This window comes from Citrus sinensis, chromosome 9, assembly GCF_022201045.2.
Source record: "Citrus sinensis cultivar Valencia sweet orange chromosome 9, DVS_A1.0, whole genome shotgun sequence".
NCBI classification, from domain to species: domain Eukaryota; kingdom Viridiplantae; phylum Streptophyta; class Magnoliopsida; order Sapindales; family Rutaceae; genus Citrus; species Citrus sinensis.
In genome coordinates, this window is record NC_068564.1 from 21,674,174 (window position 1) to 22,250,889 (window position 576,716).

The 576,716-nt window shown below is 33.1% G+C and overlaps 33 protein-coding genes, 2 long non-coding RNA genes, 1 other non-coding gene and 6 pseudogenes across 94 annotated transcripts; 27 read left to right on the forward strand and 15 right to left on the reverse strand.

Moving 5' to 3' along the window:
- Positions 1 to 18,012: 18,012 nt before the first annotated feature.
- LOC127900190 (small nucleolar RNA R71) lies at positions 18,013 to 18,116 on the forward strand. Its single transcript, XR_008052204.1, has one exon. It is a non-coding gene; the product is annotated as a small nucleolar RNA R71 (small nucleolar RNA).
- An 11,220-nt stretch (positions 18,117 to 29,336) lies between these two features.
- Positions 29,337 to 34,493, reverse strand: LOC102628972 (uncharacterized). Of its 2 annotated transcripts, none has more exons than XR_008051604.1 (3): positions 30,957 to 31,305; positions 29,930 to 29,989; positions 29,337 to 29,797 (listed from the first exon to the last, which is right to left on the reverse strand). XR_008051604.1 is itself a non-coding variant. In XM_052433211.1 (3 exons), the coding sequence occupies exons 1-3, from the start codon at positions 34,461 to 34,463 to the stop codon at positions 29,595 to 29,597; spliced, it is 855 nt and encodes a 284-aa protein (XP_052289171.1). In that variant the 5' UTR covers positions 34,464 to 34,493; the 3' UTR covers positions 29,337 to 29,594. The 2 variants fall into 2 exon arrangements, 1 of the variants encoding a protein (XP_052289171.1); XM_052433211.1 differs by lacking the exons at positions 29,930 to 29,989; positions 30,957 to 31,305 and adding exons at positions 33,232 to 33,291; positions 33,872 to 34,493.
- A 1,449-nt stretch (positions 34,494 to 35,942) lies between these two features.
- On the reverse strand, positions 35,943 to 41,925 carry LOC127899674 (uncharacterized). 16 transcript variants are annotated; one of them, XR_008051600.1, is made up of 9 exons: positions 41,592 to 41,925; positions 37,972 to 38,062; positions 37,782 to 37,887; positions 37,097 to 37,687; positions 36,898 to 37,002; positions 36,744 to 36,813; positions 36,562 to 36,658; positions 36,358 to 36,473; positions 35,943 to 36,236 (listed from the first exon to the last, which is right to left on the reverse strand). XR_008051600.1 is itself a non-coding variant. In XM_052433210.1 (2 exons), exons 1-2 carry the CDS (start codon positions 38,835 to 38,837, stop codon positions 37,794 to 37,796), a joined length of 960 nt encoding a protein of 319 aa, XP_052289170.1. In that variant the 5' UTR covers positions 38,838 to 41,585; the 3' UTR covers positions 37,694 to 37,793. The 16 variants fall into 16 exon arrangements, 1 of the variants encoding a protein (XP_052289170.1); XR_008051598.1 differs by having other exon boundaries at positions 37,782 to 38,062; XR_008051589.1 differs by lacking the exon at positions 41,592 to 41,925 and having other exon boundaries at positions 37,972 to 41,585.
- A 26,763-nt stretch (positions 41,926 to 68,688) lies between these two features.
- On the forward strand, positions 68,689 to 70,367 carry LOC102623141 (deacetoxyvindoline 4-hydroxylase-like). The gene is made up of 3 exons (XM_006494067.4): positions 68,689 to 69,314; positions 69,560 to 69,881; positions 69,970 to 70,367. The coding sequence occupies exons 1-3, from the start codon at positions 68,794 to 68,796 to the stop codon at positions 70,222 to 70,224; spliced, it is 1,098 nt and encodes a 365-aa protein (XP_006494130.2). The 5' UTR covers positions 68,689 to 68,793; the 3' UTR covers positions 70,225 to 70,367.
- A 1,059-nt stretch (positions 70,368 to 71,426) lies between these two features.
- On the forward strand, positions 71,427 to 73,181 carry LOC102623416 (uncharacterized). The gene is made up of 2 exons (XR_008051607.1): positions 71,427 to 72,042; positions 72,526 to 73,181. It is a non-coding gene; the product is annotated as an uncharacterized LOC102623416 (long non-coding RNA).
- A 40,484-nt stretch (positions 73,182 to 113,665) lies between these two features.
- On the forward strand, positions 113,666 to 116,991 carry LOC102623815 (uncharacterized). 4 transcript variants are annotated; one of them, XR_372578.4, is made up of 3 exons: positions 113,673 to 114,372; positions 115,075 to 115,291; positions 116,540 to 116,902. XR_372578.4 is itself a non-coding variant. In XM_006494069.4 (2 exons), the coding sequence occupies exons 1-2, from the start codon at positions 114,277 to 114,279 to the stop codon at positions 116,750 to 116,752; spliced, it is 309 nt and encodes a 102-aa protein (XP_006494132.2). In that variant the 5' UTR covers positions 113,672 to 114,276; the 3' UTR covers positions 116,753 to 116,902. The 4 variants fall into 4 exon arrangements, 1 of the variants encoding a protein (XP_006494132.2); XR_008051606.1 differs by having other exon boundaries at positions 113,666 to 115,291; positions 115,506 to 116,991; XR_008051605.1 differs by having other exon boundaries at positions 113,666 to 116,161.
- Positions 116,992 to 117,832: 841 nt separating this feature from the next.
- Positions 117,833 to 120,227, reverse strand: LOC102629653 (uncharacterized). The gene is made up of 3 exons (XM_006494083.4): positions 119,506 to 120,227; positions 118,733 to 119,265; positions 117,833 to 118,633 (listed from the first exon to the last, which is right to left on the reverse strand). Exons 1-3 carry the CDS (start codon positions 120,167 to 120,169, stop codon positions 118,547 to 118,549), a joined length of 1,284 nt encoding a protein of 427 aa, XP_006494146.2. The 5' UTR covers positions 120,170 to 120,227; the 3' UTR covers positions 117,833 to 118,546.
- Positions 120,228 to 140,406: 20,179 nt separating this feature from the next.
- LOC127899673 (protein DETOXIFICATION 12-like) lies at positions 140,407 to 304,803 on the reverse strand. Of its 4 annotated transcripts, none has more exons than XM_052433205.1 (8): positions 304,789 to 304,803; positions 217,419 to 217,924; positions 216,738 to 217,162; positions 216,552 to 216,638; positions 216,370 to 216,426; positions 216,052 to 216,290; positions 215,748 to 215,953; positions 140,407 to 141,215 (listed from the first exon to the last, which is right to left on the reverse strand). In XM_052433205.1, exons 2-8 carry the CDS (start codon positions 217,683 to 217,685, stop codon positions 141,147 to 141,149), a joined length of 1,350 nt encoding a protein of 449 aa, XP_052289165.1. In that variant the 5' UTR covers positions 217,686 to 217,924; positions 304,789 to 304,803; the 3' UTR covers positions 140,407 to 141,146. The 4 variants fall into 4 exon arrangements, with proteins under 4 accessions (XP_052289165.1, XP_052289163.1, XP_052289166.1 ...); XM_052433203.1 differs by lacking the exon at positions 304,789 to 304,803 and adding an exon at positions 218,090 to 218,104; XM_052433204.1 differs by lacking the exons at positions 140,407 to 141,215; positions 304,789 to 304,803 and adding exons at positions 214,755 to 215,376; positions 218,090 to 218,104.
- LOC127899709 (protein DETOXIFICATION 12-like) lies at positions 141,390 to 143,754 on the reverse strand (annotated as a pseudogene).
- Positions 165,022 to 254,901, forward strand: LOC127899677 (probable glutathione S-transferase). Of its 3 annotated transcripts, none has more exons than XM_052433217.1 (2): positions 165,022 to 165,457; positions 166,018 to 167,333. In XM_052433217.1, the coding sequence occupies exons 1-2, from the start codon at positions 165,146 to 165,148 to the stop codon at positions 166,369 to 166,371; spliced, it is 666 nt and encodes a 221-aa protein (XP_052289177.1). In that variant the 5' UTR covers positions 165,022 to 165,145; the 3' UTR covers positions 166,372 to 167,333. The 3 variants fall into 3 exon arrangements, with proteins under 3 accessions (XP_052289177.1, XP_052289176.1, XP_052289178.1); XM_052433216.1 differs by lacking the exon at positions 166,018 to 167,333 and adding an exon at positions 254,355 to 254,901 and having other exon boundaries at positions 165,070 to 165,457; XM_052433218.1 differs by lacking the exons at positions 165,022 to 165,457; positions 166,018 to 167,333 and adding exons at positions 253,369 to 253,802; positions 254,355 to 254,901.
- Positions 195,294 to 299,560, reverse strand: LOC127898659 (probable glutathione S-transferase). Its single transcript, XM_052433220.1, has 4 exons — positions 297,554 to 299,560; positions 197,455 to 197,564; positions 196,369 to 196,793; positions 195,294 to 195,902 (listed from the first exon to the last, which is right to left on the reverse strand). Exons 3-4 carry the CDS (start codon positions 196,679 to 196,681, stop codon positions 195,547 to 195,549), a joined length of 669 nt encoding a protein of 222 aa, XP_052289180.1. The 5' UTR covers positions 196,682 to 196,793; positions 197,455 to 197,564; positions 297,554 to 299,560; the 3' UTR covers positions 195,294 to 195,546.
- On the forward strand, positions 218,269 to 220,158 carry LOC112496430 (probable glutathione S-transferase). Its single transcript, XM_025093821.2, has 2 exons — positions 218,269 to 218,642; positions 219,644 to 220,158. Exons 1-2 carry the CDS (start codon positions 218,331 to 218,333, stop codon positions 219,995 to 219,997), a joined length of 666 nt encoding a protein of 221 aa, XP_024949589.2. The 5' UTR covers positions 218,269 to 218,330; the 3' UTR covers positions 219,998 to 220,158.
- Positions 223,473 to 313,111, forward strand: LOC102628216 (probable glutathione S-transferase). Of its 3 annotated transcripts, XM_052433214.1 has the most exons (3): positions 223,488 to 223,909; positions 224,466 to 224,861; positions 224,896 to 225,005. In XM_052433214.1, the coding sequence occupies exons 1-2, from the start codon at positions 223,598 to 223,600 to the stop codon at positions 224,817 to 224,819; spliced, it is 666 nt and encodes a 221-aa protein (XP_052289174.1). In that variant the 5' UTR covers positions 223,488 to 223,597; the 3' UTR covers positions 224,820 to 224,861; positions 224,896 to 225,005. The 3 variants fall into 3 exon arrangements, with proteins under 3 accessions (XP_052289175.1, XP_052289174.1, XP_024949599.2); XM_052433215.1 differs by lacking the exons at positions 224,466 to 224,861; positions 224,896 to 225,005 and adding an exon at positions 312,572 to 313,111 and having other exon boundaries at positions 223,473 to 223,909; XM_025093831.2 differs by lacking the exons at positions 223,488 to 223,909; positions 224,466 to 224,861; positions 224,896 to 225,005 and adding exons at positions 311,669 to 312,051; positions 312,572 to 313,111.
- On the reverse strand, positions 301,664 to 342,099 carry LOC102631450 (protein DETOXIFICATION 12-like). Of its 2 annotated transcripts, XR_008051588.1 has the most exons (7): positions 341,546 to 342,099; positions 341,363 to 341,449; positions 341,180 to 341,236; positions 340,862 to 341,100; positions 340,558 to 340,763; positions 339,919 to 340,184; positions 301,664 to 301,750 (listed from the first exon to the last, which is right to left on the reverse strand). XR_008051588.1 is itself a non-coding variant. In XM_052433207.1 (6 exons), the coding sequence occupies exons 1-6, from the start codon at positions 342,082 to 342,084 to the stop codon at positions 340,116 to 340,118; spliced, it is 1,197 nt and encodes a 398-aa protein (XP_052289167.1). In that variant the 5' UTR covers positions 342,085 to 342,099; the 3' UTR covers positions 339,800 to 340,115. The 2 variants fall into 2 exon arrangements, 1 of the variants encoding a protein (XP_052289167.1); XM_052433207.1 differs by lacking the exon at positions 301,664 to 301,750 and having other exon boundaries at positions 339,800 to 340,184.
- LOC107174780 (protein DETOXIFICATION 14-like) lies at positions 301,876 to 304,804 on the reverse strand (annotated as a pseudogene).
- Positions 305,030 to 306,836, forward strand: LOC127899678 (probable glutathione S-transferase; annotated as a pseudogene).
- LOC112496428 (protein NRT1/ PTR FAMILY 5.4-like) lies at positions 321,316 to 324,824 on the forward strand. The gene is made up of 4 exons (XM_052433202.1): positions 321,316 to 321,479; positions 321,685 to 321,911; positions 322,264 to 322,778; positions 323,048 to 324,824. Exons 1-4 carry the CDS (start codon positions 321,383 to 321,385, stop codon positions 323,994 to 323,996), a joined length of 1,788 nt encoding a protein of 595 aa, XP_052289162.1. The 5' UTR covers positions 321,316 to 321,382; the 3' UTR covers positions 323,997 to 324,824.
- Positions 324,944 to 325,372, forward strand: LOC127899938 (protein NRT1/ PTR FAMILY 5.5-like). Its single transcript, XM_052434086.1, has one exon. The coding sequence runs from the start codon at positions 324,944 to 324,946 to the stop codon at positions 325,370 to 325,372; it is 429 nt and encodes a 142-aa protein (XP_052290046.1).
- On the forward strand, positions 326,262 to 330,070 carry LOC102625049 (deacetoxyvindoline 4-hydroxylase-like). Of its 2 annotated transcripts, none has more exons than XM_052433208.1 (3): positions 326,262 to 326,829; positions 327,044 to 327,365; positions 329,566 to 330,070. In XM_052433208.1, the coding sequence occupies exons 1-3, from the start codon at positions 326,312 to 326,314 to the stop codon at positions 329,824 to 329,826; spliced, it is 1,101 nt and encodes a 366-aa protein (XP_052289168.1). In that variant the 5' UTR covers positions 326,262 to 326,311; the 3' UTR covers positions 329,827 to 330,070. The 2 variants fall into 2 exon arrangements, with proteins under 2 accessions (XP_052289168.1, XP_052289169.1); XM_052433209.1 differs by having other exon boundaries at positions 329,596 to 330,070.
- Positions 331,004 to 399,018, reverse strand: LOC127899676 (probable glutathione S-transferase; annotated as a pseudogene).
- Positions 342,640 to 344,347, forward strand: LOC102627921 (probable glutathione S-transferase). The gene is made up of 3 exons (XM_052434087.1): positions 342,640 to 343,078; positions 344,053 to 344,232; positions 344,324 to 344,347. Exons 1-3 carry the CDS (start codon positions 342,767 to 342,769, stop codon positions 344,345 to 344,347), a joined length of 516 nt encoding a protein of 171 aa, XP_052290047.1. The 5' UTR covers positions 342,640 to 342,766.
- LOC102628816 (probable glutathione S-transferase) lies at positions 363,659 to 365,261 on the forward strand (annotated as a pseudogene).
- LOC127899939 (protein NRT1/ PTR FAMILY 5.6-like) lies at positions 381,224 to 383,499 on the forward strand. The gene is made up of 3 exons (XM_052434088.1): positions 381,224 to 381,470; positions 381,871 to 382,385; positions 382,653 to 383,499. The coding sequence occupies exons 1-3, from the start codon at positions 381,225 to 381,227 to the stop codon at positions 383,497 to 383,499; spliced, it is 1,608 nt and encodes a 535-aa protein (XP_052290048.1). The 5' UTR covers position 381,224.
- Positions 384,764 to 385,186, forward strand: LOC112496433 (protein NRT1/ PTR FAMILY 5.7-like). The gene has a single exon (XM_025093824.2). It carries the CDS (start codon positions 384,764 to 384,766, stop codon positions 385,184 to 385,186), a length of 423 nt encoding a protein of 140 aa, XP_024949592.2.
- Positions 391,920 to 392,836, forward strand: LOC112496435 (1-aminocyclopropane-1-carboxylate oxidase homolog 11-like). Its single transcript, XM_052434089.1, has 3 exons — positions 391,920 to 391,966; positions 392,182 to 392,503; positions 392,747 to 392,836. The coding sequence occupies exons 1-3, from the start codon at positions 391,920 to 391,922 to the stop codon at positions 392,834 to 392,836; spliced, it is 459 nt and encodes a 152-aa protein (XP_052290049.1).
- LOC102626179 (probable glutathione S-transferase) lies at positions 394,351 to 399,330 on the reverse strand (annotated as a pseudogene).
- A 3,658-nt stretch (positions 399,331 to 402,988) lies between these two features.
- On the reverse strand, positions 402,989 to 403,832 carry LOC127899675 (protein DETOXIFICATION 14-like). Its single transcript, XM_052433212.1, has 2 exons — positions 403,294 to 403,832; positions 402,989 to 403,194 (listed from the first exon to the last, which is right to left on the reverse strand). Exons 1-2 carry the CDS (start codon positions 403,830 to 403,832, stop codon positions 403,044 to 403,046), a joined length of 690 nt encoding a protein of 229 aa, XP_052289172.1. The 3' UTR covers positions 402,989 to 403,043.
- A 1,350-nt stretch (positions 403,833 to 405,182) lies between these two features.
- Positions 405,183 to 406,720, forward strand: LOC102606849 (probable glutathione S-transferase). Its single transcript, XM_006494088.4, has 2 exons — positions 405,183 to 405,632; positions 406,195 to 406,720. Exons 1-2 carry the CDS (start codon positions 405,321 to 405,323, stop codon positions 406,546 to 406,548), a joined length of 666 nt encoding a protein of 221 aa, XP_006494151.2. The 5' UTR covers positions 405,183 to 405,320; the 3' UTR covers positions 406,549 to 406,720.
- Positions 406,721 to 412,951: 6,231 nt separating this feature from the next.
- Positions 412,952 to 414,426, forward strand: LOC127899679 (probable glutathione S-transferase). The gene is made up of 2 exons (XM_052433219.1): positions 412,952 to 413,334; positions 413,890 to 414,426. The coding sequence occupies exons 1-2, from the start codon at positions 413,026 to 413,028 to the stop codon at positions 414,241 to 414,243; spliced, it is 663 nt and encodes a 220-aa protein (XP_052289179.1). The 5' UTR covers positions 412,952 to 413,025; the 3' UTR covers positions 414,244 to 414,426.
- A 5,382-nt stretch (positions 414,427 to 419,808) lies between these two features.
- Positions 419,809 to 421,344, forward strand: LOC112496432 (probable glutathione S-transferase). Its single transcript, XM_052433213.1, has 2 exons — positions 419,809 to 420,253; positions 420,806 to 421,344. The coding sequence occupies exons 1-2, from the start codon at positions 419,942 to 419,944 to the stop codon at positions 421,160 to 421,162; spliced, it is 669 nt and encodes a 222-aa protein (XP_052289173.1). The 5' UTR covers positions 419,809 to 419,941; the 3' UTR covers positions 421,163 to 421,344.
- A 1,145-nt stretch (positions 421,345 to 422,489) lies between these two features.
- LOC102618470 (uncharacterized) lies at positions 422,490 to 428,417 on the reverse strand. Of its 23 annotated transcripts, none has more exons than XR_008051722.1 (8): positions 428,104 to 428,395; positions 427,546 to 427,601; positions 424,865 to 424,990; positions 424,677 to 424,782; positions 423,446 to 424,584; positions 423,155 to 423,364; positions 422,976 to 423,068; positions 422,490 to 422,832 (listed from the first exon to the last, which is right to left on the reverse strand). XR_008051722.1 is itself a non-coding variant. In XM_052433659.1 (4 exons), the coding sequence occupies exons 1-4, from the start codon at positions 428,363 to 428,365 to the stop codon at positions 422,827 to 422,829; spliced, it is 417 nt and encodes a 138-aa protein (XP_052289619.1). In that variant the 5' UTR covers positions 428,366 to 428,417; the 3' UTR covers positions 422,490 to 422,826. The 23 variants fall into 23 exon arrangements, 2 of the variants coding, with proteins under 2 accessions (XP_052289619.1, XP_052289618.1); XR_008051720.1 differs by having other exon boundaries at positions 427,546 to 427,640; XR_008051721.1 differs by lacking the exon at positions 424,677 to 424,782 and having other exon boundaries at positions 427,546 to 427,640.
- A 3,226-nt stretch (positions 428,418 to 431,643) lies between these two features.
- LOC102626779 (probable glutathione S-transferase) lies at positions 431,644 to 433,195 on the forward strand. The gene is made up of 2 exons (XM_006494074.3): positions 431,644 to 432,119; positions 432,658 to 433,195. The coding sequence occupies exons 1-2, from the start codon at positions 431,808 to 431,810 to the stop codon at positions 433,012 to 433,014; spliced, it is 669 nt and encodes a 222-aa protein (XP_006494137.2). The 5' UTR covers positions 431,644 to 431,807; the 3' UTR covers positions 433,015 to 433,195.
- A 20,847-nt stretch (positions 433,196 to 454,042) lies between these two features.
- LOC102623140 (probable glutathione S-transferase) lies at positions 454,043 to 455,237 on the forward strand. Its single transcript, XM_006493919.4, has 2 exons — positions 454,043 to 454,420; positions 454,695 to 455,237. Exons 1-2 carry the CDS (start codon positions 454,112 to 454,114, stop codon positions 455,052 to 455,054), a joined length of 669 nt encoding a protein of 222 aa, XP_006493982.2. The 5' UTR covers positions 454,043 to 454,111; the 3' UTR covers positions 455,055 to 455,237.
- Positions 455,238 to 462,390: 7,153 nt separating this feature from the next.
- Positions 462,391 to 464,662, forward strand: LOC102607424 (probable glutathione S-transferase). The gene is made up of 2 exons (XM_006493950.3): positions 462,391 to 462,788; positions 463,929 to 464,662. The coding sequence occupies exons 1-2, from the start codon at positions 462,474 to 462,476 to the stop codon at positions 464,277 to 464,279; spliced, it is 666 nt and encodes a 221-aa protein (XP_006494013.2). The 5' UTR covers positions 462,391 to 462,473; the 3' UTR covers positions 464,280 to 464,662.
- Positions 464,663 to 483,289: 18,627 nt separating this feature from the next.
- LOC102623415 (uncharacterized) lies at positions 483,290 to 485,910 on the reverse strand. The gene is made up of 3 exons (XR_008052081.1): positions 485,409 to 485,910; positions 484,650 to 484,735; positions 483,290 to 483,563 (listed from the first exon to the last, which is right to left on the reverse strand). It is a non-coding gene; the product is annotated as an uncharacterized LOC102623415 (long non-coding RNA).
- A 130-nt stretch (positions 485,911 to 486,040) lies between these two features.
- On the forward strand, positions 486,041 to 490,515 carry LOC102610320 (protein ALP1-like). 3 transcript variants are annotated; one of them, XM_052434508.1, is made up of 4 exons: positions 486,066 to 486,406; positions 487,409 to 487,931; positions 488,018 to 488,243; positions 488,339 to 488,942. In XM_052434508.1, exons 2-4 carry the CDS (start codon positions 487,416 to 487,418, stop codon positions 488,776 to 488,778), a joined length of 1,182 nt encoding a protein of 393 aa, XP_052290468.1. In that variant the 5' UTR covers positions 486,066 to 486,406; positions 487,409 to 487,415; the 3' UTR covers positions 488,779 to 488,942. The 3 variants fall into 3 exon arrangements, with proteins under 3 accessions (XP_052290470.1, XP_052290468.1, XP_052290469.1); XM_052434509.1 differs by having other exon boundaries at positions 487,415 to 487,931; XM_052434510.1 differs by lacking the exons at positions 487,409 to 487,931; positions 488,018 to 488,243; positions 488,339 to 488,942 and adding exons at positions 489,049 to 489,382; positions 489,747 to 490,515 and having other exon boundaries at positions 486,041 to 486,406.
- A 4,132-nt stretch (positions 490,516 to 494,647) lies between these two features.
- Positions 494,648 to 495,487, forward strand: LOC107174742 (B3 domain-containing transcription factor VRN1-like). The gene is made up of 2 exons (XM_015525873.2): positions 494,648 to 494,668; positions 495,185 to 495,487. Exons 1-2 carry the CDS (start codon positions 494,648 to 494,650, stop codon positions 495,485 to 495,487), a joined length of 324 nt encoding a protein of 107 aa, XP_015381359.2.
- A 15,157-nt stretch (positions 495,488 to 510,644) lies between these two features.
- Positions 510,645 to 513,274, forward strand: LOC102623713 (probable glutathione S-transferase). The gene is made up of 2 exons (XM_006493920.4): positions 510,645 to 511,040; positions 512,724 to 513,274. The coding sequence occupies exons 1-2, from the start codon at positions 510,726 to 510,728 to the stop codon at positions 513,072 to 513,074; spliced, it is 666 nt and encodes a 221-aa protein (XP_006493983.2). The 5' UTR covers positions 510,645 to 510,725; the 3' UTR covers positions 513,075 to 513,274.
- Positions 513,275 to 515,798: 2,524 nt separating this feature from the next.
- On the forward strand, positions 515,799 to 527,020 carry LOC102624008 (protein BLISTER). 5 transcript variants are annotated; one of them, XM_052434438.1, is made up of 14 exons: positions 515,800 to 516,317; positions 516,729 to 516,814; positions 516,990 to 517,713; positions 517,843 to 518,453; positions 519,553 to 519,672; positions 520,378 to 520,443; positions 522,303 to 522,413; positions 523,552 to 523,628; positions 524,476 to 524,543; positions 524,651 to 524,764; positions 525,312 to 525,499; positions 525,674 to 525,742; positions 525,946 to 526,101; positions 526,514 to 527,020. In XM_052434438.1, the coding sequence occupies exons 2-14, from the start codon at positions 516,809 to 516,811 to the stop codon at positions 526,592 to 526,594; spliced, it is 2,391 nt and encodes a 796-aa protein (XP_052290398.1). In that variant the 5' UTR covers positions 515,800 to 516,317; positions 516,729 to 516,808; the 3' UTR covers positions 526,595 to 527,020. The 5 variants fall into 5 exon arrangements, with proteins under 5 accessions (XP_024949544.2, XP_052290398.1, XP_052290400.1 ...); XM_052434440.1 differs by lacking the exon at positions 516,729 to 516,814 and having other exon boundaries at positions 517,843 to 518,022; positions 518,119 to 518,453; XM_052434439.1 differs by lacking the exon at positions 516,729 to 516,814 and having other exon boundaries at positions 516,990 to 517,232; positions 517,329 to 517,713.
- Positions 527,021 to 527,500: 480 nt separating this feature from the next.
- On the forward strand, positions 527,501 to 535,096 carry LOC102624855 (7-hydroxymethyl chlorophyll a reductase, chloroplastic). 2 transcript variants are annotated; one of them, XM_006493925.4, is made up of 18 exons: positions 527,501 to 527,697; positions 527,806 to 527,984; positions 528,282 to 528,393; positions 528,483 to 528,567; positions 528,686 to 528,727; positions 528,870 to 528,948; positions 529,113 to 529,164; positions 529,262 to 529,324; positions 529,737 to 529,834; positions 530,477 to 530,512; positions 530,594 to 530,655; positions 530,864 to 530,891; positions 533,417 to 533,496; positions 533,704 to 533,773; positions 533,856 to 533,913; positions 534,255 to 534,319; positions 534,407 to 534,501; positions 534,590 to 535,096. In XM_006493925.4, exons 1-18 carry the CDS (start codon positions 527,595 to 527,597, stop codon positions 534,678 to 534,680), a joined length of 1,398 nt encoding a protein of 465 aa, XP_006493988.2. In that variant the 5' UTR covers positions 527,501 to 527,594; the 3' UTR covers positions 534,681 to 535,096. The 2 variants fall into 2 exon arrangements, with proteins under 2 accessions (XP_006493988.2, XP_052290401.1); XM_052434441.1 differs by lacking the exon at positions 529,262 to 529,324.
- A 5,451-nt stretch (positions 535,097 to 540,547) lies between these two features.
- On the reverse strand, positions 540,548 to 542,821 carry LOC102625327 (probable indole-3-pyruvate monooxygenase YUCCA3). Its single transcript, XM_006493927.4, has 3 exons — positions 541,924 to 542,821; positions 541,440 to 541,811; positions 540,548 to 541,098 (listed from the first exon to the last, which is right to left on the reverse strand). The coding sequence occupies exons 1-3, from the start codon at positions 542,623 to 542,625 to the stop codon at positions 540,871 to 540,873; spliced, it is 1,302 nt and encodes a 433-aa protein (XP_006493990.2). The 5' UTR covers positions 542,626 to 542,821; the 3' UTR covers positions 540,548 to 540,870.
- A 10,944-nt stretch (positions 542,822 to 553,765) lies between these two features.
- On the reverse strand, positions 553,766 to 572,014 carry LOC102625595 (myosin-6). 2 transcript variants are annotated; one of them, XM_006493928.3, is made up of 39 exons: positions 571,481 to 572,011; positions 570,670 to 570,798; positions 568,740 to 568,883; positions 568,338 to 568,483; positions 568,109 to 568,265; positions 567,880 to 567,938; positions 567,637 to 567,796; positions 566,303 to 566,452; positions 566,094 to 566,230; positions 565,845 to 565,991; positions 565,646 to 565,747; positions 565,166 to 565,223; positions 564,986 to 565,087; positions 563,971 to 564,008; positions 563,727 to 563,853; positions 563,446 to 563,616; positions 563,237 to 563,368; positions 563,044 to 563,153; positions 562,863 to 562,923; positions 562,412 to 562,589; positions 561,473 to 561,678; positions 560,841 to 560,960; positions 560,072 to 560,170; positions 559,123 to 559,380; positions 558,850 to 558,989; positions 558,623 to 558,734; positions 558,507 to 558,527; positions 558,322 to 558,405; positions 558,045 to 558,215; positions 557,220 to 557,372; positions 556,887 to 557,060; positions 556,235 to 556,366; positions 556,061 to 556,131; positions 555,872 to 555,971; positions 555,644 to 555,700; positions 555,139 to 555,195; positions 554,646 to 554,726; positions 554,476 to 554,558; positions 553,766 to 554,381 (listed from the first exon to the last, which is right to left on the reverse strand). In XM_006493928.3, exons 1-39 carry the CDS (start codon positions 571,481 to 571,483, stop codon positions 554,267 to 554,269), a joined length of 4,545 nt encoding a protein of 1,514 aa, XP_006493991.2. In that variant the 5' UTR covers positions 571,484 to 572,011; the 3' UTR covers positions 553,766 to 554,266. The 2 variants fall into 2 exon arrangements, with proteins under 2 accessions (XP_006493991.2, XP_024949536.2); XM_025093768.2 differs by lacking the exons at positions 553,766 to 554,381; positions 554,476 to 554,558; positions 554,646 to 554,726; ... (3 more) ...; positions 556,061 to 556,131; positions 556,235 to 556,366 and having other exon boundaries at positions 556,893 to 557,037; positions 571,481 to 572,014.
- Positions 572,015 to 576,716: the final 4,702 nt, after the last annotated feature.

Below are 576,716 nucleotides of genomic sequence, written 5' to 3' on the forward strand. Positions count from 1 at the left end.
GTCTTATAACATCTCAATTTCTTGATAACCCATGTGAATGGAGTTTGAATCTCAAACTTATAAATATATGTATATTACACTACATGCCTCCGTATTTGGATCTCTTCATCTTATGAATATAGGTTATTTGGATGTTCTAATCTCCTCAATATCTTTGGATAGGGATGGCAAAATCCGAATCTACATCCGAATTAATATTTTTATATCCGGATCCGGATTCGGATTCCAATTCGTTAATAATTTTGTGGATCCAAATGTGGATAATATCTACATGGATTGTAGCGGATATCCCAGATATCTGAATCCGCATAAATTAAAATTTAATAATTTAAAATATAATTTAGAACTCAGCAATTTACCTGATAATATCAAATAAAATCCAATTATAATTCAACAATCAATAATTCAACACCATGAAGTCACAAATAAAAATATCACAACATAAATCAAACATCAAGAATAACATAAATTCAAGTCTAAAACACCACAAATCGTCCACAAATAAAATTATAAAGACACCACAAATCCACATAAAATAATATGGATTCAAATATATTTCTTAACTTAATTCAACTTCTATATTTTTTAAATTAATCCTATTATGTTTTTTTTCATTTAACTTATATATATTTTATTTCATGTTAATTTAATAAATAATTTTATTAAAAATGATGCGGATCTAGAGATCCAATTTTTTCGAATGGATTTGCATTCAGATTCGGATTAGGATCCGCACAAAATCTAAATTTTAAGATCCCGATTCATATTTTTTAATGTGCGGATCCAGATTTTTCTGGACCTGAATCTTCTGGATCTTTGCGGATCTGGATATTTTTGTCATCTTTATCTTTGGATAACTTTTGGATTTCCTACTATAATTTATTTTTTGTGAACCACCATAGGGTGGGAGGCAAGGCAGGACTTCATTGCCTGTTCATTAAAATAAAAATATTTAAGGGGCATAAAGCGAAAGTTCCAAGCCAAAGAAAGAAATAATCAACAAAAGAAAAATATTAAAAGCAAATAAAAGAAACAAAGAACAAACAAGATAACACCTTTAAGGCAAAGCCTAACAAAAGAAACCATATGAAGGTGAGCTAATATCCAGAGTTCTGCTTATGATGCTTGCGTCCAATAACTAATTTAAAGCCCTTACTTGAACCAAAGGCAGGCAGGTGAGCAACACTAGAGTTAGGGCTATGACACCCCTCCGAGTACCCTTAGGCTTAGATAAAATGTACTCATTAGCTATTGCATTCCCTATAGGACTAAAATCCTCGTCAAAATGGGAAGGAATCTTCATAAAATGAAAATTGAAATTCATAACCATTGTGCGAATATCATCCACCACAGATAGGAAAAAAGTAGAGCCATGGATACCCTCTAAGCATCGAGATCATCTGAAATCATATCATCACTGTCACCAATCATATCAACTGGGCTTTACAAAGAAGAATCGCCATGATCCTTAAGCTCAATAGGCGGATCAGACTGAACATGAATGGCAGTATCATTAGTAACAAGATCATTAGTACAATCAGAATTATATTGAACCTAGCTAACAATATCCACCTCATCATCCCAAGCATCATAATTAGGAATTGTAGCATCTCGAGACGCAACAACAGTAACATTAGGCCTTAGAGGCCGAACCAACCCACTAGAAATAAGCTGTTGAGCCAAGCCAGAAGACTATCCTGAACAAAAGAAGGCTGAGCAACAGCTACCTCAGGCCGATTATTTGCGCAACAACATACTAAAGGAATAGTCGGAACGTAAGGCTGAACATTTGCAATAGACATAGGTTGCTTACCCTTATCTCTAATATCTTTACCTTGAGACTCATTAATAGGCTATTGAGGCTTCTGAAGCCCAGAATTAGCTATATAACAATCATAAGTAGAATGACCAAAGTGCCTACAAGAAGTACAATAAGAAAGAACCCACTTAAAAGTAATATCCTGCTAGAAACCATAATCACCCTCACCAATCCAAAGGCACAGCAATAAAGACCGAAACATCATGTTCTATCAAAATCCTAGCAACAAAAGGCCCATTAACAGAAATAGTAGTATGGTGATCAACACGTACAGGTGTCCCTATAAATACAATGAATAAAGTAAACCTGTAACAACATCTAAAAAGGATTTAGAAGGTTAGAGGCAACATTAGGGTCAAGGGTGGATATAACATTGAACATATCATTGACTTGTAATTTACATTTGAATAATAATTAATTGCATAAACTGAAAAAAAAAATTAATAAAGTAAGGCAAAAGAAAAGAGGCTGGTAGATGTAAATTGAAAGAAGAAACCAAATATATCTTGAGTTTAGGATGTCAATATTTCATAATGTGTCTAACCCTAACATTTTGGTTGTTGATAGTGTGATAGTTGGCTTGAGTCTTCTTAATCATATCGACATCAAATTCATATTGAGGGACAGCAACAAGCCCTTGGCATCCCCTCGTTTATAGGACTCCTCACTAACAGATTATTTTCAAGAAGATTTCTTAATTCTTCAACACGAAAACTAACTATAGCATAATGGAGAAAATTCCATCTGCTGTTATCGACTAGTTCGTAACATTATGGATATATGGAAATAATTCCTTTAGCTCTATCGGCATGCACCCGGCCGCCGCCAAATGAAGAGCTGTCATTTTTCGATCTTTGTTAGCAACATTTGTAATAGTTTATTCAATTTGTAATAGCAATTCTATGGAGTTCACTTTGATGATGATATGCAGCATAATGAATTAAAGTCTACCCATATTGGTCTGTTTCTTTTATAAGACTTTCTGTTTTCTAAAATAGCTTACGAACAAAAGAATTGATACAGAAGATAAGTTGAATAATAGTGAACATTAAAGACATAACCTATTTATAGAAAGTGATCAATATTGAGAAATCCCACTGATAGGGTATATGGTTAAACTTACAGGATCCTCATCAATATTTATTCCCTTGCTGCAGCATGTAAAGCCGTCTTTCCACTGGGGCTTCCATGGGACATGAATGTGTAGGTTGATAATAATACATCCACCATCTCAAGACATCCTTTCTCGGCAGCCATGTAGAGTGGCATTTTGCCGTAATTTTTTGCAGAATATGGATAATCAGGGTCTTTCCTTGACAATATTTCCACCACATGGACACTGCCATGGCACATTGCCTCATGAAGTGTTGTATTCTTCTCATTATTCATCTTCCTAATCATCTACATGGCAGCTTCAACCCTGCCATCTGGCTCTTTATCTCAATATTGAGCTAATTTTGCTTTTAATAAGAACTTTCACTACATCAAAAAGACAAAATTCTGCGGCAACGTGAAGTGGAGTATCGCCTTCGGTGTAGCAATGATGGGCATATCCCAAGTATTTCTTCTACAAACTTGGTTGACGCATTTTTTGTTTCTTGACATATAATGCTGATATGCAGGATTGTATTCCTACTCTATACTGTTAACAAGCTCTCAATTGCTTCTCCTGCCATATCTTCGAAGGGTTTCGAACTGCCTGTAGCTGCAGCCTTGAACAAGTTTTGGGTCCATTTGCGACTGATTAATCTCGCCCTTGTTGTCCATTATTGTCCAATAGTGGGGCTTCCTCAGTCTCAATTGAAATTGTTGAAAAGTGAGAAAACCACATGCATTTTGCTAACAAATGTCAAGGTTGGTAGCCGAAATATTGGATTTAATTTGGAGAATTTTTCAAGATTGGCCAAAGATTGGACAATCTGTCAATAAACTTGAAAAATTGGCCAAAGAAATATCAAACACCTTGAAAAATTGCAAAGGAGTAGATGTACAAATTTTATTGAACTCGCAAGCGCACGAATCTATTGTAGAATAGACTAATGGTGACGAGTGTCGATCCCACGAGGAGGTGGATTTTAATTGTGTGTAAAATTAATTTTCTAAATGGGTGGTTGGATTTCTGGTGAAAATGATTTGGAATATTCTAACACTTAAATTAAAATGGCAAAAATAAATTGAAAATAAATTTATTGAAATGAAGCACTTGGGTATCTGGATCCGTATCAACATGCACCATGGGCTAAATATTCCTTATTAATACCAATTAAATCATGAGGGGGGAATCCACACCTCATGAACCACACTCTAATCAATATGGTACTAAGGGCTTATCGTGCCAAATAATAATAACCTTGTACTAGAGAGCCGGTAAAACTAGAGCGGTATCTAGACAAGATTATTACTATTTGTCAACGAAAAGTCAAAACATCCACAAAAATTAAAGGGGAAGAGAAAATGAATTTACCAAATAAAGCCCATGACACATGTTGAGACTTCACTTTCAACCCAAGCTTGAAAGAAAATTATCTACTCATAATTGAATTAGGGGCAAAATGGAAATTTATTAAAATACGTAGAAAATATAAGATGGAGAATGAATTACAGAAAATGGAGCCAAAAAATGGATTCAGAGATGCCAAATTAGGGGGGAGAGTCTCTTTTTATAGATACATTGAGTAAATCATGACCATCAGATTAAAAACATTTCGAACGCTCAGGATTATGCCACGTCATTAGTCAACAGTACGCGGTTTGATCACGCGGTTTGAATAGTGACACGGTTTGACCACGCAGTTTGAACAGTCAATTGGCTTGAATAGTGACGCGGTTTGGTTGAAAATAATCATGTGTAATGCATGTACTGTACGCGAGATTTTTGGTCCACTAATATGCTGCCATGTCACCGATCAACAGTACATAAGAATTTTAGTGGAACAGGATCGTGACACCTCACCAGTCAATGCCACATCATTGATCCGTCTATATGAACAGTGTCATGAACAGTAACGTAGACAGTACCGTACATGTGAATAATGCCATTTTTCCTTTTATGCTCCTCCTAAGGTTTTCGACTGTCCTGAGTTCAAAAGTGATGTCTGTTTTGCTGTCTGAACTTTCGTTCATTGTAAATGACCATGATACTCCTAAAATACATAAAATACTTAATTAAAATAAAACACACATAATTAAATTACAAGAGACTAAAATACATAAAAGTAGAAGTGTTAGTAAGACTTGAAATGTAAAATGACGATTTTTTCCTTTATAAATATACATTTTCTACACTCAACACACCCCCCAACCAACTTATTGCTAGTCCCTAGCAAATAAAGCGAAAACAAAGTTCAAATCCAAAATATTTTTTTTTAAACACTCATGTTTATTCAGTCAGACTAATGATAGCAATCAAATAAAAGTATAAGCATTATCTATAGTCTAAAGAAACATCACACCCACATTAACCATCCACATGCATCAGCCTAGTAGACTTTGTCACAACTACTTTCAAGAATGAGATGTCAAACCCTAAAATCTCATTGGTAGTAGTGACACTCTCACAAAGAAATTAAACCCAATAAAAATAGTCACTCTAATAAATAGTAAATTGAGAGAAAATAATAAAGAAGTGATATCATACACTCTCATCAAGATAAAAGGAATATGCCCCTAGCTTAAAAATAACACGATCTTAAGTTAAACAAAATGTTAGTCAACCCAATTTATTTATTTATTTTTTTTATGCACCACTATATCTTTTTAGCCCATATAACTAACTTCTACTTCAGACTATAGCTCCCTAAAATCAGGAAGGACTTTTATTAGGAAGTAATGTAGGCTAGGGTCATGGCTAACAAAGGAGAAGAAATAAGAAAACAAAAATGTATGTTTGAAAAATAGGCGACTTTTGGAGACTACAAGGTGCTTCATATTAATTTTCTTTTCTTTCTTTCTTTCTTTTTTTAGTGTATTTATTTATATATATATACATATCCTTTTTTTTAGCACCATTATTAAGAATATCATCCTTATTTTCAAACATAATTGGGTGGTGGAAAACATAAAATATAAGGTGATACTCCACATTAGAGTGGGAAAAGATGATAGGTTACCAAAGAAAAATATATATATTTTTAAAATATAGGCTCAAAGGGGTTAACTATGGATACTTTATAATATGGTTGGCTAGAAAGGCTCAAACAGATCAAAGATGACCTTTCCATCGTCTTTTAGGGCTCTAAATAATCTTTCATATCTATTAGTTAGATGGACTTCCAGATGTAGCAACACATTTTTTTTTCTTCTTTTTTTTTACAAATTGTTTTTAGAGGGTTGACTCAAAAGAAATCTAGAGATCATGTATAAAATAATAAATTGCTAAGCTGTATGAAGAATGAGCAAAAAGGGTTACTCTCCAAGAAAAATGACAAGCTCAAAAACTCACTTGGAATCCATCATGACATGTGCATTCCTTCAAGCAACTTATTTTTGTCTCCGACATCAACATGTAGAGTAGCAAACATAGCGTAACATCATTTAAGACCAAAGATAATACAAATACTAAAATTTGAAAGTCATCATGTCATCCAATGTTTAAAAAAAATCACATTTTTTTTGTTCAAACTACATTCTACCCCCCAACCTATTCTAAACATGAAAAGAAAATATGCATGCAGAAAGGTGAAAATGATGCAGAAAAATTAATTAGAAAAGTTACACTTAAAATGAAAGAAAAAGAAAATATTTTTTTTTAACTCTGAAGATGCATTTCTAGAGGCACTACACTCCATATTCAGCCATCTTTGACTCAAAAATTTGAAAGTGTATATTTATAAAGGAGAAGTTAAAAAGAAAAAGAAAAATGATTGTCAAAACTTAATAAAGAAAAAGAAAATGTCTGAATTTTTTTTTTGTTTCAAACGAAGAAGATGTGTTTCTACAATAACTACACTCTATATTCAGCCATCGTCAACACAAAAAGTTAGCCACTGTTAGTCTCTACAACAAAAATTAGTAAAAACTTAATCAAGATTCCATAATTGTTGACTATTCTCTCCCCCCAACCAGAACAAAACATTGTCCTTAATGTTTTAAAGGAAATAAGTAGAGTTTAGAAGACATCACCTGGGTGGTGCAACACAGAAGAAAATATTTACAAGCAGAGAGTTAAATCTAATTTGTACTTCTTACTGCAGCTACTGTTACCATAATTATTTGGACGCTCCAATACAAAGGTCCAGGGGTCTGGCTTCGGTCTATAAGCTTGTAACAGATCAAGTAGCTCATTAGCAGTGTGAGCACAAATAAAAAGTTTTTTTCGCATTGAAAGGAATGAAATAGTTTTTTATTGTATGGTTAAGAAATGCGATGAAGCCATCATAAAATTTATTGACATTTAACAAACCGATGGGCTTCTGATGAATGTGCAGATGGGCCCAAGATGCTAATGTGATAAGTACCTCTAGAGTTGCAAGATCTCCTAGTAGGAAACTAAAAGCATCAGTATGATTAAGCATTTCAATTATTTTTTTTTGCATACCTGAGACGACTAACTCTTCTCCAGTCGGTGAGTCAGGCAAACTACCCAAAGGTTTTAGGGCTCTTGGGATGATGCCTAACACTTGGCTTTCTCTGACAAAAACAGCTTCTGAGATCAATTTTGATAACCCTCGGCTACCTCATCCACACACCAAGTGTAATTTTCTCTCTGCTATGCTTCGACCAAGATCTATGGTTGCCTCAACGAACTCTTTATGTTTGCCATAGTTAAATCCAGAAAGCACACAAATATTCTTGAATTGGCTATTGGGAGTAGGGATGGCAAAATTTGGGTCCGAGTCCGGGTCCAGGTTCGGGTCCAGCCTTTCCGATTCCGGACCCGGACGTCATTTTCTTTCTCCTGGACCCGAATTAAAACCTGATTTTTTCCATCCGGGTCCAAGTCCGGGTTCAACTTGGAAAAATTCGGGTTCCTTGGATTCCGCGTTTTGAACTCGGATCAATAATGAAATTTTAAATTTCACTTTCATTATTAGTGAGAGAACCAAAACACAACTAATGTAACTAAAGGAAATATTTACAGAAACAAAAAGATGAGGTCTACACTGGACAAACAGCCCATACAACATAACTTAGGGGATTGGAGAATGTCCCCAAGCTTTTCTCTACCACATGAAGTTTCTAAACCTATATAATTGTCCACCACCAACATCATCAAGATAACCATCCAGTCCATACTTTGCACGATGACCAACAAGCTTTAAACTAACTCCTAAACACTGACAGAAGCAATAACTCTTCATAAATCACAATATCTCAAATTCTCAATGTTTCAAAGGCCATCCTAGCACTTAATAATTAAGACTTAAACAACAAATCACAATTAATGGCATAATAGTCCAGTGCTCACAAATCACAATTAATCAACTCTCTGCAAACTCTACAATTCAAGCAGCTAGTTTGAAAACTCTACAATTCAAATGGTTGTTTCAAGTAATAAAACAGCTACAAATATAAATCCATTACACAATTACACAAGTCTACAATTCAAAGTTCAAATTAAAAACCACAAATCCAAAGTTTAAACTTTTCTCCATCATTTTCTATTCTTCTTCACTTGACTCATTGTTGTTCACAACTCACTCATCAAACTTTCATCAATAAGCTGTTCTGCAGAAAGTATTGCTTCCTCTGGAATTCCATCTAAAAAAATGAATAAATCATAAAAATAAGAAACAAAACAGCTAGTTAGTAATAAATTGATACTATAACAAATTAATTTATTTTATGTAATAAATAAGTTTTCCATACCTTTTAGGTTGTCGTCAAGCCAAAATCAATTTTGAGTACACAACAACGCCTCCATTGTAGACGGTTGAAGTCTACTGCGATGAGGACTCAAATGTCTACCTCCAGTGCTAAAGGCAGACTTGGAAGCAACTGTTGATACGGGAATGGCCAAAAAGTCTCTCGCAATCTTTGCAAGTATAGGATATTTGCCTTGATTATTCTTCCACAATGACAAAATATCAAATTGACTAGTTGAAGGCAAAGTGCTTTCCTCAAGATAAAACTCAAATTTTGTTTTGAAATGATTATTTTGTGAGTTCTGATTTCTAAATGATTCCCACTCATCAGCCATCTCATCTAAGTCTAAGTCTACCATAATAGAATCATCTGCTGCAACACCTTCAGAACTAGCTGAACCATTAACCTCCCAATTTGCATTTGATGAATATTTTACTTCATACTCATGCACTAAATCAACAAATAATTTGCGCACCCTTTCAATTTCGGATTCAGCTCTTTCTCCATAGATTTTAGGAAATAGAAAGTTAATTAACAAAATTTTATGCCTAGGATCTAACAAAGTGCCCACAACAAGAACTCCATGAATAACATCCCAATATTTGTCATACTTCGCAATCATCTTAGTGGCCATATTTTTTACCCCCTCAATTGGTGATTGTAACCATGCATTCATTGACAATCTAATTTCACAAATCTTGCCAAAAAATAAATTATATGTCGAATATCGTGTCCCTAAAAAAAGTTCTGTTAACTTATAAAAACTCTTCAAATACTTACACATAAGCTTTGAAAAATTCCACTCCAACTCACTAGGCAAAGATGTATAATTTCTATCACGCTCCTTTAAACGAACAAATACATCTTTATACAACAAAGCTGTACTAAGCATCAAATAAGTGGAATTCCACCTAATTTTATAATCAAGTGCTAAGTTTTTAGTTTCTTTAACACCTAATTATTTTTTGGCAGCCTCAAATTTTTCAAATCTAGAAGGTGTTGCTGTCCAGTAATGGACACTCTCTCTAATCTTTTCAACTTCTTTTTGTATCATAGATAAACCATCCTTAACTATCAAGTTCAATATATGTGCACAACAGCGCATGTGAAGGAGTTTCCCACCTATAATCATTGAACTAGTTGAAAATTTCCCCAACAACAAATCAATCATGGACTCATTTGCAGAACAATTATCAACAGTTACAGTAGACAACTTCCTATCTACATTCCACTCCATCAAACACTCATACAACTCATTGCACATAACTTCACCACTATGTGGAGCTGGCACATATATAAACCTAAAAATGTAAAAAAATAATCAAAATATTAAATAATGCAAACATTCATTTATGTTGAAACGAAAAAAAAAAGTCTCGAGAATATTACCTCATAATACGACTCCGCAACACCCACGAGTTATCAATATAATATGTCGTAACAACCATATACCTTTTCTTTTGGTTACTAGCAGTCCACATATCCGTAGTCACTGCAATTCTACTGTCACAAGCTTCCAAAACACTCATTGCCTTCGTCTTCTCAATATTGTAAAGTTTCAAAATTTCAGCCTTGATAGTGTTTATACTAATAGTCTCAATTGAAGGTTGGAGAAGCTTTAACAATTCGTAAAACCCAATAGACTCAACAAATGATAACGGAAGCTCATGCATTACAATCATTCTAGCTATAAAAACCCTCATTGTTGCCATATCCCACTTTGGTTCAGTACTATAATTACTAAGAACAGTAGTTCCATCTGCTTTAGAAGAAAAAGAAAGGTGCATTTGCTGCACATTCTTGATTGACCTTCTAAGACAACGTTTCGCATGATTAATCAAGTGATTAGTGCCTTGAGAATAATGCCCTTGCATAACTAACCCACAATAATTACAAATCGCTTGAACTTCCTTGCCTAACTTAACTTTTTTAAAATGACTCAAAGCATTAGAAACTAATCTACCTGAACTACTCCCTTCGCTGCCAGCGCCTCATTTTTTTGAAGCGCCAGCAGTAGTATTACCCCTACCCCTACGACCACGGCCACTCCCACTCCCACTCCCACTCCCACTTCCTTGCTCTACTGTTGTTGAATCAGGTTCTAATTCAGTAGCTGTATCATTATTTTCTATTGCCATATCCATGCCAACCCTCACACCCACACTTTCATCAGTCTTGGAAACATCTAAATCAACTCTTTGTTCATTTTCCATTACGAATTTAACGCCCTACAAGAATTATGTCAAAACAAATTAAACTAACCCATCATTCCTCCAATTTCTTCCATTTTATATTTATTTTTTTTACTGTAACAAAGTTCTAAGTTCTAACATTTCAAAAATACAATTTTGAATCTATTAACAGCAACAAATCTATTAAAAACAACAATTTATTTTTAACTGTAACAACTTTCTAACATTTGAAATATACAATTTTGAATCTATTAACACCAACAATCAACAACATTTCAAGTATAAATCAGTGGTGTTCGCGGCAGTATAACACAACAAAAATCAATATCACAAATCACATAGTACAAATCACATAAAACAAAGTATAATAGCAACTCAAAACGAAACTACGAAAGGCCAGAAACTCACAATTCACGCCGGTGAATCAAACGAATAGAGGAACTGCCGTGCTGTCAGCCTGTCATGGCTAAAAAATGAATGTCGATGATGATGAATAGAGGAACTTCTATGCTGCAAGCATGCGACAGTGGTGATTATGGTGAACCAAACTAGCTATGACGGTGAGGAACCCATGCTTTTGACAGTGGCGAACCGCGAACCCAACCTTGTGACGACAGCGAACCCGACCTTGCGACGGTGGTGAACCCAGCCGATAGTTGTTTGACTTGTTTGCGGGACAGCGGAAGGCGGAAGGCGGAAGGCGGAAGGCGGAAAGCGGCAGTGGCGGCACAACTAGGGTTTGTTTTGTTTGTGTAATTCGCGATTTGTGTTGTGAGTAGAAAGAATGAAAAATAGAATTAGGGTTTTTTTTATGTTTGTATTTATATTAACTAATAAATATAATTAAAAATAATATAAGAAAAATGAATCCGGGTCCGGGTTCCGGATACACGGGTTACCCCAAACCCGGACCCGGACCCGGATGAATCTGGGTTATTAAAATCCATTCCGGATCCGGATTTTTTTACTCTCCGGTATGGTTTCAACCCGGCTCGGATTATCCGGGTTCGTCTGGGTCCAGGTTATTTTGCCATCCCTAATTGGGAGTAGCTGCCATTGGGATACTTCTCAAAAACTATTTGTGAGTGCTTAACAAAACAACTTATATTTAAAAATCTTGGTGACAGTGGGTCACAACTGTGTATGAAGTAGCATGTCAGTGTCAATTAACGTGTAAAGCACATGGCTTGAGAGTCAAAAAGCAAACAGTAAAAAAAAATGATAAAATAAAATTATTAAAGACAATAATGCAAATGATAAAACAACGGTGAAATAAAACAAAAGTAAAGTAAAATGATATTTACAGGTAGTTACGACTGTGGGTCACATCTTCCTCTGATTTTACATCCAGAAACGGCTTGAACGCCCTCTTTGAGTCGAGGATAGGCTTCCCATCCAGTTTTCTTATAAACTGGCAAACAAGGTCGTTTATAGTCAGATTCTTGAGACTATATCGTGCATGCTCTTTCTGGAATAATAGTCATAACTGGAGAATCGCTCCTTGTACATATCCACTGGGATGCGTTTCAAGAGACAAAAGGATATCATCACATGACTCCTTATTCATGCTATCCCTAATGAATTGAATCTTATCTTCCCTGTTATTAGACACCATTCCTAAAGAACATGGTTTTCTATCGCATCTCATTTTGGCACACTTATGACAAGCAACAGAAATTCTTTTAGCTCGTTGTTTTCTTGCATAATTTTCTTTACCACAACCAGACATGTATGCAATAAATTTAGGAGGCAACTCACCTACCAAACGTACTTTGGCCTTGATTAACCAGCGGATGTCAGCAGGTATGTTATTCCTCATGAGCAATCGCATGCATTCGAACCGAGCTTTATAGATTGTAAGGAGGGCATTCTGAGGAAGTGAAGGGAATCAATTGTGAAGCTTTACTAGAATCTCGTTTCTGTCCATACATTCGCCTCAGAATATCAGTTATTATGAGAAACTGAAGTAACCGACTTGATTGTCACGGAGTACCGTTATCCGCCACTTCACTGGAGTAACAAACTAAAGCACACAAATAGAAAAATAAACTAAAACATATAAAGAAAATTACAATCGTCCTCTTATTGAATTTACCTCAAGCTCCAATTGGATGTTGTAGACACCTCTCTCAATGTCTCTGAGTTGGCTTTTTAAATCCTCAACATGGGATACTAACTCTGGTGGTTGCAGAGCCTAAATATAATGTGTTTTACAAAATCGAATCTGCCTTCTGAAATGAGATTTTACATGTTGAAGTGGTGTAAAAATGTCCAGGAGGAACTGTTTAGTTATGACACTCATGATTAATAATGATAAGAGAAAACTTAATGGTTAAACAAACACACTTATGCAAAGATAATTTCAATTAGCAAAAGAATAGTAAAAAGAAAGAAAAAAAATCAAATCACAGAAAAGAAAGGAAAATCTCAATTCAAATCTGGTGGGTTACTTAAATTTATTTCGGTATCCTCTCCATGTGGTTGGTGCTCTAGATATGGCTTTAGTATTTGGCCATTAACTTTAAACGTGACACCATTCTTTGGGTCTTTAATTTCAATTGCCCCACGTGGAAAAATAGTGTGAACAATAAAAGGGTCAGACCATCGAGAGCGTAACTTACCTGGGAATAAGTGCAAGCGATAATTGAATAAAAGCATTTTCTGACCTGGAGTGAAAGATTTTCTCATAATTTGCTTGTCATGAAAGACTTTCATTCACTGCTTATAAATCTTGGCATTTTCGTATGCATCATTACAAATTTCTTCAAGTTCTGCCAGCTGTAATCTTCTTTATGAGCTAGCTTACTGCATGTCAAAGTTGAATTTCTTGATGGCCCAGTACGCACAATGTTCGAGTTCCACAGGTAGGTGGCAAGCTTTTCTATACACTAACCTATAGGGTGACATCCCAATCGGGGTCTTGAAAGCCGTTCTATATGCCCATAATGCATCATCAAGTCTTAATGACCAATCTTTTCTATATGGCTTCACCGTCTTTTCTAATATATGCTTTATTTCTCGATTGAAGATCTCAACTTGGCCACTGGTTTGCGGATGATATGGGGTCGCCACTTTATGAGTTATAGAGTACTTTGTCAAAACAGCTTTGAATGCTTTGTTACAAAAGTGGCACCACCATCACTGATTATTACTCGACGGAATCCAAAGCGTGAAACAATGTTGCTTTTTAAAAATCTTATCACCACCTTGTGATCATTGGTTCTACACGGAATTGCTTCTACCCACTTTGATACATAATCAATAGCAACAAATATGTATTGATGGCCAAAAGAAGGAGGAAATGGTCCTAAGAAGTCGATACCCCATACATCAAAAATCTCAACCACTAAAATTGAATTTAGTGGCATGATATTCCTTCGCGTAATGCTCCCTATTCGTTGACACCTATCACATCAAGAACAGAAAGTGTAAGCATCTCGAAATATAGTTGGCTAATAAAAACCACATTGTAAAACTTTAGTTGCTGTTTTCTTAGCACTAAAATGGCCTCCACAAGCTTGTTCATGGCAGAATGAAAGAATATTCCAAATTTCATTTGCTGGGACACATCGTCTAACAATTTGATATGCACAATACTTGAACAGATAAGGGTCATCCCAAAAGAAATTCTTTATTTCCGTAAAAAATTTGGCCTTGTCTTGCTTGGTCCAATGCTCCGAAAGTTGACCTGTAACAAGATAATTACCGATATCAGCATACCACGGTAAAACTTCCACACTCATTAATTGTTCATCTGGAAATGACTCATTCAATGTTAATGGTTCTGTAATTATGTCAAAATGGAGACGAGAGAGATGGTCAGCCACAACATTCTCTGTGCCTTTCTTATTTTAAATTCCAAATCAAATTCCTGCAAAAGTAACACCCAACGAATTATTCTATCTTTTGTATCTTTCTTTGTGAGCAGGTATTTAAGAGCAGCATGATCTGTGAATACAATTATTTTACAACCAATGAGATAAGATCGAAATTTATTTAATGCAAACACTACTGCTAGTATTTCTTTTTCAGTAGTTGAATAGTTCAACTGTGAATCATTTAATGTCATACTAGCATAGTAAATAACATAGGGAATTCGATCAACTCTTTGTCCTAAAACTGCTCCTACTGCATAATCAGATGCATCACACATGAGCTTAAATGGTAAGCTCCAGTTTGGGGGCTGAATGATGGGTAATGATGTCAACAACTGCTTTAATTTTTCAAATGTCACAAGACATGAATCATTAAAGATAAAAGGTACATCCTTAATAAGTAGATTGCATAAGGGTTTAAAAACTTTACTAAAATCTTTAATGAAACGTCTATAAAAACCGGCATGCCCAAGGAAAGATCCTACTTCTCTGACTATTTTAAGTGGAGGAAGATTGAAAATGAGATCCACCTTTGCTTTGTCAACCTCAATACCTTTCCTCGAAATGATGTGACCGAGAACAATACCTTGTTTTACCATAAAATGACACTTTTTCCAATTTAAGACCAAATTCTTCTAAATACATCTCTGCAGAACTAGTGTTAGATGATGTAAATATTAATCAAATGAATCACCACAGACATAAAAGTCATCCATAAAGACTTTAAGAAATCGTTCAACCATATCAGAAAAATGTTTAACATGCATCGTTGAAATGTAGTAGGTGTATTACATAATCCAAATGGCATCCTCCTATATGCAAAAATGACAAAAGGGCAAGTGAAAGTGGTTTTCTCTTTATCTTTTGGTGCTATGGGAATCTGATTATATCATGAGTAGCCATCTAGAAACCAATAAAATTCATGGCCTGCCAATCTATCAAGCATTTGATTGACAAATGGTAAAAGAAAATGGTCTTTACGTGTGACAGAATTCAATTTTTTATAATCAATGCATACACGCCATCCTGTAGTCACTCCAGTGGGTATCAATTTATTATCAACATTCGTAACTACTGTGACTTCTGACTTTTTGGGGACAACTTGCACAAGACTAACCCATGAACTATCAGAAATTGGGTAAATGATACCTGCGTCTAATAGCTTAACGACTTTAGTTCTAACAACTGCGTCTAATAGCTTAACCGACGTTGCATTTCCCTAGTAGGTTTAACATTTTCATCAAAGTGAATATAATGCATGCAGTCTACTGGGTTTATACATTTTATATCTGCTATGGTCCATCCTAATGCTCCTTTGTACTCTTTTAAAACATCCAACAACTTACCTTTTTGTTTGTCATTTAGGGATGATGAGATGATTGCCCATAGAGTGCTTTCTTCATCCAAAAACGCACATTCCAAAGTGCCGGGTAATTGTTTGAGCTCGAGTTTCGGTGGTGATTCTGATGATGGGATCAGTTTCTTCTCTGATGGTGCTAGTTGTTCAACTCTTGACTTTCATTTATTAGTATCCATGGATGATGCTGAGTCAAGTAGAGCGTTGACCTCACCGACTGATCTGTCAATATCAAAATCCAAATCAAAGTGAGTTAAACATGTTTGTAAAGGGCCGTCAACTAATCTTTCTATTAAATCTACATCAACAATTCCATCATCTGTATTGTGAGGTTGTTTGGCAATGTTGAAGATGTTTAGCTCTATAGTCATGTTGCCGAAGGACAACTGCATATTTCCAGTCCTTCATTGAATATGAGCATCGGCAGTTGCCAAGAAAGGTCGGCCTAGGATAATGGGATGTACTTCTTTAAATCCTGGATTGGTTGAGTGTCAATTACAATGAAATCAACAGGAAAATAAAACTTATCTACCTGGATAAGCACATCCCCCACTATATAACGAGGTATTTTCGTGGATCGATCTACAAGTTGTAACACCACTGGAGTTGGGTGTAATTTTCCCAGTCCAAGCTTCACGAAAACTGAATAAGGCAACAAATTTACACTAGCTCCTAAATCCAACAAAGCATTCTCAATTATGTGGTTCCCTATGCTACATGAGATAGTGGAGGAGCCTGTATTTTTACATTTTAGAGGAATTTTGTGCTGGAGTATAGAACTAACGTTTTCTGTTAAAAATGTCTTCTTTTGAACATAAATAATGTTTCTCTTTTTAGTACAAAGGTCTTTAAGAAATTTGGCATAAAATGGAACTTGTTTTATAACATCAAACAAAGGGATGTGAACACTTACCTGTTTGAAGATTTCAAGAATCTCACATGTGGATTTTCCTTTCTTTCCCTTAGCTAACCTCTGAGGAAATGGAGCTTTTGGAATGTACTCTCGTGGGTTGATTTCTTCTTTCTCATTCGATGGTGAGTCCTCAACATTCATAGGTACAATTTGATTTGCTTTTGTCACCGACATCTCCACTTTGTTGTCGACTTCTTTCCCTTTTCGCAAGATCATAACGGCTTTGACCTCTCTCTGCTGCTTGGTGAACTGGCACTTACTTTATTCACTCCTTTAGGATTAGACACTAGTTGACTTGGGAATTTTCCTTTCTCAATAGTCATTGCCAAGGTCTGAACTGAAGAAGCAAGTTGTCCCACCATCTTCTCGAGGCTTGAAATTGATTGAGCTTGTGAGTTGAAGCATGCTCTCATCTCATTTCGTATTTCATCAATGGTGTGGTTCTGCTGCTCGATCGTGGAGTAAGTAATATTCTTGAAATTCTGGAGTGAATCCTTCCATGGTTTGGGTTGAGAGTAGTTCTGGTTCTAATTGTATGGTCTAAATGGTGGCTAAGAGGCTTGGGGAACTTGAGGAATTGGTTGCATTGGTGGAGCGAAAGCTGCTGGTCCATTCTATTGGAATCCTTGAGATCATGAAAAATTGGAGTGGTCTCTCCATCCAGGGTTATATGTGTTGGAGTATGGGTTTTAATTTGATGGTTTTCTCATTACTCTTATTGTATTGGCTTGATCTGAGTATGAGTCATGGTCATGTGGCTCTGTTGATTTAGTAGTCGATAACGATGTTATTTGTCGAGAGAGACCTTCGCTTTGACTTCTCTAATTTCTGAATTTGACTCGCCAATGTGAACCTCATTTACTACCTTAATTCTTTTAGTAATCCTGAGTGATCGACTCCGTTGTTGGGAATTATCTGCTTGTCATTGGAAGAATTCCCAAATCTCTGATGCACTTTTTGACATTAGCTCTCCTCCACTTGTTGCCATTAGCCATTCTTGCACATGTGGCAATAATCTCTCCAAAAATTATTGGCATTGGTGCCATTTCTTGTACCCATGATGTGGACACTTCAAAAGTAGCCCATTGAATCGCTCCCATGTTTCGAAAAACTGCTCATCTTCTCTCTGGGTAAACTCTGAATTTTCCCTGCGAATAGCATTGGTTTTATGCACTGGGAAGTATTTATTCAAAAATTTTGTTACCATTTGCTCCCATGATGTAATGCTATTAGCAGGTAATGTATTGAGCCATGAACGGACTCTATCCTTTAAAGAAAATGGGAATAATATGAGTTTAACATCATCGTCTGAAAAATTCTCATATTTAAAAGTTTGACAAACAGCATAAAAATCATTCAAATGATTATATGGGTCCTCATTTTCTAGACCATAAAATGTTGGGAGACAATTTAGCACACTAGATTTTAGTTTAAAACTCCTAGCAACTACATTTGGGTATCTTATGCATGATGTGCTCAAATTAGCTAAGGGACTGAAGTAGTCCTTAAATAGCATCTCCTGTGGTGGTGGTTGTTGTTGCAAATCCATTTCATTTTTATTTCTAATTGCAACATGTTTGTGTGTGCAAAGTGGTTTTTCAAGTTCAATATCTATAGGCTCAAGATTAGGCAATAATGACATTCAACCATGCATGTAAAGAACACAAAAAATAAATGGGAACAAAACAAATAAAAATAAAGAAGAATGAAAAATTACGGTACTAACCTTATTACGCTGTTACAACATTTTTATAAAAACACACTAAAACAAATACGTGAAATAAATTAACTAAAAATAAATTAATAAAATAAACAACAAAAAAAGAAAAATAAAAATAACTTAAAAATTAAATTGCAGAATTGTAAAGAATAGAGAAAGAAAAGAAATTATTACCTCTAAATGCATATTCACTTTTTTTTTTCTTTTTTTAATAAGAAAAAAAAAAGAAAACAAAAAAAAGAAATTATTCACAAAAATTAATTCTACGAATTAAAATAACTTACCTCCCCGGCAACGACGCCAAAAACTTGTTGTACAAATTTTCTGAACTCGCAAGCACACGAATCTATTGTAGAATAGACTAATGGTGACGAGTGTCGATCCCCCGAGCAGGTAGATTTTAATTGTGTGTAGAATTAATTTTCTAAATGGGTGGTTGGATTTCTGGTGAAAATGATTTGGAATATTCTAAAACTTAAATTAAAATGGCGAGAATGAATTGAAGATAAATCTATTGAAATGAAACACTTGGGTATTTGGATCCATATCAACATGCACCATGGGATAAATATTCCTTATTAGTGCTAATTAAATTATGAGGGGGGAATATACACCTCATGAACCACACTCTAATTAATATGGTGCTAAAGGCTTATCGTACCAAATAATAATAATTTGTACTATGGAGCCGGTGAAACCAGGGCGGTATATAGACAAGATTATTACTATTTGTCAACGAAAAGTCAAAACATCCACAAAAATTAAAGGGGAAGAGAAAATAAATTTGCCAAATAAAGCTCATGACACATGTTGAGACTTCACCTTCAACCCAAGCTTGAAAGAAAATTAGCTACTCATAATTGAACTGGGGACAAAATGGAAATTTATTAAAATACGTATAAAATATAAGATAGAGAAAGAATTACAGAAAATAGAGCCCAAAAATGAATTCAGATATGCCAAATTAGGGGGGAGAGTCCCCCTTTTTATAGATACATTGAGTAAATCATGGCCATCGGATTAAAAACATTTCGGACGCTCAAGATTGTGCCACGTCATCAGTAAACAGTACGCGGTTTGACCACGCAGTTTGAACAGTGACATGGTTTGACCACGCGGTTTAAACAGTCAACCGGCTTGAATAGGGACGCGGTTTGGTTGAAAATAATCCTTGTAATGCATGTACCGTACGCGAGATTTTTGATCCACTAATATTTTACCATGTCACCGATCAACAGTACATAAGAATTTTAGTCCAACAGGATCGTGACACCTTATCAGTCAATGCCACATCATCGGTCAATGCCACGTCATCGATCCGTCTATGAATGAAGACAGTACCGTACATGTGAACAATGCCATTTTTCCTTTTATGCTACTCTTAAGGTTTTCGACTGTCTTGAGTTTAAAAGTGATGTCCGTTTTGCTGTCTGAACTCTCGTTCATTGTAAAATTACCATGATCCTCCTAAAATACATAAAATACTTAATTAAAACAAAACACACATAATTAAATTACAAGAGACTAAAATACATAAAAGTAGAAGTGTTAGTAAGACTTGAAAAGTAAAATGATAATTTTCTCCTTTATAAATATACATTTTCTAACACTCAACAGTAGCTGCGATAGTGCCATTGATTTTCCTATAAATAGAGGGGCAATTTTTCATTTGAAATCATCCCAAAATGGAGAGCAATAATTCAGGTGAAGAATTGTTGAGAGTGAGCAATTGATGTGTTTGTAATTGAGAGGTTTTTCCTTTAAGTGTGTGAGAGTACTGGGTGTATTTGGATTTTGAGAAGTGAGATTTCTTTACTCAAATTGTGTACTCCACTAATTGTTAGTTATACAATTATTTTCTCTTATTCCCGTGGACGTAGGCATATTGCCGAATCACGTTAAATTTTGTCCTTTATTTTTTTTGATTATTTGGTGTGTGATTCTGCATTTTGCGCACAACAAGTGGTATCAGAGCCGACGATTCGTACTTGGGGGGGGATATGGTACTGTTAACGTCTACGGTACTATTCCTATATGGTACTGTTCATGTACGGTACTATTTATGAATACGGTGAAGATGACCATTTGTACTTGGGATACAGTCTATTGTAAGTAGTGTGTAGTTATGCATATCTAGGAATGTTTTTTTTTTTTCAACAAGACGATAAGAGTCTAAGGAGTATGAGTTTTAGGTGGAACCATTGTGACCCCTTCATTCTCTTGGAAACTTTTTTGGTACATTCATTCGCGCGAAAATAACATCATAGAGGACTGTTTTTCAAGTGGAAATAGTTCGTTGAGAAAATAGTAGAAGGCAAAACTTCAAGAATTAAGGAGATATCTACCCAGACTATTTCAGGAGACATTTCAGGTAGAATACGAGATTTGTCAAACCGCTATTCAGTACTTGTTACAGGAAAATGAACTTCGGCATGTTGAGGCACGAAGTTATGGATGCCCTTTTTCAAATCGATCTCGATGTTATTCTAAAAAATAAAAGACACTTGCATGATGAAGAAACTTGGGATCGTATAAACGAGAAAGCTTGTGGTTAGATCAAATCTTATTTGATTAAGGAGGTGAAATATGAAATTCTAGTTATGCAACCCAAGAGGGGGGTGAATTGGGATATTAAAAATTATTCAATTCTAAAACAAAACTCAATGCAAATCCAAAACTAATTTAAAGCAATAATAAATAAATCAATCACAATATAAAAAGATAAGGGAAGAGAGAGCAAACACAATGATTTTTACGTGGTTCGGCAACCCCCGCCTACGTCCATACCTCCAAGCTCACCGGACTTGAGGATTTCACTAAGCTAACCTCCCAAGGCTTCAAACGCTTACAATTGACTTCCAAGGTGTCAATGGACCTTTACAACAAGAGATTATCCTCAATCTCTTAACCCAAGTGTATCCCAACACTTACAATCTTTTAACTTGATTTTACAAAAAGGATTACAAATGAATCTCTCTCACACAATGTGTTTGATCACAAATGAAAGCTCAATGTGTGAATGAATGAGATGAATAAAAGGATTTAAAGCTCAATGAAAGTTATATTCTCAATATTGTGCTCAATGATGATCATTGGAATTCCTCTTGTTTGAATTTGAATGAGCTTATTTATAGATGGAGCTGAAAACTAGCCGTTATTGACTTTCTGCACACTGTCGGATCGCCGTTAACTAGATATCAGATCGCCGTTTGACTGGTCAATATGACCGTTGGGCTAATTTTTAAATTTTTGGATCGCCGTTATCTAGATGTCGGATCGCCGTTTAGGTCCAGAGGCTAATCTTCAGTTCTGTTCGATATCGGCAAACCGTTTATCAAAATTGTCGGATCGCCGTTTAAGTTCAGAGGCTAATCTTCAATTCTGTTAGATGTCGGCGAGCCGTTATCAAGATGTCGAATCGCCATTTTCTACAGTAACTGCTACAGTGAACTATTTTGTAAAATAACAGTTTGACCCTAAAACTTTATATAATTATATTATGGCCCAAAACGTTATACACTTAGCAAATAAGTCCAATTTCAGAATTTCTAAATAATGGTTACTATTCCCAAAACTTTTTAAAATTATGATATAGCCCAAATGCTATGAATACTTTTCAAATAGATTATTCTCCAAAATTTCAAGCAATACTTGTTGATTTCAAAGTTTTCAAAACTCTTTCAATTAAACCATAAACTTGAAAAACAACTAATTTCATAAAATTATTTTTCCATTAAATATAAAACCTTTAAATGTGAAAATAATAATTTATTTAAAATGTATAAAAAAATTGAGCTTAAAAGATTAATCATTTTTAATCTTGTTTGTTATCATCAAAATCAATATTATGGAAACATATATGTTAACAAAATACTTGGTGAAAGATAAGAAATGTGAGATGACTTTGTGGCGTACATTGGAGGAGAAGTACATGCTGAAAAGTCCTTAAAATCGCCTTCATGCAATAAGCCAAGTATATGGCTTTTGAATAAAGTCTGGGGTGTCAATGTACGATCATGTCTCAAGATTTGAAAAGTTACTTGTTGATTTGAAGAATCTTGATGAAGATATTAAGGATGAAGTAAAGGCTATGATTATGTTACATTCACTACTAGAGGAATATAGTCATTTTGTGACTACCTTGATATATGAAAAAAGTGTGATCATCTTCAAAGATGTCTGTATAGTATTGACTAATTTAAAAATTTAGAATAATGGTAGACATTCTGAAAGAGCATTGTCTAAAGCTTGTTAGCCAGAGAAAGGACGATGGAGAAAAAGAAGAAGTGAGGTGGAAAGAATTCTTGGTCCAAATCGAGAAGCAAAAACATAGTTCGAGATGAGTGTGCAATTTGTCATGAAAAAGGCCATTGGAGGAAAGTTTGTCCAAAGGGTCAAAAGAGAGATGGGAAGAAACCAGTAGCGAAAAACATGGCATGTAAGGATGAAGACTCTAATTATTCACTAAGTATTATGCCTACAACATAAGTGGTTTATTTGAGCGAGTGGATACTTGATAGTAGAGCAACGTATCATTTGTCCTATTAAGGAATGGTTTATGAATTTTCATAATTTGGAATCTGCTACAGTTGTGATGGAGAATGATCAACTTTGTCTTACAATAGGGATAAGAACAATTCGGCTCAAAACGTTTGATGGAATGGTCAGAGAACTTAAAAAAGTTAGATATGTTCTAGTTTTAAAGAAAAATATCATTTCTGTGGGTGCTCTAAAAGCTAAAGACGACAAAGTTACTATTGAAAATGGCACAATAAAGTTCATGTATGGGGTTAGGGTGATTCTATAAGGAGTTCAGTGTCACAATCTGCATTATTTGAAGGGAGGTACAACTGATGAAGCAATTGTTGCTGAGGCATACAGTGACACCACCAAGCTATGGCATGTACAATTGGGATATGATAGAGAAAAGTCTTTACAAACTCTGATGAGGCATGGACTTTTAAAAGGTACCAAAACCTATAAATTAAAGTTCTGTGAGCATTGTGTAGTAGGCAAGAAAATAAGAGTCAAATTTGGTACTGCTAATCACGATATTCGTGAGATCCTTGAATATGTTCATAGTGATGTATGGAGACCAACCAAGACTGCATCAATTGGTGTAAGCCATTATTTTGTTACATTTATTGATAATTTCTCTAAATGTGTGTGGGTATACACCACGTGAGCGAAGGATGAGGTTCTAGAGATTTTCGTGAAATAGAAGAAACTGGTGGAGACTTAAATGACAGAAAGATCAAAGTATTACGATATGATAATAAGGGTAAATATACTTCTGATCTATTCTTGCAAGTATGCCAGAGTGAGGGCATAAAAGGACATTTCACGGTAAGACATATTCTGCAACAGAATGGTGTGGCTGAGCGTATGAATCATACTTTGTTGGAGAAAGTATGGTGTATGTTATCTAAACTGGTTTAGATAAAAACTTTTAAACTGAGGCTGTGAGCTACGCAAGTTACTTGATAAACTGGTTGCCTTTTGCTGCAATTGAAGGTAAAACTCCAACGAAAATGTGGTCTAGGAAGCATGCACAAAACTATAACTCCATTCGTATGTTTGGGTGTCTAGTTTATTATCATGTAAAAAATGATAAGCTCGATCCCTGTGTAAGAAAAGCTATCTTTGTGGGATTCAAAGGTGAAGTAAAATGCTTCAAACTTTAGGATCTCAAAGATAAAAAGTTTGTGTATAGTAGAGATGTCACTTTTGATAAAGCTTCTATGTTGAAAGCTTCAAGTTCTTAGCAGGTGGAGAACAAGACCAATGAGACATTGCAGCGAGTGGAGTTTGATGTAACTTCATATGTACCAATTAGTTCTATATCAGAAAAGAGTTCCACTTTGGAAGTGACACCTAGAGTTGAAAAAGATGTTGTTTCTGTTGATGTCCCACATGATGAAGAAATAACTGAGGATATAGAAGATGAAAATAAGTCTATAGCAACAAGGAGACTAAAAAGAGTGATAAAGAAACCCGGATTGCTTACTAAAGACATGGTGGTAGCCTATGCACTTTCAGTTATTAATGATGACATCCCCAACATTTTCGGTGAAGTATTATGCACGTAGCAGTAAAAGTGATCAGTGGAAGTTAGCCATGGAGGAAGAAATGAAGTCTCTTCATGAAAATCTGACTTGGGAACTTGTAGAGTTGTCAAAGGGGAAAATGGCTATTAGTCATAAATGGGTCTACACCATGAATCAAGGATATCCAAATCAAGTAACTCTCCAATACAAGGCAAGACTCGTTGTAAAATATTTTGTTCAGAAGGAAGGTATTGACTACAATGAAGTTTTCTCTCCAGTCATAAAACATACTTCCATTCGTATCCTACTTGCCTTAGTAGCTAAATATGAGTTAGAGTTGGCTCAATTGGATGTTAAGATGGCGTTCTTGCAGGGAGATTTTGAGGAAGAAATCTATATGACTCAGCCTTATGGTTTCAAAGTTACTGGAAAAGAGAATCATGTATGCAAATTGATTAAATCTTTGTACGAATTGAAATAATCACCAAGGTAGTGGTACAAGAGATTTGATCAATTCATACAAGGACAGAAATTCACCAAAAGTGAACATGATCGTTGTGTTTACTTTAAAAGACTATAAAATGGAGCTTTCATCTATCTATTACTCTATGTCAACAATATGCTTATAGTTTCGAAGAATAGAGGTGAGATTGAAAGATTAAAGAAACAACTGGCTTCTGAATTCGAGATAAAATATTTGGGTGATGCACAGAGAATACTTGGGATGGAGATTCATAGAGACAATAGGAATGAGAGCGTATAGTTGACTCAAAAGTCTTATTTATAGAAAGTACTAGAAAAGTTTGGTATGGATGACAAAACTAAACCAATTTCTACTTCTCTAACTCCTCATTTCAAACTAAGCTCTTCTTCATGTCCTACATTTCAAGAGGAGCGCGATATATGGTTCGTGTTCTATATGCTAGTGCCGTGGGTAATCTTATGTATGCTATGGTGTGTACAAGGCCTGATATATCTAAAATTGTGAGTATGGTTAGTCGATACATGCATAATCTAGGTAAAAATCATTGGCTTGCAGTTAAATGGATTCTTCGATATCTTTATGGAACAATTGATGTTGGATTATTGTTCAAGAAGGATTGTGGTCAACAATACATTGGGTATTGTGATTCTGATTTCGCTGGTGACCTTGACAAGCCAATATCAACAACGGGCTACGTATTCACATTGGGTGGAGGACCGATTAGTTAGAGGTCGATTCTGTAGTCGATAATTGCTCTTTCCATTATGGAAGCAGAGTACATGGCAATAACTAAAGCTGTAAAGGAAGCTATCTGGTTGAAAGGCTTGTTAGGTGATTTGGGAGTAATCCAAGAGAACATTGAAGTCTTCTGTGATAATCAAAGTGCGATATTCATGACAAAGAATCAAACATATCACGCTCGGACGAAACACATAGATGTGAAATATCATTATGTGAGGAAGGTTATCAAGAGCGGTGTTGTGCTGTTGAGAAAGATCGATACCAAAGATAATCCATCAGATATGTTGACAAAGGTGATTTCTAGAGTTAAGTTTCAATATTACTTGAAATTAATTCAAATTCTTCAAATGTGTTGAGTTTGGCAATTTTGAATTGCGGTTGGCTTGATCCGAGATTATGGGTACGTAGGCAGCCACAGAGATGCAGCCACTTTAGGGATGATGGTGGTTCATTGATAGTTGGCTCAGATTTAGATTAAATCATCTCCGAGGTGGAGATTTGTTGAAAAATGGGAAAACCACATGCATTTTGCTGACCAATGTCAAGGTTGGTAACCGAAATATTGGATTTAATTTGGAGGATTTTTCAAGATTGGCCAAAGATTGGACAATTTGTCAATAAACTTGAAAAACTGGCCAAAGAAATATCAAACACCTTGACAAATTGCAAAGGAGTAGCTGCAATAGTGCCATTGATTTTCCTATAAATAGAGGGTTAATTCTTCATTTGAAATCATTCCAAAATTGAGAGCAACAATTCAAATGAAGAATTATTGAGAGAGTGAGCAATTGGAGAGTGTTTGTAATTGAAAGGCTTTTCCTTTCAAGTGTGTGAAAGTATTGAGTGTATTTGGGTTTTGGAAAGTAAGATTTCTTTACTCAAATTTTGTACTCCAATAATTGTTAGTTATACAATTATTTTCTTTTGCTCCCGTGAACGTAGGTATATTACCAAACCATGTTAAATTTTGTGTCCTTCATTTTTTTGTGATTATTTGGTACCCTTGATTCCGCATTTCGCGTACAACAGAAATAATAGAATTCATGTTCGCTAAGTTGATCTATTAGGCAAGGTACGTAGTAATATGTGTGTGTGTGTGTGTGTGTGTGTGTTTGTGTGTGTGTGTCTTGAGAAGTTTAGTATTTTTCACACTACTTAGAATCTTAAATCGTTTTATAAGCAAGTATCGTAATTCTTTATCTTGATTTCTTCCTACAAGTACTTTTAGTTAAAAATAAATAAACAAATAAATGGAAAATCAGTCTTATCTTAGGGAAACAATTCAATTTCTCATTCAAGGATGCTAATTAATTCAAGTGAGAATTAATTAATATGTGGCTCAATATTTTTAAAAATTCAAAGAGTGAATTAATTAACATGTGGCTCAATATTTTTAAAAATTTGGAGATGATTAAAAGTATATCTAATTAATTCATTTTACATGTCATATATTAAAGTAAATTAAAGAGAAAAAAACATAGAAAGAATTCGAAATTCATAAAAGAACAATAAATTATAGAAAATGCTAATCTTAGAGCTAAACAATGATTAATAGACACATAAATGCAATTAAGTATTGAAGTTAACAATGATTCCCAGTAAATGAATAAGATAGTATTGTATGATTTCTGATAGTTGTTGGGAAAATATGCTCTTTAAAAGCATATGTGCTTATTTAATTGTAATAAACAATTTTTCTTATTAACAAAATAAATGAGATATTTTATTGAAGTATCTTAGTTGCATTAATATTTTGAGTAAAGTCCATTTAATCATATTATATGTATTTATGTGATCACCATATGGATTCACAAAAGACATAAATACAAGTTATCTTATGATTAAATAAATTTAGTTCGTAGTTGATAAATAAAGTTGGGCACTTTATTTAGGTACAAACTATAATAAATTCATTAAATGATTTGTCTTAATCATGTATGAATTTATTGATGTAGTACGACTATATTGAACAGTATCACATATGAGATTTAATTAACTTTGTAATAACTGTCAGACTCATTAAATCTCATAGGCATTGATTTTACTGTAATCTTAATATTGAGTTAGTTATAATTTCATGATTGTAATTGTTATTCCATTTGAGTTACCAATTGGCACGACACACACTTGTAGTCAAGATTACTCGGTATATTGGTGGAAACAATTATGAGTATTGAAGTTATAGATTAATAATATAAAATTTGTACAACACATCTCTTGATGGATTTTCGGCACTTGATCATAGAATTCTCTGGCCAGAGTGTGTCAACATATTTAGTATGTTCAAAATGATCATTAGAGAAAACCAGTAAGTATCTAGGAACAAGATTATGTAGTAAAGAAATCAATGTGGTATGGGGTCAAATTATTATTCGAGAACACCATCCTAGATAGCATACAATTATGGAAGTCATTCCAATCTTTTAGTAGAGTAGATTTGAAATTAAATAATTGGACTAATTTAATTACATGCTTAATTATTGTAGCCACTATTATATGTACTCATATGATCTCCGGGTTAGCTCATTTAATTGACTGCACCACTACTGGACCTAAAAACAAGAAAATTGACATATTAGGTGATAAACCTAATTATAATATTTGTTAAGACCTTATGTGTTATATTCATGTGCAAATGGGGCCTTGTGTTATTTTGTAAGGTGGGCCCCAAAGTGATTGCACATAATTTCCACTTTCACGTAAGTGGAGAGATAATATTAAATTCAAAATATTTATTATTTTGAATTATAATAAAGGATAATACATATCTAGGGTTTTACAAGAGATATTATATAAGTGTATTTTTCTCAAGCCTAAAAAGGGATGTGATTCAAAATACACGTTTTGAGAAAAACACTGAAAAAGAAGCCAGTTGTTTTGGAAGTAGTGAAACAGACACCCACACGTCCAGTGCTGATCAACTTGAATAATAAGCTAGAAGATTATTTGGTGACGAATCGTAATCTAACACGCGTGGTGGTGATAGATCGTGATCTAACAGTAGTGGTGACGGATCTTGATCTGGGAGCCTAGATTAATTTTGATTGTTCATCTTCTCGAATTGTTAAGGTATGATTTTCTAAATTACGAATTCTTATGTATTGTATGAGATCGGTCCTAAAAGTTTTTATGAGAAAAACTGATTTTTAACCAACAATAGTTGCATTGCTTCCCCAAATAGAAAAGTGATTCAACACTGCCTCTTAGCCTTTCTTGTTCCATTGGAACCGTTATGATGCTCGTGTAACTAAATTAAAGGTTCACGGACAAATAAAGAACATATATAAAAATAAGGTAAATAATTGAATCTCCCAAATATATTAGATATTTGGATGGTCAGGATATAGCTAATTGTCAATTAATTAATAAATATTTGCCCCAAATTTACAGCGAACCGAAGCTCCTTAATAGTTATACCTTAAGTGGCTTAGACAATGAGAATTCTAATAGTACAAAATTGTAGTTTAAAATAAATTAAGACATTGTGATCTATGGGTGCCAATGGATTTTTTAGAAAATTTTTAATTCTTGAAATTTAAAAGTAACCATAGCATAATGAAGAAAAATCCATCCCCTGTTATCGGCCAGTTCATAGCATTCTGGAGTAAGGGAAAGAATTGTTTCAACTGTTCGGGCATGCCCTTAGCCCACTGCCAAACGAAGTGTTGTCATCTTTCGATCTTTATCAGCAATGTTTGAAGCAGTTTGATCAATTTCTAATAGCTCATGTATCTGTTGATACTGATTATAATATGCAGCGTAATGAATTGGAGTCCACCCATAATGCTCTGTTTCTTTGATCAGGCTCATCTTTTTCTCAAGTAATTTTTTTAACGCAGCCTCATCTGAGACAACACAGGATAAGTCAAATAATAATCAATATAATTTAAATAGACATAATTGAATGGCCCGAGGCAAGCATAACTGCTATGAATAATGGCTTGTCAATGATAATAACATAGAAGTTGCATCATTACCCAATTTTCGCAACATGAAAATAGATAGTTGCCTCCCCCAATCAAAAGTTGTTATCCGACCTGCAAACATAACTCGTGGAAAATTAGTCTAGGCGTGTGCAAGACGCTATGCTAAAGACCAATTTTCAGTACTCTAAAGAAGATTTCACAGCGTCATGAAAAAAAAAAAAAAAAGCTTTATATGAGGATGCAATTCAAACACAATAGTTTAGAATAGCAAAAGAAAATGAACTATTTAATTAACCTTAAAGGCTTTACATTCATGTACCCCTAATATAAAGAAATCCTCAAAAAAAATTTCCTAATTTAGTTTGAATTAGTAGTTCATTTCCTTATTTAAATTTAATTATTCATAGTGTGTTTGTAGTTAGAGAAGAAGAAAAAATAAAAGAACACGACGAGACATTTGAAGAAGCAGTAGAGAATTCTCGTTGGATGAAGGCGATCATTGTCAGTTTTTCATAGCAAGTTAATTTTATTGAAAAACAATCATTGTCAAATGTTTGATGACTATCAAACATGCCACACATGGCGAGCCACCCTTGAAGTTGATTAAGCATATTATAAAACCAGGTAAATAAAACAAGTTGAATTTTCTTTGACAAAAAATTTTGAAACCCATGTCATTCATTCATATAACTTCTAAATACCAATAAAATGTTAGTGATAAGTCGGGTCAATTATCATGAACTTAGTTACATTATTGAGGGTGAGAGCCAGTTGCTTCCTTTTCCCCTTACAGAAAACCAAGATGGAGTTTAAGATTAATTTTTACATACAAATTCAAAGGAAAAATCTAGTAACATAGTCTTAAAACATAACAAACAAATATTATGTACATATGCAGAAATTTTAAAACAAAAATTATGGTTTTTTTTCCAATCTTTTAATAAAATTATAATTTAATTAATTGAAAGATAAATTAGATTAACTAGATAACACAATGATACTTACACTGCCGTTCAAACGTATGTCCCAATAGAATTCAAATGAAAAGAAAATTACATATTAAATAAAAATTTCTTACCTTTCCTTGTTGTTGATGGTACAAACGGTTATAATAGGAATTATAAAGAAGGTTGAGACAAAACCTTTATGAAATTGCAGAGAGGATGAAATATTAGGGTTAAAAGGGTACACGATTCCAAAATAAGAGAGGGAAAATGTGCAAATCTAGGGCATTTGGAAATATTGGTAATCTAAAAGTATGAGATAAAATTTGAAAAAATCAAAAATTTTCAGAAAAATTTGATAACAGCCGAATCTCCATAGAGAATTAATGCAGGAGTGTTTTAGAAGAAGAGGGATATTTGCAAACTAGAGAGAAATTAGTAAAGTGCTTCGATTTATATGTGTTAAGATTTACTTTCAGAGTTATGCTAAACATCAAGAAGGGCGAGAGAATATTGAGAGAAAGTCAAAGCCATCGTTTATAATTAATAAATATCTTGTGCTATTGAAAATTGTTTTTACGGGGATTGATGATTTTATGCTATTAAAAATTTATTATCTAGAGCAATCAACGGCATTTTTTCAAAATATGCCGTCTTATTATATAGCTGCATATTTTAATGGTGAATATTTTAATACCTTCCGTCTTTACATATTTTTAACAGCATGTAATTATAATATACCGCAACAACTCTACCATAGAAGCTCATTTTTGTTGTAGTGACAAATAAATATCACATATAAAATTAAGGTAAATAATTGAATCTGCCGAATATATTAGATTGCTGGATGGTCAGGATATAGCTAATTGTCAATTAATTAATAAAGATTTGACCCTAAATTTACAACGAATTGAAGCTCCTTAATAGTTATACCTTGAGTAGCTTTGACAATTAGGATTCTAATAGTACTAAATTGTAGTTTAAAAAATAAATTAAAACATGGTGGCCTAGGGGTGCAATGATTTGCACATTATTTTCATAGTGGATTATTTTGTCTATACGTGGATAATCATGTGTTGAGGTTTTTACCCTATATCGTGAGGATTAAAGGTTTTCTTGTAAAAATCGTGCTATTTGGGGGCTGCTCATTTAATTTATATTTTTGTAATTTATGTTTATTAATTGTGTTTAGCATTCTATAAATTGCAATTGGAGGAAGTTGGTTGACATTGTTGACTTACATATATTGAAAGTGATCATGTTAAGACGAAGCTGTTGCAATTGTTGTTTTGATATTATTGGGAGTGTTTACATGATTTTGTGTTTTACTTGATCGATCGATCCAATATTGTTTGATTGCTCATATACAAATTAATATACTATTAATGAACGAGGGAGATGTCACTCTATAATATTGAAGAGAGAGAATTACAATACAACTTGAAGATCTCTTTTTGAAACTCTTTATTGATGTCACTCTTCAAGTAGAACCTAAAATCTCATTTCAAGAGTCTTTTCTAGATTCACCAAGCTTATTTATTCCTACCTGTGCTCTTTTGCATATAACACCATCTGGATATTGTCCTCTACCATTATCTTTGGATAAATTCCGAACTTCTTCCTGAAAATTTACATTTGAAAGTGTTAACTAATAGCAAAAAATTAGAAAAAAAAAAAGTTAATAAAGTAATGAAAAATAAAATAGGCTAGCTTGATATATAAGTTGAGAGAACAAATTAAATTAGTTACCTCACGAGAGCCATATATCAACACATCTGTAACACTAACATTTTGCTTGTTGACAGCGCCATAGTTGCCTCCAGCGTCATATCTCACTTTAATTTTAAAGAATTCTTTTGGACGGATAGCAGCAAGCACATGGAGAGGTGTGTTCCCATTGTTATCCCCCTCATCTATAAGGCTCCTCGCTAATGGATTTTTTAAAAGAATTTTTAATTCATGAAATTTAAAACTAACCATAGCATAATGAAGAAAATTCCATCCCCTGTGATCGACCAGTTCATAACATTTTGGATCAAGGAAAAGAATTGTTTCAACTGTTCGGGCGTGCCCTTGGCCTGCTGCCAAATGAAGAGCTGTCATCTTTCGATCTTTGTCAGCAATATCTGCAGCAGTTTGATCATTTTCTAATAGTACATGTATCTGTTGATATTGATTATAATATGCAGCGTAATGAATTGGAGTCCACCCATAATGGTCTGTTTCTTTGATCAGGCCCATCTTTTTCTCAAGTAATTTTTTTAACGCAGCCTCATCCGAGACAACACAGGATAAGTCAAATAATAACCAATATAATTTAAATAGACATAATTGAATGGCCCGAAGCAAGCATAACTGCAATGAATAATGGCTTGTCAATGATAATAACATAGAAGTTGCAATAATTACCCAGTTTTCGCAATATGAAACTAGACAGTTGCCTCCCCCAATCAAAAGTTGTTATCCGACCTGCAAACACCAACTCTCTGAGAATTAGTCTAGGCGCGTGCAAAGTGCTCTCCTAAAGACCAATTTTCACTACTCTAAAGAAGATTTCACAATGTAAAAAGGTTATAAAAAAAGGCTTTGTATGAGGATGCAACCCAAACACAATTATTTAGAATAGCAAAAGAAAATGAACTATTTAATTAACCTTAAAGGCTTTGCATTCATGTATCCCTAATAAAGGGAAATCCTTGCAAATTTTTTCCTAATTTAATTTGAATAATAGTTCATTTCCTTATTTAAATTTAATTATTCATCGTGTGTTTGTCTATTGAATTCAACTCCAATAATTCAATCATACGCAGATTTGACTCGTTCAATTGTAAATAATTCAAGACAAATGCAAACAAAATTTCACTTCTCTCCAATAGACATTAGTATTTTGAAATACAAATTTATTATCCTTATTAAATCTATGGCAACTAATAATTTATTAATGAATTAAAATGCCGTATTTACTTGAACTTTATGGACAGAATCTATTAATTAATAGAAAGATATCAATATGGAAATTTCCACTGAACGGGAATTTAATTAAACTTACCAAAATAGAAGTGCATTGCTGCAGCATGCAAAGCTGTCTTTCCGTTGGGACCTTCATGGGACACTGATGTGCAGTTTTCTAATAATTCAATCACCATCTCAGAATATCGTCCCTCAGCAACCATGTAGAGTGGCGTTTTGCCGTACTTATTTGCAGAATATGGAGAATCAGGGTCTTGTTTCGTTAGAATTTTCACCACCTGGACGTTGCCATGACACACTGCCTCGTGCAGTGCTGTATTCTTCTCATTATTCGTCATTCTCATCATCTGCCAGGCAGCTAGTTTTGCTCTTTCAATGAGAAAACTCACTATATTAGAATGGGCGAATTTCGTAGCAAGATGGAGTGGAGTATCGCCTTTAGCATTGACTTGTAGCAGCAGTGATGGGCATATCTCAAGCATTTCTCCAATGAACTTGGTTGACCCATTTTTCCTTTTTTGAGATATGATGTTGATATGCAGGATTGTATTCTTGGTCTGTGCTGTTAACAGGCTCTCAATTTCATCGCTTGTCGTATTTCTTTTGAAGGTTTCAGCATCGCCTGCAGCTGCGGCATTGAACAAATTTGGATAAATAGAAATAGGATTCATGTTGGTTAAGTTGATATATTAGGTAAATGAATTTCTCACATGTACTATGGGTATTCTTCTAAAAGTGACATCTATACAAATATATATATGTCTTTAAAGAAATAGTATTTTTCACCCTACTTGGGTTCTTCAATCTTTTTAACAAGCCAAGTATGGAAATTCTTTACCTTGATTTCTTCCTACATGCACTTTTTTAAATAAACGAAAATAAAATAAAAGATTGGTACTTAGGTGGTGTGTGGTTGGGAGGAGATAATGGAGGAGAGAAGTAATTTAAATTCTATTTTTATTTTCATTGTTTAGTTGGACAAAATATATATGAATTTAATTTCCATTAGAATTTAACATCCATCCTAATGCAGAATTTGAATTCTACACCAAGGAGTGAAGAATTCAAATTTCTCTTATGTTAGAAACCAAAGTTTCGAATATTACTCTTCAACTTTTTATCTTGTTTAATGCCATTAATAATCATTATTTATAATTTTATTTTGTCAATAATAGTTTAATGAATGATTTAAGAAACTTAACAAAATAAATAAACTTATTTATTTTATTTAATATGAAAATATAGAAATGTAAATTAACCGTAGTCGGAACTCCGCCGATTTGTCGTTGGACATCCACTAGAACTCCACTGGAACTTCACCGGACTACTGTCAGAACATCGCCAGAATTTTGTCGGAACATTGCTGGACCATCATTGGACCATTGTCGGAACTCTGCTAAACCGCTGCCAGACCCTCATCGGCCGCCGTTTAATTATATATATAATTCTAATAAATCATGAATTGTTTTGAGACTTTTTGACATTAAAAAAGTTTGGTATTAATATTAAATTATATTTCATTACTAATATGGATAGTTTAGTATTTAAGACAAAGGATAAATTTGTCCAAAGAAAAAAATTGTAATTCCTTTCCCTAATGAAATTTAATTTCATTATTCTCCGCCACTCCTTTCTTCTGTCTTTCCCTCCATTCCACTCTTTTCCTCTCCTCCCCTTTTTTCAAACCAAACATGACCTTACAGCTTAGGCAAACAATTCAATTTCTCAATTGCGGCCACGGGTCATTGTTCGATTACTAATTAATTGACATGTGGAAGTATTTTTTTAAAAACCCAAAGATTAACATAGATGACGTTTAAATTAATCTTATGATGACGAAGTAAAATTAGTCATCTTTGAAACAGTCATCTAAAACGAGATACAAAAGATGACGCGTAAAGGGAGTCATCTAATAAGTATCATAGATGACTCATTTCTCAAAAAGCAGTAGTCATCTAATGTTGTTCTAAATTTCTACAGATTGGTGTTCAATATGCACATAGGTGACTTACTTTTCAAAAAATCAATCATCTATAATAATAACGGTTATGCACATAAGTGACTTACTTTTCAAAAAATCAGTCATCTATTATTATTATTATTATTATCATCATCATCATCATCATCATCATCATCATCATCATTATTGCAATAAATTTTTTTGAAAAGCTACAACATAAAAATAAATATTCAAGCAATTGCAATAGTCGTATATAAATTTGGTACATGACAAACAATACCAAAAATATTCTTTATATTTACAATTTCCAAATGAAAGTAACTAGATATCCATAACTCTTTTTTCTTAAAATAGAACAGTATTACATTCTTCACAAGAACAACAAAATGCAGCTACCCCTCCAGTTGGCTACTCCAATAATCATGCTACTCCAATAATCATGCCAAAGCCAAAGGGAGTTGGAGAGTGAAACCTTTAGATGAACCTTCCTTAATTACAAAATGAAAATAATTGAAATAGTTTTATAAACTTTTTAATATCTTATTCGAAACAAAGATAATAACAAAGATGTAGATAAAAATAATAAATCCTATTCATTTACTAACCTCGCAAAGTCATTGTGCTACAAAATTTAGCGAAAAATGTTCTGCCATATGTACTCTGCCCACTCCACTCTTACTTTATCAATATCCTTTTGGGTGAAATTATCTCGTCCAACAAACTATATATCATGCACAAAATAGTCAACATTAATACATGCATCAACCTTATGAAATCTATAAATTTTAAAAGGATAAGGAGATAACTACCAAGTTTTTTTATTGAATCAGCCTGGTTTTCAATTATTTCCTTCATAAATCTCATGACATAATATCCACATTCAACATTTGTAGTTTGTTGAGGACACTACACATAAATTTTGAACTAATTAATGTCATCTACACATGTAAATAAATTTAAATTGAACATACATATGTACAATTTCATATACCTTAACCCTTTTCCAAACAAAGGATTTTCGATTCGCATTTCCCATTTTTGCTACAAAAATCTTGAAAGCACTTAAGATACATAATTAAATACACATTTAGTCAAGCATGTTTTAATAAATGCATTATAATTGACAAAAAATGACAATAACTTACAGTGATACAAAGTTCTTCAAATTAGGGCGAGGTTCATGACCGAGTGAATCAAAAAAATATACTATAAATTTGTGTGGATCCACAACAATCAACATCCAATGTTTGCTATATATAATGATAAATATCAGCCTTGCATATTTTTGTAAAAGAAAAAGAGAATAAACTCCAAATTCTATATACAATTAATAAAATAACAAACCTGGTATTGTAAGGAAACAGCAAAAGCTGTTGTGGATCAAGTATTTCCATTCTTGATACCATTGCACGAGCTCTAGTCTCATCATTATTTCCGATTTCATCACAAAAGATTGAAGGATTACCAAATTTGTAAATATGTTCCTGGGGATGATCCTTCAGCATAAAATACTTGTATCGATTGAGAAGCCAAAATAAAACAATCATCTTTATGGCCTATCCTATTAAGGTTTACCAACGTAGCTCTTAGCTCATCGTTTTTTATCCCATGATTGTTTTCAACCCAATCACACTTAAATACATGAATCTTGAACTTGTTGTAATCAAGCTCCCATATCTCTTGTATAACTCCATAAAATAACATATTTGCTACCACATGATTCTTATCTTTAGCACTTGAAATCTGAAATGTGTTTGCCTCTAAATAGACTCCACTGTTCTGTACAACTCGTAAGTCATCACGTTCTTTGGTATGAAAACGATAACCATTAATTTCATAGCCTTGGTACTTTATCACTTCAAAGCGAGGTCCATGTGCAATCCACCTTAAGGCTTCCGAGATATTGTTCCTTGATTCGTTAAGTTGAATTTCAACCTATATTATAGTAATAAAAATGTATATAAATAATATACAAATATCTTAGAATAACAAAAAAAAATGTTTATGGATGAACTATATAGTTAATTACTTTTTGACGCAATCAATATATAAAAGTCCTATTAAGTTCATCTTGTAGCCACTTTTTCTTCTTTGACTTTGCTGGATATTTCTTCTTTAAGAACTCCATATGCTCTCTAAGATATCAAAGATAAAATAAGAATGATTATAACTATTAAAATATAACTAATATATATAAGATAAAGGAAATAGTTACTAACATGATATACGGCTGAACTTCATTTGTATTTTTCAGTACATATCTATGTGCCTGCACCCACAATTTACGATCTATTCTAACAACACATCCTCCTGGTAAAGGTAATCCAACATTAGATCTGTATTTTTTTGGTGGAATGCCAATTGCATCAACTTCAGATAAGTATTCTATGCAGAACTCAATAGCCTCTTCAGCTATGTATGATTCAGCAATGCAACCCTCTGGTTTATCTCGATTTCGTACATAATCCTTCAATATTTTCATTTGCCTCTCAAATGGATACATCCATCGAAGGTAAACAGGTCCACGGAGTTTGACTTCTCTAACAAGGTGCACTGGTAAGTGAATCGTAATATCAAAGAAAGCTGGCAAAAAATATTTTTCTAACAAGCATATAGTATTCACCAAATCTGCTTGCATTTGATCCAATTTTGACACATCCACAACTTTGCTACACAGGTTGCTAAAGAAAGCACAAAATCTTGTTATTACATATCTAACATGTTTTGGTAACAAGGATCGTATTGCTAAAGGAAGCAATTGTTGCATCAAAGCATGACAATCATGAGATTTCAAGCCATAGAGTTTCAAATCTTGCAATGAGATTGGATTTCTAAAATTTGAACAATAGCCATCAGGAACCTTAAGTTCAAACAATGTCTTACAAAAATTTTTCTTTTCTTCCCTTGACAAAGTATAACACGCAGGAGGCAATTTTGTTCCATTTTGGCCAACTCTTGGTGGTAATTCTTTTCTTACACCCATTTCATCTAGATCCATACGAGTTGCAAAACCATCTTTTGATTTCCCTGGAATGTCAAGTAAAGTCCCCACAAGACTTTCACACACATTCTTTTCAATATGCATAACATCAAGGGTGTGTCTAACATATAAAGACTTCCAATAATCAAGCTAAAAAAAATAGATTTTTTCTTCCAACAAACTATTTCATTGATATCAGTTGCACGACTATTTACTTTTTTTTTTCCCTAACGAGAAATTTAATCTTTTAACTTGTGCCAAGATTTCTTCTCCTTTCAGCGGTTCTGGAGCAATTTCAATTTCCTCTTCATTATTAAATGCTTTCTTCTGAAATCGATATGGATGATATCATGGTAAAAATCTTCTATGACCGATATAAGACATTTTTTTACTATGGCCGAGCCGAACTGCACATGTTTTTTCACTACAAATTGGACATGCTTTATATCCTTTTACAGTGCAACCAGCCAAGTTTCCATAAGCAGGAAAATCATTTAGCGTCCATATTAAAATAACTTTCAATGTGAAAGACTCTTGACGATAAGCATCATAAGCTTCAATGCCCACCTCCCACAATATTTTAAGATCATCAATCAATGGAGCTAAGTAGACATCAATATCATACCAGGCTGTTTGGGACCTGAAATTAATAATGTCAACATCATAAATTTTCTCTTCATACAAAGCCATGGAGGAAGATTGTATGTCACTACTATCACAGGCCAACAATTATATCGACTACTAAGAGAATTATATGGATTAATCCCGTCTGCAGATAATGCAAGTCTCAAGTTCCTTGGTTCAGCTCCAAAATCAGGCCATAAGTGATCTATTAGTTTCCATGCCGGGGTATCTACAGGATGACGTAATAGTCCATCAGTTTCCCTTTGAGTGGCATGCCATGTTAGATTTTTTGAAGTTTCAACACTTCGAAACATTCTTTTAAACCTTGGGATTGGTGGGAAATACCATAAGACCTTTGTTGGAACACCAATCTTCATCTTAGTTGAATTTTTTTTCAACTTCCACCTTGCTGCACCACAATTATGACATATAACAACATCTTTATAGCCCTTTCTATAAAGTATACAGTCATTTGGATATGTATCTTCTCATAATCCATCCCTAATGCATTTAAGGTTTTTTTTGCCTCGTACATTAAACAAGGCATTTCATTATTCTCAGGCAACATTTCTCTTAACAATTTCAACAAATCTGAAAAGCCTCGGTCTAACCACCCATTTCTTGCTTTTAGGTTGTACAATTTTACCAATGCAGATAATTTTGTGAACTTACTACAACCTGGGTATAACTTTTTCTCAGCATCAGCCAATAAATTCTCAAATTGTTTAGGGTTGTTTTCAAAATGATCATAAGCTCCTTGAATCATCTCTACAGTGCTGGCCACAGATTCGGTTTCAAAGGCTCTTGTTTCAAATTCTCTTGTAGATTGAGTGTTGCTAGTAGTTGATAGCTTCTTAACAACCTTTTCTCCATGCAAAATCCAATTATTGTAACTTTGGTCTATACCATTCAAATACAAATGGTCCCTAATCTCATCAACAGTCTGATGTTTCACATTTCCACACTTCATACATGGACATAGTATGTGATTAGAATTTGTTGCATGAACCATTGCAAAATCTATAAATCTTTCAACACCAATCTCATAATCTTTTGATCTTCGATCCATAAACATCCAAGATTTGTCCATTCTGAATGTAAAATATAAATATATCATTCTAAAATATTTTCCATCACTTCCTCGTAAGTATCTATGTCCTAATTTGAGAAAAAGTAAAACATAGGACCTTAATATTATCATTCTATCAAAATAATATCAATAAAAACATTAATTTACCAAAGTACATAACATAATAAATTGACCAAAGCTTAATGGACATGAAGTGTCAAGGACTAAACACAAAAGCACAACAAAATGGATTGCTACGGTGGAGAGCATTTGTATTAAGTGCTAAGCATATATATGATGACAAGTATGAACATCTGAATTTTTTAAAAATATGTATCTGTTTCTGAAACTAACATTATTTCTCTTATTAATATTTGTTCATATATTAGATTCAAGACGTTTTAGTAATTAATTATTAAATTGTATACTTTATGTCTTTATTTCTATATTACTTGTATTAAAAATAAATAAGTTAAAATAATAATTTTTATAATTATATCCTCTATTAAATTATAATCTCTTTATAGTAATAAAATTATTTTGATTCTAATAATATGATTATAATTATAGGTAGATTTTACAATATTCTATATGATGCTAAAGGAAAGAGGATGAAATGATTAATTAATATTGTAATATCACATAATATTATATAAAGGCTTATTCTATTAATTCTCCATTAGTTTTTTTAATAAGAAAGTATGTGTGTATATAAATTAATTTTAAGTTATTTGAAGAACTTGAAATATTTATAATTTTGCAACAAATCCCACATGGCGCTTGTCGTTTTTGGTTTCCCAGTTTCGTAAAAGATAAGATGAAAGAAAAGAGAAGGGGAAAAGAAAAGAAAGATAATCCAATTAAAAGAAAGAGGAGAGGTCAAGTTGACGATTATGAAGGACAAGAATAGAAGTCGTGAGGTTCTGAGATTGATAACTGATTAAATTTCAAAGGAACATGACATGATTCAACCAAATTTGTAACTTCCCTAAAATATTAATCCCCAGAAATAATTTTACTGTTCATCCATATTGTCAACATTTTCTATTCAAATAAAGTAAATTAGACAAAGAAAGAAAAAAAAAACAGCACATGTAGGCCACCCACAATCAAACAATCTATCATTTTCTTTCTCAAACATGATTAAACAAAAGGAAAGAAAGTACCTTTATGTGGGGACCGAAACTTTTAAAATCCAATATCCAAGGTAGTCGAATGCTTCAACAATTTCCTTCATAGTGATGTGGTCCCAAGCTTTATAATCTTCTTGCCAACATGTGTGGTCCAGAGCTTCCAGATTTCTTCTCAATTTGTCTTCACTTCGACTATGTGTGAACAGTTAGGGTTTACGATTTTTGGTCTATATAAATAATGGGTGAAATTAAGAGTTTGGAACTTGGAAATAGAAGATAGGAAGATGTTTTGTATGGGCGAAGGAGAATTTTACAGAGAAAGAAAGTCATAAAAGAATGGAGGCTAAAACAAAAAGACAATGATATTTCGCGGTAGACAAAGAAAATAAAGAGGGAAAGTGGCGTTTTTATACTACAAACTAGATGACACATTTTAAAAAGAAGAGTCACATTTTAATTAATTAAAGATGACTTCTTATTTAGTGGTGAGTCATTTTTATGTCATAAGTGAAAACAATTTTATAATATATGACTTCCAAAAGAAAATAAAAGTCATCTAAACTAATAGATGACAATTAATAGTATGTTTGTCATGTATTACATGTCATCTTTGTCATGTTTTGTAGTAGTGAGAGTAGATAATTCATTTTTATATGTCTCTCTCACACACACACATATATAAGTATTAACCAGAAGAGAAAAAATAAAGATAGAATTCAAACTCATAAAAGAAAAACAAATTAAATAAGGTTAATCCTAGAAACAAACAATCATTAACGGACTTAAAAAAAATACAATTAATTAATTATTTTCATTTTGTCCTTCATATTCAAAAAGTCTGCGTATCAATCCTAGATCAAATACGGCAGGCTTCCCTATTAATATTTCAATTCGGTTTCCAAATATAGAAAGTTAAGAATCAAAGTGACTATTAAGTAACTAAAAAGCTATACCTTGACATCCAAAAGATAAATAATATATTTGGGGATTCTTTGCCTCAGTTTTTGTATACTATATATGACCTTTATTCTTATGTGAACCTTTAGTTGAACCACTCGAGCATCATAAAACTATTCGAGAGGTTATTACCAAAGTAGACATTAATGTTTTTTTTTTCATTACTCATTCGATTAGATAATTAATCTGTGCACAAAGGCCACCGTCATTTCATCTTTTGTTTCACCTAATCACTATGATCGAATAAATTAACAGGGAAATATTCAATGTAATCTCTGATAGTTGCATATATTCCACAAAAAGAAACGTGATTCACGTTGCCTCTAAGCCTTTCTTGATCCTAATTAAATCACTTCTTAAATTTTATCTAGCATAAAATTTTAATGTAGTATATACATATCAGTTGGATGGTCAAGGAATAATAGTATTTACTGGAACCATTGTGATGCTCGTGTAACTTAAATAAAGGTCTGTGGAGGATTGCAGAACATCTATAAAACTAAGGTAAAGAATCTCCATAAATAATACTAGATTGTTGGATGGTCTAGGTATAGCTTGTCAATTAATTAATAAATCACTTTGGTGTTTTGCCGTCAAAGAAAATGCAAAAGTATCTATCTTTGAACGCGTGAATAGCACCTCTCATAAGATATTATTAAAGGATGAACGCTTGTTTAATTCATGTATTTTATATTACGAATTTGTTTAATTTTTATATTTTAAAAAACAGTACAAAACATCTCCGCTGTTAAATATGTTATGATGAGCAACCAGATAATTGGCAACAAGGGTATTTTGAGCAACTTAAAATATAACGATTAAACAAGTATTTAGCCTTTAGTGATATCGTATAAGAGGTGCCATTTATATATTAAAAGATAGATACTCATGCATTTTATTTGATGGAAAAACATCATACTTATGCATTTTGTTTTATGGAAAAACATCAGAGTCTTTTATTAATTAATTGACAAGCTATGCCTTGACCATCGAACAATCTAATATCATATAAATATGGAAGTTCTTTACCTTAGTATTGTATAAATTCTTTATTCCTCTACGAAACTTTAATTGATGAGTTACACGAGCATCGCAACGGTTCCAATGAGACAGTCTCATCATGCAATTCCCATTCGACAACTTCAAAGTGCTACGACTGTGTGTCAATTCTAGTTTGTATAAAATATATGTACATACACACTCAGTCTCGAGTGCTCCAGTGCCTTGACCCCTCAACTAAATCTCTCGCCGTATCCTTTAAGGGCTCAGTATTTCCTTTAATTGCTGCTTTGAAAAAATCAGGATCCATTTACCACAACTCACTATCGCCATCGCTGCCTGTTAATAATGCAGTTTCGTCACTCATAGTATTGGAGAGAGAATCCATTGGCAATACAGCTGATAAGATGGTTTTTTTATTATTCTAAAAACTTGGTCTAGTCCAATTTTTTTAAAAATTTGTGAGATTTTGGATTTGGTGAAAAATAAATGCCTAAAGAAAACATAATTTCCAATTGAGTAATGCTATTTGCATATGACATTACACACAAAATTGTACATGACCACTAGAGTAAAAAAAAATAATTCACTACAAAATAAACTCATGCCCTTTATTAATTTTGTCTTTATGCACAAAATAAATAAGATTTCGTTCCCTATTGAACATTAGAAATTACAGACAATTTGAAATGTGTTAAATTTTCACTGCCTCCCTTCAATTCAATGTAATCATGATGGCAAATTAAACGGACTGCCTAAATATCAAATTTGATTTTATTCATTGAAACATTAGTAGTTGATGTACAATTAATTAACAGAATTTAAGAATAATGATAGATATTGATTATCAAAGATTGAGTCAATCAATGTTTATGATAAATTAAAATCAATAATTGCGTACTAATAAACAAAGATGGTGATTTACGTATAATCAGATACATTATCTTACTAACCCGCCGATCTTTTGATGAACAAAAACACAAAGAAGGAAAACGTAAAGCCAATTAAAAAAGTGATAATGGCAAGGCCTAAAGAAGGTGCTAACATAGCATATGTGCCCGTAAAGAATGCAATCACCATTGCTTCAATGGAAAACATGGTGAAATAAAAGGAGGCAATGAACAAAGCATCATCGAAATCTTTTTTCGGTTCTAAGAGACGTTGTGCTAGCTTCAAGAGACACTATGAGGTGAATATGGACGGTAACAAGAACAAGGCTCATGGCGATGGTATATGTTAGTTTGTTTCCATAAATGCTCGAAAAGCTGCATTTATCCTTAGGTTTAAAGTGCCATTTTCGCTCTTATAGCGAGTAGGGGAATGGTGATAACTGCTGAAAAGGCTTGATTTTGCTCCCAATCATCTTCCTGGCAGCTCCTACCCTTGTATCTTCATGTTGAGCTACTTTTGCTTTTTCAATAAGAATTGTTGGGGAAGCTCGGCTTAGGATTTCTAAGTATTCAATTAAAAAAACTAACTTATTGAGTGGATTGACTCATCCTACTTATTAACTTAAGTATGTCGGTTTTACTATTCAATCTAGAATACAACTCAAAAGAACTCTTGATATATTAAAATGGCCAAATTTTGCCGCAAAGTCAAGTGGAGTTTCGCCTTGGGCATTAACTTGTAGCAACAATGAAGGCTTATCTCAAGTATTTCTTCTACGAGCTTGCCTGACACCTTTTTTCATTTTTGAGGTATGATGTTGACGTACAAACTGATGAGCACAGCAACCGCCCAAGACTTCCTATCAATTATTAAAGTGTCCAAATTTAAGATGAAATTAAAAGAAAACCAGCGTCCAAAGGGGTATCATAATTAAGCAAAATAATTCACTACAAAATGAACTCATGCACTTTTATTAATTTTGTCTTTATGTACAAATAAGCACGATTTCATTCTTTATTGAACATTAGAAATTGCACACAATTTGAAATATCAAATTTGTTTAATTTTCACTGCCTCTCATCAATTCAATGCTATCATGACAGCAAATTAAACAGATCAACTAAATGTTGGTGGTAAAATTTGTGGGGAATGGCAAATGTAGAGAAATACAATAATAATGGTGGAACTTTATTATGTAAAGTAATGTGTTTACAACTAACTCTGTATATAGGAAGAAACTGTAAAAATTTTGTGTGCTTCAAGGCACGTTACAAATGTCGCTTTCCTTAAGACGTTATTTGCCCCCACCAATTGAGTGATGCACATGGGTTAAGCAAATACACCTCCAGGATACAATGAAGCACTTGTTTGTTTGCTTGCGTTGTGCATCGACGAAAGCAAACCAGAATACTCTTGAATGTTGCAAGCCTGCCAAGAAACAATATATTGTTCCTACAGGAAACAATATATTGTTCCTGCAGAAAACAATATATTGGAATGTGAATGCACAAAAGAAATGGGTGTTTTGTGTTGAAATTCGTACTAGAAAAGAATGCTAAGAAAAGAGTGGTGTAAGATCATTTATTTCATGTTTAATGGCTTAAACATGACCCCTATTTATAGATATACTTGTGCCCCCTCATTTGGGTTATCATCTTTCATGACACCCCTTCATTCATGGCCATTGGATCTAGATTTGATTTTAATCAATGGTCCAAATTGAACCATCACCATTTCAAATGAAATGTCACCATGAAATGATGCATCTCTAAGTGAAATGTTGCCATGAAAATATATCATTTAGTAAAAAGATACATTTTCTACAAGACACAATTAAATGGACATGTCCTTACAACAAGACATTATTTTAATTAGACATGTCTTTAGTGAAAGGTACCTTTTCTATAAGGCACAATTAATAGAACATGTCTTTACCATAAGACACATTTATTTTGAAAATTTTCCAACAATCCCCCACTATTTTCAAAATAAATGAATTTTGAAAAATTATCTTGCACAGGCTTGGAAAACTTATGCATAGATGAAGGTGTCTTTTGGACTTGAACCTTCACTTAGTGACAATACATCAAAGTTAATCAAGGTGGCATGGTAGGCAAGCTTTGAACCAGCGACCTTAATCGACTAACCGGATATATCTCACACATAAGTTTTCAAATTCTCAAGTATTCCTTAGCCGACACGTGGATTGGCCCTGTGTCTATATCCTGTTTTCATGAGCGCTTTAGTAACCAGCCAAGTTACATAGGAAGCGGCACCACCTCCTACACTCACATAGATAGACTTATCTAGAATGTCCCTGTAACTAAAACATTTATAAGTCCATTAAAAGCTAAGTAGCTTAACCTTTCCCATATGTTACAGGTATCAAGCACTAACCTTTGGGACGCATCTAAAAATATTATAGTGCTTGCTATCACAACATATGATGTACTTTTGCTCATTGAACCCAAGATCTTGATATTTCAAGTGTTGGGTTGAGTTTCCATCATTGGTGATAAGATGATGCTGGCTTCAGTCCCATCCCTTTAGAAGTTTTAAATACAATATCCCTTGCAAGGCCTTTAGTTAAGGGGTCTGCCAAATTTTGGCATGATTTCACAAAGTTAATTGTGATTACTCCATCTGTAAGTAATTGTCTTACATAACTATGTCTTAGACCAATGTGCCTAGACTTTCCATTATAGATTTGACTATATGCTCTTGATAAAGTTGCCTCACTATCACAGTGAATAGATACAGGAGGCATTGGTTTAGGCCAAATAGGAATTTCTATAAGCAAATTCCTTAACCATTCAGCTTCTTTGCAAAATGAAGCCAAAGCTACAAATTCTGCAGCCATGGTGGAGTCTGCTATACAAGTTGGCTTCTTTGAGCCCCATGAAATAGCTCCTCCACCAAGATTAAAAATCCAACCACTTGTGGATGTATGATCATCTCAATCAGTAATCCAACTAGCATCCGAAAATCCTTCCAAAACTGAAGGATATCCAGTGTAGTATATACCATAATCCATTGTATGTTTTAAATATTTTAGAATTCTGTACACTGCTTGCCAGTGTGCTTGGCTTGGATTACTAGTATATCTATTGAGCTTTCCAACAGCGAAAGCAATATCAAGCCTAGTACAAGTCATCGCATACATAAGACACCCAATAATACATGCATATTCTAATTGAGATATTGATCTGCCAGTGTTAGGATACAGTCTTATGTTTGAATTAAAAGGTGTTGACACAGACTTACATTCATAATAATTAAATTTCTTTAAAATTTTCTCAATATAATGTGATTGGGTCAATACTAGGCCATTCTCATTTTTTATAATTTTAATCCCCAAAATCACATCAGCAAGTCCCATGTCTTTCATATCAAAATTAGATGACAATAATGATTTAGTGAGTTTAATGCTCTCACTATCAATACCAAAAATTAACATGTCATCTACATATAAACAAATAATCACACCTTTATTTCCATTGAATCTGCTATAGACACATTTATCAGATTCATGAATATTAAATCCATTTGAGACAATCACTTTGTCAAACTTTTCGTGCCACTGCTTTGGAGCTTGTTTAAGACCATATAAAGACTTAACTAGTTTACAAACTTTATGTTCTTGTCCTGGCATAACAAACCCTTCTGGTTGTTTCATGTAAATTTCCTCATCTAATTCTCCATTTAAGAAAGCTGTTTTTACATCCATTTGATGGATTTCAAATTGATAAATTGAAACCAAAGCAATCAAGACTCTAATAGTAGCAATTCTTGCAACAGGTGCATAAGTATCAAAATAATCAATGTCTTCTTTTTGTGTAAAGCCTTTTGCTACTAGTCTTGCTTTAAATCTTTCAATTGTTCCATCAACTTTCTTCTTCTTTTTGAAAATCCATTTACAACCTATAGGATTAGAGCCAGGTGGTAAATCAACTAATTTCCAAGTCTTATTACCCACAATAGAGTCCATTTCATCATTAATGGCCTCTTTCCAAAAAGCAGTATCTTGAGACTTCATTGCCTCTTCATAGGTGAGGGGATCAGACTCTATAGTAGGTGTGATCATGGTCTGTTTTGATTGTAAGTCTCTTGTCCCTTCAACTAAATAGACTATAAAATCTGGTCCAAAAGATTTTATAGTCCTTATTCTTTTACTTCTTCTCAAATGATTTTGTTCATTATTAGCATCACACTTTTGACCAATTTCTATATGTTTATCATTCTCTTGAGAATCAATACTTTTTCGTATAGTGGAAAATCTATTTTCATAGAATATTGCATCTCTAGATTCCACTATAGTATTGATCTCAACAAAGCTATTAGGTTCTGTTACAAGAAACCTATAAGCTTTACTATGCTCTACATATCCCAAGAATATGCATTCAATGCCCCTTTCTCCTAATTTCTTTATCTTAGGTTCTGGTAGTCTTACAATGGCTCGACAACCTCAAACTCTTAGATAAGAAAGATTAGGCTTTCTCTATTTCCATAATTCATATGGGGCCACCTTTGTTTTCTTATTAGGCACTCTATTTAAGATATGACATGCAGTTAAAATAGCTTCACCCCAAAAACCTTTACCAAGCCTAGCATTAAAAAGCATAGCATTAACCATTTCTATTAATGTCCTATTTTTCCTTTTAGCTACGCTATTTTGTTGTGGAGTATATGCAGTGCTAGTTTCATGTACAATGCCAACAGATTCACAAAATTCAGAAAAAGCATATTCACCTCCTTTATCACTTTTAAGGCATTTAATTTTAGTGTCACAAAAATTCTCAACTTTATTTTTATAAGTTTTAAATTTTTCTAACACTTGATCTTTAGAATGTAATAAATACACATAGTAATATTTTGAAAAATCATCAATAAATGTTACAAAATATTTTTTACCACCTTTAGAAGGATTACTATGCATATCACACACATCACTATGAATTAAATGCAATAAAGAAGATGTTTTTTCAATTTTTGGAAAAGGAGATCTTGTGATTTTAGTCTGTGCACATACTTTACATTTTTCATGCATAGGAATTAACTCTAAATTAGTCATATCATGCAATCTTCTAATATTCACATGTCCTAAACAATTATGCCACAAAGATAATGAATCAACCATATAAGCAGAAGAAACATTCATATTATTGATATTGAGTTTAAACATTCTTTTATACATTTATCATTTCCCAACAAAGGTACCACCCTTAGATAATATAAATTTGTTTGACTCAAAAACAAGTTTGAAGCCAAACTTATTAAGAAGGCTACCAGATACAAGGTTTTTCCTAACTTCAGGAACATGATAAACATCAGTAAGAGTTAAAGTTTTTCCAGAAGTAAACTCTAGTTGCACATTGCCTTTTCCTTTAACTATTGCAGTGGAGGAATTTCCCATGTAAAGAACACTTCCATCATCCACTGCTTTATAAGATTTGAAAAGGCTACGATCCTTGCATACATGCTTAGTTGCACCAGAATCTATCCACCATGCATTATCATCTTCAAGAGCATTAATCTCAGATATCATGGCCATAAAATTTGTGTTCGAAACTTCCTTTTGTTTCTTCAGAAGTCGACAATCTCTTTTGAAGTGGCCAGGTTTTTCGCAGTGGTGGCATGTACCCTTCTTTTTCTTCTTATTGTTTTGATTCTCTTTGGAATCAAACTTTCTCTTTTGATTATTCTTAAGGTGATTAGAATGTTTAAACTCCTTCCCTTCCTCTACGACATTAATTTTAGAGGACGTAGTAGTCTGATCCTCAAAACTATTAAGCTTGAGTTCCTCTTCAATACGAAGACTTTGGCCTAAGCCATCCAGACTAATTTCCTCTTTGTTATGTTTAAGACTTTTCTTATAGTCTTTCCAAGAGGGAGGAAGTTTATCAATAATTGAAGAGACAATAATAGACTCATCCATTTTCATGTTATGTTGGTTGAATTGATCAAGAATATGCAAAATCTCATTATATTGTTCAACCACAAGTCTATTATCAACCATTCTATAATTAAAAAATTTAGAAGCCAAGAATTTCTTACTTGTGGCATCTTCCATCACGTACTTAGCCTCTAATGAGTCCCATATCTCTTTTGATGTAGGTTTGTTATGATATTGATCAAACAAAGTATCAGACATGGCATTGCAAATGTGTCCCTTACACACATAGTCATCTTGCTTCCACTTATGTCGCCCTCTGGTTTCCGCTAATGTCTCATTCTCACGTTCTTGAGGCTTTGGTGTTGTGAGAACATAGACCACATTGAGACTTGTCAACAAGAAATGCAACTTTTTCTGCCAACGAATAAAGTTGCCACCATCGAACCGCTCCAATTTGACAAAATCTACTGCGAATTGTCGAATAGATGAACTTGGTGCCATTGTTGTAGAAATAACGTCTTAAGATTGTTGGTGGTAAAATTTGTGGGGAATGGCAAATGTAGAGAAATACAACAATAATGGTGGAACTTTATTATATAAAGTAATGTGTTTACAACTAACTCTGTATATAGGAAGAAACTGCAGAAATTTTGTGTGCTTCAAGGCACGTTACAAATGTCGCTTTCCTTAAGACGTTATTTGCCCCCACCAATTGAGTGATGCACATGGGTTAAGCAAATACACCTCCAGGATACAATGAAGCACTTGTTTGTTTGCTTGCGTTGTGCATCGACGAAAGCAAATCAGAATACTCTTGAATGTTGCAAGCCTGCCAAGAAACAATATATTGTTCATGCAGAAAACAATATATTGGAATGTGAATGCACAAAAGAAATGGGTGTTTTGTGTTGAAATTCGTACTAGAAAAGAATGCTAAGAAAAGAGTGGTGTAGGATCCTTTATTTCATGTCTAAATGGCTTAAACATGACCCCTATTTATAGATATACTTGTGCCCCCTCATTTGGGTTATCATCTTTCATGATACCCCTTCATTCATGGCCATTGGATCTAGATTTGATTTTAATCAATGGTCCAAATTGAACCATCACCATTTCAAATGAAATGTCACCATGAAATGATGCATCTCTACGTGAAATGTTGCCATGAAAATATATCATTTAGTAAAAAGATACCTTTTCTACAAGACACAATTAAATGGACATGTCCTTACAACAAGACATCATTTTAATTAGACATGTCTTTAGTGAAAGGTACCTTTTCTATAAGGCACAATTAATAGGACATGTCTTTACCATAAGACACATTTATTTTGAAAATTTTCCAACACTAAATACTAAATTTGATTTTCATTGAAACATCAGTAATTGATGTACAATTAATTAACATAATCCGAGATTAAGGATAGATATTAATTATCAAATATTGAATCAATCAATCATTGTTTATTGACAAAAAAAATGGTGATCCTACATACAATCAATTACATTATCTTACTGATTCACCGATCTTTTGATGAACCAAAACACAAGAAAATGTCAAGCCAATTAAACAAGGATAATGGCAAGGCCTAAAGAAAGTGCTAACATTGCATATGTGCCCGTAACATATGCAATCACCAATGGAAAACATGATGAAATAAAAAGAGGCAATGAACAAAGCATCATCGAAATCTTTAGTTTCTTCATTTTTAAGAGAAGTTGCGCTAGTTTTAAGAGACACTATGAAGTGAATAAAGACGGTAACAAGAGAAAGGCTTATGGCAATGGTATATGGTAGGTCTTGTTTGGTATTGAAATGCTATAACTTTAAAGTTGCAACTGCTGAGGAAAAAAAATTATAATTATAAAATAAAAGATAATAGTGTGTAGTAAACATAACTTTTAAATAATAACTTTGACAAAAATAATAAATATGTTATAAGTTTTTCATTATAAAAATAGTTGTATCATATCAACTTACCTTCTAAGTTACAATAGTTAGCGTTTACTAAATACTTTACTACATGTAGTTTCAAAGGTATAGCTGCTAAACTTCAATATCAAACATGGCTCTATCCTATTACCATAAATGCTTGAAAAACTATATTTTTCCTTAGGATTGCTGTGCCATTTTTGCTTTTATAGCCACAAGGAATGGTGAAAGCCACTAAAAAAGGCCTAATTTTGCTCCTAGTCATCTGTTGGCAATTTGTACCCTTGCATCTTTGTGTTGAGGTAGTTTTTCTTTTTATATGAGAACGTTGGAGGGGTTGGCCCTATGATTTTCAGGTATTCAACTTAAAAGACTAGTTTATTGGATGGATTGATCTATTTTACTTATAAACCCTAGTATCTCCCCTCTACTGTCGGACTTCAGTCCTTTCTCCAACACACCTGAGTTGTTTCACCATGTTATAGCTAATTGATACCTGTTATTGGGGGACTCGGCTTAGGATTTCTAGGTATCCAACCTAAAAGACTAGTTTATTGGGTGGAGTGACCTAACCTACTCATAAACCCAAATATCTCTCATTTACTAGCTAATATGGGACACAACTCAACAAATAACTCTCACTATATCAGAATGGCCTAATTTTGCCACAACGACAAGTGGAGTTTCGCCTTTGGCATTAACTTGTAGCAGCAGTGATGGACTCATCTCAAGTATTTCTTCTACGAACTTGCTTGACACCTTTTTTCTTTTTTGAGATATGATGTTGACATGCAGTCTAAGACAAGGTACAATAGCCTGTCCTAGACTTAATATCAATTATTAAAGTATCCAAGTTTAAGAATATTAAATGAAAATTAGTGTCCAAAGGTGTGTCATAATTAAGTAAATGTTACCTAAGATAAATGCAGCAACCTTATAAAAATATGTACAATCTATCTCGTTTATTAATATTTATACATTAGAATTTGACAAACTTCATTTATTATTTATTACTATAGTTTACAGATTATATGCAAAAAGATGATTAAGTCAAAACAATATTTTTTGTGAATATACTTGTATTAAATTATAATCTTCTCATAATAATAAAATTACTTTGGTCCCAACATTAAAACTATAGAAAGATTTTATTAATTTATACAAAATCAAAATTAACTAAACGCTTGTCCAACTCCTTTCACACCTAATAATTTTTACTGTTAAGCTAATAATAGTTATTTTAAAAATTACAATATTACCACAGTTAACGGAGGTTGTTCAAACAGGTACAGGATTATCATAATTGGATACGGAAATTAGGGTAGTGAATCTGACAGTGACTTCTTGTTGTCTGCATGGAAGACGTCATTAACCAACTCATCCACGGGTGTGTTGTCGTGTCGGAAGTTCCATGATGAAGATTTTGTATCGGGTTGGGCACAAAGCTGCTCACTGGGCCTGGAAAGAGTGCGGGCTTTAACTACATCATTTTTAACACTTAGCATATAAAGAGTTGACAAGTACCAGTTGTAGCACATATTTACGTAAGCAAGAATGGCTAACATCTTATAGGACTTGTCCAACCTACTGCGGTTGATAAGTGCTACCCAAAAAAAGGTTTTGTTTGCATAAATGCAAACAATATTGAGGAAGCTTCCAATTCCGATTAAAAATCTACTAATTGCTGCTACATGTTCCCCTGTCCATTCAGGGAAATGATAGCTCATGAATTCATCTAACCCGTCCTGAGCAAGGCCTTCCATGAGTCCTAACAGAAAGAATTGCGGGCAAGCCAGGAGATACTCATTGGTACAGCTTCTTTGGGCATGTCTAGTAATCCTCCTTTACGAACTACAATCAACCTGTGAACCTCAACATGCCATGTTGCGGCACAATAAAATGTGGATACTACCATTCCAATCAAAATTCTTACTTTTGAGCTTGTCCTTGTTTAGTTTTCGGAAACATTTGTGAAATGAACTTCTGTGATATATAAGAGGTCGTACTAGAGAATATGCACTTGGTTAAAAGTAGAAAGATCATTAATTCTTCAGATTGCATGTTGGCTCTTGCTTAGGCCAAAAGTGTCTCCTGCTGAACTAACCATTCCAAACACTAGGAAGCTAGTAAACATTGGAAACATTTTTAAAAGACGCTTTGGTTTCTTGACATGAGCCACAGTGCAAACTTTGCCTACTTTTTCTTGTTCTTCTGGACTAAAAGAGCTTGACGATTCTATAATGGCAGCTTTGTCTAGCCATTTGTGATTCAGAGAGTTAATATATATGTCAGACAAAGAGATTTGATCATTTTTTTCAAAAAAGAAATTCCTTCTTAATAAGGTTTGCTAATAAGTTTAAAGTGCACAATATGACTAGTAAATTATAGATAAGGAGCAAGTGGGATTTGCCTGAAGAATTTGACGCGAGGCGACAAGTTTAATTGATTTCTCCTTTCAAAAAAAAAAATTTGATTTCTATAATCATTGCGAAAAAACTGATCCACAGAAGAAGGGTACATGAGTTTCTATTCCGTGCTGAGTTTTTGACAGCACGGAATATTGACAAAGGGCTGCTCTCAAAAGTTGATTCTTTACTATGATAAGAAGAGATACCAAACACGAACAATATGAAAGTGATCCCCATTAACAACCCATTGAACAAAAAAGTCTTCAGCCACTCAAAATTGTGACAACTGCACTATAGCACCAGGCAAGACGCCACCATAACTCTTCCTGAGTGTTAAGAAATTAGAGAAAAATACTCTCCAATTAATCAAACAACTGAGACTAATCAATCAAGAATGAGCACAGAATCAACAACAATATCAAAGAAAGAATAATAAAAGGAATTAAAGAAAGCAACACTTAAAGGATTACGTGGTTTGGTTCTAAATTGAACCTACATCCGCGACTGAATCCCCAACAAGGGCTAAAGCTTTTCTTGATGAATGATGATTACAAATGGAAGACCAAGTAACAAAGATTAAACCACTTAACTCAGAGTTCTCTATCTACAACACTTGATCATTCTAATCACCCTTTTTTTTAAACATGCATTACAAATCAGCAAATTGGTTGTTTTACATGTGCACCACTGTAATAGAAATAAGGTGTCAACTTTAACAGCTTAACCACTTAGGCCCCACAAATGCCAAGTCAACTAAACACATCAGCTATCTCATAACATAATTTAACTAACTGGTTTTATAAGTCTCCACTTTCTAAAATTCTGTGATGCCGTAATTAAAATTACGGCATTAATGCTGTAATTATTATGGACCGTTAGATTAAATCAATGATTTATAAAAATTATGAAATAATAAAAATTTTTAATTAAATTAGATCTAACCGGTTATAAGACGGATAAATACTTTTTTTAAAATAAAATTTTATCGGTGTAAATTTAAAGGAAAAAAAAAAGAGGATCTGCCTTTAAAGAAATAAAAAAAATAGAAAGGGTTCGTTAATCCCTAATTAACGAATTCCTAAAGAAACATCTCAATACGTCTGCAGATTGCAGCCATTCTTGAGTTGATTTTATGTCTTGATTTTCGATCTTCTTCGAATTGCTGAGTCTCTGTCATCACCGCCTCTATCTTGGTTTGGTAGGAGTTATTAACTCTGGAAATTTCATTAGCTCTGGCCACAACATCCAGATAGACTGTTAAGCTATCCACCAACTTCCCCGCAAAGAAAAAATGGTTCCTTCAGAACCACAACCTCCAAACTGCCACACTGAAAACGTTTGTGAGAGCGGAAGAAATCTGTATTGCCCTTGTATCTTACACGGTTATTCATATATATACATCTATACCCAAAATCAAAGATAGCTACGTAATCTCTAAATAGTCTCCTAAATATGCTCCTGCTATTCCTAATGGAATACAAAAGCTGCTCCTTCTATTCCTAATGGAATACAAATGCTATACAAAGAGAATATTACAACAGTTACTGCACATGCACACGTTAGTTACTGCACATGCACATGTTAGTTGCTCCATGCACACGTTAGTTGCTGCTCCATGCACACGTTAGTTGCTGCTCCATGCACACGTTAGTTGCTGCTCCATGCACACGTTAGTTGCTGCACACGTTCCCAATACTCCCCCTCAAGTTGGAGCATGAAGATCACGAATGCCCAACTTGCAAAGGATATTCTCAAACTGGTGTCGACCAAGCGCCTTTGTGAAAATGTCTGCAAGTTGCTCTGAAGTACGAACATGAGAAGCAGCAATATTACAAGCATGGATTTGGTCCCGCACATAGTGGCAATCAATTTCAATGTGCTTAGTGCGCTCATGAAAAACAGGATTGGCAGCAATATGAAGCGCTGCCTGACTATCACAGTAAAGATGCATCGGTAAAGAATGCGAAACACCAAGGGACTTTAACAAAGCCTTCAACCAAGTTAATTCACAACAAGTGAAAGCCATAGACCGATACTCTGCTTCAGCTGAAGAACGAGAGACAGTATGTTGTTTCTTTGTCTTCCAGGAAATGGGAGAACCACCCAAAAAAATGAAATAACCAGTAAGAGAACGACGGGTAAGAGGACAAGCGCCCCAATCCGAGTCACAATAGGCAATAAGTTGAAGAGCACTATTCCGTTGTAAGAAAATCCCTTGACCTGGATGACCTTTTAGATAACACAAGACACGAGCAGCGGCCTCCCAATGAATCTCACGAGGACATTGCATAAATTGAGCCAGAACATGAACTGAATAACAAAGCTCGGGACGAGTAATAGTCAAGTAAATTAAGCGACCAATGAGCCTGCGATACCGTACAGGATCAGAATACATAGGACCATCATCAAGAGCAAGACGATGATTTTGGTCAATAGGAGATCGAGCTGGTTTTGCACCAAGAAGACCGGTTTCAGCCAAAATATCCAACGTGTATTTGCGTTGAGATAAGAACATGCTAGTAGGTCCTCGAGAGATCTCGATGCCCAGAAAATACTTAAGAACACCCAAATCCTTCATGTGAAAACAACGACTTAAATAGGCTTTAAAAGCAGAGATAGCAGTAGTATTATTCCCCGCAATAATCAAGTCATCAACATAAACAAGCACATGAATAGAAATATCATGATGCGCAAATGTAAAAAGAGAGTAATCGGCATATGATTGGTCAAATCCAAAAGATTTCAAAGCACCAGCAAGCTTAGCAAACCAATTACGAGGGGCTTGACGAAGACCATATAAAGATTTACGAAGACGACATACTTTACCAGAACAAGTAGTCGAAAAACCTGGAGGAAGTTGCATGTACACTTCCTCAGCAAGGTCACCATGAAGAAAAGCGTTATGTACATCCATCTGATGTAACTCCCAATCTCGAGCAACGGCAACAGCTAAGAGAGTTCGAACATAAACCATTTTAGCAACTGGTGCAAAAGTCTCATTATAATCCACCCCTTCAATTTGGTTATTACCAAGGATAACTAGTCGAGCTTTGCACCTCTCAATACTGCCATCAGAATGGTACTTGATGCGGTAGACCCATTTGCAACCAATAGCCTTTTTGCCCAGAGGAAGATCGGCTAGTGTCCAAGTCTCATTTTGTTCGAGAGCGTCAATCTCCTTGGCCATGGCTTCACGCCAACGGGGGTCTTTTACAGCCTCAGAATACCTAGTGGGCTCAGTAAGAGTAGTAATAGCCGCTAGGAAACGAGAATGATTTGCAGAAAAATTAGCACAAGTCACAAAATTAGCTATGGGATAAGGCGTACCTGAGGACAATGGTGGTGCAGGGGATAAGGAGGCGGGGTCTATAACTCGAGCTGTATGACACACAAAATCACGCAGACGAGTGTTGGGAATTTTCGACCGTGTACTCCGACGAACAGAGATACCAATATTCTCATCAGCAGATGATGGCAAAGAGAGTGAAACATCAGAAGAAGAGCTCCCCCTGTCATGGAGGGCAGCTAAATCAGAGGACAAATCGGACACTGCATGAGGGGAGGATGGGCTCCCCCTATCATTAGACTTCGGTTCCTCCTGAGCGTCATTGGAGGAAATGTCTCTGTTACTACCAAGTGAAGGAAGAGGAGACTCAACATGTTGCACCCGTAAAGAATCATGTGTGACGTAAGGATCATGAGCAGGAGAGCAATCCAATGAGATATCATGATACGGAAATGTATCTTCAAAAAACACCACATCACGGGACACAAAAAATTCATTGGTTTCCAAATCAAAGACTCTCCAACCTTTCTTTCCATGGGGATAGCCGACAAATACACACCGCCTACTTCTAGGATTGAATTTATTCTTGTCACGAGGAACATAACGAGCATAGCACAAACACCCAAAACTACGAAAATGAGCATACGGAGGAGGCTTACCATGCAATAATTCATAAGGAGTTTTTCCATCAAGTAAAGGAGTGGGAGTGCGATTAATTATATAAGCAGCACTTAAAATACATTCTCCCCAAAAATTAAGAGGCAAGTTGGCTTGAAACCTTAAGGCACGCCCAACATTGAGAAGATGACGGTGTTTCCGTTCGACACTCCCATTTTGTTGAGGCGTATCCACACAAGAAGCTTGAAATTCAATGCCATTTTCAGCAAAAAAAGAATTCAAAACTTTAAATTCTGTACCGTTATCACTTCGTACCATTTTAACTTGCCTATTGAATTGAGTCTTGGCCATAGCACAAAAATTTTTGAAAAGTTGAGCCACCTCAGATTTATGTGCCATCAAATAAACCCAAACTCCTCGTGAATAATCATTAACAATGGAAAGAAAATAATGAGCACCACAAGAAGACGAAATACGATAAGCACCCCACACATCACAATGCACTAGAGCAAACATATCATTGGCTTTATTCATACTAATAGGAAAAACATTTCGAGTTTGTTTTGCTTTAAAACAAATATCACATGGTTCATCACGAAATTTCTGACATTCCATTTTGCTAACACCAGGAAGTAAAGAAATAATCTTATTAGAAGCATGACCTAACCGCCTATGCCATAGATAATAATTTCCTTCTGCAGAGACACGACACGCCTTTGCTGATGCTGGACTCCGAAAAATATAGACCCCGTCTTCTTGCTCACCCACACCAATCAAAGTCCTCATAGTGCGGTCCTGTATCACACACAGTTTGTCAGTTAAAGTGACAAGGCACTGCAAATCATTAATCAAGCAAGCCAAAGAAATTAAATTGCAATTAAGATCAGGTACATATAGAACATGATTCAATCTCAAATTGTTTTCAAACTCAACAGTGCCCTCGCACTGAGCATGAGAGCATGTGCCGTTTGGAAGACCTATGGACGAAGGCCCAATATTTTACAGATCAGTCATTAATTCTCTGCTTCCTGTCATATGTCTCGAAGCCCCTGTATCAAGAATCCACTTACCAGAAAGCTTCTCTTTTGAAACATCTTTATTTTGTGAATTAAGCATATTCACCATAGTTGCCCATTGATCATCCGTGAGAGTAGCTGCAAGGGCAGCCCGATCTTGTGCTGACAGAGTCGGACTAACCTGGTTTCCTCCTCCACCAGCAGGCATAAGAGCAGCGTTAGCCATAGCAACATGCGATTTACTACGCCCAGCAGAATTATTTGTCTGCCCTCGTCCGCCTGTGTTACCCTTTCCACGATTAGCAGTCCACCACTCCGGATATCCAATAATCTTGAAGCAAGATGATATCTCATGACCGGTTTTGCCACAGTGTTTACACACTGATTTTTCTCCATTTGCATTATTCGAAAAAGACACAGCAACTCCTTGTTGTGCCTTGGGTGCTTGGACAGCAAAGCTCACGGCTTCGACATGCACATCACGTGTCCTTGTAATGGTTTGATGTCTTTCCTCTTGTACCACCAAGGCATAAGCACGACTTTGTGAGGAAAGAGGATCTTGAGCAATAATATTAGAATGAACCGTCCCATAAATCATATCATCAAGTCCCATCAAGAATTGGTGAACACGTTCTTCTTCCCTTTGTTTTTCCCACTGCGTCGACAGATTACAGGTGCAGTTGCCGCAAGAGCAGACAGGAGGTTGAACATAGTTGCTGAGTTCATCCCACAGAATCTTGAGACGTCCAAAATAGGTTGCTACTGTCTGCCCATCTTGTCTACATTTGGCCAGATCGGATCGCAACTGCAACACCCGTGGTCCATTTCCAATTGAGAATCTCAATTTTAATTCATCCCAGAGTTCCTTAACAATATCATAGTAGGTGATTGTTGAACGAATATGCGGTTCAAAAGATGTAAATATCCATCCTACAAGCATTGAATTCACACTCCACCAATCTTCAATTTCAGGAGCATATTCGGCAGGTTTCTCAATCTTGCCATTCAAAAATGATTGTTTTCTTCTTGCCCGAAATGCATTACGCATCGAGCGTGACCACTCTTCATAATTCTCACCACTTAATTTCACCGGGGATATAATCATGCCCGTATGATCAGAGGGATGAAGATAATAAGGTGAAGATGAATCTATCATATTTCGGTTTTCCTTTTCCCTTTCAGCCATGGTGCTTAGCTTCGGCGCCGGCTATGGAAAAATTTTGATTTATTAGAAGGTTCGGCTCAAGGCTCTGATACCATGAAAATGTTTGTGAGAGCGGAAGAAATCTGTATTGCCCTTGTATCTTACACGGTTATTCATATATATACATCTATACCCAAAATCAAAGATAGCTACGTAATCTCTAAATAGTCTCCTAAATATGCTCCTGCTATTCCTAATGGAATACAAAAGCTGCTCCTTCTATTCCTAATGGAATACAAATGCTATACAAAGAGAATATTACAACAGTTACTGCACATGCACACGTTAGTTACTGCACATGCACATGTTAGTTGCTCCATGCACACGTTAGTTGCTGCTCCATGCACACGTTAATTGCTGCACACGTTCCCAATACACACCAAAGATACATTCCCAAGGGAGGGAAGATGCAATCTTCCACTTATTCTGCAAGTTACCAACAATCCAGTCACATAAATTCGAGTTGAAGAACGTGTTATGATTTTCCATTGGGACAAGCTTACGCCAAACCTGCTTAATACAGCTGCAATCTCTCAATGCATGGAGGATATCTTCAACTGCACCCCCACACCTATCACAGCCCACATGAACATGAATACGACGCCTAGCAAGCTTATCGTGAGTCTTTAGTTTCCCATGCATAAGCTGCCAAAGAAAAAGACGGATGGATTGAGGCCCCTTCCAACTCCATGGTAGCTTCCAATTTCTATCATGATCAGCAAAGTGTTGATAGCAAAGGGAGTCATAAGCTGACCGAACCGTAAACATGCCTCTTGGATCAAAACCCCAGTAAATTTTATCAGCCCCAAGATGAGGTGCCGGAGGCATGACTAAAGCAATTTGCATGAGAGTATAATGCAGCAGCAAATGCTCAAATCTCGACCAATTCCAACCCCCATGCCCATTCGTAAATTCACTCACAGTGGCGTTGATAAGTTCTTGAGGAATCGGCTGGAGAGCAAGGCTGATCAAGGGATTATATTTCATAGCCCAACAATCTAACCAGAAGCGAGTTCAAGCTCCATCACAAATAGACCAGCGAGCACCATGCACCGTTGCCAACCACGTGCTACGAATAGCCTTCCAAATCCGAGACCCCGGCTTATCTAGAAGGGACATCGGTAAGCTGCGAGACTCCAAACCATATTTGGAGCAAAAAACTTTCATCCACAGCTTGTCCAAGCTAGAAACAACCTCCCAACTCAATTTCATCAGCAGCGCCTGGTTCATCTCGTCTATTTTTTTAAACCCCAGACCTCCATGGTTTTTCGGCATGCAACACCCCACCATACTCATCTTGTGACTCTTTGACTTCCCATCCCAAATAAAACGCTGACAAGATTTGTCTATTTTATGCCGCACCGGAGAAGGAAGTAAGGTTGTTTGCATGGCATAAATAGGCATTGCTTGCAGAATTGATTGAGCCAGGGTGACTTGTCGAGCAAAAGATAGATGAGCCACATTACAGCCAGTAAGCCGCTTATCCACTTTGTCAAGAATGGATTGATACGTATCTTTATTTACCCGCGAATGGATTAAGGGCATTCCAAGATAATCACCCAACTCATTTGTTGCCGAAAATCCCAATGTAGAACCTATGAGATTTGCATCCCGAGTAGCAACATTCTTAGAGAAGAAAACTTTAGTTTTCATTTTATTGACTTTTGCTTCAGAACTCCTACAATAATTGTCCAGAACAGCTTGAACGACATAAGCTCGATCAATCGAAGCTTCCGTAAATAAAAGCAAATCGTCTGCAAAAAAGAGATGTGTTAGAGGAGTTCTATATTTGGCCAACCGAATAGGCCTCCATCTCCCATCCATCACCGCTTGGGTTATACCATGACTCAACCGCTCGATGCAAAGAACAAAAAGATAAGGCGAGAGAGGATCTCCCTGGCGGATACCTCTCCCCGGAATGAAAGCCTCTGTAGCCTCACCATTCCACAAAATGCTCATACTAGCTGAAGTTACGCATTCCATGATGAGTCTAGATAAATGAATTGGAATACCAGTCTGTTGAAGCGTATCAAAAATGAAATCCCAATTGAGCCAGTCATATGCCTTTTCTAGGTCGACCTTAATGGCCATAAATCCTTTCCTGCTAGTTTTTCTGCGCATGGAATGAACTACTTCCGAGCCACAACAATTTTATCTACTATATGCCTCCTAGGAACAAAGCTTGTCTGATTGGGGCCTATTAGATTAGGCAGCAGCAATTGCAAGCGATTAGCTATAATTTTAGTCACCGTCTTGTAGGCAACTGTGCATAAACTTATGGGCTTAAACATCTTTAAGCTAGTAGGGTGCTCCTCTTTAGGAATCAAAACTAGGAGGGTAGTATTGATCTCTCGCGGGACCTTGCCCGTGGTAAAAATATCATCAATAAGTCTACAAAAAGACGGACCAACAACATGCCATTGGGATTGATAAAATATAGCATGCAAAGCATCTGTACTTGGGGCTTTCAGCGGCTTCATACTAAACACGGCTCTTTTAATTTCCTCCCTCAAAACTGGGGTTGCGACAACATCAACGTCATGAGAATCCAAGGCTGGAAATAGATTTGGAAAGTGGTAATTTTGATAAATTACAGTTTCACTTTTAAATAAATCAGAAAAATACCCCACTGCATGCCTCCTTATATCTTCCTCATCATATAGCCAATTCCCCGAATTTTCTCAGATGGCCTCAATTATATTCCGTCGCCTTTGAGCAATAGTTTTTTGGTGGAAAAAATTCGTATTTCTGTCCCCATGCAAAAGCCAATCCTTTCGAGATTTCTGAAGCCAAAGAATTTCCTCTTGGCTCATCATCATTTCGAGCTCGTTTCACAAGCAGGCCTCCAATCGTATCAAACTGCGAGAGCTATAGTTCTCTAGAGTGGCTTGAATCCCATTAATCCGAGCCATAAGCCAGCGTTTTCTCTGAAAGATATTCCCAAACACATCTCGATTCCAAGCTTGAACCTCCTGAACAAAATGAAAAGCTGCTGCACTATAGTGGGTTTGCGGATTCCACACTCGCTTTACAAAATTACTGAAATGCTCGTGTGTTAACCAAGCAGCCAAAAAGCGGAAAGACCTGTTCCTCTAATGGCCAGCCACAGCTCTCTCAAACCGAACCAGCACCGGCCTGTGATCCGAGGCAACCTTCGAGAGGTGGAGCACAGAATTATCCATATACTTAAGCAGCCATTCACTGATGCACAAAGCTCTATCAAGCCATTTAAAAAGCAATCCACATGACCAAGTAAACCTTGGACCTTTGAATTTTAAGTCAAAAATTTGATGCCCATCAAACCACTTCCGAAACAAATTACACACTCCTGAGTTCCTAACCACACCCCTCTGCTTTTCTGAAGCATATAAGATAGAGTTGAAATCCCCACCAATCAACCAAAGGCCTTGGACTACAGCTGTCTCCGTAATATTAGATTTGGACTGGCATAAACAGTTGTTGCCCAAGACACAAAGACCTTGTTCGTACAAATTTTAAAGTGAATAAACTACCTATGATTAATTGAAACCTCCACCTCTATAGAATTTTTCCAAATAAGCCAAATTCCTCCAGAGAATCCCACAGCTTCCACCCGGTGTGAATAATCAAATCCACTCTTCTTTATAAAGTCATCGACTTTAACCCCACTAATACGAGGTTCCATTAAAACCACCATCGATGGATTGTAATTTTTAATAATTGTCCTAAACGAGCGCCTAAACTCCCCCGAGGCTGCCTCTTGGACATTCCAAAACATAATACTTATTGACATAAAAAATATAAGAAGAGAGGATAGAAGCCTACTACTGTTGTTCAGTGACATCATCCATCAACGCCAACTACGTTTCTTGAACCATCGAATCTTCATCGTTAGCCATCCCATCCCCATCAACACCACTCATAGGCACAGCTGGATGGGTATGAGCATTTCCACCTTCCTTCGCCCGAAGGGTGTTTTGATCATCTAGAGGATCGGCTAAGTGTTATGGGTCTGGTCCCTGCCTTTCTATGTGCTCTTTGGCCACTTCCCTCACATCCCCATTAGGAAGGTTTTGGGAAAAGCAAAAGACCATTGTATGTTTAGTGGGATCCAAGGTAGTTGCGAGAGGGGACACAATTTGATTGCTAGAAACTTGCTGAGGGAAAATGTGTGGTTTAAAATTTTGGTTTGCATGGGGTAATGGAGTTATATCCTTCTCTCTGATATTGAAAGCACTCGGCTGGAAAGGGTTACAGGTAGGAGTCACTGGGACATTTGGTTTCCTGCTCTGAGTTCTTGCTGCCACGGCCTTATTTTGTGGCTTACGTCGAGCCAAAGTCTTTGCTGTGTTTTCTGTGTTGGAGGTAAAAATAGGGTTTGAGGCGGGTATGAATGGCTGTCATGGGGTGGAAGGGAAATCTATGCAAGCCGCATGCACAGGGTTTCCACCTTCATCCGGGACTTGAGCTAATATTTGAAACCTTGAAATACCAGCTCCAGTAAACTCCCGATTACGATTTGAGTCGCCAGTGTTCTCCTTACCACTATTAGGCTTCCTTCCTCTCCTGGTGGCAATCATCCAGGGTCCAAATGGTTCCACATTACTATCTACTTCTTGTTGGCCAGGAGCCTCGTTACCTGACATAGCTTGTTGGGGTTGACCAGCATCTTTAGAGCTTGTCGAATTACCAGCATCCTTGTAGTTACTACTACTGTGCCCGTAACGTCCACACTTATAACATATTACTGGCAATCCCTCGTATTCCACTTTCTGGATCTTCCTATCCAACTCAAACTGAGACACCAACGGCCTAGTTAATGAGATACTCACTACAAGACGAGCAAATCTTCCACGAGATGAGGAGGCTGTATTCGAGTTGATTTTAATCACATTGCCCACTAACTAACTGAGCTTCTATAGGATTTTCCGATCATAAAGATGAACAACAAGACCAGGTAAGCGGATCCATACCGTGACTTGATCAAGAGCCGTGTTTGTGAAGTCAAAAGAGGGCGTCCATGGCTACACCATTAAGTAGTGACCCATTATAAGCCAAGGCCCCTTAGTTAGAGCATCAACAGCATCCTCTACCGAGCAAAACGAACCAGGTAATAATTGTTCTCTAAGTCAATCACCGAAAAACCCATGGCTGATTTCCACATGACATTCAATCTTGCACAAAGGGCTCTATAGCCAATTGTGCGGCCAAGCAACTTCACAACAACCGAGTTCTTCCAAGGCTCACTCAACTTAGCATGAACCCTAGCCGAAAAAGTGATGGACGGCATGGGTCCCTCGTTAGTTTCAATAACGTCCCCTTCCTCAAAATCCCAGTCCTCTAGTCCGCCTCCAAATCCTTGCTCCATCGCTTGCGTCGCATTCACTAGGGTTTCTTTGTACGAGACCTGCGCAAGGTTAACACCAGCATAATCTTCATCACGAAACCTCGCTTTTTTAGTCGTTCTAGCCTCCCTAAATGGCGGGGGAAAAGTCCCTCCGAAGATAGGGTTTCCTCCACGTCCGAGGTTTTCGGAGCTTTTCATGCAGTATTCTTTTTTTTCGAGCAGCTATATTCAATGACTATTTTATATATGAGTGTTTGGGAGAAATCATATTTTATTAGGAAACATATCAAATTGTTATTAATAATAAATTACAATAGGGATATTGTAGTAATATAAAATTTTATTAAAAATAAAGTATTTAAAATAGCTTAATAGCTCTATCCATTTTAATTATTGATAATATTTAATGCTAATATGAAATAGTGTAATAAATATTTATAAGGACCGTATATAGTAAAACAAAATTATGTGGCATGAAAGTTTCATCTTCCTATATTATACACACTATAGCACACCCTCCCCCACCCCCACCCCCAACAAAAATAAAAAATAAAAAATAAAAAATAAAAAACACACGCGTACGCCAAACATAAACACGCTTAGATCAGCAGTTGATCCAAATTCTTAATAACCATAAAAATGGCTGCATTGGCTCACGAAGAATTAATGTAGTAACTTCTCCCTCGGACTGCTGAAATGAATGAGCATCCGATCACGGTCGGGAGGGTTATCTTTGATAATTGAAACCTGCTTTGAAATTTTTGATCCATGCATGCAAACGAGGGAACTTGTCAGCTTTAAGTAACTTGAGCCCTAATATTTATTCAATGACTCCCAGCCAATAGGGCATCCAACCAAAGGCTAGATCTAGAAGGCCAATGTTCTCTCCTCCAAAAAAATTTCTTCTCTCCAAGGCCCTTCTCTTCTATGGTTCTTAGAATTTCCAAGCTTTCATTTTTTACCTTTTCTTGTTCTTCTCCACTTGTCACAAATATCCTCCAAATTGTAGGACCCTATAACAATTTAAGGAACACTTTGAGAAAAGACTCTTGTAGTTCGTAGATCAAGTTTTGTAAACCCATAAAAATGAAGTAATGGCGTTCTCGTAAAAGGTGGGGACTACCTAACTTCCAATTTTGACTTAAAATAATGATTTAAATTTTTATCCCCAAGTCCATTCAATTTAATGGTGTTGATTTAGATATAATAAAAGCCTCTTCATATCAAATTTACAAATTTTTAGTTATATATTTGTCGAAAAAATTGTCAAAAGTCCTTCATAGATTGTCGAAACATATCACTTCTCTCCTTATGTTTCAATAACCCATCAAATTAAAACGCCCATATGCGGTTAAAAAGAATATTAATTTTCATATTCTTGTTTTGTATTTTAGTATCTATCCTTACAAACTTCTCAGTAATCAATGATGAGGTAAAATTTTACCACATGAAAGATAATTAAAATAGTAAACGTCACAAAAAATAAAAAATTAATGGTTTTTTTAAGGGTAGATGGGGGTTCGAAGGATTTTGAAACATGAAGGAAAAATAATTAGTTATCACAACGAACAGTTTTCTTTTAGTCATTCTCCTAATAATTTGCATACTAATTGGTAATTACTATTTATGAGAGAAGTAAAATCAGAGTTTGAAAGCAGAAGCATGCTATATGTACCTTTTACAAACCTCCAGTGTATTTTACTCTTAGTGTTAGATAAACATTAGGGACTTAGTTGTAAATTATCCTCTTAAAATTAGGGTTGAAGCAGGTGGGCAACGCAAACCTAATCACATACAATTGACATATTTGTGATATACTAGTTATTAGAAGTGGGTCCATAATGATATCATACAACCTAATTCATTTGAATTTGTAAATACATTTGACATTTTATTTCATTTGAATTTGAGAGCATAAATTTGGCCTTTTATTTTATAATAGATAATTTTAATTAAAAATAGATTAATGATGTGCCATGTATCAATCAGGTAGTGAGATAATCTTAATGAATGACACATCATATATTACATGATTTAAAATAAAATTTAATATAAAATTTTAAAATATCTATCCTTACTCTTAAAAATAATTTTTATACGAGTCTTTTTGTCCATATTTAAAGATTAACACCAATGGCTTATTTAAAAGCATATAATTTGGGCTATACATGCTGCTTTGCTATTGGTGCATTATTTAGAAGTTTTAACGGAGCGCCTTATGTGGGCTTTTTTTCACAAGCTTTAGGAATCCAAAAACTTGTTTTGATGCGAATAAATTGACATGCTTCTTAATAATCAGTAACAATGATTGGAACTTTAACAGTTGAATTCTAATTTAATTTTGGATTCAATCATTTAGATTCCTATCAATAATAATTATAAAAAAAAAAGCAACAGTAAGTGAAAAAAAAAAAGGTATTGGATTTGGTTAATTTGAAATCGATTCCCTTCGACTGTTGCCTGCACTCTCAACGAAAAAATAAAAAAATAATAATAATATGCTCCACCATGGTGCTTTTGTGCTTAATGAGTTGACAGTTATAATATTATATAATGCAGACTCTTTTAGACTAAAATAATTAATATCTAATTATATGTAACAATTATTCTGGCCACAGCAACAGAGTAAACCGTATATACCCAAAGCAATCCTCAGCTTATTCCATAAACCACAAGATAAGGTTGTAAAATTCAGGCAGAACCAATGGAAACCATTCCTAGTAGTGACAGAATGAGCGAGTTGAAAGCTTTTGATGAGACAAAAGCTGGTGTTAAGGGACTTGTAGATTCTGGGATTACTACGATTCCTCGGATCTTCATTCAAGATCAACACACCAAACATAAGTTCGATGACAAGCCGATCTGCAGGGACCCCAAAATCAACATCCCAATCATAGACTTTGAAGGCATCCACAAAGATGCAAGCTTGCGATCTCAGGCAGTTGACCAAATTAGAAGTGCTTGTGAGAAGTGGGGTTTCTTTCAAGCGATCAATCATGGAATCCCAACAAGCGTTTTGGATCAAGCCATTGACGGGATCCGAAGGTTTTTTGAAAAAGATGTTGAGGTTAAGAAGAAGTATTTTTCTCGTGATTACTCGAAAAAAATAAGATATTGTTCAAATATAAATTTGTTTAGTGCACCGATTCTTTATTGGAAAGATACTTTGAGTTTTGATTTGGGACGTGATTTTTCAAGTCCTGAAGAATTGCCGGAAGCTTGTAGGTATGGTGCAAAATGACTCGCATATTTTATTTCTTTTAGTGAGAACCACACTTTCATCTTTCTAAGAAATTTGTTTTTCAGCATCACTTGGGTCCCTGATAAAAATGACTTAAACTGTTTTGTAACATCACAAATGAAATAGAATGTAAAAAATATATCAGAACTTAGCTGATAGGAAAGAATCATTGTCCTTTTCTTTTGAAGTATAGTGATTAGGTTATATTTGTTTCTTTGCTAATTTGCAGAGACATAATGATCACATACAACAACCAAATGTGGAAAACAGGGGAGATTCTCTGTGAACTTTTGTCTGAAGCTTTAGGGCTTAGTCCCAATTACCTGAAAGACATAGGTTGTGTAGAGGAAATGACAATTGGGAATAATTACTACCCAGAATGCCCTCAACCACAATTGACCATCGGCGTAACAACACATTCTGACCCTGGATTCGTCACTGTGCTCATACAAGATCGAATTGGTGGCCTCCAAGTCTTTTGTGAAGATCAATGGTTTGATATTACCCCTGTTCCTGGAGCTCTAGTTGTAAACTTAGGATACATGATGCAGGCAAGTACATGTTATGCACAACTTTGACTATTATTAATCCATCATAGAACTTAATTGTAGTGTTCCTTTTATGTGTGTGTTTATGCAGCTGATTACCAATGACAAATTCAAAAGTGCCTATCACAGAGTGTTGTCAAAAAAGGAAGGCTCAAGGATTTCAATCGGAAGTTTCTTTATGAACAACAGTTGCTCGAGACGATATGGTCCAATTAAAGATTTGCTATCCGATGAAAATCCTCCGCTCTATCCTGAAATTACTCTAAAAGATATTTACAATAACCAATCCTCAATAGAAGAACTCTCAGCGTTGCAAAAACTTAAGCTGGCAAGGCGCTGTGCTTAATTTAATTGAGGACGTTTTCCAATTTGGTGGCTGGCGGAATAGATTAGTGATGATAGTTTGTTTGTTGCTTGGAACTGCGACTTCTGTACTTCAATTGAGCCTACAATTAATGCCAGTTATACATTAAAGTTTGGAGTTTGTCATTCTATGAGCTTTTTTGCTTTTTAAACATGCCAATATGTTACGATAAAAAGTTCATTACATTAATATTACAACAAAAATAACTATATTTCTCACATATTATTTGATAATTTTCATAAATTTTCAAGTATATTCGTCACTTTACTAAATATTAGATATGCCTCAAATAAATGACAATTTGTGCATGTATAAAACATATTATGATGTCTTTTTAATTATGAATTTAGTATAAAAAATGACTTTAGCTTGATTTTCCTAATCAATGGACCATATTTTGCCTGTGATATTATCATCTTCATTTAGATATCTTCATACTAGCTAAATTTTATTATATTTAGATATCATGATAAAAGTATTAAGCATCAGTGTCTATCAGAAAATGTGAATAGTTGATGACTTTGGTGCTTCAAGCTTCCATTAGTGACATAAAGATTAGGATGAGTTGTGGTTTAGAATTTATTTGTCCAGTTCTTTCTGATTTCACTCAGTGGTCTTGTGCGCATCCTTTTTCTTGTTGCCAAATAAGACTTGGTATTGTCCAACATTTGGTATTTGATAATTGATATGATCCACAATATTTCTTCACACTAAGGTCCACATTATTTGTTTTGAAAGTTAGTTGCAGTCTCCTTTTTACAGCCCAAGTTGGTGATACCAATTGCACATTGTTGAACAAATCTAAATTGAAAAAAATTGGAGGCACACAAGTTCCAGTGTTCAATGTGAGTAATCTTTCCATTTGACGTACTGTGCTCTATAAGCAAATCTTTTTCGTTGTTATGGTAAAATATGTTCCCATTTAAGATTTTCTATGCATCATTGACTACAATATTAGATTATTTCCTTAAGGTTAGCTGAAGTAAACAGATGTTTTTTATAATCATGAAATGTCTATGTGTCATTGAATACAACTTCATGTTCCATCTTTTTGATAGACGGTTTAAGAACTGTAGAATTGGCTTTTTATGCTGAAAACAGAACAAGAGCAGCATAGTAAGGCTGTCTGTGTCATTTATTAGTACTGATTTTCGACGTAAGTTGTGGTATTCATTTAAAGTTGATAACAGTGATAGTTCAAGATAATATGATTTCCAGATTGCCCTCCAATTGTGTTGTTTGAGTTGATTCGAAATTTTTTAGTTCTATGATATTTTGCAGCTATAAAATATATGATTCAATAATCATATCTTTCTTAAATTTAGATACTTAATTAGAATATTCACTAATATGTCATCAGTCACAGGAAGCAATAACTAAACTTAGCATCTCAAAGGCATTTTTACTAAATATTTTTAAACGAAAAGCTTAAAAATATGAAAATTAAAATATATATTGAAACGAAAGAAATAAAAGAAATCTCAAATCAGTTCGTCTGATTTTAAAAATAAATGAAAAACCCAATTAAATCCCAAAATCTTAAGATTAATCCTCAAATTTTAAGAGTATAAAATATTAAATAAATTTATTTTATATTAATTAATTTAATATTAATTTATTAGTTAAATAAATATATAAAATAAAAAAATAAATAATGTGGATTAAGAAATATTTAATCCTACAATCCAATTATGGCTATATTATTGCTCAAAGCCTAAATATCAGTCAAATGATTAGCTTCGTCACCAGTGAAAAATCTGACCGCCTGAGCTGATAGCCGACGTGCGGCCATAACAGTAGGTAACGATGCTTTTACATTTGGTTCGTATCTTATAGTTTCTCTAGCTTCTTCGATCTTATTTGCTGATACTTGTGCGCTATAATAGTAGTTTCGTTTTGTGAAATTGGGATCGGATGATTTATGTCATTTCATTGTCTGTGGTTTTATTTTTAATTATGTATTTTTGAGTGATTTGCCGATGTGTTAAATCTGTGCTTGGATCCTGTACATTGGTACATTACGCTGATGTTTGATGAAATTTTTCGAAGTAGAGTCTTCAAGTTATTTGTTGAAATGCCTGACAGAAACAACAAGCTTGCATATGTTCTATTATTAAATATGAGGTATGAAAATGAATACAATCCATACGCTATCCTTGTTTTGCAGTTTCTGTTGGAGTTCTGTTTCAAGGAAGCCTTGCTGCTGCTTCTGTGAATATAATCTTTTGAGTTATTTATTACCTGATATTTTTATAATTCTGTGTAGATTTGTATTTAATGCAGGCTGAGCATCTTGGACTGAGAAATAGAATTGAAAAAAAAAAAAAGTTGCCTATCAGCAAGAACTGGAGGATCAAGTAAGAAGAATTGGAATTAGCTTTTCATAATCATAATTTTGGCATGAACGTTTTTGCTGCTTACTTTTAGGTTTGATGGCTTTCTTTCCTAATTGAAGTGTATTTGCTTTTGGTGCAATGTGGGCTGACTTCTGTTGTCTCTTCATCAAGTTTTTAGGAATTCTCTACCTCATAAAATGAAACGACTGATTACATAGTTTAGGACAAGCTCGGAGTGTTGGTGAGTGATTACACAGTGCTCTTATGGGTTATGCTAATTGCTTATTGTGTTCTAATTGTTACCCTGCAGAAATCCTTCAAGTTTTTGTTGCTTTATATCCTTTTGTCTTTTCAGTTTCAGTTTCTGATTTATGAGTTTGTTTAAACAGGTTACAAAGTTATAATCTAGTGGTTAGTTTTACCATATCAAGATTAATAATCCAAATGGACTGATGAGGCATAATATTAATAGATGATGTAGACAACTTATACCATGCAGGATGAACAAATTTCTTTTAAGGATATGACCATTTAAGTGTAGCATAAATTGTAAATTCCGTATCAATATTGGATTTATAGTATAATTATTTTTTAATATGGTTATTTCATTGGTTGAAAATTAATAGAATGGTTCTTAGTTGTAAACTGAAATGATTGTATTTGTTTGGAGAAAAGGAGGGGACTTCCAGCTTCCTTTTGTATCGATTCTCCTTTTTGGTAATTTTTTTTTCATAATTTTTATAGTTGCTACGGTGGAGATTATATCCAAAGAAAAAAGTTGTTTCTTTCTACAGCCCTCTCCTTTTCTAAAAGCTTCAGCTGCTAAGGATGAAAACCTATTTTCACTACATAAAGGATTTGATGTCTTTTGTTAGTATTGAAATGTAGATTTCTTATTGATCAACAATTTTAAGAAATAATGCTTAGTAAAATAAGTTATATATATATATATATATATATTTTAAAGAAAGCCAAAATAGGCAGGGCCCTTATGCCAGGGCCTTTCTTCTTGAAGATGACTCGGTCACTGATGTCTGATGCAAGTATTGATTCTGAGAAAAGTGTATCTGATCTTTAGAGTTGTTCAATCATTTTCATGAAGTTGGTAGTTTGGTACACATGCCCAGGTATCTAGTTCTGTTGCATCTGTTTGACGAGTTATTGTCCTCGAATACTTGTGTTAATATGAAGCGCAATGATAATTAATTGTGGCTCTGTAGTTAATTTTATTTCCATCTCTTTGTGATTATACGAAGTAAGGAGCTTCTGGAAGATAAGCGTGAAAACTAAGTTCTACAGAAAGGGGAGGGCAATGGAGAGGGGAGGGGAGGGGACCAATCTCCTCGTACCCATCCCCGATATTTTGCGCATGTCCCCGTCCCCGTCAGAATTACTTGAGAGAATCTTCATCCCCTCCCCGAATAATAACAGGGGATCCCCGAGGGTCCTCAATCCCCGAATAACTAATACATTTTTTTGTTTTTGTTTTTGATTTTGAGTTAATCATATTAAAATAAAAAATTCAAATAAAAGTAAAGTTTTAAATATATCTTACATTAATATCCATTACAAAAGTCACATACATTAAATTAGTAAGTAACGCAGCATGCAAGGGATACAAACTTCTTTTACAAACTTCTTTTACAAACTATCGTGAATAAATTAATAGTCTAATACAAAATTGTTACAAATAAAATCGAATTTAGATTGAAAATTAACTTTTTCAATGGTGGTGTGGGCACTTTATAAATGTGGATTATTCCCTTTACACCACAATAGTTAAGTCGGAGCAAATCAAGAGCAAATATTAGATTAGATTAGATTAGATATTAAAATTACGATTCGCTGTGGGCAATTATAACATCTAAAAATAAATAAATAAATATATTTAAGTTTAAAACATTTAATGAATATTAAAATTAAAACAAAATTTTTGGGCTAATAGAATTTACCCGTTTTTTTAATGTCCTAAATAAAAATTTAGGACTTTAATTAGTTAATTAGGCCTAAAAGTTTAATAATATAAATATTTTGATATTGATACCAGAAGGAATTAGGATCGAAGGATGGATGTGCTTTCGTAGGATTTCAATATTAAAACTCTAATTAAACAATTAATGGATCGGCTTTTCCAAATTTTAAAATAATAAATTACCAGCTTTGATTATGGAGTTCTTTAGATCATACAGTGATCAAACAAATTTGAACGCGGTTAGTCAGATTTTAATAACTAATTGGTACGTGGCGTTGTTAAACCAGATCGATGCTACACAAAGTGAAGCCTTTGGACCCAGATCTGACTTAGAACAGATCAATAGTCCGCACGTTCGGGTTTCCAGCCGATATACCAACTTAGTTTTATTTTACCAAATAAAGTTAAGTTACTTTAAACGTGGTTGATTCTTTTTATTGGGCTATTATCAGATTTAAATTAGGTTCTTTTAAAGGTTTGGGTACATACACAGTACCAGATCCGGATCCCGGAAATGGTGCTCTAAAGGAATGGAGGAAGAAGAGAAGATTTACGACTGAGGATCGAGATCCGGTCTCTTTGCCTCAGAGGAATGTAGAATTTATATGGCAGATCTGATACAGATCAGTCTGCAAACATGCTTTGAAAAGAAAAATGCTTTAAAATAAATTGCTGGAATTTAAATGTGCATAAAATTAAATTGCAGAAAAGTAAATGCTTTAAAGTAAATTGCAAAAATTTAAATTACATTGAAATTTAAAGAACTGAATTTAAACATACATTTTTGCTTTCTGGATTTTACAAATTTTCAAATCTTTCCAGAAGGGAAGATTGAAAGACGGGAAGATTGAAGGTAAAGAACTAGTCTGATCACCCAAAGCTCTGTGATAGAACTATTGTGTAAACAGAAAATTTCTTTGGAACCCTTCGGAGAGAGAGAGAAGGGGGAGAAGTAGAGAGAGAAGCTCTGAAAATGAGAAATGAAAAACCTGAGGAGTCTGAGTCTTCCTCTCGGTTTATATACAAAAATCTTTAAACTGTTCACTGTAGCGGGACTTTAAGTGCACAGTAACATCTGGAACTCTGCACTGTTCACTGTAGCGGGTTTTTAAGTGCACAGTAACAATTGGATCGTATCTTTGAATAGTAGATGCTTTGTACATATACAGAAATACAGACTGACGTACAATACGGGTGAAGAGACATGTACGCTCTCACTTGTTTCCAGGGGACCACCCGAAAAAAGAAAATACTTCTTTTTTTTTTTAAGTAAATAATCAAATAATTATTTACAATGCTTTATCGGAGAGAAAATGCCGAAACAGTCATCTTCATTATCGTCTCCGAGAGAAATGAAAGGCTCTTCGTCATCATCAACATCTTCATCTTCATCTTCAGAGGAATCTGCAGCTGAGGACTTTGATCGTGAGGCGAGGAGCTGTTCCATGGCTTTGAAATACTCATCTTTAGTTTTGGCGCTTGCCAAAAGAGACTGGGCTTTGGATTTTTGGGTTAGGAAGGTCTGTTGGGCTTTAGAGGCTTCCAGGGTTGGTTGTAGGAGGTTTTTAGAGGAGAGCCAATCTTTGATCATGTTGACAGTCAATTTGGACTGTTCATCAAATTTTGACCACCATTTGACTTTAAAGGTTCTTTGAAGGATGACTTGGGATTCTTGGGTGTGGAAACGGAGGTTCCACGAACAGACCCATGGTAGGAAGAAGTTTGCACAAAAGCAAAGAAATGGGGGAAATCTTTTTTCTGAGACAGAGGGTAAATAATGAGCTTTGAAGAGGTTTAGGCAATTTGTAGCGTTTGGTGTTAGGATTTGTGGAATTGGGCCAAAAAGATTCCACCAATGCTGAAACCAATTTGGAAGGCTTTGAACGGTTATCTTTGTGTTGAAGAAAAATAACCAAGAATGAGATTTTTTAGGGTTTTGGATAAAAAAGGTGTTATACCATGCTTGTTGGTAATCCCAGTAGGAAAAAGTCTGACAATGTGGTAAACGGGTTTCAAAATTTAGAGGGAAGGTTTTAAAATTGTGGAGTAGGTCACCCCACTGATTTGGGCTTAATACTTTTAGGATTGTGGCCATGGAATAAGCCGGTTCTGTATGGGCTTTGTCAAGAAAGAAATGTTTGAATTTAACTGATTCAGTTATTTCCAAAATGCTTTGATAATAAGACTGGGGTTTTGTCAAATCCCATGGTTTGAAAAACCAGCCTTTGGGAAAAAACTTTGAAATGCTTTGAAAAGGATCAGAATGGTAAAATCCATCTTCTAGAGAAAGAATGTTTTGAAAATGGATTTTATGAAACCAATCGGAGGTTTTCTTTGAAGGTGTTGGCTGAGAAAGCACAGTTTGGGAGGATGAGCTTTCAGCAGAGACAACAACATTTTGGGAAGAGGGTTTTGTAATTTCAATTTCTTTTTTGGGAGAAATTTGGCTTTGAGAAATGTTTTGGAGGGCGAGCATGAGCTTAGGTGATTTTGTAATGGAACTCATCCATTGCTTTACTTGGTCATCAGAAGAAATAGATTTGTATTGGGCTCCATGTTCTTCAACCATTTCAATCCAAGATTTAATGGGCATGGCAGAAGAGAGTAGTTTTTCTTTAGAAGGGGTAGACTGGGGTTCTTTAGAAGGTTCTTGAGGACCAGAAACTTTGAGAACTGTTTTACCTTTGTCTTTCTTCTTTGGCGGCATTATCTATTTTGAAGAAATTCTCTGGTTAGAAAATCAGGAACAAAATTTTTGTCACCTTTAATAAATTCAATATCAAAATCAAAAACACTTAAAATAGCCTGCCATCGTGCAAAAATCTGTTTTGATGCAATGTTTTGAACATCTTTTTCTAAAACATGTTTTGCAGCTTTGCAATCAATTCTAAGTAAAAATTTTTGATTTAGTAAATCACTTTGGAATTTAGATATGCATAAAACAATAGAAATAATTTCTTTTTTGATAGTAGAATAATTTCTCTGGCAATCATTCCAATGCGCAGAAACATATTGTACTATCTGTTCTTTATCATTTTCTTTTTGTTTCAATATACCTCCATAACCTATGTCAGATGCATCAGTTTCAACAATTTTAGGTAATGCAGGATTTGCAAGAAATAAACATGGAATATTTTTTACAGATTGCTTTATTAATCTAACAACTTTGGTATGTTCTTCTGACCATGCAACAGGATTCTTTTTCAACCTATCATGCAAAGGTTTAGACATCCTATTGATATTAGGGCAAAAATCGAGAACATAATTTAGACTACCAAGAAATCTTTGTAATTGGGTTTTGTCCAGAATCTTGTATGGGAATTTATCTGCAAACAAAAGAGATCTTTCAATTGGGGTGATAGTTCCTTTGGAAATATGATGACCTAGGAACCGGACTTTTGTTTGAAATAAAGAAATTTTTGAACTAGAAAGGGCTAACCCAGCTTTTTTAGTAACAAGGTGGAAAGTCTTTAAATGTTTGAAATGTTGGTCAATACTTTGAGAAAAAATCAATACATCATCAATGTAAACAATGCAAAACTCAGAATAGGGATTATAAATATCGTTCATGATTCTTTGAAATTCTGAGGGTGCATTTTTCAAACCAAAAGGCATTACTGTCCATTCGTATTGTCCAAAGGGAACAGTAAAAGCTGTTTTATAACGATCTTTAGGATGGATTTGTATTTGCCAAAAACCAGACTTCATATCAAATTTAGAAAAAATGAAAACTGAACAGAGTTTTTGGAGCAAATCTTTTTTATTAAGTATTGGGTACCTAATCCATTTTAAAGCTTTATTCAAAGGTTTGTAATTTATCACAAGTCTAGGAACGCCTCTTTCAATTTCAGAATTTTTGTTGACATAAAAAGCGGCACAAGACCATGGAGATCTGGATTTTACAATGAGTCCTTTATTTTCAAGATCATTAATCTCATCTTTACAATGTTGTTCCAAATCCATGTTCATTTGGATTGGACGTGCTTTGGTGGGTATTTGTTTTTCATCAAAAGAATTTTCATAAGGCAAATCTACCAAATTTTGTTTCCTGTTCCAAAAAGCAGATGGTAAATCAGCACATATTTCTTTTTCAATAAGGCTTTTGAAATCGAGGATTTTTCTTTGTATAAAATCACTTTGTAGTTGTCTTTCAACTCTTTGGAAATTTAAATCCTTTTGTAAACAAAATAAATCATCTTGTTTGGATTTAAGAATGGCATTGATTTTGTTTTGGTAAACAGAACAAGCTTTGACAATGTTTAGATTCCTAGTTTTTAGCTTTTCAATAAACGAGAAAACAAGGTCTCTGGATTTTGCTTTGAAATATATACCATCATAATTGACAGCATATGGGGTTATAAGATTTATAAAAGGGGTTCCTAAAATGATAGCATGGTGTATATCATTTGTAAGAACAAAAGAAGTTTTAAATTCAATTTTATTATTATAAATCGAGGCTTCAACTTTGGAACTAACATTCAATTTTGAATTGTTAGCGGCAGAAAGTCTTTCTTTTGTTTTTTCATGAAATCTTTTGGGGACGATCTCTTCTTTGATGCAATTTAAATCGGCGCCAGTATCAAAAAGGGCAATGGCGTCCATTGCAAAATCATCAGAAAAGATTAAAGTGACTTTAATCAAATACTTTCTTTTGGTGATTTGTTTCAAAACAAATAGGAAATCATTGGGTACTGACTCAATGTTTTCCACTTTTATTTCATCACCATTATCAGGATTAGATTCATTATCTGAATTATCCTGCAAATGTTTTTGTAAAAGAAGTTGGATAGTCTCAGAATCACTTTTTTGTTTTTCTTTTAAATCTCTGATTTCACATTTAATTTCTTTTATCTCTTTCTGAAGATCCTGGATATTAAGAACCATCTTTTTTGTTTTCTTTTTATCCAAAATTTGAGTAAGATCATACGAATTCTTTTTGATAATTGGAACTTTAGAAATCTCAGCAGAGGTTCCGGCTTTGTCGGAATCCATAGTTTTCAAAAGTTTATCAAGATAATCCTTTTGAAGATTTGGATCAGAAATATGCTTTACAAGTTCAAGAAAAATCTCTTGGTCTTTAGTCAAAACATTGATTTTCTTTAAATAGGAATCTGAATCAGAATCGCTGCTGCTAGATGCAGAGGTGTCTGATTCAAATAACTCATCTACTTGGAGGGGGTCACTATCTCCCGTCATGGAAGACTCAGAGTCTGAAGACTCTATAAGGAGGGGGGCTATTTTGGAAAGGATGTCTTCATTGAGGTCAAGCTCTTGGAGTCTTTTGTTCATTCTGCAAAATTTTGCAGTATGACCTTTCATGCTACATTTAAAACATGTAGCATCTTTGAAATTGAATGGGGTTTTAGGTTTGGCTTTAAACTCTTTCTTTTTAGAAAAACTATGTTTCTTATAAGGCCTTGAAGGTTTCTTATAAGGAAGTTTCCTAAAATCATGAAAGGATTTCTTATGGCTCTTAGACTTGTAATGTTTCTTATACGGTTTCGAAGAACACTTACCATTACAAGTTTTGGAAGTAGAAGCTTTAAAGGGGTCATAGTTGAATTGCTTACAGAAACTGCCTAACTCTTGCTTAGATCTCCTAAGCTCCTGCTTCAGACGTTTCTGTAATTTCAAATCTTGACAGATATTTAAACCTTCTTTATTGACAAAACTGACTAGTTCACCATAAGTGAGCTCGTCATAAGGAATACGATTGTCATAAAGAGCTTTGATGGAATTCCTAACCTTTTCTCCCAATAGGGTAGGTAAACCTGCAAGGAATTTTTCCTTCCAAGTTACATGATTTGCATCATCCCTAAGGAAGAGTCTAGTAAAGAAAGTGGTTTTGTATTCTTGGAAATCACTGAGTTTTCGCCCATCTCTTTTGATGATTCTTTGCTAAGTAGATTCGAATCCAGTCTTTGTAAAGGTCCAATTTCATTTGATTGTTATCCAAACATAACAATTTCACTTAAAGATAAAAATATTTTGAAAAGCATGATCCTACAAATCAAAACTCATAATTATAATATGATTGAGGGATCCATCCCAGTTGCCTTAATTTTTAAAATCTCGTATAAGGCAATGATCACTGCATTCAGTACACAACATAAATTCCAGTCAAAAAGAGATGAGACTCTTCTCTTGCAGACTGATTTGTCTAGAGCCAACACAGTCATCCCAAAGCCTATTCAATGGAAAGATGTCCATCTTCCAGAAGAATGGATTCTTGAAGGAGCCGCTCCACCAGCGATTCCAAAACAACTTGAGCCTAATACAGAGTTGCAAAATGTGACTCAGTATTCCGATGGAAAAGTCAAATTGTCATTCAGAAGATCCACCTCATCCAGATTTTCTGATAGAACATCGTGCTCAAGCATTCCTTCATCAGAAAGGAAATTTACAAAAGTCCCTTCCGTTATAAATCTTCCTTTTCAAAGTCAACCCAGGTTTTCAACTTTAGATATACCTAGCACTTCTATACGATCTGTTGACTATGCCACTAGTGTTCCTCACCCTATTTACACTAGTAGTCAACATGAACAAAGACAGGAAGAGAAGGAACCTTCTCCTCCAACTTCCCCTACATTTTCTGCCGTTACAGAAAATGTAATTAATGTCATTAAAAGGAATTTGAATTAGATAAAGCTTTTCTGCATAAAGATTTTTATTCTGATTTAAACAAAGAAAAAAGACTTTGGTTTTTCAAACACTTTTTAAATCAAAGGAAAGAAATCCAACAAACCTATTATGAATTTGTGAATCTTCATCAAGTTCATATATTGTTTTTTGATTGGTTCGAGATATATTCTTCTAATAACAACATCTCTTACCCCTTCAAAGAGTCAAACCCTATTACTATTAGGAAAAAGACCACTGAATGGAAACTCTCCGAAAGTAATAGAACTGTCGATTCTGAGCATCCACCCCTCCGAAGTGTAACCGTTGACCACGGCGAACCTCCTATAGAAATTAGGGCTTCACCTTACAAAATCCCTAAGCCTAATGATACTGATAGTAATTTAAGTAGTATTATTCAACAGAATAATTTCTGTAATACTAACTTAAATACTATAGGAAAACAGTTGACTAGGATAGAAAACCAATTCCAACAATCAACCATATCTGTTTCTCCTAGTCCAAAGCCTATTCCTTTAAAGTCAGATTTTGATAAAAAGCTTAAGGAACCTATTTTCAAACCCTTTCAGGTTTCGAAAACTAGCCAAAAGCTTGCCAATGAATCAAAATCGGATTTTACCAAAGCCATCAGAGAACAATTAGATAGGATAGAAGCTACTTCTTCCTCATCTAGCAAAGTTCAAATAGCCCATGATACTCCTCAATCTAGCAAGATTGGAGTATTAGAGAAAGATGACCAAACTTCTATTGCCTCTTCTGACTTAGAAGCCTTTACCGAAGAACCTGTTTCAAAAGCCAATAAAATCCATTGGGAACTTGCTATCCCTACTTCCAAATCTCCACCTGATTTGACTATAGACAACAGGCCTAGTGCATTAAATCAAGCTCGATATAATGCATCCTCTGTCTATGAGTGGAATATAGATGGAATGTCTGAATACAACATTCTAGGTGTATTGCAACAAATGACCATGGCAGCCAATGCCTATAAAACCCAATCAGGAACTTCTGACAAGGCCATTGCAGAAATCCTAATTGCAGGTTTTACTGGTCAACTTAAAGGATGGTGGGATCATCTTCTCACTAAATTGCAGCAATTAGACATCTTAAATGCCATCCAAACCGATGAGAATGGCGCTCCCATTCTTGACGAATTCAATAACCCAATTCAGGATGCTGTTGTCACCCTGATATTGACCATTTCCCTTCATTTCATAGGTGACCCTTCTCACCTTAGGGACAAAAACGCCGAGTTACTACACAACTTAAGGTGTAGAAAACTCAGTGATTTCCAAGAATACAAAACCACTTTCTTTACTAGACTCTTCCTTAGGGATGATGCAAATCATGTAACTTGGAAGGAAAAATTCCTTGCAGGTTTACCTACCCTATTGGGAGAAAAGGTTAGGAATTCCATCAAAGCTCTTTATGACAATCGTATTCCTTATGACGAGCTCACTTATGGTGAACTAGTCAGTTTTGTCAATAAAGAAGGTTTAAAGATCTGTCAAGATTTGAAATTACAGAAACGTCTGAAGCAGGAGCTTAGGAGATCTAAGCAAGAGTTAGGCAGTTTCTGTAAGCAATTCAACTATGACCCCTTTAAAGCTTCTACTTCCAAAACTTGTAATGGTAAGTGTTCTTCGAAACCGTATAAGAAACATTACAAGTCTAAGAGCCATAAGAAACCCTTTCATGATTTTAGGAAACTTCCTTATAAGAAACCTTCAAGGCCTTATAAGAAACATAGTTTTTCTAAAAAGAAAGAGTTTAAAGCCAAACCTAAAACCCCATTCAATTTCAAAGATGCTACATGTTTTAAATGTGGCATGAAAGGTCATACTGCAAAATTTTGCAGAATGAACAAAAGACTCCAAGAGCTTGACCTCAATGAAGATATCCTTTCCAAAATAGCCCCCCTCCTTATAGAGTCTTCAGACTCTGAGTCTTCCATGACGGGAGATAGTGACCCCCTCCAAGTAGATGAGTTATTTGAATCAGACACCTCTGCATCTAGCAGCAGCGATTCTGATTCAGATTCCTATTTAAAGAAAATCAATGTTTTGACTAAAGACCAAGAGATTTTTCTTGAACTTGTAAAGCATATTTCTGATCCAAATCTTCAAAAGGATTATCTTGATAAACTTTTGAAAACTATGGATTCCGACAAAGCCGGAACCTCTGCTGAGATTTCTAAAGTTCCAATTATCAAAAAGAATTCGTATGATCTTACTCAAATTTTGGATAAAAAGAAAACAAAAAAGATGGTTCCTAATATCCAGGATCTTCAGAAAGAGATAAAAGAAATTAAATGTGAAATCAGAGATTTAAAAGAAAAACAAAAAAGTGATTCTGAGACTATCCAACTTCTTTTACAAAAACATTTGCAGGATAATTCAGATAATGAATCTAATCCTGATAATGGTGATGAAATAAAAGTGGAAAACATTGAGTCAGTACCCAATGATTTCCTATTTGTTTTGAAACAAATCACCACAAGAAAGTATTTGATTAAAGTCACTTTAATCTTTTCTGATGATTTTGCAATGGACGCCATTGCCCTTTTTGATACTGGCGCCGATTTAAATTGCATCAGAGAAGAGATCGTCCCCAAAAGATTTCATGAAAAAACAAAAGAAAGACTTTCTGCCGCTAACAATTCAAAATTGAATGTTAGTTCCAAAGTTGAAGCCTCGATTTATAATAATAAAATTGAATTTAAAACTTCTTTTGTTCTTACAAATGATATACACCATGCTATCATTTTAGGAACCCCTTTTATAAATCTTATAACCTCATATGCTGTCAATTATGATGGTATATATTTCAAAGCAAAATCCAGAGACCTTGTTTTCTCGTTTATTGAAAAGCCAAAAACTAGGAATCTAAACATTGTCAAAGCTTGTTCTGTTTACTAAAACAAAATCAATGCCATTCTTAAATCCAAACAAGATGATTTATTTTTTTTACAAAAGGATTTAAATTTCCAAAGAGTTGAAAGACAACTACAAAGTGATTTTATACAAAGAAAAATCCTCGATTTCAAAAGCCTTATTGAAAAAGAAATATGTGCTGATTTACCATCTGCTTTTTGGAACAGGAAACAACATTTGGTAGATTTGCCTTATGAAAATTCTTTTGATGAAAAACAAATACCCACCAAAGCACGTCCAATCCAAATGAACATGGATTTGGAACAACATTGTAAAGATGAGATTAATGATCTTGAAAATAAAGGACTCATTGTAAAATCCAGATCTCCATGGTCTTGTGCCGCTTTTTATGTCAACAAAAATTCTGAAATTGAAAGAGGCGTTCCTAGACTTGTGATAAATTACAAACCTTTGAATAAAGCTTTAAAATGGATTAGGTACCCAATACCTAATAAAAAAGATTTGCTCCAAAAACTCTGTTCAGCTTTCATTTTTTCTAAATTTGATATGAAGTCTGGTTTTTGGCAAATACAAATCCATCCTAAAGATCGTTATAAAACAGATTTTACTGTTCCCTTTGGACAATACGAATGGACAGTAATGCCTTTTGGTTTGAAAAATACACCCTCAGAATTTCAAAGAATCATGAACGATATTTATAATCCCTATTCTGAGTTTTGCATTGTTTACATTGATGATGTATTGATTTTTTCTCAAAGTATTGACCAACATTTCAAACATTTAAAGACTTTCTACCTTGTTACTAAAAAAGCTGGGTTAGCCCTTTCTAGTTCAAAAATTTCTTTATTTCAAACAAAAGTCCGGTTCCTAGGTCATCATATTTCCAAAGGAACTATCACCCCAATTGAAAGATCTCTTTTGTTTGCAGATAAATTCCCAGACAAGATTCTGGACAAAACCCAATTACAAAGATTTCTTGGTAGTCTAAATTATGTTCTCGATTTTTGCCCTAATATCAATAGGATGTCTAAACCTTTGCATGATAGGTTGAAAAAGAATCCTGTTGCATGGTCAGAAGAACATACCAAAGTTGTTAGATTAATAAAGCAATCTGTAAAAAATATTCCATGTTTATTTCTTGCAAATCCTGCATTACCTAAAATTGTTGAAACTGATGCATCTGACATAGGTTATGGAGGTATATTGAAACAAAAAGAAAATGATAAAGAACAGATAGTACAATATGTTTCTGCGCATTGGAATGATTGCCAGAGAAATTATTCTACTATCAAAAAAGAAATTATTTCTATTGTTTTATGCATATCTAAATTCCAAAGTGATTTACTAAATCAAAAATTTTTACTTAGAATTGATTGCAAAGCTGCAAAACATGTTTTAGAAAAAGATGTTCAAAACATTGCATCAAAACAGATTTTTGCACGATGGCAAGCTATTTTAAGTGTTTTTGATTTTGATATTGAATTTATTAAAGGTGACAAAAATTCTGTTCCTGATTTTCTAACCAGAGAATTTCTTCAAAACAGATAATGCCGCCAAAGAAGAAAGACAAAGGTAAAGCAGTTCTCAAAGTTTCTGGTCCTCAAGAACCTTCTAAAGAACCCCAGTCTACCCCTTCTAAAGAAAAACTACTCTCTTCTGCCATGCCCATTAAATCTTGGATTGAAATGGTTGAAGAACATGGAGCCCAATACAAATATATTTCTTCTGATGACCAAGTAAAGCAATGGATGAGTTCCATTACAAAATCACCTGAGCTCATGCTTGCCCTCCAAAACCTTTCTCAAAGCCAAATTTCTCCCCAAAAAGAAATTGAAATTACAAAACCCTCTTCCCAAAATGTTGTTGTCTCTGCTGAAAGCTCATCCTCCCAAACTGTGCTTTCTCAGCCAACACCTTCAAAGAAAACCTCTGATTGGTTTGATAAAACCCATTTTCAAAACATTCTTTTTCTAGAAGATGGATTTTACCATTCTGATCATTTTCAAAGCATTTCAAAGTTTTTTCCCAAAGGCTGGTTTTTCAAACCATGGGATTTGACAAAACCCCAGTCTTATTATCAAAGCATTTTGGAAATAACTGAATCAGTTAAATTCAAACATTTCTTTCTTGACAAAGCCCATACAGAACCGGCTTATTCCACGGCCACAATCCTAAAAGTATTAAGCCCAAATCAGTGGGGTGACCTACTCCACAATTTTAAAACCTTCCCTCTAAATTTTGAAACCCGTTTACCACATTGTCGGACTTTTTCCTACTGAGATTACCAACAAGCATGGTATAACACCTTTTTTATCCAAAACCCTAAAAAATCCCATTCTTGGTTATTTTTCTTCAACACAAAGATAACCGTTCAAAGCCTTCCAAATTGGTTTTAGCATTGGTGGAATCTTTTTGGCCCAATTCCACAAATCCTAACACCAAACGCTACAAATTGCCTAAACCTCTTCAAAGCCCATTATTTACCCTCTGTCTCAGAAAAAAGATTTCCCCCCTTTCTTTGCTTTTGTGCAAACTTCTTCCTACCATGGGTCTGTTCGTGGAACCTCCGTTTCCACACCCAAGAATCCCAAGTCATCCTTCAAAGAACCTTTAAAGTCAAATGGTGGTCAAAATTTGATGAACAGTCCAAATTGACTGTCAACATGATCAAATATTGGCTCTCCTCTAAAAACCTCCTACAACCAACCCTGGAAGCCTCTAAAGCCCAACAGACCTTCCTAACCCAAAAATCCAAAGCCCAGTCTCTTTTGGCAAGCGCCAAAACTGAAGATGAGTATTTCAAAGCCATGGAACAGCTCTTCGCCTCACGATCAAAGTCCTCAGCTGCAGATTCCTCTGAAGATGAAGATGAAGATGTTGATGATGACGAAGAGCCTTTCATTTCTCTCGGAGACGATAATGAAGATGATTGTTTCGGCATTTTCTCTCCGATAAAGCATTGTAAATAATTATTTGATTATTTACTTAAAAAAAAAAGAAGTATTTTTTTTTTCGGGTGGTCCCCTGGAAACAAGTGAGAGCGCACATGTCTCTTCACCCGTATTGTACGTCAGTCTGTATTTCTGTATATGTACAAAGCATCTACTATTCAAAGATACGATCCAATTGTTACTGTGCACTTAAAAACCCGCTACAGTGAACAGTGCAGAGTTCCAGATGTTACTGTGCACTTAAAGTCCCGCTACAGTGAACAGTTTAAAGATTTTTGTATATAAACCGAGAGGAAGACTCAGACTCCTCAGGTTTTTCATTTCTCATTTTCAGAGCTTCTCTCTCTACTTCTCCCCCTTCTCTCTCTCTCCGAAGGGTTCCAAAGAAATTTTCTGTTTACACAATAGTTCTATCACAGAGCTTTGGGTGATCAGACTAGTTCTTTACCTTCAATCTTCCTGTCTTTCAATCTTCCCTTCTGGAAAGATTTGAAAATTTGTAAAAGCCAGAAAGCAAAAATGTATATTTAAATTCAGTTCTTTAAATTTCAATGTAATTTAAATTTTTGCAATTTACTTTAAAGCATTTACTTTTCTGCAATTTAATTTTATGCACATTTAAATTCCAGCAATTTATTTTAAAGCATTTTTCTTTTCAAAGCATGTTTGCAGACTGATCTGTATCAGATCTGCCATATAAATTCTACATTCCTCTGAGGCAAAGAGACCGGATCTCGATCCTCAGTTGTAAATCTTCTCTTCTTCCTCCATTCCTTCAGAGCACCATTTCCGGGATCCGGATCTGGTACTGTGTATGTACCCAAACCTTTAAAAGAACCTAATTTAAATCTGATAATAGCCCAATAAAAAGAATCAACCAAGTTTAAAGTAACTTAACTTTATTTGGTAAAATAAAACTAAGTTGGTATATCGGCTGGAAACCCGAACGTGCGGACTATTGATCTGTTCTAAGTTAGATCTGGGTCCAAAGGCTTCACTTTGTGTAGCATCGATCTGGTTTAACAACGCCACGTACCAATTAGTTATTAAAATCTGACTAACCGCGTTCAAATTTGTTTGATCACTGTATGACCTAAAGAACTCCATAATCAAAGCTGGTAATTTATTATTTTAAAATTTGGAAAAGCCGATCCATTAATTGTTTAATTAGAGTTTTAATATTGAAATCCTACGAAAGCACATCCATCCTTCGATCCTAATTCCTTCTAGTAATTGAAATTTTAATTGTTTATTTTCTAGTAATTTTAAAAAATAAAAATAAAATTAAAAATTAAAATGGGGAAATGGGTAGGGGATGGGGATTCCACCTCATCCCCGTCCCCTCCCCGAATAAGAAATTGGGTAAAAAAAAAATTCTCGTCCCTTCCCCAAATAAGAAATTGGGTATGAAATTATCCTCATATCCTCCCCGAATGAGGAAAATCCCCGAGAGTATCCGTCCCCGTGGGGATTTTTGCCATCTCTAATTGACCTGTTGGCAATGAAAATGGATATATGTCTCAGTAAATTTTCCAAAACGCTTACCAGGCTTTATTATTCATGGGCTCTTCTAATCATTCATTTTGTTATTATATAGAGTGGGACTATTGGCACCCCTCCAAAATTCTTTTAAAACCCCTCTTCTGTTACAATTACATTTAAGGACAAATACTCTAATATATCTCACATCTATTTTATCTCACTTCAAACTTTTGTATTTTCTCTCTTAAAAAAAAAAAAACTCTTGTATTTTCTCTGTTATCAAACTCACACATGTAATTTTTTTCTCAAATTCTCTATAATTTTTTCTTCAATTACTAAGATAATCTATTGATAATAAACAAAACACATTCTGACAAAATTATCTGCTTTTTTTTAAAGCTCATAATAAAAAATTTTACATCAAAATCTTACAGATATTTTATTTAATTAATTGATTTTTATCAAGAAGTTTATCACCCATAAAAATTTGTTTGTGAGGATTGAGAAAAGAATAGAAAATTAAAAGATTCACAAATTAAATGTGTTTATTTAGAAATAAGGGTATTTTTGGCATTAAACTTAGCATTATTGAAAAATAGGTTTCAGAAAAATTTTGGAGGGGTGCCAATAGTCCAACTCTATTTTATATTGTCTAGGCTGTTTGTTTTACTCTCAAGCCCTTAACGGACTCAGGTGATTAAAGTCCCCAATGAAATTTTTTTTTTCTCTTAATAGCCTTTGGAAAACAATATCTGAGCCCTTAATAAATGTTAATTAAACCGCCAATGATTTACTCTATTTTTGTAGAAAAACAGTGATTGTTTGAGATACATTTTCATGTTTGTGTTGTGTTATTAGTGACAGTTTTGTGGTACTAGTGGTAGGGTGTGTCATTGTTGGGACAATGCACTAAATTCTTCTTTTGATTGGGAGGTAGTTTTCACCTACAATAGCTGAGATGGGTAGGCTAGTCTCATAAAATTCCTACAGTTTTTCATAAGACTTTAATGCGTAAAGTCTTTGATTCTCCTTTCAATTTTAGATCTTTATAGTGTTTATAGTTGTATTTTGTGTTTAGGCGTTGCCCTAACTTAAGTTTGAATTTAAGGCATTGTCCTAATTTATAATATCTAAGCCAGATATAGCTTTGTATATGCATCTAAATGGCGCAGTATTGTTGGTCATTTATACAACCTAAAATATATTGAGTTGTGCAGTAAATGCTTTTGGCTTATTATTTGGTATAAATCACTTTATTTTGTACTTAAAAATAAGGAGAAAGATTAAAAATAAGAAGAAAGACTTGCATAGGTCATCCACATTAGTTGGGTCTCAAAGACAGTCGAAGTTAGATCCATTATTTTTTAATTTAAATAAGTGTGTTTAACCTTAAACCCGCCAAACCTGCCAAATGATAAATTCTCATTATTCGAGTGCACTACGCGCCCATATAAAATTTCTCAAAAACACAAAAACTTCTAAGGTGTATGGAAAGACCGTCAAGGTGGTGCATTCAAAATAAGAGCAAAACTTATGTTACAAATAATGTAACAAACAACCAATAAATATAGGTCATTGATTTTAATATTTTTTTAAATCTAATAGATAAAAATAATTTTAACAAAAACGAAGTACAGGTGTAATTATAATTTACAAAAAACTTCATTTCTAATCATATATTTACTTATGTTTTCAAATAAGTCCTCATTAATTTTTTATAATTAAATGGTTTTCTCATCCATCTCTTCTATAATTATTTTTAAGACTTTATAAAGTTTTTACTATGTTTTTATAAAGATTTAAATTATTATTATATTCATAAAAATTCACAAATTTTGAATAAATTTTTGTGCTTACATTTATAATTTTTTTTTGTCTCTTTTGACACATAGACTAGATTTTTCTTCTAATACACACACGCATGCACACACATTCAATTTATTTTCTATCCTAAATACATACCATCAGTGCTATCACATAGATTTTTTAATCTAAATTTAGTATCCTGAATTATAACAAATATTATATGTGATAAATATCTTATATATCTAATGAATTATCAGTGAATAAATTACTAAAACTTCTAACAGAAGATTTCAACCCTTTGATTTGATCAATGATTCAAACATGTGAAGAAATAATCAATTAAATGAAATGTCAATGTATTTATTGAATAAATTAAAAAACTCAAATTTATCTATAAATGATATAGAAATCAAATTTATCTATAAATGATATAGAAAGGGTAAACAAAATATTAAAAATTAATAATTTCAGTTAGGGAAATATAAAATAAATTAAAAAGTTAAGAGATCAACTAAGTAAAGAATTTAATAAAGTTAAACAATTCATAAAAGACTTCAACATTGATGATCACGATATATTAAAAAGTGAGACTATTAGCACCCCTCCAAAATCCTTTTGAAACCCCTTTTTCAACTATATTTCATTTAATGCCAAAAGTACCTTTTTTTTTCTAAATAAACACTATTTTCATTTATAAATCTTGCAATTTCTAATAACTTTCTCACTCTTTTAGTCTTAATAATTGTATTCCTCTTTTCAAACTTTCTTTATTATTTAATTTCTAAAAAAAATTAAAAGAAAAAGTAAGAAAAACCTTATAAAATATTGAATATTTTATAGGTCCAATACAATTTTATCGTACATATAAACTTTGGGTGCAACAATTAGTTTGAGAATCCTTAAAAAATTATTTGTAGTGAGATAAAATTTTATTTAATTTATTTTCTCACAATGTTGTATCCTAATTTTGTTGCTACATATATTACAAGAGTATTATTTTGGCTTAAAAATTTGCTCCTAAATTTAGATTAATTTAATGATTAAAAAAAATTATAGATTGCTTCTTAAATTCAGATTATTCTAATGATTAAAAAAATTATATTGTGCAAGCAAAATAAAATTGAAGAGAGAAAGAAAATATAAATGAGATTAATTCTATTTATGTTTGTCCTTAAATGTAATTACAATATCACAAGGGTTTTATAAAATTAATGAAGGGGCGCTAATAGTTCAACTCTATATTAAAATAAGAGATCATTAATATAATGAATAAATACTCAATAGCTATAACATTAAACAAGTTAGAGATTCAATTAAATAAAACAGAAAAAAAATGTTGACTAATTTAGTACAAATTTGCTATAAATATAAATGGAGAACTTCAAAAAAAATAAATTAAAATACTAGCGATGTTGTTACCTGGCTACAGCTTGGAGTGTAAAGTAAAATTTTAAAACTTATTGACCTTTTTAATAATTATTATCTTTTCTAAGGGTTTAAATTTTTTTTGTTGTAACATACAGCTTATGTAACATAAGCTTTGCCCAAAATAAGATCATTTCGTTTACACAACTTAGATGGATAAACCCATCAATTTTAAATAACATATATTTTTTTTGAAAGAAATTAAAAAAAAATTGTGAGTCATGAGGGTACTTACCTGCCAACTGCCGTGGTAGGTTGGGATTTATTTAATATCCATGGCATATTAATGGCGGAGCAGGCTAAGTTACATAGTAACCTCATATGATATATGTCATTCATGTACTTTATACGTTTTTTTTAATGGATAAATACAAAAGCAATTTGTTTTTTTTTTTTGAAAAGAGATTTCAATTAATTCAACAATGAAAAAAGATACATCACTTGTGAAGGGTATGAACCCTTCCACACAATAGTCTCGCGTTTCTATAAAGCTAACTTAGCTAAAGAGTGGGCAATAACATTACCAGATCTAGGCGTATACTTGATACTAACACTAACACACTCGAAGTTTTCCGTTAACTTCTGAATTTCTGAAATAACCCAATAGATCTCGGATCTGCTGCCCTGCTTGTTGTTAACTAAACTGACCACGCCTTGAGAATCTGATTCCACGATTACAGCTTTCACTCTAGCTTCTCTCGCCACCAGCAAACCCCATTCCATAACTTCTGCCTCAGCATAAGAAACATCTCCATGAAACTTGGAAATCTTGATTGCAGCTGCTGTAACATGCCCCGAATCATCTCTAATCACAGCCCCCAGCCCTGCAAGGTTCTTTTCGGAGTTGATAGCTGCATCAATGTTGACTTTTACAAAACCATCTTGAGGGGGATTCCATGCCTGAGGAGGTACCCTCTGCTGCTTTTCACTGCAAGCCTCAGCTAAAGAATGCACCCTCTTATAAGCTGCAATCATAGCTTTAGCTTTAGCTACCATAATCTGGGGGTTCTCCCTTTTTTCCTTTGAATAGCAACTGATTCCTAGCATTCCATTTCACCCAAAAAATCGTTGCCAACAGCTCCAGGTCAGCTTTGCTTCTCATCCTTTTCATAGCATGCAGCAGACTTAAAATATCTTGACTGTGAGCTGCATTAATATCATCATCAAAATAGATGAGCCTCCATACCTTCTTGGCCGATTTGCAGGCCACTAGAGCATGAAATACATTTTCCATCCCCATTTTACACACTTGGCAAGTGGGTTCCTGGATTATCTTTTTCTTCCACAAATTCTCAGCTGAGGGGAGGAGGTTTTTGGCTGCCCTCCATGCAAAAATTCTGATCTTTTGAGGCAAAGCAAGAGACCAAATGATATTCCATTCATTCTTTGAAGCCACTGAGCTTGAAGGCATGGTTGGAAACTTTATTTGGAGAGCTGTCTGGTACCCACTTTTAACCGAGAACTGGCCATTCTTTCCATAATGCCAAATCAGCTCATCCTCCCTTGGTCTTCTAGGCAGAGGAATCTTAGTAATTAAATCAGCTCCATCTTGTTAAAATGCTCATAAATCATCTTCTCATCCTAGCAGTTTGCCTCATTGATTAATTCAGAGACCATAGTATCAGATGGCAAAGTTGGCTTAACCACTGGCTTGAAAGTTAAAGGCTTTGGAATCCAATTGGCCTTATGAATCTGAATTTTCTGACCATTACCAACTCTCCACCTAGAGCCCGAGAAAATAATTTGCCTTCCCCACAGAATGCTTCTCCAAATATATGAAGGATTTGAGCCAAGCTTCGCATCTAAAAAATTTTTGGACTGGAAATACTTGGCTTGCAGGACCCTTGCCATCAACGAGTCTGGACATTGCTGAATCCTCTAGCCTTGCTTTGCTAGAAGAGCTTGGTTGAAGCTTGAAAAATCACGAAATCCCATCCCTCCATTGCACTTGGCCTGACTCATCTTCTCCCACTTCGCCCAATGAATATTCGTCCCCTCCCTCTTGGAACCCTACCAGAACTTTGCCACCATTCTTTGAATATCGTCACAAACTCCCATCGGAATTTTAAATACGCTCATTGCGTAGGCTGGGATGGCTTACACAGTAACTTTGATTAAGACTTCTTTCCCTCCACAAGAAAAGAATTTATGCTGCCAGCTTGAAATCTTGTTGAAAATCTTTAGCTTGATGTCATTGAAGAAGCTGCTTCTCTTTCTCCTGATCATAGACAGCAAGCCTAAATATTTTTCATGTCTCGACACAATATTGAGCTGAAAGATATTCCCAATTGCATCAGCTTGCTCTTGCTGGACATTGCCACTAAGAAAAAGAGAAGATTTCTCGAAATTAAAGATTTGTCCGGAAACTGTGGAGTAGCACTCAAGGATCATCTTCAGATTTCGACAATCGGCCATGGAAGCTCTGCTGAAGACAAGGCTGTCATCAACAAATAAAAGGTGTGAAATCTTCAAATCTTTTCCAAATGATAGCCCGTGGATAAGTCGTTGTTGCTCAGCCTGCTGCAACAAGGAAAAAAAAAGACTATGCACATGTAATAAACAAATACGGAGAGAGGGGGCAACCTTGTCTTAAGCCCCTTTGGGGTTTAATTAAGCCTTTCACTGAACCATTTATTAAAACAGAGAAGGAGACCGAACTAATGCACCTCATGATCAAGCTAGTCCATTGATGCGAGAAGCCTAGGTGTTTCAAAGTTTGCTCAAGGAAATTCCATTCCAATTTGTCATAGGCTTTACTAACATCAAACTTTAAAGCAATTAAACCATTTCGCTTTCCTTTACAATGTCTTATCTTGTGCAAACATTCGTAGCCAACTATGATGTCAGTGATCAACCTATTGGGGATGAAGGCACTTTGCGACGGAGAGATTATTTTGTGCAAAATTTGCTTAAATCTATTGGTTACTGATTTAGCTACAATTCTATAGATAACATTGCACAAACTAATAGGCCTGAAGTCTGTTACTTTCCTAAGCTTCCCGATTTTTGGTATCAAAGCAATGTAAGTGTGATTTAGAGGGGCTATGGTACCTTGAGAATTGAGAATATGCAGAAAAGTGGTGAGCACTCCCTCCTTAACCGTATGCCAATGCTTTTGGTAAAACACTGCTGGCAAACCATCTGGCCCCGGGGCCTTCGTTGGACACATTTGACTCAAAGCTTTAAAGACTTCCTTGGCTGTAAATTGTTCCTCCAAACTCTCATTCATGCTGGCAGAAACTCTCAGAGTTATTCCTTTCAAAGCTGCTGCAATTTGTTCTTGTCTCGACTGGGTTGATGTAAAGAGGTTAGTGAAATAATTGCAAAATTCATGCTCCACTTCATTTGGCTTCTCAATCCATCTCCCGAATTTATCTTCAATCCCCCAAATTCTATTTTTTCTCCTTCTAGCCGAAGCCTTGCCGTGAAAGAATTTTGTGTTTTTGTCCCCCTCCTTGAGCCAATCTGCTCTTGAGCGTTGCTTCCAGTAGATTTCTTCATCCATAAGGATATTTTGGATTTACTTCTCCACCTTCCGAATTTCCTCACCATTTTCATATTGCACCCTTCTTTGTTTTAATCCCCGCAGCTGATTCTTTAGCTTCTCCAATTTTTGGTCACGCTTTCTAAACTCCATTTTGCTCCACCCCATCAGTCTAACCATCGAATCTTTTGTTGCATTTCGAAAGGATTGAACTGGATTTTCACTGTTCCAGTTGCTATACAAGCTCCATTCCTCATTGATTATCTCTTTGCACTCGTCATACGGGCTCCACATATCCTCATAATGGATTCGCAAGGAATTTCTACCCCTTAGGTTCATGCCCCCACTTCTCTCTTGAACGGCCATCAGCACGGGACAGTTATCCGAAGTCCAGGCGTCAAGGTTGCTTGTTTCACAGTCCACAAATCTATCACTCCAAGCTTTATTGCAAACAAATCTATCCAACCTTTCTTCCACAAATCCCTGCCCATATATTCCATTATTCCAAGTAAAAGCGTACCCCTGATACCCTACATCCTTTAAGCCACAATCTCTCAAAACTTCTCTAAAATCATTGATTAAATTCATGTTCCTGTCGTTGCCGCCACTCTTCTCATCCGGATGTAAAATTTCATTAAAATCTCCACAACACAACCAAGGGCTAAAAGATAAACCCGCCAGCCACCTGAGGAGCATCCAAGTGTGTTTTTTATGTCCTGTTTCCGGATGTCCGTACACTCCTGCAACTCGCATTCGATTTCCATTTGGCATTTGAGTTTCGGCATCAATGTGGTGTTGGCTGTATGAATTGATTTGCACCTCAGTATCTGACTTCTAGAGTATTGCTATTCCTCCTCCTCTTCCATTACAGTTCACCGCGAAGCAATTCTCAAAACTCAGCTTATTTGCAATCACATTCATTTGCATGGTTGATACCTTTGTTTCACACAAAAACACTAGCTGAGCACCATGCAAATGGAGGATTTTCCTTAAGGCTTGAAATGCTCGGGGATTCCCCAAACCCCGAACATTCCAGCTCAGAATATTCATAGCTTCCGGCGGGGCTGACCACCAGCCTCCGCCGATATCTCCATATTGTTTGCTTCCATGACTACCACTTCTTCCAGTACCAACAGTTCCCAACCCAGCTGGAGTCTTGCTGTTGGAGAGACATGCACCAGATTTTTAGTCTTGAGCTTATTGAGGCTAGAGAGCTTTGTTTTTTTCCTTGGGCTTTGCCCGAATTTTTTCACCCTTGGCCTTTTTTGAGCTCGTAACTCAATTTTTCCCCCCCTTCACTTAGATCTCTAATTAATTTCTTCCATTTCCTTTTGTTGGGCTGTATTTGAGATACTTCCGGCCCATCGTTTATTTCAGCTTCCTCTTCATGACTTATTTGCATTTTTTCCCTCTCCTTTGGAATGCCATTTCCCGTTCGTGTGCCCATTTTCCTAGGGACTGTTGCATTGCCAGTTTCCCCAGCTTGCTTGTTGCCGTCATTTTGCTTTTTTTCCGCTGACTGTATCACTCCTCGCATTAATTGTTGCTCAACTACTCCTCCTATCACATCCTTCTTGGTATGCTCCATGGTTTGCCCCATTTCTTTCTCAATGGGTTCTGACCCGTTTGCCCCTATAAGGTTATCTTGGTTTTGCCCTTGCTGTTCTGGGAAGCTGTGATTTTCTGAACTTGCTGATTTTTCCTTCGATTTACCAGCCCCATAGTTCCACATTTCCCTATTCTGATTCCTCTTTGTAAATCCCCCTACCGTAATCGCTTTCATCCAACTCCCATATGGTAAATCTTCTCTTTGTTAGTCTTGATATTTGCCACACTCCTTGTATTGATGTCCAATAATTCCGCAGCAATAACAGAAGTCCTGCAGGCATTCATATACCACCGGCATTGGGATATCAGTTTCACCTTCCTGCTTTAGAAATAAAATCTTCTCTAGCGGTTGTGTTATGTTAATTGAGACTCTTATTCTGGCAAATTCCCCAATACAATCTCCATTATCATCCGTTTGAACCTCCTCTACTGACCCAATCTTCCTGCCCAAGTCCTGAAGAAATTCTTTATCCATACACGCCAGTGGGACATTACGAATTTGCACCCAAAAGGATGTATGGGTAAAGGATTGTTTTGCGACTTCCCCAATCCCCCATGGCTCAGTGAGAACAATCAAAGCCCTGTCAAAGTGCCACGGTCCCCCTTTTAGCACTCTTTTTTTGTCTGCTTCTTCAGCAAATTTGAACATGAAGATGTTGTTCCCCACGCTTTCGATCTTAACTCCTTTGAAAGTCCTCCACACCTGCTGTAACGCAGCCTTAAGACCATCTTTGTTTACTCCGTTTGTGAGAAGAACTTTGCCCACTCAGCATCCTGCGATCATTTGTTCTTTCTTATTTTTCAAGTTCACCTCCAGCGTTATTTTGGCTTTGTCTTCCTCTCTGATAGTTATTGCTTTACACTTACGGATTAGCTCTTCAGTATCCATGGCAGTTAATGCTTGGATAGGGAGTAAGTTATTTAGGCTCACTAACTTTAATTCGTACCTCAACGCCCTACACTAACTATGCTTTCGAAGCTTTCTCAACCAGCTCACCAACCCCAAAAGCTGACTTTTTTGGATTACATTCCACTCACAGGGAGTGACCACATGAGTCCTTACGACCCCTCAAAACTTCCATTCAAGCCTCTCTAGAAGAGAGAGAGAAAAGCGATTCATTAATTAACTGATAAGATATACCTTGAACAGCTTTCAAAAACAAAAAAGATATACCTTGAACATTCAACAATCGAATTTATGGAGACTCTTTACATTGGTTTTAATATTTTTTTTATTCCTCCACGAACCTTAATTTGAGTTAAACGATAATAATGGAGCTATGAGAAAACTGAGAAAAAACAGGACCATGACGAAGAATCCATAAACTATAGTAAGTTTTACCAACAAAATGCAGCACATATGAAGCCAAATGTAGAATATACAAAAATAAGGGTATAATTATAATTTAATTCTTTTATGTTTCCTGAAAACTTTTCCCGCCTCAAAAAATTAAAGAGATGGTATTATTTGAATCAATTATTTTACTCATTAAATTCATTTTCTTTATAAACCCATTGTTATAATTTAAACATATACACCCTATAAATTCTCAATAATAACCTGAACTAAAATTTTATTTTTTTATTTTTTTCTTTTCTAACTCCCAATATTAATTCATACTCTCTATAAAGTTAGGAGCGGAATTATTGTAGGACCAGTGGTAAAAAAATTCCTTTAATAATTAATTTAATCTGCCTAAAATTCCCAATAAAATTTTCTCAAACCCCTACTAATTTATAATCAAGCCCGCAATACATAGTTACACTTAAATTCTCACACTCCAGTTTTTTAAATTCAAATCAATAGAGATGGGCTTTACAAACTAAAATCAAGCCCGTAATTTTTAATATTAATTTAATTTTTAAACAGCCCACAAACTCATTAATAATTTTTTATTGATCTTACCTTTTCCAATTCCTTCACTAGTACAGCACCCTTTAAAAATTCCTAAACATCTTTTTATTTTGGTTGTTTACATGGAAAAAGATTTATTTAATAATATTGATAATGAAGTTGTAATGCAATATATCTATGTACGAAAATTCATAAAAGACCATTGTAAATATATGCTAAAGTATTATAAATCTTCTTTTTCTTTTTATTTGTTTAGTTCTCTTGTCTTTATATGTAACTTAATTAAAGGACAAATTAGAAATTAAAAAAATTATGAATTGATGAATTTGGAGAGTAAATTCACGCATTCAGATGGCCTCGCCCAAATTAAACAAATGAACTAATTGTAATTTGAGATCCTATTTATGAGCATTATCGGGGTTGGCAAATGGGCATTTTTATGCCCTTAAAAGCCTGTCCAAGTCTGGAACCAGGCCTGTCTTGGGCCTGAGCTTCCATAGCCTTCTTCCATTTCACTTATTAGTTTTAATGATCACAATAATTCCCTAAAAGTAACGTGCCTCCCTGTCAGTGTTTTCTCGGTCAAATTGACTTCTTTAGTGGTATATTTGACTTTAAACGATGTTTGATTATATGTTGAATGGTAAAATTTATTTTCTTGGTAATTACCCATGTATGCAATCCAACACACTTTATGCTTTTTATTTTGTGGAGGAAAGCATCAAGGTCACTCTTAATTAATTTACAAACTATACTATGACCATCTAACAATTAAATAATTCGAAGATTCTTTATATATATATATATATATATATATATATATATATATTCTTTAGTGAGGGTATCCTCACTTTAACAAAGTAAGAATGAGAATGCACACTAAAATATAAAAAATATAGATTTTAATATATTGAAAACTGTATTTTTTTGTCTATTAATATTATAATATCCACATACTTTAGTTTTTTTATGTTATATAGTTTTTCTTTAAAAAAGTAAATTTTTAACGTTATTTCTGTATTAGTTTATTTTCGAAAAATAGAATTTGATTTTGAGGAAGTTTAGTAACCTTCCATTATTTGATTCGTACTTAACTTCCCTCATTTCTGCAACCATCGTTAACTTCCCTTTATATGGAACTAATTTTTTTTTTTCTTTCTACTGTATTATATGCCATTCATTTTCACACTTCAAATTCCCTTAAGAAGCTTAAGCATTTTCTACTTTCTATAATTTTGGTAAGTGAATTATTTTAACAATTTTAGATATCTAAGAAGCTTCTGATATAGGCTCTTTACTAATTTTATGTCTTTTATGATTGAAAAGAATTTAGATCTACTGAAAATATATGTAGGCAATTAAAACTCTAGAATTAACAACTTAATTAACTTTAGAGAATATTGTTCACTATTGCTATTCACTGGAACCGTTTACAGTTACTGTTCATCCGCTTCAAAAATATTAATTTTTCAAAACACAATAAATTACAAAAATTACACGATGCAGAAACTTTTACGTGGTTCAGATTAATCAATCTTACATCCATGAGGTCATGTCCAGATGAAAAGTAATTCACTGAATTGAAATGTTACAACTTATAGATTTACCAAAGTTAAGACTTTCACTTACAATTTATCACCATACAGCTTACTCAATCTTAGATTGAATCTGCTTCTCTTGAATAATTGCTACTCCTCTTGATCCACGATTCTCGAGACACTTCGTAAAGTGATCAATAGCAATTCTTCAATGTCCAGTGATCCAATATCTAAATAAACTCTCCACAGAGATGAAAAGAAATAGTCTCATTACAAGACTTTGAATGAAGAAGATGCGAAAACAAGTCAACACAATATTATGCGCCAAATCCGGATTATTTAGGGAGGAGACCTAAGTTTGATTCTCTACTTTATGCTCTGTGTTGTGCCTCTTCAATTGTGAAATGTCTATCTTTATATAGGCACTAGGGTTTCACAAAAATGGCAAGTCTTAAAAGATTTGGATTCTTTCCAAAATAAGAGTTTCTTTCCTTTTATAATTCTTACGAATCATAATAGGAATAAATATGATTTTCTTGCCTTACTTGTCTCAAAAAAATATCTAGAGCATTTAATAAACTTTCAGTTTGAACCAACTTCTTGCTTTAAAGAGATCTTATGCACCAATTATAGAATCTCATCATTAATAGGCTTACTATATTAGACACCTAATTAAATTAAGAAACAAATACTCCTAGTAACTTGGAATCTTACTAAAATAAGAAATTAATAAAATAATCCTTATTACAAGATATGTAATAAATAAAATTCCAATTTAATTAGACTTGCCATAAGATGTCAACTTTATAAATAATAAACTTAACAATCTCCCCCTTTGGCATTCTTGTGGCAAAAGTAATCCAACACAAGTCTTCCATGAAACTTGGCGCTAAAACATGAACTTGAAACAAGCATAAACAACAACGAATTGACAAAAATAATTGCCAATTAGCATGTTAGTTCATTTAAATAAATTAAGGTAATAATTAAAATAATATGTTGATTTCATTGATCAATAAATAGTGAGGCAACATTAAGCAAAAAATCAAGAGCAATAAAAAGATAAACTCCCCCTAAGAAATAGAAATCTAAAAATCTAAAAATTCTTGAACAGAAATAAAATCTCCCCTTAGAAATAAAATACTACTCCCCCTAACTTATTGCATTATTTGATTGAAGACTTGAAACGAAAAATTACTCCCCCTCTTTTGCCAAAAGATTGCAAAAAGGAAGAATCTGGAGCACCCAAAATTATGAGGAGTAGGAAAGAAGATTTGTATATGATTGAAGGCATCATTAATCCTAAGTCACGTAGAAGAATAATAATCAAGTATAATCTGACTTCAAATAAGTTAGGAAAATTAAGAAGGAATGCAAAACAAAATGCAATGCATGATGTTTTTGAAACAATGACATAGTGCAGATGAGGGAAATTCAAAATCGAACTGAAAATGAATGAAATGGAACTAGAATGTGATCCACATACTTTAGAGTTCTTTAGATAAAGTTATGACCAAAAGAATGCAAACTGCTCAATTATAACAGGCAAGAACATTTCAATGCACTTGAGACAACAGAATTTGAGTTTTGCTTAAAATATATGTAACTCTTAAAATCTAAAATCATATCATCATATAAGAACAAGGGAATGCACATGCATCATGAATTTTTTATTATTATTAAATAATGCATTAATAACAAACTTGAACAAGGAAAAAAAATTGTTTGGGAATTTTCCACAAGAAGCATTAATCCATGAAATCAAAACTCTAATTTCCTCAAATAAGTAAAGATTAGTGAAATTTAAACTTTTTTGTGTGTGTGCAAACAATTGAATCTAATCCTTTTTCCCAAAAATTCATCAATGTTCATAGTCAAAGTCTTAAATATAAAATATAGAGTTGGTCAAACTAATCTAATCATCTTGATCCCTAATTTTGACTGTGTCAATTGTGACATAAAATTTTTTCTTTTTCTTTTTTTGATAGCGTAGCATTTTCTTTTTAATAAAAAAACTACTATCAGGAGCTTTTATTCTATCGCTTACGGTAGCCTTCTTCTCATGGTAGATCATCCTCTGTCATATTTGTGATATGCAGACTTAGATTACTTAATGATATATTCACTCTTAAGAGTTATAGGTAACTATTTCTGACTATAGTGTCTATATATATTTGAGGTATTATGACAAGATAAGAATTAAGGCAAACAGTCATAACTCAAGTTAAATATTTTCAACAAAGACCATGTCAATATCAAAACTTTTAATCAATGTAAAGACTAAATTGTCATCGATGTGCTTTTGAAGAAAAGTTAAATGACTCTAATCAAAACTTGTTCAACGCTTTCAAGTCTTAAAAAACATGAAAAACTGCTTGTCATATATTAATCCAAGACTTAAAAATTTTTTATTAAAATTTTTTATTTAAAAAAATGAAAAACAAAAGCTTAAAATTTTAAAAAAATAAATGCATGCCCTATATCTAATGCATAAATGCATGGTTTTAAATCTAAATGCAAAAACATTTTGACTTACATAGAACACACACCTAAAGTTTTCCTTAAAGAATCAAATTGTTTGAAATCTAAATGTTTTGTGAAGATATCCGCAAGCTATTTTTTTGTATCAATGTAATCTAAGGACAAAATCTAGCTCTGTACTAAATCTTTAATGAAATGATGACGAATATCAATATGCTTAGTCTTAGAATGTTGAACAAGATTTTTAAAAATATTGATACCACTCGTGTTATCATAAAACAAGTCAAAGTATCCTTAAATATATCATAATTTGCAAGCATTTGTTTCATCTAGAGCAATTGGGTGCAATAAATTCAAGCTGCAATATATTTAGCTTCAGCCGTGGAGAGTGAAATTGAATTATGTTTCTTGCTATGCCACGACACTAAGTTATTTCTAAGATAAAAACATCCTCTAGTGGTGATATTTCTTTCATCGGCATTGCTAGCCCAATCTGCATCACTAATCTTGTAAGACTTGAATTAATATCATTAGTGTACCAAATACTATCATTAATTGTCCTACTGACAAAACAAATGATTTGTTTGACAACAGCTATGTGTGACTCCTTTGGATTTGCTTGGTACCTAGCACATGCACCAACATTGAAACATATGACAGGTCTATTTGCAGTCAAATAAAGTAAGCTACCAATCATACTTCTGTAAAGACTAGGATCAACACTAGGACCACTATCATCAATAATCAACTTGGTATTAGTACCCATGGGAGTTTTCATGTGTTTTGTAGAATCTAAGCCAAACCTCTTAACTAAATTTTTGGCATACTTACTATGATTAACAAAAATTCCATTCTCCGTTTGTTTCACTTGCGAACCTAAAAAGTAAGTCAATTCTCCCACCATTCTCATCTCAAATTCCTTTTTCATTTGACTCATAAATTCTTGTTCATGATCAGAACAAATAGAACCAAATATTATATCATCAACATATATTTGAACAACTAAAATTCTTGAATTAAGTTGCTTAATAAACAATGTTCAATCTACTCCCCCTCGATTATAGCCATTTTCAAGCAAAAATTTGGTTAACCTTTCATATCAAGCTTAACGAGCTTGCCTTAAACCATATAAAGCCTTTTTCGATTTAAAAACATGGTTTGGGAAATAAGGGTCTTCAAAACCTTTCGGTTGTTCACTGTAGGCTTCTTCATTTAAGATGCCATTCAAAAAGACACTCTTGACATCCATTTGAAATAATTTAAAGCCTATCAGACAAGCAACTAAAAGAAGCAATTGAATGGATTTTAGTTTAGCAACGGGTGCAAAGGTTTCTTCAAAATCAATACCTTCAATTTGTGTGTATCCTTGTGCAACCAACCTAGCTTTATTTCTTACTATGTTACTAAATTCATCAGTTTTATTTAGACTTGGCAATTTAGTTCGACCCTATTTTTTGCCTGACTGACCCGACCCTAATTTTTAAGCCTTTAGCCCGAATTTTCGGGTTTTGGGTTAGAGCGCATAATCGACTGTTAAGGTATGACCTTCAACAAAGAGGGTTTCCCATTGAGATTGATCAATCTTGGACCTAAATTACTTAATTTAAATAAAGTGCTCATGTGCCGGTCTATATGTGAGTGAGTAAGCTATACCTCTCGTAGTAGTCGACATTCAATAAGCTACCTTGCTCGTCGGTATTGCTTTATATAATAATAAAGTATCAATGTACCTGTCTGTGCGAGCTGCCCTGCGCTCAACCAAAAGGGAGTGAAAAAGAGGGCCAAAATTTTAAGGCCCTAACAAATTTCGGGTCAGGGTCGGGCTTAAAGCCAACCCAACCCGACCCGGCCCTAATTTTTTTTTTAAAAAGGTTAACACTCGCACACATCACAACATCACACACGAACACAACACAGATCTCATCTGCATCACACACGCACACAACATATGAAATACTAACTAGGCAACCCAAGAGGGGGGTGAATTGGGATTTTAAAAATTATCCTAGGCAAACCACACAACAATTTAATCTAATGCCTTAATAAATTCGAAAACAATAAATTCAATAAAAGCACAATAATAAATGAGTAAGGGAAGAGAAAGCAAACTCAATGATTTTTACGTGGTTCGGCAATCCCCGCCTACGTCCACGCCTCCAAGCACACCGGGCTTGAGGATTTCACTAAGCTAGCCTCCCAAGGCTTCAAACGCTTACAATTGACTTCCAAGGTGTCAATGGACCTTTACAACAAGAGATTATCCCCAATCTCTTAACCCAAGTGTAGCCCAACACTTACAATCTTTTAACTTGATTTTACAAAAAAGATTACAAATGAATCCCTCTCACACAATGTGTTTGATCTCAAGTGAAAGCTCAATGTGTGAATGAATGAGATGAATACAAAGATTTAAAGCTCAATGAAAGTTGTATTCTCAATATTTTGCTCAATGATGATCGTTGGAATTCTTCTTGTTTGAATTGGATTGAGCTTATTTATACTTGGAGCTGAAAAACTAGCCGTTATAGACTGTCTGCTCGAAAACGGTTCGCCGTTAACCATTAACGGTTAACCGTTTAGGCCGGTCAAAGTTACCGTTGGGCCAATTTTCAAATAAACGGTTAGCCGTTTAGGCTTACCCTTTCGCCGTTAATTTCCAGAGACCTGCAAAATAAATTTGGTTTAACCGTTCTTACTAAACGGTTCAAGGTTAGCAATCTGGAAATAATCGGTTTACCGTTTTCAGTAAACGGTTCACTGTTAGTTTCCAGAAACATTATTTTAACAATACTTTGCAGAACATGCTTTCTGGAAATTATCGGTTAGCCGTTTTTAAATAAACGGTTAGCCGTTTGCTACAGTGATTGCTACAGTAACATGCACAGTGCACTATTTTCTAAAATTACAGTTTGACCCCAAAACTTTACAAAACTGTACTATAGCCCAAAACGTTATGAAACTTTACAAATATGTCCAATTTCAGAATTTCTAAGTAATACTTTGTTAATCCCAAAACTTTCTGAAATTATGTTATAGCCCAAAATGCTATGACACTTTTCAAATAAGTCCTTCACCAAAATTTCAAGCAATACTTGTTTATTTCAAAGTTTTCAAAATGCTTTCAATTAAACCATAAACTTTGAAAAACAACCAATTTCATAAAATCATTTTTCCATTAAATATGAAACATTTATAATGTGAAAATAATGATTTATTTAAAAAACAATCAATTTCATAAAATCATTTTTCCATTAAATACAAAACATTTATAATGTGAAAATAATGATTTATTTAAAAAGAATATTAAATAATTTGAGCTTAAAAGATTAATCATTCTTAATCTTGTTTGTTATCATTAAAATCAATATTATGGAAACATATATGTTAACAACATATACACTTACACATACGCAATCACGCACACTTCACTCTAAAGTCTAAACCGTAAGTCACACACACCACATACACTTACACAAATTCACAAAAACCCTAAGTGAGCCACTCAGCCATCTACCGCCGTCTTATCAGCCAACATCGTGACCGTCCGCCGCACGCCAGCCAATCAACCATTTGTCTCGCTGTCGCGTGCTGCCTGCAGCTTGCCCCAACTCCAATCGCAACCAACTCTGCGACGATGCGACGTGAACCAGCCGTTCTTTGTTGCCATACTGCCTCGTTCGCTTGCCAGCCAACGGCCAACACACGCGATTGTGGAAAGTGGAATTGAATTGTGTTTGAAATGGTTGAGGAATTGTCGAATTGGTTGTGGGAAATGAGAATTGAATTGTGGGTTAACTATTTCGGTAGGGTCGGGTTGGACCCAACCTAATGTTGACTTGATTCGAGTCGGGCCCGACCCGACCCTAACTACAAAGTGTTCGGATTTTTTTAGGGTCGAGTTTAAATTTTTTTTTTATCAGGTCGAGTTGGGTCGGGTCGGGCTCGGGCTTGCCAAGCTCGACCCGACTCGACCTTTTGCCATTCTAGTTTTATTATTAAAAATCCATTTGGTTCCTATAACATTAGTGTGAATAGGTCTAGGTACTAGCATCCATACATCATTTCGTTCAAATTGTTCTAATTCTTCTTGCATAGGTTTAACTCAAAATTCATCGACTAAGGCTTCCTTAACATTCTTAGGTTCAGTTAAAGATATAAAGGAAGTAAATCTTACCATACTAACATACCTTTTTCTTGTGACCATTTGCTCATCAAGATTACCTAAAATAAGGTCAGACGAGTGATTTTTCTTAATTCTTGATGACGATTCCTTTCTGATCGGGTCCTGTAGGTCCATGGTTGCCTAGTGCTTTGAAACCTTTTTCTTCACATTTTCTGGAGTTTCCTTAGAGGCGTCTTCTACAGTTGGTTCTTTTTCTCTTAAAGAAGGTTTACTAGATTGACATTCTCAATAACTCTATCTATGAGAGTAACTATAACATCTTTTAGTGTTTCTAAAAGACTAGTTCTTTCTTCCTCAATTGAGTAATCTGTAAAATCTTTATAATCATTAATAACCACATTTGTAGATTTAATAATACTATGAGGTCTCATATTATAAACACAAAATGCTCGACTATTACAGGAATACCCAAGAAAAACACCTTCATCATTTTTTAGATTAAATTTACCAAGATGCTCGCGATCATTCAATATAAAGTACATACTCCAAAAAATATGAAAGTAACCTAGATTAGGTTTTTAACTTTCCATAACTCACAGGGAGTTTTTTAAGAACCTAGACGAAGATAAACACGATTAATAGTATAGCAGGCAGTGTTAAGTGCTTCAGTCCATAATCTATTTGAAAGCTTTTTTTAGTTTAACATCACTCGAGCTATTTCCTGTAAGCTCTTTTTTTTCTTTCTAAAATACCATTTTTTTCTGGAGTAATAGGAGATGAAAACTCATGTGAAATTCCATTTAAACTACAATATTCCTCAAAACTAGAGTTTTCAAATTCTCTTCTATGATCACTTCTAACTCTGATAATATTGTAATTTTATTTGTTTTCTGAACACATCAAATGTATCTAATTTCTCTTTAATAAAGTCAACCTATATATACTTAAAGAAATCATCTACACACACAAATGCATATCTCCTTTCAACCATACTTTCAACTTGCATTGGTCCCATAAGATCCATATGAAGTAATTGAAGCACCTTTGATATTGCTCTATCTTAAATGACTTTATGTGACACTCTTTGTTGTTTCCTAGATTGACATGAACCACATACTCTAGGTTGCTTCTTTTTAAGCATTGGAACTCCTTTGACAGCACTTGTTTTCATAATTTTAGTTAATAACCTGTAGTTCGAATGACCCAACTTTTGATGCCATAATTATAACCACATACTCTAGGTTGTTCCTTTTTAAGTATTGGAACTCCTTTGATAGCACTTGTTTTCATAATTTTAGTTAGTAACCTGTAGTTCGAATGACCCAACTTTTGATGCCGTAATTATATGTCATCAAGAGTGGTCTTAAGCCAAATAATTAAGCTAGTCAATTTATAACAGTGATAAGATGATTGATGTCCTTCCAAAATGCAATTTCCATCAACATTGAGAACTTGACATTTGTTGCCATCAAGTTGACAAACAAGTTCTTATCACAAATTTGACTAATGTTGAGTAAATTTGCTTTGAGATCCTCCACATGCAGAACATTGTCAAGTTTTGAAAAATCCACATTCAACTTTGATTTTCCAAGTACACGACTTTTTATGCCATCAGTAAAAGTCACATTTTCTTGATCAACTTTTTTTATAATTGATCAAGATACTTCTGTCACCACTCACGTGTTTAGAATAACTACTATCAAAGTACCAAAAATCAATAGTACAAGTTCTTAAGGAAATAAAGGAAACATAAACTTTATAAAGCCTTCCTTATCCAAGTGGTTCTAGGTTTATTTTCGTTTATGTCAACCTTAGGTCTAGTTGTCATCTTAGGTTTTCCATAAAAATTATTAGAAAACATAGCATTTTTCATATATTTTATGAACGTGAAACAATTAGGTCTTATATATCCTTTAACATGGCAAAAATGACAAGTGGGAATAAACCTGTTGTTCTTACCTTGATGAATTAGTAAAGAATGTGCAACAATTTTACTTTTTAATGATATGAAACTTTAACTATTGGTGGAAAAGTTATAAGTGGAGAAGCTTTAACAAACACACCTTGAGAATTTGAGTCTTTACCATCTTGATATCTAAGGCTATGATAATCTGAACTAGATTTGCTAATTGACAAGATATGATCTAACTTTTTAGTTCCAAAATTCATCATTTTGAGTGATGGTGTGTAAATTCTAATGCTATAGGTGTCAATGTGCAAGTGTATACAACAAGTAATATAGTAATGAATATTCAAGATTGTCTCCACATGATTGATGTTATCAGATTTGCTACAACAATTCAGATATTGCAGTTTAGATTAAATTAAAATAAATAATTAATGAAATAATTAAAGAAACTAATAAACTAACTAAATTAAAAATGCAATAAAAGAAATCTTAAATCAAACACGAAGATGCAATCAATAAGAAAGAAGTAGTTGAGTGATTAAACTCACTTAATGGTTTTGACTATTTTTCTAATTAAGAACATGTTGCTATAACATTTACTACAGCACTAGACAGAATCCCTCATGCATCCTTAGCTGTTGCATGTTGGATATTTTATATCTATATGCAACCTAACAGTGATCAGTTGTTATGCTAACATTAGATATAGTATTATGCGTTTTAGGTTCCAATTACCCGACAAGGTGAATCCCTATATTTAGTTCTTCATTAATCTTACATTAAACATGACCCTATTTAAATTGAGATTAACTCAACTTGGGAAACCCAATCTAAAATCAAGTATTGTCTTAATTTGTTCCATTAAGTCAGACCCTTTTTAGGCTCCTTCTTAAATAGTATCCACTAAATAGGTAATCAACCAAAATAAGGAATTAAAATAAATACAATTAAGACAAATTGTCGCAGCAAGCGCAAAGCAACATGCATATGTCAGTCAAACATCTATTAAGGTCATTAATCACAAAACCACAATCAAATTTAATTCATGATTTATGAAAAATAAATAAATAAATAAGTTTTAGCCATCAAATACATTCGCATGAATAAATAGAAAACAAGAAAAGAACAAGAAGGACTGATTTTCAATAGATCTCTGTGTTTTCTCCTCTGGTGCAACCCTCAATCTCTCTTTTGAATTCTGTTTTTCTTTTATTTCTTTGAGGTTTTTCTCCATGAGTAACGACCCCCTCATTTTCTTGCGTGTGTGCTCCTTTTATAGCTTAGAATTTGGGCAACCAGAAGTCTAGGGCGCTTATCTTCCATTTTAAGAAACTCCAGATCTCAATCTTCTAAGTATCTTGCACGAAATCTTCTCTGTCAATGATCCAAAATTGCTACAGCAACGATGTTCTAGCAACAATGCTACAACAATGGCTTCAGAACCTGCACTGCTCTAGACTTATTTCAATTCTTCTATAACCATGTTCTTTCCTTATCTTTGCAAGCTTATTGCAGTAGCATTCCTCCCTTGAAATTTGAGCTTCCGGTCACCTACAATTATGCATACTATCTAAGCACACAAATTATTTTAAAATAATGTAATTTATTAAAAATAAACTAAAATGGATATTCATATAAAATATAACTAAAATGCAATAAAAATATTTCATTTACTCTCTAAGTAATTTTAATTTAAGTCTAAAAGTATCATGATAACTCTCATTTCATAGAGTTATCAAATGAGAGTTACCAAGTGACTTTTTGGTATTCTCTAATTCTGTGGTCACTACAAGCAATTGATTATCTTTGTTAGCAAGTAAAGACTTGTAATGAATTACCTCACTCTCAAGTTTCGTCTTATCATCTAAAAGATTGGATACTTGAGTCATCAAGGTCATATTTTTATTGTGGACTTCTTCCCATTTAGCCAACATCATTTTGTTGCTTTCATGAAAAACTTTCGTTGTCATTTATATCAATATCACTAATGTCACTATCTAAATCATTATTCTTGTTACCATGTTGCACAGTTGTGTCAAGATGGCTATCAGTGTCTTCCTTGCAAGGAGCTCTATGCAAGACTTTAGATGTGGATGCTCCTCCGATGTTTAATTCATATTCATTATTATTAGTATGTTTTGATACATTATCATAGACAATAAGTCCTCCAACAAGATCCTCTTCATCAATGCTATCATTTGAATCATTTTCACTCCAAATAGATTGCATTGCTTTCTTTTTCATGAGAGTGTTAGCACATTGTGTTTGTATGTGCCCATGCCTCCACATTCTCTACATCGAATACCCTTAAGCTTGTTAATATAAATCAATTTAGGATTAGGGTTAGAGGAACCTTTTCGAGCTGTTAGAGCAACTGACGTAGAAGTTTTCTTTGGTTTGTTAAAGTTCTTTCTTTTTTTCAATATCTTATTGAAATTTTTGCAATAAATGCAAAAGAATTGTCCACTATACATATGGATTACCATCCTCACTGGGTTTGGTGACAGGAGCCTCCATTTCAACCTGAAAAGAAATACCTTTTTCTTTTTTGGGATTTAAATTCAAGTAGTTACTTTCATAAACCATCAATTTTCTTATAAGTGAACTCCAAGTCATGGTAGACATATCAATATATTCTTCAATGACCAAAATTTTAGGATGATATCAAGGATGGATAGATCTTAAAATTTTTCTACAAATTTCCTCCTTAGAAATAAGTTTTCCAAGAGAAACAAATCATTTACCATAGTAAGGATTCTAGAATTAAATTCAAATGTGGTTTCATGTTCATGCATTTTCAAGTTCTCAAATTCATATGTATGTTTTTGAAGTCTAGAACGTTTTACTGTATTATCGGCTTCAAAAGTACTTTAGAGTATATCCCAAGCAATTTTGGATGTCTTGCATGTAGAAATTAGTTGGTGTTAAAACACATCAACTCCATTGACAATAGCATTAAGTCTTTTTGCATTATAACCAAATACATCGAGTTTATCATTAGTGCATTCTCTGGCTGGTTTTGGAGATTCTACAGCATTTTCATCAGTTATGGTGGGTAAAGTATATCCTGTAAGTACGCATTGTCAAACTCTTTCATTAATAACTACAGATAAATTTCCATCATTTGCTTCCAATAAGCATAATTTGTCTTATCTAATATAGGCGGACGAGCCAAAGAGCCTCCCATTCTTTGCAAACTCATACCTACAAAATAGATCTAGGTTCCAAGATTCTCACCATATAAACGATTAATGCCCTGCTCTGATACAAATTGAAAGGAATTTAGATCTATTGCAAATAGATGTAGGCAATTAAAACCCTAGAATTAACAATTTAATTAATTTTAGATAATATTGTTCACTGTTACTGTTCATCAGTTACTGTTCATTAGCATAAAAAATATTAATTTTCCAAAACACAATAAATTACAGAAATTATATGACGCGGAGATTTTTATGTGGTTCGAATTAATCAATCTTATATTCACGAGGCCACGCCCAGATGAAAAGCAATTCATTAAGTTGAAATGTTAAAACCTATGGATTTACTAAAATTAAAACTCTTACTTATAATTTATCACCATACAACTTACTCAACCTTAGATTGAATTTGTTTCTCTTGAATAATTACTGCCTCTCTTGATCCACGATCCTCAAGGCACTTTGCAAAGTGATTAATAACAATTCTTTAATTCTTCAATGTCTAGTAATCCAAGATCCACATAAACTCTCCATAAAGATGAAAAGAAATAGTCTCATTACAAGACTTTGAATGAAGAAGATACGAAAACAAATCAACACAACGTTATGCGCCAAATTTGGATTCTAGAGAGGAGACTTAATTTTGCTTCTTTGTTTTATGCTCTGTATTGTGCCTCTTCAATTATGAAATACTCAATTTATATAGGCACTAGTGTTTCACAAAAATGAAAAGTCTTAAAAAACTTGGATTCTTTCCAAAATAAGAGTTTCTTTCCTCTTATAATTCTTATGAACTAGAATAAAAATAAATCTGATCTTCTTGCCTTACTTGTCTCCCAAGAAATATCTAGAGCATTTAATAAACTTCTTGTTTGAACCAACTTTTGCTCTAAATAAATCTTAAGCACCAATTATAAAACTCATCATTAATAGACTTACTAATTTAGACATCTAATTAAATTAGAAAACAAATATTCCTAATAAATTAGAATCTCACTAAATTAACAAATTAATAATTTAATCCTTATTACAAGATATACAATAAATAAAATTACAATTTAATTAGACTTGCCATAAGATAACAACTCTATAAATAATGGACTTAACAATGATTGATGTATTTTGAGTTTAAATTTGTTAATCACATGTTAAACTATGGTTAGTTTAATTCTCATGGATTTTAGTATTGAATAAGTGACTTAGAATTTGAATGAAGTTGGAAGAAAATTTGTATGGTTGCTGTCATTCTTAACTTTCAAGCAGTTATAATTTTATAACTTCAGATTTATTAAGGAGAAAATTCTGAATTTTGGATATAGTTAAATAGACATATGAAAAAGTATCTCCACTACTAGAAAACTGGCAATAAATGACAGACACTTTGTGACAGAAATGGCGTACGTCATAAAAGTATGATAGAGTCGTGATAGATTTTGTGTCTATCAAGTATTCATGATGGACTCATGATAGAAATAAATTATGTCAATAATATGTGACGACTTTGTGACAAAATATATTACATCAAGAATTCATGATAGAATTTTAATGTTTACTTGATTTTAGCGTTTCTTTGATTGAAATTTTTTGTATTATTTGAAATAAAATATTATATGAATCAAGAAACATTGTCGTTTTACTTAAATTGGAATGATGTTTTGCTTATAAATATTAAATATTTAAAAATTTTATTATAAAATTAAAAAAAGCTATTAAAATACAATTAAAAAGAAACCCTCGATTTGCTTTCCTAAGTGTTGAGGTTCCCACCCATTCTCACACCAAACGCTTCTCTCATAAAACCACCTAAAACCCTAGCCTCCTTACAGCCACTCTCAATCGACCTAGGTAGATGCTCACATCCATAGCCACCATGGCGGAAGCGTTCGAATCGGGTTGTGTTTCTTGGTGTAGCGGAAGTGTGGCGGTGCTCATGGCTCTATTAGTTGCACGTGAGGCTCTAGCATGGGCTGACGGCATGTGATGACCACAAAAAGAAGCAGTACAGTGGCAACAAAGCGTGTTTCATGCTGGTTGCAGTTGTCACGGACTAGAGGCGTGAGCTTCCAATGGCCAATTGTGCTCATTTTGCGCATTGACTCGCCTTAGGTCTCATGGCAACGAGCTATAGATTTATGGTGCTAATCTTCGTCGTCTTGCTATCAACGCTTCACCAATTTTCATCATTATCAGCCGCCGACTCTTTTTCATCATATCGAAGCCTATTGGCAGTTCAAAGGAACAACAACCGGATCCCACGCTGCAACGAAATGGGGTCAAGATCTGAGTGTTTGCAGAACCCCAAGTGCAAACGGTGCCGTAGTGAAGCTCTTGATGACATGTGCTTCAGCAAATCTGAAGCTTGGAGGCTGCCTCACCAGGGCTTTATTTGTGATTCTTGATTCATTACTCTTCTTCTTCTTCTGCCAGGTTAGATGACTTGGTTAAATTTATCCTTCTTTTGAGTACTTTACGCTAACGGGGGAGCTCGTCTTTGAAATGCTTTTCTCTCTTACTTCCCTTTTGTATTCGTATCTTATCTTGTACTTGATTGTATAAATGAACTCAACGGAAGCTTCCAATGGCCAATTTTAAATATTTGTTCTTTAATTCTTATTTTTTTTATTTAATTTATTTAATCTTTATCTTATTTTGGCGAGTGTTTGAGATTTATGGTTTGGATTTGTAATTATGGTGAGTGTTTTATTGGTCTGGATCCGTTTTGAGTATATCCTAAGCAAGTTTTTGGCACTTTAATAGTTTAGGATATTCTTTTATCTATGTTCTTTTTGTTAGCCGAAAGTAGCTTTTATCACTCATTTTCTTTTTTTGGTTGATACCACGTAAAAGTAATTTGGTATTTTCTCTAATTAAATACTGCAGATTCTAATCACATTAGTGAAAGAAAATATTAAGATGGTTTATTAATCTCTTCTAAAAATAATATTAGCATTAACAATAACGATTATTTTGCAAATTTTTGTTGCAATGATGTTGGAATGTTCGTAGTTTATGTAGAGTATCCGGACTCTGCTATTTGGGGTCTCTGTAATGTGTTTCTTTTTTCCCCTACCACTCTTTAGTTTATCTCTTCTATTATGAATGCTTTAGAGAAATATTTTTTTGTTGCAGGGTAAGAGAAATGGTTAGTTTTTGATGAGTAATGGAACTACCCTACTGGAAGGTGTCTATAAAGAGTTATTTTTGACCTTTTCTTAGATAACCACTTAAATCCTTCCAAAGCAGAGTGTATGTTGGTCATGTCCCTGTTGTAAAGCTTTGTGCTAATGTGTTAAAGAAATGGTCCGAGTTCTTAAGGAGTATTGGGATTGCAGTACTCGGCTTCTGGGTGAGTTTTTCAGATTGTTTCTTAGTTTGCACCTGTATCTTTGAATACATGAAATCTATAAAGTTGCGGTTATGTTCTGGTTTTTCATTTTTTCAAATATTTGTTGTAGTGATTGGCATGTTCGTTTTTATCTATGTTAGACCAGCACATAAAGTTCAGATAGTATATTAGTCTTCCCCCTCTTTTTTTCTTACCCCAATTTTTTATGCTGTAGTTGTGCAAATGTTCCTGTGTTTTTAGGGGAATCTTGGAACACGATGAGCTTTTTGGTTCTTATTTGTTATTTCTTGCTCTTAAAGGTTCAAATTATAATTTGCTTTTCTATTTGGAAATCTATGCCTCAGGGACAACATTTCCATATTTTTGTGGATTATTGGACTATGCTACTAAATAGATTTTTATTCTTTTCTTAGGCACGTAAAATCAACTTGTAATTTGGTTAATCTATTGAGTTTTTAAATCTTCTAGTTTATTACTCCTCTTTCTAGCTGTGTAGACACATAAAATCAACTTGTAATTTGGTTATCATTTGTGCAAATTTTGTGTTGCAGTGATAGTGAGATGTTTCTACTTTTGTGGAATAACAGTGACTCTGCTGAATGGGGGGGGGGGGGGGGGGGCTTTAACTTTGTTTTTTGTTTTGCCAAATTTTGTTGCAGTGATGGCAGCATGTTTCAAATTTTATAGGAATGTGAAGGCTATTTATCTTGAGGGACTTGAGTGTTTTTGTCTCTTATCTCACTCTCATTTCTATTTATGTTACACAAGCACATGAAGTTCAGATAGTCTTCTTTTTTTCCCCCAATTTTGTGTGCTGTTGTTGTGGAAATGTTCCTGTGTTTTTAAGGAATTTTGGAACACATTACACTGGTATATATTGAGCTTTTTAGTTCTTATTTATTATTTCCAGCTCCTGCTTATGCCCATCTATCCTCAAGGTTCGATTTATATATAGTCTGCTTTTCTATTTGGAAATCTATGTTGTAGGTTCAACATTTCTATGTTTTTGTGGATTATAGGGACTATGCTACTAAATAGATTTTTATTCTTTTCCTAGTTTATTACTTTCGTTGGCTGACCGAATGCATGAAGTACATTTTGTAACTAGGTCTTTGATTTTTAAAAATTTTATGTTGCAATTTGTTGAAATTAAAGTTGCAGTGTCAAATTATAGTAGTTGCTGTTAACGGTTGTAGTGTGCATGTTATGCATTCGATAACATTGGGTATTTTGATTGATTTTGAATAGATTGGTTTGCTGGGTTTGGTTTGGAATGTTGCTGGGTATATGGCTGGAATTGCAATGGTGTTGGAAGATGGTGGGTATGTGGCTGGAATTACAGTGGGTTGGAGAGTTACTGGGTACGTGGCTATTAGAGTATTGCCGCTGGAAGAGGGTATTGCTACTGGAAGTCTTGCTGTTGGAGTATTTCCATTAATCTTTGAAAGTTTTGTTGGGTAACTTGGCTTAATGCCGGATGTGTCATTCATGTAATAACTATAGACTTTTATACGTTTTATTTTACCTTATTTTGATACGTGTTCTTAATTCCTCTTGGAACCTTTAATTGATTTACGCGAGCATCACAATGGTTCCAATGGGACAATCTTATTATGCAGTTCGTATCCGACAACCTCAAAGTGTCACAATTGTTCCGTTTGTACAAAATATATTTACACAATCAGTCTCAAGTCCTCTGATGCCCGAGTTCAAAGTTACATCTCTTGCCATATCCTTGAAAGGTTCAGTATTATATTGCCATAACTGCGGCTTTGAGATCAGGATCCATTTGCTGGGAATATAATTCAATATAGTTTCATTGAAAGCCTAAATCAGTCTGAACAATGATACCAATTAGCAAACACAATAATGATGAACAATGGCTTGAAAACAGTAACTTCATTATTGAAGGGTCGTATATGAATGCTACTTGTTAATGCGGAGAAGAATAGAATTCTTATGCATCTATTTGTTGACTTTTTGCTGAGCTGAATTTTTTTTTACACATATAATTTTTATTTTTATTTTTTATATTAATAGCAACTATTTGATTGATGTATGTTACAAAATTATGTAATTTAACAACTACCTTTTTTTAATGTTTTATTTACTCTTTTAATTGATAAGAGAAATGTTAAATCAACCATGGGGTGACGGATCCCGGAGAAAAGCAAAGGCAAGACGATGTAGTGTTGTCACAGGGAAAAAAAAAATAATTATTAGGTCAACCGCTAGGGTCAACGTATTAACTTGCTCAACTCGCCCGGCAAGAAACAAAATATTGTATAACCCTTGAAAATTGGAACTCCAATATAAACGAAAGGAGAAGAGCCTTCCGAGAAACCTCAGATATCAGTGTCAGTAATTTTTCGAGAAGCAGCTGGCTTGCCCAGAAAAAAATGTTAAATCTTCTTTTTCTCAAATAATTTTTGGAACATATCCATTGATCAAACAGAAAGACAAGTCAAACAATTATGAAACGTTTTCATATTAATAAATATACAGAATGGCACAAATTTGTTGGGCTATTTATGTTGGAAATATGAGACAAAATAACTTTTTTGAAAGATCAGATCAGCCAGAACAACAACACCCATCGACAAACTGAACGGTGATGAACAGTAGATTGACAACAGTATTCTTTGTTATTTACCAACGAAGGTTGCAATGATAACCTTGTGGTTGCAACCGGGAACCAAATAGTTGCTTCCTGCAACTATGAATTTATCATCCGACCAACAAATACCGACTCAGAGAAAATTCCTCAAGGCATGTGCAAATCATTGTCCTAAAGGGTAATTTTCCCTATACTAAAACATCTGGCGATCTCATATCCTTATAGTCATTTTTAGGATCATCAAGATAATTCATTTGCAAATCATCTTGACAGGGGTGGACCCAGAAATTTTAATTAGGCAGTGTTAAATAAAGAATTTATGAATTTATTGAATATGTTTTTTGTGAACATAGCAAAAAAATATTCAAAAGATACTGCAACATCAATAAACATGCTCTAAAGGAAGTAATTAAAAAAATAAATTACTATTTTGATATTGAATTTTAAAGGTTCCAACATTAGAATAACTTAATTATAAATACTATTTTAGTTATTTTAATAAAGATTGATTTCAGGACAAACTTGAGAAAAAAAAAACTAAAAATGAAAGTAACATAAAATTTAAGGGATATTGAGTAATTTTTTGGTCTAGCCCGGTCTAGTCCCCACACCACACGCCACTGCATTTGGATCTGGTCTTACAAACATATTTTTGCTACTCTGGATATGGCACCATGAGGATATTGTCCTCTGCCAACATCTGTGGATAACTCTCTGATTTCCTCCTGTAATTTGAACTTGAATATTAATTAACAGCGTAAAAAAAACAAGTAATGAAAAAGAAAGCTGGATTTATAAGTTGAAAGAATTGACAAATTAATTACCCGGAGCTCAGGATAGCCATATTTCATAATGTGTCCAACACTAACATTTTGGTCGTTGACAGCTTGATAGTTGGCATGAGTCGTCCTACTCATATAGCGATTGAATTCACTCGGACGGACGGCAGCAAACACATGGAGAGGAGTGTTCCCCTTGGCATCTCCCTCATTTATAAGGATCCTCGCAAACGGGTTTCTTAGAAGAGGTTTTAAATCTTGCAATTGAAAACTGGCCACAGCATAATGAAGAAAATTCCATCTCCTGTTATCGACCAGTTCAAAACATTCTGGAGCAAGAGAAAGAATTGTTTCAACTGTTCGGGCATGTCCTCGGCCCGCTGCCAAATGAAGAGCTGTCATCTTTCGATCTTTGTCAGCAATGTTTGTAGCAGTTTGATCAATTTCTAATAAATCATTTATCCAGTACTTCCCATGATATGCAGCGTAATGAATCGGAGTCCACCCATATTGATCTGTTACTTTAAGCAGACTCTTCTTTCTTCCAAATAATTGTCGCATCGCATGATGATCTCCTTCTGAGAATACAGAGACAAAAGATAAATAAAATTATAATTCGAATTGAATTTTTAACCACCACCTCGGAGGATTTGAACTCCGATAGCCGGATAAATATAATTACATGAAAATCATTCTGCCAGGCCTCAGGGCCAACTACAAACTTAATTAAAACAACACTCCAAGAGTGATAAAAAAGCATGAACAAACTTACAAGAAAAGATATCAAGAATCAAATTCCCACTATTAATTAAACTTACTGAAATCAAAGTACATAACTGCAGCATGTAAAGCCGTCTTTCCGTTGGGGCCTTCATGGGACAATGATGTACAGTTTTCTAACAAGGTAAGCACCATATCGGAAGACTCAGACTCAGCAGCCATGTAGAGCGGTGTTTTGCCATAATCATTTGCTGAATATGGATAATCCGGGTCTTCTCTCGTCAGTATTTTCACCACCTCCATGTTGCCAGGAAACATTGCGTCGTGCAGTGCTGTATTCTTCTTATTATTCACCATCCTAATCATCTGCCTTGCAGCTTCATCTCCATCTTGAGCTAATTTTGCTCGGTCAATAAGAACTCTCACTATATCAGAATGGCCGAATTTTGCTGCAACGTGGAGTGGAGTATCGCCTTTGGCATTAACTTGTATTAGCAGTGCTGGGCATATCTCAAGTATTTCTTCTACGAACTTGGTTGACGCATTTTCTGCGTCTTGACACATGATGTTGATATGCAGGATTGTGTTCCTGGTCTGTAATGTTAACAAGCTCTCAATTACTTCTCTTGCCATATCTTTGAAGGGTTCAGCATTGCCATCAGCTGCAGCCTTTAACAACTTTGGATCCGTTTGTGACTGATTCGCGGCTTTGCTGCCCAATGATGGAGCTTCCTCAAACTCAATGGAAATAATAGAATCCATGTTGGCTAAGTTGATCTATTAGGTAAGGGTATGTAGTAGTTTATGCATGTGTGTGTGGAGAAGTGTAGTATTTTTCACACTAATTAGAATCTTAAATCTTTTGCAAGCCAAGTATCAAAATTCTTTACCTCGATTCCTTCCTACATATTAAAAAGTAAATGGAAGATGATCAGTCCTTATCTTAGGAGTTAGAAAAGAGAGTCCGAATCAGATGCCACATAATCGTGTAAAATCTGTCAAGCAGTTATCCTGAATACAAAGCAAGAATCTGTATGGAAGGAAAGAGATCAATAAGATTGTGAAAATGAAAGGAATAATCTCATGAAATCATTGTACAATTAAGTAGTGATTCTTACCATGTGAAGTATCTTGCCCTGCATATAAATAGCAAAACTCTATACCAAGAAGTCACACGGCAATGATAAACCATTCTCCCAGTGTAATTCTATCTGGTAGTTTTTATTCCTTTAGAATTTTAACTTGGTATCAGAGCAGGAAACGGCTTCATCCAGTTCAATTAACACCACCAGTTCCGCTGCCAGAACACAACCAGAAACCAGCAGCCAGCCACTTTTACATGGCACTAAATTGTAGTTTAAAATACATTAAAACATGATGGTCTACAGTTCGTTGTCATCGCCGGCAGCATTTCTGGGTTTTGTTTTATTTAATAGGAAATTAAAAAAAATAATGCTAATGCTAAGCAAACTCAGGGTCCCTCTGGGGTCAACACGGCAGCTGCTGTATTATGTGTGCATTGTACACCATTATGCTGGCTTATGGAGCTACTTAGCATGAAATAATGTAGTCTCATGTTAGTCACACTGCCCACTTACAAAGTTTGAAATGTGTAATATGTATTAAGGTTTGTTACAAACCTTCAATAATGGGTTGAGGGATAAAATCATTGCTTTAGTATTTTTGAATTTTTAAATGAGGGAAAGGGTCTTATTTTTGGGTTCGGAGGGTCGAAAATATTAAAATAGTTAACAACCAGGACTAAGTTAAGTTAGAGATAGGATTGAAAATGGATTTTTGGAGGTAGATTGCATTCTCATGTAATGCACTCCGCAGAGACATGGGGCATCCTCGTTGACTTTCATGTTGACCAAAGGTTGATTGACTGTTGTATGCGACCTAACGTAGACCTGGCCGCTCGAAATTGCGATCTCTGAAGAACGGGCCGCTTGACCCGCCTATGTTTTTAACGCGATTGATCAGTCTATTTTGGCCACTGATTTTACTCCAAGTTGACGGTTCTGAAGGTGCCACATCACCTGATTCTGAGCCTTTGACCCGTATCATCAAGTGGCCGTTTTTGGATCCGTTTTTAATAACCTTCCATCGAATTTCATCGCTAACCAGCTAGCCGTCCCTCTGGAAAAAGCAAAAAAAGCAAGCAACAGAGGTGGCCCTTTCGGGTGAGCCGACTTTGAAGATTATTAGTGGAACTTGGATAATTTATTTTTTGGAATATAACGTGGAATAATTCATTGAGTGGGTTTATTATTTTTTTCTTAAAATTTTATTTTTAACTGTTAAAATAAGTTTGGTGAAAACCATCACCTATAATTTAAGAATATTCATGTTGTATTATTAAGAATTAATAATAAAATTATGCGAAAGCGTACCTGAATCCATAATGCTTAATTGTTCTCTAAAAATATGTGGTTGACCTTCCAGATCAATACGTTCTCCTAAAGAGTCTTTTAATTCTCTCTGCGAACTCTCTCTCTGATGATGAGATGTAAGAAAGAATGGAAAAATACATGTGACCTAGGGACCATAACCACTTATATAGACAATTTTTTTCTTTTGTCATTATGTATTCTTAATTTTGTCTATCATAGAATTAGAATACCATTAGATCTCTAAACATTAAAGGCTCACACCCTATTAGATACATTAAAGCTCATTATACCGAAAACCTTAACATATCACCTTTAATTGGGTTTAACCTTATATGATAATTTGTAACACATAATTATTTACATATAAGCCCAACGTTGAATTAAGGATCCAACAATATTGGATTAAAAAAATCTAATAATCTCCCACTTGGGCTATATGTGTAACCTTATAATTATGTTCTGCAAAAATAACCGTATGAGCACAACCTTACTGTCATTACTGAAATGTATCCACAGCCAATTTGATTCATCAATCATATCAACATCGGATCAAAGCGGCATTTTTTATAACTATTGTAACTTGACTCATCGATGGTCACTATGTCAATACAAAACTAAATGACATGAATCATAATATGGATGTGTAGTATAAAATTTTTATACAATGTGATCTTAACATGTCTATTTCCAACTGGTCCATCTTAAAACTTAGTGGATCAAACCATACTAAAATCAAAGTGTGAGTAAACCAAAACTTTATTTCTACAGAAAACAAGCTGAAATATCCATAAACTGAAATAACTGAAAAATGTCTATATTACAAGAGCATCTGAAATCACAAACTCTCACTAAAACTGAATATCCTTTAATAACACGACACTCATACGAGCAATATGCTCATGAAACATTTTACCCATTGGACCATTTGTATCTATATGCATTAGGATCTCGATTCATGAATCTCTCGATTCGAGAAATCAAAATCAGAAGAGCGACCTAGTATTGTTACTACCTCCGACCGAGAAATTGAGAATTAAGAGAATGCATCGAAAGTTTGGGTGGTAAACATTTTGGGTAGTAATCCCTTAATAAGTGGATCCGCAATCATGGAGTTTGTACTGACGTGCTCTATAAACAATTGTCTACTCTGAACTCTTTCTTTAACAACTAGGAACTTGATGTCTATATACTTCGACTTCGTCGAGCTCCTATTGTTATTAGAATACAACACTGTGGGCTTATTGTCACAAAATAATATGAGTGGTCTATCAACACCATCTTGTTAGCCTAAAGGGCTATATATTTTGTAATTTTGATGATAACAAATATATATCTTAAGTAATATGATAAATATTGTATTTCATATTTTCACTAGTTCTTGAAGGATAATATTTATGTAAGTGAATTGCATGAAATTAAGCTTAAGACACTCAACGGACAATGGTGTGATCAAGAACAAAGTTTAGCCCAACGGAGTCATTATTGCGACAAATTCTTGTAAAGGCAGTATGATTTAATATATGCATGGTTTAGAATTTGAGAAGCTCAAGCTTTTATTTAATAAATCATTACTTTTCATAAACTAAAAGGTTTTATATTTATAAGATAAAGTATTTTGTGGATTTGAGTAATTTGGATTAAATTGAAAAAGTTTTGAGAACTTTGAAATCAATAAGCATTATGGTAAAATTATGAAAAGAATTTTTTTTTAAATATTTTAAAGTTTTGCGCCATAGTATAATTTCAGAAAAAATTTAGAAATTCTGAAGTTGGATCTATTTGCAAAATTTTATAACATTTTAGGCCATAGTCAAATTACTAAAAGTTTTAGGTAAAAATATAATTTTAAAAATAGTGTTACTGTAGTTTCCATCTCTGTGTGATTATACGAAGTAAGGAGCTTCTCGAAGATAAGCGTGAAAACTAAGTTCTACAGAAAGGGTTGCTGTTGGAGTTGAAGACAGACCGAATGACCGATGGGGTATTGTTGGCTGTTGCACAGCAACCTGTGTTTTTTCTTCGAAGCTAGCACTTGGCTTTTGATAGATTCCATCTGGTCATTAATTTTTTTAATCGATTTTGAGGGTTGAAGATACATTTCTTTGCTATATCAAGAGCAGTATGCTTTTGTGTTCTGTTATTAAAGAATGGCGATGGTCCTTTGTCTCAACGTGATTAATTGTTTGCCTATGTTTTCCATTCTCTTGTGATTATATATAGTGGCCTTTTTATTCATAATAATATTTTTGTATTTTTTGGTATTTGGCTTGTTTGGATGTGTACTCATAGTAGACAAGAAAGAGGCAAAAGGGCAGTCTGAAGGAAATTCCTGGCTTTGTGATGGTTATGGGCGCAGCACCCTTTCGAGATTTTGTGACGGCGTTTTTGCAGTCACAACATACCTTTTGTCACCCTCGGGACACGGTTATAAACTCGGGGACCCTCGCATATGTCACCGCTGTTTGCTGTCATATAGCAGTCACAAAAGAGCTTCTGTGAGGGTAAATAAGTAAATTAGATAAACCACTAGTTCTTGTAGTTTAACTTATTATGTTTATAACTCACTCAATGGTTAACACATAAAATATTACATCATTAACTATTTTAATTAAGTATCTAAAGGGAATAAGTATAATATTATTTTTAGTAACTTTGTAATTACTTTATTTTATTTTTTTTGTAGTGATATACAATAGAAATTCGTTGGGATTTAATCAAATCACATTTATTATAAATGACAAACCTAGACTAGAAATACCTACCCCTCTTACATTAGAGAGATATATCAGACAAAAACTTGAACATGTGCCCTCAATAGGTTCTTTACTACTTGGCTAAAGACCGAATAATATTAATGAGTGTTGCTTATGATTGAGTAGTGAATTTGACTCCTTCACTTTAACTCAATAATCCCTACTTTTTCTATTTTAAATTGAAATGTCTAAACTACCCACCAAAATAATTTTAATTTTTAAGAACTCTAGAGTAATGAAGAAAGTTTAAGAAGAAATTAGATTGTTAATAAATAAAAAATCGTTGATGAAGATGATGTTAAAAATTCTGGTCGATGATGATGCAACGGCACTTGATTCGCCTAGTAAGAGTAGTATTGGGACACAAGAGTGAGACCATGCATCCGCTCTCCGTAAAAAATAAAGTACTCAAAGCATATGGTAGCTGACTAGAGCATTCTATGTAACATTTTGCAATTATTCCAAACAGATGAATAAGGGTACTTTTGGAAATACATAAAGATAATTGAATAGTGGGTGTTATTGAAATAAATCAAGGGGGTCAAATACCATTACTCCGTATATTTTTACTTAAACATGTGCCCTCAATAAATTCTTTACCATCAGGCCAAAGGCCTAACGGTGTCAATGAGTGTTTCTTATATTTTCACTTCTGCGTACTAACTCTTTGAAATAAGGGTGGAGCTTTTAACACTTCTTTAAAATTCTTCCAACATCCTTTTAAATTTATTTTTCAAATACCACAGTTTAATTTATAAAATATAAATCCATATATTAAAATCAATTATCTTACCATAAAATTCCCCTCCAAAATGAATATTTCTTTTAAGTTTTATTTATAAAATACTAAAATTTCTTAAAATTTTTAAATTATTTTCTTCTTATTATTATATAATTTTTATCTCCATAATTCCAAACCCTTATAAATTTCTCAAAAAAAAATTAAAATATAAATTATGAAATGGGGTGGATGAACAAAAATTTTAAAAGAAAATTTTATTTAAGCGTTTAATTAAATTTCCCATCAAAATAACAAATGAATTAATTTTTCTTTGATTTTTAAAGTAATTTCTATTAACAAGGAGTTTTATGAGGAATTTTAATGGGTTTCAAAAGGCCTAATCTTGGAACAAATCTAGCCGAGTGCATTTGAATTGATTGTTTGGGTTAGGGGTGGGCATGAGTTGGGTTGGATAGAGTTTGCGAAAACCCAACCCAACCCATTATTGAATGGGTTGAGATAAACTCAACCCAACCCAATTAAATAAACATATTCAACCCGGGTTGGGTTAGGTTAATTGGGTTGAAGATTTAAAGTTAAATTAATATTAAAAATTAAATAAAGAAAAAGATAGAAAGTTGAAATAAAACTTATTGAAATCAAATATAAAAATATTATTTTATGAAAACTCTATTCACTATCTAGTATTTAATAAAGAAAACTAAAAGAATATAGAATGAACAAAACAGAAAAGTGTCTTAATTGATTGAGAATTGAGATTTAAGACAATGATTTTAGTTTTGGAATTAGAGTCTAGAGCAATAGATATAAAAACAAAATAATCTCTTTTATAAAAGAATAAAAAAAGGAAAAAATATAGATTAGTCGTTTTAATTTTTAGGATTTTGCAATTGAAAATTATCTTTTTCTTCTTATTATTATTATTTATATGGGTTGGGTTGGGTTACATGGGTTCATCATAATTGACCCAATCCAATCCAGTTGTTGATTGGATTCGAAAAAAATTGACTTAATTAACCTATAATAATCCACTCAACTCGTCAAAATTAAATTGGGTTGGATTAGGTAGGGTTGGATCAATTGGGTTGGATTGGGTTTGCCCACACCTAATTTGGGTGATGTCATATAGAGTATTGCTTTTCACACCCTTTAAAATCCTTATAAAACCTATAGTTCCATTGCTAGAGAAGGACAATTATGAATTTAACTAAATTAAAATATTTTTATACCTGCTAATTATGAACTATCCTATCTTTAAATCCTAATTTATGATATAATTAATTTCTTATATAAACTCAAACAATTTTGAAGAAATAATTACCTAATGATAAATTTTTTTAAAAAATGTTAAAACTCTATTTTAATATTTTGTGTTTTTACGTAATTTCTTAAGAGTAAGTGTTATAAATATAACAATAGGATTTCACAAGAATTTTATGGGGATGTTAGGAGCATGAAATCGCGATAAAATTAGAAAGCCCAAAATCAAAACAGAACACATTGAAGAAGATGATTCTGACAAAATGAGCCCAGCCAAGATAAACAGAATTCTTATCTTTCCCCACTAATGTACATATGATTGGCAGCCAAGGTTGCGGAACAATCTTTATATGCAGATTCGCAATTTTTTTTTAAATTTTTTGTTCTTTTGTTCTTGTAATTTCTTATGGGTTAGATGCCAATTAATTAAGTGATAATTTGATTTTTGTCAACTTTTCTAATATATATATGCTTCATATACTTGAATACGGCTTGCAAGGCCATTATTTTGTGGTTAACTGGTTATTGAATTGGATTTTTGTATGTTGTGAGTGATGTTGCCAGTTATACTATTGACCTGTTGCCAATGAAAGTGGATATATATCTCAGTAAATTTTCCCGAACGCTTACCAGGCTTTATTATTCATAGGCTCTTCTAATAATTCATTTTGTTATTATATATTGTCTTGGCTGTTTGTTTTACTCTCAAGCCCTTAACGGACTCAGGTAACTAAAGTCCCCAATGATTTTTTTTTTCTTAAATTCTTAATAGCCTTTGTAAAACAATATTTGAGCCCTTAATAAATGTTAATTAAACCGCCAATGATTTACTCTATTTTTGTAGAATAACAGTGATTGTTTGAGATACATTTTTATGTTTGTGTTGTGTTGTTAGTGCCAGTTTTGTGGTACTGGTGGTAGTGTGTGTCATTGTTGGGACACTGCACTAAATTCTTCTTTCAATTGGAAGGTACTTTTCACCTACAGTAGCTGAGATGGGTAGGTTGGTCTCATAAAATTCCTACAGTTCTTCATAAGACTTTAATTCGTAAAGTCTTTGATTTTCCTTTCAATTTTGGATTTTTATAGTGTTTATAGTTGTGTTTTGTGGATAAGCATTGCCCTAACTTAGGTTTGAGTTTTACGCATTGTCCTAATTTATAATACCTAAGCCAGATATAGCTTTGTATATTCATCTAAATGGAGAAGTATTGTTGGTCATTTATGCAACCTAAAATACATTTAGTTGTGCAGTAAATGCTTTTGGCTAATTGTTTGTTACAAATCATTCTTTATTTTGTACTTAAAAATAAGGAGAAAGATTAAAAATAAGAAGAACGACTTGTTTAGGCTGTCCACGTTAGTTGGGTCTCAAAGACAGTCGAAATAAGATCCATTATTTTTTAATTTAAATAAGTTGGTAATGAAGTAGTATATATTATTTTTTAATTTAAATAAGTGTATTTCACCTTAGACCCACCAGACCTGCCAAAATGATAGATTCTTATTATTGGAGTGCACTATCTTATTATATAAGGTGGTATGCCGCGCCCACATAAATTTTCTCATAAACATGAAAACTTCTTAGATGTATGGAAAGAATGTCAAGGTGGTGCATTCAAAATAAGATCCTGTCATTTAGACAACCTAGGTGGATAAACCCACCAATTTTAAATAATATATTTTTTTAAAAGAAATTAAAAAAAAAAGTCGTGAGTCAGTCATGAGGGTACTTACCTGCCAACCGTCGTGGTAGTTTGGGATTTATTTAAGGGAAAAAGATTGATACTAAGGATGACAAAATTCTCCATGGGTTTGTACTTTGGAGTTTCATGGGACCCCACTTTAGATAAGGTGAATTTTAAATAATTTTTTGAGAATGAGACGAGAAATGAGAGAAAAATAACTCCCAAATTCTTAATGGGGTGGGGTTTGGTTTTACACACCCCACCCCACCCCATCCCAATCCCCATTATATATAAATATGTTTTAATTTTTATTTAATGATTTTTGTTTTATCAATTATCTAACAAAAGAATGCAAGAAATTTAACTAGCAAACACAAAGTGAATAAACTGATTTTATTAATCAATGAAGAGTACAGAAGATAAAAACTGAAGTGTTGCTACTGTATGTCAACTTACAGTGCACACTTTAATTTATATACGAAACTCTCTCAACTAACATGACTAAAAAAGAGCCAATTCTACTCTTAAAATTACTCAATAAGCAAAGACCATAACTAACTCCTAAAGAAAATCAAGACTAACAAACTTGTTGACTTATTCAAGTAAAATAAACTAATAGCAGTAAGAGACTTAAAATAACAACAATAATAATAAATTGTTGCACTAACTTATAACACTCCCCCTTAGTGCAAACTTACTGTTGACAACACCAAGAGCTTCTCGAAACACTTCAAATTTGGCTTTGACAAGTGCTTTGGTGAAGATATCAGCCACTTGATCTTCAGTTCGTATCTTCGATGGCTCAATATCCTGAGTAAGCACCTTTTCTCAAACAAAATGGTAATGGGTTTCAATGTGTTTTGTGCGTGCAAGCTTTATTGCACTTTCATTATCACAATGAATTGAAACTGAATAGTTGAAGGCAGCAGAACTTAGTTCTTGAATGAGCCTCTTAAGCCGAAGACATTCTTGAGCGGCCATAGTAGCTGCTACATATTCAGCTTCACAACTTGAAAGAGAAACTGTGACTTGCTTTTTACTACACCATGAGACAGCAGCTGAACCTGAATTAAAACAATATCCAGTTGTAGAGCGGCTATCATTCACATCGCCAACCCAATCTGCATATACAAAACCGCTCAAAACAAAAGGTACTTGTTGCTTGTATATTAGCCCAAAGCTTAGAGTTCCTTTTACATAACGAAGAATCTGTTTTGCTACAATAAAATGACCCTCACATGGTTTATCCATAAACTGAGAAATGACTCCAACAGAGTATGCGATATCAAGTCTTGTGATAGTTAAATAGAATAAACTACCAACAAGTTGTCGAAAAAGTATTGCATCTTCCATTGGCTTCCCTTTATTTTTGATTAACTTCAGGCATGTTTCCATAGGTGTGCTCATTGCTTTTGACTCCCTCATACGAAAACGAGTCAATAATCTTGCTGCATAACCTTTTTGAGATACAAAATAACCATCTGACTTTTCAATTTCCAAGCCAACGAAATAACTAGCTTCACCCAAACTCTTTATTTCAAAATGGACAATCAAAGCATCTTGAAGACAAGTTATTTCAGCATCATTGTCTCCAGTAATTATCATATCATCCACGTAAAGAAGAAACATTGTGCATATTTGGGTTGTTTTCTTAACAAATAGACTTGGATTTGCCTTTGAAGACTTAAAACCACAAAAGTCAAGATATTGAGCAATCTTACCATACTAAGCGCGTGGAGCTTGTTTGAGACCATACAACGCCTTCTTAAGCCTACACACATAGTTAGGAAACTTCTTAGAAACAAAACTATGTGGTTATTCCATGTAGATATCACGATCTAGCTCCCCATGGAGAAATGCGTTCTTCACATTTAGTTGCCATAATTTCTAGCCTTTTGTCGCAGCCAAAGAAATGATTGTTCTAACTGTTACCATTTTAGAAACAGGTTTGAAAGTCTCCTCATAATCTTGACCGTATCATTAAGAAAAACCGCGAGCAACAAGACGAGCTTTATGCCTTTCAACTGTACCATCTGCCTTTTTCTTCAACTTATAAACCCATTTGCAAGCGACTAAATCAGCACCTTTTGGCATTGGAATAAGCTCCCACGTGCAGTTCTTGTTTAAGGCTGATATTTCTTCCTTCATTGCTTCTTCCCACTCAGAAATTCCCTTAGCTTTATTGTAAGATTTAGGCTCACCATCACACGTGTCTCCAATAAAGAAACAAGATAAAACAGATGAGTGATTTATTTGAACTTCATAATCAGCCAAATAATCAGGTTGCTTTCTTTGTCTTAATGATCTTTGAAGCACAGCATCAGAAGTCTCAGCTTGATGAATGTTTTCGCTGGATGAAGAAATATTGCTCCCCCTTTCACTAGATGCAGCATCTTCAGAAAATGATTCAAGATCAACCTTGCCTTCAGCTACATCACGAGAAACCGTAACCTTCTCTGTTTTTGGATCCATACATCTCCATTCTTTCCTGCAAGTATCATAACCAACAAAAATACAACGCCTAGCTTTTGGGTCAAGTTTAGTTTGGTTATTTTTGGATACATGAACATAACATACAGACCCAAAAACTCGAAAATAACTCACATTTGGTTTGCGATAGTACAATACTTCAAATGGAGATGATGTTTTCCCTGGCCATGGAGGTAATCGATTGATAACATGACAAGCTGACTGCATACCTACTGCCCACAGCTCTCTTGGAAGATTTTTTTCATGTAGCCATAACAAACACACTGATGTAAGATGTGCCAGCTTGCGCTCCGCAAATCCATTCTGTTGTGGGGTATTTGGACATGTCATTTGACGCTGAATCTCATGTTCCCTGCAATAATTTTGGAACTGATTGGATAAAAATTCTCCTCCGTTGTCAGTGCGAAGACATTTTACCAATACCCTAAATTTTTTCTCCACATCTTGCTTAAATTGAACAATTTGGAGAAAGCCTCACTCTTGTGTTCCGAGAAATAAACCCAAGAGAATCGAGAAAAATCATCCACAATAACCATCATATAATGAAGACCAGTGCAGCTAGGAGTCTTGTTGGCCCCATCAGATCTGAATGAATCAATTGTAGCACAGTAGAAGCTCTATTCTCTAAATTTGGGAAAGGAAGAAGATGAGATTTTTTGTATTGACAGCCAGGACAAACAATATCATGATGAATTTCCTTAAATATAGGAACGCCATCAAGAAGCTTCTTTGTAGATATCATATGTAACAATTGATAACCAACATGGCCAAAACGTGCATGCTAGAGTGTTGCACTTTCATTATGGATTGTCTTTCCAACATATGCATCACTTGTAGACAAAACATATAGTGACTCCTTTCGTTTTCCAGTAAATAAAACATTAGCTGTAATATGCTTCACATTAGAAAGAATTTGGACATCATTAGGACCAAAAAGAACATACTTCCCGGAATTAGTAATTTGAGACATTGAAGTAAGATTTTTCTTCAAGCCTGGAACATGATAAACTTCTTTGAGAAAAATCCCTTCGTCATTTGAGTTACCTTATTTGAAATGACCTTCTTTCAACACATGATGTAACGAATTGTCAGCTGTTACAATGACCCTTTTCCCACAATGCGGACGAACATAAAAAAGTAGAGCAGTATTTCCCGTTGCATGATGAGAATAGCCAAAATCAACTATCCACTCCTTGTTATAGTCTATGGCAGCATTAACATCTATAGGTGCGTTGGTCTGGTGCACTACAGAGGTCATACTAGCTGGTTGATCAATAACTTCAATGGGTAGACATTGCTCCCAATTCGATTGTTTAGATTCATTACTCTCATGTGCAACATTTGCTCCTGCTTCATCCAATTTAACCCGACAATTCACTTTTATGTGGCCTGATTTTCCACATCAATTACATACCACTTTCACCCGATAATCCCGCTTGATGTGACCTTACTTCCCACATCTGTAACAACCTTTTGATTTGCCTTTGGACTGCCCTTCAGTTCTGAACTGATCACCTAATGGTTGCTTGGAGGAGTAATTATTCTTCGCTTGGTCTTTGGTGTAGAGTACATCCTCCACCTGTGAAGTAGAATTGTTGTTGTTGTTGGCAGCTTGTTTATGTATTGCTTCTTGATTTGACAGCAAATTCTCTAGCTCAATGATCGTAGGCTGGTTAGGCCACCCTTGTACTAAGGATATAAAAGGCATAAACTCTTTCCACAAACCTCGAATAAGATATTGACATAAACGGGCATTACTCACAGGCTCCTTCGTATCCAGCTTTGAAATTTCAGAACACAAATTTTTTTTATTTTTAGAAAACAATCTTCAATTGAAAGACTACCTTGACTTGTCCCGGCAAGTTCATTCTCTAAATACTGCAGCCGCATATTGTTCTTCTTCGTGAACAGCCTTTCAAGTGTCTTCTACACTTGCTTTGGCGATTTTACATCACGAACATACTCAATATACTCTCTACTGATGGATGTCCGCAAAGTAAATAAAGCTTTGCCGCATTTGATATTCCATTTTCGACGTAACTCGGCATTTTGGGGGTTATCCGCTGGAATTTTAGTCTCATCACCAGAGATAAGATTCCACAAATCCTACCCTTGTAGGTAAGTTCCATGCAAAGCTTCCAATAATCGTAATTGTTACCAACAAGCTTCTCTACACCGGCATGAGATAAAGCACTTCCACCATTCATCTTCACTGAGTAATAAGATCAAACACTTGGTGGACAACCAAACTCTGATACCATGAAACAAAAGAATGCAGGAAATTTAACTAGCAAACACAAAGAGAATAAACTGATTTTATTAATCAATGAATAATACAAAAGATAGAAACTAAAGTGCTGCTACTGTATGTCAACTTACAGTGCACAGTTTAATTTATATACGAAACTCTCTCAACTAACATGACTAAAAAAGAGCCAATCCTACTCCTAAAATTACTCAACAAGCAAAGACCCTAACTAACTCCTAAATAAAATGAAGACTAACAAACTTGTTGAACTATTCAAGTAAAATAAATTAATAGCAGTAAGAGACTTAAAATAACAACAATAACATTAAGTTGCTGCACTAACTTATGACAAATTAGAATGTTGGTTAATAAATTTTCTTTTTATTTCTACTTCATATTTACAATATATTTCTACTTATTTAACCCTAAAACATTGTTATGTTTTCTTTTCTCTCTTACAGTGACGTTCTCTTCAAACTTTTTTTTAAATTTTGATATCATTTTAAGATATTGTTTAAGCCTTTTAGAGATTTTTTTAAATAATTTAAATACTTTATAATATGATAATGATTTTATTAAAGTCTCTTGTGTTTTAATTTACTGAAATTATTTATCCATACATAATATAAAATAAGTAAATGGGGAATGGGGTGGGGATGAAGATGGGGAAAACATTCTCCACATAAGAATTCCCTATCCCCACCCCATTAAATTTACTGGGGGATGGAGGCAAAATTTTTGATGGAGTGGGGAATAGGGTAGGTCTCCCCACCCCCACCCCCACCCCCATCCCACCCCACTCCACTCCACTCCATTGCCATCCCTAATTGATACACCTCCAACGTTTAATGAAATAGGTATAAAATCTCTCAACATTTTAAAAAAGACATTCACACTCCCATTTATTATCGGAAACCATTTCTTTTAACAAAAATTATAATTTTAATATGTAATTATCATTATACCCAGAACATGTCATATAAAATAATTATTGATTTTTCAATTTGCCCATGGATGTTAATAAAATTACGGAAATACCCTTATTGCCCAATTCCTCTGCTTAAATTTTGATCAAATTTTATCCCAAAACCAAAAAAATTTAATCCTTTACTCCATAATAATCCATAGTCCATTATCTTATACATTATTGGTACCTAAAGATTTAACCAAACTTTATTTCATTTTACAAATAAATAAAATAAAATTAGACAGTTTCTTTGCTATCAACATGCAAATATTCTAGATATTTTGTAATCCATTAATTTGAAGTTCTCAGTGAAACTAAGCTGGACAGTTTGTCTGCACGGTTACTTTTATTCAATCTCAGAATCAAACTATCACCTTCCGAGGCATTACAACATTCGACCGGATAAAACTAAAAACAAATTAGTAATCTACTTTCATCATCAATACATCTCTTTGCTATCATTTTTTTTAATTATCTTACAAACTAAAAACAAAAAACGAAAGCAAAAACAAATATGACCACCATCATCATCGTATAAAACCCTAGATACAAAGACAACTTCTGATCATCACAGAGGATTACCGAATTGACGAGCAGCAGCTTACAGCGGCAACGAGCAGCAGCACCTGCAGCGGTGGTTTTCGATTTGAGGATGCACCAGCGGCAGTTTCGATCGCAAGCAGTACCAGCAGCTTCCGGTGAAAGAATTTTGAGGTAACAGGGAGGATATGAATAGATAATTATAGTTGCACTTGCCTTCACTTAGAAACTCGACGCCCTTTAGTAAGGCATGTTCTCGAAACTAGATTAACTCAATCTATAAAAACACCTATGCAGATTGGCAAAACTTATAATAGCGCAGAATGAGGACATGACAACTTGCCAAATTGCATGGCAAAAAATGTGTTGATCCAAACTCAGATATTAAGAAATAGTACATTCCACGATCAGGTTTGAGAATATATTTTTTAATTAAAGTTATTAAGGATTTTCATATAACAAATACAATCTTCTCACATGTGATATACTATCCATATGCACTTGAAGCAAATCACTACTGATTTTACTTTTATTTAAATTACCTGCTACCTGAAAACAGTAAAATGGAAGTGAAAAATGAAGGAAATCAAGAAATGAGCTTACCTGCCAATTAGGCTGCGAAATTGATACATGCCATTATAGTTGGGGTTCTTAATGAGCCAAGTGAACCAATCACCCCTTGCCCAAACATCATTCCCTCTCATACTCACTCTCTAGCACTTTTTTCTTCTAATTAGTAGTCTGAAAGAACTTATCAAATAAAAGTTTAGACACAGAACCTCGATACACCAATAAATAAATAAATCAAAGAAATAAAAGTTAAAAAAGCCTTCACTTTGGACAAATTAACAACAAAAGTTATGATATCTCTGAAGATGAATGAAGCAATTCAAAGTACATGTCCCTGAACAACCAATTGCTTGAAAACATACAAGTGCATAAAGTTCAATGTCTAGTCTCTTCTATTTAACCACCCAAAGCAAAACCTTCTATAACAGAATAAATACAAGAGCAAACCATTATACATACTCACTTAGGAATTTCGTCGAGCACTTAGCCTGAACAGTTCATAACGAACGTAGCAAAGAATAAAAATGTAGTCAAACAGTTAGGGAACGTAAAAAACAAACCCAGAGTTTCAGGTCTTCAGAGGGTTCATAAAAAACACAGTGAACTTGAGCTTATCTCGTTGGCTCGTTGCCGGTCCAACACCTGGCTTTTGTCGTCTTTCTCATTTTGTAAATTGCTAAACGACGTAGGTTTAGGTTTGACTACTATTACACATATATTTTATAATTTTATCGGCGACAATGTTTCACTGGGGGTCATAATGTAGAATTTAATTTCTTGAAAGTCAGCCATAACGTAGAATCAGTGAACTTGAGGCGTATCCAGGAATCTGTTGTACAAAATTATTAACTATTTAGGAAAACTTTTAGAAACCTCCCCTGAGGTTTGGCTTTGATACACTTAGAGAGAATGTATCCATATATTGACAATATACCCCCCGGCCATGTATGAAGGTTAGGCACCCGTTAGGTAGTTGAGTGAATATACAATAATGCCCTTCAGTACACATTTCAATGAATGCCAAAATTATTGGACACGGTAGATGATCTTTATATTTGGGGCGAAATTGTTTTTGGCCGCGGGGTTGGGGGGGGGTGTTTGTAGAGCAGTGAAAAGGCCATTATACTCTTATGATAATTGCTGTTGACATTACATATTCTTATAATAAGACAAAACTCAAATGAGTGTTGAAAAGACCAAAATGCCCCTTAAAACAAATAATTTGATAGTGTAAAATCACATAATAAGATAAATAAATGATAATATTTTAAATTAATTTATATAAAAACAATACTGAATATCAGAAGATTAGTAAATGCTACAAAAAAACAATAAATGATAATATTTTAAATTCATTCGATTTTCAAACAAGATTTGTAAATGGAGTAAAATGCAATGATATAAAGACAATGTTGTTCCTCAGCATGTTTTTTCTCATTTGTGTTGCTGTAGCTTCAACAATGAGTGTAGTTATGGCTGCTAAGTAGGCATTATACAATAAATCCATGTATTAGTACCTAAAGTAGCTAAATGAACATGTACTACCATAAACTCATCTTGATATCTCGAAATCATCAGATCATTAAACAACATATAATGATAACAGAATCACAATAGAGGTTTACAAGGATAGCAATTGGTACATTCAAATGGCCTTTTTGCAAATGTCATCTCTTTGGCATTCATTATACGAAAGCATCAGAAGTACTACTTTGATAAACAAATGAAGTCTTGTGTTTATGTAATTAAATCTGTTAATCTGTGTATTAAAATGGATGTCCCAAAAGACACTTTCTCAACTGTACTGGTTCTTCAATAAACCAACTGCCTACAAGCTCTATAATTAATTTATCTCTTACACCTTAATGAGAACCTCAAAAAACAATAGGCAAGCATCTGAATTTTATGTTGGGAAGTACAAATTTTTATGTGAAGAAAGGAAAAAAAAAAAATAGCATCCATTTACCAACAGAAATCAGTGATTGGAATCAGTCTATACAAAACATCAAAAAGCAACAAGAGCAACTGTCTCAATCTTACATGAACTGCCCACTTGTAAAATAAAAAAAGAAACAAAACAACACCATAAGCATTTTCTCAGCAACACCTCTGTATTCTTAGAAGAAGCTTGGATTTTTCTCAATTTAAAGAACATATCAAGCAAATTTCAGTAAGCATTCAAAACCCACAGTCCAAAATCATCAAAAAATAAATCATTTGCATGGTTTACACAACATTTCGAATGACTATCAACTCAAAAATCAATTCAGATATATTCGGTCACTACTTCAATTTCTATAAACCCTAAACATTTTTCTCAATTAATGGGAACAAAGAATAAAGCACCTAACTAACAGCAATTTCAACAAAATGCAAGAAAATAATAAAACCTAACTTCAGTTTTAAGATTTGATAGAATTACGCACCTAGTGTGCCCTTTAATCACCGGCTTTTCAGCTGCTGGTCGTCGCCGAAATTTGGTTCAAAACATAGTTGATTTCAGAAACTTGTTAGCTTACTGCATCACAAAGTATCTCTGCTTTTGCTAAAATCAGTTGGTGTCACGACCTTCGAAATGAAGGTAAGCACTCATCAAGTGAGAAAAAAAGAAAAAATGAAGCTAGGCATTGACAATGAAAATGGGTTACTATCCCCTCGGGTTTCACTAGCTGATTAGTTACAGTATAATAGCTTTTGTAAGATTTTTTTAAAAAAAATACTGCAACTACTTAATCAGTGCCTAACCCTTATATACACGGACAAGGGGTATATTATCAATTAAATAATAATATAGTTATAAATTTTTGTATAAATTTATTTTGTATAAATTGATGTGATATGATAAAATTACTTGAATTAAATATCTCTTGACCCACATGATATATTTTTATTATTTTACATTTTTATTCAACCAATGAATTAATGACAAATAAATTTATACAAGATAAATTTATATAAAAATTTATGGTTGTATCATCACTCTTGTCAATAAATAGATACATTCTCTCTAAAAATGATCTAAAAGTGAAGCAAAGCCAAACTTTAGGGGAAGTATCTAAAAATTATCCTAACTATTAATTGAAGGGTGTGAATATTTCCACCCCACTATTTTTATAAACCCCCTCCACCTCCATAAAATAATTACAATAAATTTACATTATTTTATAAAATTACAAATTAATAAAAGCTTTGAATAATTAATTAATTAAATCAATTTTATAATTTTATTTGTATTTTTTGGACTTAAGCTTTTAACAATCTTTAACTTTTGAAGGTTGCCTCAAGATAAATTTAATTTGACTATTTTACCCTTATAATATAAAATAACCAAATTACTATATATATATATATATTTATCGTAACTAATTGCTTAGGTTTTTATATAAAATTTAATTATTTTCATTCCACCACATGTCCTAATTATATTTTGTTAGTTTAGTGGAGAAATAATAATTGTACTAACAATTACTTATATATCATTAAAATATAAAAAAATTGCATAAAATTTTATTAAAGTTAAAGTGAATTTTTAGATATTTTGGTACTTTTACCTTATAAGGGTAAAATAGTCATATTAATTTATGTTAAAGCAACCTTATTGATGAAATTTAATAAAGAAACATAATTAAAAAAAAGAAATGAATATAGATTTAATTGATTAATTTTTTAATTTCTTCTTAATTTAAAATTTAAAAAAATGATGTGAACTTATTATAATAATTTTTTTTAAAAAAAAATGGGTGGGTTTATAAAATTTATGGGGTGGAAATATCATCACCGAAAATCTTATAGTTGCTGATTTAATATATTTCACATTGAGAGCTAGGCTTGTTTATATATATGGATAATCAATTAATTATTTCTGTTTTTTGATCATTTAAGTGATATTATTTTTTGAGAAAGTCATGCGTGCTCTTCGAGCATTATGTAATTATGTAATTATGTTATTATGCTGGCATGATCGATGCTCCACTTGATGAAAATTTTTGGGTTTTGTTCTTGAACATCTCTTTCTGCTTTTGTTTCTATGGTATTAAGCAACTCCAAACATTTTTTTTATGCTTCTCTGTTCATAAGTTAAATTTATAAATTTTATAAGGTTTCACACCTTGACGAAGTAAAAATTTATAAAATTTGTTATTTATATCTTTTAAATGGTAGAGCATCGTCTATAGCATTATTGAACAAAAAGGAAAAAGAATACAAAAGCTGAAAAGAAATTCCAACATGGGCAATTGGATTTAAGCAGAAAGAAGAATGACAGGACATGAATACATTACTAAAAATAAAAATTAGAAAACCTCTACAGAATTATATATATTATCTGCAGCAATCCCAATTTGAACTGGAACATCAAACTTCTTCAATTTAACTGAATCCCTCCAAAATGGAAGATATCAGGATCAAGATATATATGATCTCAGATGAAACCAAATTCTAAATGCCATTGAATCAGAAGCAAAGTCCAAATGCTGTGGACAATGCTATGCCTCCGAAAACCATGCAACGGAAATAGTCTATAACAGATCCTTTCACTTATATACATAAAACTAACTCTTTCTTTTTTCTTTTCCTTTTTTTTCCTCACTTTTGACCTCGTATGATGATTACAGATATTGTTGCTCAAGATTAAGCACGATCAATTTTTAGAATTTCCAAGCTGTAATATACGTTAATTAAAAGAATAAAAAACACTTGGTATATATGATATAAATGTAAATCAAACCTCACTCGAAAGCTAATGTGACAGAAATACTTTACTTATGTGCTTTATTTGAGTGTTTAAAAGTTTTCTTACGAAAATAACTTAAAACAGGGGTTAGTTGTTTGGCTTTGCATATTGAAAATTTTCCTGGTTTATTTTTCAAGTTTTTTGGCAGCAAAGTGGCAGCAGATTAACAGACAACAACAATTCATGCACATGCACTTGCTTCAGGTAAAAAGACAACAATGTCTGTATCTTATCCTCCTGAAGAAGTACTGAAAGAAAGATATGCGTCGCATTATTTGTGAATTATGGTCCAAAATCAGTGGACAAATCTCTATATATTCCAATGCCACAATGAAAGAGGCGTTGTTTGCATTAAAAATGAACCAAAAAAAAAAATTAATGGCATCCACCTAGATTACTAAATTTATGGGGTTGTCAAATTGTGTATTACCTATAGGCCACAGGCCACCTTACATTTTGGTGTAGGGTTTAGAATCACAATTCAAATTTGCTGGAGTGATATGGAAAAGATTTAAGAATTTTCTTTTTTCTTTTAATATTTTCCTTATCTTTCAGATGCTGAGAGTTTCAATACAAAGAAAATTATCTCTACAATCACTGGAAAAGGTTTCAATAATAACATTCAAACATTTTCTCTTGCTTAATTTTATCTCTATTCATTTTTGCAGCATCATCTATATTATAATTCATTCATACTGGAAATGCTAAGTCACCTGATGCTCCAATCCTAAGAAGCTGTTAATTTTTTTTTTTTTCTCTAGAAACAGAGTTTCATGAAATGCCATGCTCCGTAGATCAGATTGGGGAACCTTCTTGGCCATCAATTGACATATGATCAGCTCATTTTCTCAAGCAATGATTATCTCTTTCAACTGGAAAATGTATATATCAGCTCATTGATTGACTCTGCTCGGTCGCATACTGCTCTATTATCAGCTAAAGATCTTCCCTTTTGATAATCTTTTCCTTGCTTTACTTTGATGATCAATTGGAAAATCTTTTCCTTGCTTTACTTTGATGATCAATTGCTAAAGATCTTCCCTTTGATAATTGACATATGATCAGCTCATTTTCTCAAGCAATGATTATCTCTTTCAACTGGAAAATGTATATATCAGCACATTGATTGACTCTGCTCACTCACATACTACTCTATTATCTGCTAAAGATCTTCCCTTTGATAATCTTTTTTTTTTTTTTTCTCTAGAAACAGAGTTTCATGAAATGCCATGCTTCGTAGATCAGATTGGGGAACCTTCTTGGCCATCAATTGACATATAATCAGCTCATTTTCTCAAGCAATGATTATCTCTTTCAACTGGAAAATGTATCTATCAGCTCATTGATTGACTCTGCTCACTCACATACTATTCTATTATCTTCTAAAGATCTTCCCTTTGATAATCTTTTCCTTGCTTTACTTGCCTGCAACATGAGAAACCCCTTAGAAACACAGAACTTGTGACAATTAACAAACTAGAAAATGGTTATAATTCTTACAAAAAAGCAAATTTTCAAATGAGTTTGCATGTCTGTTATTGAATATCATTTTCTCAATGGCAAAATTTTCAAATGAGTTTGCATTTGTGTTATTGAATATCATTTTCTCAATGAGCAAAACCATTTCTGCAGAAGATGATAATACTAACCATTTCAGATCAAGCTGAGTGATTTTAATCTTGAACTTTCAGTCAAAAGGTATCAGATACGTATTGGGAAAAAAAAAATTGCTACATATTTATATATAGAGTCCAATAAGCTTCTCTAATTTTTAAGGGATTAAATGTTGAGAAACAGACCTGTTTTTCCCAATCTGTAAATGTTGTTATGAATCACTTATGATGCCAAGCAGAAGTGTTTGTGTAAAAGCACCAGCTTGTATCCCAATCCATAGGCCCCTTCCTCTAAACTTTAACCAGAAACCCAAAATGGCAGCAGTTGGGACTCCACACAAATAATAAGCCCCAAGATTCACAAAAGCAGCTATATTCTGCCACCCACATACTCTTGCAACACCTTAAAAATAATAAAAAGAATTTAGAAACCTGAAAAATTTTATTTCCACTTAAAGAGAACTATTTAGCAATTGACAGAGTTGAAGAAGTTAATTTAACCTGAAAAGACTCCTTGTAAGCTATCCATGATGACAGACAAACAAACCAGAGGAGCCATGGTTGTGACATAATCCACAACTTGTCCCTCATTGCTGAAAACATAACCAAAAACACGCCGGCTGGCAAAGAGAGATGCACTTACTATGATAGTCTCCATGACTGCCATAAAGACCACAGCATAGACAGCTACACGGGCTCTTTGCACATTCCCAGCTCCTAGTTCATTTGAAACTCTAGTACTATAGAAGGAAATAATGGTTAATCTGCTAATTAGTTGATATAAAACAATTATTATTTAAATGATTGTTATGAACAAACCTCGCTGCAGCACCAAGTCCATATGGGATTGCAGAGAGGGTTTGAATAGTACTGAGACTGCCCACAGAAGTTGACAAATAATGAGCAGTCGGGAAAAAAAAGAAAAAAAGAAAAAAAATCTATTTCCTTTGGTAGGTGCTTCTCTGTATAGAACTTTCACATACAAAGTCTATGTCAACATACCATACAGATAGGACTGAAGTTTCAAGCTGTGGATTAGGCAGCAGCCCTGACATTAAAATGAGCAATTCAAATGACCACCATTCTAGGCTGCAAAATTATAAACAAAAGAAGCATGAAAATTTATGACGTGTCTACGATGTCTATGAGAAGGGAAAATGAAGCTCCAGAAGATAACTAACATACCAAACCATTACTGCAGAAGGGATAGCAAAGTGGAAGAACTCTCCAATTCCAAGGTTTCCCAGTCCAGACTTGAATACCAAACCCCAACAGATGGAAATATGCAAACAAAGAGCGGCATAGGAGCTTAAGAACATGGGAATGATCAAACTTTGAGACTGAAAATATCGAATAAGCGCCTGCATTGCTGCATAAGCAAACAGAGCTGGAAGAAGCCAGATTATAAACTTGCCTACTTCGTGTGAAATCTGGGGGTCTTGGCCTACCAAAACTAGCAGCCTTCCCATGTAAATCCATAGAAAGGAAAGCGGAAAACATACTAAGAATAAACAAAATATTGCAGTGTAAATTTGAGTTCCAATTCTTTGATATTGCTGAGCTCCATATGCTTGCCCACATAATGTTTCCAGAGCACTTGCCATTCCTAACTGTTTCAAAGAAAATATTACACAATTCAAGTTAGCTGTAGAATTTTTTTTTTTTTTAAAAAAGAGTAAATCAAGTCCTTTAAAAATTAATGGCATTTTTACAAACAGGGTATTAGTTAATTGCACGTTTTTTAACATCTGAAATTTGGCATATCTGTTTGTTTAAATCCCACATGCAATGATGCAAATACCTATCAAAAGAAAGAACAAACAAGCTTGTGTCACGATCTTGATATTGTAAATAACTATATATGGATTATAGAACTTACAAGGACGCTGAAGCCGGTGACGCTAGCTAGAGAGATGGCCATGGCGGTGCTAGAAAGAACTAGTTGACCAAGACGACCAACCATTATCATGGAAACAACTTGAAGCAAATACTGTGATAAAGTGACAGCCACCATTGGTGCTGCTATGTAACCCTGCTTTTTCACTTCTCCACTCAACAAATCCCATGTTGTGGATGTTGATGATAAACTTTCTTTTGGTATTAATAAACTCTCTTCCATATTCTTTTCTGTATCATTATCTCTCATGGCCGCCCCTCTCCCTCTCTTTCTCTTGTGTATAAAATTTGCATAGACTTAAGACGGAGAGTTGTTCCGGTCTGGTCATTTTTCAGGTGTTCGGATTTATATGGAAGAGGAGGAGCCGGGGGACAAAACGTCATATATATGAAGTTATGGGGCCTAAAATGCTAAAATTGTAAAGTAAATGAGTCCTCCAAAGTTCTCAAGAGAATATCATAATATAAAAAACACAGCAGCAGGGCTAGCTGGGCACCTAAAAGAAACGCCAAATATATAATTAATCCATATCTGACCAGTTGACCAAATTAAATAAGATTACTTGTTAATTCAGCACTGTTTCAAGGGACTCCCGTCAAATACGATACCTCTTCTCATTGAATATATAACAGAATTGTTAAAATGTCGCAGCATTAGTTCATTGAATTCAACTTGATTGAATCGTTTTATTAAATAAATTGGAGATATGAAGCTCCCTGCTCAAGCAAGCGCACTCGATATTCCAATAGTAATCATTATAAATTCAGATGTACGTATGCAATAACTCATCAGCTAAGCAAAACAACCACACACATATTCAAATTCGATCTCAGACACATGGCTGAAGTGAAGCTCCACGGGGGATGGGCGAGTCCATTTAGCAACAAGGTGGTATGGGTCTGAAATTGAAAGGCATCCCGTATGAATACATTGAAGAAGATCTCTACAACAAAAGTGCTTCGCTTTTGAAGTATAACCCAGTTCACAAGATGATACCAGTGCTCGTTCATGGCGAAAAACCAGTTTTCGAGTCCATGGTTATTCTCGAATACATTGAAGAGATGTGGCCACACAATCCCTCGTTGATGCCAAGTGATCCTTATGATAGAGCTCAAGCTCGTTTTTGGATTAAATTTGCCGAAGACAAGGTTCGCATCACAACTTTTCTTGCTAACACGTTTATAAATTTAATTAATCTTGTCGGGTTTCTTTATATACTTTAATTTTTCATTGTATATGAGAAACATGACTCCCTAAACATTAATTTTTATCTACTATTAATGCTCAAACTAATGTCCTCGCATGTGCAAAATGCATTCACGGCCGACTAAGCTCAATGAACCTTTTATTTTACATTAGAGAAAATTATCAAAAAAATTCGGTTAATTACTTTAAATTTTTTACCTTTAGAAATTTTTCTTAATTAATCGTGGATTTTACTGCATCAAGGGTAAAATATTAAAATATAATTGTTTTAGCGATAGGGGGAATTTTGAGGACTTTCGAAACATGAAAGCAAAAATATAATTTACTAAAACAATAAGAGGATTTTTTTTTTAAATATTTTTCCTTTTATATCATTAAGTATTTGTTTGATATGACTTATTTATTACTAATAAGTGTTTATTTAATCAAAAAATCTCATTTCAAATTTTTATTATTGTTTAGTTTTATTTTTAGAAGAACTTTTGGGGTTAAATAAATTCTTTTACCTATACTAGTAAAAATTTTAATTTAATTTTTTGGAAATAGAAGTTTGAGGATTTTTTAAAAAGTTAAATAGTTTAAAATGTTCATCATTTATTTTATAATATTATTTTATTTATTTATTTCATAACTTTACTTTATAAACTTGTCTATTAAAGTTATTTAAAAAAATTAATGAAAATTTTCATTAACAATTAAATTTTACTAACAAAAATTCTACTTGAATAAGCTCTAAAAGTTATAATAAATTAGTCTAAAAATTAGTGGGTAAACTCTTCTAGATACTTTGACAGTTTGAAACGTCTAGGCTTTGAAAGATACTTTGATGCGTGTGTACCTATTATCTAATTTCTTTTTACCTCGTTTATATTGTTAATCATGTGGTGATAAGAATTAGATATAAAATCTTGTGGCAGGGAGTAGCTGTTTGGAAAATGTTTTTCAGCACTGGACAAGTCCTGGAGAATGCAATGAAGGCAGCCTTGGAAATGCTTCAAACCGTTGAAAAACATGGCCCAGGAGAGAAGAAATTTTTCAATGGAGATGATATTGGCTTAGCGGACCTAGCATTTGGAGCCATTGCTTATTGGCTGCAGGTCCTTGAAGATGTAATGGAAGTGAATGATGGTTGTCGAAGCCAACAAAAATAAATATTTACTCTAAATAAATTGTATAGTGATTGAGTAGAGTTGTGTCTACAGAGATCGGTAATTATTTAAATCATTTTGAAATGTAAAACATAAAATGGGGGTTTTGTTGACAATAATAAAAATCAAATTAAAATAACAAGAATGCAAATTAAAGTTGTAATTTAAATTGGAGAAAGCTCTGGTTAAAGGAATTAACTCAGCTTGATTCGACTATTGATCATTGATTCAAATATAAATTATTATTACTTATTAATAGACAGGTTATAGCTACTGAGACCCTATAATAGTCAATCTCTCATTAACTAGTCGATAACCAAGGTACGACCATTGGTTATTTCCCTAATCAATAGACAACCCTAGATACGATCATAGGATTTAATCAATTGACAGCCTGAAAAACCAGAGAAACCCAAATCCTAATCAACAAACACATACGATGGTTCATTTAAATTAGATTGTTTATTCTCACAACACAACTCCCTGCTATGTTATTTGTCACAAACATTAAAATCTTCATACGATGAATCATTTAATTGACAATAGATTAAGTTGATATTTAAATAGTGGCCAATTATCTAATTAACAAACATAATCATGATTATAATTCAGAAAATAAACAAATACCCAAAAAGTAATAAAACAATGAAAGCATAAGAAAAATCTCGCAGTATTGATGAATCAAAGCTTTATTAACCTTCAACCAGAAAAATAAGTTTAGCTCTTCATAGAGAGAAGAGAAAAGTTTAGATCTAGGGTTTCTTTCTTTTTCCCCCAATCTCTCCGTTTTCACAATAGATTCATCCCTTAAATACTCTCTCTCTCTTCTCTTTTAGAGTTCTATTTAAAATAAAATACTAATATCTAAAATATTAAATTCGTAATTACAAAAATAACCAAAAATACAAAACACGTTAAACTAAAAACTGCAAGTCTGCAGTTGACAGCACGCGCCCACGCCTTATCTACAAAGTTCTTCTGACGCTCTAAATTTCTCCAAGAGAACAATCATCTTTAAACATCATCTTATAGCTCATTTTTATCACAAATCAATAGAATTGCACCAACAAAAGTCAAACACAAGTAAATCACTATTATTAAGTGCAAAACATCGATATTAAGGGAAGTAAACAATGCAAAACTAGTGTATAAATTGCACTCTAACAAATTCCCCCACACCAAGATGATGCTTGTCCTCAAGCATATAACTCAAGACTAATCCCAAATCTCCACTCAATTCTCATCTCAACTCATCCAAAAACAATTTTAAGCAAGCATGCCTCAAGAATTTAAGTTAATCAACATTTGAGAGGCAAGGATTTTAAAGCATAGAATCTCATAAGCTAGAATAAAAACCTTCAACCACCAAGAAGATCCATTCAAAATTCAAGTGCAACAAGATTTAATAGCCCTCTCATTGACTTCACTCCATGCACTTAAAGATGGCCAATGGGCCGGGCGGCACGTGGCACGGCACGTGTCCGTACGGCACGGCACAGCACGAGCACGTTTCGGTGAGGCACGAGGCACGGCACGGCATGCACGTGGGCCGTGTCGGGCCTAGAATTTTAGGCACACGGGCCTTAAAGCACGGCACGATTAGAGATGGGCCAAAGCACGGCACGCGAAAAAGCACGTAATAAGCACGGTTCATTAGTGGGCTAGCACGCGGCCCGTGAGCCATTAATAGCACGTGGGCCAAAATATATCTAAGTAATTTTTTTTAACAAAAAGTAAATATAAAACGTTATGAAATTAAAGTACAATATCTTGAAATTAAATGTTTTAATATATTTTTTAGCATAGACTTTTAAAAATTAATTTAAATTATTAAATCTTAGTTTAAATAAATATTCTAATCTTTTATGTTTATAATTTATTAAATGAATAAGCAAATATCATGATTTTAATAAATAAAATTATAAATATCATAATTTTATTTATGATATTTATTAAATGAATAATGTTATTTATGATATTTATTTAATTATTTATTTATGTTTATAATTTATTAAATGAATAAGTAAATAACTAAATATCATGATTTTAATAAATAAGATTATAAATATAATAAATTTATAAATTATAAATAAAAAATAAATTTTTTACAAAATTAATAATAAAATATTTTTAATATGAAATATTTTTCATATTAATATTAAATCATAACTTAGTTAATATTTAATAGAGATACGTTTCATTTGTGAATGAAATATTTTCCATTTTATAGACAAGAAAAATTATGATAAATTAAAAATTACATTTTCATTAAATGAAGTTAAAGTACAATTATAATATTAGTTATTCAAATAAAATTAGGTGTAATTTGCATCACTACAGTTAACAGTACATCCCAACTAGGTTGGCACCTACTGAACCATATATCATTTGCAAATTTACAACCTTCTCACTAATAAAAATTGTATCAAAAAGTTACAAGAAAAAAAAATTTCTAGTATTTGGAAGTGGCTTCAATGTTCAGTACTCTGCATAATCTGGATCCACTTCATCTTGATCAACATTCAAACTCTCAATTTGTTTAATTAAAGCATTTTGCCAATCTTGTTGCACTCGGCGTTCAGCGTCTTCCCAATCTTTCAAACACAACAAAGAGTCTAATGTCTCTGATGACAATCTTGACCGATGTTCATCTAGAATTCTGCCACCTGTACTAAAAGCTGATTCTGATGCTACAGTTGAAGCTGGAGGGGTTAGTAGATCACGGGCCATAATGGATAATATAGGGAAAAAAGATATCTTACCCATCCAAAAATCTAAAATATCAAAATTTTGCAATTGTGAAGGAGTTGCTAAATCTTCAAGATTGGCATAACAATATCTTTGTAATTCATTACGATTAGTATCAATACTAGAGGCAACACCCTTACCTTTGAGTAACAAAAGGTGAGCTGGATTTTTATAAGAAGTCGATGCTTGTTGAACATTAGAATATGTATTGCTTAATTCGAATTTATTTCGATAAAAATTAAAAAGTTCATGCATAGAGGACATAATTGTATCAAAATTTGTATCAAGTCCGGTTTGTAAATTTTCACTAATACCCTCAACTAAAAGTTTTGCACCAACTTTCTTGATTGTAGGATCCAACACTACTGCAAAAATAAATAGGTGGGGAATATCTTTCCAATATTTTTGAAATTTTTCCTCCATGGTATCACAAATATTTTTAAACATAATATTCTCTCTAAAAGTCTTAAAAGTATAACTTATATTGTACAAGTGCATTAACACTCTACATGAAGTAGGCTCATAAACAGTAGAACATGCAAGAGTAGCATCATAAAATACCTTTAAAAAATTCATAAATTTAAATGCAACATTCCAATCATAATCAGTGATATGATAATCTTCATCGTTCATTCTCTCATTGTAAAAACTAGAAATTGCTTCAGAATAGTTTTGACAAGAAAGCAACATTAAATACGTAGAATTCCAACGAACTTTCATGTCAAGGTTGAATTTTCTCCTTTTCAATCCAAAAATTTTCAATGTCTCCAAAAATTGTTGACGTCTTGAAGGTGCTCTAATATATAAAATGGATGCTCTAATTTTTTCTAAATAATGATTTATATGAGTCATACCAGCTTGAACAATTAAATTAATAATATGACACACACATCTCAAATGAAAAAATTTTGAACCACGTGCAGGCATGAGAGTAGAAATATTCCGCAAAAACATATCAATTGCCACTGTATTGGCAGATGCATTATCAAATGATATGCTAAACAATTTATCAGTAATTTCATATTCTCTTAAAACAGACATTATAGCTGCATAAATTACTGAACCAGTGTGAGGATATTCTAATTCACGAAATGCAAGCAATTTTTTTTCCAACCTCCATTTACCATTAATCTCATGTATAGAGTGCGAAGTCACACAAAAATAACCAACCATATTAATACCAGTCCAACAATCAGAAGAAATTGAAATAACACCATTAAAATTGATAAAAGTATTAATTAAAAGTTTTTTCATGTCATGAAAAATTTTAGTTAAATCACGTTTTAATGTATTTCTAGGCACTTTCTTAAGTTGAGGTTGAACATACCTTTGCAAAACATTTATTAGACGTTCATCTTCTGAAAATGTTAAAGGTTGTTCTGCTGCAGCAATATACCGAGCCAATCCTTCTCGCATGTTCTGTTGTGAATATCTGAATGATGTTATACCGGAAGATCCAGAACCATATTGTGAGAGTTGGGTTTGTGTTGGGTCTTGTGGCGCGTGTTTTGTCTGACAAGTTTCCATATGTCGTCTAAGATGTCTAGTTCCACCATTGCTTTTGGCACTTAAAGCAGATTGACAATATTTGCACACTGCTTGATCCACCATTTCACCTTTTTTGATTTGATGTTTTTCCAAAGTAAAACATGACCAAACAATCGATGTTCTTTGTCGTTTGGAGGTAGTAGTAGGACAGGTAGTTGAAGAAGTAGAACCACTTTGACTTGCTTGAGAAGTAGGAGGCAATCGTTTAGGTGGGACAATAAATATATTACTTGGATCAAATTCTGGTGCAGCAATTTCTTCATTTGCTACTTCCTCTCCCTCTTCAACAAAATTAAAATTCTCATCTAACTCGAAATGAGAGTGAGACATTTTATATAATTAGTGTTTTGGTAAATAAAGGCGCTGGAATTGTAGTAAAGAAGATTGGGCAAGCAGAGACTAGAGATGACTGATGAGATAAGAGAGATAACGAGGAGATAAAGAATTAGAAATTGAGAAGTGAGAATGTGAGATGAATTCGAAAATAATTTAATCGTTTAAATAGAATAAAAAAGTAAACATATTAACGGTTAGAAACGGGCAAATAAAAAAGTAAACATTTTAACGGTCAAAAACGAACAAACACGCTGCAAACCTACAAGTCTACAACTGCAAAGCTTCCTGCAACTCTGCAAGGCTGCAGCAAATTAAACAGTTACATTTTACCATTCATTTTGTCCGTTGGAAACTTGGAATTGTAAGGTGAGCAATTGATTTAATTTAGAATTTTTTATTATTAAAAATTAATTGTTGAGGGATCTGTCTATGACTCTATGGTACCGATTTTGCAAGACTGTAACAAACGTCTCCCGTCATCCCATTCCCACCATTCGATTGTCTATTGTTTAGTTTCTCACTCCACATCCAACGGTTGATGCTGCAGTCTATAGCTTACAAATTCTGTAAGCTAGTTAAGTCTAATTGTTGAGTCATGAATGCCCATGCTGTGAAAGTGAAATTGACTAGTCAAGTCTATCAACTTTATTGTTTTTTGTTTTGGAAAGGCATATCAACTTTATTATTAATTCAATTAATGCAGAATTTTTTTTATTCAATTAATTCAGTTTTTTTTTTTGTCCGTTGGGTGAGTAATGAAAATATGAAATTGATTTAAATTTTTTTTGTCATTAAAAATCAGAAAACATTAATTGATAATCAGAGTCCGACTGCTTATACTGTAAAATTGAGTAGTCATATCAATTTTACTGTTAATTCAAAAAAAAATTTGTCCGTTGGGTGAGTAATTCAATTAATTCAGAATTTTTTTAATTGAATTAATTCAAAATTTTTTTTATCCGTTGGGTGAGTAATAAAATTAATTTAGAATTTTTTTATTATTTAATAATTAGAAAAAATTATTTTCTAAGTGCACCGTTGTTATTTATTTTTAAAAATAATTTTTGTAATTAATTTTTTTTCAAAACAACTTATTAAATTAAAAAAATTATGGTTCATTGTTACAAGAGAATCACGCAACTATCACAATGTTAATAAATCCTATCACAAGTGTGTTGATGAGATAATATTATAATAACAAACTAGTAGTACGGGAGGAGCTCGCATTCATTATGTAGAGTACTTTATTTCTTTGAATTTAAATTCTCAACTCAAATTTTCAACACGGTAGTTGTCAACTTGTCATATAGTGCACATGCAGACGTGCAAATTGCAGATTTTTAAATAATTTAAGATTTGTTTCCCACATGCCAACCAAGCACTTGCCTCACGGCTATATTTATATTTCACTAAATATTTTTTTACTTACTCTTTTTACTCCCACCGACAAAGTAAATAAAATTAAATTTTGTCTTTTTATTACTATCTAATATTATATATACACGCCATTATGCTATGATGCTTCACAATTCTTATTCTTCTTCTTTTTCCTCAAACTTTCCAATATTCTAAAAGCCAAAATCATTATGAATCCGCAGCAACATAATATGAATGCAGAAGAACCTCAACACCCTCAAGAATACGGTGTTAATGTAGTTGGACCTCAACAAAACGCTAGGCTAAATCAGCCCAGAAGTCATTTTCTAAATGAGCTTTTTCAAAATTTTACTACAGTAAGGGAGGAAATAATAGATAATAGTTTGCATCGTCCTTACAAGCGGATGATCTTGAGGTGCAACTATTGTCATCGAGAAGTTATTTATTCAAACAGCCACGGCACCTTGGGTTTACGTCGACACGTGTCAAATTGTTTAGCTCGCCACCAGCCGAGATAGAATTAACCTTGCTCGTTTCCCGTAACCATAGTTGTGATTAATAAATGTTTTTTTCGTGCTTGTTATTCGTCAATTGATCGTAGTTCGTGTTTTATAGTTGTAACTTGTAAGTTGTGACCTATGATTTGTTATATTAATATTTCGTAGTTATGACTTATTGTAATGATTATTCGAGGATTGTATTTTTAATTTTAATTAATTATTATTATGATCTATGGAATTAAATTTAATTAAATTTATGTATTGTTGTGTTATGAATTATGATTGATTATTGTGAAATAAAATATATAGTTGTGAAATTGTGATAAACTAATAATAAAATGTTAATTGCTCTCTTAATAAAAATTAATATGATTATTATTGTGAATATTATTATTATTATTATTATGTTGGTGGGCATAAAAAAGTACGTCAGGCACGTGGGCTTGAATAAAGCACGCTAGGCACATGGACTTTTTTAAGCACGCTAAAAAAAAAGTTGGTGGGCTTTTTTTGGGCACGGCCCACGACACGACACGAGCGGGCTCGTGCCGTGGGCCGTGCTGGGCTCAACTGGAAAAAAGGTGGGCACGGCCCACGAGCCATTGTGGGCCGACAGCCGGCACGGCCCATTGGCCATAGTTACATGCACTCAAAGTGTTTAGGGTATCATTTATGCATTCAAATCAAATCAAAGAATGCTATTACCATAAGCTTGCTCATATATCATATCACAATCCACAAAACATGAATAAAATGCAAAAATCTAAGAGTCTTAAAAAGGTTGTAATGGGGTTAAATAGGTTAAATGAAAAAGAAAGGTCTACGAAAGAAAAAGAGATCAAAATGAAAAGAATGAACTCATTGAATGAGCTTATGATATCAAAATGCTTATTTCTACTTAAGTCACCAAGAATGTAAACATTTTTTTTTCTTTTTTTTGATTTTTTTCGATTTTTCTTTTTCTTTTTCCTTTTCTTTTTTGTTTTTTTTTTCAAACAAAAGAAACGAACCTTGCACAATTTAATTCAAGTATAATGCTTGTTGATCTAATTGAGAAACTTTAATACAAGGTAGAAAAAGCAACAAAATATATACAAAATATATCCACACAATGAGTCCCAAAATCTCCTTAAATTGAAGCTCAAAAAAGAAGAAACATGGTTAAGTAGACGGAGAGAATTAGATGGGTAATGGTTAAGGTTCAAACAAAGATAGTAAATAAAGGTCTTCGGGTAGAGAAAAAAAAAGAAAATGCGAGAATAGAAAAATGTAAATGGTTTGCCGTTATCATTTTAATGCATAAAATCCCGTAATACGGCTTCAACATGCATAACAAAGCAAGTTCTAGAATAAACAAACTAAGATTGATATTCACATAACAAAAATATTAGAGCAAAGTGGTTGCTCATAGGCTAAAATCCTCACAAAGTTGGTAAATTTGCCATCAAATCATGTACACTTTTCAAATGAATCAACCATCAATAGTGGTTTGGAATGAGAAGAAGGTAGGAGTGATATATAAAAGGAAAGGTAAAAATGATAAGAAGTGAGAAAGATGTATGTAGTAATATAAAAAGTGGAAGATAAAATTTTAGTATGAAAGAGTATGATAGAATAAAAAAAATAGATGTAAATAATTTGAGATAGATGGAAAAAGAGTAGTGAGAAAGAAAACAAAAGAAAAATAATATTATATGAAACATACTAACTCCAAACTCATTTAAGGATGAGTAGAGTGAAAATAATATTTCCAGACATCAATAATGCAAAAATCCCTCCCCCACACCAAGAACTTACATTGTCCCTAATGTAAGATAATCAAAGCTCACATAAAAATTAAAGCGTAAAGATAAAAGATTAAAGGCAAAAAAAAACTTCCCTGAATTGTGAACTTTGATCCACATAACATCTATGGGCTTGGCGGAAATGGTGAGATAAATCCCACACTCTCGAAGTATGCGGCCAAATTCTGCTCCATCTTGTTTAGCTTGTGCTCCATTTTCTCTAACTGAATGCTCAAAGGTGGTGCGGATGTAGAATGAATAGTTGGTGGGGCAGCAGTGTCGTCGTCAAACTCGTCATCAGAGGTAGCACCACTCCTAGCATAAAGCTTCTTTGGGGGTTGAGTGGGTCCTGGTTTAGTAAACTGAAATCTCCCCTCCTTGAATTCGACCACACCTGTTTTTTCAAACACAGACATATCCAAAAATTCCTTTTTGCAAGCAGGATGCAAATCATTATTGTTAGGATCAAGCACACATAGGTTTATAGCTAACAGAGTAATGTATGGACCAAGAAATAAAGTCCTATACCGTTTAAGCACACTTTGAAATTGATCCGCTAACCAAAAACCTAAATTAGGCCTCACATCATTTAACATGCACCAGATAAAATAAAATTCAGTTTTAGAGAAAACTACTAAGTGATCTTTCTTTCCTAAAAAATTATATACTAAGAATCGATGCACACATTTCAAAACAGGATCACGTAAGAAAGAACTCTTTGATTTACTCGGGTCATAGGCATTGTGATCAACAAATAAATTACGCTAAAGACCATAAGGCTCAAAATTTTCGCTAAAGTCACAAGTTGTTCCTAAATATGCATAACTAAAAGAATAATCATCATCAATGAATCCTAAAGCTAGGTTAAAATCCGTGATAGAGTGTGAAAAATTTCGTCCTATTAACCTAAACTTTATGACATCCGGGATATGCAAAGTAAAATCATTCGGTATATTAAATTGAAAAGTCGCATAAAACTCCCTAATCAACTCAACATAACCCAAACAATCAACATCAACAAACTTACGCAACCCAATCTTATCTATCAAAGAATCAAAATTATCCTTAACATTCAATTTTTCAAGAGTCGGGTAATGAATATACTAAGCTGGAAGTATTTTGCGCATGGAAATATCTTTGTACCTCTTTTTCTCTTGTTGAGTCGCGAATGCGAGGCACCCTCCGAGATTGGATTCCGCAAGTGGCAAAACACTCATGCCTTTTCCATGTTTCGATCTTTGTCTTACGGCTTGGCGTAAATCTGAAACTGTGTTCCATGGAACCGTAGTGGGAGCGGCAATCTTGGATTTTTTTGCGACGGGTGTCTTTTTAGATGACTTGGAAGTTGATGCTTTCCTCTTCGGCATTGTTACAATAATTGCGGTGCGATACGCCCATAATGCATCATCTAATCGCAAACTCCAATCCTTTCGATTTAGACTAACTGTCTTTTCAAGAATAAACTTGATTTCTCTGTTTGATATCTCAGCTTGTCCACTTGTCTGTGGATGATAGGCGGTAGACACTCGGTGAGTAACATGATATCTTTTGAACAAAACCTCCACCACTCAATTACAGAAATGAGTGCCTCTATCACTTATCACCGCTCTTGGTACACCAAACTTGGCTAAAATATTAGACTTGACAAAATCTACAACAACTTTAGCATTATCAGTCCGGGTGGCCTTAGCCTCTACCCACTTAGAAACGTAATCCACTGCTAAAAGAATGTAAGCATTGCCAACAGATGAGGGAAAAGGTCCCATAAAATCAATGTCCGACACATCGAATATTTCACACAAGAATAAGGGTAAGTGGCATTTGATTTCTATGACTTAAATTACCAGTCTTTTGACAATTCTCACACGACTTACAAAACATGTATGAATCACGAAATAAAGTAGGCCAAAATAAACCACATTCTAACACCTTGGATGCTGTCCTTTTGGGACCAAAATGACCACCACATGCATATGAGTGACAAAACTGAAGAATAGAAGGAATTTCAAACTCAGACACGCACCTTTTGATGACTTGGTCAGAGCAATGTTTCCACAAGTAAAGGTCATCCCAAACATAGTATTTAGCATTGCTCTTAATTTTATCTTTTTGAGACCTCGTCAGATCACTAGGTAGTGTTCTTGTAACTAAGTAATTGACAATGTCAGCATACCAAGGAACCATACCTTTAGTTACAAAGAGATGCTCATCTGGAAAATCATCCTTCAAAGGTGTTGCTTCTTCACACGTGGTAAATCTACTAAGGTGGTCTGCAACTAAGTTTTCTGTTCCTTTCTTGTTACGGATCTCCAAGTTGAACTCTTGAAGTAGTAGGATCCAAATATCTGAGAGCTGCATGGTCAGAAAAAACAATCACTTTAGTACCCAACAAATATGAACGGAATTTTTTTAAAGCAAAAACAATAGCTAAAAGTTCTTTTTCCGTTGTTGAGTAATTACACTGAGCACTATCAAGTGTTCTTGATGCGTAATATATCACGTGAGCAGCTCTTCCAACCCTTTGTCCGAGAACAGCACCAACATCATAATTACTGGCGTCGCACATTATCTCAAAAGGGAGGCTCCAGTCGGGTGGTTGTATAATTGGAGCTGAAGTCAATAACTCTTTGAGCTTATCAAATGCTACCTTGCATGCTTCATTAAAATCAAATGTCACATCTTTCTGAAGAAGCTTGCATAAAGGCTAAGCTATCTTCAAAAAATCATTGATAAATCGTCTATAGAAACCTGCGTGACCAAGGAAAGAACGAACTTCCCGCACACATGTGGGATAAGGTAAAGATTTAATAACATCTATCTTAGCTTTATCTACCGCAATGCCTCTAGCAGAGACTACATGACCCAAAATAATGCCTTGATCTACCATAAAATGACATTTTTCATAATTTAAGACAAGGTTTGTTTCAATGCATCTTTCAAGTACTTTCTTCAGATTATAGAGACAATCATCGAAAGAATCAGCATAGACCGTAAAATCGTCCATAAATACCTCTATAGTGTTTTCTACATAGTCTGAAAAAATATTGACCATGCACCTTTGAAAAGTGGCGAGAGCGTTACAAAGACCAAATGGCATACGTCGGTACGCAAAGGTTCCAAAAGGACATGTGAAGGTAGTCTTCTCCTGATCCTCAGGCGCAACTGGTATCTGATGAAAACCTGAATAGCCATCAAGACAACAAAAGTGAGATTTTCCTGCCAACCTTTCAAGCATCTGATCAATAAAAGGAATAGGAAAATTATCCTTCCTAGTGAGTGAATTAAGCTTTCTAAAATCAATACAAACCCTCCACCCATTCTAAACTCGGGTAGGTACTAACTCACTATAAGAATTCTCAACAATTGTTATACCAGCTTTCTTCGGTACCACTTGTACCGGACTTACCCATTTGCTATCCGAAATTGGATAGATTATACCTGCCTCAAGAAGTTTTAGAATTTATTTCTTCACTACTTCCATCATGAGTGGATTCAAATGACGTTGAGCTTGAATTGAAGGTTTGGCATCTTCCTCCAGCAGTATTCTATGCATGCACGTGGACGGACTTATCCCTTTAATATCTGCAATTGTCCACCCAATAGCCTTTTTGTAATCCTTCAGCACTCTAATAAGTTTCTCTTCCTCTAAAGTACTAAGCTTTGAAGAGATGATCACCGGAAGTGTCTCATCATCTCCTAGAAACATGTACTTTAGATGACTCGGCAATGGTTTAAGCTCTATTTTCGGTGCCTGTAAAATAGATGGAAGAAGTTTTGCATGAGATGAAGGTAATTCAATATTAGACATATGATGAGTTAAAGTTCTCAAAGAATTTAATTCATAAATTATCTCTTGCAATACAAAATTTAAAACAAACTCATTTTCATCCTTTTGCAATCCTTTGAGGTCCAAACTGTTATTTAAAGCAGCTACCAATGAATCTTTAACATCCAAATAAAAAACTTCCTGCACTATAGGGTTAATAACATCCATAGAAAATACCGAATGTTCCTCACTGGGATATTTCATGGCATCATACATATTGAACTCTATAACCTCTTCATCAAACTCCATAGTAAGAGTCCCTTTATGTACATCCATTTTAGTTCTAGCAGTCTTAAGAAAAGGTCTTCCTAGCAAAATTGGGACAAAATTAGAGGAGTTATCCTCTTCCATATCAAGTACATAAAAATCAGCAGGAAAAACTAACTCATTAACTTGTACTAAGACATCCTTTAATACCCCATCAGGATATGCATTAAACCTATCAGCTAATTGAATTATCACGCCAGTTTCTTTTAATGCACCAACATTCAAAGACGAACAAATAGAACGAGGCATGACATTAATAGAAGCTCCTAGATCTAACATAGCCTTCTCAACTCTAACACTACCAATTTTGCTAGGGATAGTAAACATACATGGATCCTTGCACTTAGGAGAACTGCTGAAACATTCTCCCCCATGTGAACTCTTTCATCTCCTCTTAATTTTCTCTTAGAGGTGCACAGTTCCTTAAGGAATTTAGCATATCAAGGTATTTATTTTATAGCATCTAATAAGGGAATATTTACCTCAACCTTGCGAAATGTCTCAAGGATGTCTTTCTCTTGTTCCTCCTTCTTAGATTTTGCAAACCGGCTTGGAAAATGAGGAGGTATCACAATAGGTAGGGGTTTCGCTCTGGTGGGTTGCGTATCTTGAGATTTAGGCATCAATTCATTCTTTTCAAGCTCAGGTTCTACATGCTCTGTCACTTTCTTACTAAGCTCTTACAACTCCTTCCCACTTCTAAGGATGACGGCACTAGCGTTTTGCTTGGGATTCACCTCAGATTGTAAAGGCAATCTCCCTAATACTTGAGACTCTAGACGGCTCATCGTAGTTGCCAATTGACTCACTTGGCTCTCCAAATTCTGAATGCTTGTTGTAGTTGCCTGTTGAAATTGTTGAGCGTTAGTCGCAAGTGATTTAACAATTTCTTCAAGAGATATACCTAACTTGGAGTTTGACTGTGGAGGTGCTAGTTATCTTGGTGGATACTGTTGTGGGAATCCTGACGGCCTAACTCCATAGCTGAAGTTGGGATGATCCTTCCGCCCCGGATTGTATGTTTGTGCATAAGGATCATACCTCCTCTGAGGCATGCCTGGAAATCCTCCAACTGCATTGGCTTGTTCAACGGTTCTTCTTGAAGCGTAGGACACATATCAGTTGAACGACCCATATTGTAACAGATGCCACAAGTCTTTACCTATTGCACATTACCTACAACAAACTTTTCCACAAAAGAAGTAAGTTTATCTAAACGTTGTTTAACAGAAAAAATATTTACCTCATTCACCTTCCTTGAAGTGGGATCTTGCCTACTGCCAAATTGTTGTGCATTGACAGCCATATTTGAGATCAACTCCCTTGCTTGAGTAGGGGTCTTGTTCACCAACACGCCTCCACTAGCAGCATCTATCATACTCCTCTCCATTAATGATAGTCTTTCGTAAACATACTGAATAAGAAGTTGATCAGAAATCTGATGCTGAGGACAGCTGGCACACAATTGTTTGAATTGCTCCCAATACTCATACAAAGTCTCCCTAGGAAGTTGTCTGATCCCACAAATATCTTTTCTGATGTTGGCAGCTCTTGAAGCAAGAAAGTACTTCTCGAGGAACTGCTTGTTCAAACCATTCCACGTTGTAATCGATCCAGGAGGCAAGTAGTACAACCAGTCTTTAGCTAGTCATCTAAAGAGAAAGGAAAAGCACGCAGCTTAATCTACTCTTCAGTCACGCCTTGTGGTCTCATACTTGAACATACAACATGAAACTCCTTGAAATGTTTATGAGGATCTTCACCTGCAAAACCATAAAACTTGGGTAATAAATGAATGAGGCCAGACTTTAATTCAAAATTTACCTCCAAGTCTACATATTGAATGCAGAGTGGTTGCTGATTCAAGTCTGGTTCAACTAACTCTCTAAGAGTTCTTTCTACAGGTGCAAATCTATCCATCACTTGTTCTTCTGAATCGCTAGATGATTCAACCAAATCAGGCACCGTATCTGTTTCAGAAATCAAAGGCGACGAGGATCGTTACTTAGCTCGCTTCGTCTGCTGTCTTAGCTGGCGAGCTGTCTTCTCAATTTTAGGATCAAACGAAAGTGTACCTGTACGAGAAGAACGAACCATACACCAAGTAAAACATAAAAAGGATTAAATAAATGACACCAATCCCCGGCAACGGCGCCAAAATTTTATGGTTGTCGAAGCCAACAAAAATAAATACTTACTCTAAATAAATTGTGTACAGTGATTGAGTAGGGTCGTGTCCACAGAGATCGGTAATTATTTAAATCCTTTTGAAACGTAAAACATAAAATGGGGGTTTTGTTGACAATAATAAAAATCAAATTAAAATAACAAGAATGAAAATTAAAGTTGTAATTCAAATTGGAGAAAGCTCTGGTTGAAGGAATTAACTCAGCTTGATTCGACTACTGATCATTGATTCAAATATAAATTATTATTTCTTATGAATAGACCGGTTATAACTACTGAGACCCTCTAATAGCCAATCTCTCCTTAACTAGTCGATAACTAAGGTACGACCGTTGGTTATTTCCCTAATCAATAGACAACCCTAGATACGATCATAGGATTTAATCAATTGACAACCTGAAAAACCAGAGAGACCCAAATCCTAATCAACAAACACATACGATGGTTCATTTAAATTAGATTGTTTATTCTCACAATACAACTCTCTGCTATGTTATTTGTCACAAACATTAAAATCTTCATACGATGAATCATTTAATTGACAATAGATTAAGTTGATATTTAAATAGTGGCCAATTATCTAATTAACAAACATAATCACAATAATAATTCAGAAAATAAAAAAAATACCCAAAAAGTAATAAAACAATTAAAGCATAAGAAAGATCTCGCAGTAGTGATGAATCAAAGCTTTATTAACCTTCAACCAGAAAAATAAGTTTAGTTCTTCATAGAGAGAAGAGAAAAGTTTAGATCTAGGGTTTCTTTCTTTTTCCCCCAATCTCTTCGTTTTCACAATAGATTCCTCCCTTAAATACTCTCTCTCTTTTCTCTTTTAGAGTTCTATTTAAAATAAAATACTAATATCTGAAATATTAAATTCATAATTACAAAAATAACCAAAAATACAAAACACGTTAAACTAAAAATTGCAGGTCCGCAGTTGACAGCATGCGCCCACGCCTTGTCAACAAAGTTCTTCTGACGCCCTAAATTTCTCCAAGAGAACAATCATCTTTAAACATCATCTTATAGCTCAATTTTATCACAAATCAATAGAATTGCACCTACAAAAGTAAAACACAAGTAAATCATTATTATTAAGTGCAAAACATCGATATTAAGGGAAGTAAACAATGCAAAACTAGTGCATAAATTGCACTATAACAATGAAACTATTTGAATCTCACAAATTCCCAAGCTTGCATAAGTGGTTTGAAAATTTCAGGAAAGTCCCTGTAATTGAAGAAAATCTTCCAAATCAGCATGAGATGGTGATCGCTTTCAAACGTCATCGGGAAACATTGGTGACATCTGCGTGAATGTAATATCATAAAATAAGTTTGTGATTCTCGCTTTGTGCTTTTTATTTTTATTTTTTACTGATGCTAAAACAAATCTTTCTGCTTTGTTTAATTAATTTTACTATTGAGACGAACTGCACGTTGGGTGCTATTTAATGGATATAAATAATTAATAAATGAAACTCCATTTTACATATTTCTATTCTCAATTTCTCTTAACAACATATAAAAAGTAATAAGCATGCATTTTAAGCATACATTTTATATGGCGCAACATTACAAAGTTATATATCCAAGTGAAATAAATAAATAAATAAATATATATATATATATATATATATATATATATATATATATATATATATATAAATTAAACAATAGGGGAATCAAAAACAAATTGTCAAAACTAGGGGATATATCTAATTCTAGGCTAAAATTCAAGAGGACAGCTGAACATTTTACTAATGAATTTTGCACCTTCTAACAATTAAGACTGCTCATGGCCATATTACAGCCGTTGGGGATGGTAATGTGTATTGGCTGCTACATGTTTGTCATTACTAAATCTTTCTGTAATCTACTAAGATTTTATCTTTTTAAGTAAATTTTATACAATTGCTATCGTCAATTAATTAGACAAATAAAAATTCAACTTTAGCAAACAATCAATATGTTCAAGTCATTAAACCAAAACAATTCAAAGTAATTAAAATAAAATAAAATATCGTTAATATTAAGCTTGAAAAGTATAAAATTCTTCTTATTAAAAAGTTATTGTATTCATCTTAAAATATATACATATAATAAAAGGAGCAAGGCATGCAGCTGTAATGAGTTAGATTAGGTTTAAGAATTTTGAAGACTAGAGTAATAACTTTCACTTATATACTTAAAGAAAATCTTCCAAGTCAGCATGAGTTGGTGGTCTCTTTCAAACATGGTCGAGAAACATTGGTGGTATCTGCGTGAATTTAATATCATAAAATAAGTTAATGAGTCTTCTTTTACACTTGTTATGTTTTTGTACTGGTGTTAAAAATGCTTTTTTTTATTTTGTTTAATTAATTTTACCATTGAAGTGAGTTGCATGTTAGGTGCTATTTAGAGGATATAAATAATTAATAAATGAGACACCATTTTATATATTTCTATTCTCAAATTCTCTTAGCAGTATATAAAAAATAAGAAGCACGCGTTTTAAGCATACATTTTACAAGGCGCAACATTACGAAGTTATAAATCCAATTGAAATGAAAACAAAAAATAATAAAGTAAACAACATGGGAATCAGAGACTAATTTTGAAAACAAGGGGATATATCTAATTCTATGCTAAACTTCAGGGATGCCGCTGAAAATTTTGCTAATTAATGTTACAACTTCTAACAATTCAAGACCGCCCCCGGCCCTGCGTTATAGAAGCTGCCGATGGTAATGGTATCGCTTATTATGAGTTTGCCATTATTAAATTCGCCCGTAACCGGTTGCTTCTTTTTTTTTTTGTTTGTTCGCTATAATTTTTAATAATTAGCAAATCCACCCATAACATGTGGTAGTTTTTTTTAATAAATTTTTATATTTAAAATCATAAATATTAAAAAATTATATTTAATAATTTAAATTATATAATTCAAAATATAACTTTATAGTAACAGACTAAAAAATCTACATAAACTACTCAACTTTAGATTTCATCAATGTAAAAGAGAAATTAAAGTTTCAATATTAAAACAAATACACAAAATATATCATTCTAACACAAAATATTTTTGTTGTAGGCAAATAATTATTACTAAAATTAATGCCTTACTCTATCTTTTAGTCAATATATAAGTATTGTCAATAATAATAACAAATATATTTTGGACAACTATTGACCATTAATTAGATAAATAAAAATCAAATCTTAGCCGGCAATCACTAAGTTCAAGTCATTAAAGAGAAACAAACAAAAGTAATTAAATTAAATTAACATATCATTAATATTAAACTTGAAAAATACTAAATCTACTTATTAAAAGCTTATTTTGTGTGTGTGTGCGTGTGTATACATTTACATACATACATACTTGAAGGAGTAGGGTGTGCAACTGTCATGAGTTAGGTTAGGTTTAGGAATTTGGAAGATTAGAGTAATAACTTTAACTACTATATTTTTTGATTAAATTTTTTTAAGACAATCTTTGTGATTAAAATTAAAAACATAAATAATTAAAAAAATGCTAGTCGGCAGATACCCGCCAATTTTTTTTCAATACTGAATCCATCCGTAACCTGCAACGAACTTAAATTTAAAATATCAAACTTATCCGCAACCTACAAAATTATTGGCAGTGGACAGATTTTTGTAGATGGGTTTAGACAAATTTACATATTTACAACTAATTTTGCCGTCCTAATAGCAGCGATCGGCTAGAGGATAGTGGTTTTGCTATTGTTCTTTAGTTCTATACACAAGATATGTGAACAACTTTCGAGAGATAACTTCAAATTTATTTGCAATCATACTATCACATGATGTGAATTAAATTTTGTCAGTTGCGAAAGAGAAATTGGCCCAAAAAAAAAAAGGAGGATTAGTGAAGTAATTACTAACAATTTATTGACAATAAAAGTTTTTATTAAAAAGTTGATGTGCAAAGAGAAATTATTATGGGTCGAAAAAAACCCAGCGTTAAATAAAAAGTGGATGATAAATATGTGTGTTTCTGGGCACCAAACAGACAGTGCAAAGTGCTTGCAAATTTTATAGATCTACTCCTCCAGCCTGGCCTACTTTTACCGCCTAATATTATCTGAATTTATTGAAAGTTGTAAATTACAAAAATGAAACTGTAAGTTACCTCCGTCAATTCCACAAATTAAATAATAGGGGACCCATAAGATTTAAAAAATAAATAAATCATGGGTCCTGTTATAAGATTCACGAACTAAATAACAGGCCCTCGAGGATCAGATGTATTATTTTTAAAAAAATATTAAAAAATAATTTAGTCCAATTTTTTTATAACAAATTATATTTGCGTCCAATGTGAACACATTCACAAAAGGCAAATGTCTTGTTGACTAATTGATCCATGATCAATTGATCATCATGCATGACGCAAAGGTCTTAAATGTAAAACAAATGGCAAATTTTTGATTAATTATTGTATGGTTATCTCTGACTGGTTGACCAAATTATTGATCTCATTGGCTAGCGTTTTAAATTAGGAATTGGTTGCACTTATTTGAGTTTTAAAAAATCTTTATAACATATATGAACTTTTATTTATTTACGGTCAAAATTTAATTTTTATTTTATTTCTACTTAATAACTACCAATTACATAATTATATTTTTTTATATAAAAGTTTTGATCAGGAGAAAATAATATCCTTTATATTAACCTCAAAAAGCGGTTGCACACAATGTAAAAAAATATTTAATTAAAGTCATTGCACTAGTTCTTTGAATTCATCATTAATCGTTTTATTAATGGAAAATTGAAGCTTTCTGCTCAAGAAAGTGCATTCCATAAATCACTATAAATTCAGAAACATATGTAATGAGTTAACAGCCATACACAACATCGATCAGAAAAACCGATAATTCAAATTCAATCTTAGAATTATCATGGCTGCAGTGAAGCTTCATGGGGCCCTGCCGAGTCCATTTGTTTACAGGGCGATTTGGGCTCTGAAATTGAAAGGCGTGCCATATGAATTTGTTTCCGAAGATCTCTCAAACAAAAGTGCATTGCTTTTGAAGTATAATCCAGTTCACAAGAAGATCCCAGTGCTCGTCCATGGCGGAAAACCAGTTTGTGAGTCCATGGTTATTCTCAAATACATCGAAGAGACGTGGCCACAGAATCCCTCCTTGATGCCAAATAATCCTTATGATAGGGCTCTTGCTCGATTCTGGATCAAATTCGCTGAAGACAAGGTTCGCTCACAACTCTGGCAAACACGTTTATGATTAAGTTCATTCTTTTCAAATTTGTTTATTTATTGATTTATTTTAAGATCTAGATGAGGTGACGAGGATAAGAAAATCCACCCGCCAAACAGCAACTCTTATTCTCTATATGTACTCGAACTCGGGTGATGGTGCAAAGTGAAAGTGAATTCATAGCCAGTCGAGCCCAGCCACCCAGGGGTCTTTTTCATATTTATTTGTTAAACGTTCTCTAAACTGTTAATTTCTGGTGTCTTCACTGTTTTATCCTAAAATATGAAAAGATGTAATAAGTTAAAGTTAACGCAACCGTTTTTAACTTCACGGGGAATTTTGATGACTTTTGAAGCATTGGGAAAAAGTGAATTTACTAGCTAATGACAGATTTTACAACTCAGTGGTTGAACTCTCTTAATTAACTTATTAAACCTCTAATTTAAGGATATTGTGACACGTGTACATATCGTCTGACGATTTTTCGCTTTTATATACATATTATTAATTAATCATGTCGGTGATAAAATCTGATGTAAAAATATTTGTGGCAGGGTGTTGCCATTTGGAAAATGTTTCGTAGCACTGGACAAGAACTACAAAACACAGCGAAGGAAGCCTTGGAAATGCTACAAAACGTTGAAGAGCATGGCTTGGGAGAGAAGAAATTTTTCAACGGAGACAATATTGGCTTAGTGGACCTAGCATTTGGTTCAATTGTTTATTGGTTGCAAGTCATTGAAGATGTAGTAGGAGTTAAAATATTTGTATCACACAAATTCCCTCGCTTGCATGCCTGGCTTGAAACTTTCAAGCAAGTCCCTATAATTGAAGAAAACCTTCCCAATCAGAATGAAATGTTGGTTGTTTTCAAACGCCGTCGTGAACAATTGGTGGCTTCTGCTTGAATGCAGTAGTAGGGGTGTTCAGAATCCAATCCGATCCGCTCAATCCGTCTGATCCGTATAAATCCGATCCGTGGATTGGTGGATTGGATATGGATTGAAAATTTAAAAATCCGCAGTCGATGGATTGGATATGGATTTACTTCTGTAAATCCGTAGAAATCCGTGAACCCGCAAAAAAAAAAAAAAAAATATATATATATATATATATATAATTAAAAAATTATAAATATGACATTACATAGTTACTAAACATTATAACATATCTTAGCCATTACCTAATAATAATATAAAATGAAAAATAATTAAATAATCAAATATACAAATATACAAATATAACTTGTAAAAATTGTAAAACAAAATAAAAGCAAAGTCACTCGCACTAGCAAAAGCAAAGTAACATAACGTAAAGTTACAACCAATTTACAAACAAAAAACCCTAAACTTCCCCGCCGTCATACACACTAGCAACACTCAATACTAGTTGGATTGTTAGAGTGCAATTTATGCACTAGTTTTGCATTATTTACTTCCCTTAATATCAATGTTTTGCACTTAATAATAGTGATTTACTTGTGTTTTACTTTTGTAGGTGCAATTCTATTGATTGATGATAAAATTGAGCTATAAGATGATGTTTAAGGATGATTGTTCTCTTGGAGAAATTATGAGCGTCAGAAGAACTTTGTTGATAAGGCGTGGGCGCGTGCTGTCAACTGCGGACCTGCAGTTTTTAGTTTAACGTGTTTTGTATTTTTGGTTATTTTTGTAATTACGAATTTAATATTTCAGATATTAGGATTTTATTTTAAATAGAATTCTAAAAGAGAAGAGAGAGAAAGTATTTAAGGGAGGAATCTATTGTGAAAAAGGGGGATTTTTGGATTGGAGAAAAAGAAACCCTAGATCTAATTTTTCTCTTCTCTCTATGAGGAACTAAACCCATTTTTCTGGTTGAAGGATAATGAAGCTTTGATTCATCATTACTGTGAGATCTTTCTTATGCTTTAATTGTTTTATTACTTTTTGGGTATTTGTTTATTCTCTGAATTAGTTTCATGATTATGTTTGTTAATTAGGTAATTGGCCACTATGTAATTATCAACTTAATCTATTGTCAATTAAAGGATTCATCGTATGAAGAATTTAATGTTTGTGACAAATAACATAGCAGAGAGTTGTGTTGTGAGAATAAACAATCTAATTTAAATGAATCATCATATGTGTTGATTAGGATTTGGGTCTCTCTGGTTTTTCAGGCTGTCAATTGATTAAATCCTATGATCGTATCTAGGGTTGTCCATTGATTAGGGAAATAACCAACGGTCGTACCTTGGTTATCGACTAGTTAAGGAGAGATTGGCTATTAGAGGGTCTCAATAGCTATAACCGGTCTATTCATAAGTAATAATAATCTATATTTGAATCAATGATCAGTAGTCGAATCAAGCTGAGTTAATTCCTTCAACCAGAGCTTTCTCCAATTTGAATTACAACTTTAATTTGCATTCTTATTATTTTAATTTGATTTTTATTATTGTCAACAAAACCCCCATTTTATGTTTTGCATTTTAAAAGGATTTAAATAATTACCGATCTCTGTGGACACGACCCTGCTCAATCACTATACACAATTTATTTAGAGTAGGAATTTATTTTTGTTGGCTTCGACACCCATCATGGATACACTCTCGACACGGATTTAAAGGACATCGGCTGCGCGATTCTGGCGAGAGCAAGCCATCTTCTTTCCCAAGTCCATCGAGCCACTTCACATTCATTGGTTCCAATTGAACAATTTCACAATCACAACCTTCAAGATCGCCACCCGTACGGCTTCTCCTGGTTCCCATCGTGGATGGCTCCGTAATCACCACTTTTCGACAGGCACAACAGCCCTGGTGAAGGATCAAACTGTGTTTGGTTTCCAAAACTTCGCCATTTTCAATTAATTGTGGCTTTATTTGAACAATTAATTTTGGTGTTATATTAACGTATTATTGTAACTTTATTTGAACAATTAAGCTTTGTGTGTTATATTTTGAAACTTTGAACGTATTATTGTAGCTTTATTTGAATAATTAGTCTCGATGTGTTATATTTTAAAACTTTAAATATATTATTTTAGCTTTATTTAAACAATTAATTTATTTAAATTTTATTCAATTTTAAATTTAATTAGTAGCAAAATTATTTTTATATTAGATTTTTTTTTATTTCATTAGTTGGAGAGAACTAAAAATTTTTAATTCGAAAACTAATGCGCAAAATGGTGGATTGCATATGGATTGAGTCAAATCTGCATCCGATCCGCAGACGTATGGATTGGATATGGATTGAGTCAAATCCGCATCCGATCCGCAAATGTATGGATTGGATTTGGATTGAATTTTATCAATCCGTGTATTGGATTGGATTGAAAAATTATAATCTGTAAAATCATGGATCGGATATGGATTGATATCCAATCCGTAAAATCCGATCCGCGAACACCCCTATGCAGTAGCATAAAATTTGTTTGTATGTCTCGCTTTGTGCTTGTTTTGCTTTTGTTTTGGTGTCTAAAAACGTTCCTTTTTTTTTTTTCTAAATTACCGTCTTATGCTAAGTTCGTGGGACTAGCATAGTGGTTACTTTTTATGGATATGAATAATAAAATAAAGGACTCGATTTGTCTATATATTAATTTCTATCTTTCTCTTACTAATATTTAAAAAAACAATTATAAAATTATAAGAGTAAAACATTAAATATTTATATATCTAATTTGAGGGTGATAATATTTCCACCCTATTATTTTTTAGACACATCCCACATCCAAGGGTTGTGTTTTTTGTTTTGTGTGAAAATAATTTTTTTCTTTTAAACATGTCATAATTGTATTGATATATTTATAATCATATTTCTATTGGGACTCATTTAAATCAATTTTATTAAATCGAAGTCCAAAATTTTGCCCTCATTCCCTAATTAATGTTACAACTTCTAACTATTCAAATCGGGCCCCGCGTTAGTGCAGCGACGACCTAGAGGGTGGTGGTTTGTTCTTCTTTAGTTGTTGACACATGATATTACATGGCTTGAGGTTTTCTCGTTGGCACGTTGCTACTCCAACAATTGGCTTTTGTTATATTTTTTTCTTTCGTAAATTGCTAAACGACGTAGGTTTAGGTTTAACTGTTATAATTTATAATTTTAGTAATGGTGTTGTCTTTTAATAGATAGGAGCCAAATAATCTAGAAATTAAATTGTTGAGAGAGACAATGAGCCATAAGATAGAATCAGTGAACTTTAAGGTCTCCAAGAATCCTTTGTCTGAAATTATTAACTATTAATTTAAATGTTTGAAAATCTTAACACATTTCACATTTTGAGCTAGGTTTGTTCATACGTGGACAATTATCTGTGATTCCTAACCTTTTAGATGATATTATTTATCAAGAAAGTCTTAGGTATTCTCAGGCACCTCATTATTATGCTAGCATGAACAATACTCCCACCCAATCAAAATTTTGTGTTGTTTAGCATCTCTTTTTGCTTGTATTTCTATGTTGTCAAGCAACTTCAAATGTTTTGTTAAGCTTTTACGTTCATATGTTAAATTTACAACCTATTTGATGTTTCACCTTGATGATCTAGGTTGAATTCCTGATCTTTTTTTTTTAACCACAAAAAGGTGGGGTTAGGTGGAACTCCTATCTTTCATATAAATCATAGAATGAATCAAATACATAAGGAGGTGAATATAAATCAAAACCGCAATTGCAAGAACATAAGAATGGAAAAGAGAAAAATACAAGATAAAAAATGGAATACATAAATAAGCAATCCTATTGCCTGATACGAGAAATTACCCACATATCCAAACGGAGATTATTAGATAAGCTAGCAAATATATCCTGAGAACCCAAGAAACACAAATGACCTTGAAGAGTGCAGGCCAAAGAAATCAGCAGTAGAAGTAACCTTCTGAAGCACATGACTAACCACGAAGTAGAAGAAAATGTCAAACTACACACCCGATGCAAAGAATAGGTATAGTTCGTATGAACAAGGCCTTAGAAAAGAATCCAAGAAGCCACCATGGTTGAGTCCAACTCTACGTCAAGCACAGAATAATGGAGCTGAGCACCAACTCTAACCCCTAAAAAACAGCCATGAATTCTGCATGAAAATCAGTGAGCGCCCAAGGAAGGAACCAAAAGCAGCCAAAGCCACACCCTAATCATCACGTAAAATACTATCTGAAGCAGCCATCCTAGGATTACTCCTAAAGCAACCATCAATAGTCAGCTTCACCGCCCCAGGTGGTGACCACTGCCAAAAAACTAAAAGAATCAGCCTCCTGGATGAAACAGCAACTCTCAAGAACTTTGCAAATCGAGAACCTAGAACTCCTCACAGTTGGGATGGTTTAAGACCAAAGGCAGAACCAGCAAGCCTAAGATCCAACATTGCCCAATAAATAACAGCATCAACAAAAAAGGCCATTGAGTCAAACTTCAATGCATTACAGGCCTTCTAAACTCGCCACAAAATGAAACAAGGAAGAAGAACTCGAATATGGCTCCAAGAAAGGGCACATCACTACCAATTAAGAAATAAAGTACGGGGGAATAGAAAAGCAACATAGCGCAAACCAAGAGTACATAGAAAATGGACCCAAACTGGCCTAACTCGAGGGCAACCAAGAAAGAAAATACCTAGAAGTCTCATAAGCCTGACCACAAAGATACTAAGAAACTATGCAGAAATCCCCCGAACACGAGGCATCATCTGTGGTCAAGAATTTGTGTCACAACCTCTAGAGAAAAAAAGATATCCAGGAAAAGATGTCGCTGTCAAATAACAAAAAAAGCCTCATCACTTGGCATTGTCCAATGCACAATATTTGAAGCAGTCCTCAAAGAAAAACTACCATCAGGAGAAAGGTCTCACAAAATCACATCTGGTTCTCCACTAGAGATAGGAATCAAAAGAATCTACACAACAATTAAAAAGCGCAGCACATCCTGAAGTTTACCCCTATCTCATTGTTGGTATTTTTTATCAAATTTTATTTATGTCAATGTGCAAGTGTACAGAACAAGTAATAAAATGATGAATATTTAAGATCGTCTTCACAAGGATTGATATTACTAGAAATGCTACAGCAATCACGATAGTGTAATCTAACTTGATTCCTAAATTAACAAATGTAAAGTTGGTTACTATTGAAATTGATAATTGTGAGAGAATAAAGTTAAACAATGTAGTAATGAAACAAATTAAATAAAATGCGTCGAAGAATCAAATGAGAATAAGGTAGTTGAATGATCAAACTCTTTTTATGGGTTAACTTCTTTTCATCAAGTTAACACCAGTTGCTACAATAATTTCTATAGCACTGGACAGAATTTAATTTGCATCCTCAGTTGTCGCATATTGGAAGTCTCATACCCGTAAACATCTTAACAATGGCCAGTTGCTATTTTACCTATGGCATGACATTATGAACATCCATTCTCTCCACCCTACAAGGTGAATACTTATGTCTAGTTTATCACAAATCTTAACTTTAAGTATGGCCCTTATGGGATTCAAGATAAACGTAATCTAGGAAACTTAAATTAAGATCAAGTATTACTATAATAATATCCAGTAAGACATGCCCTTTTATGGTCCTATCTTAACTTGAACCATTAAATGGGTGGTCAACCGAAATAACAGTTATAATAATAGCTACTAGAGTAAAATGCTACAGCAATGACATAGCAACTCATAAGAACAGTCAAGAACCCATTAGATTGTTTGTCACTCAAATACAAGCGAGTTTAGTTCATATTCTGAAAGAGATAAACAATCAGCAACATATTGTTCATGAGATACATTAGATCAGTTAGAGAAAGAAGAAAGGTATAAGCCGAGAACGACAAAAAGTGAATCCAAATAACTCTGCTGGATTCTTCAATGATGTTGCAGCTGTTCCCTTGAATTATGATCTTCTTCTTCTTTTTCTCTCCAATTTTTCTAATGATAATTCTTTGCCGCCGTATTATGTGATGCGCGCCTCTTTTTATACTGAAAACTAGGGTAAACAAAAGCCTCGAGCGTGCATGAGTTAAATTAGGAAACTGCAGATCGTAATTACCCCTGTTCCCGGAGCTCTAGTTGTAAACTTCGGTTACATGATGCAGGCAAGTACATGTTATGCATCACTTTGACTATTATTAATCCATCATGTAACTTAATTATAGTGGATTTTTTTATTGTGTGTTTATGCAGCTAATCACCAATGACAAGTTCAAAAGTGCCTATCACAGAGTGTTATCAAAAAAGGAAGGCTCAAGAATTTCAATCGAAAGTTTTTTTATGAACAACAGTTGCTCGAGACAATATGGTCCAATTAAAGAGTTGCTATCCGAAGAAAATCCTCCGCTCTATCCTGAAATTACCTTAAAAGATATTTACAATAACCAATCCTCAATAGAAGGACTATCAGCATTGGAAAAACTCAAGCTGGAAAGGCGCGGTGGTTAATTTAATTGAGGATGTTTTCCAATTTGGTGGATTAGTGATGATAGCTTGTTTGTTGTTTGGAATTGTGACTTCTGTACTTCAATTGAGCCTACAAATAAATGCCAGCTACACATTAAAGTTTGGAATTTTTGAGTCTCTGAGTTTTTTTTTTCCTCTTTAAACATGCCGATATGATACAATAAAAGTTTATTGCATTAATATTACAACAAAAATAACTATATTTCTCACATATTATTTGATAATTTTTATACATTTTCAAGTATATTTGTCACTCTACTAAATATTAGACATGCCTCAAATAAATGACAATTTGTGCATGTATAAAACATATAATGATGTCTTTTTAATTAAGCATTTAGTATAAAAAAAAATTACCTTAGCTTGATTTTCCTAATCAATTGGACCATATTTTGCCTATGATATTATCATCTTCATTTAGATATCTTTGTACTAGCTTAATTTTATTGTTTCTGGATATCATGATGAATGTATCAAGCATCAGTATCTAATAGAAAATGTGAATAGTTGATAACTCAGGTGCTTTTAGCTTCCATTAGTAACACAAAGATTATGATGAGTTGTGGTTTGGGCTTTATTTGTCCAATTATTTCTATTTTCAGTCAGCGGTCTTGTGTGCAACCCTTTTCTTGTTATCCAACATTTGGAAAAGATTATCCAACATTTGGCATTTGATATGATCCACAATATTTGACTTTTAGGCTCTCAAACAATTCAACTATATGATATGCAGATGCTACGACGGCTTGAATTTGGTACTCGTAAGACAAGTTAAAGTTGAAACCGAGTCCCTCTCCAACCAAATAACATTCCAACCTTTTCAAAGCCGCAAGCTCATTAGTCTTTAAAATAACATATATTTTAGTAGGTTGAAATAATCTCACACTATATAAATTTGTAATTTCAACTTTCAAACTAGTTGTTTTTCTTTATATGGTGGCTTCATAAACGTGAACCCCATCCCATAACCCCAGAAAATAACTAATACTCTCTAATCCTGAAATAATTACCTTAATTACACTTGGCCCCCTAAATCTCAATTTTGTTCCGCTCCTAACTATAGTAATGATTAAGAAGCATATTTAGGATCATAATGTTATGCCATACAATTAGTTCCGACTATTGTTGTTGGAGGCATTAAGGCTATTGTATTATACAGCGTCCAGTAAATTCTTAGAAACTAAATTTGAACTACACAACGTAATAGGAATGATCTTGTTAGCAGTGGGTGACTTTGGAATGGGGCCTCTTTTAGGACCATGTCTTGTCGATCAATTAAGAGCACATGGTGATGAAGGGAGAACAAAAAATCCAAATGAGAAATAAGTAAAGGCTCAAAAAGAAGTATAGCTGCAGCTTGCCTGGTGTTGTAATGTAGTTGCAGCATTCCCTGCAAATAATCTGGAAACATGACGGAGGACTTTGAGGTTCACAATATTGGTTATGGGAGCAGTTTGGCCTTGTTGCTGTTGGGTATTCCCTTTTACCATAGTAAACAATTACCTCTTATTCACGGTTTTGCTATAATCTGTCTTTTTAAAGCTGCCCTGAAGAAAAGGCATCTAAATTTTCCTTCTTTTGCAGATCAATTCTCCTGTAATGATGATGAAAATGAATTACCCTTGTCACCTAGAATCAAATTACTAAGGTACATACTTAAAGAGTATATACCAACATCCCATGGTTTGAAAAAATTGTCAGGTAGACCTCTTATTTTTAGAAATTATCACATAGACAATACTGATCTCCAAGGTTTGTTTTTATATATGTTTTGAAGAAAGAGTTCACATGACTATTTTACCAAACAACTATGTTTCGTTATCTTTTTTCCTAAAAAAATGACCAATAAATTAATTCTTTGAATTGCAAATAGATAGACAAAGCAGCAATTATAGACCCACGAAGTACACTTGGTCCTGAAGAGCAAGAAGATGTAGAAGAACTGTTACAGAGTATGATAATTACAGTACGGATGAGGACCATACATGAGTGCTCTTGCTAACGTGGAATAATTAGTTAGCCATCTCAGCCTTCTAGCTAACGAACTGTTTAGCACCTATTCCAGTTATAACAAATTATAGTTAAGCATTTCACTTAATATAAATACAAAGGCTATAATCACATTTGTAATGTAATGAACAATTAACATATTCTAAATTCTTCTTCTTTTCTTTCTATCTTTTTCTCCTTAATTTTCTTGCTTTCCAGACATATATATTACAAATTCTATCATGATCTCAGAGCCTACAATGGTCAGTTCTAATCAATTTTCTGGATCCTATAGTTTTATCAATCCTGTTAAGCTAGATCATGATAATTTCATTGTCTGACAAACTCAGGTTTTAACATCCATCAAAGGAAACGATCTGGATAATTTCATTAATGGTGATCAAACTTGTTCGGAGTAATTTCTCACACCAGCTAGCACTGAAGTTGGTCCTCAACTATTACTGAAAATCGAAAGGTCAATCCAGCATACACAGCCTGGATGAAGACAGATCAATTAGTTTTGAGTTGGATGTTGTCATCTATTCAGCAAAATCTACTCGCTACAATCGTTCATTGCTCCATTGCTAAAGAGCTTTTGGATACACTCACAAGTATGTTTACTTTACAATCTCAAGCTAGAATAATGCCTTTAAGATGCATATTCAAACACTCAAAAAAAGATCAATGTCTATGATTGATTACTTTGTTAAAATGAAGAGATTGTCTGACAGTCTGGCTTTAGCTAGAAAATCTGTTGAGTTAAGTGATTTTGTTCAATATATTTTGACTAGACTAGATTCATCTGATTATGAGTCTTTAGTTATCAGTGTGTTAGCTGGAGGTGATACGATCAGTCTTGATGAATTTTACTCTTTACTGCTAAATCAGGAGAATAGAGTTGAACAGACAAGAGGTAAAATTGCTAGTGATGTCACACATAACTTGTTAGCTAATGTAACTCAAAACCATTTTAATCCTTGAAAGAATGCTAGTGGTAATAAGAAATATAATGGTGGATCTTACGGAGGAGCTTATAATTTTAGTTTTAGAGGTTTTATTGGTGGTCTGGGACAATCTGTGATTTTAATTATTTATAATTTTATTTATTTTAATCTTTTTTTAATATTCATTTTCAGCAAAAACAAATTAATTCAATGGACAATCGGCAGGATACAGTGTTGCACGGCAGGATACCCCAACCACCGAAGTTGGCTTTATGAGATACGCCTGTTGGGAAAATATGCTCTTTAAAAGCATAAGTGTTTATTTAATTGTAATAAACAATTTTTCTGATTAATAAAATAAATAAGGTATTTTATTCAAATATCTTAATTACATTAATATTTTGATTAAAGTCCATTTAATCGTATTATATGTATTTATGTGATCACTTTTGAGTGTGAGAAAGTGTATATTTATGAAGGAGAAAATCGTCATTTTACACTTCAAGTTTCACTAACATTCATACTTTTATGTATTTAAGTTCCTTGTGATTTAATTATGTGTATTATATTATAATTAAATATTTTATGTATTTTAGGGGCATCATGGTCATTTCACAATGAACGAGAGATCATACAGCAAAACAGACATCACTTTTGAGATCAGGACAGTCGAAAATCTTAGGAGGAGTTTAAAAGGAAAAATGGAATTGTTCACATGTACGGTACTATTCACAGATACGATACTATCCATGTTACTGTTCATGTCACTATTCACATATACAAAACGATGACGTGGCATTGACTGATGATGTGGTATTGACTGATGAGATGTCACGATTTTATTAGACTAAAATTCTTATGTACTGTTGATCGGTGACGTGGCAGCATGTTAGTGGATCAAAAATAGTGCGTACGGTAAATGCATATACACGAGATTATTTACAACCAAACCACGTGGTCAAACCACGTACTGTTGACCGATGACGTGGCGCAATCTTGAGCGTCCAAAATGTTTTTAATCTGATGGCCATGATTTACTCAGTGTATCTATTAAAAGGGAGGCTCCTCCCTAATTTGGCATTTTTGAATTCATTTTTGAGCCTATTTTCTGTAATTCCTTCTCCATCTTGTATTTTCTATGTATTTTAATAAATTCTCATTTTACCCTTAGTTCAATTATAAGTAGCTAATTTTCTTTCAAGTTTGGGTTGGTGAAGTCTCAACATGTGTCATGGGCTTTATTTAGTAAATTTACTTTCTCTTCTCCTCTAATTATTGTTGATATTTTGACTTTTCGTCGACAAATAATAATAATCTCGTCTGAATACTGCACTGATTTAACCGACTCCCTAGTACAAGGTTATTATTGTTTGCCACAATAAGCCCTTAACACCATATTGATTAGAGTGTGGTTCATGAGGAGTAGAAACCCCCCTCATGATTTAATTGGCATTACTAAGGAATATTTAGCACATTGTGCATGTTAATGCAGATCCAGATACCCAAGTGCTTTATTTCAATAGATTTTGCTTTAATTTATTCCTGCCATTCTAATTTAATGTTTAGAATATTCCAAATCATTTTCACCACAAATCCAACCACCCTCATAGAAAATTAATTTTACACATAATTAAAATCCACTTTCTCGTGGGATCGACACTTGTCACCATTAATCTATTCTACAATATATTCGTGCACTTGCGAGTTCAATAAATTTGCACAAGAATCACCATGTGGATTACAGAAGACATAAATACAAGTTATCTTATGATTAAATAAATTTAATTCGCAGTTGATAAATAAAGTTGGGCACTTTATTTAGGTATAGACTGTAATGAATTCATTGAATGATTTGTCTTATTCATGTATGAATTTATTGATGTAGTAAGACTACATTGAACAAGATAACATATGAGATTTAATTAACTTTGTAATTACTGTCAGACTTATTAAATCTCATAGACATGGATTTTACTGCAATCTTAATCTTGAGTTAATTATGATTTCATGATTATAATTGTTATTTCATTTGAATTACCAATGGGCACGACACATAATTGTAGTCAAGATTATCCGGTATCTTGATGAGACCAATTATGAGTATTGGAGTTATAGATTGACAATATAGAATTTGTACAATACATCTCTTGATGGGTTTTCGGCACTTGATCATAGAATTCTTTGGTCAGAGTGTGTCGACATATTTAGTATGTTGAAAATGATCATTAGAGAAAACCAGTAAGAATCAAGGAACAAGATGTAGTTAAATTGATTGGACAGTTGAGATATCAATTTAATTAATGATGTGGTACAAAGGATTGTGCAGTAAAGAAATCAATATTGTTTGGGATGAATTATTATTCAAGCATACAATTGTGGAGGTCAGTTCCAATCTTTTAGTGGAGTAGATTTAGAATTAAATAATTGGGCTAGTTTGATTACATGCCTAATTATTGTAGCCACTATTGTATGTTCTCAAATGATCTTTGGGTTAGCTCATTTAATTGACTGCGCCGCTACTGGATTAATAAGTAAGATAACTAGCTATTTGGGTTAAAAGCCTAAATATATTATTTAGTGGGAGGCTCCATGTAATATGCTTATGTGTAAGGGGCCTTGTGTTAATAGAATTAAAAAATAAAAAATATAGAGCTTAGGATTTCCACTAGATAAGATATAAAAGGACTTATTTTCTCTTGAAAAGATATAAGGCCACATTATACAGATAAGAGAAAAAGAATTTTTCTCTTTAATCTTGAGAGAAAAATTTTCTCATACTAGTTGCTATTGGTAGTGATAAAAGCACCCACACGTCAAGTGCAGATCAAACCTGAGTCATAATCTAGAAAATCATTGGTGATAATTCGTGATCTAACAAGCGTGGTGGTGACAGATTGTGATCTAACAGGTGTGGTGGTGACAAATCGTGATATGGGAGCCTAGTTTCACTTCAGTAGAAAAAGCAAAGATTGTTCATTTTCTCATATTTTCAAGGTATAATTTCTAAATTATGAATTCTTATATATTGTATGAAATCGACTCTAAAAAGTTTTTTTTTTTAAAAAAAAAAATTGATTTTTCTCCAACAACGTCAATTGCTAATTCACTCTGTTTGAACTTTTGTCTGAAGCTTTAGGGTTTGGCCCCAGTTACCTGAAAGACACAGGTTCTGTAGAGGAAATGACTATTAGGAATAGTCACTACCCAGAAAGCCCTCATCCGAAATTGACAATTGGCCTAACAATACGTTCTGACCCTGGATTTGTCACTATGCTCATACAAGATCGAATTGTGGCCTCCAAGTCTTTTGTGAAGATCAATGGTTTGATATTACCCCAGTTTCCGGGGCTCTAGTTGTAAACTTAGGCTACATGATGCAGGCAAGTAGATGTTATGCACAACTTTGACTATTATGAATCCATCATATAACTTAATTATAGTGTTCTTTTATATGTTTATGCAGCTGATTACCAGTGTCGCGTTCAAGAGTGCCTATCACAGAGTGTTGTCAAGAAGGCGAGGCTCAACGATTTCAATTGGAAGTTTTTTATATGAATAACAGTTGCTCGAGACAATATGGTCCAATTAAATAGTTGCTATCCGAAAAAAATCATCCGCACTATCCCCATGTTACTCCAACAGACGTTTACAATAACCAATCCTCAATAGGGAAGAATGAAGGACTCTCAGCGTTGGAAAAAGTTAAGCTATCAAGTCGCTGTGGTTAATTAATTATTTGGGACATTTTCCAATTTGGCGGCTTGCAGAATAACTTAGTGATATACTTTGTTGATTCGAGTTGCGAATTTTTATTCTTGTACCATGATTTGGTGCAAAAATTCTGGGGATAAGATAGTGAAGATGCAATATGTTCATATATACATATGAACATATTGCATCTTTCAAACCCAACTCTTAAATTCACCCTATAGTTTCAACAAACAATAAGGTAGTTTTGATCATTTTCTCTACTTAAAATCAAGTAGAAAGCCAACCCCTAATTTCATAGGGGTGGAGAAAATGCACTATATTTACTAGGTGTTGAAAATTTTCAAACCCAACTCTTGAATTCATCCTATTACTTTTTATGGTGTAATTAGGATCCTATACAAATAATTATTTTTATTAACAATGAAGTTTCAGGGATAGTTATTATTTGTAATTTTGTATTCTATTTTTAGTTGTTTCAATTAAATTATTTTTTAATTATTTTAATTTCATATTGATATTTCAAAGACAGAAAATGGGTCTTCGAGATAAGTCCAACTCACCCAACTAGCACTATACATGGGTTTGGATGAGTTGATTTCCAACCCGACTAGTGCCTAAACTTAATTTTTTATGTTCATAAATGCTTATACAAATAGATATGACACATTATGATTTGTTGATTGAAAATATAAATTAGAAATAATTTATGTGGCCAGATGACTTTTTTTTTATTCAATTGATTATAAAAAAGTAAGAAAAATGACATGTACACCCTTGAAAATTTGAAAAATGATTATGTACACTCTATTTTTCAGTAAGAGACACCAAAACTCCCTTTTAATTAAAATATTATTTTTAATATTTTATAATAAATAGAAGTATAATATTAAAATAAATGTAACAATATATACATTTTAAAATAATTTCAATATTTTTAAAATATTTTAATACTTTACAACATTAAATTATATTAAACTAAATTTCAAAATAAATCGAAAGATAATATTAAAATTTAAAATTTAAATTATTTTCAATATTATATAAAATAGTTTTAATATTATTAGTACATGACATGTATTTTATTAAATTTAAAATCTATCTAACCTAAAGATTTATTTACAATTTTTATAATAAGTAAAAATATATTATTAAAATAAATATACTAATTTATCTTTTAAAAATTATTTACATATTAAGAAATGTTCTAATATTATTAGTCTACTAGAAATTTCTAATATTATTAGTCTACTAGACATATTAAACTATTTAAATTTTATTTATATTTATTAAAATGTTTAAATTCAATATTTTTTGTTATTATCTATTAAGAATACTATAGTCAAAAAGTGTCTTGATGTTCTGTATTGAAAACTCAAAGTATATATGACCATTTTTTAAAATCTTAAGGATGTTCACATCCTTTTTTCAAAAAAATATCACATAAGTTCGTACAACATTGTTTATCTAAAAGTGTTTCTACTTAATCATTACTCATTTCCTAAATGTATTACATGCTGAAAAAGAAATACATGTATAAATAACTTCAATAGAAAATTGTCAGTCTTCGTAACCATTACAAAGAGAAAGAACTTAGCAAACCTCCCAAAATTAAAGCATAAATCTTGTTTGAAAAAAGAAAGGGATTATATACTCAATGAGGATCATTCATGGTACAGTGTAATTATGACCGTCTCATCATACGTGTTTCATACCACCTAAAATTATTGAGCTGTACAGTAAGTCATTATTTTGTGACTAAAGGATCCAGCTACGGTGCAAGGGGTGCACCATGCCCCTCTTTTTGTCTTTATGTACTGCCACCATTGGATCTAACACAAATGTAGTTTCAAGGTTATGGATGTGTTTATTTAGTTATTAATAATGCAATCCCTATTGTTTAGTGAAAATTTAGAAAACTCAAAGTTTATAAAATTTTACACCAACTTCTTTTTCTTTGAATACTCTTAGTAATAATCATTAATCATCATTGTATTACAGTACTTACTCTCACAAGTTATAATTAAGACATCAAACATGCAAGATGCATCAACAAAGACAACAAAAACTAAGATAGGTTTTGAATTTTTATTAAGGTTCTCACTTTTGGTCATTTACGAATTTTTTTTTTTAAATAAACCTATTGACATAACAAAGAGAAGGTTTACTTATAAAAATAATAACAATAAACCAATTATTAGAAAGCCTTAGGTTAGATTATTCAAAGAGAAAATGAAAAGACATACGGGGGAGAAAGGGGAAGAATACATATAATAAAAGATAAAAAAATCAATTTACTTACATGTTAATTTCATTGTAGATGATAAATAGTGTGCGTAAAAAAATTACATCTATGTAATTTTTTTATATAAAAACTTCAATTCATTATTACTTCTTACTTGTGTATTATAGAGCAAATGAATCCTAAGGTGATAAAGAAATAGCTTGCCAACTTTTTTCTTATTGCTTGCAATTGGTTGATTACAGGTTTAATTGAAAATGGAAAAAATTGGAAGATTGTAAAGGTGAGGGGTGAAAGAAAGAGGAAAAAGAAATTACTTTAATAAACTGTAAATACAGAAGAAAGTAAGGGGTGCTGTCAAAAAGAGGGGTACGGTGCACCTGTTGGACCGTAGCTGACTAGCTGGATTAAAGTTACAAGAAAAAAAAGAAGACTTATGTGACCAAATGGTGGTCTTGATGTGACCAATAGGTGGTCTTGAAGTGCGACTTATTATTTTTTAATTTGAATAAACTACCTAAAAGACTTTGGCATAATTACAAAATCTTCATCGTCTCGGGATTCACAACTCACAAGTAGAAGTCTTTGCAGATAAAAGCAGTTTCAGAAACTACAATGTTTCCATTTTCTCAGCTGTTGAAGCTTCAAAACAGGTTCATAACTTGGGTACGATATTACGTCTGCTTTTGTAAGGCTGCTGCATTTCTGTCAGGTAATTTTGCATGTGGGGCCTTAGGTAATCCTATCTTTTAAAAATGTATTTATTCAGAACATAAACTTGTATACATATATATATATATGAGGGTCTTTATTTTTTTTAATGGAGACACACTAGTAAATTGTATAGTTTAATAGAATTAATTTTCAATGCACTACAAAATCATGTAATTTATTTATTTGTACTAATTCTGTTAAACCATACAATTTAATACATGTACATATATTTGTTTTGTATTTTACTAACATCATTACTTTAACAACATGATGATGTATGTATGTATATGTATGTGTGTATGTATTAAGAGCTCATGAACTTTGAGATTCCTAAATAGATAATCCCCTAGAATAATTTCAGTTAAGAGAGGTGTACTTAAGATCTTTGATTAGGTTGGGCTAAATTATAAAAACATGACAATAGTTCTCTCACGTTGTTCTTGCAGTCCTCATGTGTAAGCTTTTTTTAGTGAGCACGAACATTTTTTCTAATGATTATTTTGATTCCAGGTTTGTTGATAAGCCGCAAACTCGTAGACTGGGCTATAGTGGGTGTCTTGATAACTTACTTCTCCGACTCCGAATATTCAAAAGTATTCACACTTCAGAAAGCTGCAATATTTACGAGTGTTCAGGATGTAATATTAGCAACTCTTACGATTGTTGCCGCCTGGATTTCGTGTTATGCCATTCGTCCTCTCAGAATCCTCATTTTTTCAACTGTCTCCTACATCCTTGTAAGTTAATATGTTTTGAATTTGCTAAACTTCTAAACAGAGACGAAATTAAAACATATGTCTATCATTGCAAGCAATATATATATTCAGGGGCGGACCCAGGACTTTATAGTAATTTGAGCTAAATTAAAAATTTATTATTTTGCAGTAAATGTTAAATTTCACAGCATGTAAAAAAAAAAAAAATATATATATATATATATATATATATATATATATATATACACATACCTAATAAGAGGATATTAGGAGCTTTACCCTTATAAAAATAATGCTAGAGATCTCAATAGTTAAATTACAATTGATGTGACATTAATTCATTTTGGCTCCACTTTGATTATAATAATGATTAAGAAAAGCATTTCTAGGATCATAATGTCATGCTATAGAATTAGTTCCAACAATTTTCGTTTCAGGCATTGGGGCTATTGTTCTGTACAGCGTCCAGAGAATTTTCAGAAACCAACTTTGAGCTACTCAACATGATAGGAATTATCCTGTTAGCAGTGGGTGAAGTTGGAGCGGCGCTTCTTTTGGGACCATTTCTTGCCGATCAATTAAGAGAACATGGTAAAGGAGGGAGAACAGAAAATTCAAATGAGGATCAAGTAATGGCTCAGAAAAGAGTGTGGTGGCGGTTTGCCTGGTGCTGTGGTGCAGCTGCGGCATTCTATGCAAATAATATTAAGACATGGAAGAAGACTTTCATGTTCACATTGTTGTTTATGGGGGGCAGTTTGATCCTCTTGTTGTTGGGTATTCCCTTTTATCATAGTAGACAAATACCTCCTATTGACCGTTTTGCTATAATCCGCGTTATTAAAACCTCCCTGAAGAAAAAGCATCTCAATTATCCTCTTTCTCCGGAGCTGTTCTTCAGTAATGATGAGGGAAACGTATTACACTTGTCACCCAGAATCAAATTACTCAGGTATATGCCTAACATGTATACACCCACACCCGGCCGTGGTCTGGCAAAATTGTCGGGGAGACCCTCTTATTTTTATTAATAATTATATAAACCTCTTTATGGACACATTAATACCCTTATGTGTTCGGGAATAGTCACACCGACCTCCAAGATTTGTCCAAAAGGGCGTATTTATAAACGCGTCTGTGTGATCATTTTGCCAAACCATGAGCTGTCGCTTTCTATTTTCCTAAAAAATTACCAATAAATTAATTCTTTGAATTGCAGATGGATAGACAAAGCGGCAATTATAGAGACATCAAGTACTTCTAACGAACAAGAAGAGGCAGGCACACTTTGCACTGTGGCCCAGGTCAGGGAGTCAAAATCTCTTCTTAAATTGTTGCCATTGTGGTCTAGCTTCATTGTGTTTGGATTGGTTCTGTCAGCAGGAAATACATTTTTTCCTGAGCAGGGAGCCAACATGATTTCTGAAAGATACTTAATCTTTCTACGAACTTTTAAAGGGATAATTCGTGCAACGATCTCTTATCTGTCAAAAAATTTAATTTCCAATTTTGTTCCAAAAACTAAAAAGAGACAAGCTCAAGTGTTGAGAACATTCATTGGAATGGTGATGACTACAGTTTGCTGTGTAGTGGCATGGCAGGTTGAGGTTCGCAGGTTGGAAAAGCTCAAACAATTGGAAAATATGAGCATGTTTTGGCTTGTTCCACAATTCTGTCTATTAGGTCTTATGGAAGGGCTTGCTTGGTATGGATGTGATGAATCTCGAGCTCTCATTTTCCTGAACGGATGGAGTACCATGTATCAGCAATAAGTTATTTTTTCGTCGGAATTGGAAGCATTTTTAACATCTTTTTCATTTTGGCAAACAAAGGCGAGTTTGCTGAAACCTTGGATTATAGTAGGATTGACAAGTACTATAAGAGTTTAACAGTTATTAGTGCTGTGAACGTGTGCTACAATTTTCTCTTGTCGATCCTCTACATAGGGAGTGATCAGAGCGTAGATAATGAGGGACTACAGACAAACAATACTATAGGGAGCGATCAGATCGTAGATAATGAGGGACTACAGACAAACAATACTATAGGGAGCGATCAGATCGTAGATAATGAGGGACTACAGACAAACGATACTACAGATGCCGATGCCATCTAAATCATCTTATTTAGCTGCCTTGTTATAAAATTGGAGCTCGGATAGAGGGAGGCTGCTGAACATGAATTCTATTTTCAAGCGACAGTTTCACTTTAGAAAGCATTGCATGTACGCATTAGATTCCATGTAGGTAGTTTAGTATTGTTAAGGCTTTATAAGGCTAGTGCTCTTGAATATATCTCTTCTCGGTAACAAGGAAGTATTATTATAATTTTGATGTTGCTTTGATATATAAATCCAGGATCAAACATCTCCGCAGTTATGTCCTTGCTGAATTTTCTATTTTAATTTTTATGGAGAAAAGCATTCTTTTTCTTGATTGATTAGGGAAGGAGTCAAAATTAAAAATATAAGTGGCCAAATTTATTAAAGTTAAAATACGCACTATTATTAACTTATGATATACTTAATTAGACTAAAAAAAAATCTGCCCCAACGCCAACAGAAACAATTGTAAAATAGATCTTTTTTATGTGCATACTGGAAAAACATCAATTAACATGATAAAACATGTATATTTTGCAGTTATTTTTGTTAACATTAGGTTAACCTTTAATCCCTTTATCATTTATTTAAATTTTTATTTCACCATTAAAGCTTTCTTTTCATTTAAGATCTAGCTTTTAAGCCACACTATAAGTCCATAATAATATTTACAAATGGAGAAGGTGAAACGTTAACTATCAAACAACAATGTAGTGTAGCTAATTGAAATTTTATCCACATAAATATTAAATAATGCAGAATTGACTATTATTGATAATTTATTATTGTGATGTGCCACCCAGTAATTGGTGGTCCCCGGAATTGACTATTATTGATAATTTATAATTAATTTAATCAAGATAAATAACGCAGGATCAAATTTTACAAATTTCCACATCTTCATGCTATCGTTATATTTAGGGATGGCAATGGGCACCGCCCGCAGCGAGTTTGCCATTACCAAACCCAAACCCGCACAAAATTTAAATTACCAAACCCACCCGCAACCCGCAGCGGGTTTTAATTTTTTTAAAAAAACCCACCCGCAGCGGGTTTTAACAATTACCAAACCCGCAATGGTATCCGGTGGATTTTTTGCGGGTTTCCGTATTTAAAATCACAAATATTTAATATATAAATTTATAATAATAACCTCAAGTTCCATATAGCATATTCAATTTTATATTTAAACAATGTAAATGAAAAATTAAAATTTCCACATCAATTCAACACAAATTCTCAAATTTAAGTATAAATTATACAAATCTATTTAAAAAACACAAACTAATATCTAAAAATAATAATTACATTTCATATTATCATTTAAAACAAGATCAAAGAGAATATATTTATTTTATTCACCACCATAAGCACCCATCTAACACAATGCCTAAAATAATAATTAAGATTAATATTTTCAAATACTAATTCGAAGGGAAATGACTTTAGTTTTCTTTAGGTTATGACTTTAGAATAAGAGATGAGCCATATACACACATACACAACTTTGAGCCTTTGGCTATTTGGTAATTTGATTAATTACATTATTTTCTTTATATATTTTTATATTTAAATTAAATTAAAAATATTTGAAAAAAATTATTGCGGGTTTGGTGGATATCCATGCGGGTATCCACCGGGTATAAGGTTAATACCAAACCCACCCGCATCCATATGCGGGTTTTAATTTATAATAATAAACCCGCCCGCAACGGATAAAATTACCCGCAACGGGCGGGTTTTGACGGGTGGGTTTGGGCGGGTTTGCGGGTTTGCGGGTACAATTGCCATCCCTAGTTATATTTCAACATGTTGCACGTGGCAAGCTAGGAATCATATTCATATAAACGGCATATACCAAAAGCAATCACCCGCAAGTCAGCATTTGTACTTCATAATTCACCAGGTAAAAGACAATTCACCAAGCAATGGGAAGCATTACTTGTGACAGAGTTAGCGAGTTGAAAGCTTTTGATGACACGAAAGCTGGTGTTAAGGGACTCGTAGATGCTGGGATCACAACCATTCCACAGATCATCATTCAAGATCATCACACTAAACATAAGTTTGATGATAAGCCAATCTGCAGGGACCCCAAAATCAGCATCCCTATCATAGACCTTCAAAGAATACACAAGGATTCAAGTTTGCGTTCTTAGGTAATTGACCAAATTAGAAGTGCTTGTGAGAAGTGGGGTTTCTTTCAAGTGATCAATCATGGAATCCCAACAAGCATTTTGGATCAGGCCATTGATGGGATCCGTAGTTTTTTTTCAACAAGATGTTGAGGTTAAGCAGAAATATTGTTCTCGTGATTACTCCAAAAAAATTAAATATTGTTCAAATTTAAATTTGTATAGTGCACCAACCCTCTTTTGGAAAGTGAAAGAAAGTTAAAGGCTGTTTGTTTCAAGAGAAAATTTACAGAGGAAAAATCAAAGTTCTTATTTCTTAAGTCTTTTTCGTTACATACCAACTGAACTTCTACAGCTTATATACTTGAGGATATTTACATACACATGCTAAAGAAACTAGTAACAAACATTAACAACTTATGCTGACTTGTTAATTCCCGTAACTAATTCTGCTGATCTGGCACTGATGAGCTGGTACTATTGACTTGCTTCACTGACTAAGACTGAGAACTTCTTTGCCTTCATGTTCTTCATAAACTCAGCACAATGAGCTTCCTTAAGAGCCCCCCTCAAACTCAAGGGGCAAGGCTGCACATTGAGTTTGTTCCTTAGATAGTTGAAGTGAACAAAAGAGAGAGGCTTGGTCATGATATCAGCTATCTGTTCTTCACTAGGAATGTACTGAATTGTCAGCTCCCCTGCAATCACTTTATTTCTGATGAAATGAATGTCAAGCTTGATATGTTTTGTTCGTGAATGAAAGACAAGATTGCGAACTAATTCAGTGGCACTAATGTTGTCACACCAAATGGTAGGAATTTCTGTGCAACACAAATCAATCTAAGAAAATAAGGATTGTAACCAGCTTATCTCTGCACTAGCTGAAGCTAAGGCTCTATATTCACTTTCAGCACTTGATCGAGCAATGACTGACTGCTTCTTAGATGATCAGGATATCAGATTGTTCCCTAAGTAAACACAATAAGAACCAACAGATTTTCTATCATCAAGATCACAAGCCCAATCTGCATCACTGAACCCTGTAATCTTCATCTCTCCATGTTGAACAAACTTGAGTCCAAAATCTTGAGTAGATTTTAAATATCTAAGAACTCTTTTACAAGCTAGAATGTGTTGCATTGTAGGAGCACCTTGAGTTTCCTTTTGTAGCTTAAGACCAGTGCTCATGGGTGTGTCAGTACCTTTGCACTTAAGAAGCTGTACTTTGGATAGCAGGTCTCGTATGTATTTCCTTTGTGACAAATATATACAGCCTGCATCATACAACACTTCTATGCCCAGAAAATAAAACAACTTGCCCAGATCCTTTAATGCAAAAACTTTACTGAACTCAGCTATAAAGGATTCTAATTCTGCACTGTTTGGCCCTGTAACTAGAATGTCATCTACATAAATCAATACCATTATCATGACTGAGCTTGTTTTCTTTATGAACAGAGAAGGATCAGCTCTTGAGTTTACAAAATTCCACTACAGTAAACAACTCTTCAGCTTCTCATACCAAGCTCTTGGAGCTTGTTTAAGACCATAGAGTGACTTATGAAGCTGACACACAAAATCTTTCTTCTTATTATCAACAAAGCCTGCTGGTTGATCCATGAATACCTTTTCTGTCAACTCTCCATTAAGAAAAGCATTATTTACATCTACCTGTCTTATATGCCATTTGTTCATAACAGCTAAACTGATTACCACTCTGACAGTAGCTGATTTCACCACTGGGCTGAATGTTTCAAAATAGTTGACCCCTTCAATTTATTGAAATCCCTTAGCTACTAATCTGGCTTTGTACTTGGCTAAGCTTCCATCTGAATTATATTTAACTCTATACACCCATTTGTTACCAACAAACTTCTGACCATCTAACCTTGGAACCAGAGACCATGTATTGTTCTGGAGTAAAGCATTGTATTCTTCTTTCATGGCTTCAAGCCATTTAGAATCCTGCATAGCTTCTTCTACAGAATCTGGTTCTTTATGAACAAGTGCTGCACTATAGACTTTAGGTTTGAAGATTCCAGTTTTGCTTCTAGTGGTCATGGAATGTGTGTTTGCTGGTGTAGTGATTTGTTGTGTATTTTCTGGAGCAGAGGTGTGTGGAATGATGTTTGGTAAAATTTGTGATGGAGAGAGTGTATTGGTAGTGAATGATTGAGTAGGCATGGAATGATGAGATTCTGTATGTGGCTCAAATATTTATGGCAAAGGCTGAGAGTTATTGTTATGTGTATGATTCACTGAATGATGAGAACTGCTGCTGGTAGAACTTGCAGAAACAAGATTATAAGAGTGAGTTACTGTCATTTGAATTAGAAGGTATTGGCAAAGTGGATAGATGATACACTTGTTGAGGAGTAAATGACAGAGGTTGACATGAATTATTTGAAGTGAAAACAGAATCTGATGAGTAAGGAAAGGAATGCTCATCAAATATGACATGTCTAGCTATATAGACCTGACCAGATGGATGCAAACATTTATACCCTTTATGAGAAGGACTGTAACCGATAAAGACACACTTGTTAGAATGATAGGCAAACTTATGCTTATTATAATCTCTCAGGTAAGGATAGCATGCACGACCAAACCACTTGAGCATTTTGTAATCTGGCTTATGATTGAAGAGCTTTTCATAGGGAGTAAGAAATTTCAAAGTTGCAAAAGGCAACCTATTGATATGATAGACTGAGGTTTGGAAAGCTTCCCACTAAAAGTTTAAGGGTAATTTAGCTTGAGCTAGAAGTGTAAGTCCTAACTCAACAAAGTGTCTATGCTTTCTCTCAACTACCCCATTTTGATGATGTGTGTATGGACAAAAGTGTCTGAAAATAATTCCATTTTGGTTCAAAAATTCAGTGAATGCTCGATATTCTCCCCCCCAGTCAGATTGTAACTTTTTAATGGAACACTGGAATTGTTTTTCAACTTGCAGTTTGAAGAGTTTGAAAATTTGTAAGGCTTCTGATTTCAGTTTCAGTGGATAGATCCAGGTGTACCTACTGAAATCATCAACAAAGCCGATGTAATAAACATAACCAGATCTGGAAGAAAAAGGGGAAGGACCCCACAAATCAGTGTGAATAAGTTCAAGTATGTGGGAAGTTTTGGTTTCAGTTGCAGGGAAGTGTAGCCTATGAACCTTACCCATTTGACATGCCTCATATATTTACTGTGGAGCTTGTTTAATAATAGAAGTAGAGATATTGACAGACTGATCATTCTTAAGTAAATGCACTAGTACATCATAATGAGGATGACCAAATCGTCTATGAAACAAGTTGACTTTATTAACTAATTCATTACAAGGAAAGAAAGAATTGACAGCAGTTTAATAACAAGCTACAGACTTTGAATCTTTATTATGGACATCAGTTATAACAGGAAATTGAATATGACATATAGAAAGCATAGACAGAGGCTTGTTTGAAGAAATTTGACTCAAGAAAGAGGAAGGAGATGACTGAGATGATTATAACAGCAACTTGTATAATCCTTTTTTAGCAAGACCTTTCAGAAGTACTTGTCCCTTCAGTGAATTCTTTATATAACACACATTACCAACAAATTCAATGGAAAGGTTATTATCAGTGGTTAGCTTAGATATACTTATTAAGTTCTTAGTAATAGAAGGAACTAATAAGATATCCTTAAGTGCTATAGGTGTGTGTTTGTGGGCAGCATTAAGACTTTTATAGCTAAAGCAAGCATCACCAATATGAGTAATAATCAAACCTTGTCCATTGTCAATGGTCAGCTGGTCTGCACCTCTGAACTCTTCTCTCACATGCATGTTTCCCATGTTATTTGTAATGTGATGTGTGGCCCCACTATCAAGATACCACCCTTCATCTGATGAGCCTTCAAGGTTAGCAACATAAGCTTCAGGGAAAGTAAAAGCTTCAGATTGATAAGAAGAGACAGGTGAGTAATTCACTGGTTGATAGCTGGAGTTAATATCTGCAACTCCATAAGAATCTTCCTCTGTTGACTGTTGATAAGGAAATGACTCAAAATTAGCCATATAAGCAGCCTTTGATCCCATCATTTTACCTATGCCAAAATTCTTAGGAAGGTAATTATCACCATATCGATACTAGCAAGCATCAGCAGTGTGACCTTGCTTATGACATATTTGGCATATAGGTGTCAGTTCATTATGTTCACCAGTAGAATTGTTTTGATTATGTGCAGGAGAAAACATATTTCTGATGTGTGGTGGTCTGTGAAAATGTTGAAACTGATTTCTGCCAAAACTTGCAACAGCATTTCCTCTACCAAAACCATCATTACCAGCTGGAAAACCTCTAGAATAAGAAGTAGAGAACATACCACGACCAAAATACTAACATCTTCCTCCATATTGACCATTAGAAGCATTAACAAAATTATTTCTCCTAGGAAAACCTCTCATATGCGAAGAATTTGCATAATTTGCATTCACCATACTATAGTTGGCATTAAACATAGCTTGTGGATTCTGATTCTGTTCTAATCGGGCTTCATATGTCAACAACAGTGCATACGCATTATCAAAGTTCATTTTATTAGCTGTGATTATGGAAGCCAGATCCAAATAACCATATCCTAATCCATTAAGAGTCCTTATCAACAGATCTTTTTCAGTTATATTATCACCAGCACAAGCAAGCTTATTCACAAGAGTTTTCATTTTTTAGCAATATTCTTCAACTGACATTGATTCTTTTCTCAAAGTGTCCAATTCATATCTAAGTTGCATTATTTTTGCTTCGGATTGAACTCCAAATTATTTTTCAATGGATCTCCAAACATCGAAGGAAGTATCATAATTGAGAACTGAGCTTAGAATACCTTCACTTATTGTTGAAAGAAGCCAGCTAAGCAAAGTCTGATCCTAAGCTCTCCAATTAACATAAGCTGGATTCTCAATCTTCTCCACAAATCCGTCAGCTCTTGATTGAGATAGATACTATTCTCGAATATTCTGACCTTATGAGATTAATCCTTCAAGTCGATTTCCTCTGATTGACGTCAGTACTTGTTTGCGCCAAAGAAGAAAATTCGATCGATCGATCGAGTTTTACAGTCGCAGCAAAAGTAAATGAAGTTTGCGTAGATTGAAATTGATTGTTTGTTGAATGAACTTGATTAGTTGTACTGGAACTAGCCATGGTTGGCTCTGATACCATGAAAGAAAGTTAAAGGCTGTTTGATTCAAGAGAAAATTTACAGAGGAAAAATCAAAGTTCTTATTTCTTAATTCTTTTTTGTTACATACCAACTGAACTTCTACAGCTTATATACTTGAAGATATTTACATACACATGCTAAAGAAACTAGTAACAAACATTAACAACTTATGCTGACTTGTTAATTCTCGTAACTAATTCTGCTGATCTGGTACTGATGAGCTGGCACTATTGACTTGCTTCACTGACTAAGACTGAGAACTTCTTTGCCTTCATGTTCTTCATAAACTCAGCACAATGAGCTTCCTTAACAGAAAGATACTTTGAGTTGTGTTATGGGTCGCGATTTTTCAAATCCTGAAGATTTGCCTGAAGCTTGCAGGTATGTGGACGATGACCAATAGATTTTATTTCTTTTACAGTGGATAACACTTGCATCTTTCTTAGAACTTTTTGCATCACTTGGGTTCCTAATAAGTTTTTATTACTCTCATTTCATCTAGTTGTTAACCCAATAAAAAAATAATTTCTAAAAGTCAAAATGTCATTCTCCCTTTCTTTTAGTAGTGATTATTTTTTGTCTTTATTAATTTGCAGAGAGATAATGATCACATACAACAACCTAATGTGGAAAACAGGGGACACTCTGTTTGAACTTCTATCCGAAGCTTTAGGGCTTAACCCCAATTACCTGAAAGACATAGGTTGTGTAGAGGAAATGACTATTGGGAATGGTTATTACCCTGAATGCCCTCAACCAGAATTGTCCATCGGCATAGCAACACATTCTGACCCTGGATTTGTCATTGTGCTCATACAAGATCAAATTGGCGGCCTCCAAGTCTTTCACGAAGATCAATGGTTTGACATTGCCCCTGTTCCGGGAACTCTAGTTGTAAACTTAGGCTACATGATGCAGGCAAGTGTGTGTTAGATAACTTATTAAGAAATACTATCCATCAAATTGAAATTTCTCAAGTGGGACGTTCGCACTAAATTTTGTGCGGAAACATTCTTTCACAATACTGTGAAAGAATCGTCCTTACAAAATTTCATGTGAACGTCAACACCCAAGCATGAATCTCTATGAGATAACTTAATTATGGTTTATATGAAGTGTGTCATTTTGCAGCTGATTACCAACGATAAGTTCAAGAGTGCCTATTATAGAGTGTTATCAAATAAGGAAGGCTCCAGAATTTCAATCGGAAGTTTTTTCATGAATAATAGTTGCTCGAGACGATATGGTCCAATTAAAGAGTTGCTATCAAAAGAAAATCCTCCGCTCTACCCTGAAATTACTCTAAAAGATATTTACATTAACCAAACCTCGAAGAATAATGAACTCTCAGCATTGGATAAGCTTAAGCTGGCAAGTCGCAGTTGATAATTAATTACTTGGCAGTACTTTTCCAATTTGGTGGCTTTCAGAAAAAATTAGTAATGATGGTCATTGTTTGTTGCTTGGAATTATGACGTTCGTACTTATATTGAGCCTCGAGTGTGCAAGTGTTGCTTGTCATGCTTTTTCCACTTTGTGTACTATTAAGAATAAATCCAAGTGCATTCGTATTGATTGTTAGGGTGATGTTAAATATTATACATAGATACATGTTTTGACCGGATTTTCTCTAGGATTTGATTTGAATCATTTAGTGGTTGTCCTCACCAGAACAAGGTTAAATATAATTTAAATAAATAAATTTATATTTGAGGGGAGATTGAGCTAGTAAAAATCTAGGTGTGTTTTTCTGCTGTTAAGGACAAAAGAAATAACTAAGGTGATCTGGAAGGTGAACTGAGGTAATTTAAGAGGTAAATTGAAGTGTTTTGGGAGGTAAGCTCTATGGAGCTCATGGGATTTAGTTTAAAGAGTTGATTTGGGGAGCTCAAGAGAGTTTAGGAAGTAGCTCTAGCAAATTCGAGGATAGCTTTAACTATAGAGCTTATCTGGGGAGCTCAGTAGAGCTCGTGCTATGCCTCTATATGAGCTCATGTATGGAATACGATTTGAGTATTATCATCATCCTAATAAATAGAAAATAAGCATAAACAATAGAGAACACATATGATTTTACATTGTTCGGCCCTTTGATCTACATCCATAAGAGTAACTCATCTCCAATCCACTATATAAATGAAGTATTACATAATTTGCATTATAATAAGGACAAAACTTTATTAAAGGTTGTTTATGAGGAATAATGACATGAGGGAGATATGAGTTTTATAGAGATTAGAGAGTTTTTCAGGAGAAGAGTAAGGGAAAAGGCTTCTTTGGTAGATAGATGGTTAAAATTTTTCATGGTGGTGTTAAAATGGAGAAAGAAACCCCAACCATAAACGAAGAAGAAGATGAAGAAGTCTTTCAATAAATTAGATCTAAAAAAAATCACTAAAGTCCTATTGGCTCGTTATTCTTAGCGAAAAAAAAAATCATTCTTTTCACAATGGTGTACTGTTCACATGTTGGCTCTAACCATTCACATTTAAGTTTCGATAACACCCGAGCAATAGTTTCATGTAATAAAAAAAAAAACGTTTCGATAATACCCTTTAATGCTGGGCATGTTTACCAGAACTATCTTTTTCCACAAGGAGTTTTTCTTCTGATTTTTTAGAGTTATATTACTTCAAATAAAAGTTGACTTTTCTTCAAGTCATTAGTATATATCAGCATTTAAACTTCCTCCCAAACAATACATAACCGTTAGTAGTCCATTAATAATTAACGAAATACATGCAATAATTCATAAATATAAAGTCAAGTCCCCCTTATTACTCAAATCCATACGAAAGTACCCAGCAAAGCGGCGGCCTCCCAATTGAGCACACAAGATAATAAAAAACTAAGCAAAGAGCGGCCTCTTGACAACAATACAATTGCACGACAAATTTTGTGCTAATGCAATGAGGAAGAGGCCACCAACTTTTCACGGCGACGTTTGAAAAAAACCAATAGTTCACCCCAATTAGGAAGGTTCTCTTCAATTTCTGGGACTCGTTTAAATTTTTCAAACCATGCGTGCAAGCGAGTGAATTTGTGAGATTTAAATAGTTTCACTCCTGCTACATCTTCAATGATTTGCAACCAATAAACAATGGAAGCAAATGCTATGTCCACTAAGCCAATCTTGTCTCCATGAAAAAATTTCTTCTCTCCTAAGCCATGTTCTTCAACGGTTTTTAGCATTTCCAAGATTTCTTTCATTGTATTCTCTTGATCTTGTACGCTACGAAACATTTTCCAAACAGTAGCTCCTGTCAAAATATCACCACATGATTAATAATATGTATGAACTAAAAGACTTAGACAATACATATCCTTGTCATTTGTCAAGCACCCTTATACTAGAGGTTAACAACTACATTGAATGACAAAGGGTAAATGAACAACAAAACCACAATGTTGTTTTGGTAAATTAATCCTTTTCTCCCTCATATTTCAAAAGCCATCAAAATTTCCCTTGCCGTTAAAAAAATTATATTAAACTTTCAACTTCCTATTAATAAAAATTTTTCCAGAGGTAAAATTAGTAAAAGACAAAAAAATTGAAGGTTAACAGAATCTTTTGAACGACAATGGAGATTTTGATAGGTTTTAAAACATAAAAGAACAAATAATTAATTTTGACATACAATGGGGGATACTGATCATTTTCTCTAATAACAAATAAACATGAAAATAATGAACTTATAAACGCATTAGCTAGAGTTCTGAAGCAAACCCTATCTTCGGCAAATTTAATCCAAAAATGAGCCAGAGCTCTATCATAAGGATCATTTGGCATTAAGGGATTCTGTGGCCACATCTCCTCAATGTATTCAAGGATAACAATGGACTCGCAAACTGATTTTTCGTCATGAACAAGTACTGGGACCTTCTTGTGAACTGGATTATGCTTCAAAAGCAAAGCACTTTTGTTAGAGAGATCTTCTTCAATGTAATCATATGCTATGCCTTTCAATTTCAGAGCCCATATCACTCTGTAACAAAATGCACTCGTCCATGCCCCATGAAGCTTCACTTCAGCCATATTTCTGAATATCGAAGTTAAATACCAGTGTGGTTGTTTGAATAGCTAACTATGCATATGTATCCGAATTTATGGAGATCGACAGAGCATGTGCTTGCAATGACTTTAAGAACTGCAATAAGAGCTAAAAATTTTCACTATAACAGCTTAAAAGAGAAACAATGATCCATACAAGACAATCGCAACATGTAGGTTACTGAGGTCATAAATAGAATAATACAAAAAATTTGATTTTTCAATAATCAAAAAATCAGTTTTCTTGACTTATAATATGTGGCTGTCATTAATAGGATTAACGTCCCCAAGTTATTGAAAGAATTTAGAGGTAACAGACCTGCCCCGCTGATAGGGAGGATATGAAATAGATAATTATAGTTGTGCTTGCCCTCACTTAGAAACTCGATGCCCTTTAGTTAGGCATGCTCTCGAAACTAGATTAACTCAATCTATCAAACACCTATGCAGATTGGCAAAACTTATAATAGTGCAGAATATGAGGACATGACAACTTGTCAAATTGCATGGCAAAAAATGTGTTGATCCAAACTCAGATATTAAGAAATAGTACATTCCACGATCAGGTTTGAGAATATATTTGTTAATTAAAGTTATTAAGGATTTTCATATAACAAATACAATCTTCTCACATGTGATATACTATCCATATGCACTTGAAGCAAATCACTACTGATTTTACTTTTATTTAGATTACCTGCTACTTGAAAACAGTAAAATGAAAGTGAAAATTGAAGGAAATCAAGAAATGAGCTTACCTTCCAATTAGGCTGCGAAATTGATACATGTCATTATAGTTGAGGTCCTTCATGAGCCAAGTGAACCAATCACCCCTTGCCCAAACATCATTCCCTCTCATACTCACTCTCTAGCATTTTTTTCTTCTAATTAGTAGTTTGAAAGAACTTATCAAATAAAAGTTGAGACACAGAACTTCGACAAAACAATAAATAAATAAATCAAAGAAATAAAAGTTAAAAAAGCCTTCACTTTGGACAAATTAACAACAATAAGACTCACATTAAGCAAAAAATGTTATGATATCTCTGTAGATGAATGAAGCCATTCAAAGTACATGTGCCTCAGCAAACAATTACTTGAAAACATACAAGTGCATAAAGTTCAATGTCTAATCTCCTCTATTTAACCACCCAAAGCAAAACCTTCTATAACAGAATAAATACAAGAGCAAACCATTATATATACTCACTTAGGAATTTCGTCGAACACTTAGCCTGAACAGTTCATAACGAACGTAGCACAGAATAAAAATGTAGTCAAACGATTAGGGAACGTAAAAACAAACCTCGAGTTTTGGGTCTTCAGAAGGTTCAACAAAAACACAGTGAACTTGAGCTTGTCTCGTTGGCTCGCTGCCACTCTAACACTTGGCTTTTGTCGTCTTTCTCATTTTGTAAATTGCTAAACGACATAGGTTTAGGTTTGACTACTATTACACACATATATTTTATAATTTTATTGGCGACGTTGTTTCCCTAGGGGTCATAATGTAGAATTTAATTTCTTGAAAGTCAGCCATAACATAGAATAAGTGAACTTGAGGGGTATCCAAGAATCTGTTGTATAAAATTATTAACAATTTAGGAAAACTTTTAGAAACCACCCCTAAGGTTTGGCTTTGCTACACTTAGAGAGAATGTATCCATATATTGACAACATACCCCCGGCCATGTATGAAGGTTACGCACCCGTTAGGTAGTTGAGTGAATGTACAATATGCCCTTCAAAATTATTTGACACTGTAGATGATCTTTATATTTGGGGCGATTTTTTTTCGCGCCTGGGGGGGGGGGGGTCAAAAGGCTATTATACCCTTATGATAATTGTTGTTGACATTACATAATCTTATAATAAGACAAAACTCAATTGAGTGTTGAAAAGACCAAAATGCCCCTTAAAACAAATAATTTGATAGTCTAAAATCATATAATAAGACAAATAAATGATAATATTTTAAATTAATTTATATAAAAACAATACTGAATATCAGAAGATTAGTGAACGCTACAAAAAACAATAAATGAGAATATTTTAAATTCATTTGATTTTCAAACAAGATTAGTAAATGCTACAAAATAGCTGCTATGAAGGTAGCGGAATCAGATGACAACCCAAACAAGCTATATTATTGCTGTATGGATAGCAAAAATGGTTGTGGCTATTTCAAGTTTTGGATACCATCTTCAAATGATATCGACCAAGGTGTTATATTTGATGGTTTAGGAACATGTCAAGCAAATTATGAACTGCTGATGAGTATGCAAAAGGATAGGAAGGATTTGAAGTCACTGATGCAAAAAGCACAACAAAATGGAGTAAAACGAAATGATATAAAGACAACGTTGTTCCTAAACATGTTTTTTTTCTCATTTGTGCTGCTGTGGCTTCAACAATGGGTGTAGTTATGGCTGCTAAGTAGGCATTATACAATAAATGCATGTAGCAGTACCTAAAGTAGCTAAATGAACATGTACTACAATAATTATGAACCTAATGACAACATTTATTGTATGAATAAACTCATCTTGATATCTCGAAATCATCAGATCATTAAACAACATATAATGATAACAGAATCACAATAGAGGTTTACAAGGATAGCAGTTGGTACATTCAAATGGCCTTTTTGCAAATGTCGTCCCTTTGGCATTCATTATACGAAAGCATCAGAAAGTACTACTTTGATAAACAAATGAAGTCTTGTGTTTATGTAATTAAATCTGTTAATATGTGTATTAAAATGGATGACCTAAAAGACACTTCTCAACTGTACTAGTTCTTCAATAAACCAACTGCCTACAAGCTCTATAACTAATATATCTCTTACACCTTAATAACAACCTCAAAAAGTAATAGGCAAGCATCTGAGTTTTATGTTGGGAACGGAAGTACAAATTTTTACACGAAGAAAAGGACAAATAATAGCATCCATTTTCCAACAAAAATCAGTGATTGGAATTAGTCCATACAAACATCATAAAGCAACAAGAGCAACTGTCTCAATCTTACATGAACTGCACACTTGTAAGATAAAAAAAGAAACAAAACAACACCATAAGCGTTTTCTCAGCAACACCTCTGCATTCTTAGAGAAAGATTGGATTTTTCTCAATTTTAATAACAGATCAAGCAAATTTCAGTAGGCATTCAAAACCCACAGTCCAAAATCATCAAAAAATAAATCATTTTCATAGTTTACACAACATGTCGAGTGACTATCAACTCAAAAATCAATTCCGATATATTCGGCCACTACTTCAATTTCTATAAACCCTAAACATTTTTCTCAATTAATTTGAACTAAAAATAAAGCACCTAACTAACAGCAATTTCAACAAAATGCAAGAAAATAATAAAACCTAACTTCAATTTTAAGCTTTGATAGAATTACGCACCTAGATTGCCCTTTAATCACCGGCTTTTCAGCTGCTGGTCGTCGCCGGAATTTGGTTCAAAACATAGTTGATTTCAGAAACTTGTTAGCTTACTGCATCACAAAGTATCTCTGCTTTTGCTAAAATCAGTTGGTGTCACGACCTTCGAAATGAAGCTAAGCACTCATCAAGTTATGCTGAGAAAAAAGAAGAAATGAAGCTAGGCATTGACAATGAAAATGCGTTACTATCCCCTTGGGCTTCCCTAGCTTCAAAGCACTATGTGCATTTTCGCTGCTCTCGTCTAATTAGTTAACATAGCCCGTTTGGAAGTGTGGTGAGGTAGTTGGACTGTCAAATCTCAGTTATTAAAGTGTTTGGTGACACTTATAGTTGGGCTTTGGTAGCTTAGCAAATTTTTTTTTTTAACTTCTACTTCACAGCTGTAGCTTTATATAACAGCTTTTGTAAGATTTAAAAATAAAAAAATATACAACATGTACGTTATTGCCCTCAACTACCTAATGAGTGCCTAACCCTTACACACGACCGGGGGGTATATTGTCAATATCTGTTTACATTCTCTCTAAGTGTAGCAAAGTCAAATTTTAGGGGAGGTATCTAAAATTTATACTAACTATTAATTCAAGGGTGTAAGTATATCCACCCCGCTATTTTTATAAACCCAGTCCACCTGTATAAAATAATTACAATAAATTTACATTATTTTATAAAATTATAAATTAATAAAAACTTTAAATAATTAATAATTAAATCAATTTTATAAATTTTTTTATTTTTTCCGACTTAGCCTTTTAACAATCTTTAACTTTTGAAGCGCTTCAAGATAAATTTAATTTGATTATTTTACCCTTATAATATAAAATTACCAAATTACTCAAAGAAATATATATATATATTATTGTAACTAATTGCTTAGGCATTTTGTTTTATAGTTTATAATCCAATGTGTTTTATATAAAATTTGATTATTTTCAATTCACCACATGTCCTAATTATATCTTGTTAGTTTAGTGGAGTAATAATAATTGTACTAACAATTACTAATACATCATTAAAATATAAAAAAATTGCATAAAAATTTATTAAAGTTAAAGTGAATTTTTAGATATTTTGGTACTTTTACCTTATGAGGGTAAAATAGTCATACTGATTTATGTTAAAACAATCTTATTGATTAAATATAATAAAAAAACGCAGTTAAAAAAAAGAAATGAATATGAATTTAATTGATCAATTTTTTTAATTTCTTCTTAATTTAAATTTTTAAAAAATAATGTGAACTGATTATAATAATTTTTTTAAAAATGGGTGGATTTATAAAATTCATGGGGCAGAAATATCATCACCGTTAATTTAAATGTTTGAAAATCTTATGGTTGGTGTTTTAATATATTTCACATTGTGAGCTAGGTTTGTTTATATATTTGGATAATCAATTAATTATTTGTGTTTTTTGATATTTTAAGTTATATTATTTTTTCAGAAGGTCTTGGGTGCTCTTCGAGCATTATGTAATTATGTTATTATGGTGGCATGATCGATGCTCCACTTGATGAAAATTTTTGTGTTTTGTTCTTGAACATCTCTTTCTGCTTTTGTTTCTATGGAATTAAGCAACTCCAAATATTTTGTTATGCTTCTCTGTTCATTAGTTAAATTTATAAATTTTATAAGGTTTCACACCTTGATAAAGTAAAAATTTATAAATTTTTTTATTTATGTCTTTTAAATGGTAGAGCATCGTCTATAGCATTATTGAACAAAAAGGAAAAAGAATACAAAAGCTGAAAAGAAATTCCAACATGGGCAACTGGATTTAAGCAGAAAGAAGAATGACAGGACATGAATACATTACTAAAAATAAAAGTTAGAAAACCTCTACAGAATTATATATATTATCTGCAGCATTCCCAATTTGAACTGGAACCTCAAACTTCTTCAATTTATTTGAATCCCTCCAAAATGGAAGATATCAGAATCAAGCTGTATATGATCTCAGAGGAAACCAAATTCTAAATGCCATTGAATCAGAAGCAAAGTCCAAATGCTGTGGACAATGCTATCCCTCCGAAAACCATGCAACAGAAATACTCTATAACAGATCCTTTCAATTATATACATAAAACTGAAAGAAAACGAAATGAAGCTGTTTGGTTACTAAGAAAATGAATTTGATAATTTTGGAAATATTTCTTAACAAACTTTTACTTCTTATTTTTGCTTAACAATTGATTACAAAGCATCAGCTATTTATATACAATGTAATCACGATAACATCATTTAACTAATCCAAAGACTAACTGTAATCAAGCTAACTAACTTCAGTACAATGCACATCATGCTTGCAACCATCTTTAACTAATCTGTTGAGCTGTCAGCTGAGCTGGCACTGCTAACACACTTGCTCTGTATTTTCTTCATCTTAGCCTTCACCTTCTTCTGTTCAGCATAGTGAACTGCTCTAACGGCCCCCCTCAAACTCAGAGGATAAAGATGGACATTGAATTTGGATCTCAAGTAGTTAAACCTTACAAATGAGAGAGGCTTAGTCATTATGTCTGCAATCTGTTCTTCACTTGGTACATAGTGAATAGTTAACTCACCAGCAAGAACCTTATTCCTAATTAAGTGCATATCAATTTCGATATGCTTTGTTCTTGAATGGTATACAGGGTTCTTTGCCAATTCAGTGGCACTAACGTTGTCACACCATATGGTTGGCTTTTCTATGCAACTTATTCCCAACTCAGAAAATAAGGATTTGCAACCAAGTTAGCTCTGCGCTTGCTGATGCCAAGGCTCTATATTCACTCTCTGCACTTGATCTGGTTATCATTGATTGTTTCTTAGAAGACCAGGATATCAAATTGTTGTCTAAATAAATGCAATAAGCATCAACTGATTTCCTATCATCTAAATCACATGCCCAATCTGCATCAGTAAAACCAGTGAGTGTTAAGCTTCCTTCTCTGAAAAATTTCAAACCATAATCTTGAGTTGCCTTTATATATCTTAGAACTCTCTTGCATGCCATTAGATGTTGTAGTGTTGGTGCAGCTACATATTGGCTGAGTTTTTTTACAGCAAAAGCAATCTCAGGTCTGGTAAGTATCAAGTACTGCATTCCTCCAACTATGCTCCTATAATGAGTTGGATCTTCAAGATAGTATCCAAGTTCCCCCTGAACTATCTTTTGCAACTTAGAGCCAGTACTCATGGGAGTATCAATGCCCTTACATTCAGCCATTTCAACCTTCGATAACAAGTCTCTGATATACTTCCTCTGTGACAAGTACATACAATCTGCATCTTATAATACCTCAATTCCAAGGAAATAAGATAACACTCCAAGATCTTTTAGAGCAAAAGTTTTGCTGAATTCAGTTATGAAACCTTCCAGCTCTGCAGTGTTTGGACCTGTGATCAGTATGTCATCAACATATATAAGAACTATGATCATAGATGCCTTAATCCTCCTAACAAACAATGAGGTATCAGAACTAGTATTAGTGAAACCCCAGCTCATTAAGCATCCTTTAAGCTTATCATACCAGGCTTTAGGGGCTTGCTTGAGTCCATATAGAGACTTATGTAATTTGCATACAAAATCATATCTCTGAGTATCAATAAAGCCATCAGGTTGAGACATGAATACTTCTTCTGTTAATTCTCCATTCAAAAAGCGATTATTAACATCCACTTGCCTTATTCTCCACTGATTCATCACTGCTAGGCTGAGTATTACTCTGATTGTAGCTGACTTCACAACTGGACTAAATGTCTCAAAATAATTAACCCCTGCCACTTGTTGAAAACCCTTTGCAACAAGTCTAGCTTTATACTTAGCTACACTTCCATCTATATTATACTTAATTCTATACACCCATTTATTCCTAACAACATGCTGATCAGCTTGTCTTGGAACCAATGTCCATGTATTATTCTTAATTAAGGCATCATATTCCTCCTTTATAGCTTGTAGCCACTTTGAATCATTTAATGCCTTTTGCACAGTATCTGGTTCCTTATGAGTAAGTACAACAGTATAAATTTTGGGCTTGAAAATCCCTGTTTTACTTCTGGTTATCATCTGATGTGTATTTGGTTGTGAATATGGATAGAAAGAAGTATTACTAAGATGATGACTTTGTATAGGTAAAGAGTGATGTGTAGATTCTGGAATGTTTTGTATAGGTTCAACAATTATTGGACATGTAGGAGAAGTTGACCTATTATTTATGATAACTTGTTGTGAATTCTAATCAGTTGCTGTCTGTTCTGGATGATCTGAATGACTTGAACTACTGCTTCCAAATCTTACAGAGTTCAGATTACCAGTGCTGTTATTGACAGGCAAGGAAGAGATATGATAGATTTGCTGTGGTGTAAGGGAATTAGAAGTTTGAGGATCAGCTTTAGTATGACTATGAAAAACAGACTCAGTGGCATAAGGAAAAGCTAATTCATCAAAGGTAACATGTCTTGCCACATAGACTCGACCTGAAGAGTGTAAACATTTGTAACCCTTATGTGAAGGACTGTAACCAATGAATATGCATTTACTAGAATGGTAGGAAAATTTATGTTTGTTGTAATCTCTCAAGTAAGGATAACAAGCACACCCAAAACATCTGAGAAAATCATAATCAGGTTTGTGTTTGAATGTCTTTTCATATGGGGTTAAAAGTTTCAAAACAGGAGATGGAAGTCTGTTGATGTGTTATACAGCAGTATGAAATGCATCCCACCAGAACTTAAAGGGAAGTTGAGCTTGAGCTAAGAGAGTCAGACCCAATTCAACAATATGCCTATGCTTTCTCTCAACTAACCCATTTTGATGATGAGTATAAGGACAAGGATGTCTAAAGATAATACCAGAGTGGTTTAAAAATTTAGTGAATGGTCTATACTCCCCCCCCCCCCCCAAATCAGATTGCATCATCTTAATGGTTGTGCTAAACTGATTTTCAACCTGTAGTTTAAAAAGCTTAAAGACCTCTAATGCCTCTAACTTTAGCTTCAAAGGATAGATCCATGTATACCTGCTAAAATCATCTACAAAACTTATATAATACTGATAACCATCTCTAGAAATAATGGGAGAAGGACCCCATAAATCAGTGTGTATAAGTTTTAGAATTTTTGAGGTTTTGGTTTCAGTAATTGGAAAGTGAAGTTTATGTGTTTTGCCCATTTGACAGGCTTCACAGATATACTGATGCATTTGTTGTTTTTGATATGTAGGTAAATGAATAGATTTTGCTATCTTGAGTATATGTGTTAGCACTTGATGATTGGGATGACCAAACTTTCTATGAAGCAAAGTAGTTTTATTGACTGAAGTTTTACAAGATGAATCATCAGTTTGATTACATGATTTTTGAGATTCTGTAACAACTCCAGAAGGAACAGAATTGAAATAACAACAAGAAAGCATAGACAAAGGTTTATTTAAACACATTTGAGAAAGAAAAGATGAGTGTGATAACTGAGAAGATGATGATGATTTCAATAACAGCCTGTATAACCCTTTCTCAGGAAGACCCTGCAGAAGTACCTGTCCCCTCAGAGAATCCTTCACAAAACAAACATTTCCAAGAAATTCAACAGACAAGTTGTTATCAGTGGTAAGCTTTGAAATACTTAACAAATTTTTGGTAATGGAAGGAACCAACAGTATATCTTTAAGTGCTATAGATGAGTGTTTGTGTTTAGAATTGGAACTTTTAAAGAGAAAGAATGCATCACCAACATGAGTTATGGGCAAACCTTGTCCATTTCCAATAATGAGCTGATATGCTCTAGTGAATTGATCTCTTATATGCATATTAGCCATGTTGTTAGTGATGTGGTGTGTAGCTCTGCTATCAAGATACCATCCTTCATCAGCTGGTCCTTCAAAATTTGCAATATAAGCTGCTCTAAGTGCAAAGTTCATATCAGATGAGTGATGATTTACTGATGAATTCATATAAGGTGGATGATACCCATGATAACCAGGATACTCTATAGCAAATGAGTCTTCAAATTGTGAAACAAAACCAATTTGTGGATCAAAGTTAGCCATATAAGCAGACTTATGTCTTCTGCCCCTTCCAAATTGTCTAGGTTAAGGAACATATTTATCAAAGTGTTTATGCCAACAAACATCAGCTGCATGTCCAGCTTTATGACAAATTTGACAGATAGGCACATTATCATCGGATCCATTTCCATTAGACATTGAAGTTGAACCATGAATCATATTGAAATTATGCCTATTGTTAAGCATTTTTTTTAAGCATATGCATTCATTTGCTATCCTCTGCCACCAGCATTACCAGTATATCCACCGGCTGGAAATCCTCTTGAATGTGTATTGAAAGGCATTCCTCTTCCTCCATTTTGATTCCTATTACTAGCATTAAATTGTCCTTGATATCCACTATAACCACCTCTCCTATTATTTCCTCTAAACTGAGAGTAGTTAGCATTCATCATCCCATAGTTTGCATTAAACAGATCTTTAGTATTCTGATTTAGTTCCAGTCTTGCCTCATGTGTTAAGAGTAATGCATAAGCATCATCATACGACATCCTATTAGCAGTAATTATTGAAGCAAGATCTAGAAATTCAGGTCCTAGGCCATTCAAAATTTGCATTAACAAATCTTGTTAACATATATGTTTCCATAATGTTGATTTTGATGATAACAAACAAGATTAAAAATGATTAATCTTTTAAGCTCAAATTATTTTTTATTCTTTTTAAATAAATCATTATTTTCACATTATAAATGTTTCATATTTAATGGAAAAATGATTTTATGAAATTAGTTGTTTTTTAAGTTTATGGTTTAATTGAAAGAATTTTGAAAACTTTGAAATCAACAAATATTGCTTGAAATTTTAGAGAAGGACTTTTTTGAAAAGTGTCATAGTATTTTGGGCTATACCATAATTTCAGAAAGTTTTGAGATTAACAAAGCATTACTTAGAAATTCTGAAATTGGACCTATTTGTAAATTTTCATAACGTTTTAGGCCGTAATATAGTTTTATAAAGTTTTAGGGTCAAACTGTAATTTTAAAAAATAATTCACTGTAGTAGTCACTGTAGCAAGCGGCTTACCGGATGTGAAAAATCGGCAAGCCGGATGTTGGGCAGAATCTATCCGAATTGAACGCGGCTTACCGGATATGGTTAAACGGCAAACCGGATTTTGGGCAGTAAGCCTCTGGAGCATAAACGGCTTACCGGATTTCTCAAGCGGCAAGCCGGATATTCTGAAATTCAAATTTTTGCCTTAAGGGTAACATAAAAGCGGCTTACCGGATTCCTAAACGGCAAGCCGGTTATGACCAAAATGTGCATAATAGCTAGTTGTTTAGCTCAAACTATATAAACTCAAAACCAATTTATTTTTGGTAATCTAAGCAAGCATAAACAATTACACACAACTTATATTGAGCTTCAAATTCAAAAATCATCATCGATTAAATCTTCATTGAGCTATCATTTGTATATCCACTCTTAAAGAGAGTTTCATTGTTGTAATTTTCATTTCTCATCAAATTGTGAGTGTACAAGTGTGAGAAACACTTGAGGTGAAGAGATTGGAGAGATAATCTCTTGTTGTAAAGGTTCATTGACACCTTGAAGTCAATTGTAAACGTTTGAAGCCTTGGAAAGGCTCGGATAGTGAAATCCTCAAGCCCGGTGTGCTTGGAGGCATGGATGTAGGCGGGGATTGCCGAGCCACGTAAAAATCATTGAGTTTGTTTTCTCTTCCCTTGCTCATTTATTATTGTGCTTTCATTGAATTTATTGTTTTCGAATTTATTAAGGCATTAGATTGGTTTGTTGTGTGGTTTGCTTAGCTTAATTTTTAAAAACCTAATTCACCCCCCTCTTGGGTTGCCTAGTTAGTATTTCATTTGGTATCAGAGTGAGGTGCTCTTGTGTAGACTTAACCGTCTAGAGTTAAAGATCCATCGCAACCCATAATGACTCAACCTTTAGGGAATGACAATCCATAATTAGACCACCGTTCTTTGACGGTAATGACTACCCATATTGGAAAACTAGGATGAGAATTTATTTACAAGCTTTAGATTATGAAATTTGGGAAATTGTTTGTGATGGTCCATTTATGTCTTTGACTAAAAACGAAGTCAGAGAAGGTATTCCAAAACCTTCACGGAAATGGAATGAATTGGAAAAGAGAAAAGCTTCTCTAAATTCCAAAGCCATGAATGCCTTGTTTTGTGCACTTGATAAGAAAGAGTTTCATAGAGTGTCTAGTTGTGAAAGTGCTAATGAAATTTGGCACAAACTTGAAGTTGTTTATGAAGGCATGAATCAAGTGAAAGAGTCTAAAATTAGTAGGTACACTCGGCAATATGAATTGTTCCAAATGGAACAAAATGAGAGTGTGTATTCTATGTATACTAGATTTACAGAAATAGTGAACACTCTAAGAGCCCTAGGAAAGACCTTTTCAAATAGCGAGAAAGTTAAGAAAATCATTAGGTCGTTATCTAAGGAATGGAGACCAAAAAGGACTACCATTGAGGAAGCTAAAGATTTGAATATCTTACCTATTGATGATTTAATTGGTTCTCTTATTTCTTATGAGGAAGACATGGCAGCCGAAAGAGGCAATGAGGAGAAGAAGAAAAGCATTGCTCTCAAAGCCTTGAAACAGAAGAGTGATGAGGAAAGCGACGTGGATGAGGAGGAAATGGATATGCTGGCTAGGAAGTTCAGAAAATTTTGAAGAAATCCGGTGAGCGAAGAAAATTTAGAGACCTCAAGAACCGAAAGGAGAAAAATAAAGTAATCAAATGTTATGAGTGCAAGAAACCTGACCATATAAGATCAGAATGTCCTCTTCTCAACAAGCTCAAGAAGAAAGTAATGGTAGCCACATGGGATGATTGTGATGAGGAAACAAGTGATGATAAAGAGCATCAAGAAATGAAAAATCTAGCTCTCATGGCAATTGGAGATGAATCGGATGATGAACTTGATGAGGTAAATGATCTTCCTACTTATGATGAATTACATGATGCTTTTAAAGAATTGCATGATGAGTGGATGAAAATTGGTAAAAAGAATGCATGTCTTAAAAAGAAAATGGTAGAGCTCAAAAATAAAAATGAATCTCTATGTGCAAAGATTACATGCCTAGAATTAGAGAATAAAACATTGCATGATAGAATTGCATTATAAAATGAGAAACCTAGCACTTCATATGAGCATCTAGAATATCACATAGATGACTTGAAAAAGGAAAATGAAGTGCTTAAGAAGAAGAGCAATGAGTTAAATGAGATTGTTTTAAAATTTACAAATGGACAAAAGATATTGGATAACTTGATTAATTCACAAAAATGTGTGTTTAATAAAGGAGGACTTGGTTATAAGCCAAATTTGAAACAAAAGTATTATAAGAGCTACTTTGTGAAGAGTACATCTATTAACAATCAAGTTGTATGTCATTATTGTAATCAAAACAGTCACATGAAGCTTGGTTGTCCTATTCAAAGAAAAGTATATTATGGAGTAAAATGTGTTTGGGTTCCAAAAGGAACCATTGCTAACACTCAAGGACCCAAGAGTATTTGGGTACCAAAGGGCACAACGTGAATGTTTTCTTTGTAGGTACCACAATCGAGGAATGATGGAGAGTTCCTTGATGAAATCTTGTGAGGATAATCACTTGAGTATGATCTAGGAGAAAAAGATGAGGCAAGATGATTTAATTGTTTTGGTAACAATTCTTGCCATATTAATTTTGTTGAATGAATCATGATAAATGAATTTGCGAAAGTATGTTTGTATATTTACATGATAGAATTATCATTGTGTATAACATTGAATGATTTATCATGATGCCTTTGTTTGATTTTGATGATTGTATGGTCTTTGATTTCATCTTCTTAATTGTCTATCATCATTGTCCATCTCCTATATATGTGTGAATTCATATGCCATTAATTGTGTTATATTATCATTCATTTATAAAATTGACATCATTGTTTGATACGATTTCATATGTGTTGGTCTTGTATGCATTTATGTCTCATGTATTAATTGGCTTATTGAAAAGTTTTAAATCACAAAATGATTTAAAATTAATCAAGTTCTAAGCCAAAAATAAATTGGTGTGTATAATTCAAGTCTAAGAGCTTACAAAATTTCAAAAATATTTTCCAAAACTTAACCGGTATACCACTTCTAATCAATTGGAAAGCCGTTTTTCATTTTGGAGCTCTGTGGATGAAATTCGGATAACCGGACATTTAAAACTGGTAAGCCGAATTCATTTTGGTGCTCACTGGAGCACAACCGGTCAGCCGGATATTGGCAACCGGTAAACCGAATTGGCTTTGGTTGCTCTCGGGTTGAATTTCGGATAACCGGATTGGCAAAATCGGTAAGCCGTTTGAGAGAGTTTCATTTCTGGACAACAATCGGTCAGCCGGTTATGAAATCCGGTAAGCCGGATTTCCAAAGCTTCTTTTCTGCCTCAAACCGTCTAGCCGGTTATGCTAAACTGTAAGCCGAATTCGCACATTTTAAAACCATTCATCTTCTTCTTCATTTCGGCAAACTAGATCCCATTCTCTCTCTAAAAATGGTTTCTTCCTTCATTAATTTTCATTCCAAAATCCATCATTCTCATTCGTTTCCAATCCAAATTGATTCATATAAATTATTCCTATCCATTCTTGTGTCTAAAATCATCTTTAAAATCCATTTTCATCATAAAACTCACAAGTAGTCTTTTATACTTGTATTTGGACACACCAACATTTCATTTACTGTTTTATTTTTCTTTGATTTTTCATTTTGGATTATATGGATGTTTGCTATGATTTTGAATTATATGATTCTTCTCACCCTAAGGACTTAATTTAAGGAGATCCATCACAAGATGTAACTACTAGATCATCATTTAGAAATATATATAAACATTTGTAATAATGGATTTGATCACTTGTTCTTTAACTCATAATGATGGCTTTTCTTAATAGTTATGTTGATTTTGATGATCTATAATGGCATATGTTGATTTTGATGATCTATATATTGCTATTATGTACTTATGCTTTACTTAAGTTTTGATGATAAAGAATGTGTTTTGATGATTACATTGTATTTGATTAAGGGGGAGACAAATATGATATGTTTTTGGATAAAATCATTTCGGTTAAAATTTTAAATTGGCCATATATTTAGGGGGAGCATATAATATGATTATGGATAATATACATTTTGAACTTTTTTTGTTGTCCAAAGGGGGAGACAAAGTAATATATCATTTCGATGTTGTCAAAAGGAGGAGAATAATATACATTTTGAGTAATTGTTTTGATAATTGATATGTGATTATGGTGAGGATTTGATGATTTTGAGATATAATGATGTTTTGATTACATAGTTGTTTTATATGATAAATTTATGTTATGAGTTGTTGATTTAGTAATTAATGGAATAATGGTTCATGATATTTTAGTGTGATGATTTGTGTATGGAGTTGGCTTGTATCATGATTTATAATAATTTGGGAGTAATATTACTAAATTTGTATTTGAGGTCATGCTTATTGTTAGGGGGAGAATGTGTTGAAATTTCTACTAGGACAAACATGAGTAAAAAAATTTGCTACTTTTATTCTTTTCTTTTATGTTTTCTTTTTGATGATGAAGGGGGAGAAGAATACATGTTTTTAAATTTATAAAAATTTGCTATTTTTTTTCTTTGCCAATTAAGTTTTCTTTTTGATGATGAAGGGGGAGAAAAATCCATGTATTTAAATATGTTAATTTAGCTAATTGGAAAATTGTAAGAGAAGATTATATTTAGGGGAAGCAATTTGTGGAATCATTCTTTAAATACATGAAATGTTTGTCATCATCAAAAAGGGGGAGATTGTTAACATATATGTTTCCATAATGTTGATTTTGATGATAACAAACAAGATTAAAAATGATTAATCTTTTAAGCTCAAATTATTTTTTATTCTTTTTAAATAAATCATTATTTTCACATTATAAATGTTTCATATTTAATGGAAAAATGATTTTATGAAATTAGTTGTTTTTCAAGTTTATGGTTTAATTGAAAGAATTTTGAAAATTTTGAAAACTTTGAAATCAACAAATATTGCTTGAAATTTTAGAGAATGACTTATTTGAAAAGTGTCATAGTATTTTGGGCTATACCATAATTTCAGAAAGTTTTGAGATTAACAAAGCATCACTTAGAAATTCTGAAATTGAACTTATTTGTAAATTTTCATAGCGTTTTGGGTCGTAATATAGTTTTATAAAGTTTTGGGGTCAAACTATAATTTTAAAAAATAATTCACTGTAGCAGTCACTGTAGCAAGCGGCTTATCGGATGTGAAAAACCAGCAAGCCGGATGTTGGGCAGAATCTATCCGAATTGAACGCGGCTTACCGGATATGGTTAAACGGCAAACCGGATTTTGGGCAGTAAGCCTCTGGAGCATAAACGGCTTACCGGATTTCGCAAGCGGCAAGCCGGATATTCTGAAATTCAAATTTTTGCCTTAACGGTAACATAAAAGCGGCTTACTGGATTCCTAAACGGCAAGCCGGTTATGACCAAAATGTGCATAACGGCTAGTTTTTGAGCTCAAACTATATAAACTCAAAACCAATTCATTTTTGGTAATCTAAGCAAGCATAAACAAGTGCACACAACTTATGTTGAGCTTCAAATTTGAAAATCATCATAGATTAAATCTTCATTGAGCTATCATTTGTATATCCACTCTTAAAGAGAGTTTCATTATTGTAATTTTCATTTCTCATCAAATTGTGAGTGTACAAGTGTGAAAAACACTTGGGGTGAAGAGATTGGAGAGATAATCTCTTGTTGTAAAGGTTCATTGACACCTTGAAGTCAATTGTAAACGCTTGAAGCCTTGGAAAGGCTCGGATAGTGAAATCCTCAAGCCCGGTGTGCTTGGAGGCGTGGACGTAGGCGGGGATTGTCGAGCCACGTAAAAATCATTGAGTTTGTTTTCTCTTCCCTTGCTCATTTATTATTGTGCTTTCATTGAATTTATTGTTTTCGAATTTATTAAGGCATTAGATTAGTTTGTTGTGTGGTTTGCTTAGCTTAATTTTTAAAAATCCAATTCACCCCCCCTCTTGGGTTGCCTAGTTAGTATTTCAAATCTTTCTCAGAAACAGGACTACCAGCACAAGCAAGCTTATCAGCAACAACTTTTACTTTTAAACAGTACTCCTCAACATACATATTCTCTTTTCTAAGGACATTCATTTCATATCTCAATTGCATAACTCTAGCTTCAGATTGTACTCCAAACTGTTTTTCAATTGATCTTCATGCTTCAAATGAATTTTCGCAATTAAGAACAGTATTTAAGATACCTTCACTTATGGAGGATAAAATCCATCCAAGCAAGGTTTGATCTTGAGCTCGCCAATTGATGTAGGCTGGATTCGTGATTCTCTGTACTGATCCGTCAACTACTGTATTAGAAATATATTGTTCTGGTATGATTTGATTTCTAGAAATAAAATCTTCAAGACGATTTCCTCTTATTGTAGTAAGAAATTACTTTCGCCAAATCATGAAATTTGATTGATCCAATTTGACTGGAGTGCTAAATGAAAAGGAGATATGTGATGATTGATTTATATTCGTTTGATTTGGATTTGATGTTGTGCTACTGGAACTAGCCATTAGAGTGGCTCTGATACCATGAAAGAAAACGAAATGAAGCTGTTTGGTTACTAAGAAAATGAATTTGATAATTCTGGAAATATTTCTTAACAAACTTTTACTTCTTATTTTTGCTTAACGATTGATTACAAAGCATCAGCTATTTATATATAATGTAATCACGATAACATCATTTAACTAATCCAAAGACTAACTGTAATCAAGCTAACTAACTTCAATACAATGCACAGCATGCTTGCAACCATCTTTAACTAATCTGCTGAGCTGTCAACTGAGCTGGCACTGCTAACACACTTGCTCAGTATTTTCTTCATCTTAGCCTTCACCTTCTTCTGTTCAGCATAGTGAGCTGCTCTAACAAAAACTAACTCTTTCTTTTTCTTTTCCTTTTTTTTTTCCTTCACCTTTGACCTCGTATGATGATTAAAGATATTATTGCTCAAGATTAAGCATGATTAATTTTTAGAATTTCCAAGCTGTGATATACATTAATTAAAAGAATAAAAAACACTTGGTATATCTGATATAAATGTAAATCAAACCTCACTCGAAAGCTAATGTGACAGAAATACTTTACTTGTGTGCTTTATTTGAGTGTTTAAAAGTTTTCTTCGGAAAATAACTTAAACAGGGGTTAGTTGTTTGACTTTGCTTATTGAAAATTTTCCTGGTTTATTTTTCAAGTTTTTTGGCAGCAAAGTGGCAGCAGATTAACAGACAACAACAATTCATGCACATGCACTTGCTTCAGGTAAAAAGACAACAATGTCTGTATCTTATCCTCCTGAAGAAGTACTGAAAGAAAGATATGCGTCGCATTATTTGTGAATTATGGTCCAAAATCAGTGTACAAATCTCTATATATTCCAATGCCACAATGAAAGAGGCGTTGTTTGCATTAAAAATGAACAAAAATTAAATTAAAAAAAAAATTAATGGCATCAACCTAGATTACTAAATATATGGGGTTGTCAAATTGTGTATTACCTATAGGCCACAGGCCACCTTACATTTTGGTATAGGGTTTAGAATGACAATTCAACTTTGCTGGAGTGACATGGAAAAGATTTAAGAATTTTCTTTTTTCTTTTAATATTTTCCTTATCTTTCAGATGCTGAAAGTTTCAATACAAAGAAAATTATCTCTACAATCACTGGAAAAGGTTTCATTAATAACATTCAAATATTTTCTCTTGCTTAATTTTATCTCTATTCATTTTTGCAGCATCATCCATCTTATAATTCATTCATACTGGAAATGCTAAGTCACCTGATGCTCCAATCCTAAGAAGCTGTTAATTTTTTTTTTCTCTAGAAAGAGAGTTTTATGAAATGCCATGCTCCGTAGATCAGATTGGGGAACCTTCTTGGCCATCAATTGACATATGATCAGCTCATTTTCTCAAGCAATGGTTATCTCTTTCAACTAGAAAATGTATATATCAGCTCATTGATTGACTCTGCTCACTCACAAAATATTCTATTTTCTTCAAAAGATCTTCCCTTTGATAATCTTTTCCTTGCTTTACTTGCCTGCAACATGAGAAACCCCTTACAAAAACAGAACATGTAACAATTAACAAACTAGAAAATGGTTATAATTCTTGCAAAAAAGCAATTTTCAAATGAGTTTGCATGTCTGTTATTGAATATCATTTTCTCAATGGCAAAATTTTCAAATGAGTTTGCATTTGTGTTATTGAATATCATTTTCTCAATGAGCAAAACCATTTCTGCATAAGATGATAATACTAACCATTTCAGATCAAGCTGAGTGATTTTAATCTTGAACTTTCAGTCATAACGTATCATATACTTATTGGGAAAAAAAATTGCTACATATTTACATATATAGTCCAATAAGCTTCTCTAATTTTTAAGGGATTAAATGTTGAGAAACAGACCTGTTTTTCCCAATCTGTAAATGTTGTTATGATGCCAAGCAGAAGTGTTTGTGTAAAAGCACCAGCTTGTATCCCAATCCATAGACCCCTTCCTCTAAACTTTAACCAGAAACCCAAAATGGCAGCAGTTGGGACTCCACACAAATAATAAGCCCCAAGATTCACAAAAGCAGCTATATTCTGCCACCCACATCCTCTTGCAACACCTTAAAAATAATAAAAAGAATTTAGAAACCCGAAAAATTTTATTTCTACTTAAAGAGAACTATTTAGCAATTGACAGAGTTGAAGAAGTTAATTTAACCTGAAAAGAGTCCTTGTAAGCTATCCATGATGACAGACAAACAAACCAGAGGAGCCATGGTTATGACATAATCCACAACTTTTCCCTCATTGCTGAAAACATAACCAAAAACACCCCAGCTGGCAAAGAGAGATGCACTTGCTATGATAGTCTCCATGACTGCCATAAAAACCACAGCATAGACAGCTACACGGGCTCTTTGCACATTCCCAGCTCCTAGTTCATTTGAAACTCTAGTACTATAGAAGGAAATAATGGTTAATCTGCTAATTAGTTGATATAAAACAATTATTATTTAAATGATTGTTATGAACAAACCTCACTGCAGCACCAAGTCCATATGGGATTGCAGAGAGGGTTTGAATAGTACTGAGACTGCCCAAAGAAGTTGACAAATAATGAGCAGTCGGGAAAAAAAAAAAAAAAGAAAAAAAATATATTTCCTTTGGTAGGTGCTTCTCCGTATAGAACTTTCACATACAAAGTCTACGTCAACATACCATACAGATAGGACTGAAGTTTCAAGCTGTGGGTTAGGCAACAGCCCTGACATTAAAATGAGCAATTCAAATGACCACCATTCTAGGCTGCAAAATTATAAACAAAAGAAGATGCATGAAAATTTATGACGTGTCTACGATATCTATGAGAAGGGAAAATGAAACTCCAGAAGATAATTAACATACCAAACCATTACTGCAGAAGGGATAGCAAATTGGAAGAACTCTCCAATTCCAAGGTTTCCCAGTCCAGACTTGAATACCAAACCCCAACAGATGCAAATATGCAAACAAAGAGCGGCATAGGAGCTTAAGAACATGGGAATGATCAAACTTTGAGACTGAAAATATCGAATAAGCGCCTGCATTGCTGCATAAGCAAACAGAGCTGGAAGAAGCCAGATTATAAACTTGCCTACTTCGTGTGAAATCTGGGGGTCTTGGCCTACCAAAACTAGCAGCCTTCCCATGTAAATCCCTAGAAAGGAAAGCGGAAAACATACTAAGAATAAACAAAATATTGCAGTGTAAATTTGAGTTCCAATTCTTTGATATTGCTGAGCTCCATATGCTTGCCCACATAATGTTTCCAGAGCACTTGCCATTCCTAACTGTTTCAAAGAAAATATTACACAATTCAAGTTAGCTGTAGAATTTTTTTTTTTTTTTAAAAAAAAAGAGCAAATCAAGTCCTTTAAAAATTAATGGCATTTTTTAAAACAGGGTATTAGTTAATTGCATGTTTTTTAACATCAGAAATTTGGCATATCTATTTGTTTAAATCCCACATGCAATGATGCAAATACCTATCAAAAGAAAGAATAAACAATCTTGTGTATATAACTATATATGGATTGTAGGACTCACAAGGACGCTGAAGCCGGTGACGCTAGCTAGAGAGATGGCCATGGCGGTGCTAGAAAGAGCAAGTTGACGAAGATGACCAACCATCATCATGGAAACAACTTGAAGCAAATACTGTGATAAAGTTACTGCCACCATTGGTGCTGCTATGTAACCCTGCTTTTTCAATTCTCCACTCAACAAATCCCATGTTGTGGATGTTGATGATAAACTCTCTTTTGGTATTAATAAACTCTCTTCCATATTCTTTTCTGTATCGTTGTCTCTCATGGCTGCCCCTCTCCCTCTCTTTCTCTGGTGTGTAAAATTTGCATAGACTTAAGAGGGAGAGTTGTTCCGGTCTCGTCATTTTTCAGGTGTTCGGATTTATATAGAAGAGATGGAGCCGGGGGACAAAACGTCATTTATATGAAGTTATTTGGCCTAAAATGCTAAAATTGTAGAGAAAATGAGTCTCACAAAGTTTTCAGGAGAATATCATAATATGTCTTCAGTTGGGATGATGATATCTCCACGACTCCACCCCATGGTAAAGTCAAAAGCACAGCAGCAGGGCTAGCTGGGCACCTAAAACAAACGCCAAATATATAATTAAGCCATATCTGACCAGTTGACCAAATTAAATAAGATTACTTGTTAATTCAGCACTGTTTCAAGAGATTCCCGTCAAATACGATACCTCTTCTCGTTGAATATATAACAGAATTGTTAAAAAGTCGCAGCATTAGTTCATTGAATTCAACTTAATTTAATCGTTTTATTAAATAAATTGGAAATATGAAGCTCCCTGCTCAAGCAAGCGCACTCCATATTCCAATATTAATGAATAATCATTATAAATTCAGATGTACGTATGCAATAACTCATCAACTAAGCAAAACAACCGCAAACATATTCAAATTCGATCTTAGACACATGGCTGAAGTGAAGCTCCACGGGGGATGGGCGAGTCCATTTAGCAACAAGGTGGTATGGGCTCTGAAATTGAAAGGCATCCCGTATGAATACATTGAAGAAGATCTCTACAACAAAAGTGCTTCGCTTTTGAAGTATAACCCAGTTCACAAGATGATACCAGTGCTCGTTCATGGCGAAAAACCAGTTTGCGAGTCCATGGTTATTCTCGAATACATTGAAGAGATGTGGCCACAGAATCCCTCCTTGATGCCAAGTGATCCTTATGATAGAGCTCAAGCTCGTTTTTGGATTAAATTTGCCGAAGACAAGGTTCGCACCACAACTTTTCTTGCTAACACGTTTATAAATTTAATTAATCTTGTCGGATTTCTTTATTTACTTTAATTTTTCATTGTATATGAGAAATATGACTCTCTAAACATTAATTTTTATCTTCCATTAATGCTCAAACTAATGTCCTCGCATGTGCAAAATGCATTCACGGCCGACTAAGCTCAATGAGCCTTTTATTTTACATTAGAGAAAGTTATCAAAAAAATGCGGTTAATTACTTTAAATTTTTTACCTTTAGAAAATTTTCTTAATGAATCGTGGATTTTACCACATCAAGGGTAATATATTAAAATATAATTGTTTTAGCGATAGGGGGAATTTTAAGATCTTTTGAAACATGAAAGCAAACTTATAATTTACTAAAACAATAAGAGGATTTTTTTTTTATCTTCTTCCTTTTATATCATTGAGTATTTGTTTGATGTGGCTTATTTATTACTCATAAGTGTTTATTTAATAAAAAAAAAGTTCTTTTCAAAATTTTTATTATTGTTTAGTTTTATTTTTAGTAGAACTTTTTGGGATTAAATAAATTCTTTTGCCTATACTAGTAAAAGTTTAAATTTAAACTTTTGGAAATAGAGGTTTGAGGAATTTTTTTTAAAAGTTAAATTGTTTAAAATGTTCATCATTTATTTTATAATCTTATTTTATTTATTTCGTAACATAACTTTAAAAATTTGTCTGTTAAAGTAATTTGAATTTTTTTTAAAATTTCATTAACAATTAAATAATTAAATTTTTTTATAAAAATTAAAATTTTACTAATAAAAATTCTATTTAAATAAGCTTTGAAAAGTTATAATAAACTAGTCTAAAAATGAGTGGATAAACTCTCCTAAATACTTTGACAGTTTGAAACGTCTAGCCTTTAAAAGATATTTTGACGCGTGTGTACATATTATCTAATTTCTTTTTACCTCGTTTATATTGTTAATCATGTGGTGATAAGAATTAGATATAAAATCTTGTGGCAGGGAGTAGCTGTTTGGAAAATGTTTTTCAGCACTGGACAAGTCCTGGAGAATGCAATGAAGGCAGCCTTGGAAATGCTTCAAACCGTTGAAAAACATGGCCTAGGAGAGAAGAAATTTTTCAATGGAGACAATATTGGCTTAGCGGACCTAGCATTTGGTGCCATTGCTTATTGGCTGCAGGTCCTTGAAGATGTAATGGGAGTGAAACTATTTGAATCTCACAAATTCCCAAGCTTGCATGAGTGGTTTGAAAATTTCAGGAAAGTCCCTGTAATTGAAGAAAATCTTCCAAATCAGCATGAGATGGTGATCGCTTTCAAACGTCGTCGGGAAACATTGGTGACATCTGCATGAATGTAATATCATAAAATAAGTTTGTGATTCTCGCGTTGTGCTTTTTTTATTTTTGTACTGATGCTAAAACAGATCTTTCTGCTTTGTTTAATTAATTTTACTATTGAGACGAACTGCATGTTGGGTGCTATTTAATGGATATAAATAATTAATAAATGAAACTCCATTTTACATATTTCTATTCTCAATTTCTCTTAACGGCATATAAAAAGTAATAAGCATGCATTTTAAGCATACATTTTATAAGGCGCAACATTACAAAGTTATATAACCAAGTGAAATATATATATATATATATATATATATATATATATATATATATATATATATATATAAAGTAAACAACAGGGGAATCAAAAACTAATTTTCAAAACTAGGGGATATATCTAATTCTATGCTAAAATTCAAGGATACCGCTGAATATTTTACTAATTAATTTTGCACCTTCTAACAATTAAAACTGCCCATGGCCCTGCATTATAGCAGTTGGGGATGATAATGTGTATTGGCTGCTACATGTTTGTCATTACTAAATCTTTTTGTAATATACTAAGATTTTATCTTTTTAAGTAAATTTTATACAATTGCTATCGTCAATTAATTAGACAAATAAAAATTCAACTTTAGCAAACAATCAATATGTTCAGGTCATTAAACCAAAACAATTCAAAGTAATTAAAATAAAATAAAATATCATTAATATTAAACTTGAAAAGTATAAAATTCTTCTTATTAAAAAGTTTTTGTATTCATCTTAAAATATATACATACAATAAAAGGAGCAAGGCAGGCAACTATAATGAGTTAGATTAGGTTTAAGAATTTTGAAGACTAGAGCAATAACTTTCACTTATATACTTAAAGAAAATCTTCTAAATCAGCGTGAGTTGGTGATCTCTTTCAAACGTGGTCGAGAAACATTGGTGGTATCTGCGTGAATTTAATATCATAAAATAAGTTAATGAGTCTTCTTTTACACTTGTTATGTTTTTGTACTGGTGTTAAAAATGCTTTTTTTTTAATTTTGTTTAATTAATTTTACTATTGAAGTGAGCTGCATGTTAGGTGCTATTTGGAGGATATAAATAATTAATAAATGAGACACCATTTTATATATTTCTATTCTCAAATTCTCTTAGCAGTATATAAAAAATAAGAAGCACGCGTTTTAAGCATACATTTTACAGGGCGCAACATTACGAAGTTATAAATCCAATTGAAATGAAAAAAAAATTAAGTAAACAACATTAATGTTTTTATATCTTAGAGACTAATTTTGAAAACAAGGGGATATATCTAATTCTATGCTAAACTTCAGGGATGCGGCTGAAATTTTTGCTAATTAATGTTTCAACTTCTAACAATTCAAGACCGCCCCCGGCCCTGCGTTATAGAAGCTGCCGACAGCCGATAGTAATGGTATCGCTTATTATGGGTTTGTCATTATTAAATTCGCCCGTAACCGGTTGCCTCTTTTTTTTTTTTAGTTCGTTCGCTATAAGTTTTAATAATTAGCAAATCCACCCATAACATGTAGTAGTTTTTTTTTTAAATAATTTTAACATTAAAAAATTATATTTAATAATTTAAATTATATAATTCAAAATATAACTTTATAGTAACAGACTAAAAAAACTACATATACTACTCAATTTTAGATTTTATCAATGTAAAAGAGCAATTAAAGTTTCAATATTAAAACAAATACACAAAATATATCATTCTAACACAAAATATTTTTGTTGTAGGCAAATAATTATTACTAAAATTAATGTCTTGCTCTATCTTTTAGTCAATATATAAGTATTGTCAACAATATTAACAAATATATTTTGGACAACTATTGACCATTAATTAGATAAATAAAAATCCAATCTTAGCCAGCAATCACTAAGTTCAAGTCATTAAAACGAAACAAACAAAAGTAATTAAATTAAATTAAAATATCATTAATATTAAACTTGAAAAATACTAAATCTACTTATTAAAAGCTTATTTTGTGTGTGTGTGCTTGTGTATACATTTACATACATACATACTTGAAGGAGTAGGGTGTGCAACTGTCATGAGTTAGGTTAGGTTTAGGAATTTAGAAGATTAGAGTAATAACTTTAACTACTATATTTTTATGATTAAATTTTTTTAAGACAATCTTTGTGATTAAAATTAAAAACATAAATAATTAAAAAAATGCTAGTTGGCAGACACCAGCCAATTTTTTTCTCAATACTGAATCTATCCGTAACCTGCAACGAACTTAAGTTTAAAATATCAAACTTATCCGCAACCTACAAAATTATTCGCAGTGGACAGATTTTTGTAGATGGGTTTAGACAAATTTACATATTTACGACTAATTTTGCCGTCCTAATAGCAACGATCGGCTAGAGGATAGTGGTTTTGCTATTGTTCTTTAGTTCTATACACAAGATATGTCAATGTATTTTTGAACAACTTGCGAGAGATAACTTCAAATTTATTTGCAATCATACTATCACATGATGTGAATTAAATTTTGTCAGTTGCGAAAGAGAAATTGGCCCAAAAAAAAAGGAGGATTAGTGAAGTAATTACTAACAATTTATCTTGACAATAAAAGTTTTTATTAAAAAGTTGATGTGCAAAGAGAAATTATTATGGGTCCAAAAAAACCCAGCGTTAAATAAAAAGTGGATGATATATATGTGTGTTTCTGGGCACCAAACAGATAGTGCAAAGTGCTAGCAAATTTTATAGATCTACTCCTCCAGCCTGGCCGACTTTTACCGCCTAATATTATCTGAATTTATTGAAAGCTGTAAATTACAAAAATGAAACTGTAAGTTACCTCCGTCAATTCCACAAATTAAATAATAGGAGACCCATAAGATTTTTTTTAAAAAAATTCATGGGTCCTGTTATAAGATTCACGAACTAAATAACAGGTCCTCTATGATCAGGTGTATTATTTAAAAAAAAATGTATTAAAAAATAATTTAGTCCAATTTTTTTTATAACAAATTATATTTGCGTCCAATGTGAACACATGCACAAAAGGCAAATGTCGTGTTGACTAATTGATATATGATCAATTGATCATCATGCATGACGCAAAGGTCTTAAATGTAAAACAAATGGCAAAATTTTGATTAATTATTGTATGGTTATCTCTGACTGGTTGACCAAATTATTGATCTCATTGGCTAGCGTTCGTTTTAAATTGGGAATTGGGTCCACTTGAGTTTTAAAAAAATTTTATAACATGTATGAACTTTTATTTATTTACGGTCAAAATTTATTTTTTATTTTATTTTTACTTAATCACTACCAATCACATAATTAATTTTTTTATATAAAAGTTTTGATCAGGAGAAAATAATATCCTTTAAATTAACCTCAAAATGCGGTTGCACACAGCGTAAAAAAATATTTAATTAAAGTCATCGCACCAGTTCTTTGAATTCATCATTAATCGTTTTATTAATGGAAAATTGAAGCTTTCTGCTCAAGAAAGTGCATACCATAAATCACTATAAATTCAGAAACATATGTAATGAGTTAACAGCTATACACAACATCGATCAGAAAAACTGATAATTCAAATTCAATCTTAGAATTATCATGGCTGAAGTGAAGCTTCATGGGGCCCTGCCGAGTCCATTTGTTTACAGGGTGATTTGGGCTCTGAAATTGAAAGGCGTGCCATATGAATTTGTTTCCGAAGATCTCTCAAACAAAAGTGCATTGCTTTTGAAGTATAATCCAGTTCACAAGAAGATCCCAGTGCTCTCCCATGGCGGAAAACCAGTTTGTGAGTCCATGGTTATTCTCGAATACATCGAAGAGACGTGGCCACAGAATCCCTCCTTGATGCCAAATAATCCTTATGATAGGGCTCATACTCGATTCTGGATCAAATTCGCTGAAGACAAGGTTCGCTCACAACTCTGGCAAACACGTTTATGTTTAAGTTCATTCTTTTCAAATTTGTTTATTAATTGATTTATTTTAAGATCTAGATGAGGTGACGAGGATAAGAAAATCCACCCGCCAAACACTAACTCTTATTCTCTATATGTACTGGAACTCGGGTGATGGCGCAAAGTGAATTTCATAGCCAGTCGAGCCCAGCCACCCAGGGGTCTTTTTCATATTTATTTGTAAAAAGTTCTCTAAACTGTTAATTTCTGGTGTCTTCACTGTTTTATCCTTAAATATGGAAAGATGTAATAAGTTAAAGTTAACACGACCGTTTTTAACTTCACGGGGAATTTTGATGACTTTTGAAGCATTGGGAAAAAGTGAATTTACTAGCTAATGACCGATTTTACAACTCAGTGGTTGAACTCTCTTAATCTAACTTATTAAACCTCTAATTTAAGGATATTGTGACACGTGTGCATATCGTCTAACGATTTTTTGCTTTTATATACATATTATTAATTAATCATGTCGGTGATAAAATCTGATGTAAAAATATTTGTGGCAGGGTGTTGCCATTTGGAAAATGTTTCGTAGCACTGGACAAGAACTACAAAACACAGCGAAGGAAGCCTTGGAAATGCTACAAACCGTTGAAGAGCATGGCTTGGGAGAGAAGAAATTTTTCAACGGAGATAATATTGGCTTAGTGGACCTAGCATTTGGTTCAATTGTTTATTGGTTGCAAGTCATTGAAGATGTAGTGGGAGTTAAACTATTTGAATCACACAAATTCCCTCGCTTGCATGCCTGGCTTGAAAATTTCAAGCAAGTCCCCATAATTGAAGAAAACCTTCCCAATCAGGATGAAATGTTGGTTGTTTTCAAACGCCGTCGTGAACAGTTGGTGGCTTCTGCTTGAATGCAGTAGCATAAAATTTGTTTGTATGTCTCGCTTTGTGCTTGTTTTGCTTTTCTTTTGGTATCTAAAAACGTTCTTTTTTTTTTCTTTTTTTAAATTACTGTCTTATGCTAAGTTCGGGGGACTAGCATAGTGGTTACTTTTTATGGATATGAATAATAAAATAAGGGACTCGATTTGTCTATATATTAATTTCTATCTTTCTCTTAAAAATAGAGTAAAACATTAAACATTTATATATCTAATTTGAGGGTGATAATATTTCCACCCTATTATTTTTTAGACACATCCCACATCCAAGGGTTGTGTTTTTTGTTTTGTGTGAAAATAATTTTTTTTTTTTAACATGTTATAATTGTATTGATATATTTATAATCATATTTCTATTGGGACTCATTTAAATCAATTTTATTAAATCAAAGTCCAAAATTTTACCCTCAATCCCTAATTAATGTTACAACTTCTAACTATTCAAATCGGACCAGACCTAGCTCATACGGTCTGGCAGGGATGGGCATTTAGTTTGGTTTTCATCGAACCGAACCGAACCGATATTTTTAATTCAATTCGGTTCGGTTCGGTTTTAAATAAAAAACCCGAATGGTTTGAAATTTGAAGAACCGATTGGTTTCTATTCGGTTCGGCTCAAAACCGAATGATACGACTCAAAAGTGTATTACTCTCAAGTATAAGAGTGTCTAGTTATAATATAACCCGGTGAGACTGGGGTCGAACCACAGGGAGTTTTAAATCTAGTAAAACTATAAAAATTAATTGCGGGGCAAAGAAATTATTTGAAATTGATTTAAAAATAAGCTAAGGTTTAGGATCCACTCTCTGTATTCAAACTATAATTTTAATACTCTCTCATTTATATTTTGCCTCACTTTTACTAATTAATTATTATATCATTTAATTCTATGTGTGTGGATAAATATAGAATAAAGTACCTAATGTGCCACATTATATTAATGTGTCGACATTATGTCAAAATGCCATAAAATCCAGTGAGATTTATAAATTAACATGATATAAAAATAATTAGAAAAGAATTAAATAAACTTAAAAACTCATTTGAGAAAATAATAATAATTAATAGTTTAAAACATTGAGCTTCACCCTTCACCTCAGCTTAATAAAATTAGCTACTCATATTGAAAGAAAACACAACACTCTTTTTATTTGATAAATTTTTTGAAATATATTATAAAGAAAATTGATACAAACGGAAATAAGAAAAGAAAAGAAACAAAGAAAGAAAGAAAATCTTCAGTCTCGGCTTCAGCTCTCAATTTAGCTCCCTCGCTTCCCCTCGGCTCTTCAATCTCTCCTCCCTTTTTATAGGCAACAATTGCCTTTAACTTTCTTTATTTTATTATTTATTTATTATTTTATTTTTATTTTAAAATATATAAGTGTTTTGAAATGTGTGATGGTCAGGAGGCGTAATGGCCTCCTGACCATCACCAACAAGTTTTTGTTCTTTTGTTTATTTTATTTTATTTTATTTTATTTATTATTTATTATCACATCTCTTCAATTTTGTTCCAGTAGTTCTTCTTTGTTCTTGCTTTCAATTCCAATTCCATCTTTATTCCTGAAAAATATTTACAAGATAAAAATTAACAAATTACGAATTAATTTAACATAAAATATATTTGGGGAGTATTAAAATAATTTATAAATAATAAACGAATTAATCGACACAATAAGTAAAAAACTAATAATTTTATCCTTATTAAATGTACACTTTTTAGTGTCAATCACACCCCCCAACCAGCTTATTGCTAGGCCCTAGCAATTTAAGTGATAAAAGTTTAGTAAAATTTCAAACTCAAATTGAAAATCATTTTTTTTTAAATTGTGTTTGCTTCTTCCATCAGATTAATGACAACAATCAAATAAAAGTATAAGCATTATCTTCAGCCTAAAGAAAATCACACCCGAACAAAACAATTTAGTAAAATCCTGTAAAATGATCAATTATCAGAGCTACATTAATCAAGCCATTTTTAAGAATGATACATCAAACCACAAAATCTCACGATTAAGAGTGACTCTCTCAAAAGAAGATATACCCCAAATTAATTTGTCACTCTAAAAAAAAAGGTAAATCTGAGAGAATAATAAAACAATATCACACGCTCTCTCCAAGATGAAAAAATAATGCACACAGCTTAGAAATAAAATGATCTCAAGTCCAATGAATTACTAGCAAATTTTATTTTTATTTTTATGCATCACCACATCTTTTAGTCCATATTACCATATTTTACTTCAGACTATAGTTCCCAAAAATCAAGAAGGACTTTTAGTAGGACATAACGTAGGCTAGGGTTATGACTAACAAAAAAGGTAATAGGGAAAACAAAAATATATGTTTGAAAAATAGGGGACTTTGTGGAGATTATAAGGTGTTTTTTTTTTCTTTTTGCTTGGATTTTTTTTCTCTTCTTTTTTTATTTTTTATTTTTTTATTAATTGATATATACATATCATCTTTCTTTTTTTTTTCTTTTTTTCTTTTTTATAGCACCATTATTAGGAATACATAATCATCCCTATTTTTAAACATAATTGGGTGATGGAAAACATAAAACATAAGGTGATACTCCTCATTGGAGTAGGAAAATATGATAGGTTACCAAAGAAAAAGTTTTTTTTTTTTTCAAAGGCTTAAAGGGGTTAACTATGGATTCTTTATAATAGAGTTGGCTAGAAAGGGTCAAACGGATCAAAGATGGCATTCTGTCATCTTTTAGGGTTCCATATAATTTTTCATATCCACTAGTTCAATGGAATTTTAGATGCGGCTGGACAAACTTTTTTTTTTATTAAATATTGAGATCTTGTACAATAAATTGTGAAGCTGTATAGGCAAACAAGGTTACTCTTCAAGGATAATAGGCTCAAAAACTCGCTTGGTCTTTTCATAACATGTACATTCCTCCAAATGGCTTAATCAATTTCGCTCATTCAATTTCTCAATTTACGTTTCAACATGCAAAGGGAAAAAATATAGTGTAACATAACTCAAGGCCAAAGATAATATGAATGCCAAAATTTGAAAATTATCATGTTATCCAATGTTAAAAGATCACACCGAAAAAGAAAACTCTTTTTTTTTTAAAGAAAACACAAAAAGAAATTGGGACTGATTGCAGAAACTTAAGGGAGATGATTAAGAGAAAGAGAGAAAAAGACCGAAAATAAAAAGTTAGAAACATTTTTTTTTGGAAGAAAACACAAAAATTAAGAAGATGCGTTTCTAGAGACATTACATTCTATATTCTGCCATCTTCGACTCAAATTTTTATCCAAAGTTAGTCTTTACAACAAAAATTTGTAAAAACATCACTAGGACTGAGACATTCCATAATTATCAACTATTCCCTCCCCCCAACCTGAAGGAGACATTGTCCTCAATGTTTAAAGAAAGGAGTAGAGTTTAGAAGATATCACCTGGCCACTGCTGGAAATATTTACAGACGGAGAGTTAAATCTAATTTACACTTTTTACGAGAGTTACTGCCATCGTCATTAGTTGCCCAATCCAACGCCAAAGTCATGGGATCTGGCTCTGGTTTGTAAGCTTACAAAAGATCAAGTAACTCATTAGCAGTAAGAGCACAAATGAAGAGTTTTTTTACTGATGATGAAATGAAATAATTTTTTATTGCATGATTAAGAAATGTTATTAAGCCATCATAAAAGTTATTAACATTTAACAAACCGATGGGTTTTTTATGGATATTCAAATGGGCCCAAGAAGCAAATGTAATTAGCGCCTCCAAAGTTGCAAGGTCTCCCGGCAAGAAAATAAAACGTCAGCACGATTCAACATTTCAAATATTCTTTCTTGCATACCAAAGACAACTAACTCTTCTCCAGTTGGTGAGTGCTTAAAAAGAAGTTCCTATTTAAGGATCTTGGTGACGAACATAATGATATACATATGTAAATGGGGTGGTGTGTTTGTCAAATGATGCATGAAGCTTTTAGCTTAATAATTCAAAGGCAAACAGTGAAAAGAAAAAGCAAACAGTGATTAGATAAAATAAAGAAAAAAAAACACAATAATAATAATAATGTAAAAGATAAACGAACGGTAAAATAAAAGGATATTTACTGATAGTTGTGATTGTGGCTCACATTTTCCTCTGGTTTTACGTCCAATAACGGCTTGAACGTCCTCTATGGGTCGAGGATATGCTTCCCATCCAGTTTTCTTATAAACTGGCAAACAGGGTCTTTTAGAGTCAGATTCTCAAGACTAAACTGTGCACTTTCCTTTTGGAACAGCTTCCACAAATTTTGAATTTCACGTTGAACATATCCGCTCGGATGCATCTCAAGAGATCGTAAGATATCATCCAACGATTCTTTACTCATGTCATCCTTAACGAATTTGATTTTATCTTCATGATTTACAGAAACCATTCCTAAAGCTTTAGAACGTGGATTTTTGCAAGCAAGTCTTACACAGTGAGAACATTCAGAGCCAAGTCGCTTAGTTCTTCTTTTCTTAGCAAATATACTTTTACCAAAACCAGGCATGTAGGAAATGAATGGATCAGAAAACTCACCTGCCAATCGGACCTTTGCTTCAATTAACCAGCGAATGTCAGCAGGAATCCCATTGATCATTAATAAACACAGTCGTTCACAACGAGCTTTGTAAATCTTCTTAAGAGCATTTTGAGGGAGAGAAGGAAAATGTTGATGCAAATTTTGTTGTATTTCTTCCATGCTTGACATTGAGGTTTCAGTTATTGTGGGAAACTGAGAATACCGACTTAAAAAGTCACAGAGTACCGTTATCCGCCATTTATACAGGAGAGTGAATCAAAACAAAACCAATCAAATCTGCAAAATCAAATCAAAGGTGAGAAAGAACAACAAAATAAAAAAAAAACACACAAGGAATATAACTCACATTCGTCCTTTTATTGAATTCAGTTCTAATTGCAGATTATAAATACCATCCCCTATTTCCTTGAGTTGTCTTTCTAGATCTTTGACGTGAGATACTAACTCTGGTGGTTGCAGATCCCAAATGGGATGTAATTTACAAAATTGGAGCAATTTCCTCAGGTGAAATTTTACATGAAAAAGCGTTTTAAGATGATCGAAAAGGAAATTTCTCATGGAGGGACTCATGACAAGTATAAAAATTTGGTGAGCTAAATCACAATTGTCAAACTACACACAATTAAAACAATGCAACGCACTCCATTCAAGACATAGGGAAAAGGAAAAAGAAAAAAAATCAAATAATTCAAACGATAAAGTAACAATAAATCAAATTCACAAAACATTAAAATGAAAAGGCTTAATCAAAATTTTGGTGGGTCACTCAAATGGATTTCGGTATCTGCTTCATGTGGTTAGTATTCCATATATGATTTCAATCTTTGGCCTTTAACTTTAAATGTGACACCATCCTTTGGATTCTCAATTTCTACGGCTCCATATGGATAGACATATTTTACAACAAATGGACCATTCCACATTGACTTTAACTTCCCTGGAAATAAATGAAGACGAGAATTATAAAGAAACACTTTTTGACTAATTTCAAATGTTTTCCGAAAAATTCTTTTGTGATGAAAAAATTTGGTTCTTGCCTTAATAATTCTGGAATTCTCATATGCATCATTCCTTAATTCCTCAAGTTCATTTATTTGCAATTTATGCACATTGCCAGCATCATCAAGATTTGAATTAAAAGCTTTAATGACCCAAAATGATTTATGTTCAAGTTCTACTGGTAAGTGGCAAGATTTTCTATAAACAAGTCGATAGGGTGACATTCCTAAAGATGTTTTAAAAGTAGTACGATATGCCCAAAGTGCATCAATTAATCGAAGAGACCAATCTTTACGGTTTGGATTAAATGTCTTTTCTAAAATTTGTTTTATCTCCCTATTTGCTAATTCAACTTGACCACTTGTTTGAGGGTGATAAGGGGTAGCAACCTTATGTGTAATTCCATATTTCTTCATTAAAGACTCAAATAGCTTATTACAAAAATGCTTACCTCCATCACTGATAATGGCTCGAGGTATTCCAAATCTGCTCAAAATAGTTTCTTTTAAAAAGTGGATCATAATCTTGTGATCATTGTGCCGACAAGGAATCGCCTTGATCCATTTTGAAACATAATCAACAACAACCAAAATGTATACGAATCCAAATGATGATGGAAAAGGGCCAATAAATTCAATTCCCCAACAATCAGATATTTCAATGACAAGGATGAGGTTTAAAGACATCATGTTCCGCTTTGAAATAGACCCTATCATTTGACAATTCTTACACATTTTACAGAATACATATGAATCTTTAAATAATGTAGGCCAATAAAATCCACACTGCAATCTTTTTGCAACTGTCTTTTCTGAAGAAAAATGGCTACTGCATGCTTTAGAATGACAAAATTGAATGACCCTACTTACCTCGTCGTCTGGTATGCATCTTCAAAAAATTTGATCGAAGCAATACTTGAACAGGTATGGTTCATCCCAGTAAAAACTTTTCACTTCTGTTAAGAATTTCTTCTTGTCTTGGGAACTCCAGTCACATGGCATTTCACCTGTTGCAAGATAATTAACAATATTAGCATACCAAGGCATTTTATTTATAGAAAACAAAAATTCATCAGGGAAAGAATCATCGATGGGTGTTGTTTCAATTGAAGACTCATTTGTAAGTCTTGAAAGATGATCTGCAACAACATTTTCAGCGCCCTTTTTGTCCTTGATTGTCAAATTAAATTCTTGAAGTAGCAAGATCCATCGTATCAACCTTGGTTTGGCATCCTGTTTTGACATTAAATATCTCACAGCAGCATGATCAGAATAAACAATAGTAGATTAACTAATTAAATACGAACGAAATTTATCTAATGCAAATATTACAACAAGTAGTTCTTTCTCAGTTGTAGTGTAATTCATTTGAGCACTATTTAAAGTTCTACTTGCATAACAAATGACAAAAGGCTTACCTTCCTTTCTTTGACCCAGAACAGTGCCAACGACATAATCACTAGCATCACACATTAGCTCAAAAGGCAAAGACCAATCAGGGGGTTGCATTATTGGGGCTGATGTCAAAAGAGTAGTTATTTTTTAAAAAGCTTGTTGACAATCATTAGTCCATTCAAATTGTGTGTCTTTTATTAGGAGGTTACAAATTGGTCTAGATAAGGCACTAAAGTCTTTTATAAACCTCCTATAAAATCCTGCATGTCCTAAAAAAGAACAGACTTCTCTAATTATTTTTTGTGAGGGTAATTTTGAAATGACTTCAACTTTAGCTTTATCAACTTCGATTCCTTTTGAAGACACAACATGGCCCAAGACAATTCCAGAAGTGGTCGTGAAATGGCATTTTTCCCTATTTAAAACTAGTCCTTTTTCTTTGCACCTTTCCAAAACTTTTTCTAGATTATCAAGACATGTATCAAAAGAATTACCAAATACAGTTAAATCATCCATAAAACCTCTAGACAATTTTCAACCATGTCACTAAAAATGCTTAGCATGCACCTTTGAAATGTTGCAGGAGCATTACAAAGTCCAAAGGGCATTCTCCTAAATGCAAATGTTCCAAATGGGCATGTGAATGTGGTCATTTTCGGGTCTTCTAAGGCTATAGGGATTTGATAATAGCCAAAGTAGCCATCAAGAAAGCAGTAGTAGGGATGTCCAGCTACTCTTTCGAGAATTTGGTCTAGAAATGGAAGGGGAAAATGATCTTTTCTAGTGGCATTATTTAATTTTCTGTAATCAATGCACATGCGCCAACTAGATGGAATTCGTGTTGGGATTGGTTCACCTTTTTCATTTTTTACAATAGTTATTCCAGATTTCTTTGGTACTACTTAAGTCGGACTTACCCATTTACTATTAGAGATAGGGTAGATAATTCCTACATCTAGTAGTTTAAGGACCTCATTCTTTACCATTTCTTTCATATGAGGGTTTAGTCTTCTTTGTGGTTGACGGGTTGTTTTGGCATTTTCCTCTAAGTGTATTCGGTGTGTGCAAATTAAATGATTAATGCCTTTTATGTCTTTTAAGGTCCAACCAAATGCAGTTTTATGCCTTTTTAGTACAAATAACAACTTACATTCTTGATCATGCGTGAGTTGAGAAGAAATTACCACCGGATATGTCTGCTGCTCTCCAAGATAGGCATACTTCAATTCTTCTGGTAAGGGCTTTAATTCGAGCTCTAGTGCTTCCTCTTCGTTTGGTTCTTCAGGTTGCACCGTATCTTCAAAGTTCGATTGGTCATCGTCACTTATAGGTACCTGCATAGAATCAAGTATAGGGCATGTGTTAGCAGTATCACAATCTAATTCTTTACTTGATTCAAAAGAACCAGCAAAACAAATTTCAGCACAGTTTGTAAAATTCTCATCCTGAATGTGTTCCTCAATGATTGGCTCGATGAGATCAATTTCCTCATTCTCATTATCATCATCTTCTTGGTGGTGATGTTGTTTACATATGTTGAACACATTGAGTTCCAGTGTCATGTTGCCAAAAGATAAATTCATTAATCCATTCCTGTAATTTATCAAAGCATTAGCAATAGCTAAAAATGATCAACCCAAAATAACAGGAATTTTTTTGCATTCATTAGCAATTGGTTCCGTATCCAGAACAATAAAATCCACAGGATATATGAATTTATTGACCTGGACTAATACATCTTCAATTATTCCTTTTGGAACCTTAATCGATCTATCTGTTAACATGAATATGTTAATAATATTGATTTTGATGATAACAATCTTTAAATGGTTTTTGATTAAAATGTTGGAGCTATTCCTTAATAAACAAAAACCTTATAATCATTCCAATCATATTCATAAAAGATGGACTTTCAAATTAGAAAATAATTCTTTGCAAAATCTGGTTTAAAATGTGATTCTGGAAATAAATGGTAAATCGTTTTCTTTCAAACGGTTAACCGATTAAAACCATAGAGTTACATATTACCTAAGCTCTAACCGATTAAGAAAAACGGAAAACACAAAAAGCTAAGAAGACTACTGGAATTTAACGATGAACCGTTTATTTAAACGGTTCATTGATAAAATCCGGAATTGAAGGTTGTACTCTTCTGGCACCGTTTAACAAAACCGGATAAGGTTAAATTATTTTGCAGGTTACTGGAAACAAACGACGAACCGTTTATTACAAACGGTTAACCGATACTATCCAGAGAGGTTACTTCATGCAAATCCTTAACCGTTTAATGTAAACGGATAACTGATGTTCATCTTGCAGGTCTCTGGAATTTAACGGCGAAAGAGTAAGCCTAAACGGCAAACCGTTTATTTGAAATTTGGCCCAACGGTAACTTTTGACCAGCCTAAACGGTGAACCGTTAATGGTTAACGGTGAACCGTTTTCGGGCAGACAGTTTGTAACGGCTAGTTTTTCAGCTCCAACTATAAATAAGCTCATTCAAATTCAAACAAGATTGATCACAACACGACCATTGAGCTTATATTCGAGAATACAATCTTCATAGAGCTTTAAAACACATTCTTACTTCATCTATTCACACATTGGGCATTGATTTATAATCTTAAATATTATGTGATAGAAAAACAATTTTTAATCCTCTACTTTGAGTGATTGTAAGTGTTGGGATACACTTGGGTTAAGAGATTGGGGATAATCTCTTGTTGTAAAGGTTCATTGACACCTTGGAAGTCAAGTGTAAACATTTGAAGCCTTGGAGGCTTGCTTAGTGAAATCCTCAAGCCCGGAAAGCTTGGAGGCGTGGACGTAGGCAAGGTTGGCCGAACCACGTAAAAATCTTCGTGTTTGAATCTCTCTTCCCTTATCTTTTTATATTTTAATTGATTTAATTGTTATTCCATTAAATTTATTTTATATTTGCATGATAATTTGTTTTAGAATCCCAATTCACCCCCCTCTTAGGTTGCATACTTGTATTTCAATTGGTATCAGAGCTTGGTTCTCTTGTTAGGACTTAACCGTCTAGAATAAAAGATCCATGGCAACCCAAAATGACTCAACCTTTAGGGAAGGACAGTCCACAACTAGACCACCGTTCTTTGACGGAAATGACTACCCATATTGAAAAAGTAGGATGAGAATTTATTTACAAGCACTAGATTATGAAATTTGGGAAGTTGTATGTGATGGTCCGTTTATGCCCCTAAATAAAAATGAAGTTGGGGAAGATATTCCAAAACCTTCAAGGGAATGGAATGAATTGGAAAAGAGAAAAGTTTCTCTAAATTCCAAATCTATGAATGCTTTATTTTATGCACTTGATAAGAAAGAATTTCATCGAGTCTCTAGTTTTGAAAGTGCCAATGAAATTTGGCACAAACTTGAAGTAGTCTATGAAGGCACAAATCAAGTGAAAGAGTAAAAAATCAGTAGGTGCACTCGACAATATGAGTTGTTCCAAATGGAACAAAATGAGAGTGTATACTCTATGTATACGAGATTCACAGACATAGTAAACACCCTAGGAGCCTTAGGAAATGTCTTTTCAAATAGCGAGAAAATTAAGAAAATCATTAGGTCACTTCCAAAAGAATGGAGACCTAAAAGAACCGTTATTGAAGAGGCCAAAGATTTAAATGCTTTACCTCTTGATGATTTAATTGGTTCTCTCATTTCATATGAAGAAGATTTGGCCGCAGAAAAAGGGCATAAGGAGAAGAAGAAAAACATTGCTCTCAAAGCTTCAAAACATGAGAGTGATGGGGAGAGTGAACCGGATGATGAAGAGCTGGCCATGCTAGCAAGGAGGTTCAGAAAATTCTTCAAGAAAACCGGAGAACGAAGAAATTTCAGAAACTTCAAGAACCAAAGGGAGAAGAAAGAGGTAATCACATGCTATGAATGCAAGAAGCCTGGCCATATAAGATCGGAGTGCCCACTTATCAACAAACTCTAGAAGAAAGCCATGGTTGCAACTTGGGATGATAGCGAGGAAGATTCAAGTGATGAAGAAGGGTCGCAAGAAGTATCAAACCTAGCGCTTATGGCAATAGGAGGGGATGATGATCTTAATGAGGTAAGTGATCCCCCCTATGATGAATTATATGATGCTTTTAAAGAATTGCATAATGAGTTGATGAAGATTGGTAAAAAGAATGTATGTCTTAAAAAGGAAATGGCAAAGCTTAAAAATGAAAATGAATCTCTAAATGCAAAAATTGCATGCCTAGAAGTAGAGAACAAAACATTGCATGATGAAATTGCATTATCAAATGAGAAACCTAGCATCTCACATGAGCATTTAGAATCACACATAGATGATTTGAGAAATGAAAACGAAATGCTTATGAAAAAGAGCAATGAGTTGAATGAGATTGTTTTGAAATTTACAAATGGGCAAAAGATGTTGGATAATATGCTTAACTCACAAAAATGTGTTTTTGATAAAGGAGGACTTGGGTATAAGCCTAACTTGAAGCAAAAATATTATAAGAATTATTTTGTTAAAGCTACCTCCACAAGTAATCATAAGATTGTTTGCCATTATTGTAATCAAAACGGTCACATGAAATATAGATGTCCCGTGAAAAGGAATGCATATTATGGTGTTAAATGGATTTGGGTTCCAAAAGGAACCATTGCTAACTCTCAAGGACCCAAAAAACTTTGGGTACCTAAAACTTGAGATTTTCTTTGTAGGGCTTAAAGAAAAAGAAAAATAAATGGTACTTGGACAGTGGTTGTTTGAGGCACATGACCGGAAACTATGCATGGTTCTCAAGCTTCACCAAAATTGAAAATGGTGGAGAAGTATCTTTTGGAGACAACTCAAAAGGAAAAATTCTTGGAATTAGAAATGTTGGTAAAGTTTCCTCAACTCTAATTGAGAATGTTTGTTTGGTTGAGAACTTGAAACACAATTTAATTAGTATTAGTTAATTATGTGACAAAGGTTACAAAGTTATCTTTGATAAATTTAGTTGTGTTATTGAGAATTCATGTGATGATAAGATCTTATTTGTTGGGAATAGATGTGGTAATATTTATATCATTGACATAGAATGTGCATCTACTCTTGATAAATGCTTTTCCGCATTACATGATGATAGTTGGTTATCGCATAGAAGGTTAGGACATGCAAGTATGGATTTGATTTCAAAAATTTCGAAAAATGATTTAGTTAAAGGTCTTCCGAAAATTGGTTTTCAAAAAGATAAGATTTGTGAAGCTTGTCAATTTGGAAAACAAATCAAAACTTCTTTTAAAAATAAAAATCATATATCTACTTCAAAACCACTTCAACTTCTTCACATAGATTTATTTGGGCCATCTAGATATGCTAGTCTAAATGGCAAATATTATGCATTTGTGATAGTGGATGATTATTCTAGATATACGTGGGTATTATTCTTAGTCAATAAGGATGATGCTCTTGATGCCTTTAAAGTGCTTTGTAAGAAAATACAAAATGAAAAAGGGCATGGTATTGTATGCATTAGGAGTGATCATGGAGGAGAGTTTGAAAATCATGCATTTGCGAATTTTTGCAATAATCTTGGCATTGAGCATCAATTTTCATCACCTAGAACTCCACAACAAAATGGAGTTGTTGAGAGAAAGAATAGATCTATTTAAGAAATGTCTATGACTATGTTGAATGAACATTCATTGCCTAAGTATTTTTGGGCCGAGGCCGTCAACACCGCTTGTTATGTTTTAAATCGTGTGTTGATTAGACCTAACCTTAACAAAACTCCATATGAGCTTTGGAAACATAGAAAACCCAATATTGGTTATTTCAAAGTGTTTGGATGCAAATGTTTTATTTTGAACACAAAAGACAATCTTGGCAAATTTAATCCAAAATCTAATGTTGGTATTTTTCTTGGTTATTCAAACTCAAGCAAAGCTTATAGAGTTTATAACAAAAATACACTAGTTGTAGAAGAATCTATGCATGTTACATTTGATGAGTCTAACCCCTCCTCTGCGGAGAAATGAATGAATTATGATGATGCAGATGGAGAGTTACAAGAAGAACCATCAAAGGATAATCAAGAAAATGCACTACAAAGAAATCAAGAGGCGTGGACGTAGGCGAGGTTGGCCAAACCACGTAAAAATCTTCGTGTTTGAATCTCTCTTCCCTTATCTTTTTATATTGTAATTGATTTAATTGTTATTCCATTAAATTCATTTTAGATTTGCATGATAATTTGTTTTAGAATCTAATAATTTTTAAAATCTTAATTCACCCCCCTCTTGGGTTGCATACTTGTATTTCACTATCAACAAGTAAAAGAGTGGTAGAAGTTGGTTTAAACTCACCGAGATTGAGTTGTTGGTACACTGAGTAAGGAAGCAAATTATCACTGGCACCAAAATCAAGTAAAGCATGTCCAATTTTATGATCCCCAATAGTGCAAGAAATAGTTGGACAGCCAGGATTCTTGTATTTCAAAGCACTATTGGTTGAGAGAATAGAACTTACCTGTTCTGCTAGAAAAACTCTCTTTTGTACCTTATGTTTCTTTTTCACCGTTCACAAATCTTTTAGAAATTTAGCATAAGAAGGTACTTGTTTAATGACATCCAGCAGAGGAATGTTGACTTTTACTTGTTTAAAAACTTCATAAATTTCTGGACTGTGGTTTGATTTCTTTGGCTTGATTAGTGCTTGAGGAAATAGGGGTACAGGAGGAGAGTTGGTTATTTCTTCATGGGTTAAAGGTTCGACAGACTCTTCCCTATTTTCTGAAATTGAATCTTTACTAGTTTCACTAGGGTCCACAATGTGTTTTTCGACCACTTTACCACCACGAAGGGTTATAACCGATTTGACTTGACTCATATTTTAGTTTCCTGAATTTCTCGTTTGAGGATGTTGTTGACTCTTGGGGTTTGGTTCAGGTTGAGCAGGAAACTTTCCTTTTTCATGTATGGTTAAAGCAGATGTAAGTTTGGAGATAGTTTCTGTCAAATTGGTTAAGGTTTGCATCGTTTGGTTATTGATTAACTCTTGTTTTTCAATAAACAAATGCAATGTGTTTTCTAGAGTTTTTCTTGGTGGTAGGACATATGGTGGGTAACTCTGGGAATTTTAGAAATTTTGACGTGGAGGAACTGGTTGTGAGGGTTGTGCATGATTGTCATTTCTCCAACTGAAATTTGGGTGGTTTCTCCAACCACAGTTGTAAGTTTGGAAGTATGGATTTGGATTTGGCCTTTTGAAATTGTCAACGACATTTACTTGTTCATGCAAACTTTCTCTCAGAGCTGGCAAAGTTGGACAATCATGCGTAGAATGGTCAGTAGAATCGCAAACATAACAAGAAATATTATGAACAGACTTTACATGATCATTCTTTTTCGACTCTAATGCTTCAACTTTTCTATCTAATGATGCAAATTTGGCTTGAAAATCATGGTCTTCCCTAAGGTTATGCATGCCTCCACCAGATGGAGATGACTGGTGTTTACTTGATGACTCATAAGACCCAACTGTATCCCAGTGTTGTGCATTTTCTATTATATAGTCAAGATAGTTTAATGTATCTTCAGGACTTTTATCTCTAAACTCACCATTACACATCATTTCAACGACTTGTCTACCTTGGGATGTTAATCCCTGGTAGAAATAAGACACTAAGCTCCATGTTTCAAAACCGTGATATGGGTAAATGTTAAGTAGTTCTTTAAACCTATCCCAACATTGGTAGAGAGTTTCTCCTGGTTTTTGAGTGAAAGTGGTGATTTGTCTTTTGAAAGAATTTGTTATGTGGGGTGGGAATAATTTTTTCAAAAATTGTGCTTGCATTTCATCCTAAGTTCTGATGGATTCTGACCTAAGATTTTGTAACCAAGTTTTAGCTTTATCCTTAAGTGAGAAAGGAAAAAACTTAAGCCTGATTATATTCATGCTACAATTTTAATCAGTACATGTGTTACAGACTTCCTCAAATTCCCTTAAATGCAAATATGGATTTTCAGACTCAAAACCATAAAAAGTAGGAAGAAGTTGAATGATACCATGTTTGAAATTAAAACGTGATACATCAGGAGGGAAAACTATGCATGATGGTGACCCTGTTCTAGTAGGATGCATGAAGTATCTAAGGGTCCTAGGTTGTTCATGAAGATTTTGCAAGGCTTGGTCATTTTCGTGCTCCGAAAAATTTTCAGCTCCTATGTCAGCCATATTTAAGGGTGGTGAATGTGATTTTCTAATTAATCTACCACTATTTGTACGAGACCAACGACGCATGCAATGCTAATGATGTGTGCTAAACTAATGATGCAAAAAGACTAAATGAAAATTGCAGAAATAAAAATAAACTGGAAATTAAATAAGCAAAAAAAATGATAAGGAAAAATAAACAAACTGAAAAATAAATAAATAAATTAGGCGGTGAAACCAGCCATTAAAAGAAACAGTTTAGGCGGTATTTTAAAACCAACCATATAATAAAACATAAAATTAAATAAATTAATGCACAAAAATAAATAAACTGAAATTAAAATGCTAGGCGGTAGAACCGACCATTTAAAATAAATGCGGAAAGTAAATTACAGAAATTAAAAGAAATAAATTTGATTTGGGGACTGATTTGCAAAGATTTCTGGGCTAAGATGAAGTTTCTCGCAAATTTTATGGATAATGTTAAGGTTTGAAAAGAAGAGCAGTGCTAACTGAAGTTTTACAAAAAGAGAATAAAATAGAATCACGGAAAGATGGTAACGACAAAACAAAAAAAATTAAAAATAAATAAAAATAAAGTAAAGACAAACTAATAACAAATTTAGAAAACTCCCCGATAACGGTGCCAAAAACTTGACACGACTCAAAAGTGTATTACTCTCAAGTATAAGAATGTCTAGTTATAATATAACCCGGTGAGACCGAAGTCGAACCACAGAAAATTTTAAATTTAGTAAAACTAAAAAAATTAACAGCGGGGCAAAAAAATTATTTGAAATTGATTTAAGGAGGAAATATGGAGTCAGGGAGGGCTGTACTTCATGGTCTTTAGTTTGAGTACGTAGAATGTGTAGGTTTTGCATGGGGTTGTTTAGTGACTTTTCGGTAGGATTGGCTGTGTTATGGGCTTTCATAGAATCTTGGGTTTTTCTTCTTTGGGCTTGTAAGGTCTGTTTAGTGGCTTGTTTAAAGGCACGGCTATTTTTCCTTGGTTTGAGATGCTTGGTACCTATCAAATCCTGTAAATTTGTGTTTGCGGGCACGTGGCTCCTCAACATGGCAACTGAGGATTCATTTTCTACACCTTGGTTCTCTTTTCCATCGTCATCTTCCAGCAGGGCCCCGAATCGAGATCCTTGATTGAAGTTGCCTTTTTGATTATTAGCATAATCTTGAAGTTTCTCCTTCTCTTTCCCATACTGATTCCTTCTTTTTCGGGTAACCACCATCCATAGACCATAGCGAGGATCGCTTGGGGTAGCTTTCTCTGCAGTCGGAGCTGATGGTAACTTGCTGCTTGAGAGATCGTTTGAGTTCTGTGGATCAACATTAGCCTCAGGATTCCCAATATTCGACCTTTTTGGGCAGGATGAAATCACGTGACCATACCTTCCGCAACTAAAACAAATAGTCGGGAGGGATTCATATTCCACTTTCTGAATCTTCCCATCCAATAGAAACTGTGAAACTAACGGTCTGTCAAGATTAACCTCGACGGCAATCCGAGCAAATTTTCCCCGAGTGACTAGTTCCGTGTTATAGTCAATTTTGAGCACTGTTCCTACTACATTCCCCAACAGACGAATAATTTTTTATGATAGTAGTGCAATGGCATGCCGTGGAGACGGATCCAAGCCGTAATCTTCTCGATTTTCTCCTTAAAGCAATCAAATTGTGGACTCCATTGCTGAACATTCAAATAATGACCCAATATAACCCGTGGCCCTTGAGTAAGAACAAACTCAGCACCATTTCCATGGTATTTGAGAAATATGACTCTCTAAACTTTTATTTTACATTACAGAAAATTATCAAAAAAAATCGGTTAATTACTTTAAATTTTTATCTTTAGAAAATTTTCTTAATTAACCGTGGATTTTACTGCATCAAGGGTAAAATATTAAAACATAATTGTTTTAGCGATGGGGGAATTTTAAGGACTTTTGAAACATGAAAGTAAAATTATAATTTACTAAAACAATAAGAGGATTTTTTTTTATCTTTTTCCTTTTATTTCATTAAGTATTTGTTTGATATGGCTTATTTATTACTCATACGTGTTTATTTAATAAAAAAACTCTTTTCAAAATTTTTATTATTGTTTAGTTTTATTTTTAGTAAAGCTTATTGGGATTAAATAAATTCTTTTGCCTATATTAATAAAAGTTTAAATTTACACTTTTGGAAATAGAGGGTTTAGGATTTTTTAAAAATGTTAAATTGTTTAAAATATTCATCATTTATTTTATAATCTTATTTTATTTATTTCATAACATAACTTTAAAAATTTATCTATTAAAATAATTTGAAAAATTTTAATAAAAATTTTCATTAACAATTAAATAACTAATTTTTTTTTATAAAAATTAAAAATTCTACTTAAATAAGTTCTGAAAAATTATACTAAACTAGTCTAAAAATTAGTGGATAAACTCTCCTAAATACTTTGACAGTTTGAAAAAATGAAACGTCTAGGCTTTAAAAGATACTTTGACGCGTGTGTACATATTATCTAATTTCTTTTTACCTCATATATATTATTAATCACGTGGTGGTAAGAATTAGATATAAAATCTTGTGGCAGGGAGTAGCTGTCTGGAAAATGTTTTTCAGCACTGGACAAGACCTGGAGAATGCAGTGAAGGCAGCATTGGAAATGCTTCAAACCGTTGAAAAACATGGCCTAGGAGAGAAGAAGTTTTTCAATGGAGACAATATTGGCTTAGCGGACCTAGCATTTGGAGCCATTGCTTATTGGTTGCAGGTCCTTGAAGATGTAATGGGAGTGAAACTATTTGAATCTCACAAATTCCCAAGCTGGCATGAGTGGTTTGAAAATTCCAGGAAAGTCCCTGTAATTGAAGAAAATCTTCCAAATCAGCATGAGATGGTGATCGCTTTCAAACGTCGTCAGGAAACATTGGTGACATTTGCGTGAATGTATTATCATAAAATAAGTTTGTGATTCTCGCTTTGTGCTTGTTTTATTTTTGTACTGATGCTAAAACAGATCTTTCTACTTTGTTTAATTCATTTTACTATTGAGACGAACTGTATGTTGGGTGCTATTTAATGGATATAAATAATTAATAAATGAAACTCCATTTTACATATTTTTATTCTCAGTTTCTCTTAACAGCATATAAAAAGTAATAAGCATGCATTTTAAGCATACATTTTTATAAGGTGCAACATTACAAAGTTATATATCCAATTGAAATATATATATATATATATATATATATATATATATATATATATATATATATATATATAACTAATTTTGAAAACTAGTGGATATATCTAATTCTATGCTAAAATTCAAGGATACCACTGAACATTTTGCTAATTAATTTTGAACCTTCTAACAATTAAGACCGCCCATGTCCCTGCATTATAGTAGCTAGGGATGGTAATGGGTATTGGCTGCTGCAGGTTTGTCATTACTAAATCTTTTTGTAATCTATTTAGATTTTGTCTTTATAAATTTTATACAACTGCTATCGTCAATTAATTAGACAAATAAAAATTCAAGTTTAGCAAACAATCACTATGTTCAAGTCATTAAAGCAAAACAATTCAAAGTAGTTAAAATAAAATAAAATATCATTAATATTAAGCTTGAAAAGTACAAAATTCTACTTATTAAAAATTTATTGTATTCATCTTAAAATATATACATATACTAGAAGGAGCAAGGCGTGCAGCTATAATTAGTTAGATTAGGTTTAAGAATTTTGAAAACTAGAGTAATAACTTTAACTTATATGCTTAAAGAAAATCTTTTGGTGGAAGTGGACAGTCTCTGTGTTTCACAGATAATTTCTAAGCAGGTGGTCGTGCCTAATGCTTTCTATGCTATAGTTGTTGCTGTCCAGGAATTACTAAGCAGAAACTGGCAAATTTCTATCACACACATCTTTCGTAAAGCGAATTCAGCTGCGGATTTCATGGCTAATATGGCTCATTCAGTTCCTCATGGTTTGCATTTATTTACTAGCCTGCCTGTGGGTATTTATTCAATTATATTGCAAGACATGTTTGGGATTACTTAACCCCACTTTTTTCCGGCTTAGCTCGTTTTGTTGAGCCCCTTTTAATAAAAAAAATATCTTCTAAATCGGCGTGAGTTGGTGGTCTCAAACGTGGTCGGGAAACATTGGTGGTACCTACGTGAATGTAATATCATAAAATAAGTTTGTGAGTCTTCTTTTACACTTGTTATGTTTTTGTACTGGTGTTAAAAATGTTCTTTCTATTTTATTTAATTAATTTTACCATTGAAGTAAGCTGCATGTTAGGTGCTATAAAATAAGAAGCACGCATTTTAGACATACATTCTACAAGGCGCAACATTACGAAGTTGTATATCCAATTGAAATGGAAAATATATATATATATATATATATGTAAACAACATGGGAATCAGAGACTAATTTTTTGAAAACAAGGGGATATATCTAATTCTATGCTAAACTGCAGGGATGCGGCTGAAAATTTTGCTAATTAATGTTGCAACTTGTAACAATTCAAGACCGCCTCCGGCCCTGTGTTACAGAAGCTGCTGATGGTAATGGGAATCACTTATTATGGGTTTGTCATTATTAACAAAAGCTGCCAATAACCGGTTGCCTTAGTTCGTTCGATATAATTTCTAATAATTAGCAAATCCACCCATAACATGCAGTAGGTTTTTTTTTATATAAATTTTTATATTTAAAATCATAAATATTAAAAAAATTATATCTAAAATTTGAATTATATAATTCAAAATATAACTTTATAGTAACAGCCAAAAAAATCTACATAAATTGCTCAATTTTAGATTTTATCAATGTAAAAGAGAAATTAAAGTTTCAATATTAAAACAAATACACAAAATATATCATTCTAACACAAAATATTTTTATTGTAGGCAAATAATCATTACTAAGATTAATGTCTTGCCCTATCTTTTAGTTAACTAGGAAATAGAACTGCGCTTCACGCAACTTTAAAAAAAGAATTTAGTATTATCTTTTTTTTTTTACTTTGCACTTGATGAAACTGATAAAAAATATGAATTGATAAAGATGACGCAACCTTATAAAACTAATGTTATTTATTAAAGTTAATTATTTTTTTGTTAACTTTAAAAATATATATTAATGTGTATAGTTAAGTGTACACAACCTTTTCATCAATAAAAATTATGTTCACACTAATCAATTCTCCATTCTTATTGATATTAACAGATTCCCACATCCTACAAAGCCTAACTCTTATCATCCAACTATCTTTATCATTGTTCAACTCATGAAGAAAAGAGTACTCAATGAAGCATACAATACTTAAAATTCAAATAAGTCAAAAAATAAAAACACAAGAACATTTCTAAAGAGGATGTTGGTTAAATAATAAAAAAAACTCAAACATAACAAATCTTAAATACTTAATATTTATAGAGTTTGAAGAAGCCAAAAGACACTAAATAAAAGGTTGCATAATTAAATATAAGATTACATCATTAAAATTAGGCCCTAGTGGCATTGATGAGGGAAGATGAAGGAACCTGTAAAATAAAGAACATAGTTTATGAATGAAACTGTTATGTCGTGCATTAACGTTGCTACATATAGATATAGATGTACAATCCTAAAGAATAGAATCCTAAGTAGAAAAGCATTACAGATTCATAATATATATACAAATCTAATTGCCTTAAATATGAAAACCGAATTATATACGACTTCTATATACAAAACCGAATGCTATACGAATTCTATATGTTAATACTCCCCCTCAAGGTGGAGCGTGGAGATCAACAACGCCCAACTTGCGTATATGATGATGGAAAAGAGCATGTCCGAGAGGCTTTGTAAACACATCAGCTACTTGCATGGAAGTAGGAATATGCAGTAGTAATAAAAAATTGGATTGCGCACGCTCTCGCACGAAATGACAATCTAACTCAATGTGCTTTGTTCGCTCATGATAGACAGGATTCTCAGCGATATATAAAGCTAATTGATTATCACAATAAACAGTCATAGGATCATGTTGAAAGTGCCCCAAATCAGCAAAAAGTGCTTTGAGCCACTGTAATTCACATGAAAGATCAGCCAAGGAGCGATACTCAGCTTCTGCTGTAGATCGAGAGACCACATTTTGCTTCTTTGTTTTCCAAGATATAGGGCTGTCACCAAGGAAAGTACAATAACCAGTAACAGACCGACGTGTAGTAGGACAACTAGCCCAATCCGCATCACAGTAACCCCGGATATGTAAGTCACTTATTGAAGATAATAAGATACCCATGCCTAGTGAGCCTTTTAAATACCGAAGCACTCGAATGGCAGCATCCATATGAGTAGTTCGTGGTTCATGCATAAATCGACTTAAAACATGTACTGCAAAGACGATATCAGGCCTGGTAACTATGAGATAGATCAACCGACCTATGAGATGTCGATAACTTGAGGGATTTGATAAAGGGTCGCCATCCGTAGATGAAAGCCGAAGTTGTTGTTCCATTGGAAAATGAGAAACCCGTCCAGCAAGTAAACCAGCATCCTTTAAAATATCCAGGGCATATTTTCGCTGACTCAAGAAAATCCCACGTGATGACTGTGCCACTTCTATCCCCAAAAAATACTTCAACTTCCCTAATGCCTTGATGTAAAATTTTTGTGCAAGGAAATCTTTAATTCTGCTAACCTCGGTAGCATCATTCCCTGCTACGATAATATCATCAACGTAAACTAACACATAGGTTGAAAAATTGGCATTAGTTTTCACAAATAATGAATAGTCTGCCTTAGATTGGCGAAAACTCGCTTGTTGAATGGTAGCAAAAAACTTGGAAAACTAATTTCTGGATGCTTGTTTTAATCCGTAGATAGATTTCTTGAGTTTGCAGACTAGATGCTCCCCCTGCTTAGAAAAACCTTGTGGTACTTGCATATAAACTTCTTCCTCCAAATCTCCTTGTAAAAAAGCATTGCTTACATCTAATTGTTCTAAAATCCAACCCTTAACAGCCGCAAGAGAAAGTAAAGCTCTCACAGTGACAAGCTTAGCAACAGGTGAAAAAGTAGCATGATAATCAATGCCTTCAGTTTGAGTATATCCCTTAGCAACTAAACGAGCTTTGTAACACTCAATGGTGCCATCGGATTGATATTTAATTTTGTAAACCCATCTGCTGCCAATAGCCTTTTTACCATCCGGCAAATGAGTCAGAGTCCACGTATTATTTTTTTCAAGAGCTGTTATCTCATCCTCCATGGTTTTGTGCCACTCAGGTAATTTGACTGCCTCATGAAAAAAACTTGGTTCGATTGTAGAGGTAATGGCAGACAAAAAAGACTTATGTGCTGGAGAAAAACGATGGTAAGAAATAAAATTATGAAGAGGATATTTCTTACCTGGAGACGAAGAAACAAGATCAGCAGGGGTAGAATTGTGAGAAGCCAATGTACAATAATCTTGAAGGTAAGCTGGTGGGCGTCTATCACGTTGGGGTCGTGTGGGAGTTTGGATATTTTGGTTGCCTAAAGAAAGTGATGAATCAAAGGTTGCATCTGCTGGTGAACTAGGTTGTTGGGTAGATGATGTTTCAGTTATGATGTGTTCAATAGGCTGTGGAGAATGAAAATTGGTCACGGATTCATCTGTGTCTTGCAAAGGTGGGTCACGTTCATGAAGAGCATGTGATGAACTTATGTTTTCATTAGGAGAAGGTGATAAAAGAGTATTTGACTCAAAAAAAATTTCATCAAAGAAAAACTCATCAGTGACATGTGTAAAAGGTGTAGAAAAAACCGATGATTTAACATCCTTAAAAAGAAAAATATGTTCATAAAAGAGAACATCGCGTGACACATGGATTGTCTTAGATTCAATATCATAAATCCGATATCCTTTTTAACTAAAAGGATAACCAATAAAAATTCCCATTTTTGCCCGCTGATCAAATTTATTTTTAACTTGTAAATTTTTGGCAAAACACAAGCAACCAAAAACTTTTAGGCGTGATAAATCTGGTGCTATACCAAAAAGCATTTCATGTGGGGTTTTTCCATTAAGAACATCACTGGGCAATTTATTGATCAAATATGCTGCAGTAAGAACACACTCCCTCCAGAATTTAATTGGCAAATTGGCTTGAAAACGTAGACCTCGCGTAACTTCGAGAAGATGGCGATGTTTACGCTCAACCACACCATTCTGTTGCGGTGTTCTAATGCAACTTCTTTGATGAATAATCCCTTTGTCTAAAAAAAAATTTTGTAATTCTTTAACAAGAAATTCAGTCTCATTGTCAGAACGCACAATTTTAATGTTAGCATTAAATTGAGTTTTTATCAATGCATGAAAAGAACATAAATGCAATTGGGTTTCAAATTTGGTTTTCATTAAATATAACCAAGTGCATCGAGTATAATCATCAACAATGGTTAAAAAATAATAAGCCCCTAAAAAACTTGAAGTTGAAAAAGGACCCCAAACATCACAATGGATTAATTCAAAAGGTACTTTACTTTTGATGCTACTAATGGAAAATGGCTTTCTAGTTTGTTTTGCTTTAGGACAAATATCACAAACATATGCTTTATTAAAACTAACCATAGGACAAGTTTTTGAAAAGTGCTCTAAACGTCCAAGAGAAGGGTGGCCAAGTCTCCAATGCCAAAGATCAATCTCATGTGTAGAGGTGATTTGGGAGGTGAAAGAAAATGCAGCTGGAAGTTGAATGTAGAAAAGACCTTCACGAAGTCTACCCTTGCCAATCTGCTTCTTCGTGTATAGGTCCTGAAACTCACAAAAATTGGAAGAAAAAATTACCTTATATCTATTTGATTTGGTTAACTGACTAACAGACAGTAAATTAAACTTAAAACTCGGAATGTAAAACACTTTGTCTAATAAAAAAATCTGGTGAAAATGAGACTTTCCCTATGTGAGTAACTTGTGCTATTGTACCATCTGGTAATTGAACGTGAAGAGGGACATGACATGGTTCATAGGCATGAAAAAAATCTAGCGAACTACACATATGATTAGTAGCGCATGTATCTATGATCCAAGTATGTGATAAAGAGGAATTAAGTGCTATACCTGCAAGATTCGCAGTATGTAAACTACCTGAAGAGGACAACATAGCTAGGAGTTTTTGATATTGCTCTTGAGTAAATATTGGTGCTTGGACGTCTTGATTGCTATTTGTTGCCATGGCAACTTTAATCTCATTTTTATTACCTTGTCCACATCTTCTACAATTTGGCGGATATCCATTTAACTTAAAACATTTTTGTTTTGTGTGGCCCAATTTTCCACAGTGTTCACACGATGGTCTGCCACCATTTGCATTCAAGTTTCCTCCTTTGTTATCTACTGCAGAATTGTTATTCCAATTCCTATTTCCAAATGAAGTACGGCTTTGTGTTGTCAATGTTGCAGCTTCTGGAGATCCCCCTATAGCGTGAAGATCTTGTTGTTTTTCTTCTTGCCTCACAAGGGAATAAATTTTATTTGCATTAGGAAAAGGATCCATCAACAAAATCTGACTTCTCGTTGCTGCATATCTATCATGTAAGTCTTGAAGAAACTCCATAGCTCGATCTAGTTGCTGCAATTGATTGACAGTTTTTGCATTCGCACAAGTACATGGTCCTACTTGTTGTAGAGAATTCAACTCATCCCAAAGCGCCTTTATTTGAGTATAATAAAGTGAAACAGATGCATCTCCTTGTCGTAAATTAAAGATGGCATGTTTGAGTTTATAGATTTTTGGCGCATTGGTCTGCTGAAAATGCTCTTGCAAATCCTGCCATACTTCTCTAGCAGATTGTGCATACACAACACTTCCCGCAAGTTGATATGGAGTTCAACACCCAAGATCCAACAAGATCATTACAACGTTGCCATCTACCACCATCATCTTCATCATCATCTGGTTTTGATATAGTTCCATCAACAAAACCGAGCTTGTTTTTCGCTCGTAAAGCCATAGTCATTGCCCTTACCCATGTACCATAGTTATCACTAGTGAGTAAAGGAGAAACCAATACGGCAGTTTGACTATCTGATGGGTGGACAAGGAAGACATCATCCTCCTGTTTATTAAGGATGGCAGCTTGTTTTGATGATTGACCGTCTGCCATGAGTATTTAAACAAAATCAAAGAAAAAATAACGAAGATTCAACAAACGTTAATTTGATAAGTGAGTAAAGCTCTGATACCATGTAAAATAAAGAATAGAGTTTATGAATGAAACTGTTATGTCTTGCATTAACGTTGCTACATATATATATAGATGTACAATCCTAAAGAATAGAATCCTAAGTAGAAAAGCATTACAGATTCATAATATATATACAAATCTAATTGCCTTAAATATGAAAACCGAATTCTATACGACTTCTATATACAAAACCAAATGCTATACGAATTCTATACGTTAATAGAACCGTTCTTCTTATATTAATTAGTTGATGTATTTTAAACCACTAAAGTTTAGTTGTTGGCTTAATAAAATAAATGAATGTTTCAAAACTTATAATTAATTATTATTAATGGTTACATATTGTTGAATTTAAATAGAAAGAGGAAGAGACATGTAATCTAATAATTATTTTCTATTTATTTTCTATTTTTAATATTTTTGTAATGTAATTATTTTTTAATCTCAACTAATATATTAGATAATAGAGAATATAAAAAGATGAGAAATAATGATGCAACAAGTCATAACTACTTAATATTTATAGAGTTTGAAGAAACCAAAAGGCACTAAACAAAAGGTTACATAATTAAATATGGGATTATGACATTAAAATTAGGCCCTAATGGCATTGTTGAGGGAAGATGAAGAAACCTTCCTTCCTATATTAAATAATTGAAGTATTTAAGCCACTAAAATTTAATATTTTGTAATGTAATTATTTTTTTAATCTCAACCAATTTATTAGATAATAGAAAATACAAAAAAAATAAAAAATGATGATGCCACATTACTTTCTCTAGTCCCAACTTTATATATATACTAGAAAATAGAACCGCGCTTTACGCGGCTTAAAAAAAAATTAGTATTATCTTTTTTTCTTACTTTACACTTGATGAAACTGATAAAAAATATGAATTGATTTTTTTTTTTTAAGATGAGGCAGCCTTATAAAAAACAAAAAAAGCTATTAGCCAGCAATACAAATAAAGAAGCAACGCAAGATAAAGAATAAAATGAGAGAATATATTATAGAGTGATTTTATTCATTCCAATTGTGTATGTACAAAACAAAACGATGAGCTCTCCTTTTATAGTTACATAATCACTCCATGAAATTAATGAAAAATTATGGATCATAATTCCTTGTGAGATAGTGGGAGTTATAGGGAAGCTAAAGATTACTAATGGGAGATAGTGGGGAGACTAAGAGATATATGTTATGAACATCTATATATTTTAATAAATTCATAACACTCCCCCTTGGATGTTCATTACAAAGAATATGCCTCATTAAAATCTTTACATAATTGTTATTTTGTAATAACAATTAAATTAATTATGAGAAGATAAAAAGCCAAATCTAAAAGAAAATTTCTCTATTTATTGGATAATAGAGAATATACAAAGATGAGAAATGGTGATGCCACATCACCTCCTCAAGTCCTAGCTTTATATAGATATATAGATATATATATAGATATACAAGTATTGTCAACAATATTAACAAATATATTTTGGACAACTATTGACCATTAATTAGACAAATAAAAATCCAATCTTAACCAGCAATCACTAAGTTCATGTCATTAAAGCCAAACAAACAAAAGTAATTAAATTAAATTAAAATATCATTAATATTAAACTTGAAAAATACTAAATCTACTTATTAAAAGTTTATTTTTTGTGTGTGTGCCTGTGTATACATTTACATACATACATACTTGAAGGAATAGGGTGTGCAACTGTAATGAGTTAGGTTAGGTTTAGGAATTTGGAAGATTAGAGTAATAACTTTAACTACTATATTTTTATGATTAAATTTTTTTAAGACAATCTTTGTGATTAAAATAAAAGACATAAATAATTAAAAAAATGCTAGTTGGCAGACACCCACCAATTTTTTTCTCAATACTAAATCTATCCGTAACCTGCAACGAACTTAAATTTAAAATACCGAACTTATTCGTAACCTCCAAAATTATTCACAGTGGACAGATTTTTGTAGATGGGTTTAGACAAATTTACATATTTTTGCCGTCCTAATAGCAGCGATCGGCTAGAGGATAGTGGTTTGCTATTGTTCTTTAGTTCTATACACAAGATATGTCAATTTATTTTTGAACAACTTGCGAGAGATAACTTCAAATTTATTTGCAATCATACTATCGCATGATGTGAATTAAATTTTGTCAAATACGAAAGAGAAATTGGCCCAAAAAAAAGGAGGATTAGTGAAGTAATTAATAACAATTTATCTTGACAATAAAAGTTTTTATTAAAAAGTTGATGTACAAAGAGAAATTATTATGGGTCGAAAAAAAACCCAGCGTTAAATAAAAAGTGGATGTATATATGTGTGTTTCTGGGCACCAAACAGATAGTGCAAAGTGGTAGCAAATTTTATAGATCTACTCCTCCAGCCTGGCCGACTTTTAACGCCTAATATTATCTGAATTTATTGAAAGCTGTAAATTACAAAAATGAAATTGTAAGTTACCTCCGTCAATTCCACAAATTAAATAATAGGGGACCCATAAGATTTAAAAAAAAAAATCATGGGTCCTGTTATAAGATTCACGAACTAAATAACAGGTCCTCTATGATCAGGTGATTATTTTAAAAAAATGTATTTAAAAATAATTTAGTCCAATTTTTTTTATAACAAATTATATTTGCGTCCAATGTGAACACATGCACAAAAGGCAAATGTCTTGTTGATTGATTGATATATGGTCAATTGATCATCATGCATGACGCAAAGGTCTTAAATGTAAAACAAATGGCAAAATTTTGATTAATTATTGTATGGTTATCTCTGACTGGTTGACCAAATTATTGATCTCATTGGCTAGCGTTTTAAATTAGGAATTGTGTCCACTTATTTGAGTTTTCAAAAATCTTTATAACATGTATGAACTTTTATTTATTTACGGTCAAAATTTATTTTTATTTTATTTTTACTTAATAACTACCAATCACATAATTATATTTTTTTATATAAAATTTTTGATGAGGAGAAAATAATATCCTTTAAATTAACCTCAAAATGCGGTTGCACACAGCGTAAAAAATTATTTAATTAAAGTCATCGCACTAGTTCTTTGAATTCATCATTAATCGTTTTATTAATGGAAAATTGAAGCTTTCTGCTCAAGAAAGTGCATACCATAAATCACTATAAATTCAGAAACATGTGTAATGAGTTATCAGCTATACTCAAGATCGACCAAAAAACCTGATATTCAAATTCAATCTAAGAATTATCATGGCTGAAGTGAAGCTTCATGGGGCACTGCTGAGTCCATTTGTTTACAGGGTGATTTGGGCTCTGAAATTGAAAGGCGTGCCATATGAATTTGTTTTAGAAGATCTCTCAAACAAAAGTGCTTTGCTTTTGAAGCACAATCCGGTTCACAAGAAGATCCCAGTGCTTGTCCATGGCGGAAAACCAGTTTGTGAGTCCATGGTTATTCTCGAATACATCGAAGAGACGTGGCCACTGAATCCCTTGATGCCAAATAATCCTTATGATAGAGCTCTTGCTCGATTCTGGATTAAATTCGCCGAAGACAAGGTTCGCTCACAACTCTGGCAAACACGTTTATGATTAAGTTCATTCTTTTCAAATGTGTTTATTTATTCATTTACTTTAAGATCTAGATGAGGTGACGAGGATAACGAAATCCACCCACCAAACACTAACTCTTACTCTTCATATATACTCGAACTCGGGTGATGGCGGAAGTGAATTCATAGCCAGTCGAGCCCAGCCACCCAGGGGTCTCCTTCATATTTATTTGTAAAAAGTTCTCTAAACTTTCAATTTCTGGTGTCTTCACTGTTTTATCCTTAAATATGAAAAGATGTAATAAGTTAAAGTTAACACAGCCGTTTTTAACTTCACGGGGAATTTTGATGACTTTTGAAGCATTGGGAGAAAGTGAATTTACTAGCTAATGACAGATTTTACAACTCAGTGGTTGAACTGTCTTAATTAACTTATTAAACCTCTGATTAAAGGATATTGTGACACGTGTACATATCGTCCAACGATTTTTCACTTTTATATACATATTATTAATTAATCATGTCGGTGATAAAATCAGATGTAAAATATTTGTGGCAGGGTGTTGCTGTTTGGAAAATGTTTCGTAGCACTAGAGAAGAACTACAAAACACAATGAAGGAAGCCTTGGAAATGCTACAAACCGTTGAAGAGCATGGCTTGGGAGAGAAGAAATTTTTCAATGGAGACAATATTGGCTTAGTGGACCTAGCGTTTGGTTCAATTGTTTATTGGTTGCAAGTCATTGAAGATATAGTGGGAGCTAAACTATTTGAATCACACAAATTCCCTCACTTGCATGCCTGGATTGAAACTTTCAAGCAAGTCCCTGTGATTGAAGAAAATCTTCCTAATCAGGATGAACTATTGGTTGCTCTCAAACTTCGTCGTGAACAGTTGATGGCTTCTGCTTGAATGCAGTAGCATAAATTTTGTTTGTATGTCTCGCTTTGTGCTTGTTTTGCTTTTGTTTTGGTGTCTAAAAACGTTCCTTTTTTTTTCTTTTTTCTAAATTACCGTCTTATGCAAAGTTCGTGGGACTAGCATAGTGGTTACTTTTTATGGATATGAATAATAAAATAAAGGACTCGATTTGTCTATATATTAATTTCTATCTTTCTCTTAACAATATTCAAAAAAATAAATACAAAATTATAAGAGTAAAACATTAAATATTTATATATCTAATTTGAGGGTGATAATATTTCCACCCTATTATTTTTTAGACACATCCCACATCCAAGGGTTGTGTTTTTTGTTTTGTGTGAAAATAAACTTTTTTTCTTTTAACATGTTATAATTGTATTGATATATTTATAATCATATTTCTATTGGGACTCATTTAAATCAATTTTATTAAATCAAAGTCCAAAATTTTACCCTCAATCCCTAATTAATGTTACAACTTCTAACTATTCAAATCGGGTCCAGCGTTAGTGCAGCGACGGCCTAGAGGGTGGTGGTTTGTTCTTCTTTAGTTGTTGACACAGGATATTACATGGCTTGAGATTTTCTCGTTGGCACGTTGCTACTCCAACAATTGGCTTTTGTTATATTTTTTTCTTTTGTAAATTGCTAAACGACGTAGGTTTAGGTTTAACTGTTATAATTTATAATTTTAGTAACGGTGTTGTCTTTTAATAGATAGGAGCCAAATAATCTAGAAATTAAATTGTTGAGCGAGACAATGAGCCATAACATAGAATCAGTGAACTTTAGGGTCTCCAAGTATCTTTTGTCCGAAATTATTAACTATTAATTTAAATGTTTGAAAATCTTAATACATTTCACATTTTGAGCCAGATTTGTTCATACGTGGACAATTATCTGTGATTCCTAACCTTTTATATGATATTATTTATCAAGAAAGTCATAGGTATTCTCAGGCACCTCATTATTATGCTAGCATGAACAATACTCCCACCCAATCAAAATTTTGTGTTGTTTAGCATCTCTTTTTGCTTGTATTTCTATGTTGTCAAGCAACTTCAAATGTTTTGTTAAGCTTTTATGTTCATATGTTAAATTTACAACCTGATTGATGTTTCACCTTGATGACCTAGGTTTGATTCCTGACTTTTTTTTTAACCACCAAAAAGGTAGGGTTAGGTTGGACCCCTATCTTTCATATAAATCATAGAATGAATCAAATACATAAGGAGGTGAATATAAATCAAAACCGCAATTGCAAGAACATAAGAATGGAAAAGTGAAAAATACAAGATAAAAAATAGAACACAAAAATAATCAATTATATTGCCTGATATGTTAAATTACCCACAATTCAAACGAAGATTATTAGATAAGCCAGCAGAGATATCTTGAGAACCCAAGACACGCCGATGAACTTGAAGAGAGCAGGCCAAAGAAATCAGCAGTAGAAGTAGCCTTTCGAAGCACATGACTAACCATGAAGTAGAAGAAAATGTCAAACTACACACTCGACGCAAAGAATAGGTATAGTCCGTATGAACAAGGCCTTAGAAAAGAATCCAAGAAGCCACCATGGCTGAGTCCGACTCTACGTCAAGCACAGAATAATGGAGCTGAGCACCAACTCTAACCCCTAAAAAACAGCCATGAATTCTGCATGAAAGATCAGTTAGCGCCCAAGGAAGGAACCAAAAGCAGCCAAAGCCACACCCTAATCATCACGTAAAATACTATCTGAAGCAGCCATCCTAGGATTACTCCTAAAGCAACCATCAATAGTCAGCTTCACCACCCCAGGTGGTGACCACAACCAAAAAACTAAAAGAATCAGCCTCCTGGATGAAACAACAACTCTCAAGCACTTTGCAAATCGAGAACCTAGAACTCCGATAAGGAGCTATGCAAGTCCAAACGAGCCTCCAAACCCAACAGCAAGTATAAAGAGTATGCATGGGCACATGCAAGCAGCCATGCAAGTCATGCATGAGGTATGCATCACGTGGAAGTATGTTCTTTAAGTGAGAATATGCTTCTGAGTTTGAAGTTGATTCTTTCAAGGACTCTTCAAGGGTGCAGCAGGGAGGTTTTCCTTCGTCAAGCCGAATGGTTTTGGTGGAGAATTTAGATTTAAACTTGTTTCCTTTAAAGATTGTTATTTGCTTTGAACTTATAGTGAAGTAGTTTATTTGATATTAACTACTTTATCTCATTAACTTTGTTCTATAAATAGACTCCAAAATCGCAATAAAAGCATATGAGATTTTTATTCAAAACTATTAGCAATTGTGGTAGTTCTCACCCTAAGAAGAACAATTCATTCAAAACTATTAGCAATTGTGGTAGTTCTCACCCTAAGAAGAACAATTCATTCACTCGTTATTTCTCGCTAAATTCTGACTGGGACCTAACATTGGTATCAGAGCTAGGCAAGGATGACAACCAACAAGGAACGCATCGAACGGATGGAAGTGGAGCTCGGAGAAATGCAAGATAAGATGCAGCGCATGGAAGTAGGAATTAACGACAAGTTGGCTCACATTGAGGAAACCTTGAGCAAACTTGCAGAGTCCTTCAACACATCCAAAGACGCACCAAGCACCAATAATAACATAGCAACATCACGGCCAAACTGTGAAGACAAGGATGGTAGACGACAGTAGTTTCAATCAAAAGTGGCAAAACTAGATTTTCCACGCTATGCCGGCAATGACCCAACCGAATGGTTCAACCGAATTAACCAGTTCTTCGAATATTAGGAATCAACAGAAGACCAGAAAGTTGTCTTGGCTTCATTCCACTTAGAGGGAGAAGCTAACCAATGGTGGCAGTGGCTGAGGAGGTCATATCAAGAGGAAGGACGAGTCGTAACATGGGAAATCTTCATGGAGGAGCTGTGGGCACGCTTCGGACCAACGGATTGTGAAGACTTTGATGAAGCACTGTCTCGGGTCGAACAAACAGATTCTCTGCGAGAATACCAGAAGGAATTCGAAAGGTTGGGAAACCGAGTTCATGGGTGGTCACAGAAAGCGTTGGTAGGCACTTTCATGGGAGGATTGAAACCGGAGATTGCGGAGGATATACGGATGTTCAGGCCACGTACGTTAAAGGAAGCCATCAGCCTTGCTCGTATGAAAGACGACCAGATAACACGCCAACGGAGATTATTCCAGCCACCCTCCAACCGCGCACAGCCAACATTGCCACCTACTCAAGCATCACCAACCGTGCCTGTCAAAAGATTACCGTGGGATGAAATGCAACGACGACGAGCTCAGGGACTGTGTTTCACTTGCAACGAACGGTTCACTGCGGGTCATAAATGTCAAGGGCCTCAACTTCTGCTTCTCGAGAGCTACAACGACACCAACGAGATCACTTGTGAAGAAGTTGCAGAGGAACTACATGGAGAAGACAACAAAGGAGAACAACCTGGGAAGACACGGCATTGCTACAGCAACAATTTCCACACATGACCCTTGAGGACAAGGGTTCTCTTCGAGGGGGAGGTGATGATAAGGAGCTATGCAAGTCCAAACGAGCCTCCAAACCCAACAGCAAGTATAAAGAGTATGCATGGGCACATGCAAGCAGCCATGCAAGTCATGCATGAGGTATGCATCACGTGGAAGTATGTTCTTTAAGTGAGAATATGCTTCTGAGTTTGAAGTTGATTCTTTCAAGGACTCTTCAAGGGTGCAGCAGGGAGGTTTTCCTTCGTCAAGCCGAATGGTTTTGGTGGAGAATTTAGATTTAAACTTGTTTCCTTTAAAGATTGTTATTTGCTTCGAACTTATAGTGAAGTAGTTTATTTGATATTAACTACTTTATCTCATTAACTTTGTTCTATAAATAGACTCCAAAATCGCAATAAAAGCATATGAGATTTTTATTCAAAACTATTAGCAATTGTGGTAGTTCTCACCCTAAGAAGAACAATTCATTCAAAACTATTAGCAATTGTGGTAGTTCTCACCCTAAGAAGAACAATTCATTCACTCGTTATTTCTCGCTAAATTCTGACTGGGACCTAACATTGGTATCAGAGCTAGGCAAGGATGACAACCAACAAGGAACGCATCGAACGGATGGAAGTGGAGCTCGGAGAAATGCAAGATAAGATGCAGCGCATGGAAGTAGGAATTAACGACAAGTTGGCTCACATTGAGGAAACCTTGAGCAAACTTGCAGAGTCCTTCAACACATCCAAAGACGCACCAAGCACCAATAATAACATAGCAACATCACGGCCAAACTGTGAAGACAAGGATGGTAGACGACAGTAGTTTCAATCAAAAGTGGCAAAACTAGATTTTCCACGCTATGCCGGCAATGACCCAACCGAATGGTTCAACCGAATTAACCAGTTCTTCGAATATTAGGAATCAACAGAAGACCAGAAAGTTGTCTTGGCTTCATTCCACTTAGAGGGAGAAGCTAACCAATGGTGGCAGTGGCTGAGGAGGTCATATCAAGAGGAAGGACGAGTCGTAACATGGGAAATCTTCATGGAGGAGCTGTGGGCACGCTTCGGACCAACGGATTGTGAAGACTTTGATGAAGCACTGTCTCGGGTCGAACAAACAGATTCTCTGCGAGAATACCAGAAGGAATTCGAAAGGTTGGGAAACCGAGTTCATGGGTGGTCACAGAAAGCGTTGGTAGGCACTTTCATGGGAGGATTGAAACCGGAGATTGCGGAGGATATACGGATGTTCAGGCCACGTACGTTAAAGGAAGCCATCAGCCTTGCTCGTATGAAAGACGACCAGATAACACGCCAACGGAGATTATTCCAGCCACCCTCCAACCGCGCACAGCCAACATTGCCACCTACTCAAGCATCACCAACCGTGCCTGTCAAAAGATTACCGTGGGATGAAATGCAACGACGACGAGCTCAGGGACTGTGTTTCACTTGCAACGAACGGTTCACTGCGGGTCATAAATGTCAAGGGCCTCAACTTCTGCTTCTCGAGAGCTACAACGACACCAACGAGATCACTTGTGAAGAAGTTGCAGAGGAACTACATGGAGAAGACAACAAAGGAGAACAACCTGGGAAGACACGGCATTGCTACAGCAACAATTTCCACACATGACCCTTGAGGACAAGGGTTCTCTTCGAGGGGGAGGTGATGATAAGGAGCTATGCAAGTCCAAACGAGCCTCCAAACCCAACAGCAAGTATAAAGAGTATGCATGGGCACATGCAAGCAGCCATGCAAGTCATGCATGAGGTATGCATCACGTGGAAGTATGTTCTTTAAGTGAGAATATGCTTCTGAGTTTGAAGTTGATTCTTTCAAGGACTCTTCAAGGGTGCAGCAGGGAGGTTTTCCTTCGTCAAGCCGAATGGTTTTGGTGGAGAATTTAGATTTAAACTTGTTTCCTTTAAAGATTGTTATTTGCTTCGAACTTATAGTGAAGTAGTTTATTTGATATTAACTACTTTATCTCATTAACTTTGTTCTATAAATAGACTCCAAAATCGCAATAAAAGCATATGAGATTTTTATTCAAAACTATTAGCAATTGTGGTAGTTCTCACCCTAAGAAGAACAATTCATTCAAAACTATTAGCAATTGTGGTAGTTCTCACCCTAAGAAGAACAATTCATTCACTCGTTATTTCTCGCTAAATTCTGACTGGGACCTAACAAACTCCTCACAGTTGGGATGGTTTAAGACCAAAGGCAGAATCGGCAAGCCTAAGATCCAACATTGCTCGATAAATAACAGCATCAACAAAAAAGGCCATTGAGTCAAACTTCAATGCATTACAGGCCTTCTAAACTCGCCACAAAATGAAACAAGGAAGAAGAACTCGAATATGGCTCCAAGAAAGGGCACATCACTACCAATTAAGAAATAAAGTACGGGGGAACAAAAAAGCAACATAGCGCAAATCGAGGGCAATCAAGAAAGAAAATACCTAGAAGTCTCATAAGCCCAACTACAAAGATACTAAGAAACTATGCAGAAATCCCCCGAACACGAGGCATCATCTTGGTCAAGAATTTGTGTCACAACCTGTAGAGAAAAAAAGATATCCAGGAAAAGATATGTCGCTGCCAAATAACAAAAAAAGCCTCATCACTTGGCATTGTCCAATGCACAATATTTGAAGTTGTCCTTAAAGAAAAACTACCATCAGGAGAAAGGTCCCACAAAATCACATCTGGTTCTCCACTAGAGATAGGAATCAAAAGAATCTGCACAACAATTAAAAACGGCAGCACATCCTGAAGTTTACCCCTATCTCATTGTTGGTATTTTTTTATCAAATTCTATTTATGCCAATGTGCAAGTGTACACAACAAGTAATAGTGATTAATATTCAAGATCGTCTCCACAGGGATTGATGTTACTAGAAATGCCACAGCAATCACGATAGTGTAATCTAACTTGATTCCTAAATTAACAAATGTAAAGTTGGTTACTATTGAAATTGATAATTGTGAGATAATAAAGTTAAACAATGCAGTAATGAAACAAATTAAATAAAATGCATCGAAGAATCAAATGAGAATAAGGTAGTTGAATGATCAAACTCTCTTTATGGGCTGACTGCTTTTCATCAAGTTAACACCAGATGCTACAGTAATTTCTATAGCACTGGGCAGAATTTAATTTGCATCCTCAGCTGTCGCATATTGGAAGTCTCATACCCGTAAACATCTTAGCAATGACCAGTTGCTATTTTACCTATGGCATGACATTATGAACATCCATTCTCTCCACCCTACAAGGTGAATACTTATGTCTAGTTTATCACAAATCTTAACTTCAAGTATGGCCCTTATGGGATTCAAGATAAACTTAATATAGGAAACTTAAATTAAGATCAAGTATTACTCTAATAATATCCACTAAGACATGCCCTTTTACGGTCCTATCTTAACTTGAACCATTAAATGGGTGGTCAACCAAAATAACAGTTATAATAATAGCTACTAGAGTAAAATGCTACAGCAATGACATAGCAACTCATAAGAACAGTCAAGAACCCATTAGATTGTTTGTCACTCAAATACAAGCAAGTGTAGTTCATATTCTGAAAGAGATAAACAATCAGCAACATATTGTTCATGAAATACATTAGATCAGTTAGAGAAAGAAGAAAGGTATAAGTCGAGAACGGTAAAAAGTGAATCCAAATAACTCTGCTGGATTCTTCAATGATGCTGCAGCCGTTCCCTTGAATTATGATCTTCTTCTTCTTTTTCTCTCCAATTTTTCTAATGATAATTCCTTGCCGCCGTATTATGTGATGCCCGCCTCTTTTTATATTGAAAACTAGGATAAACAAAAGCCTCGGGCATGCATGAGTTTAATTAGGAAATTGCATATCGCAATTACCCCTGTTCCCGGAGCTCTAGTTGTAAACTTAGGTTACATGATGCAAGCAAGTACATGTTATGTATCACTTTGACTATTATTAATCCATCATGTAACTTAATTATAGTGGATTTTTTTATTGTGTGTTTATGCAGCTAATCACCAATGACAAGTTCAAAAGTGCCTATCACAAAGTGTTGTCAAAAAAGGAAGGCTCAAGGATTTCAATCGGAAGTTTTTTTATGAACAACAGTTGCTCGAGACGATATGGTCCAATTAAAGAGTTGCTATCCGAAGAAAATCCTCCGCTCTATCCTGAAATTACTTTAAAAGATATTTACAATAACCAATCCTCAACAGAAGGACTATCAGCGTTGGAAAAACTTAAGCTGGAAAGGCGCGGTGGTTAATTTAATTGAGGATGTTTTCCAATTTGGTGGATTAGTGATGATAGCTTGTTTGTTGTTTGGAATTGTGACTTCTGTACTTCAATTGAGCCTACAAATAAATGCCAGGTATACATTAAAGTTTGGATTTTTTGAGTCTCTGAGTTTTTTTTTTTCCTCTTTAAACATGCCGATATGATACGATAAAAGTTTATTGCATTAATATTACAACAAAAATAACTATATTTCTTACATATTATTTGATAATTTTTATAAATTTTCAAGTATATTTGTCACTCCACTAAATATTAGACATGCCTCAAATAAATGACAATTTGTGCATGTATAAAACATATAATGATGTCTTTTTAATTAAGCATTTAGTATAAAAAAATGACCTTAGCTTGATTTTCCTAATCAATTGGACCATATTTTGCCTATGATATTATCATCTTCATTTAGATATCTTTGTACTAGCTTAATTTTATTGTTTCTGGATATCATGATGAATGTATTAAGCATCCGTATCTATCAGAAAATGTAAATAGTTGATGACTCAGGTGCTTTTAGCTTCCATTAGTAACATAAAGATTAGGATGAGTTGTGGTTTGGGCTTTATTTGTCCAATTATTTCTGTTTTCAGTCAGCGGTCTTGTGTGCATCCCTTTTCTTGTTATTCAACATTTGGAAAAGATTATCCAACATTTGGCATTTGATATGATCCACAATATTTCTTCAAACTAAGTTCCACATTTTTTTTTTTGATAGTTGTTTGCTGTCTCTATTCTTACAACCCAAAATTGCTGATACCAATTGCACATTCTTGAACAAATCTAAATTGAAAAGAATTGAAGGCAAGGCACACAAGTTCCAGTGTTCACTGTGAGTAATCTTTCCGTTTGATGTACTCTGCTCTAATAGCAATTCCTTTTTCGTTGTTATGGAAAAATATGTTCTCATTTAATATATTCTATGCATCACTGACTACAATACTAGATTATTTCCTTGAGGTTAGCTGAAGTAAATAGATTTTTTTATAATCATGAAATGTCCATGTGTCATTGAATACAACTTCATGTTCCATCTTGTTGAGAAACAGTTTAAGAACAGCAGAATTGGCTTTTTATGCTGAAAACAGAACAAGAGCAGCATAATAAGGCTGTCCATGTGTCATTATTGGTACTGATTTTGGACTTAAGTTGCAGTATTCATTTAAAGTTGATAAAGTAATAGTTCAAGATAATATGATTTCTAGATTGCCCTTCTATTATTTGTTTGAATTAATTCGAAATTTTTTAGTTCTATGATTTTGCAGTTATGTAATATATGATTCAATGATGTTACTTTCACTCAATTTGGATAAATAAAACAAAAACTTGAACCTGTGACCCCAATAGGTTCTTTATCACCAGGTCAAAGGTCCAATGGTGTTAACGGGTATTGCTTATGTTTTTACTTTTGCATACTAACTCTTTGAGATAAGGGTGGAGTTTTTAACACTTCGTTAAAATTCTTATAATATTCTTTTAAATTTATTTTTTAAAATATCACAGTTTAATTTATAAAATACAAATTCATATATTAAAATCAATTATCTTACCAACTCTAAATGAATATTTCTTTTAAGTTTTATTTATAAAGTACTAAAATTTCTTAAAATTTAAATTATTTTCTTTTTATTATATAGTTTCTATCTCCATAATTCTAAACTCTTATAAGTTTTTAAAAATTAAAAACTAAAATATAAATATAAATATAAATTATGAAATGGGATGGGTGAAAAAAAATTTAATAGAAATTTTTTAATTGTTTAATTGGATTTCTAGTTAAAGTAAGAAATGAATTAATTTATCTTTGATTATTTAAGTAACTTCTATTAACAAGGGGTTTTATGAGGAATTTTGAGGGGTGTCAAAAGGTCTAATCTTGGAACAAATCTAGCCGAGTGCGTTTGATTTGATTATTTGGGTGATGTCGTGTAAGAGTAATTAATGCTTTTCACACCCCTTTAAAATCCTTGTAAATCCGCATTTTTTGTGAACATAGTTCTATTGCTAGAGAAGGACAATTATGAATTTAACTAGATTAAAATATCTTTATACCTGCTAATTATGAACTATCCCATCTTTAAATTCTAATGAGTAATAATATAGCCACAAACTCTTGTACAAATTTATTTTATATAAACTGATGTGGTATGATAAAATTGGTTGAATTAAATATTTCTTGACCCACATGATCTATTTTTATTATTTTATGTTTTCATTCAACCAATGAATTAATGTCAAATCAATTTGTACAAGATAAGTTTGTACAAGAGTTTGTAGCTGTATCATCACCAATCCTAATTTATGATATAATAAATTTCTTATACAAACTCAAATAATTTTGAGACAATGAAGAAATAAATTACCTAATGATAGATTTTTTATTTTAAAAAAGTATGTTAAATTTTAATTAACTCTATCATATTATTCTGTCTTTTTAAATAATTTCTTAAAAGCAAGTGTTACAAATGCAACAGTAGGATTTCACAAGAATTTTAAAGGGATGTTAGAAGCTCAAACTGGCTATATAATTAGAAAGCCCAAAATCAAAACAGATCGAATTGACGAAGATGACTTTGACAAAATGAGCCCCGATAAACAATCTTCACATGCACATTTGTAAGTTCTTTTTTCCCCCCTTGTAGTTTGAGAGGGGTTAAATAACAATTAATTAAGTGATAATTTGGGTTTTGTCAACTTTTCTAATATATATGCTTCATATACTTGAAATGTGGCATGCAAGTCCATTACTTTGTGGTTAACTGGTTATTGAATTGGATTTTCGCATTTTGTGAGTGAAGTTGCCAGTTGTATTATTGACCTGTTGCCAATGAAAATGGATAAATATCCCAGTAAATTTTCCACAATCCTTACGAGGCTTTATTATTCATAGACTCTTCTAATCATTCATTTTGTTATTATATATTGTCTTGGCTGTTTGTTTTACTCTCAAGCCCTAAAGGGACTCAAGTGACTAAAGTCCCCCAATGGAAAATTTTCTCTCTTTATAGCCTTTGTAAAATATTATTTGAGCCCTTAATAAATGTTAATTAAACCGCCGATGATTTACTCTATTTTTGTAGAATAACAGTGATTGTTTGAGATGTATATTCATATTTGAGTTGTTTTGTGACGTTGGTAATAGTTTAGTGGTACTAGTGGTAGTGTATGTCGTTGTTGCGGGCACTGTACTGGATTTTTCTTTTGATTAGAAGGTAGTTTTTACTTATAATAACTAAGACGGGTAGGCTAGTCCCTTAAAATTTTTATAGTTCTTCATAGGACTTTAATGTGTAAAATCTTTATTCTCCTTTCAATTTTAGATTTTATAGTGTTTATAATTGTGTTTTGTGAACCACTAGGGCTTGGCCTAAGTGGCTAAAGCCACTCTCTCACAAGTGTGAAAGAAATAGTTTGAGCCCCTGCAGACCTATTGTAGGGGGTTTAATTTAAATTTTTTTTTTAGAGCTCCAGAGCTTAAGCGAAGGCAGTTTTTTTTTCAAAAGGGGAGTTGGCGTCCCTCGAATATTTGAGAGGCGTAAAAAGTAATAGTTCTCCTCAAAAAAAAAAAAAAAAGTGTTTTGTGATTAGACATTCTCTGAACTTAGGTTTGAATCTTAGGCGTTATCCTAATTTATGATACTTAAGCCAAATATGATCTTGTATGAGCACCTAACTGGCAATATATTGCTGGTCATCTATACCATCTAAAATATATTTAGCTGTGCAATAAATGCTTTTGGCTTGTTAGTAAGTACAATTCATTCTTTAATTTGTACTTAAAAATAAGGAGGTAGACTTCCACGGTCTGTCCACGATAGTTAAGTCTCAAAGACAATTGAAGCAAGATCCGTTATTTTTTAATTCAGTCGGTGATGAAGTAGTACTATTACTTTTTATATCTATTATTTTTTAATTAAATAAGTGGGGTCCCACCTTAAACCTACTAAACCTATCAAAATAATAAACTTTTATTGTTCGAATGCACTACCTTGACGTAATAAGGTGGTAAATATCGAGCCCACACAAATTTCCACGGTATCAGGAATCAGGATTCACAGGTGGAAATATTTGCAAATAAAATAAGCAATTTCTGAAGCCACAGCGTTTCCATGTACAGGTAAGACATCACATCTGTTTTTGTAGGGCTGCCGCATTTACCCCAGGTAACATTTTGCTCATGGCACCTTAGGTAATCATATCGTTTAAAAATCTATTTATTTATAATTTACGTACATACGTAAATTATATAGTATTGCCCACAATTTTAAAGAAAGATGTGCTTATGAAATAGTGAAAAATAGAATATTAGGGAGACACGAATGTAAAAGAGTCTTAAAAGCCTAAAAGTCTTGAAAGAGAAAGATGAAAGAATTATGTGAATTTCAAATAAGGACATATTGAATACTAAAAATTGGTTGGTAAAATAAAATTAAAAAAATTAATTTTTTAAATGAATTTATTGAATAAATACATTTATTAAGCATTTTGGTAGTTTTTGTTTTTATGATACTCAATTTTATTAAGGAAACAAGGAGAAGAAAGAATGCAAAAACACTCATTTGAAATGATTTTTAGGGATATCCCAAGCATACTCATGCAAACTCTGACGAATTGAAATAGGAGGATTATCCCACCAATTATGAGCATTAAGATTTAACTCCAAATTTGCAAGACTATCAGCCACTGAATCCCCTCTCTCTAGATGTGTAAACTAGCAAAGTGTATTCCACGAATAAATCTCAAACAATTCAATTATATGATATGCAGATGCTACGGCGGCTTGAATTTGGTACTCGTAAGACAAGCTAAAGTTGAAACCGAGTCCCTCTCCAACCAAATAACATTCCAACCTTTTCAAAGCCGCAAGCTCATTAGCCTTTAAAATAACAAATATTTTAGTAGCTTGAAATAATCTCACACTATATAAATTTGTAATTTCAACTTTCAAACTAGTTGTTTTTCTTTATATGGTGGCTTCATAAACGTGAACCCCATCCCCTAACCCCAGAAAATAACTAATACTCTCTAATCCTGAAATAATTACCTTAATTACACTTGGCCCCCTAAATCTCAATTTTGTTCCGCTCCTAACTATAGTAATGATTAAGAAGCATATTTAGGATCATAATGTTATGCCATACAATTAGTTCCGACTATTGTTGTTGGAGGCATTAAGGCTATTGTATTATACAGCGTCCAGTAAATTCTTAGAAACTAAATTTGAACTGCTCAACGTAATAGGAATGATCTTGTTAGCAGTGGGTGACTTTGGAATGGGGCCTCTTTTAGGACCATGTCTTGTCGATCAATTAAGAGCACATGGTGATGAAGGGAGAACAAAAAATCCAAATGAGAAATAAGTAAAGGCTAAAAAAGAAGTATAGCTGCAGCTTGCCTGGTGTTGTAATGTAGTTGCAGCATTCCCTGCAAATAATCTGGAAACATGACGGAGGACTTTGAGGTTCACAATATTGGTTATGGGAGCAGTTTGGTCTTGTTGCTGTTGGGTATTCCCTTTTATCATAGTAAACAATTACCTCTTATTCACGGTTTTGCTGTAATCTGTCTTTTTAAAGCTGCCCTGAAGAAAAGGCATCTAAATTTTCCTTCTTTTGCAGATCAATTCTCCTGTAATGATGATGAAAATGAATTACCCTTGTCACCTAGAATCAAATTACTAAGGTACATACTTAAAGAGTATATACCAACATCCCATGGTTTGAAAAAATTGTCAGGTAGACCTCTTATTTTTAGAAATTATCACATAGACAATACTGATCTCCAAGGTTTGTTTTTATATATGTTTTGAAGAAAGAGTTCACATGACTATTTTACCAAACAACTATGTTTCGTTATCTTTTTTCCTAAAAAAGTGACCAATAAATTAATTCTTTGAATTGCAAATAGATAGACAAAGCAGCAATTATAGACCCACGAAGTACACTTGGTCCTGAAGAGCAAGAAGATGTAGAAGAACTGTTACAGAGTATGATAATTACAGTACGGATGAGGACCATACATGAGTGCTCTTGCTAACGTGGAATAATTAGTTAGCCATCTCAGCCTTCTAGCTAACGAACTGTTTAGCACCTATTCCAGTTATAACAAATTATAGTTAAGCATTTCACTTAATATAAATACAAAGGCTATAATCACATTTTTAATGTACTGAACAATTAACATATTCTAAATTCTTCTTCTTTTCTTTCTATCTTTTTCTCCTTAATTTTCTTGCTTTCCAGACATATATATTACAAATTCTATCATGATCACAGAGCCTACAATGGTCAGTTCTAATCAATTTTCTGGATCCTATAGTTTTATCAATCCTGTTAAGCTAGATCATAATAATTCATTGTCTGACAAACTCAGGTTTTAACATCCATCAAAGGAAACGATCTGGATAATTTCATTAATGGTGATCAAACTTGTTCGGAGTAATTTCTCACACCAGCTAGCACTGAAGTTGGTCCTCAACTATTACTGAAAATCGAAAGGTCAATCCAGCATACACAGCCTGGATGAAGACAGATCAATCAGTTTTGAGTTGGATGTTGTCATCTATTCAGCAAAATCTACTCGCTACAATCGTTCATTGCTCCATTGCTAAAGAGCTTTTGGATACACTCACAAGTATGTTTACTTTACAATCTCAAGCTAGAATAATGCCTTTAAGATGCATATTCAAACACTCAAAAAAAGATCAATGTCTATGACTGATTACTTTGTTAAAATGAAGAGATTGTCTGACAGTCTGGCTTTAGCTAGAAAATCTGTTGAGTTAAGTGATTTTGTTCAATATATTTTGACTAGACTAGATTCATCTGATTATGAGTCTTTAGTTATCAGTGTGTTAGCTGGAGGTGATAAGATCAGTCTTGATGAATTTTACTCTTTACTGCTAAATCAGGAGAATAGAGTTGAACAGACAAGAGGAAAAATTGCTAGTGATGTCACACATAACTTGTTAGCTAATGTAACTCAAAACCATTTTAATCCTTGAAAGAATGCTAGTGGTAATAAGAAATATAATGGTGGATCTTACGGAGGAGCTTATAATTTTAGTTTTAGAGGTTTTATTGGTGGTCTGGGACAATATGTGATTTTAATTATTTATAATTTTATTTATTTTAATCTTTTTTTAATATTCATTTTCAACAAAAACAAATTAATTCAATGGACAATCGGTAAAATACAAATTGTCCAAGTCGTAAAAGTTGACTATAAGAGATACAGCGTTGCACGGCAGGATACCCCAACCACCAAAGTTGGCTTTATGAGATACGCCTGTTGGGAAAATATGCTCTTTAAAAGCATAAGTATTTATTTAATTGTAATAAATAATTTTTCTGATTAATAAAATAAATAAGGTATTTTATTCAAATATCTTAATTGCATTAATATTTTGATTAAAGTCCATTTAATCATATTATATGTATTTATGTGATCACTTTTGAGTGTTAGAAAGTGTATATTTATGAAGGAGAAAATCGTCATTTTACACTTCAAGTTTCACTAACATTCATACTTTTATGTATTTAAGTTCTTTGTGATTTAATTATGTGTATTATATTATAATTAAATATTTTATGTATTTTAGGGGCATCATGGTCATTTTACAATGAACGAGAGATCATACAGCAAAACAGACATCACTTTTAAGATCAGGACAGTCGAAAATCTTAGGAGGAGTTTAAAAGGAAAAATGGAACTGTTCACATATACGGTACTATTCACAGATACGATACTGTCCATGTTACTGTTCACGACAATGTTCACATATACGAAACGATGACGTGACATTGACTGATGAGATGTTACAATTTTATTAGACTAAAATTCTTATGTACTGTTAATCGGTGACGTGGCAGCATGTTAGTGGATCAAAAATAGTGCGTACGGTACATGCATATACACGAGATTATTTAAAACCAAACCATGTGGTCAAACCACGTACTGTTGACCGATGACATGGCGCAATCTTGAGCGTCCAAAATGTTTTTAATCTGATGGCCATGATTTACTCAGTGTATCTATTAAAAGGGGGGGTCCCCCCTAATTTGGCATTTTTAAATTCATTTTTTAGCCTATTTTCTGTAATTCCTTCTCCATCTTGTATTTTCTATGTATTTTAATAAATTCTCATTTTACCCTTAGTTCAATTATAAGTAGCTAATTTTCTTTCAAGTTTGGGTTGGTGAAGTCTCAACATGTGTCATGGGCTTTATTTAGTAAATTTACTTTCTCTTCTCCTCTAATTATTGTTGATATTTTGACTTTTCGTCGACAAATAATAATAATCTTGTCTAGATACCGCACTGATTTAACCGACTCCCTAGTACAAGGTTATTATTGTTTGCCACGATAAGCCCTTAACACCATATTGATTAGAGTGTGGTTCATGAGGAGTAGAAACCCCTCTCATGATTTAATTGGCATTACTAAAGAATATTTAGCACATGGTGCATGTTAATGCAGATCCAGATACCCAAGTGCTTTATTTCAATAGATTTCGCTTTAATTTATTCATGCCATTCTAATTTAATGTTTAGAATATTCCAAATCATTTTCACCACAAATCCAACCACCCTCATAGAAAATTAATTTTACACATAATTAAAATCCACTTTCTCGTGGGATCGACACTTGTCACCATTAATCTATTCTACAATATATTCGTGCACTTGCGAGTTCAATAAATTTGCACAAGAATCACCATGTGGATTACAGAAGACATAAATACAAGTTATCTTATGATTAAATAAATTTAATTCGCAGTTGATAAATAAAGTTGGGTACTTTATTTAGGTATAGACTGTAATGAATTCATTGAATGATTTGTCTTATTCATGTATGAATTTATTGATGTAGTAAGACTACATTGAACAAGATAACATATGAGATTTAATTAACTTTGTAATTACTGTCAGACTTATTAAATCTCATAGACATTGATTTTACTGTAATCTTAATCTTGAGTTAATTATGATTTCATGATTGTAATTGTTATTCCATTTGAATTACCAATGGGCACGACACATACTTGTAGTCAAGATTATCTGGTATCTTGATGAGAGCAATTATGAGTATTGGAGTTATAGATTGACAATATAGAATTTGTACAACACATCTCTTGATGAGTTTTCGGCACTTGATCATAGAATTCTTTGGTCAGAGTGTGTCGACATATTTAGTATGTTGAAAATGATCATTAGAGAAAACCAGTAAGAATCAAGGAACAAGATGTAGTTAAATTGATTGGACAGTTGAGATATCGATTTAATTAATGATGTGGTACAAAGGATTGTGCAGTAAAGAAATCAATGTTGCTTGGGATAAATTATTATTCAAGCATACAATTGTGGAGGTCAGTTCCAATCTTTTAGTGGAGTAGATTTGGAATTAAATAATTGGGCTAGTTTGATTACAAGCCTAATTATTGTAGCCACTATTGTATGTTCTCAAATGATCCTTGGGTTAGCTCATTTAATTGATTGTGCTGTTACTGGATTAATAAGCAAGATAACTAGTTATTTGGGTTAAAAGCCTAAATATATTATTTAGTGGGAGGCTCCATATAATATGCTTATGTGTAAGGGGCCTTGTGTTAATAGAATTAAAAAATAGAAAATATAAAGCTTAGGATTTCGACTAGATAAGATATAAAAAGGCTTATTTTCTCTTGAAAAGATATAAGGCCACATTATACAGATCAGAGAAAAAGAATTTTTCTCTTTAATCTTGAGAGAAAAATTTTCTCCTACTAATTGCTATTGATAGTGATAAAGGCACCCACACGTCAAGTGCAGATCAAACCTGAGTCATAATCTAGAAAATCATTGGTGATAGTTCGTGATCTAACAAGCGTGGTGGTGACATATTGTGATCTAACAGGTGTGGTGGTGACAGATCGTGATCTGGGAGCTTAGTTTCACTTCAGTAGAAAAAGCAAAGATTGTTCATTTTCTCATATTTTCAAGGTACAATTTCTAAATTATGAATTCTTATATATTGTATGAGATCGACTCTAAAAAATTTTTTTTTTAAAAAAAAATAAAAACTTATTTTTCTCCAACAACGTCAATTGCTAATTCACTCTGTTTGAACTTTTGTCTGAAGCTTTAGGGTTTGGCCCCAGTTACTCAAAGACACAGGTTCTGTAGAGGAAATGACTATTAGGAATAGTCACTACCCAGAAAGCCCTCATCCGAAATTGACAATTGGCGTAACAATACGTTCTGACCCTGGATTTGTCACTATGCTCCTACAAGATCGAATTGTGGCCTCCAAGTCTTTTGTGAAGATCAATGGTTTGATATTACCCCAGTTTCCGGGGCTCTAGTTGTAAACTTAGGCTACATGATGCAGGCAAGTAGATGTTATGCACAACTTTGACTATTATGAATCCATCATATAACTTAATTATAGTGTTCTTTTATATGTTTATGCAGCTGATTACCAGTGTCGCGTTCAAGAGTGCCTATCACAGAGTGTTGTCAAGAAGGCGAGGCTCAACGATTTCAATTGGAAGTTTTTTATATGAATAACAGTTGCTCGAGACAATATGGTCCAATTAAATAGTTGCTATCCGAAAAAAATCATTCGCACTATCCCCATGTTACTCCAACAGACGTTTACAATAACCAATCCTCAATAGGGAAGAATGAAGGACTCTCAGCGTTGGAAAAAGTTAAGCTACAAGTCGCTGTGGTTAATTAATTATTTGGGACATTTTCCAATTTGGCGGCTTGCAGAATAACTTAGTGATATACTTTGTTGATTCGAGTTGCGAATTTTTATTCTTGTACCATGATTTGGTGCAAAAATTCTGGGGATAAGATAGTGAAGATGCAATATGTTCATATATACATATGAACATATTGCATCTTTCAAACCCAACTCTTAAATTCACCCTATAGTTTCAACAAACAATAAGGTAGTTTTGATAATTTTCTCTGCTTAAAATCAAGTAGAAAGCCAACCCCTAATTTCATAGGGGTGGAGAAAATGCACTATATTTACTAGGTGTTGAAAATTTTCAAACCCAACTCTTGAATTCATCCTATTACTTTTTATGGTGTAATTAGGATCCTATACAAATAATTATTTTTATTAAGAATGAAGTTTGAGGGATAGTTATTATTTGTAATTTTGTATTATATTTTTAGTTGTTTCAATTAAATTATTTTTTAATTATTTTAATTTCATATTGATATTTCAAAGACAGAAAATGGGTCTTCGAGATAAGTCCAACTCACCCAACTAGCACTATACATGGGTTGGATGAGTTGATTTCCAACCAGACTAGTGCCTAAACTTAATTTTTTATGTTCATAAATGCTTATACAAATAGATATGACACATTATGATTTGTTGATTGAAAATATAAATTAGAAATAATTTATGTGGCCAGATGACTTTTTTTTATTCAATTGATTATAAAAAAAGTAAGAAAAATGACATATACACCCTTGAAAATTTGAAAAAATGATTATGTACACTCTATTTTTCAGTAAGAGACACCAAAACTCCCTTTTAATTAAAATATTATTTTTAATATTTTATAATAAATAGAAGTATCATATTAAAATAAATGTAACAATATATACATTTTAAAATAATTTCAATATTTTTAAAATATTTTAATACTTTACAACATTAAATTATATTAAACTAAATTTCAAAATAAATCGAAGCATAATTTTAAAATTTAAAATTTAAATTATTTTCAATATTATATAAAATAGTTTTAATATTATTAGTACATGACATGTATTTTATTAAATTTAAAATCTATCTAACCTAAAGATTTATTTACAATTTTTATAATAAGTAAAAATATATTATTAAAATAAATATACTAATTTATCTTTTAAAAATTATTTATATATTAAGAAACGTTCTAATATTATTAGTCTACTAGACATATTAAACTATTTATATTTTATTTATATTTATTAAAATGTTTAAATTCAATATTTTTATTATTATCTATTAAAAATACTATAGTCAAAAAGTGTCTTGATGTTCCGTATTGAAAACTCAAAGTATATATGACCATTTTTTAAAATCTTAAGGATGTTCAGATCCTTTTTTCTAAAAATATCACATAAGTTCGTACAACATTGTTTATCTAAAAGTGTTTGTACTTAATCATTACTCATTTCCTAAATGTATTACATGCTGAAAAAGAAATACATGTATAAATAACTTCAATAGAAAATTGTCAGTCTTCGTAACCATTACAAAGAGAAAGAACTTAGCAAACCTCCCAAAATTAAAGCATAAATCTTGTTTGAAAAAAGAAAGGGATTATATACTCAATGAGGATCATTCATGGTACAGTGTAATTATGACCGTCTCATCATACGTGTTTCATACCACCTAAAATTATTGAGCTGTACAGTAAGTCATTATTTTGTGACTAAAGGATCCAGCTACGGTGCAAGGGGTGCACCATGCCCCTCTTTTTGTCTTTATGTACTGCCACCATTGGATCTAACACAAATGTAGTTTCAAGGTTATGGATGTGTTTATTTAGTTATTAATAATGCAATCCCTATTGTTTAGTGAAAATTTAGAAAACTCAAAGTTTATAAAATTTTACACCAACTTCTTTTTCTTTGAATACTCTTAGTAATAATCATTAATCATCATTGTATTACAGTACTTACTCTCACTAGTTATAATTAAGACATCAAACATGCAAGATGCATCAACAAAGACAACAAAAACTAAGATAGGTTTTGAATTTTTATTAAGGTTCTCACTTTTGGTCATTTACGAATTTTTTTTTAAAAATAAACCTATTGACATAACAAAGAGAAGGTTTACTTATAAAAATAATAACAATAAACCAATTATTAGAAAGCCTTAGGTTAGATTATTCAAAGAGAAAATGAAAAGACATACGGGGGAGAAAGGGGAAGAATACATATAATAAAAGATAAAAAAATCAATTTACTTACATGTTAATTTCATTGTAGATGATAAATAGTGTGCGTAAAAAAATTACATCTATGTAATTTTTTTATATAAAAACTTCAATTCATTATTACTTGTGTATTATAGAGCAAATGAATCCTAAGGTCATAAAGAAATAGCTTGCCAACTTCTTTCTTATTGCTTGCAATTGGTTGATTACAGGTTTAATTGAAAATGGAAAAAATTGGAAGATTGTAAAGGTGAGGGGTGAAAGAAAGAGGAAAAAGAAATTACTTTAATAAACTGTAAATACAGAAGAAAGTAAGGGGTGCTGTCAAAAAGAGGGGCACGGTGCACCTGTTGGACCGTAGCTGGATTTAGGGATGGCAATGGGGAGGGGAGGGGAGGGGACCAATCTCCCCGTACCCATCCCCGATATTTTGCGTATGTCCCCGTCCCCTCCCCATCCCCATCAAAATTGTTTAAGAGAATCCACATCTCCTCCCCGAATAATAACAGGGGATCCCCGAGGGTCCTCGATCCCCGAATAACTAATACATTTTTTTTTGTTTTCGATTTTGAGTTAATCATATTAAAATAAAAAAATTCAAATAAAAGTAAAGTTCGAAATATATCTTACATTAGTATCCATTACAAAAGTCACATACATTAAATTAGTAAGTAACGCAACATGCAAGGGATACAAACTATCATGAACAAATTAATAGCCTAATACAAAATTGTTACAAATAAAATCAAATTTAGATTCAAAATTAACTTTTCAATGGTGGCGTGGGCATTTTATAAATGTGGACTATTCCCTTTACAGCACAATAATTAAGTCGAAGCAAATCAAGAGCAAATATTATATTAGATTAGATATTAAAATTGTGATTTGCTATGGGCAATTATAACATCTAAAAATAAATAAAAAATAGATTTAAGTTTAAAATATTTAATGAATATTCAAATTAAAACAAAAGTTTTGAGCTAATAGAATCTGTTCGGTCTTTTTAATGTCTTAAATAAAAATTTAGGACTTTAATTAGTTAATTAGACCTAAAAGTTTAATAATATAAATATTTTGATATTTTTTTATTTTTATCAGTACTTATAATTTTATAATTCAAATTTTATAATTTATTTACTAGTAATTTTAAAAAATAAAAATTAAATTAAAAATTAAAATGGGGAAATGGGTAGGGGATGGGGATTCCACCTCATCCCCGTCCCCTCCCTGAATAAGAAATTGGGTAAAAAAAATTCCCCGTCCCTTCCCCGAATAAGAAATTGGGTATAAAATTATCCCCATACCCTCCCCAAATAGGAAAAATCCCCGAGGGTACCCGTCCCCGTGGGGATTTTTGCCATCCCTAGCTGGATTAAAGTTTCAAGAAAAAAAAGAAGACTTATGTGACCAAATGGTGGTCTTGATGTGACCAATAGGTGGTCTTGAAGTGCGACTTATTATTTTTTAATTTGAATAAACTAACTTTTTAGAACCCTCAAAACAAGAAAAAAAAAAGACTTATGTGACCAATAGGTGGTCTTGAAGTGCGACTTATTATTTTTTAATTTGAATAAACTACCTAAAAGACTTTGGCATAATTACAAAATCTTCATCGTCTCGGGATTCACAACTCACGAGTAGAAGTCTTTGCAGATAAAAGCAGTTTCAGAAACTACAATGTTTCCATTTTCTCAGCCGTTGAAGCTTCAAAACAGGTTCATAACTTGGGTACGATATTACGTCTGCTTTTGTAAGGCTGCTCCATTTCTGTCAGGTAATTTTGCATGTGGGGCCTTAGGTAATCCTATCTTTTAAAAATGTATTTATTCAGAACATAAACTTGTATACATATATATATGAGGGTCTTTATTTTTTTTAATGGAGACACACTAGTAAATTGTATAGTTTAATAGAATTAATTTTCAATGCACTACAAAATCATGTAATTTATTTATTTGTACTAATTCTGTTAAACCATACAATTTAATACATGTACATATATTTTTTTTGTATTTTACTAACATCATTACTTTAACAACATGATGATGTATGTATGTATATGTATGTGTGTATGTATTAAGAGCTCATGAACTTTGAGATTCCTAAATAGATAATCCCCTAGAATAATTTCAGTTAAGAGAGGTGTACTTAAGATCTTTGATTAGGTTGGGCTAAATTATAAAAACATGACAATAGTTCTCTCACGTTGTTCTTGCAGTCCTCATGTGTAAGCTTTTTTTAGTGAGCACGAACATTTTTTCTAATGATTATTTTGATTCCAGGTTTGTTGATAAGCCGCAAACTCGTAGACTTGGCTATAGTGGGCGTCTTGATAACTTACTTCTCCGACTCCGAATATTCAAAAGTATTCACACTTCAGAAAGCTGCAATATTTACGAGTGTTCAGGATGTAATATTAGCAACTCTTACGATTGTTGCCGCCTGGATTTCGTGTTATGCCATTCGTCCTCTCAGAATCCTCATTTTTTCAACTGTCTCCTACATCCTTGTAAGTTAATATGTTTTGAATTTGCTAAACTTCTAAACAGAGACGAAATTAAAACATATGTCTATCCTTGCAAGCAATATATATATTCAGGGGCGGACCCAGGACTTTATAGTACTTTGAGCTAAATTAAAAATTTATTATTTTGGAGTAAATGTTAAATTTCACAGCATGTAAATATATATATATATATATATATATATATATATATATACACACACACACATACCTAATAAGAGGATATTAGGAGCTTTACCCTTATAAAAATAATGCTAGAGATCTCAATAGTTAAATTACAATTGATGTGACATTAATTCATTTTGGCTCCACTTTGATTATAATAATGATTAAGAAAAGCATTTCTAGGATCATAATGTCATGCTATAGAATTAGTTCCAACAATTTTCGTTTCAGGCATTGGGGCTATTGTTCTGTACAGCGTCCAGAGAATTTTCAGAAACCAACTTTGAGCTACTCAACATGATAGGAATTATCCTGTTAGCAGTGGGTGAAGTTGGAGCGGCGCCTCTTTTGGGACCATTTCTTGCCGATCAATTAAGAGAACATGGTAAAGGAGGGAGAACAGAAAATTCAAATGAGGATCAAGTAATGGCTCAGAAAAGAGTGTGGTGGCGGTTTGCCTGGTGCTGTGGTGCAGCTGCGGCATTCTATGCAAATAATATTAAGACATGGAAGAAGACTTTCATGTTCACATTGTTGTTTATGGGGGGCAGTTTGATCCTCTTGTTGTTGGGTATTCCCTTTTATCATAGTAGACAAATACCTCCTATTGACCGTTTTGCTATAATCCGCGTTATTAAAACCTCCCTGAAGAAAAAGCATCTCAATTATCCTCTTTCTCCGGAGCTGTTCTTCAGTAATGATGAGGGAAACGTATTACACTTGTCACCCAGAATCAAATTACTCAGGTATATGCCTAACATGTATACACCCACACCCGGCCCGTGGTCTGGCAAAATTGTCGGGGAGACCCTCTTATTTTTATTAATAATTATATAAACCTCTTTATGGACACATTAATACCCTTTTGTGTTCGGGAATAGTCACACCGACCTCCAAGATTTGTCCAAAAGGGCGTATTTATAAACGCGTCTGGGTGATCCTTTTGCCAAACCATGAGCTGTCGCTTTCTATTTTCCTAAAAAATTACCAATAAATTAATTCTTTGAATTGCAGATGGATAGACAAAGCGGCAATTATAGAGACATCAAGTACTTCTAACGAACAAGAAGAGGCAGGCACACTTTGCACTGTGGCCCACGTCAGGGAGTCAAAATCTCTTCTTAAATTGTTGCCATTGTGGTCTAGCTTCATTGTGTTTGGATTGGTTCTGTCAGCAGGAAATACATTTTTTCCTGAGCAGGGAGCCAACATGATTTCTGAAAGATACTTAATCTTTCTACGAACTTTTAAAGGGATAATTCGTGCAACGATCTCTTATCTGTCAAAAAATTTAATTTCCAATTTTGTTCCAAAAACTAAAAAGAGACAAGCTCAAGTGTTGAGAACATTCATTGGAATGGTGATGACTACAGTTTGCTGTGTAGTGGCATGGCAGGTTGAGGTTCGCAGGTTGGAAAAGCTCAAACAATTGGAAAATATGAGCATGTTTTGGCTTGTTCCACAATTCTGTCTATTAGGTCTTATGGAAGGGCTTGCTTGGTATGGATGTGATGAATACTCGAGCTCTCATTTTCCTGAACGGATGGAGTACCATGTATCAGCAATAAGTTATTTTTTCGTCGGAATTGGAAGCATTTTTAACATCTTTTTCATTTTGGCAAACAAAGGCGAGTTTGCTGAAACCTTGGATTATAGTAGGATTGACAAGTACTATAAGAGTTTAACAGTTATTAGTGCTGTGAACGTGTGCTACAATTTTCTCTTGTCGATCCTCTACATAGGGAGTGATCAGAGCGTAGATAATGAGGGACTACAGACAAACAATACTATAGGGAGCGATCAGATCGTAGATAATGAGGGACTACAGACAAACAATACTATAGGGAGCGATCAGATCGTAGATAATGAGGGACTACAGACAAACGATACTACAGATGCCGATGCCATCTAAATCATCTTATTTAGCTGCCTTGTTATAAAATTGGAGCTCGGATAGAGGGAGGCTGCTGAACATGAATTCTATTTTCAAGCGACAGTTTCACTTTAGAAAGCATTGCATGTACGCATTAGATTCCATGTAGGTAGTTTAGTATTGTTAAGGCTTTATAAGGCTAGTGCTCTTGAATATATCTCTTCTCGGTAACAAGGAAGTATTATTATAATTTTGATGTTGCTTTGATATATAAATCCAGGATCAAACATCTCCGCAGTTATGTCCTTGCTGAATTTTCTATTTTAATTTTTATGGAGAAAAGCATTCTTTTTCTTGATTGATTAGGGAAGGAGTCAGAATTAAAAATCTAAGTGGCCAAATTTATTAAAGTTAAAATACGCACTATTATTAACTTATGATATACTTAATTAGACTAAAAAAAAATCTGCCCCAACGCCAACAGAAACAATTGTAAAATAGATCTTTTTTATGTGCATACTGGAAAAACATCAATTAACATGATAAAACATGTATATTTTACAATTATTTTTGTTAACATTAGGTTAACCTTTAATCCCTTTATCATTTATTTAAATTTTTATTTCACCATTAAAGCTTTCTTTTCATTTAAGATCTAGCTTTTAAGCCACACTATAAGTCCATAATAATATTTACAAATGGAGAAGGTGAAACGTTAACTATCAAACAACAATGTAGTGTAGCTAATTGAAATTTTATCCACATAAATATTAAATAATGCAGAATTGACTATTATTGATAATTTATTATTGTGATGTGCCACCCAGTAATTGGTGGTCCCCGGAATTGACTATTATTGATAATTTATAATTAATTTAATCATGATAAATAACGCAGGATCAAATTTTACAAATTTCCACATCTTCATGCTATCGTTATATTTCAACATGTTGCACGTGGCAAGCTAGGAATCATATTCATATAAACGGCATATACCAAAAGCAATCACCCGAAAGTCAGCATTTGTACTTCATAATTCACCAGGTAAAAGATAATTCACCAAGCAATGGGAAGCATTACTTGTGACAGAGTTAGCGAGTTGAAAGCTTTTGATGACACGAAAGCTGGTGTTAAGGGACTCGTAGATGCTGGGATCACAACCATTCCACAGATCATCATTCAAGATCGTCACACTAAACATAAGTTTGATGATAAGCCAATCTGCAGGGACCCCAAAATCAGCATCCCTATCATAGACCTTCAAAGAATACTCAAGGATTCAAGTTTGCGTTCTCAGGTAATTGACCAAATTAGAAGTGCTTGTGAGAAGTGGGGTTTCTTTCAAGTGATCAATCATGGAATCCCAACAAGCATTTTGGATCAGGCCATTGATGGGATCCGTAGCTTTTTTTCAACAAGATGTTGAGGTTAAGCAGAAATATTATTCTCGTGATTACTCCAAAAAAATTAAATATTGTTCAAATTTAAATTTGTATAGTGCACCAACCCTCTTTTGGAAAGTGAAAGAAAGTTAAAGGCTGTTTGTTTCAAGAGAAAATTTACAGAGGAAAAATCAAGGTTCTTATTTCTTAATTCGTTTTCGTTACATACCAACTGAACTTCTACAGCTTATATACTTGAAGATATTTACATACACATGCTAAAGAAACTAGTAACAAACATTAACAACTTATGCTAACTAGTTAATTCCCGTAACTAATTCTGCTGATCTGGCACTAATGAGCTGGCACTATTGACTTGCTTCACTGACTAAGACTGAGAACTTCTTTGCCTTCATGTTCTTCATAAACTCAGCACAATGAGCTTCCTTAACAGCCCCCCTCAAACTCAAGGGGCAAGGCTGCACATTGAGTTTGTTCCTTAGATAGTTGAAGTGAACCAAAGAGAGAAGCTTGGTCATGATATCAGCTATCTGTTCTTCACTAGGAATGTACTAAATTGTCAGCTCCCCTGCAATCACTTTATTTCTGATGAAATGAATGTCAAGCTCGATATGTTTTGTTCGTGAATGAAAGACAGGATTGCGAGCTAATTCAGTGGCACTAATGTTGTCACACCAAATGGTAGGAATTTCTGTGCAACACAAATCAATCTCAGAAAATAAGGATTGTAACCAGCTTATCTCTGCACTAGCTGAAGCTAAGGCTGTATATTCACTTTCAGCACTTGATCGAGCAATGACTGACTGCTTCTTAAATGACCAGGATATCAGATTGTTCCCTAAGTAAACACAATAAGAACCAATAGATTTTCTATCATCAAGATCACAAGCCCAATATGCATCAGTGAATCCTGTAATCTTCATCTCTCCATGTTAAACAAACTTGAGTTCAAAATCTTGAGTAGATTTCAAATATCTACGAACTCTTTTACAAGCTAGAAGGTGTTTCATTGTAGGAGCACCTTGAGTTTCCTTTTGTAGCTTAAGACCAGTGCTCATGGGTGTGTCAGTACCTTTGCACTCAAGAAACTGCACTTTGGATAGCAGGTCTCGTATGTATTTCCTTCGTGACAAATATATACAGCCTGCATCATACAACACTTCTATGCCCAGAAAATAAGACAACTTACCTAGATCCTTCAATGCAAAAACTTTACTGAACTCAGCTATAAAGGATTTTAATTCTGCACTGTTTGGCCCTGTAACTAGAATGTCATCTACATAAATCAATACCATTATCATGACTGAGCTTGTTTTCTTTATGAACAGAGAAGGATCAACTCTTGAGTTTACAAAATTCCACTGCAGTAAACAACTCTTCAGCTTCTCATACCAAGCTCTTAGAGCTTGTTTAAGACCATAGAGTGACTTATGAAGCTGACACACAAAATCTTTCTTCTTATCATCAACAAAGCCTGCTAGTTGATCTATGAATACCTCTTCTGTCAACTCTCCATTAAGAAAAGCATTATTTACATCTACCTGTCTTATATGCCATTTGTTCATAACATCTAAATTGATTACCACTCTGACAGTAGTTGATTTCACCACTGGGCTGAATGTTTCAAAATAGTTGACCCCTTCAATTTGCTGAAATCCCTTAGCTATTAATCTAGCTTTGTACTTGGCTAAGCTTCCATCTGAATTATATTTAACTCTATACACCCATTTGTTACCAACAACCTTCTGACCATCTAACCTTGGAACCAGAGAGCATGTATTGTTATGGAGTAAAGCATTGTATTCTTCTTTGATGGCTTCAAGCCATTTAGAATCCTGCATAGCTTCTTCTATAGAATCTGGTTCTTTATGAACAAGTGCTGCAATATAGACTTTAGGTTTGAAGATTCCAGCTTTGCTTCTAGTGGTCATGGAATGTGTGTTTGCTGGTTTGTATTTTCTGGAGCAAAGGTGTGTGGAATGATGTTTGGTAAAATTTGTGATGGAGAGAGTGTGTTGGTAGTGAATGATTGAGTAGGCAGGGAATGATGAGATTCTGTATGTGGCTCAAATATTTGTGGCAAAGGCTGAGAGTCATTGTTATGTGTATGATTCACTGAATGATGAGAACTGCTGCTGGTAGAACTTGCAGAAACAGGATTATAAGAGTTACTGTCATTTGAATTAGAAGGTATTGACAAAGTGAATAGATGATACACTTGTTGAGGAGTAAATGACAGAGGTTGACATGAATTATTTGAAGTGAAAACAGAATCTGATGAGTAAGGAAAGGAATGCTCATCAAATATGACATGTCTAGCTATATAGACCTGACCATATGGATGCAAACATTTATACCCTTTATGAGAAGGACTGTAACCAATAAAGACATACTTGTTAGAATGATAGGCAAACTTATACTTATTATAATCTCTCAAGTAAGGATAGCATGCACAACCAAAGCACTTGAGCATTTTGTAATCTGGCTTATGATTGAAGAGCTTTTCATAGGGAGTAAGAAATTTCAAAGTTGCAAAAGGCAACCTATTGATATGATAGACTGAGGTTTGGAAAGTCTCCCACCAAAAGTTTAAGGGTAATTTAGCTTGAGCTAGAAGTGTAAGTCCTAACTCAACAATGTGTCTGTGCTTTCTCTCAACTACCTCATTTTGATGATGTGTGTATGGACAAAAGTGTCTGAAAATAATTCTATTTTGGTTCAAAAATTTAGTGAATGCTCGATATTCTCCCCCCCAGTCAGATTGTAACTTTTTAATGGAACACTGGAATTGTTTTTCAACTTGCAGTTTGAAGAGTTTGAAAATTTGTAAGGCTTCTGATTTCAGTTTCAGTGGATAGATTCAGGTGTACCTACTGAAATCATCAACAAAGCTGATGTAATAAACATAACCAACTCTGGAAGAATAAGGGGAAGGACCCCACAAATCAGTATAAATAAGTTTAAGTATGTGGGAAGTTTTGGTTTTAGTTGCAGGGAAGTGTAGCCTATGAACCTTACCCATTTGAGATACCTCACATATTTGTTGTGCAGCTTGTTTAATAATGGAAGTAGAGATATTGATAAACTGATCATTCTTAAGTAAATGCACTAGTACATCATAATGAGGATGACCAAATCATCTATGAAACAAGTTGACTTTATTAACTAATTCATTACAAGGAAAGAAAGAATTGACAGCAGTTTGATAACAAGCTACAGACTTTGAATCTTTATTCTGGACATCCGTTATAACAGGAAATTGAAGATGACATGTAGAAAGCATAGACAGAGGCTTGTTTGAAGAAATTTGACTCAAGAAAGAGGAAGGAGATGACTGAGATGATTGTAACAGCAACTTGTATAATCCTTTTTCAGCAAGACCTTGCAGAAGTACTTGTCCCTTCAGTGAATTCTTTACATAACACACATTACCAACAAATTCAATGGAAAGGTTATTATCAGTGGTTAACTTAGATATACTTATTAAGTTCTTAGTAATAGAAGGAACTAATAAGATATCCTTAAGTGCTATAGGTGTGTGTTTGTGGGCAGCATTAAGACTTTTATAGCTAAAGCAAGCATCACCAATATGAGTAATAATCACACCTTGTCCATTGCCAATGGTCAATTGGTCTGCACCTCTGAACTCTTCTCTCACATGCATGTTTCCCATGTTATTTGTAATGTGATGTGTGGCCCGACTATCAAGATACCACCCTTCATCTGATGAGCCTTCAAGGTTAGCAACATAAGCTTCCGAGAAAGTAAAAGCTTCAGATTGATAAGAAGAGACAGGTGAGTAATTCACTGGTTGATAGCTGTAGTTAATATCTGCAACTCCATAAGAATCTTCCTCTGTTGACTGTTGATAAGGAAATGACTCAAAATTAGCCATATAAGCAGCCTTTGATCCCATCATTTTACCTATGCCAAAATTCTTAAGAAGGTAATTATCACCATATCGATACCAGCAAGCATCAGCAGTGTGACCTTGCTTATGAAATATTTGGCATATAGGTGTCAGTTCATTATGTTCACCAGTAGAATTGTTTTGATTATGTGCAGGAGAAAACATATTTCTGATGTGTGGTGGTCTGTGAAAATGTTGAAACTGATTTCTGCCAAAACTTGCAACATCATTCCCTCTACCAAAACCACCATTACCAGCTGGAAAACCTCTAGGATAAGAAGTAGAGAACATACCACGACCAAAATACTGACCTCTTCCTCCATATTGACCATTAGAAGCATTTCCTAGGAAAACCTCTCATATGCGAAGAATTTGCATAATTTGCATTCACCATACTATAGTTGGCATTAAACATAGGCTGTGGATTCTAATTCTGTTCTAATCGAGCTTCATGTGTCAACAACATTGCATACGCATCATCAAAGTTCATTTTATTAGCTGTGATTATGGAAGCTAGATCCAAATACCCAGATCCTAATCCATTAAGAGTCCTAATCAACAGATCTTTTTCAGTTATATTATCACCAGCACAAGCAAGCTTATTCACAAGAGTTTTCATTTTTGAGCAATATTCTTCAACTGACATTGATTCTTTTCTCAAAGTGTCCAATTCATATCTAAGTTGCATTATTTTTGCTTCGGATTGAACTCCAAATTGTTTTTCAATGGATCTCCAAATATCGAAGGAAGTATCATAATTAAGAACTGAGCTTAGAATACCTTCACTTATTGTTGAAAGAAGCCAGCTAAGCAGAGTCTGATCCTGAGCTCTCCAATTAACATAAGCTGGATTCTCAATCTTCTCCACAGATCTGTCAGCTCTTGATTGAGATAGATACTGTTCTGGAATATTCTAACCTTCTGAGATTAATCCTTCAAGTCGATTTCCTCTGATTGACGTCAGTACTTGTTTGCGCCAAAGAAGAAAATTTGATCGATCGAGTTTACAGTCGCAGCAAAAGTAAATGAAGTTTGCGTAGATTGAAATTGATTGTTTGTGGAATGAACTTGATTAGGTGTACTGGAACTAGCCATGGTTGGCTCTGATACCATGAAAGAAAGTTAAAGGCTGTTTGTTTCAAGAGAAAATTTACAGATGAAAAATCAAAGTTCTTATTTCTTAATTCTTTTTCGTTACATACCAACTGAACTTCTACAGCTTATATACTTGAAGATATTTACATACACATGCTAAAGAAACTAGTAACAAGCATTAACAACTTATGCTGACTTGTTAATTCCCGTAACTAATTCTGTTGATCTGGCACTGATGAGCTGGCACTATTGACTTGCTTCACTGACTAAGACTGAGAACTTCTTTGCCTTCATGTTCTTCATAAACTTAGCACAATGAGCTTCCTTAACAGAAAGATACTTTGAGTTGTGTTATGGGTCGCGATTTTTCAAATCCTGAAGATTTGCCTGAAGCTTGCAGGTATGTGGACGATGACCAATAGATTTTATTTCTTTTACAGTGGATAACACTCGCATCTTTCTTAAAATGTTTTGCATCACTTGGGTTCCTAATAAGTTTTTATTACTCTCATTTCATCTAGTTGTTAACCCAATAAAAAAAAATTTCTAAAAGTCGAAATGTCATTCTCCCTTTCTTTTAGTAGTGATTATTTTTTGTCTTTATTAATTTGCAGAGAGATAATGATCGCATACAACAACCTAATGTGGAAAATAGGGGACACTCTGTTTGAACTTCTATCCGAAGCTTTAGGGCTTGACCCCAATTACCTGAAAGACATAGGTTGTGTAGAGGAAATGACTATTGGGAATGGTTACTACCCTGAATACCCTCAACCAGAATTGTCCATCGGCATAACAACACATTCTGACCCGGAATTTGTCACTGTGCTCATACAAGATCAAATTGGTGGCCTCAAAGTCTTTCATGAAGATCAATGATTTGACATTGCCCCTGTTCCGGGAACTCTAGTTGTAAACTTAGGCTACATGATGCAGGCAAGTGTGTGTTAGATAACTTATTAAGAAATACTATCCATCAAATTGAAAATTCTCAAGTGGGACGTTCGCACTAAATTTTGTGCGGAAACGTTCTTTCACAATACTGTGAAAGAATCGTCCTTACAAAATTTCATGTAAACGTCAACACCCAAGCATGAATCTCTATCAGATAACTTAATTATGGTTTATATGAAGTGTGTGTTTTTGCAGCTGATTACCAATGTGTTTGTGTTTATGCAGCTGATTACCAACGATAAGTTCAAGAGTGCCTATTATAGAGTGTTATCAAATAAGGAAGGCTCCAGAATTTCAATCGGAAGTTTTTCATGAATAATAGTTGCTCGAGACGATATGGTCCAATTAAAGAGTTGCTATCAGAAGAAAATCCTCCGCTCTACCCTGAAATTACTCTAAAAGATATTTACATTAACCAAACCTTGAAGAATAATGAACTCTCAGCATTGGATAAGCTTAGGATGGCAAGTCGCAGTCGTTAATTAATTGCTTGGCAGTACTTTTCCAATTTGGTGGCTTTCAGAAAAAATTAGTAATGATGGTCATTGTTTGTTGCTTGGAATTATGACGTTTGTACTTATATTGAGCCTCGAGTGTGCAAGTGTTGCTTGTCATGCTTTTTCCACTTTGTGTACTATTAAGAATAAATCCAAGTGCATTCGTATTGATTGTTAGGGTGATGTTAAATATTATACATAGATACATGTTTTGATCGGATTTTCTCTAGGATCTGATTTGAATCATTTAGTGGTTGTCCTCACCAGAACAAGGTTAAATATAATTTAAATAAATAAATTTATATTTGAGGGGAGATTGAGCTAGTAAAAATCTAGGTGTGTTTTTCTACTGTTAAGGACAAAAGAAATAACTAAGGTGATCTGGAAGGTGAACTGAGGTAATTTGAGAGGTAAATTGAAGTGTTTTGGGAGATAAGCTCTATGGAGCTCATGGGATTTAGTTTAAAGAGTTGATTTGGGGAGCTCAAGAGAGTTTAGGAAGTAGCTCTAACGAATTCGAGGATAGCTTTAACTATAGAGCTTATCTGGGGAGCTCAATAGAGCTCGTGCTATGCCTCTATATGAGCTCATGTATGGAATACGATTTGAGTATTATCATCATCCTAATAAATAGAAAATAAGCATAAACAATAGAGAACACATAAGATTTTACATTGTTCGGCCCTTTGATCTACATCCATAAGAGTAACTCATCTCCAATCCACTATATAAATGAAGTATTACATAATTTGCATTATAATATGGACAAAACATTATTAAAGGTTGTTTATGAGGAATAATGACATGAGGGAGATATGAGTTTTATAGAGATTAGAGAGTTTTCCAGGAGAAGAGTAAGGGAAAGGGCTTCTTTGGGAGATAGATGGTTAAAATTTTCTATGGTGGTGTTAAAATGGAGAAAGAAACCCCAACCATAAAGGAAGAAGAAGATGAAGAAGTCTCTCAAGAAATTAGATCTAAAAAAAATCACTAAAGTCCTATTGGCTTGTTATTCTTAGCGAAAAAAAAAATCTTTTCATAATGGTGTACTGTTCACATGTTGGCTCTAACCATTCACATTTAAGTTTCGATAATACCCTTTAATGCTGGGCATGTTTACCAGAACTATCTTTTTCCACAAAGAGTTTTTCTTCTGATTTTTTAGAGTTATATTACTTCAAATAAGTTGACTTTTCTTCAAGTCATTAGTATATATCAGCTTTTAAACTTCCTCCCAAACAATTCCCAAACAATACATAACCGTCAGTAGTCCATTAATAATTAACGAAATACATGCAATAATTCATAAATATAAAGTCAAGTCCCCCTTATTACTCAAATCCATACGAAAGTACCCAGCAAAGCGGCGGCCTCCCAATTGAGCACACAAGATAATCAAAAACTAAGCAAAGAGTGGCCTCTTGACAACAATACAATTGCACGAATTTTGTGCTAATGCAATGAGGAAGAGGCCACCAACTTTTCACGGCGACGTTTGAAAAAAAACCAATAGTTCATCCCAATTAGGAAGGTTCTCTTCAATTTCTGGGACTCGTTTAAATTTTTCAAACCATGCGTGCAAGCGAGTGAATTTGTGAAATTCAAATAGTTTCACTCCTGCTACATCTTCAATGATTTGCAACCAATAAACAATGGAAACAAATGCTATGTCCACTAAGCCAATCTTGTCTCCATGAAAAAATTACTTCTCTCCTAAGCCATGTTCTTCAACGGTTTTTAGCATTTCCAAGATTTCTTTCATTGTATTCTCTTGATCTTGTACGCTACGAAACATTTTCCAAACAGTAGCTCCCCGCCAAAATATCATCACATGATTAATAATATGTATGAACTAAAAGACTTAGCCAATACATATCCTTGTCATTTGTCAAGCACCCTTATACTAGAGGTTAACAACTACATTGAATGACAAAGGGTAAATGAACAACAAAACCACAATGTTGTTTTGGTAAATTAATCCTTTTCTCCCTCATATTTCAAAAGCCATCAAAATTTCCCTTGCCATTAAAAAAATTCTATTAAACTTTCAACTTCCTATTAATAAAAATTTTTCCAGAGGTAAAATTAGTAAAAGACAAAAAAATTGAAGGTTAACAGAATTTTTTGAACGACAATGGAGATTTTGATAGGTTTTAAAACATACAAGAACAAATAATTAATTTTGACATACAATGGGGGATACTGATCATTTTCTCTAATAACAAATAAACATGAAAATAATGAACTTATAAAGGCATTAGCTAGAGTTCTGAAGCAAAACCCTATCTTCGGCAAATTTAATCCAAAAATGAGCCAGAGCCCTATCATAAGGATCAATTGGCATTAAGGGATTCTATGGCCACATCTCCTCAATGTATTCAAGGATAACAATGGACTCGCAAACTGATTTTTTGTCATGAACAAGCACTGGGACCTTCTTGTGAACTGGATTATGCTTCAAAAGCAAAGCACTTTTGTTAGAGAGATCTTCTTCAATGTAATCATATGCTATGCCTTTCAATTTCAGAGCCCATATCACTCTGTAACAAAATTCACTCGCTCATGCCCCATGAAGCTTCACTTCAGCCATATTTCTGAATATCGAAGTTAAATACCAGTGTGGTTGTTTGAATAGCTAACTATGCATATGTATTTGAATTTATGGAGATCGACAGAGCATGTGCTTGCAATGACTTTAAGAACTGCAATAAGAGCTAAAAATTGTCACTATAACAGCTTAAAAGAGAAACAATGATCCATACAAGACAATCGCAACATGTAGTATAAGAGAGATTGTAACATCTTTCAAGTCTGTTTGGTTTGATATTCTGGACGAAAACGGTTTGCCGTTTATTGAGAAAACGGCTAACCGTTTAAGTCCAGAGAGCATGTTTTTTGTTCTGGAATAAACGGCTCACCGTTTATGGTGAAAACGGCTTACCGTTTAAGTCCAGAGAGCATGTTTTATGTCCTAGAATAAACGGCTCACCGTTTATTGAGAAAACGGCTAACCGTTTATTTCCAGAAAGTTGTCAATTGGAAAACGGTTAGCAAGATTGAAAAGATTTCAATTGTAAATCGATGCATTTTCAAACCAAAAGAGTTTTTTCGAAGAAGTACCATTTCTAATGGATGTATTCTTTCAAATAAACATCTTATTCATAAAAAGAAAGACATACAATAAGATCAAAAATCAGATTTTGTAGGTTTTATATATGTTCTGGAAATACAATCTTATTTGCTAGAGATTGTATTCAGGATTTGATATATCTTGGGGGTAATTTGCCATTAATACTCTATAGCAAACCAAGATTGGAGAGGGCAAATAAAACCTTAAAGGAAAGTGTGCAAACACGTCTCAAATCCTAAGAAATATTCTTTGTTCTTTGCCTCCATATTCTTATAATTCACTAACAATCTTTAAGGTTTTATTATGCAAATGGAGGTTGAGAAGAGTTTGACATCATTTCTGAATCCTAGTGTCCATCTCGATCGTTTTGATGGAACTAATTTCACTCGTTGGAAGGGAAAATTGTTCTTTCTCCTTACTGTTCTTAAAGTGGCATATGTTCTTGATCCGAAATTGGAACCATTTCCAGAACCAAGAGAAGATGATACTGAAGCTGTTAAGGCTGCAAGGAAACGTCGTGAAGATGATGAATTGATATGCTGGGGTCACATACTCAATACGCTTTCTGACAGATTATATGATCTCTACATTTCTATGACTTCTCCGGTGGAAATTTGAAATGCTCTTGAATACAAATACAAAACGGAGAAAGAAGGTACTGACAAATTCCTTGTATCTAAATATTTTGAATTTATTATGGTAGACACAAAATCCATTCTTGATCAAATACATGAGTTACAAATTATTGTTGCTAAGCTTCGAGAGTTAAAAGTTGAAATTTCTGAATCATTTCAAGTTGGGGCTATTATTGCTAAATTGCCTCAGAGTTGGAATGATTATAGAAAGAAACTCCTTCATAGTAAAGAGAACATAACTTTAGAAGAATTGCAAAAACACTTGGTAATTGAAGAAGAGACTAGGTCTCGTGAATCCAAGGATAAGCATGATTCTACTAAAGTTAATGTTGTTGAAGCTAGTAAATTCTCAAAGAATTTTAAAGTCAAGAATGACAAGAAATTCAAGAAGTCCAGCACACAAAAGTTTTCTGGAAATTGTTTCTTTTGTGGTAAGAAAGGCCATCGCCAAAGTGATTGCAGATTCAAGAAGAAAAAGGAAGAAGTGAATTCCCATAAAGCTAATGTTATTGAAAACAAATCTGAAGAGATTTGTGCTATGGTTTCTGAAATGCAAATTGGCATGATTACTGAAACCAATATGGCTGAAACTAAGTCCTATGATTGGTGGCTCGATTCGGGTGCAACAATTCATGTTTGTAATGATAAGAAATTTTTCTTATCATACAAAGAAGAAACGGAAGGACAAATGGTTCTCATGGGGAACAATAATGCAGCCATAGTAGTAGGGAAAGGAGTAGTTGAGATCAACTTCACTTCTGGAAAGAAAGTCACATTGTATAATGTCTTTCATGTACCTTCCGTTAGGAAGAATCTTATTTCTGCTAGTTGTATGTGTAAGCATGGGCTTAAGATTGTGCTTGAGGGTAATACTTGTATTGTGTCAAAGAATGGATTATTTGTTGGGAAAGGGTATTCTTGTGATGGAATGTACAAACTCAGCGTTAATAATAATAATATCAACTTAGCTTATATTGTTGAGTCTTGTGATGTTTGGCATGCTAGATTAGCACATTTGAACTTTAGATCTTTGAAATACATGTCTAAGCATGGTTTGATTAATTGCAATGATGTTAAAGGTCATAAGTGTGAAATCTGCATCCAAGCTAAAATAACTAAGAAACCTTTTCCTAAAGCTGAACGAAATACTCAAATATTGGATTTGATACATACTGATATTTGTGAGTATAATGGCATTTTAACAAGAGGAGGTAAGAGATACTTCATCACTTTTATTGATGATTGTTCTAGATACACTTATGTGTATTTACTTAGAACAAAAAGTGAAGCTTTTGATAAATTTAAAATTTTCAAAGCTAAAGTTGAGAACCAAAAAGATAAGAAAATCAAAATGGTTCGTAGTGATAGAGGTGGTGAATATTTCTCAATTGAATTTAATAATCATTGTGAGGAAGTTGGAATTATTCACCAAAGATCAGCTCCATTTACTCCTCAACAAAATGGTTTGGCTGAAAGGAAGAATAGGATCTTCACGGATATGATAAATTCCATGATCCTTAATGCAAAACTACCAAATAATTTGTGGGGGGAAGCATTACTCACTGCATGTCATATTCATAACAGAATTACATCTTTGAAAACACATATATCTCCTTATGAAATTTGGAAAGGAAGAAAACCAAACTTGATGTATTTAAGGGTCTGGGGTTGTTTAGCTTTTTATAAAATACATGACCCTAAGTCATCAAAGTTGAGTGCTAGAGGTATAAAAAGTGTTTTCGTAGGATATGCTGAAAATTCCAAGGCTTATAGGTTGTTAGATTTAGATTCTAATGTGATTGTGGAATCTAGAGATGTTGAATTTATTGAGAATAAATTTCAACATGATTCTAATATTGAATCAGAATCAATTATTGATCAACCATGTGTTAATACTCCTGTTACCTCCACTAACAATAATAAAAGGAAAGAGTCTACGACATCTTTCGAACTAAGGAGGAGTCAACGTGAAAAGAAAGAAAAGAGTTTAGCTCCGGATTTTATTTCATCACAAGCACTACTTTTCTTGGTTGAAGGGGATAGAAAGAATGTACTTAACAAAGTACCATTGTTGTTAAATATTGAAAAAGATCCAAAGACATTTAGCGAGGCTATGTCTTCTAGAGACGCTTCTTTTTGGAGAGAGGCGGTAAATGATTAAATGGATTCGATAATGACGAATCAAACATGGATATTGGTTGATCTTCCTCCAGGATCTCAACCAATTAGCAGCAAATGGGTATTTAGAAAAAAGTACAATAATGATGGTTCTTTGCAAACTTTTAAGGCTAGATTAGTAGCCAAAGGGTTTAAGTAAAGAAATAGTATTGACTATTTCGATACATATGCTCCGGTAGCTAGGTTAACTTCTATAAGAGTGCTATTTGCAATTGCTTCATTGAACAATTTATATGTGCATCAAATGGATGTTAAAACAACTTTTCTTAATGGTGATCTTGATGAAGAAATCTATATGGAACAACCTGAGGGATTTGTTTTGCCTGGAAATGAGAAAAAGGTATGCAAGTTAATCAAATCTCTTTATGGCTTAAAGCAAGCACCAAAACAATGGCATGAGAAGTTTGATTCGGTAATTTTATCACATGGTTTTAAGCATAATAATGCTGACAAATGTGTATATTTTAAATATACGAATGATTTTGGTGTGATTATATGCTTGTATGTTGATGACTTGCTTATCTTTGGAACAAATATGCAAGGAGTAGATGATACAAAGAAGTATTTAACTTCACAATTTAAGATGAAAGAACTTGGTGAAGTAGATACTATCTTAGGTATCAAAGTGAATAAACATAGTGGGGGTTACTCGTTGTGTCAATCTCATTATATAGAGAAAGTGCTTCTTAAATTTAATTATTTGGAATTTAAAGAAGCTAATACCCCATATGATTCTAGTATTAAATTACTAGAGAATTCAGGCCGAATAGTAGCTCAACTAGAATATGCTAGTGCAATTGGTAGCTTGATGTATGCTATGCATTGTACGAGGCCTGATATAGCATTTGCAGTTTGCAAAATGTCAAGATTCACGAGTAACCCTAGTGTTGAACACTGGAAAGCAATTGGTAGGATACTTGGTTATCTTAAAAGGACCGTTAATTTGGGTTTGTTTTATAATGATTATCCTGAAGTACTGGAAGGATATTCAGATGCTATTTGGGTAACCAATACAAGAGACAATAAATCCACTTCTGGTTGGATTTTTACAATTGCTGGAGGAGCGGTTTCTTGGGCTTCAAAGAAACAAACGTGCATAACTCATTCAACAATGGAAAGTGAGTTTATAGCACTTGCATCTGCAGGCAAAGAAGCAGAATGGCTGAGAAATTTGTTGTTTGATATAATGTTGTGGCCACAACCGATGCCATCTATTTCTTTGTACTGCGACAGTGAAGTTACATTGTCTAGAGCTTATAATAAAGTGTATAATGGAAAGTCTAGACATATTAGCTTAAGACATGAATATGTGAAACAATTAATAGCAGATGGTGTTATTAATATTGTTTATGTTAGGACTAATAAGAACCTAGCAGATCCTTTAACAAAAGGTCTTTCAAGAGACTTAGTTAAGGATACATCTTATGGAATGGGATTGAAACCTTTATATAATAAAGTCACCAACGACGGTAACCCAACTATGTAGTAGTTATACCGCTACTCCATAGTTAAATGGGTAATAACAAGTTGTTGTTATGTGACTGGTTTGACACCGAGTAATAAATAATCTCATTCGAGATATTCGGTGCAAATAGCTACGAGATTGAGGTTGAGTATTTACTCTTAATGAAGTTCAAGTCTTTTAGTAGCTAAAGACATGATTTGAAACTTCACCTAAGTGAACATAAGAAATGGTGCCGTTTCTAACAAGGTCATAGTTTAATCTTGTAAATGTTCATGAATCCAAGATAGAGCACAAGGCCGGAATAGTGCTAACTATTGGAACACAACTTTGAAATCTGGGATAGCTTATATGTGATGTATCTCCGGTATTTACTTAAGAGACAAAGTTTAATGCTTAGCACACTATTGTCTTGTAAATGCTTTGAAATACACTCACTAATTAAAGGTTAAAATCGAAAGATACATTTTGTATGTATAAGTTTATCATTAATAAATCTGAAAAATATTACAATCTAGTGGGGATTGTAAGAGAGATTGTAACATCTTTCAAGTCTGTTTGGTTTGATATTCTGGACGAAAACGGTTTGCCGTTTATTGAGAAAATGGCTAACCGTTTAAGTCCAGAGAGCATGTTTTTTGTTCTGGAATAAACGGCTCACCGTTTATGGTGAAAACGGCTTACCGTTTAAGTCCAGAGAGCATGTTTTATGTCCTAGAATAAACGGCTCACCGTTTATTGAGAAAACGGCTAACCGTTTATTTCCAGAAAGTTGTCAATTGAAAAACGGTTAGCAAGATTGAAAAGATTTCAATTGTAAATCGATGCATTTTCAAACCAAAAGAGTTTTTTCGAAGAAGTACCATTTCTAATGGATGTATTCTTTCAAATAAACATCTTATTCATAAAAAGAAAGACATACAATAAGATTAAAAATCAGATTTTGTAGGTTTTATATATGTTCTGGAAATACAATCTTATTTGCTAGAGATTGTATTCAGGATTTGATATATCTTGGGGGTAATTTGCCATTAATACTCTATAGCAAACTAAGATTGGAGAGGGCAAATAAAACCTTAAAGGAAAGTGTGCAAACACGTCTCAAATCCTAAGAAATATTCTTTGTTCTTTGCCTCCATATTCTTATAATTCACTAACATGTAGGTTACTGAGATCATAAATAGAATAATATAAAAAATTTGATTTTTCAATAATCAAAAAATCAGTTTTCTTGACTTATAATATGTGGCTGTCATTAATAGGATTAACGTCCCCAAGTTATTGAAAGAATTTAGAGGTAACAGACCTGCCCCGCTGATAGGGAGGATATGAAATAGATAATTATAGTTGTGCTTGCCCTCACTTAGAAACTCGATGCCCTTTAGTAAGGCATGCTCTCGAAACTAGATTAACTCAATCTATTAAACACCTATGCAGATTGGCAAAACTTATGATAGCGCAGAATATGAGGACATGACAACTTGTCAAATTGCATGGCAAAAAATGTGTTGATCCAAACTCAGATATTAAGAAATAGTACATTCCACGATCAGGTTTGAGAATATATTTTTTCATTACAGTTATTAAGGATTTTCATATAACAAATACAATCTTCTCACATGTGATATACTATCCATATGCACTTGAAGCAAATCACTACTGATTTTACTTTTATTTAGGTTACCTACTACTTGAAAACAGTAAAATGAAAGTGAAAATTGAAGGAAATCAAGAAATGAGCTTACCTTCCAATTAGGCTGCGAAATTGATACATGTCATTATAGTTGGGGTCCTTCATGAGCCAAGTGAACAAATCACCCCTTGCCCAAACATCATTCCCTCTCATACTCACTCTCTAGCATTTTTTTCTTCTAATTAGTAGTCTGAAAGAACTTATCAAATAAAGTTGAGACAGAACTTCGACACACCAATAAATAAATAAATCAAAGAAATAAAAGTTAAAAAAGCCTTCACTTTGGACAAATTAACAACAATAAGACTCACATTAAGCAAAAATGTTATGATATCTCTGTAGATGAATGAAGCCATTCAAAGTACATGTGCCTCAGCAAACAATTACTTGAAAACATACAAGTGCATAAAGTTCAATGTCTAATCTCCTCTATTTAACCACCCAAAGCAAAACCTTCTATAACAGAATAAATACAAGAGCAAACCATTATATATACTCACTTAGGAATTTCATCGAACACTTAGCCTGAACAGTTCATAACGAGCGTAGCACAGAATTAAAATGTAGTCAAACGATTAGGGAACGTAAAAAACAAACCTCGAGTTTCGGGTCTTCAGAAGGTTCAACAAAAACACAGTGAACTTGAGCTTGTCTCGTTGGCTCACTGCCACTCTAACACTTGGCTTTTGTCGTCTTTCTCATTTTGTAAATTGCTAAACGACATAGGTTCAGGTTTGACAACTATTACACACATATATTTTATAATTTTATTGGCTACGTTGTTTCCCTAGGGGTCATAATGTAGAATTTAATTTCTTGAAAGTCAGCCATAACGTAGAATAAGTGAACTTGAGGGGTATCCAAGAATCTGTTGTATAAAATTATTAACTATTTAGGAAAACTTTTAGAAACCACCCTGAGGTTTGGCTTTGCTACACTTAGAGAGAATGTATCCATATATTGACAACATACCCCCGGCCATGTATGAAGGTTAGGCACCCGTTAGGTAGTTGAGTGAATGTACAATAATGCCCTTCATAATTAATTGACACTGTAGATGATCTTTATATTTGGGGCAATTTTTTTTTTTGTGCCTGGGGGGGTGAAAGGCTATTATACCCTTATGATAATTGTTGTTGACATTACAAATTCTTATAATAAGACAAAACTCAATTGAGTGTTGAAAAGAACAAAATGCCTGTTAAAACAAATAATTTGATAGCGTAAAATCATATAATAAGACAAATAAATGATAATATTTTAAATTAATTTATATAAAAACAATATTGAATATCAGAAGATTAGTGAACGCTACAAAAAAACAATAAATGAGAATATTTTAAATTCATTTGATTTTCAAACAAGATCAGTAAATGCTACAAAATAGCTGCTATGAAGGTAGCGGAATCAGATGACAACCCAAACAAGCTATATTATTGCTGTATGAATAGCAAAAATGGTTGTGGCTATGATGTCGACCAAGGTGTTATATTTGATGGTTTAGGAACATGTCAAGCAAATTATGAACTGCTAATGAGTATGCAAAAGGATAGGAAGGATTTGAAGTCACTGATGCAAAAAGCACAACAAAATGGAGTAAAATAAAATGATATAAAGACAACGTTGTTCCTAAACATGTTTTTTTTCTCATTTTTGCTACTGCGGCTTCAACAATGGGTGTAGTTATGGCTGCTAAGTAGGCATTATACAATAAATGCATGTAGCAGTACCTAAAGTAGCTAAATGAACATGTACTACAATAATTATGAACCTAATGACAACATTTATTGTATGAATAAACTCATCTTGATATCTCGAAATCATCAGATCATTAAACAACATATAATGATAACAGAATCACAATAGAGGTTTACAAGGATAGCAGTTGGTACATTCAAATGGCCTTTTTGCAAATGTCATCTCTTTGGCATTCATTATATGAAAGCATCAGAAAGTACTACTTTGATAAACAAATGAAGTCTTGTGTTTATGTAATTAAATCTGTTAATATGTGTATTAAAATGGATGACCTAAAAGACACTTTCTCAACTGTACTAGTTCTTCAATAAACCAACTGCCTACAAGCTCTATAACTAATATATCTCTTACACCTTAATAACAACCTCAAAAAGTAATAGGCAAGCATCTGAATTTTATGTTGGGAACAAAGTACAAATTTTTACACAAAGAAAAGGACAAATAATAGCATCCATTTTCCAACAAAAATCAGTGATTGGAATTAGTCCACACAAACATCAAAAAGCAACAAGAGCAACTGTCTCAATCTTACATGAACTGCACACTTGTAAAATAAAGAAAGAAACAAAACAACACCATAAGCGTTTTCTCAGCAACACCTCTGCATTCTTAGAGAAAGATTGGATTTTTCTCAATTTTAATAACAGATCAAGCAAATTTCAGTAGGCATTCAAAAACCAGAGTCCAAAATCATCAAAAAATAAATCATTTTCATAGTTTACACAACATGTTGAGTGACTATCAACTCAAAAATCAATTCCGATATATTCGGTCACTACTTCAATTTCTATAAACCCTAAACATTTTTCTCAATTAATTTGAGCTAAAAATAAAGCACCTAACTAACAGCAATTTCAACAAAATGCAAGAAAATAATAAAACCTAACTTCAATTTTAAGCTTTGATAGAATTACTCACCTAGATTGCCCTTTAATCACCGGCTTTTCAGCTGCTGGTCGTCGCCGGAATTTGGTCCAAAACATAGCTGATTTCAGAAACTTGTTAGCTTACTGCATCACAAAGTATCTCTGCTTTTGCTAAAATCAGTTGGTGTCACGACCTTCGAAATGAAGCTAAGCACTCATCAAGTTATGCTGAGAAAAAAGAAGAAATGAAGCTAGGCATTGACAATGAAAATGGGTTACTATCCCCTTGGGCTTCCCTAGCTTCAAAGCACTGTATGCATTTTCGCTGCTCTTGTCTAATTAGTTACGGTATAGCAGCTTTTGTAAGATTTAAAAATAAAAAAATATGCAACATGTACGTTATTGCCCTCAACTACCTAACCAGTGCCTAACCCTTATACACGACCAGGGGGTATATTGTCAATATATGTTTACATTCTCTCTAAGTGTAGCAAAGTCAAATTTTAGGGGGGTATCTAAAATTTATACTAACTATTAATTCAAGGGTGTAAGTATATCCACCCCGCTATTTTTATAAACCCAGTCCACCTGTATAAAATAATTACAATAAGTTCATATTATTTTATAAAATTTTAAATTAATAAAAATTTTAAATAATTAATTAATTAAATTAATTTTATAATATTTTTTTTTTATTTTTTCCGACTTAGTCTTTTAACAATCTTTAACTTTTGAAGCACTTCAAGATAAATTTAATTTGATTATTTTTCCCTTGTAATATAAAATTACCAAATTACTCTAAGAAATATATATATATATATATTATTGTAACTAATTGCTTAGACATTTTTTTTTATATTTTATAATCCAATATGTATTATATAAAATTTAATTATTTTCAATTCACCACATGTCCTAATTATATCTTGTTAGTTTAGTGGAGTAATAATAATTGTACTAACAATTACTAATACATCATTAAAATATAAAAAAATTGCATAAAAATTTATTAAAGTTAAAGTAAATTTTTAGATATTTTGGTACTTTTACCTTATGAGGGTAAAATAGTCATACTAATTTATGTTAAAGCAATCTTATTGATTAAATATAATAAAGAAACACAGTTTAAAAAAGAAATGAATATGAATTTATTGATCAATTTTTTAATTTCTTCTTAATTTAAATTTTTTAAAAATAATGTGAATTGATTATAATAATTTTTTTAAAAATGGGTGGGTTTATAAAATTCATGGGATGGAAATATCATCACCGTTAATTTAAATGTTTGAAAATCTTATGGTTGCTGTTTTAATATATTTCACATTGCGAGCTAGGTTTGTTTATATATGTGGATAATCAATTAGAAGTTTTCTTAGGAATATACATTAATTAAAAGAAGAAAAAACACTTGGTATATCTGATATAAATGTAAATCAAACCTCACTCGAAACCTAATGTGATAGAAATACTTTAGCTGTGTGCTTTATTTGGTGTTAAAAGTTTTCTTAGGAATATAACTTAAACAGGGGTTAGTTGTTTGACTTTGCTTATTGAAAATTTTCCCGGTTTATTTTTCAAGTTTTTTGGCAGCAAAGTGGCAGCAGATTAACAGACAACAACAATTCATGCACATGCACTTGCTTCAGGTAAAAGGACAACAACGTCTGTAGCTTATCCTCCTGAAGAAGTACTGAAAGAAAGATGTGCGTCGCATTATTTGTGAAGTATGGTCCAAAATCAGTGTGCAAATCTCTATACATTCCAATGCCACAATGAAAGAGGTGTCGTTTGAATTAAAAAAAAAAGAACAAAAATTAAAAAATTGAAAAATATAATGTCCTCCATCTAGATTACTTAATATATGGGGTTGTCAAATTGTGTGTTACCCACAGGCCACAGGCCACCTTACATTGTGGTGTAGGGTTAAGAATCACAATTCAACTTTGCTAGAATGACATGGAAAAGATTTAAGAATTTTCTTTTTTCTTTTAATATTTTCCTTATCTTTCAGATGGTGAAAGTGTTCAATACAAAGAAATTATCTCTACAATCACTGGAAAAGGTTTAAATAATTTTATTCAAACATTTTCTCTTGCTTAATTTTTATCTCTATTCATTTTTGCAGCATCATCTATCTTATAATTCATTCATACTGGAAATGCTAAGTCACCTGATGCTGCAATCCTAAGAAGCTGTTATTTTTTTTTTTTCTCTAGAAACAGAGTTTCATGAAATGTCATGCTCAATAGACCAGATCGGGGGACCTTCTTGGCCATCAATTGACATATGATCAGCTCATTTTCTCAAGCAATGATTATCTCTTTCAACTGGAAAATGTATATATCAGCTCATTGATTGACTCTGGTCACTCACATACTACTCTATTATCTGCAAAAGATCTTCCCTTTGATAATCTTTTCCTTGCTTTACTTGCCTGCAACATGAGAAACCCCTTAGAAACACAGAACTTGTAACAATTAACAAACTAGAAAATGGTTATAATTCTTCCAAAAAAGCAAATTTTCAAATGAGTTTGCAGGTCTGTTATTGAATATCATTTTCTCAATGAGCAAAACCATTTCTGCATAAGATGATAATACTAACCATTTCAGACCAAGCTGAATGATTTTAATCTTGAACTTTCAGTCAGAAGGTATCATATACTTGTTGGGAAAAAAAATTGCTACATATTTACATATCTAGTCCAATAAGCTTCTCTATTTTTTAAGGGATTAAATGTTGAGAAACAGAACTGTTTTTCCCAATCTGTAAATGTTGTTATGATGCCAAGCAGAAGTGTTTGTGTAAAAGCACCGGCTTGTATCCCAATCCATAGGCCCCTTCCTCTAGACTTTAACCAGAAACCCAAAATGGCAGCAGTTGGGACTCCACACAAATAATAAGCCCCAAGATTCACAAAAGCAGCTATATTCTGCCACCCACATCCTCTTGCAACACCTTAAAAATAATAAAAAGAATTTAGAAACCTGAAAAATTTTATTTCTACTTAAAGAGAACTATTTAGCAATTGAAAGAGTTGAAGAAGTTAATTTAACCTGAAAAGACTCCTTGTAAGCTATCCATGATGACAGACAAACAAACCAGAGGAGCCATGGTTGTGACATAATCCACAACTTGTCCCTCATTGCTGAAAACATAACCAAAAACACGCCGGCTGGCAAAGAGAGATGCACTTACTATGATAGTCTCCATGACTGCCATAAAGACCACAGCATAGACAGCTACACGGGCTCTTTGCACATTCCCAGCTCCTAGTTCATTTGAAACTCTAGTACTATAGAAGGAAATAATGGTTAATCTGCTAATTAGTTGATATAAAATAATTATTATTTAAATGATTGTTATGAACAAACCTCACTGCAGCACCAAGTCCATAGGGATTGCAGAGAGGGTTTGAATAGTACTGAGACTGCCCAAAGAAGTTGACAAATAATGAGCGGTCGGGAAAAAAAAGAAAAAAAGAAAAAAAATCTATTTCCTTTGGTAGGTGCTTCTCTGTATAGAACTTTCACATACAAAGTCTATGTCAACATACCATACAGATAGGACTGAAGTTTCAAGCTGTGGGTTAGGCAACAGCCCTGACATTAAAATGAGCAATTCAAATGACCACCATTCTAGGCTGCAAAATTATAAACAAAAGAAGATGCATGAAAATTTATGACGTGTCTACGATATCTATGAGAAGGGAAAATGAAACTCCAGAAGATAATTAACATACCAAACCATTACTGCAGAAGGGATAGCAAAGTGGAAGAACTCTCCAATTCCTCGGAACAACTCCATTGAAATTGGAGCCCTGGATTCTGCACAAGCAGTGGAGAACTTCATGTAAATTGCCAAGAAAGTTACATTCAACCAATACGATATACCAATTGCCAATGCTCCTCCAAGGTTTCCCAGTCCAGACTTGAATACCAAACCCCAACAGATGGGAATATGCAAACAAAGAGAGGCATAGGAGCTTAAGAACATGGGAATGATCAAACTTTGAGACTGAAAATATCGAATAAGCGCCTGCATTGCTGCATAAGCAAACAGAGCTGGAAGAAGCCAGATTATAAACTTGCCTACTTCGTGTGAAATCTGGGGGTCTTGGCCTACCAAAACTAGCAGCCTTCCCATGTAAATCCCTAGAAAGGAAAGCGGAAAACATACTAAGAATAAACAAAATATTGCAGTGTAAATTTGAGTTCCAATTCTTTGATATTGCTGAGCTCCATGTGCTTGCCCACATAATGTTTCCAGAGCACTTGCCATTCCTAACTGTTTCAAAGAAAATATTACACAATTCAAGTTAGCTGTAGCATTTTTTTTTTTAAAAAAAAAGAGCAAATCAAGTCCTTTAAAAATTAATGGCATTTTTACAAACAGGGTATTAGTTAGTTGCATGTTTTTTAACATCAGAAATTTGGCATATCTATTTGTTTAAATCCCACATGCAATGATGCAAGTACCTATCAAAAGAAAGAATAAACAATCTTGTGTATATAACTATATATGGATTGTAGGACACACGGACGCTGAAGCCGGTGACGCTAGCTAGAGAGATGGCCATGGCGGTGCTAGAAAGAGCAAGTTGACCAAGATGACCAACCATCATCATGGAAACAACTTGAAGCAAATACTGTGATAAAGTTACTGCCACCATTGGTGCTGCTATGTAACCTTGCTTTTTCACTTCTCCACTCAACAAATCCCATGTTGTGGATGTTGATGATAAACTCTCTTTTGGTATTAATAAACTCTCTTCCATATTCTTTTCTGTATCGTTGTCTCTCATGGCTGCCCCTCTCCCTCTCTTTCTCTTGTGTGTAAAATTTGCATAGACTTAAGACGGAGAGTTGTTCCGGTCTGGTCATTTTTCAGGTGTTCGGATTTATATAGAAGAGATGGAGCCGGGGGACAAAACGTCATTTATATGGAGTTATTGGGCCTAAAATGCTAAAATTGTAGAGTAAATGAGTCTCACAAAGTTTTCAGGAGAATATCATAATCTGTCTTCAGTTGGGATGATGATATCTCCACGACTCCACCCCATCGTAAAGTCAAAAGCACAGCAGCAGGGCTAGCTGGGCACCTAAAACAAACGCCAAATATATAATTAATCCAAATCTGACCAGTTGACCAAATTAAATAAGATTACTTGTTAATTCAGCACTGTTTCAAGAGATTTCCGTCAAATACGATACCTCTTCTCGTTGAATATATAACAGAATTGTTAAAAAGTCGCAGCATTAGTTCATTGAATTCAACTTAATTTAATCGTTTTATTAAATAAGTTGGAAATATGAAGCTCCCTGCTCAAGCAAGCGCACTCCATATTCCAATATTAATGAATAATCATTATAAATTCAGATGTACGTATGCAATGACTCATCAGCTAATCAAAACAACCGCAAACATATTCAAATTCGATCTGAAACACATGGCTGAAGTGAAGCTCCACGGGGGATGGGCGAGTCCATTTAGCAACAAGGTGGTATGAGCTCTGAAATTGAAAGGCATCCCGTATGAATACATTGAAGAAGATCTCTACAACAAAAGTGCTTCGCTTTTGAAGTATAACCCAGTTAACAAGATGATACCAGTGCTCGTTCATGGCGAAAAACCAGTTTGCGAGTCCATGGTTATTCTCGAATACATTGAAGAGATGTGGCCACACAATCCCTCCTTGATGCCAAGTGATTCTTATGATAGAGCTCAAGCTCGTTTTTGGATTAAATTTGCCGAAGACAAGGTTCGCATCACAACTTTTCTTGCCAACACGTTTATAAATTTTATAATCTTGTCGGATTTCTTTATATACTTTAATTTTTCATGGTATTTGAGAAATATGACTCTAAACATTAATTTTTATCTTCTTTTAATGCTCGAACTAATGTCCTCGCATGTGCAAATGCATTCACGGCCGACTAAGCTCCATGAACCTTTTATTTTACATTAGAGAAAATTATAAAAAAAATTCGGTTAATTACTTTAAATTTTTTATCTTTAGAAAATTTTCTTAATTAACCGTGGATTTTACTGAATCAAGGGTAAAATATTAAAATATAATTGTTTTAGCGACAGGGAGAATTTTAAGGACTTTTGAAACATGAAAATAAAATTATAATTTACTAAAACAATTAGAGGATTTTTTTATCTTTTTCCTTTTATTTCATTAGTATTTGTTTGATATGGCTTATTTATTACTCATACGTGTTTATTTAATAAAAAAAAAGTTCTTTTCAAAATTTTTATTATTGTTTAGTTTTATTTTTAGTAGAGCTTTTTGGGATTAAATAAATTCTTTTGCCTATATTAGTAAAAGTTTAAATTTACACTTTTGGAAATAGAGGGTTGAGGATTTTTTTTAAAGTTAAATTGTTTAAAATATTCATCATTTATTTTATAATCTTATTTTATTTATTTCATAACATAACATTAAAATTTTGTCTATTAAAGTAATTTGAAAATTTTAATGAAAATTTTCGTTAACAGCTAAATAATTAACATTTTTTTATAAAAATTAAAAATTTACTAATAAAATTTCTATTTAAATAAGCTCTGAAAAGTTATACTAAACTAGTCTAAAAATTAGTGGGTAAACTCTCCTAAATACTCTGACAGTTTGAAACGTCTAGTCTTTGAAAGATACTTTGACGCGTGTGTACGTATTATCTAATTTCTCTTCACCTCATATATATTATTAATCATGTGGTGATAAGAATTAGATATAAAATATTGTGGCAGGGAGTAGCTGTTTGGAAAATGTTTTTCAGCACTGGACAAGACCTGGAGAATGCAATGAAGGCAGCCTTGGAAATGCTTCAAACCGTTGAAAAACATGGCCTAGGAGAGAAGAAGTTTTTCAATGGAGACAATATTGGCTTAGCGGACCTAGCATTTGGAGCCATTGCTTATTGGTTGCAGGTCCTTGAAGATGTAATGGGAGTGAAGCTATTTGAATCTCACAAATTCCCAAGCTTGCATGGTTGGTTTGAAAATTTCAGGAAAGTCCCTGTAATTGAAGAAAATCTTCCAAATCAACATGAGATGGTGATCGCTTTCAAACGTCGTCGGGAAACGTTGATGACATCTGCGTGAATGTAATATCATAAAATAAGTTTGTGATTCTTGCTTAGTACTTGTTTTATTTTTGTACTAATGCTAAAACAAATCTTTCTACTTTGTTTAATTAATTTTACTATTGAGACGAACTGCACGTTGGGTGATATTTAATGGATATAAATAATTAATAAATGAAACTCCATTTTACATATTTTTATTCTCAGTTTCTCTTAACAGCATATAAAAAGTAATAAGCATGCATTGTAAGCATACATTTTTATAAGGCGCAACATTACAAAGTTATATATCCAATTGAAATATATATATAAACAATGGGGGAATCAAAAACTAATTTTGAAAACTAGGAGATATATCTAATTCTATGCTAAAATTCAAGGATACCACTGAACATTTTGCTAATTAATTTTGAACCTTCTAACAATTAAGACCGCCTGTGTCCCTGCATTATAGTAGCTAGGGATGGTAATGGGTATTGGCTGCTGCAGGTTTGTCATTACTAAATCTTTTTGTAATCTACTAAGATTTTGTCTTTATAAATTTTATACAACTGCTATCGCCAATTAATTAGACAAATAAAAATTCAAGTTTAGCAAACAATCAATATGTTCAAGAATTCGAAGTAATTAAAATAAAATAAATTATCATTAATATTAAGCTTGAAAAGTACAAAATTCTACTTATTAAAAAGTTATTGTATTCATCTTAAAATATATACATATACTAGAAGGAGCAAGGCATGCAGCTGTAATTAGTTAGATTAGGTTTAAGTATTTTGAAAACTAGAGTAATAACTTTAACTTATATACTTAAAGAAAATCTTCTAAATTGGCGTGAGTTGGTGGTCTCAAACGTGGTCGGGAAACATTGGTGGTACCTGCGTGAATGTAATATCATAAAATAAGTTAGTGAGTCTTCTTTTACACTTGTTAAGTTTTTGTACCAGCGTTAAAAATATTCTTTCTATTTTGTTTAATTAATTTTATATTGAAGTGAGCTGCATGTTAGGTGCTATTGAGTGGATATAAATAATTAATGAATGAGACTCCATTTTATATATTTCTATACTCAACTTCTCTTAGCAGTATATAAAAAATAAGAAGAACGCATTTTAAGCATACATTCTACAAGGCGCAACATTACGAAGTTGTATATCCAATTGAAAAGGGAAAAAAAAATTAAGTAAACAACATGGAATCAGAGACTAATCTTTTGAAAACAAGGGGATCTATCTAATTCTATGCTAAACTTTAGGGATGCCGCTGAAAATTTTGCTAATTAATGTTGCAACTTCTAACAATTCAAGACCGCCTTCGGCCCTGCGTTACAGAAGCTGCTGATGGTAATGGGTATCGCTTATTATGGGTTTGTCATTATTAAACTCGCCAGTAACCGGTGGCCTTAGTTCGTTCGCTATAATTTTTAATAATTACCAAATTCACCCATAACATGCAGTAGGTTTTTTTTTTATAAATTTTTATATTTAAAATTACAAATATTAAAAAAATAATATCTAATAATTTGAATTATATAATTCAAAATATAACTTTATAGTAACAGCCTACAAAATCTACATAAATTACTCAATTTTAGATTTTATCAATGTAAAAGAGAAATTAAAGTTTCAATATTAAAACAAATACACAAAATATATCATTCTAACATAAAATATTTTTGTTGTACGCAAATAATCATTACTAAGATTAATGCCTTGTTCTATCTTTTAGTTAATATATAAGTATTGTCAACAATATTAACAAATATATTTTGGACAACTATTGACCATTAATTAGACAAATAAAAATTCAATCTTAGCCAGCAATCACTGAGTTCAAGTCGTTAAAGCGAAACAAACAAAAGTAATCAAATTAAATTAAAATATCATTAATATTAAACTTGAAAAATACTAAATCTACTTATTAAAAGTTTATTTTTGGTGTGTGCGCGTGTGTATACATTTACATACATACATACTTGAAGGAGTAGGGTGTGCAATTGTAATGAGTTAGCTAGGTTAGGTTTAGGAATTTGGAAGATTAGAGTAATAACTTTAACTACTATATTTTTATGATTAAATTTTTTTTAAGACAATCTTTGTGATTAAATTAAAAACATAAATAATTAAAAAAAATGATAGTCGGTAGGCATCCGCCAAATTTAAAATACTAAATATATCTGTAACTTGCAACAAACTTAAATTTAAAATACCAAACTTATTCGTAACCTACAAAATTATTCGCAGTGGACATATTTTTGTAGATGGGTTTAGACAAATTTACATATTTACAACGAATTTTCCGTCCTAATAGCAGCGATCGGCTAGAGGATAGTGGTTTGCTATTGTTCTTTAGTTCTATACACAAGATAGGTCAATGTATTTTTGAACAATTTGCGAGAGATAACTTCAAATTTATTTGCAATCATACTATCACATGATGTGAATTAAATTTTTTCAGATGCGAAAGAGAAATTGGCAAAAAAAAAAAGAAGGATTAGTGAAGTAATTAATAACAAATTATTTTGACAATAAAAGTTTTTATTAAAAAGTGGATGTACAAAGAGAAATTATTTTGGGTTGAAAAAAACCCAGCGTTAAATAAAAAGTGTTGGAGAAAAATCATTTTTTTTAAATTTTTTATAAAAAAAAAATTTTAGGATCGATCTCATACAATATATAAGAATTCATAATTTAGAAATCGTATCTTGAAAATATGAGAAGGTGAACAATCTTTGTTTTTTCCGCTGAAGTGATTTGGACTCCTAGATCACGATCCGTCACCACCACTCCTGTTAGAGCACGAATCGCCACCAAATAATCTTCCAGGTTATGACTCAAGTTTGATCTGCATTTGAGGTGTGGGCGCCTTTATCACCACTAAAAGCAACTAGCAGGAGAAAATTTTTCTCTCAAAATTAGAGAGAATTTTTTTTTCTCTAATTTGTATAATGTGGCCTCTCTATTCTTTTGGGAGAAAATAAGCCCTTTTTATATCTCTATCTAGTGGAAACCCTAGGCTCTATATTTTCTATTTTTAAATTTATTAAATCAAATTTGATTTAAATTAAAAAAATAAAAAAACAAAGACAACGTTACTTGTTCTTGTGTTATAGGGGCCCACCTTGTAAAATAACATAAAGCCCCTTACACACAAACATATTATATGGAGCTTCCCACTAAATAATATATTTAGACTTTTAACCCAAATAACTAGTTATCTTACTTATTAATCCAGTAGCGGCACAGTCAATTAAATGAGCTAACCTGGGGATTATTTGGGAACATACAATAGTGGCTACAATAATTAGGCCTGTAATTAAACTAGCTCAATTATTTAATTCCAAATCTACTCCACTAAAAGATTGGAAATGACCTCCATAATTGTATACTCAAATAATAATTCATCCCAAGCCTCATTAATTTCCTTACTGCACAATCATTTGTACCACATCATTAATTAAATTGATATCTCAACTGTCCAAACGATTTAATTACATCTTATTCCTTGATACTTATTGATTTTCTCTAATGATCATTTTCAACATACTAAATATATTGATACACTCTGGCCAGAGAATTCTATGATCAAGTGCCGAAAACCCATCAAGAGATGTGTTGTACAAATTTTATATTGTTAATCTATAACTCCAATACTCATAATTGCTCCCACCAAGATACCCGGTAATCTTGACCACAAGTGTGTGTCGTGCCCATTGGTAACTCAAATGGAATAACAATTACAATCATGAAATCATAACCAACTCAAGATTAAGATTATAATAAAAAGAATGCCTATGAGATTTAATAAGTCTGACAGTCCTTTCAAGGTTAATTAAATCTCATATGTGATCCATCTCAATGTAGTCAACCTACATCAGTAAATTCATATATGATTAAGATAAATCATTTAATGAATTTACTACAGTCTAAAAATAAATAGAGCGCCCAACTCTATTTATCAACTGCGAACTAAATTTATTTAATCATAAGATAGCTTGTATTTATGTCTTCTGTGAATCCATATGATGATCACATAAATACATATAATATGATTAAATGGACCTTATTCAATATATATTTATGCAATTGAAAATGTCTCAAATATTTTATTAATCAGAAAATAAATTAATATGCTTTAAAAGAGCATAAAATCCCAACAAAAAATGGATGATATACATGTATTTTTGGGCACCTACCAGATAGTGCAAAGTGCTAGCAAATTTTATAGATCTACTCCTCCAGCCTGGCCGACTTCTACCACCTAATATTATCTGAATTTATTGAAAGCTGTAAATTACAAAAATGAAACTGTAAGTTACCTCCGTCAATTCCACAAATTAAATAATAGGGGACCCATAAGATTTTAAAAAAAAAATCATGGGTCCTGTTATAAGATTCACAAACTAAATAATATCTCCTCTATGATCAGGTGTATTATTTTAAAAATATATATTAAAAAATAATTTAGTCCAATTTTTTATAATAAATTATATTTGCGTCCAATGTGGATACATGCACAAAAGGCAAATGTCTCGTTGACTAATTGATCCATGATCAATTGATCATCATGCATGACGCAAAGGTCTTAAATGTAAAACAAATGGCAAAATTAATTATTGTATGGTTATCTCTGACTGGTTGACCAAATTATTGATCTCATTGGCTAGCGCTTTAAATTAGGAATTGTGTCCACTTATTTGAGTTTTAAAATCTCTTTATAACATGTATGAACTTTTATTTATTTACGGTCAAAATTTATTTTTACTTAATAATTACCAATTACATAATTATATTTTTTTATATAAAAGTTTTGATCAGGAGAAAATAATATCCTTTAAATTAACCTCAAATTGCGGTTGCACACAACGTAAAAAAAAATTTAATTAAAGTCATCGCACTAGTTCTTTGAATTCATCATTAATCGTTTTATTAATGGAAAATTGAAGCTTTCTGCTCAAGAAAGTGCATACCATAAATCACTATAAATTCAGAAACATGTGTAATGAGTTATCAGCTACACTCAAGATCGACCAAAAAACCTGATATTCAAATTCAATCTAAGAATTATCATGGCTGAAGTGAAGCTTCACGGGGCACTGCCGAGTCCATTTGTTTACAGGGTGATTTGGGCTCTGAAATTGAAAGGCGTGCCATATGAATTTGTTTCCGAAGATCTCTCAAACAAAAGTGCATTGCTTTTGAAGTATAATCCAGTTCACAAGAAGATCCCAGTGCTCGTCCATGGCGGAAAACCAGTTTGTGAGTCCATGGTTATTCTCGAATACATCGAAGAGACATGGCCGCACAATCCCTCCTTGATGCCAAATAATCCTTATGATAGGGCTCATGCTCGATTCTGGATCAAATTCGCTGAAGACAAGGTTCGCTCACAACTCTGGCAAACACGTTTATGATTAAGTTCATTCTTTTCAAATTTGTTTATTTGTTTATTTATTTTAAGATCTAGATAAGGTGACGAGGATAATGAAATCCACCCACCAAACACTAACTCTTACTCTCCATATATACTCGAACTCGGGTGATGGCGGAAGTGAATTCATAGCCAGTCGAGCCCAGCCACCCAGGGGTCTTTTTCATATTTATTTGTAAAAAGTTCTCTAAACTTTCAATTTCTGGTGTCTTCACTGTTAAAGTTAACACAACCGTTTTTAACTTCACGGGGAATTTTTATGACTTTTGAAGCGTTGGGAAAAAGTGAATTTACTAATGACAGATTTTACAACTCAGTGGTTGAACTCTCTTAGTTAACTTATTATATAAACCTCTAATTAAAGGATATTGTGACGCGTGTACATATTGCCTAACGATTTTTAGCTTTTATGTACATATTATTAATTAATCATGTCGGTGATATAATCTGATGTAAAATATTTGTGGCAGGGTGTTGCTATTTGGAAAATGTTTCGTAGCACTGGACAAGAACTACAAAACACAATGAAGGAAGCCTTGGAAATGCTACAAACCGTTGAAGAGCATGGCTTGGGAGATAAGAAATTTTTCAATGGAGACAATATTGGCTTAGTGGACCTAGCATTTGGTCCAATTGTTTATTGGTTGCAAGTCATTGAAGATGTAGTGGGAGTTAAACTATTTGAATCACACAAATTCCCTCACTTGCATGCCTGGATTGAAAATTTCAAGCAAATCCCTGTGATTGAAGAAAATCTTCCTAATCAGGATGAACTATTGGTTGCTCTCAAACTTCGTCGTGAACAGTTGATGGCTTCTGCTTGAATGCAGTAGCATAAAATTTGTTTGTATGTCTCGCTTTGTGTTTGTTTTGCTTTTGTTTTGGTGTTTAAAAACATTCTTTTTTTTTCTTTTTTTAAATTACCGTCTTATGCTAAGTTCGGGGGGACTAGCATAGTGGTTACTTTTTATGGATATGAATAATAAAATAAGGGACTCGATTTGTCTATATATTAATTTCTATCTTTCTCTTACCAATATTAAAAAAAATAAATACAAAATTATAAGAGTAAAACATTAAACATTTATATATCTAATTTGAGGGTGGTAATATTTCCACCCTATTATTTTTTAGACACATCCCACGTCCAAGGGTTGAGTTTTATGTTGTGTGAAAATAATTTTTTTCTTTTAAACATATTATAATTGCATTGATATATTTATAATCATATTTCTATTGGGACTCATATAAATCAATTTTATTAAATCAAAGTCCAAAATTTTACCCTCAATCCCTAATTAATGTTACAACTTCTAAGTATTCAAATCGGGCCCAGCGTTAGTGCAGCGACGACCTAGAGGGTGGTGGTTTGTTCTTTTTTAGTTGATACAGGATATTACATGGCTTGAGGTTTTCTCGTTGGCACGTTGCTACTCCAACAATTGGCTTTTGTTATATTTTTTTCTTTTGTAAATTGCTAAACGGCTTAAGTTTAGGTTTAACTGTTATAATCTATAATTTTAGTAACGGTGTTGTCTTTTAATAGATAGGAGCCAAATAATCTAGAAATTAAATTGTTGAGAGAGACAATGAGCCATAACATAGAATCAATGAAGTTTAGGGTCTCCAAGTGTCCTTTGTCCGAAATTATTAACTATTAATTTAAATGTTTGAAAATCTTAATACATTTCACATTTTGAGCCAGGTTTGTTCATACCTGGACAATCATTTGTGATTCCTAACCTTTTAGATTATATTATTTATCAAGAAAGTCTTAGGTATTCTCAGGCACCTCATTATTATGCTAGCACGAACAATACTCACACCCAATCAAAATTTTGTGTTGTTTAGCATCTCTTTTTGCTTGTATTTCTATGTTGTCAAGCAACTTCAAATGTTTTGTTAAGCTTTTAAGTTCATATGTTAAATTTACAACCTGTTTGATGTTTCACCTTGATGACCTAGGTTTGATTCCTGATTTTTTTTTTTAACTACAAAAAAAGGTGGGACCCCTATCTTTCATATAAATTATAGAATGAATCAAATACATAAGGAGGTGAATATAAATCAAAATTGCAATTGCAAGAACATAAGAATGGAAAGAGAAAAATACAAGATAAAAAATGGAAGACAAAAATAAGTAATCGTATTGCTTGAGATGAGAAATTACACACATCCAAATGGAGATTATTAGCTAAGCTAGCAGAGATATCATGAGAACCCAAGAAACACCGATGACTGTGAAGAGTGCAAGCCAAAGAAATCAACAGTAGAAGTAGCCTTTCAAAGCACATGACTTACCAAAGTAGAAGAAAATGTCAAACTACACACCCGACGCAAAGAATAGGTATAGTCCGAATGAACAAGGCCTTAGAAAAAAATCCAAGAAGCCGCCATGGCTGCGTCTGACTCTACCTCAAGCACAGAATAATGGAGCTGAGCAGCCAACTATAACCCCTAAAAAAACAACCATGAATTCTTCATGAAGGATCCGTTAGCGCCCAAGGAAGGAACCAAAAGCAGCTAAAGCCACATCCCGATGATCACGTAAAATACTATCTGAAGCAGCCATCCTAGGATTACCCCTAAAGCAACCATCAATAGTCAACTGCACCGCCCCAGGTGGTGGCCACAGCCAAGAAACTAAAAGAATCGGCCTCCTAGATGAAACAACAACTCTCAAGCACTTTGCAAACCGAGAACCTAAAACGCCTCACAATTGGAATGGTTTAAGACCAAAGGCAAAACCATCAAGCCTAAGATCCAACACCGTCCAATAAATAATGTCATCAACAAAAAAAGCCATTGAGTCAAACTTCAATGCATGACAGGCCTTCTAAACATGCCATAAAATAAAACAAGGAAGAAGAACTCGAATATGGCTCCAAGAAAGGGCATCTCACTACCAATTAAGAAATAAAGTACGGTGGAACAGAAAAGCAACATAGCGCAAACCAAGAGTAAGTAGAAAATGGACCCAAACCGGCCTAACTCGAGGGCAATCAAGAAATAAATACCTAGAAGTCTCAGAAGCCTGACCACAAAGATACTAAGAAACTACGCAGAAATCCCCTGAACACGAGGCATCATCTGTGGTCAAGAATTTGTGTCACAACCTCTAGAGAAAAAAGGATATCCATGAAGAGATATGTCGCTGCCAAATAACAAAAATCGGCCTTATCCAATGCACAATATCTGAAGCAAATCCTCAAACAAAAACTACCATCACGAGAAAGGTCCCACAAAATCACATATGGTTCCCCACTAGAGATAGGAATCAAAAGAATATGCACAACAATTAAAAAAGGCAGGACATCCTGAAGCTTACCCCTATCTCATACTGTATGTTGCTAATAAAAAGAAATTGGCACCATAAAAGCCACCACATGATTATAAAAGGCCAAAGGACAAGAACCCAGCTAACAACCATACCAAAAACAACCCTCGGCCAAACAACCAACACACATGAAGCTCAGCAACATATTGAATCAAGCATAGGTGCCTCCAAAGAGGGTAGGTAGGATATTAAAACTAAATCATACTCGAATGTGCAGTTGTACAATACTTAGACTTCATAAAAGAAGCCCATAATGAAAGCTGCTCCTAAAAACACCACCAAAGCTTAAGCTCAAAAACCTTAACCATATTATTAAAATACTGGATATCCAGGCAGCCCTCATCATTATGCTAGCATGATCAATAATCCCACCCAATGAAAAATCTGGGATGTATTCTTTAGCATCTCTTTTTGCTTGTATTTCTATGTTATCAAGCAACTTCAAATTTTTTTTTAAGCTTTTACGTTCATGTGTTAGATTTACAAGCTTTATGATGTTTCACCTTGATGAAGTAAAAGTTGAACTTAATTTATATCGAAATTATCTAGTAGCTTCAATTTTTAAATAAATATTACTTATTATGCATTGTAGATCTACTTCAACGATTCACAATAAGTACATGATTGATGGTTGATTTTAACCATGCTATCAAACAAAAATGAAAAGAAGTATTTGCGTTTCAAAGGTATATGTTAGAGTGCAATTTATGCACTAATTTTGCATTGTTTACTTCCCTTAATATCAATGTTTTGCACTTAATAATAGTGATTAACTTGTGTTTTACTTTCGTAGGTGCAATTCTATTGATTGATCATAAAATTAAGCTACAAGATGATATTTAAGGATGATTGTTTTCTTGGAGAAATTATGAGCGTCAGAAGAACTTTGTTGATAAGACGTGGGCGCGTGCTGTCAACTACGGACCTGCAGTTTTTAGTTTAACGTGTTTTGTATTTTTGTAATTACGAATTTAATGTTTCAGATATTAGTATTTTATTTTAAAAAAACAACTCTAGAGGAGAAGAGAGAGAGAGTATTTAAGGGAGGAATTTATTGTGAAAAAAGGGAGAATTGGAGAAGAGAAAGAAACCCTAGATCTAAATTTTTCTCTTCTCTCTATGAAGAACTAAATCTATTTTTCTGGTTGAAGGTTAATGAAGCTTTGATTCATCACTACTGTGAGATCTTTCTTATGCTTTAATTGTTTTATTACTTTCTGGGTATTTGTTTATTCTCTGAATTATTATCATGATTATGTTTGTTAATTAGATAATTGGCCACTATTTAATTATCAACTTAATCTATTGTTAATTAAAGGATTCATCGTATGAAGATTTTAATGTTTGTGACAAATAACATAGCAGAGAGTTGTGTTGTGAGAATAAACAATCTAATTTAAATGAGTCATCGTATGTGTTTGTTGATTAGGATTTGGGTCTCTCTAGTTTTTCAGGCTGTCAATTGATTAAATCCTATGATCTTATCTAGGGTTGTCTATTGATTAGGGAAATAACCAACGGTCCTACCTTGGTTATCGACTAGTTAAGGAGAGATTAGCTATTAGAGGGTCTCAGTAGCTATAACCGGTCTCTTCATAAGTAATAATAATTTATATATGAATCAATGATCAGTAGTCGAATCAAGCTGGGTTAATTCCTTCAACCAGAGCTTTCTCCAATTTGAATTACAACTTTAATTTACATTTTTGTTATTTTAATTTGATTTCTATTATTGTCAACAATTCCCCCATTTTACGTTTTACATTTTAAAAGGATTTAAATAATTACCGATTTCTGTGGACACGACCCTGCTCAATCACTATACACAATTTATTTAGGGTAAGTATTTATTTTTGTTGGCTTCGACAACCATTAGTATAGTCAAAGACAGCAGCTCGGCAACCTAACTTGCTGGGCACCCACCTGATTGATGCCTTGATTTTAACCGTGCTATCAAACAAGAATGAAAAGAAGTACTTGTGCTTCAAAGGTACAGTCAAAGACAGCGGCTGGGCAACCTGACTTGCTGCGCACCTTCCTGATTGATGCCTTGATTTTAACCGTACTATCAAACAAGAATAAAAAGAAGTATTTGTGCTTCAAAGGTATGGCCAAAGATAGCAGCTTGCAACTTACTCGCTGGGCACCTAAGCTCTCTAATACAAGTGATCCATGATCGTCATGCATGACGCAAATATATTAATTTGGGAAAGAAATGCCTATTGTATAATTGATGCACGGTTATCTGAGTAGTTGACCAAATTAATGATCTCATTAGCTGGCCTTTTTAATTAATCAAAACATAGATGTAATTTGAAAATTAATAAAAACATGACTCCTTTTTTAAATTAAAAATAGGATCACTTGTTAATTCAACATTGTTGAAGAATATGAGAGGGGGAAAAAAAAAAGAAAGAAAGAGAGAATCTTATCCATATTATTTATATATATTGGGGCAGGGTGGAGCTGTTTGGAAAAATGCTTTTTTAGCACTGGACAAGAACAATATTGGCTTAGTGGACCTAGCGTTTGGATGGGTTGCAAGTCCTTCAAAGGTATAGTGCTTGTTTAGTATTAGCTTATTTAATGGTCATATATATTTATTTAATTTTAAAAATTCTTTCAAAATTTTGGTTGTTCTTTGGTTTTATTTTGAATTTAGTTTTTGGGATTAAATAAATTATTTTGACTCTATTAGTAAAAACTCGAATTTTGAATTTTTTAGAGTAGAGATTAGAAAACTTTTTTAAATTATTAAATTATCTAATATGCCCGTTATTTATTTTATATTCTTATTTTATTCGTATCCATTTCACAACATAACTTAGAAAATTTGTACATTAAAATAAATTTTTAATTTTTAATAAAATCTCTTTGGACAACTAATGAACTAAACAATTTTTTTTTTTGGGTAAAAGATCTATTTGTAAAAACTCTACTAATTGAATGCCTATTTAAATCAACTCTATTTAAAAAGTTATACAAAATGGAGCCATAGAGGGAGTGAAGCTATTTGAATCTTAAAAATTCCCTAGCTTACACACGAGTGGTTTAAAAATTTCAAGCAAGTCTCCTTAGAATGGCTTCCAAAGCAGGATGAGATGGAGGATCTCTTTCAAACAGTTGATGGAAAATGTTGGTGGCATGTGGAGATATGCAATATTATGATTTTTATTTTAATATTTTGTGTCTTGCTTTATGCTTGTTTTGTTTTTGTATTGGTGTTAAAAAGAGTACTTTTGCTTTGTTTAATTTTACTATTGCGGCAAGTGATATTATGAAAAGGATTTGATCTAATTTATGGGTATCATCTGGTTGAAAGCAAGGGATCTGAGATTCGCAACTTACTCAAATGGGTGGGGAAGGGACTAGGTTTTTGTTAGGTTAAAAAATAAAAAGAATGGAATAAGATCATTTAATATATAAAACGTTATTCTACACAATTTATTCTTTAAGTACTATGACCATCACTCTCAAAAATCTAATTTTTAAGGTTTTACTAATAGAAGCAAAATAATTTATTTAATCTTCAAAAGTTATACTCAAAATACAATCAAACTATCGAAGTTGTCCCACATGGATTGTGAAAAGGACTATTGGTGATTTTATAAATGTCAGGAAAATCTCACCCCTGAAACTAACTTTTGGGGTTGAGAGAAGTTTAAGACTACCTAACACTAGTATCAGAGTCCACATTCATCAACAATCTCAACCCAACAATCTAATAAAGAGAACGAGTGTCTATCTTCTGACCCAAGGTCCGATGTGTGAGGGGAATTGTTGGAGTTATCCTACTGCTGGGCGTTAGATATTTTATACTAAACAAGCACTAAGTTAGATAGAAAATTAAAAATATTAAAAATAATTTTGATTGATTTTTTTTTCATAACAAATTACTATATTGACGTCCAATGTGGATACATGCACAAAAGGAAAATATATTGTTAATTGATCAATGATCATCCGATGCAAAGATATTAAATAATAAAAATTTGATTAATTAATGCGTGGTTAATTATCTGACTAGTTTACATTAACCATCCAAATACAGACGTAATTAATTTGTACACAAAGTTGAAAACATGTATTTTCTTGAAATCTTTTTGGCTCTTTGAAATCATCATTAACCGTCTTATTAATGGAAATTTGAATCTTTCGGCTAAGTGCTAAAGAAAGCACATTCCATAAATCACTATAAAGAAAGCACATCCCATAAATCACTATAAAGAAAGCACATTCCATATATATGAACACATTGCATCTTTCAAACCCAACTCTTAAATTCAACCTATAATTTTAACAAACAATAAGGTAGTTTTGATCATTTTCTCTACTTAAAATCAAGTAGAAAGCCAACCCCTAATTTCTTAGGGGTGGAGAAAATGCACTATATTTCCTAGGTGTTGAAAATTTTCAAACCCAACTCTTGAATTCACCCTATTACTTTTTATGGTGTGATTAGTATCCTATACAAATAATTTTTTTATTAACAATGAAGTTTGAGGGATAGTTATTATTTGTAATTTTGTATTCTATTTTTAGTTGTTTTTATTAAATTATTTTTTAATTATTTTAATTTCTTATTGATATTTCAAAGACAGAAAATGGGTCTCGAGATAAGTCCAACTCACCCAATTAGCACTATACATGGGTTGGATGGGTTGATTTCCAACCCGACTAGTGCCTAACCTTACTTTTTTATGTTCATAAATGCGTATACAAACAGATATGACACATTATGATTTGCTGATTGAAAATATAAATAAGAAATAATATATGTGGCCACATGACTTTTTTTAATTCAACTGATTATAAAAAAAGTAGGAAAAATGACTTGTACACCCTTGAAAATTCAAAAAAATGGTTATGTACATTCCATTTTTTCAGTAAGAGACACCAAAACTCCCTTTTGACTAAAATGTTATTTTTAATATTTTATAATAAATAGAAGTATAATATTAAAATAAATGTAACAATATATACATTTTAAAATAATTTCAATATTTTTAAAATATTTTAATACTTTACAACATTAAATTATATTAAACTAAATTTCAAAATAAATTAAATTTCAAAATAAATTGAAACATAATATTAAATAAAATTTTAAAAATTTAAATTATTTTTAATATTATATAAAATAATTTTAATATTATTAGTACATGACATGTATTTTATTAAATTTAAAATCTAACCTAAATATTTATTTAAAATTTTTATAATAAGTAAAAATATATTAATAAAATAAATATAATAATTTATATTTTAAAAATTATTTTATATATTAAGAAACATTCTAATGTTATTAGTCTACTAGACAAATTAAACTATTTAAATTTTATTTATATTTATTAAAATATTTAGTCAATATTTTTTGTTACTATCTATTAAGGATACTATAGTAAAAAAGTATTTTGGTGTCCCTTATTGAAAACTCAGAGTGTATATGACCATTTTTTAAAATCTTAAGGATATACATATACTTTTTTCTAAAAAATTATCACATTAGTTTGTACAACATTATTTATCTAAAAGTGAAATACATGTATAAATAACTTCAATAGAAAATTGTCAGTCTCCTTAACCATTACAAAAAGAAAGAACTTAGCAAACCTCCCAAAATTAAAGCGTAAATCTTGTTTGAAAAAAGAAAGGGGTTATATACTCAATAAGGATCATTCATGGTACAGTGTAATTATGACCGTCTCATCAAACGTGTTTCATACCACCTAAAATTATTGAGCTGTACAGTAAGTCATTATTTTGACTTATGTGACCAATAGCTGGTCTTGAAGTGCGACTTATTATTTTTTAATTTGAATAAACTAACTTTTTAGAAGACTAGCGAAGACTTTGGTATAATTACAAAATCTTCATCGTCTCGGGATTCACAGCTCACAAGTAGAAGTATTTGCAGATAAAAGAAGCAGTTTCAGAAACTACAATGTTTCCATTTTCTCAGTTGTTGAAGCTTAAAAAGAGGTTCATAACTTGGGTACGATATTACGTCTGTTTTTGTAAGGCTGCTGCATTTATGTCAGGTAATTTTGCTTGAGGCGCCTTAGGAAATCATATCTTTTAAAAATGTATTTATTTAGTTAAGAGGGTGTACTTAATATCTTAGACTAAGTTGGGCTAAATAATAAAAACATGGCAACAGTTTTTATGTTGTTCTTGTAGTTTTCATGTGTAAGCTTTTTTCAGTGAGCACGAACATTTCTTCTAATGATTATATTTTGAGTCCAGGTTTGTTGATAAGCCGCAAACTGGTAGACTTGGCTGTAGTGGGCGTCTTGATAACTTACTTCTCCGACTCCGAATATTCAGAACTATTCACACTTCTGAAAGCTGCAATATTTACGAGTATTCAGGATGGAATATTAGCAACTCTTGCGGTTGTTGCCGCCTGGATTTCGTGTTATGCCATCCGTCCTCTCAGAATCCTCATATTTTCAACTGTCTCCTACATCCTTGTGAGTAAATATGTTTTAAATTTGCTAAATTAAAACATATGTCTATCATCTGCAAGAAATATATATCCAGGGGTGGACCCTGGATTTTGTAGTACTTTAGGCTAAATTTAGAAATTATTATTTTGCAGCATATGTTAAATTTCACAGAATATAGAGAAAAATATACGTAATAAGAGGATATTAGGAGCCTTACCCCTATGAAAATAATGCTAAAGATCCCAATAGTTAAGCTATAATTGATGTGGCATGTATTCATTTTGGCTGCACTCCTGATTATAATAATGATTAAACAAAGCATTTTTAGGATCATAATGTTATGCTATACAATTAGTTCCAACAATTTTCGTTTCAGGCATTGGGGCTATTGTTCTATACAGCGTCCAGAAAATTTTCAAAAACCAAGTTTGAGCTACTCAACATGATAGGAATTGTCCTGTTAGCAGTGGGTGAAGTTGGAGCGGCGCCTCTTTTGGGACCATTTCTTGCCGATCAATTAAGAGAACATGGTGAAGAAGGGAGCACAGAAAATACAAATGAGAATCAAGTAATGGCTCAGAAAAGAGTGTGGTGGCGGTTTGCCTGGTGCTGCGGTGTAGCTGCAGCATTCCATGCAAATAATATTGAAACATGGGAGAATACTTTCAAGTTCACATTGTTGTTTATGGGGGGCAGTTTGATCCTGTTGTTGTTGGGTATTCCCTTTTATCATAGTAGACAAATACCTCCTGTTGACCGATTTGCTATAATCCGTGTCGTTAAAACCTCCCTGAAGAAAAAGCATCTCAATTATCCTCTTTCTCCGGAGCAGTTCTTCAGTAATGATGAGGGAAACGTATTACACTTGTCACCCAGAATCAAATTACTCAGGTATATACCTAACATGTATAAACCCACACCCGGCTCGTGGTCTGGCAAAATTGTCGGGGAGACCCTCTTTTTTTAGTAACAATTACATAGACCTTTTTATGGACACACTGATACCCTTTTGTATTCAGAAATGGTCACACTGACCTCCAAGATTTGTCCAAAAAGGTGTATTTATAAAAGAGTCTATGTGATCATTTTGCCAAACCATGAGCTGTCGCTTCCTATTTTCCTTAAAAAAATTGCCAATAAATTAATTGTTTGAATTGCAGATGGATAGACAAAGCGGCAATTATAGAGACATCAAGTACTTCTAAAGAACAAGAAGAGGCAGGCACACTTTGCACTGTGGCCCAGGTCAGGGAGTCAAAATATCTTCTTAAATTGTTGCCATTGTGGTCTAGCTTCATTGTGTTTGGATTGGTTCTGTCAGCGGGAAATACATTTTTTCCTGAGCAGGGAGCCAGAATGATTTCTCAACGTTACTTAATCTTTCTACTTACTTTTGAAGCCATAATTCGTGCGACGATCTCTTATCTGTCGAAAAAATTAATTTCCAAATTTGTTCCGGAAACGAAGCAGAGACAAGCTCAAGTATTGAGAACATTCATTGGAACGGTGATGTCTACAGTTTGCTGTGTAGTGGCATGGCGGGTTGAGGTTCGCAGGTTGGAAAAGCGCAAACAATCGGAAAATATGAGCATGTTTTGGCTTGTTCCACAATTCTGTCTATTGGGTCTTATGGAAGGGCTTGCTTTGCATGGATGTGATGAATACTCGAGCTCTCATTTTCCTGAACGGATGGAGTACCATGTATCAGCAATAAGTTCTTTTTTCGTCGGAATTGGAAGCATTTTTAACATCTTTTTCATTTTGGCAAACAAAGGCGACTTGGCTAAAACCTTGGATGGTAGTAGGCTTGATAAGTACTATAAGAGTTTAACAGTTATTAGTGCTGTAAACGTGTGCTACAATTTGCTCTTGTCGATTCTCTACATAGTAAGCGATCAGAAAGTAGATAGTGAGGGACTACAGACAAACAATACTATAGGAAGCGATCAGAGCGTAGATAATGAGGGACTACAGACAAACAATACTATAGCGAGCGATCAGAGCGTAGATAATGAGGGACTACAGACAAACAATACTATAGGGAGCGTTCAGATCGTAGATAATGAGGGACTACAGACAAACGATACTATAGGGAGCGATGCCATCTAAATCATCTTATTTAGCTGCCTCGTTATAAAATTGGAGCTCGGATAGAGAGAGTCTGCTGAACATGAATTCTATTTTCAAGCGACAGTTTCACTTTAGAAAGCATTGCATGTACGCATTAGATTCCATGTAGGTAGTTTAGTACTGTTTAGGCTTTATTTAGGCTGGTGCTATTGAATATATCTCTTCTCGGTAACAAGGAAGTATTATAATTTTGATGTTGCTTTGATATATAAATCCAGGATCAAACATCTCCGCAGTTATGTCCTTGCTGAATTTTCTATTTTAATTTTTATCTAGAAAAACATTCTTTTTCTCGATTGAGTAGGGAAGGAGCCAAAATTAAAAACCTAAGTGGCCAAATTTATTAAGAGTAGACTTAGTGATAGACGTACCGAGCATGTGATAGCCCGAGAACACCGAAACGACAATAATAACTGCGTTTAGAAATTTTAATGAGTTGCACGTGATCAACAGTAAAATAAAGTTAAAACAAAAAACAGTAACAAAGATATTGCATCTATTTCCCCGTTTTCTTCTCCAAATCTCAACGAGATCACATTCGTACCCATCTCCAACCAGTTCACCATCAAGCCCGAATGTAACACCATTTGCTTGGTCCTTGCTCTTGGTAAGTCAAGCATCTTTTTGCTCTTAATTAACTCTTGTCATTTCAATTTATTTTAATTTTTTTATGTTATGGTATTCAATTTTCATCCAATCTTTTGCTATTTACTCTTCCAATTCCAATTTTATTTTTTGGTATTTGATTTTAGCATGTTTGATCGTACATTTGCTCAAGTGCCATTTCATTTGGGTCGTGATAATGAAACAATTGTAAAGGGATAATTCGTGCAACGATCTCTTGTCTGTCAAAACAATTAATTTCCAATTTTGTTCCAAAAAATAAAAAGAGACAAGCTCAAGTGTTAAGAACATTCATTGGAATGATGATGACTACAGTTTGCTGCGCAGTGGCATGGCAGGTTGAGGTTCGCAGGTTGGAAAAGCTCAAACAATTGGAAAATATGAGCATGTTTTGGCTTGTTCCACAATTCTGTCTATTGGGTCTTATGGAAGGGCTTGCTTTGCATGGATGTGATGAATACTCGAGCTCTCATTTTCCTGAACGGATGGAGTACCATGTATCAGCAATAAGTTCTTTTTTCGTCGGAATTGGAAGCATTTTTAACATCTTTTTCATTTTGGCAAACAAAGGCGACTTGGCTAAAACCTTGGATGGTAGTAGGCTTGATAAGTACTATAAGAGTTTAACAGTTATTAGTGCTGTGAACGTGTGCTACAATTTGCTCTTGTCGATTCTCTACACAGTAAGCGATCAGAAAGTAGATAATGAGGGACTACAGAAAAACAATTAATACTACAGACGCCGTTGCCATCTAAATCATCTTATTTAGCTGCCTGGTTATAAAAATGGAGCTCGGATAGAAAGAGGCTGCCGAACATGAATTTTATTTTCAAGCGACAGTTTCACTTTATACTGTAGCTGAAAGCCTAAAGCTGCTGTGACCAGAAAGCATTGCTTGTACGCATTAGATCCCATGTATGTAGTTTAGTATTATTAAGGCTTAATTTAAGTGATTGTCGATCTTGTATATGCTAGTGCTCTTCTCATTAATAAGGGAAGTATTATAACTTTGACATTGCTTTGATATATAACACTTCTGCAGTTATGTCCTTGCCAAATTTTCTATTTTAATTTTTATAGTATTCTTTTTCTTGACTGAGCAGGGAAGGTGCCAAATTAAAAATCGAAATGGCCAAATTTATTAAAGTTAAATATGTACCACTATTATTAACATGATAAAACAGGTTTATTTTACCATTATTTTTGTTAACATTAGGTTAACATTTAGTCTCTTTATCATTTTTTTTAATATTTATTTCACCATTAAAGCTTTCTTTTCATTTAAGATCTATCTTTTAAGCAACACTGTGAATCCATAATAGCATGTCCAAATGGAGAATGTGAAACGTTAACTATCAAGCAGCAATATGCTAATTGAAATTTTGTCCACATAAAACAAAGCCACAGCCCAGTCTATTATTGTGCTGTGCCACCCACTGGTTGGTGGTCCCCGGAATTCACTGTTATTGATAATTTATAATTAATTTAATCATGATAAATAATGCAGAATCAAATTTACAAATTTCCATATCATCATGGTGACGTTATATTTCAACATGTTGCACGTGGCAAGCTAGAAATCATATAAACGGTATCTCCCAAAAGCAATCATCAGCAAGTCAGCATATGTACTTCATAATTCACCGAGTAAAAGATAATTCACCAAGCAATGGGAAGCATTACTTGTGACAGAGTTAGCGAGTTGAAAGCTTTTGATGACACGAAAGCTGGCGTTAAGGGACTCGTAGATGCTGGGATCACAACCATTCCACAGATCTTCATTCAAGATCATCACACTAAACATAAGTTTGATGATAAGCCAATCTGCAGGGACCCCAAAATCAGCATCCCAATGATAGACCGTCAAAGAATACACAAGGATTCAAGCTTGCGTTCTCAGGTAATTGACCAAATTAGAAGTGCTTGTGAGGAGTGGGGTTTCTTTCAAGTGATCAATCATGGAATCCCAACAAGCATTTTGGATCAAGCCATTGATGGGATCCGTAGGTTTTTTGAACAAGATGTTGAGGTTAAGCAGAAATATTATTCTCGTGATTACTCCAAAAAAATTAAATATTGTTCAAATTTAAATTTGTATAGTGCACCGACTCTCTTTTGGAAAGATACTTTGAGTTGTGTTATGGGTCGCTATTTTTCAAATCCTGAAGATTTGCCTGAAGCTTGCAGGTATGTGGACGATGACCAATAGATTTTATTTCTTTTACAGTGGATAACACCTGCCTCTTTCTTAGAACTTTTTGCATCACTTGGGTTCCTAATAAGTTTTATTACTCTCATTTCATCTAGATGTTAACCCAATAAAAAAATAATTTCTAAAAGTCGAAATGTCATTCTCCCTTTCTTTTAGTAGTGATTATTTTTTGTCTTTATTAATTTGCAGAGAGATAATGATCACATACAACAACCTAATGTGGAAAACAGGGGACACTCTGTTTGAACTTTTATCCGAAGCTTTAGGGCTTGACCCCAATTACCTGAAAGACATAGGTTGTGTAGAGGAAATGACTATTGGGAATAGTTACTACCCTGAATGCCCTCAACCAGAATTGTCCATCGGCATAGCAACACATTCTGACCCTGGATTTGTCACTGTGCTCATACAAGATCAAATTGGTGGCCTCCAAGTCTTTCACGAAGATCAGTGGTTTGACATTGCCCCTGTTCCGGGAGCTCTAGTTGTAAACTTAGGCTACATGATGCAGGCAAGTGTGTGTTAGATAACTTATTAAGAAATACTATCCATCGAATTTAAAATTGATAAGGAACCAAGCTGTGCTCATGCAAGTTGCTCATGCAAGCCATGCATGGCTTCATGCAGACCGTGTTTCACGTGCAGGATGAGTTTATTGAGTGTCAAAACGAGAGCAGGAGAATTACCACGTCAAAATTTTCGTTTCCTGTTTGGAAGAGAATCAAAGCGTGGTGGTCATGTTTGATTTGGATTCGGTCTCTAAGTTATCTTTAAATATTTCTTCTTGTTTTATTTTACTATAATCTAGCTGATATTGTTGGCTAGGAATCAAAGACTTGTAAGGTTAGCTACTATAAATTAGTTCTCCGCTGCGAATAAAAGGAGAAGAATTATCAAACTAAATTATCTCTAGCCGTTCTCACCAAAAGCAGAACAACATTATCATCTTTTTTAGTCATTGTTAGCGTGCATCTGACTGGGACCTATCAATTGGTATCAGAGCTAGCTATTAATGGCAACCAACAAGGAACGCATCGAACGAATTGAAGCTGATATCGGGAACTTACAGAACAAGATGGAACAAATAGAAATTGGGATCAATGACAAGTTGCAGCGTCTGGAGGACACTCTGAGCAAATTGGCAGAATCTTTTAGTGCAACCAGAGGCACTGCCAGTCGCGGCACTAACGAGCACATTGGATCTTCACGACCATTCCGTGAGGAAAGTGAAGGACGTCGACCACCGTTGCCGACAAGAATTGCTAAGTTGGAGTTTCCCCGCTATGCCGGCGACGACCCAACGGAGTGGTTCAATCGGGTAACGCAGTATTTTGAGTACCAAGAAACCACAGATGAGCAGAAAGTAGTCGTAGCGTCATATCACTTGGAGGGCGAAGCAAATCAATGGTGGCAGTGGATGCGCAAGGCTTACCAAGAAGAAGGCCAACCGGTTACGTGGGAAACATTTGTTGACGAGCTTTGGGCGCGCTTCGGACCAACGGATTGTGAAGACTTTGATGAAGCACTGTCTCGGGTCGAACAAACACGTTCTCTGCGAGAATACCAGAAGGAATTCGAGAGGTTGGGAAACCGAGTTCATGGGTGGTCACAGAAAGCGTTGGTAGGAACTTTCATGGGAGGATTGAAACCGGAGATTGCAGAGGATATACGGATGTTCAGGCCACGTACGTTAAAGGAAGCCATCAGCCTTGCTCGTATGAAAGATGACCAGATAACACACCAACGGAGATTATTCCAGCCACCCTCCAGTCGCACACCGCCAACATTGCCACCTACTCAAGCATCACCAACCGTGCCTGTCAAAAGATTACCGTGGGATGAAATGCAACGACGACGAGCTCAGGGACTGTGTTTCACTTGCAACGAACGATTCACTGCGGGTCATAAATGTCAAGGGCCTCAACTTCTACTTCTCGAGAGCTACAACGACACCAACGAGATCACTTGTGAAGAAGTTGCAGAGGAACTACATGGTGAAGAAAACAAAAGAGAACAACTTGGGAAGATACGGCATTGCTACAACAATAATTCCTTTGCTGACCCTTGAGGACAAGGGTCCTCTTCCACGAGGGGGTATTGATAAGGAACCAAGCTGTGCTCATGCAAGCCATGCATGGCTTCATGCAGACCGTGTTTCACGTGCAGGATGAGTTTATTGAGTGTCAAAACGAGAGCAGGAGAATTACCACGTCAAAATTTTCGTTTCCTGTTTGGAAGAGAATCAAAGCGTGGTGGTCATGTTTGATTTGGATTCGGTCTCTAAGTTATCTTTAAATATTTCTTCTTGTTTTATTTTACTATAATCTAGCTGATATTGTTGGCTAGGAATCAAAGACTTGTAAGGTTAGCTACTATAAATTAGTTCTCCGCTGCGAATAAAAGGAGAAGAATTATCAATAAACAAAAAAAAAAAATTAGTTAAACAAAAAAAAATAAATAAATTAGTTAAACAAATACTGGTTGTTCATACCATAAACTGAACAAATATCAGGCATTGCTTTTCTGTATTTGATCGGGACCTATCAAAAATTCTCTGGTGCGACATTCGCACTAAATCTTGTGCGGACACACACTTTCACAATACTGTGAAAGAATCGTCCTCACAAAATTTCATGTGAACATCTACACCTGAGCATGAATCTCTATCAGATAACTTAATTATCGTTTATATGAAGTGTGTGTTTATGCAGCTGATTACCAACATGTTTGTGTTCATGCAGCTGATTACCAACGATAAGTTCAAGAGTGCCTATCATAGAGTGTTATCAAATAAGGAAGGCTCCAGAATTTCAATCGGAAGTGTTTTCATGAATAATAGTTGCTCGAGACGATATGGTCCAATTAAAGAGTTGCTATCAGAAGTAAATCCTCCGCTCTATCCTGAAATTACTCTAAAAGACATTTACAATAACCAATCCTTGAAGAATAATGAACTCTCAGCATTGGATTAGCTTAAGCTGGCAAGTCACAGTGGTTAATTAATTACTTGGCGGTATTTTCCAATTTGGTGGCTTGCAGAAAAAATTAGTACTGATGGATCATTGTTTGTTGCTTGGAATTGTGACGTTCGTACTTGTATTGAGCCTCGTGTGTGCAAGTGTTGCTTGCTATGCTTTTTCTACTTTTGTGTACTATTAAGAACAAATCCAAGTGCATTCGGATTTATCGTTAGGATGATGTTAAATATTATACATAGATACATGTTTTGACCGGATTTCCTCTAGGATCTGATTTGAATCATTGTCCTCACTAGATCTAGGTCAAAGACAATTTAAATAAATAAATTTATATTTGAGGTGAGATTGGGCTAGTAAAAATCTAAGTGTGTTTTTCTACTGTTAGGGACAAAAGAAATAACTGAGGTGATCTGGAAGATGAATTGAGATAAGCTTGATGTTCTGCTGTTGGGAGGTAAGCTTTGTGGAGCTCATGGGATTTAGTTTCAAGAGTTGATTTGCGGAGGTCAAGAGAGTTTAGGGAGTAGCTCTAGCGAATTTAAGGATAGCTTTAACTAGAGAGCTTATTTGGGGAACCCAATAGAGCTCGTGGTATACCTCTAGTGAGCTCATATATGAAATACGATCTGAGCATTATCATCATCCTAATAAATAGAAAATAAGCATAAACAATAAAGAACACACAAGATTTTAGGTGCCTGGCCCAAATTAGAGAGTTTTCCAAGAAAAGAGTAAGGGAAGAGGTTTCTTTTGGAGATGAGATGGTTAAGATTTTCCATGGTGGTGTTAAAATGGAGAAAGAAACCCTAAAAATAGAGGATGAAGAAGATGAAGAAGTCTCTCAACAAATTAGATCTAGAAAAAAATCTCTAAAGTTCTATTGGCTCGTTATTCTTAGCAAAATATAACCCTAAAAATAATGGCACACTGTTCACATACTGGGTCTAACCATTAAAATTTAAGTTTCGATAATACCCTTTAATGTTAGACATATTACCGAAACTATCTTTTTCCATAGGAAGCTTATTTCTAACTTTTGAGAGCTATATTACCATTCGTTCAATCGAGTTGACTTTACTTAACTGATTTTTTTTGACACATGTCATTAAGTCATTAGTACATCGTAGCATTCAAACTTCCTTCCAAACAATACATAACCGCTAGTAGTCCATTAATAATTAACGAAATACATGCAATAATTCATAAATATAAAGTCAAGTCCCTTTTATTACTCAAATCCATATGAAAGTACCCAGCAAACCGGCGGCCTCCCAATTGAGCACAAAAGACAATAAAAAACTAAGCAAAGAGCGGCCTCTTGACAACAATACAATTGCATGAACAAATTTTGTGCTAATGCAATGAGGATGAGGCCACCAACTTTTCACGGCGACGTTTGAAAAAAACCAACAGTTCATCCCGATTAGGAAGGTTCTCTTCAATTTCTCGGACTCTTTTAAAATTTTCAAACCAGCCGTGTAAGCTAGTGAATTTGTGAGATTCAAATAGTTTCACTCTTGCTACATCTTCAATTATTTGCAACCAATAAACAATAGAAGCAAATGCTATGTCCACTAAGCCAATCTTGTCTCCATGAAAAAATTTCTTCTCTCCTAAGCCATGTTCTTCAACGGTTTTTAGCATTTCCAAGATTTCTTTCATTGTATTCTCTTGATCTTGTACGCTACGAAACTTTTTCCAAACAGTAGCTCCCTGCCAAAATATCACCACATGATTAATAATACATATGAGCTAAAAGACTTGGACCTAAATACCCTTGTCAAGCATCCTTATACCAAAGGTTAACCACTACATCGAATGACAGAGGGTAAATGAACAACAAAACCCCAATGCTGTTTTGGTAAATCAATTCCTTTCTCCCTCATATTTCAACAGCCATCAAAATTTCCCCTGCCATTAAAAAAATTCTAATAAACTTTCAACTTCTTAATAATAAAAATTTTTCCAGAGGTAAATTAGTAAAAGACACAAAAAGTTGAAAGTTAACAGAATTTTTTTAACAACAATGGAGATTTTGATAGGTTTTAAAACATAAAAGAAGAAATGATTAATTTTGACACACAATGGGGGATACTGATCATTTTCTCTAATAAGAAATAAACATGAAAATAATGAACTTATAAACGCATTAGCTAGAGTTCTGAAGCGAACCCTGTCTTCGGCAAATTTAATCCAGAAATGAGCCAGAGCTCTATCATAGGATAATCACTTGGCATCAAGGAGGGATTGTATGGCCACATCTCTTCAATGTATTCAAGGATAACAATGGACTCGCAAACGGATTTTTCGTCATGAACAAGCACTGGGACCTTCTTGTGAACTGGATTATACTTCAAAAGCAAAGCACTTTTGTTAGAGAGATCTTCTTCAATGTAATCATATGCTATGCCTTTCAATTTCAGAGCCCATATCACTCTGTAACAAAATGCACTCGCCCATACCCCATGAAGCTTCACTTCAGCCATGTTTCTGAATATTGAAGTTGAATACCCGTGTGGTTGTTTGAATAGCTAACTATACATATGTATCTGAATTTATGGAGATCAATGGAGCATGTGCTTGCAATGACTTTAAGATCTGCAATAAGAGCTAAAAATTGTCAATATAACAGCTTAAAAGAGAAACAATGATCCATACAAGACAACCGCAACAGGTAGGTTACTGAGATCATCAACAGAATAATACAAAAAATTTAATTTTTCAATAATCAAAAAATCAGTTTTCTCGACTTATAATATGTGGCTGTCGTTAATAGGATTAACGTCCCCAAGTTATTGAAAGAATTTAGAGGTAACAGGGAGGATATGAAATAGATAATTATAGTTGCACTTGCCTTCATTTAGAAACTCGACGCCCTTTAGTAAGGCATGTTCTCGAAACTAGATTAACTCAATCTATAAAAACACCTATGCAGATTGGCAAAACTTATAATAGCGCAGAATGAGGACATGACAACTTGTCAAATTGCATGGCAAAAAATGTGTTGATCCAAACTCAGATATTAAGAAATAGTACATTCCACGATCAGGTTTGAGAATATATTTTTTAATTAAAGTTATTAAGGATTTTCATATAACAAATACAATCTTCTCACATGTGATATACTATCCACATGCACTTGAAGCAAATCACTACTGATTTTACTTTTATTTAGATTACCTGCTACTTGAAAACAGTAAAATGAAAGTGAAAATTGAAGGAAATCAAGAAATGAGCTTACCTGCCAATTAGGCTGCGAAATTGATACATGCCATTATAGTTGGGGTTCTTCATGAGCCAAGTGAACCAATCACCCCTTGCCCAAACATCATTCCCTCTCATACTCACTCTCTAGCATTTTTTTCTTCTAATTAGTAGTCTGAAAGAACTTATCAAATAAAAGTTGAGACACAGAACTTCGACACAACAATAAATAAATAAATCAAAGAAATAAAAGTTAAAAAAGCCTTCACTTTGGACAAATTAACAACAATAAGACTCACACTAAGCAAAAAATGTTATGATATCTCTGAAGATGAATGAAGCAATTCAAAGTACATGTCCCTGAACAACCAATTACTTGAAAACATACAAGTGCATAAAGTTCAATGTCTAGTCTCCTCCATTTAACCACCCAAAGCAAAACCTTCTATAACAGAATAAATACAAGAGCAAACCATTATACATACTCACTTAGGGATTTCGTCGAGCACTTAGCCTGAACAGTTCATAACGAACGTAGCAAAGAATAAAAATGCAGTCAAACAGTTAGGGAACGTAAAAAACAAACCCAGAGTTTCGGGTCTTCAGAGGGTTCATAAAAAACACAGTGAACTTGAGCTTATCTCGTTGGCTCGTTGCCGGTCCAACACCTGGCTTTTGTCGTCTTTCTCATTTTGTAAATTGCTAAACGACGTAGGTTTAGGTTTGACTACTATTACACATATATTTTATAATTTTATCGGCGACAATGTTTCACTGGGGGTCATAATGTAGAATTTAATTTCTTGAAAGTCAGCCATAACGTACAATCAGTGAACTTGAGGCGTATCCAAGAATCTGTTGTACAAAATTATTAACTATTTAGGAAAACTTTTAGAAACCTCCCCTGAGGTTTGGCTTAGATACACTTAGAGAGAATGTATCCATATATTGACAATATACTCCCCGGCCATGTATAAAGGTTAGGCACTCGTTAGGTAGTTGAGTGAATATACAATAATGCCCTTTAGTACATATTTCAATGAATGCCAAAATTATTGGACACGGTAGATGATCTTTATATTTGGGGCGAAATTGTTTTTGGCCGCGGGGTTGGGGGGGGGGGTTTGTAGAGCAGTGAAAAGGCCATTATACTCTTATGATAATTGCTGTTGACATTACATATTCTTATAATAAGACAAAACTCAAATGAGTGTTGAAAAGACCAAAATGCCCCTTAAAACAAATAATTTGATAGTGTAAAATCACATAATAAGATAAAGAAATGATAATATTTTAAATTAATTTATATAAAAACAATACTGAATATCAGAAGATTAGTAAATGCTACAAAAAAACAATAAATGATAATATTTTAAATTCATTCGATTTTCAAACAAGATTTGTAAATGCTACAAAAGAGCTACTATGAAGGTAGCGCAATCAGATGACAACCCAAACAAGCTATGTTATTGCTGTATGGATAGCAAAAATGGTTGTGGCTATTTCAAGTTTTGGATGCCATCCTCAAATGATATCGATCGAGGTGTTATATTTGATGGTTTAGGAACATGTCAAGCAAATTATGAACTGCTGATGAGTATGCAAAAGGATATGATGGATTTGAAGTCACTGATGCAAAAAGCACAACAAAATGGAGTAAAATGCAATGATATAAAGACAATGTTGTTCCTCAGCATGTTTTTTCTCATTTGTGTTGCTGTAGCTTCAACAATGAGTGTAGTTATGGCTGCTAAGTAGGCATTATACAATAAATGCATGTATTAGTACCTAAAGTAGCTAAATGAACATGTACTACCATAAACTCATCTTGATATCTCGAAATCATCAGATCATTAAACATATAATGATAACAGAATCACAATAGAGGTTTACAAGGATAGCAATTGGTACATTCAAATGGCCTTTTTGCAAATGTCATCTCTTTGGCATTCATTATACGAAAGCATCAGAAGTACTACTTGGATAAACAAATGAAGTCTTGTGTTTATGTAATTAAATCTGTTAATCTGTGTATTAAAATGAATGTCCCAAAAGACACTTTCTCAACTGTACTGGTTCATGAACTGCCCACTTGTAAAATAAAAAAAGAAACAAAACAACACCATAAGCATTTTCTCAGCAACACCTCTGTATTCTTAGAAGAAGCTTGGATTTTTCTCAATTTAAAGAACATATCAAGCAAATTTCAGTAAGCATTCAAAACCCACAGTCAACCAACTGGGCTTTAGCCCAGTGGCCAGGACCCTGTACTCACAACTGTGAGCGCAGCGGTTCGAGCCCCCGCGACGCATGTAGGGGTTTATTTCCTTCCTTAATTATTAAGTGAAGTCAGTCTTCTCCCTTTCGAAATGTGAGTGGAGTAGACACCCCTCGAATATTAGAGAGGGTAAAATCTGAGCAATGCTATATAAGAATTAATGTAAATTAGGCCCAGTAATTGTCTGATTGTAAATATCAGTTGTAAATCTCATATAATATGAGTTGTAATCTGAGCATTAGTCTCATGTAATTCAAAAAAAAAAAAACCCCCACAGTCCAAAATCATCAAAAAATAAATCATTTTCATGGTTTACACAACATTTCGAGTGACTATCAACTCAAAAATCAATTCAAATATATTCGGTCGTTACTTCAATTTCTATAAACCCTAAACATTTTTCTCAATTAATGGGAACAAAGAATAAAGCACCTAACTAACAGCAATTTCAACAAAATGCAAGAAAATAATAAAACCTAACTTCAGTTTTAAGCTTTGATAGAATTACGCACCTACTGTGCCCTTTAATCACCGGCTTTTCAGCTGCTGGTCGTCGCCGAAATTTGGTTCAAAACATAGTTGATTTCAGAAACTTGTTAGCTTACTGCATCACAAAGTATCTCTGCTTTTGCTAAAATCAGTTGGTGTCACGACCTTCGACATGAAGCTAAGCACTCATCAAGTGAGAAAAAAAAGAAAAAAAAAGAAATGAAGCTAGGCATTGACAATGAAAATGGGTTACTATCCCCTCGGGTTTCACTAGCTTATTAGTTACAGTATAATAGCTTTTGTAAGATTTAAAAAAAAAAAAACTGCAACTACTTAATCAGTGCCTAACCCTTATACACGGCCAAGGTGTATATTATCAATAGGATAATAATATAGTTATAAATTTTTATACAAATTTATTTTATATAAATTAATGTGATATAATAAAATTATTTGAATTAAATATCTTTTGGCCCACATGATATATTTTTATTCAATTAATGAATTAATGACAAATCAATTTATACAAGATACGTTTGTATAAAAATTTGTAGTTGTATCATCACTCTTGTCAATATATAGATACATTCTCTCTCAAAATGATCTAAAAGTGTAGCAAAGCCAAACATTAGGGGAAGTATCTAAAAATTATCCTAACTATTAATTGAAGGGTGTGAATATTTCCACCCCACTATTTTTATAAACCCCCTCCACCTCCATAAAATAATTACAATAAATTTACATTATTTTATAAAATTACAAATTAATAAAAGCTTTGAATAATTAATTAATTAAATCAATTTTTTTTTTGGCCTTCAGCTTTTAACAATCTTTAACTTTTGAAGGTTGCCCCAAGATAAATTTAATTTGACTATTTTACCCTTATAATATAAAATAACCAAATTACTATATATATATATATATTTATTTATTTTTTATTGTAACTAATTGCGTAGGTTTTTATATAAAATTTAATTATTTTCATTCCACCACATGTCCTAATTTAGGGATGGCAATGGGGAGGGGAGGGGAGGGGACCAATCTCCCCATACCCATCCCCGATATTTTGGTATGTCCCCGTCCCCTCCCCGTCCCCGTCAGAATTATTTGAAAGAATCCCCATCCCCTCCCCGAATAATAACAGGGGATCCCCGAGGGTCCCCGGTCCCCGAATAACTAATAGTCTAATAAATTTTTTTATTTTCAATTTTAAATTAATCATATTAAAATAAAAAATTCAGATAAAAATAAAGTTCAAAACATATCTTACATTAATATTGATCCATTACAAAGTCACATTCAAAATATAAATTATTAAAATAATTATCTTTGTCAATGACTCAATCTTCATAATCCTACAATAAAAAGAAAAAAAATTATTTTTATATCGGCAATAAAATAAATGAAATAAATGTAGATACTTAATTAATATTTTTAATAAAACTATTTACCTCCTGCTCGTCCTGCTCCTCCTATTCTTCCTCGAGAAATGTGGCAAATTGAGAGATAGCCTCAGATTTCAAACCTAAAACAATGAAAATGATATAAGTAAAGTAACTTATAAGTGCAAATATTAATAATTATATAATATAATTATAATGTAAAATAAACTCATACTACTATTGTAAGCTCGTAACCAACTTTGACAGCACATTAAGACCTCCAATGTGCTTGGATGAAGTTTGTTATGGTGTGAGCTCACAACTCTACCACCGGTGCTAAAAGTTGATTCAGAACCAACTGTTATAATTGGAATTGCCAAAATATCTCTAGCAATTCGAGCTAATGTAGGATACCTATTAGCATTTAATAATATAAATATTTTGATATTTATTATTTTTAACAATATTTATAATTTTGTTATTTATTTATTAGTAATTTTAAAAATAAAATTAAAATTAAAAATTAAAATGGGGAAATGGGTAGGGGATGGGGATTCCACCTCATCCCCATCCCCTCCCCGAATAAAAAATTGGGTAAAAAATTTTCCCCGTCCCCTCCCCGAATAAAAAATTGGGTATAAAATTATCCCCGTACCCTCCCCGAATGGGAAAAATCCCCGAGGGTACCCGTCCCCGTGGGGATTTTTGCCATCCCTATCCTAATTATATTTTGTTAGTTTAGTGGAGTAATAATAATTGTACTAACAATTACTTATATATCATTAAAATATAAAAAAAATTGCATAAAATTTTATTAAAGTGATATTTTGGTACTTTTACCTTATAACGGTAAAATAGTCATATTAATTTATGTTAAAGCAACCTTATTGATGAAATATAATAAAGAAACATAGTTAAAAAAAGAAGAAGAAATGAATATAGATTTAATTGATTAATTTTTTAATTTCTTCTTAATTTAAATGTTTTAAAAAATAATGTGAACTTATTATAATAATTTTTTTAAAAAATGGGTGGGTTTATAAAATTTATGGGGTGGAAATATCATCACCGAAAATCTTATAGTTGCTGTTTTAATATATTTCACATTGAGAGCTAGGCTTGTTTATATATATGGATAATCAATTAATTATTTCTGTTTTTTGATCATTTAAGTGATATTATTTTTTGAGAAAGTCATGCATGCTCTTCGAGCATTATGTAATTATGTTATTATGCTGGCATGATCGATCCTCCACTTGATGAAAATTTTGGGTTTTGTTCTTGAACATATCTTTCTGCTTTTGTTTCTATGGTATTAAGCAACTCCAAACATTTTTTTTATGCTTCTCTGTTCATAAGTTAAATTTATAAATTTTATAAGGTTTCACACCTTGACGAAGTAAAAATTTATAAAATTTGTTATTTATATCTTTTAAATGGTAGAGCATCGTCTATAGCATTATTGAACAAAAAGGAAAAAGAATACAAAAGCTGAAAAGAAATTCCAACATGGGCAATTGGATTTAAGCAGAAAGAAGAATGACAGGACATGAATACATTACTAAAAATAAAAATTAGAAAACCTCTACAGAATTATATATATTATCTGCAGCAATCCCAATTTGAACTGGAACATCAAACTTCTTCAATTTAACTGAATCCCTCCAAAATGGAAGATATCAGGATCAAGCTATATATGATCTCAGATGAAACCAAATTCTAAATGCCATTGAATCAGAAGCAAAGCCCAAATGCTGTGGACAATGCTATGCCTCCGAAAACCATGCAACAGAAATAGTCTATAACAGATCCTTTCACTTTTATACATAAAACTAACTCTTTCCTTTTTCTTTTCCTTTTTTTTCCTCACTTTTGACCTCGTATGATGATTACAGATATTGTTGCTCAAGATTAAGCATGATTAATTTTTAGAATTTCCAAGCTGTGATATACATTAATTAAAAGAATAAAAAACACTTGGTATATATGATATAAATGTAAATCAAACCTCACTCGAAAGCTAATGTGACAGAAATACTTTACTTATGTGCTTTATTTGAGTGTTTAAAAGTTTTCTTAGGAAAATAACTTAAAACAGGGGTTAGTTGTTTGGCTTTGCTTATTGAAAATTTTCCTGGTTTATTTTTCAAGTTTTTTGGCAGCAAAGTGGCAGCAGATTAACAGACAACAACAATTCATGCGCATGCACTTGCTTCAGGTAAAAAGACAACAATGTCTGTATCTTATCCTCCTGAAGAAGTACTGAAAGAAAGATATGCGCCGCATTATTTGTGAATTATGGTCCAAAATCAGTATACAAATCTTTATATATTCCAATGTCTCAATGAAAGAGGCGTTGTTTGCATTAAAAATGAACAAAAATTTTTAAAAAAAATTAATGGCATCCACCTAGATTACTAAATATATGGGGTTGTCAAATTGTGTATTACCTATAGGCCACAGGCCACCTTACACTTTGGTGTAGGGTTTAGAATCACAATTCAACTTTGCTGGAGTGACATGGAAAAGATTTAAGAATTTTCTTTTTTCTTTTAATATTTTCCTTATCTTTCAGATGCTGAAAGTTTCAATACAAAGAAAATTATCTCTACAATCACTGGAAAAGGTTTCAATAATAACATTCAAACATTTTCTCTTGCTTAATTTTATCTCTATTCATTTTTGCAGCATCATCTATCTTATAATTCATTCATACTGGAAATACTAAGTCACCTGATGCTCCAATCCTAAGAAGCTGTTAATTTTTTTTTTTTTCTCTAGAAACAGAGTTTTATGAAATGCCATGCTCCGTAGATCAGATTGGGGAACCTTCTTGGCCATCAATTGACATATGATCAGCTCATTTTCTCAAGCAATGATTATCTCTTTCAACTGGAAAATGTATATATCAGCTCATTGATTGACTCTGCTCACTCACAAACTATTCTATTTTCTTCTAAAGATCTTCCCTTTGATAATCTTTTCCTTGCTTTACTTGCCTGCAACATGAGAAACCCCTTAGAAACACAGAAGATGCAACAATTAACAAACTAGAAAATGGTTATAATTCTTGCAAAAAAGCAAATTTTCAAATGAGTTTGCATGTCTGTTATTGAATATCATTTTCTCAATGGCAAAATTTTCAAATGAGTTTGCATTTGTGTTATTGAATATCATTTTCTCAATGAGCAAAACCATTTCTGCAGAAGATGATAATACTAACCATTTCAGATCAAGCTGAGTGATTTTAATCTTGAACTTTCAGTCAAAAGGTATCAGATACGTATTGGGAAAAAAAAATTGCTACATATTTACATATATAGTCCAATAAGCTTCTCTAATTTTTAAGGGATTAAATGTTGAGAAACAGACCTGTTTTTCCCAATCTGTAAATGTTGTTATGATGCCAAGCAGAAGTGTTTGTGTAAAAGCACCAGCTTGTTTCCCAATCCATAGGCCCCTTCCTCTAAACTTTAACCAGAAACCCAAAATGGCAGCAGTTGGGACTCCACACAAATAATAAGCCCCAAGATTCACAAAAGCAGCTATATTCTGCCACCCACATCCTCTTGCAACACCTTAAAAATAATAAAAAGAATTTAGAAACCTGAAAAATTTTATTTCCACTTAAAGAGAACTATTTAGCAATTGACAGAGTTGAAGAAGTTAATTTAACCTGAAAAGAGTCCTTGTAAGCTATCCATGATGACAGACAAACAAACCAGAGGAGCCATGGTTGTGACATAATCCACAACTTGTCCCTCATTGCTGAAAACATAACCAAAAACATGCCGGCTGGCAAAGAGAGATGCACTTACTATGATAGTCTCCATGACTGCCATAAAGACCACAGCATAGACAGCTACACGGGCTCTTTGCACATTCCCAGCTCCTAGTTCATTTGAAACTCTAGTACTATAGAAGGAAATAATGGTTAATCTGCTAATTAGTTGATATAAAACAATTATTATTTAAGTGATTGTTATGAACAAACCTCGCTGCAGCACCAAGTCCATATGGGATTGCAGAGAGGGTTTGAATAGTACTGAGACTGCCCAGAGAAGTTGACAAATAATGAGCAGTCGGGAAAAAAAAGAAAAAAAGAAAAAAAATCTATTTCCTTTGGTAGGTGCTTCTCTGTATAGAACTTTCACATACAAAGTCTATGTCAACATACCATACAGATAGGACTGAAGTTTCAAGCTGTGGATTAGGCAGCAGCCCTGACATTAAAATGAGCAATTCAAATGACCACCATTCTAGGCTGCAAAATTATAAACAAAAGAAGCATGAAAATTTATGACGTGTCTACGATGTCTATGAGAAGGGAAAATGAAGCTCCAGAAGATAACTAACATACCAAACCATTACTGCAGGAGGGATAGCAAAGTGGAAGAACTCTCCAATTCCTCGGAACAACTCCATTGAAATTGGAGCCCTGGATTCTGCACAAGCAGTGGAGAACTTCATGTAAATTGCCAAGAAAGTTACATTCAACCAATACGATATACCAATTGCCAATGCTCCTCCAAGGTTTCCTAGTCCAGACTTGAATACCAAACCCCAACAGATGGGAATATGCAAAAAAAGAGCGGCATAGGAGCTTAAGAACATGGGAATGATCAAACTTTGAGACTGAAAATATCGAATAAGCGCCTGCATTGCTGCATAAGCAAACAGAGCTGGAAGAAGCCAGATTATAAACTTGCCTACTTCATGTGAAATCTGGGGGTCTTGGCCTACCAAAACTAGCAGCCTTCCCATGTAAATCCATAGAAAGGAAAGCGGAAAACATACTAAGAATAAACAAAATATTGCAGTGTAAATTTGAGTTCCAATTCTTTGATATTGCTGAGCTCCATATGCTTGCCCACATAATGTTTCCAGAGCACTTGCCATTCCTAACTGTTTCAAAGAAAATATTACACAATTCAAGTTAGCTGTAGAATTTTTTTTTTTTTTAAAAACGAGTAAATCAAGTCCTTTAAAAATTAATGGCATTTTTACAAACAGGGTATTAGTTAATTGCACGTTTTTTAACATCCGAAATTTGGCATATCTGTTTGTTTAAATCCCACATGCAATGATGCAAATACCTATCAAAAGAAAGAACAAACAAGCTTGTGTCATGATCTTGATATTGTAAATAACTATATATGGATTATAGAACTTACAAGGACGCGACGCTAGCTAGAGAGATGGCCATGGCGGTGCTAGAAAGAGCAAGTTGACCAAGATGACCAACCATCATCATGGAAAAAACTTGAAGCAAATACTGTGATAAAGTGACAGCCACCATTGGTTACTTGTTAATTCAGCACTGTTTCAAGAGATTCCCGTCAAATACGATACCTCTTCTCGTTGAATATATAACAGAATTGTTAAAATGTCGCAGCATTAGTTCATTGAATTCAACTTAATTGAATCGTTTTATTAAATAAATTGGAGATATGAAGCTCCCTGCTCAAGCAAGCGCACTCGATATTCCAATATTAATCATTATAAATTCAGATGTACGTATGCAATAACTCATCAGCTAAGCAAAACAACCACACACATATTCAAATTCGATCTCAGACACATGGCTGAAGTGAAGCTCCACGGGGGATGGGCGAGTCCATTTAGCAACAAGGTAGTATGGGCTCTGAAATTGAAAGGCATCCCGTATGAATACATTGAAGAAGATCTCTACAACAAAAGTGCTTCGCTTTTGAAGTATAACCCAGTTCACAAGATGATACCAGTGCTCGTTCATGGCGAAAAACCAGTTTTCGAGTCCATGGTTATTCTCGAATACATTGAAGAGATGTGGCCACACAATCCCTCGTTGATGCCAAGTGATCCTTATGATAGAGCTCAAGCTCGTTTTTGGATTAAATTTGCCGAAGACAAGGTTCGCATCACAACTTTTCTTGCTAACACGTTTATAAATTTAATTAATCTTGTCGGGTTTCTTTATATACTTTAATTTTTCATTGTATATGAGAAACATGACTCCCTAAACATTAATTTTTATCTACTATTAATGCTCAAACTAATGTCCTCGCATGTGCAAAATGCATTCACGGCCGACTAAGCTCAATGAACCTTTTATTTTACATTAGAGAAAATTATCAAAAAAATTCGGTTAATTACTTTAAATTTTTTACCTTTAGAAATTTTTCTTAATTAATCGTGGATTTTACTGCATCAAGGGTAAAATATTAAAATATAATTGTTTTAGCGATAGGGGGAATTTTGAGGACTTTCGAAACATGAAAGCAAAATTATAATTTACTAAAACAATAAGAGGATTTTTTTTTTAATATTTTTCCTTTTATATCATTAAGTATTTGTTTGATATGACTTATTTATTACTAATAAGTGTTTATTTAATCAAAAAATCTCATTTCAAATTTTTATTATTGTTTAGTTTTATTTTTAGAAGAACTTTTGGGGTTAAATAAATTCTTTTACCTATACTAGTAAAAATTTAAATTTAATTTTTTGGAAATAGAAGTTTGAGGATTTTTTAAAAAGTTAAATAGTTTAAAATGTTCATCATTTATTTTATAATATTATTTTATTTATTTATTTCATAACTTTACTTTATAAACTTGTCTATTAAAGTTATTTAAAAAAATTAATGAAAATTTTCATTAACAATTAAATTTTACTAACAAAAATTCTACTTGAATAAGCTCTAAAAGTTATAATAAATTAGTCTAAAAATTAGTGGGTAAACTCTTCTAGATACTTTGACAGTTTGAAACGTCTAGGCTTTGAAAGATACTTTGATGCGTGTGTACCTATTATCTAATTTCTTTTTACCTCGTTTATATTGTTAATCATGTGGTGATAAGAATTAGATATAAAATCTTGTGGCAGGGAGTAGCTGTTTGGAAAATGTTTTTCAGCACTGGACAAGACCTGGAGAATGCAATGAAGGCAGCCTTGGAAATGCTTCAAACCGTTGAAAAACATGGCCCAGGAGAGAAGAAATTTTTCAATGGAGACGATATTGGCTTAGCGAACCTAGCATTTGGAGCCATTGCTTATTGGCTGCAGGTCCTTGAAGATGTAATGGGAGTGAATGATGGTTGTCGAAGCCAACAAAAATAAATATTTACTCTAAATAAATTGTATAGTGATTGAGCAGAGTTGTGTCTACAGAGATCGGTAATTATTTAAATCCTTTTGAAACGTAAAACATAAAATGGGGGTTTTGTTGACAATAATAAAAATCAAATTAAAATAACAAGAATGCAAATTAAAGTTGTAATTTAAATTGGAGAAAGCTCTGGTTAAAGGAATTAACTCAGCTTAATTCGACTACTGATCATTGATTCAAATATAAATTATTATTACTTATTAATAGACAGATTATAGCTACTGAGACCCTCTAATAGTCAATCTCTCATTAACTAGTCGATAACCAAGGTACGACCATTGGTTATTTCCCTAATCAATAGACAACCCTAGATACGATCATAGGATTTAATCAATTGACAGCCTGAAAAACCAGAGAGACCCAAATCCTAATCAACAAACATATACGATAGTTCATTTAAATTAAATTGTTTATTCTCACAACACAACTCTCTGCTATGTTATTTGTCACAAACATTAAAATCTTCATACGATGAATCATTTAATTGACAATAGATTAAGTTGATATTTAAATAGTGGTCAATTATCTAATTAACAAACATAATCATGATTATAATTCAGAAAATAAACAAATACCTAAAAAGTAATAAAACAATGAAAGCATAAGAAAGATCTCGCAGTATTGATGAATCAAAGCTTTATTAACCTTCAACCAGAAAAATAAGTTTAGCTCTTCATAGAGAGAAGAGAAAAGTTTAGATCTAGGGTTTCTTTCTTTTTCCCCCAATCTCTCCGTTTTCACAATAGATTCCTCCCTTAAATACTCTTTCTCTCTTCTCTTTTAGAGTTCTATTTAAAATAAAATACTAATATCTAAAATATTAAATTCGTAATTACAAAAATAACCAAAAATACAAAACACGTTAAACTAAAAACTGCAAGTCCGCAGTTGACAGCACGCGCCCACGCCTTATCAACAAAGTTCTTCTGACGCTCTAAATTTCTCCAAGAGAACAATCATCTTTAAACATCATCTTATAGCTCATTTTTATCACAAATCAATAGAATTGCACCTACAAAAGTAAAACACAAGTAAATCACTATTATTAAGTGCAAAACATTGATATTAAGGGAAGTAAACAATGCAAAACTAGTGTATAAATTGCACTCTAACAAATTCCCCCACACCAAGATGATGCTTGTCCTCAAGCATATAACTCAAGACTAATCCCAAATTTCCACTCAATTCTCATCTCAACTCATCCAAAAACAATTTTAAGCAAGCATGCCTCAAGAATTTAAGTTAATCAACATTTGAGAGGCAAGGATTTTAAAGCATAGAATCTCATAAGCTAGAATAAAAACCTTCAACCACCAAGAAGATCCATTCAAAATTCAAGTGCAACAAGATTTAATAGCCCTCTCATTGACTTCACTCCATGCACTTAAAGATGGCCAATGGGCCGGGCGGCACGTGGCACGGCACGACACGAGCACGTTTCGGTGAGGCACGAGGCACGGCACGGCATGCATGTGGGCCGTGTCGGGCCTAGAATTTTAGGCACACGGGCCTTAAAGCACGGCACGATTAGAGATGGGCCAAAGCACGGCACGCGAAAAAGCACGTAATAAGCACAGTTCATTAGTGGGCTAGCACGCGGCCCGTGAGCCATTAATAGCACTTGGGCCAAAATATATCTAAGTAATTTTTTTTAACAAAAAGTAAATATAAAATGTTATGAAATTAAAGTACAATATCTTGAAATTAAATGTTTTAATATATTTTTTAGCATAGACTTTTAAAAATTAATTTAAATTATTAAATCTTAGTTTAAATAAATATTCTAATCTTTTATGTTTATAATTTATTAAATGAATAAGCAAATATCATGATTTTAATAAATAAAATTATAAATATCATAATTTTATTTATGATATTTATTAAATGAATAATGTTATTTATGATATTTATTTAATTATTTATTTATGTTTATAATTTATTAAATGAATAAGTAAATAACTAAATATCATGATTTTAATAAATAAGATTATAAATATAATAAATTTATAAATTATAAATAAAAAATAAATTTTTTTACAAAATTAATAATAAAATATTTTTTATATGAAATATTTTTCATATTAATATTAAATCATAACTTAGTTAATATTTAATAGAGATACGTTTCATTTGTGAATGAAATATTTTCCATTTTATACACAAGAAAAATTATGATAAATAAAAATTACATTTTCATTAAATGAAGTTAAAGTACAATTATAATATTAGTAATTCAAATAAAATTAGGTGTAATTTGCATCACTACAGTTAACAGTACATCCCAACTAGGTTGGCACCTACTGGACCATCTATCATTTGCAAATTTACAACCTTCTCACTAATAAAAATTGTATCAAAAAGTTACAAGAAAAAAAATTTTCTAGTATTTGGAAGTGGCTTCAATGTTCAGTACTCTGCATAATCTGGATCCACTTCATCTTGATCAACATTCAAACTCTCAATTTGTTTAATTAAAGCATTTTGCCAATCTTGTTGCACTCGGCGTTCAGCATCTTCCCAATCTTTCAAACACAACAAAGAGTCTAATGTCTCTGATGACAATCTTGACCGATGTTCATCTAGAATTCTGCCACCTATACTAAAAGCTGATTCTGATGCTACAGTTGAAGCTGGAGGGGTTAGTAGATCACGGGCCATAATGGATAATATAGGGAAAAAAGATATCTTACCCATCCAAAAATCTAAAATATCAAAATTTTGAAATTGTGAAGGAGTTGCTAAATCTTCAAGATTGGCATAACAATATCTTTGTAATTCATTACGATTAGTATCAATACTAGAGGCAACACCCTTACCTTTGAGTAACAAAAGGTGAGCTGGATTTTTATAAGAAGTCGATGCTTGTTGAACATTAGAATATGTATTGCTTAATTCGAATTTATTTCGATAAAAATTAAAAAGTTCATGCATAGAGGACATAATTGTATCAAAATTTGTATCAAGTCCGGTTTGTAAATTTTCACTAATACCCTCAACTAAAAGTTTTGCACCAACTTCCTTGATTGTAGGATCCAACACTACTGCAAAAATAAATAGGTGGGGAATATCTTTCCAATATTTTTGAAAATTTTCCTCCATGGTATCACAAATATTTTTAAACGTAATATTCTCTCTAAAAGTCTTAAAAGTATAACTTATATTGTACAAGTGCATTAACACTCTACATGAAGTAGGCTCATAAACAGTAGAACATGCAAGAGTAGCATCATAAAATACCTTTAAAAAATTCATAAATTTAAATGCAACATTCCAATCATAATCAGTGATATGATAATCTTTATCATTCATTCTCTCATTGTAAAAACTAGAAATTGCTTCAGAATAGTTTTGACAAGAAAGCAACATTAAATACGTAGAATTCCAACGAACTTTCATGTCAAGGTTGAATTTTCTCCTTTTCAATCCAAAAATTTTCAATGTCTCTAAAAATTATTGACGTCTTGAAGGTGCTCTAATATATAAAATGGATGCTCTAATTTTTTCTAAATAATGATTTATATGAGTCATACCAGCTTGAACAATTAAATTAATAATATGACACACACATCTCAAATGAAAAACTTTTGAACCACGTGCAGGCATGAGAGTAGAAATATTCCACAAAAACATATCAATTGCCACTGTATTGGCAGATGCATTATCAAATGATATGCTAAACAATTTATCAGTAATTTCATATTCTCTTAAAACAGACATTATAGCTGCATAAATTACTGAACCAGTGTGAGGATATTCTAATTCATGAAATGCAAGCAATTTTTTTTCCAACCTCCATTTACCATTAATCTCATGTATAGAGTGCGAAGTCACACAAAAATAACCAACCATATTAATACCAGTCCAACAATCAGAAGAAATTGAAATAACACCATTAAAATTGATAAAAGTATTAATTAAAAGTTTTTTCATGTCATGAAAAATTTTAGTTAAATGACGTTTTAATGTATTTCTAGGCACTTTCTTAAGTTGAGGTTGAACATACCTTTGCAAAAAATTTATTAGACGTTCATCTTCTGAAAATGTTAAAGGTTGTTCTGCTGCAGCAATATACCGAGCCAATCCTTCTCGCATGTGCTGTTGTGAATATCTGAATGATGTTATACCGGAAGATCTAGAACCATATTGTGAGAGTTGGGTTTGTGTTGGGTCTTGTGGCTCGTGTTTTGTCTGACAAGTTTCCATATGTCGTCTAAGATGTCTAGTTCCACCATTGCTTTTGGCACTTAAAGCAAATTGACAATATTTGCACACTGCTTGATCCACCATTTCACCTTTTTTGATTTGATGTTTTTCCAAAGTAAAACATGACCAAACAATCGATGTTCTTTGTCGTTTGGAGGTAGTAGTAGGACAGGCAGTTGAAGAAGTAGAACCACTTTGACTTGCTTGAGAAGTAGGAGGCAATCGTTTAGGTGGGACAATAAATATATTACTTGGATCAAATTCTGGTGCAGCAATTTCTTCATTTGCAACTTCCTCTCCCTCTTCAACAAAATTAAAATTCTCATCTAACTCGAAATGAGAGTGAGACATTTTATATAATTAGTGTTTTGGTAAATAAAGGCGCTGGAATTGTAGTAAAGAAGATTGGGCAAGCAGAGACTAGAGATGATTGATGAGATAAGAGAGATAACGAGGAGATAAAGAATTAGAAATTGAGAAGTGAGAATGTGAGATGAATTCGAAAATAATTTAATCGTTTAAATAGAATAAAAAAGTAAACATATTAACGGTTAGAAACGAGCAAATAAAAAAGTAAACATTTTAACGGTCAAAAACGAACAAACACGCTGCAAACCTACAAGTCTACAACTGCAAAGCTTCCTGCAACTCTGCAAGGCTGCAGCAAATTAAACAGTTACATTTTATCATTCATTTTGTCCGTTGGAAACTTGGAATTGTAAGGTGAGCAATTGATTTAATTTAGAATTTTTTATTATTAAAAATTAATTGTTGAGGGATCTGTCTATGACTCTATGGTACCGATTCTGCAAGACTGTAACAAACGTCTCCTGTCATCCCATTCCCACCATTCGATTGTCTATTGTTTAGTTTCTCACTCCACATCCAACGGCTGATGCTGCAGTCTATAGCTTACAAATTCTGTAAGCTAGTTAAGTCTAATTGTTGAGTCATGAATGCCCATGCTGTGAAAGTGAAATTGACTAGTCAAGTCTATCAACTTTATTGTTTTTTTTTTGGAAAGGCATATCAACTTTATTATTAATTCAATTAATGCAGAATTTTTTTTATTCAATTAATTCAGTTTTTTTTTTGTCCGTTGGGTGAGTAATGAAAATATGAAATTGATTTAAATTTTTTTTGTCATTAAAAATCAGAAAACATTAATTGATAATCAGAGTCCGACTGCTTATACTGTAAAATTGAGTAGTCATATCAATTTTACTGTTAATTCAAAAAAAAAATTGTCCGTTGGGTGAGTAATTCAATTAATTCAGAATTTTTTTAATTTAATTAATTCAAATTTTTTTTATCCGTTGGGTGAGTAATAAAATTAATTTAGAATTTTTTTATTATTTAATAATTAGAAAAAATTATTTTCTAAGTGCACCGTTGTTATTTATTTTTAAAAATAATTTTTGTAATTAATTTTTTTTCAAAACAACATATTAAATTAAAAAAAATTATGGTTCATTGTTACAAGAGAATCACGCAACTATCACAATGTTAATAAATCCTATCACAAGTGTGTTGATAAGATAATATTATAATAACAAACTAGTAGTACGGGAGGAGCTTGCATTCATTATGTAGAGTACTTTATTTCTTTGAATTTAAATTCTCAACTCAAATTTTCAACACGGTAGTTGTCAGCTTGTCATATAGTGCACATGCAGACGTGCAAATTGCAGATTTTTAAATAATTTAAGATTTGTTTCCCACATGCCAACCAAGCACTTGCCTCACGGCTATATTTATATTTCACTAAATATTTTTTTACTTACTCTTTTTACTCCCACCGACAAAGTAAATAAAATTAATTTTTGTCTTTTTATTACTATCTAATATTATATATACACGCCATTATGCTATGATGCTTCACAATTCTTATTCTTCTTCTTTTTCCTCAAACTTTCCAATATTCTAAAAGCCAAAATCATTATGAATCCGCAGCAACATAATATGAATGCAGAAGAACCTCAACACCCTCAAGAATACGGTGTTAATGTAGTTGGACCTCAACAAAATGCTAGGCTAAATCAGCCCAGAAGTCGTTTTCTAAATGACCTTTTTCAAAATTTTACTACAGTAAGGGAGGAAATAATAGATAATAGTTTGCGTCGTCCTTACAAGCGGATGATCTTGAGGTGCAACTATTGTCATCGAGAAGTTATTTATTCAAACAGCCACGGCACCTTGGGTTTATGTCGGCACGTGTCAAATTGTTTAGCTCGCCACCAGCCGAGATAGAATTAACCTTGCTCGTTTCCCGTATCCATAGTTGTGATTAATAAATGTTTTTTTCGTGCTTGTTATTCGTCAATTGATCGTAGTTCGTGTTTTATAGTTGTAACTTGTAAGTTGTGACCTATGATTTGTTATATTAATATTTCGTAGTTATGACTTATTGTAATGATTATTCGAGGATTGTATTTTTAATTTTAATTAATTATTATTATGATCTATGGAATTAAATTTAATTAAATTTATGTATTGTTGTGTTATGAATTATGATTGATTATTGTGAAATAAAATATATAGTTGTGAAATTGTGATAAACTAATAATAAAATGTTAATTGCTCTCTTAATAAAAATTAATATGATTATGATTGTGAATATTATTATTATTATTATGTTGGTGGGCATAAAAAAGTACGTCAGGCACGTGGGCTTGAATAAAGCACGCTAGGCACATGGACTTTTTTAAGCACGCTAAAAAAAAAAGTTGGTGGGCTTTTTTTGGGCATGGCCCACGACACGACACGAGCGGGCTCGTGCCGTGGGCCGTGCTGGGCTCAACTGGAAAAAAGGTGGGCACGGCCCACCAAATTGGTGGGTCGTGCCGTGCCGGCCCACGAGCCATTGTGGGCCGACAGCCAGCACGGCCCATTGGCCATAGTTACATGCACTCAAAGTGTTTAGGGTATCATTTATGCATTCAAATCAAATCAAAGAATGCTATTACCATAAGCTTGCTCATATATCACATCACAATCCACAAAACATGAATAAAATGCAAAAATCTAAGAGTCTTAAAAAGGTTGTAATAGGGTTAAATAGGTTAAATGAAAAAGAAAGGTTTACGAAAGAAAAAGAGATCAAAATGAGAAGAATGAATTCATTGAATGAACTTATGATATCAAAATGCTTATTTCTACTCAAGTCACCAAGAATGTAAACAATTTTTTTCTTTTTTTTGATTTTTTTTTATTTTTATTTTTCTCTTTTTTTCTTTTTCCTTTTCTTTTTTCTTTTCTTTTTCTTTTTCTTTTTTGTTTTTTTTTTCAAACAAAAGAAACGAACCTTGCACAATTTAATTCAAGTATAATGCTTGTTGATCTAATTGAGAAACTTTAATACAAGGTAGAAAAAGCAACAAAATATATCCACACAATGAGTCCCAAAATCTCCTTAAATTGAAGCTCAAAAAAAAAGAAACATGGTTAAGTAGACGGAGAGAATTAGATGGGTAATGGTTAAGGTTCAAACAAAGATAGTAAATAAAGGTCTTCGGGTAGAGAAAAAAAAAGAAAATGCGAGAATAGAAAAATGTAAACGGTTTGCCGTTATCATTTTAATGCATAAAATCCTGTAATACGGCTTCAACATGCATAACAAACCAAGTTCTAGAATAAACAAACTAAGATTGATATTCACATAACAAAAATATTAGAGCAAAGTGGTTGCTCATAGGCTAAAATCCTCACAAAGTTGGTAAATTTGCCATCAAATCATGTACACTTTTCAAATGAATCAACCATCAATAGTGGTTTAGAATGAGAAGAAGGTATGAGTGATATATAAAAGGAAAGGTAAAAATGATAAGAAGTGAGAAAGATGTATGTAGTAATATAAAAAGTGGAAGATAAAATGTTAGTGTGAAAGAGTATGATAGAATAAAAAAAATAGATGTAAATAATTTGAGATAGATGGAAAAAGAGTAGTGAGAAAGAAAACAAAAGAAAAATAATATTATATGAAACATACTAACTCCAAACTCATTTAAGGATGAGTAGAGTGAAAATAGATGAGTAGAGTGAAAATAATATTTCCAGACATCAATAATGCAAAAATCCCTCCCCCACACCAAGAACTTACATTGTCCCTAATGTAAGATAATCAAAGCTCACATAAAAATTAAAGCGTAAAGATAAAAGATTAAAGGCAAAAAAAAACTTCCCTGAATTGTGAACTTTGATCCACATAACATCTATGGGCTTGGCGGAAATGGTGAGATAAATCCCACACTCTCGAAGTATGCGGCCAAATTCTGCTCCATCTTGTTTAGCTTGTGCTTCATTTTCTCTAACTGAATGCTCAAAGGTGGTGCTGATGTAGAATGAATAGTTGGCAGGGCAGCAGTGTCGTCGTCAAACTCGTCATCAGAGGTAGCACCACTCCTAGCATAAAGCTTCTTTGGAGGTTGAGTGGGTCCTGGTTCAGTAAACTGAAATCTCCCCTCCTTGAATTCGACCACACCTGTTTTTTCAAACACAGACATATCCAAAAATTCCTTTTTGCAAGCAGGATGCAAATCATTATTGTCAGGATCAAGCACACATAGGTTTATAGCTAACAGAGTAATGTATGGACCAAGAAATAAAGTCCTATACCGTTTAAGCACACTTTGAAATTGATCCGCTAACCAAAAACCTAAATTAGGCCTCACATCATTTAACATGCACCAGATAAAATAAAATTCAGTTTTAGAGAAAACTACTAAGTGATCTTTCTTTCCTAAAAAATTATATGCTAAGAATCGATGCACACATTTCAAAACAGGATCACGTAAGAAAGAACTCTTTGATTTACTCGGGTCATAGGCATTGTGATCAACAAATAAATTACGCTAAAGACCATAAGGCTCAAAATTTTCGCTAAAGTCACAAGTTGTTCCTAAATATGCATCACTAAAAGAATAATCATCATCAATGAATCCTAAAGCTAGGTTAAAATCCGTGATAGAGTGTGAAAAATTTCATCCTATTAACCTAAACTTTATGACATCCGGGATATGCAAAGTAAAATCATTCGGTATATTAAATTGAAAAGTCGCATAAAACTCCCTAATCAACTCAACATAACCCAAACAATCAACATCAACAAACTTACGCAACCCAATCTTATCTATCAAAGAATCAAAATTATCCTTAACATTCAATTTTTCAAGAGTCGGGTAATGAATATACTTAGCTGGAAGTATTTTGCGCATGGAAATATCTTTGTACCTCTTTTTCTCTTGTTGAGTCGCGAATGCGAGGCACCCTCCGAGATTGGATTCCGCAAGTGGCAAAACACTCATGCCTTTTCCATGTTTCGATCTTTGTCTTACGGCTTGGCGTAAATCTGAAACTGTGTTCCATGGAACCGTAGTGGGAGCGGCAATCTTGGATTTTTTTGCGACGGGTGTCTTTTTAGATGACTTGGAAGTTAATGCTTTCCTCTTCGGCATTGTTACAATAATTGTGGTGCGATACGCCCATAATGCATCATCTAATTGCAAACTCCAATCCTTTTGATTTAGACTAACTGTCTTTTCAAGAATAAACTTGATTTCTCTGTTTGATATCTCAGCTTGTCCACTTGTCTGTGGATGATAGGCGGTAGACACTCGGTGAGTAACATGATATCTTTTGAACAAAACCTCCACCACTCAATTACAGAAATGAGTGCCTCTATCACTTATCACCGCTCTTGGTACACCAAACTTGGCTAAAATATTATACTTGACAAAATCTACAACAACTTTAGCATTGTCAGTCCGGGTGGCCTTAGCCTCTACCCACTTAGAAACGTAATCCACTGCTAAAAGAATGTAAGCATTGCCAACAGATGAAGGAAAAGGTCCCATAAAATCAATGTCCCACACATCGAATATTTCACACAAGAATAGGGGTAAGTGGCATTTGATTTCTATGACTTAAATTACCAGTCTTTTGACAATTCTCACACGACTTACAAAATATGTATGAATCACGAAATAAAGTAGGCCAAAATAAACCACATTCTAACACATTGGATGCTATCCTTTTAGGACCAAAATGACCACCACATGCATATGAGTGACAAAACTGAAGAATAGAAGGAATTTCAAACTCAGACACACACCTTTTGATGACTTGGTCAGAGCAATGTTTCCACAAGTAAAGGTCATCCCAAACATAGTATTTAGCATCGTTCTTAATTTTATCTTTTTGAGACCTCGTCAGATCACTAGGTAGTGTTCTTGTAACTAAGTAATTGACAATGTCAGCATACCAAGGAACCATACCTTTAGTTACAAAGAGATGCTCATCTGGAAAATCATCCTTCAAAGGTGTTGCTTCTTCACACGTGGTAAATCTACTAAGGTGGTCTGCAACTAAGTTTTCTGTTCCTTTCTTGTTACGGATCTCCAAGTTGAACTCTTGAAGTAGTAGGATCCAGCGGATAAGTCTCGGTTTCGCTTCCATCTTGGCGAGTAAATATCTGAGAGCTGCATGGTCAGAAAAAAAAAATCACTTTAGTACCCAACAAATATGAGCGGAATTTTTTTAAAGCAAAAACAATAGCTAAAAGTTCTTTTTCCGTTGTTGAGTAATTACACTGAGCACTATCAAGTGTTCTTGATGTGTAATATATCACGTGAGCAGCTCTTCCAACCCTTTGTCCGAGAACAGCACCAACAGCATAATTACTGGCGTCGCACATTATCTCAAAAGGGAGGCTCCAGTCGGGTGGCTGTATAATTGGAGCTGAAGTCAATAACTCTTTGAGCTTATCAAAGGCTACCTTGCATGCTTCATTAAAATCAAACGTCACATCTTTCTGAAGAAGCTTGCATAAAGGCTAAGCTATCTTTAAAAAATCATTGATAAATCGTCTATAGAAACCTGCGTGACCAAGGAAAGAACGAACTTCCCGCACACATGTGGGATAAGGTAAAGATTTAATAACATCTATCTTAGCTTTATCTATCGCAATGCCTCTAGCAGAGACTACATGACCCAAAATAATGCCTTGATCTACCATAAAATGACATTTTTCATAATTTAAGACAAGGTTTGTTTCAATGCATCTTTCAAGTACTTTCTTCAGATTATAGAGACAATCATCGAAAGAATCAGCATAGATCGTAAAATCGTCCATAAATACCTCTATAGTGTTTTCTACATAGTCTGAAAAAATACTGACCATGCACCTTTGAAAAGTGGCGAGAGCGTTACAAAGACCAAATGGCATACGTCGGTACGCAAAGGTTCCAAAAGGACATGTGAAGGTAGTCTTCTCCTGATCCTCAGGCGCAACTGGTATCTGATGAAAACCTAAATAGCCATCAAGACAACAAAAGTGAGATTTTCCTGCCAACCTTTCAAGCATCTGATCAATAAAAGGAATAGGAAAATTATCCTTCCTACTGAGTGAATTAAGCTTTCTAAAATCAATACAAACCCTCCACCCATTCTAAACTCGGGTAGGTACTAACTCACTATAAGAATTCTCAACAATTGTTATACCAGCTTTCTTCGGTACCACTTGTACCGGACTTACCCATTTGCTATCTGAAATTGGATAGATTATACCTGCCTCAAGAAGTTTTAGAATTTATTTCTTCACTACTTCCATCATGAGTGGATTCAAATGACGTTGAGCTTGAATTGAAGGTTTGGCATCTTCCTCCAGCAGTATTCTATGCATGCACGTGGACGGACTTATCCCTTTAATATCTGCAATTGTCCACCCAATAGCCTTTTTGTAATCCTTCAGCACTCTAATAAGTTTCTCTTCCTCTAAAGTACTAAGCTTTGAAGAGATGATCACCGGAAGTGTCTCATCATCTCCTAGAAACATGTACTTTAGATGACTCGGCAATGGTTTAAGCTCTATTTTCGGTGCCTGCAAAATAGATGGAAGAAGTTTTGCATGAGATTAAGGTAATTCAATATTAGACATATGATGAGTTAAAGTTCTCAAAGAATTTAATTAATAAATTATCTCTTGCAATACAAAATTTAAAACAAACTCATTTTCATCCTTTTGCAATCCTTTGAGGTCCAAACTGTTATTTAAAGCAGCTACCAATGAATCTTTAACATCCAAATAAAAAACTTCCTGCACTATAGGGTTAATAACATCCATAGAAAATACCGAATGTTCCTCACTGGGATATTTCATGGCATCATACATATTGAACTCTATAACCTCTTCATCAAACTCTATAGTAAGAGTCCCTTTATGTACATCCATTTTAGTTCTAGCAGTCTTAAGAAAAGGTCTTCCTAGCAAAATTGGGACAGAATTAGAGGAGTTATCCTCTTCCATATCAAGTACATAAAAATCAGCAGGAAAAACTAACTCATTAACTTGTATTAAGACATCTTTTAATACCCCATCAGGATATGCATTAGACCTATCAGCTAATTGAATTATCACGCCAGTTTCTTTTAATGCACCAACATTCAAAGACGAACAAATAGAACGAGGCATGACATTAATAGAAGCTCCTAGATCTAACATAGCCTTCTCAACTCTAACACTACCAATTTTGCTAGGGATAGTAAACATACCTAGATCCTTGCACTTAGGAGAACTGCTGAAACATTCTCCCCCATGTGAACTCTTTCATTTCCTCTTAATTTTCTCTTAGAGGTGCACAGTTCCTTAAGGAATTTAGCATATCAAGGTATTTGTTTTATAGCATCTAATAAGGGAATATTTACCTCAACCTTGCGAAATGTCTCATGGATGTCTTTCACTTGTTCCTCCTTCTTAAATTTTGCAAACCGGCTTGGAAAATGAGGAGGTATCACAATAGGTAGGGGTTTCGCTCTGGTGGGTTGCGTATATTGAGATTTAGGCATCAATTCATTCTTTTCAAGCTCAGGTTCTACATGCTCTGTCACTTTCTTACTAAGCTCTTACAACTCATTCCCACTTCTAAGGATGACGGCACTAGCGTTTTGCTTGGGATTCACCTCAGATTGTAAAGGCAATCTCTCTAATACTTGAGACTCTAGACGGCTCATCGTAGTTGCCAATTGACTCACTTGGCTCTCCAAATTCTGAATGCTTGTTGTAGTTGCCTGTTGAAATTGTTGAGCGTTAGTCGCAAGTGATTTAACAATTTCTTCAAGAGATATACCTGACTTGGAGTTTGACTGTGGAGGTGCTAGTTATCTTGGTGGATACTGTTATGGGAATCCTGACGGCCTAACTCCATAGCTGAAGTTGGGATGATCCTTCCGCCCCGGATTGTATGTTTGTGTATAAGGATCATACCTCCTCTGAGGCATGCCTGGAAATCCTCCAACTGCATTGGCTTGTTCAACGGGTTCTTCTTGAAGCGTAGGACACATATCAGTTGAATGACCCATATTGTAACAGATGCCACAAGTCTTTACCTATTGCACATTACCTACAACAAACTTTTCCACAAAAGAAGTAAGTTTATCTAAACGTTGTTTAACAGAAGAAATATTTACCTCATTCACCTTCCTTGAAGTGGGATCTTGCCTACTGCCAAATTGTTGTGCATTGGCAGCCATATTTGAGATCAACTCCCTTGCTTGAGTAGGGGTCTTGTTCACCAACACGCCTCCACTAGCAGCATCTATCATACTCCTCTCCATTAATGATAGTCTTTCGTAAACATACTTAATAAGAAGTTGATCAGAAATCTGATGCTGAGGACAGCTGGCACACAATTGTTTGAATTGCTCTCAATACTCATACAAAGTCTCCCCAGGAAGTTGTCTGATCCCACAAATATCTTTTCTGATGTTGGCAGCTCTTGAAGCAGGAAAGTACTTCTCAAGGAACTGCTTGTTCAAACCATTCCACGTTGTAATCGATCCAGGAGGCAAGTAGTACAACCAGTCTTTAGCTAGTCATCTAAAGAGAAAGGAAAAGCACGCAGCTTAATCTGCTCTTCAGTCACGCCTTGTGGTCTCATACTTGAACATACAACATGAAACTCCTTGAAATGTTTATGAGGATCTTCACCTGCAAAACCATAAAACTTGGGTAATAAATGAATGAGACCAGACTTTAATTCAAAATTTACCTCTAAGTCTACATATTGAATGCAGAGTGGCTGCTGATTCAAGTCTGGTTCAACTAACTCTCTAAGAGTTCTTTCTACAGGTGCAAATCTATCCATCACTTGTTCTTCTGAATCGCTAGATGATTCAACCAAATCAGGCACCGTATCTGTTTCAGAAATCAAAGGCGACGAGGATCGTTACTTAGCTAGCTTCGTCTGCTGTCTTAGCTGGCGAGCTGTCTTCTCAATTTCAGGATCAAACGAAAGTGTACCTGTACGAGAAGAACGAACCATACACCAAGTAAAACGTAAAAAGGATTAAATAAATGACACCAATCCCCAGCAACGGCGCCAAAATTTTATGGTTGTCGAAGCCAACAAAAATAAATACTTACTCTAAATAAATTGTGTACAGTGATTGAATAGGGTCGTGTCCACAGAGATCGGTAATTATTTAAATCCTTTTGAAACGTAAAACATAAAATGGGGGTTTTGTTGACAATAATAAAAATCAAATTAAAATAACAAGAATGCAAATTAAAGTTGTAATTCAAATTGGAGAAAGCTCTGGTTGAAGGAATTAACTCAGCTTGATTCGACTACTGATCATTGATTCAAATATAAATTATTATTTCTTATGAATAGACCGGTTATAGCTACTGAGACCCTCTAATAGCCAATCTCTCCTTAACTAGTCGATAACCAAGGTACGACCGTTGGTTATTTCCCTAATCAATAGACAACCCTAGATACGATCATAGGATTTAATCAATTGACAGCCTGAAAAACCAGAGAGACCCAAATCCTAATCAACAAACACATACGATGGTTCATTTAAATTAGATTGTTTATTCTCACAACACAACTCTCTGCTATGTTATTTGTCACAAACATTAAAATCTTCATACGATAAATCATTTAATTGACAATAGATTAAGTTGATATTTAAATAGTGGCCAATTATCTAATTAACAAACATAATCATAATAATAATTCAGAAAATAAAAAAAATACCCAAAAAGTAATAAAACAATTAAAGCATAAGAAAGATCTCGCAGTAGTGATGAATCAAAGCTTTATTAACCTTCAACCAGAAAAATAAGTTTAGTTCTTCATAGAGAGAAGAGAAAAGTTTAGATCTAGGGTTTCTTTCTTTTTCCCCCAATCTCTTCGTTTTCACAATAGATTCCTCCCTTAAATACTCTCTCTCTTTTCTCTTTTAGAGTTCTATTTAAAATAAAATACTAATATCTGAAATATTAAATTCATAATTACAAAAATAACCAAAAATACAAAACACGTTAAACTAAAAATTGCAGGTCCGCAGTTGACAGTACGCGCCCACGCCTTGTCAACAAAGTTCTTCTGACGCCCTAAATTTCTCCAAGAGAACAATCATCTTTAAACATCATCTTATAGCTCAATTTTATCACAAATCAATAGAATTGCACCTACAAAAGTAAAACACAAGTAAATCACTATTATTAAGTGCAAAACATCGATATTAAGGGAAGTAAACAATGCAAAACTAGTGCATAAATTGCACTATAACAATGAAACTATTTGAATCTCACAAATTCCCAAGCTTGCATAAGTGGTTTGAAAATTTCAGGAAAGTCTCTGTAATTGAAGAAAATCTTCCAAATCAGCATGAGATGGTGATCGCTTTCAAACGTCATCGGGAAATATTGGTGACATCTGCGTGAATGTAATATCATAAAATAAGTTTGTGATTCTCGCTTTGTGCTTTTTTTTTTTTTTTACTGATGCTAAAGCAAATCTTTCTGCTTTGTTTAATTAATTTTACTATTGAGACGAACTGCACGTTGGGTGCTATTTAATGGATATAAATAATTAATAAATGAAACTCCATTTTACATATTTCTATTCTCAATTTCTCTTAACAACATATAAAAAGTAATAAGCATGCATTTTAAGCATACATTTTATATGGCGCAACATTACAAAGTTATATATCCAAGTGAAATAAATATATATATATATATATAAATTAAACAATAGGGGAATCAAAAACAAATTTTGAAAACTAGGGGATATATCTAATTCTATGCTAAAATTCAAGGATACCGCTGAACATTTTACTAATTAATTTTGCACCTTCTAACAATTAAGACTGCCCATGGCCATATTACAGCCGTTGGGGATGGTAATGTGTATTGGCTGCTACATGTTTGTCATTACTAAATCTTTCTGTAATCTACTAAGATTTTATCTTTTTAAGTAAATTTTATACAATTGCTATCGTCAATTAATTAGACAAATAAAAATTCAACTTTAGCAAACAATCAATATGTTCAAGTCATTAAACCAAAACAATTCAAAGTAATTAAAATAAAATAAAATATCGTTAATATTAAGCTTGAAAAGTATAAAATTCTTCTTATTAAAAAGTTATTGTATTCATCTTAAAATATATACATATAATAAAAGGAGCAAGGCATGCAGCTGTAATGAGTTAGATTAGGTTTAAGAATTTTGAAGACTAGAGTAATAACTTTCACTTATATACTTAAAGAAAATCTTCCAAGTCAGCATGAGTTGGTGGTCTCTTTCAAACATGGTCGAGAAACATTGGTGGTATCTGCGTGAATTTAATATCATAAAATAAGTTAATGAGTCTTCTTTTACACTTGTTATGTTTTTGTACTGGTGTTAAAAATGCTTTTTTTTATTTTGTTTAATTAATTTTACCATTGAAGTGAGCTGCATGTTAGGTGCTATTTAGAGGATATAAATAATTAATAAATGAGACACCATTTTATATATTTCTATTCTCAAATTCTCTTAGCAGTATATAAAAAATAAGAAGCACGCGTTTTAAGCATACATTTTACAAGGCGCAACATTACGAAGTTATAAATCCAATTGAAATGAAAACAAAAAATAATAAAGTAAACAACATGGGAATCAGAGACTAATTTTGAAAACAAGGGGATATATCTAACTCTATGCTAAACTTCAGGGATGCCGCTGAAAAGTTTGCTAATTAATGTTACAACTTCTAACAATTCAAGACCGCCCCCGGCCCTGCGTTATAGAAGCTGCCGATGGTAATGGTATCGCTTATTATGAGTTTGCCATTATTAAATTCGCCCGTAACCGGTTGCTTCTTTTTTTTTTAGTTCGTTCGCTATAATTTTTAATAATTAGCAAATCCACCCATAACATGTAGTAGTTTTTTTTAATAAATTTTTATATTTAAAATCATAAATATTAAAAAATTATATTTAATAATTTAAATTATATAATTCAAAATATAACTTTATAGTAACAGACTAAAAAATCTACATAAACTACTCAACTTTAGATTTCATCAATGTAAAAGAGAAATTAAAGTTTCAATATTAAAACAAATACACAAAATATATCATTCTAACACAAAATATTTTTGTTGTAGGCAAATAATTATTACTAAAATTAATGCCTTACTCTATCTTTTAGTCAATATATAAGTATTGTCAATAATAATAACAAATATATTTTGGACAACTATTGACCATTAATTAGATAAATAAAAATCAAATCTTAGCCAGCAATCACTAAGTTCAAGTCATTAAAGAGAAACAAACAAAAGTAATTTAATTAAATTAACATATCATTAATATTAAACTTCAAAAATACTAAATCTACTTATTAAAAGCTTATTTTGTGTGTGTGTGCGTGTGTATACATTTACATACATACATACTTGAAGGAGTAGGGTGTGCAACTGTCATGAGTTAGGTTAGGTTTAGGAATTTGGAAGATTAGAGTAATAACTTTAACTACTATATTTTTTGATTAATTTTTTAAAGACAATCTTTGTGATTAAAATTAAAAACATAAATAATTAAAAAAATGCTAGTCGGCAGATACCCGCCAATTTTTTTTCAATACTAAATCCATCTGTAACCTGCAACGAACTTAAATTTAAAATATCAAACTTATTCGCAACCTACAAAATTATTGGCAGTGGACAGATTTTTGTAGATGGGTTTAGACAAATTTACATATTTACAACTAATTTTGCCGTCCTAATAGCAGCGATCGGCTAGAGGATAGTGGTTTTGCTATTGTTCTTTAGTTCTATACACAAGATATGTGAACAACTTTCGAGAGATAACTTCAAATTTATTTGCAATCATACTATCACATGATGTGAATTAAATTTTGTCAGTTGCGAAAGAGAAATTGGCCCAAAAAAAAAAGGAGGATTAGTGAAGTAATTACTAACAATTTATTGACAATAAAAGTTTTTATTAAAAAGTTGATGTGCAAAGAGAAATTATTATGGGTCGAAAAAAACCCAGCGTTAAATAAAAAGTGGATGATAAATATGTGTGTTTCTGGGCACCAAACAGACAGTGCAAAGTGCTTGCAAATTTTATAGATCTACTCCTCCAGCCTGGCCTACTTTTACCGCCTAATATTATCTGAATTTATTGAAAGCTGTAAATTACAAAAATGAAACTGTAAGTTACCTCCGTCAATTCCACAAATTAAATAATAGGGGACCCATAAGATTTAAAAAATAAATAAATCATGGGTCCTGTTATAAGATTCACGAACTAAATAACAGGCCCTCGAGGATCAGATGTATTATTTTTAAAAAAATATTAAAAAATAATTTAGTCCAATTTTTTTATAACAAATTATATTTGCGTCCAATGTGAACACATTCACAAAAGGCAAATGTCTTGTTGACTAATTGATCCATGATCAATTGATCATCATGCATGACGCAAAGGTCTTAAATGTAAAACAAATGGCAAATTTTTGATTAATTATTGTATGGTTATCTCTGACTGGTTGACCAAATTATTGATCTCATTGGCTAGCGTTTTAAATTAGGAATTGGGTGCACTTATTTGAGTTTTAAAAAATCTTTATAACATATATGAACTTTTATTTATTTACGGTCAAAATTTATTTTTTATTTTATTTCTACTTAATAACTACCAATTACATAATTATATTTTTTTATATAAAAGTTTTGATCAGGAGAAAATAATATCCTTTATATTAACCTCAAAAAGCGGTTGCACACAACGTAAAAAAATATTTAATTAAAGTCATTGCACTAGTTCTTTGAATTCATCATTAATCGTTTTATTAATGGAAAATTGAAGCTTTCTGCTCAAGAAAGTGCATTCCATAAATCACTATAAATTCAGAAACATATGTAATGAGTTAACAGCCATACACAACATCGATCAGAAAAACCGATAATTCAAATTCAATCTTAGAATTATCATGGCTGCAGTGAAGCTTCATGGGGCCCTGCCGAGTCCATTTGTTTACAGGGCGATTTGGGCTCTGAAATTGAAAGGCGTGCCATATGAATTTGTTTCCGAAGATCTCTCAAACAAAAGTGCATTGCTTTTGAAGTATAATCCAGTTCACAAGAAGATCCCAGTGCTCGTCCATGGCGGAAAACCAGTTTGTGAGTCCATGGTTATTCTACAATACATTGAAGAGACGTGGCCACAGAATCCCTCCTTGATGCCAAATAATCCTTATGATAGGGCTCTTGCTTGATTCTGGATCAAATTCGCTGAAGACAAGGTTCGCTCACAACTCTGGCAAACACGTTTATGATTAAGTTCATTCTTTTCAAATTTGTTTATTTATTGATTTATTTTAAGATCTAGATGAGGTGACGAGGATAAGAAAATCCACCCGCCAAACAGCAACTCTTATTCTCTATATGTACTCGAACTCGGGTGATGGCGCAAAGTGAAAGTGAATTCATAGCCAGTCGAGCCCAGCCACCCAGGGGTCTTTTTCATATTTATTTGTTAAACGTTCTCTAAACTGTTAATTTCTGGTGTCTTCACTGTTTTATCCTAAAATATGAAAAGTTGTAATAAGTTAAAGTTAACACAACCGTTTTTAACTTCACGGGGAATTTGATGACTTTTGAAGCATTGGGAAAAAGTGAATTTACTAGCTAATGACAGATTTTACAACTCAGTGGTTGAACTCTCTTAATTAACTTATTAAACCTCTAATTTAAGGATATTGTGACACGTGTACATATCGTCTAACGATTTTTCGCTTTTATATACATATTATTAATTAATCATGTCGGTGATAAAATCTGATGTAAAAATATTTGTGGCAGGGTGTTGCCATTTGGAAAATGTTTCGTAGCACTGGACAAGAACTACAAAACACAGCGAAGGAAGCCTTGGAAATGCTACAAAACGTTGAAGAGCATGGCTTGGGAGAGAAGAAATTTTTCAACGGAGACAATATTGGCTTAGTGGACCTAGCATTTGGTTCAATTGTTTATTGGTTGCAAGTCATTGAAGATGTAGTAGGAGTTAAAATATTTGTATCACACAAATTCCCTCGCTTGCATGCCTGGCTTGAAACTTTCAAGCAAGTCCCTATAATTGAAGAAAACCTTCCCAATCAGGATGAAATGTTGGTTGTTTTCAAACGCCGTCGTGAACAATTGGTGGCTTCTGCTTGAATGCAGTAGTAGGGGTGTTCAGAATCCAATCCGATCCCCTCAATCCGTCTGATCCGTATAAATCCGATCCGTGGATTGGTGGATTGGATATGGATTGAAAATTTAAAAATCCGCAGTCGATGGATTAGATATGGATTTACTTCTGTAAATCCGCAGAAATCCATGAATCCGCAAAATATATATATATATATATAATTAAAAAATTATAAATATGACATTACATAGTTACTAAACATTATAACATATCTTAGCCATTACCTAATAATAATATAAAATGAAAAATAATTAAATAATCAAATATACAAATATAACTTGTAAAAATTGTAAAACAAAATAAAAGCAAAGTCACACGCACTAGCAAAAGCAAAGTAACATAACGTAAAGTTACAACCAATTTACAAACAAAAAACCCTAAACTTTCCCGCCGTCATACACACTAACAACACTTAATACTGGTTGGATACACTCTCGACACGGATTTAAAGGACATCGGCTGCACGATTCTGGCGAGAGCAAGCCATCTTCTTTCCCAAGTCCATCGAGCCACTTCACATTCATTGGTTCCAATTGAACAATTTCACAATCACAACCTTCAAAATCGCCACCCGTACGGCTTCTCCTGGTTCCCATCGTGGATGGCTCCGTAATCACCACTTTTCGACAGGCACAACAGCCCTGGTGAAGGATCAAACTGTGTTTGGTTTCCAAAACTTCGCCATTTTCAATTAATTGTGGCTTTATTTGAACAATTAATTTCGGTGTTATATTAACGTATTATTGTAACTTTATTTGAACAATTAAGCTTTGTGTGTTATATTTTGAAACTTTGAACGTATTATTGTAGCTTTATTTGAATAATTAGTCTCGATGTGTTATATTTTAAAACTTTAAATATATTATTTTAGCTTTATTTAAACAATTAATTTATTTAAATTTTATTCAATTTTAAATTTAATTAGTAGCAAAATTATTTTTATATTAGATTTTTTTTATTTCATTAGTTGGAGAGAACTAAAAATTTTTAATTCGAAAACTAATGCGCAAAATGGTGGATTGCATATGGATTGAGTCAAATCCGCATCCGATCCGCAGATGTATGGATTGGATTTGGATTGAATTTTATCAATCTGTGTATTGGATTGGATTGAAAAATTATAATCTGCAAAATCATGGATCGGATATGGATTGATATCATATCCATAAAATCCGATCCGCGAACACCCCTATGCAGTAGCATAAAATTTGTTTGTATGTCTCGCTTTGTGCTTGTTTTGCTTTTGTTTTGGTGTCTAAAACGTTCCTTTTTTTTTCTTTTTTCTAAATTACCGTCTTATGCTAAGTTCGTGGGACTAGCATAGTGGTTACTTTTTATGGATATGAATAATAAAATAAAGGACTCGATTTGTCTATATATTAATTTCTATCTTTCTCTTACTAATATTTAAAAAAACAATTATAAAATTATAAGAGTAAAACATTAAATATTTATATATCTAATTTGAGGGTGATAATATTTCCACCCTATTATTTTTTAGACACATCCCACATCCAAGGGTTGTGTTTTTTGTTTTGTGTGAAAATAATTTTTTTCTTTTAAACATGTCATAATTGTATTGATATATTTATAATCATATTTCTATTGGGACTCATTTAAATCAATTTTATTAAATCGAAGTCCAAAATTTTGCCCTCATTCCCTAATTAATGTTACAACTTCTAACTATTCAAATCGGGCCCAGCGTTAGTGCAGCGACGACCTAGAGGGTGGTGGTTTGTTCTTCTTTAGTTGTTGACACATGATATTACATGGCTTGAGGTTTTCTCGTTGGCACGTTGCTACTCCAACAATTGGCTTTTGTTATATTTTTTTCTTTCGTAAATTGCTAAACGACGTAGGTTTAGGTTTAACTGTTATAATTTATAATTTTAGTAACGGTGTTGTCTTTTAATAGATAGGAGCCAAATAATCTAGAAATTAAATTGTTGAGAGAGACAATGAGCCATAAGATAGAATCAGTGAACTTTAAGGTCTCCAAGAATCCTTTGTCTGAAATTATTAACTATTGATTTAAATGTTTGAAAATCTTAACACATTTCACATTTTGAGCTAGGTTTGTTCATACGTGGACAATTATCTATGATTCCTAACCTTTTAGATGATATTATTTATCAAGAAAGTCTTAGGTATTCTCAAGCACCTCATTATTATGCTAGCATGAACAATACTCCCACCCAATCAAAATTTTGTGTTGTTTAGCATCTCTTTTTGCTTGTATTTCTATGTTGTCAAGCAACTTCAAATGTTTTGTTAAGCTTTTACGTTCATATGTTAAATTTACAACCTATTTGATGTTTCACCTTGATGATCTAGGTTGAATTCCTGATCTTTTTTTTTTTAACCACAAAAAGGTGGGGTTAGGTGGAACTCCTATCTTTCATATAAATCATAGAATGAATCAAATACATAAGGAGGTGAATATAAATCAAAACCGCAATTGCAAGAACATAAGAATGGAAAGAGAAAAATACAAGATAAAAAATGGAATACATAAATAAGCAATCCTATTGCCTGATACGAGAAATTACCCACATATCCAAACAGAGATTATTAGATAAGCTAGCAAATATATCTTGAGAACCCAAGAAACACAAATGACCTTGAAGAGTGCAGGCCAAAGAAATCAGCAGTAGAAGTAACCTTCTGAAGCACATGACTAACCACGAAGTAGAAGAAAATGTCAAACTACACACCCGATGCAAAGAATAGGTATAGTCCATATGAACAAGGCCTTAGAAAAGAATCCAAGAAGCCACCATGGTTGAGTCCAACTCTACGTCAAGCACAGAATAATGGAGCTGAGCACCAACTCTAACCCCTAAAAAACAGCCATGAATTCTGCATGAAAGATCAGTGAGCGCCCAAGGAAGGAACCAAAAGCAGCCAAAGCCACACCCTAATCATCACGTAAAATACTATCTGAAGCAGCCATCCTAGGATTACTCCTAAAGCAACCATCAATAGTCAGCTTCACCGCCCCAGGTGGTGACCACTGCCAAAAAACTAAAAGAATCAGCCTCTTGGATGAAACAACAACTCTCAAGAACTTTGCAAATCGAGAACCTAGAACTCCTCACAGTTGGGATGGTTTAAGACCAAAGGCAGAACCAGCAAGCCTAAGATCCAACATTGCCCAATAAATAACAGCATCAACAAAAAAGGCCATTGAGTCAAACTTCAATGCATTACAGGCCTTCTAAACTCGCCACAAAATGAAACAAGGAAGAAGAACTCGAATATGGCTCCAAGAAAGGGCACATCACTACCAATTAAAAAATAAAGTGCGGGGGAATAGAAAAGCAACATAGCGCAAACCAAGAGTACATAGAAAATGGACCCAAACTGGCCTAACTCGAGGGCAACCAAGAAAGAAAATACCTAGAAGTCTCATAAGCCCGACCACAAAGATACTAAGAAACTATGCAGAAATCCCCCGAACACGAGGCATCATCTGTGGTCAAGAATTTGTGTCACAACCTCTAGAGAAAAAAAGATATCCAGGAAAAGATGTCGCTGTCAAATAACAAAAAAAGCCTCATCACTTGGCATTGTCCAATGCACAATATTTGAAGCAGTCCTCAAAGAAAAACTACCATCAGGAGAAAGGTCTCACAAAATCACATCTGGTTCTCCACTAGAGATAGGAATCAAAAGAATCTACACAACAATTAAAAAGCGCAGCACATCCTGAAGTTTACCCCTATCTCATTGTTGGTATTTTTTATCAAATTTTATTTATGTCAATGTGCAAGTGTACAGAACAAGTAATAAAGTGATGAATATTTAAGATCGTCTTCACAAGGATTGATATTACTAGAAATGCTACAGCAATCATGATAGTGTAATCTAACTTAATTCCTAAATTAACAAATGTAAAGTTGGTTACTATTGAAATTGATAATTGTGAGAGAATAAAGTTAAACAATGTAGTAATGAAACAAATTAAATAAAATGCGTCGAAGAATCAAATGAGAATAAGGTAGTTGAATGATCAAACTCTTTTTATGGGTTAACTGCTTTTCATCAAGTTAACACCAGTTGCTACAATAATTTCTATAGCACTGGACATAATTTAATTTGCATCCTCAGTTGTCGCATATTGGAAGTCTCATACCCGTAAACATCTTAACAATGGCCAGTTGCTATTTTACCTATGGCATGATATTATGAACATCCATTCTCTCCACCCTACAAGGTGAATACTTATGTCTAGTTTATCACAAATCTTAACTTTAAGTATAGCCCTTATGGGATTCAAGATAAACGTAATCTAGGAAACTTAAATTAAGATCAAGTATTACTATAATAATATCCAGTAAGACATGCCCTTTTATGGTCCTATCTTAACTTGAACCATTAAATGGGTGGTCAACCGAAATAACAGTTATAATAATAGCTACTAGAGTAAAATGCTACAGCAATGACATAGCAACTCATAAGAACAGTCAAGAACCCATTAGATTGTTTGTCACTCAAATACAAGCGAGTTTAGTTCATATTCTGAAAGAGATAAACAATCAGCAACATATTGTTCATGAGATACATTAGATTAGTTAGAGAAAGAAGAAAGGTATAAGTCGAGAACGACAAAAAGTGAATCCAAATAACTCTGCTGGATTCTTCAATGATGTTGCAGCTGTTCCCTTGAATTATGATCTTCTTCTTCTTTTTCTCTCCAATTTTTCTAATGATAATTCTTTGCCGCCGTATTATGTGATGCGCGCCTCTTTTTATACTGAAAACTAGGGTAAACAAAAGCCTCGAGCGTGCATGAGTTAAATTAGGAAACTGCATATCGTAATTACCCCTGTTCCCGGAGCTCTAGTTGTAAACTTCGGTTACATGATGCAGGCAAGTACATGTTATGCATCACTTTGACTATTATTAATCCATCATGTAACTTAATTATAGTGGATTTTTTTATTGTGTGTTTATGCAGCTAATCACCAATGACAAGTTCAAAAGTGTCTATCACAGAGTGTTATCAAAAAAGGAAGGCTCAAGAATTTCAATCGAAAGTTTTTTTATGAACAACAGTTGCTCGAGACAATATGGTCCAATTAAAGAGTTGCTATCCGAAGAAAATCCTCCGCTCTATCCTGAAATTACCTTAAAAGATATTTACAATAACCAATCCTCAATAGAAGGACTATCAGCATTGGAAAAACTCAAGCTGGAAAGGCGCGGTGGTTAATTTAATTGAGGATGTTTTCCAATTTGGTGGATTAGTGATGATAGCTTGTTTGTTGTTTGGAATTGTGACTTCTGTACTTCAATTGAGCCTACAAATAAATGCCAGCTACACATTAAAGTTTGGAATTTTTGAGTCTCTGAGTTTTTTTTTTCCTCTTTAAACATGCCGATATGATACAATAAAAGTTTATTGCATTAATATTACAACAAAAATAACTATATTTCTCACATATTATTTGATAATTTTTATACATTTTCAAGTATATTTGTCACTCTACTAAATATTAGACATGCCTCAAATAAATGACAATTTGTGCATGTATAAAACATATAATGATGTCTTTTTAATTAAGCATTTAGTATAAAAAAAAATTACCTTAGCTTGATTTTCCTAATCAATTGGACCATATTTTGCCTATGATATTATCATCTTCATTTAGATATCTTTGTACTAGCTTAATTTTATTGTTTCTGGATATCATGATGAATGTATCAAGCATCAGTATCTAATAGAAAATGTGAATAGTTGATAACTCAGGTGCTTTTAGCTTCCATTAGTAACACAAAGATTATGATGAGTTGTGGTTTGGGCTTTATTTGTCCAATTATTTCTATTTTCAGTCAGCGGTCTTGTGTGCAACCCTTTTCTTGTTATCCAACATTTGGAAAAGATTATCCAACATTTGGCATTTGATATGATCCACAATATTTGACTTTTAGGCTCTCAAACAATTCAACTATATGATATGCAGATGCTACGACGGCTTGAATTTGGTACTCGTAAGACAAGTTAAAGTTGAAACCGAGTCCCTCTCCAACCAAATAACATTCCAACCTTTTCAAAGCCGCAAGCTCATTAGTCTTTAAAATAACATATATTTTAGTAGGTTGAAATAATCTCACACTATATAAATTTGTAATTTCAACTTTCAAACTAGTTGTTTTTCTTTATATGGTGGCTTCATAAACGTGAACCCCATCCCCTAACCCCAGAAAATAACTAATACTCTCTAATCCTGAAATAATTACCTTAATTACACTTGGCCCCCTAAATCTCAATTTTGTTCCGCTCCTAACTATAGTAATGATTAAGAAGCATATTTAGGATCATAATGTTATGCCATACAATTAGTTCCGACTATTGTTGTTGGAGGCATTAAGGCTATTGTATTATACAGCGTCCAGTAAATTCTTAGAAACTAAATTTGAAGTACACAACGTAATAGGAATGATCTTGTTAGCAGTGGGTGACTTTGGAATGGGGCCTCTTTTAGGACCATGTCTTGTCGATCAATTAAGAGCACATGGTGATGAAGGGAGAACAAAAAATCCAAATGAGAAATAAGTAAAGGCTCAAAAAGAAGTATAGCTGCAGCTTGCCTGGTGTTATAATGTAGTTGCAGCATTCCCTGCAAATAATCTGGAAACATGACGGAGGACTTTGAGGTTCACAATATTGGTTATGGGAGCAGTTTGGCCTTGTTGCTGTCGGGTATTCCCTTTTACCATAGTAAACAATTACCTCTTATTCACGGTTTTGCTATAATCTGTCTTTTTAAAGCTGCCCTGAAGAAAAGGCATCTAAATTTTCCTTCTTTTGCAGATCAATTCTCCTGTAAAGATGATGAAAATGAATTACCCTTGTCACCTAGAATCAAATTACTAAGGTACATACTTAAAGAGTATATACCAACATCCCATGGTTTGAAAAAATTGTCAGCTAGACCTCTTATTTTTAGAAATTATCACATAGACAATACTGATCTCCAAGGTTTGTTTTTATATATGTTTTGAAGAAAGAGTTCACATGACTATTTTACCAAACAACTATGTTTCGTTATCTTTTTTCCTAAAAAAATGACCAATAAATTAATTCTTTGAATTGCAAATAGATAGACAAAGCAGCAATTATAGACCCACGAAGTACACTTGGTCCTGAAGAGCAAGAAGATGTAGAAGAACTGTTACAGAGTATGATAATTACAGTACGGATGAGGACCATACATGAGTGCTCTTGCTAACGTGGAATAATTAGTTAGCCATCTCAGCCTTCTAGCTAAAGAACTGTTTAGCACCTATTCCAGTTATAACAAATTATAGTTAAGCATTTCACTTAATATAAATACAAAGGCTATAATCACATTTGTAATGTAATGAACAATTAACATATTCTAAATTCTTCTTCTTTTCTTTCTATCTTTTTCTCCTTAATTTTCTTGCTTTCCAGACATATATATTACAAATTCTATCATGATCTCAGAGCCTACAATGGTCAGTTCTAATCAATTTTCTGGATCCTATAGTTTTATCAATCCTGTTAAGCTAGATCATAATAATTTCATTGTCTGACAAACTCAGGTTTTAACATCCATCAAAGGAAACGATCTGGATAATTTCATTAATGGTGATCAAACTTGTTCGGAGTAATTTCTCACACCAGCTAGCACTGAAGTTGGTCCTCAACTATTACTGAAAATCGAAAGGTCAATCCAGCATACACAGCCTGGATGAAGACAGATCAATTAGTTTTGAGTTGGATGTTGTCATCTATTCAGCAAAATCTACTCGCTACAATCGTTCATTGCTCCATTGCTAAAGAGCTTTTGGATACACTCACAAGTATGTTTACTTTACAATCTCAAGCTAGAATAATGCCTTTAAGATGCATATTCAAACACTCAAAAAAAGATCAATGTCTATGATTGATTACTTTGTTAAAATGAAGAGATTGTCTGACAGTCTGGCTTTAGCTAGAAAATCTGTTGAGTTAAGTGATTTTGTTCAATATATTTTGACTAGACTAGATTCATCTGATTATGAGTCTTTAGTTATCAGTGTGTTAGCTGGAGGTGATAAGATCAGTCTTGATGAATTTTACTCTTTACTGCTAAATCAGGAGAATAGAGTTGAACAGACAAGAGGTAAAATTGCTAGTGATGTCACACATAACTTGTTAGCTAATGTAACTCAAAACCATTTTAATCCTTGAAAGAATGCTAGTGGTAATAAGAAATATAATGGTGGATCTTACGGAGGAGCTTATAATTTTAGTTTTAGAGGTTTTATTGGTGGTTTGGGACAATCTGTGATTTTAATTATTTATAATTTTATTTATTTTAATCTTTTTTTAATATTCATTTTCAGCAAAAACAAATTAATTCAATGGACAATCGGTAAAATACAAATTGTCCAAGTCGTAAAAGTTGACTATAAGAGATACAGTGTTGCACGGCAGGATACCTCAACCACCGAAGTTGCCTTTATGAGATACGCCTGTTGGGAAAATATGCTCTTTAAAAGCATAAGTGTTTATTTAATTGTAATAAATAATTTTTCTGATTAATAAAATAAATAAGGTATTTTATTCAAATATCTTAATTGCATTAATATTTTGATTAAAGTCCATTTAATCATATTATATGTATTTATGTGATCACTTTTGAGTGTTAGAAAGTGTATATTTATGAAGGAGAAAATCGTCATTTTACACTTCAAGTTTCACTAACATTCATACTTTTATGTATTTAAGTTCCTTGTGATTTAATTATGTGTATTATATTATAATTAAATATTTTATGTATTTTAGGGGCATCATGGTCATTTCACAATGAACGAGAGATCATACAGCAAAACAGACATCACTTTTGAGATCAGGACAGTCGAAAATCTTAGGAGGAGTTTAAAAGGAAAAATGGAATTGTTCACATGTACGGTACTATTCACAGATACGATACTATCCATGTTACTGTTCACGACACTATTCACATATACAAAACGATGACGTGGCATTGACTGATGATGTGGTATTGACTGATGAGATGTCACGATTTTATTAGACTAAAATTCTTATGTACTGTTGATCTGTGACGTGGCAGCATGTTAGTGGATCAAAAATAGTGCGTACGGTACATGCATATACACGAGATTATTTACAACCAAACCACGTACTGTTGACCGATGACGTGGCGCAATCTTGAGCGTCCAAAATGTTTTTAATATGATGGCCATGATTTACTCAGTGTATCTATTAAAAGGGGGGCTCCTCCCTAATTTGGCATTTTTGAATTCATTTTTGAGCCTATTTTCTGTAATTCATTCTCCATCTTGTATTTTCTATGTATTTTAATAAATTCTCATTTTACCCTTAGTTCAATTATAAGTAGCTAATTTTCTTTCAAGTTTGGGTTGGTGAAGTCTCAACATGTGTCGTGGGCTTTATTTAGTAAATTTACTTTCTCTTCTCCTCTAATTATTATTGATATTTTGACTTTTCGTCGACAAATAGTAATAATCTTGTCTGGATACTGCGCTGATTTAACCGACTCCCTAGTACAAGGTTATTATTGTTTGCCACAATAAGTCCTTAACACCATATTGATTAGAGTGTGGTTCATGAGGAGTAGAAACCCCCCTCATGATTTAATTGGCATTACTAAGGAATATTTAGCACATGGTGCATGTTAATGCAGATCCAGATACCCAAGTGCTTTATTTCAATAGATTTTGCTTTAATTTATTCCTGCCATTCTAATTTAATGTTTAGAATATTCCAAATCATTTTCACCACAAATCCAACCACCCTCATAGAAAATTAAATTTACACATAATTAAAATCCACTTTCTCGTGGGATCGACACTTGTCACCATTAATCTATTCTACAATATATTCGTGCACTTGCGAGTTCAATAAATTTGCACAAGAATCACCATGTGGATTACAGAAGACATAAATACAAGTTATCTTATGATTAAATAAATTTAATTCGCAGTTGATAAATAAAGTTGGGCACTTTATTTAGGTATAGACTGTAATGAATTCATTGAATGATTTGTCTTATTCATGTAAAAATTTATTGATGTAGTAAGACTACATTGAACAAGATAACATATGAGATTTAATTAACTTTGTAATTACTGTCAGACTTATTAAATCTCATAGACATGGATTTTACTGCAATCTTAATCTTGAGTTAATTATGATTTCATGATTATAATTGTTATTCCATTTGAATTACCAATGGGCACGACACATACTTGTAGTCAAGATTATCCGGTATCTTGATGAGACCAATTATGAGTATTGGAGTTATAAATTGACAATATAGAATTTGTACAACACATCTCTTGATGGGTTTTCGGCACTTGATCATAGAATTCTTTGGTCAGAGTGTGTCGACATATTTAGTATGTTGAAAATGATCATTAGAGAAAACCAGTAAGAATCAAGGAACAAAATGTAGTTAAATTGATTGGACAGGTGAGATATCAATTTAATTAATGATGTGGTACAAAAGATTGTGCAGTAAAGAAATCAATGTTGTTTGGGATGAATTATTATTCAAGCATACAATTGTGGAGGTCAGTTCCAATCTTTTAGTGGAGTAGATTTAGAATTAAATAATTGGGCTAGTTTGATTACATGCCTAATTATTGTAGCCACTATTGTATGTTCTCAAATGATATTTGGGTTAGCTCATTTAATTGACTGCGCCGCTACTGGATTAATAAGTAAAATAACTAGCTATTTGGGTTAAAAGCCTAAATATATTATTTAGTGGGAGGCTCCATGTAATATGCTTATGTGTAAGGGGCCTTGTGTTAATAGAATTAAAAAATAAAAAATATAGAGCTTAGGATTTCCACTAGATAAGATATAAAAGGGCTTATTTTCTCTTGAAAAGATATAAGGCCACATTATACAGATAAGAGAAAAAGAATTTTTCTCTTTAATCTTGAGAGAAAATTTTTCTCATACTAGTTGCTATTGGTAGTGATAAAAGCACCCACACGTCAAGTGCAGATCAAACCTGAGTCATAATCTAGAAAATCATTGGTGATAGTTCGTGATCTAACAAGCGTGGTGGTGACAGATTGTAATCTAACAGGTGTGGTGGTGACAAATCGTGATATGGGAGCCTTGTTTCACTTCAGTAGAAAAAGCAAAGATTGTTCATTTTCTCATATTTTCAAGGTATAATTTCTAAATTATGAATTCTTATATATTATATGAGATCGACTCTAAAAAGTTTTTTTTTTAAAAAAAATAAAAATTGATTTTTCTCCAACAACGTCAATTGCTAATTCACTCTGTTTGAACTTTTGTCTGAAGCTTTAGGGTTTGGCCCCAGTTACCTGAAAGACACAGGTTCTGTAGAGGAAATGACTATTAGGAATAGTCACTACCCAGAAAGCCCTCATCCGAAATTGACAATTGGCGTAACAATACGTTCTGACCCTGGATTTGTCACTATGCTCATACAAGATCGAATTGTGGCCTCCAAGTCTTTTGTGAAGATCAATGGTTTGATATTACCCCAGTTTCCGGGGCTCTAGTTGTAAACTTAGGCTACATGATGCAGGCAAGTAGATGTTATGCACAACTTTGACTATTATGAATCCATCATATAACTTAATTATAGTGTTCTTTTATATGTTTATGCAGCTAATTACCAGTGTCGCGTTCAAGAGTGCCTATCACAGAGTGTTGTCAAGAAGGCGAGGCTCAACGATTTCAATTGGAAGTTTTTTATATGAACAACAGTTGCTCGAGACAATATGGTCCAATTAAATAGTTGCTATCCGAAAAAAATCATCCGCACTATCCCCATGTTACTCCAACAGACGTTTACAATAACCAATCCTCAATAGGGAAGAATGAAGGACTCTCAGCGTTGGAAAAAGTTAAGCTATCAAGTCGATGTGGTTAATTAATTATTTGGGACATTTTCCAATTTGGCGGCTTGCAGAATAACTTAAGTGATATACTTTGTTGATTCGAGTTGCGAATTTTTATTCTTGTACCATGATTTGGTGCAAAAATTCTGGGGATAAGATAGTGAAGATGCAATATGTTCATATATACATATGAACATATTGCATCTTTCAAACCCAACTCTTAAATTCACCCTATAGTTTCAACAAACAATAAGGTAGGATTGATCATTTTCTCTACTTAAAATCAAGTAGAAAGCCAACCCCTAATTTCATAGGGGTGGAGAAAATGCACTATATTTACTAGGTGTTGAAAATTTTCAAACCCAACTCTTGAATTCATCCTATTACTTTTTATGGTGTAATTAGGATCCTATACAAATAATTATTTTTATTAACAATGAAGTTTCAGGGATAGTTATTATTTGTAATTTTGTATTCTATTTTTAGTTGTTTCAATTAAATTATTTTTTAATTATTTTAATTTCATATTGATATTTCAAAGACAGAAAATGGGTCTTCGAGATAAGTCCAACTCACCCAACTAGCACTATACATGGGTTTGGATGAGTTGATTTCCAACCCGACTAGTGCCTAAACTTAATTTTTTATGTTCATAAATGCTTATACAAATAGATATGACACATTATGATTTGTTGATTGAAAATATAAATTAGAAATAATTTATGTGGCCAGATGACTTTTTTTTTATTCAATTGATTATAAAAAAGTAAGAAAAATGACATGTACACCCTTTAAAATTTGAAAAAATGATTATGTACACTCTATTTTTCAGTAAGAGACACCAAAACTCCCTTTTAATTAAAATATTATTTTTAATATTTTATAATAAATAGAAGTATAATATTAAAATAAATGTAACAATATATACATTTTAAAATAATTTCAATATTTTTAAAATATTTTAATACTTTACAACATTAAATTATATTAAACTAAATTTCAAAATAAATCGAAAGATAATATTAAAATTTAAAATTTAAATTATTTTCAATATTATATAAAATAGTTTTAATATTATTAGTACATGACATGTATTTTATTAAATTTAAAATCTATCTAACCTAAAGATTTATTTACAATTTTTATAATAAGTAAAAATATATTATTAAAATAAATATACTAATTTATCTTTTAAAAATTATTTACATATTAAGAAATGTTCTAATATTATTAGTCTACTAGAAATTTCTAATATTATTAGTCTACTAGACATATTAAACTATTTAAATTTTATTTATATTTATTAAAATGTTTAAATTCAATAATTTTTGTTATTATCTATTAAGAATACTATAGTAAAAAAGTGTCTTGATGTTCTGTATTGAAAACTCAAAGTATAAATGACCATTTTTTAAAATCTTAAGGATGTTCAGATCCTTTTTTCTAAAAAATATCACATAAGTTCGTACAACATTGTTTATCTAAAAGTGTTTGTACTTAATCATTACTCATTTCCTAAATGTATTACATGCTGAAAAAGAAATACATGTATAAATAACTTCAATAGAAAATTGTCAGTCTTCGTAACCATTACAAAGAGAAAGAACTTACACAAATGTAGTTTCAAGGTTATGGATGTGTTTATTTAGTTATTAATAATGCAATCCCTATTGTTTAGTGAAAATTTAGAAAACTCAAAGTTTATAAAATTTTACACCAACTTCTTTTTCTCTGAATACTCTTAGTAATAATCATTAATCATCATTGTATTACAGTACTTACTCTCACAAGTTATAATTAAGACATCAAACATGCAAGATGCATCAACAAAGACAACAAAAACTAAGATAGGTTTTGAATTTTTATTAAGGTTCTCACTTTTGGTCATTTACGAATTTTTTTTTATAAAATAAACCTATTGACATAACAAAGAGAAGGTTTACTTATAAAAATAATAACAATAAACCAATTATTAGAAAGCCTTAGGTTAGATTATTCAAAGAGAAAATGAAAAGACATACGGGGGAGAAAGGGGAAGAATACATATAATAAAAGATAAAAAAATAAATTTACTTACATGTTAATTTCATTGTAGATGATAAATAGTGTGCGTAAAAAAATTACATCTATGTAATTTTTTTATATAAAAACTTCAATTCATTATTACTTGTAGGGGTGGGCAAAATCGGGTTCGGGTCAACCCGATCGAGTTTCGAGTTATTCGGGTTGTGCAAACATTGATCCGAATACAACCCGAACTTACAACCCGACCCGATCCGATCCGATATATATTCGGATCGGTTCGGATCGGGTAAAAAATCGGGTTGAATTTGGGTTGAATCGGTTCGAATTAAAAATGGATCATATTAAATTCGGGTCAAATTAAACCAATTCGGGTCAAATTAAACGGGTCAATTCAAAACATATATACCAATACACCATGAAAGCTTCAAAATTCAAAACACATAAGGGACTAAGGGAGAAACTCGGGTCGGGTTGGAGCTTGAGCCTTGGAGCAGCAGATCGGCGGCTGGGTTTTCGGCAGCAGATCGGTGGGCGTGCAGCAGCAGCTTGCGCATGGCTGGACGCGCAGCAGTTTCCTCGCGATGGCTGGACGCAGCACGGCGGCAGCAGATCGTGGACGCAGCAGCAGTTTCCTCGCGATGGCTGGACGCAGCACGGCGGCAGCAGATCGTGGACGCAGCACGGCGGCAGCAGATCGTGGACGCAGCAGTAGATGGCTGGACGCAACACGGCAGCAGCATGACAACAGCACGGCAACAGCAGATCGCTGACGCAGCAGCAGATGGCCGGACTCGCAACACGGCAGCAGCAGATTGCGGGAAGGAGAGAATGTTTTCTTGCTTCTTGAGGGTGGGTTCACGGGTTGGGTGTTGTGATTTTTTTGTTTTTGTGTGTTTTGTGTTTGTGTAAACTGTAAAGTGTAACCTTTTGAGTATGTGATTTCACTGATTTGTGTGATTATGTGTGGTGTGCTGTGTGCCGTGTGTGTGTGTTTGGCCATAGATATATATATATTTTTTTTAGCAACCCGATCGGGTTTTCGGATCGGATCGGGTTTTATCCGATCCGATCACAACCCGATCGGGTTTGTAATATTTCATCCGATCGGATTATATTAATAACCCGATCCAATCCGAACCTGAAATTTTTCGGGTCGGATCGGGTCGGGTATTTTGCCCACCCCTAATTACTTGTGTATTATAGAGCAAATAGCTTGCCAACTTTTTTCTTATTGCTTGCAATTGGTTGATTACAGGTTTAATTGAAAATGGAAAAAATTGGAAGATTGTAAAGGTGAGGGGTGAAAGAAAGAGGAAAAAGAAATTACTTTAATAAACTGTAAATATAGAAGAAAGTAAGGGGTGCTGTCAAAAAGAGGGCACGGTGCACCTGTTGGACCGTAGCTGACTAGCTGGATTAAAGTTAGAAGAAAAAAAAGAAGACTTATGTGACCAAATGGTGGTCTTGATGTGACCAATAGGTGGTCTTGAAGTGCGACTTATTATTTTTTAATTTGAATAAACTACCTAAAAGACTTTGGCATAATTACAAAATCTTCATCGTCTCGGGATTCACAACTCACAAGTAGAAGTCTTTGCAGATAAAAGCAGTTTCAGAAACTACAATGTTTCCATTTTCTCAGCTGTTGAAGCTTCAAAACAGGTTCATAACTTGGGTACGATATTACGTCTGCTTTTGTAAGGCTGCTGCATTTCTGTCAGGTAATTTTGCGTGTGGGGCCTTAGGTAATCCTATCTTTTAAAAATGTATTTATTCAGAACATAAACTTGTATACATATATATATATATATATATATATATATATATATATGAGGGTCTTTATTTTTTTTAATGGAGACACACTAGTAAATTGTATAGTTTAATAAAATTAATTTTCAATGCACTACAAAATCATGTAATTTATTTATTTGTACTAATTCTGTTAAATCATACAATTTAATACATGTACATATATTTTTTTTGTATTTTACTAACATCATTACTTTAACAACATGATGATGTATGTATGTATATGTATGTGTGTATGTATTAAGAGCTCATGAACTTTGAGATTCCTAAATAGATAATCCCCTAGAATAATTTCAGTTAAGAGAGGTGTACTTAAGATCTTTGATTAGGTTGGGCTAAATTATAAAACATGACAATAGTTCTCTCACGTTGTTCTTGCAGTCCTCATGTGTAAGCTTTTTTTAGTGAGCACGAACATTTTTTCTAATGATTATTTTGATTCCAGGTTTGTTGATAAGCCGCAAACTCGTAGACTTGGCTATAGTGGGCGTCTTGATAACTTACTTCTCCAACTCCGAATATTCAAAAGTATTCACACTTCAGAAAGCTGCAATATTTACGAGTATTCAGGATGTAATATTAGCAACTCTTACGGTTGTTGCCGCCTGGATTTCGTGTTATGCCATTCGTCCTCTCAGAATCCTCATTTTTTCAACTGTCTCCTACATCCTTGTAAGTTAATATGTTTTGAATTTGCTAAACTTCTAAACAGAGACGAAATTAAAACATATGTCTATCATTGCAAGCAATATATATATTCAGGGGCGGACCCAGGACTTTATAGTACTTTGGGCTAAATTAAAAATTTATTATTTTGCAGTAAATGTTAAATTTCACAGCATGTAAAAAAAAAAAAAATATATATATATATATACACACACACATACCTAATAAGAGGATATTAGGAGCTTTACCCTTATAAAAATAATGCTAGAGATCTCAATAGTTAAGTTACAATTGATGTAACATTAATTCATTTTAGCTCCACTTTGATTATAATAATGATTAAGAAAAGCATTTCTAGGATCATAATGTCATGCTATACAATTAGTTCCAACAATTTTCGTTTCAGGCATTGGGGCTATTGTTCTGTACAGCGTCCAGAGAATTTTCAGAAACCAAATTTGAGCTACTCAACATGATAGGAATTATCCTGTTAGCAGTGGGTGAAGTTGGAGCGGCGCCTCTTTTGGGACCATTTCTTGCCGATCAATTAAGAGAACATGGTAAAGGAGGGAGAACAGAAAATTCAAATGAGGATCAAGTAATGGCTCAGAAAAGAGTGTGGTGGCGGTTTGCCTGGTGCTGTGGTGCAGCTGCGGCATTCTATGCAAATAATATTAAGACATGGAAGAAGACTTTCATGTTCACATTGTTGTTTATGGGGGGCAGTTTGATCCTCTTGTTGTTGGGTATTCCCTTTTATCATAGTAGACAAATACCTCCTATTGACCGTTTTGCTATAATCCGCGTTATTAAAACCTCCCTGAAGAAAAAGCATCTCAATTATCCTCTTTCTCCGGAGCTGTTCTTCAGTAATGATGAGGGAAACGTATTACACTTGTCACCCAGAATCAAATTACTCAGGTATATGCCTAACATGTATACACCCACACCCGGCCCGTGGTCTGGCAAAATTGTCGGGGAGACCCTCTTTTTTTATTAATAATTATATAAACCTCTTTATGGACACATTAATACCCTTTTGTGTTCGGGAATAGTCACACCGGCCTCCAAGATTTGTCCAAAAGGGCGTATTTATAAACGCGTCTGTGTGATCATTTTGCCAAACCATGAGCTGTCGCTTTCTTTTTTCCTAAACAATTACCAATAAATTAATTCTTTGAATTGCAGATGGATAGACAAAGCGGCAATTATAGAGACATCAAGTACTTCTAACGAACAAGAAGAGGCAGGCACACTTTGCACTGTGGCCCAGGTCAGGGAGTCAAAATCTCTTCTTAAATTGTTGCCATTGTGGTCTAGCTTCATTGTGTTTGGATTGGTTCTGTCAGCAGGAAATACATTTTTTCCTGGGCAGGGAGCCAACATGATTTCTGAAAGATACTTAATCTTTCTACGAACTTTTAAAGGGATAATTCGTGCAACGATCTCTTATCTGTCAAAAAATTTAATTTCCAATTTTGTTCCAAAAACTAAAAAGAGACAAGCTCAAGTGTTGAGAACATTTATTGGAATGGTGATGACTACAGTTTGCTGTGTAGTGGCATGGCAGGTTGAGGTTCGCAGGTTGGAAAAGCTCAAACAATTGGAAAATATGAGCATGTTTTGGCTTGTTCCACAATTCTGTCTATTAGGTCTTATGGAAGGGCTTGCCTGGTATGGATGTGATGAATACTCGAGCTCTCATTTTCCTGAACGGATGGAGTACCATGTATCAGCAATAAGTTATTTTTTCGTCGGAATAGGAAGCATTTTTAACATCTTTTTCATTTTGGCAAACAAAGGCGACTTTGCTGAAACCCTGGATGATAGTAGGCTTGACAAGTACTATAAGAGTTTAACAGTTATTAGTGCTGTGAACGTGTGCTTCAATTTGCTCTTGTCGATTCTCTACATAGGGAGTGATCAGAGCGTAGATAATGAGGGACTACAGGCAAACAATACTATAGGGAGCGATCAGATCGTAGATAATGAGGGACTACAGACAAACGATACTACAGATGCCGATGCCATCTAAATCATCTTTTTTAGCTGCCTTGTTATAAAATTGGAGCCCGGATAGAGAGAGGCTGCTGAACATGAATTCTATTTTCAAGCGACAGTTTCACTTTAGAAAGCATTGCATGTACGCATTAAGAAGAGATTTTGACTCCCTGACCTGGGCCACAGTGCAAAGTGTGCCTGCCTCTTCTTGTTCGTTAGAAGTACTTGATGTCTCTATAATTGCCGCTTTGTCTATCCATCTGCAATTCAAAGAATTAATTTATTGGTAATTTTTTAGGAAAAGAGAAAGCGACAGCTCATGGTTTGGCAAAATGATCACACAGACGCGTTTATAAATACGCCCTTTTGGACAAATCTTGGAGGTCGGTGTGACTATTCCCGAACACAAAAGGGTATTAATGTGTCCATAAAGAGGTTTATATAATTATTAATAAAAATAAGAGGGTCTCCCCAACAATTTTGCCAGACCACGGGCCGGGTGTGGGTGTATACATGTTGGGCATATACCTGAGTAATTTGATTCTTGGTGACAAGTGTAATACGTTTCCCTCATCATTACTGAAGAACAGCTCCGGAGAAAGAGGATAATTGAGATGCTTTTTCTTCAGGGAGGTTTTAACAACGCGGATTATAGCAAAACGGTCAATAGGAGGTATTTGTCTACTATGATAAAAGGGAATACCCAACAACAAGAGGATCAAACTGCCCCCCATAAACAACAATGTGAACATGAAAGTCTTCTTCCATGTCTTAATATTATTTGCATAGAATGCCGCAGCTGAACCACAGCACCAGGCAAACCGCCACCACACTCTTTTCTGAGCCATTACTTGATCCTCATTTGAATTTTCTGTTCTCCCTCCTTTACCATGTTCTCTTAATTGATCGGCAAGAAATGGTCCCAAAAGAGGCGCCGCTCCAACTTCACCCACTGCTAACAGGATAATTCCTATCATGTTGAGTAGCTCAAAGTTGGTTTCTGAAAATTCTCTGGACGCTGTACAGAACAATAGCCCCAATGCCTGAAACGAAAATTGTTGGAACTAATTGTATAGCATGACATTATGATCCTAGAAATGCTTTTCTTAATCATTATTATAATCAAAGTGGAGCCAAAATGAATTAATGTCACATCAATTGTAACTTAACTATTGAGATCTCTAGCATTATTTTTATAAGGGTAAAGCTCCTAATATCCTCTTATTAGGTATGTGTGTGTGTGTGTATATATATATATATATTTTACATGCTGTGAAATTTAACATTTACTGTAAAATATGAGCATGTTTTGGCTTGTTCCACAATTCTGTCTATTAGGTCTTATGGAAGGGCTTGCCTGGTATGGATGTGATGAATACTCGAGCTCTCATTTTCCTGAACGGATGGAGTACCATGTATCAGCAATAAGTTATTTTTTCGTCGGAATAGGAAGCATTTTTAACATCTTTTTCATTTTGGCAAACAAAGGCGACTTTGCTGAAACCCTGGATGATAGTAGGCTTGACAAGTACTATAAGAGTTTAACAGTTATTAGTGCTGTGAACGTGTGCTTCAATTTGCTCTTGTCGATTCTCTACATAGGGAGTGATCAGAGCGTAGATAATGAGGGACTACAGGCAAACAATACTATAGGGAGCGATCAGATCGTAGATAATGAGGGACTACAGACAAACGATACTACAGATGCCGATGCCATCTAAATCATCTTATTTAGCTGCCTTGTTATAAAATTGGAGCCCGGATAGAGAGAGGCTGCTGAACATGAATTCTATTTTCAAGCGACAGTTTCACTTTAGAAAGCATTGCATGTACGCATTAGATTCCATGTAGGTAGTTTAGTATGGTTTAGGCTTTATAAGGCCAGTGCTCTTGAATATATCTCTTCTCGGTGGCAAGGAAGTATTATAATTTTGATGTTGCTTTGATATATAAATCCAGGATCAAACATCTCCGCAGTTATGTCCTTGCTGAATTTTCTATTTTAATTTTTATGGAGAAAAGCATTCTTTTTCTTGATTGATTAGGGAAGGAGTCAGAATTAAAAATCTAAGTGGCCAAATTTATTAAAGTTAAAATACGCACTATTATTAACTTATGATATACTTAATTAGACTAAAAAAAAATCTGCCCCAACGCCAACAGAAACAATTGTAAAATAGATCTTTTTTATGTGCATACTGGAAAAACATCAATTAACATGATAAAACATGTATATTTTACAATTATTTTTGTTAACATTAGGTTAACCTTTAATCCCTTTATCATTTATTTAAATTTTTATTTCACCATTAAAGCTTTCTTTTCATTTAAGATCTAGCTTTTAAGCCACACTATAAGTCCATAATAATATTTACAAATGGAGAAGGTGAACCGTTAACTATCAAACAACAATGTAGTGTAGCTAATTGAAATTTTATCCACATAAATATTAAATAATGCAGAATTGACTATTATTGATAATTTATTATTGTGATGTGCCACCCAGTAATTGGTGGTCCCCGGAATTGACTATTATTGATAATTTATAATTAATTTAATCATGATAAATAACGCAGGATCAAATTTTACAAATTTCCACATCTTCATGCTATCGCTATATTTCAACATGTTGCACGTGGCAAGCTAGGAATCATATTCATATAAACGGCATATACCAAAAGCAATCACCCGCAAGTCAGCATTTGTACTTCATAATTCACCAGGTAAAAGATAATTCACCAAGCAATGGGAAGCATTACTTGTGACAGAGTTAGCGAGTTGAAAGCTTTTGATGACACGAAAGCTGGTGTTAAGGGACTCGTAGATGCTGGGATCACAACCATTCCACAGATCATCATTCAAGATCGTCACACTAAACATAAGTTTGATGATAAGCCAATCTGCAGGGACCCCAAAATCAGCATCCCTATCATAGACCTTCAAAGAATACTCAAGGATTCAAGTTTGCGTTCTCAGGTAATTGACCAAATTAGAAGTGCTTGTGAGAAGTGGGGTTTCTTTCAAGTGATCAATCATGGAATCCCAACAAGCATTTTGGATCAGGCCATTGATGGGATCCGTAGCTTTTTTTCAACAAGATGTTGAGGTTAAGCAGAAATATTATTCTCGTGATTACTCCAAAAAAATTAAATATTGTTCAAATTTAAATTTGTATAGTGCACCAACCCTCTTTTGGAAAGTGAAAGAAAGTTAAAGGCTGTTTGTTTCAAGAGAAAATTTACAGAGGAAAAATCAAGGTTCTTATTTCTTAATTCGTTTTCGTTACATACCAACTGAACTTCTACAGCTTATATACTTGAAGATATTTACATACACATGCTAAAGAAACTAGTAACAAACATTAACAACTTATGCTGACTAGTTAATTCCCGTAACTAATTCTGCTGATCTGGCACTAATGAGCTGGCACTATTGACTTGCTTCACTGACTAAGACTGAGAACTTCTTTGCCTTCATGTTCTTCATAAACTCAGCACAATGAGCTTCCTTAACAGCCCCCCTCAAACTCAAGGGGCAAGGCTGCACATTGAGTTTGTTCCTTAGATAGTTGAAGTGAACCAAAGAGAGAAGCTTGGTCATGATATCAGCTATCTGTTCTTCACTAGGAATGTACTAAATTGTCAGCTCCCCTGCAATCACTTTATTTCTGATGAAATGAATGTCAAGCTCGATATGTTTTGTTCGTGAATGAAAGACAGGATTGCGAGCTAATTCAGTGGCACTAATGTTGTCACACCAAATGGTAGGAATTTCTGTGCAACACAAATCAATCTCAGAAAATAAGGATTGTAACCAGCTTATCTCTGCACTAGCTGAAGCTAAGGCTCTATATTCACTTTCAGCACTTGATCGAGCAATGACTGACTGCTTCTTAAATGACCAGGATATCAGATTGTTCCCTAAGTAAACACAATAAGAACCAATAGATTTTCTATCATCAAGATCACAAGCCCAATCTGCATCAGTGAATCCTGTAATCTTCATCTCTTCATGTTAAACAAACTTGAGTCCAAAATTTGGAGTAGATTTCAAATATCTACGAACTCTTTTACAAGCTAGAAGGTGTTGCATTGTAGGAGCACCTTGAGTTTCCTTTTGTAGCTTAAGACCAGTGCTCATGGGTGTGTCAGTACCTTTGCACTCAAGAAACTGCACTTTGGATAGCAGATCTCGTATGTATTTCCTTCGTGATAAATATATACAGCCTGCATCATAGAACACTTCTATGCCCAGAAAATAAGACAACTTACCTAGATCCTTCAATGCAAAAACTTTACTGAACTCAGCTATAAAGGATTCTAATTCTGCACTGTTTGGCCCTGTAACTAGAATGTCATCTACATAAATCAATATCATTATCATGACTGAGCTTGTTTTCTTTATGAATAGAGAAGGATCAACTCTTGAGTTTACAAAATTCCACTGCAGTAAACAACTCTTCAGCTTCTCATACCAAGCTCTTAGAGCTTGTTTAAGACCATAGAGTGACTTATGAAGCTGACACACAAAATCTTTTTTCTTATCATCAACAAAGCCTGCTAGTTGATCTATGAATACCTCTTCTGTCAACTCTCCATTAAGAAAAGCATTATTTACATCTACCTGTCTTATATGCCATTTGTTCATAACATCTAAACTGATTACCACTCTAACAGTAGCTGATTTCACCACTGGGCTGAATGTTTCAAAATAGTTGACCCCTTCAATTTACTGAAATCCCTTAGCTATTAATCTAGCTTTGTACTTGGCTAAGCTTCCATCTGAATTATATTTAACTCTATACACCCATTTGTTACCAACAACCTTCTGACCATCTAACCTTGGAACCAAAGAGCATGTATTGTTATGGAGTAAAGCATTGTATTCTTCTTTGATGGCTTCAAGCCATTTAGAATCCTGTATAGCTTCTTCTACAGAATCTGGTTCTTTATGAACAAGTGCTGCAATATAGACTTTAGGTTTGAAGATTCCAGCTTTGCTTCTAGTGGTCGTGGAATGTGTGTTTGCTAGTGTAGTGATTTGTTGTGTATTTTCTGGAGCAAAAGTGTGTGGAATGATGTTTGGTAAAATTTGTGATGGAGAGAGTGTGTTGGTAGTGAATGATTGAGTAGGCAGGGAATGATGAGATTCTGTATGTGGCTCAAATATTTGTGGCAAAGGCTGAGAGTCATTGTTATGTGTATGATTCACTGAATGATGAGAACTGCTGCTGGTAGAACTTACAGAAACAGGATTATAAGAGTTACTGTCATTTGAATTAGAAGGTATTGACAAAGTGAATAGATGATACACTTGTTGAGGAGTAAATGACAGAGGTTGACATGAATTATTTGAAGTGAAAACAGAATCTGATGAGTAAGAAAAGGAATGCTCATCAAATATGACATGTCTAGCTATATAGACCTGACCATATGGATGCAAACATTTATACCCTTTTATGAGAAGGACTGTAACCAATAAAGACATACTTGTTAGAATGATAGGCAAACTTATACTTATTATAATCTCTCAAGTAAGGATAGCATGCACAACCAAAGCACTTGAGCATTTTGTAATCTGGCTTATGATTGAAGAGCTTTTCATAGGGAGTAAGAAATTTCAAAGTTGCAAAAGGCAACCTATTAATATGATAGACTGAGGTTTGGAAAGCTTCCCACCAAAAGTTTAAGGGTAATTTAGCTTGAGTTAGAAGTGTAAGTCCTAACTCAACAATGTGTCTGTGCTTTCTCTCAACTACCTCATTTTGATGATGTGTGTATGGACAAGAGTGTCTAAAAATAATTCCATTTTGGTTCAAAAATTCAGTGAATGCTCGATATTCTCCCCCCCAGTCAGATTGTAACTTTTTAATGGAACACTGGAATTGTTTTTCAACTTGCAGTTTGAAGAGTTTGAAAATTTGTAAGGCTTCTGATTTCAGTTTCAGTGGATAGATTCAAGTGTACCTACTGAAATCATCAACAAAGCTGATGTAATAAACATAACCAACTCTGGAAGAATAAGGGGAAGGACCCCACAAATCAGTAAGAATAAGTTTAAGTATGTGGGAAGTTTTGGTTTTAGTTGCAGGGAAGTGAAGCCTATGAACCTTACCCATTTGAGATACCTCACATATTTGTTGTGCAGCTTGTTTAATAATGGAAGTAGAGATATTGATAGACTGATCATTCTTAAGTAAATGCACTAGTACATCATAATGAGGATGACCAAATCATCTATGAAACAAGTTGACTTTATTAACTAATTCATTACAAGGAAAGAAAGAATTGACAGCAGTTTGATAACAAGCTACAGACTTTGAATCTTTATTCTGGACATCCGTTATAACAGGAAATTGAAGATGACATGTAGAAAGCATAGACAGAGGCTTGTTTGAAGAAATTTGACTCAAGAAAGAGGAAGGAGATGACTGAGATGATTGTAACAGCAACTTGTATAATCCTTTTTCAGCAAGACCTTGCAGAAGTACTTGTCCCTTCAGTGAATTCTTTACATAACACACATTACCAACAAATTCAATGGAAAGGTTATTATCAGTGGTTAACTTAGATATACTTATTAAGTTCTTAGTAATAGAAGGAACTAATAAGATATCCTTAAGTGCTATAGGTGTGTGTTTGTGGGCAGCATTAAGACTTTTATAGCTAAAGCAAGCATCACCAATATGAGTAATAATCACACCTTGTCCATTGCCAATGGTCAGCTGGTCTGCACCTCTGAACTCTTCTCTCACATGCATGTTTCCCATGTTATTTGTAATGTGATGTGTGGCCCGACTATCAAGATACCACCCTTCATCTGATGAGCCTTCAAGGTTAGCAACATAAGCTTCCGAGAAAGTAAAAGCTTCAGATTGATAAGAAGAGACAGGTGAGTAATTCACTGGTTGATAGCTGTAGTTAATATCTGCAACTCCATAAGAATCTTCCTCTGTTGACTGTTGATAAGGAAATGACTCAAAATTAGCCATATAAGCAGCCTTTGATCCCATCATTTTACCTATGCCAAAATTCTTAAGAAGGTAATTATCACCATATCGATACCAGCAAGCATCAGCAGTGTGACCTTGCTTATGACATATTTGGCATATAGGTGTCAGTTCATTATGTTCACCAGTAGAATTGTTTTGATTATGTGCGTGAGAAAACATATTTCTGATGTGTGGTGGTCTGTGAAAATGTTGAAACTGATTTCTGCCAAAACTTGCAACATCATTCCCTCTACCAAAACCACCATTACCAGCTGGAAAACCTCTAGGATAAGAAGTAGAGAACATACCATGACCAAAATACTGAACTCTTCCTCCATATTGACCATTAGAAGCATTTCCTAGGAAAACCTCTCATATGCGAAGAATTTGCATAATTTGCATTCACCATACTATAGTTGGCATTAAACATAGGCTGTGGATTCTAATTCTGTTCTAATCGAGCTTCATGTGTCAACAACAGTGCATACGCATCATCAAAGTTCATTTTATTAGCTATGATTATGGAAGCTAGATCCAAATAACCAGATCCTAATCCATTAAGAGTCCTAATCAACAGATCTTTTTCAGTTATATTATCACCAGCACAAGCAAGCTTATTCACAAGAGTTTTCATTTTTGAGCAATATTCTTCAACTGACATTGATTCTTTTCTCAAAGTGTCCAATTCATATCTAAGTTGCATTATTTTTGCTTCGGATTGAACTCTAAATTGTTTTTCAATGGATCTCCAAATATCGAAGGAAGTATCATAATTGAGAACTGAGCTTAGAATACTTTCACTTATTGTTGAAAGAAGCCAGCTAAGCAGAGTCTGATCCTGAGCTCTCCAATTAACATAAGCTGGATTCTCAATCTTCTCCATAGATCTGTCAGCTCTTGATTGAGATAGATACTATTCTGGAATATTCTGACCTTCTGAGATTAATCCTTCAAGTCGATTTCCTCTGATTGACGTCAGTACTTGTTTGCGCCAAAGAAGAAAATTCGATCGATCGAGTTTACAGTCGCAGCAAAAGTAAATGAAGTTTGCGTAGATTGAAATTGATTGTTTGTGGAATGAACTTGATTAGGTGTACTGGAACTAGCCATGGTTGGCTCTGATACCATGAAAGAAAGTTAAAGGCTGTTGGTTTCAAGAGAAAATTTACAGATGAAAAATCAAAGTTCTTATTTCTTAATTCTTTTTCGTTACATACCAACTGAACTTCTACAGCTTATATACTTGAAGATATTTACATACACATGCTAAAGAAACTAGTAACAAGCATTAACAACTTATGCTAACTTGTTAATTCCCGTAACTAATTCTGCTGATCTGGCACTGATGAGCTGGCACTATTGACTTGCTTCACTGACTAAGACTGAGAACTTCTTTGCCTTCATGTTCTTCATAAACTTAGCACAATGAGCTTCCTTAACTGAAAGATACTTTGAGTTGTGTTATGGGTCGCGATTTTTCAAATCCTGAAGATTTGCCTGAAGCTTGCAGGTATGTGGACGATGACCAATAGATTTTATTTCTTTTACAGTGGATAACACTCGCATCTTTCTTAAAACGTTTTGCATCACTTGGGTTCCTAATAAGTTTTTATTACTCTCATTTCATCTAGTTGTTAACCCAATAAAAAAAAAATTTCTAAAAGTCGAAATGCCATTCTCCCTTTCTTTTAGTAGTGATTATTTTTTGTCTTTATTAATTTGCAGAGAGATAATGATCGCATACAACAACCTAATGTGGAAAACAGGGGATACTCTGTTTGAACTTCTATCCGAAGCTTTAGGGCTTGACCTCAATTACCTGAAAGACATAGGTTGTGTAGAGGAAATGACTATTGGGAATGGTTATTACCCTGAATACCCTCAACCAGAATTGTCCATCGGCATAGCAACACATTCTGACCCTAAATTTGTCACTGTGCTCATACAAGATCAAATTGGTGGCCTCCAAGTCTTTCACGAAGATCAATGGTTTGACATTGCCCCTGTTCCGGGAACTCTAGTTGTAAACTTAGGCTACATGATGCAGGCAAGTGTGTGTTAGATAACTTATTAAGAAATACTATCCATCAGATTGAAAATTCTCAAGTGGGACGTTCGCACTAAATTTTGTACGGAAACGTTCTTTCACAATACTGTGAAAGAATCGTCCTTACAAAATTTCATGTGAACGTCAACACCCAAGCATGAATCTCTATCAGATAACTTAATTATGGTTTATATGAAGTGTGAGTTTTTGCAGCTGATTACCAACGTGTTTGTGTTTATGCAGCTGATTACCAATGATAAGTTCAAGAGTGCCTATTATAGAGTGTTATCAAATAAGGAAGGCTCCAGAATTTCAATCGGAAGTTTTTCATGAATAATAGTTGCTCGAGACGATATGGTCCAATTAAACAGTTGCTATCAGAAGAAAATCCTCCGCTCTACCCTGAAATTACTCTAAAAGATATTTACATTAACCAAACCTTGAAGAATAATGAACTCTCAGCATTGGATAAGCTTAGGCTGGCAAGTCGCAGTCGTTAATTAATTGCTTGGCAGTACTTTTCCAATTTGGTGGCTTTCAGAAAAAATTAGTAATGATGGTCATTGTTTGTTGCTTGGAATTATGACGTTTGTGCTTATATTGAGCCTCGAGTGTGCAAGTGTTGCTTGTCATGCTTTTTCCACTTTGTGTACTATTAAGAATAAATCCAAGTGCATTCGTATTGATTGTTAGGGTGATGTTAAATATTATACATAGATACATGTTTTCATCGGATTTTCTCTAGGATCTGATTTGAATCATTTAGTGGTTGTCCTCACCAGAACAAGGTTAAATATAATTTAAATAAATAAATTTATATTTGAGGGGAGATTGAGCTAGTAAAAATCTAGGTGTGTTTTTCTACTGTTAAGGACAAAAGAAATAACTAAGGTGATCTGGAAGGTGAACTGAGGTAATTTGAGAGGTAAATTGAAGTGTTTTGGGAGGTAATCTCTATGGAGCTCATGGGATTTAGTTTAAAGAATTGATTTGGGGAGCTCAAGAGAGTTTAGGAAGTAGCTCTAGCGAATTCGAGGATAGCTTTAACTATAGAGCTTATCTGGGGAGCTCAATAGAGCTCGTGCTATGCCTCTATATGAGCTCATGTATGGAATACGATTTGAGTATTATCATCATCCTAATAAATAGAAAATAAGCATAAACAATAGAGAACACATAAGATTTTACATTGTTCGGCCCTTTGATCTACATCCATAAGAGTAACTCATCTCCAATCCACTATATAAATGAAGTATTACATAATTTGCATTATAATATGGACAAAACTTTATTAAAGGTTGGTTATGAGGAATAATGACATGAGGGAGATATGAGTTTTATAGAGATTAGAGAGTTTTCCAGGAGAAGAGTAAGGGAAAAGGCTTCTTTGGGAGATAGATGGTTAAAATTTCCTATGGTGGTGTTAAAATGGAGAAAGAAACCCCAACCATAAAGGAAGAAGAAGATGAAGAAGTCTCTCAAGAAATTAGATCTAAAAAAAATCACTAAAGTCCTATTGGCTTGTTATTCTTAGCGAAAAAAAAAAATCTTTTCATAATGGTGTACTGTTCACATGTTGGCTCTAACCATTCACATTTAAGTTTCGATAATACCCTTTAATACTGGGCATGTTTACCAGAACTATCTTTTTCCACAAAGAGTTTTTCTTCTGATTTTTTAGAGTTATATTACTTCAAATAAGTTGACTTTTCTTCAAGTCATTAGTATATATCAGCTTTTAAACTTCCTCCCAAACAATTCCCAAACAATACATAACCGTCAGTAGTCCATTAATAATTAACGAAATACATGCAATAATTCATAAATATAAAGTCAAGTCCCCATTATTACTCAAATCCATACGAAAGTACCCAGCAAAGCGGGGCCTCCCAATTGAGCACACAAGATAATCAAAAACTAAGCAAAGAGCGGCCTCTTGACAACAATACAATTGCACGAATTTTGTGCTAATGCAATGAGGAAGAGGCCACCAACTTTTCACGGCGACGTTTGAAAAAAACCAATAGTTCACCCCAATTAGGAAGGTTCTCTTCAATTTCTGGGACTCGTTTAAATTTTTCAAACCATGCGTGCAAGCGAGTGAATTTGTGAAATTCAAATAGTTTCACTCCTGCTACATCTTCAATGATTTGCAACCAATAAACAATGGAAACAAATGCTATGTCCACTAAGCCAATCTTGTCTCCATGAAAAAATTACTTCTCTCCTAAGCCATGTTCTTCAACGGTTTTTAGCATTTCCAAGATTTCTTTCATTGTATTCTCTTGATCTTGTACGCTACGAAACATTTTCCAAACAGTAGCTCCCCGCCAAAATATCATCACATGATTAATAATATGTATGAACTAAAAGACTTAGCCAATACATATCCTTGTCATTTGTCAAGCACCCTTATACTAGAGGTTAACAACTACATTGAATGACAAAGGGTAAATGAACAACAAAACCACAATGTTGTTTTGGTAAATTAATCCTTTTCTCTCTCATATTTCAAAAGCCATCAAAATTTCCCTTGCCGTTAAAAAAATTCTATTAAACTTTCAACTTCCTATTAATAAAAATTTTTCCAGAGGTAAAATTAGTAAAAGACAAAAAAATTGAAGGTTAACAGAATCTTTTGAACGACAATGGAGATTTTGATAGGTTTTAAAACATAAAAGAACAAATAATTAATTTTGACATACAATGGGGGATACTGATCATTTTCTCTAATAACTAATAAACATGAAAATAATGAACTTATAAAGGCATTAGCTAGAGTTCTGAAGCAAAACCCTATCTTCGGCAAATTTAATCCAAAAATGAGCCAGAGCCCTATCATAAGGATCATTTGGCATTAAGGGATTCTGTGGCCACATCTCCTCAATGTATTCAAGGATAACAATGGACTCGCAAACTGATTTTTTGTCATGAACAAGCACTGGGACCTTCTTGTGAACTGGATTATGCTTCAAAAGCAAAGCACTTTTGTTAGAGAGATCTTCTTCAATGTAATCATATGCTATGCCTTTCAATTTCAGAGCCCATATCACTCTGTAACAAAATTCACTCGCTCATGCCCCATGAAGCTTCACTTCAGCCATATTTCTGAATATCGAAGTTAAATGCCAGTGTGGTTGTTTGAATAGCTAACTATGCATATGTATCTGAATTTATGGAGATCGACAGAACATGTGCTTGCAATGACTTTAAGAACTGCAATAAGAGCTAAAAATTGTCACTATAACAGCTTAAAAGAGAAACAATGATCCATACAAGACAATCGCAACATGTAGGTTACTGAGATCATAAATAGAATAATACAAAAAATTTGATTTTTCAATAATCAAAAAATCAGTTTTCTTGACTTATAATATGTGGCTGTCATTAATAGGATTAACGTCCCCAAGTTATTGAAAGAATTTAGAGGTAACAGACCTGCCCCGCTGATAGGGAGGATATGAAATAGATAATTATAGTTGTGCTTGCCCTCACTTAGAAACTCGATGCCCTTTAGTAAGGCATGCTCTCGAAACTAGATTAACTCAATCTATTAAACACCTATGCAGATTGGCAAAACTTATGATAGCGCAGAATATGAGGACATGACAACTTGTCAAATTGCATGGCAAAAAATGTGTGGATCCAAACTCAGATATTAAGAAATAGTACATTCCACGATCAGGTTTGAGAATATATTTTTTCATTACAGTTATTAAGGATTTTCATATAACAAATACAATCTTCTCACATGTGATATACTATCCATATGCACTTGAAGCAAATCACTACTGATTTTACTTTTATTTAGATTACCTACTACTTGAAAACAGTAAAATGAAAGTGAAAATTGAAGGAAATCAAGAAATGAGCTTACCTTCCAATTAGGCTGCGAAATTGATACATGTCATTATAGTTGGGGTCCTTCATGAGCCAAGTGAACAAATCACCCCTTGCCCAAACATCATTCCCTCTCATACTCACTCTCTAGCATTTGTTTCTTCTAATTAGTAGTCTGAAAGAACTTATCAAATAAAGTTGAGACACAGAACTTCGACACACCAATAAATAAATAAATCAAAGAAATAAAAGTTAAAAAAGCCTTCACTTTGGACAAATTAACAACAATAAGACTCACATTAAGCAAAAATGTTATGATATCTCTGTAGATGAATGAAGCCATTCAAAGTACATGTGCCTCAGCAAACAATTACTTGAAAACATACAAGTGCATAAAGTTCAATGTCTAATCTCCTCTATTTAACCACCCAAAGCAAAACCTTCTATAACAGAATAAATACAAGAGCAAACCATTATATATACTCACTTAGGAATTTCGTCGAACACTTAGCCTGAACAGTTCATAAGCCTGAACAGTTCTTAACGAGCGTAGCACAGAATTAAAATGTAGTCAAACGATTAGGGAACGTGAAAAACAAACCTCGAGTTTCGGGTCTTCAGAAGGTTCAACAAAAACACAGTGAACTTGAGCTTGTCTCGTTGGCTCACTGCCACTCTTAACACTTGGCTTTTGTCGTCTTTCTCATTTTGTAAATTGCTAAACGACATAGGTTCAGGTTTGACAACTATTACACACATATATTTTATAATTTTATTGGCTACGTTGTTTCCCTAGGGGTCATAATGTAGAATTTAATTTCTTGAAAGTCAGCCATAACGTAGAATAAGTGAACTTGAGGGGTATCCAAGAATCTGTTGTATAAAATTATTAACTATTTAGGAAAACTTTTAGAAACCACCCCTGAGGTTTGGCTTTGCTACACTTAGAGAGAATGTATCCATATATTGACAACATACCCCCGGCCATGTATGAAGGTTAGGCACCCGTTAGGTAGTTGAGTGAATGTGCAATAATGCCCTTCATAATTAATTGACACTGTAGATGATCTTTATATTTGGGGCAATTTTTTTTTTTGCGCCTGGGGGGGTGAAAGGCTATTATACCCTTATGATAATTGTTGTTGACATTACAAATTCTTATAATAAGACAAAACTCAATTGAGTGTTGAAAAGACCAAAATGCCTGTTAAAACAAATAATTTGATAGCGTAAAATCATATAATAAGACAAATAAATGATAATATTTTAAATTAATTTATATAAAAACAATACTGAATATCAGAAGATTAGTGAACGCTACAAAAAAACAATAAATGAGAATATTTTAAATTCATTTGATTTTCAAACAAGATCAGTAAATGCTACAAAATAGCTGCTATGAAGGTAGCGGAATCAGATGACAACCCAAACAAGCTATATTATTGCTGTATGAATAGAAAAAATGGTTGTGGCTATGATGTCGACCAAGGTGTTATATTTGATGGTTTAGGAACATGTCAAGCAAATTATGAACTGCTAATGAGTATGCAAAAGGATAGGAAGGATTTGAAGTCACTGATGCAAAAAGCACAACAAAATGGAGTAAAATAAAATGATATAAAGACAACGTTGTTCCTAAACATGTTTTTTTTCTCATTTTTGCTGCTGCGGCTTCAACAATGGGTGTAGTTATGGCTGCTAAGTAGGCATTATACAATAAATGCATGTAGCAGTACCTAAAGTAGCTAAATGAACATGTCCTACAATAATTATGACCTAATGACAACATTTATTGTATGAATAAACTCTTCTTGATATCTCGAAATCATCAGATCATTAAACAACATATAATGATAACAGAATCACAATAGAGGTTTACAAGGATAGCAGTTGGTACATTCAAATGGCCTTTTTGCAAATGTCATCTCTTTGGCATTCATTATACGAAAGCATCAGAAAGTACTACTTTGATAAACAAATGAAGTCTTGTGTTTATGTAATTAAATCTGTTAATATGTGTATTAAAATGGATGACCTAAAAGACACTTTCTCAACTGTACTAGTTCTTCAATAAACCAACTGCCTACAAGCTCTATAACTAATATATCTCTTACACCTTAATAACAACCTCAAAAAGTAATAGGCAAGCATCTGAATTTTATGTTGGGAACGAAGTACAAATTTTTACACAAAGAAAAGGACAAATAATAGCATCCATTTTCCAACAAAAATCAGTGATTGGAATTAGTCCATACAAACATCAAAAAGCAACAAGAGCAACTGTCTCAATCTTACATGAACTGCACACTTGTAAAATAAAGAAAGAAACAAAACAACACCATAAGCGTTTTCTCAGCAACACCTCTGCATTCTTAGAGAAAGATTGGATTTTTTTCAATTTTAATAACAGATCAAGCAAATTTCAGTAGGCATTCAAAAACCAGAGTCCAAAATCATCAAAAAATAAATCATTTTCATAGTTTACACAACATGTCGAGTGACTATCAACTCAAAAATCAATTCCGATATATTCGGTCACTACTTCAATTTCTATAAACCCTAAACATTTTTCTCAATTAATTTGAACTAAAAATAAAGCACCTAACTAACAGCAATTTCAACAAAATGCAAGAAAATAATAAAACCTAACTTCAATTTTAAACTTTGATAGAATTACGCACCTAGATTGACCTTTAATCACCGGCTTTTTCAGCTGCTGGTCGTCGCCGGAATTTGGTTTAAAACATAGTTGATTTCAGAAACTTGTTAGCTTACTGCATCACAAAGTATCTCTGCTTTTGCTAAAATCAGTTGGTGTCACGACCTTCGAAATGAAGCTAAGCACTCATCAAGTTATGCTGAGAAAAAAGAAGAAATGAAGCTAGGCATTGACAATGAAAATGGGTTACTATCCCCTTGGGCTTCCCTAGCTTCAAAGCACTGTATGCATTTTCGCTGCTCTTGTCTAATTAGTTACAGTATAACAGCTTTTGTAAGATTTAAAAATAAAAAAATATGCAACATGTACGTTATTGCCCTCAACTACCTAACCAGTGCCTAACCCTTATACACGACCAAGGGGTATATTGTCAATATATGTTTACATTCTCTCTAAGTGTAGCAAAGTCAAATTTTAGGGGAGATATCTAAAATTTATACTAACTATTAATTCAAGGGTGTAAGTATATCCACCCCGCTATTTTTATAAACCCAGTCCACCTATATAAAATAATTACAATAAGTTCATATTATTTTATAAAATTATAAATTAATAAAAAATTTAAATAATTAATTAATTAAATTAATTTTATAATATTTTTTCCGACTTAGTCTTTTAACAATCTTTAACTTTTGAAGCGCTTCAAGATAAATTTAATTTGATTATTTTTCCCTTGTAATATAAAATTACCAAATTACTCTAAGAAATATATATATATATATATATATATATTATTGTAACTAATTGCTTAGACATTTTTTTTATATTTTATAATCCAATATGTATTATATAAAATTTAATTATTTTCAATTCACCACATGTCCTAATTATATCTTGTTAGTTTAGTGGAGTAATAATAATTGTACTAACAATTACTAATACATCATTAAAATATAAAAAAATTGCATAAAAATTTATTAAAGTTAAAGTAAATTTTTAGATATTTTGGTACTTTTACCTTATGAGGGTAAAATAGTCATACTAATTTATGTTAAAGCAATCTTATTGATTAAATATAATAAAGAAACACAGTTTAAAAAAGAAATGAATATGAATTTATTGATCAATTTTTTAATTTCTTCTTAATTTAAATTTTTTAAAAATAATGTGAACTGATTATAATATTTTTTTTAAAAATGGGTGGGTTTATAAAATTCATGGGGTGGAAATATCATCACCGTTAATTTAAATGTTTGAAAATCTTATGGTTGCTGTTTTAATATATTTCACATTGCGAGCTAGGTTTGTTTATATATGTGGATAATCAATTAGAAGTTTTCTTAGGAATATACATTAATTAAAAGAAGAAAAAACACTTGGTATATCTGATATAAATGTAAATCAAACCTCACTCGAAACCTAATGTGATAGAAATACTTTAGCTGTGTGCTTTATTTGAGTGTTAAAAGTTTTCTTAGGAATATAACTTAAAACAGGGGTTAGTTGTTTGACTTTGCTTATTGAAAATTTTCCCGGTTTATTTTTCAAGTTTTTGGCAGCAAAGTGGCAGCAGATTAACAGACAACAACAATTCATGCACATGCACTTGCTTCAGGTAAAAGGACAACAACGTCTGTAGCTTATCCTCCTGAAGAAGTACTGAAAGAAAGATGTGCGTCGCATTATTTGTGAAGTATGGTCCAAAATCAGTGTGCAAATCTCTATACATTCCAATGCCACAATGAAAGAGGTGTCGTTTGAATTAAAAAAAAAAGAACAAAAATTAAAAAATTGAAAAATATAATGTCCTCCATCTAGATTACTTAATATATGGGGTTGTCAAATTGTGTGTTACCCACAGGCCACAGGCCACCTTACATTGTGGTGTAGGGTTAAGAATCACAATTCAACTTTGCTAGAATGACATGGAAAAGATTTAAGAATTTTCTTTTTTCTTTTAATATTTTCCTTATCTTTCAGATGGTGAAAGTGTTCAATACAAAGAAATTATCTCTACAATCACTGGAAAAGGTGTTGTGATGTGAAGCAAATCTGTTGTTGAAAACGTCAGCTGATGCTGCGTTTTGGAAAGTCAAACTCGTATCTCCTGGAACGACATGTATGAAGGTCGTTTTGGTTAAGTGATGCACGAGAGTTTCACGTGCACGGATAAGTTGCGTTCTTGGTTCGTTAGAATCAGTTAACTCACATGACTGTCACGTGGTTTTCTGGGTTGGTTGCTGATTCGTTAACGAGCTGTTATATACAGCTGATTCTGGCAACAGAGAGGGGTGATGAAAGAGCTATTGTGAGTTGAGAAGACTGGAAACCAAAGGCTTCTTGAGAGACTCTGTAACAAGCTTGATAAACTCTCTGTAACTTCTTTGAACAATCAATAGAATTGGGTTCTGTTTCTCCCGTGGATGTAAGCTAGACTGAAGCTAGCTGAACCACGTTAATTCTTGTTCTTTTCTTTATTTCTTTCAGTTCTAATAATCTGTGTGTATTCTGCTGGATTGATTCTTGGTGCATCTTGTTTGTTTGGTTGTGATCTTGGGAAGTGTTTTGAGTTGATTGGGATAGTTAGTCACTCTTAAACACTACAAAAGGTTTAAATAATAACATTCAAACATTTTCTCTTGCTTAATTTTTATCTCTATTCATTTTTGCAGCATCATCTATCTTATAATTCATTCATACTGGAAATGCTAAGTCACCTGATGCTGCAATCCTAAGAAGCTGTTAATTTTTTTTTTTTCTCTAGAAACAGAGTTTTATGAAATGTCATGCTCCATAGATCAGATTGGGGGACCTTCTTGGCCATCAATTGACATATGATCAGCTCATTTTCTCAAGCAATGATTATCTCTTTCAACTGGAAAATGTATATATCAGCTCATTGATTGACTCTGCTCACTCGCATACTGCTCTGTTATCTGCTAAAGATCTTCCCTTTGATAATCTTTTCCTTGCTTTACTTGCCTGCAACATGAGAAACCCCTTAGAAACACAGAACTTGTAACAATTAACAAACTAGAAAATGGTTATAATTCTTCCAAAAAAGCAAATTTTCAAATGAGTTTGCACGTCTGTTATTGAATATCATTTTCCCAATGAGCAAAACCATTTCTGCATAAGATGATAATACTAACCATTTCAGATCAAGCTGAATGATTTTAATCTTGAACTTTCAGTCAGAAGGTATCATATACTTGGTTGGGAAAAAAAATTGCTACATATTTACATATATAGTCCAATAAGCTTCTCTAATTTTTAAGGGATTAAATGTTGAGAAACAGACCTGTTTTTCCCAATCTGTAAATGTTGTTATGATGCCAAGCAGAAGTGTTTGTGTAAAAGCACCGGCTTGTATCCCGATCCATAGGCCCCTTCCTCTAGACTTTAACCAGAAACCCAAAATGGCAGCAGTTGGGACTGCACACAAATAATAAGCCCCAAGATTCACAAAAGCAGTTATATTCTGCCACCCACATCCTCTTGCAACACATTAAAAATAATAAAAAGAATTTAGAAACCTGAAAAAAATTATTTCTACTTAAAGAGAACTATTTAGCAATTGAGAGAGTTGAAGAAGTTAATTTAACCTGAAAAGACTCCTTGTAAGCTATCCATGATGACAGACAAACAAACCAGAGGAGCCATGGTTGTGACATAATCCACAACTTGTCCCTCATTGCTGAAAACATAACCAAAAACACGCCGGCTGGCAAAGAGAGATGCACTTACTATGATAGTCTCCATGACTGCCATAAAGACCACAGCATAGACAGCTACACGGGCTCTTTGCACATTCCCAGCTCCTAGTCCATTTGAAACTCTAGTACTATAGAAGGAAATAATGGTTAATCTGCTAATTAGTTGATATAAAACAATTATTATTTAAATGATTGTTATGAACAAACCTCACTGCACACCAAGTCCATAAGGGATTGCAGAGAGGGTTTGAATAGTACTGAGACTGCCCAAAGAAGTTGACAAATAATGAGCAGTCGGGAAAAAAAAGAAAAAAAGAAAAAAAATCTATTTCCTTTGGTAGGTGCTTCTCTGTATAGAACTTTCACATACAAAGTCTATGTCAACATACCATACAGATAGGACTGAAGTTTCAAGCTGTGGGTTAGGCAACAGCCCTGACATTAAAATGAGCAATTCAAATGACCACCATTCTAGGCTGCAAAATTATAAACAAAAGAAGATGCATGAAAATTTATGACGTGTCTACGATATCTATGAGAAGGGAAAATGAAACTCCAGAAGATAATTAACATACCAAACCATTACTGCAGAAGGGATAGCAAAGTGGAAGAACTCTCCAATTCCTCGGAACAACTCCATTGAAATTGGAGCCCTGGATTCTGCATAAGCAGTGGAGAACTTCATGTAAATTGCCAAGAAAGTTACATTCAACCAATACGATATACCAATTGCCAATGCTCCTCCAAGGTTTCCCAGTCCAGACTTGAATACCAAACCCCAACAGATGGGAATATGCAAACAAAGAGCGGCATAGGAGCTTAAGAACATGGGAATGATCAAACTTTGAGACTGAAAATATCGAATAAGCGCCTGCATTGCTGCATAAGCAAACAGAGCTGGAAGAAGCCAGATTATAAACTTGCCTACTTCGTGTGAAATCTGGGGGTCTTGGCCTACCAAAACTAGCAGCCTTCCCATGTAAATCCCTAGAAAGGAAAGCGGAAAACATACTAAGAATAAACAAAATATTGCAGTGTAAATTTGAGTTCCAATTCTTTGATATTGCTGAGCTCCATATGCTTGCCCACATAATGTTTCCAGAGCACTTGCCATTCCTAACTGTTTTATGATTAAATTTTTTTAAGACAATCTTTGTGATTAAAATTAAAAACATAAATAATTTAAAAAATGCTAGTCGGCAGACACCTACCAAATTTTTTCTCAATATTGAATCCATCCGTAACCTACAACGAACTTAAATTTAAAATACCAAACTTATCCGCAATCTACAAAATTATTCGCAGTGGACATATTTTTGTAAATGGGTTTAGACAAATTTACATATTTACGACTAATTTTTCCGTCCTAATAGCAGCGGTCGGCTATAGGATAGTGGTTTGCTATTGTTCTTTAGTTTTATACACAAGACATGTCAATGTATTTTTGAACAACTTGCTAGAGATAACTTCAAATTTATTTGCAATCATACTATCACATGATGTGAATTAAATTTTTTCAGTTGCGAAAGAGAAATTGGCCCAAAAAAAAAGGAGGATTAGTGAAGTAATTACTAACAATTTATCTTGACAATAAAAGTTTTTATTAACAAGTTGATGTGCAAAGAGAAATTATTATGGGTCGAAAAAAACCCAGCGTTAAATAAAAAGTGGATGATATATATGTGTGTTTTTGGGCACCAAACAGATAGTGCAAAGTGCTAGCAAATTTTATAGATCTACTCCTCCAGCCTTGCCGACTTTTACCGCCTAATATTATCAGAATTTATTGAAAGCTGTAAATTACAAAAATGAAACTCTAAGCTACCTCCGTCAATTCCACAAATTAAATAATAGGGGACCCATAAGATTTTTTTTGTAAAAAAAATCATGGGTCCTGTCCTGTTATAAGATTCACGAACTAAATAACAGGCCCTCTAGGATCAGATGTATTATTTTTAAAAAATATATTAAAAAATAATTTAGTCCAATTTTTTTATAACAAATTATATTTGCGTCCAATGTGGATACATGCACAAAAGGCAAATGTCTTGTTGACTAATTGATCCATGATCAATTGATCATCATGCATGACGCAAAGGTCTTAAATGTAAAACAAATGGCAAATTTTTTGTTAATTATTGTATGGTTATCTCTGACTGGTTGACCAAATTATTGATCTCATCGGTTAGCCTTTTAAATTAGGAATTGGGTCCATTTATTTGAGTGTTAAAAACTCTTTCTAACCTGTATGAACTTTTATTTATTTACGGTCAAAATTTATTTTTTATTTTATTTTATTTAATAATTACCAATCACATAATTATATTTTTTTATATAAAAATTTTGATGAGGAGAAAATAATATCCTTTAAATTAACCTCAAAATGCGGTTGCACACAACGTAAAAAATATTTAATTAAAGTCATCGCACTAGTTCTTTGAATTCATCATTAATCGTTTTATTAATGGAAAATTGAAGCTTTCTGCTCAAGAAAGTGCATACCATAAATCACTATAAATTCAGAAACATATGTAATGAGTTAACAGCCATACACAACATCGATCACAAAAACCGATAATTCAAATTCAATCTTAGAATTATCATGGCTGAAGTGAAGCTTCATGGGACCCTGCTGAGTCCATTTGTTTACAGGGTGATTTGGGCTCTGAAATTGAAAGGCGTGCCATATGAATTTGTTTCCGAAGATCTCTCAAACAAAAGTGCATTGCTTTTGAAGTATAATCCGGTTCACAAGAAGATCCCAGTGCTCGTCCATGGCGGAAAACCAGTTTGTGAGTCCATGGTTATTCTACAATACATTGAAGAGACGTGGCCACAGAATCCCTCCTTGATGCCAAATAATCCTTATGATAGAGCTCATGCTCGATTCTGGATCAAATTCGCTGAAGACAAGGTTCGCTCACAACTCTGGCAAACACGTTTATGATTAAGTTCATTCTTTTCAAATTTGTTTATTTATTGATTTATTTTAAGATCTAGATGAGGTGACGAGGATAAGAAAATCCACCCGCCAAACACTAACTCTTATTCTCTATATGTACTCGAACTCGGGTGATGGCGCAAAGTGAAAGTGAATTCATAGCCAGTCGAGCCCAGCCACCCAGGGGTCTTTTTCATATTTATTTGTAAAAAGTTCTCTAAACTGTTAATTTCTGGTGTCTTCAATGTTTTATCCTTAAATATGAAAAGATGTAATAAGTTAAAGTTAACACAACCGTTTTTAACTTCACGGGGAATTTTGATGACTTTTGAAGCATTGGGAAAAAGTGAATTTACTAGCTAATGACAGATTTTACAACTCAGTGGTTGAACTCTCTTAATTAACTTATTAAACCTCTAATTAAAGTTTATTGCGACACGTGTGCATATTGTCTAACGATATTTCGCTTTTATATACATATTATTATTAATTAACCATGTCGGTGATAAAATCAGATGTAAAATATTTGTGGCAGGGTGTTGCGGTTTGGAAAATGTTTCGTAGCACTGGACAAGAACTACAAAACACAATGAAGGAAGCCTTGGAAATGCTACAAACCGTTGAAGAGCATGGCTTGGGAGAGAAAAAATTTTTCAATGGAGACAATATTGGTTTAGTGGACCTAGCGTTTGGTTCAATTGTTTATTGGTTGCAAGTCATTGAAGATGCAGTGGGAGTTAAACTATTTGAATCACACAAATTCCCTCGCTTGCATGCCTGGCTTGAAAATTTCAAGCAAGTCCCCATAATTGAAGAAAACCTTCCCAATCAGGATGAAATGTTGGTTGTTTTCAAACGCCGTCGTGAACAGTTGGTGGCTTCTGCTTGAATGCAGTAGCATAACATTTGTTTGTATGTCTCGCTTTGTGCTTGTTTTGGTATCTAAAAACGTCCTTTTTTTTCTTTTTTTAAATTACTGTCTTATGCTAAGTTCGGGGGACCAGCATAATGGTTACTTTTATGGATATGAATAATAAAATAAGGGACTCGATTTGTCTATATATTAATTTCTATATTTCTCTTAACAATATTAAAAAAAATAAATACAAAATTATAAGAGTAAAACATTAAACATTTATATATCCAATTTGAGGGTGATAATATTTCCACCCTATTATTTTTTAGACACATCACACATCCAAGGGTTGTGTTTTTTGTTTTGTGTGAAAATAAACTTTTTTTTCTTTTAACATGTTATAATTGTATTGATATATTTATAATCATATTTCTATTGGGACTCATTTAAATCAATTTTATTAAATCAAAGTCCAAAATTTTACCCTCAATCCCTAATTAATGTTACAACTTCTAACTATTCAAATCGGGTCCAGCGTTGGTGCAGTGACGGCCTAGAGGGTGGTGGTTTGTTCTTCTTTAGTTGTTGACACATGATATTACATGGCTTGAGGTTTTCTCGTTGGCACGTTGCTACTCCAACAATTGGCTTTTGTTATATTTTTTTGGGAAATTATCAGTCATATACCCTTAAATGACACCAGTATCAAATGTGTTACAACACTTTTCAAGTGTATCACTCGTATACCCTAAGTTGACAAAACACTTCTGTCGTCCACCGATCCGTTAACTGCCGTTTACGAGCGCTGACATCACAAGGGTAATTTAGTCTTTTTCTTAAAAACGACATGTCATCCCATTTACCTAGTAAAAACGACATGTCATATGATATATTTTGATAAAAATGACATGTCATCCCATTTACCTCATTTTGAGTTTAAAGGGTAAAATAGTCATTTTGCTCAAATTCTGTTAAGTTCTTAACGGTAGTAAACGGAAAGGTGGACGCCAAAACTCTTTTGTCAACTTAGGGTATACGAGTGATATAAGTGAAAAGTGTTGTAGTATGTTTGATAACGGTGACATTTAAGGGTATACCGGTGATAATTTCCCTATTTTTTTTCTTTTGTAAATTGCTAAACGACGTAGGTTTAGGTTTAACTATTATAATTTATAATTTTAGTAACAGTGTTGTCTTTTAATAGATAGGAGCCAAATAATCTAGAAATTAAATTGTTGAGAGAGACAATGAGCCATAACATAGAATCAATGAACTTTAGGGTCTCCAAGTATCCTTTGTCTGAAATTATTAATTATTAATTTAAATGTTTGAAAATCTTAACACATTTCACATTTTGAGCAAGGTTTGTTCATAGAGGTGGCAAAAAAACCCGCCCGGTCCGGATCCGGACCGGACCCAGCTCATACGGTTTGGGTTTTACCCGGCCCGTATTAAAAAAGAATCCGGTTTCGGGTTTTGAAAATTAATACCCGGATAATTCCAGGCACGGATCTGGGCAGAACCCCAAAAACCTGGAACCCAGATCAGCACCCGGTTAAAATTTTTTAATTTTAAAAAATAAAATAAAAATATATATATCACATTACATTTACAAACCCTAAAGCTCTCATAAACTTACACTCCCAAAGCCACCGCTCCCTCCCCTTCAACACTCCAAGTCAACTCCCCCATCTTCAACTCTCCAAGCCAAGTAGCCAACGCCCAGCAGCAACACTCACCCCTCCTTTTCAAACGCACAAAGAAACCTTAAATCTCAATCCAAGAATAAATTAATAGAAATATTTTCTTATTCTTATTCTTCTTTCTTCTTTTTTCTCTCTCTCTTTTCCCACTTCTTAGATCTGGTTTGTGACCCACCGTGCACACCACCTCCACATCATAGCCATGTTTGTGCAGCAACCATCTTGTCAGTTTGTTCTTTGTTGTTTGATATTTTAAAATTTTCATATATTATATTGATAGTTGGTATTTTATTTGTCAATTGTAATTATTATGCTACTTAATTTAAGTTTTTGATGGAGAATGAAATGAATGAATTTAGGAAGAGATTGAATGAATTTTATTTACTTCAAATTTACAAAGTAGATTGAAATAATTAAGATGTTGTAATAATTTATTACAGGATTTCTTCCCTTTTAATTCAATTTATATGGGCAGAGGAAACCCGGATAAAAAAATCCGTGCTCGGATAGTGCCAGGCTTAGCCCGGCCCGCATATGACAAATCCAGGCACGGTCCGGGTCCGGATAGCTATGTGTATCATGCGGGTCGGTCCCGGGCAACCCCAAACCCGAACCCGACCAGGACTTTTGCCATCCCTATTTGTTCATACGTGGACAATCATATGTGATTCCTAACCTTTTAGATGATATTATTTATCAAGAAAGTCTTAAGTATTCTCAGGCACCTCATTATTATGCTAGCATGAACAATACTCCCCCCCCCCCCCAATCAAATTTTTGTGTTGTTTAGCATCTCTTTTTGCTTGTATTTCTATGTTGTCAAGCAACTTCATCAAATGTTTTGTTAAGCTTTTACGTTCATATGTTAAATTTACAACCTATTTGATGTTTCACCTTGATGACCTTGGTTTGATTCCTGATTTTTTTTTTAACCACCAAAAAAGTGGGGTTAGGTGGGACCCCTATCTGAATCTCACAAATTGTAATGGGAGTGAAACTATTTGAATCTCACAAATTCCCAAGCTTGCATGAGTGGTTTGAACATTTCAGGAAATTCCCTGTAATTGAAGAAAATCTTCCAAATCAGCATGAGGTGGTGATCGCTTTCAAACGCCGTCGGGAAACATTGGTGACATATGCGTGAATGTAATATCATAAAATAAGTTTGTGATTCTCACTTTGTGCTTGTTTTATTTTTGTACTGTTGCTAAAACAGATCCTTCTATTTGTTTAATTAATTTTACTATTGAGACAAACTCCATGTTGGGTACTATTTAATGGATATAAATAATTAATAAATGAAACTCCATTTTACATATTTCTATTCTCAGTTTCTCTTAACTTCATACAAAAAGTAATAAGCATGCATTTTAAGCATACATTTTTATAAGGCGCAACATTACAAAGTTATATATCCAATTGAAATATATATATATATATATATATATATATATATATATATATATATATATATATATATATATATATACATACAGGGAAATCAAAAACTAATTTTGAAAACTAGGGGATATATATAATTCTATGCTAAAATTCAAGGATGCCGCTGAACATTTTGCTAATTAATTTTGCACCCTCTAACAAGTAACAATTAAGACCGCCCGTGTCCTTGCATTATAGCAGCTGGGGATGGTAATGGGTATTGGCTGCTGCAGATTTGTTATTACTAAGTGTTTGTTTGATATGATTTATTTAATGGTTATAAGTGCTTATTTAATCTCATAAGCTCTTATCATAATTTTAAGTAAATTTTATACAACTCTTATCACCAATTAATTAGACAAAGAAAAATTTAACTTTAGCAAACAATCAATATGTTCAAGTCATTAAAGCAAAATATTTCAAAGTAATTAAATTAAAATAAAATATCACTCATATTAAGCTTGAAAAGTACAAAATTTTACTTATTAAAAAGTTAATGTATCCATCTTAAAATACATACGGATACTAGAAGGAGCAAGGTATGCATATACTAGGAGTAAGGCATGCAGCTGTAATGAGTTAGATTAGGTTTAAGAATTTTGAAGGCTAGAGTAATAACTTTAACTTATATACTTAAAGAAAATCTTCCAAATCAACGTGAACTAGTGATCTCTTTCGAACGTGGTCGGGAAACATTGGTGGTACTTGTGTGAATGTAATATCATAAAATAAGTTTGTGAGTCTTCTTTTACACTTGTTATGTTTTTGTACTGGTGTTAAAAATATTCTTTCTATTTTGTTTAATTAATTTTACTATTGAAGTGAGCTTCAAAGTGCTATTTAGTGGATATAAATAATTAATAAATGAGACTCCATTTGATATATTTCTATTCTCAACTTCTCTTAGCAGTACATAAAAAATAAGAAGCACGCATTTTAAGCATACATTTTACAAGGCGCAACATTACGAAGTTGTATATCCAATTGAAATGGAAAAAAAAAAAATTAAGTAAACAGCATGGGAATGAGAGACCAACTTTTTGAAAACAAGGGGATATATCTAATTCTATGCTATACTTCAGGGACGCCGCTGAAAATTTTGCTAATTAATGTTGCAACTTCTAACAATTCAAGACCGCCCCCGGCCCTCCGTAATAGAAGCTGCTGATGGTAATGAGTATCGCTTATTATGGGTTTGTCATTATTAAACTGGCCAGTAACCAGTTGCCTTGTTTTTTTTTTAAAGTTCGTTCGCTATAATTTTTATAATTAGTAAATCCATCCACAACACGCAGGCGGTTTTTTTTTTTTTTGTAGATATTTATATTTAAAATCACAAATATTAAAAAATTATATCTAATAATTTGAATTACATAATTCAAAATATAATTTTATAGTAACAGCCTAAAAAATCTACATAAATTACTCAATTTTAGATTTTATCAATGTAAAAGAGAAATTAAAGTTTTAATATTAAAACAAATACAAAAAATATATCATTCTAACACAAAATAATTTTGTTGTAGGCAAATAATCATTACTAAGATTAATGCCTTGCTCTATCTTTTAGTTAATATACAAGTATTGTTAACAATATTAACAAATATATTTTGGACAACTATTGACCATTAATTAGACAAATAAAAATTCAATCTTAGCCAGCAATCACTAAGTTCAAGTCATTAAAGCGAAACAAACAAAAGTAAATAAATTAAATTAAAATATCATTAATATTAAACTTGAAAAATACTAAATCTACTTATTAAAAGCTTATTTTTTGTGTGTGTGCGTGTGTATACAGCTATACATTTACATTCATACATACTTGAAGGAGTAGGGTGTGTAACTGTAATGAGTTAGGTTAGGTTTAGGAATTTGAAAGATTAGAGTAATAACTTTAACTATTATATTTTTATGATTAAATTTTTTTAAGACAATCTTTGTGATTAAAATTAAAAACACAAATAATTAAAAAAAATGTGGGTCGGCAAACACCCGCCAGATTTTTTTCTCAATACTGAATCCATTTGTAACCTGCAATGAACTTAAATTTAAAATACCAAATTTACCTACAATCTACAAAATTTACAGATTGACGGCAAATTTTGCCGTCCTAATAGCAGCGATCGCCTAGAGGATAGTGGGTTGCTATTGTTCTTTAGTTCTATACACATGATATGTCTATGTATTTTTGAACAACTTGCGAGAGATAACTTCAAATTTATTTACAATCATACTAGCACATGATGTGAATTAAATTTTGTCGGATACGAAAGAGAAATTGGCCAAAAAAAAAAGAAGGATTAGTGAAGTAATTAATAAAAATTTATCTTGACAATAAAAATTTTTATTAAAAAGTGGATGTACAAAGAGAAACTATTATGGGTAAAAAAAACCAGCGTTAAATAAAAAGTGGATGATATATATATGTGTGTTTATGGGCCCCAAGGCCCAAACAGATAGTGCACAATGCTAGGAAATTTTATAGATCTACTAGCCTGGCCGACTTTTACTGCCTAATATTATCTGAACTTATTGAAAGCTGTAAATTACAAAAATGAAACTACAAGTTACCTCCGTCAATTCCACAAATTAAATAATAGGGGACCCATAAGATTTTAAAAAAAAATAATCATAGGTCCTGTTATAAGATTCACGAACTAAATAACTCACGAACTAAATAACAGGTCCTCTATGATCAGTTGTATTATTTAAAAAAAATGTAATTTAGTCCAATTTTTTTATAACAAATTATATTTGCGTCCAATGTGAACACATTCACAAAAGGCAAATGTCTTGTTGACTAATTGATCCATGATCAATAGATCATCATGCATGACGCAAAGGTCTTAAATGTACAATAAATGGCAAAATTTTGACTAATTATTGAATGGTTGTCTCTGACTGGTTGACCAAATCAATGATCTCATTGGCTAGCCTTTAAAATTAGGATTTGGATCCATTTATTTGAGTTTTAAAAAATCTTTTTAACATGTATGAATTTTTATTTATATACAGTCAATATTTATTTTATATTTTATTTCTATTTAATAACTATATTTTTATATAAAAATTTAGATCAGAAGAAAATAATATCTTTTAAATTAACCTCGAAATGCGGACATAACTTGCACACAACGTAAAAAAATATTTAATTAAAGTCATCGTACTAGTTCTTTGAATTCATCATTAATTAATCGTTTTATTAATGCGAAATCGAAGCTTTCTGCTCAAGAAATCGAAGCTTTCTGCTCAAGAAAGCGCATTCCATAAATCACTATAAATTCAGAAACATGTGTAATGAGTTATCAGCTATACTCAAGATCGACCAAAAAACCTGATATTCAAATTCAACCTAAGAATTATCATGGCTGAAGTGAAGCTTCATGGGGCACTGCTGAGTCCATTTGTTTACAGGGTGATTTGGGCTCTGAAATTGAAAGGCGTGCCATATGAATTTGTTGCAGAAGATCTCTCAAACAAAAGTGCTTTGCTTTTGAAGCACAATCCGGTTCACAAGAAGATCCCAGTGCTTGTCCATGGCGGAAAACCAGTTTGTGAGTCCATGGTTATTCTCGAATACATCGAAGAGACGTGGCCACAGAATCCCTTGATGCCAAATAATCCTTATGATAGAGCTCTTGCTCGATTCTGGATTAAATTCGCCGAAGACAAGGTTCGCTCACAACTCTGGCAAACACGTTTATGATTAAATTCATTCTTTTCAAATGTGTTTATTTATTCATTTACTTTAAGATCTAGATGAGGTGACGAGGATAACGAAATCCACCCACCAAACACTAACTCTTACTCTTCATATATACTCGAACACGGGTGATGGCGGAAGTGAATTCATAGCCAGTCGAGCCCAGCCACCCAGGGGTCTCCTTCATATTTATTTGTAAAAAGTTCTCTAAACTTTCAATTTCTGGTGTCTTCACTGTTTTATCCTTAAATATGAAAAGATGTAATAAGTTAAAGTTAACACAACCGTTTTTAACTTCACGGGGAATTTTGATGACTTGAAAAGCATTGGGAGAAAGTGAATTTACTAGCTAATGACAGATTTTACAACTCAGTGGTTGAACTGTCTTAATTAACTTATTAAACCTCTAATTAAAGTATATTGCGACACGTGTGCATATTGTCTAACGATATTTCGCTTTTATATACATATTATTATTAATTAACCATGTCGGTGATAAAATCAGATGTAAAATATTTGTGGCAGGGTGTTGCTGTTTGGAAAATGTTTCGTAGCACTGGACAAGAACTACAAAACACAATGAAGGAAGCCTTGGAAATGCTACAAACCGTTGAAGAGCATGGCTTGGGAGAGAAAAAATTTTTCAATGGAGACAATATTGGCTTAGTGGACCTAGCGTTTGGTTCAATTGTTTATTGGTTGCAAGTCATTGAAGATGTAGCGGGAGTTAAAATATTTGAATCACACAAATTCCCTCACTTGCATGCCTGGATTGAAAATTTCAAGCAAGTCCCTGTGATTGAAGAAAAGCTTCCTAATCAGGATGAACTATTGGTTGCTCTCAAACTTCGTCGTGAACAGTTGATGGCTTCTGCTTGAATGCAGTAGCATAAAATTTGTTTGTATGTCTCGCTTTGTGTTTGTTTTGCTTTTGTTTTGGTGTCTAAAAACGTTCCTTTTTTTTTCTTTTTTTAAATCACCGTATTATGCTAAGTTCGGGGGACTAGCATGTGGTTACTTTTGATGGATATGAATAATAAAATAAGGGACTCGATTTGTCTATCTATTAATTTCTATCTTTCTATTACCAATATTCAAAAAAATAAATACAAAATTATAAGAGTAAACTATTAAACATTTATATATCTAATTTGAGGGTGATAATATTTCCGCCCTATTATTTTTTAGACACATCCCCATCCAAGGGTTGTGTTTTTTTATTTTGCGTGAAAATAAATTTTTTCTTTTAAACATGTTATAATTGTATTGATATATTTATAATCATATTTCTATTGGGACTCATTTAAATCAATTTTATTAAATCAAAGTCCAAAATTTTACCCTCAATCCCTAATTAATGTTACAACTTCGAACTATTCAAATCGGGCCCAGCGTTAGTGCAGCGACGGCCTAGAGGGTGGTGGTTTGTTTTTCTTTAGTTGTTGACACAACATATTACATGGCCTGAGGTTTTCTCGTTGGCACGTTGCTACTCCAATAATTGGCTTTTGTTATATTTTTTTTCTTTTGTAAATTGCTAAAAGACATAGGTTTAGGTCTAACTGTTATAATTTATAATTTTAGTAACGGTATTGTCTTTTAATAGATAGGAGCCAAATAATCTAGAAATTAAATTGTTGAGAGAGACAATGAGTCATAAGATAGAATCAGTGAACTTTAGGGTCTCCAAGAATCCTTTGTCTGAAATTATTAACTATTAATTTAAATGTTTGAAAATCTTAACACATTTCACATTTTGAGCTAGGTTTGTTCATACGTGGACAATTATCTGTGATTCCTAACCTTTTAGATGATATTATTTATCAAGAAAGTCTTAGGTATTCTCAGGCACCTCATTATTATGCTAGCATGAACAATACTCCCACCCAATCAAAATTTTGTGTTGTTTAGCATCTCTTTTTGCTTGTATTTCTATGCTGTCAAGCAACTTCAAATGTTTTGTTAAGATTTTACGTTCATATGTTAAATTTACAACCTGTTTGATGTTTCACCTTGATGATCTAGGTTGAATTTCTGATCTTTTTTTTAACCACAAAAAAGGTGGGGTTAGGTGGAACCCCTATCTTTCATATAAATCATAGAATGAATCAACTACATAAAGAGGTGAATATAAATCAAAATCGCAATTGCAAGGACATAAGAACGGAAAAGAGAAAAATACAAGATCAAAAATGGAACACAAAAATAAGCAATTCTATTGCCTGATATGAGAAATTACCCACATATCCAAAACGAAGATTATTAGATAAGCTAGCAGAGATATCCTGAGAACCCAAGAAACACCGATGACCTTGAAGAGTGCAGGCCAAAGAAATCAGCAGTAGAAGTAGCCTTCCGAAGCACATGACTAACCAGGAAGTAGAAGAAAATGTCAAACTACACACCCGACGCAAAGAAGAGGTATAGTCCGAATGAACAAGGCCTTAGAAAAAAAATCCAAGAAGCCGCCATGGCTGAGTCCGACTCTACCTCAAGCACAGAATAATGGAGCTGAGCAGCTAACTCTAACCCCTCAAAAACAACCATGAATTCTACATGAAGGATCAATTAGTGCCCAAGGAAGGAACCAAAAACATCCAAAGCCACATCCCGATGATCACGTAAAATACTCTCTAAAGCAGACATCCCAGGATTACTCCTAAAGCAACCATCGATAGTCAGCTTCACCGCCCCAGGTGGTGGCCACAACTAAGAAACTAAAAGAATCGGCCTGCTAGATGAAACAACAACTCTCAAGCACTCTGTAAATTGAGAACCTAAAACTCTTCACAATTGGAATGGTTTAAGACCAAAGGCAAAACCAGCAAGCCTAAGATCCAACATCGCCCCATAAATAATGGCATCAACAAAAAATGCGATTGAGTCAAACTTCAATGCATGACAAGCCTTCTAAAATTACCACAAAATGAAACAAGGAAAAGAACTCGAATATGGCTCCAAGAAAGGGCATATCACTACCAATTAAGAAATAAAGTACGGGGGAACAGAAAAGTAACATAGCGCAAACCAAGAGTACATAGAAAATGGACCCAAACCGGCCTAACTCGAGGGCAATCAAGAAATAAATGCCTAGAAGTCTCAGAAGCCCGACCACAAAGATACTAAGAAACTATGTAGAAATCCCCCGAACGCGAGGCATCATCTGCGGTCAAGAATTTGTGTCATAACCTCTAGAGAAAAAAGGATATCCACGAAGAGATATGTCGCTGCCAAATAACAAAAAAAGCCTCATCCCTCGGCCTTATCCAATGCACAATATTTGAAGCAGTCCTCAAGGAAAAACTACCATCAGGAGAAAGGTCCCACAAAATCACATCCAGTTCCCCACTAGAGATAGGAATCAAAAAAATATGCACAACAATTAAAAAAGGGCAGGACATCCTGAAGCTTACCCCTATCTCATATTGTATCTTGCTAATAAAAAGAAATTGGCACCAGAAAAGCCACCACATGATTATAAAAGGCCAAAGGACAGCTAACAATCATACCAAAAACAACCCTCGGCCAAACAACCAACACACATGAAGCTCAGCAACATATTGAATCAAGCATAGGTGCCTCCAAAGAGGTTAGGTAGGATATCAAAACAAAACCATACTCGGATGTGTAGCTGTACAATACTTAAAGTTCATAAAAGAAGCCCATAATGAAAGCTGCTCCTAAAAACACCACCAAAGCTTAAGCTCAAAACACTTAACCATATCATTAAAAGATTGGATACCCAGGCAGCCCTCATCAACTGGATAACAAACTGCCATCCATCCACAACAATTAATCTATTGCCTAGTCTCAGAGTCACCCTATAAGAACTGGGTGAAAAGTCTCTCTGAGTGCTGAACAACAGCTGTAGGTGGGCGGTCCTGACCTTCTACATGATAATATCGAGAAAGTCTTGGGTATTATCGGGCAACTCATCATTATGCTAGCATGATCAATAATCCCACCCAATGAAAAATTCGGGCTGTATTCTTTAGCATCTCTTTTTGCTTGTATTTCTATGTTATCAAGCAACTTCAAAATTTTTTTAAGCTTTTACGTTCATGTGTTAGATTTACAAGCTTTATGATGTTTCACCTTGATGAAGTAAAAATTGAACTTAATTTATATCGAAATTATCTAGAAGCTTCAATTTTTAAATAAATAAATATTACTTATTATGCATTGTAGATCAAAAAAAAAAAAAAAACCATTCACAATAAGTACATGATTGATGCGTTGATTTTAACCATGCTATCAAACAAAAATGAAAAGAAGTATTTGTGTTTCAAAGGTATAGTCAAAGACAGCAGCTCGGCAACCTAACACGCTGGGCACCCACCTGATTGATGCCTTGATTTTAACCTTGCTATCAAACAAGAATGAAAAGAAGTATTTGTGCTTCAAAGGTACAGTCAAAGACAGCAGCTTGCAACTTGACTTGCTGGGCACCTAAGCTCTCTAGTACAAGTGATCCATGATCGTCATGCATGACGCAAATATATTATTTTGGGAAAGAAATGCCTATTGTATAATTAATGCGCGGTTATCTGAGTAGTTGACCAAATTAATGATCTCATTAGCTGGCCTTTTTAATTAATCAAAACATAGATGTAATTTGAAAATGAATAAAAACATGACTCCTTTTTTAAATTAAAAATAGCATCACTTGTCAATTCAACATTGTTGAAGAGTATGAGAGGGGAAAAAGCAAAAGAAAAAGAAAGAATGAGAGGATATTATCCATATTATTTATATATATTGGGGCAGGGTGGAGCTGTTGGGAAAAATGTTTTTTTAGCACTGGACAAGAACAATATTGGCTTAGTGGACCTAGCATTTGGATGGGTTGCAAGTCCTTCAAAGGTATAGTGCTTGTTTAGTATTAGCTTATTTAATGGTCATATATATATTTATTTAATTTTAAAAAAATTTCAAAATTTGTGTTATTCTTTAGTTTTATTTTGAATTTAGCTTTTGGAATCAAATAAATTATTTTGACTCTATCAGTAGAAACTCAAATTTTGAGTTTTTTGGAGTAGAGATTAGAAAGTTTTTTTAAATTATTAAATTATTTATTATGCCCATTATTTATTTTATATTCTTATTTTATTCGTATTCATTTCACAACATAACTTAGAAAACTTGTACATTAAAATAAATTTTTAATTTTTTAATAAAATCTCTTTTGACAACTGATGAACTAAACAATTTTTTTTAAGTCAAAGATTTATTTGTTAAAACTCTGCTAATTGAATGTCTATTTAAATAAACTCTATTTAAAAAGCTATACAAAATGGAGCCATAGAGGGAGTGAAGCTATTTGAATCTCAAAAATTTCCTAGCTTACACACGAGTGGTTTAAAAATTTCAAGCAAGTCTCCTTAATTGAAGAATAGCTTCCAAAGCAGGATGAGATGGAGGATCTCTTTCAAACAGTTGATGGAAAATGTTGGTGGCATCGGGATAGATGCAATATTATGATTTTTTTTTAATATTTTGTGTCTTGCTTTAAGCTTGTTTTGTTTTTGTATTGGTGTTAAAAAGAGTACTTTTGCTTTGTTTAATTTTACTATTGCGGCAAGTGATATTATGAAAAGGATTTAATCTAATTTATGGGTATCATCGGGCTGAAATCAAGAGATCTGAGATTTGCACCCTACTAAAATGGGTGGGGAAGGGACTAGGTTTTTGTGAGGTTAAAAAATAAAAGAAATCAAAAAAATAAAAGGAATGGAATAAGATTATTAAATAAATAAAAGGGTATTCTACACAATTTATTCTTTAACTACTATGACCATCACTCTCAAAAGTTTAATTTTTAAGGTTTTACTAATAAAAGCAAAATGACTTATTTAATCTTCAAAATTTATACTCAAAATACAATCAAACTATCGAAGTTTTCCCACATGGGTTGTGAAAAGGACTATTGGTGATTTTATAAATGTCATGGAAATCTCACCCCTGAAGCTAGCTTTCGGAGTTGAGAGAAGTTTAAGACTACCTGACACTAGTATCAGAGTCCACATTCACCAACAATTTAATAAAGAGAACGAGTGTCTATCTTTTGACCCAAGGCCCGATGTGTGAGGGGAATTGTTGGAGTTATCCCACTGTTGAGCGTTAGATATTTTATACTAAACAAGCACTAAGTTAAATAAAAAATTAAAAATATTAAAAATAATTTCGATTGAATTTTTTTCATAACAAATTACTATATTGACTTCCAATGTGGATACATGCACAAAAGGAAAGTATCTTGTTAATTGATCAATGATCATCTGACGCAAAGATATTAAATGACAAAAATTTGATTAATTAATGCGTGGTTAATTATCTGACTAGTTTATATTAACCATCCAAATACAGACGTAATTAATTTGCACACAAAGTTGAAAAAATGTATTTTGTTGAAATCTTATTGGCTCTTTGAATTCATCATTAATCGTCTTATTAATGGAAATTTGAAGCTTTGGGCTAAGTGCTAAAGAAAGCACATTCCATAAATCACTATAAACTCAGAAACATATGTAATAAATTATCAGCTATACTCAACATCAAATTCAATCTTAGAATTAACATGACTGAAGTGAAGCTTCATGGGGTATTGCTGAGTCCATATGTTTACAGAGTGATTTGGGCTCTGAAATTGAAAGGCGTGCCATACGAATTTGTTGCAGAAGATCTCTCAAACAAAAGTGATTTGCTTTTGAAGTATAATCCAGTTTATAAGAAGATCCCTGTGCTTGTCCATGGCGAAAAACCAGTTTCTGAGTCCATGGTTATTCTCGAGTACATTGAAGAGATGTGGCCACAGAATCCCTCCTTGATGCCAAACGATCCTTATGATAGAGCTCTTGCTCGATTTTGGATTAAATTCATCGAAGACAAGGTTCGCACCACAACTCTAGTAATCCCGTTTATAAATATATTCTTCTCAAATTTATTTATTTATTTGAGGTTTCGATTAGACCATAAGAATAAAGAACTTCACCCACTAAACCCCCAACTCTTGTCCTTTGTTACTCGAACTCGGGTCATAGTACGTATAGCGGATTCACAGTCAATCAAGCCTAGTCGCTCAATAGCCTTTTTCATATTTATTTGTAAAAAACTCTTTAAACTTTCAACTCCTTGTTTCTTCACTATTTTGTTTCTAGAAATTTTTATTAACCAGTAGTGGATTTAGCTTCATCAGGGATAAATATTAAAAGATACAAAACGTTAAATTTAATATAATTGTTTTTAAACATGAGGGGATTTTGATTATTTTAAAAAAACATATAGACTAAAAGTAATGAATTTACTAACTCTCTTAACTGACTTTTCAAACCTTTAATTAAAGGATATTGTGACTTGTGTACATATTGTCTAAGTTTTTTAGCATACAACATATATATTAATCATGTGGTGATAATAATTAGATTAAAAAATACTGTGGCAGATTGTCGCTATTTTGGGACTGTTTCGTAGCATTACCGGACAAGAACTAGAGAATGCAACGAAGGAACTCTTGGAAATCCTACAAACCCTTGAAGAACATGGGTTGGGAGAGAAGAAATTTTTCAATGGAGACAATATTGGCTTAGTTGACATAGCATTTGGTTCAATGCTTTTTTGGATGCAAGTCTTTGGAGACGTAGTGGGAGTTAAACCATTTGAATCACACAAATTTCCTAGCTTGCATGCCTGGTTTGAAAATTTCAAACAAATCCCTGTAATTGAGGAAAACTTTCCTAATCGAGATGAATATTTTGTTTATATCAAACGTCGCCGTGAAGAGCTGTTGGCCTCTGCTTGAATGCAGTAGCACAAAGTTTGTTTGTATGTCTCACGTGTGCTTGTTTTGTTCTTGTATTGGTGTTTAAAGCTGCTCTTTTTTTCTATGTTTTTGTTATTGTCTAGTTCCAAGCTCGGGAGGCTAGCTGACCGGGGTACTTTTAATAGATATGAATAATAAAATAAGGGACTCAATTGTATATATTAATTTTTATCTTTTTTTTAATGATATTTAAAAAAAATAAAAAAAAATTTTCTAAGGGTACAACATTCCACAAACAATACACACACACGCGCACACACACATATATATATATATGAGGGTGAGGGTGGTGATATTTCCACCCACTACTTTTGTAAACATTCATATCCAATGGTTGTATTTTTATTTTGTCTGAAAATATATATTTTTTTAATAGGCTACACTTGTATTGATGCCTTTATGATCAGGTTTCTATCGGGACTCATTTTAAATTTACCCTCACTAATTTGTGGAGATGCGCTGTAAGTTTCTCTAATTCATATAACTTTTAACAACTCAAATCTTGCAGATACTATTTATCGAGAAAGTATTGTGAGTTCTCGAAATAGCACAATATTATGCTAGCGTGATCATATCCTACCCAATAAAAATTTCGAGTTCTATTATTCAGCACGTCTTTTTGCTTGTGTTTATATACTGTTATGCAACTTCAAATGTTTTGTTAAGTTTCGATGTTTGTAAGTTAAATTTACAAGCTTTATGATGTTTTATCTTGACGAAGTAAGAATTGAACTTAATTTGTATCTAATTATCTAGAACTTACATTTTTTAAGTAATTTTTCTTATTATGCATTGTAGATCTGTTCTAACGATTCACAATAAATGCAATGATTTTTACCATTTTTCTACTATCAAACAAAAATGAAAGCAAGTACTTGTGTTTCAAAGGTATAGTCAAAGAGAGCAGCTGGGAACCTTGATTTGCTGGGCACCCATTATAAAAAAAAAAAGAGAATAATTGATATTTAAAAACTGTCAAATAAATGAATATTTGACAATTAAAAAGTGCCAAATATTCCTGTGTCAAATATGCTTGTTTGACATTTAGTAAAATTGTCATTTATTTTTGTCAATTAATAATAATCAAATATTTTTCACAATATAAGATTGTCAAATGTGTATGACACTTAATAATAGTCATATACATGTGACATTATTCAAAATGGTCAAATGCAAAAGACTTGATAAAAATATCAAATATTATAATTCATTGTCTTGGGCTGCACATAATATATATTATAACATTGAAACTTGATAAAATTCAAAATTTTTCAACTAACTTCAAACACCATAATAAAGCATAGGAAACCTGAATTCATATTAAAATAAACTTGCATTGTATGTATAAATGTATCAAATGTCTTAAGTATAAATCTAAAATAAGATTGTTTCTAAAACTATACATTGAGTCTATAGTTAGCATTCCACCATCGGTCCAAAAGTTTTTCATAGCAGCGTTGTACATACAAAAGGAAAATTTGTTCCTGTGCTTAAAATCACATTAAAAGCAACTCCAATACTGATCCCCAGAACCAACATGGGCTGAAACAAAAGTGCAAGGTCATAGTCGATAACGGGCATATCAAGTGTGGGATGCCTTTGCCTTAGATTGTAGACAACAGTAGCAACCACAGTACCAGTGATCATACCTGCTCAGTCATGAGGGTTAAAACGACTATGAGAGTAAGCATATGATTGTCTTGAATAATTATAATAATTATAATTTTATATAATGTTAAACATACATCAAGTGCTAAAAATAATTATAATTTTTTATGAAAAAAATACTTACTATTTCTTCTTTTAATCCATTATAACCTTTTCGACCAAGGTGATGGTTGTAAAGATTTAGTGCTCGTCTTTCTTTTTGAAGGCCACTAAGCGTCTAATGCATATCATACATATGTTTATTAGCATTAACATAAATAAAATATAAAAAAAATAATGTTCACAATAATAAAAAAAGATTACCTTAAATTCTTTGGATAATCGATCATTAACAAATGCATCCCAATGACATTTTTGTATGAAAGAGTACAATAGCGGTGGGTTACGCAAAAGATTTGGATGGGCTTTGTACTTTTTAACATGTCGTGTGAGATTATATCTAAAAGAACGAAATGAACTTCCACCAATTTGCAAACATTGTCTTTTAAATCGATCATCCACATCAAATGAACTCTATAAGACATGAAATATAAAGACAGTTTAAAAAAATTTCTCATGCCTTTGCAAAATGCATAATATGTTCATAAAGCATACCTAAATGTATTCCCATATTTTTTCTTTTGAATCCTTTGGTACTTTTCGCCAATCCATGAAAAGAATGGAAACTAATGTCTTAGTGACAGCACTAATTGTACTAATAACATTATGTCTCTCTTCACCCACCAATTGTCCATCGCTATTAAATCTAACTCTCTCTCTCTTCCCATCACTATGATTCTTAGTAACACCCTCCATCTTGACAATTCCTCTAGTCTTATGTATCTTCTTATTAGTATCAAAGTCTTCTAAATCAAGATCTTCTACATCAACATCAGCATCATCTATATCATCCATGGACATAATATCATCATCATATTCCTCCATGGTCATAATCTTGCGAAAGCACAATGCAATATTAAGTACTCATTTGTCACATATCAATAGATAATTTAGCTATTAGGACATCATTAACTATAATTAATTTAAATAAGCAAAGAAGTGAAATCATTAAAATTCATAAACAATAAACTACATACTTACTTTACAACACAAGCAATTAAGCTTTCTTAATTGTTTTATTATGCATCACGCTTGTAATTCTTGCTGTCCTCCCCTTTCTCAAAATTTTCAGGATTTGGCATCATTTTAGGGAAAGGGTGGAGTTCCACATTATGTCCTAAATCCATATCACGTTGAGGATGCATGTAAACTTTTTCTGCAGTAAACCGTACAACTGACCACCTTGGATCTAGTTAGTCAGTTATATAAAAGACTTGCTTTGCTTGTGAGGCTAGAATAAAACAATCTGATTTATGACCTATACGATTAAGGTCAACTAAGATTGTCCCAAGCTCATCAACTTTAACACCACTATGACTCTCAACCCAATCACACTTAAATATGGGAATTTGGATCATGTGATAGTCAAGCACCCATATCTCTTTAATGACTCCATAGTAAGGCATTTCTCCAAAAATAGGATTCTTGTCCTTGGCACTTGCAATTTGCTCTGTTTCAGCTACAAGAGTCACTCCACTGTTTTGAGAGGTTTTATCATTATCACGATCTTTTATGTGAAAACGGTAATTATTAATAAGATAACCAGGATATGATAATGCATGAGGGCGAGGTCCTTGTGCTAGCCATTTCAATAAAGATGATTTGGATGACTGATTATCGTTACCATTTGAAACCTATAAAATTTAGAAAAGAAAATAGTTGAAATTATGCCTACATATAACATTTTATAGAAATTTCAGAAATAAAAGGAAATAGTTTATTAAACCTTTTCTTATAACCAGTAAATGAAGTTTCGAGCATGTTCATCTCGTAACCACTTGTTGTTTTTAGATTGGCGAGGATAATTCGATTTCAACCATGTCATAAGCATCCTAAGATTACGATTCATAATAAAATGAATATATTAGTGATGAATCTACCATGTTTTAATAAAGTTAAGATAAGAAAACTTACTTAATGTAAGGTTGAACTGCTTGTGTGTTCCGCAAAACATAATGATGTGCTTGCTTCCATTCGTCACGATCAATATCAATTAAACGACCACCAGGAAGCGGACCCTCAGTTTCTATATTATTCGTCCTTGCAATTGGAATTCAAATTGGATCCACATTGGGTAAATATTCTGTGTAAAATTCAATTGCCTCCTCTACAATGTAACATTCAGCAATACAACCTTCGGGACGATTTTTATTCCGCACATACCCTTTTAGATATTTTAAAAATCTTTCAAAGGGATACATCCATCTAAGATATACAGGCCCACATAATATGACTTCTCTAACAAGATGCACAGTTAAATGAACCATGATATCAAAAAATTCAGGAAGGAAATACATTTCAAATAAATTAATTGCTACCACAAGATCCTTTTGTATTTGGTTTAACTTCTCTACATCCACAACTTTGCTACAAAGATCATTGAAGAAAAAGCAAAGTCTAGTGATGGCATATCTAACAGGTTCTGGCAAAATTCCTCGAATAGCCAATGGTAGGAGTTGTTGCATCAAAGCATGACAATCATGAGATTTCAACCCAATAAGCTTTAAATCATTCATTGATACAAGATTTTTAAAGTTTGAACAGTATCCTTCAGGAACCTTCAGATTAAATAATGTTTCACAAAACATTACTTTTTCCACTCTAGTCAAGGAATAACATGCAGTAGGTAAATAAGTGTGATTCCCTTCAACAATAGGTTCTAATTCTTTCCTAATATTGAAATCAACAAGGTCCAACCAAGAATTAAGTCCATCTTTTGCTTTTCCTGGAATGTTCAATAATGTACCATATATACTTTCGCACACATTTTTTTCAATGTGCATTACATCTAACATATGGCGAACATGCAAATGTTTCCAATACTCGAGAGAAAAAAATATTGATTTCTTTTTCCAGCAAATTTTTTCATCAGACTCTAATTTTTTACGCTTTCTAGTTTTCTTCCCCCATGAGTTTTGAATCCCTTCAACCTTTCTTAATGTTTCTTCACCACTTAACGGCTTAGAAGGAAAGTCTCTTTCTGGTTTACCATCAAAAGCCTTTGTTAAATCTCGAAACAAGTGAGATTCTGGGAGATTTTTCTTCTCATTCTTAAGTCTACAGGACTGTGTATCTTCCCCACATATAGGACATGCAAAATATCCTTTAACTGAGCATCCAGACAAGTTCCTATAAGCAGGAAAATCACTAATTGTCCACAACAAGACAGCTCGTAGAGTAACTAATTCTTGTCTATATGCATCATAAATTTGGACACCAACTTCCCACAAAGCTTTCAAGTCATCAATCAGTGGTGACAAATAGACATCAATATCGTTACCGGGCTGTCGTGGACCAGATATTAGCATAGTCAACATCATGAATTTTCTTTTCATGCATAACCAAGGAGGAAGATTATAAGTAATCATAACAGTTGGCCAACAACTATACGAACTGCGAAAGTTTTTATGGGGATTTATCCCATCTGCAGAAATAGCCAGTCGAAGATTTCTTTCTTCTGCAGTGAAATCTGGCCATTTTTGGTCCACTAGCCTCCATGACGGTGAGTCAGCTGGGTGACGTAGTTTGCCATCAATCACCCTTTCATTGGCATGCCAAATTAAGTCTTTTGCAGTTCGAGGAGATTGAAACATCCTTTTAAACCTTGGTATAGGAGGAAAATACCATAAGATTTTAGCAAGAATTCCCTTACTTTTCTTGGGACCCTTCCATCTTGACATTCCACAAGTGGGACATACAGATAAATCATTATATTCTTTTCTATATAGGATGCAATCATTGGGACATGCATGTATTTTTTCATATTCTAAGCCTAATGCAACCATTATCTTCTTTGCTTCATATACGAATAAAGGTATTTCATTTTTATCAGGAAGCATATCTGATAAACAACTTAGTAAATCCGAAAAACTTTTGTCTGACCATCCATTTCTTCCTTTAATGTTGTAAAGCCTTATTAAGGCAGATAACTTAGTGAATTTCACACAGCCAGGAAACAAAGGTTTTTCAGCATCTTTAAGTAGAGTTTCGAAAGACTTGGGGTCACCATTACAAGTGTCAAATGCATCATTAACTATTTCTACTGTATCAGCAGCTTCATCATCTTGTTGACTGCCATCAAATGAAGCTTTTACATTTTATAGTCGTCTACTAGAAGCTCCTTCTCCATGCCAAGTCCATGTCTGATAGCTTTGGTCAATACCTTTCCAATAAAGATGATTTCTTATCTCAGCAGGTACATGAAAGACCAAATTACCACATGCTTGGCATGGACATCTTAAAAGTTCAGGATTACTAGCATGAAGTATTGGAAACTTGAGAAACTCATTTACCCCACTTTCATATTCTATAGACGTTCTATCCATCAACATCCAAGATTTATCCATATTTAAACTACTAACTTTCCTGCAAATGCATCACATAATATTCATTTAGTTTTATTAATATTAAAAAATGATATTGTTTGCAACCACAAGAACAACTGATAAATTATATAATTAACCCCAAAAAATAAGGCAATGAGATCACAATTTTACTAATTAAGAATGAAAGTGAAAATTATTTGTGCGTTCTTTGTTTGTTGAACGAGAATAGATATAAGACTTAGTATCAATCAAAATTAAAAGAAAAAATACCTGAAATTCAAGAAACGAATGAAGCTGAAGCAAGCTGAACTTCTTCATGGGTTTTTCTTTATAGGTTGAGTGATTGATGAAAAAATGAGAGATGACTGTCATTTATAATGAGAATGAAAATGTATGAAACAGACTAAATTGAAGCAATAATCACTTCTTAGAGTGAGTTTACAGACTCAATAAATTAAAATCTCATTAATTAATAAAAATCAATAACATTACTTCCAATTTGCAAGCAATTTGAGAATTGTTGCAGTTCTGTAAGTTTCCTTTGTTAAAATGTATTAAACAGACCAAATTGAAGCTAAGTGCATTACGTTAATATATTACGAGAAACATCTCAATAAGATGCTTGTTAAAAACAAAAATAATCTTTTAAAGAGACATTTCATCAAACAAGTAATGTGCATTCAAATAGCAGAGCAGATACGACACTTGGAATCAATTAAATCAACCCTAGATTGTTTAAAAATACAAATAATTCAACTATAACCCTAAAATTATCAAACCAGAAAGAGAGAAGTAGAAAAAAATTATCAAAATTAAAGGAAACAATACCTGAAATTCGAGAAGCAAATGAGGCTAAAGCAAGCTGAAATTCTTTGTGCGTTCTTCTTCGAGAGAGGATGGAGATGAAATTTGAAATTGAGTGATTGATAAAAAATGCGAGGTGATTATTGAAAAGAAATACAAGTTTGAATTTTCTTAAAAGAAACAAAGGCATTCCAGATGTGATATGTGAACGAAACAAGCTCACTAGGCTAAAGCAAGCTGAAATTCTTGGAAGACGGGCAAGATGGGCATCTGGACTTAATACCATATCAATTACAAGTCCACAACATGTGCGTTTTTTGTTTTTTTCTTGAGTCAATAAAAGGAACACTTAAATGGTAATTATGCAATAAATATATAATATATTTCCACTTATTTGGTAAAACGTCATAAGTATTTGACGTTTAAATAAATTGTCATTTATATTTCACAATTACTCAAATTTTCACAAAATGTCATATTTATTTGATATTTCTTAAAAATTATCAAATAAAAAATGTCAAGTATTCTGTTTTTTCTTGTAGTGACCTAGGCACTCAAATACAACTGACCCATGATCATCATGCATGACGCAATAAGTTAAATAAAGCATCGATCATGCATGACGCAAATATTAAATTGGGAAAGAAATGTCAATTGCATAATTGATACACGGTTATCTGAGTAGTTGACCAAATTAATGATCTCATTAGCTAGCCTTTTTAATTAATCAAAATATAGATGTAATTTGAAAATTAATAAAAACATGACCCCTCTTTTAAATTGAAAAGAGGATCACTTGTGAACTCAGCATCGTTAAAGAATATGAGAGAAAGGGATGATCCTAATTTATTAAATACATAGCGATTAAAAAAATGAAAAAGAAAAATAGTGGCAGGGTGCAGCTGTTTCGAAAGTGTTTTTTTCACCAACGGACAAGATCTAGAGAATACAATGAAGGAAGCCTTGGAAATGCTTCCAACTGTTGAAAAATATGGCTTAGGAGAGAAGAAATTTTTCAATGGAGACAATATTGGCTTCGTGGACCTAATATTTGGATCGGTTCAAGTCCTTAAGATATAATATATAATGCCTATTTGATATGATTTATTTAAAGTTTATAAGTACTTGTTTAATCTCAATTTTTTTAAAAAACTTTTTATTGTTGTTTGGTTTTATTTTCAGTCGAGCTTTTAAGAATTAAATAAGTTATTTTGACTCTATTAATAAGAGCTTAAATTTTAAACTTTTGAGAGTAGAGATTAGAGTGTTTTTTTAAAATGTTAGATTGTCTAATATGCTTATTATCTATTTTACATTCTTATTTTATCCATATATATTTCATAGGGAGATTGTCAATTTCCCCCCTACAGTAATCAACATATACCATTTTTCCCTCTGTTGTTTTTATAATGGCCAAAAACCCCCATGACAGCATAAGTTTATAATATTACCCTTATTTTCAACTACTCTTTTATTTTCATTTATTATAAATTAAATAAATCACATGAATAGAAACTAAATAAAAATTAAGCATTAAAAATAAGAAATATATGTTTTGATATGAGAAAAAAATTAATAATAAATTTTTTTTCTTGTACTTATTTATTTTGTGAAAATTTTCTTATAATAAATATATAAGAAAGTTATTATAAAATGATAAAAAACTTATTATGAGAAAATTTGAATGACAAATAAAAATTTATTATAAGATAAATAATAAAATATTTTACCTATACTTTTTACATTTAATTTTAAAATATTACAAAATGTTTATTATAAGAAAATGTTCACAAAATAAATAATTACAAGAAAAAAATTTTATTATTAATTTTTTTCTCATATCAACACATATATTTCTTGTTTTTAGTACTTAATTTTTTATTTAGTTTCTATTCATGTAATTTATTTAATTTAAAATAAATGTAAATAAAAGAATAATTAAAAATAAGGGTAATATTGTAAATTTATGTTGTCAGGGGGATTTTTGGACATTATAAAAACAGTAAGAGGGTAAATAGTATATGCAAATTACTGTAGGGGGGAAGTGGCAATCTCCCTATTTCATAATATAACTTAAAAAACTTATCTACTAAATTAATTTTATAATTTGTAAAGCTCTTTTGACAAGCAATGAATCAGACAACTATTTTTTTGGGGTAAAAACTCTACTATTTTAAAGTCTATTTAAATAATTTATATTTAAAAATTATGTGTTATAAACTATCATATAAGGTTAAGCCCAATTAAAAGTAATTTATTAAAGTATTTGATAAATTAAAAGTAATTTATCAAGGTATACGGTAATTTAGGCTTTAATTGGGTTTTAATATATCTAATAAGGTGTGAATCTTTAATGTATAGAGCCTTAAGGATAATTTCTATTTCTAAATGATGGGCTAAAATAGGAATATTTAAAGACAATAGAAAAAGTTGTCTATATTAGTGGTTATAATGCCCAGGTCACACGTATCATTGTTCTATTCTCTTCTGAAATCCCATTATTAGAGAAAGTGCAGTGACAAACTTAAAGGATTCTCTGAGATAACGTGTTGATCTAGAAGATTAGCCACGCATCCATAGAAAGCAATTGGGCATTATGAATTCGAGTATGCTTCTGCATATTCTGTAATTGATTCTTAATGGTATATATAACAAAAACATTTTTGGATTATAGGTGATGGTTCTCACTAAGAGATTATTATTCCAACAGGTAGTCCCTCCCCCAGATTGATCATCGTAACTTACAGTTTCGCTAATAAGATTATGTTTCATTTTGAATAACTTTTCAAATAGAACATATTCAAATAGAGATTTTTACTAAATTAATTATTAGTTATTTGATTGTTACTGAGAGTTTTTAATTAAAATTGTAAAATTACTTTAATTGACAACTTTTAAAGTTATATATTATAAAAGGAATGGTTTAATTTGTAGCTGTCATCTAACTAAAAACAAGAGGTTTAGGGTTCGAACTTTGTTCACATGGGAGAGGAGGGTATTGAGTTGCCATTAGGCTAAACAATAAAAAAAAAATTAAAAATGAAAGAAATAGAATAAGATTATTAAATAAATAAAGGGTATTTCAAATAATTTATTTTTTAAATAAACTCTACAACCTTTGTTCTAAAAAATCTAAAATTTAAAGTTTCGCTAGTAGAAGTAGAATAGCTTCTTTAATATTCAAAAGCTCTACTCAAAATCCAACCAAACAACACTAAATTTTGAAATCAAATAATCAAAGCACTTTTAGCCGGTAGATACTTCGTACTAAACATGGACTAAGTTAGATAGAAAATTGAAGAAAAAACTAAAAAGTAATTTTAATTGAATTTTTTTATAACAAATTGCTATGTGTGCCGTGTGCGGTCCAGTGCGCAAAAGGAAAGTGTCTTTTTGACTAATTGACCCATAATCATCATCCATGACGCAAAGATATTAAATGGGAAACAAATGCCAAAAATTTGATTAATTGATCCGCGGTTATCAGCTGACTTGTTTATATTAACCCTTCAAATATATACGTAATTAATTTGCACACAACTTTGAAAATTTTATTTTGTTGAAATATATTAGTCCCTTGAATTCACCATTAATCGTTTTATTAGTGGAAATTTGAAGCCTTCTGCTAATTGCTTAAGGAAGCACATTCCATAAGTCACTATAAATTCACAAACATATGCAATGAGTTATCAGCTATACTCAACATCAAATTCGATCTTAGAATTAACATGGCTGAGGTGAAACTTCATGGGCGATTGCTGAGTCCATTTGTTTGCAGAGTGATTTGGGCTCTGAAATTGAAGGGCGTGCCATACGAGTTTGTTGCAGAAGATCTCTCAAACAAAAGTGATTTGCTTTTGAAGTATAATCCAGTTCACAAGAAGATCCCAGTGCTTGTCCATGGCGGAAAACCAGTTTGTGAGTCCATGATTATTCTCGAGTACATTGAAGAGATGTGGCCACAGAATCCCTTGATGCCAAATAATCCTTATGATAGAGCTCTTGCTCGATTTTGGATTAAATTCGCCGAAGACAAGCTGGTTCGCACCACAACTCTAGCAATCCCGTTTATAAGTGTATTCTTTTCAAATTTGTTTATTTATTCTATGGTTTAGATGAGATCATGATAATAAGAAACTTCACCCACTAAACCACCAACTCTTACTCTCTATTACTCAGATGATGCATGTAAAGCACGTTCATAGTCAGTCGAGCCTAGCTGCTCAAGGGCCTTTTTCATAATTTATTCGTGAAAAATTCCTTAACTTTCAACTTTTTGGTCCTTCACTATTTTTTCTCTAGCAATTTTTAGAAATCATTAGTGGATTTAACTTCCTCGGGTGTAAATTACTGAAAGACACAAAACGTTAAACTTAACTGTTTTTAACCATACGGGGGATTTTGATTATTTTCAAAACATTTAAGGAAAAAGTAATGAATTTACTGACTCTCTTAATTGACTTATCAAACCTTTAATTAAAGGATATTGTGACGTGTGTACACATTGTCTAAGTTTTCGAGCTTAGTATTAATCATGTGGAGATAATTTAGATTTTTTTAAAAAAATTATTGTGGCAGGTTGTTGCTATTTTGAAATTGTTTCGTAGCATTACTGGACAAGAACTAGAGAGTGCAAAGAAGGAAATCTTGGAAATCCTACAAACCCTTGAAGAACATGGCTTGCGAGAGAGGAATTTTTTCAATGGAGACAATATTGGCTTAGTTGACATTGCATTTGGTTCAATGCTTTATTGGATGCAAGTCATTGGAGATGTAGTGGGAGTTAAACTGTTTGATTCACACAAATTCCCTAGCCTGCATATGTGGTTTGAAAATTTCAAGCAAGTCCCTGAAATTGAAGAGAACTTTCCTAATCGGCATGACCATTTGGTTTATCTCAAACATCGCCGTGAACAGTGGGTGGCCTCTGATTGAATGCAGTAGCATAAAATTTGTTTGTGTATCTCACTTTGTGCTTGTTTTATTTATGTACTGGTGTTTGAAGATGTTCTTTTCTCTTTGTTTTTGTTATTGTCTTGTGTCAAGATCAGAAGGCTAGCTTACCAGGGTACTTTTTATAGTTATGAATAATAAAATAAGGTACTCAATTGCTATACATTTCTATCTTTTGTTAACAATATTTTAAAAAATGTATATGAAGCTTATAAGGGTACAACTTTACACATTTATAGATCTAATCAATGGGTGAGGGTATTTCCACCACATTAATTTTTTAAAAATAATATGAACTTTTATTTGAATTTTTGAAAAATAATATGAACTTATTGTTAATTATTTATTGAAACTGGAGCGAAATGAAAATGATTATTTATTGGAAATGAGGTGAAATGGAAATATCAACCACCCTAATTCAAAATAAGAAATTATTGATGCTCCACCTCTATATTATCAAATATACATGAAGAATTCTCATAATTGATACGCACCATATATATTTTAAAATTTTGTATCAACTAACAACTTTGCTATTAACACCGTTAGTTAGTATGTTGAAGAATTTTTACAAAATGATCATTTTACACTTGATACTCTACAATGCATTAAAGGGCCATTTTACTGTTTGAAACTTTTAAAAAAATATATCTAATTACTAAATTAACTGAAACTTTGAAAAAAATTTAAACAGACAAGCAAACCGTCAAATCTAACCATTTTACCCCCGGACACACCTTCAATTATTTTTAAAATTGAAATATTTAAGATAATATGTTGCATGATTCAGATGATAATTCGATTAATATTTTTTGAATTTGTTACTTATTTTATTTAAATAAATATTTGGACGAATTATAAAAAATTAATAAAGTGAACAGGATCTGACGGCTAGTCAATATTGAGCAAGTATTAAGCAAGATTTGTTTCCAACAATTTAAGCCTTGATGAATGACAAATCAGGAGTCTCGTTGGTATGGACCAAGATAGTTGAGCCTTTGATTCAGCACTTGACCGAGAGAGTTGCATATCTGCCACCTGATTCTGGTATGATTGAGCAATTGCTGGTAATTTATGAGTTTCTTCATGCATGGGAACCCACTTAAATGAATTCGGATTATTTGTATTCTTTGTTTGTCTTACTGTTCAAAACTTCCGTATATAGTAAAAGAATCAAACGTTTTATTAAGGGAAATCTGATCTAAGCTTTCTGATTGCTTAAGCAAGCACACTTCATCAATTACGATAAATTAATTCAGAAACATTTGCAATGAGTTATATCAGCCGGCTACTGAAACAACCACACACAAACATGGCTGATCTATATTCTTACACAGAGTGAAATGTGCTCTAATATTGAAAGGCATACCATATGAAGATATACATTGATGAAGATGATTTACTCTCAAACGGAAGTACTTTGCTTTTGAATTACCATCCAGTTCACAAAAAGGTCCTCGCTGTTAAGAATAAATCTTAATAACCATGTCAGCAGCTGAGTCAGCAAAGCTTGCTGAGTCATTCACCATATCAGCAATTAGTCACACGTGCAGAATAACTCTCAGAAGTTGTTAATGATTCCCGCCAATAGTTTGTTATAAGCTGTTAAGATAATTTCCATACGTTTGTTGCTGTAGAATCTTCTAGGCTCGAGTATATAAAGTCTGTAATTCCTCATTTCAGTTTAAGTATTAATAAAATCAATTCAGTCTGATAATATTTCTCTCTCGAGCTTTAGAATTTTCCTTTCAACCAAACACTTTATTTTCTTTAACTCTCGCTAGTGCTTGTTCATGGCGAAAACCCAGTTTGTGAGTCCATGGTTATTATCGAATACATTGAAGAGATGTGGCCACAGAATCCCTTGACGTTGAATGATCCTTATGATAGAGCTCTGGCTCGTTTTTGGATTAAATTTGCCGAAGACAAGGTTCGCATCACTGCTCGAGCTAACATGTTTATAAGTTTATTCTTTCATGTTTGTTTGTCATTACAGAAAATGATCAAAATATCTCTACTATTAATCAAAGTTAATCATTTCTCATGTGGGATTTTAAAATCCTTCAAAACCCCTTTTACTGCTAAAAAAGTGTTTACCCCTAAAATGTTTGATTATTCAATTGGGGTTTTACTACATCAAGAAAGAAATGGTAAAAGAGAGGGAAAAATTTGGAAGTTAAAAGTTGAAAGTGAACTTTTTCTAAACGTATGGAAATTTTTTTATATATATATAAAGGTGGAAAACGATTAATTCACTGAATTAACAAAGTGGTTTTGATCATTTTTCCCTTTGTCATTGAGACTTATAGTGGTTAAATTATATTATCGGCTTATCAAACTTCTAATGGATATTGTGACACGTATACATACAGTATTAGGTTTTTTTTAAGCTTATATATATATTAAGGTAGCAATATTTCCACCCTACAAAATCTGTAAATCCACCCCACTTCTAAAAAATAATGATAAAAAATTCACATTATTTTTAAAAATTTCAAATAAAGAAGAATTATGAAGAATTAATTAGTTAAATTTTTCTTAAATTCTTAATTTATTTTGTGTAACTTAGTTTTTTAAAATTATATTTAACAACTAAGATTGCTTTGGCCTAAATTTAAATTGATTATTTTATCCCTAAAATGTAAAAGCACCAAAATTTTACTTTAACTTTAATTTTTTTTATTTTATACAAAATTCATTGTTTCTAAATGGTCAATTTTTCTTTATTTGTATGATTATTAACCTTTAATTAGACTAACACAATGTTTTTGTGAGCCAATACTTATATAAATTTTTAAGTTTTCAAATTTATGTCATTTACATATAAAATATTAAAAATTATTAGACTTCATTTAAAAAGTTAGATTATTAGTCATAGAATTAAGTACCTAAAATATTAGATATAGTAACACATATTTCTTTAGGTAATTGGGTCATTTTATATCATAAAGATAAAATAATTAAATAAAACTTATATTAAAGCAACCTTCATAATTAAAAAAAGCAAAAAAAAATGTAAGAGTGATTTAATTAATTAATTATATAAATATTTTTATTGATTTATATTTACTAAAAATAATGTGCATTTATTGTAAATATTTTTTAGAAGTGAAGTGGGTTTGCACATTAACATATAATGGGGTGGAAATATCCCCACTATATATACTATTAATCATGTTCGCTTAAAAATATCAATCAAATCCCTGAAATTGAAGAAAATCTTCCAAAATGGGAGAAGATGTGGGTCTATTTCAAATGTTGTCGGGAAAAGTTAGCCGCGCCTGTGTGAACAGTGAATATTGTAGGATCATAAAATTTGTTTGTTAGTGTTGCTTTGTACTTGTTTTGTTTTTGCATTAATTGTTGTCAAAGAATTCTTTACACTTTGTTGAATTTTACTGCCAAGTATATTAAGACGAGCTTACTGGTTATTTTTTTATGGACAGGAAATAATAAAAGTGTCTAAATTTATTTTTATTTTTATTTTTTCTCCTAACAATATTACAAAAGAGTGACAAAATAACCATCAAAACTACGTAGTTTTTTTTTTCTAGTTTTTTTAAACAATCAAAATGACTTGTTTTTGGTGGTTATTTGCCACCCTTTTTGATAAATATTTGGTAGACCTTAGTCGGTAGTACTGATCAGTAAGAAAAAACACGTTTGTTTGTTCTAATTACAGTTCTATTTTTGTTTTGTGTGAAGATAAGTTGGAATTTGGAAACAAAGAGGAAAATTTGTCATATCTCAACTAGGCCACACATCTAAAAGAAAGAAGATATGATTAAAATAAAATCTTATTTGCACAATTAAAGTAAAGTAAAATCTCGTGATAAGAATTTTTAAAAAAGGTACCCACTCAGCTGCCCATACATGTTTTGTTCTTCTAATTAATTTTTTTAGTAATATAATATTCAAAATATCAAATACATTTTCGCTATTTTCATTTTTTAAATTCTAATTTTAAGATTGGTTCAAAAAAAATTTCTAATAGTAAGACAACTGATTTTAAAAAATGATTTGCCATTGTCTTTGCAACCTCATGCACAAGCAAAGAAAATGGTCTATAACCCCATTAAATTAATGATCATGTGTTGACATTGTTGTACAGGCACCGTCAATTAGAACATGCACATACGGCAAAGCCAAATGCAGAATTTTAAAAAATGAAACTTATTGCTCTAAGTTCCAAAAAAAAAAGGAAAAAGATACAATCCCATTAAATTATGAGCATTGACCCCCATGTGTGTGTGTGAAAACCTTTACTTTAAATAATATAAAAAAAATACAGATTTTAATACATTAAAAATTATATTTTTTTAACTATTAACATATTAAAATATGTATTGTGTGTGTGTGAAAATCTTTACTTTAAATATAAAAAAATATAGATTTTAATACATTAAAAATTATATTTTTAACTATTAACATATTAAAATATGTATTATTTGTAAGAGAGATTGTAACATTTTTCAAGTTTTTTGGTTTGATATTCTGGACGAAAACGGTTTGCCGTTTATTGAGAAAACGGCTAACCGTTTTACTCCAGAGAGCATGTTTTATGTTCTAGAGAAAACGGTTCACCGGTTGTTGAGAAAACGGTTAACCGTTTATTTCCAGAAAGGCGTCAACTAGAAAACGGTTAGCAAGCTTGAAAATTTCAAGTGTCAAACGTTGCAAAATCAAACCAAAAAGAGTGTCTTTGAAGAAATACCATTTCGAATGGTTGTATTCTTGATTAAACATCTTCTTCATAATAAGAAAGAGACACAATAAGATTAATATCAGATTTTTTGTAGGTTTCATATATGTTCTGGAAATACAATCTTATTTGCTAGAGATTGTATTCAGGATTTGATATATCTTGGGGGTAATTTGCCATTAATACTCTATAGCAAACCAAGATTGGAGAGGGCAAATAAAACCTTAAAGGAAAGTGTGCAAACACGTCTCAAATCCTAAGAAATATTCTTTGTTCTTTGCCTCCATATTCTTATAATTCACCAACAATCTTTAAGGTTTTAATTTTGTGCAAATGGAGGTTGAGAAGAGTTTGACATCATTTCTGAATCCTAGTGTCCATCTCGATCGTTTTGATGGAACTAATTTCACTCGTTGGAAGGGAAAATTGTTCTTTCTCCTTACTGTTCTTAAAGTGGCATATGTTCTTGATCTGAAATTGGAACCATTTCCAGAACCAAGAGAAGATGATACCGAAGTTATTAAGGCTGCAAGGAAACGTCGTGAAGATTATGAATTGATATGCCGGGGTCACATACTCAATACGCTTTCTGACAGATTATATGATCTCTACAATTCTATGACTTCTCCGGTGGAAATTTGGAATGCTCTTGAATACAAATACAAAACGGAGAAAGAAGGTACTGAAAAATTCCTTGTATCTAAATATTTTGAATTTATTATGGTAGACACAAAATCCATTCTTGATCAAATACATGAGTTACAAATTATTGTTGCTAAGCTTCGAGAGTTAAAAGTTGAAATTTCTGAATCATTTCAAGTTGGGGCTATTATTGCTAAATTGTCTCAAAGTTGGAATGATTATAGAAAGAAACTCCTTCATAGTAAAGAGAACATAACTTTAGAAGAATTGCAAAAACACTTGGTAATTGAAGAAGAGACTAGGTCTCGTGAATCCAAGGATAAGCATGATTCTACTAAAGTTAATGTTGTTGAAGCTAGTAAATTCTCAAAGAATTTTAAAGTCAAGAATGACAAGAAATTCAAGAAGTCCAGCACACAAAAGTTTTCTGGAAATTGTTTCTTTTGTGGTAAGAAAGGCCATCGCCAAAGTGATTGCAGATTCAAGAAGAAAAAGGAAGAAGTGAATTCTCATAAAGCTAATGTTATTGAAAACAAATCTGAAGAGATTTGTGCTATGGTTTCTGAAATGCAAATTGGCATGATTACCGAAACCAATATGGCTAAAACTAAGTCCTATGATTGGTGGCTCGATTCGGGTGCAACAATTCATGTTTGTAATGATAAGAAATTTTTCTTATCATACAAAGAAGAAACGGAAGGACAAATGGTTCTCATGGGGAACAATAATGCAGCCATAGTAGCAGGGAAAGGAGTAGTTGAGATCAACTTCACTTCTGGAAAGAAAGTCACATTGTATAATGTCTTTCATGTACCTTCCGTTAGGAAGAATCTTATTTCTGCTAGTTGTATGTGTAAGCATGGGCTTAAGATTGTGCTTGAGGGTAATACTTGTATTGTGTCAAAGAATGGATTATTTGTTGGGAAAGGGTATTCTTGTGATGGAATGTACAAACTCAGCATTAATAATAATAATATCAACTTAGCTTATATTGTTGAGTCTTGTGATGTTTGGCATGCTAGATTAGCACATTTGAACTTTAGATCTTTGAAATACATGTCTAAGCATGGTTTGATTAATTGCAATGATGTTAAAGGTCATAAGTGTGAAATCTGCATCCAAGCTAAAATAACTAAGAAACCTTTTCCTAAAGCTTAACGAAATACTCAAATATTGGATTTGATACATACTGATATTTGTGAGTATAATGGCATTTTAACAAGAGGAGGTAAGAGATACTTCATCACTTTTATTGATGATTGTTCTAGATACACTTATGTGTATTTACTTAGAACAAAAAGTGAAGCTTTTGATAAATTTAAAATTTTCAAAGCTGAAGTTGAGAACCAAAAAGATAAGAAAATCAAAATGGTTCGTAGTGATAGAGGTGGTGAATATTTCTCAATTGAATTTAATAATTATTGTGAGGAAGTTGGAATTATTGACCAAAGATCAGCTCCATTTACTCCTCAACAAAATGGTTTGGCTGAAAGGAAGAATAGGATCTCCACGGATATGATAAATTCCATGATCCTTAATGCAAAACTACCAAATAATTTGTGGGGGGAAGCATTACTCACTGCATGTCATATTCATAACAGAATTACATCTTTGAAAACACATATATCTCCTTATGAAATTTGGAAAGGAAGAAAACCAAACTTGATGTATTTAAGGGTCTGGGGTTGTTTAGCTTTTTATAAAATACATGACCCTAAGTCATCAAAGTTGAGTGCTAGAGGTATAAAAAGTGTTTTTGTAGGATATGCTGAAAATTCCAAGGCTTATAGGTTGTTAGATTTAGATTCTAATGTGATTGTGGAATCTAGAGATGTTGAATTTATTGAGAATAAATTTCAACATGATTCTAATATTGAATTAGAATCAATTATTGATCAACCATGTGTTAATACTCCTGTTACCTCCACTAACAATAATAAAAGGAAAGAGTCTGCGACATCTTTCGAACTAAGGAGGAGTCAACGTGAAAAGAAAGAAAAGAGTTTAGCTCCGGATTTTATTTCATCACAAGCACTACTCTTCTTGGTTGAAGGGGATAGAAAGAATGTACTTAACAAAGTACCATTGTTGTTAAATATTGAAAAAGATCCAAAGACATTTAGCGAGGCTATGTGATGGGTGTCGAAGCCAACAAAAGTAAATTCCTACTCTAAATAAATTGTGTATAGTGATTGAGCAGGGTCGTGTCCACAGAGATCGGTAATTAATTAAATCCTTTTGAAACGTAAAACGTAAAATAGGGGAATTGTTGACAATAATAAAAATCAAATTAAAATAACAAGAATGCAAATTAAAGTTGTAATTCAAATTGGAGAAAGCTCTGGTTGAAGGAATTAACTCAGCTTGATTCGACTACTGATCATTGATTCAAATATAGATTATTATTACTCATGAATAGACCGGTTATAGCTACTGAGACCCTCTAATAGCCAATCTCTCCTTAACTAGTCGATAACCAAGGTACGACCGTTGGTTATTTCCCTAATCAATAGACAACCCTAGATACGATCATAGAATTTAATCAATTGACAGCCTGAAAAACCAGAGAGACCCAAATCTTAATCAACACATATGATGATTCATTTAAATTAGATTGTTTATTCTCACAACACAACTCTCTGCTATGTTATTTGTCACAAACATTAAATTCTTCATACGATGAATCCTTTAATTGACAATAGATTAAGTTGATAATTAAATAGTGGCCAATTACCTAATTAACAAACATAATCATGAAAATAATTCAGAGAATAAACAAATACCCAAAAAGTAATAAAACAATTAAAGCACAAGAAAGATCTCACAGTAGTGATGAATCAAAGCTTCATTAACCTTCAACCAGAAAAATGGGTTTAGTTCCTCATAGAGAGAAGAGAAAAATTAGATCTAGGGTTTCTTTTTCTCCAATCCAAAATCCCCCCTTTTTCACAATAGATTCCTCCCTTAAATACTCTCTCTCTCTTCTCTTTTAAAATTCTATTTAAAATAAAATACTAATATCTGAAATATTAAATTCGTAATTACAAAAATAACCAAAAATACAAAACACGTTAAACTAAAAAAAACTACAGGTCCGCAGTTGACAGCACGCGCCCACGCCTTATCAACAAAGTTCTTCTGACGCTCATAATTTCTTCAAGAGAACAATCATCCTTAAACATCATCTTATAGCTCAATTTTATCATCAATCAATAGAATTGCACCTACAAAAGTAAAACACAAGTAAAACATTATTATTAAGTGCAAAACATCGATATTAAGGGAAGTAAACAATGCAAAACTAGTGCATAAATTGCACTCTAACACTATGTCTTCTAGAGACGCTTCTTTTTGGAGAGAGGCGGTAAATGATGAAATGGATTCGATTATGTCGAATCAAACATGGGTCTTGGTTGATCTTCCTCCAGGATCTCAACCAATTAGCAGCAAATGGGTATTTAGAAGAAAGTACAATAATGATGGTTCTTTGCAAACTTTTAAGGCTAGATTAGTAGCCAAAGGGTTTAAGCAAAGAAATGGTATTGACTATTTCGATACATATGCTCTGGTAGCTAGGTTAACTTATATAAGAGTGCTATTTACAATTGCTTCATTGAACAATTTATATGTGCATCAAATGGATGTTAAAACAGCTTTTCTTAATGGTGATCTTGATGAAGAAATCTATATGGAACAACCTGAGGGATTTGTTTTGCCTGGAAATGAGAAAAAGGTATGCAAGTTAATCAAATCTCTTTATGGCTTAAAGCAAGCACCAAAACAATGGCATGAGAAATTTGATTCGGTAATTTTATCACATGGTTTTAAGCATAATAATGCTGATAAATGTGTATATTTTAAATATACGAATGATTTTGGTGTGATTATATGCTTGTATGTTGATGACTTGCTTATCTTTGGAACAAATATGCAAGGAGTAGATGATACAAAGAAGTATTTAACTTCACAATTTAAGATGAAAGATCTTGGTGAAGTAGATACTATCTTAGGTATCAAAGTGAATAAACATAGTGGGGGTTACTCGTTGTGTCAATCTCATTATATAGAGAAAGTGCTTCTTAAATTCAATTATTTGAAATTTAAAGAAGCTAATACCCTATATGATTCTAGTATTAAATTACTAGAGAATTCAGGCCGAATAGTAGTTCAACTAGAATATGCTAGTGCTATTGGCAGCTTAATATATGCTATGCATTGTACGAGGCCTGATATAGCATTTGCAGTTTGCAAAATGTCAAGATTCACGAGTAACCCTAGTGTTGAACACTGAAAAGCAATTGGTAGGATACTTGGTTATCTTAAAAGGACCGTTAATTTGGGTTTGTTTTATAATGATTATCTTGAAGTACTGGAAGGATATTCAGATGCTAGTTGGGTAACCAATACAAGAGACAATAAATCCACTTCTGGTTGAATTTTTACAATTGCTGGAGGAGCGGTTTCTTGGGCTTCAAAGAAACAAACGTGCATAACTCATTCAACAATGGAAAGTGAGTTTATAGCACTTGCATCTGCAGGCAAAGAAGAAGAATGGCTGAGAAATTTGTTGTTTGATATAATGTTGTGGCCACAACCGATGCCATCTATTTCTTTGTACTGCGACAGTGAAGCTACATTGTCTAGAGCTTATAATAAAGTGTATAATGGAAAGTCTAGACATATTAGCTTAAGACATGAATATGTGAAACAATTAATAGCAGATGGTGTTATTAATATTGTTTATGTTAGGACTAATAAGAACCTAGCAGATCCTTTAACAAAAGGTCTTTCAAGAGACTTAGTTAAGGATACATCTTATGGAATGGGATTGAAACCTTTATATAATAAAGTCACCAACGACGGTAACCCAACTATGTAGTAGTTATACCGCTACTCCATAGTTAAATGGGTAATAACAAGTTGTTGTTATGTGACTGGTTTGACACCGAGTAATAAATAATCCCATTCGAGATATTCGGTGCAAATAGCTACGAGGTTGAGGTTGAGTATTTACTCTTAATGAAGTTCAAGTCTTTTAGTAGCTAAAGACATGATTTGAAACTTCACCTAAGTGAACATAAGAAATGGTGCCGTTTCTAACAAGGTCATGGTTTAATCTTGTAAATGTTCATGAATCCAAGATAGAGCACAAGGCCGGAATAGTGCTAACTATTGGAACACAACTTTGAAATCTGGGATAGCTTATATGTGATGTATCTCCGGTATTTACTTAAGAGACAAAGTTTAATGCTTAGCACACTATTGTCTTGTAAATGCTTTGAAATACACTCACTAATTAAAGGTTAAAATCGAAAGATATCTTTTTGTATGTATAAGTTTATCATTAATAAATCTGAAAAATATTACAATCTAGTGGGGATTGTAAGAGAGATTGTAACATCTTTCAAGTTTTTTGGTTTGATATTCTGGACGAAAACGGTTTGCCGTTTATTGAGAAAACGGCTAACCGTTTTACTCCAGAGAGCATGTTTTATGCTCTAGAGAAAACGGTTCACCGGTTGTTGAGAAAACGGTTACCCGTTTATGTATAGTGAGCAACGTATTTTACATTCTGGAATAAAACGGCTCACCGTTTATTGAGAAAACGGTTAACCGTTTATTTCCAGAAAGGCGTCAACTAGAAAACGGTTAGCAAGCTTGAAAATTTCAAGTGTCAAACGTTGCAAAATCAAACCAAAAAGAGTGTCTTTGAAGAAATACCATTTCGAATGGTTGTATTCTTGATTAAACATCTTCTTCATAATAAGAAAGAGACACAATAAGATTAATATCAGATTTTTTGTAGGTTTCATATATGTTCTGGAAATACAATCTTATTTGCTAGAGATTGTATTCAGGATTTGATATATCTTGGGGGTAATTTGCCATTAATACTCTATAGCAAACCAAGATTGGAGAGGGCAAATAAAACCTTAAAGGAAAGTGTGCAAACACGTCTCAAATCCTAAGAAATATTCTTTGTTCTTTGCCTCCATATTCTTATAATTCACCAACATTATTTTTATTCTCTCACTTTGTTATATATATAACTCACAAGTCACAACAATGGAAGAAGTGAAGCTACATGGATTTTGGGCTAGTCCTCTTGCCCACAGAGTGATATGGGCATTGAAGCCCAAGGGTGTTTAAATGAGGAATAAATAGAGGAAAATCTTCCTAACATAAGTGAATTGCTCTTAAAACATATAAAATCCTGTTCGCAAAAGAATTCCTCTACTTGTTCATGGTGAAAATGATGAGATTAAGGATAAAACTATCACAAGCACATGGGATGAGGTATATTCAGATCCTATTCAAGTTCCTGTCCGACCTGTTACAAGAGCTCGACCAAAGAAATTTAAAGAAACGCTTAATGGATTGATTCAAGCAACTTGGGTTCAATCAAATTCGTGGAGGCCCATTGAAGGAATCGCACATGATAAATGCATGATTCAGACTCTTAAAGTTTCCAAATACTCACTCCCATGAAATAGAGAGTTGGCTTAATCATTATGGCGAGAAAATATATTATTTTCCTTTTTCAGATACTTTCCTGTTTCTTCAGGAAGCTATTAGGGAATCAAATCAGTTATTTCTATTTTAATCGTCTAGTTTCCATTTAATTTATGTAAGACATTTATGACAATTAGGATCCTGATTTAGTTTAAATTCTTTCCTATTTACTTAGATAAGGATTCTGATTTGATTTATATTCTTTCCTATCAGGGAAGATTTAGATTTAGATTTGATTCTTGGGAAGATTTCCAAAAATTCTTGTAACCAACCCTATATAAAGTATTCATATTCAATAAACGAAAAGGAAATTTTTTGATGCAATTGGTGAGAGAGTTAATTCTCTTTGGTTCTTTATGAACTCTTTGAACTTATCAGATTTCCGTGGCGTTCAAATTCTTGACTTATCAATCAGACCATCCATAACTGATTGTGGCGTTTTCACATACCAAGGTTCGTGCTTTCAATAAGCATTGGGTCGATGTTTCATTCCATTCCTGGTTTCGATTTGATCTTGGGAACTAAATTGATTAGGGTCGCGTCAGTTCTTGACGGGGTTTGTATCATTTGGTATCAGAGCCTAGGCTCTAAGGTCAGATCCATCTATCTTTGTTGTTGTTCATTCTTGTTTGAATTTTCTTGTTCTAGCATTTATTAAAAAAAAAACCGTGAACAGTAGCTCGTGAACAGTTTCCCGTGAACAGTATTTTTAGGGTTTCCTTTTAAAATCAATTTTGCATCTTTGTGGTTTAATTCTCCTTACATCCACAAGTTTTACCTATTCCTTTACCTTAAAAAAAAAAACTCCAACCTCCTCTTAAAATCTTTCATTTTTTTTCATTATTTGTGCCTTAGAAATCTAAAATAAGTTTTATCCCATCGGTGAAAATTTTGCCCAAAATCAAAACTCAACTTTCATACACATTGCCTTTTTACTCTTGAAATTAAATTCTCCTTAGTTGTAATCTTTGTGAATTGCTGTTGAAATCCTTATATTGGTTTGATTAGTTTGATAAGAACCGAGTGAGGATTACTAAGAGTGGAAAAAAGGTAAGAGAGTGTGAGCGTATTAGAGGGTAAAAGCCAATAATTTGAGTGAAACACGAGTGGAATTGAGTGAGTCATTTTTCTTGAGTGAAACACGTAACGGAGTGAGGTGAAGTCCTTCCACATTATTTCCAACGTTCTTTTGCAAATAATAGCTATGTCTCACAACTTAGAACAAAACACAAATGAAGAGGATCAATCTGCAACTACTCAGAATTTAAAAATTCAAGCATTGATGAGAGAGATGATAAGGATGATGAGGGCTGAATTAGAGCTCATCCACGAACGTTTGGATCGGGTGGAAAACACACGTGCAGGGCAGCCACAACCCATTCCCTAAGCACGTAAGAGAGAAAGAGCTCCAGTTAGAGGAGAAATTGATGACTATTATAGGGATGAATATGATGAAGGAGAAGACTCAGTGGGTAGCTATAGGAGAGATGGACAAGGTAAGAGAGCTAGGAATAGAGATGATGGATTAAGTGGCATAAAGATGAAGATTCCATCTTTTCAAGGAAAATCCGACCCAGAAGCATACCTTGAATGAGAGAAGAAAATGGAGTTCATATTTGACTACCACAATTATTCAGAGGCAAAAAAAGTAAAAATTGTTGTGATTGAGTTTTCTGACTATGCTATTACTTGGTGGGATTAGCTTGTTATAAGCAGGAGGCGAGATAGGGAACGTCCAATTGAGACATGAGATGAAATGAAATCATTGATGAGAAAGCGTTTTGTACCTAACCACTATTATCGAGACTTGTACAAAAAGTTACAACGTCTTACACAGGGTAGCCGAAGTGTTGAGGATTATTATAAAGAAATGGAGATTGTCATAATTAGAACAAATGTGGAAGAGGATAGAGAAGCTACCATGGCACGATTCTTAAATGGACTTAATCAGGAGATTGCAGATAAGGTTGAGTTGCAACATTATATGGAGATTGAGGAAATAGTCCACAAAGCCATCAAGATTGAGCAGCAACTCAAGAGGAGGGGTAACACTCATGTAGCCTCAAACTCGAGTTCCACTCCTTGGAAGCCGAGCTATGTGAAATGAGACGAGAGGCCACAAGCATCTACTACACCTAAGCTAAAATCCGAGCCCTCCAAGCACAATACACAAGGTAACACCGTAACTCCTACTATTAGGAATCGTGACATTAAGTGTTTTAAATGTCAAGGCAAGGGGCATATCGCAAGTAAATGTGTAAATCAAAGAGTTATGGTATTGCGGGACAATGGTGAGATTATAACTGAAGATGAGATGGAAGAGAATGAGATACCACCATTAGAGAATGTCGAAGATGAACAGTATATAGTCCCTGGGGAATTAACTTTAGTAGCGATGAGAGCTTTGAATGTGCAAGTAAAGGAAGACGAAGCAGCGCAAAGGGAAAACATTTTCCATACTAGGTGCTATGTTCAAGACAAAGTATGTAGTATGATTATTGATGGAGGAAGTTGTGCTAATGTTGCTAGTACTATCATAATAGAGAAGTTAGGGCTTCTGACACTTAAACACCCACAACCATACAAACTACAGTGATTAAATGACAGTGGAGAGGTGAAAGTGAACAAGCAAGTACTAGTGACTTTTCGGATTGGCAAGTATGAAGATAAGATGCTTTGTGATGTAGTGCCAATGTAGGCTGGACATTTGTTACTTGGGCGGCCTTGGCAATTCGACAGACGTGTGAAACATGATAGCTTCACCAACAAATATTCATTTGCATTTAATCAACGCAACATCACTTTTGTTCCATTGACACCAAAGCAGGTTTATAGAGACCAAGTGAGCCAACAGAGAGAGAGTGAGGAAAAGAAAATGAGAGAAAAAGAGAGTGAAATTCAAAAAGAGACTGAGGAAAATGTGAGAGAAAAGCCAAAGAAAAATACGGCCATTGAGCGAAAATTAGATGCAAAACAAAAGAATTTCTACACAAGAGCGAGTGAGATAAAAAAATGTTATTTTTACATCAGCCGATGATTGTACTTTTGTACAAAGAGGCATTTTTAAACACTAACGAATTTGACCCTACTTTGCGTAGTTCTATTACTTCTCTTTTGTAGGAGTATAAGGATGTCTTTCCTGAGGAAACACCACATGGTTTACCTCCAATCCGACGGATTGAGCATCAGATTGATTTTGTGCCCGGTGCAGCCATTCCAAATAGACTAGCCTATAGGAGCAATCCGGAGGAGACTAAGGAACTTTAAAGGCAGGTTAATGAATTAATGGAAAAAGGGTACGTGAGAGAAAGCATGAGTCAATGTGCAGTTCCTGTTTTATTAGTCCCTAAGAAGGATGGAACGTGGATGATGTGTGTTGACTATCGAACCATTAATAACATAAAGGTAAAGTATCGACATCCCATTCCTAGGCTAGATGACATGCTTGATGAATTACATGGGTCTTGTGTATTTTCCAAAATTGATTTGAAAAGTGGATATCATCAAATTAGAATGAAAGAAGGAGATGAATGGAAAACTGCATTTAAAACAAAATATAGTTTGTATGAATGGTTAGTCATGCTTTTTGGTCTAACTAATGACCCGAGCACTTTTATGAGACTTATGAATCATGTCTTGCGAGCTTTTATTGGCAAGTTTGATGTTGTTTATTTTGATGATATCCTTATTTATAGCAAAAACATAAACGATCATGCAGTACGTTTGAAATATGTTTTAGATGTGCTTAAAAAATAAAAGTTGTTTGCTAACTTGAAGAAGTGTAATTTTTACACCGACAAACTTGTGTTTCTAGGATTTGTTGTGAGTGCACAGGGTATACAGATTGATGAGGAAAAGGTACGTGCAATCAAAGAGTGGCCGAGTCCCACAAGTGTAAGTAATGTGAGAAGCTTTCATGGGCTTGCTAGTTTCTATCGACGATTTGTGAAAGACTTTAGCACATTAGCCGCACCGCTTACTGAAGTAATAAAAAAAGATGTTGGATTCAAGTGGTGAGAAGCGCAAGAGAAGGCATTTCAAATAATCAAGCAAAAGCTGAACAATGCTCTTTTATTGTCTTTGCCTAACTTTAATAAAATATTTGAAATTGAATGCGATGCCTCAGGTATTGGTATTGGCGCAGTCCTAATGCATGAAGGATGACCAATTGCTTACTTTAGTGAAAAATTGAATGGGGCAGCCTTAAACTACCTTACTTACGATAAGGAGTTGTATGCATTAATTCGAGCGTTAGAAACGTGGCAGCACTACCTATGGCCTAAGGAGTTCGTGATTCACACCGATCATGAGTCTTTGAAACACCTTAAAGGCCAACACAAGCTGAACAAGAGGCATACTCGATGGGTAGAATTCATTGAGACATTTTCATATGTCATTCGTTACAAGCAAGGTAAAGAAAACATTGTTGCAGATGTGCTTTCCCTCAGGTATGTCTTAATTTCAACACTTAATGCTAAACTACTTGGTTTTAAACATATTAAGGAATTGTATACAGATGACCATGATTTTAGTATTGAATACCAAGCTTGTGGAAAGACCGAAGTCGATAAATACTTTAGGCATGATGGCTATTTATTTCGGGAGAATAAACTGTGTGTGCCTAATTGTTCTTTAAGAGATTTGTTAGTGAGAGAATCCCATGGATGAGGGTTAATGGGGCATTTTGGAGTTGTAAAGACTAGCAGTTTTATAGGAACACTTTTATTGGCCACATATGAAACGAGATGTTGAAAGACTTTGTGGTAGATGTGTCACTTGTAGGCAAGCCAAATCGAAAGTGCAACCTTATGGTTTATACACCCCTTTGCCAATACATAGTGCACCTTGGACTGATATTTCGATGGATTTTGTACTAGGTTTACCGAGGTCTAAACAAGGGAAAGACTTAATTTTTGTGGTTGTAGATAGATTTTCAAAGATTGCACATTTTATTCCATGTCACAAAACGAATGATGCTTCTAATGTTGCTGACCTATTCTTTAGGGAGATTGTGAGGTTGCATGGTATGCCTAGGACAATTGTTTCTGATAGGGATGCTAAGTTTTTAAGTTACTTTTGGAAAACCTTATGAGCTAAGTTAGGAACTAAGTTGTTATTTTCAACTACTTGTCACCTTCAAACTGATGGTCAAACAAAAGTTGTGAATAGAACTTTATCTACTCTGTTGCGAGCTATCATTAAAAAGAACATCAAAACTTGGGAAGATTGTTTACCACTAGTTGAGTTTGCTTATAATCGTTCCGTTCATTATGCTACTAAGTATTCACTGTTTGAAATTGTTTATGGTTTTAATCCTTTAACCCCATTGGATTTAACTCCATTACCTGTTTCTGAGCATGTTAACTTAGATGGCAAGAAAAAGGCTGAAATTGTTAAACAGATACATGAGAAGGCGAAGTTCAACATTGAGCGGAGAACTAAGCAATATGCTAAACAAGCCCATAAAGGGTGACATAAGCTAGTCTTTGAACTCGGTGATTGGGTGTGGTTACACATGCGCAAGGAACGATTTCCGGAACGAAGGAAATCTAAGTTATTACCTCGAGGGGATGGCCTATTCCAAGTTTTGGAACGTATCAATGACAATGCATACAAACTGGATTTGCCTGGTGAGTACAATGTAAGTGCTACTTTTAATGTTTCTGATTTGATTCCTTTTGATGTTGGTGATGATTTGAGGACAAATCCTCTTCAAGAGGAGGGGAATGATGAGATTAAGGATAAAACTATCACTAGCACAGGGATGAGGCATATTCAGATCCTATTCAAGTTCCCGTCGGACCCGTTACAAGAGCTTGAGCAAAGAAATTCAAAGAAGCGCTTAATGGATTGATTCAAGCAACTTGGGCTCAATCAAATTCGTGGAGGCCCATTGAAGGAATCGTACATGATAAATGCATGATTCAGACTCTTAAAGTTTCCAAATACTCACTTCCATGAAATAGGGAGTTGGCTTAATCATTATGGCGAGAAAATATATTATTTTCCTTTTTCAGATACTTTCCCATTTCTTGAGGAGGCTATTAGGGAATCGAATAAGTTATTTCTATTTTAATCGCCTAGTTTCCATTTAATTGATGTAAGGCATTTATAACAATTAGGATCCTGATTTAGTTTAAATTCTTTCCTATTTACTTAAATTAGGATTCTGATTGATTTAGATTCTTTCCTATTAGGGAAGATTTAGATTCAGATTTGATTCTTGGGTTAGGATTTATTTTCAAAAATTCTTGTAACCAACCCTATATAAAGTACTCATATTCAACAAACAAAAAAGAAGTTTTTTGATACAATTGGTAAGAGAGTTAATTCTCTTTGGTTCTTTACGAACTCTTTGAACTTATCGGATTTTCGTGGCATTCAAATTCTTGACTTATCAATCAGACCATCCATAACTGATTGTGGCGTCTTCACATACCAAGGTTCGTGCTTTCAATAAGCATTGGGTCGATGTTTCATTCCATTACTGGTTTCGATTCAATCTTGGGAACTAAATTGATTAGGGTCACGTCAGTTCTTGACGGGGTTCGTATCAGAAAATCCAATTTGTGAATTGCTTATTATCCTTGAATAGATCGAAGAAACATGACCTGAAAATCCATTGCTACCAACTGATGATAATTATGAGCGAGCCACAGCTCGGTTTCGGCTTTGTTCTTTTGAGCAGACAAGGCAACTTTAAATAATATATGCCATAAATGATTCGTTTTGTGAAAAATGATCAAAAATCTCTGGTTGTTTCAGTAAAATAATTATTTCCTCCTCTTCTTAAATTTTAAAACTCTTTGAAACCGTCTATTTTTGAAAGGATTCAAATTCTCTACTCAACATGTTAAAAACAATTGAGAGATCGTCAATTTTCCTACTACTAAAATTAATATATACCACTTATCCCTACTTTATAAGAAAAGAGATATAAATAGATCATTTATTTAATATTTGATCTTGAGAATATAAAATATATATTTATTATAAGAAAAAATTGTTTAAAAAATAACAAAAACTACTATATATTCTTTTATTCATACTAAAACTGATAATTTTTATTTTTAATATTTGAATTTTTATTTTTATTTTTATTTATATGATTTAGTTAATTTATAACTTATATTTCCTATTTTAATGTTTGAAATTTTTATTTTATTTTAATTTATATGATTTACTTAAGTTATAATGAACATTAATAAAATGTATTATTTGCAAATGAAAGTAATACTATGAAATTATGTTTTTAACAGAGTTATTGGGTATTATAAGAATAATAGGAGGCATAAGTCAAATATATAAATTTCCATAGAAAAGAAACTGAACTGAAACTATTTGGTAATTAATCAAGATTAATTATTAAATAGCCTCACCTTAGTTCCAAAAAATGAATGAAGAGCAAAAGAAGGCAGCAAAGGAACTTAAGAGAAATTCTGAAAATCTTAGAAGAGTAAGGCCGAGGATATAAGAAATTCTTCGGGGGAGATGCTATAAATTTAGTAGGCATTGCCCATGGATGGCCCTCGTTTTGGCTGGATACGATCGGAGAAGTTGTCGGTGTCAAATTGTGGGAACCCATCACTCTTCCTTGATTGCATGCATGGGCAAACAATTTCAAGGAGGTTCCTGTGGTCATATCTAATCTTCCAGAAACTGCATGGGCTTAGAGGCCTTCTCTATGTATTCCCACGCACATAATTTATTTTTGTTAATTATATATTCAGTCATATTATGTCATAAAAAATTAAAACTTATATTTATGAGTATGTAAAACTGAGAAAACCATCGTATCACTTCTTGTTATGGTTGGATCTGCCCATCTGATCTAATCAATCCATCCTTAGACCTATTCTTAATCTTTAATTGATGATTCAGGAATGTCAAAAAACACAATCAATTAAATATAACTCTCAAAAACACAAACTGAAATTAAAAAAAAAAAAAAAAAAAGACAGTGAATCAACTCAATATCTCTGGCAATGTCAGTCTCATTGCATCTACCTCATTAAATAATCATTCAATTTATCACCTTTCTAAGCCTGAAAAATGTGATTATTTCTTTGAAAAACTACACGGAACAAAAAAACAACAAAGCCACAAGTTTAGCTTTGACAAATTGGAGGCATGCGCATGTTTTGACCATGACTTTGCTTTGCGTTTATACTGCATGAAAAAGGAAGTCAACAAACTCATGCGAGGATTAATGCTCAAGTATTTATTGGTCAAGTAAATTGGCCAGGGTGCTTGATGATATTATGCTTGAAAAACTGGTCAGTTTGCATATTGCCAAGTTACTTATAGAAGTGTCTCCACATCAATTTGGCACTATTCAGTATTCAAGTTGCGTTGTTCAACATTTACTTTCCAATACATGCTCAAAAGGCAAATGCACTTTGATTAATTTATCCATGATCATCATTGATGAGGCAAATTAAAAAGCATTGATAATGCATGCATGACGCAAATATATATTAAATTGGTAAACAAATGCCACATCTATAATTAATTACTGGTTATTTGATTAATGATCTCATGATCCCGACTTTTAATTAAAACTAAGATTAGCATTCTTTTCTATCTGAATCCTCTTAAATCCAAATTGTCCGAAATTATCTCATCATCTCAACATGTTGAAGTTGCAAGACAACCAACTAAAATTTTAACATATAATAGAAAAATAGGTCTTAACATATGATTAAAATATAATTCAGTGGGGCTCACATTGATGAATCAATATTAAGGTTCGTTGTAATAAAGCCTACATTGAGGTTGTGGGATAATTCCACCTAGATTTTTCTCAAAAAAAAAAGATGTTATTTGTATTTTGCAACCTTTTTTAAATTGAAAATATGATTATTTTCTCAGCAATTTCTAGAAAGTTGTTCGATCTCTTTAAAGAATTTGGATTAAGGATTGTTTTCTTCTGCCTTACTGTTCGACCACTTTTGCGCGTCAATGTTTCTAGAAACGAGAAAGGTTCTGTATGTCAACTAAACGTTCAATTTAGTGTACAGACTAAACTGTGAGAGTCAACACCAGTTCTTTGAAGTTTGAATTCAACTTTTCTTTTTCTTTTTTTTCCTTTGCATTCAACTTGTAGCTCAAGCTAGCACCCTCCATGAATCACTATAAAATCAGATGTACATACGTAATGAGTCATCAGCTATTCAAACAACGAACAAACTGATATTCAACTTCAATAATATTCTTAGAAACATGGCTGAAGTGAAGCTTCATGGGGGATTGCTGAGTCCATTTAATTACAGGGTGGTATGCGCTCTGAAATTGAAAGGCATACCTTTTGAATTGATTAAAGAAGATCTCTCAAACAAAAGTGCATTGCTTTTGAAGTATAATCCAGTTCACAAGAAGATCCCAGTGCTCGTTCATGGCGGCAAGCCAGTTTGCGAGTCCATGGTTATTCTCGAATACATTGAAGAGACGTGGCCACAGAATCCATTGATGCCAAGTGATCCTTATGATAGAGCTCAAGCTCGTTTTTGGATTAACTTTGCCGAAAACAAGGTTCGTTTCACCACTCTACCTTATTTAATTACCTAAGCTAATTCTTTACGGATTTTCATTCAGTACTGAATTTTAATGAGATTAATCAGTTATTTAATAATATATCATATATGTAATTAAACCTTAACTTTACACAGTTATAAATGAACAGCTAGTGACACAAAATCATTAAAAAATCAGTCTTTATACTTCGTATCAGCATTGAATTCAAATTCTCCAGCCCTATTATTAATCATAAATAGTCATAATAATTAGATATGAAATATTATGGCAGGGAGCTGCTGTTTGGAAATTGTTTCGAAGCATTGAAGATCAAGAGAATACGATGAAAGAAATCTTGGAAATGCTGCAAATTGTTGAAGAACATGGCTTAGGAGAAAAGAAATTTTTCCACGGAGACAAGATTGGCTTAGTTGACATAGCATTTGGTTCTATTGTTCATTGGTTGCAAATCATTGAAGATATAGTGGGAGTGAAACTCTTTGAATCTCACAAATTCCCAGGCTTGCACGCGTGGTTAAATAATTACAAGCAAGTCCCTGTAGTTGAAGAAAACCTCCCTAGTAGGGATGAACTGTTGGTCTTTTTCAAAGGTCGCTATGAAAAGTTGCAGGCTTCTGCCAGAATGCAGTAGCGTAAAATTTGCTCGTTGAGTACTTGGGTCTCTCATTATGCTTATTTTGTTTTTGTAATGGTGGTAAAAGAGTTATTTTGGCTTTGTTATCAATTTATTATATTGTCTTATGCTCAAGGTTTGAAGGCTCGTTTACCTCGCTTGACAGTGATAAATAATAATAAAAAGGTTTTATTTTATATATATTTTGATTTTGAGATAACGAATCTCCACTATGTAATAGGTGATCAAAATGTCAAATGTGATATGGCTATCCATTATGACATAATCATGTTAGATGGTTCAGATCATATGTGATCTCAATAAAATTATGTGTGATGATTTAGATCACACTTCATCTAATCTTGAGATCTGATTGGCCCATAATTCATTCATTGAATATATAAAAATATATTCATCCGAATTTCGAAATTCAATTTTTTGGGATAACATCATCCGATCCCCTTTCCTTTTATACTATTTGCATACATCCTTAATTACTTTCCCTTTCTTACAAATGCATCCCAAATTCACAAAATTTTCTAAATTTTTTCTTACTAAAAAGGAATTTTTTTTTTTTAATCATATATGAGAGTCCAACCCCAAATATATGGGTAATATATATATACACACAAACACACACCAACAAATGGCATGCTCAACTTCACGGGCCAAGTTGGTTGAAAGTCAACATTCATTTATAAAGTTTCAAATTTGCCTGCCAGATTTGACTTTGTTTGATTCAGAAGAAACAAATTCATTTGAAATTTTTATGGCTTCGCTTTTGTCATATTCCTACATCAACCCCGACCTCAATCATTTTCCAAATTATATATTTAGTTATTGTACTCTTTTTGACGAATGGAATATTATGGCTATTTCGTTCATTGGACATTTAAAATGCGTTTGGCATATTGTATTGTATTGTATTGTATTATATTATTTTATTTTATTTTATTTTATTTTATTTTAATATAAATATATTGTATTATATTAACATTGCATTATAATATTATTGTACAATATTTAGTACTATGTTGTACTGCATTAATTTTTAATAATAATATGTTTGGTGTTGCATTGTATTATATTTTTTATGATTAATTTAAATTATATATTTAAAAAATAGTATTTATAGTACTTGGAAAAATACTAAGTATAGAAGTTTTAACTTTCAGAAATTTAACATTTTTTTAGTACAAATGTTAAAAAAATCATAATTCTTAAACATCAAAGTTTATGGCCTTAAATTTTTGAAAAAATAACATATATTTTCCAATATTTTCTAAATATGTAACCTTTGAAATAAAGATCGAAGCAATTAATTTAATTAAATAATCTCTAAATCATATAACAACATAAATAAATATTTAAAACCCACAAGATTAGTTCAAAAGTCATCTTAACATGATAGAATAAAAGTTTATATATATTCAAATTTATTCATATTTAAATATTTATTATTAGTTATTTTTAAATGTTGAATAATAATCAATTTTTATGTACTAATTGCTATAATATAATCAAACTAATCTAATATTATGTTATTTTTTTATTTTTATATATTATGTAAGTATCTACTATAAGTTATATTAACTTATTGAATATTAATCAATTTTATATGTTAATTATTACAATACAATTAAATATTAAATTATTTAGTTTTATTTTTAATATAATAAAAATTAAAATATAATATAATAGTATTGAATAATAAATTATTAATTTATATTAATAATTATAATGTAAAAATAAAAATTAATATTATATTAAATTATAAAATTATATTTATTATTATTATTGTAAAAAAAAAAAAGAAACTGATGCGGCGACCATGACATTAGGTAAACCCAACTTGCAGTTGGGTTTAGCTAATGTAGCCACTTAGTGCACCAAACATGGGATTGCACTGCATTGCTAGCGGTGCTAAACATGTCCTTAAAGAACACACAAACTCCACTTCCTCTTGGATTTTTAACTTCTTTGGACTAATGTGAAAGTTAAAATTATGACTTTATGTGAAGGGTAAATTTTGATTATTCCCTCGTGAATTGACTATTTTAAAAAAATAGAGGTGGGTTGATGAAACTTTTTATTTTCTTATGAAAAATAAAAAATAAATTGAGATTTTTGAAAAATAAAGGGTGATTTAAAGATTCATGAGAAGAGTAATCTAAAAGTAACCCTTATGATGAGAATATATATAGTACTATATTTTACCAATATTATCCCACATTTTTTTTAATTCCAAGTAATGTTACTTACCTATACGAAGGATTGATAATCCTTCAATGTTCTTCTTACTATTTTAGTTTGAGTTCATTTGGTTGCTAAGAAAATGAACGGAGAAGTGAGAGAATCCCTCTGAAAATTCCATTTTGTTGCTTGACAATATTTGTTAGGTAATGCATAAACTTAAACTAGCTCGAATGGATCAAATCATCCGCTGCATTATGGGCTTCTGGCCTGAATTTAATATTCATAGGCCTTTTCTCTGAGCCCAGTTTTTCTTCCAATTTCTCCTAATGCCCTTTGATTATGCCTCCTAGGCTTCCGGTGAGGTTATTATAAATTTATAATTTGTCACTATTCCGGGCTCTGGCTTGGTTCGAGACTTCTCTTCAAACCTCAATTTAGATTCCTCTCTTCTATTTATGGGTAGAAATATATATATCTGTATTAAATAGGGATTTTATCTCTTAATTGGTGTAGATTTGAAATAGATGTGTTTTCTTAATTGTTGGATAGAGATCTCACCTCTCATTAATATAGATTTTTAAATTATATTTGGTAGACCTCTCAATCGGTTACAGAACTCATCTCTCGATTGGTGTCTATATCTCTTAGAGCATCTCTAAAAAACTCTTCAAATAAGATTTTATTACTTATTTGAAAAACCACATTAGTATTTAAAACTCCAAAAGACATTCCATTTAATATTCTTCAAATAAGAAATGATTCTTTCTCTTCAATTTTGTAGAGTTATTTTCTCTCTCTTCAATTTATATTTTATTACTTTTTATTTTAGAGAGAGAGAGATAGAGAAGTGCTTTAATTACCATTTTTTTCCTTTGAAAAAATAGTTATTTGATTAAAATTATATTAACTTATTTCTATTTGAAGAGTCTTTTGGAGAATAACATAATTTTTTATTCTTCTTTTTACCATATAAGTAAACAAATAGATAGTTGAAGAGTAAAATTAATAAAGCCTTTTGAAGATACTTTTAATTGTACTATATATATATATATATTTCTAAATTATTTGTGTAAATTTCTAAATTATATTTGGTAGACCTCTCAACTAGGTAGAGGTCTCACCTCTTAGTTGATGTAGATTTTTAAATTATATTTGGTAGGCCTTTCAAGTGGGTAGAGATCTCACCTCTTAGTTGTTGTATATTTCTAAATTATATACGGTAGACCTCTAAATTATTCTATAAAATACATAGATTTAAGCTCCTAATAAATTTAAAATTTTAAATATCTCTAGATTGCAATCCTTTAAAAAAGTAATTACTATAATTTGTCTCCATATTTAGCACTATTCAAGTAACATTTTTTTTTCAAGATCTACTTTCTAATGATACACGCTCCCCATATAATCAAAATTTTATATATAAGTAGATTGTAATGCAATCCTTCAAAAAAGGGGAAAAAAAGTTACTCCGATTTGTCTCCATATTTGGCATTTAAACATATACTTTCTAATGATGCATGCACAAAAGGGGGTAAAAATTTGTTTAGTCTCTATATTATGAGGTTAGTGGTCATCTAGTCCTTATATTTTTAAAAACGCCTCAAAACGTCCCTGTTGTTAGATATTGACACTCGTGCCATTATTTTTTATTCTTTTTACCTTACTTTTATAATATTACACTCTTACAGTAATGTGTCTTTTTTGGATATTAATAAAAAATTATATTATCAAATTAAACCCAAAAATAAAATAAAAACAAAAAAGATATATATTAATTTTTGTGAAAGCTCATGTATGTCCAAAAAGATTAATATTATAAAAAATTAGATTGTCATTTTTTTTAGAAAAAATTAATATTTTAACTCCTCAAGAGAGTGTTCCACAAAAATTTATATATATATATATATATATATGGTGTTAAACTGGTCATTTAATTTTTTCTTTGTAATAATGTCTAAAAAAAGAAACATTATTGTAATAGAGTAATATTATAAAAATAAGTCAAAATGAACAAAAGGTAATGGCAAGGGTGTCAATAATTTAATGACATAAATGCTTAAGGTATTTTTAAAAATATAAAGACTAAATAGATACTAACCTCAAAATATAGGGACTAAACAAATTTTTACCCCACAAAACGTAAAACGTCTGATATAGACTAAATGGTCCATGATCGTCATGCATGATGTAAATTAAAAGACATTGATCATGCATGACGTATTAAATTAGGAAACTGATGCCACATATATAATTAATTAATGGTTAGATATCTTACCAGCTGATCTAATTAATTAATGATCTCACGAGCCAACAGCCTTTTGCCCTTTTGGCAAAAATTGACACTCAAAATAAAATATGATTTCCACACAACATGACCCCTTTTTAAATTTGAAAATATGATGAGTTAGCAACAATGTTTCTGTTGATTTCCGTAAAAAAATCTTACTTGTAATTTAAAATAAGTTTAACATTTAGGTGCATTTGGTTTATGTCTGAAAACTGATTAGTTTTGAATTAGTCTAAATTCTAAATACAATTAATTATCTAAATTTGAATCATATATTTGTTTTCTGTTTGAATTGTTAAAAACATATATTAATTTGTTTTTTTAAATTAAAAAATTTGAAAATTAATATTTTTATATTTGTGCCCTCACAAATTATTAATGTTAAACAAATAATAATCATCTCAGAGAACTTAAGTAAAATAATATATTATCATTATATAAATCATGTTCAATTGAATACAACCACTAATATCCTAAATTAATATATGTTAATCAATATAATTATAACTCGTGATGTTTTTATATAAAAAATATTCATAAAAATAATGAAGATAAATAATACTAATTTGAAGAAAATAAAAAGATAATAATAATAATAATAGTCTACCACTATGTTATCACAAGTTATAGAGATGGGTAATAATGTTAATTATTAAATTTTATTTAGGTAAGAATGAAAATTAATTAATTATACATGGATATTTTAAAAAATATCTTTTAATGACATCATTTAGATTTTTTAAAATAAGCAAAAAGTTAAAAAATTAATATTTTAACTCCTCAGGAGAGTGTTCCACAAAAATTTATATATATATATATGGTGTTAAACTGGCCATTTAATTTTTTTCTTTGTAATAATGTCTAAAAAAGAAACATTATTGTAATAGAGTAATATTATAAAAATAAGTCAAAAGGAACAAAAGGTAATGGCAAGGGTGTCAATAATTAAATGACATAGATGCTTTAATGTATTTTTAAAAATATAAGGATTAAATAGATATTAACCTCAAAATATAGGGACTAAATAAATTTTTACCTCACAAAACGTAAAACGTCTGATATAGACTAAATGGTCCATGATCGTCATGCATGATGTAAATTAAAAGACATTGATCATGCATGACGTATTAAATTAGGAAACTGATGCCACATATATAATTAATTAATGGTTAGATATCTTACCAGCTGATCTAATTAATTAATGATCTCACGAGCGAACAGTCTTTTGCCCTTTTGACAAAAATTGACACTCAAAATAAAATATGATTTCCACACAACATGACCCTTTTTTAAATTTGAAAATATGATGAGTTAGCAACAATGTTTCTGTTGATTTCCGTAAAAAAGTCTTACTTATAATTTAAAATAAGTTTAACATTTAGGTGCATTTGGTTTATGTCTGAAAACTGATTAATTTTGAATTAGTCTAAATTCTAAATACAATTAATTATCTAAATTTGAATCATATATTTGTTTACTGTTTGAATTGCTAAATACAGATATTAATTTGTTTGTTTTTTAAATTAAAAAATTTGAAAACTAATATGTTTATATTTGTGCCCTCACAAATTATTAATGTTAAATAAATAATAATCATCTCAGAGAACTTAAGTAAAATAATATATTATCATTATATAAATCATGTTCAATTGAATACAACCCTTAATATCCTAAATTAATATATGTTAATCAATATAATTATAGCTGGTGATGTTTTTATATGAAAAATATTCATAAAAATAATGAATATAAATAATACTAATTTGAAGAAAATAAAAAGATAATAATAATAATAGTCTACCACTATGTTATCACAAGTTATGGAGATGGGTAATAATGTTAATTATTAAATTTTATTTAGGTAAGAATGAAAATTAATTAATTATACATGGATATTTTGAAAAATATCTTTTAATGACATCATTTAGATTTTTTAAAATAAGCAAAAAGTTAAAAAAAATTGACTTAATAACTTAATAATTTAATGATTTAAAATTTTTCATTAAGTTAAAAAAAATGGATTTAATGACTTAACTTATTAAAATTAAGTCAATTAAGTCATTAACCTCCAAGGGCGTGGTCGGGTTGGTTGCAGGGCAGCTGTAGCTTCTATTAAAACTGGGGTTCAATTCTTGGGGGGGTAAAGGGGATAAAAATTATATTTGGGCTTACCTACCCCCTACCTTTAAAAAAAAAAAGTCAATTAAAATTTGATAACTTTCTTTGTTCAAGTGGCCCCTCAAAAAAATTTGGAAAAGAAAATTTTATATACAAATGTTATGACTAAATTATAATAGAAGTTGAAAAATATCACTAAATTAATTTATATTCATTAAATTGCGCTGATTATAGTGCTAGTACAATTTATCTTTCTTTATAGGAAATAATAAATCATAATTCTCTTCACTAGTTTAATATTCAATTAAAAGATCCATTTTCCAACTCATCTCTAAATTTATTGTTATTCCATTCTTTAGAAATATTATCTTATTATCTAACTTATTTTTATAATTTTTCAACTAATATTTTTCTCTTAAGGTTTGTATGAGGATGAAAACTTCACCCGTTAAACAATAACATTTACTCATATTATAACTTAAATTCGAATGATATTGGGAGCAATGTACATTCTCGGGCAATCGAACTACACCCAAAGGACAGTTAATATTTTATTTTATCCTTTTAAAATAAATTTATATTATTTTTTTACATTTACATTTATATTTTTCACTCCGAAATTAGAAGGTGAGGAGAGTCGAGATGTCACTTATTCGTATTCAACTTTAATTGTCTTATTAGTGGAAATTAAACTTGAAGCTTTTTGCTCAAGCAATAAGCACACTCGATTAGTCGCTATAAATTCAGCTGTACGCTTGTACATGTAATGAGTGAGCCGTTCAAACAACCGCACACTGGTATTCATTCGACTTCAATACTATATATTCTTCGAAAACATGGCTGAAGTTAAGCTTCTTGGGACACTGCCGAGTCCATTTGTTTACAGAGTGATATGGGCTCTGAAATTGAAAGGCGTACCATTTGAATTTGTTGAAGAAGATGTATTCTCAAACGAAAAGAGTGCTTTGCTTTTGAAGTATAATCCAGTTCACAAGAAGATCCCAGTGCTTGTTCATGGCGAAAAACCAGTTTGCGATTCCATGGTTATTCTTGAATATATTGAAGAGATGTGGCCACAGAGCCCCTTGATGCCAAACGATCCTTATGATAGAGCTCTTGCTCGTTTTTGGATTAAATTTGGAGAAGACAAGGTTCGCTTCACGACTCTAGCTAACATATGTATACGTATATTTATTGCTTTCGTACGTATTTACTTGTCAACAGATACCAAAATGATCAAAAGTCCCTACTGTTTGTCGAAATTAATCATCCTATTAGGTATGTATTAAAACCAATCAATATTAATCTCTTTGTTGTTCAATAAGTGCAGTTAACTCTTAAATTTTTGTGTTGTTACCCTTAGAAAATTTTATTAATCCATGGTGTATTTTACTAAAGGACAAAGAAGTTGAAAATGACCATAATTTTTTTAGCGACAAGGAAAATTTTGATGGCTTTTAAAATATGAGGGAGAAAAAGATTAATTTATTAAAAGGGATATCATTAGTTTCTTCCCTACTGAAATCCATTTATATACTACTTAACCCTTAATATTTTCATAATAGCCAAGAATCCTCCAGTCACCATAATTTTATAGTTTTTTCTTATTTTTAAATACGCTTTTACTTGTATTTATTATTAATTAAATAAATCATATAAACATAAATAAATAAAAAATGCATCTACTAAAAATAAGAAATATAGATTTCGTAGTGAATAAAAAAATTAATAATAAGTTATTTTTTTGTACTTTTGTGATTTTTAAATATTTTCTATGTAATAAATATATATTTCATATTCTCAAGATAAAATATCAAATAAATGACTCATTTACTCCTCTTTTCCTCTAATTTTTTTTATGCCATATAAGATATTGGCAATTATGAAAACAGTGTTAAGGTAAGTGATATATATTGACTTCAATAGAAAGAAAACTAACAATCTCCTTTATTAAAACAATCTCCTATATTTTTTTAATAAATGACTCATTTACTCCTCTTTTCCTATAAATTTTTTTATGTCATATAAGATATTGGCAATTATGAAAATAGTGTTGAGGTAAGTGATATATATTGACTTCAATAGAAAGAAAACTAACAATCTCGTTTATTAAAATAATATAGTGGAGTTTTGACGTTTTGTTCATTTTCTCTTTGTTATTGCAACTTAGTAGTTAAACTTTAGTATCGACTTAAGCATTTTAACAAATAAGATATTTACGTGTAATCCAAGTTTTTTAGGTTATACATATTGTTGACATAGTGATAATACACACACACACATAATCGCAGGGAGTTGCTGTTTGGAAAATGTTTCACAGCAATCAAGATGAAGAGAGTAGGATGAAGGAAATCTTGGAAATGCTACAAACTATTGAAGAACATGGCATTGGAGAGAAGAAAATTTTCCACGGAGACAAAATTGGTTCACTTGATATAGCATTTGGTTCAATGCTTTATTGGTTGCAAATCCTTGAAGATATAGTGGGAGTGAAACTTTTTGATTCTCACAAATTCCCAGGCCTACATGCGTGGTTTGAAAATTTCAAAAAAGCCCCTGTAATCGAAGAAAATCTTCCTGATCGGGATGGAATTTCGCTCTTTTTCAAACGTCGCCGTGAAAATTTACTGGCTCCTGCCTGAACGCATGCAGGCAGTAGCATAAAATTCGCTCGTTCAGTCTCTCTTTGAACTTCGTACTTTTTTTTTTTTTTGGGGTAATGTTGTAAAAAGGTGTTATTTTGGCTTTCATTTTCAGTTTATTATTGTCTTTGTGTTTAAGTTCTTACATGTTTAGTTTGGAGAAATATAAGGAGATGAGAGAAGAGGAAAGGAGGAGAGGAGAGAAAAATGAATTCCTTGACCATCCAAATAATAAAAATGAAATTGACATTATTTTTCACTCATTTTCTCTCCCTTTCTTTCTTTTCCATTCATTTCTTTTCCTACCATTTCTTCCAACCAAACATGGGCCTAGAAGTGGGTACTTTTCACATGGTTATAACTTATGAACAATAAAAGAGAGACTCCACTTCATATATATTTCTGTTGTAAAATTATAAATGTCCACCATACAACGAGTGAATGTGATATGTTTCATCAGATGAGATATGGCTAATCAAATATGATATTTTATCCATAATCGGATCCAACTAGATAATCACACATGAATTGAACATTCATTATCATCTTTTAAAATTATATTCATTCAAAATTTGAAATTCAATTCATAGGAATAATATTTTTTCTTAAAAATAAAGGCATATTTTTATCACAAAGGAGAGAACTCAAACCTCATAAAGGGCCAATTTGCTAATGTTATAATTTTTAAAATAATTGTTGTCAGTTGTACTGTTGAAATAATCAGTTGTGAAGAAAATCAATTAAACGTTCAATAAAATTTATTTTTAAAAGTGCTGTACATTTTAAAAGTAGTTGTATGTGTTTAGTAAATCTCATTATTAAATTACTCTAAGAATGTAAATGACTTATTTAGACATAATGTTGAATAAAGTTATTTAAACATTTATAAATATGTATATAAAAGATTTTTTTATTGTGTACATATAATTATATTTAAAATTTTTTTATATTATTAATTTTATTTTTATTTTGTTATCTAATTATAATTTGTAGTAGTAGTAGTAATGATATCTCTTAAACTTCTCAAAAAAAAAATGATACCTCTTAAAAATTTATAATTTTATTTTCTAATTAATAAGAATGATTTTGAATTTTTGTAATATATATGAGGATATACATGGAATTATATTACGTACAAAAATGATTTACAAAATCAAATTTTGAAAAGCTATTCATTTTTTACTTTTTAAAATTTGCTGAAGGATAACATAATTTTACTAAAAATAATTTTTTAAAAAATTTATCAAATACCATAATTAACTTTCAACTTTTGTAAAATTACTTTCAACCTTGAAAAAAAAAAACAACCCCAAAGGGGCCCAAAGTGGTTTTGCAACTTTGAAGCTAACCTCATATTCGGAGAAATGGTTAACTCATCCGCACTTCATTTGCTTGCTAAGGAAAGGGAACAGAAAAGGGAGAGAATCCATCAAAAGCTCCTTTCCTTTAACAAACTAGAATGGATCAAGCATCTGATTTATGGGCTTTGAGCCTCAATTTATTTACTATTTATTGGCCTTTTTTCATAGCACCAACCCACCCTCCGCCGAGTGAGTCTCAACCTTACTTGAAAGTTAGCAAAGTCACCGACATCACGCCGCCCACAGCCTCATCTCACCCTATGGACTATGGGTCTTTTATTTTTGTGGGTAAACTTTGAAAATTTTGTAGTCAGTTTGGTCAAAGGATTTTCATCTTTTATTAGATCTAGATTATGAACCCCATGGAGTTTGTTTGATTGAAAAAAATAAATAAATAAATTGGCCTTTGGGATAAGCCTAACTCACATTGAGTTTTTTCAATTCGCAATTTTTGTTGTTAATCTGGAGAATGTTTTTAATTGGGGCTCCAAAATGAAAACCGTTTTTGCAAACCCCCCCCCCCCCCCCCCAAAAAAAAGTACTTCGATTATGAAAATTTTGAATTAAAATTGAATATATGTCTTAATAGTGATAAATTATAGGTGACACGAAATTAATAAGGAAGAGACAAGATTTTAACTTTATTTTAGTTCTTATTTGGTGTGATTTATCTGATGGTCATAAATGTTTGTTTAATCCCATAAGCTCTTTTTATTATTTATTTTTGGTTATTTAGTTATTTTTTAATAGAGATTTTGAAAATTAAGTGCTTGTTTGACATGATTTTATCTAATTGTTAGAGGTGCTTATTTAATTTTGTAAACTCTTTTTATATTTTTGGTTTTTTTATTTTTTTAGCAGAGCTTTTAAAAATAAATAAATTATTTTGTATCTACTAGCAATAGCTCAAAACTTGGGCTTTTGGAATAGAGATTGGATTTTTTTTAAAATATTAAAATATATAAATATCATTTACTTATTTAATAATCTTATTTTATTCCTTTCATAATATAATTCTAAAAAACTTACCTATTAAAGTAATTTCATAATTTTTAATAAAAGCTCTTATTAACAACCAAACAAATAATTTTTTGATAAAAGTTCTACTAATAAAAACTCTACTTAAATAAATTTTATATAAAAAGTTATACCAAATGAAAATAAGTTATTTGCCTCTATTATTAAAAACTCAAATTCTGGACTTTTGAGAGTAGATATTAATTTTTTTGTAAAATGTTAAAATGTTTAAAATATTATTTACTTATTTGACAATCTTATTTCATTTTTCTATAATATAACTTTAAAAAACTTGTCTATTAAAAATAACTTTATAATTCATAATAAAAACTTGCATTGATAACTGAACAACTACTAAATCTTTTTTTAATAAAAGCTTTAATTAAAAAAGATTTAGTAACAAAAATTCCATTTAAATCAATTCTATTTGAAAAACCATACTAAACAGAGCTTTATTCTTCTTATATATACTTGGTCTATCCATCTTAAATTTGAGGTTTAATAAGAGTAATGATAAAGCTAATGTAAAAGCAAATTCCACGTGGTGATATTATTACACCAATAGATAATATTAAGTAACAACAAATTAACTCCATTCAAATTATTTTATTTTTTTTAAGGAGAGGAAACAAAAAAAAAACACAAATGAATTGAGTTAACGTAAAAATTGAAAACTCAAAGAGGGAGGGAGTGAGGGGCAAAGAGAGAGAGGAAGAAGAAAGGAGATATGAGACAACATCAAAAATTAAATTTTGTCCTTTTAAAAAAATTTAGGGCTTGTTCGGTACCACTTTTCAGCTATTGTTTTCATTTTTATTTTTAGAGTACATATATAATACATGTTTGGTAGGCTGAACTCAAAAAATAAATTACAAAATAAGAAATCCATATCCACTTTTATAACTAATAAAGTGAAAACATGTTAAACATGTTCTCCAAATATTACAAAACTAAACCCAAAAATAAATTAAAAAATAAAACCACACAAGCTTGTGACCTAAATCCTCTTCCTTATCTCTTCATCAACTACTCTCTCTCCCCCTCATCTTTCTTGAACTAGCTACAGCAAATCTTCATCCAACAACACTCTCTCTCCTTATCCTCTACTTGTTCATGGTGAAAACTTCACTTTGTGAATCACTTATAATCCTTGAATAGATCAAAGAAACATGGTCTGAAAATCCATTGCTGCCAACCGATGCTAATTATGGGTGAGCCACATCTCAGTTTTGGCTTGGTTCTTTTGAGCAGATAAGGTAACTTTAAAAAACAGATATCATAAAATGATTTGTGAAAAATGATGAAAAACCTCTTGTTGTTTCAGTAAAATAATTATTTTCTCCTCTTCTTAAATTTTAAAACTCTTCAAAATCGTCTATTATTGAAAGGATTCAGATTCTTTACTCAACTTGTTAAAGAAAGATTAAGAGATCGTCAATTTTTAACGCAGAACAGAAGCGATACTAGATTTTGTTCTAGCATACATCTTGAAAACTCAAGAAAGAAGGCTCTCGCAATGGAGAAAATATCTCAATTGAGAAACACTGAATATTATTAATGAGAAGCTTGCGTGTTGCTATAAACTATGAATAACAAGCCTATATGTAATAGTAGCTATCTTAATCTTAATCTTTCTCAAATAAGAGAAATAATCTAAAATCCTAATTAGACTATAATTACAAATATGACTGAAATAGGCTAAATAAAACAAGATAAATTCTAATAAAATACTAAATAGTAAATTGACCCAAATATTATAATTCCTAGTCAATTCTAATTTATTTTATCTAATATGTTTTCTACATCAATCTTCTTACTACTAAATTTAGTATATACCACTTATCCCTACTTTATAAGAAAGAATAGATCACTCATTTAATATTTGATCTTAGGAGCATAAAATATATATTTATTATAAGAAAAAAAAATTGTTTAAAAATAACAAAACCTACAAGAAATTTTCTCATTATAAATTTTTTTATTCATACATAAACTTATATTTCTTATTTTTAATATTTTAATTTTTTATTTTAATTTTAATTTAGATGATTTACTTAATTTATAATAAATATAAATAAAAATATATTTAAAAATAAAAGTTATATTATAAAAATGGTTTTAATAGAGTTATTGGGTATTATGAAAATAGTAGGAGAGGTAAGTGATATATATTAATTTCTATAGGGATGAAACTAAAATGAAGCTATTTGGTAGTTAATCATGATTAATTATTAAATAGCCTCACCACAGTTCTAAAAAATGGTTTTAATAGAGTTATTGGGTATTATAAAAATAATAGGAGAGGTAAATGATATATATTAATTTCTATAGGGATGAAACTGAAATGAAGCTATTTGGCAGTTAATCATGATTAATTATTAAATAGCCTCACCACAGTTCCAAAAAATGAATGAAGAGCAAAAGAAGGCATCAAAGGAACTTAAGCGAACTTCTGAAAGTCTTAGAAGAGTAAGGCCTGGGGCATAAGAAAATCTTCGGGGAGATGCTAAAAAGTTAGTAGGCATTGCCTATGGATGGCTCTCGTTTCGGCTTGATCCAATCGGTGAAGTGGTGGGTCTCAAAGTGTGGGAACCCATCACTGATTGCATGCATGGGCTAACAAGTTCAAGGAGGTTCCAGTGGTCATATCAAATCTTCCAGATCGTAAGAAACTACATGGGCTTAGAGACCCATCTCTATATATTTCCGACGCACATAATTTATTTTTATTTTTTTATGTATTCAATCATATTATGTCATATTAGATTAAAACCTATATCTATGAGTATATGAAATTGAGAAAACCATCGTAGCACTTCTTATTATGATTAAGATCTGTCAATCTGATCTAATCAATCCATCCCAAGACCTATTTTTAACTCTTTAATTAATGAATGTCGATAAACACAATCAATCAAATATAACTCTCAAAAACACAAACTGAATTAAAAAAAAAAAAAACAGTGAATCAACTCAATATCTTTTGGCAATGTCAATCTCATTGCATCTACCTCATCAAATAATCTTTCAATTTATAGCCTTTCTAAGCCTGAAAAATATCATTATTTCTTTGAAAAACAACACCGAAAAACAAACCAATAAAGCCAGCAATTTAGCTTTGACAAATTGGAGGCATGCTCATGTTTTGACCATGACTTTGCTTTGCGTTCATATTGCATGAAAAAAGAAGTCAACCAAACTCATGCGAGGATTAACGGTCAGCTATTGTATATTGGTCAAGTAAATTGGCAATGATAATGATATTATGCTTGAGAAACGGGTTAGTTTGCATATGGCCAAGTTACTTATGGAAGTGTCTCCGCATTAATTTGGCACTATTCAGGTTACATTGTTCAACATTTATTTTCCAATACATGCTCAAAAGGCAAATGTACGTTGATTAATTTATCCATGATCGTCATTGATGAGGCAAATTAAAAAGCATTGATAATGCATGCATGACGGAAGTATATCTTAAATTGGTAAACAAATGCCACATCTATAATTAATTACTAAATCCAATTTGTGTGGAATTGTCCCCATCATTTCAGCATGTTGAAATTTTGAGATAGCCTACTAAAATTTTAGCATATGCTAGAGGGTCACAACTACAATACCTGCATGTACGTGATACATGCAAATAATAATAAAAAAGACAGAGCAATTCTTTGACTAATTAAGGGTGAGCAAATTCAGATTCGGATAAACCCAATCAGATTTCGGGTTAGTTGGCTTGGAAGAATAATCATCCAAATTCAATCCAGATTCTCTTGTTAAGATATGATTTCTTATCGTTACTCTTATTATTTTGAATATCAACTGATCTGTTCTCAAAAAAGAAAAAAATCATTTGAATCGGATTATAAGTTCGAATTGAATTCAAATAGGTTCGGGTTGAAATAGCATTCGAGTCAGATGATTTTTTCTTTTTTTAAGAACAAATCAGTTGATATTCAAAATAGTAAGAAGAGTAATGATAATAAATCATATCTTCACAGGGGACAATTGATATTGATATTGAAATCGAAATTGGAGTAGCCCCATTTCCATTAATCACAGATCTTTTTCTTTGACTTCTCTTGATCTGCATTGCCCAAGTTTGAAAATTCTCTCCCTTTCTGACTTTTTGTCAGCAAAATCAGATTTTGATTTTTTGAATAAAATAAAACCCAATAAATCAATAGATCGTAGATAGAGCAAGACAAAGCAAGCAAATCGACCCATTTCGTCAAGAAACAAGACGCAAATACACCATGAAGTAAGTTGGCAAGCTGTCGATTGAGGTGGGGCAAGCTGGCAGTTTGAACGAGTTTGGTGGCTGTCGGTCGAGGTGGAGCAAGCTGGCAGCTACTGTCGTCTCTGGTCTGTGTGTGTGGAGTAGAGCTGGCAAAATTTGACACGACCCGATTACCCAACACGAACACGACATAAATAAATGGGTATGAGTTGTCAAATTTAACACGATTATTAAATGGGTCGGGTCCGGGTCAACACGATTTTTTTTCGTGTCGGGTTTGGGTTAAAATTCTTGACCCATTTACCCGATCAATGACCCGATTATATTTTCTATTTTAAAATAATTTACATATTTTTATCATTAAAACTCAAATATTAGAGATGATTTTCTTTTTTTTATTCTTTAAAATGGTGAATATAAACACAGTGTTTTATTTATAAAATTTTAAATACATTTAGAGCTTCAATAGTGTAAATGTGTAAAAATTGATAGACATGTATATTTTATAATATTGATATATAATATTATATATATATAATTAAAACCTCAATAGTGTAAATGTGTAATATATTGGTATATATGTATATTTTATAATATCGATAAATTATGTATGTATGTATGTATGTACATACGTATGTATGATAGTATGTAAATATTTGATGTAACTTTTATTCAATATATAGATATTAAACGGGTTATTGGGTAACCCGATTATTTTTCCGTGTCGGGTTTGGGTCTCAATATTTTGACACGATTATTAAATGGGTCGGGTTTGGGTCGACCTAAATTTGACACGACACGAAGCTGACACGACACGAAGCTGACACGACACGAACACGACCCGATGACCCGTTTTGCCAGCTCTAGTGTGGAGTGAGTGTTCTGTATGTGTGTGCCAATAAGAAGAGTATTGCAATCTTAAGTTTCGTGTTTATTGCCCTTGATTCGAGTTCCTTTGGTTTCAAGTTTAATTATCCAAGTATCAAGTTAATGATGGGTGTTTTATATTTATTAGTCCATTAATTGTATGATTTTCATGGTTGCAAGTTAATGATCATAAGTTTCATGTTTATTACCTTAAGTTTCAAATTCATTTGGTTTCAAGTTTAACGGTCTCTATATCAAGTAAATGTTTGGTGTTTCACATTTATTAGTCCATTAATTGCATGATTTTCATGGTTGCAAGTTAATGATCACAAGTTTCATTTGCGTTGCCCTAAGTTTTAAGTTCTTTTGGTTTCAAGTTTAATGGTTTTAGTATCAAATTAATGGTAGGTGCTTCATGTTTGTTGGTCCATTAATTGCATGATTTTCATGATTGCAAATTAATGATATCAAGTTTCATGTTCATTGTCCTAAATTTCAAGTTTCTTTTGGTTTCAAGTTTAATGGTCTCAGTATTAAGTTAATGGTAAGTGTTTCATGTTTATTGGTCCATTAATTGCATGATTTTTATGGTTGTAAGTTAATGATCTCAAGTTTCATGTTTATTACCCTAACTTTCAAGTTCCTTTAATTTTAAGTTTAATGGTTTAGGTATCAAGTAAATGGTGGGTGTCTCATGTTTATTGGTCCATCAATCGCATGATTTTCATGGTCACAAGTTAATAATCACAAGTTTCATATTTATTGCCCTACGTTTCAAGTTCCTTTAATTTCAGGCTTAATAGTCTCGGTATCTAGTTAATGGTATGTGTTTATTGTTAATTGGTCAATTAATTACATGATTTTCATAATTGCAAGTTAATGATTTTAAGTTTCGTGTTTATTACCCTATGATTCAAGTTCTTTTGGTTTCAAGTTTAATGTTTCAGGTATCAAGTTAATGGTTAATGGTGGATGGTTCATATTTATTGATCCATTATTTGTATGATTTTTAGGGTTGCAAGTTAATGATCCCAAGTTTAGTGTTCATTGCCCTAAGTTTCAAGTTTATCGATTCAGGTATCAAGATTAGTGGTAGGTGTTTTTTATTTATTGGCTCATTATTTGCATAATGAAGGACGAAGAATAAACGTTAAATGTATCCTTTTGTCGAGAAAACGTCCAATCGTTTACCACAAATAGCTAGTCGTTTTCGTAAATTTTGGTTTCTGTTTGATAACCGCTAGCCATTTATGATGAAGAGGCTAGCCGTTCCTTTTCATCTGCCTTCTATTCGAAAACAACAAGCCGTTTTCTTTTAACGGCTTGCCGTTTTGTTTTTACATGCATTCTGTTTCAACACAGCTAGCTGCTTTATTACTGCACTATAAGAGGCCATCAATTGGGCGATCATTTTACATTAATATTATATGATTAAAAAACATGCAAAAATTATATTGATTGTTGAAAATAACAACTAACAAGTGTTAATTAGTTTATCTAAAATGATATCTTTAAAACCAATTTCCTATGTTAATAATAATTTTAAAATAAACTCACCATAATTATTTAAAACCCCATAATAAATAAGTAATAATGACCATGCATGGTTAAAAATGTAAATTTCAGATTAGCTATCATGAGAAGATCCTTAATCAATATTTTGAAGCTTTAAGCTCATTTTTGTAATTATTAATTTATACAATTAATTAATTATATTATTCTTTTTTTTTTAATTCAAATCTCTTTACCATGTTTAAACTAAGATTGCATGAATATTATAACACTAATATATTTTTATTTTAACATTTTAAGGCAAAACTATGGAAATGCCCCAAAAAAAAGTTATTTTAAAGTCAATAATTTTTTATTTTAACTTTACACCAAAACGTTTCTAAATGATTTATTGGTAATTAATACATTATTAGTATGAATATTAATTTTTAATGAATCTAACAAAATGTCATTGGGATATAATATCAATCTCATGAAATTTATCAAATTGTCAAACTTCTATCATTTACACAGCATACAAGGTTATAGGTCATAAAGTGAGAGAGTCTTTGGTACAATACTAGAACACCCAAGACTCTTTTCACAAATAAAATTCCTAAATTAATTATTATAATAATAAGCCATCTTTTTTTTTTAATTTGATCATTTTATGTTATAAGAGTAAAATAGTCAAATTAAATCTACATTAATACAAATTTAGTGATAGAATATGGTCTATATTTTATGTACCATGTATGCTCCCTATTTTATGTAGATTGTTGTTAGAATTAGTTCCCTCCAGATAAACAATTAGGCGCTAATAATTTTCTTTTAAGTACTCTATAATCCATGCATGCATGAACCCTTTTATTTACTTTCAAATATTTGATCTCTCAAACAAACGCGGTAGGAACGAAAAAGGTATAAACACAGAGACATACTAATATGGTTGATTGAATTATGGCAGTAAAAGAAAATTAAACAAAATAACAAAATATGTATTGTAACACAATTTACACAACATAATTTCATTAGCCCTTCACTACAAGAAAAAAAAAAGGGATTTAACATGTATTGTACATTGTTAAACACCTTTAACAACGTTCAACCACGCGCTGTGAATGTTGATGCTGTCTAAACTTGAATATTTTTAACAATATTCTATGGTTTTTTAAACTATATCTAACCACACTCAATAAATGTGGTTAAAACCTTATTTTATTTGTATATTTTTCAACATGTAGATGCAAGTTGCGAATAACAATTATGAAAAAAAAAAGTTATATATACATTTTAATTATAAGTTCTTGATACTATTAAAATAAACAAAAATTAATAATATATTAATATGAAAGAATCCATGAATATCCTTATGCAATTGTCAATACAATATTCTTAAGTATAATGTACAAGAATTTAATAACCCAAAATAGTTATTCTTATATTGATCTCTTGTTCTATCAATGGTAATTGCACATAATATCAGCATAAACTCTAACCAAATCCAATTTTTCAATCCATGATAAACCTCAATTTATCACAATGCCAACTCCTGCACAAGCAAGGCCAAAATTCATTGAAAATGAAAAATAATTTAAAACAAGCAACTAATCGAAAGGCAAAATCAGCAATAGAAATTGTAGTGGTGAATAAGAATCTATAGAGACCAATAGAAAAAGAGATCAAACTATTTCCAAAATCTATATATTTATATAAAGTTGGGACTAAAAGAGCTAATGTAGCATCACTATTCCTCATTTTTTTATATTCTCTGTTATCTAATATATTGATTGAGATTAAAAAATAATTACGTTTCAAATATTTATAAATAAGTCTAAATTCAAAATTCAAAACAATACTTATTAAAATCAAAGATGATAAAAACTTTTTCATTTTAGTCCAAATCTTAAAAAATTACTAATTTCATATAATTATTTTTTTGTTATAAAAACATAATGTGTAATTCTTTTTTTTTTTAATCCAAAACATGTGATTTGTTATCATCAAACTACATAGGCTAACAATCTATCCCTTTTTTATGATAACAAAACACATTATAAAGATTTGATTTAGTTATGAAAAACTCCCCTTTAATCAATGCAAGATTAAAAACTAATTTGAAAATGATTTAAAAGACTCCCCTGCATAAATGCATATGAATGTTTTTTATAACAAACAAATTTCCCCCTTATATACATATCTCTCCCTTCATCATAAAAAAAAGTAAAAAAAACTCCCCTATTAATCATCAAAATCTCAAGACAAGAACATTAGTTCCACATTATCTAAAACATAAGTGAAAAACATAACCAACAATCATATCAAATTCACATAATCCAAAAACATAACAAACATCCATAATCATATCAAATTCACATAATCCAAAAACATAACAAACATCCATATAATTTAAATGGAGAATAAAAGAACATAAAGCAGTAAATGTTGGTGTGTCCAAATATAAACATAAGAGACCACTGAGGTAGAAATTTATATGGAATGCCAAAGTGCTCAAAGAGGAGGTGCTGTCCATGAATGAGCTGTTGATGCTGTTGTGAGAGGCGTTGGTGCTCCTCAAGAATGTGCTACTGAAAATCGATCTGCTGCACAGAAAGTATCCTCACCTCATTTATAACCTGTTGAAGAGTAATCTCGTCAGAGGCAGGGGGCTTTGAACGTGGTAAAGCACATGCAGAGACATCAGGAGCAGAGGCAGACACTGGAGGGACTCGACGTATACGCTGACCCCGAAATGAAAGCGAAAAATCAGAAAGTGGATCAGCAGGAACCACATCATTGAGTGGCCAATCATCACTTGGAGCAAGAAAAATGTACTTATTGTCAGTGAATTTCACCCAAGCTCCATTACGCCACTCAAATCCTAACGCACATATAGCTTCATCCCCGATACTCTTAGAATCTTTAAAAGATGGTTCATTGATAGGTACCCAAAAATGTTTAAGGATCCGGGTGATAAAATGACCATATAGAAGAGAACAGATAATCAATTTAGGTATAGAAAGCATGGTTCAGATAATGGTGTACCCCAAGTTAATGGGACGATGTTTAAAGATGGAATCAATCAAAGCAACATACATGTGGGAAACCTCATCCAAATACATTGACCTAGTAAGCATAATGGTTTGAATAAAACGAAGTAAATTTCGAGTTTGGAGACACAGATATTGAGTGCGGAAATGAATGTTACAAATTTCATCAGAAAGATCAATGCGCCGGCATATATTTCTAACGGCGTGAACATGAGCATAATGACCAATATCGGGAGATTTCCTAGCAGAAAATATTTCTAAGCCAAAATCGGAGGTTCCTAGAATAGAATTTAATTCTAAAACATCAAAATCAATCAAAATTCCTCGAAAATATCCATATTCGAGTGAAATACTTTCACTAAGTCGGGATACACATGCTCCTCAATCACAAGAGCATTAATCCAACCAATTTCTTCTAACAATTGAAACAAATTTCTATTACTAATACTGAGACTACGAAGACAATCCGGTAAAACAAAAAATGTAGATAGTACCTCACGGTTCATGAAATTTTGGTGAAATCGCTTGACTGAGTGCTTGTTCGGAAAGTATTTGGATTCAAAGTTGGACTGATTTGAAGTGTCCCCTGCATGCCTGCCATGGCCGTTTTGCTTGTTAAACATGTTCTTTCCCTTTTCCTTTAACCGGCCTTGAACTATACATGATAATGTTGAGTGGTTTGAAGATAAATGAAGTAATAAAAGAAAAGATAATGAGGTAGAAACGAGATATTGATGTTCAATTTACCTTAAATCTAAATGTATTATTAAAAATGCATATGATGGCAAAATTTGGTAATGTTTATACCATTAACATAGAATTTGCACATACTCATGATAAATATTTTTCGGCATTATATAATGATGGTTGGCTATGACAAAAAAAACTAGGACATGCAAGCATGAATTTAATTTTGAAGATTTCCAAAAATAATTTCTAAGGATAAACCAGCATGCCGCTTCTAATCAACCGGAAAGTCGTTTTTCTTATTGTTACTCACTGGACCAAATCTGGATAGCCGGATATAGAAAATTCGTAACCCGTTTTCTTAAAGGTTACTCTCGGGCCACAATCCGGATGGCCGATTAGGAAAATCGGTAAATCGTTTCTTAATTTTTCTCTCTGGACCAGAACCGGTCAGCCAGTTTCTTTGAAACGATAAGTTGAATTTGCGTTGGCATTCATTGGATCATAATCGGTCAGCCGGATATTGCAAACCGATAAGCCGGATTTTCCTTTGGCATTCACTGGAAATAATCGATCAGTCGGATAGGGAAACCAATAAACCGTTTTCAAATTTTCACTTTCTAGACACAAACCGATTAGCCAGTTAGTGCAATCCGATAAGCCGAATTCAGGCTTTTTATCTTCTTCTATCTATTCGGCAAACCGGTTCTCACTCTCTCTAAAACCATTTCCTTCCTCTCTCACTCTCACTCTAAAATTCATCATCTTTATTCACTTTTGCACCAAATTAATTCACAAAAATCATTCCCCACCATTCCTTGTGCTCAAAATCATCTTCAAAATCCATTTTCATCATCAAACTTACAAGATCCTATTTCTAACCTAAGTTTTCAACCGAACTTTCTCTCTTTAAATTTCTTCTTCTTAAGTCATCTTCCACCTAAATTGAATATCAATATCTCGTTTCTACCTCATTATTTTTTTTATTACTTCATTTATCTTCAAATCACTCAACATTATCATGTATAATTCAAGGCCGATTAGAGGAAAAGGGAAAGAATATGTTTAATAAGCAAAACGGCCATGGCAAGCAGGCAGGCAAGGGACATTTCAAATCAGTCCAACTTTGAATCCAAGCACTTTCCAAACAAGCGTTTAGTTTAGCGATTTCACCAAAATTTCATGACCCGCGAGGTACTCTCTACATTTTTTGTTTTACCGAATTAGCTTCGTAGTCTCCATTTTAAAAATAGAAATTTGTTTCAATTGTTGAAAGAAATTGGTTGGATTAATGCTCTTGTGATTGAGGAGAATGTGTATCCCGACTTGGTGAAAGTATTTTACTCGAATATGGATATTTCCGAAGAGTTTTGTTTGATTTTGATGTTTGGGAATTAAATTCTATCCTAGGAACCTTCGATTTTGGCCTAAAAATATTTTTTGCTCGGAAATCTCCTGATATTGGTCATTGTGTTCATGTTGACGCTGTTAGAAATATATGCCGGCGTATTGATATTTCTGATGAAATTTATAACATCAATTTCCGCACTCAACGTCTATGTCTCCAAACTCGGATCTTCGTTTTATTCAGATCATTGTGCTTCCTAGGTCAGGGCATTTGGATGAGGTTTCTCACATGGATGTTGCTTTGATTAATTCCAACCTTAGACATCGTCCCGTTAACTTGGGGTACACCATTATCCGAACCATGCTTTCTATACCTAAATTGATTACCCGTTCTCTTCTATATGATCATTTTATCACTCGGATCCTTAGACATTTTAAAGTACCTATCAATGAACCATCTTGTAAACCTTCTAAGAGTATCGATGATGAAACTATATGTGCCTTAAGATTTGAGTGGCGTAATGAAGCTTGGGTAAAATTCACTGACAATAAGTACATTTTTCTTGCTCCAAGTGATGATCGGTCACTCAATGATGTGGTTCCTACTGATCAACTTCCTTATTTTTCGCTTCCATTTCGGGGTCAGCGTAGACGTTGAGTCTCTCCAGTGTCTGTCTTTGCTCCTAATGTCTTTGCATATGCTTTACCACCTCTAGAGCCTCCTGCCTCTGACGAGATTACTCTTCAGTAGCTTATGGATGAGGTGAAGACACTTTCTGTGCTTGCCTCTGCTCCTGATGTCTTTGCATATGTTTTACCACCTCCAGAGCCTCATGCCTTTGACGAGATTACTCTTCAGCAGCTTATGGATGAGATGAGGACACTTTTTGTGCAGCAGACCGATTTTCAGTAGCACATTCTTGAAGAGCACCAGCGCCTCTCATAGCAGCATCAGCAGCTCATTCACGAACAATGCCTCTTCTTTGAGCACTTTGACATTCTATATATGTTAGCACCTCAGTAGTCTCTTATGCTTATATTTAGACACACCAACATTTATTATTTTATGTTCTTTAATTCTCCATTTAGATTATATGGATGTTTGTTATGTTTTTGGATTATGTGAATTTGATATGATTGTTAGTTATGTTTTTCACTTATGTTTTGGATAATGTGAAACTAATGTGCTTGTCTTGAGATTTTGATGATTAATAGGAGAAGCTTTTTTACTATTTTTGATGATGAAGGGGGAGATATAATATGTAAGGGAAAAATTTATTTGTTATAAAAAAATATTTATATACATTTATGCAGGAGGAGTCTTTTAAATCATTTTTAAATTAATTTTTAATCTTACATTGATTAAGAGGGAGTTTTTCATAACTAAATCAAATCTTTATAATGTGTTTTGTCCTCATCAAAAAAGGGAGAGATTGTTATCCTATGCTGTTTGATGATAACAAAACACATATTTTAGATAAACAAAAAATTATACATTATGCTTTTATAACAAGAAAATGATTTTATGAAATTTGTTATTTTTCAAGATGTGGACTAAAAACTGAAATTTTTTTATCATCTTTGGTTTTAATATGTATTGTTTTGAATTTTGAATTTAGATTTATTTGTAAATATTTGAAACGTTTTGGGCCATACTATAATTTCAGTAAGTTTTGGGAACAACAAGCATTATTTAGAAATTCTGAAATTGGACCTTATTGCAAAGGTTTATGATATTTTGAGCCATAGTATAATTTTATAAAGGTTTGGGATAAAACTATAATTTTAGAAAATAATTATTTGACTGTAGCTAAACGGCTAACCGAATTCAAAAAGCGGCAAGCTGGATGTGCAAAAATTCAAAATTTTTAACATAATCGTAACATAAAGCGGCAAGCCAGTTATCACCAGAAAGTCAATAACGGCTAGTTTTCTTCTTCAACTATAAATTAACTCAAATCAAGTTCAATCGAAGCGATGCAAACATTGTTATTATTGAGCATTTAGTTTTCTTCTTCAACTATAAATTAACTCATCAAATTCAATCAAAGCAATGTAAACATTGTTATTATTGAGCATTTCTCTGCAAGTCTAAAACAAAAACTGTGTATTCATTTCATTTATTCACACATATTGGACTTTCATTTGTATTAAAACACATTGCATGAGAGAAATTTTTGTAATCTTTTTTGTAATAGCAAATTGAGAGATTGTAAGTGTTAAGATACACTTAGGTTAAGAGATTGAAGATAATCTCTTGTTGTAGAGATCCATTAACACCTTGGAAGCCAATTGTCAGCGTTTGAAGCCTTGTGAGGCTTGGATAATGAAATCCTCAAGTCCCGTATGCTTGAGGCGTGGATGTATGCGAGGATTGCCGAACCACATAAAAATCCTTGTGTTTGTTTTATCTTCCCTTACTCTTTTATTATTTTGATTTATTAAATTTATTGTTTTCAATTCTATTAAGACATTAAATTGAATTATTATATGGTTTGCTTAGCTTAAGTTTTAAAATCATAATTCACCCCTCTCTTGGATTGCGTAACTTACATTTCATTTAGTATTAGAACAAATGAAAGGGGGAAATTTGTTTGTTATTAAAAGACTCCTCCTGCATAAATGCATATGAATATTTCTCATAAATAACAAATTTTCCCCTTACCAAATGAAATGAATACACAAAATTTATACTTTAAACTTGCAGAGAAATGCTCAATAATAACAATAGTTGTATCACATAGATTGAATTTCATTTGAGCCAATTTATAATTAAAGAAAATTAGCTGTTATTGACTTTCTGGTGATAACTAATTTGCCGCTTTATGTTACCATTATGTTAAAAAATTTAAATTTTTGCACATCCGGTTTGCTGCTTTCTAAATCTAGTTAATCGCTTTCATTCAATAGTTTCTGTCCATAACCAGTTTGCTGCTTTCTGAATCTGGTTACCCGCTTTACTATAATGAAACAACTATTTTTTAAAATTATAGTTTTACCCCAAACCTTTATAAAATTATATTATAGCCTAAAACGTCATAAACCTTTATAAAAAGATCTAATTTCTAAATTTCTAAATAATGCTTGTCATTCCCAAAACTTGCTAAAATTATGATAAAACCCAAATTTGTAAAAATTATAATATGACCAAATTGTTTCAAATATTTATAAATAGGTCCAAATTTAAAATTCAAAACAATACCTATTAAAATAAAAAATGATAAAAAATTTTCATTTTAGTCCACAACTTGAAAAATAACTAATTTATAAAATTATTTTCTTGTTATAAAAACATAATGTGTAATTCTTTATTTATCCAAAACATGTAATTTGTTATCATCAAAATTAATATTTTACAGTCGTATATGCTAACACTCTTTAGAAGGATTCTTGTGTTTTGATTGTTTGACTTCATTGAATTTTTAGTATTGTATGCTTCATGAAGTACTATTTACTTCGTGAGTTGAACAATGATGGAGATAGTTGGATCATAAGAGTTATGTTTTGTAGGATGTGAAAGTTTATTAATCCCAAGAAGAATAGAGAATTAATTAGTGTAGACATAATTTTTATTAATGAAAAAGATGTATAAAAAATTCATTCTCCCATTGTTTTCTCTATTTTTTTTTTTTTTGCCAATTGTTTTACACTTAATGTAGCATTTTTTTTTTCATAGGAAAATCTAATGCATGCAACAGTTAAGAAAAAATTAGTGACAAAATTTAGGCACATGTTGAGTGAGAATTCTTTGTATAGTGTCAACAATTAAAAAAATATTTCAACATTAGGCGAGTGCAAACCACTTTCAATTTAGTATAAAATTATTTTCTTAGTTATAACTTCGCTTAAGAAATTAGAAGAAAAAACTAATAAGATTTCAATCAATGAATTCTAATTTGTATCTCCGAATTTTATTGATTTACGTCTGAATGATAACACAATCATTTCATTTATTTATTTTAATTATTAATATTTGTTAATCTTTAAGTGCATATTAGAAATTATTGATCCTTATATTTTAACATGTTTATGTTATTTTTCCATGATATTACAGATGTTGTCGGAAATTTATATGGTGTGAGTGATATTGAAATCGTTGGAGTTGTGGTTGGAAGAAAAGATATATAAAAGTTCTGTCAGATTAATAAGTTAAATATAATCAAGAAAACTATAACTATTTTTTTTTAATTATTATTTTATCATAAGAATTGACAAACAGTTTGACTTCACTAATCTGATTAATTATTACCTAATTTTTAATTTTCTTTTTCAATGAATACATCCAATATTGGTTGAAGAAAAACCATTAAAAGTACAATGAAAAAGGGTATAGCCCTTAGAGATTATTCAACGTATTCACAAGAAAAATTAATTAGAAAATATGTTCTAGGTAGACTAAGCATCTTCTCACAAACGCAGTAGAATAAACAACAGTACTTGGCGGTTAAAATAATTAATGTAAAAGAAAAAATTAATGAAAATCACTCTAAATCCAATTAGAATGTAGAATGAACAACGTCAATTCCTTGAATTATTGCCTAATTATTTGTTCTAATTCTTAAGAAAAACATTTTTTTTTCCTCACACCCACCTCTTCATAAACACAAATAAAAAAGTCAAGTGGTAATATTCAAGTTGAAACAAGGAATAAAAATATTGGTGATTTGGAATAAAAAAAAGTAACCAACTATATAGTAATGTAATTTGAGACTTTCGAATTTAATGATAATACGATATCTTTATAATGAGTTTTTCTTTTTACATTATTAACTTTTGTTAATTTTTATGGATAGCACGGTGACAACAAAAATTACTTTATGGGGAAAGTTGGGAGAGATGTTTGAAAAAAGGATAAATACTAAATTTTTTTTCAAAGCCGTGCGAAGCGCGGTTATATTTCTTAGTTGTGTAATATATAAAGGACTCTATGCATTAATGAAACTTGCAAAAGAATTCTATCATAACTTTTGAATTTATACTTTTCCCAATCATATAACAAGATAACTTTAAGTATCCAGGAGAAAATAATGAAGCATAAGCAGTAAAACCATTGCCAATGACAGAAATTACTCAATGGAAAGGCATTATTATAAAAATTGCTAGAAGCACTCGACTAAAAAGAAAATTCAAATAGAGAAATGCTGGGAGACTGTCTTTTTCCTACCATACTTTAAATTCAGAAGACTTATATGTAGAGTGACCTGTTACTCTTCAAAATGGTCACAACCTGCCACGAATAAATAAGACATAGCAAGCATACCACAATTAATACCAAAAGAGAAATGTACATGATTATCTTAACAAAATCTACCATAAAATCCACATGTAAATGAACTTAACAAACCTTTGAAAATCATAACGAAAGGATAAATTCATATGCAAGTGAAAGGAACAGCAATTTATCAGTCTATATATATAACAGCATTTTAGTAAAATAAAAAACAGACAAGAAGAACTAACGTTCTTTGATTAGCCTAGGTTCTATTCATGTACAAATTAGAATTTAATAACATAATCATTCCAACTTTAAGGTATCAACAAAATCACTATCGATCACTTGCCAACTAGTGCTCTAATGCTGCATAATAGGAAATGTTATAGTTCAAAAGCTTAATTTGTGAAGAAAGCACAAAGACACTAGATATTAGCAGAGAAAAAGCTAATGCTGCTGTACAAGAATTAAAACTATACTTTGCAGAGAAGGAACAGTAACAAAATGCAGAAGCTTAGAAATAGAGCCAGCATAGAGCAAGTCTAATAAATTAAAATTTATTATATTTCTCAAAATATTTCAGCAGCTTAACTCGGTTTCCTGCAAACAAGCCACCCGATTTCAAAAATCATTAATCATTATTACAATCAAACAACAAAGAAAGAAAAAATTATACGAAATAAACATTACATGTGTCCGTGATTTCCTTTTCATTTTCTTTTGGGCTTTGCCAAACAAAAAAGTGCAGCTAGTTACGGGGAAAAAAAAAACTTTAGAAGCAAGTAGACAATTTCAACTGATTTCAAGGTACAATTTGTACTGATGTATCACCTAAGCATGTGTTCTGTTTCAACATTACCTATTACTTAGTTCTTAATATTAAACACCAAACTCTTCAATATAACTCCTAAACTAAACCTATCAACAAATAGCTAAAATATTTCACAAAAAAAAAAAAAAACAGTAGAAACTACAATCCAGCAAGTATTTCAGAAATAGAAAATTAAAAATTAAAAATATTAAAAGGAAAAAAGCTCTAGAACTAATAATATGAAGAAATATGGAAACAGAATAAGAGATAGAAAGTAAAAAGATACTTACCAGAGCAAATCCAATTGCCAATTCAAGGGAGCCACTTGAAGTCAGCAGGGGTTTTAGTGTCGACTAAAACACGGAGATACTTGCACCTGTTGCATAAAGATCCAAACACATCATTAGTCCCTCTAGAACAGCAACAAACCAACATCTGCAAATTTCCAGGGGCTGTTTTCATAGCAGAGCAGCAGCAAAACTGCCCCTGCAAATTTCTCGGGGCTGTTTTCATCACAGAACAGCAGCAAAACAGCCCATCCAAATTTCCAGGGTTGTTTTCATAGTGGAACACCAGCAAAACTGCTCTTGAAAACTTCCAGGAGCTATTTTGATAGCAGAACTACAGCACAACAGACCCTAGAATTGTCCATTGTTGTTTTAGTTTGATGAAAAATAATATATCTAATTTGTGAACATGGTCAATGGATCATTCTTCAACCATGAAAAATTATCAAATCAACCCCAAAAGCGGAACCACAAATGGGGACAAGCAACGTTATCAAAATATGCAAAAACAAAATAGATAAGCCTTATTATCAATTTCTTTTTTGAATTTTTGATATTAACTATCAATGAAAACAAATTAAAGCAAAGCTTTCAACGAAATTGAAAAGCCTAAAATAGGAAGAGGGACAACCCTAATCATAAACAATCTCATTACCAAAACCCAACTCTCAAAATTAAACATAATCCCACAGAAAATAAAAGATTTTGAGATAATTTTCAACTACAAATGGGAGAAGAAGATGAAATAAACTTGAATGTTACCTTGAATTTATTTGAAACGGTTCCTGTATCCAGATTACGCAAATATAAACATGCCCGACCTCAATCTGAGACACATAGTTTCATTATATATTCATTAACTTCTCAGAAAATCAAAATTAAAGAATGAATTTATGTTCTAAACCAAGTTAAAAAATAAAAATTAAATTAAAACTTCAATTAAAAAAAAACTTGGACTTCGACTCTTGTCAAACAGTTGACTCTGAGTGAATATAGGAAGAGTAATCGAGCAAGCAACAGATCGGCCAAGCTTGAGCTAGCGCACAGATCAGCTGTGCTTGCGCCGTCGTTAATCGTTACCGGAGACGAAGATCAGCCGCCGCAGTTGATTGTTGTCGACTCGCACCGCCATTGATGGCCGTGGAACAGGAAGAGGACGGGTGAGGTGAGGGAGTGGTGAGGTGAGAGAATGGTGAGGCGTGTGTGTGAGGTGAGGGAGTGTGGGTTTTTTTTTTTAATATATTTTTAACCTAAACCAAAAGTACGACCGGTTTCACAGGTTTGCAATTTCCTTAAAATTTTTTATTATTTAATAATAAAATGAATACGAGCGGTTGGATTCACTCAATTTATGTAGTGTTTACTTGCTGGAGTGGGAGTGAGGAGTGTGGATTCCTCCCACTCCAACATTTACTTGCAAGTTTTGAAGGGGGAGTGGGATTCCCACTCCCGTGGGGAGAGGTGGGAGTCCCACTCCCACTCCTTTGATACCAAAAACGCCCTTAAACAATATCAAAATTTACAATTGTACCATATATAAAAAAGACTGAATGGTAACGAATTTCAAGTTCATCAAACCCTAACCAGTGAAATCCCAAAATCTAACTCGTGAAATCCCAAAATCATTGCTCGATTTCTTCACTTGGAAAAGGTCACCGGTGCCGGCGAAAAGAGAATACATGAACTAGCCTCAATCACGGCTTTGGAATCACTACCCACGCTGCTAAAAATTCTCTTTTGTCGATTTCGAATCATCCAAGGTAATGTTTTCTAATAACATTCATGCCGCTGATCTAGTTTTTGTTGAGTCATACATGCAACGATCTGTCATTAATTTATCTCTGTGTTACATGTGTTGCTCGAACCGATTTGCTTATTTTTTTTGGTCAAAAAGTGAAAATAAAAGAGGAAGTTCTTTTGTGTGTTGAAAGTGCTTTTTCTCTGCTTTTGCTCCTACTGCGTATAGAGACAAGATGTGGTGCCAGTTCAGTGGTCATGTGGAAGCTCTTTTTTTTTGTTTAAAATTTCTCTATTCTGGGTTGTGAAAATTTAATGCATGGATTTGGTTTTTTTCTCCCATTTTCAAGAGAGCAGTGATCGTGTACATGCAGATCCATAATTAGTCTAATGCATGCCAATTTAAGATTTTGCCATGTGTAAGATTAGGGTCCATAATTTACAACTATTTATGGTTACAATATGTAAACATATTCGAAGGGAACTCAACAAGTGTAAACTTTTTGCAATATAATTAGTTTATATTTATATTGGAATGTAAACTTTTTGCAGTTCTTATTTGGACATAATGATTAGTTATTGACTCCACATGTTTGACTAATATAATGATGCTGGGAAAGATAAGGCATGATAATTACATAGTCTACTTTATTCTTGTTCTCTTATTTAAGCTATCATTTCCTCTTGCTGTGACTATTGAGAAAACACTTGATCAATGACAAGTTGAAAAATAATTAGACTTATTATTATTTTAGCAAAATTTTGACCTTTTTTATGCCTCTGGCATCCAAGCATTAGCTATTTTTGTCTGTGTTTTAACAGAAAAGTAATTGAAAGAGAATGAAAGAGATTGTTTTTGCTGCTGTTCGATTTGATCAATTTCCTCTTGTTGGTTTTGGCTTATTTTATATAACTGATGGATTAGTTAATATATTTTCCAGCTCATTTAGTTGAGGTTCCATCATAAAGAAATAAAAATTAATTTTCCAGCCCATTTTATTTATCGAGTTTTCTTTTTTGTTAAGCGATAGGATGTCACGGTTGTTAGCAAGAAAGCAGAAAATCTTGGTAATTATACAAGAACTAGTTGTCATGTTGCAAATGATTATGGCTGTGTGTGCTGCTATGTATTCCTATGTTTACTTATCTTGTGAACAAAGGTTGGAAAGTCCAAATTCAGCTTATAGAGTTTACCAACAACTGTCACATTTGCATGGCTTGGTGTTTGAAAGTGATATAAAATGTTTGTCACAATTAAGAATGGATAGACAAGCATTTTTCAAATTATGTAAGCTTCTTTGTGAGAAAGGGAGTTTGGTTAGAAGTAAAAGGGTGTCTCCAGAGGAAATGGTTGCAATGTTTTTGTCAATCTTAGCACATCATGTCAAAAATCGGGTTGTCGGTTTTAACTTTAAGAGATCCGGAAGAACAGTTAGTAAATGTTTTCATGAGTGTTTAAGGGCAATGATTAGATGTCAAAAGAAATTTTGGAAGAAACCTGAGCCAATTACAGACAACTCAACGGACCCAAAATGGAAGTGGTTTACGGTAAGTATAATATTTTGTTTCATTTGTGTCTTCTCTAATACACTTTGTACATTGACTCATTAATTTTTTTTAATGGTTTATTGTAGAATTGCTTAGGAGCTTTAGATGGTACTTATATAAAAGTTCATGTTTCGGAGGCCGATAAACCAAGATATAGAACTAGAAAAAATGAGATTGCAACAAATGTTTTGGGAGTTTGTTCACAAGATATGCAATTTATATATGTCTTACCGGGTTGGGAAGGTTCAACTCATGATATGAGCGTGCTAAAAGATGCCTTAACTAGAAGAAATGGGTTAAAAGTCCCTCATGGTAATAAATTTAACCAAATTTTTCTTTGGCTTGTGAGAGTATATTACTTGGCGAATGATTTTTTTTCATACAACGTTATCTTATTATTTTTATAGGTTATTATTACTTGGTTGATGCTGGCTATACCAATGGGATGAGTTTTCTTTCACCATATAGAGGGGAACGTTATCATTTGAGCGACTTTCGTGATGGACACCAACCTCATACACCAAAAGAGTTTTTTAATATGAAACACTCTAGTGCTCGCAATGTGATTGAGCGATGTTTCGGGATATTAAAGAAGAGATGGGCTGTACTTAGAAGTCCCGCTTTTTATGATATTATAACACAACGTCGTATAATATCCGTTTGTTATATGTTGCACAATTTCATAAGAACGGAAATGTCTATCGATGTTATGGAAGAAGAAATAGATGATGACATAGGGGACAATGTTGACGAAGCACAATTCATTGAGTCAATTGACACTTCAAATGAGTGGTCTGCTTGGAGAGATAATTTAGCTCAAGAGATGTGGAACATGAGGAATGCATGAGGACATTCGTTTATTATCATTGTAGTTTGTTAAATCACTTGTAATGGTATTTAACAATGTATTTGTTTGGTGTGTTCCTTCAATGACAATGTGATTGTTTTAATTGACAATGTATTATTTTATATTTGCTGTTTATGCAATTTATTATTATTTTTTATGATGAATTATTTTTGCCATTTATTTTCATTTTATATGTTGCATTTAACTATACAATCAAGTGTAGTTGACGTTATACTTTTTTTTATAACAAATTTATTTTATTGTAAATAGAATGAGTCAAAGAGGTCGTGGGCTGTCGAAGCATTACTGGACAACAGCCCAAGATGATGCATTGGTAGATTCATTGTATGAATTGAGTCAAAATCCAATGTGGTGGGTAGATTGTGGGTTCAAAACTGGATACTTGAATCAACTTGAAAGTATGTTGGAGTTGAAAATTCCAGGATGTGGATTGAAAGCATCTCCCCATACTGAATCTAGAGTGAAGTATTTCAAGCTAAAACATAATGTTGTGGCAGACATGTTAGCTCTAAGTGGGTTTGGTTGGGATTCAGAGAAGTCGATGATCGTATGTGATAAAAGTGTTTACGATGAGTATGTGAAGGTAAAATACCTAACTTTATTCTTTCTATTGAGAGTTAGGGAGTAGATCATAATTGGTTTTGAAGTTTATAATGTCCTTTATCTAGCTGATTTATTTCATTTGGGCTGTTTTGGATGTTCGTGCTCTGTTTTTGACTCCGTTTCTGGGCTGTTTATGTTGATGGGCTGTTCATGTTTCTTTGTTCCATTATTATTTCTAGGCTTCATTCTTTTGATGTGTTGATCTTGTTTCTTTGTTAAATATTTGCTGTTTATGTTCGTTTAAGATTAAAGGGCACTGATTGTTTAACATTAATCAATCATTTGTTGTCCTGTTTATGTTGTTGTGCTGTTCATGTTTCTTTGTTTTGTTATTCCCCCAACAGAAAAGAAAGGATGCAAGTGGGTTATTTCTCAAACCATTTCCCCATTATTACACATTGAGTGAGATCTTTGGTCGTGATAGAGCTAATGGAGCAAATGCCGGCAATGCTGATGATGACGAAGAAGAGGTACGTCATGAAGACAATTTTAATTTCACCTTAGGAAATGATTCCACTCATGAGACTTTTATGGAGAATATTCTTGATGATATGTCACACACTCCACAATCACATGCACATGCTAATGAAAATGAAAGCATTCCAAGTAATTCCAGCCATCCCAAGAAGAAAAGAAGAACCAAGGACAAGACATTTGAAAATATGTCTTCAAATATGGGGGCAATGGCAGAGTCCATTTCAGCCATTGTACCCAAGCTTGATGGGTTGATTAGCGTACTTTCTACTGCTGACAAAGAATTATCTGATTTACAAGCTAAGTTGTATGGTGAAATATGTAAGATTGAAGGCTTAGGCGAGCAAGAAATATTAGATGCGATTGATATTTTGGCAACCAAACATGATATGCTACGTGTGTTCTTCAACTTGCCCAATGAGCTGAAAAAGGGGTATATCCTTCGAAAGATTGGTCGTGGTTTGTGAGATGCAGTGGAAATTTGGATTGTGTTTTGTCAAATGAACACACTATTTTGGAACTTTAGAGATGTGTTCTTATATAATATTATTTTGGAACCTTGGACTTGAGGTGCTATGTAATATATTTTGGGGTTCGAAACTATATCGAACTAATGAACAATATTTAATTTTGTTTTCATGGCTATATTGATTTACTTTATGCTGCAGTCTAATGATATTTTTGGACCATAGTGGTGGGGACTTCATTCTACCAAGTATTACCTATTGGCAAAATGGCTTATAGCTCCAGGCATCAAAACTGATGGCTGCCCTATGCCTTGATTTGTTCATATTTAGAACAAGTTGTGTATTCATGTGGTCTAATTGTACAAATTTGATCCTTGGGAGTTACCAAGTACCTCAGATTTTAATCGTGTAATGTTTGTATTTGTCTAATTGCCATGAAAAACATGAATTAGCTTTAGTGATCAAAGACAGTTGAAAGTTAATGTGAACAAGGAATTGTTTTTAGCTTTGTAAAGCACTTTTTCGTTTGTTTTATTTATTTGATTCCTGTTAGAATCTTTCTTCACATGGGGCCTTAACTTTTTGTACTAAAAGCCAATTTTATGGGATTTAAGTTTTCATGTACAATAATGAGAAAAAAAGCAGTGAGTAGCTGTTTTATATTCGGTCATTCTGTTTACCTTAATCTTATTGATTTGAGAATTCAACAAAATGTAAATTTGCAGAGAAATCATTCCTTCCAAAACGAGATATGGAATGGTTCTTCTTCTGTCCTAGGGATCGAAATTACCCGAATGGCTCGAGAACAAATAGAGCCACCAAAACTAGCTACTGGAAAGCCACTGGAAAAGATAGAAAGGTTGTTTGCCAAAATGGCCTGTAACTCCAGGCATCAAAACTGATGGCTGCCCTATGCCTTGATATGTTCATATTTAGAACAAGTTGTGTATGCACATAAAATTTGAAAAAATAAATAAATAAAAAATAACAGGATGGAAAAATTAAAGTTGTGAAAAATAATTTTCTTGACGATGGCACAATGTAATAGTATAATCTAACATTTTAAATTGTCTTTTGTTTATACAGATAAATATTACCAATAATTTTTAGTTTTAAAATTAAAATAAAATTCATAAAAAAATTTATTTTACGTCATTAAAAATAATTAGTATTTTATATAATTAAAATTAATGATAAAATAAATAGGTTATTGTACAAATATTTTTTTATTCATTTTTTAAAAAAAACTACAAATTCTTTACATAAGGATAAAATTGTAATTTAAAACAATTTACTCCCAATCCAAGACAAAGTAAACAAATAATTGGGATTCTGATTGACAATCCATACTTTCATTTAGTCTAAGTAAACACTCTACTCCCACTCCCACTCCACACTCCTAATCCCAGGATTCCCACTCCTCAGGATTCTCAATCCAATCCAAAAAGTAAACGCAGCATTAATTCAATAGTAATCCTTGTATCCCAGACATGTAGGTATTTAGCATTAACCATGGTAGAGAGATGGGTCTTCACATAAAACCCATTAACTTTTTAAATATATAATTCAGCGGGTGATGAATCCATATTAAGATTCATTGTAATTGTTGAGATAGTTAAAATGATTAGTTATTATTTCATTTTGTTAAGCCAGTTAATTAGAGTTGCTGACATATCAATTGAGCTAGCATAAGTTAGTTGTATTGTTAGTGGTTTGTTAGTGCATGTTGCTTAGCTCACGGATACTTTACTCATGCATACTGAATTTGGAATGTTTAAAAATCTTGTATATATACACTTGTGATCAGTATAGATTCTGTTTCATTCATAAAATTCAGCTCTTAGTTGCTCTCTGTTCTTTCCTTTATTTTCTCTCATTTTCTTATTTACCAAACACATTTAGAAACTTTAACTTAGTATTAGAGCTTGAACTGCCAATCCTTATGGTTTCTTTAAGCTCAAATACAACTACAAACTCCTATGTTTCCTCATTTACATTTACTTCACTAATCGAACTGGATCAGTTGAATTATACAATATCATATCTCATCTTTAGTTCTTGCTAATGGACTTGAAGGCTTATTTGATGGATCAACACTTTGTCCAGATCAGTTTCTTTCTAGTGAAATTGAAAACTCAACTACTGAATCATAGATTAATCCATCATTCACCTCATGGAAGAGAAAGGATCAATTGTTGCTAAACTGGCTAATGTCATCCATCAGTCTCGAGATTCTTAGTCTTGTGGTGAATTCTAAAACCTCTCTTGAAACAATTTGGATCTAAAACCTTTGTTAAGAAAATTCATTTGAAGATGATGCTCAATACTCTAAAAATAGGCTCCATGTTTATGACTGAACTTTTTAGAAAATTAAAGACAATATGATGAGCTAGCTATTACAGGTAATCCTATTAGTTCTTTGGACTTCCTTACTCATCTGATCTTAGGATTATATCAAGCTTATTATCCAGTTGTTGTCTATATTGAAGCAAATCTTGCTAAAATCACTGTCAATGAAGCCTATTCCATGTTATTAATTTACAAAACTAGATTAGAGGCTAATCAATTTAGTGCTGGCAAGGAAGCCAAGTTGAACTATGCTACTAATATTGCTCAAATTGGACCTAATAATAAGAAATCTAGAGGTCAGTTTAATAACAATTGGACTGAAGATCAATCTAATAATAATTAGAACAAGATTGCTAGTTTTAGAGGTGGTTATGCTAGAGGCAGAAGTGGTTTTCGTAGAAATTTTGCACATAGTTAAGGAATAGGTAACTGGAATGGTGCTTGGAATGGTGTGGCTGTTGGAAATTATCCACCAAGCTTAGGTAGAGGTGGTTATGGTGGTAACAACATTAGAAATTTTAGCCAGAATAAAGCTTTTATTAATGGCAAAAGAGTTTTGAATCCAACCATTACTGCTGCAATTTGTCAAATTTGCTTTAAGCCAAAACACACTTCAGCTGAATGTAGAAACAGATACAACATAGACTATGTTCCTTCTTATAATCCATATCATAGTTCATCAAGGGCTGGTTATCTTACAACTTTAGAGAGAACAATGGTTGATCAAGGGTGGTATATTGATAGTAGCACTACACATAATCTCACCAACAATCTATAGAATTTGAATATTGGAGGAGAATATTCAGGTAATCAACTCTTACATATTGGTAATGGTCAAGGATTACATATTTCATGTATTGGCTACACTTGTCTTAATACATCCTGCAATACGGTTCTACACTTAAAAGATGTTTTGTGTGTACCTCATCTGACTAAAATTCTTATTTGCATTTCCAAATTGCTTCAAGATAATAATATAACCATTAAGTTTGTTGCCAATATGTGTTTCATAAAGGACAAGAAGAAAAAAAGGCATCTGGCTCAAGGGATTGCTGAAGGTAGATTGTATCAGTTACTATTAAAGGGTGATTGTGTCTTTAATTCTTGTAGTCTCAACTATGTTCCTCGATCCATGCTTTTAGTTTTCAATAATTCAACTTGTAATCTTACTAATACAACTATAAAATATGATATCTAAGTTTTTATTTTAATATTCAAGACACTTATAAACCTTGTTTGTACAAAGAATGACCAGTAGAATTCACAGTTGCTATTGTACACGTGTCAGAATTTAATTGGCTTTATGTCATGTCACAGTAAACCATGCATACACCGGGTGCATAGTAGGAAGACTCTAAAAAAAGCAAAGCTTTAAAGTTTAAAGAACGAAAAAAGGAAATATAGCGGCAGTAGAGAAAATATCAGACGAAAGGCAGGGTAGACGAAATGGAAAAGTGCTGACAGTTAATTGTGTTAACTATTCCTTAACGAAAAAAAGAAATATAGTGCGATGGTAGATAAAATATCATACGAAAGGCAAGGTAGACGAAATGGAAAAGTGCTGATAGTTAATTGTGTTAACTCTTCCTTTTAAAAAGAAGAAAATCCAAGGCTTATATAACTTGGAACGAAGCTTTGCTCTTATAGCTCAGATAACTAACGGAAGAATCAATTCCTTCTCAGCCCATTTTGCCTTCTTTGCCGGAGATTCCTCCAAGATTCGTTAAAGCCAGGCTTCTGTCGACGCTCCGAGACCAGAAGCTGGTATAATTCATTTCTTGATAACCCTTCATTTTTTCACAAATTGTATGGTCCTCTGTAGCAATGAGATTTTATCTAATAACAAAATTTTCTTTACTTAATCATTCTGGGCTTTAACAAACTTAGAATTATAATGCTTGCTTCATTTTTTTTTTTTTCCTTCTGTGATTCTTTTCTCTTGATGTACAAGGGGTATGCAGAAAGGGGTTCATGAGGTAGTCCTCTGGTTGTATTTTGAACTTTAAGGGAGTTAGTGAAATCTTGCTTCATTCGTTTCAAAGTGGATGTAGGCTTACAATGCCAAACCACTTAATTCTTTTTTGTGTGCTTTACATTTCCAATTTGCTCATGCTTCTTCTTTATTGAGTTAGATCATTTGTGGTATGGATTATAATCTCTAGTTTCGCTTAATTAGGGATTTGATGATTAATTGCTTCAAGATTGGGTCTAGGGGCTAAAGATCAGCTGCATGCTGGTTTGAGAATCAACAACACCATTAGTTTCTATTTCTTTATATTATTGTTTAATGTGGTGAAATTATGATTATCCTATGCTAAATCTTTTTACTTGCGAGCTTGAATTTTAGTCTGCGAGAATTGAAGTGTGCTACAATTTCTGAGATCAATAGCATGAAAAAATTGATTTAGTATTAATATTGTTGTTGTTATTATTGGTTGATTTTCACTTGTCTTCGAATACATGACTCTCTGACTTTATTTGCTTAAATGTAGAGAATTCTAAATAAAATTGTGAGGAAGATCAGTCATGAACTGTCTGATATGGTGCACATTATAGTACCTAATGGCTATGTTTGGCAAGTGAAGTTGAACAAAGAAGGGAGAAATGTTCGGTTTGATGATGGCTGGCAGGACTTTGTAGAGGCTTATTCAATCTCTGTTGGTTCTTTAGTGCTTTTCGAATATGAGAGTAATTCAACTTTTCAAGCTCACATATATGATGAGACTGCTTGGGAGATTAATTATCCATCTAGTGATAAAGAATCTCATACTAGTGGTGAAGAATTTCATCCTTGAAGCAATGAGATATTTGCACCTCAAGCTTATCAACGGGAATGAACTTCTTTGGGCTGTAGGAATGATTTATGTTTCTTTTACTGTAGGAATGATTTATGTTTCTTTTACTGTCTGATTTCTATGTGTTCATTGCCGTTTGCTGGGACCTTATTGAATAGAGTATGTTGTTAGTTCAAATTTCTTGTTGTGCCAAGTTTCAAATTTGTTATTAGTTCTATGTCAATAGCTTTAGTTCTTATTTATTTTCTCTCTAAAAAATGGGCGAGCACAAACCTCCTGAGAATAAGCTGCGTAAATGATAATATAAGTATCCATGACCAAGGAAGCAAAAATTTACACTCCTAACTTGACTCTCAATACTGAAAATTCCCTGGTTAGTAGCTGTTCGTAAGTCAATATGACGATGGTTCAGTCATGTATCCTGATTGACACAGGGAAGCAGCAGTCCTTCCTGCACCATTTAAATAATCATCCCAGCTTATAGGATTCTACTTCCTCCAGCACCTTAAGAGGCTCGGACTCGGTCTACATGGTATCAATGGGCGATTTGACGGTGATAAATGGCGGATTGCTGCGGTAGTCTGATAGGCTTATAGGATATGATTAGAGAATTTAGGAGTTGAGCAAGAATTGATTAGGAAAAAATTAGAATTAATTTTATTTTGTTTCTTCAAAAATATATTATAAACAACTCAACACAATCATAATCCTAATTATAATTTAATTACAATAATTTATCATGATTGCAATAAGAAAACCTAGTGTCTTAACATCCTTGGATGCTGCTGTGCTCTGATGTTGCCAGTGAGTACAAATTGTGGATAACTAAGGTTTAAAGTGATGAAATTAGTGGGTTAATCCACTCCAATCTTTTTAATTTTTCTTTGGGCCCAACTATCATCACAAATCCTTTCTCCATGATGATAGTTCAGGTTAGGACACTACAAATTTCAAGATGAATTTTGCCCCATAAAGACTATAAATGCTACAAACTACCCATTTTGGACTACTTCAACAACTCTCTCTTTTGCATTTCGAGAGAAGATAAAAAATTACAAACAACACAATTGGATATAAGAGAACATTCTGCTCTAGCTAATTTGGCCAATAATCTTCCAGAGTGTTACACATCAAGCAAATTATTTTAGACTTTAGACATTTTGGTCCACCGAAGTGAGATGAACCCTACACAGAGGACCTTATATGGAATCCAAGTAAGAAGAGAGCTTGGCAGAATTTCGCCCAGGAAAGTGAGTTCCTCCTATTTCTTTCTGTTGCTAGAAGAATTATTACTTCACGAATTATCCCAAAACATAACTTCACTCTCAACGTTTAGTGTTCAGTTCAATTATGTTGTGATTCTTGTAATTGATGTATGTGTGTGTATTAACTGACTTTGATTCTCATTATCAATTCTCATACAGTCATTCTTGTATGTCTATCAACAAGAGTAAAAGAATTTGAATAATCGGATGAATACTTGTTGGACCATCTATGAGATTGTCTAAAGCCAGTCTTTTCTGGTGAACGAACTCTAATTATTCAGAAGGAAGATCCATTTTATAAGATGAATCTCTCTGTGTTGGAGGGCCAGCCGAAAGAATCAAATATGTTGATCTTGTCCTCATATTTCCAATCATGTTATATTTTCATCCATTAAGTAATAGGGTTTGTAATAAGTATAAAAATGAAAACTAATCAAGAAATTCTTGAACACAAGTGTTATGATTGTGATTATCATTGTTAAGAAAACAACCTAGCATAGCCTTCAACCAGTGGTAAAGCTATTTATGCCTGCAGTAATATGACCATTCACTCTTATTAACTCTAGTCCACCGTAAAGTGCAAACAAATTAATCACATCCTCTTCTACTAAAAATGAAGTTTACTCCAGGTTTCCTTCAACAAATTTTCTTTTCTAATACTTTACCGTTCGTGTTCATCTCATAAAAGAGCAACTTATTATAAGACAATATTTCTCCATCAAATTAATAGAAACTTGAAAATATCGACAATGAAAATAACAATAAAATACGAGTAGTCTGATGATAATAAAACTGCACTTCTAAATGGAACATCATTTCCATCATGTTATCTAAGAAAGATGCAGAAGTTGTTTGAGTGTAATAAAGCTTGAAGTGAGTCTATATTTTTAGGGAATAATTTAAATAGAAAAATTAACACAAAGTTGCAGCTTTTATTTGAACGAAATTAACTTGGATCATGTAACTCTTGAACTAATAACTTTTGACTATGAGTAAGGACTTTTATAAAATATGATATCTAAGTTTTTATTTTAATATTCAAGACACTTATAAACCTTTTTTGTACAAAGAAGGACCAGTAGAATTCACAGCTGCTATTGCACATGTGTCAGAATTTAATTGGCTTTATGTCATGTCACAGTAAACCATGCATACACGGGGTGCATAGTAACAAGACCCTAAAAAAAGCAAAGCTTTAAAGTTTAAAGAATGAAAAAAGGAAATATGGCGCCACAATAGAGAAAATATCAGACAAAAGGCAGGGTAGACGAAATGGAAAAGTGCTGATAGTTGATTGTGTTAACTCTTCCTTAACGAAAAAGGGAAATATGGCGCAGCGGTAGATAAAATATCATACGAAAGGTAGGGTAGACGAAATAGAAAAGTGTTGATAGTTAATTGTGTTAACTCTTCTTTTCAAAAAGAAGAAAATCTCAAGTTTATATAACTTGGAACGAAGCTTTGCTCTTATAGCTCAGATAACTAACGGAAGAATAAATGCCTTCTCAGCCCATTTCGCTTTCTTTGCTGGAGATTCCTCCAAGATTTGTTAAAGCCGTGATTCCGTCTATCCTCCGAGACCAGAAGTTGGTATACTTCATTTCGTGATAAACCTTCATTTCTTCGCAAATTGTATGGTTTTCTGTAGAAATGAGATTTTATCTGATAACAAAATTTTCTTTACTTAATCATTCTGGGCTTTAACAAACTCATAATTATAATGCTTGCTTCAGTTTTTTTTTTCCTTCTGTGATTCTTTTCTCTTGATGTACAAGGGGTGTGCAGAAGGGGGTTCATGAGGTAGTCCTCTGGTTGTATTTTGAACTTTAAGGGAGTTAGTGAAATCTTGCTTCATTCGTTTCAAAGTGGATGTAGGCTTACAATGCCAAACCACTTAATTCTTTTTTGTGTGCTTTACATTTCCAATTTGCTCATGCTTCTTCTTTATTGAGTCATATCGTTTGTGGTCTAGATTATAATCTCTAGTTTCGCTTAATTAGGGATTTAAGGATTAATTGCTTCAAGATTGGGTCTAGGGGCTAAAGATCAGCCGCTTGCTGGTTTTAGAATCAACAGTTCCATTAGTTTCTATTTCTTTATATTATTGTTTAATGTGGTGAAGTTATGATTATCCTGTGCTAAATCTTTTTACTTGCGAGCTTGAATTTTAGTCTGCGAGAATTGAAGTGTGCTGCAATTTATGACAGCAATAGCACGAAAAATTGATTTAGTATTATTATTGTTGTTGTTATTATTGGTTGATTTTCACTTGTCTTCGAATATATGACTCTCTGACTTTAGTTGCTTAAATGTAGAGAATTCCAAACAAAATTGTGAGGAAGATCGGTCATGAACTGTCTGATGTGGCGCACATTACAGTTCGTAATGGCTATGTTTGGCAAGTGAAGTTGAACAAAGAATGGAGAAAATGTTCGGTTTGATGATGGCCGGCAGGACTTTGTAGAGGCTTATTCAATCTCTGTTGGTTCTTTAGTGCTTTTCGAATATGAGAGCAATTCAACTTTTCAAGCTCACATATATGATGAGACTGCTTGTGAGATTAATTATTCATCTAGTGATGAAGAATCTCATACTAGTGGTGAAAAATCTCATCCTTGAAGTAACGAGATATTTGCACCTCAAGTTTATCAACAGGAATGAACTTCTTTGGGCTGTAGGAATGATTTATGTTTCTTTTACTATAGGAATGATTTATGTTTCTTTTACTGTCTGATTTCTATGTGTTCATTGCCGTTTGCTGGGACCTTATTGAATAGAGTATGTTGTTAGTTCAAATTTCTTGTTGTGCCAAGTTTCAAATTTGTTGTTAGTTCTATGTCAATAACTTTAGTTCTTATTTATTTTCTCTCTAAAAAATGGGCGAGCACAAACCTCCTGAGAATAAGCTGCGTAAATGATAATATAAGTATCCATGACCAATGAAGCAAAAATTTACACTCTTAACTTGACTCTCAATACTGAAAATCCCCTAGTTAGCAGCTGTTCGTAAGTCAATATGGCGATGGTTCAGTCATGTATCCTTATTGACATAGGGAAGCAGCAGTCCTTCCTGTACCATTTAAATAATCATCCCAGCTTATAGGATTCTACTTCCTCCAGCACCTTAAGAGGCTCGGACTCGGTTTACATGGTATCAATGGGCGATTTGACGGCGATAAATGGCAGATTGCTACGGTAGTTTGATAGGCTTATAGGATATGATTAGAGAATTTAGGAATTGAGTAAGAATTCATTGGGAAAAAATTAGAATTAATTTTATTTTGTTTCTTCAAAAATATATTGTAAACAACTCAACACAATCATAATCCTAATTATAATTTAATTACAATCATTTATCATGATTACAATAAGAAAACCTAGTGTCTTAACATCCTCGGATGCTGCTGTGCTCTGATGTTGCCAGTGAGCACAAATTGTGGATAACTAGGGTTGAAAGAGATGAAATTAGTGGGTTAATCCACTCCAATCTTTTTAATTTTTCTTTGGGCCCAACTATCATCACAAATATTTTCTCCATGATGATAGTTCAAGTTAGGACACTACAAATTTCAAGATGAACTTTGCCCCATAAAGACTGAAAATGCTACAAACTACCCATTTTGGACTACTTCAGCAACTGTCTCTTTTGCACTCCGAGAGAAGATAAAAAATTACAAACAACACAATCAGACATAAGAGAACATTCTGCTCTAGCTAATTTGGCCAATAATCTTCCAAAGTGTTACACATCAAGCAAATTATTTTGGACTTTAGACATTTTGGTCCACCGAAGTGAGATGGACCCTACACAGAGGACCTTATATGGAATCCAAGTAAACAGAGAGCTTGGCAAAATTTCGCTCAGGAAAGTGAGTTCCTCCTATTTCTTTCAGTTACTAGAAGAATTGTTTACAATCATTTAATTATGATTGCAATAAGAAAACCTAATGTCCTAACATCCCCGAATGTTGTTGTGCTCTTATGTTGCCAGTGAGTACAAATAATTTTTTTAGCGAATATCATTAAAAGATATTCTCCAAAATATCCATATCTAATTAATTAATTTTTATCTTTACCTAAATAAAATTTAATAATTAACATTATTATCCATCTTTATAACTTGTGATAATATATTTCTGAACAATTATTATTTTTATCTTTTCATTTTTTAAATTAAAAATATTTATCTTCATAATTTTTATGAATATCTTTTATATTAAAACATCATAAACTACAATAAAATTAATTAACATATACTAATTTATAATATTAAAGTGTTGTATTCTATTGAACATAATTTAGGTTATGATAATATATAATCTTATTTAGGTTTTAACATTTATGATTTGTAAGGGCACAAATATAAAAATACAAGTTTCGGATTTTTTAAGTTAAAAAATAAATGATTTACTAATTTTTGATAATTTTTTGCAGTTTGGTCGAGTGAGATATTTGAATCTATCCAAAACTAATTGTTTAGCTTTTTGTTGTTGTTGCATAATTTATTCATTATTTCCAATTAATTAAAACAATTACAATTCATTTTCTTAAACACATGAAATAACTTAAATTTTGGTCAAAATCATTCAAAATTAAAATTTAATTTCTTTCACAAAATAATTTTATCCTAATTGAATCAATTAAATATTTTATTTTATTGGGAACGTTTCTTACAAAACTTGCAACTCAGTGTTCACCACTTGAGACAATAAAAACGCAATTACAGTACTTGTGAACACAATATATTACTCGTGACATTATTGAGCAACAGTTGTGATAATAAGAGCGTAAATAGAGAACTTGTGACATGGTGTACGCAACTTGGATCACAGACACACATACAAGGGCAGTTGTGAATTCAACCAGAATAACCGGTTACTTTGCAATGCTTATTGCACACATGTCAGAATTTAATTAGCTTTATGTCATGTCACAGTGAACCATGCATACACTGGGTGCATAGTAGGAAGACCCACAAAAGAAATAACTAAAAGGGATTGAAGGTCTTTAAACTGTACAACACTAAGAAATTTTTTTTTTCAATCTATGGGGGGTTAGGCGGGACCCCTACCTATCATTTAGAACATATAAAGAAAATATATTTGGAGGGGGGACATAAACTAAAACCTTCAATCAAGAGAAATAAAAATAATAATAATTTCTTGGCATAGCCTAACATAAGAAGAAAAAGACTAATGCAGACGGTGATAATATCTCTTACGATACTTGCGGCCGGCAAATAATTTAATGCTTTTTTTTGAATGACCGACAACAATAAAATCAGGGCTAGAGTCAACTCTCTCAGAATTCTCAGGAACAGGTAGGAAATGGTCATTATTCACCAAGTGATCGTCAAAAATATCATCATTATCAGTATGAGAATTGTAAAGCCTAAAATCTGTGTTGGATGCTCGATGAAGATGTGTATTATACTCACCTGGTTCTTGGATCCTAGAATTATGAGTCGTGACATCCTGGCCAATCGGCTCCTGAATAGAAGTAGAGTCTGTAGCGTTAGCTCGGCTCTCCGTCGGAACAATTAGAGACCACGCATCTGCAATCTGTTTAGTGATGGACGACTCAGGTCGTGGAGTGTCCAAGGGTTGATGAGTATCTGACAGCAGAACTTCTGACTTCTTATTATCTATTCTAGTTTGCCAATTCCCATTAGGCCGCTAAGGACGGAGTCCCAGATTGGCCACGTAACACGTCTCAATGGAATGGCCAAGGTGCTTGCAGGAAGCACAATATATTGAGATTTTCTCAAAAATTACACTCTGCCAAAACCTAGAATCTCCCACATCGATTCGTATATGTTGCAACGGAGGTTGAGTGACATCATACTCCACTAGCACCCTAGCTACATAAGGGCGAGCTAAAGAGGCAGTAGCTTAGTCAATCGCAATAGTTTACCAATAGCTGATGCAATAGAAAATAATGTTTCCTTACAATGCATGAAATGGACAGGCAAGTAAGGAAATGAAATCCAAACTGGGACTATAGGGGACTCCTCAGAACATCAAAAATCGATGGTCCATTTAACAATTCTCATGACACTCCCACTGATGTACCATGTTTGCCTAACCCATAGGCGTGAGTAGTCCTCCTCAACATCCAATTGAATTAACACATGTCGATTATCTAAAAGGGACACCTTGAAAGTTCCCTTCAATCTCAAAGTATTAAAAAATTTACGAATTAATTCCATACTAGGTCTATTGTAGGAAAATTCACCTACCAATATTAGCTTGAAAGGAATGGACATCGCTTGAATTTCTGCAGTGGAAAATTGCATGTTAGGATCTGATGCGTAAATTAGCAAGTGTACTAATCGACGCAAGTAATATAATGAAGAGTAGAGTATCGTCTCACATAGATTGTATATCCTATTAGTTACCGAAATTATTTTAACCATAATTTATTTGAACAATCGAATAAGCGAATTTAGATTAAAATAAAATAAAATAATTAAAAATTAAATAAAGACGTAGGCAGTAATAGAAATCACCAAAAGATTAAGACACTTGGACATCCGATTTCACCATAACCAATCCAATTTAATCCTCCATCTATGCTATTAAAGTTTATTATCCATGTTCACATGCAGTGAATTTCACTAATCTATTCAATATCCTCTCTCGAGTAATATAAAAAATACCTCCACATATTAACCCACTATATCTCTATGTGAATTTAAATATGCAAAGATTCATTAAGCTCTATGGAAACTCTTTGAAAAACTGCATGAATCACGTTGGTACATCTTTGTCTTTCGTTCAATTCATGGCATCCATTACACAAAGTAAAAAATACATAAATCTCCTTCCAGTCTCATTATGTATCCTCAAATCATTCAAATATTGGCCAGATATTTAAAAGCATTAAGCACAATAATAAACACTCAATCATGGAATAATAAATTAAAAATAACATAGATTTATGGTATTAAATCTTCATAGCCCTAGTAAAATAAATTAGTTCAAGGGAATATAAAGAGAATCCATTAATTTAATTAGGAACATTCAAGTAAGATAATAGAGAAGAGGGAAAAAAAAAACTCAAGAAGCTATCTCTCTCCAATCTCTGCAATTGACTTATTCAAATTCTTGCTCCCGGATTTACAGCAGCTTCTCTTGTTCTTTTCTTTCTCTCGGTTTTCTCCAATCTTCAGTTTTTTTTATTCGGCTGATGCTCTGCACTTTTCCTTTTATATTGTTGCACCTTGAATCCTCACGTGGAAAGGAAAAAGAACAAAAGCCCGGCCGCCACTTTTAAGCCCATGCACGTGAATAGCCTTTTCAAACAATGCCAAAATATTTGCTTCCTTTAATATATTCTAAGATCGCCATTTAAATTGTCAAATGGGCTCCACGTAACTAGCTTGAAATTAAAAGCCAATTGACCTTTTCTTCTCTTCCTTTATTTTTCACGTGATTGCTTGCATGATGCCTAAATCCAATCTTCCTTGATTTGGTATTTTATTTCTTTTCCTTTTACTTCCACATTATTTCCATTATACTCCAATTTATTTCCTCTTTAAGCTTCTTTCCTCATGAATATTTCCAATATTCTTACAATGACAAAATATAAAAATTAAGATAATAAAATATAATTTAACATAAAATTAAGTTATGGAAGCATTAAAATAATAGATAAATTATCTCCCTCGAATGAAGTAACAGTCTTGATCGAAATCGTCAAGTTGGATGGGTTGTTCATAATATCCACCAAAGATTTTTTAGTGAGTTTATTTTGATTCAGATTGGGGACAGATTTCAAAACTGAGGTATAGGAGGGTGGACTAAGTGATATTTTGGATTAACGGATCATTTTGGAGGTTATTTAATAAAAATGTGGAGGGCATTCGATTGGGCTGGGTGTTGGGATTTATTTAGGGATGGCAAAAATCCCCACGGGGACGGGTACCCTCGGGGATTTTCCCCATTCGGGGAGGGTACGGGGATAATTTTATACCCAATTTTTTTTTCGGGGAGGGGACGGGGAAAATTTTTTACCCAACTTTTTATTCGGGGAGGGGACGGGGATGAGGTGGAATCCCCATCCCCTACCCATTTCCCCATTTTAATTTTTAATTTTATTTTTATTTTTAAAATTACTAATAAATAAATAACAAAATTATAAATATTGTTAAAAATAATAAATATCAAAATAGTTGTATGTTGGGAAAGTGGTCACCCTTTACCGGGAATTAGTTGAAGAGTATTAATTGAAGTTTTCACCAACTGTTTATTGCTTTGATTATACTAGTAGTAGTTCTTCTACTAGATCTACAGGGGATTCTTATAAGAAAGCAACCAAATGGATGACAGGTTTTGATGATTATGTAAACAATGGAGATTGTGCATTTGTTGCAGATGAATTAGATTCATATTTGGATGAGAAAGTTATACCTCGGATGGAAGATTTTAATATTTTGAGTTGATGGAAGACAAATGCTAATAGGTATCCTACATTAGCTCGAATTGCTAGAGATATTTTGGCAATTCCAATTACAACAGTTGCTTCTGAATCAGCTTTTAACACTAGTGGTAGAGTTGTGAGCCCATACCATAACAAACTTCATCCAAGCACATTGGAGGCCTTAATGTGCTATCAAAGTTGGTTACGAGCTTACAATAGCGGTATGAGTTTATTTTAATATGATTAATTTAAAATCGAAAATAAAAAAATGTATTAGACTATTAGTTATTCGGGGACCGGGGACCCTCGGGGATCCCCTGTTATTATTCGGGGAGGGGATGGGAATTCTCTCAAACAATTCTGACGGGGATGGGGAGGGGACGGGGACATATGCAAAATATCAGGGATGGGTATGGGGAGATTGGTCCCCTCCCCTCCCCTCCCCATTGCCATCCCTAGATTTATTTCCGAAATGGGTTGGGCTTGGATTTGACTAGTGGGAAAACCTAGTGGGGCATGGGAAGTGCTAGTGGGAGACACACATGGGGAACACAATTCTTGAGTTGCCGAAAGTGTTCTATGGGCATGGAAATTACCACCCGTGTGCAGACTTTTGAGCTGGAGTTGGTTGGATATTTGCTGACTTTGGCTGGGTTCGATGATGGTTGTATGCAGCTGGCTTTTTGTTGACAGCTGCAGTTGGCCGTGATCACTGTTCCGAGTGCTTGCTTGTGATTTGCATGTGGTTTTTTGTCGTGTGGGAGTTGTTTGTGTAGGTGGTGATTGTGGCTGCCTGATGGTTGTAGCTTGAACTGAATCTTAAGGCAATTGGCCATGGAGTACGGGCTGGTTTTGATGGTGTATAGGGGTTGTGACAGCATGATAATCTCCCGAATGATGTATGGCTTGTGTTGGCTGCGGGCTGGAGGCTGGTGGCTGGTTGGCTTGAGGTGAAAATCCATTCACCAAATCTGGTGTGACAGCAGGATGCTCTCCCGAATGGTGTGTGGCTTGTGTTGGTTGCGGGCTGGAGGCTGGAGGCTGTTTGACTTGAGATGAAAGCTTAGAGATGGCTGTTGGAGGGATGACGATGGCGGTGTGTTTGCGGAAGTTGGGGGCTGTTGGGCTAGCGTTTGACTCTTGTATTTTGATCGAGTTTGCCTTTGGGATCTCCTAAGAAATGAAGGTTCATTTCTAGAAGTGGGGGGAGGAGCTAGTAGTGGATGGTTCCCATTTTCATCGGCCGGCGAGATGAGAATCGGCTTGTCTCGAGCAATGCTTTCTTCCCCATCTTCAAGAGAATGGAGAGGAGATTTTGCTATGTCACGGCAGCATTCATGGTCATTGATGTCACCAGTGATTGTCATTTCTTTTCGCTCACTTATGGCATTAAATGTGAGTGAAGGTTGCTGAAGTTTCGAGAGGATAGCGGCAATGGACGTTGTTGGTTGGTTTGCATGGGGTTGGATTTGAGATGGAGGGTCTGTGTGAGAGTGGTTTGGTTTGATTCGCGGTGATGGCAATTGGACATCCGGAGGTGGTTCGTTGGTGAATTTTGGGGGTCGTCTAAATGATTTCTTAGGAGGGTTCAAACTCCTGATAATTCGTTTTTCGGCGGAGAAGGTTTGATAGGCATTAAGCCGCTCAAGGCTTTTGGGGGGGAGGGGGTGGGGGGGGCGGGAGGAAGGGGGAGACATGTGGAGAGGGTTTTTTTCTTACTTTTCCAAATGATTGAATTAATTTAATTCAACTGTACGGCACCAAGAAATTTGTCGTAGGCCATTTCTCGATTTACAATGAACTCTGAAACTATGAAAGCTCAAGTTTGAAAGAGCTAAATATCAATTTAAGCTCATACTGTAAGATGTTAAATCTAATTTTAATAAAATTTTATTTTTATTATTGTTGAACTGTGTGATCAACATGTTGTAATGTTGAATTTTGACAAACATAAGTTTAAAGTTTGTGACAATGTTATAAAGATTGTAACGAATTAAATTCAGAATTAATTACGGAATTAATTTCAGAATTTATTATTTGCAACTATAAATTTAAACTGTAACGATAAACTAAGTTTGCAGTTTATTATGGAATTAAATTTAGAATTTAATATGAGCTTTGAATTTAATTCAAAAAATTATTCAAAGGTTTAACGAGAGCGGTTACGCTTTTAATTAAATATTAAAAATAGCGATTATACTTTTAATTAATTATTAAAAATAATAGTGTAATTAAATTTGTGGACAAAAATAAAATAGAAAAGGTATTTCTGATTTCATTAATCTCATAAAACCTCAGTCTAAATTTAATTTTGTCTAATACATGAATAATTTATTAATTTTTTAATAATTTAATTTAGTTTAAACATCATTGTTCACATTATTAATAATATAATTTAATTTATATGTTAAAATATTTATTAGACTTGTAACTAGATTATGACATTATAAGTCTAATTATATTTCTCTTCTTCCTCTCGTGCTTGACTTCATTTTGTATTAAATTTTATACTATTTTCGATACAAAATCAACTAATCTAACCAATAGCAAAATCACACGTCATATCATTCACTCAATTGCCATGATATATATATTTTTAGTCCTTTATGTCCTAGCTTCACATTTATTATAGTATTATTACAATTTTATTTCCTTATAGGAAACAACGAATCATAATTCTCTTCTCTAGTTTAAAATCCAATTCAAAAATCTATTTTTTTCTATCATTTCTAAATTTATTGTTATTCCACTCTTTCACAATGTTACTTATTATCTAGTATCTTTTTATAATTTTTCAACTAATGTCTTTTTTGTTAGGAAATCGAGCTTCCTCCCAAGATCACTCCAAGCAATTTGTCAAATAACAAATAAACAAGAAAAATTAAATGAAAAATAATATCAATCCCACAACACAAGATTTATATGGAAAACTCCAAATCCGGAGAAAAAACCACTGCCGTTGTCAAAAAAACAACCAGAGAAAAATATTTACTATGTGAAAAATTATTATAACCACACTCTCATAAATAATTTCTCTCTCCCAAGCCCCAGATACACCCAAAATACTAAAATTTCTTAATACCCACTTAATGCTTAATTTGCATTAGATTTTACAACTCTGAATGTTTCTCTCTAGGATGATTAAAATGAAGGAAGGGCATCGCCTATTTATAAGCAAAAAACTTGCCTAAGAGTTTTCAAGTTTGATCAAATTTGGTCATGTTCAACCATGGCTGCTCCCATGGTTCAAGAATGGAGGCTAAAGTCTTTACTTTGACATTCTCCCACTTGAAGATTTGATTGAGAATCAATCAATCTCCACACCACCCTTATTGTCTTCATCTTAGTCATAATTCTCAACATAGAGAATTATCATACTCCACCATAAAGAGTATACCACTTAGAATTAATTACCAATTATAAGAATTTTACATCGGCACATGTCGAAATATCTTGCTGAAATTTATGGTGCAACTTTCATATTGGCCTTCCTGAAAGTTTGTCAGCCATCGACATAAATTCCACCACACACCCTGCATTAATGCCAAACATGCATTGTGTGCAAATCTTGTGACCCATTAGTAGTAATACATCCCCTTTCATGGTATTAACGGTACACCATGAGGATGTCATCATCATCCATTTTACAAGGGACCATCGTCTCCCACGATGATGAGAGACTTACCACTAGCAATGCTTTCAGTATCTGATCTGAAGCCACTTGCCGATCCTGCTTCATTTCTCCTATGACAATCTCTTTTTAGGTGCCTTGATTGTCCATGCCCCCAACAGACTCATTTCTTAGAATTATTTTTCTTCTAATTCCCCACAACTGCCAAAGCCGAGACATTTGTAGTTTCAGTATTTTCACCATTCAGTCTTATTTCTTCTGAGAGTAAATTACTAGTAACTTCTTTAAGATCTACTGTCTCCTTCCCATACATCAAAGTAGGTAACAAGTGTTTGTAGGAAGTTGCAAGTGACCATAGCAACCTAAGCGCCTTGTCCTCATCTTCAATTTTAACTCCAATGGCTTCTAGTTCTGACACAATACCATTGAGAACACTGAGGTGATCATAAATTTTTGTACCTTCAGCCATTCGTAGTGTGTGAAATTGCTCCTTCAGGTGTAATCGATTTGAGATACTCTTTATCTGATACAACTTTTCTAGCTTCTCCCAAAGTTCTTTCACTGTAGGAATTTTTCCTACATTTGCAAGAACATTCTTTGCTAGACACAGTCGTATGGCGCTTGCAGCTCTATCATCAAAATCTTCCCAATCTTCATCGCTTATACTAGCTTTTTCAGAGCCACTACTGGAAGCAGGGGATGACTTTCCCTTCAATGCCTTGTGTAACCCAAATTGAATCAACAAATCTTTGACTTGAACTTGCCATAAGCCAAAGTTAATTCTCGCATCGAATTTTTCTATTTCAAATTTCATCGGACTTGAAAATTTCAATCTGACATATTTGCTTTACAGATCAGCCTTTACTCTTCACAACAGACTGTTTTGATTGGCTCCCACTGCTTCACGTGAATAGTACGGTATACGTGAACAGTATCGTATACTTGAACAGTACCGTATACGTGAACAGTGCCCCAGCACCAAAACTTTAATCAATGGCTCTGATACCATTGTTAGGAAATCGAGCTTCCTCCCAAGATCACTCTAAGCAATTTTTCAAGTAACAAATTAACAAGAAAAATTAAATGAAAAATAATATCAATCCCACAACACAAGATTTACGTGGAAAACTCTAAATCCGGAAAAAAAAAAATCATGGCCGTTGTCAAAAAGACAACCAGAGAAAAATATTCACTATGTGAAAAATTATTATAACCACACTCTCATAAATAATTTCTATCACCCAAGCTCCAGATACACCCAAAATATTAAAATTTCCTAATACTCACTTAATGCTTAACTTGCATTAAATTTTACAACTCTGAATGTTTCTCTCTAGGGTGATTAAAATGAAGGAAGGGCGTCTCTTATTTATAGGCAAAAACCTTGCCTAAGAGTCTTCAAGTTTGATCAACAAATTTGGTCATGTTCAACCATGGCTGGCTGGCTGCTACCATGGTTCAACTATGGCTGCTCCCATGGTTCAAGAATGGAGGCTAAAGTCTTTACTTTCACATTTCTTTCAAGGTTTGGATGAGGATTGGTATGATATCCACTAAACACTAACATTTTTCAACTCATCTCTAAATTCGAGTGATAGGGAGAACATTACACCTTTACAGTGAAACGAATTACACTCAAAGAACGGTTAACATTTTATTTTATCCTTTTACAATAAATTTATGTTTTTTTCCTTTTTTATATTTTTCACGCGACCCTGCAACCAAACTTTCCAATTCCGGCCGTCGGTACAATCAACTATAATTGTTTATTAGTGGAAATTAAACATGAAGCTTTTTGTTCAAGCAATAAGCACACTCCATTAGTCACTATAAATTGAGCTCTACACATGCAATAAGTGAGCTATTCAAACAACTACACACTCGTATTCATTCAACTTCAATACTATATACTCTTCGAAACATGGCTGAAGTGAAGCTTCTTGGTGGGGCAGTGAGTCCATTTGTTTACAGAGTGATATGGGCTCTGAAATTGAAAGGCGTACCATTTGAATTTGTTGAAGTAGATGTATTCTCAAACGAAAAGAGTGCTTTGCTTCTGAAGTATAATCCAGTTCACAAGAAGATCCCAGTGCTTGTTCATGGCGGAAAACCAGTTTGCGATTCCACGGTTATTCTCGAATACATTGAAGAGAAGTGGCCGTATAATCGCTTGTTGCCAAGTGACCCTTATGATAGAGCTCTTGCTCGTTTTTGGATTAAATTTGGAGAAGACAAGGTTAGCTTCCCGACTACTCTTCCTAACATTTATATGTATATGTATATTTATTCCATAGGTGTGGATATTTTCACCAAAATATAATTACAATATATTCACGTTATTGTATAAAATTACAATTTAACAAGAAGTTTGAACAATAAATCAATTAAATCATTTTTATAATATTCTTTTTTCAGACTTACTCTTTTAACAATCTTTAACTATTTGATTTAATCATTTTACCCTTATATTGTAAAATATCTAAATTACCTAAGAAATATATGTTATTGTAACTAATTGTTTAGGCATCTAGTTTTATGCTTTACAATATAATATCTTTTTATATAAAATTTAATAATTTTCAATACTGCAAATGTCCTAATTATATCTTATTAGCTTAATGGAATATTAATAATCATACTAATAAAGTACTACTCATACATCATTAAAATTTTAAAAAAAATTGTATAAAATATTATTAAAATTAAAGTAAATTTTTAGATATTTTGTAACTTTTACCTCATGAGGGTAAAATAATTATATTAACTTATGTTAAAGTAACCTTATTGATCAAATATAATGAAAATAGTCTCACAAAAAAAGAATATGGATTTAATTCATTAAGTTTTTAAACTTCTCCTTAATTTAAATTTTTAAAAAATAATGTGCATTTAAGACAATAGTTTTCAAAAAATGGGTGTGGATTTATAAAATTTATAGGGTGGAAGTATCATCACATATTCCGTATATATTTATTTTGTCAATAGAGAACAAAAATGATCAAAAGCCCCTATAGTTTGTTGAAATTAATCATTTCTCCTATTATGTATTAACCAATTAAAATTAAGTTCGATTAGCTTTAGTCTTTTGTGTTGTTTACTCATTTATCATTAAAAAAATTTATTAATCAATGGTGTATTTTACTAGAGGACAAAAGAGTTGAAAACGAACATAATTTTCTTATGGACGTGATGGGAAAGTTTGATAGCTTTAAAATATGAGGGAGAAAATGATTAATTTATTAAAAGGGAGAATGTTAGTTTCTCTTTAATGAAATCAATATGTATCACTTATCCCTTAATGTTTTTACAATAGTCGATAATCTCCTAACACCATAATTTTACTATATTGTCTTAATTTTCAAATGCACTTTTATTTATATTTATTATTAATTAAATAAACCGTACAAACAAAAATTAAAATAAAAAAGTAAATAATAAAATAAGAAATATAGTTTTTGGTCTGAATAAAAAATTAATAAGATATTTTTCTAATACTTTTTGTCAGTTTTAAATTTTTTAAAATTAATATATATTCTATATTTCCAAGATAAATTATCAAGCAAATGACTCTTTTTACCCTTTTTTCCTTTAAAATTTTTTAATGTCAGGTGAGATATTGACTATTATAAAAATAGTATGGAATAAGATATAAATTTTAGTAGGGAAGAGATTGACAATCTCCTTTATTAAAATAACATAGTGGGTTCTAATGTTTTGTTCATTTTCTCTTTATTATTGCAACTTAGTAGTTAAATTTTAGTATCAACTTATCTTCCCTTTCTTTTTGTCAGCATTTTATCTATATATTAGCACTGCTCAGGAAAGGATACTTTAATAAATGACACATTTACGTATTGTCCAATTTTTTTAGTTTATACATATTATTCATTTAGTGATTATATATATATATATGGGGCAGGGAGTTGCTGTTTGGAGAATGTTTCACAGCAATCGAGATCAAGAGAGTAGAATGAAGGCAATCTTGGAAATGCTACAAACTATTGAAGAACATGGCCTAAGAGAGAAGAAAATTTTCCATGGAGACAAGATTGGCTTACTTGACATAGCATTTGGTTCAATGCTTTATTGGTTGCAAATCCTTGAAGATATAGTGGGAGTTCAACTTTTTGATCCTCACAAATTCCCAGGCTTGAATGCGTGGTTTGAAATTTTCAAAAAAGCACCTGTAATTGAAGAAAATCTTCCCGATCAGGATAGAATTTCGCTCTTTTTCAAATGTCGCCGTGAGAAGTGGCTGACTTCTGCCTGAATGCATGCATGCATTGGCATAAAATTTGCTCGTTCGGTCTCTCTTTGAACTTTGTATTTGTTTTTGTAATGCTGTTAAAAAGTGTTATTTTGGCTTTCGTTTTCAGTTTATTGTTGTCTATGTGTTCATGTTCTTAGGGCTTGGTAGTGTGTACTTTTCATGTCGATATGAACAATGAAACAAAGACTCCACTTCATATATATTTTTGTTCTGAAATTATAAATATCTACCACGTAATGAGTGAATGTGAATAGGGATAATAAATTGTGGGCTTGGGGTGATCTCTTTCGAAATTAAGCTCAAGCTTATGTTATTGGTAACAGGCTCAAACCTTTTAAAAGTCAGTTCAAGTTGCTTAACCTGAGCCTAAACAGCCTTATGCCAGGCTTGGGTTTCTACTAATTCTTTAAATAAATTTTTAATAAAGCTAAAAGTTAAAAAAAGTATTTAAACTAAAGATAATTATCTAATACATAATAAATTAATAGTCCAATACATAAAATACTAGCAACGCATCATAATAAACCACATATAATGCTTATATATTATAAATCCTAACTTATTTTTTAAATTATAAATTATAAAGCTTGGACCCTTAATTAGGCCCATTGACAGCAAGCTTTAAAATTTTTGGTCCATATCCATGCCTTCACGATGTGGGCTGGTCCGAAAGCTCGCAGGCCTAGGGCGAGCCAGTCCAGTCTTTTTTTATCACCCTAAATGTGAAATAGTCTATCAGTGAGATGTGGCTAATCAAATATCATATTTTATCCATAATCGAATCCAAACAGATAATTACAAGAGCTGAACATTCATTATCAGCGTTTAAAATTATATTTATTCAAATTTTGAATTTCAATTCACATAATAATATTTTCTCTTAAAAGAAAGGGCATATTTTTATCACATACAAGAGCATTCGAACCTCTATCTACATGGGCGAACGAGAAAATAATATACTATTAATGCCTTATGTCGAATTAAGGTGTTATACCTTTTAAGTTGCAGCTATTATGGAAAAAAAAAAGATGTAACTATAGAACAAAAGTTAATAGTATATAATGAACATGACTTTTAGTAAAGACATTATAGATTTTTCATCATAAAAATAATTGATCAAACTAACTTAGTTTTTAAATTATAGCAGTTAATGTTTACCAAATATTTTATTATTGTAGTTTTTAAGCTCAACTATCCAACCTCAACACCAAAAGGTAACATATAAAGTGGTTTCCAACCTTGAAGCTAAACCTCATATTCAGCGAATTGGTAAAACTCAACTCCACTGAATTTGCTTGGTAAGAAAAGTGAACAGAGAAGTGAGAGAATCAATCAAAAACTCCTTTATCTGTTAATAAACTAGAATGGAGCAATCATCTAATTTATGGGCTTTCGGCCTCTTTTTAATATTTATAGGCCTCTTTTCCTAGACCAGATTTTCTTCTAAACTTTTTGAACCTTGGGCTGCCACCAACCCTCCCTCCAGTGAGTGAGTCTCACCCGAGCTTGAAAGCTACGAGCATCACCGACGTAACGCCATTGATTGTCTCACCTCACCCTATCGATTATGGATTTATCATTTTGTACTTTTGTGTGTGAAGTTGAAAAATTATGTAGTTACAAGTTAGTTTGGTCAATGGATTTTCATCTTTTATTAGATCTAGATTGTGAACCCCGTGGAGTTTGAAGTTTGTTTGATTGAATTGTTGAAACTAAATATATATATATATATATTGGCCTTTGGAATAAGCCTAACATTGAGTTTTTAAAATTCGCATTTTTCATTGTTGTTAATCTGGAGAATGTTTTTAATTGCAGCTTCAGAATGAAAAACGTTTTTGGAAATATTCCTGAAAAAATGATTCCCTCCGAATAGCTCGTCAAGCCTGTATTATGAGTTGTGAAGAATTTGAATTGAAGTTGATTGGTTTATTGGCTTCTCCAAATGAAACAAACATGTCGACTATGAAATTTTTAAATTAAAATGGAATATAGGTCTTAATAGTGGATAAATCATAAGCTACTCCATATTAATAAGGAAGAGACAATATTTCTACTTTATTTTTGTTTCTTTTTAGTATGATATATATAATGGTCAAATTTTTATTTAATTTTATAAGTTTTTTTTAAATTTTTATCATTATTTTAGTTATTTTTTATTAGAACTTTTGAAGATTTAATAAGTTATTTTATTTTTATTAAAAATTTTAAATTTTAAGATTTTCAAAGTAGAGGTCTGAAAAATTTTTTTTACTTAAATCGTTTACTTATTTGATAATATTATTTTATTTTTTTAATAATATAATTTTCAAAAATCTACCTGTTAAAATAATTGTATAATTTTTAATAAAAATCTTTATTAACAACTAAACAATTAATTTTTTTAACAGAAACATTACTTGTAAAAAATTCTATTAACAAAAATTTTACTTAAATAAATTTTATTTAAAAGACTGTACTCAACGGCCTTAGTCCTGTTGCAAATATACTTTTACCTTGAATTTGAAATTTATCATCAATTATACATTTAAAATTTATCTATAAAAATATATGTTATAGTTGAAATAGCCTAGTTTGAATACAAAAAAAAAAAAAAAGTTAATTTTTGGATCACCAAACCAAACCGACACAGCTACGTGCGAACAAATTCCACGTGGTGATGTTATTACACCAACATGTAATATTAAGTAATAACAAATTATCTCCATTCAAATTATTTAATTCTTAAAAAAAAAAAAAAGAAGAAAGAGAGAGACGCAAACGAACTGAGTTACCGTAAAAATTGAAAACGCAAAGAGGGAGAGAAAGTGAGAGAGAGAAGGAAGGAGATCTGACACAACGTTAAAAATTAAATTTGTCTTTTAAAAAAAAATTAAATTTTTAAATTTTCAGAAGAACAAACTCTCTCTTCTTTCTCTCCTCCGATCTGATCGGGGCCTTCACTTTCTTGTCTTAGCTATTTTCCCCAGACAGCCGTCTCCCTCTTTTATCGCTTTATTTTTTCATTTTCATTTTTTCATTTATTTTTTCCGTTTCAAACACGATCCCAATTTCAATTGCAATTTCTAGGGTTCTGTCTGTCAATTTTTTGTTTTGTTTTTTTTGAATTTGAATCTAAGTCGAGAGAATTGGCGATTGATCGTATGAGATTTGGAACGTTAAATTCTCTTGGATCGAATGGCGTCGGCTCAGGTGTTGCCCACCTCACGTAAGCAAGAGCATTTAGAAGCTGGCAAGCGCAAGGTACCTTTTTTTTTTCCATTTTGTATTTTGCAATGGCGATGAATGTTAAACGCTGCGTATTGATTAATTTGATTGGGGCTGTTTTGTCGTTGATTTTGCACAAAATGTATCATATTTTATTGTTGCCCCTAACGACCAAATTATCACAATTGTTTTTTTTTTTGGGTTGCAATATGACTCTAGAAGTGTTTCACTACTGGATTTAGCCTTATGGGTGAGTTAATTTACCCACGTTTTGTTTTGCATAGAGCATGGATGTTAATAGAATTCAAGGTGCAAGTGCAAGTGCAAGGGCAGTTTGTTTAAATATGAATTAGTCGAGAATCAAATACCGTCAATGTTACACCTCTAGGATTATTCTCAACTTTCATCAAAGTCCGAGAAATTATAACAATTATTATTGTTCTGTAGATTACAGTAGGTACCAGTCCTCCCTTCAATGTCGTGCTTTGTGTTTTCTATGCGAGCTTTCTCCAGTTTTCTGGTCAAAGATGAAGGTGCTTAAAGTTTCATTGTCATTCTAAAGCAGCATGCGTGATTTTTTTTTTTTGGTTTAATACTCATGTCTATATGTTTTTGCATGATATCAAAGGTGTTTTCATTAGATGGATTAGAATTTTCAGTAGTTAACCTCTTTTAAAAGTTGACATGTTCTTTCCTTTCCTCTTGCAGCTAGAGGAGTTCCGGAAGAAAAAAGCAGCAGAGCGATCTAAGAAGGCATCATCTGTTAGTCAACCTCAGGCTTCTGATTTTAGCCTACATGATCAACATCATTTAGAAGCTGATCGCGTACGAGTCACTGATTCAGATGGAGCTGGTACTTCTGACGGACCTGATAAAGCTGTTGTTAACCTGCCACTTGTGATGCATAATGATGACAACAAAGCACTTAAATTAGCTCAGCAAAGTCAACAAGTATCTTTAAGTGATAAACATATCAATTCTAATTCTTTTGAATATGATTTAAATTCATCCTCTGCTTATCTAGCTAAGACATATTCAAACAATCAGGAAACTTCAGGGTCTGCTGGACCAGTAAATGTTAGCAATAGCCAAGAGACAAAAGATGTGAATAATGACTTTGTAATATATTCAAGTGGGCAAGGCAGACTTCGGGATGGGATTATGTCAAACCAATTTGTAAGTCTACTCCCTGAAGCAAGTCAAGATTATGATAGCAGCAATTCCAGTAAATCTGGTTTTCAAGGGATAGAGGAATCGCAGTCAAAAGGAAATGACAGTTTCCCAAAGGTCCCTACCCTTGTCAATTCTGGTCCTTCACATGATTTTGTCACTAAAATCTCACCCCAGAATTCTGTCAGCACTCTATTTCAAAGTAAGCCCAGTAATGCCATCGCACTTGGTAATGGCCATTCCTTCCATTCTTCTTCTGAAGGTAATTTGTCATTGTGAATGTGATTTTGTTGTGTTTTAAATTTGTATATTTTTCATCATTTGAATTTTCCCTATTAATTTCGCTGGGGAAGCGGCTGACATCTGTTGTTTATCCTTGGCTTAATGGTAGGCACTGCACACCTAACCACAAGCACGGGGGGTTCTGCATCTGAAGTTGGGCTAAACACGCCGAGCACCACAAATTTCAGCGATCCTGTGAGTTTTAATACAGGGGAAGGAAAGCCAAGTAACTCTGCCAGTGGTTTGGCCAGTTTGCAAAGCACACCTTTTAAAAGATCCGAGTATTCAGGTTATAATTTTGATGCTGGAAATTCCTTCAATCATGTACCGGTGTCTTCCGCTACAAATAAATTCACACTTGGTAAATCTCGTGCATCGTTCCTAGATTCTCTTAATGTGCCAAGAGCTTCTTCGGGGACTCTTTTTGAGCGAACTGAACCAGAAAGGGACTCATTTATGTCCAGTAGTTCATTAAACAGCATGGATGTCCTGGGGTCATCTCCTGCTCAGAAACCATCAATGGAGAAGGAAACCACAGGAGCTTTCTCAAAGACAACTACTTCTAATATACCTAGTGCATTTGATTTTTTGGGGAATCCTACAGTTTCGGCCAGTGATAGAGGTGATATTCGAAGGCTGGGTAGTAATGAAAGTACCATAGAGAACCAGCATGGATTTTATTCAACCAAACATAATGAAGATTTTGCTGCTTTGGAGCAGGTAACCTATAACTCCTCATGTATGTAGCGCTTACCTGGTTTGTTGTTCTTTGTTCTCATATTATTTGATTTGGCATTTGAATATACTGTTGTTTTGCTTCTAAAATGATGCATTCCTGAGTTTCATTAATAATTTTTATTGCATGTAGGAGGTGGCATTAAGTTTGTTTTTGGCCATGGAATATTTATTTCATCCTTTTTCCATATTAGGCATATTTATAATTGATATCTGGTGCCCTTGGCCCTGAGGTGGTTATTTGGCAGGAAAGTACAACAGTAAAATAGTGCTCCTGAAGATTTTAAAACACGTGGACTGCAAACTTAGTAGCGGTTTTGGTTTAAAAAGTTAATGGTTGCTACATAATTTTTGTTGATGTATATTTAAATCCATGGTTTTTATATCTCTCGTGGTTTTTTAGGGAGCTGCAATTATTATGAAATTTAGTAGTGTTTCGTAAATAAGTATAAATCGAACAACATTTTCCAGTATTTAAGGTCCTAAAGAAAGAATATATGGGCCTCTAGAATGGAAAATGGTGATCCAGATAAGATTTTTAATGTTCTTTCTTTAGATAATATTGGGTTACCTTCATTCTTCACATGGATTTATGGACAAGGAGAAAATATAATGGCTGAAAATTCAGTTATGATATAACGTGCAAGTGGGCTTCATTATATATACTTCTAACTAGTTATTATGCAACCTGTCTTTGTGTGGGAGAGATGGAGGGAGATGAAAATTGGGTGTCAATGGCCCTTGGATATGGGAGAAGTTTGAGGGTTTGCTAAAACGGTGTTGGATTAGGCAGACTAATCCCATGCTGGATTTTGAAGATGGGAAACACTTATGGTTGTTAAAAATTTTGGTTAAGGCTACTACGATAACGATTTTCTCTATATTTACCATTTTTTATGTGAAAAGAATCCTTACTGTGCCTGTAACTATTTTCTCTATATTTTCATTTTTTATGTGAAAAGTATCATTACTGTGCCTATCAGCAGCTTCATAGCCTTGAATATGATTATTGCAGTGAATCTTTTACTTTTATTTATTTTTTTGGGTTAGTTGTCTTGGAAACATCAATATTGTTTGCTTGCAGCATATTGAAGATTTGACACAAGAAAAATTTGCATTGCAACGGTCACTCGAGGCTTCACGAACTCTGTCAGAATCTTTAGCAGCTGAAAATTCATCACTGACAGATAGTTATAATCAACAGGTTGGCATGTGAATTATGATACTTACAGCTATGTTATTGACATTAAACTCATCGATATGTATTGAAGGTGGTGCCAAATACCGCTGGTTGACTTCCATTTGCATTTTTGTATAGCTTCTTTGTTTGTCACTTATCCTTGCCATTTTCATGTCAAGATTCCCTGAAAATGATGCTGTACCAATGCAGGCTGAAAATTAGGGCTTGTGATAAGACAATTATTTCACTTTCTTCCTCTTTGGTTGAAAAAGTGATTTATCCTTCCTATTAAGTGTTAAATTTCTTTAGCATATAGGACATTGCACGTACTGCTAGTTGCCTAAATGTCATGGATCATGATTGATTTTTCTGGTTCTAGCATATCTCACGGATAAATAATGTTGTTTCTTATGCACATTTAGGTGTCATATTAGTTGGACACAGCTTGGAAAAGAAAAGACCTTCTCAAGACTGTGTTAAAACTTCTTAAATTTTGCTGGCTGTGTAGTCAGTTAGGAAGTCTCTCTTAATGTCTAAAAGCATCCATTTGCTTAAGTTTAAAATGATCTCTTCCCTGCTTCTTAGCAGTTCAGTTTTTTATGCTTGGTCATTGCAGCTTATTTGATGAAATTTCTGTTGGGCCATTGATCAAATTGATGGTTCCACATCACTATTATGAATGAATTATTGTTATTCACTTATTTATCTGCTTCCACGTATGTTATCCAGAGAAGTGTTGTCAACCAACTAAAATCAGAGATGGAAAAGTTACAGGAGGAAATCAAGGTTCAACTGGTTAGTTCTTTACTCTTACCACCTAGAGTCCTAGTTTTTTGTTTAATTTGTGTAGAGTTATGCTGTATGCTCATGTATTTGTCTGCAGGCTATGTGTTGCATAATTGTAATTGTCATTTTGGGTGTGTGCCAATCTGCAAATTGAGTGACATCTTAATGGTTTCTGTAGGGAACTAGAGGGGTTCAAATCCATTTTTTGATGGTTTAGCTAAAGCAACAATATTTATGCCATCTGACTTTGCATATTCTTCTGGCCTGATCTTACAATATGTGACTATTATAGGACTCCTCTATAAATACAGCGCCTATCTATTTGGTTTGATGAACGTTTCCTAACTAAAGCTGGGTTACATATTACAAACATTTGCTCAGGCTGCCGGCTGGTGCTTTACCAAGTGGGAGAGTTGAAAGTTAGAAAAGGCTTCAATCCATAGACATGGATATGAGTGGCTTGTTTCAGCACATAACAGTATTTTAGGCATGCAATCTCAATAATTTAGAAACAAGGAGACAGCTTTATGTGTATATTTGCGCATGTGCATGCAAAACATCTGCTCAACTGTGTTCATATTATTTATTTACAGAAGTAGAAGAATCATTGAAAGAAAAATGTTGTGGGCTTGCAAATCATGGAAGTTTCATAAGAAAATCTCTGTGCCACCTCAATTTGTTGACCATGTTTTAGGCACACAATTACATTTCTGTATCTTTTGGAAACTGGTGGATACAACTGTTACATCCTTAAATTGCCAACATTGGATATTTAATGGGATAAGTATATTTCAAATCAACAAGGCCATTTGGTATGCAAGGAACATTTTGATAGGCAGTATTTCTGGTTACATAAGAAATAATGATGAGTTTCCTTTGTTGGAAAGGCCATCATTTGACTTGATAAATGTTTCAGAAATTGATATGAAGCGCTTTGCATGTTTATCTGAAAATTTTCCAATCTCTTGCCCCTGGTAGTACTGATGTAAGTGAAAAATGTACCTTAACTTGAAGAATCTGAATTGTTAATTTTATTGTTTATCTGAAAATAATTTTGTTTGTTTAAAAGGGTGTCATTTGACTTGATTAAAGTTTCAGAAATGGTATCAAGTACTTTACATGTTTTTCTGAAAACTTTCCAATCTCTTACCCGTAGGAGTACTAATTGAAGTGAAATGTAAGAAAATTTTAGCGGCTGTAACTTTAAAAATTGCATCTTTGATCTGGATTGTTAATTTTATGGTCATTGTCATTGTTGCTTCCACACAATAGGTTTGAGATTATAACAGATAGGATTATGGTTATATTGATTATTCTGCCTAATTTTCTGGCTAATAACTAAATCAAATGCATATCATAGACTGTACATTTTCATTTACCATTTGATTTAGCCATCCTGAGGATGTTAACCATGATTTATTTTGATTTTCGGTGGGCGTCAAGATTCAAGTGTATTTATAGACTGAAACTGCAGCATTCTAAGGAGTACGAAAATTATAATTGGTAGAACAAGTTTGATATGGTGGTGAAAGCGCTTGAGCATGGTTCAACTTTCATGATTTCCTCTGCGCAATTGTGTGGCTTTGAAACAATTAAAGTTTTGAGGAAATCATATTTGATATTACTTGCTTGTGTACACTATTTTTGAAATATTGATATGATTTGGATATTTTTCAAAGTGGGATCACAATTGACAGTTTATTCTTTTTCCTTTGATAAGAACGGAAAAGCTATTGACAGTATTGGCTGTGTGATTTTCTTTTCTCCCTATGTGTTATTCTTAAGCTTTTTACGTACATTGTCCCCCCTCCCTGAACCTTCTTTTCCCCCGCAATTTTATTACAATTTTGAGTATTTGATGCTTGCAGGTGGAACTTGAGTCTTTCAGAAATGAATATGCTAATGTTCGGCTAGAATGTAATGCTGCTGACGAACGCGCCAAAATATTGGCTTCTGAAGTTATTGGTTTGGAAGAGAAGGTAAGAAGTCTTTGATATGTTGAATTTATTCCTTGATTTTCCCCCTTTTCCTGTACTGTCATTCCCGTTAAAGGAAGGATTGCTTCTGCAGAAAATGTCATAGATTTATTGGCAACTCACTGTTTTGCAGATAATATGCTAGATCACAACTGTTTTTCTACTCGCCGAGGCATATTCTGTGTTTTGTATATAACAATATAAAGTTTGGAGCTTTGATTTCGCTTGATTGGTGATTGACTCCTGTTCGATGTATTTCAGCTTCATGCACATCTGCTTGATTCATTTAAATGTAGCATTGATTAGTTTACATATTCTGATGAAATTTCTCCTTTTAGTGACCAGAATGTTACACGTAGATTTGAGAAAAGAATATGAAGTGGGTGTAATTATTTTCAGATCACTGATTGCTGAAAAGAATGCTGGTTCTCTTATATTCAACCCTTAACAGTATTTTCTCGCCATTTTTGGCTCATATTTCTTCATCTTATCCTTTAATTAGGATTTGCAGTTGATCTCTTGGAACCAATTAGTTATGAGGCTCAGTCGACCTCCATTCAAGTCACTTGAAAATATTGAGCTAAAACTAATAATCTGATTGTGAAAATCCTATGGACCAAGCATCTCTACTTCTTGTTGTTTGAACTGTTTGCATTTTAGGCATTGGGTTGGGGAGGCAAAAAAAATTAAAAAGAACACAGATGATAATACCAATTATGAGCTAGGCCAATCATACTTCTCAAAATGTTTTCAAGACAGCTGTAGTAGAATCACAAAAGCTTGGCGGGTATGCTATCAGATATGCTCTTGTAAAACTAACCAGTAATAGTGGAGGCAAATGAATCTGCCAACATGAATAGTTCCCTTTTGCAAATTTGTTGAGTAATGGTTTATAGCTGTTTTTCTTGCATGGTTTTCTATACAATTTATGGATGTGATCTGTGCAGCAAATTAGTCCTGTATTCTTGTAGCTCTGTCACTGTGATGCTTGAAATTTAAATAATAATGACCGGCGATATCAAACTTTATAATAAAGTCAACCTTCAGATTGTTTCCCCTTACATATATGATATTGGCATTGCTTGGCCTCTGGGCATTAGCTGCATGCTAATTTATTTATTTTTAACCATACTGTTTGCAGGCACTTAGACTGCGGTCTAACGAGCTGAAGCTGGAGAGGCAATTAGAGAACTCACAATCTGAAATTTCTTCTTATAAGTATGCTTTAGTTTTTGAAGGAATTTATGACATATGCCTTGAACATAAATGACTTATTACATGTTATTTTTCCGTAAGCTGTGGCTTATGCCTGTATGCTTGCTTTTTATGCTAAATCTGAGCACAATTAGGCTTTTCAGTGTACTCTTGATTGTGATGGGTTCAAAGATTTTGTTTTTTTTTTATTTGTGGACATCTACTCCACTTTTGTATCTCCTACCATTTTGCTCTTATACGACCTTTTTTTTGTTTGGGGGGGTTGGGGGGGAGGTGGGGGGGGATAATTTATAAATAACTAAATACTGAAGTTGTAGTAAGGAGTATCGGATGAGTTAAAAAAAAAAAACTACAATTGTAAATGATCTTGGTCATGTTAAGGGGTATCTTTGTTTGATATGAGTCTGAAGATTCATCTTCCTGGTGGGAGTATCCCTGTTATGTAGGTGGCAGTCTATTGTCTTGGTGAGTCATCCAAGGACGGCCTATCTCTCAGTTTGTCTGGGCTTTTTTTGATAGGAAACAGAGAAACTTTATCTAAGTAATGTTGATTTATAGTCATCATTTTTTTTACATTTAAGTGCTGGTGGTTATCGGAATAAAAGCACTGCTGTCAAGAATAACTAGGTTTTTCTTGAATAATCATTGTATGTATGTCACAGAAAAAGTATAGTACTGGAGTCTTTCATATAGCTTTCCTTGTGGTGCTATTTCGTATTTTACTTTTATCTTTAATTAAGAATAAATGTAAAGTCATCCTGGTAGTTTCGAGATGTTTTAGAATCTTATTTCCTGATATTTTAGACCAAACTATCTTATAACTATAGGACTTTTGTTCTCATTCTTGCAGAAAGAAAATATCTAGTCTAGAGAAGGAGCGCCAGGATTTTCAGTCAACTATTGAGGCTCTTCAAGAAGGTAAGTGTGCTAAAATTGTGAAACAATAGAAATTTTACATTAGTTTCTACACTGAATCATTGAATTGCAATATTTTGCCCTCTTTCATTCTCATTTGTATCATGCAGAAAAGAAGATGATGCAGTCTAAGCTTCGAAAAGCTTCTGGGAGTGGGAAGTCTATTGACTTTGGAAAGACTGCTGCCAGTACTGTAAATGCATCAACCTCTACAGAAGATCTAGGTAATTATTGCGCTTTCTTTTTTCGTTTGGTAATATGTATAAATAGCCTTATTAGATTACTGTTTCTATAGAACGCATGCATGGCATGCTGTAATGTGCATTCATTTGATTTCAAATTTAAATATGATAGTTGATTGTCTTCTAACATGTATTTTCCCCTAAGAAAATGCTGTAGATTTATTGTAGATTAATGAAATTTAGGTTCAGTACCTCTATTATAAGTTTAAACAGCTTGAAGTGTGGTCTCAAAGAATTGAATTAGTGTGAAAAAAATATTATTGAAGCTATAATTCAGCAATTGATCAATATAGGTTTCCCCTGAGTTTTTCTTTTTCTCTGCTCTGGTTTGGTGTTTATGTTTGTTGAGATGCGGTTGTCCTCGATGGTGTTTATGAATTAGTAGGTTCACTGCATTTGTCCCCTTCATTTTTGAAGATTGAAGTGTAAAAGTAAGCAAATGTATAAACGAGTACTCAGGATTCCTTATTTATAACCTTTTTTTCCCTTTGCTTACCGGTTATTAAATTTGTTAGCCTCACTTGTACAGCAATTGCCGATACTACATTGGACAACTCCAACCAAGACACACATGATGACGCTTCCCTTCCTCGAATTGATGCTTCTGGTTCCACTTTGCCGCCTGAAAGTGGGCGGTTAGCTCTTGAAAGTTTAGCTGTTAATATTCCTCATGATCAGATGAGAATGATTCATAATATCAACGCACTAATTTCTGAGGTAATAAATATTCCAATGAGTATAAAAATTGATTTCATGTTAGGCTTGACTTTTATGATCCATACCTCTATTGGTTTGGTCACTTTCTGATTAAATGTCGTAAGCCATAGAAGTTGAAGTAGTATACATTTCAAAATCACGAACATCTTTTTTTTTTTTCCCCAATGGTTGCAGTTGGCATTGGAGAAAGAAGAGTTAGTGCAAGCATTATCATCCGAATTAGCGCAAAGTTCCAAGTTAAAGGTATGAACCTGAATATATTATTTTTCCCCTATTTTGAAATTTGCAAGTACATGTGATTTAATGTCTAAATTATCATCCAAGACTTGATGATCATTATTTTTTCACTGTCAATTCTCCAGAAAATTCAGTTCTTTTGAAATAGTGGTTGCGTTCAGTATTCTGCTTGTTCCAGTTCTTTTATGATCTGTTTTCTGTTATTGAAGGATTTGAACAATGAGATGTCACGAAAACTAGAACATCAAACTCAAAGATTAGAGCTGCTGACTGCTCAAAATATGGCCAATGAGAATATTTCAATCAGGCAACCAGATTCTGCCTCCACACATGACCATACTGCTTATGCCGATGAGGGTGATGAGGTACCATCTCTCTCTCATGCACACAGATATACACAATTGGAAATTTGAGTTCTCATTTATCGACTATAGCTGTTATAATGCTAGTAATTTTAGAATTTATCATGTTCTACTGCAGCATAGAGTAACATTTTGTCCTGCTGTCTTTAAATGTCTTTGGATCCATATGGAACAAACTCTGCTTCATCTGCATGCTATCTGTTGCATCTGTTATTTATTTTCATAAAACTTCTGGTGTGCACACCAAAAAAAAAAATGAAAATAATATTTATTTGTTTCTTTATTTTCATAAGACTTCTGGTGTGCACGCCCAAAAAAAATAAAAATAAAAAAATGACATGAAAAAATCATTTTGCTTATTACAGCTTCTGCATTCTTGGATGTTGCTATTAAACATGTCTATGACCATTATTAGGTAGTAGAAAGGGTCTTGGGATGGATTATGAAGTTATTTCCTGGAGGGCCGTCAAGACGAAGAACCAGCAAGCTTCTTTGATACGTGTCGGGATGTCTTTTCAACTCCACCCTGTCCTTCCCATGTTTTTGTGATACAGTGGAGGCTGTAATTTGTAAATTTTTGAGTCGATTATAGAATTCATTCTTTTTCTAAAATAGAAGAAAGATGAGCTTGTTTTGAGAGGGCTACTTCCCATTGACTGGGAAATCCAATTGTCATTTCTTTGACAGGAGACAATAAGAGGTCAGTCAGTCCCCTGTTGCTGTTAATGTTGCATATTTGGTTATTAAAATTTTGATGGGACATTTGTTACATGTGAGAAAGTAAAATTAGATGCTGGTATAGTACCTGAGTTTGTAGTTGGCTTAGGTTATCGTCACAGCTTACTGCCTTTATTTTGTTGTATTTTGTGGACAAATACATTAGGGCATCAGCCCAAGAGATTAAAGGAATGAGTTTTGGCCATCTTCTGCTTGTAGCTTTTTTTCAAATTTCAAAATCTATTACTTAATCATGATAGCAATCATCAATTTTGTCAATTGGGCTACCAAAGGAACACAATTTTTTCTTCCTTTTGGTCAAATATTTTTTAAGACTAAAAATACACTGAATGCTTTGCCACTCAGTACTTATTTAGACGATCTGGGGGCTTCACATAGTGGTTTTTGGGTAGTTTTTTAAGTTGGTTTCTGAGTACGAATTTCGGGAAAAATAGGAGGCTTAAAAATTTGCCCCTCCGTTTTTAGTAAATAAATCACATGCTTAGAAACAACTTCATAGTTTTAAGTGTCTCAATATGGGCTCCAACAGTCGATGGTATTCAAGCACGTTAGGCCAGGGAAGGCCCAGTAAGCTTTTTACTGGAATTGCTGCCACGTGGAACTTGGTGGTTAGTTAACTGATTTTCATGCACGTAAAAATGGAAAGCAATTTATCTTCAATTGGGTAATAAAAATATGTGGTCCGAAACAAAGGCTCTCAACTCGGAGCTTAGCAGCAAGCAGCTTTCTTTCGCTCTGCGTAATCAAGAATCAAGAAGATGACATGTTTCATTGCAAATGCCAAATTCTCTTCGCTTCCTCTATCAATCTCCACCATTCGTTCTTCTTCTTCTTCTTCCTCCTCTTCATCTCCTTCTAAAGGTACACTTCATCAGCTCTCTTGTCTAAGTAATCAATGCAGGGAATAAGAAAACGTTTCTTTAAAAATTTAATTTTGATTACATTAATTGCTCGTGATGGAGCAAGCAGATGGAAGGAAGTCAGTGAAGCTGAGGGAAGACTGGAGAAAACGGTCGAAACCCATTCCACCCGGGGGCACCTATCCCGCTAAAGACCATTGCAGTCGATGCGGTCTCTGTGATACTTACTACATCGCCCACGTAAAGGATGCCTGTGCTTTCCTTGGTGATGGAATGTCCAGAATTGAAGTGAGTTTACTTCAATGAATTGCTTTTTTACTGCGTCAGAATATTCAATTAATGTTGCTAGACAGTCAAATGTTACATATCTCAATATCATAATCATGGATGCTGGAGCAATGAATCTGAAATAATGTTGTCATGGATGCTGGAGCAATGAATCTGAAAGAATGCACTACTTTGTGAATTGGTCACAACATTTTACATGTGACCTTTAGTTGCGAGTTAAATTATACATATATGCCCTTTTTACATCTTGGCATAAGTTTTAGATTTAATGGTTTGCTAATCCATTTTCTCATTTAGGGCTTGGAAACTGTGGTTCATGGTAGAGGGAGGAGAAAAGATTCCTTGGATGATACTTACTTGGGGGTCCATGAGGAGCTGTTATATGCTCGGAAAACTAAACCAGTAGAGGGTGTGTCTTTCTTGTTCTTATCAATTAATTCAAAATGAAGTCTTATCATATGGAGTTTGACTTATGTTCTTAACTTTCTTCAATTGAAGGAGCTCAATGGACAGGGATAGTGACAACTATTGCTATTGAGATGCTGAAAACAGGCATGGTTGAGGCAGTCGTTTGTGTACAGAGGTAGAGGCTCAAATTGTAATCATGGATGTATCGTAAATACTAATTATTGAATTTTAAAGATAAATTGGAAATGTCTAATTTTGAGAAGTCTTGTGATCCTTTCATATTACTATAACAGCGATCCAGATGATAGGCTTAGCCCAAGGCCGGTTTTAGCAAGGTTTGCAACTGAATCCTTTAGTTTGATCTATATTCTCCTTTCAATATTTTGATTGGGGACTTTAAATGTTTCTACTTTTGTTTCTGCTGATAATTATTTATTAAAATTTTATTCTCCTTTCTTTTTCTTCTGTTTCCAATAGGACACCAGAGGAAGTTCTGGCTGCTAAAGGAGTTAAGCCAACATTATCACCTAATCTGAATACCCTCGCCTTAGTTGAGGTCTGTTTAACAAAACTCATCACTATATCCTTCCATGCTTTATGATACTCGGATTGATGCATCTTTACGGAATGACCCGACAAGCTTCGACTGGGTGATTGTGTTTATTTGCATTTTACTTATTTAAGTTTTTGAAGACGGAAGTAATTTGTTCCATGAAACAGGCAGCAGGTGTAAAGCGTCTTCTTTTCTGTGGTGTGGGTTGCCAAGTGCAAGGTATGATTATTTTCTGTCTCTGGAAATTTTTATCTTGAAGTTTTTTCTTTGTTGTGACTTGCACTACTGTAATGCAGAGTGATTTCTTAAACTGCAGCGTTGAGATCAGTGGAGCACCATTTGAATTTGGAGAAGCTTTATGTATTAGGCACCAATTGTGGTAAATAAATGACTCTATCCAGTTCGTAAAGCCTTCAATATGTTTTGTTTTACATTACTTTAGGTAGTAAATTGAACCCTCTCCATTATTCCTAAGTTATTATACGGGTAAAATTAATTTGATTAAATGTACTACGTGAAGTGTGCCTCAGTATTCTCTTTTATTTATAATAGAAGAGTTGATCTTTTCCATTTAGCCCTAGAAATTGCCTGTAAAATTTGGGTACTGAAGCTGGATTTGAATTTGGAGAAGCTTACCATAAGGTTCTGAAACTCTATCTTAGTGGCTCTTGTATGTTGAAGACAGAAGCAATTGAAATTTCTCTTAAACTTTTTGAAGAAAAAGTTGACTTAAGCTTTAATGCACGCACTGATTCATGATTGTAATTGTTAATAAAAAATTCCTGCAACAGTGGACAATGGGACTCGTGAAGGACTTGATAAGTTTCTAAAGGCTGCAAGTAGTGAACCAGAAACTGTTCTTCATTACGAGTTTATGCAAGATTACAAGGTTCGTGCTGAATGCTCCTCCCTCTTTCATTCCCTGCCTGTATTAAACATATTTATCACATATAGATAATTTGATGGTGGATTAATATATGTAGTCTGAAAATTCATTTGCTAGCTTACATCACAGTTATTTCACAGATTAGGAAGCGTCAAGATGTGTGAACTCCAAATTATTTGTACTTCAAAGTTTTCCCTTCTTTCATTTCTCAGACTCTCTGAAGCAATCCTGAAAGCTTTACTTTCAAAGGCTTTCAAAAAATCTTTTCTTGCCATGAATAATTGACTGTTGATGGTTTGATAACCAAGGAATGCAGCTTTAGGCTCGTAATCTTCTTTAGATAGATTTCTGTGAATACCAATCTGACAACAGTAGTGTTGCAAGCCAACATTCCGCTTAAAGAATGTAGCACAAACTTTATTAGATAATATTTTGCATTTGAGTACAATAACTGCATACATATTCTAAAAATTATGCCTTGTGGCGTATTCATCAAGATGGCTCTATTATTATAACTTGTGCTTTTGACTCATGTATATAATGACGAACTCATTGTTATATGCCGACATTGCTTCTCTTGAGTATCATATTTTGTTAAATTGTCTTATTTTATCTAATAGTTGATATATTATTATACTCTGATAGGTCCACTTGAAGCACCTGGATGGCCACATTGAAGAGGTTAGCATTATTTTGCAATTTCAATTGGTTTTGAGCTCATAATTATCCTACTTCATCCTTTTTAAATCTGAACTAAAACAGGTTCCTTATTTCTGTCTACCAGCAAACGACTTAGTTGATGTTATTGCTCCCTCTTGCTATAGGTGATTTCCTATTTCTGCTGTGTTTGATTAAGTTTCAAATTGTAAAATCGGTTTTCTGGGCTAAAGTAAAATTTGTTTACACTGGAAAATGGTAGATTCAATTAAGTTTTTTTTTTTCAGATATTTATTTATTTATTTGCTTATTATGCTTGTTATACTACTGTTGAAAATTGTTTTAATTAATCAAAGTTTTGTTGCTATTCAACAGTTGTTTTGACTACACAAATGCTTTAGCGGTGAGTTATATATACCTCTTGAATTAGCATGTCATTTAATTCTTGCTGAACTTGTTTATCATAATCTAGTTGCTACTGTAGGAACTCTCTGAAATTTGAGGATAAGAATTAAGAACTCCAGATTAAAATAATCTCTTATACCATGTTGGAAAACAGTTGGTCTCAAAAGCTTAAGCTGATAAATGTAAATGACATGAGAATTTATGTGGTTCAGTACTTGCCATATCTCAAGATTTCGGTAATATTGGAGCTATTACAATGAAACTTCTCTTTGTATGAGTGCTTGTGTTGTTCTACTAGTAGAAATACTCTATTTGTAGTGCTCCACAAATAACATGGAATTTGAATCAAAATTATCATTTTTAGTTAAACTCGGATTACACACTTATGGTTCCTCTAGCCCGCTTGCTAGGATGGTACTTTGTAGACACCAACCTAGTAACTTGTAATCAAGTTACATCTGCTTTCTTAACTCTGTTAGCAGACCACATTTTGTTTGACTAAAGACTCCTATTTTGTAGACTTGGACTTTTATATGCAGTCCATGGTTTCTTGGTCGTTGTCTACGGCCAATTGTCTCCTAGTGTAGTGGTCTCATCGTCTATGGTCTCTGGTCTCATGACTCGTGGCTTCTGCCTATCTAGTATTATGGTTCATGATCTCCTAGTCTTATAATCCATGGACTCTGGTTGCTTGGCCCATGGTCTCTAGTCTCATGTCCATGGTCTTTCGTCTTATGGCCCATGGTCCATGGTCGTTGATCTCATGGTCCATGGTCTCCTGGTCTCGTGCATTGGGCCAAGAGAATTGTGCTCCCTTAGAAATTTGTAGAAAATATACTAAGCTCTTGTTATATTATCAAAATTAATTTTTCATTTGAAACATCCTTTTTCTCACACTTTCACTTGAATGACTACCAATGACCACCTTTTGTTAATACTTTAAATAGAGACTATCTTTTGTTAACTTGGAAAGACTTCTTTGCCTGTAAAACAGATAAATTAAAATAGGAGCAAGTATGAGAGACTTATTTAGTAAACACTTGTCTATAAGAGAAGAGTTTTAAAAACTGAATAACTATTTGAAGAGTGAATGCAACTATTATAATTAGATGCGCTTGTTATGTCAAGCAGTCTATCTTTATTTTACAAATTTATGACAATTGTATGATCTTACTACATAGAAAGAATGGACTGCATGGCAGAGCATACGTATCCAACTGTTTGTATTCACTTCTCAAATAAAATATTCAGTTCTCAAAACACTTTTCTCATAGATAGTTCGGGATAGTGTTTAATAAGTCTCCATCTCTTATTTTAATTTATTTGTTTAGGGGCCAAAGAAGTCTTGTCAAGTTAATTAAAGTATAATCATGGATGTACCACGAAACTAGGAGACCATGGAACTTGAGATCATTGGATTAAAGACCAAAGACTATGGACCATGAGATAAGGAAACCATAAATCACAAGACCAAGAGACCGTGGACCGAATATCAAAGTCCAAGTCCACAAAAGAGAGGCCCATGGTCAAACAAAACGTGCTCCACTAATAATAGAATTAAGAGAGTAGTTGCCATCTAATTACAAGTTATCAGACTAGTGTTTACAATGAACCTTCTTAGCGAGGAGCCATCTTGGAAGGTGGGATGAGAAATCTAAAAGTGAGTTTTGATTCAAATTTCATGTTATGTGCAAATTACTATAAATAGGGTGTCTCTGCTATGATAACAAAGAGTAGTTTTATTGTATTAATTCCTGTAACAGCAATATTGCTCTATATTTTACCTACATTAACTGCATAAATTCTCATGTCGTTTGAGTTTGTATCGTCCCACATACTTTAATTTCTAGTTGACCAGATTTCTGCCTCAGCATAATAAATGGCCCAACCACAGAATTTAAAGTCTTCAACTTCTATTTACTTGTTAACTTCCTCCCAATGGTAAGGCATTGTAAATACTTCATTATTGAACAATCGACCGCAGAGCCATCTTACTTTGTCTTATTCATAGTTTTATTCTTTTAATTATAAACTCTTACAGAAATTCTTTGAGTAATTTCTTACGGCACTTAATTCTTTGTTAAGGTTCAGGGAGGGAGAACGGTAAATGAGTCTTAGTTATCTCTTTTAAAAATTGCCAAAAATTCTACGGAATATTGAGTCGAGTATACGTTAAAGTCCCTTATGCACGTATGGTAGTTCAAAGCCAGAAGTAGATTCAAAGAGGATAGGAAGATAATAGAAATTTAGACCTTTCAATATCAAATGTGTCCATGCGATTACAAAAAGCAATTTCTATAGACCTCAGCTGATGTCAAAGGAAATACTGAGAATTCACAAGCTCATCTACTTATTGAATGACAAGATTGAATTACATGGTTATTGGTGCAATACTTAAAAATTTCTGAGTAACATGCACGCACCATCTGTAGCATATCTTTCCTAATATTCTCCGGCATGTTAATGCTTGGCATTGTCTATGCCTGTTGAGGTCATGCTTCTTACATTTCTGGTCAACCTTAGGATCTGGTGGTCGGATACATGGGTGTGCCAAAGTATACTGGAATCAGCATGACACAGCATCCCCAGTATATTACTGTAAGGTATTGTCATTGCTGAGATTACAATTAAGCTGTCAGTATTTCGGAGTCCAGCTATTCTTTCTATACCTCTCCTGTTTTTGTTCAATCGTCTTTCTGAGCAAATGCTTTCTTTTATTCAATGTTTGTTCTAATAGCATTAGTCTTTCAGTTAGAATTAATACCATGCTGTTGTTTTTCTTCTTTTTCACCACTTCCATCAAATTCCAGGAATGAACGCGGAAAGGAAATGCTCAGTTTGGTCAAAAACCTTTTGGAGATCACTCCAACAATCAGCAGTGTAAGCTCTAATCTCCCTGGGGATGTTTCCTAAATGATAGGAATAGGAAATATTTCTTTGCATGACATTCATTTTCTTTCAGGGTGACAGACGTCCATTTGTTATGGAGACTGTTAAGGCAGACGATAATGCTAAGATGGGTATGTATGGTGTCTCTATAGTTTTTTGTTTAAAATCTTTTGCTTCTCAGTCTTGAACTTTGGACCTGCATTTTTAATCTCTTTCAACTGAACAAACAGCTGATTTTACTGGTGTAAAACAATAACCTGAAGCATCTTTAACATACTAAGCTAGAAATCATTGTAGCGAAAGAGAAAAAGGCTGGCTTGAAAATTTTGTTTCAGCTGGTAACTTATTTCTACATCCCAAGCCTAACAAACATTGGTTGCCAATTATTAGTACAAACTTCATATTCAGATCTCTTTTCAGTTTCTGTGCTTAAATGATGAAGCAAATCTTCTTTACTCCTTTTTCCCTGTAGGGAGAGGTCCTTCTCAACCTGCTCCAAAGTTTGTTGGGAATTTGATAGCTTTTTTCATAAACTTGGTAAAGATTCGTCTTCTCTTTATCTGTTTTGCAGTTGAAGCAAACGAATCCTTTAAAGCTAACTCGACCTGTTTCTTTTTTATTCAGGTTGGCCCCAAGGGTTTGGAATTTGCCCGTTATTCACTTGATTACCATACCATCCGGAACTATTTGCATGTAAACCGCGCTTGGGGAAAAAAAAGGTGCATTCTAATGAACACCAATTCTTTCTTATAGGAATATCCCTGCATGCTGCTCTGTTATTAACGTTTGAAATCGCATGACGTGCAGAGCTGACAAGCACATGCCTTCATACGCAAAGAAAATTGTGGAGATGTACAATCAGAATGGGCAAATAGATCAGATGCTTTCCAGCAAGTAACCATACTAACCGAAGAAAATCGAAGGTAATAGCTAACAGTTGATTGTACGTGAAATTTCCAACTAATATGCACAGGAGTATGTGATTGTAAAGCCACAACATGGTAGTATTGGTTAACTTTGTGAGTTCTTATTATTTTTTTTTTCCTTCCCCTTTCTTTTCTTAGATCAATTGAAGAGGGAAAAATTAAAAGTGCAAAAAAAAAAAAAAACACACACACACACAGCAATAAAAATATCATTACCTGAGGCTGAAAGATAGTGATTCTTCTCCGGTGAGTGAGTGCATTTGCACCCGAAGAGTTTCTGACGGAGATGTCCTCTGTAATATTTTGATAATTGGGAAAAGCAAACAACTATAGAATTATTTGTTAAATAAGTTAAATCTAAATAAAACTTGTTCATATTTTTATTTAATCATTAGAAATCTGTTAGAAAGGCAAGTGCGCTTGGTATAATTAACGCACTGTTTGATGAAATGTCCCAGTGGGTGTGCTGATGATGATCAAGGCATCAATTTTTTTATATAAGCAAATCAATTTTCAATCCCTTAACTTTAAATTTAAAGAAAATCAAAACACTTGCCAGATTTTTAAATTAGTAAAAGAAGGGGCTTCCGGCCTCCCTTATTCAGAAGGTTTGTTTACATGGGCGAGAAAGGAAGTCGACCAGTTTCTTCGGATCCAAATAGAAGTCGATCACTCAAATATGTATATAAAAAAAAAAAAAAAAAAAATTCTATAATTTTTATAATTGATAATGAATTCTTATTATTGCTATTATTTTTTGAACACTCAATTGTTCATTAAAATGACAAGGTCACTAAAAATTGCAATCAGAAAATATATTGGGACTATCTTAGAACACAGTTATATTGTGGTACGGTTTAAATTTTTACCATCACAAATATATTTAAAAGATATCTATTCTATTTGTCTATCGTCATTCAATTATAATTCAGGAAGAAATATTAGAGTCTCCAAGAAAGCACTCAAAGTGAGGGGCAAGGGTTATTATTTGGCCGACAACTGCATTTCTTAATGACTTAACAAATTAATAACATATAGATCATATATTCGTATATGTGAAATTTGCAACTCATACGCCGGTGGACGTGTGGGATTCAGATGATGAGCCTTTGAATGAAATTTGACTATTTTTCTTGGCCAATGCTACAGCTACTAAGTAATAGGTTAAAATTATGGTCATAAACCACCATGTCCTGCTAATTGAAACCCAAAAATTAAGCAAAAATCAAACTCATAGAATTTCATCAAATATGAAAAAGTTTGGAATATGTCTGAAGAAAAATAGTTTGATAACTCTTTTTAAGTTAAAATCAGTACAAATTTGAAATTTCCATTAACCCTCAAGTTTCAACTTGCAGTTGGGATGGGCAGGTAAATTCCCAATGTAACACAATCACCAAGCCTATGAAGTTTAGTATCTTGTGGAAGCTCCCGCAAAAGAAATAAATCTCATGTTGATGTTTTATTTTATTACACATTAGATTACAAATCGAACAAACTTTAAATTGAAGTGGTTTCCAAATTTTCAGCTGCTACGTTGACACCGGTTGTTATCATGTGTTTGCTGCATGATAATACAGCCTTTGAGCATTATTTTTGACGTGGGCAATCAACAGCGAAAGACCAAAAATAATTAACAAAATTAATAATAAACATTAAACAGATAGAGTTCATCATTTAAAACATAATAATAATTATAAAAAAAAGATAAATAAAAGAGAAGTTCTTGACAATGTTGTAAAGGATTTGTGGCATTACAAGAAGGCAAGTCCACCAGAATAAATAAGCAAATAAGAACTGCAATCTCAAAGTTTCTAAAATGGTTTCTAATGGCTGTTTCTGGATGACTTCCGAAGGATAAATTCTGCAATTTTTTTAATTATTAAAAAATTCTGGCAAAATTTAGCAGCAATAATAATAATCATTCTCTGTTTTATCTTCACTTTTAGCTTTTCTTCTCTCTCAACATTTAAAAAAAAAAAATTTATCTTCATTTTTTTTTTAATTTTACTGCTTATCAGCACATTGAAGTTTCAATTAAAAAAAAAATAAGAAAATTGTATTAAATTATTTGTTGTTTTTTTTTTCCTTATATTTTGTTGGTCGGATAAAGCTTCACTGGCAGTGTTTGTAAAAATATAAAGACAAAAAAATAAAAAATAAAAAAAAAGAGAGAGAGAGAGAGATATATATATAGAGAGAGAGAGAGAGAGAATTCAAAAATAGATATGGAGCCTGCAGCTGTGTATTCCCATTGGAATTTGGAAAGTTCAGTTCAGTCTACTATATTATGAAAGCTAGTAACTGGCGGGAAATGAGAGAAGGAATTTCATTTGTTTACGGGGTACTTTTGTAATTTAAACTGGAGTCCTCACACATTGTTAATGGGCTTTCTAAAGAAACACTCCAATGGGTCTTGTTGAGAAGTCAGCCCAGTTTCTTTGGATCCCAAATGGGCCCGCTCGAATACATCAATTTACAAAAAGCCCCATGTATCTTGAATGTTTTCAAAAATCATCACATAGTTCTAATTTACCATGTTTAGAACATTAATTGAAGTTTTTATGTTGTTATGTTTTGATAATAAGTGTTTTTCTCTTCTGCTTGTTGCTCCCAAAGGTTAGATCTATAAAGTGATGAGGTTTGAATTGGTTCTTGCAATAGATTTGTTATTCTATCAGTTGATAAGGCAAATCTAAAGGAGAAAACCTTACAAACGAACCAAGAGATATCTCTATTGGAGCTCTAATTTTATAGGTTCACTGGCTATTCAATGTGAAATGATTTATTCCCTTGCTCTTTAGTATGTGATGATGGTCTATCCAATTGTTGTTATAATAGATTTTATCTTACAGATCTGGAAAAATACAAGGTGTGGATCAGTTTGTATGCATATTAATCTAGTTTGTCATAGATTTCGATCTATATAATCTCATCTGTATGGCCGGATACATCTCCAACAAGAATATTATCTATGTGCACTTTGTTAAATGAATGAAATTACTAGTTTATCAACTGGATGATTGAGATATTGTAACAATTAATGTTATAATTTTAAAAAATTGTCATTAATGAATGTTGCATCATTTTAACGAAGAAACTTTCATATATTAGTTAATAAGCATAGTACTATTGTTATTTCTAAATTAAATTTACAAAATATAAATCAATTTAAGGACATTCAACCAATTATGCCAACCAGTTCTGAAGTAGTGGGCAGGAATCGATCACTCAGAGCAGAAATTGAAGATCATCAGCCTGACAAATAAAATTGAGAATGAAGAAATATCGAACAAAATTATGAAAGCATTACAAGAAGTCGTGGAAACTTTCAGCTGCTAAGAAACAGCTAGCTCTTTCTGTTTGACAAGCTATGGCTAGAGTCCAAAGTTGAAAGTGTATATTAGCAGGTGGAATTAGCTCCTTTGTGTTGAAAAAGTTATGGGTCTACGATTGTTTTGTTTGCTAGTTGTTGACTACATATGCATTTGGTCAATTAGTCTATCGTAGCTCTGCTAGTATTTGCTTGTCTCAACAAGTAAGTTTTAGCCTTTTAGGTTTCCCTAGCTAGTTATAGCATTTGTTAAAATCAGTGTACATACAAAGAATGAATGTCCTTTACTCAAATTAGGCAAAGATGAAGTGTACGTTTGTTTTTATAGGTATTTAATTATTATGTCTGCGCAAGGTAACTCTCAGTAAAATCGCTTAACTTAAAATTTTAAATTGATAGGTAAGAGCTCAACAAATAATAGTAGAGACAATCGTTAACAAGCTCTCTCGAACAAAATATAAACTAAAGACTTGGGATAAAAGCTCGAATATAGGTTAAAAGTAAGCAAAAAAAATATATACATATTCCAATACCTAAAAAATTAAAGCTTAAGCTGATAGTTATTAGTTAAGGATCCAATAATAGTATCTATTATTAACAAACAAAATAGTAACTGAGAAATGATAATTTGGATAAGATGACATTATGAAAATGGGGTCGGAAACAAGGTCTTGTCTTTCATCTTCTGAAAACCCGAAGCTACTGCATGTTTGATACAAATATAGACATGCACCCACACATGTAACTCAATGTTACGTTGTCTGTAAAATAAACCTGTAATTAATGTCGAAGTTCAGAAAATGTTCAAGAGATTCATATGAGAACAAGAAGTAATGGGCTATCGGGTTGGAACCAAGACCCATGTGTTTTCATTTCTTGGTAACTGTGGATGTCCAAGTAAGAGGTTGCAGGGTTATGAGAAACTTAGAAATTGCAGTGGTATTGGACAAACATACAGGTGTAGATTTTAATGTTGTAGGCTGGAAGTAGGGCATTTTTCGGAGCGTCAAATCTTCGCTTCTTATTGCTTATTGCATCAAACAAAATTGAAGTAATTAAAGAAGACACTTGCGTATATAGTATGTTCATGAAGGCAAATATTGGATGAGATCATCTCACCATCATAAATTCGTTTATTTGTGGTGATGAAGAAATTTTAGATGGGCCATTGAATTTGATTCATCAGCATGGGTACTCATATGGGTTGTCTTTCTCCCTTCTAAATTTTCTTTCTGGTAAAATATATGTTTTTGCTTACTTTTCAATGTCAAATTGAATGGGACGCAAATCTTTTTTCTAGTTGAACCATAGCGGAAAAAAAATAGAAGTAAAATCATAGTTAAAGAAGCACAATCTTGGCTGCATGTGGAATTTCAATGGATGAAAGTAATGGATACAATATTAGCAACTTTCATGTGATGTAATAGTCTTTAGAGATTGCAGAAATTCTTGGAGAAGCTTTGGAAGTAGAACTCTAGGGCTAGGCGATTAGCTTAGCCTTTTAAGTGTTCCAATAATTTTTAAAGAAAAAAAAAAGTGAGTAAAGATTGATACCCTTAATTATATCTCAGTATTTGAAATACCAAATAATATGGCATTTTTGAAGTGATTGGTTGATGGGGTAATAGATTCATTTTGATAATATGTGAAAATTTATCATCTACCGGATTGAATAACATGTCACTTACCACACCATTTAAAATATGTACATGTAATTCATTTAACAATGCAATACATATCAATAATAAGGGCTTCTTTTATAAATAAGTGACAAACTTGTTGTTTAAATTTAGGGAGAATTATTGAGATATCTTTTGATTATATTTAGTCATTGATACATTATATATACCATTTAAGTGTTGATTGTTTTAATATATTTGCATCAATAAAATCATATAATTATTTTTAAAGAAAATCATAGAAATCTAATATTATTGAACTAGCAATTCATCTTATTTTTCTTTTCTTGAAAATTTTTTAGTCTGAATATCTTTAATTTACAATGAGAACTTACATATGGTTGATTAAAAAAAAATATTAGTAATAACGTTGCATTGCAAAAAGTCATCTCTAAATCCATTTCTGAATGTCCGCACAAGAGACTAATCATTAATCATTTTTATAAATAAAAGTTCTGATCAATTTAAAAAATATATATATATATAGAAGTTCTTCTCAAGTTAATAACGCTATTTTGATATATATATATATATATTTTATGGAAGGTAAATTTAGTGATTTTTTTCACTTGCATCGTCCAAGATTGGAATTTCCTTGCCTACCCCTACCCTCATTGTGGGCTCTATCCATGTGCAAAGGCAACGTGAATACAAAGAGTTCAAAACCTATTTTTTATCTGTAAAAATAGTCAAAGTCAAATCACTATGGAGATTTGGGTTTTTTTTTTTCAACTAACTATATACATTGTGGGCCAGATTGTGGAGAGAGAGCCCATCAGTTGCATTAATGTCTTCATGGACCATATTGAAAAAAAAAATAGAAAAATAGAAGAAAAGAAAGTACTACTTTCCAATTGACTTCAGTTATTAAATTGAAATTGAAATACAAAATTAATTCCTTAGGAACTAGAAAACAAATAAGCCTCATCTTCCTTGGTACAAAAAATTAAATAAAATCCACAATTATTTTTCAAATCTTAGGGCTTTCTCTGTAGGAGAGGGCTACAACTGGTGTCATTTGTATTCTTTTTTCTCTAGTGCTCTAAATTATTAATTTTCTACATCAACAATTAGTTGCCAAAATATAGAAGAAACAGAGCAGATTGACAAAAACACTTCCAAAATATGTTGTTGGGCTTGGCACTTCTTTTAGAAATGTGATATACATCTTCTGTGCCTTGAAGCAATTGACTTTTTCTTCTGCTTTGTTTCCTCCTTCCAGCTCTTAGCAATGTCAAGTGCTACACTCATTGCATCTAGTGAAGCACCAGAGAGTCCTCTCTTTGTGAACCCAACTGCATACAGCCCTCCCTTGCCTTTCCATCCATTTGGAAATGGATTTTTTGGAATCCCATTTTCAGAAAAGAATTCATTCTCCTGAAGAAAAAATAATAAAAATAAAAATAAACAAACATTTAAAGACTAGATCATCAAGAATAACAGAAACTAACTACCTGACAGATACCCAATTTTTTTTTTAAAAAAAAAAATCATATGGATTTGAATCTTTATGAGATACCCAAATCATTAATTATTGCATAGAATACAAAAGAATATTTGTGTGTTAGTTGAGAGAGAGAGAGAAAATTGAACTCAAAATTTTCTTATCAAGAAACAAATCCCAGTAGAGGAAAACTGGATCTATATGAAGAAGATAAAATGTATTCGGAAAACATATTTTAAAATTTAAAAAAAAAATGAAAAACAGTCTCTTTCACCTTAAGCCAAGAAGGGACATTGCTCCGGTACCCAGTTGCAAGAACTACAGAATCAATCTCAAGAACTTGTCCATTGACAAGCTCAACTTTTCCTGGTGAAAATTTCTTGATTCCGGGGACAACTTTAATGTCACCGGATCTAATCTTTTGCAAAGCACCAATGTCCAACACAGGGGTTTTGCCTTCATTGTTCTTGAGCTCTATAGGGCCAGTAGGTGGCCTTTTTAAGCCATATTTCTCAACATTGCCAAGTATTAATCTTGCAAGAATTAGCAGAATCTTGTCCACAAGCCAAAGTGGGAAATATTTCATCATCAAAACTGCTAATTGAAATGTTGATTTTCCAAGCACTTCCCTTGGCAACACATGAACCTGTTGATCATCAAAACAAAACATGCACATTTGTTAATCCTCCTCTGTACACAGCAATATGTGTGTGTGTGTGTGGGTGTGTGTGTGTGTGTGTGTGTGTATTTTGACTTACCGAGCTTCGAACTACCATTGAAGGCTTTGAATTGTGGTTACAAAGATCAAGAGAAACCTCCATGCCTGAATTGCCACAGCCAACTACAAGCACACGCTTGCCTCGATAACTTGCCCCTGATTTATAGTCACCAGCATGCATAACATTGCCTTCGAAATGCTGCAAGCCTTCGAATTCTGGCTCAATCTTTTCAGCATTTTCCCCTGTGGCAACAACAAGCCACCGGCAAATGTACTCAACTTCACAGAAGCTTGAATCACTAGAAGAAATGGTCTTGATTCGCCAGAAACCAAAAGTTTCATCATACTTAGCGGATTGAACAGTTTCGTTGAAACGCGGGTTGATGTCAAACTGTTTAGCGTAGGATTCAAGATAGGTGATGAACTGATACTTGGTGGGGTACTCGGGAAAATCCTCAGGAAATGGGAAGTTTGGAAGTTGGCAGAATTGTTTAGGAAGATGAAGCTTGAGACGATCATAGGTTCTGTTTTGCCAGAGAGAGGCAATGCAGTTCGTTCTTTCAAGGATGATGAAGGGTACCCCTTGGTTTTTAAGGCCAGCAGCAACGGCTAAACCTGAAGGGCCGGCGCCTACTATGACAGGTCCATTCACCCAAATGCAGCGGTTGCTTAGAAACTCATCATTGGTGATGAAACTTTGTGGCATGTTTGATAAGTTAAAGCTGTTGTTGTTGTTATACATTAAAAAAAGACTGAAAGAGACAGATGTTTGAAGAAATTTAGAAGAATATTGGAGGGGAGATGACAAAAGAAAGTGATGATGAGTGTGAATGTGTATGAAAATAGAAGGGACAAGTGAAGATTGGAGAAGAGAATAGAAGGGAGGATAATTATGTATTGTAATATGAGAAGCGGGATTTGTGTGGAGAGGGAAAGAGGGATGGGGGATTTAATAGGGGAAGAGTCTTGGCCATGAGCCCATGAGACTAGCATGTGATTGGGATTGAAAACTGATTCTGCGTTATAATTAGGTTTTTTCTTTTAAGTCTTTCTCCAAATGATAAGCTTTGTGGCGGCCTTGAATATTTTAATAAATAGTGATACAAATGTGGATTCACTTAAACCCCTTTATATTCTGTCACCTATTATCATTGTGCTTGTTGCCAAATGTGTACGGTTGTAGGATTTTCCTCAAATATTATTGTTGGAAGTAAATTTCTGAACTAGTCATAAAATTTAAGGCTGTATTATATATGTGTCTATTAAGATTTTTAATAAATTTCATATCGTTACATATATATACAAATACACCTATAAGAATGCTCTATTGACTATCAATGCCCACAATATAGTGAATACTTAAACACATGATAGAATTCTATAACTTTTTACGAATAGTATTGAAGCTGTAGATTAATCAGACAGTGAGATCAATCAAGCCACCCACTAAATCAAATATCTAAGTGCCCATTTCATAAAAGGTAATTTTATTTGTATACAACACTTTCTTATTTTTGTGATAGAGAATTTATGCATTGCTTTAATCATCTAACATATTCAAGAACTCTGTAGATTTGGCTAAACAGGAGTTTCTTCTTATTGAAATTACATATTGATGGAGATTGATAACAACAATTATGGTCCTCACAAGTCATAATATACGTTAGTCTTTATATAGCTAACCAGGCTGCATGATGTTCAATCCGCATAATGCAAAATCTGCAGTCGGCCGCGGGGTGTTTGATAGTTCAAAATGGTCCATCCATGTGTTTAGGTTACATCATTGAAGAGATGTTCAGAAGGTTGAGCAATATTCACCGGAAATTAAAACCATGCATGAGGAAGCTTTTAATATATATGTAAGCTGAATTCTGAAAGAAGGGTACTCACTGTTGAACTCAAACCAAAGCAGCTAGTGAGTAGTGACCATCGAAATTAAACCTGGTCATTGATTTGGGGCCACTAGCAGTCAATGGCAAGGTTGCTGCCGCATCGCTGAAACAGACATCATGTATACTCTTGAAAAAAAAAATTTTCTTCTAAACATGTTTATGCGCAAGCATCACCCCTAACTCTTTGGTTCAATAGTAAACAACTCTTTGTTTCATTCTTGAAATCAGGATTGAGGTCATTCGGTGTACGTATCAGTGGAGGTTAATTTCTCTTCCTTTGACACTTCCACATAAAGCAGGAAGATAGCATTAATTGATTATATAATTCGTTTTATGATTTATTAAATTACTTATTCATCCCACCATCAAATATATGAATGTCACTTCAACTCAATTATAAAGACAAATGTTGGGTACTACCTATGAAAATTAAACTCAATAGAATCAACTATTTACTTGCTACGTGGCGTCCTCTTAGATTATGAGTTCAAATATGTGGGCTGCATCATAACTAAACTGATCTAGGCATGTCTTGGCACATCTATATTCAGCAATGTATGTTAGACACTATTTTATTTTTATCTAAAATTTGAATAGATTTGAATATTATTGAAGTTTGAATAAGTTTAAATGTATATGTCTAAATGATTTGTTTAATTTTTATTTTTTGATATTTGATGGTAAGAGGTAAGCTGTTTATTTTTATAAACTCAAAACATCTTATATAGAATATTTTTACATTTATATTCTTGAGAGTGTTATTTATATTAGGAAGCATATTCATATATTTATGGGTTATCTAGTATACTATTTATATGTTATAAATAGGTAGAAGGTAAGCATTTGATATATAGATAAAAATAAATAATGAAAAATTATTTTTGATAACAAATTGCCTTGGTCCAACCAAGAATTTAACATAACTGAAATTGAACGTATGTTAATTATTTAATTTTCATTGGACCAAGTAAAAGTTGAGACCAAGAGAAATTCTAATACCATATACAAGTTATGCGAAATTTATTTAAAAAAAATATCATTTTGGTTAGAAAAAAAGAATCGGAGGGATAGATTTTTTGTTGCTACCTAATAGTAAGTAAATAGATTTAAGGTGGGTTTTTATGAGATAAAAAAAATTCCATTCAAATATATGATCATAGTAGGAAAAAAAATTTTATTTTTGTCATTCACTTGAATATGTCTTATCATAAAATTTCTCGAACAAAAACAAACAATAACTCAATTTAGTTTACAATAAAGGAAAAGGACATTTACATTCTTAAAGTTTGGGAAAATGATTGCAAAAATCTCTAAATTTTAAAAAAAGGGACACCAAGATTCTTTTTTAATTGTAATACCCCTAGAATATAGGAATTAGAAAATTGACTTTAAAATTTTTTAATTAATATAAATTTAATACAAATAATATAATATATTTGTAAACTAATAATATTAAATTATTTGTTAACATTTAAATAATATTAAAATTTTAAATTATTAAATTTATTTTAAAAATATATTTGTATTTATTATATTTTACAATTAACAAAGTATTCCTCTATTAATAATATTAAAATTACAATTAATAACAAAATATCTCCCTATTAAAAATATTAGAATTATTTTTTACATAATATTTAAAATAATTTTAATTTTAATTTATTTATTTTAACATTATATTTCTATTTATTATTAAAAATTACTTTAATATAATATGTAGGTCTAATAGGTTCTAAAATATAAAAAAATTAAATATTAAAATTATTTTAAAATGTATATATCATTACATTTATTTTAATTTTATATTTTTATTTCTTATAAAATTTTAAGGTTAATTTTTTTTTTAATTTATAGAACTAAAAGGTATTATAATTAGAAAAGATCGAAAACTTAAAGATTTTTATAATTATTTCTTCAGACTTCGGGGTTAGGCGTCCTTTGTCCTCAAAATAATAAGCATGGTTTGCTTTTGTAGCCATCGACCGAGATACATTCCATATACCACCGCAACGTCAAGTCCCGATGTAATTTGGTAGTCGTGCTTCAAAACAGGCGGCCGGCTACACATTCCACCGAATTTTTATTCACAAAACCTGTGTTTTGCAAAAATTAATAACCCAAAACATCAAAGAATTTATTTCATTTTTAAGATATAACCAGTGTTGCTATCCAATATTGGATTTCAATCAATAACAAGGCGTTATCTTAAGTGATAACTGTCCTTAATTAATTTTCTCTCTCTTAATTAGTTAGTTTTCAAAAACATTATGAAAGAATAAAATTGGTACAATATACATATCTAGGAAATTTTGTGACAGATGGCTTAGTTAATTTCGGCTTTTCTTGCTTAGATTACACTTGGTGGAATTATTCATCAGTGGTTATGTTGAAGAAATTGCATGAGTACTCTTTTTTTTTTTTCCAAATTAACAGTAAAGACTAATATTTGTCAGATTGATTTAACCCTTAATTAATAATATATATTGAATTAAAATATCAAAAGATATTTATATATCTACAATCAGAATATGATCATTATATACAAAGATAGTGAGAGGCTATATAATGACCATATATGTGAGAAAGTAAAAGCTCGAAGATGAACAAGCCTACAAGGAATTTTTCAGAGAGAGAACACTAACTGAATAGCATATTCTTCTCTTGCAATCATTTGGTCAAATGATAAAAAGTTTCAAAGTGCTATAATCTCCTCTCTTAGCACCAACCAAATTAAATCACTCAATCATTCCACATTTTTTTTTATCGTACCATATTGTAATCTCTCAGTTCGCTCAAGGATCATCACAATGATAAAATTATTGAATGAATGAAAACGATTTTTTAGAGCTGATATGACTGGTTAATGATTTGTTTGAATTCATACTAGTAAAAATATATAGTAGCAATTAGCACAACTCGATCTACCCCTCAATAAGAGAGAAATTTACTTCCATTTATCATATTTGAGGAGATTTGAGCATCCAAGTTCATTTAAACACCAGAGAAACCTTGACTAGATATCAAGTTTAAGCTGCGATATACTACCCTAATGGGAACAGAAGGGTGTGTCATAGACCAAGATTTTGCGTGACATACAAGCAAGCCAGTGCCGTGATTTTTCCAAAAATGGGAAGTGCAAGTGGTATCAATAAGTCTTATTAGGTCTAGGGGGCGTTTCTGGATTAAAGAGCCCCCATCTCTAGAAAGCATAAACATCGTTGTAATTCAATGTGGACGAGGCAACGTTGACAAGGACGATAATGATCAAATCGGGTAGCTAAAGCTTACTGTAACTGAGCCCACGTGGAGTAGTTGATAATCTCACGCTTGCTTCACATTGGGGGGCTCACCTAGCAATCCTCAATTTCTATATCGGAATTTGGAACCACACCATTTGTTCGGTATGCTCTTCGTTAATTAGTTTTGTTCTTTGCAAAATATTGCATTGGAATCAGTTGTTTTTGGACCACAAAGTCCATGTTTTTGCTAAAATTAATACATGGAGGGTGTGATATTCAGCTTCATCTTGATATTGCTTTGCATTCTGCAAACCGAATGTCTATCTATCAATTCAATTCGTTTTGGGGAGAGAAAAGAGACGGCGCACGTGCATGGATTATGGAAAAACCTCGATGGGGGGCTTTATCAAATTCTATTCTTTTCATGCAAGATAATGTGGGGGCTTTTTGGTTCTTCTTAGTTAGGTTAACCTTCGAACCATTATTAGAATTCAATATCCTAAACTAACCATCCAAAACTATTTTTCTTGGGGGTAAATAAAAAGGGTTCAGATTTTCTTGTTTGTACAAGTGAACGTTAATTTTTTTTTCCCCTAAACATTCGTTTATTTTGATTTTGGATATTCAGATTGTGTCATTAATATAGAGTCTAATATAAGAGATTCTAACATGTTATTAAGATGTCATGTTCATTCTTTGCAGGCATAATTAATTACTTTCTAGTTATTATTATGTTATGTATTACAATGTATGTAGTCGTTGTACTTTTAAAATTATTGGTTTATACTTCCAAAATTTTTCTTTAAACATCCTAAATTTGACAAACGGAGTATGGATTTCTAAGTTGAGAGTGTGAAGGAAACTAGAAGTGCTAGTGCTACAATCTTAGGCATTGTGATAACATACGATAATTGTAGTATGACCTTTTTCAGAAATAATTTTTATTTTATTTTATATATCAAGCTCCGCTTCTACGACTAACTAGAACACAAACTATTTTTTGTCTTACCTCCAAAAAATATTCACAAAAATCTCCTAATGAAGCTTATGATAGGCTTAATTCAAATACAGATACGATATTTCGCTATAAATATTGTGAAATCTAAAGGTTAGACTTTTAGGATAGGTTTTCAAAGAATTTCGAAGCCAAGAGATCTACCTATATTTTGTAAAATTTCTAGGAAGTAGTAAACAATAAAATCCCTATCATATATGATCGAGAGAGGGAGGAAAGGACAAAGTTTTTCATGATCCAAATAACAGATCATTTCCTTGGCTTCCCAATTGCAAAACTTGAAAGCTACTTCAGCAAACAACCAGCTAGATGTTGTCAATCTCGACCAACTACTTGATGTGATCATATCATATTAACATGGGTTTATTAATCTTCGTTTACGTTTCATTAACGGGTTTCTTCCTACCTTTTTTTTATTTTTTTATAAAGACTTATTCTTTATTTAGTATTTAGGTATTATAACTTTTAAGACAACAACTGTTGTTAGAAAAAAATTATAATCATGAAATAAAATTAATAGTATGTAGTAAATATAATTTTTAAATAATATTTTGATAAAATTAGCAAAGATATAATCGATTTTGTAAGAGTGTGAAGCTTAAAACTGAAAATCTAGAAGGTGCCGATATGTCATTCTGTGTATTAAGATATGTACGACTTGTCAATACATGTGTAATCTGGATAGATGACAAACTTGCAATGTCGGTTGTTTCCCGTTAAGTGATGCTCGTGATTATCACGTGTGCTTTTCAAAACGGGCATAAGATCTAAACGGCACGGTTGAAAGGTGGTCTTGATCAGTCCTATTAATCTCATCACGAGCTCGTTTTCGGTAAGCCGTTATAACGGTTTTGATTGGCGGGAAAATTCTGGGTTTGTTACAACAAACCTAGAATGCACTGGCTAAAGAAGGGGATGCCTTTCTGGAAGCCTCCAGAAGCCATATATATAGCTCTAGAGGGTGTTGTAAGCTGCGCTAAGAAACAAGGATAGAAAAGCTTGTAATCTCTCCTAGGCTTGTAACGAGAATTCAATGATTGGAATAGATTTGTTGCCATGTTCTTCAATGGATGTAGGCTTGTTCTAAGCCGAACTACTTTAACCATTGTGTCTCTTAATTGTTTGCTTCTGATTGATTGTTTTGTGTGGGTGTTGATTAGATATTTCTCGATCAAAATCTTAAGAGTTCAATGAAGTCTTGAGAATTCTTGCTTGATTTCAGTCAAGTGAGGATTAACATATTTCTATTAGATAAGTATAAAATTAAATCAATTTAGTTTCCCAACTATAACAGTTAGTGTTTAATAAGAATTTTAGTGCATAACTTTAAAGTAATTATTACAGTTGTTCAACCTTAATTCCAAATAAAGTCTTAATTAGGTAAAATGATTCTAGTGGGACCATCTAATTAATAAAATTATTTTTTAAGTTTTTAAATTTTCCTTTATTTATCATTAATTATCATTGTCAACATTGATTGATGTTAGAGTGAATATAGGTATTGCTCCTGAATGTGTAGATGATGTGATATGCTCGTCTCACGTAAGAGTTATTTTATTTTAAAATTGAATATGATAAATTTTTATAAGAAATTCATCTAAGAAAAAAATTGTATAGGAATGGTTGAGGTGGCAGGCTTAGCCATTGATTCTCTATCATTTGGTAGAACGGTTTTTAAAAAATTTAATTTTTTTTGGGGGGAAAAGGACACCACACCCCCTCAAGGTTTGGAAAAATGGTTATACAGACCCTTAAATTTTAAAAAATGGACATCAAGATCACTTTTTGACTATAATATCCTTTAAATATATTAACTAAAAAATTAACTTTAAATTTTTTAATAAATACAAATATTATATAAATAGTGTAATCTACCCATTAGACTAATAATATTAAATATTTTAATACTTAAATAAATTTAAATATGTAAATTATTATATTATTTTAATAATATATTCGTATTTATTTTAGAGCTTTTAAATAAATATTTGCGTTACATGCATTTTCCAATTAAAAAAGAATCTCACATACTAATAATATTAAAATTATTATTTTACATAATATTCAAAATAATTTAAATTTTATTACATTTATTTTAATATTATGTTTCTAAAATATTTTAAAATATTAAAACTATTTTAAAATGTATATAGTATTACATTTATTTTAACATTATATTTCTATTTATTACAAATCATTAGAGTTAATTTTTTTTTTTTGGAATAGTAGAGAATGATATTATAGTCAAAAGAGATATTGGTGTCCTTTAAAAACTTGTAGATATAGATGGTCATTTCCCTAAACTTTGGGGATATGAATGTCCTTTTTCCTTTTCTGAGACTTACTTTTGGTGACTTACTAATCTACCAAATGATTAAATTAGAATATTAGTGTAGCTGGACTTACCTCTTGATAAAGCATTCATATGTAAGTTTTTCTCAAGCATCAAATCTCATTGACTAGGTAATATTAAAACTAAATATATAGTAACCAATCCAAAAGCCAAACCAGATATGATATATATCAATAACTGTATAAACATATATGTGTGTATGGCAAATAACTTGACTCATCATATGGCCAGTAGTTATGTAGTACAATTTTTAACGCTTTGAAAATGGCGTTGAAACTACAAATTAACCATACAATCACGTGAATAACACCACTCATAGTAATATAAATAATATCACCCTCTAAATCATTACTAAATTCCATTAGTAATTTATGTTTAGAACATTCATGCACTACTTTTAATTTCAATTTTTTTTTTTTGTGGCTTCCACTTTTTTCTATTGCTTAATACTTTTCTGCAAACTTATATAAATGTTGGGATTTCTTCTCTACTTCATTACTCATTAGTTTATATCCTTGGACTTGGTCAGATTAGGGTTAAGGCAATATGAAATATTAAATATGGGTTCCATCAGATTATCAAAAAAGACAAAATTAATGATAGGCTCAAATTTAATGATTAGAAAAGGGCCCCATAAGATTTCCTCTCCTAAATGTCTATTAGTTAATTTTTTGAAATCTTTAAGCAATCTTTATATCCTACTTGTACAAACTTTAGAATTCTAAAGAGAGAAAGTATCTTTATTAATTCTAGATCCGTGAATATGAAAATAGCCATCCCGTTTTTGTTTTTTTGTTAGGTTTTTTCAATTAATGAAATAATAAGAGTCACATGAAAACAAGAAAGTTGGGAACCAAATGAATAATTAAATTGCCTTCCCACGAGCTTCAGTTGCCATCATTTGCGCTAACACACATTGTTTGTGAACTTTACAATAATTTCCACATCACAAAAGCATTGTAATCTTCGATTTGACTTTGAGATTCCTCATTTGACTAATAAGAAAAACACTAATGCTCTCATTAATCATACAAAAATAATTCAACCAATACCCACATAATTATGCATGAGAATATATAACATTTTATGTATTGGCAAATTGATTATCTACTTATACCTAACACAAACCGCAATTAGGAACTTGAGCTTTGGTTCAATTAGGATTTCCAAATCCCATAGTTTTGAAATTTTTTCCTATAAACCATGATCTTTTGTGTTGCTTCAAAATAAATTCAGTCAAATCACAACAAAATCGTTATCCCATTGAGAATAAAGCTCAATACACTCATTCTAGAAATGATGATCAAAATATATGAATAAGTAGTTGAAATTCATTAAAAATAACATAAAATATATAACAAGAGTAATAAGATTATTGGGTTTGTTCTTTCTTTTCTCTTTTCTTCCCTTCTTTACATGTGCCAACCAATCATTTTGCCTTTGTAATACTAAGTAACTAGTATTATTTTGTTACAAACGAGGAGAATATCTTCATAATCATTTTGCCTTTTGAATGAGAAACTTTTTCTTCTTCAACTTTTTTTTTTATCGTGGTTTTGTGCAGTTGGTTTTGATTAATTATGTAATATAATCACACTGATAATTATTGATATTATTAAGCACTAAGCATGATCTACAAAAATCATTGAAGTGGGTCTACTCAATTTTCAACAAAATTAATAAAGCACAGTTCCCAATGAAAAGATTCTATTAATGAAGTCTATTTCTACACAAAGTCATCCAAATACCATGACATGGAAATTGCATGCACTTGCCTCAACTAGAATCTTTCTTGAGGCACTCTTTCTTACTATTATTTTAATTTTTTTTTTCGAATTTGGCTCAAACTAGAGATCCAATGTGGTTAAATAGCTAAGTCTACATAAACTATTAGAATATATATGGCCGTTGTCAATGTTATGTTCTATATTTTTAATTTTTTTTCCCTTTGAAACTCATATAGTCATATTTGTAATTATAAACTTGAAATTATGTTAAATTTCAGTTACTAAATTCCTTGGGACAACTTGGCCCAAACATACTAAGAATATTTAAGAATGCACACTAAGTTCAGGTAAGCCCAATTTCTACCCTAAGATGATTATCCTTTGGATGAACTCTGAAGCCATATGAAAAAACACAAAGCAATTAGACGATTAAGCCTTATGACATATTCTATGCCAAAAAACCGAAGGCATTGGCTGCCCATTTGCATTTTATTTATTGGAATCTTAATTAAAGACTTGCATCTCCCAAAAATTGATTCAATGAATAGGTCTACATAAATGGGTACCGAAATGAACACGTTAGATTTATTTTATCGAAAAATATAAAGAAAAAATATGAAGCAACCCCAAGAAGCACGAAACACATTCCTGCTATGCCCATATGACAATATTATAAATTTATAACAAGCAACTAACTTCCAACGGTAATAACTGAAATATTATTCTTCACTCTTCAGTCAAATGTGGGCTCAATGACAAACAGGGCAACACCATGTGACCACATGAATTCATTCAAGAAAACGGTCAACAACTGTTTTAATGTGGAAAAAAAATGCAACTAAAATTACCACCATGTGCTGCTGTTTCTAGTCTTTACTCAAATCATTTACAAGCTCCTACTTCCAAGCTTCAGCAACCATACCTAGTCTGATGCCCAATTCTTTCAAATCTAACAGTAATCAATGTCAAAGATTTATGTAATGATCATATCATCATATTCAACCGACACAGATTATTTTCAGATGGATTTTAATCAACTGTTGGATAAAGTCGGTTCAGTCTTCAGACCCGAACGTTCAAATAGAGCATGATTCTTGGATTTGTTTATTAATATTGCATAATGCATTTGTTGGTCTAAGATAATGATTGTGGAGTTTGAACTATCCAAATTGTCTTATGTGACAGATGAGAACATGGGAACAAGTATCCTGCAGGTAAAATGTGAGTGGAATTGAAGCCATAGAGTTTCACAAATCTCAGTCAAATATGTATGGCCAAAGATTCGCTCAGGATTCAGGATAAAAACTGTTGCAATGTTGAAAAAGAAAAATAAAAGTTCATCGTACAAATAATCAGAGTCCTTGCAGCACAGCCCCGACACTGGCTTCTTTCAAAGATAATGCATCAAGCCAAAAAAGAAAAGACACTAATATTTCAATATCATTTAACTCCAAATGATTTTCAAACAAAGCATAGGAGAGATCAAACAATATTCGGCATCACATAGGATAGAGTATGGATTGATCTTGAACTTATCACCTACCACAGTAGTCTTTTAGATTGATGACAAAAACTCAGCCCCCTGACAAGTGGTGTCAAACAAGAAGCTAACATTTACCCCCATAAAACCCTTGTGTTTTCATTCCCTGTCCAATCTCTAACAACACCAACCTGTTATATTTTGCTTTACGAATGTGAAAGTGGTTTACAAAACAAGAAAATCCAACAACAAAATTATTCTGTTACTTTGTACAATAAGACATTTTGAGGCTGAACTGAAGAAGTACTCATAAGAAAAGCTACCCCTATCATCCTACATTTTCCTTCCTATCATTCCTACAAAGAATGCTAACCCAAGTGACCAAAAAAAAAAAAAAAGAAGGATATCAAAAAACAAAAAGGCCACTTGAGTCGTATAAACCATCCTTTGCCCCTTACAGCTAACAGAACCAACCTAATGAGATTATACAGCTTACTTAAATTAGAGGAATAATGTTACATCCAGGGCAATGGATGTTACCGTGAAGAAAAACATACCTAGCTGAAAGGAAAAAAGAAAAATGAGGGTGGATTTACAGTGCGGCATGACTCAAAGTTGTAATTTCCATCTGATCTTGGCAAAACCTGATACTTCATGTAGTGAGAAAAATGTTGGCCTTACTCCTCTAAAAATTGGAAGGCAGGATTCTCAAGAAGTTCTGCTGCAGGCTTTACATCTGAAAAATCTTTCTCTTGAAAGGTACTAGATAGATCGTCAACTGAGAAAGGAATGCTGCATTTATTAAAAAGGCATAATTAGTAGGAGGTTAGAGCTAGTCATATTTCAGACGACATGGAACGCATTTGCTTTCATTTTGGTCGTCAACCTGGAATTGTCATCTAACAAAAAGGAGTTACTATCATCCTCATTGGAGTCATCTGTCATTAGAATTTTCATGCTAGATGTAACCTGTCCAAAGGCCAAGTGAAGTGCATTAATAGTCATGCACATTCCAAGTTGTTTCAAAAGGCTTTCGAATTAATGATTTTTCCTTACATCTGGAGATACGCTTTGTGTGTTGTAGTCATCATCCCAGTACAGTGTACATACTCTATACAGCTGTTGAACACTCAAGACCTGTAGACAGCAAGCACCAATAAGAGAATTAACTATATGTATAAACTTTACTTTTATCATGTTAAACACAATAATACTATAAATTGTCACCAAAAGCATAATTCTCTCAAAAGTACGAGGAAATACTGGCACATCCAATTATGTGGAAACTCCAAGTTTACATAAGAAATTCTTCATACTGGATTTGTTGTTCCAAGAATTGATAATTCAATTGTAGACTCATGCAATAGTTGTTACAAGTTGCTTACTTATTTTTACAATTGAATCATAAATTACTTCTACAATGCTGGAACACTTGTTCTCAAAGATATTTGGTCTACTAATTCAAAAAAAAAAAAAAACATATTTGGTCTACAATGCTTTGTTCTTCATCCTGGAACCCACACACCGAGAAAGAGAGAGAGAGACTTACAGGGCAGAGGTCATTTGTAATTTCATCATACGATATTCTAGTCTTTTGATGTATAACCTGAAAAAAAATAAAAATTGGTTCAACTATCATAGAAATTCTACAAAATAAGGGGGAAAAAAAAGAGCCAGAAAGATTAAAATTGCCGTCATTTGAGAAACTGTCACTAGTAATAACCGAATCATATTTCTACAGATATATCTCCAAAAGTGCTAAAATAAAATTTAGGTCAAGTTGTAACTAAACATTGTATCAAAGTCCAATTGATTGAGAGGTCATTTCCTCAGATCCCTCATTGGTTGGATAGGGAACCAAAAGCAAGAAGCCAGTGTACCAGAACTCACAAAGTTCAAGCAAAATGACAATTCAGTCTCTCTAATACTACCTTTTCTCCCAATTCAGACAAAAAGGAAACAAAAATCATAAAGAATGACATACCAAAGCATTCACAAAGCATGAAAGGAATGTAAAGCTACCATATTTACATTTTCTCACACAAGTAACATACCAAGAATCCAACGGCCTGCCTCGTGTGTTTGAGTTCATCCCAAGAAGAACCTGCATACTGCAACAAGACGGACAGTCAGGCAAACAATATTTGACACCTTGTCATGGAATTAAGATGTGGATGGTGGAAAATCAAAATTTTCTATGGAGGCAATTCATGTTTGGAGGGATAGTTCGGATGCTGAAAACATGTAACATTCCTCTAGCACTTGTCACAAAATCAGAGTACCTCCTCTTTCGCTTCACCGCACCAAAGTTCTAATTCAGCTAACCCCTGCTTCACATACTCCCCATTGCTGAATGTGCAGCATTCTCGACGAAGAAGAAGGCTGTACAAGAGACAAAAACATCAAGTGAAGTTCACCATGGAGGCAAATAACTTTAACAAAAAGAGTTTACCAAAGATTGAACAAATTACCTATTAAAGAGCTGTACATTAATATATGAGAATATTTGAGTAAAGATTCTCTGAATAAGAACACGGGGAACCTGAAACAAGGCTAACCGTAAGTTGAACATGCAGAAAACAGTAAATTAAAAAAAAAAAAGCATCATGACTGAGTTTGATTTTGAGACAAGAAAAGTCTCATACAAAGTTTTCTTTCAGTGATCTCAGCAGCCCATTAAGGATGTCAATAATGCTGTTCCATGGACTAGATTTAGGACTACTGCCACGTGAACTTGCTGGTGATTTTATTGCATTTCCGTTCGACATCCTTGGTGCCTAAATATTTTGAAACACACATTATTGTAATATAAATTGGTTTCATTTCTGGAAGAAAAAGGCAACAGTCTCAAGAATAAGAGCATTCAATCAAAAATGAAATTTCCACCCCATAATCTCACATCCTTTTGTAGTGTTATCCAATACATTATTTTTGCATGACCAGAAAATCACTAACAATGTCAGGCAAGACACAGCCTGATCTTTGGCACAACAATCCAGCCAACCAAGCTGGCATCATCCTCTGGCATGGAACGAACAGACTTCACTTTCAACTGATAAACATCAAATCATTCGATTTTGTACTTTCCTAGCTTTAAACCAAATTTGTCGTGAATTAATGTGTCTTTTGATATGGAAAACGGACTCACCACTATGTTGCATATACAAATTTATAGTTATAAAATGTCAGAGAAATCAAACATTGAAATAGTCACTTTACCTGGATACAAGAAAACAATAATGAAACAGTAACCATGCTGGAAAAATCAAATGATAGAAAACTGAGGGCTTATTTCACCTGTATACAAGAAGAAAGATGTGGTGACAAATCCTTCTTCAAATTGTCTCGTATGATGCCATAAAATGTTTCCACATATGCTGTAAGCTGCTGCTTAAAAAGCAATGCTGGATACTTGGCCTCAACCTGGCGCACTACATCAACTGAAAGGCTGGCAGAAGAAGAACGAAAGCCCTGAGAAACATTACAAGACATTGAAAAGTATATAAGTGTCTGACATAGATTAACTAAACATTCATCATATTCATGCACAAAGCATAGACTAACTAAACATTCACCATATTCATGCACAAACTGTATAACGAAAATATAAGTGCGTGAATATGTAATTACTTGGGTCATCCTCCCAAAAAATGAAGTTGGTTGAGGAGGTTTCCGCTGTGATGATCCAGCTGCGCCACTGGCTTTTAAACTACATTGAAGCAAGAACAACAAGGTAGATGCATTGGAAAGCCAATAAGCCATATGATCATTGCTATCCGGATTCTGCAACGCATACAACAGGCACATTTTGATATCACATTTTCTATAAGAAGCAAAAACAAAATTGTTTAAAGGGATCAAAACCAGGTTCCAATTTGTTGGAACCACTAATGCATCAATAAAGAACAGAAAAACACATCAAATGTAAGCACGCTAGCAAAGTACTCTATAAATAACACAGAAGAGCATCTGCTATTATAAAGAGTTACAAAATATCCAGAATTCTCTTGATATTGAAGTCCAGAGTGCTATAAAAATAAAAATTAAAAAGAAAACTTAATCCGTAGATGCTAAAAACGAACATAATGGATGTAAATTCGTTATACTTGGGAAAGATTGGAGAGAAAGAGAAAAATAAAACACTCCAGCAGTAAACCTTCCAATAATTTCTCCAAACCTAGGACTTCTCCTAGTTTTCCCTTTAGGATACCTGGTTTCAACAGTGCTTTGAGTACATTCAGTCCCCAGAGTGATTTTTAAACAGGAAAATGCTGTCAGTAAGTTATATTCATTTTTATGTTCAAAACAAGATTAAAATCACAGATAGCTAGCTAGAAGTTCTTCCAAACAATCAGTTCACATCAATTTACCATAAAAGAAACTTTGGGAACATCTGCACTGAAAAAACTAGGAAAATGAGCCATCAATAAATATGTGTAAAGTTCATCCAATTACCTCAATAGCAGAACCAATCAACTGAATGAGACGGTCAAATACACTAGTTTTTTCTGCTTCAAATAATCCCCAGTGGAGAAGACATTTGTAAATGGTAAATGCTGCGACAGGTTTTTCTTGACTGAACCCAAGATCTTGTGACACACATTTCAGCAAAGCATCTAAATTCTCCTGTACAACAGATGAGGCACCTTAATCTGATTGAACATCAAGTGAAAACAGAAGAAAATGAACAGAAAGTAAAGACAATTTTTCTCTGTTTCTGTAAAGCACATACATGCTGCCGTTCAATCTGGGATTTCCTCAATTGACTATCAGCTTCCGTGCCAAAACTCTTTGCAGCTGTGGCACTTTGTGGCTCCTGCAGGAGCAAGCCGTCTTAGAATCAAATATGACAAAGGCTCTAAATGCAGAGACATAAAAATAAAATTGTAGACTAAAATGGGTTTGTTCTTCACTTACGTGATGACCATTTTGTAGAGCCTGCAAAAGTGCGCAAGAAAGGATCAGACAAAACTCCCAAATTTGCAACACAAGAAAACAGTTAAATGAGAAAAGAATGATCTGTGGCATAATACCGGAGTTTTCATTGACAACTGTTCTGACATTTTTCTGGAAGATGAATTGAATAATGCTTGATGCCGCAGAATTTGATCCTCAGTTTCTATGTCAGAAAGCTTTTCTTCAAGCCTGCAAACAGGTGCAAGTAAATAATACAAACCAAAACAATAAACCCAAGTTAATTAAGGAGAAATGTAATTATCTGGACACATTCTTCTGAAAGAAGACTAGTCATTGCATTGACCTCTGCATACAAGTCTTTAGCTCAATTATCTTCGACTCTGCCTCCAAAGCTTCCTTCAATCGCTCTTCACTAAGTTTATTTGTTTCTTCGAATTTTCTCTCTGTTTCGTCAATTTTCTTTTCTAGTGAACTTACAAGAGCCTACAAAGTGTCCCAGCCAGCCGAATATCAATAAGCATCAATGCAGAACAGGTAGCGAGAGCACAAGTATGCATTATTAACCAACAAAAAAAAACAAAAGTCTGAGTCAGAAGAACCACAATTGTGAACCAACCTTAAGTTCTTCATTTTCAGCGGTAAGCTTATTCACCATTTCATGATCAATAACTGGGACCTCCCTAATGACTGGGACTTGTACAGCTTCCTTCTCTGCAGCCTCGCGTTCCATGATAAGTAGAGCTTCAGTTGTCTTCTTTGCAGCCTCGCGTTCCTTGATTAATAGAGTTTTGGTTTCCTCGAATTGTTGTTGCATCTCTTGTAAAGCAGACTTCAACTTTGCATTTTCTTGTGTTTTGGCTTCTTCCAAGTCAGCCTGCATTAATTGGATCATCAATAAGAAAAAAAAACACAAATAGCTATTAAACTTCTTTGTTTTCCTAATAGAAAAGGCTTTTTGAGCTTTAAAAAATAATTGAGCATAAAAACAAGACATATAATATGCATTCACTTGTTACTCCTCTTGATTTTTTCACCTTGATAGGCTAGTGAAATTTAGCAAATAACAACTTGAAACAGAGGTAAAGGTCATGATTTTGATAGATATCTTTAAAAGAACAAAAGAACCTTTTCTTAATTTTATTTTATTTTTTCTAAGAAGCTCCATTCACTTCTTGTTATTGTTCTAGAATTTTTCCCCTTGATAGGGCAAAGAAAATTTGGAAAACGACAACTTGAAATAGAGGTAGAGGATCATGAATGATAACGGAGATCTTTAAAAGAACAAAAGCCAAAAGGTGACATGTGATACTTTTAAAACATATATGCAACTTAAACACTGGAATTTGCTGGTGCATCATCTAGTTTAAAAATGAATCACCTGTAATAATGTTAAATCTGAAAGTCAAAAATCACCACTAAAACCTCACATCAGCAGCCAACCAGAAAATATATACTCATTATTTCCAGCAGGAAGCATGCATTGCATTATTAGTAGAATGACAGCTATATAGAAACATTTTGGAATCAAATCATAACCGGTATAAACTTAACCATAAAAATTGTACCCTCATCCGTTTCTCTAGCTGCAGGCGCCAGGTGAGTTCTTCAACTTCTTTTTCCAATTTGCTTTTAGCAGCTTGGAGAGCACCAGTTTCCTTGGCAGCCTGTGGACAGACAGGAAGGACAAAATGAAATATTCACACATGATCACTTCAAGAAATATAAAGACAAGGACCAGGGATAATTGATTTGGACCAGCTTGAAAGTTTCAATGAAGTGTCCAAACTGATCAAAATTGGTAGAAATCAAAATTGATTGAAACATTGGAAATTGCATTGAAACAATATAGATTTTATGTAAAATCATCTTGATCTTTGCATTATAAGTTACACCAGACCAAGCCTCTGATGCTGAGGGCGATACGTTCATTTCTGAGGGTGATATGTTCATTTCTCACCGACACCATCCTATCTGCTTTTCCACAACGTCCTATTAAAGCCAAGTTTGATTGTGTTACTATGTTGATTACCTCTATCGGTTTAATTTATGGTAACCACATTCAAGGCTCATTTGCATCTTTGCATTGGTGAAAATATTTCTGTTTTTGGCATGGCAACTAGTCTGTCATTAAGTCTAATAATTCAAGCATTCAAATTTTCTCCTAACGTCATACCATATCCATATGAAATTTGAATCTGCGCAAAAATATCAGCAGATATGAAGACTCTTTCAACAACGAGAGAAAAAATTATGACAAGCTGCTCTTTCCAAAAATTACAAGCATAAACTGAGTCATAAAATGAAATATGAACGAAAAAAGAATGAGGATATCACCATTTTAAGCTTCCGTAATTCTCCACGTGCAACTTTTCCTCTCCAGGCACATTGCACAACGATTGCTGCTTTCTTCATCTGTAAGTAACGATAGCGGCCCAAGTACTGTCGATATTGACTCTGTAAAAGCAAAGGTGATGGAAACTTCAACAGAAGTTCTCGTAAAAAGTATAAATGCTTTTAGCGATCACATTTTATTGTGAACATTAATTTATCCTCGACTGGAAAACCTGTCCAGGAAGCTTTGACACACTTGTAAATGTCTGGTAACAAGTTTCCACGTATTTTACTCACCAAAATAGAAAAGACGATAGAAACTTCAAAAGGTAGAAATCAGAAGTTTCCTTGCTCCTGACAATCTACTGTAAACACTAATTTTTAACTGAAAAGCTCCTGACAATCTACTGTAAACACTAATTTTTAACTGAAAAGCACGTCTAGCAACTTTGACACTGCTAAGTTTCTTGTAAGCAAATTTTCCACATACTTTAATAACCAAAATGGACAAAAGAAATAAATGGAGATAGAGTACAAGAAACAGCAAAAGAAATAAACATAGATATGAGTACATAAAAGGAGAAAGAAGAATTATCAATTATTTTTCCTTTAATTGAATGAGGCTTTCAACTTACCTGGATAACAATTGCAGCTTTTGTCTGCTTCATAAGTCGAAGATCATTATGAGCAGCCATACCACGCAAGCCTGTTTGGATAGAAATGGCTGAAGAGCGCAATTTATGGTAATCTTTCCTTGCCAGACACATGCGTGAATATTTCTGAATTTTTACACTAGCAGCCTGTCTTCTCATTCTTTCATATTGATAGCGTCCATTTTGTCCTGCATTCAATTAAGAGGAAATGTAACAGTAAGTTATACATGTATCCGAACTGTTGTGCAGCAAAATTTTAATCAAATAATCTAATGGATTACAAAATATCTTGTGGAAACTCTTGCAAGCAATTGCCGTAATCTTTAGAGAGAAAGGAGGAAGATATCAATGGGCTATGGGACAGGATTTGTTTCTTTACTTTTGTTTGGGCTTCAATTTCTAGGGATTTTGAAGATTATTCATTCTTTTTCATCTAGCTTGTTTGGGATATAGTCTTGGATTAATTCTGTTGTTCGGGGGTTTTCCTTTACTTTTGTCTCATGCTCAGGGGTATACTTATACAGAGATTTAGTTGCACGGTTTTTTGCCATTGGGCTTGTCAAGCCCCCACAGCGGATCATCTCATTCCCTATCCTAAAAATTTGGATATATCTTCCTGAATATTAGTGGGAGTAGGTTTCAGAGCTAATACTTGGCAGACCTCTGAGTTGGACTTCAACTGTATGTATCTAGAACCCAGTAGACTCCAAAATGTATTAATTTCAAAAAAGAAAAAGAAAATTAGTTTTATAGATTTTGGGTTTCTTCACAGTAGGGAAGGTAAAATTCATGGACCATTGGTTCTTTTATAATTGTTTCCTCTTTGTTTACTTTCTACTTTTCCTTTTTCTTTTTCTGTCAAATGAGCTTGGGGAATACAAAGCAACTAATCCATCAAGAAGCACAAAATGTAATTATTACCTCTACATAAGGTTTGAATTTGTATGGCAGCACACCTCAACAAGTTGAACCGCTTATGAGCAAAATATGAGCGAACTTTACTCTGAATGATGATTGCTGATTGTCCTAATACCTGAGTTCGACGAGAATCTAGTTCTGCCATCTGACCAGCCCTAAGAAACACTTTTGTTTTTCCAATCTGCAACAGAAAACAATCAGTAATACTGTCAGGGTAAACTTATCATTCCATATGAGAAAAAAAAGTACATTATGTGCTGTAGCAACAATATTGCACTGCAATTAGAACCCAAAACATATGCACCAAGAAACAAACAGGTTCCACTGGATGCCCATGCGCACACAGAAAAGGAAATGTAGCATAATTTTATGCATACCATCCAACAGTTATTAACGATGGTAAAAACTATAAGATGAAATAACTCTTAAAAGGGCATAGAAACATGAGATTTACCTGATATCCTTTAAGATTCACTTTTTGTAGAAGCCTTTTGCAAGCAGTGACCTCATCACAGCTGTCAATGTACAAGTAAGTGTCTAATAATGTTTAACGCAGCTGAAAGAACTCATTTCCAATGAGAAACAAGAAATATGGAAGAAAATAATGTTGCAAAATTTGAAAAAAATAATGTTACCTTCCATCAAAGACCTTGGGTGCCAGGATGCGAAAACGACTTAAAAACTCATGAAACATCTTTCTAGTGGGATATCCAGCGCAACTGATCCTAATTGCCTCCAAGACACCCTGAAATTGTAGATAAATGATAATAAAGCAGAACATAATCACTAGCAGCACCAGCACCAGCAACGCAAAAATGGCAAACTTACCCCACAACGAAGTTGCTGCAACACATTCGTATTCTCAAAGATTGATGGCTTAAGTACATTATTTGGCTTAACACAGCGAATGTAGTGTGGCTCAGTGGCACTTAATGTTTCAAGCAATGCTTGCAATTGTTGCTGCATTTAAGTACAAAATAAGAATGAAGCAGGAAAAAGGAATGGTTTGCATCAGATATATGCATATGAAGACAAACCTTAAACCGAGAACCTATTGACGAGAACTTTGATGATTTGGAGGATTCCTCAGTTAAGGGTGGGAATAACCCGGAAACAAAGGGGCATCCAGAAGCACTAAGGACAGCTTGATGCTCAGGAACAACATAATCTTTGTTCTTATCTAGGAAAAGCTCAGTCTGGTAAGTGACCTGAAACCATCCTTTTGATTAATAAGGGGCATGAAATCACCATTTTCTTGGTATGCACGACGGAGAAATTGGCATATTGTTGAAGAAATTGAAACAATCTAGACACTTACATCACCAGCATAGTGACAAATGGTGAAGTCAGTGAGTGATAACTTTGGTTTACTGAAACGTTTATGGTCCTTGAAGGTCTGATAAAGTTTTTGCGCAAATGTCTCATGTGTTGATCGAGGAAACATGCTACAAATAATAAGCAAGCAAGCGACATTAAAATCTTTGATTCTCAGAGAGTAAAGAAAATAGATGGAGTACGAAGAGAAGAAGTAATTGTATCATTATTTCATATTAGATACATACCATGCTTCATCCAGAAGAGCAATTATGCCACCGGGTTTCTGAAATTATCAAATATAGGTTAGAAAGGTAAATAAGATGCCAGAAAAATGTATTTCATTCAACATATGAAGCCCTTCTTTACAGCAACAGAAAAGATTTGGGAAATGAAAACATCCCAGATAAATGGAAAGTTAGATTATGAACTAATATAGAAAACTTAATATATAAGAGAAGATAATAGATTAGATTACCAGGAAAACACATGTAAACCACTTATAACTATTTCAACAAAAAGTTATTGTGCCAAATCATTCTCTTATATACATTCCAGATGTATCAAAAGCAACCAATATCAAAACATATATTTACTAACGAAGAAGCCTTCCTTTACTGTTGGATTTTGCTTTACCACAAAAAGCCTCCAGAGTAATTAATCATAAAACATTCAATGTCCCAAAACAAACAGCTATTATATACCAAATCCAAATCTGCTAATCTGAAATTCGTTGCATTTGGAACTTTTCATTTCCACCAAGTTCTAGCATGTCAATTAAGTCAATGCCAAGGTCATAATTTACCACTAACAAATATTGAGTAAAATCTTTCGTTTGAATTAAAAGGCCTTGTTATATGAAATTATCAGAGTTACTGCAATTCTACAAAAATAAAAATAAAATAAAATATTTAATGATTCTAACTCATGGTGTCTAAATAGTTTCGTTTTTGAAGTGCTGGTAAATGGGTTGTAAAAGTAACGTATACAACTTATTAGATTGAGTAGTCAAGCCTACATGAACTGCTCATTTGAAGGTCATGCAATCTATCTTCTAGCTAAATGATGAAAGATTTCAATAGTCCACATCTCAGTTAAAGTTAATGGTTTTGATTCTTCAAATTGACAGGTTCTAGCATAGATTCTCGGATAGCAGTTATAACAGCCCAATGTATATCAATTAGATCACTTAATTTGGCATCGATATGTAATCGAATAGACACATCTAAAATGGAATGTTTGGCAGCAGGAAGATTCACACACCTTTTCAATGAGATCAAGAACATCCTGATTGTCAATGAACTCTATATAACTCCAATCAATTTCTTCCCTCGTATATTCTTCTTGCTCCATCTTGAAAACATGCTGTAAACAGAGTGCAGTTAAAATCAGTGTATGAGTTCTAGAAATGATAAAGAACACATAATACTTCTCAAGTTAAACCTGGTTAAAATGTTGCTGCAGCTTTTCATTTGTCAAATTGATACAAAATTGCTCAAAACTGCAGAAGAGCAATCACCATCATATAAATGAATTTGAGAATCAAAATTGGGAACTATGTAAACAGAAACTGTAATTTGCATTAAGAGCTTGGAAACAAAATTTATGTATTGACATGAAGAGAGATACGTATAAAAATATCTATAGTAGTAATCATTATCCAAAAAAAATCCAGAAAGCTGGCCCCAAGAAATAAGCAAATAGCTAGCCCCCAATAATTCCTCAATTCCATGAAGTTTGCAGGAGTTAAAGAATCAAATGCTTCATGAATCCCCAAATCAACCGCAAATGACAGCACTGCCACTAAATATTTTATTTCCTTAGTTAAGGATTATCATCCTAGAAAACACAGGAATTCAGTGCAGTTCACCACAAGAAAATTTCTTCTTGAATGATGAAAGCAAAAGCGTACCGGTTAAGCACCTGTTTGTCTTGAAACTTTCAAATCCATAAATATCCAGAACTCCAATCAGGACTTTTGAATTAGGATCTTGACCAATAGTGTTATTAATTTTGTTGACAAGCCTGGGGCAACAAGTCTTTAAGGCATTAACAACAAACCAAATAGAGTAATGAGCTAATACAAAAGCTTTCCTTAATGAATTTATTCAGTTAAGCTTACCAATCAAATAATCTCGAATAAACAATTTTGGCCAAAGCATCTCTATTAAGAGCTGCAGCGGCTGGATCAAGCCATTTTGTTATGCTTTCATCACGAGTCATTATCACACGTTTACACATGGAGTCTTCAAGGGACTTCTCATCACACCTAAACCAGAGTAGAAGATCAAGGATTTGCCTTTCACAGCTTTAGACATCAAAAATAGTAATGTCAATAGTTAAAATAATATTTAGAAAATGCATGTACTACATGAATAGTTCAGCAGCTGTTTTAAGATGAGATCGAGATTTTTCATCTTTGGGTTCAGAAGAATCTGCTTCCTCTCCCTTCGCAAACTCAACGTTTCCTAGATGGAGTATTGCAGCAACAACCCTGAATATTGCATCCTAAGAGAAGGAGACTTTTAGTAGAGAATTTCTGTGCGAATAATTCATGTGAACATATAACCAGATAATTACCTGCTCATCAGAATTGATACCAACAACTTCCATAGCTTTTCTAGTCTTAACGTACTCCTTAGACTCATCAACTCCATCCAGTTCATAAAAATTAGATTGATTAAGATAATGAAACATTCTTGGATTTCCCAATTTGTACTTCTCAATATCCTGACAGTGAGCATAGTAATAAAATAAAATATGGATATCAGGCATTCAAACAATCTGGATAAACCAATAAGAGAACTAATTTGACATCAAATTTAAGTTTTACATATAATAACTGCTGGCTTAGATTTAGCTGACCCCATGGACTTCCTGTCCAAATTTTTTAGTATTTTTTCTCTAAGACAATTTCTGTTTCTTTAAATTAATTAATTACAAAAAATAGAAAAAAGATCTCCCTTGGAATTAAGCCAAAAACGCAGGCAGAGGCTTCACTTTTCTAAGGCATATTAGATCAATTTAAATTGTCTCCACTAGCAAGGACTAATAGCCTATGATCTAGACACGAGGATATAATTACACATGGCATGTCCTTGCATTAATAATAGTGAACATATAATTGTGTGTCTGGTTTCTAGTAGAAGCACTAGAGCAAGTCCATGAATTATTAAGCTAGTACGTAGGTCAAAATTTCAAAACAAAATTCATGATTAGTGATCCATCTATCACGCATGCAATTTTGAAATTCACGACTTGTGGATCAAAATTGCATACGTGCTGATATATCATCTACCAAGGACACTTCTACTAGCATACATGCTAATACCCTTGCCATATAGGGATTTAGGCAGTCTGTCTAAAGTAATTTCTCAATTTATCAAGTAAACTTCTTTCATTTGCATCTATAAACAAAAGTGATAGACTTGACACACCAATAGAAAGCAAAGAGAAGAGCTAATTTTTTCTTCCTGCAGAAAAAGATTGTTTTATAAACTAGCAATAAGCGAGTCAAGAGTAAGAAAGATGAAAATAATTTATACCTGATGAGTAATCCAAAAATAGACTTGAATTAAAAAAAAAAATCCAAAGGGACTGTTTAAGATGTGAACATGATTATTATGAAATCTAAGAGCATGCAACAACAAGGAACCCCTGTAGGTGGAATAGTAGGTGGAATTTATAACATATTGTGTCCTTCACAATAGGAATTAGAAATCTGTCACGCAAGACTGCCCCATGGAACACAAAACTTATCAGGCTACATCAATAGCGAGTTAATTAAGAAAAAGGATGAATTCTTGTGAAAAGTTGTATTTGGAGAAAGTTATTTGCAAGCAAAAAAAATATTTCAACACAGTACTCAATTTATCCCAGAGAAAAAAATAATAAACAATAGCCAATTGATTTACCTCTGCTGGTCCAGCACAAAGCATGTAAAAGCAATGATAATTTCTCTCAGGATCAGAAACTTGACAGACACGAGAACGTTCTAGAAGATAAGTTCTAATGGCAGCCCCAGAAATCCTTCCCCTTTCATCAAACTGAAGCTCCACGAACTTACCAAATCGACTGCAATTACAGACATTAAATCCAAAAAAAATTTCTATGAAGCAGAACATGCAATAAAAATCCTGGAACCGTAAGCTTTCTACCTTGAGTTATTGTTTCTGAGTGTCTTTGCATTGCCAAATGCTTCCAGAACAGGATTGGACTACCAAACAAAGAAGCATAGAAATTGAAAATAAAAAGAAGGAATAAGACATATGAAATGTGCAAGCTCACTGCCCTATAAGAAACTAGATCATTACAGTATGCAGCAACAGAAACATCTACTTCATGTACCATCAAATTGCACTAGTACAAATATATTAAATTTGCTACCTCTAGGACTTGCTGCTCCACAGACTGTTTCTCAGTTGCTGTTCTTCCTCCCATATAGGCAAGATATTGCATAAGCATCTTTGTACTCTCAGTTTTACCAGCTCCACTTTCCCCACTCACCAAAATGGACTGGCTCATTCCCTCATTGATCATCAATCTGTATTTCAAAATTCTATCCATGTGAGGCACATGCGAAACCCCAAAGATACAGAGACTTAAGATGAATTACCTGTATGCAGAATCTGCAATAGCAAAAGGATGAGGACTGAGCTCACCAAGAGATGCTCCTTTGTATTGTTCCATCATATGATTATCATATAAATGGGGAAGTTTTCGAAAAGGGTTCACAGCAATCAATATGTTCCCAGTGTAAGTCTGGAATCACCACAGATGAGTATAGTTGCATAAACAAAAACTAGGAGAAAAACTCCAAATACTTTAACAACCAAGATTTTTTTTATTTAAAAAAAGACATATCTGCTAGCCAAATGCACCATATGTCCAAATCTAAAGCCACGAGAAGGACACAAATGCATCCATTATTGATAAAGTGACAAGCAGTTGCTAAAAATGTACCAAATATGAACCAAGCAAAAGAAGATGAAGATGAAAGTCATCTACTAATACTCACATATATTTCATTTACATCATATCGACATCTTAAATTCTGTAGAACCCCTGGTTCATGAAGATAAGCCAGCTTTGTCATATCATCCACACCACATTGAGGAAATTCAGGATCCTTCGGGTAGACATTGGAGGCTTTTGCAACAACCTAAAAAATGAATAATGTATAAATCAGAGTAACCTCATCGGAACCACTGATAACTTGTAAAATAGAACAATAAAATGAACCAGGCACCAGATTTTCATAAAGATACAATGAACCAGAAGCTATGTTAGCACTCAAGGAAAATAAAAAAATTTTAATGCAGGGATGGAATTTTTAAAAGTATCTGCACAATATAATATGAATAAAGCCAGTACAAGCATCATGTTCTAGGAAATATCACCTCCCAAAGTGAAATCCACTTTCATTACATATCAAATTTTCAAACTTGCGCATCCAAACGACAAATATCATCAAGAGTTCTATTTTTCACTTTCTAGTTTTCTTTTTTCTTTTTCTTTTTTTCTTTTCTTTCCCAAGCCGTATGAAGCGTGAACCTCATAATACCTATGAGAATCCAACACTGGGCAGGGTTATATATCCAGCCTTGTTAGTTCCTAACAAGCAACACAAATGTGATGATTCTCATATGAAATAGAGCACAAAGGGTGAACCATCTTTAATTTGGAAAAAAAATAGTCAAATCTAGATGCATCAATTGACTTATGGGCTGCACATAAGCTTTGATGCAAAGCCTATAGTATCATGATTGGCGACTAGTTGAAAAAGACAAAACCCAATAGATCAATGAAAAACTTCAAGTAGCCAAACATTGATTAGCCTGGCTTCATTTAGGTTTTAGTGACTTTCCTATAGGTCCATTTTCAGAAGATTTTCTGCGACTGGTTTTACAAATAACACCTTTGTTTTGGTAACATGCAACCTCAAGGTCAAAAAAAAAAATCCATTCATAACTCTGTTTGGATACAGCAGGAGAGGGTTACTTTCATGGCCTATCTAGTAGTTTGTACGAATGGCCACTAACAGTAAGGGAGTTATAATTATCAGTACTGCTAACAATGAACAAAATCCCTGTGACTGAACAAAGTGATTTAGACCAATGGTTGAGAAAAGGTTCTTCTAACATAAGATCCCACATGATCATAAACATCCTTTCTATATATGACATGAGCAAAAAATCTCCTACCAGGGCACATGTATATCCAAGTTCACTTGACCTCCAAATTCAATATCTCCATACTGGAACCCTTTCTTTCAGCAACCAACCCTTTGAGAAAACATTTCTTTCCTCATATCTGAGAAACTCTGTACATTATTACACATGTCCAACTAGAACTCTAGAACCATCATCTCCTTAGATTAACTTTTCTAAAGTCATCCAAACCAAAATAAGCAATCAATCAATGATACCATTTCTGATTTCCTACTTGCTACAAGTTCATTATAAGAAAAAAAAAATTATTTCCAGATATTCTCTAAGACAATTTAGCAAGTTGCTTGTAAATTAATAAATTTACCTTCTATTTCTGAAAAGGAAGAAAAACATAAACAGACACATATACATACACAAACCTGTGTATACAGACAACTATACTTTAGTTTCAATGAAATACCGATACTGCATTTAAAAATTCAACAACTCCAGTAAAAAATTTTAGCCAAATTAGCCAATAATGTCATAATAAACTAACTATATAACTACATGAGAGCATTGAACCAAAAAAAAAAGATTCACCTAGCAGTTAAAAAATTAAGTAAATAGATAAAAGATCTTCTGTCAGTCAATATAGTGCTTCCTCTGATATTGCCTGTGCAGGGTAAGCACTGTGTTTTCATATTATGAACAGAAAGACGTTTCTCGAAACATTAAGGAAAATACTTAGTCCTATTGTGTACAGCTTTGTGTAGAATACTGAGAGGCAGCACTCACCGTCTTTCCTGATGTACAGGCTATTTTGATATCTTCATCGTTAACTTCTTCAACCTCCCCATCTATCCAAGCCTCCTCCGGATCCTCAGTCCAAACAATAGACCCAACCACTAAACCGACTGGAGCAGCCTGAGTAAGCAATTTAATTAAGAGTACATCAGCCTAAAAAAGCAGTATCATCTCCAGATATAATGGATTAGCATTTGAAACCAGGTGCGGCCGTGCAAAAGAAATGTGAATCTAGCAGCAAAAGTGTTAATTAAACTTCACAAAACAAACATGGAAGTCCATATCTATGTCCCTTAACATAACAACAACCCAAAAAAAAAAAGTGACAGATGTAATCCAGCTCAAGGATACACAATTACAAAAAGTGACTTAAAGTTTCTGGTTCTACAAAAAATTTACGGTGGACAACTCCAGCTTTGTTCACCTCCTCATACATAGAAAATCAGCTCCACATATATCAGCATTGCCAGCTCTAAATCTATTATACATTAATAAATTAAAATGTTAATTCAGCATCGGTATCTTTCAGTGTCAATGCCATTTATAAGTGAAATCCCCTAATTTTACCTTCACACTATAGTAAAATGCAGCAAAATTTCTCACATTGAATTTCTACAGTTTGCAAATTAATCACCAGAATAATTCAATATAACGTAAAATTAAACACACTGGGCAGAAAAATAACAAAAATGATCCAAAAAGATGAAAACTTACACAAAAATCATAAAAACGAACAAGATCACGAACATTATCATTTTTACTTCGATAGCAAGAAACGAAAACAGAGACGGAAAATGCGTACCATTATTCACGAAGATTCAGATTAAACGGCTGCGCCAATAACACCCTAGATTTCCCTCAGCAACAGAACAAATGCCACTCGTTTAAAATCATGAAATTGAACAAAGCGTGAAGAGAGTCGATAACTGGAACACAAACTTTAATCGTTTTCCATCTCTTTCTTTTTTCCTCTATCTTTACATTTAAGATTTTTTCATTTCTACAAATGATGCCGTTTAAAATGTAAAACGGCGTCGTCGTGGCAGTGGTGTTATATGATTCCCCTACTTGTCGTTTCGTTTCGTTTCGTTTCGGTCATGAGAAAAATGGAAATGATGTTGCGGAGGCAGGCAGCGGCTAAAACGGCGGGCGAAACTTCAAATGGAGGAAACAAACGAACCGAACGGAGCCAAAGCAAACCGAACACACTCTCTTCTGCAACAATTTTCCTTCCCGTTATTATTTTTCTTTTCTCTTTCCTTCACTTTCTCTCTCTGTTTCTTTTCTTTCACCTTGCCTTCGTTTGCTATTTTTCCCGCAACTACGTGAACGCGTAAACACAATACCGAACTTTTCTTATTTCCGCATTTGCCCTTTGATTTTGGACCCTTTTGCATCTAATGCCAGTTGCTGACTAGCTGCCTTAGATGGAGTTTCTTTATCTGTAAATATACAGCGACACCCTCGTAAATTGGTGAAATAATCAAAAGAATCCATTATTTTAAAAATTAGTTATTTGAACCTTCCATCTTTGCGACAGAGTCTGTGTTAATTTTTTTTTTTAATGCAACATGTGTCTGTCTCATAAAAAACTCTATCTAATTATTTTTAAAATAATTGGATTTTTATTAAATTACGAGAGTGTTATTGTCTTCATATTATTTTTTTCTCAACAAATTCTTTTATTATTTATTTTTTTATTAGTATTTTTAATGGATTTTTGTAAAAAAAAAAAAAAAGACTATACGTGTAGTCAAATACTAGCCAATTACATCTTAAATTTAATGCTTCATGAGTTGTAACCTACAACTTTTGGCTAGATGTTACATTATGTGTTTGTACTAACTTTATAATTTGTTCCACATTCATCATTAATAATTTATGATAATTGCTCCAATAACATTGGTCCTAAGTCTAGATTAACAAAACGCTTCATTAAATCGAGGTATCAATTTATTACAGTTTTACTGTTTGTTTTTAAGAAGGTTTTACAGTTACTAAGCTATATGAATTCTATTACAATAAACACATATTTATTAGTTTTTAGTTATTAATTTCTTTATTATGTACTTTAAGAAAACATATGTTTTTTTCTCGCATAAAGGTTTGTTTAGTATTGAGGTGTTATAACTTATATACTATAATCATTATTTGAGGGGAAGAGGGGGGGGGGGGGGGGGGTACTACGGTTACTATTGGGTGTCCGGTAAATTACGAGTTATAAACATAATTATCAAAATTTATCATATAATTTTGATGCTCATAAATGAGTAGTGTTATTCATCTAAAATTTTTTATTGTAAACAATTATCCAGCATTTGTCAATTAATTAGTGAGATAATACAATTAAATCACTTGAATCTCGTAAAAATTAATAATCATGTAATAAATAACACATCATTTACGAAAAGATTTGGAATTAAAATACAAAATTGACACATCAATCATTACTCTTTGTAATTAGCGTTTTTTCTTAAAAAAAACTTCTTTATTAATGTCCTGCTCCCATAATTTAATACCATCCATTTCTTAATTTTCACAAAAAAATAATTTATTTCTAAAAAATAGTTTGAATGGATTACAATAAATGGATATTTAAAATCCGAGTGTCAATTAGTTATTTGAATTCATACACTTAAATAACATATAAAATATAAAATTCACAAAATTTATCTCACAAAAAAATGGACCTATTTAACTCCCTCAAATTTTCTCACCAACCCCCACTTTTTCATTAACCCATTTAGTTCCAGAATTCTCTTTATTAAAAAATAAAAATGTAACTAGAACGAGAAAAACAAAAATAATTTTAACAATCCTAGCCATCCCTCATTGTTGATTGACCTAATAGCATGTCACCTAGGATTGTAGCCTCATTACACATTACGTCTTTCTTGGTATATAAAGATAATAGGTAGGAGCATAAATCGATATATTCTAAAGTTATAGAGATAGTAATTAAATATTTTACAATTGTATAAAAGCACTCCTCCTAAAGTAGCTGTTAATACAAATAACAGAAACTTTGTTATAAATTTTTTTGTACATTTAATGTACTGCACATTTAGAGGAATACATAAAGTTAAACATAATAAAATAAGAAATTAGAAGATTTGGTTGAAATTGTTCGTTTGGAAACTCGTTATTAATTGGATGATTAATCAAATTGATGGGTTGTGCCTCTCGGCATGTGTCATGCTGCAAAGAAACATGACAAAAATCCATCCCATACACCAATTCTATGAGATTCATTACGCTTATAAACACTTCAGTAATTTCTTAAAAGATTAATAGCACTATAATTTTTCAATCTAGCTCTTAATCTCAATTTATCCAACTAAATCAAGCAATTAAATAATTTGCTAAAATCACTTAAATCAAATCTCGCTGAATCTCTAACTAATTAAAATCAAATCAAATAAATGAGGGTTTCGGCCGGTGGATGCTAGGTGTAAGTTCAATTGGCAATGAAGGACTAATGGTGCAGTAGCTTAAGGCGATGACAATGGTGGTGGAAGACAGCTATGGTTTATGTAATTTTTTTTTTCTTATTTTAATTATACTTTTATTTTTTAATAAAGATAATTTTGAAATTAAATAGAATTTATTGAAAAATGAAGCTAATGAGAAAATATTTCTAATAATATTTGATGAAAGTTTTAATTGAAAAAAAGGCTTAGAGGGCTTAAAGATCAATAAATACCAAAAGAGTAACCCGTTTGACACCCCCCAAAATCTTTCTTAAATCCTCTTTTTAATTGAAATTACGTAAATAAGCTAACAGAAATTATTTCATGAAAATTTAACTAAACAATTAGATAAATGATTCTTTTTAACAAAATTTTTATTTCCACCTCATTTCATAATTTGTATTTTATATTCTATATTTCATTTGAAAAATATTGTTTTTTGAGAAAATTATAAGAATTCAGGATTTTGAAGATAGAAATTATATTATAAGAAAAAAATTGAAGATAAAGTAAGTATTTTAGGATTTGTATTCAATTTAAAAGGAAATATTGTTTTCTAAAATTTCATGGGAAAATTGTCATTTTTAATATATGGATTTATATTTTATTAATTAGACTGAGGGTGTTTCAGGAAGTAACTGTAAAAGGAGTGTTATAAGGATTTCAGTGGGTTGCTGAAAGCCCATCTTGCTTAAAGGCCCATATAACTAACTAGGCCCAAGTTATAGCTTCTCACAACAACACGTGAAATATCCTAAGTGCTACTTCTTAGCCAGATATGATTCATCAATACTTGATGGAATTAAATCCTTCACTTTGCCACTGGATTATGAATTCATCAAGTGTTAAAATGAGTGTATGTAATAATGTCTTGATTAACTACATTTGAAACTTTTCTAAAATAAGCTTCGTTTGAGCAGTGCACTGTTTTGAAGTGAGAGTTGATTATTTTTTTTTTATTGGAGTAAAAAACTTTTATGGCATGTTTGGTTTGAAGAAATATAAGGAGAAGAGAGGAGAAGAAAGGAAGAGAAAAGAAAAAAATAAGAGAAAAATAAATTTTGTGTCGAACCAATAAGAATGAAATCGATCATCTTTTTCACTCATTTTCTCTTCTCCTCTCCCCTTCCCTTTCTATTCTCCTTCTCCCCTACTAACTTTCCAACCAAACATGGGCTTGGGTTTATTGTAGTAGGACATCAAAGAGATTTTGGCACTTGTAGGCCTAGTGGCTTACCCATAATCATCTATATAAGTCCCATGTGACTAGTTTAGCGGGCAAAGGAAGGATATTCCATCATTATTTAATCACACCGTATGTCTATTGAAAGCAACCAACCAACCCATAATCAATGAACATAACCACCCATCAAATTTGGTAAAAGGAATAGCACAGAATCAGTATTTGGATTATACCCTTTGGGGCAAATTGACAATTGGCAGGCCCAAACTCACAACTCAGTCTATGATTCTAGCTTATCTCCCTATAATACCAAGAAACACCAAACAAACTGCCAAAAGAGAGCACAAAATTGGGTAGAGCTAATAAAATTCGTCACCATTTTATGCACAGATTGCCACATTGAGATTTCATCTCAATTATTATCATACAATTGCTCCTTAGTTGAGGCTGAACTCATCATTAATCGTAAAAAATAATCACATCACATCTAAGTGTTTTTTGTCATCTATATTGTTGATATCCGTTCATATTCAACATACAGATAATGGGAGATCAAAAAATGTACGTTTTGATTTCAAAACACTGAAACGGATCACAATGAAAATAGACTACTATTAATTTGGTTAGGGATAGAGGATATATAATTTTATGAAAAATCCTCATGACACTATATTTTTATGGTCCAAGAAAAATCCTCTCAAATCACATTGTAAGAACCCACTATCTTTCCTTTTTGTTTTCATTTTTTTTGTATTTTTTATTACATTCTACTTATTTGTCAGATCTCACACACACACTTATTTTAGATGTAATAAATGTCTTTGTGTAGAAGCTCATGATAGTGATAGGAGCTAAATCAAAAGACTTAATAACTCTTAGAGTTTAAGGTCTAATTAAACTTACAACAGTTATGTAGAACTTTATCTAACATAAACTTTTAGCTGGTGTTTGGTTTTAAGAAAGGGGAGGAGAGGAGAGGAGAAAAAAAGAAAAGGAATGGAGAGGTGATGAGAGGAAAAGAGTGCAAAAATTAATTGTTATTGTTTGGTTTGACATAAAATTTGAAAGGAAAAGAAATTACATATTTTTTATTTGGACAAATACACCCACTATCTTTAATGTTAATAGTGTTAATAAATTAAAAATTAATAAAACTATGAATTAATTTAATCTAGAAATTATCTAATTAAATCATTTTTAAAAAAATTACAGCATTTGGCCATGGACAACCACCACGTTGACCGCCATTGACCGACGCCGTTTACTGTCGTAGACCGTCATTTTTTATCGCGTTAAATGCATAATAATGATCAGAAATGGACGATTTACTCATTGGAAATGTTAATTTTGCAGAAAATACACTATATAGTTGGAAATATGAGAGT

Bases quoted from the DNA above. Each gene is read 5' to 3' on its own strand.
- LOC102624008 (XM_052434437.1), top strand. From the start codon at position 516,252: ATGGCGTCGGCTCAGGTGTTGCCCACCTCACGTAAGCAAGAGCATTTA. The intron at 516,318-516,989 runs GTACCTTTTTTT...TTCCTCTTGCAG, and splicing joins TAGAAGCTGGCAAGCGCAAG to CTAGAGGAGTTCCGGAAGAA. The intron at 520,444-522,302 runs GTTAGTTCTTTA...TGATGCTTGCAG, and splicing joins AGGAAATCAAGGTTCAACTG to GTGGAACTTGAGTCTTTCAG.
- LOC102607424 (XM_006493950.3), top strand. From the start codon at position 462,474: ATGGCTGAAGTTAAGCTTCTTGGGACACTGCCGAGTCCATTTGTTTAC. The intron at 462,789-463,928 runs GTTCGCTTCACG...ACATAATCGCAG, and splicing joins TTAAATTTGGAGAAGACAAG to GGAGTTGCTGTTTGGAAAAT.
- LOC127899674 (XM_052433210.1), bottom strand. From the start codon at position 38,837: ATGCATATTGAAAAGAATGTGTGTGAAAGTCTTGTGGGGACTTTACTT. The intron at 37,888-37,971 runs GTTAGTAACTAT...TTGATATCTTAG, and splicing joins GAAGTTCAGCCGTATATCAT to AGAGCATATGGAGTTCTTAA.
- LOC107174742 (XM_015525873.2), top strand. From the start codon at position 494,648: ATGCAGAAAGGGGTTCATGAG. The intron at 494,669-495,184 runs GTAGTCCTCTGG...GCTTAAATGTAG, and splicing joins TGCAGAAAGGGGTTCATGAG to AGAATTCTAAATAAAATTGT.
- LOC112496435 (XM_052434089.1), top strand. From the start codon at position 391,920: ATGGGTCGCGATTTTTCAAATCCTGAAGATTTGCCTGAAGCTTGCAG. The intron at 391,967-392,181 runs GTATGTGGACGA...ATTAATTTGCAG, and splicing joins GATTTGCCTGAAGCTTGCAG to AGAGATAATGATCGCATACA. The intron at 392,504-392,746 runs GCAAGTGTGTGT...GTGTTTATGCAG, and splicing joins ACTTAGGCTACATGATGCAG to CTGATTACCAATGATAAGTT.
- LOC102625595 (XM_006493928.3), bottom strand. The intron at 567,797-567,879 runs GTAGAAAGCTTA...CTGTAATTGCAG, and splicing joins CTCAGAAACAATAACTCAAG to TCGATTTGGTAAGTTCGTGG. The intron at 559,381-560,071 runs GTACAATTTTTA...CAATTAATGCAG, and splicing joins AGCTAGAGAAACGGATGAGG to GCTGACTTGGAAGAAGCCAA.
- LOC102623141 (XM_006494067.4), top strand. From the start codon at position 68,794: ATGGAAACCATTCCTAGTAGTGACAGAATGAGCGAGTTGAAAGCTTTT. The intron at 69,315-69,559 runs GTATGGTGCAAA...GCTAATTTGCAG, and splicing joins GAATTGCCGGAAGCTTGTAG to AGACATAATGATCACATACA. The intron at 69,882-69,969 runs GCAAGTACATGT...GTGTTTATGCAG, and splicing joins ACTTAGGATACATGATGCAG to CTGATTACCAATGACAAATT.
- LOC112496432 (XM_052433213.1), top strand. From the start codon at position 419,942: ATGACTGAAGTGAAGCTTCATGGGGTATTGCTGAGTCCATATGTTTAC. The intron at 420,254-420,805 runs GTTCGCACCACA...ATACTGTGGCAG, and splicing joins TTAAATTCATCGAAGACAAG to ATTGTCGCTATTTTGGGACT.
- LOC127899677 (XM_052433217.1), top strand. From the start codon at position 165,146: ATGGCTGCAGTGAAGCTTCATGGGGCCCTGCCGAGTCCATTTGTTTAC. The intron at 165,458-166,017 runs GTTCGCTCACAA...TATTTGTGGCAG, and splicing joins TCAAATTCGCTGAAGACAAG to GGTGTTGCCATTTGGAAAAT.
- LOC102631450 (XM_052433207.1), bottom strand. From the start codon at position 342,084: ATGGCAAGTGCTCTGGAAACATTATGTGGGCAAGCATATGGAGCTCAG. The intron at 341,237-341,362 runs GTATGTTGACAT...TTCTCTGGGCAG, and splicing joins ACTTCAGTCCTATCTGTATG to TCTCAGTACTATTCAAACCC. The intron at 340,764-340,861 runs GTTAAATTAACT...ATTATTTTTAAG, and splicing joins CTTACAAGGACTCTTTTCAG to GTGTTGCAAGAGGATGTGGG.
- LOC102623815 (XM_006494069.4), top strand. From the start codon at position 114,277: ATGACATGTGCTTCAGCAAATCTGAAGCTTGGAGGCTGCCTCACCAGG. The intron at 114,373-116,539 runs GTTAGATGACTT...GATTTTGAATAG, and splicing joins TCTTCTTCTTCTTCTGCCAG to ATTGGTTTGCTGGGTTTGGT.
- LOC102624855 (XM_006493925.4), top strand. From the start codon at position 527,595: ATGACATGTTTCATTGCAAATGCCAAATTCTCTTCGCTTCCTCTATCA. The intron at 528,728-528,869 runs GTTTGCAACTGA...TGTTTCCAATAG, and splicing joins CCAAGGCCGGTTTTAGCAAG to GACACCAGAGGAAGTTCTGG. The intron at 529,325-529,736 runs GTAAATAAATGA...TTCCTGCAACAG, and splicing joins TGTATTAGGCACCAATTGTG to TGGACAATGGGACTCGTGAA.
- LOC112496430 (XM_025093821.2), top strand. From the start codon at position 218,331: ATGGCTGAAGTGAAGCTCCACGGGGGATGGGCGAGTCCATTTAGCAAC. The intron at 218,643-219,643 runs GTTCGCACCACA...ATCTTGTGGCAG, and splicing joins TTAAATTTGCCGAAGACAAG to GGAGTAGCTGTTTGGAAAAT.
- LOC127899938 (XM_052434086.1), top strand. From the start codon at position 324,944: ATGATGACTACAGTTTGCTGCGCAGTGGCATGGCAGGTTGAGGTTCGC.
- LOC127899673 (XM_052433205.1), bottom strand. From the start codon at position 217,685: ATGAGAGACAACGATACAGAAAAGAATATGGAAGAGAGTTTATTAATA. The intron at 216,639-216,737 runs GTATGTTAATTA...ATAATTTTGCAG, and splicing joins CCTTCTGCAGTAATGGTTTG to CCTAGAATGGTGGTCATTTG. The intron at 215,954-216,051 runs GTTAAATTAACT...ATTATTTTTAAG, and splicing joins CTTACAAGGACTCTTTTCAG to GTGTTGCAAGAGGATGTGGG.
- LOC112496433 (XM_025093824.2), top strand. From the start codon at position 384,764: ATGAGCATGTTTTGGCTTGTTCCACAATTCTGTCTATTAGGTCTTATG.
- LOC102629653 (XM_006494083.4), bottom strand. From the start codon at position 120,169: ATGGATTCTATTATTTCCATTGAGTTTGAGGAAGCTCCATCATTGGGC. The intron at 119,266-119,505 runs GTAAGTTTAATT...CTGTATTCTCAG, and splicing joins AGTTATGTACTTTGATTTCA to AAGGAGATCATCATGCGATG. The intron at 118,634-118,732 runs GTAATTAATTTG...TTCAAATTACAG, and splicing joins ATGGCTATCCTGAGCTCCGG to GAGGAAATCAGAGAGTTATC.
- LOC127899679 (XM_052433219.1), top strand. From the start codon at position 413,026: ATGGCTGAAGTGAAGCTTCATGGGGCACTGCTGAGTCCATTTGTTTAC. The intron at 413,335-413,889 runs GTTCGCTCACAA...TATTTGTGGCAG, and splicing joins TTAAATTCGCCGAAGACAAG to GGTGTTGCTGTTTGGAAAAT.
- LOC127899939 (XM_052434088.1), top strand. From the start codon at position 381,225: ATGATTATTTTGATTCCAGGTTTGTTGATAAGCCGCAAACTCGTAGAC. The intron at 381,471-381,870 runs GTAAGTTAATAT...TTTTCGTTTCAG, and splicing joins CAACTGTCTCCTACATCCTT to GCATTGGGGCTATTGTTCTG. The intron at 382,386-382,652 runs GTATATGCCTAA...TTTGAATTGCAG, and splicing joins CCCAGAATCAAATTACTCAG to ATGGATAGACAAAGCGGCAA.
- LOC102610320 (XM_052434508.1), top strand. From the start codon at position 487,416: ATGTCACGGTTGTTAGCAAGAAAGCAGAAAATCTTGGTAATTATACAA. The intron at 487,932-488,017 runs GTAAGTATAATA...GGTTTATTGTAG, and splicing joins CAAAATGGAAGTGGTTTACG to AATTGCTTAGGAGCTTTAGA. The intron at 488,244-488,338 runs GTAATAAATTTA...TTATTTTTATAG, and splicing joins TGGGTTAAAAGTCCCTCATG to GTTATTATTACTTGGTTGAT.
- LOC102628216 (XM_052433215.1), top strand. From the start codon at position 223,598: ATGGCTGAAGTGAAGCTTCATGGGGCCCTGCCGAGTCCATTTGTTTAC. The intron at 223,910-312,571 runs GTTCGCTCACAA...TATTTGTGGCAG, and splicing joins TCAAATTCGCTGAAGACAAG to GGTGTTGCTATTTGGAAAAT.
- LOC102623140 (XM_006493919.4), top strand. From the start codon at position 454,112: ATGGCTGAAGTGAAGCTTCATGGGGGATTGCTGAGTCCATTTAATTAC. The intron at 454,421-454,694 runs GTTCGTTTCACC...ATATTATGGCAG, and splicing joins TTAACTTTGCCGAAAACAAG to GGAGCTGCTGTTTGGAAATT.
- LOC102628972 (XM_052433211.1), bottom strand. From the start codon at position 34,463: ATGAATCCTATTTCTATTTATCCAAATTTGTTCAATGCCGCAGCTGCA. The intron at 33,292-33,871 runs GTAAGTTTAATT...TGGTGTTTGCAG, and splicing joins AGCAATGCACTTCTATTTTG to GTCGGATAACAACTTTTGAT. The intron at 29,798-33,231 runs GTAATTATTGCA...GTGTTGTCTCAG, and splicing joins TTTCATATTGCGAAAACTGG to ATGAGGCTGCGTTAAAAAAA.
- LOC102618470 (XM_052433658.1), bottom strand. From the start codon at position 428,365: ATGGTATTAAGTCCAGATGCCCATCTTGCCCGTCTTCCAAGAATTTCA. The intron at 427,641-428,103 runs GTATTGTTTCCT...TATAAATGACAG, and splicing joins ATTTGCTTCTCGAATTTCAG to TCATCTCTCATTTTTTCATC. The intron at 423,069-427,545 runs GTATTTTTTCTT...GATATGCATTAG, and splicing joins ATTCGTTTCTTGAATTTCAG to ACGCTTAGTGGCCTTCAAAA.
- LOC102626779 (XM_006494074.3), top strand. From the start codon at position 431,808: ATGGCTGAGGTGAAACTTCATGGGCGATTGCTGAGTCCATTTGTTTGC. The intron at 432,120-432,657 runs GTTCGCACCACA...TTATTGTGGCAG, and splicing joins AATTCGCCGAAGACAAGCTG to GTTGTTGCTATTTTGAAATT.
- LOC112496428 (XM_052433202.1), top strand. From the start codon at position 321,383: ATGTTTCCATTTTCTCAGTTGTTGAAGCTTAAAAAGAGGTTCATAACT. The intron at 321,912-322,263 runs GTGAGTAAATAT...TTTTCGTTTCAG, and splicing joins CAACTGTCTCCTACATCCTT to GCATTGGGGCTATTGTTCTA. The intron at 322,779-323,047 runs GTATATACCTAA...TTTGAATTGCAG, and splicing joins CCCAGAATCAAATTACTCAG to ATGGATAGACAAAGCGGCAA.
- LOC102623713 (XM_006493920.4), top strand. From the start codon at position 510,726: ATGGCTGAAGTGAAGCTTCTTGGTGGGGCAGTGAGTCCATTTGTTTAC. The intron at 511,041-512,723 runs GTTAGCTTCCCG...TATATGGGGCAG, and splicing joins TTAAATTTGGAGAAGACAAG to GGAGTTGCTGTTTGGAGAAT.
- LOC102606849 (XM_006494088.4), top strand. From the start codon at position 405,321: ATGGCTGAAGTGAAGCTTCATGGGACCCTGCTGAGTCCATTTGTTTAC. The intron at 405,633-406,194 runs GTTCGCTCACAA...TATTTGTGGCAG, and splicing joins TCAAATTCGCTGAAGACAAG to GGTGTTGCGGTTTGGAAAAT.
- LOC102627921 (XM_052434087.1), top strand. From the start codon at position 342,767: ATGGCTGAAGTGAAGCTCCACGGGGGATGGGCGAGTCCATTTAGCAAC. The intron at 343,079-344,052 runs GTTCGCATCACA...ATCTTGTGGCAG, and splicing joins TTAAATTTGCCGAAGACAAG to GGAGTAGCTGTTTGGAAAAT. The intron at 344,233-344,323 runs GTCCTTGAAGAT...GTGATTGAGCAG, and splicing joins CCATTGCTTATTGGCTGCAG to AGTTGTGTCTACAGAGATCG.
- LOC102625049 (XM_052433208.1), top strand. From the start codon at position 326,312: ATGGGAAGCATTACTTGTGACAGAGTTAGCGAGTTGAAAGCTTTTGAT. The intron at 326,830-327,043 runs GTATGTGGACGA...ATTAATTTGCAG, and splicing joins GATTTGCCTGAAGCTTGCAG to AGAGATAATGATCACATACA. The intron at 327,366-329,565 runs GCAAGTGTGTGT...GTGTTTATGCAG, and splicing joins ACTTAGGCTACATGATGCAG to CTGATTACCAACATGTTTGT.
- LOC127898659 (XM_052433220.1), bottom strand. From the start codon at position 196,681: ATGGCTGAAGTGAAGCTTCATGGGGCATGGACGAGTGCATTTTGTTAC. The intron at 195,903-196,368 runs GCTTCAGAACTC...TTTTGACAGGAG, and splicing joins ATTTGCCGAAGATAGGGTTT to CTACTGTTTGGAAAATGTTT.
- LOC102625327 (XM_006493927.4), bottom strand. From the start codon at position 542,625: ATGTATAACAACAACAACAGCTTTAACTTATCAAACATGCCACAAAGT. The intron at 541,812-541,923 runs GTAAGTCAAAAT...GATGATCAACAG, and splicing joins CAATGGTAGTTCGAAGCTCG to GTTCATGTGTTGCCAAGGGA. The intron at 541,099-541,439 runs GTGAAAGAGACT...TTTTTTCTTCAG, and splicing joins ATGTCCCTTCTTGGCTTAAG to GAGAATGAATTCTTTTCTGA.
- LOC127899675 (XM_052433212.1), bottom strand. From the start codon at position 403,832: ATGGCAAGTGCTCTGGAAACATTATGTGGGCAAGCATATGGAGCTCAG. The intron at 403,195-403,293 runs GTATGTTAATTA...ATAATTTTGCAG, and splicing joins CCTTCTGCAGTAATGGTTTG to CCTAGAATGGTGGTCATTTG.